General features: G+C 40.9%; 2 protein-coding genes and 1 long non-coding RNA gene across 11 annotated transcripts; all 3 read left to right on the forward strand.

The window, feature by feature from the left end:
• Window positions 1-13036: 13036 nt before the first annotated feature.
• On the forward strand, window positions 13037-200285 carry SIPA1L1 (signal induced proliferation associated 1 like 1). Of its 6 annotated transcripts, none has more exons than XM_072339363.1 (23): window positions 13037-13171; window positions 51697-51788; window positions 91892-91968; window positions 132687-134507; window positions 138687-138817; window positions 139470-139658; window positions 144722-144896; window positions 152226-152329; window positions 153738-153895; window positions 156774-157350; window positions 158377-158651; window positions 161647-161925; window positions 171004-171153; window positions 175652-175776; window positions 178510-178628; window positions 181042-181481; window positions 186832-187071; window positions 188107-188272; window positions 191556-191799; window positions 194568-194714; window positions 196745-196859; window positions 197347-197428; window positions 198209-200285. In XM_072339363.1, exons 4-23 carry the CDS (start codon window positions 133010-133012, stop codon window positions 198350-198352), a joined length of 5358 nt encoding a protein of 1785 aa, XP_072195464.1. In that variant the 5' UTR covers window positions 13037-13171; window positions 51697-51788; window positions 91892-91968; window positions 132687-133009; the 3' UTR covers window positions 198353-200285. The 6 variants fall into 6 exon arrangements, with proteins under 6 accessions (XP_072195464.1, XP_072195463.1, XP_072195468.1 ...); XM_072339362.1 differs by lacking the exon at window positions 13037-13171 and adding an exon at window positions 13544-13684; XM_072339367.1 differs by lacking the exon at window positions 13037-13171 and adding an exon at window positions 13544-13684 and having other exon boundaries at window positions 191577-191799.
• An 18064-nt stretch (window positions 200286-218349) lies between these two features.
• On the forward strand, window positions 218350-229571 carry LOC140253368 (uncharacterized). 2 transcript variants are annotated; one of them, XR_011903835.1, is made up of 6 exons: window positions 218350-218429; window positions 219344-219516; window positions 222681-222826; window positions 225190-225256; window positions 227822-227977; window positions 228768-229571. It is a non-coding gene; the product is annotated as an uncharacterized lncRNA (long non-coding RNA). The 2 variants fall into 2 exon arrangements; XR_011903836.1 differs by lacking the exons at window positions 218350-218429; window positions 219344-219516; window positions 222681-222826 and adding an exon at window positions 225001-225110.
• Window positions 229572-241830: 12259 nt separating this feature from the next.
• RGS6 (regulator of G protein signaling 6) lies at window positions 241831-463533 on the forward strand. 3 transcript variants are annotated; one of them, XM_072336879.1, is made up of 18 exons: window positions 241835-242016; window positions 253131-253235; window positions 380498-380597; window positions 403189-403239; window positions 404650-404756; window positions 406788-406839; window positions 409340-409404; window positions 412329-412405; window positions 414906-414987; window positions 415492-415566; window positions 416650-416748; window positions 417748-417809; window positions 420935-421045; window positions 423686-423811; window positions 430600-430786; window positions 443019-443108; window positions 449696-449749; window positions 459833-463533. In XM_072336879.1, the coding sequence occupies exons 2-18, from the start codon at window positions 253152-253154 to the stop codon at window positions 459881-459883; spliced, it is 1473 nt and encodes a 490-aa protein (XP_072192980.1). In that variant the 5' UTR covers window positions 241835-242016; window positions 253131-253151; the 3' UTR covers window positions 459884-463533. The 3 variants fall into 3 exon arrangements, with proteins under 3 accessions (XP_072192982.1, XP_072192980.1, XP_072192981.1); XM_072336880.1 differs by lacking the exon at window positions 241835-242016 and adding an exon at window positions 243639-243903 and having other exon boundaries at window positions 459833-463528; XM_072336881.1 differs by lacking the exon at window positions 449696-449749 and having other exon boundaries at window positions 241831-242016.
• Window positions 463534-483453: the final 19920 nt, after the last annotated feature.

Raw genomic sequence — 483453 nt, forward strand, 5'->3', positions numbered from 1 at the left:
CTCATTGGATTCAAGTGCCAAGCTTCCATAAAAGGTCATTTTTTTCCCCCTCTGTTTAGTTGCTTTATTTTCTTCTACACTGCAGTAATTAGAATCTAAAGAAACTCCAGGCTGAATAGGGGAATTGAAATCTTACAGTTTCTCACAATCACATATCTTAGTGCTTTGAATAAGCCAAATCAATTTGTGACAATGTTGTCTTTGTGATCTCCCCGAAATGCTTTCCCATCCCCTAACCAACCCTAGCATAACTCTCTTCAGATATTTTCCTTTTTTTTTTTGTCTGATAAGTAATTTTACATTCATTGGCATTGCTTGCTAGTAATCAGAGAGCTGTTCCAGCAGCCAGCAGATGTTTAGAGACAGAGTCTGCCATCCCTAGTTAAACCGGGGAGGGTTTGATCCCAGGAGATGTCCTAGCAAAATCAATGGGTCTGTCTGCTGTAAAAGCCATGCTCTGTGCGAGGATAGGTAGAACTGAGCTGCAGAGGTTTCAAGGGAATTTTTGCAGGTGTAGGGGAAAAAAAAAATGACACAAACTGATTTCACAACAATAATTCACTCAGTCGTACTGATCTGGGAAAGCATTTCAGATGTATCTTGGAACAAACTGAGATACTGGTAGCATTCATTCCTGCCTCCTTCCTGCAACGAGAGTGAAATTGGTTCTGGGCAAAGAGTTCCAGTCTCCTGTTTCTGTTTTAGTTCCTGCAAAATGACAAAAGAGTGTACACTAAAACAGCCTGCAGCAAGTCTGGGTGGGGAGGCTGTGGTAAGCAGGGCTGTACCTTTGTAGAAGAGTGCCAGGCTTAGACACTGTACTTCTATATCCCAGCTGACGGTGGGTTCTGTAACCACACTCCCAGCAAGCTGGCAGCCAAAGAACTTCATGCCTGTGGCTGAAGTTTGTAGCATGTGCTGCATGGTGGAGTGGTGCTTGTGTGCTTCGGTTGTTGCTGAAATGTGCAGTGTGGTGGGAGCTTTGAAAGTTAGCCTGCAAAAATATGTGACGAGGGATTTTCACCCATCCTGGTCATGCAGATTCAGCCAGCAGAGAAAACGAAATACTATCTCCTCTAGAGAACCTGCTGAGGTGTATTCAAAGCTTTTAATATATATAATACATTACACAGATGCCTGTTCCTGTGGCTTTTAATAGCCTCTTGTGACCACCTTGCAGGAGTGTGATGCCCACAGGAGATTTTCTTTAGCTGAACAGGATTTCTGTTAATCCAACCTTATGTTAAAGTCTATCTCATTTGCTGAGGGCATAAGATGTGACAAATATGTGAAGTGAATAATCACTAAGTACACTTTGCTGTTGCCAGGATGTAATATACAGTTCCAAAAGTGTGTTTACTCAAGTTTACTGCATCTTTACGTGCTTGTTGACACCTTTTGTAGTGGCAACCAGTCACCTGTAGGACCTGCTGCTCCCTTCTGTAGATCTATTTGTCTGATTAGCTCATATAAAATTTCCCAATCCTACTGCTCCCTTTCCTGCTTTCACATAGTTTCAAGCCCAGGCCAGATGTACATTATGGATGTGACGCTCATAAAGACTGAGCTGTCCTTCTGCAGTGTTCTGGCAATGCCATTTATTCCCACTTTGCAGGCAGTCAGGACCACACAAGCATCTTTGTGTAATTGACAATCAGGGCCTGTAAACCATAGTATGAGATCCTCCTGGCTATGGCTGTGCTTTTAGGAGTATTCTAACAGAAATAAGATGAAACAAAATCAGCTGCTCTTGGCTCATCCGTGTGACAGAGCAGCTCCAGGTGGGAAAGCAGAATGCTGGGAAGACTGGATGTCAGTGCAGTGGGGAAAGTGGGCTCAGTGGGGAGCAGGGGCGATCAGCATGAGCCTTCCTGGCAAGTGCCTGCAGTTAACTGATTGCTAAAGCAGTGTTAAGGATATCTCAGGAGGAGATTACAGCAGTACCAGTTTGCAGTGGTGGCAACAGCTGCAGCAGTTTCAATTGGAAAAGTGGTCAATTCCTGCAAGTAGAGTTCTTATGTCTCTCACCTAGGGCTAGCACTACTTGTGTTACTTTGTTCGTAAGCTTGCCCAAATGAAGCAAATTGCGCAGATGGTTGTTCCTTCATGTTTCACTGCAGCAGTCCTCAAGATGAGCCTTTGCATGTCATCACCGTGCTTTGACTTAACTCTGAGCACATGAATTGGGGATGCTAAAATTAAAGCCTGGTGTCTACTCATGGTTGAAGTGAGGCATGTGTACGTGCTCTGGAGAAAGAGATGTGAGAGGATACCTGGTGGAGGGCCATGAGACCTGATGTTTGATTAGCCAGCAGTGGCAGCTGCAGAGCAGTGGCTCTAAAGATAGCATTCTTAAAATCAAACAACCAAAACCAAATGTCGTAGGAGCTGCACGGAATGCTATCAGTAGACCATGTGGCTAATCCATAAATACACAGTTAATGACAGTACTTCATATTTTTCAGATATGATTTCTCAAACCACTAGACATAAAAGATGATAAGTCTCAAAAGCCAGGAGGAAGAATTTCTTGTTCTTGCTTGGTCCTAGGCTTTGATGTTGGAGTGACTGGCAAGCAGTGTTTTAGGGTTGCATCTAATTTTTAAAAGTACCCTGATAGAATCAAGATTGGTTTCTTGCTAAGGTCAATAGCAAGGTTACTTCTATCATAAAGCTCTACCGTTTTACCTAGAAACCCTTTTACTGCCAAAAAGAAATTACTGTAAATGGTAAAGGTGTGCCAAGAGCCACAAAGCACTTTACAAACCTGAGGCTATTCCTGTCAGGACTCAGATGAGTAGTGACTCCCTTTGAATTGAGCTGTGATGTGCATTAAGCTGTGACAGTATGTGCATATTGACACAAAAAGGTCCTAGATCAATATAGCCCCTTCCAAAATGAAAGGCTCAGGCTGATAAAGTGCTAGTATTAGGCAGTGTGAGGGAGGAAATTTGAGCCCAAGGCATTAGTGCATATACTGAAGACAGCCTGAAGAGTTATGGGAAGTTTAATAACCCCACAGAATACAGCACTACAGTTCTAAAGGTCTCACCTGGAAGATAACATCAGGAACATCTCACTGTATGTGCCTCCATTAATTGCATGTTTACGCTTTTAAAAGGGCAGCAGGGACCAATCTAAAGGCAGACAGAAAAGAATCCTCTGCTGGCGAGCATCTTACTTCTAACCAAATGTGTTTCTCTGATGTTAGAACAGAATCTGATTTCTATTAAACCAGCATCAGTCACAAAGCCCTCTGTCAGTCAAATCTTATTCTGGCGATGGATTTCACTGAACAACTTTTGTCTCCCATTTCTTAGAAGCAATAAAGAGAGATGGAAGTATTGACTGGAGGATTTGCAAAAGGAAAAACTTGCAAAAAATTTTGCATGTGCCTTTTCAGTTACCATCAGTGCAACCAAAAACTATTTTAGCTCTTGCAAAAATCTGCGCAGCATTATTTTTTCCTTACATAATTGTCGTGTTTGTTTCATCAAGGTTTAAAACTATTAATAAAAGTGAACTTTCAAGCAGTGACGTCTACTCCCAGTAGAAAAATCACATTTTTTCTAGGCTGCATCAGTAAGTAATGAAGAAGTCATGAAGACATGAGATAGAGGGGAAAGCAAACAAGAAAAGGAGGCAAAAAAATGTACGTGAAACAGATTTCCTATTGTTTTGTAAGTCTAGCCCCAGTAAAGGCTATTTAAGTATTTAGGCAAGAAATACTAGTCATAAAAAATGCACTACTGTTGTTACAACTATCCTGTTCGGTTTGGAGGGCATTGCCAATGACACCACCTAGAAGAAACTTCTATCTGCTTAACTATGTATTTTCTAATGATTACCCCAGGGCACCAACGAACCCAAGGAATGGCCACATATAGGATGTCTAGACATCTGACGCTTACCTCATTTTTACACGATGCTTACATTTCTATTGAGTCTAGCGATTGTAGGAGGCCAAAACATAAAAGTTACTAATCCCTTAGTGTTCCCTGTTTGTTTTGTGCAGGGGTTATGAATTGCTGCAGTGTTGAAATACAGTGACTTCAGGGGTTATCACCAGATGTCTCCCATTAATGAGTCATAGTTACCGTGATTCAACTGGGTTACGTTTTGTTACAGAAAATGAATTAACTTCACGACACAATATCACAGAAAAACAATTAGTTCACTGCAAATTTAACTGAAATATCTGCCTAGCGGGCCATGAATGGAAGCTCTGAGTTTATTCTGAGTATGGAAACGAACTGTAAAAATTGTGAAAAAAATCAAAAATCATTTAACTTTTAAGAAAAATGTCAAGACAGGAAGTCCTGCAATCCATGTGCCTCATAAATAGATCAGCAGATCTATCTGTGTCATTAGATGGCTGGAGAAACAGAGCAACTGAAAGAACTTGCATTGTTCTGCTATATGGCATTTGAAACTGCTTGTTTGTTTTTCAAAATGAAAGCTAAATGTCTGGTAAAGAAGGATAAGATTCTGTTAAAACCCAAAACACTCGTGGAGCTAATGCTGGGAATATTGGGTGCTTGTGGACTTTCAACACGGGGGAAAACATTAAGCAAGTCTGGAGAAAGGGAGGAGCAGTGATGTCATTAGGGTGTCTCATTAAGGCAGGCCGAGATTTTAATCCCAGGAGGGGTTTCAGAAAACTGAGAAAGAAACCTAAGGATTTATTCATCAGAAACTGGGACGGGGAATTCTACAGCTACAACAACCTGAAATACAAGCGTGTCGGTTGCTCTAGACCAGAACTGCCAAGAATATCAGAAACGCTTCCCCCTCCCTTTTTTGACTGAAGGAAATATATACCTATATGTAAAGTAGCCTCATTAATTTCTGAATCGGTTTTGTAGGGCATCAGGTAGGGTTTCAAACTTCTCTTGAATACAAATTGTAGGTAACCTTTTATTTAGTTTAAGTAACTTTTGACTCTTAAAATCAATTGTTTTCCATTAAAAAGAAAGAAAGAAATACAGATCTCTGCTTTCACTGAAATGAAATGCACATTTTGGCTGTAGGACTTTGGCTGGCATTCTGAAATATAGTTCATTAGTCCCTTGGCAATTGCGGAAGATTTTTTTCTTAAAACAGTGTCTCCAGGCAATTTTTTTCCTCATCTCCCTCCTCCAGGTAATTACCAGAGGCCCCATTTCAGAAGCCCTTGTGTATTTTTTTCTGGGGTTCTAACATCAGTGGGATTTGATAGTCCTAAAATGATGTCAGTGCCTCAAACTCCCAGAGCCCCAGTCTGGTGTTCATGCTCAGCAAGCTCTGTAGCCACATCCATCTAAGGTTTACACAAATACACTTGGGCTTCCATCTGTAAATAATTTCTGTGTGATTTTATAAGCTAATTTAAAAGACATTCAGCATTCAATGAGCACTTGTACCAACAAACCAGGCTGCTGTACTTTAAAACCACACTGTACGATAGAAATTATTTTATTGATTCTGCTTGTGAAAGTTCTGTGAGACTTGAATAAGGGTGAATAGGCAATGCAGAGTACTCGACCTCTGAGAAGAAAAGGTTTATTAAGCAGGAAGAGGATATCCCCAGAGAATATAGTTTTCAGGCCATGGGATACTTTCAAAGCCTCCACGATTCAGCAGACCTGGAGGAGCGCTGTGCTAGGCCAGCCCCTTCTGTTTTCCTCTGCAGCAGCAAAAATCTATACTGGTGCACTTGTGTTACTGAAAATAATACATCATACGTATATGCTCACTGATTTACTTTAAATAACCCCTTAGTTTCTGCAGTTATTCTGGTTGTCGGTTAGGCTGATGTGTTATTACAACATAATGTGTTAATAGAAGACTTGCAATGTTTATTGTAACATTACAGCATGTTGAAGCGTTTTATTGTGAAGAAGTTCTGTGCAACAAAACAAAGGTAGAATTCTTGCACTTCCTTCCATGTATTTCATATGAAACATAAACTGCAAAACAGAAAAGAACTCTATCTTTCTTTATGGATATCTGCAGTTATCCTTCAAGGTTTATTTCAGTTTCCTACTTGTTCTTAAATTGAAATACAATTCCCATTCTAGGTTGAAGTTCAACTTTAGTTCTAACCTGCTCCTTTTTCAGTGGAGGTTTCTTTGGCAAAAATATCTGGAAGATGACTCCAAAGCAGCTGAAGCCTGTGGAGGCCTCCTGTAGCCTTGTCACAGCCACTGAGGCGTTCTGAATTGTGAAAAGATTTAGCAGTCTCTTCCAGGAGAACATCTAAATCCTGCAATAAGATTTCTAGACCTTTTGGAGACAGAGAAGCTGACTGGACTCTGATGATGTGAGGGTGGTGGCTGGAGGCAAAGTCACTCTTTGTAGAAACCCTATGGCACAGATACTGGGGGAGAGATTTTTTCCCCATGTCACTGGGTTGACAGAGTTGACATGAGATGGGAAGTCCTTTTCCCAACTGCTAAGGCAGCATTAGAGCCTGAGTTGTCGGAACAATCTGGTGATTCATGGTAATGTAGGATGAGCCACGTGTAGCTCCTCTAATAACTAAAGCAGTTATACCAAAATAGAAGTAGAGCTGCTTAGCATAACTGGTTTTGTTGACTTCATGCACATGCTGACTTTTACAATGCACATAGTAAAAATAGGTGAGGAAACACTTTCAGAAAAAACATGGAAAATAATTTCATGTTTTAGCCGCACTCCAGAATCCTTGTGTCAGTTTTTGGATTTCAAGAATCACAATGTATTTTTCGCTCTTCCTCCTGCCATACGAAAAACTCAGGCAAGCAACAGAATGACTAACACCCTTTGCTATGGAAAGAATGAAATCGAACATTCAGAGTTGCCAAATGCAAAATAAGCAAACTGATATAACAATTTCACTCTCTCTATCTATTATGGTGATCTCAGTTTGAGTTTCAGTGTCAGTAGAGAAATCCTCAGAGATTTCTAAACAGATTACATCTCTAAACAGATAACATCTCTTTAAATGTCATATTAGAAGAAGCAACTTATTGTGCTGAAAAGTTGAAGCCACTGATACCACAGTATTACTCTCCCTTGGAAACAGTACCATCTCCTTCTCTTAAGTAATCGGTTCTTCCACAACAGCTTTAGCCACGGAAGCCTGTGACTGCAATTTGTGATTCTAAGTGAGTTCTCGGAATATATCCCAGACCTCGGTGATTGGCAGCTCTGTAAAAAGTGAGAGCTAGCCCAGCTATCCATCAAACAAATGAATGGCAAGTCATTTGGAATTTCTCCCAATGTTATTCAGCTTTCTGTAGAATTTAATTCTGTTGTGTGCAGGAGAGATTTCCCAAAGGTTAATAACTGTGTCATTTTATATTTTGTTCAGAAAACTGTGAGCTAGAAAACCATATTTCAGACTAATTGCATATAAAATAGTTTAGAAAATAGTCAACTGCAATTATGAAAATACAAAAATGGAACGTGTCTGATGTCTTTTTGTTTTATATTTTCTTCAGAATGAATCATTCAAGTAGGAGAATTCTGCTTAAACTTACTAGACATTGTTAAAGGTACTGTTTATTTGTTTTCCTCTCTTTTTAAATAAGTCAACTATAATAGTCCAAGATAAGACTACAGGATACTTCCATTCTTTAATATTCAGAGCTTGGAATCTTTTGCTAAAGGTGAATGCTTACTGCAAATAGGGAGGTCACTTTCATTTTGAGCTGTTGTCAGCAGAAAGGGAGCTGTTCTTTTCTGCCACAGTGGACAGAAGTTGTCCAGGATAAAGGATACTTGGGTTACATTTCTCTCGGGACCAGATGAATCTCCAGTGACGCCTCCTGCTTCCCAGGCACCTGCCTTCAGCATGCTGTTCTGAGCTGTTGTTGGTGGGAGCGTACTCCATCATTTTGCTGAAATTCTGCCATTTCTGAGAAAGAAAGAGAGGTCTTTGTTTTTCATTGTGCATGTGTGCGTGTGTGTGTGTATGTGCCAGTGAAAGAACACTTATACCAGTCCTGAGATACCGTTTGCGCTGTTTCTGTGTATCTTCCAGAATGTGTTCTTCATAACATTGAGTAACAACCTTTGTAGGAAGAATCAAAGCACACTTCCTCATTTCAGCTGACATATCTTAACTAGCACAGTCATTTTCACAATAAAACGTCACCTCTCTAGATATAAGCTGCTCTGGACATCCATGAAGAGGAATGCCAACTTAGATGTTAGATTTAAACGCAGTGTGCAAGTCTCAACAGTGAAGAAAATTCCCACAGAAGCCTTGAGAGGTTGGTAGTCTCAAGGTAAAAGGGCAGCTAAGCTGGCAATGAAACCTCTTCCACCAATACCATTCTCTGTTCTGGCTTGTGTCTTTTTTTTTTTGAGTCTAACCTTAAATGAAACTTCTTAACTAATGTGCTAATGCTCCTCCTGCTAAAGTTCAACACTTCTATCCAGAAAAAAATGTGGCACCATCAGTAAAAAAAAAAGGCAATACTTCCTGCCTGCCCTCCTGCCTGCCTGTTCTTGTGTCTTGTTCTCTCTTGTACAAAGGTATTCATGAGGCCACGCTGAAAACAGATCAGGAAACTCATCTGGCTGAATGCTACTGGTATTTTTCCTGCTATGTTAGTTTCTAGCTGGATCAGTCCTCTGAGTCACTGCTGTAGAGTTATATAGACAGCTGTGAAGGACAAAGGTTGGGGCAGGAACAGTTAGCAGCTAGCAGGGAGAAGAAGCAGGGTGTGGAGTGGACTAGATCTGCTTCTTCCATTAGCAGTGCCTGTGTTTGCTGTCCTATAGTGTCTCTTAAGAAGCAGCCTTCCTCCAGGACCTGGGGTTTAATTTGCAAGGGCATTCATGGTTACAAGTGAATTCCTGGAAAGCTATGCTTCCTTGGAAAGAAGGTTCTGGCTACTTAATCTGGTAAACGGGAATAATAATATCACCTTACAGGAAAGGGGTAATGTCATGGTTTTACAATTTTTGCTTACCGGACCAGCCCGTAAACTGCTGACAGGTAACAATGCATTTGTTACTGTTAGTGAAACATTCGTTTCTGACAAACACTCTAAATCAACTTTGTTGGCAATGCATTCTCCCCTCTCGTTAGTGGACAAGGGTATGGAAGAAAGGAAAGTGTGGAGCTCCATTCTGACTCCCCAGGCTTCAGAGGAACTGTAGAGAAAGTTGTGTAATCCTACAATTACAGTTTATATTATAAAGCGTGTGTGTCCAAGGAATCTGAAATAATGGTATAAGCAGATGGCATTTGGCTTTTATTACTTCTGAGTGTTTGACTTTTCACCATTAATCTTTTAACGTATAGGAGGGGAGTTCTGTGTTAAATGCAGTTTACAAAAGCCCTTTGGAGTTCTCCTGGATTGTGTTTGCAGCTTCTGTTACTTTTAAATATTTGAATAGCATAATTTGATGACTGATGCTGCATCACATCAACAGGAAATCTGAAACAAAAGGACACCCTCTTCACCAAAGAGCCCTTTGCATTACCTGTTGTTTTGTTTTTTTCAAGCAAAGAGAATCCCTGGTTTTCCTTCTCTTTTCTTCCAGTTTTCCCTTAAGCCTGTAGTATTATGACTGTTCAAAACATAATGCTGAACTAGTAGGCTTTGGTCTAACCAGGTTATGTCATTTTTTCCAGGTAATGAATTAAAAGCAAAACAATCTCTTATGTACATCCAATTCTATTTATTAATATTAGTCAAGGTTATTAACTGTGTCTTTACTGTTGAAAGGCCTTCTTGTTTCACATAGTTGATATCTGAGTGCAGTGGTGCCTCTGTAAATGTAGTCTTGTTCTGCGTGTATGTATTTTGCAATTTCTTTTCTGAGGATTATATATGTACCTGCCTATAAAGTAGTTCCTATTAGTACTGTTTCTGGGCCTCTGTTCCCTATTCCAATGGCTTGGCAGTCTCCTGAAATGTCAGAGAATGATGCGGATCCTTGCAAATTATGAGAAAGCCAACTGACCACAGAGCAGGACAGACAGGCTTGGCAGGAGGAAAATGAAATTGCATGTGTGCCTCCGTGATCCCTCAGACAGCTGGTAGGTCACGATTCTGGCCTGTCAGACTTGACACTGATCATTTCATTTTGTACTTCCTGCTTACTTCACACCAGCCTCTATGCTCACTCTCACTGTCTTTCATGCTGCTGCTTTGTTGCAAATGCTCACGCATCTTTTCCCTCTTTTCAGATCCTTTTTGCAATAAATTCTTCAATATTTCTAATAAATAAAAGGCACCACATTCAGAAACATTACTTTTATTTAAAAATGCATTTTCTCCATGAGTTTTAATGACTTCAAATATTTTATGTCCAAATAGTAACTACTCATCCCAATTAAATCAAACAGATTGACTTTGGGGTGAATTTTTGTCGGCTGCAGAGAGGGTTGCTTTAAAATGTTGACAGTACATGTTGCATGGAGCTACAGCTGGTGAAATCAGAGAGCATTAATATCTACTTCTTGTCAGGAAAGTCCTGTTAATCAGTGAAAAAAAGAACACAGAAAGTACAGTTCACAAGATGCTGCCTTTTGTGCCAAAGCTGGCTTCTTATTCCCGCCCTCAGTGCCCCAAAGCAGAACCGTCCCATGTTATGACAGTGTAATGGTTTATGTGCTGTAAACTAGATCAAAGAAATCATTCATATTAAAGAGAATTCTCTAAAAGCCCGAGGCCTGTAGTGCTAGAAAATACTCCAAAACCTTCCCCACATACACTGACTTCCTGAGATGGAGAATGAGAATATGGACTTTTTCCATATCCTGAAACTCATTGACCGGTCTTGGGCTTTTGTGAACAATCTGCATGTAAATTACCTCATCTGTTTTTCTGGTGCATTGTATATCCAAATTGTAATGCCTTCCTTCTTGGAAGAGTTTTCTGTATAAAATTTTCACATGTTCATTGTTCATCAATGAATAAGTAACCCATTCTGTTTCAGGGTGGTTCGGATTCTTAGTCAAATTTTCCCTGTGCTTCCAGGAGCTCTGGCCAGCCCTAATCAGAAACAGTCCTGCTACTTACCCTTTCATAACACTAAGCCTTCAGAGAGCAACATAAATGTTAATTAATTTACTCTCACCTCGCTCCTCTGAGGTAAATAACTATATCATTTTCCCTTTCTGTTTAAATGAGAATATTAAAATAGAAACGTAGTGACTTGCCCAAGGTTACACAGCACATTAGTGGCAGAAGGATTAGCATTCAGAAACTCTTAGGGCTTGTCTACACAGGGAAACTGAAACGACGACCGTGCATCATTCATTCAGCAACAGCCATTCAAGCAGAGGCCTATGTGTGTGTGCTCTATCAAAGGGAAAGGGGCCCTTTTATTCTAGAATTAGTTATGCACTATTGAGGTATGGGAATTATTTTGGAATAAAACTTCTTATTCCATAATAAACGCCCACCCACTGAACTATTCTAGACTTGCCATTCTGACCATGTCCTTACTCGGGCAAGGACTAAACCGTAAATTCTTCATCCCTCTCTCCCCACAAAACCAACTTAATTACAAAGGCATAAAAATGTTTATGCTTCCTTGAAAAGAAAGAAGACAAGCTTTGGCTATCCTGAGACCTGTGAGAGCATGCAGTGCTCCTGAGCATTGCTGCTCCCTTAGGTGCAGTGCTAGTGCCCTGTATGGGCAGAATGCAGTGAGGGGAGTATCTCAGCCATGCCCCGTTCCCTGCATCCCCATGCCAGGATGCCTGGCCCCGATGGGTGCTGACCTCAGGCATGGGGCTTGGGGAGAGCCAGTGGTGCCCAGGAGCCAGCCCTAGCCTGTGCTGCAGCCAAGGGTGTGTGCTGGGCTGAGACATGGCGTCAGAGCCTCTCTCCCTGCTTGGCCCTGGTGAGTACCTCCTGCATCTTGGAACTTGACACATCAGAAGCATGTGCAGAGACATCACAGAAAAGGATCTGGGAATGCCGTAGCCCCATTAAACAGCTTGTCAGACATGGCTTTGCTATCTGAATTCTTCTGATAAGGGCAAATTCTGGAATCACACACAAATCACACTTCCTGATGCTGCGGTCACATCCAGCACTGCTGTATTTCTGTACCCAAGGACTGAAAGCCAGTTTATACTTCCTTTGGGCTACCAGTAAGAAAGATTTCTCTTGAATTCCATGAGATGCACTTAGCTTTTCAGCTGGGTGACATACAAAAAATACATTTAAATGCCTAAAGTGTTCCTGTTTGACATCTTAGATTGCCAACCCTAAAATGTTCCTATCTGTCATTCTAGACTGCTAGCTCATTTTTCTTCTGTGCCAGAGCAGCACTGGGGTCATTTCTTCTTCCACCTAGAACGTTCCTCCTACTTGGTAAGATGAGATAGGAAATCTTTTGGTGACCCCGTAACACCTGCTGGAGTCACAACCTCAGGACGGAGAACCCATAAGAGAATGATTGCTCTTTGGAAATTCAACCAGGTGTTTTTAGAGTACCTCTCGCTGGGGTATTTAAACATCAGTACTAAAGGTCCTTTAGGAACATCTTCTGGAGCTCCCAAGTCATTCAGATTGGTGCACAAGTCTGCATCAGTGCTGTCCAAATCTCCCTGGAAAGTGGGTGTGCGGTGGAAGTGAAGCCGCAGTGGGGCAGCTGCTCACCACAGCTCCCTTGCTCCGTGTTGCATACTGCTGGAACTTTGCCAGCCCCAGTCCCTGATATTTTCTGGAGTGCCCTAATTTCAGAGGCAGCGCAGGGAAAGCTTCAGTTACATTAGTTAACTGAGATTGCTCATGTTCTCTCAAGACAAGGACAGCAGTGACAATCAGTGTAGTCCGGAGAGAGTTACCGCAGCTCAATTTCTTAAGCTTTTTTGGCCATTTGCAAACAGTTCCTGCAGAAATAAAAAAGGGGCGATGTCCATGTATGCTCCTTTTTGTTACATCTATCCACGTCATTAATTTCTTCTCTGTGGCTGATATCTAGAGAGAGAATTCAATTTAATTTGGCAGTGAAAGAGCTTGATGTAATGCTATCTGCATAGCACTGGGAGGTTCTGCCTTTGTGTCAGTCACCCTCCTCTCTACACGTTTCCAGGAGACTGGAATTTGATGCAATGACAAAAACGATTAAGATTATATGAATATATATAAATGCGGAAGGTTCTGGCAGGCGTTACATTGAGGCGTACGGGGTATGGCCCGAGGAGCCCCTTCAGCAAGCCTTCCATATACAGGTAACTACGTGCAGCGGGAGAGGAGCCGCTAAGCACAGCGCCAGCCCGGCAGCCGCAGCCAGCCCAGGCCTCCCAGTCGCTCACCCCCCAGTGGGCCACGAGGCAGGTGGCAGGCTCGGACAAAGCACGGGCTATCCCCTCTGGGGCCGACCCGCGGCACCTTCACCCCCAGGCTCCCCGTACTTCCAAACTCGTAGCGTGGGGCCCGGGGCCAGAACACGGGCGCAGGGGAGCAGAACGTACCCGGGGAGCGGCGGGGGCGACGCGGGCGCGGGACTCGTGCCGCCTGCTAGGCCTGCCGCTTGGCCGTTGCTATGGGAGCGCGCGCGGGCCGCTCGCCCCCGCCCCGCCTCTCCGGCGCGCGGGCGGCGGGGCAGGCCCTCTCGCGAGAGCTGCGGCGGGCGGAGCGGAGCGGAGAGGAGCGGGCGGCGGGGTGAGCTCATCCCGGGCGCGGAGCGCAGCCGAGCAGCGCGGAGGGTGAGCCCCGAGCAGCCGCCGCCGCAACTTTCTTGGGTGAGTTGCGTGCGAGAGCTGAGCGGCGGGCTCGGCGCCGACCCCTTCCCGTCGGATTCGGGCTCGGAGCGAGGGGGCGTGCGGGGGGGAGCGCGCCCAGCCCCGGGGTCGGCTCGCGGCTCCGCTCCCGGGGAGGGCACGCAGCCCGGAGGGAACGAGGGACGGCCGCGCATCTGCGGAGAGCCGCCCCCGGCGCGGGGTCTGCGCGAGGGACTCGGTCAGTAAGTTGTCCGCTGGGCGCTGCGAGTTCTACTTTTTCTTTTTTTTTCTTTTTTCTTTCCTTCTTCCCTCCCGTTCGCTCTTTTCCCCGGTAGCCGGCCGGGCACGTAGCGGCGTCGGTGCTGCTCGGTGCCGGCTGCACGGCGCTGGGAGGCGCGGCGGTGCGGGGCGCGTGGGAGCAGCCCGGGCCGCGCCGCGGGCAGAGGTGCGGGAGGAGGGAGCAGGGCTGCCCCCCTCGGCCGAGTTTCTCCTCTCTTCCTCCGTGTTATCCTTCGTGCGGTCTCGTCCCGACGTTCCCGTGCCGTATTGAAAAATAACTGCGTTGTGTGCATCGGGTAACTGCGACGCAGCCTCGGCTCGCTTAATGAGGAACGCACCCGCTCGTGTCTGCGAAGCGGCGACGCAAAATGGGAATTGCTCAACTTAAGCGAAGATCTCCTTGTGTAACCTTGGCTACACCGCCAGCACGTTTCGGCTAAGGGAGGCACGGCTTCACCCGGAGAGAAATACCGAGGTGGTTCTGGGGATAACGCTGCAGACAGATCGGCTTTTAAAACCTTGCCGGTGTGCAATCGCTCAGCGGTGCCGTGCTGCTGAGCCCGGTGCTGCACGCCGAGCTGGGGGCACCTGCACGCTGCAGCCCCTGCCTGCTGCACGGCCGCGACTGCGGAGCCGCGGTTGGCATCTCCTCCAGACAACAAAACCTTCGTGCTGGGATTCTGATCTTCTTAACTGCGTTAATTAATTCTCGCTAACTGTAGGAATTAAGCAATTAGCTTCCCTAAATCTAAGACATAAATCAGTTTTACGGAAAGACATCTTTTTTTTTTCCCTTCTTTTTTTTTTTTTTTTTTTTGAAACACTTCCTATCTGTAGTGGTTGTTGCGACTGGAAGCACTAACTGGGTAATATGCACCTGTATGCGCTCTGATGGAGAGTTTGGCCCCTGGGCAGGACTGGCTGGGCTGGCCTCTTTGCCTTTGGCTGGAGAGGGGAGCAGAAGGTGAAAGGAGCGAGGTGGGAGCTTTTGTGATGGCCGCAATCACCAGGAGAGATGTGTGAGCTGTGCTTCGCTGCCACAGCCGTCCTGCCTCAGGCCGTTGGGTGTCACACCAGCTATTAATCCAGACAGACTGTGGGAACTAACCAGTCATTCTTTTACTTGTGAAAACACGTGTGTTCAGTTCAGGTGAAGTTTCATGATTGTGTGCTTTATGTAAATATGATGTCTGCTGTTGATTGATTTTTGTTTATAGGTAACTAGAAACAGAAGATTATTATTATTTTCCTCCTCGATTTTAATAGGGTTTATTTATGGTCAGTTGATTAGAAGCGGTGCACATAGTTACTCAGCAGTGTATTAAGAAGGTGTTACTGATGCTAATGAAATGTTGGTACTTGGGATAGGAACCTTTTGCTCTCAGCTGTGGTTCATTGAGCCTTTTGTGCCATGAGGTCAGGGACAAGGTGGGACATCACCCGTGGTGGTGTGTGTGACTGTGCTGGCTGGAGGGCCACAGGTGTAGGGTAGGGCAGTGGCACAGAACCAGGAGGATGGGGCTGCAGCTGGGAACGTGTAATCCACCACCTATTTTTTTCTGTGATCAGATGTTTTGTTGTCATTTCACTCTAGGTTTGAAATCTCAGAAATCTTCTTTTAAGATTTGGCATTCACTTCTGGATAGCTATTTTAAAAACCATGTCCAAGTGTGGCTTCTTCTGAGTGTTTTTGTTTGTTATTCTCCCTTCAGGTTTTTGAGGAGGTGTTTTATCGTGCTTCCAGCATTCTTTTGCTGCCTCAGGAGCTTTTAGTTCTCTTATAGCTATTCTTGTCCTCTCAGTTTTGTTAAGCATATCCCATATGTATGTATCCCTTAGATTTTTCTATTTGAACTTCTTTTCCTCTGACTGTTTTGTCCTATGGTGCATGTATTGTAGAGAAGTTTCCCCCGTATCTGTATTTTGACCCCTTGCCGAGGAGGCTTCTTTTGGGCCCAAATCCTGGCTGCCTCCTGTGCTGAGCGAGTGGAGCTGCTGCCCTCATCTGAATTTCAGCCACAAGTTTCTCTTCCTAATGCTGACACTTTCAGAGCTCTAAACTTATTCTCATTGTCCCTGTGTGTCAGCCTGTTGGGAAGTTGTTGGGATCAGTTGTTTCCTTGGCTTCCGTAGTTTATTTCATTCCTCATTGGCTCCTCTAATTAGGTCGATAAGGTGTGATTTCATTGTTAGTAGCTTCTGGCACCTTTGCTTTCTTCGGTTCATTGTTCATCTCATAGATTTTTCTTCTCTCTTGTAGGATTTTGTTCTTGTTGTGAAGCGGGCCGAAGTTCCACCCGCCTGATGTAAGGTTACTTTCTGCCTTGCTCCTTGGTGGTGGGGTGGAATCACTTTTACATCATCTCTAAAAAATCTTAATCCTCCTTTTTTTTTTTTTTTTTTTTTTTTTTTAAGATTCTGAAACCCTTTGGTTGAACTTCTTGTTAATAAGTTACAGGAGAAATGCGGCACTGGTGAGGGCAGTCACTGATTGATCGGTGTGTACAAATATATTGTAAAATGTGCTAGGTCAGGCCTTGAACCCGTGCGGCATGTAAAATTAATCATGCGTTAATTATCTTGCTGTGAGTGAGGGTGAAGGATATTATATTGTTCTGTGTTTTCTTTCCGCTGAGATGCAACTTCAGTGTATCCCTCTAAACAGTAACTTCCAAGCAGCCTGAGCTTTATGTTTTACTGAGTTTAGCTTTGGATTGAGTTGGGTGCTGCTCACAGTGGGATGTTGTGGCTCTGTGAGAGTTGAGATGCCTTCTCTTTAATGGAAAGCAGTTGGTACTGAGATGGGAGCTTTACTGGCAGTGGAGGCAGTTGCAGAGGGCATGGTTGCAGAGCTGCGGAGGATTGCCACTGGGGAGATGGTTGACAATAATTCTGTGGTTTTGACAGGCTCTGATTTCTTGATCAGCTGGCGTCGTAGGATGAACACGATCTGGAGTATTTTCAGCATTGCTTTGGTAATAATTGTGCACTCTGAACTTCAGGAAGCCCTCGAGGAGTTGCAGAACTACACCTATTTCACTGTTTTTTGAACATGAATCCACAACTGAAATTGCTTTAGATGTCCATCTTCTAAGATGCAAAGCTATGTCTTTGTCTCAGTCTGTTTTAAGTCCTGTGGCACTGGTTTGCTGGGTAGGTTGTTTGATTTAGGTTTGACCACATGCCATTTATGTTAAGTGTAAAGCGAGAGACCAAGCATTTACAAGTCTTTGTTTTCTTTATGGAAGCATGCTTTAGAAAGCACATCATTTGAATGTGGCAACGTAATGTTCTCCGTTGTCCTGATAGCTGGTGAATTGTGCCCTCACCGGGTATTCTTCTGTGCTGTCTGTGATCTCCTGGTATGGAAGTGGGTTCTGTCTTGCAATTCCATGTTTGATTAATGGGATCAGCCTCAGTTAGGTTATGGAAAAGTACAGTATTCAAGGAAGAGTTGCTATGGAGAATTATGGTTAATGCTTCATCCCAGGAGATGCTTGGAGGTTCTTGTTGGTGTTAATACTTTTCTTTGGGCTCAGACTATATAGGGAGACAGGAACGTTTTCTTCACATCCTTGTGATGTGAAGGAATTTGTGACCAAATTTAGTTCAGAAGTTGTCAAAATTTAAACAAGACTCTGGCATGCAGGATCCAGTTGTTCATAAAGTCAGATAGTTCTTGATTCCTCATGGTTTTCCTCCACTGCTCAAAAGCCTCCTGGTGGTGTTTATTCTGGTGTTGTTGTTTACCTCATGGAGTAACGCCTTTTTACCTTGACATACAGGTATTTCTAGCTGGCTGCTACTGCTGCTGGGAGACAGGTGTGCTGATGTTGTACCGTTATCAGGGTGAAATCCTTTCATGTTAATCTATAACTGATGGTGTTACAGTGGATTAAAGACCTCAGCTAGTCAGAATCAGCAGGGCACAGTCTTACTCCAGCCTTCTGTACAGCACAGATCAGAAACTGAGCATAAGTTAGGGAGAAGCTACTTGTTGCCTGCTTGGTAGACACTGGCTAACATAACTCGTTCACCTCTGCTGCTTGCTCACCTTTCTGCAGTGTCACCCTGTGGCTGGGGCTGACCCCATGCTGCTGGGGCTGTAGGGTCCCCGAGTTGTGACTCCCCAGTGGTGGGGAGCATTGGCACCATTGGCATCCATCGTACTTTGACTTTTGAGTTTGAATGGCAGGCTTATTGTATGTTGAAGGGAAGTGGGATTAACATGGAGCTTTTTGAAATAGCATCAGATAGTATTTGTGAAATGACTGCTGTGGTTGCAGAACTTTCTGCACAGCAGTTGTCTGTGCCAGCAGCTCTGATGTTTGCCTGAGGTGTTCTTGGTGGTGGCAATACAAGCAGCTCTCTGTGAGGAGTTGAATGTTTTTAAACACCTGCTGTTGTTGGCTTTCCTAAATGTTGCACAGTCTCAGGAATGTTTTTTTTTTTACTCCTGGGACAATCTGAAATAATGGAAATAACATGAAGTATTCAGTTCAGGTCCACAATGGGTGGGGTTTTACTAGAGATCATAGTTCTGTTTTACACCTTTTCTCCATGTTTTGGCTCAAGGAGTGCTTTTTTTTTTTTTTTTTTTTCCTCCCACTGATTTCAGAAGTGGTACATTGGTAGCTCAGTCTTGTTAAAGAAGCAAATGATCTGGTGTGGCAGAAGAGGCTCTGGGTGAAGGCAGTGGTGCTAAGACCCCAGCTCTAGACTGTTAGTACTTCAGTAATTACAGCTAAGGCCCAACTTATCCAGTTTGCTAAACTGGGCATCTCCATCACAGGTGGGGTTTGTTGGTTTGGACCTTTATGGCTCTTAAGGGCTGGACCACATTTGGTGCACTTTGGGGTAGAGGTTGGATTTTCTGGCTTAGCATATTTTAGAAGAAACCTAGCTTGTGTATATCAAAACAATGCTTATACATTCTTGGGGTGCCCTGGTGCAGCATGTGGCAGCCCAGCATGGTGCTAAGGTTGGGCTGGCTGCATTCTGCTGGGTTTCCATGGGCTGTAGATGTTGCTGGCTGCAGCCTCCAGCAGCAGTCAGCTGTGCTCATGTACCCAGTTTAAACTGTCCTTAAAAATCAGAAGCATCCTTTCAACTTTTTTAACTAATGTGGAGCAGTTTTATGTAAGCATAGTGGGCCCATCTTGTTGCGAAGCAGAGCTGCCATTGGTGTGAGTTTATCTCAGTTTCCTGGTGCTGGCTATCATGTTGCAAACTTGCACCTGGAAACCTGATTTCTTTTATCTGTAAGCACTTAAGAAAGGCAGCTTATTTATTTATTTTCCTGGCAGAAGGCAGTGTAAGAGGAAACTTACACATCTTCAATGCTTGTCTTTTGGCAGGACCATAGCAAAACTTCAGCTCTAGCTGAAGAAGTTTTGTGGTGAAGATGAGCCTTTTTTTGGTCACTGTATTCAGATGTCACATGGTTTTGTCTGTGCTTCAAGGGGTGATGGTGGAGCAAAAGAAAAACTGCAGACTTAAATATATTGCAAGCTCAAACCTGTTGGCTTTTTACTGTTACACGTAAGTCATAAATAGTTCAGAGATAAGAACTGTAGAAGATCTTTTAGTAGACAGTGCTTTTCTTTTCACTTCCTGAATTACTAATCTTATTATTTAGTACTATCAGAACTGAAATGTTCAGCTCTATGCTGGGACTGTATTGTTGCATGCATCACGTAGAAGACAGTGCCAGACCCCACCTTTTTTGTCTTGGAGGCCTTCCCTGCTTCTGGGTTCAGTTGGGATTTCTGTCAATCTGTTGCTTGTTTGCAAATTGAAAAGACTGAAGTTGGATTTTGTGCTTTCAACCCATGCTGAAGGAATTCACAACCATGCAAAATAATGTTATGCTTTAACATCTTTAAGATAATCTAATCTTTATGAATTATGTGACATTGGCCATGATCTTTTAATTTACAAATGTGTTTAAAAGCTTGTTGGATAAATCGTCATAAAATAGTTCAATTGACTCTGTGGTATTGATCATAGAACCTGAATGAAGAGTGGGACCTGATGCTTTCCCTCAGCTTTAGTTAAAGCAAACCTTCAGAAGTGAGAATAGAAAGGCTGCAGTTGTGTAGTAGCTACTTAGTCTGTACTTTCCTTGGATGTGTTTTTCTTTGCTCTTTCCCTTCCTTTGCACTGGCCGAAGAAGGCCTTGCTGACAGGAAGCCTTCTGTCTCAACCTTCCATGTCACAGAATGTCACATGTCCCCTGCTGTTTTCCGCAGCACCTTGCATGGCAGTCATTGACTTGTGCTTCACTTAACTAAGGAAGTTCCCATGGTGTCCCCAGTTCTGTATCATTTATACTTTGCCATACAGAAAGACTGTAAGGACAATCCTTGCTATGATGCTTTTGGTAAGTTCAGATGAAAGGAGAATATGAGCATAATCTAAAAATGTGCCCTTAGTGCTGAATTGAAGAGGCCTTTCTGGGGTTTTGAGTTCTGTGGGTTTTTAGGGCATATCTATACAGGGAAATTGATGGCCCTTGATCCTCTAGAGAACTTCCCTGGAGACACTTTCACTCTCCAATTACAACTGTACAAGAAACTCCATGGAATAATTTCAGAGCCGCATGTTAATTCTTGCCTTGCTGTGCAGTTATTGCTTTATCTAGGCACAGCTAGAAGATCTACAGAGCTTACTCTGCTATGATGTATTAAAACTGTAGGGACTTCTGTTATAAACCTGTTGTAGCTAAACTTTATGTTTAGCAAAAAAAAAAAAAAAAAAAATTAATCAAGGTTAAATAATATTCTAAATAAAATTAGAGAACTGAGGAGTTGTTATTCTGACTCCAGACAGCAGTATTAGAACAGGGTAAGAATTTGTAAGCGTGCACTCCGTGTTCCAGATCTAATCACTTGTATATGTACTGTTGATGCAGTAAAGACTTTCAAATTTGTTGGTAATTTAAAGTACATCTCCAGTAAGACAAAGGTATGATAATAACCAGTAATTAAATGCTGCGAAGGGTGCTCATCACTGTTATTTTAACAGAAGTTAGTCATTATCTGCTGATTGCTGGCATCATTAAATCTCAGTTTCTTAGCATGTAAGTCAGAGCCTAAATATCTGAGGAGCTGAACTGAGGTTTTCCGTTCCCGTGTGGTTGAAATATCTTTTGTACTTGGGTTTTAAGTGTAATGACTTGCCTCAAACTGCCTACCAAGGGCAAGCTTGCAAATGTTATGGATGTGCTCTTTAGCTAGGAAATATGTTTCTTGAAAATTCAGTGGTCATGGGGAAAAGTCAATCTTGCTGAGAATGACTTAGCAGTTGTGCAGAACTGGCCCCAAGGAAAGAATCATATGCAAGGTGGATGTTGTGAAAGTATTGAATGCCCAGAGAGAGATGGCTAAAGTGCAGGAGGAAGGAAACTTTTTCTGCTCGTTTTGCTTGAAAACTTGTGCTTTATTTGTAAATTAACATGCAAACCCAGGCTAGCTATATGTAGCATTTGCCAAACAGAATCATAGAATCATGTGGATTGGAAGGGTCCTTAAAGATGGTGTATTTCTAACCCCCCTGCTGCAGGCAGGGTTGCCACCCACTGGGTCAGGCTGCCCAGGGCCTTGTCCAGCCTTCATGGCAGAACGATCAGCTTCCTTTCGGCTGTCATAGCATCCAGAACAAGCATGGTGGATAACATGCTTTTTGGTAGATACCAGTACTGAAAAAGAAAGTTTTGTCATTGAGTTTAAATATTGAAGCTGAAACTGTGCAAACAGTAAAGCATCTTTTTTTTTCTCTCCTTTCTCTTCTTTTGCCTGAGTGCTGTAATTTAGACTAACTTGAGAGAAGGACTGAAGATCTATTCAGTGTTGCACAGTGTAGGTGAAGCTAACTGCCTAAAATTCACTGTTTTCGTAAACAAGAGTGGTACTTTCATCCTGCCTGACTAGCTTCCTCTACAGCACCTTTGGAATGCATGGCTAGAAGCTGCCTGGTGGTGCCGCAGTCTGTTGAAGGTTCCTGTGGGAACCATTAGTAAATGAGTGAGCATATCGATCTAAGCACAGCTTAAGAGTTTTGATTAATTCTTACTTAAAATATAGCTATGCATTAAATCCTTGCTGTTTGTCTCTCATAAGGACATTAGGATAGCATAGGCAATGTACCTGATTGTGTGGTCTTTCACATACATTTTCTTTACATGGAGAGAGACTGGGGTTTGCAGAATGGTGCTCTGGTATTTCAGTAGCATTTTACAGGTGGCAATAAAAGCTTTTGGCTGTGCTGTAGTACGTGGGTGTTATGTGCTTGCAGCTAAAGTAATTTAATATTGGCTTTTAATATTACTTTTGAAAATGAAGTAATTTTGTGTGCAGTATAATGTAAAGTACCCTTAAATAGTGGTTGGTTTCTTCATTACAGTGTTCTCTTGCTGCCGATAAAGGAAATAGAAAAACCTTTCAGTGGCAGAAGTCCAAAGCTATTTTGCCAGGTAGAAAAATTGGCTTTCTGAAGGTGGTGGGTTTGTTTCTTTCCAAATCTTGTGTTAGTGCTGAGTGACTTGTGTGCACTGCAAGCATTTTTGATTTTCAAGTGCTAAGCAACAACAGTATCTTAATGTTTGCCATAACCATTCTTGGTTATCCTCCTAATACTTAGCTGGGTTGTCTGGAAATGTCAGTTATGTTCTTCACTTGGGAACTGGTACTGTGGGTCAGTGAGGTGTTGTGTTCTGTATCTCTGTGCTCAAAGCTAGGAAGCAAAGGTGTGGGATACTACTCAAGTGCCACTGCTGTTCCCTTTATAACCAAAGTAATTAGTGCTGAATATCGGTAAGATGAGTGTGTGCTGTATTACTAAAGCTTCTTGTTTAGTTGAGCTCTTACCACTGTCTTAACGAAGAACTGTACTGAAAAGCTGCTTGACTCTTCCCTCGCAGTAAAGCTAGAAGGGCTTACAGGGTGGCTCATGAACTGCGACTGTCCCTGGGGGCTGCAGCCACCTCTGCTGTGTGCATCAGCAGGTGTATGGCCCCAGCTGCACAAGAGAGAGGCTGTTGTACCAGCAGTACACGATGTAAGCGTGCTCTCTCCTTGGGCCTTTTTGCTATCTTGTGAATGGAAAAGAGTTGTCCCAATCTCAAGATTGTGTATAGAGAAGGCAAAGGTGTGGAACAGGCAGGCTGGTGCTTCCGGTTGAGTCAGTATGGTCTGATCCTTTCTGCATCTTCCTTCCTGGGAAGGAAACTGTGGGGAAGGCTGTGTAAATCATTTCTAGCACTGGCAGAATTGGCGATTGCGTCTGGGGTGGACCTTGATTTTCCTTTTCTTGTTCTGCCAGCTACTGATGGGGTACAGTGCGATCTCACGATAATTATGCTGCTCAGCACCGAGTGCACTCAACTTCAATTGTTTGTGGGAACTAATGAGATTGTGTTTTCATGTGATATTACTGTAGGATCAGTACCTCACATTCATTCGTTTACCTCAGTGACTTTGTGAAATAAAGAAATACTCTTGAGCAATTCATTTTAACATTGTGCATGAGGAAGCTGTACTAGTGTTCAGAACAGCAATTGTCTTCAGCTTTACATTCCAACTCCCCATGGAGGAATTTATTCACAACTAGAGCTGTGCTGCAGGTTTGTGAGCCATATCTGAGCAGTGTGGTGGCCATGTCCACACCCACCTGCATCCTGGTCCTGAGCCCCAGGGTCACTCAGCAAAAACCCCTATTCTGTGCATAGCAGTACTGAAGGCACCAGGTGTGTGTTTGAGCAAAGCCATGCTGGGGAATATGCTGACAGCGTATTGGTGAGGAGGGGTTCTGGAGTAATGTTCAAACCTATGTCCTGCCCTTTTTTTTATTTACTATTACAGTTTTAGTTCAGTGTGTCTGCATGGCATTGTGTGGCAATGGGCTGAGTTTGTAGCTTGTGCCCAGCCAACGTTTACACACATAGCACAGCACCGTGTGTGAGCTCACCAGTCTTCCTGCTCAGCAGAGCTTGCAGTGTGCTGATGTGACTGTGGTGATAGTACTGTGATCTCAAATGTCAGCGTAAGAACTGGTATGCTGCAGGAAAAGTAATACTTGGATGAATTGGATTCTCATTCTCTGTTAGGTATCCCTGTCTCAGCAAGCTCTTAGACATTTTGATCTGTATCGGTTGAATAAGAGGGAAATCATCTGTAAAATTGCAAGGAAAATAAAACAGATCACATAACAAATGAATAAAATAAAGTGTGCAGAAACTGTCAAATCTAATGTTGTTAGAAATTACGTGTAAAGCATTCCTCTGAATTGGGATTAATATTCAGTGTGGAGCCTGAGGCTGTGTTTAAGAAGGACTGTGTTCAGAGCTTGTCCATGAAGCACTTCCTGGCCATGTCCACAGATTCCACTTTCCCTAGGGACTTTTGCTGTGCCTGGCACCCAGAGTGCCTTGTGTTATTAATCCTATGCTTTTCCATTCCAGTGGGTGCATGGATAACGTCCGTCAGCTCTGATCCTGCTAAAATGTATCTGCACTGATTAGCAGTGCTGCTGAGTCAGCAGTGGCTGTTTCCTGCGTATGCAAGGTTGCCCTCAATGTTTCTAGTTTACTATGGAAATCAGTTGTGTGATCACACTGTGTGTGCCTGCTTGTTTGCTGTTCTCTTAATTCCTATTCCTTCTCTCCAGCCTCCTCTACTTTTATTAATGCGGTGGCTTTTGTTCTGACCCCTTCCTGCAGACATCACTGATATTTCGGGTACACTTAGGGCACGGCAGGCCTTGTAAGACCAGGCTGCTGAGGGGGAAAGGAGCCTCAGTTCTGGTAAGAGCTGCATGGCGGTGATGGCAGTCACTGGAGGAGCTGTGGAATTTATGTAATTGCATGGCAGAAATGTAAGCTGGAGCATGTGAGTTCTTAAATATCAGCTTCAGTTAAGTGTGGGAGAGATCTGAAGGTGCCACCAGCAAGGTGGTAGGGGGTACTGTCAGAAGAGGACATCCTGACACTGGGTGGAGATTTGATCTTCTGTCATCATCCTTTTAAATGGCTGAAGGTAAAGCAGCATTTGTAATGATGTACTCTTTGGATCACCTGCAGGTTAGGTTTGTGATGTGAGATCAGTCCCTTTTTAGAGAAGCAAAATGAAGTGTTTTATGCCCAACTATAGGGAAATGTCTCAAATAAGCTTTATGTTGGTTGACATTAGTGCCTAGTGGTAGAGGCCTCCCGTGAAGCAGTAATGGGGCCAGGCTCCTCCTCCCCATCTCCCAGTTCTCAGCTTCCTCCTCTCCATCTCAGCTGCTGCTTTGTGATGTGCAGTCTGGACTCAGTAGGCATGTCTCCCTCTCCATCACTTCTCAGAACAGAGGTCTTTGATCCCTTTTCCCTTAGTACACTGAGGAGGTACAGGTCACGCCACCTGCGGTGATGATTTGCACGACCTGATGCTAGACCATAGGGAACCATGAATCCTTTAGGTGAATAACTTGTTTTTTGTCTGCCATGGTAACACACTTTTGCAGCTCAAGTGGCAGTAGTCTGCCATAAAGTTTGAGTCTTTGTCAGGTGCTCTGTAATGATCAATACTACAGGGCCTGCTGTAAGACAGCCCTTTCCTATGTGTGGGAGGGGGGAGAAAAAGATCAGAGAAAACTGCTTTAGTTGGTGGGATCAGCATACCCAAACTTATGGGAGGGTTACAAAATTAGAACACTGGTTCGATGGTGCTATGATCAGGGCTTTAGGATTCCCAGTATTGGATCAGAAGTACAGTGGTCACATCATGGAAAATATTGATCTCATAAATTATTTTTTGTTTTAGTTAAAGTGGAAAGAAAAAGCGCAGATAGTTGTTGTTAAGGGTGATGAAACTATGGTTCAGTATCTTCAGTTACTTCTAGATGAGTTTACAGATGTTTTAGAAAGCTTACTTTACAGTTTTGTTTTCTAACTGCTAAGTAATTTAAAAACACAGTTTGCTTTTGTTCAACATTTGAATGATCAAGGAAAGGATGTGTGCATTGTACAACCACTGCTGTCTAAAATAGTGGAAGGATGCTTTCAGATGTAGTGAATGTGAGTCTCCACCACATTTATCTTCGTTTTGTTCCTCATTTATTCTTAATGTTATGCCAGAACCTATTTCTGATTTTGTGAAAAGAAAAAATAATTCAGCCTTAGTGAAGCAGACTTTTTTCTTGTGTTCTCTTTAAGCTTCTTGATATATTTGTGTGTTGTTTGTTTTTTAAATCTGGAGAATGTTCAAAAATAATGGGTCCGTTAAAGGAAAAGATCTTAATGGGATCATAAATGTTCTGTTGGCTCTTTCTTATTAAACATGCTATAGAAATTGAATCTCCTTCTGAAGTCATTTACATATTCTTCAGAGTTGACCTGATTCTACCACAAGCTGCTGATTGTCTTTCAGAATGTGAATTGGTCTTATCTTTTTGAGACTTCTGACCTTTCTTTAAATCATTTGGAAAAGGGAGAAATGTAATCTCAGGTTGTGACTGAAGTGGGAACTTTGTGGTGGTTTTCTGTTCTACTTGAAAATGCCACTCAACATCTGAAGGTCATTTCAGACAGAGGGGGTTCATGAGCAGTGTTGTGGGTGCCGAAGCCTGGGTCTGGAAATGCTGCGAGAGACACGTTAGCTGTTGCTGCAGTGGTGGGAGATGACTGACAAAGCAGTTTCTTAAGGACTTGGTTTCAGAGCAATTTTTGTGGTTGTTTTTTTTTTTTTTTTTTTTTATTTCCAACTCTTAGGAATTCCATTTAAATTTTCTCTTTCTGTAGTGGTATTATCAGCGAAGTTTGGAAAAAGAGTGATTTTTCACTCTCCTAGAATTGTTCTTCTGTTTGATTTCTAGAAGCTGAAGGGCCTTTCTTTGGTGTGATAATGGGATTTTAATTGCTTAGCGTGCATTTACGGTAGGATTGTCTGGAGGCAATGTGCAAATAATCTGTATGAGAAGGGCATAATTCTGCACACTGTCATGGTTTTGTGCTGTCAATATTCTACATTATGACATCATGTGCGGTATGAACTGTTTTGGTGGTATAAGAAAGTGTAACAGAGGGTATGTGGAAGTGTAACAGAGGGTATGTGGAAGTGTAACAGAGGGTATGTGGAAGTGTAACAGAGGGTATGTGGAAGTGTAACAGAGGGTATGTGGAAGTGTAACAGAGGGTATGTGGAAGTGTAACAGAGGGTATGTGGAAGTGTAACAGAGGGTATGTGGAAGTGTAACAGAGGGTATGTGGAAGTGTAACAGAGGGTATGTGGAAGTGTAACAGAGGGTATGCGGAAGTATGGAAGGTTCATGCTCCAGATCTGTGGAATGGCAGCATCCCGAGTACTCAGCCCTTGGAGGAAACTACATATCCCAGGGGACAACGCGGCCAGAGATGAATCACCAGAGGAGGAGGACACACATATAATCTCGCTCCCAGGCTGGAACGTCCCTCTTTTCGCCCTGTCTTTCGCTTTGGAGCGCTCCATCCCTGCCGTCTCGCTCTATCAGCAACGTTCCAGCCTGTCGCCTAGAGATTGCAGTAGGCCCCCGGTTCTCCGGGACTCTTTTTCTCTCTTTCTTTTTCTCTGCCTTGTTTGATATAGTAGTTGTAGTTATATTGTATCATATTGTGTCTCGTATTTAGTAAAATAATTTCTTTCCTTAGATTGCTGCCGTTGTTTTTGTTCATTTCTCCCCTTCTAGGGGCAGCAGCCTCTATCACGGATAAATCTAGATAACCCGATTACACACACTCATCTACCTGCAGACCTTCATGTGTTTGTGGAGGCCCCATCCCTGACAGATGCAGTTATCCCTTGGCTCTCAGGGTCCTCCCATCACAACGTGCTGCCCTGCACAGAGTAAAGGTGCCTGGGACATTGCCCAGTTTGGGCATCTCCAGAGGTGGAAGCTCTGCAGCATTCCTGCCTGACCTGTTCCTGCATTCAGTTACCCTTGGTGACATTTTATTTTTTGATGTCAGCAAGATGTTTCTGTTGTTTAATGTGATGCAGCTGTATTTCTGAATGCTGTTTGAGCACAGTGCCTGCCAGGAGCCAAGGGAAAAGGTTCTCCAGGATGCTATTCAGAAATTGCCTTTCATTGTTTGATTTCAGTTCAGTTTGTGAGCCATATCTCAGCAGCAAGCTGGAGCTATTCAGTGGATTTCTTTATTAGTTCAAATTCACTTTTTGACCTATTAGTCCAATGCATTTTGCCTTCTGGAAGCTTTCAAAGAATGCCATTTGTATCAGCAGTATTCTGCTGGCCTGTGGGAACAGGTGGCATTATCCTTTTGCAGGTGTGCACAGAAATGTCCTGTCTGTGGAGGTTTGGCCCACCTGTGCCTTCCATCTGAAACTTGCCATTGAAGGATTAGTTTTCATGCATACACACAAGTCAGCCTACTAGAGGTCTGTGTTTTCTTTTCTCTGGAAACAGTGTCTTTTTCCCTATTGGGGGGAGGGGGGGGAATGGATTGGGAGGGGAAACAAAGAAAAATGCATAGTGCAGCCTCTGTTAAGGCTTGGTATCATACACTGAACAGGACTTAATTCCAGGACACTGATGTTTTGTGTGCCTTGCTGTTTGTTTTTCTCTTCACCACACTTCCATTGATAGGAAAGCACGGTTCAGATTTACAGCAACGCTTCTTAGCTGTTTATGTGTGATGGTTATTTTGTATCAAATTTGATTCCATCCACACAGGTGGTTTGGGAAACCTTGCTCTCTTGATGTTAGTGACGATGTTAGTTTCAAAACCTTGAATAAACAGAAAGCAGCAGTAAATGTGGAGGTGAACTTTGATGGATAAAACTGGAGCTGTAGGCTGCAGGAGGTCTCTGGAGACCACCCAGAGCACAGCCTATGTAGTACAGAGCTGTACAGTGGGAGTACAGCTTTGGTGAGCTTGGCTCAGTCCTTGCTGCAATCTCCCTGGAGGCTGGCATAAAAGCAAGGTGACTCACCCAAACCTTCTGCAGAGTGAGAAACCCAAGTGACCCAGCTTCACTGCATTCATCATGCACTTCATCCCCAGCCACTTTATGGGCCCTTTGCTGAACCTGCTTCACCATGAATTCCTAATGCACTCCAAAACTGAGCCACCATTGCAGGAACATTGAATAAAAGTGAACATCACTTGTTGGGTTTAGGCAGTGCTGATGAGCTCTGCGAGGCAAATGCTGTTGTTTAATCTTTCCTGTGGTTTGAGATGTGATGTGCTTTTGAAAATTTCTATTTTCATCCCTAAATGCGTGAGAAACTTTTGATTGAATGACTTTTACCATATCGCTGTTTCCAGAAAGCATTATTTATGTTGTCTGGCTTGAAGGAGACTTTATAATTTGTAGCCAAACGTGTTCCATGCAGCTGCAGATTTAATCAATATATTTTACTGCTCTTAGAAGTTTTCTTTTCCTCCTAAATTGAACTGTGTGATTGCAAATCATTTTAGTTATTCTACTGATGTATTTTACTTGGTGTAGCATGTTATGTTGGTTTGTATTGTAGTTCTTCAGCCCTGCCATCAAACAAGCCATTGTGGTTGTCTGACTTTCAGTGGAAAAAGTAATTTTCTGCCCACTTTATTCCTAGCATCTTGTATCAGCTTTCAATTTATAAATTACCGGTTGCTTGATCTGCATGCAAGGATGCACTTTGCACCATGTTTTAATGTGTTGCCATTAAAATCAATAGAACTCATGCCAGAATAAATGCGTATGGCAGAAATGTGAAAGCAGGCATTCTAAGAAACAGTGAATAGGGGCTGCAGTAATGGTGGTGGGGAGCAGAGAAGAGACAGTGAGTGTATTTTTAGCTGGGGTGGGTCGATCTTCCATGTGAAACCATGAGAAAAGGCACTTTGTCCTTGCTGTTCCTATCTCTTACTACAACGTCTGTGACATCTCGCAAGCTGCGCAGTGTCTGCAGAACAGAGCTTGGTGTGGTGGGAGCTGTCACAGTGTAGAGCTGAGCTGGTGCAGAGCTCAGACCCTTAGCCTTGGGCTTGATTCGGGCCTCTCGTGGTAAGGCTTTCAATCATGCAACTTTGTTTTTTGCCAATGACTAACTGCTCTTGCTAAAACTTGCTGGGCCCCAGCACACACTGCTTTTTGGCAGCCGTGCTGCTAGTGCTTTGGGCTGGCTGCTGGCTGGCTCCATCACTGGCTTCATTTGTAAGTTGCTGTGTGGTGTTTTAAGGATGTGTGCCCTGGCCAGCTTGCAGCCTGTGCTTGTCACGGCAGTCTTGCCTTTCACCTCATGGGAAGTTTTATCTGGGGTAATTATGTATAATTGAACCACTCTTTCTATCTTGCTAATGTTACCTTTTCTTCTTAAATACATTGGCGGGCACTGATGAGATAAAAATGTGAACTGCCTCTATTTGATTAGTTTTGTGCTTCTTAGATTATTTACATGATTCTTTTCATTCACCTTGAAATTAAGTGGCTTGTCATTTGAAATTCCAACTAGCTGTTGTTTCCTACCTCTGATTGTTTATTTTTTCTCAGTGAAAAAGAACTTATTAAAAAAAAAAAAAAGAAAAGCATTTTTTGTATAGCTTTTTGTGTTCACTTTCACCTTACTCTGTAATTACAAATGTGGACTTTCTAAGTGATGATTTGTTCTTCTAGAATCGCTTGTATAAGTATGGCACTGTTCATGAAACTGTTCTGTGTTAAAACTGCAGTTAAAGCTTTCTTCAGGCTTTTTTGAAAAACGCAGTGCATGTAGTGTTTATTTCCTCCATTCGTTTTCCTACCAGCTTCACATGAACAGTGTTTTTTCCCTTTGCTGCTTTCAATTCACATGAAGAAAAAGTTAATCCAATGTATTCATGATTACAAACTTTCTCAAGTTTGAAAGCTTTAAATGTGTTTCTTACAGAAACTTTACTGTTCAGGAGTAAAATATTCTAAAACAGCACTGGCTGTGGACATGGCAATTGTTGATTTATGTATGTGGTTCATTAACACATCAGGAGAAAGCAATGCTGCAATTTTAGGATGGGGAGTCTTTGGGTTAATTTATATAAAATGCATGGCTTTTATACAGGATGCTGTAGATATGATGCTTTTTGGTGAAGATCTGATGTCCTGGATCTTGAAATACCAATTAGTGTTTGTATTTTGAGGGCTGAAAGATAGGAAATGAAAATAACAGGAAAGGAAATAAAAATGTTCACATTTCCGACTTGAGTTTCCTCTGCGTGAAGTGTTAGAGGAGTATGAGTATGGAATTGCTAGTTAGCGCAGATAAGAAGATGATGAAAATTGCAGTGTGGTAAACTTGAATTAATTTTTCTCTCCTCACCATTCTGTACATTGTTAAACATTTTATTAAAACTGGATTATGTTAGTGGCGAAATATTACATCGGATAGAAATACTTGGTTTGCATCCTTAGCCAGCCCTTGGGCTGAGAGGAAGACACACATACAAATGGGAATTGCTGTGAATGTGCTTCCTGCTGCTGTCCTCTCGGATAGTTAAATACTGGTCTGTGCTGGGGCTGGAATATGCCAGATAGTAACGGGGGTCATTCTGACTTTTGCTGAGAAGGCTGAATCTGGAACTCTTTCTGGCTGTTCTTGCATTTCAGTATATACTCAGTTCAGGTTTTATTATGGAAACTAAATGTGCTGGAAAGCAACTGTAGGCAAGGCGAGTGCAGCTTTAAAGTTTCCAGTAGATTCAAAGAATGAATCTAGCAAATGTGAATTTAATTTTGAAATTCTTCACTATCAAAAATTCCAAATTACCACCACTACCAAAACACCAGACTCTTCAAAAGAGCAAACCAAAACACATCCAGCCTCAAGAGAACCTTAAGAGAAATTTAATTCCATTTTGTGGAATTAAGACAGAATTAACCAAGCTATTGGTTGATGACCACTGAGAGAGCAGAAACATGGAAAGGCAGTAGGGATGTGCTGCTGCTGAGCTTCAGACCTGTACCAAGTTGTCTTTTGGTTGAGAGCCATTACTAAGGAAAAATGCTTCCAAGTGCCACACTGCTTTATAGGTTGACTTCATTGCTTGCTGCATCTCCTGAGGGGTAAACATTAACTCCAGCCTGCAAGAAGATGAAGCAAGAACTGATGAGAATGTGTTCCACCTATAATCAATCTTGCTTATTTTAACATTGAGGTGAGTACTGTGTGGTTGTTTTTTTGTTTTTTGTTTTTTTTGCTGTGTTATGATAATGGTGTTCAGTTAAGTTATACATAGACAAATCCATCTTACATATATTTGCTGGGACATAGGTATTTCATTTCTGGAATTTTACTCAGTGACAATCTGGTCATTTGAAAACTAACAGAGAAATTGACTAAAAATACCTAATCCTGAAGTAGCTCTGTGCATCTAGGTATGTGAGACTATTGCTGTAGCATTACTGAGAGATGGCAAAGGATATATTAAATATAAGAGGAAGGTTTTTTAGAGGGAGAAGAAATGAACAGAAAAAAACTCACTGGTGGTTTCTGTTAACATCTACATCCAATGAATTTTTCAAGTGCCATTTAAAATACCAGCTTCTTCAGAATCAAATGCGTAGGTTGCTCTGAAATTAATGCCTTCCGTGGAAACTACAGTATATCCTAAGAGCACAATAGCAGTATTTGAGAGGGCAAATTCTCATCTATAAAACACTGTTTTCCAGCATAGTCACCATCATTACCTATGCATTTTTGCCAGCAGTAGACAAGAGCCTGCATGCCTCACTCTTAAAAGTCGGCACTGGTGTAGATGACCCACTGTTTCACAGCTGCTGTGGTGGCACTGTTGCCATGAAAATATTGACCATGCTGTCCATCTTTCATCAGTCCAAACAGATGGAAGTCAGAAGGCATCAAGTATGGACTATGAAGTCACTGGGTGTGGTAGGACAGTCCAGCCAAGACAGGCAGTGTGCTTTGCAATCTTCAAACTGGGATGGGTCCTGCTGTTCTTGTGTTGCAAGAGAAAGGTTGTCTTCTTCTCTGGCCTGACTCTGGAAGCTCAGGCCTTCAGCTCACAGTGCATCAGTTGAAGTTGATGGCTTGTTGGGTTGTAGGAAATCCAGAAGGATCGCCCCTTTCCTATTTTAAAAGACAGCATACATCACTTTACCTGCGGAGGGCTGTGACATGAACTTCTTCTTCAGTGGGGAATTCACATGTCTCCACTTCAAGGACTGTTTTAACTCTGACTCAGTGCCGACACTGTGTCCCATCACCAGTAATGGTGTGATCACCCTCAGTCCTGTTTTGGTTCAGTAGACCCTGACAAATCTGTATATGATGTTTTCTGTTCCTGTATAGTTGTGGGACCCACTTGGTGCAAACTTTGTGATATTCCAATATTGCCACCATTGTTTCCAATGCATTGAAGCTGATATTCATCTCTGTACACAGTTGTCTGGTTGTATTCTGCCAGTTGGTATGGATGAGCTGATCGAGACACTCTTTGTTTCATGGTGTGATAGCTATGAATGGCTAGCTGGAATGTTGCTTGTCTTTCGTTTTGCCGTTGCCACTGCTGAAACATACCACTCCCTAACTGAGAGCCTGTGCTTTCACCTGCTGTTTGGTCCCTGTAAATGTTCAGCAAGTATCAATGAATGTCAGTAGGTGCAGATTTTTCCACATGGGGGAATTCAGTGTGAGTGATGCACCCTTTCTTCATATGCTCTTCCATGTTAGACACCATTCTGTCAGACCTCCCCTCTGCTGCAGTCTGTCACATGGCACAAAATGTAACGGAATTGTTGGGGGAAGGTTCAAGCCCTACTGCCATGCTGCCATTGTCCACCTTTGATGCCACGGGCCCATAAAATAGGAGGTTTTACTTTTGAAGCAAACCTCATAGTTCAGAACTGCTTTTCACTGCTTGTTCAACTGGGTGTTCCTGCTGTGGGATGTGAATGGGGGATGTGTTCAGCAGGCAAGTGTTCAAACTGATTGTTCAGCTAAAGGATGATCTTGCCAAAAGGGCTTTTTGTGTTCAGAACAAATTGCACAAATTGATTCCTTTTGTACACCTAAAGGAATATTGAAGCATATGGCACATCTGTAATTGAACTTGCCGTGTAGTTACATTGACTTTCACGGTTCACTCTGTGATACGCAGACTGAATTGCTTATATCAGGCATGTCCAGCCTGTGGGCTGTGAGCAAACTAGGAGAGCTCACGATGTGCCTAAGAATGGCAACCACTTCCATTGAATCTGAAGCATTACTTCTGCAAAAGTAATGTCATATATCCCACTAGGTTTATGTTTTTATTGTTCTCTTTTCTGTATGTTTTTTATTAAAACATTAAAATTGGTGTTGTTACTTAAATACATTTGCTGGAGTATGTTTTATGAGGGCAGATCTGAAAGTAGTGCCTCCTATTTTATGATGTTGGCCTGCTATGTCAGAGGTGGATGTTGGTGGTATGGCAGTAGAAGTTGAACCTTCCCAACATTCCATTACATTTTGTTCCGGTGTGACAGATGGCAGCAGAGGGGCAGTCTGACTAAATGGCATCTGATGTGGAAGTGTAGATGAAGCAAAAGTGTGTCGCTGAATTCCTCCATGTGGCACCCACTGGCATTTATCGATACTTGCAGAGTGATTGTGGAGACCAAGCAGTGGATGTGAGCACAGTGAGAGCGGGTGGTGTGTTACAGCAGTGGTGACAGTGGGTCATCTCTGCTGGTACAGATTTCTACAAGCACAGCATGCAGGCTCTTGTTCATTGCTAGTGAATACACATAGCTAATGGTAATGTCTGTGTTGAAAAAGAGTGTTTTGTTGCCGAGAATTTGCTCTGTTAAGTAGTGTTACTGTGCTTTTTGTATTTGTTGTTATCATTTCCATGGAAGTAAGTAGGAGACATTATTTTCAGAGGAACCTTCATAGATGCAGCCCTGACCAATTAATCTTCAGTCAGTGCGGCACAGGCAAGCCAAAAGATTTGGTACTCCTGGTGTATATGATTACAGCTGCGGTTGAAATCTTCTTGATAAGATTTGTTTCAAGAGAAGAATTTTAGATTTATTGATTTTTTTTTTTTTTTTCTGTCATGATGTTGTTGAAAATATCACATCTCCAACTTCTAGTATGATTTAAGTGAAAAACTTTGTACTAGATATTGACTATGACAGGGATAAGAGATAAGGTTTTAAAGATTTTTGTGTACCTACAGTTGTATTGAGGAATTGATGAGCAGGATAAGAATTCACTGAGCTTGCATAAACCTGACTTGGTACCGTAATACAGAATGTATTACTTCTGGTGTGCAAGTGGAGAGAACAGGCAATTATGAAGGGTGAAAGGCAGCAAGCAAGTCCAGCTATTTTCTGTTTCAGCATAGGGTAAAACATCATTGAATACTTCAGTCTCTGAAATGGTAGTGGGTGGACATGTGGAGCTTCCACAATACAAACCTTTGGTGGTAGAATACTAAGTTTGTGGAGGGATTGTCGATGTATTTTCTGGCATCCGTTTGTTCTGAAATCTAAGAATATGAAGTGCAGTACGGGCTGTGAAAGCTGTTGGAAGCTGAACGTTTTTTAAAATTGGTTTTAGTCATGGCTGTTAGTATGGAGTAACTTTGGGGAGTTGGTTTGGTTTCAAAATATCCTCAGAGGATTTTCTTTTGAGCTTGAATAGCTTTTTATCTTGTCAGGTCTTAAAGTTTTGGCTGATAAATTTTGTGGCACATTGTAAAGAAACTTGAATTCATTTGAGAAGGAAATCTCCTGTTTCTTTTGAAGATCAAATCCGAGGAGTGCAGTTAGACCATGCCTGGATTTTCTCTGCTATTTCTCATGATTTCTTTTCCTTTGTAGCAATTTCACTGTAACAGTTTCTGACCTCCTATTGTGGAGGAGTTTGTTGTTTAAGGAGTGGGAAGCAGAATAACTTCAAATGACAAACAAACAAAATGAACCAACTAAACAAAAACACCAAACACATTTATAAGGATTTGGAAGGGCCTTGATGGATCTCTTCCATTTGTACGTAACTTTTTTTTTCCATGCAATTCCAGATTGGATTTGGCTTAAATTTCACAGGTTTGGCTTAATATTGTTTAAACGTAAAATTTTTCTGTGCTCGACATGATGGAGAACAGGTGAAAGTGATTTGCTCTGTGTGCAGGTGCATTTCAGCATGTTTACTAGAAAGAGAGGATAGCTGAAGGAGGGAGTTTTACATTTACTGTGGAGTTCCAGATAGCCAACAATAGGTTAGGTCCTCTTTTCTTCTAAGAAGTCCTTAAAAAGGTCCTAGTGTATTGAGTTCAGTCATTCTTCTCTAAAACGATTTGCACTTTCTTAGTTAGAACTTGTGTTGGTTTTGATAGAAGAATTTGTTGTGATTTTTCAGCATTTCTGAGATTCTTGTCACCCAACCTAAAGTACTTGGAGAGAACCTGCATTAGTTTATTGCATGAAGGGGGATCATTTTTCTGAATGGTAGCGAGCATGTTTTGGATGTGCGAAGTAAGAGAATGTGGCTTAGACAGAAAAACAGCTGTTTTTTTTCCTTTGGTTGCTGTGCTTTGCAGTTTTGATGCAAGGTGATGTCTCCTAAAACAATTTATTTAACAGTTGAGGAAAACGACTGAAGGCTTGGACAGTGCACTTCATGATGCACCTACTTGTCAGACTTACACTTGAAATTGAATTATGACTGGAGTTTGTCACTGAAGGTGCCTGCTCCAGGAGCCTTGACTTTCCCCTGCTCTGCATAGGGCCTGCCCCTCAGGTATGTTGTTGCACCATGCAGCACTCTGTCTTCTGCTCTCAGATCTGCTTGCTCAACTGAGAAAGCAGCAGAGAGAGACTGCTTGCTGATGAGCAAGATGGTTGCTCATCAGACCACATCCTAAAGGTGGTATAGCAACTTGAGGTATATTTGCCATCTCTTGAAGACCAGCAAAGCTGGTAAGTGCTTTGGAGAAGGGTGAATCAAGCTGTAAATGAGAAGTCACTTACTTGAAAGCTGGCATAGCCTTTATTTGTAAAACAAGCAGAGTATAGGTTTTGCAAGTATAGAGAAGAAGCTGTCTCAACTTCTGAGTGAATTTGCAACTACAGTAACTCTTCTGTAATGCTTTCGTTTTTTTACACCTGTCTGTGTTCAAATGAGGGTGCTGACTGAGGCTGCTGTGGGTCATTTTGGACACTAGAAGCTGAGCTGAGACAAACAGACCCTTTCTTTATGCAACGTGCAGCTGCTGGATGAGAATAATCTAGTTATGTTCTAGGCTGTGTCTGAGATCTGTATGTGACTGATCCTTTGGTGCTCATTTTTCTTTGCCCCCCTGCTGGGGTGCATCCCTCCTTTCATTTCTGAGTGCAGTTCTGAGAAGAAAAAAGCCTCAAGAGCATCAGTGGTTTGATGTATTTATGATTTTCTTTGCATGTTCCTGTTGTGAAGCCTACTATTCTCCTTTGTTTTTCTCATCTTTCAAAACTACATTACAATAGCATGGCCATTGCTGCCAATCTGTGCAGGGCAGATTGTTTCTGTGAATGCATTCCAACAGGTGTGTTGTTTTTGTTTTCCTGCCATTTATTTTGCAATTTAGTATGAACATAGTACTTTACATCTGTATGTCAGTCCAGTTTGAACAAGTTCAGCTCAAGTAGTGGTTGAGTTGTGGTTTTGAAGGCACGACTGTTTGGCAGCCTATGTCTGTAAATGCTTGGGTTCTTTCAGCACATAATATTTTGGGGCAGTCATAGTGCAATTGCATAATCTTAAATTATGTGCTTTACAAATAAGAAATGATTGTAAGGATTGAATGCAAGCATGGAGCAGTTGAAAACTTGATGCATGCAAAAGAATCTGAGTTCTTGTCAGTGCACCATGCTTTTTTAAAAAGGCAGTCTGTTTGTGAGGGCATGTCTAGTTCAACCTAACATGAATCTTATTGATGCCAGAAGAACATGAGAGATTTCTTTCAGTTTCTGTAGGATTTCCTTAACGCAATATGTTGTTCAGTGTTGTGGCACTTCACTCTTCCCCTGCCCCAAACCTTTCATTTAGTATAAGTAAGAAAATTAAGGGGAAGTTCTACTAGTATTCAGTGCATGTTTTACCATAAAATGAATGAAGCTTTTTTTAGGATCCGAGAGTTGTTTTGCTTCTTATTAATGAAAGCTGTTCTCTCTGTATCAGTTTTGGAAGCTGTTCAGGTTTAGCCTTAGGTAGTGCTAAACTGGTGGCTAACAGTTCTCCTTTTTCTCACTTTGAGAAGAAAATGTAAGGATTGTATTATTTGTATTATTTATGTAAGTATTAGCAGTTCTTTTTGAAGTGTTTTCTTAGCTTCAGCACTGCCAGAGTTGGAGACAACAGATTTGAAAATGTTATATTAAAAACTGTCCATCTTCTGTGTATTTGTGCTACCACTGCTTGAAATCAAAGGATAATTTTGGCCTCAATGTTGTCCAGTGGTTGCATTCATTATGCACTGTGGGGAAAAAAATGCTCTTAGATTTGTTTTTCAACACTGCTTATCTGTCTGGGATTTCTCCAATCCTTTTATGATGTAATGTCATGGATAATATTTTCCACTTGTGCTTTTCATATTGTTTATGCTTTTAGCTCTTCTTCTTACCCCTCCAGAGCCATGGGCTCCCAGTAACTTTTTGATGTAGGAAATCTGTACCACATCTCTGATTGTTGATTATATTTTCTGTAGTTTTTCTGCCTGAGCGATATGCATAGAGTTACAAACAGTAATCAAGAAGAGCTGCAGTACATTGTATGTCATGGTTATTTCCATTTTGCTTTCCTTTCTGAAATACCCCAGTTTCTTCCCATGCCTTTTGGTGGTGTGAAGCTGATTTATTTTAGTGAGGAAGTCTTTTCTGGAAGGATAAAACATGTGGAGCCTCATTATTGTGATCGTTCCCTTCAGGTTTACCAGTGTGGGTCCAAGCATGGACCCTGGGGTATTAGTGTATATTCTTTTTCTCTTCCCTGCTTACCATTTGAGAAAGCTTATTGCTTCTGCTTATATCTCACTTCATGTTTGCTGTTCGGTTATAGTAAATAATTTTTTCTCTTATCCCATGATTATTTGGTTTCTTTAAGACCATTTGATGAGGGATCTTGCGGAAGGCTTCTCCTGAAGCTCCATGTGTGTTGTTGGATGTGGTATATTGAATAATTTTTGTATGCTCATAGTCTCCTTTTGCAAATTGTGAGTGCAGATCGGTGAAAATCTTGAGTACTTTGCTGTATATCTTCTTCCAAAGAAGCGCTGTTCAGCTCTGAACAGGCAAGTAAAACAAGGTGAATAATAAAGGGTATCTCTAAGCAGAGCCAAAAGGCACGCCTTGAAGTTGTGGCAATGGCATGAGATAACTCTGAATGCGTTTTAACCTGTTTGCATTATGCTGCCTTCAACCTGAGCTGCAGCACAGTAGAACTGGAAATATTTGAAAGACACATGTTCCCTGCCAGTTGCAAGGCAACCACACCCTGCCTTGGGTTTGCTACACCTATGAAGGTGCATTTTTAATATAGTGTAAACAGTTCCTCGTGGTTACTGCGTAATAAGCAGGTTTAACGAAGCCTTTTAAAGGAATAAATACTGTAAATCTCAACTTTACCTAAACAGGTTCCTTTGTTTGAACGCTTCCAGCTGCTGAATAAAATCTGCAAACGCAGAGAAGGTGAAGCGTGCAAGAGGAGGAATGCTCGGAATAACTCGAGTCTGTTTGCCTGTGGAAGTATTTCTCTGAGACTTCTAGAATACATTAAAAAACAATCTCTGGCTGAGCTCTGGGGTTTTAAATGCCAACTAGAATACTTGTGAAGCAGTGCATGAATGAAGTTGTTTCTGATAGTGTCTCCTCTGCTGACTGCTAATTCTTGAATGATATGCTGAGAAATTGCCTGATAATCCTAATGTAATTAGTGTTTCAAAGATGATAATGTTCTTTGTAAGTTCATTTTGCCTTTGTAACAGTAATTGCAAATACAGTATGAAGCTTTTTGGTCCTTACTTCTAAGATAACTGTTCTTTAGTACTGCAGAAAAAAATGTCACGACTGCAAGATAAACCAAGCAAATCCACCAAAGTCTCGGAGTGGAATCCATAAAGAGAAAATCCTCTTTTCTGACCTGTGCTTGGGTCTAAGTTGTTGGAATAACAAGGGCATTTATTGCTTTCTAATACCAAAGGTAATTTTTATTTCTGGGTGCTTTTAGAGTTGGAAGAATTACTGATGGAGGAAAATACACAGGTGTTCTCTCATGATGTGCTTCTAAATGTAATTATGGATCAGTAAACAGTGTAAAGGCCTATTTGTAATGTAGTAATAATAAACTCTGGGCTGACAGTAAGGGACAGAAAATAATCTGTGAATTAACTGTTTTAATATGGAAGTTGCTTGGAGGCAGAATAGATTTTGAATCAGGCCCATTTGTTGTGTTTCAGTGTGCCACCTGCCCTGTTTGTGTAGAGCAGCACTGTGTTCTGCAGTTCCTTGTTGAGGTTGGGGAGGAAGTCAAAAGAGTTTGATAGGACTAACCTGCACTGAAGATAATTAGAACTGTAGCTGTATAGTGGCTCTTTCCTGATTGAAAAAAAAAAACAACAAAGCAACTTACATGTAGTACTTTGTTGTAATTAGGTTAATGTAAGTAGCTAATTACACTTCCATTATGTTTCTACAGAGTTTTAAAACCAGAGAGGCAGGATTATCCTGGTACACTGTGTTACTGCGTGTAATGAGGAGTAATAACAAAACAATTCGGATTTTGAAACTGTGTTCAGGGTGAACAACAGTTTTTGTTATTGTTGTTGCATATGAAACTGTGCGAGCTAGCAAGGAAATTCTAGTACAATCTTTGCAGATGAGGAAGGTGTTAATTGAATTTGGTAATAATAATTTGAATTCAAGGATGCCTCAGATTAGGGGATGTAATCAGGAAAATAAACACAATATGCATGCAGTGTTATAATATTGAATGAGGTTGATCCTCACAAGGTATATGACTGTGGCACTTGAAACTAGTTTTAAGTAAAATGTGCTTTTGGGACTTTCTTTTGCAAGTTGTGGTTGGTGATTTGTGAGGTTGAAATGTCAAGTATCCTATGTTTGGAGGCTGTCAGAGGATGGTTAGTCTCTAGAAGTACATGTTAAGTTTTAGGGATAGCTTGTATGGTTCTGAAATAGGCAGTTCGGTAAAGCAAAATGCTGTTTCTTTGTGAATTTTTGAAGTGGTTCTGTTATGTAAAAAGAATAAATGTGTAGAAATCCTAGGAATCAGAGCCTGCTAAATATACATGACTCTTATCCAGAGATAATCAGGAAGTGCTCTGTTAAATATTTGGGAGTCTTATCTATATGCTAAAGACGCCTGACTTAAGAGAAGCAGGGTAGTAGTCTCAGGTATCTTTTAATTTCTGGGAAGATTCCATTATCAGGTGGATTTAAAAGGGTAACTTTGTTAACCATGAACTGTAGAATAGCGATACATTGTATCGAAGGTTATTTCTGTTACCCGAATTTGGTAACAGACTGGGTTGAGATCAGTACTGGCAATGGGAATGCTGATTTATTTGTATTTTATTTCAGATTTTGCCTTTCTGGGATTGATGAATTTATTTGAAATTTTAGGATGGCCACAGGTGACAGCTTCACCATAATGTTGTTTCTGAGAGGAAGTTTACTAACATCTTTTAGACTGAAGTATTCAAACAGCTGAATGAGTTGGTGCAGTGATATGTATTTACAGTCGTACATTGACTTTGGTTAATGCCTTAGATCTTGCTTTATTGTTGCAAAATTGAGTTTTCACTACCTTTTTTCTCTAATATAACACAGAAGCAGAATGCTGAATTGCAAAAAAAGAATGTTGTGATAGCACCCATGCATAATATAATTGTGGTCTCATTATAGCTGTAGGGGAGGGTGGAAAACAGAACGGAATGGATGCACCTTTTGTACAGTTTATGTGTACAGGACTTATCCAGGTTATGTATATGACTTCTAAAGCGCCATTCTTCCTTTCCAGAGGCTGATAGCCTGCCTCCAGGCAATTCCTGTTGCACTATTAAATTTCTGCTTGTGGTAGATAAAAACAAAAAAAATCCCTGTTTTCTGATAATCATGGAACTAAAACTGATCTCTTGCCACTTTTTCAGTCCTCTTGTTGCTACAGCAGAATTTGCGGAAGAAATTCTTGAGTTCACAAAGGGTGTGGCGTGTATATTTAGTAGTAGGACGAGTGTGTTTGCTGGAAGGGAAAATTTTTACATGGGTACCAGTGGACTGCCTTCATTAGACTTCTGGGGCCAAATGTGGTGCTAAAGTTCTCCCAAGAGGGTTATGGAGACTGAGCAGCATGTGTTGCTGCTCCTTTTCCTGCTGAGGAGCTAATGCAGTGAGACTGAGTAAACAGGAGCTGCTCAGGATGGCTCAGTTCACTTCTGTGCTAAGCGCAGGGCCAAGTAACAGGACGAGTGGGAGATGTTCTGGGATTGATTGGCAGAAATGCATGCTATTTTGTGACCTGACATGGATCTCCTCAATCTGGAGCTGCTGCTGAACTGTAATGGGCTCTCACCTTCTGTTTTAGTGTGATGAACAGCTTGTGATGACCATGAGTAAGTGCTTGGAGCTTTTATTTTTTGCCTTTGCTTTCAGCTGCCCACCTTCTCTCTGCAGGGAAGCACATGGGTGGGACACAGCCCTTTAGCTTGCAGCAGAATTTTTTAATTTTGGTGTGTAGAGTAGGTGTAGAAGATCTTCTGGAACTGAAGAGCTTGATTCACATTCTTATGGTGCGTTCCAGATTTCAGGGCATCAGCTTTTGAGGAAGCAGGGGATCAGAGATGCTGTGGTGTCTCTGCGGTGCTTTGGTTTGGATGACTGCTTTGACCCCTGCTTTGCTCCTACCAGAATTCTGTTACTCTGTAGATGATGAACTGAGCTGATAAAACTTGAAACACTCGCTATGTGTTTATAGAGAAAATAGGTAAAAAGTTAAAGCTCAGACTTCTGCTGCTGTTCTCTGCTGTTCTGTTTTCCAGTTCTTCATGAACCAATTTCTGCCCAAGAAACAATTCCTCATCTGTTTACAATGTCAGAGGGTAGACAGAGAGCTCTGAAAGCAGTAGTTACTTGAGAGAATGTGAGACAAATATACTGGACTGGAATTTTCAGTCTATGTCTGCATGTATTCTCTATGAATGTTCTTAGTATCTTCTCTAATCTTTAGTGGTGTTTTTTTCAGTTAAAACTGAAGTGTGAGGCCCTATGAGCTCTGTAAATTCGCTGAGTTATAAGACCTTTGAAGGCTTTGCTTACTCATCATGTGAAATGATTTTCTAGATGGTGGGTTCCGATGCTTGCAGATATTTTCTGTCCTAGATTTCAGTTTGGGGCAGTGTTTGCCTGGCATCAGTCACTGCACAGCACAGAGCTGTCTTGTAAGGAGCACCAATGGCTTTGGAGGCTGCCAAAAAGTGTATGCGGGCTGGTGGCATGAATGCCTGTGCTTGGGTGCAATTTTGATGCCAGGATTTAGCCACAAAAAGTAGAGGGAAAATAACAATACTGAGCCTATTAGCATTGAAAAAAATAATTAGTAATAAGTGCATTAGTCTCTCAGTGTAGGGATGCTGAAATATTATAAGAAGCAAGAGATGGCTTAATGTTGTTCGTCATTTAGGCACTTCAGCCTTTTTCTAAACACTTTGGAAAAACAAGGTCACCCTCACATTTCAGGGGAAAAAAACAAAGAAGGATGTGTGGAATAAGGAAGGGAGTTTGGAAGCGAATATTGCCTGCTGAGTTGATGCAAAGTATTTTGGCTATTGTCTTTAAATGGAATCCTGAAGTTACCAGGTGCTTTGCAACTCAGTGCCTGAAACTACTGCCTCCAGAGAGAGTAATACCCAAGTTCTTCTATTCTTCACCGAGAATTCTGTGATAGTTGTGCAAGGCACTCACAGTTTGTGAGCACAAGAGATGGAGAAAAGGGCAAATTGCCCAAGCTGCTGCACTAATGCAATAGTATTTGTGGGATCTGAGACTGTAATGTTTTTATTAAATAATTTATTTCCTTGCACATAGCTTTCTACTACAAATTCTCATTTCCCAAGTGAAAGTGCATTATTCTGAAACCATGATCACAAAAATAATTTAGCTAAAATTTGACAGCATGTCCTAAAATGAAGCTTAAAACCTGTATTGAAAACCAAATTTCAGTCTCTGTGGAAGGTTATGGAGCCAATATGTTCCAGCCTTCTCCAAATGCACATAGTGTTCAGCAGACAGCAGAGGCAGTGTGTGCAGCTCAGTGGAGGCCCTGTGTAGTGTCACTGGGGTTTCAGCCAGAGATAAAAGCGGATCCCATTGATGGAGGGGAGGATGCATGGTGGATGCAACTCAACACTGTGCTGCTGCTGTGTGGCTTCTTGCTGCTGAATTACTTTGCATGCCTTCTTGGCAATGCTATTAAAAGATTTGCTTCCAAGACAGAGAAGCACATCAGCTGAAGGATCAGCACGGGTATTTTCTTTGACTTCATAGTCTTTTTTTTAATTTTAATTTTTATTTATTTATTTATTTATTTGGGTGCTTTTCAGCCAAACAGTACAGTGATTCACCTTGACCACTTGCTGTGTATTGATGTGGACACAGCAGGATTGGGATCTTGTGGCTAGAAGATGATATGTTTTTGGCAACAAACGCATCATTAGATGGTTCTAATGAAGTGAAATTTCAGTATTTTTCTACTTATGGTATAAGAAAATGTCACTTCTGAGTATCTCTGTAACACAGCTATGTGAGAATCAAGCCTAATTAATTTAATTGTTCTGAAATCTTTGTAGAAAAACTTCTAAACTGTAAATAACTCCCTTCCTTCCTTCCTTCCCTTTTCTCCTTTAAAAAAACAATCTGCACTGTTATCTGCAGTTTTGTTGCATTAGCTTCCTTTCTGTGCCTGATCATTATTTCCAGGAAGCAGAGAACTATGATAAGTTGATGTATTTCTTTAGAATTTAATAAAATCGTAAGATACAAAAGCATGTATTGGCTGGTAAGGCTTGTGCTGTTAAAATAAAAGAGGTAAAAAATGCGGTTCTCATTTTGCACTGACTACAGCATATCAGCACAAAAGGGATCTATGATTCATTCTGTATTTCGGAGTGAATTTCTTCAAGAAGATGCATGAAAGAGTTGTCTCGATATCTTATCTCTTGAAAGGCAGTCAGCTTTTTTCTGCATATTGGGTTCTTTATTGTCTTTATATTCTTGCATGATATTTTGTTTTCCTCGTTTTAACTCTATAAAAGATGACTGTATTACGCATTCACTAAACACCAAACACTGCTTTTTATAAAATGCATTGTGTAACTTGTTTGTTCATGAGCTTCCTTATGGAAAGGATGTCCTGTGTTTGTTTATGTTTATAGATTGCTGTACTGTCTTGTAATTTTTGTGAATGCCATTGAATTTTATATGCTTACGCATGCACAGCACGTAAGTGATTTGATGGTCAGCGAGTTATCAGACTGCTCCTTATAGAGATGGCTTGAAATGAGACCCAGACTAAAACTAGAAGCAGGTGTAAAGTGAAGTTAGCAAGTACTCCAAAACAAGTAACTTATCCAAGTGGCGGGGTATTCTGAGTGAGCAAGTGGTGTCTGCAGGGAGAAGGACATGAATAGGGTGGTTGAGAAGCTGCAAGTGTGTGTGGGGCTCAGGGAGGTGCAGGGGATTACAACAGCGGTGGCTGAGCAGCGTCCTGCCTTATACTTCAAAAGAAAGAAGTTGGATGATCATACTCTTCAGTTAGGTTTCTTTTAGGTACTTGAGGGTTTTGATTTGGAAAATCAGAATGAAAGACTGCCCAGGTCTTACCGGCAGTTCTCTGTCCTACGCTTGGAAGTGAGTGGTTATTGTGAAATGTTGTGATCCGTGTTGGGAGGAGAGTAAAGCATGAGTTCTGAGAAAGGGGTACCAATGTGTCTTAAGTGAAGGTTGATTTTCTGCATTGGAAGAAGCGGACATACACAGAAAAATGTTAGTACGTGTTCATAGAAATGATGAATTAATTATGAATGAGTAATTTCACTTTTTTTTTTTTCTTTTTTTTTTTTTTCCAGAACTGTATTTCTCAAACTGCTGAATTTTGTTTGCTCAGCCCATTGGATAACTGAATCTTGTAGCTGATGAAAAATAGCATACTATCAGGCTGTGCAATAGAAAAGAACAGGGATGATTTCTAGATAAATGTGATAAAAACAATTTTCCAGGGTATAGACATAAGTGATGCTGTGAAGGTCATGCAGATGCTCATGATTTGTTTATTGAGTGTGATGCATTCTATCCTGTTTGCAAAAGCACCAACAGTGAAATGTGCTCTGACCCTGGCTTTGCATGCACTGATGCTTTAGGAATTCACGTATTTGTTTTAGTTTAGGAAGTAGAGCTGTAGCACGTTATACATCTGCAAACACTAAAGTGACTTTTGGATGGTGTGGGGCAGATGAGGCTGTGTCCAAGGTGATCTGCCCTCTGCACTGGTAAGGAGCAGTATAACGTATGAGATCAGTATACAGTGCCTAAGCTTCTTCTGAGGTGCTCTTGTTCACAAACTTTCCTTGTTTCCTTGGGTACTTCTCATATTTTATCCACATTTTGATTAACTGTGAAATATTTGTAAGCTCTCTGTGGATATACTGCATCTTCAGCTGCAGCACTAGCATTTAATAGCTCAAACTTGGACAATGGTATAACAAATGTTGTAATGTTTATTATGCGTTTTTGAAGTTTTATTAATGTGCTCACCCTCTTTGTCAGGTCACCATGAATAAAAGGGTGTTGCCTTTTAATTTTAAGTTTAATATCTGGTAAATTACTGGTAGGTATGTGGTTGTTCTTAAAGTATAAAACATTATAGAATGGTAGAAAGGAGAGTTTGTCTATAGAAAGCTTTATTAGAGACTACTTTCTGCCTCTCCTGAGAAATTTTTATGGAGATAGAAGGTATGATATGAAGTGGTTTACAGTGCTGGATACTTTCGTTAGCTCTGTGCTACAGTTTTTTCACCTTAGGTGTTTGTGCAGGTGAGAAGTATGTCTGTACCTGTTGGTGCATACCGCTGCAGTATTTTTCAGACCCTCAGACAAAAGCACCGTATCAGGGCAGACCAAAGGTGTCACTGGATGTGTGACCCTCTGCTTATCCCTCTGTCAGGCAGTTTCCCCTCCCCATCTTCACAGTTCTAGCTGCAAAGGGGAATGCGAGTGCTCGGTATCTAAGGAGCTGACTGAGCTCCTATCTGGCTGATTTTGCCCTGAGAAAGTTCAGCCTGACTTGTGGGATCCTTGGTTGTGAGGGAGTGCTTTGGGAACTAAGCATGCTGAAAACAGGTCTTGCCTGAGCTCTGAATTTTTATGGCAAAATTTGGTTTGTTTTTTCCCTCCTTTCTTGCCTTAAATGGGCTCTCCTTTAAGTTCCTCCTCTAGCTCTAGTAGGACACAACAGCAACAAGGGTCAGGTAATCTTGCTACATGCAGAGGTGGCAATAGCTCTTCTCGGGGAGGTTTCAAAGTGCTCAATTTTCATGACTTTTTTTTTTTTTTTCAAAAGACTACTGTTTCCTGATGTTTTCACGTTCAGGGATAGATTCAATGTTTAGAGTTATTCATTTTATGTAGTATTAATTGATAAATACTCATAAGGGTATTGCTGAATTGAAGCCTGCCTGGCTGTATGTTTTTAGAGGCATATTTTCATTCCTTCATGCTTTCAGGGAAGGGGAGGACACTGAAATCTTCTCTTTAAAATGAAGTTAATAACCATTTCAGCACTTATAGCTCCTATGAGTCTTGTGTATTCCTGGGCTCAAGAGCTTGTTTTAGCTGGACGGCTTTTCAGCACCGCTCTCTCCATGTGTAATTAAAACGCTTTGTGTATTGTGCTTTGGTCCTAGTACAAAGAAAACCCTGCAGCTTGTTTTAAGAGCAGTTTATCCGCAGCCAGATTGGTCTTGTAAACAAAGTAGTGTAACTGCACCTAACACTGTGTTTGTGTAGTAAATGTCTGTAGAGCTCAGAGGGAGACCACGAGTATCCAGGTGAGTGCGCTGCACTGGGACACAGACATTGGGGTTCTACTTAAGACAAGAGCACTGTCTAGATCAGGTTCTTCTCTGCAGACTCCTTTGTTTGCAGAGATGGAAGCGACTGTTTCTTTTATAAGGCCTAACTAGATGTTTGTGAAAAGCTTTGAGATGCTTTTGATTAACGACTATGCAGTATGTGATTATATCACACATAATAATAGTGGGTAGGAGGAGGCAGACTGGCAGTGTAATTTTTGCAGCATTGTGGAAACTTCAGGCTTTGTTCTTCTTCAAACACTGTCTTTACATTTAAACACGATTTTCTCTGCCACTTCCCCTTGTCTTTATCTCCTCCAAATAAAAAAAAGAAGGAAAAAAAAAAAGAAAAAAAGAAAGCATTTATCTATCTTTATTTAGAAGAAAAGAAAAAAAGAAAAAGAGGGAGTGAGGGAAGAAAAAGTGTCAGACATCAGACATCTATCTGCTGTTTTGGCTAGTTTAGTTGAATGGTACTTGAATGATTGGTGCTGTTCTGCTTTTACCAAAATTGGAGCCATGCGCATTTCTTCTAAGTTTGACATTGTGTGGGTGATGGTGTTGAACAATGAGAAACTGATTTTTTTTCCCCCCCCCATTTTTCTGCTCTTCATGTTGCATTGTAACTTCTTGGCTGGACGTTTTTAGTCACCAGGTTGCTGTAGCCTGTAATGTGAACCCAGGTTTTTGTGATAGAAGGGTTTGTTCCAGGGGCTCCTTTTGCAGCTGGGCTAAACTGGGCTGGGGTTAGGGAGGTGGGCTGCGGTGAAAGGGCCACTTGGGAGCCTGACAGCTTTTTGTGCAGGGATGCAGTTAGTTAAGTGGTGTCCAAACATGAGATTCTTCTGGATGTCCAGCTTACAACTTTGCAGAGGAACCAGTTGTTTTCTCCTACAACTTCATTCAGATGTGGTGCTCTGCAGGGCTCACAGGCCTGTTTCTATGAGGGCAGGCAGGCAGCCTGTGCACACGCCAGTCTTGTTGCTTCTGTTCTCCTCGCAATAACTTCTATTGCCAATCATTTGATTTATAAACTGGGATTGCAGGAGGCACAAATAGCATGCTGGTAGCAGAATCCAGTGGGAAGTTAGAAAATTTACTCACTAAGATGGAGCGTAGCAGTGCTTTCTTAGGATTGTCAGAGGAATCATGCATGGTTTGCCTGCTGGATGGAGGCAGCCAACGAGCATTTAACATGAGTGCTTGTGTTCTTTCATGTTGTTTCATGTTCTTTGTTAGTTGAAATGCTGCAAAAATAACTGGGGACACTCATCTTTATGGGTACTTACTTGTGTGAGGTTTGTGACCTGCAGTAGGCTTTCCTCTTTGGTGGTTCTATCATCAGTGCAGTTTGAGAGGGAAAGCAGGTTGCTTTGGTAGAAACACTACCTTATTCCCCAGAGGTCTTAGTCTTACAATCTTCTGAATTCTGGCTTGGTGCCACCAAACAATACATTCTTGCTTCCACTAAAAAATCGTTTTTGAGAAACATGGTGTGAAAGCTGATATTACTGCTAGCGGGTGATATTACTGATATTACTTACTAGTGGGGGAAGAAATTAAGCAGATTAACCTCTTTTAGAAATTAAATTAATGTAACCACCCCCAGTATTTTCCTGAATACATGAAAATATGCTTTTTCTGAAGTGAAGTGCCTTCTGGTGTTGACACTAATGAAGCACACTTTAACAGACAGGTTGGCAGAGGGAATTTGGGTAAGAGCTGACACCCTGTAATCTACAGATGTGTTGTGGAAGACAGTAGACAGTTGTAGATTGTATTTTGGCTATATGATTTGTTTTTTAAAAAACATTTAAATTGTAGGATTGATTTTTATATACATATATGAAAATAGATTTTGTTTCAGGCCTTTTTGGTTTGCCCACACTTGCTCTTTTGACTGTTAATCAGGCTCAAAGTTGCTTAAAAGTTAATTTATCATGCAAAAAAAGCGAAACCGGAAGCAATACCAGTATATTCTTTTTAGAAGATACAGCTCCATTTTATGTATCTGGCAGTGCTTCTGTAGAGTTTTGTACTACGAAAAATAAGACACCTTTCCACTTGTATGTTGTATATAAATTCCAAAACATAGAGTGTGAATAAACATTTCACTTAGTATGGAGAATCTGAGTGGGAAAACAAGAATTTTCAAGTAAATGCAAAAAATAAGTGGCAAATATTACAAAGAGGGAGAGTAAGATGAAAGGGGAGGTGAGCCAGAAACGCGAAGGTATGGCATGAACTGCTCTGAAGGGAGCTCAGTGTTCTCAATCGTTTTCTTTTGGATTATGACAGTGTGGCAGCTGCAGCAGAGTTTTTGCCATTGAATGAGCTCCAAGCCTTCCTTAAAACCTGTCCGTTTTTGCAAGTAATGGGGTTCTGAGACCTGCTGTTTCTGCTGTGTTATAGTTCTTATTGCTGGCGTGTTTAACAGATTGAGAAAGGGTTGTACTCTTCTTTGAAATGTAGGTGAAAGAAGATTCCAGGGTAGGTTCACATTTTAAATCATATAATATTTATTCTTTGTTGCAGTAGAACATTGACTGCTTTTTCTTAGCAGTCAATACTTTTAAATGTAATGAGCTCAGTTTCTGTGTGGGAGAATAGAAAAGCAGAGAATGCTCTGTTGTGAAAATATACGGGGTTTTCTGTAGTAAGGAAATTTTGGTCAGTGGCAGGGTAATGTTTATAGTAATTACAGAAAATGAAAGACATCCATTTCTGAGGAAAGATTTGGCGGATGTGTTGGAATTGTTGTATGCAGAGCCCAGTGGTAATTACCAACTCATATTTCAAGTCATTGTACAGTTTCGGTGATGCCAAAGTTTAGAGGCTGGTGGCCAAGGGATTATTAGAAGTTTATCACCAACCATTTTAATGGATTGGTTTTCTGCTTTTTTCCAGAGTCTTCCTATTTATTTATTTATTAACTATAACAATATTAAATTCTGTGAAATTGAAACACTTGATCAACCTGGTTGTTTACATTGTAAGCTTTGGCTTCTTTTCCCCATGCTCTTTCTTTCCTTGAATGCCATACCTTAAGTATTGAGTTTCATTAATTAGCAGTCATTCTTGCTCAAATCTTGCTGATTTTAATCTGTGCTAAAAGCAGGTATCAATTATTAATTCTAATGGGATAACTCCAGGTTAAGCAGCAATAAGAGGATGGACAGAGAATACAGTATCACATGAAAATCACTCACAGCCTTAAGGCAGATGCAACTTTGTAATGTTTGTCCTTTTCCCCTTCATGACATAGAGCGTAAGCAATGTGTTTGACACAGTGGTAGGAGAAAGCACGCTTGGTGTGCATTAGTTGTTGATAAATGCAACAGGCTACAGGTCACCAGTGATGTGCTGGGGCAACATCTTAGCAAACTAGCTTTTAAAAAATGGAATTGTTTGCTACAAGCAAGCAAAGAAGACTTAGTTTTTATCTCGAGAGAAATCTTGGTTGCCGTGGTGTAGTCTTAGGCAACAGTTTTTCTTTTTCCTGTTAGAAAACTTCTCTGGTCCACTTGGAAAATGTATTACTTTATGATTCTTCCTGTAGTTTTTCTCAGTGTTATGAAATTCAGAGGTAATGCTAACAGTCTCATCTTTCTAAAAAGATTACTATTTTTTTTCAATCCAGAGTCCCGAGTGCTATTCTATTGACGCGTGTGTCAAAACAAGAGCCTGTGATGTAATGGAGACTTGGAAACGCTGCAGTTGCGCACTTTGAAAGTAAGTCAAAGATTTTCCAGGTTTGAAGATGACCTACTAAAAAAAAAAACAAACACGAAACTTTGGCTTGTGCAGTTTTAACTTTCTGCTTTGAAAGCCACAGCTACTTGATTTTTCATGATATTTGTGGTTCTTCTTTTTTTATAATCTTACACGGGTCAGTGTTGCATCTGTTGCTTCCTGTATGGGAGATTGGTAATCACAGCCTGAACCTCTGATTAATCAGCTGAAGCAAGTATGGGGTCAGCTGTGGGAGCACAGGTGAGAGTGATGTAGCTGTGCTCCCGGAGGGGGTGGAGCTCGACTCCATCCCCTCTGAGACCTCATTTAAGGGCTGACTCCCACTGAAGCAGTATCTCTTAGAGATCGCTCACCAGTGAGGACTGCCCCAGCTTCTTCAGCCAAGGCACCACCACTGGTGAGTTTTCCTTTACTTATACCTTCTGTACATTTGCTACCATCTGTATATTAATAACCAATACACTTCCCTTTTTATTTGTGGATTTTGCAGGGTTAACCTGTAAGTGATACCAGAGAGGCTGTATCCATTGTTTCCTATATATTTCCTGTTTGCTGGGGAAAAGATCTATGAGGTTTTTATTACCAGAAAGCAGCAAATTCTTATGAAAGTATTTTAAGAGCCCTGTATAATTACATCTCCAATGCTCCATCTTTCTTCATTCTTCCATTCTCACAGCTCTAGCACAGGTCTGACTGCACTGCACAGGTCAGCTATATCATTAGAAAGGTAGCCCAGGAAGAGATAGGGTGGACAGGAAATAGGTTTATAGCTTGTTTGAACTGCATGGCTTGAATTAATCTAACTTCATTTATTTAGAAGGAGTTAATGAGATTTAACTGATTAAATTTCATTCAAATTGGTTTTTGAATGCTTTCTGCAGGAGAACAGTATGGCAAGAGTTAGTGCTGAAGCCATTGCAAGGGGAGAGAATTGCACTATGTCATTACAAGCATTTGAAAGCTTAGTAGCGTGACCCTTATTTGTATCACTTATGATCTTATACCACAAATATCTGAATGTTGCTATATCTTGTTACTTTGTTCATACATGTGCATATATACACAATAAATTCATTTTCATATATATATATATATTACCATAATTTTGAGGAAATGCCACCAGGCTTAATGGCCCCATCACCAGAAGAGTGTTTTACAGAACTCTGGAGCTGGGTGTGAAAACTGCACTGCAGCGGTATAACCATTAGACCATTTTCCTAGTTACTCTGCCCACTGTTTCGTGTGCCAAATGGCTGCTGTCTGTACATTATTTTGCGTCTTATTTGTCAGACAGTAGAGCCTTACAGAGGTAGTGAGTGTGGGGGATGGTGGCGGGGAAGTCTGTAGAAGTGAAATGTGTCCTTAAAAGTTCAAAGAATATCTTTGATCAAGCATAAGCTAATCTGTGATTTTCGCAGAGGGAATCCTGGCGTTCTCTGGAGTAAATGAAATTAGCCAACAGTGTTTATGGGGATAAGCTCAAAATGATGAGTTATATGGTTCTTTTTAAAGGTTATTTTCTGATGGTTATATTAAGGTATTGAAGGACATAGGTTTTCTTTTTCTTTTTTTCCTCCTACTTCTGTCACTGTTTGTGTATAAATAGTAACAGTGTGGAGAAAAAAGCCTGAAAGATAAACAGGACAGCTGCTACTTATAGGAGAGGGGAAAATGTGCTTCATAATTCTTGCTTAAAAATCGGTTCTCTGGGATTTTTCACTAATTAATATTGTGAGGTAGTTTTGCCCTTGGGATAATTTTAGGGGGTTGTAAATACTCAGAATATTTGACTTAAATGTGTGTTTTTCATGTATTTGCAGAACTAATTCTTTAAATGTTCTCCTGACAGTTAATCATTGTGAATGGTGGTCATTATCAGTGTTTTGCCTTTTAGAGCTACTCTGCTGCACCCTTATTTCTGGGAAAAAAGGAAAAAATAGTCAGAATAATAGAACTGAACTGAGAAGACCTCGCTGAGAAATTGTATACTTGTTTTTGGGAAATAATCTCAGCTTTTTACCTTTCTAAGGCCAAAAAAAAAAAGGTCCTAATTGGGTGGATGTTGAAAGAATGGCTTCCTTCTTTTGTTTTTGTATTTTTTTAATTCTTGGAAAAGGATTTAAATTTTGAATACTATGACAGAGATTAATTAGATTATCTGTTGTAACCCACTGGAGGTGAGATGTTTGCATATTAAAAAGTTGTAGTGACGTGTGTTACTGGGAAATTTAGAAGGAGTTTGACACTCAAGTGTGATGCTTCTCAACCAAGCAGAGGCATGGAAGCTTTTTCAATTATTTTCCTTTTCTTTTAAACTTTCTATATGTAGAAACAAGTGCTGTCACATTTAGGGAATTGTTAGATGGATTGAATGTATTGCAGTCTTGCTGGACATGTTCTTTTTTGAAGAAGTTCACCTTAAGGCAGCGTTTGGCCTCGTGACAGTCCTGGGCTGATCTTTCTCCCTCTGCAGATTAACTTCAGGTACAGTCAGGAGGCATGAATGACTTTCATGTTAACAACAGTATTTGTAATTGTTTAGCCAGGGGTTGTCCTTAAAGGGAAACAGAGATCAGCAGAGAGTGGCTGGACACAGAGATGGCAGGACATCTGCAGCATGGCCCATGCAGATGGCAATGCTTGAGAGTCAGGTCACAATGCTGTGAAGGAGATCTCAGGGATGCTGTGAGATACCTTGGGTTGCTTTCTTGTAATAGTCCACTCTTGATGTCATTTTAAATAGGTTTGGTTTGGTTTTTCCCATTGTCAATTAGAGATGGGTGTTGATAATTTGACTGGCTTAGGCTGATGGAAAGCATTTCTGGTTGTTTTTGAAGGGTCTTAAAAGCTGGAGTATGAAAGTGTAGTCAGTACAGATTTATTTCACTGGTGGGAATGGTCATTTTTAAGTCACTTCCAGACATTGCTTTTGTCTGCCTGTAATACCTTCCCCAAGACCAAATCTTTTCTAGTTCATGTGCATGCTACTTGGGAGGCAGGGGGTCTGGCTGTGGCTGCAGCCACTTGAACCATCTGGAATGTGGAGAATTGCACACTGCACAGTGAAGAACGACTTGACACAGTTCATGAAGATCAGAGAGAAAGGAGCAATCCAAACAGGGCATTGCATAACAGAAAATGTGCATCCTTAACTATATGGCATCTTTCCCTCAGGCTGAGACAACTAGTTTCAGTGTTAATGGCTGAATGTTCACAGTAAAACAAGTAGTTTAGGTAATTATCTCAGGAGCTGTCTTTGTTTTTGCTGAACCTAATGAAGTAGGCTCTGTTCATGGTTTAATTTGTTATGTGCTATGGTAATGGAAATATTTAAGTGTTTAATTCTTACTATATATGCTTGAAAATCACAATCAAGGGAAATTTTTATGTCATTTGAGGAATGTTTTGATGCTCTTATTCCTGAAATCTAAGTAATGTTTTGCAATAAAATTAAACGCTTCATGCTACACCCTTTATTTCATGTAGCTTTTGTTCCCAAGCGTGTGATGTTTGTGGTCCGGAATTGTTCTGTTACTATTCAGATATAACTGTGGGTTTTTTTTTTTTTTGGAAACTTGCATGGTATGCAATGTCAAAGCATTAATTTATCATCTAGCTGTCTAAAGACAAACTGCCTTTAGTCAGGTGGCAAAAATCTTTTTGTAACTGACTTGGAGAGAGAATCATGATGTGCTGTAGTTGTATGAGCCCACATTCTACCTTCAAGAATTTACCAGTATGATTACATAATGAATTTATTTCATTGGCCCACTGAGGGAGATTTGGGCACTTCATTGTGACTGGGTGGATCTGAATAATGGACAGGCCTCTCTTGCAGAGGGAGCTGCAAGCTAAGCCGCTCAAAGTTGAAAGCAAATCTTTCCTCTTCTTTCCGAACTGACATCTGAAACAAATGAGATTAGCTGAAACTTCAGCCCTGTTTCATGGATTTTAAAAACAGAATGAATGAAGGAAATCCTTCCTTGAACCAGAGCTACATAAAGAGATTCTTCACAAGTAACACATTTTCCTTGCTCTTTCTATTCTATGCATTTATAGTCAATGTGAAAGTGGAAATGCTGATTGGTGTGGCCGTTTAATGCATTTTTCTCTCATACCTATGGAAACAAGAACTTAGGTAGTGAAATTGATTTATCTTTCTTCGTATAAGATATTCACTGGTTTCACTAATTCATTTGAAGTAGGAAAACTAGCAGTATAAATATTTAAAAGTAGAACTGGCCTTATTAATTCAGTGCTCAGAAGAAGCAATACCACACTTTTTTAAGGCATATTATGAACTTTTTCCTGTGTGCCTTCACCGCAAGTACTTTTAAAATAAATACATGCCTATCTTTCAGGCTGGAAATGATACACTGTGGAAAGTGAGAGGGGTAGTAATAAAGCACTGCCAACCGATGATACATGAAATGGAAGGTGAAATTTAGTGCAGCTCCTGTTAGCTGGGAGCATCAATTGTGCTATTAATGTTTGCTTTGGGTTGGCTGTGTCATTCTCTGGCTGTTCAGGAGGACCCCTAGTAGAGTGCTCTTTAGTTCTGTTTTCTAAAGAGCTGAGCTCTCCAGGCAATCTGTTGTGAAGAGACACTAGAAATAAAAAGATATTCTTTGAGCTAATGTGATGGGAATCGCAGCTGGGGAAAGTTACTTTTTAGATTACCTCCAAAATCCCCCATGTACCTTCTTGCTTCTGAAATGATTGTTCTTTTGAGGCCTTTGTTATGTCAATCTTGACTCACTTCTAATCTTTCATTCCCACTTAGAGAAATAACCTGATAGTTATCCTCTTAGGAGCCACGGAGTTGATATTGTTCAAAATCTCATGAGACTCCTCTGTTGCTCCCTTTTTACAGGTCAAGATAATTGTGCCTTCTTTAAAGCCCTTGCAGAACTGTCTCTGGGTACATGCTGTTCTTGTGTATACAGCTTTGATTCTGAGTGTGGGGGGGGAAAAGGGAAAAAGATTTGTATATATGAATATGTATTTCATATATTCAGAGATATATTGATGTATCCATAGAATTTATGTGGATGTGTGTATGAAGTCAAAGCTTCCCATAAAGCATGCAGCTACTGAGATAGAGATGAGTTATGTTGGTATAGGTTTCATTCGTGCCATGATTACAGTAGGTATTTCTTGGTATGAAAGAAAGCCCAGGCACTTACAATTATAAAACTTTACATAATGATACAGTTCTTGTACAGTACCACGTGAACCTTCTGAATAGCATTACCTTAGAATTAAAATGTTAATTGCTTGGAAGAAACTTAAGCAAGCTGGAGCATGGATGCTGTTTTATTCCTGTTGGTAGGAGTAGGGAAACAAACCAGTCAGCTCTCTTCTCCTGCTTTAAGATTGTTAGAGGTGTGTCAGCAGCTACACTAATCCAGCCTAAGAGGAAGTACTGAAAAAGATCTTTTCCTTCAAGGATGACCCGCTCCCATGGATTTGCAGTTTAAATGCAACTTTGTATAGTGGAAAACTGAAGTGTATGTTCGTAGTAAATGTGACACCTCACAGCAGAGACACGTTTATTCATAGCTGTATCTTGAAATAGCGTTAGGTTTGACATTCAAAGAAAGTACACATTTAGCATACAACTTAAATGTGTAATTCATATTCCCATAATTGCTTTGTTCTTTTTCTTATTTTCATGTTACAATATGCATGCTTCATTGATAAAAAATAATAATGGAGAAATTAAATTAGAAACAGTTTCCTTTTCTAATTAACTATGATAAAAATCAGTACTTGACCATGAAAGTGAGAAATGTTGGATCTGGATTTCCTTTTTGTCTGCTGATCTCTTGTCCAATGCTTTGTATTAATTAAATTAGAACTAATACTGCCCTGTGTCTGATGTATACTGCTACTGTCTAGTGAAGAAAATATCTGTTAGTAATGCAGTAAGTGTAAACTAGGAAAATCCATTGTGAATACTTTGATAAGAGGGGTAACTAATTATTGTGGTGATAAACTTAGGGTACTGCGATCAAAATTGTTGTAATTTTTGTTGTGTTTTTAAAGTTTGGACTGGCAATCTAATGGACAAGTTGTAGTTAGGTGAGGGTTTACTGCTGGCCTGGCTAATACAGAGAAAGATATGGCCTGTTGGGAGTATATTTCTATCAGATGGACATTGAAAACTCCTATGTTAAGTAATTTGAAGGGACCACTAGAGGTCGTGTGCTTCAGTGCCACACTTGAGGCTGGAACAAGTTAGGCAAGGCTGCTTGGGACCTTCTCTAGATGAGTGTCATCTGTTTCTAGAATAGGTTCCTACAGGCTCTCCAGGCAGGCTGTGGCAGTGTGTGCTAGGTGTTTCTGTGCTGCTTGGGGAACGAGCTGCTTTGTTTTCTTTCTGGCACTTGGTTTCTGTTTGGGTAATGAAGGCTTCTGAATTCTCAAGTCTGGAATAACTATTTCTTTTGAGGCTGAGGTTTGGCAGACATTGGAATCTTCTGGAGCTGTGGAGAAGGTAGCTATGATGGAACTTCAGAGTTTTCTTGGTGCTGGAAACAGTCAAAGCAGATATTTCATTGATAATGCAATGGAAATATAAAAAGATCTGACAGAATTGAAAAAGTTGATTATCTGTGGAATGATATGTTGAAGTTAAGGATTATTTGTGCTTAGCACTTTTCTGACTTACCATGAACCACACTTTTCACTCTTTATGACCTCGTATTGTCCTTACTTCTGAGATGACATACACAGTATTTATGATATGAAAATCTAGGCTGCCTGTTTTTTATTATTCATAGTTACCCCATTTCTCTACTCCTCTTCCTTCTGTTTGTTAATTAATGCTTGACTCTTATTAAGTGATGGAACAGTCAGAACTAAGAGTCCATGTTAGAAATAGATATCTAATTGTTCGCTAAAAGTTTCCTCAGCTTTGGTCTAAACCTACTTGCCTGGAAAGCAGCATTGTCCTAACACCCTGCTGCTACTCCTTGGATAACTGCACCTATCACTTGGTAATCTAGAAGGCATTGAGGGGCTGGAATGTCTGTTATTTAAACCAGTCAACGTAAACAAGAAAACCTGTTTTTGTCATGATTCATTGGTAGAATGTTTGCTTAAAATAAAGTAGCACTTTTAGCAATAGTAGGTTGCTAAGTTTATGTCTTGAAAACCTTGAGAATGTAAGTGTGGAAAACCACACCACTCTGTGAACTCCCAGCAACTGACCTTCTTCTTTGTGTTCTGGCAGAGAGGATCTGTTGAGATCAATTTGGGTTGTACTTGTGGTTGAATGGTTCCTGTCCATCTTGGGTCGTCTGTTAGAATTAATTGCAGAATCCTGCTATTATTTGTTAGGCATCCAATTGTGTGACTTGTATGACAGTCAAGTTGAGGTTGTCCCACCAAAAAAAGCATTCCTAACCTTATGGTGAATCTCCCATCTGAATCTCTTTGCATTGCCATGTCTAACACAAACACTGTAGCTCTTGCTCCTGTTCTCCATTGCAGCAGAAAAAGCAAAGCCAGCTTCCAGAGCTGTCTGAATACAACACTGTCAGCTGTAAAAGCCAAGATGAGTTCCAGCGGAAAGGAAGCTGCTTGAGAAAAGCATTTAATTTTGCAGTAGATTTTATGTTGGTATTTCTAGGGATCTGTTACCAGTATTATGGGGGGGATAAGGGAGTGGGGAGGAGTAGGGTTGGAATCACAGTTCAGGAAATGCACGGAGCTTTGAAACTTAACTAACAAGAAAACCAATCACCACTGTGACTAGAGGCAGGTGTGCAAGCCTAGGTATAAAGCTTAGTCACAAGATGAAAGAAGCCATCTGTCAATTCTCCTGAAGTCTGATCATTCCTATAAATCACTCCTGGAGCCTGTTTTTAACAAGTGACTGAGCTAAAGCTCTGAAGGGTTCTGTTTAAAACAAGTGCTGCAATAACATATCTGTAATCTAGATTTTATCGATTTCTGAATACATGTTAAACTCGTAATACTAGGCATTGTGTTCCCATCTGTTAATGTAATTTTGTAGACAATAACTATAAAGAGTTTTGGCTTGTAATTTAATCTTTAAATGCTATTTCAAAATGTAATATGTTTGATACATATTGCTCTTCTGAAAAACAGGAGTTCTGGTATTTAAAAGGACCTCCTTTCTGCCACTACGCAAGTGTATAAACTCACAAATTGCCCATTCTTTCCTCTTTTCAGTGAGGTTTGTACTGTCGAGGCTTCTCGTAGGCTGTGTTGTTAGGGTCAAGCATTCCACTGAAACTGATTTGAGTAATGTTCTTTTCAGTATGAAAATATGTGTTCGTTTCAGGGTGTTCTGATCCACTTTTCAATTAAAATGCACCTTACAATAAATAAAGATTCTGCCTGACTTTCCCACTTTGGCAAAAGTTTTTCCCTAGGAAGCATTCAGAAATTGTCAGGTTCTTAAATGAAAGTGAAAGCATCTGCAAATCAAATGAGACTTAAACATTTGAGGGGCTGCCCTGTGATACAGTGTGCCTGTGTGTCTCATGAAAAGCTGCGCCGGTCCATTTGCATTTCCAATTTTTTTTTGGCTTCTTTTTGTTAAGGAGTGAGCTCCATATTTGATCTACAGATTATTTGCGTGGGGTTAAAGTTTGTTAGTATTGTTTAAACACTCAGAAATTTAGACATAGGGTTGGTCTCTAAACAGAACTGTTGTTTAGCTGACAGTTCTGTGAAGTCTCTGGTTCAAATAATTTAAGCCGTATCATGTTTAGGTTTTTCAAGACTTAACGTTCAAAGTAACTCCTTTCTCTTCCATATCTTTGAACCCAATTTGTCCATATGCATTAGAAGTTGGTCTTATTGGAGCTCTTTTTGTAAATGAATTCTGTCATTGTATGTGTTTTTTTTTTTGGTGCAAGACATACCTTGTTGCCCTTCAGCCTGTGGTTGTTCTCTTTTATTTTTTTTTCCTGCAGCTCAGTGTTCTTATTCATCATTTGATATAAAGAATTTAACAGTGCAAAAGTAAAGTTGGGAATAGGACTGTTTTGTAGGGGTTTCTTCAGAAGGATACAGAAATGCAGGTAAAAGGGAGTCTGCAGTAATACAGTAGAATGGTCCAAGTAATGTGGATATAAGCAGAGCTAGGCCTGATTTTAGGTCAGCTCTACTGAATGGAGAAGAGAAGAATATCTCAGAAATGGGGACAAAATCCAAAGTGAAACCACAGTTGAAATCATCTGTAGTACTTGTAATGGAAAGAATCTGAGGCTGTTGGAGGTTTCAAGCTTGGGGTATCACAATCCAAATCTATTTGATTATTGTTGCTACCTGTGTTTTTGTAGTTAGGTAATTAGAATTCTTATGTGGACTTAAGTTTTTTGATCTAAAAGTTTTTAGAAGGATCACAGCTGTCAGATTTTAATGTGTTAAAATCTCCATTTTGAAAGATACCCGTTTTCCTTTTTAAATGAGATTGGAATACCAGCATATAGGCACTTGGTATCTACAAGTTGAGTTCATTTACGGTCAAACAGCTGTATTTATTTGTCTCTCTAACCTGTTTGCTTTTTCTCGTTAACAGGAAGGGAAATGCATGACAATCCCAGAGAACAAGATAATTTCAGTGACTCATTTGCTTATGCTAAAATCTACTGTGAATAGGTTCCATGCTGACTGACAGGGCATGACTTATGTGAAATTCTGGCTACTTGAAAATTGTGGCCAAAAATGATTAACATGAGGTCTGGTTTTGAGTTTGCCTTACATGTTCCACCATGTTACCGGAGGTAACTTTCACCAGTACCGTTAGGAGCACGTATGTACCACTTCTACATCTCCTTCTTGTATTCAGAAATGTTCCAAGGGTGAGGCTATGAAAAGCAATACTGCTGTCTCTGTTGCTTCATTTCTGTCCAACCACAACAACTTTGCTCTTGAATTTTAGATCAGAACTGCAGCCATAGGGAGTGCCAGGCCTGAGTGATGTGATGGACACACCCAGGGTGTATGCTCGGGGAGTATCAGGTGTTTATAACTCCTACTCATGATGTTTCATTGGTTTATCTTAGAAGAGAATAGTATCTCTTAACTCATCTGTTTTTACCCTTAGCTTCTTGAAAAGGAAATGGCAAAGATCTTCTAGAAATGCAAAATCTAGAATTATTAGAGGGGAAAAAATGGCCATTACCCTGAAAGGTTGAACTGCTGTGCCACTTGGCTGAATTTTATTGATGCAAGGTGTGGTATAGCTGCCAGCTAGGAGAAGAGATGGGATGAGGGAGAGAGGTGCAGCTGTGTGTGCATGAGCCAAAGCATACAGCTGCTCAGGTGATCCTGGTAGGGCTGCATGAGCCCTTCTTATACCACACTAATGGACCTCTGCTTAATCGAGTGTATGCCTGGGATTGGTAGCAGCAAGCTATTGCTAAAATGGCCTATTTTTCTTTTTTTTTTTTTTTAGTAAGAGGTAATCTTATTTAAGAGACATGCAAACTTTTATATTTATTAAGCAATAAGGTGTGCTGCTCATTCTGTCTGGTGTGGCTTGTGGAGAATTCCATCAGAAGTATCTCTGCTAAGCATGCCGGGAGAGACTTGGATGGATAAGTGAAGAGAGATTCCTTGCTTCATTTCTCAGTTAACGGTTGTTACAAAAGAGCTCTTTTATATTGCCAAAATGAGTTAGAAAGTTTCAGCCTTTCATGAGAGATCTACTATTCACTAATGTTTTTTGTAGGGTGGTATTTTCTTTGGAGTTCGCTGTAGATTTTTATTTATTTATTTTTTTAATTTCCAATTTTATTTTATCTTTAAATTATTTGTTAGTCATTTTTTTCCCAAGCCTCATGTTTGTAAAGGAAAAGCTAGGCAATGTGCTGGAGATGTTTAAAATAAACACGGCAATAAAGCAAAACAGAAAAAACACAAACAAATAGAAACCAGTGAAAAGCTAACCTGTCGGCCCGTTTTATTTGAAAAGGATACAGACTTGAAGTTTCTCAGGGTAGTTTTCTGCATCGTCATTGTAACCTAAATAGAAACTTCATTTTGACCTGCAGCATCTCAGGTCAGTTGTATGCATAAGGTGTCATTTTATAACACTTCATAGGTGTCATAAAAGATTAGCATGTACTTTTATGAAAGCTTGGACTTGTGTCCCGATACCTGTTTATGTAACCTGGATATACCCTGCTTGGTACAGCAAAGAGAACTCAAGACACTTCAAAATGTTTCTGACTTGTAAAACCATATTCACAGCTTTTCAGCCACAAAAATTTGAATCTCAGATGAAAGTGGTAGAATGAAGCACATCTGTATCTTCTTAACATCATCAAACATGTTTTTCTGATTTTACCTTAACTCTGTGGTGTGATTGCTGTTCCCTTGTTGCACAATGAAGTGAAGTTGACAGTTTGCTGCTGCTCTGCTCTGAAACTTGTATGATGGGATATTTGCGCCAGGATTTGCCATTAATGCTGTGAAGTAGCTAAGAACAGCGTATTGATTTCTCCTACTTGGAGGTGAAGTGTCTTGAAAAATTATCTCTGTGTAAAAACAGGATTTTGCTTTACTGGTGTAGGTTGAGAAAAATAAAATGCAAGAAAATAGAACCGTAGGTATATTTTATGCACACTGCATCTTAAAGATAATGCCTCCTGGTAAAATCACTGATTTGAATCTTACTACACAGCTTGTTCATTCCTGAAGTTAACTTGTGAATACAGAATTGGGAAATCATGGGAATAGTTTTTATGTTTTATCTGTAGTACGTTGGTGCTGAGGAGTGAGCGATTGTGTATTCGGTGGTAGTGGTAATGCAGAAACAATGTTGTACTACATTTGCTGATAAGTATCCTCTTTTCATTCCTTGCACAACCCTGCATGTGTATTGCTGGTAATATGAAGTTACTAACTCTGGCACTGTGACTACGTTACTTACCTGCAAGTAACTTTTGAGCTACGTCTCTTGTGTCTCTTCTCATTAGATGGACTAGATTCCACTATATTAGTACAACATAAGTAGTATTGCAGAAAAGAGAGAATACCTTTTGGACCTTCCATGAAAATACCTGATTTCTAGCTATAAAACAGCAACTATTTCTTTTCTTCGAGTAAAGGCTAATTTTCAGGAGCAGAGGATAAGGGTGTTACAAATTCCTGATACTCTTTAAAGCTTTATTTTTTCTTTCTCTTGTGTATTTGCAAATTGTCTAGGACTGACCCAAAGTAACAATACCTTCTTTGGACTAAAAGGAAAAAGAAAATGGTTCTGTTTTAAAGTATTTCCTATTTTATACAGTTTAGCCATAAGAGTCATCTGCAAATCTTAACTAGACTTAAAAGCATGGAATAGTACAATGTATTAGGGTGAGTTATAGATATTCCAGACAACGTCCACGAGAAGCTTTGAAAGGTCAGCTTTTGTGATAGCCTTGTGATTTCTTAAGTCACACCTTTTTTCCCCTTATTGTCTGTTGATTTACAGGTTTGTGTTTGTTTTTGTGGGTTTTTTTTGGAAAGAGGTTGGTGTGTTTTTTACTTAGCGCTTGCTGACGTGTTCAAAGTCCATTATGTTAATTTTATGGTCAGCTTTAATATTTAGTGTAAACAAGTCAAGCATGTGCAAGGCAAATTGATAAGCAGATTAATATTGCAGGAATGTATTCTATTTTGGATGTTCTGTATATACTTTTCTTTTTCCCTCCCTACTGACTTCTTTAAAATGACAGAGAAGCCTCTAAATTCAGTTTTCCTTTGGTAAACTATTTACCCTGCAGATAACGTTAGTTCCTGAATATTGCAGCACTTGTGAACAGTCCAGCTAACTTCAGAAAAAGAATACTGCATGTTTGTTTTTTGGTCTGGTATCTTAGTAATTGTTAAGAATTAAGTAGCATCGTTAGCTAAGATTAACATGGGTTGGAAATAAATTTGTCTTGCTGCTGGCAGCCCAAGTTTGAGAACTGTTAACACTTTCTGTGTTCTGTTCTGTATTTAAGACATGAGTGGGACCTCAAAGCTCAGCTGGCAAGCAGGTCTCTTTGAGCCACTCACTTCCCTAATTGCCAGGAGGGAAACAATTTTTTATTTAATTCTAATCTGACACAAGCTAAGCATGCAGTTCTTCAAGCTACAAAAGCTAAAAGCCTGCACCAGCCTTTAATATATATTCATACATAAAAGCTGTTTAATTGGTTTTGTTTGTCTGTGTCAGAAATTAAGTGCAAAGTCTCCTGCCTTATCCCTTTCTGATTAGATCTGCAAATCCAATCTTTTATAAAGGGTATGTTCTAAACAACTATGATTGCTGCTTTGGTTGCATCTTTTATGAATGCTTTGTTAAAAGCAGGAGGGCTTATCTTAGATTTAGTTTTCACACATGTAGCAAGTATCTGTTCCTGCTTACTGTTTCACAACTAGCTCCAATTTAACTTGCTTCTTTCAGTCTTGTCCCCTTTTCTCTGAGTTGCGAGCACCTCTTAAGGTGTCAGCATGTAGCCCACTACCAGTGGGAGGAAAAGTAAAACCTGGAAACTTATTCAAAGGAAGTTCTTACAAATATCATAGTGCACAAATATTTAATTTCCAAACTGACATCCCCTGTAAGTCTGGATTGTTTTGTTTGTTTTTTTTTTCCTTGAACTTGGTTTGCAGGTTTTTTCCTCTGTTTTTCTTGAAAGTTTGTTTCCAAATCCTGATTAACTTTCTATGCATTATTGCCATCAGTGGGTTGCTTGACAGTGGCATGATATGTGTGTGGTTGGCATAGATATCAGTGCCTCTGAATATTTGTATTGTACAGCTAGAACTGATTTTGTTAAACACCTTTGTTTGCATTGCTGCAGATGTGTATAGCCGTACAGGCTGATGTGCCATGTAATGTGGGATTCTTGTTGTGCCAAGTGAAGAGTATGTCAAGGTGCAAGTAACTTTATTTGTTGAACTACCTCTGCATACTGGAGTGCCCCAGTTATCTCTACATTAGTAGAAACAATACTTCTGTTGACTTTCTTTGTCCGAAGAGGCTTTGATGTAGTCTTACCTTATACATTTGGTTATTATAGACTTTCTAGATCTGACATCAGCCTATGGTGCTTGTTAATTCCACCAAATCCAGCATTTGCTGCTGTGACTTTATTTTGCTTTAGTTCAACATTTTTTTTCTGCTTAGCTTGTCAGTAGAAGAGATGTGGTAAATCAGCTCATGTCATGTCTTTCATTTATTTATTTAATTATTTTGGTGTCTGGGATTAGTTAAATTATCCATGTTTTGTCCTCAGCACAGCAAAAGGACGCATTTGAATAGATGTATACTTTGGATTCCTGATTGAAGGTTAGAGTGACACAATCAACCTGACTCTGAGAAATCATGTGGAATTTCACTTTTTGCTGATACTTAGCCATTTTCCCTCCTGTGACAGAAATGCTTGTACTCATGAACATATTTGAATGGAATTGATTAGATTGCATGAGATTTCAGATAATTGCATTTTCCTTCTTTCTCTTCTGCAAAAGACAAAATAGGCGGTATAATTGAGCCATTGCAGTGCCCTCCAAAACCACTTAATTATTATTAAATGCTTGTATTATTTCAAAAATATAAAGGAAGGCAGCATTCTGCTTATTTGTACACCAGTAAATTTAGTGAAACTAGAAAGAGGTGTGAATTTAAGTCAGTTAACGTGGATTTTATTATAATTAAGAACTGGGGGAGAAGCTCCTTGTAACAGATAATTTCTTTGGATAATTAGAAACTGGAATAACGTAGGAAGAAACTTGCTTTTGTCTATCAGTTGAGCTGGTAGATGATGAACCCATAATTTGTATAAAGAATATGACCTAAGCTCCAAAGTGTTTTTGCTTCTGTAATCAAAGCTCTGTGAGTGTGACCGTGTGCCGTTGCTACTGCAGTTGTGCCTGGTGCCCCAGAGAATTCAGACTCCTGTCATGGTGGGAAATGCAAGGAGTATTTGGAGCACAAGTTGAAACAGCCTGAGAAATCCCGTTTAGAGTTAGTTCTGTTCTTTATTTGAGAATGTATTAACGTTTTACTTGGTTGCATTCTTCAGTCTGCAAATTGCTGCTTTCACCTGCTTTTCAGAGATGCCATCTGAGACTCAAAGCTTTTGTCAAGCTGGCCTTTGTTAGACTTCGTTTTCTTCATTTGAATTATTTTCCTTCTCTTCTGTTTCCTTAAGAATTGATAATTGTAGGAATATGTATCATAAATAGCAGACTGCAATTTAAACCATCATATGTAAATAAATGAATTTCCTAGGAAAAACCCAATTTAATGCATAGGGACACACCCCAGCTTTTAGGATATACTGTTTCCCTATTCCAAGTGATGACTCGACTAAGAAAAGAAAGGGATGTCCTAACTGATGCTGTAGGCAACTGAGCATCTTCTAGTGGAAGTTCTCCTCCCTAAACATTTGAAAGGGGAATAGTGTGGTAACCACAAATGACTCCAGCAGCAGTGGCCACATGAAGGGCAGCAGTGTAAATGAACTGTGAATGAAACGTCTATTGTACCTGAAATGCAAATCAGTACCCGCCTCTTCTAGACTGACTAGTCAGCATCTTGTGTGCATGCAATATATATATATATATACACACACACATATATATATATACATATATGTATATACATATGGGTTTAGAAATGCAAGCAGGAGATACCTGAAAGAAACATCTTTGTTCCAGAACTGTGGAAGTGAATAATTCTTTTTCTAAAAGATGCACTGAGTCTCCAGCACCCCAGCTGAAGCTGCCGCTTCTGTCTCAGCATGAACGTGTTCAAAGGAGGGCAACAAAGCTGGTGAGGGGTCTGGAGCATAGGCTATATGAGGAGAGGCTGAAGGAGCTGGGAATGTTCAGCCTAGAGAAGAGGAGGCTCAGGGGAGACCTTAATTGCTCTCTATATCTTCCTGAAGGGAAGTTGTAGTCAGCTGGGGGTCGGCCTCTTCTCTCGTGTCATTAGTGATAGGACCAGAGGGAATGGTTTCAAGCTACGGCAGGGTAGATTCAGGCTGGACATTAGGAAGTATTACTTCTCAGAAAGGGTGGTCAGGCACTGGAATGCACTGCCCAGTGACATGGTGGAGTTACTGACCCTGGGGATGTTGAGGGACATGGTTTAGTGGGAGCTATTGGTAATAGGTGAACAGTTGGACTGGATGATTTTTTTAGGTCTTTTCCAACCTTGGTGATTCTGTATGATTCCATGAAGGCCAAACTTTCACTTCGCATCATGCTGGGAGATTGCAGTTCCATCTCTTTGGCAAAGTTTGCAATGAATTTACAAAGGTCATCTGGTATTTTCTCATGCTTTGTACAGGTCATTACTGCTGACTACCTGAATTTGTTGCCTTTAAAATGGAACAAAACAAATGCTGTTTCATCATTAAGCACTGGATGTGAAGCATTTGGAAACAGGTGTTAAAAGTATAAACAGCAAAATAGGAGAAACTTAAATGGGTGGTGAGTGCTTCTGTTTTGTATATGCTGTAGTCTTTGCATAAAAATAGATTTTGTTTTTTGTTATTTTTTTTTTCCAAGTTTCTACCACAGTTGTGAGATTTTTAGTGTCTTTAATGTCCTCTTACTGTGTAGATGACTTTAAGACAACTCCAGTCTTTATATGCCCCAAAGTGTTGTTATCCTTCAGTCCTTGCCTGTATCCTTGAATCTGGCAAATCTACTGGGATAAGATGCTCTGAACTCCTGAACTTATAATAAGGTAATGCAAGAGTCTGAAGGGTATTTGCTGAGACCTTCTGCATTTAATGACAACTAATTCTTTGGTAAGCTATTTTTCATGTAAGTTACACTTCCAGATTTTACCATTTACTGTGTGGAGTTAAGAAATACAGGATTTTCTTCATTTGTGTAGTGGTTTTGGTGTTCTGTTTTTGTTTGTTTGTTTGTTTTCTCCTTCTGGAGCACCAGTAATTCACTGGACTGAACCTGCCATATTCTCTTTTGATGCACGTGACAGTCAAGTGTTGTGAAATGTGTCACTTTTCAGTCTAAGTAGTATTTCTTTCTGATGTAAGCCCTCTACTGGGTACACTTGCAGAAATGGTTTAAAGTGCTTATTAAACTCAATCCTTTATTCCTTTAACTTTGAAATATGGAAACAATGCTTTCTTGCCATTATTATTATTATTATTATTATTATTATTTCTGCATGTCTGTTTTTCTCCATCTGTTGTTCTCTTTATGTGCATAGATAAGGACTGAACTGTGTATTTGTCTCTGTTTAATTTGATTTCTGGAACTAATTCTGGAATTCTGTTTCATTGATAAAGTGGATCTGCTGCTTAGGTGGCCTTCCATATCTTTGTTACTGCAACAACTGTGCTCTTAATTGTTTATATTTTAAAGCCTAATATCTTCCCATTAATTTGCTTTCCTTTGTATGCTAAAGTAACTCTTTTAAAGATGTAACTGCTGTTGATAACTTGAGAGTTAGTGATGTATTCCTGATGCTGAGGCACTGACAAGATGCAAATTATTTGGAAACTTCCTTTTCTTTCAAGAGCTTTGTATTGTCACATAGGAGCCTGCGTGTCACTTACCTGTTTCATCTGTCTGCTGTTGATGAAATCAGTAACGTGTTCAGCTGCTGAGAAGCAAATTGAAATTCATTGACATTGTATGTATTCCTTTCCACCACCCCCACCCCATACAGTATCAAGTCACTGCATACCATTATAAATTGATGACCTCTTCAGGTCTCAATCATCATTTGATAAGATCTGCTTTGGTCTAAAGGGAAATTACCAGCGTTTCAATCAGTCAGAATGATACCCGGTGAGAAGTATGGTAGTTATCCTTAGTAGGTCACAGACAATTAAAAATCATTAATACTTGTTTGATTTCCCTTGTTTTAAAAACATGAATTTGTTCTCCAGAGCAAAATATGTTAGATATTTATAGTTAGCATGCCCTTTACGTGGGACAATTATGCTTGTAATCCAAGTGGGGGTCCCTTTGAGAAAATGTCTACAGTAGGCTCTTAAAACTGGAAACGTAATCAAAGCAGAACGCAAAAATACTCTGAGAGTCACTGAATGATTGTATGATTTCTTAGTTGTATACAGCTGAAGGTTTTGGGGATGTATGTTAATAAAGCCATAGAATGAACAAAAGAAATATTTTAAAGGGAGTTTTAAAATCTCTTAAAAGTGGGTCTTTTGTAGACAGCTAACGAACAGTCTCTGTGGATTATCAGCTCAATGGTCAGCGATTCTGAGTTCATGTAAGTATATTAAAAAAGAAAAAAAGAAAAAAGGAAATTGGTTGCATTCTCCCTAACCTAATAAATGTTTACTCTCTCTTTATAACCAGTTCTACCACCTCCTGGACTTCTGAATACCGGTGTCTGTGTTAGCTGTGTTTAATATGGGTCAAAGTCTTCATCTTCCTTGTTTAGGTGTTGTAGACATAACTGAATAGGAACAGAAGCTTGAGGAAAATGACTTGTTGAGATGTAGGTGATTAATATTGTGCTTCCTGGACAATGTTAATGCAGCATGAATGGTCCTGAGTTACTGCAGAAAATAGTCATCTTCTGATGTGCTTTCCTATCTACTCTGTTGCTTGCAGAGGCACTCTGATAGCTATTCAGTGAACTGGCTGAAAATTCATTTTCATTGATATTAACCTACTAAGGAAAAAATACCGCCTTCCAGCTACCTTAGTGTTCTTAATCTGGTTCATCACATCACCAAGTGACTCTTAGTCAGAAAGGGCTGAGAGAGGGGGAAAAGACAGGACTGCGTTCCTCTGCAGCTCCCGCTTCTTCCAGACAATAAAGTATGCATGGAATTAGACTGGAACAGACAGTTTGACCCTGAAGGGCAAAGCTAGAGTTTCCAGTATCACTTAGATGTTTGTGTCCAAGTGCTTTTTTTAGGCAAGTGTATCCTTTGGGGCATTCAGACCTTAGTGTTTTATTGGTTTTTCGTTGTTGTTGTTTTTTTTTGTTAAGGTGTTCCTTCCCTTTCCAATAGTGATTATAATTGGAGAACTAGTTAAGACTTGTTAAAATGCAGCAACACAAAACAGAGTGAGATTCCCTGGCAGTGGCAGTTAACTCGTATTTATTTCAGTGTAGGGTGCTGCGCAGCGATGCAGTGACTGCCTTGGGGTGTGCCTGCAGAGTTGTGCTGTGCCTGCTGAATGACTTTCACCCTCAACTTGTTGACCTCAGTTATACCTCTAAAATGAAAGAACTGTTCTTGTTTCACACAAGAGTAATAAAAAAGAATACTTGAAGACTTCAGTAAGGAAGCTGCATGTAAAATATGATTTAGTCTCGTGCTTCAGTGTTGAGCAATGCTTTCCATAACTCATGCAAAACCAATACGCTTATATATTGTTTTTTTTCTTCCTGTGGTTGGAGTAATAAAGATTGTGCAAGTTAGACTGTGACCCAGTTAATTCATTTACCAGACGTTCATTTTGTCTTCAAAAGAAAAGGAATATTTAATCAAAATTGCAATATGAAGACAACTGGTAACCTGTAAATATTTCACTTTCAAACTCATATATCAGTGGCAGCTGTTGACTCTGAGCGTTGTTGAGACTTACTGAGTATTTTAAAAGGTTAGAAGAGATCGAGTTAAGATTGTGTTTTGGGATTTAGAGCCCTATATGAGTAAGAAGGCAGCTTTTTATATGTGAGTACAGAAGAATTGGTGTTTTCCAAATATTTTCTGATAGTGTTATTGAAATGTGTTACAAGTTCAGTACTTTGTTTACTAAAAGGCATTGCCATGTGTCGTTACTATACTGCCAGCATCTTTAACCTATGAAATTCAGTCAATAAACATCCTTTACTGCTATAAACATCCTCTTGACCATCTGCCAGCTGAGGCCTGAGAGAAAGGAGGAGGAAGGTAGAACCTTTTACTTAAGAGTTTCTTTTAAGGCATATATCCCATTATGTATGTATTTTGCAGAGAAACAGATGGTTTGAGAAATCAATTTACAAGGATGTAACAGTTAAAAAAAAAATAAATAAAATCCCTTTGTGCCTTCTGCAGCAGGGTATTTGTCCTAGGAATATATGCACCTTAACAATATTAATTGTAGTTAAATTGTTTGAAGGCTTAAGGTTGTATTTCTCAAGTTTAGAGTTATATCTGTCAATAAACTTTCTGTGTTCCTCAACATTTTATAGGAAAAAAAACTACTCATGCAGCTACAGCAATACATTTTGGTCAGCATAGTTCAAAGTATGTTACCCTCTGAAATGTTGTAGACGTGTACAGACGTTTAGGCTTGAAGCAAGTCTCTTGGCAACAAAAAACATTCCTGTTTTTTCACAGAACCAAAACTACAGAACGTATCTGTAGTCTGAAGTGATATTTAGGATGGATCTCTGTTCTGAATTTCAAATGTTTTACAATGGAATATAATGGTAGTGTTGTATTCTTGGTGTTTGAAACTGGGCACCAAACTATTCTTGTATATAATTGCTGGAGAACCATTTCTGACCTGTCTGAAAACTAGCTTAGCAATGAGAATATGAATTATGAGAATACATGCCACAGGTCAGGGCATGATACGTTAACAGAGTGCATCAGACTGGGCTCACTTGATTTGTCTTCCATCTCTGGGATGTGAGGAGTGCAGATCTTCAGTTCCTGTTACATCAGTCACTCTAAAAAGGGAAACCACAGTATGTGGTAACTAGATTTGTGGTGTTTCTTTCAAATGCTTCTCCTGAATCTCTTAGACTAAGTCAAACTAAATCATAACGTGACTTCAGAGTGTATTGATAAGTTCTGAGCTTGCACATCCTGATGAAATTAGTATCTTAGTTGAAGTTCAGGTATTTTTTCCCCCTCAAAATTGATGAATAGCTGGGTGAGGTAAGGAAATAATCGTCTGTGATAACTACTTAAGCCCGGGAGATGAGATTTTTCATTTGTGTGTCTCTGAGCTCAGCCCTCTGTCTTGGCAATTGCCTTTATAGTAGTGTTGGACTAGATCTGTGTTTTCCTACCAGAATTGAGAATGTTGCTTCCAGGAAGCTCAGAATGTGACAGTGTGGCCATGACAGTGTGGCTGTGCCAGCCTGGCATGAGTCCATGGAGTCCCTGAGCGGGTGCATCTTGCTTCCGTCATCCCCTCTGTTTGTTGTGCTGCTCCTTTCTGTCTTCGGATGTTGTTTTGTACCCGTTTTCCGTGGGCTGGAACCAGAAGTTGATCCTGCTGAAAGCCAGCACTTGCAAAGACAGAGGCACGAGAGCTCCCCTGCCAGCACACGCATGCTTTTATAATGGGATCAGGTGGTCCTGTGTTGGCCTAATAGGAGGTTTCAGAAATCACTTACCACTTTTGGTACGTCTGTTTTTCTTTTTTTGTTGTTTGTTTTTTATAAGAAGAATTTAAGTTCTGCTTGTGACCATGTTCCTGCTTTAAGTTGTTTGAATTCTACATAATTCATTACTGATGTTTTCTTTGTCATCCTCTTCCTAATCCTGTGTGAAGATAACCACTGTGCAGTTGTAATGGCACTGTTGTGTTGTTGGATTAGATGAAAGCCTATAAGACCTGTCATAGCCTCTTCATGGATGTTGCCTGTGGAGATGAGGGGTCATGTAATAGCCCTAAAGATTTTCAGAATAGGAATCCAAATACATGGAAAGAAAAGCTGCTGCTGGTTAATTCAAATAGTCACAGTACAACTGAGAGAATCTTTTCTGTGTAATATTTTGGTGTTTCTTAAAAGTTGAAACTCGGTGTTCTCAAGACAGCGAGTTTGAAAGCTAATCTTAACATTGTTCAAGAAATGTATTTAAAGCTTGAAGAGTTTCACGCTGGGTGCACAGACAAGCTTTTGTAGATAGGAATAATATGGACAGTATCTCAGAATGATAATTTGTTACCAGGACTGTTTGTTTTGTTCAGTGTAAGGGAACAAGCAAATTTTTTTCAGACATATACTGGTATCTGTAGATACTCAAAGATGCAATGACATTTGCAGTCCATAATTTCTAACTAATAGTGCTTCCTACTAGCTCTTTTTTGATAGATCAGTGAGCTCTGCAAATTTGAGTTCTACAAGTGGATAACCTTGCTGTTTTATTGTTACTTTAGTTTTCTTTATAATTTATTTTCCTATATTAAAATTTTCCTTATCTCAGTTTCCTTCATCATGGAGCAGCTTCTTCAGAAGAGGGTCTAGATTTTACTAAGCTGGTTTAAAATCATAACTGTTGAGTAGTGTATCTTCCCTTGTATTCAGTGCTGTTAGCTCTAAAGGGTTTCAAACAGCAGCATTTGTGGGGGACCAAAACTGCTATTTTATCTGCCTCTTGTCAAAAATACTAGCAGACCCCCCACACCTTCAAGTCTGTGTTGTATCTTTCAGCCTTAGATCTTGTACTTACTGATCTACCTTCTGAAGGCTACTCTGAAAGTAATGCCTTTTCTTTTATTATATTGAACAAACAGTGTTCTTATACTCTACATTATTAGTCCTGGGTTCATGAAGTGCTTTAATACATTTCTCTTTTAGTTTAGATTTATTAGAAGTAATAAGTACAGAATATTCTGTAACTCTCTTCTTTCTCATGGATAAATTTTTCAGAATGTTACATCTCATTTTATTAGTGAAACTGCTGCAACTTTGGGATGGGTGAGAATTGATTCCAAAAGTTGTTGTCTGTTCAGATAAAAATCTGGCATTGAAGAGGCTTGGTATGCAGTTTGAGAGGAATTATGTTGACATTGTACTTTCTTTATTATGTGTAATTTTGTTAATATTCATGCAGATGCAGAAGTAGCTGGTTCTGCTGCAACTCAAATGTTTTCTCATTTGAAATGAATATAAAATGTGCTTTGTTTTTCCTTCACCCTCTGTACTGAGATGCATCACTGCATTGTGTTTTAGGCTCAGAAATAGATCTTCATGGACTGTAATTATTTGACCCCCGTGAGCGAAATAGTATTTTCATTAATGGGAAAGTTTCAGAACAGAAGAATAAAATGGCTTGTTTGAATTATGCGGAGGTCATAGACATATGGTCTAATTGCTGGGCTATGTCTATTTTCAGGAAATTCTTTACAAAACTTTGTAAGCCACAATAATGTTGTCCAAGCAGACCTACGTGTGCTTTTCTGATTTTTGAATAACACAACCAAGAGCATGTCTGTGAAATTTTGTTTACAGAACAGTTTATCTTGAAACGCAGATAAATGAGCTATGAGAACAAAATAGTTTGTAATTTTCCTGACAAAAGAGGCAAAGAACCCTCTTTGATTTTTATCTTAATCTGGCAAAGAACTAACTTTCTGCAAAGAAAAACTAAGTTTTAAAAAGGCAGTATTGGGTAGCAAAAAAGAAGAGTGGCTACTTCATTTGGAAAACACATGATGAGTTGGACCCTGCATTTGTTGTTGGTTTTCTCCTTTTCAAACTTAAGCATTTGCATTACTTTAGAATGCCAACTGTCCTCACTGAGGACTTGTTTTCACAATGTGAATACCTCAATGTTTCAGTTCAATTGGTTCCATCACAAGACAAAATTATTAGCTCACAGATGAGAAGCTTTTCAAGCCAGTGGTACCTCCTTGTACAGGTACTTGTGAGACGTACAATTATATTAAAGGTAAATGAAAAGCCTTTTATGCACTATTATGATCATGTGCTGTGTACCTAGAAAAAACAGCTTCTGAAAGTGTAATCCATGGCAATTGTGAATAATCAGGATACTTTATGGCTTACAGCACCGGGGTGATGTGAAATGAGAAGCCTTTTCAAATAAAATGACTAAAGGAAATTTTGTTCTACGTTCCGTTTTGTGAAAAACGTTAGGGATTACGGTGATTGACTCCTGTTGACAGGGCAGCAAAGTAGTTAATGAATTAAATGCAGTGTTACTGATTTTGATTTATGCTTTATAATTATGATGTTTAAACTTGTATTAGACTATAAATCTGTATCTAACGTCCTTTTTTGCTTTGGTGAAAGGAAATAAAAACAAAAAACAACACAGAAAATGAGAACTCGGAACTACAGCTGCCCAAACGTACCAACATGGGATGAATCTCCATTCATTTAAAATAACCTGAATCACAATTCAAGCTCTAATCTATCTCTGTACTGCTATTTTACAAATAGTAAATGAGGGACTAGAAGGGTTTCACTTGCTCAGCTTTCTTCCTTGACAGTATCACTGTAACAAATTTCCTAAAGTGTCTGAAAAGCAAAAGGTAAATATCCTCTGCATTTAAATGTTATTGGCTGTGGGGAGTCCTCTTGTTGAGTTTTCTTCATTCTTAATAGGCTTGGTCTCAATGGAAATCTTAGCACCTGAAGGTACAAGGCAGCCTTCCACATTGCCTCGAACTGTTCTGTAGAATGCTAAGAGGAACTGAAACATCATTTTACCTGTAAAGAAGAATACAATATATCAGATTATTCTGGCAGTAAGCCTCAAAGCAAATGTTCTTTGGCCTGACAAGCTAAGCAGGAAAGTATATGCCTTATTAGGATGCAAATTCTATGTATATGATTCACTTGTTGTGTAATGTTGTCATGCTTTTCTTCTTTCTTTTTTTTTTTATTATTTTATTTATTTTTTTCTTTATCAGAATCATATATGCATTACTCTATGAAATGACTCTGTATTTCACTGTTCAAGAGGATGAAGGTCAAGGTGACTGTGTAACTTCAAAGTTTAGTAGCAGTCTTATATACCTTTCTTAACAGATGACTCCTATTTTCCCCAAATGAGGGATTTTACTTCTTACTTCATACACCCTTTTTAGTTTTATTTTTTGAATTTGTTTCTCCATTGCATTATATCTTCTCTTTCCTAGCTGTTTCAGATCATCTCTTTCTTCTGAGGTTCTACTGCTGATGAATTTTACACTATTCTTGGTACTTCATCTCTGCATATGTCTCTTTCTGTCCACTTCAGCTTGCCAGATAGATTTGTCCAAGTCAGCTGGCATTGTGCTTTGTAAGATACTGAATTGTTTCTAAGATTTAATTTTAGAGCAGAGTCATTCTCTTTCTCCCTGTTTTCTGTGTGCCGTGTTTTTATTTTTAAGGCTTTAGATGTAATTTCAATACATTCTAATGTTATTAATTATGTAAGGCTTCTGGAGCTTTGAAGTGTTATGCAGGTGAATTTCTGCTTTGAGAACAGCTTTTGTGGGAGGTGGTAGAAAAGAGGGGAAGCAAAGCCGTTCTTGTTTGGGCAGCAGGATTCTGGAATCAGGGAGGAGATGAAACCACAAGGATTCCTCAGCGCTTGTGGTGCTGGTATTGACATCTGGAAAGTAGAAAACAATCTTCTGAGTGCTATTCAGGTAACATGTTTTAATTCTTTCTAGGGTGATGTAAGAAAATAGCCTTTTTCAGTAGAAGCAAGTTCTTTCTTCCCTCCCCCTATGTACGCCTACACCAATGTTTTTTCAGCTCTGCAAGTGTGTTTTTTCTCACTCTCCCTCTGGCATGTAGGCGGCCTTCCCAATCACAACTGAGCTTCACAGGCAATCTTTTTTTTTTCTTCTTTTTTTTTAAAGTCATCTTTACACAGCAGGTCTATAATTTAACACCAAAGAAAAAGAGTATTGAGAGCTCTGGTTTAGAATTATGATGCGTCTCAGTAATGGTTGAATGGAAGAAGAAGTTCACCTTAAAGAAAACAGGGAAATTTTTCTTGACCAGAAGGCCACCACCTGTGGAAATTTACTCACCTGCTGCCAAAATGACTTGTCAAACTGTCAGAAGTGCAATCGCAGGCAGACTTTAAACACTTTACTTACATCATTAGATGAGATGGGATTGAGCATTTCTGTCTCCAGATTAGAATGTGATTCTGCTTGCAAGAGACAGGCTTGTTGGTCAGTGAAAGTTTAAAAGTAGGTCTTCCTTGACTGTTACTTTTAAGATGAGTTCCATTTATAGCTGAGATTAGGCTAAAATTACTTCCACAAACGCTGATAGTGCTGCCTGGCACATTCTAAAGAGTTTTGGTCTATGCTAACGTTCTTGCTACAAGTATTCAGACTTTACTCAACTCTTGAAATACTGTTGGGAGAATAGCAATTCATTTCTTTCAGCAACCTGGCATTTTGAAGGTAACTGTAATAAAAGAACTAATGCTTGTGCTGTGGTTATGTGTGCAGCTTAACCTGGCATTGCAGTTGTCCTTGACTGCTTGGTCTGTCCCATGCTGTCTCCACTTTACATCAATACAATGTGGCCTTGCAGTGAGCTGTGATTTTGTGAAATCAGGTTGGAGAGACGATCTAGGCCTTCCTCAGCCTCTTTATGCAGATGAGGTTTTAATATCCTCCTCTGAGATGATTCACTGAGCATATGAGCATGGTGAGAGCTGAGGATGACAACATTCAGCGGCAGTTTGTGCTCCAGCTCTTGCTTGTTCCTCCATGGAGTTCCTGGGACTGCAGCATCAATCTCCATGGTTACGTCTGCTCACTCAGTCTAAATATAGAGGGCTCCCTGCATCTACAGATGCAAATTTTTTGTAGAAATAGACAGAGGTCAGATGGTAATACTAATGCTGAAACAATATAGGCTTTTATTACGGGCCAATGTAAATAGGAAAGGCTGGTCTGGAGGCTTCTTAAAAGACTGCAGTTGGTGACTTAGATAAATTTGCTTCTGCTGTCCCTTGTGCTTGACATGTGTGATTAGCTTTGTGCTGAATAGTGAGGAAAAGTGGGCCACAGCACTCAGAAGTATCCTGGCTTCTTAGGTGTAACCAAATGTTTGTTTAATCCCCAAATGTCTGGCAGAGTGTGTTCCGGGAGAAAATCACTTGATTCAGAGAAAGGGTGATAAAAGAAGGTTGGGATTGTTACAGTGAGCAACTTCTCGCCTAAGCACACGAAGAAGAGGGAATCTTAGATTAGCAACTGAAGTTTGTGGTCTTAGAAATCTCTGTGGTTCCTTCTGGCTTTTTACAAACTGAGGATATTTCCTAAATATTCCTTTAACTTTTGAAGAAGATTTCACCTTTTGATTTCTAGTTTGAATTTTGTTCCCATCTTTGTGGCCTTCCTGCTTCTGAGTCACTGGCAGTTTTTGTTTGAGCTTTCCTTGTCCTTTCAGGAAGTTGAACAGGTGAGAAACCATGCTCTTAATCTGTGCTGTCTGATGGTCATCCTTTGCATCACTGCTCCTTGTCACGCAGTCAGTGTTGGCTTTGCAACTTCTGACAGCATGCAGTGTTTCAAGCAGTGTGGGAGGAGGGTGCCCACCAGAAGAAGGGTTAAATGGGGTAAGCTGCCTTCCTCAGAGTGCCAACCTGTACCCAGTCTGCAGCTGAATACACCTCTGTGTGAGAGCTTTCTTCAGAGAGGAGATATGAGGGTGTTGGATTGCTGCTCCCTCCTTGCTTCCAGCTAGATGTTTGTAGATGTCTCTGAAAGCAGGTTGTGCTCTGCTCAGTCAGTTGCAGAATGCATGGTTTTGTCACGTTTTCAAAAGCTCAGCAGATCTTGTAGGTAGTTTATTTTAATCTACCTGTGAAAAGGTAGATTTTTTCTTTTTTTTTTTCCTTACCTGTGTAAGGAAGAAAAGTGATGATTATTCTGAATATGCCTGTTTGATTCTTTGATCGCAGGCTGAAAGCCAGTATTCACCGTTCTTTCACTGAACCTATAATAGGGAGTTAGTGTGAAGATAAAGATGACGTTACAAGTATGATATACTACAGTTCTGTCCATTCAGCCTTGCCATCTGCCTAGTGTCTGTACAAACCCTTCACAGGTGTGCAATGGCTCTGGTTCAAGAAGGCATAGCAGGAAGATTGGAAAGTTGCAGTGTATGGTTTTGGTTTTTGCCAGGGGTTGGGGAGTGGTGGTGGTGGTGGTTTTGCAAAGATAGACGGGGTGGATTAGCATTCTTGACTGAACAGCTTCCTCATCTAACTCAATGTGTTGCACAAGTCGTAGCCCTGCCTGTAGGGAGACAACCAGGATACTTGTTAGGGACCACAGTGAGAACAGCACTGAGGTCTGGATGTAGATCAGTTGGAGCTGATTTGCAACCAGATGCTGGAAGTCATTGTCAGAAGTGCTGGTACAGCCTCCTCCTCTGAAAACATTACAATGATGTGTTTATTGACAAATGCTTAAATTTACAGATGTGGGATATGCAAAGGAAGTCCAGATTTGGAAATGGCAAGCACTGTAACAAACACTGCTACTAAAGAAAATATCCTCCCTTGTAAACATCAGTGTGCGGTATGTTTAAAGAAATAGAGTTCTTATTTGAGAGAATTATGTACAACATTTGTTTGTTATTTGAAATGGTTTCTGGAGGAATTCTTAAAATTGCTGAATTCCAGCTCCTAGCAGCACTAATTTATAGCTCAGTCTGTTTCACTACCAACTTTTCCTATGGTTTGTAAGCTCATAAGATTTATGTTCCTGTACACTCAGACTCATATATTGAAACTGATTAACAAGTTAACCCTAATAGCAAGTAACTTTTCTAGAAATTTAGATGTGCTCCAAGAAAAGCTGAATTTTCCTTGTTTTGAATACCTTTACATATCTATTTACACTCTATATTTAGATGCAAGGCATTCAGTAGCTTTAGCTTATTGTCTTCTGTAGTATTTTTGTGCCACAATATTGCATTGATAACTATGGTTACTATCTGTAAATGGAAAAGAATTGGGAGATGCCTGGTATTTTTTCACTTCTGATATGTAAAATGCTGCAGTGAATTAATAGATGTTAGCAATGTTTTTGAGTGATTATTTAATGTTCTGAAAAACAATTGCAATCGTACCCTTCAATTGAACAAAACTTGATAATGTTCTTAATAGCTAAACATGCCCCTCATAATAGGAAGTATTTTCATGGGAAGTCTAGCCATTGTTTCACTGTGTCTGAGACTGAATGAAATGTTATTTCAATTAAATGTATGGGAGTAAATTTTTGATTGGCTGTAAGGTTTTTATGCTTAAATCACTGTTCTGTTGGTTGGGAATTGCAGAGTGATTGGGGTTGGCAGGACCCCATGGGTCCAACTGCCTCAACCTTTGATCCAGCAGGGATGCCCGGAGTGGGGTGCCCTGCTCCATGACTGTGCTCCTTCTGAACATCTCCAGGTTGGAGACTCCACAGCCTCTGGGCAGCCTGTGCCAGTGTTCCGTCACCTGCACAACACAGGTGTTTCTGGTGTTCAGAGGGAACCTCTTGTGCTCCACTTTTGTCCACTGCCTCATGTCCTGGTACTGAGCGCCACTGAAAAGAACCTCTTTTCTCTTTACACCCTCCCTTTGTGTGTTAAAACAAACTGATACCTCAATGCCTGAAGATACTGTGGTACTGATAGCAGTGATTCATTTTCTTTGCTGCTGTTGGCACCTGTTGACTAGGCGGGCTAGGAATGAGGATGTGTATGCTGTGTCTGCAAACTTCCCAATTTCAAAATGGTTAGACACACCCGAGTTAGCTTTGATCTAGCAAACCTGGATTAACAAAAGACTGTGTGGATTTAATAGCGTGGATTTTAGCATAGCCTGTTTGAGGCTGTCAGGGAGTCTTGGAGCTTAGTCTCTGCAATCCTGTGCTCTGGAAAACTAATGGTTTTTGTAAAGCTCTTGTATTAGTGAATTCTGTAGCTTGCATAGATGCAGAGAGCTGCGGCTGAAAGAGGTACATGTATTGTATGCTGTGTGTGAATTTTCCTGGTTTATCTTTAGCAGGTGGAAAGCACCATACCTTAGAATTAGTAAGGATTTGCTTAGTACTATGTAGAATTATAAATTTACAGTGATTATCAAATGAGGTGTCACAGTGTGATTGACGTTTTATGGGACTGACTGGTGAAGCATTAGCAACCTGGGCACTTCGAGGTTCTGCGTGACCTAGGCTGCATGTTGAAAGGGCTGCTCTGAAAGTAATGCCTCCTATTTTATTATATTGGCCTATGACATCAAAGGCAAGTTCTGGTAATACAGCAGGAGAGGTAGAACCTTCCCCCAACTCTTCCATTACATTTTGTTGCTGTGTGACAGACAGCAGCAGAGGGGTGGTATGACAGAATGATGTCTCTCATTGGAAATGTGTGCAAAACAAGTGTGTGTCATTGAAGTCCTCCATGGGGGAAAAATGGTGCCCACTGACACTCATTAACACTTGCTGAATGTTTATGGAGGCCAAACAGTGGATTTGCACACAGTGAGGTGGTGGGTGGTGCATTTCAACTGGAATATGCTTGATTGTGAAGTTTTTTTGTGAACAAAAGCAGCTGCTACTATTACAACTGCATTGACCATAAAAATTCCTAAATCCATGCTTGAAAAAATTCCCCTAGTTGAGTTACAGGATTTATTTGGGAAGGAACCTATTTTTGAATGAAAATATTTCTGGGACTTTGGCAGTGTGCAATCCTTAAAGGATTCTATCTCCACCAAAGCAAAAGAAGCTTCATTTGTAGCCCGCTAGATGAAAGGTCAAGTTTCTTTCCTCCCTTACTCCCTATGTTCTTCCTGCAGGCATTTTATTTTTTTCTTTCACTTTTTTAAGCAGCATTCTTGAAATGCAAAGGGAAGAACTACTTGTAGTTTCTCTATGCCAAACAAAGTAATGTAACTGCTTTGCTCCCTTTTTTTCATACTCTTGTTCGTTACAGCATTAGTGGATTGTGTAAGGTTAGCCACAACTTTGTATTGAGTTTTCTTTTGCAGATGTGGTGGATTCAAGGAAGCTAACTAATAAATTGCAGTAACGCACAAAGCTGTCACCTGTGAAGATCAGAGTTCACTCTTTCCACTTGAGATCAGAGAAGATCAGCTTGCTTTTCAGTCTAATTGCATTCACTGCTTATGCATAATGCAAAACCACAACTTAACTCTGTTCCATGTGATGAAAGATAAAGACCAGTCTAAGACAATATGATATTAGCTTTTCAGATCCCATAGCATGAATTATGTCTTTTTATGTATAAAACATAACATACACGTACATACACATCATAATGTGAATGATGCCATATAGCTTCAGCATAAGCTGCAGTGCAATTAATAAACAGCATTTCTTGTTGGTCTTAAATTTAGATTTTTTTTAGCACGTTAGTATTTTTACTCATACTTACATTTGTTGTTAGATGACATTAATTAATATAATTATTTCCATATGTGAAGGCTTAGTACTAAGATGCAGTTCTTTACTATATCAAAGCTGTGCTATTTATTATGCTGATTTTTTTTTATTAGCGCTATTATTTATTTGCTTTTATTTTTCCAGTATAAGTGAATAACCACATTTTTATTTTAAAACAAAGAAAGCGTATTTGAAGAAGTTGCAAATGATTTTCTAAGTTCAGATTTCCTGAAAACTCATTTTTGTTTTTGTGTGTGGTATATCGGAAAATGTGATAGAAGAATTTTCTCCTAATTGTTGAATTCAGGGTGGCAAAGTCTCGTGTTTTGGAATAGGTTGGATAGCATAACAGGTGATTTGGGGGTTTTGTATGGTGCATTTATTGTTCTTATTGGCGAGTGTTTTGTATATGAGCAGACCTTCCCAGATCATATGAGGGTGGCCCTCTCATCCATCCCATCACTGTCTTGTCATCTGTGAGGATGAATCCTTGGGCTTGTCAGGGGCTCTCATCTGTGCAGAACAGAGATGGTTGGGCTGGCCTCTGGTTTAAGGCAAAATAAACAGTTTTCTGACCTGGTTGTTGGATCATCTTGTTTTCTTGGTCCTATCACATCTGAATTTGTTTGCAAAATTCTGGTTAGGCAACTGTGGTACAAGAAATACTTGACATGACCGTTTTTCCCCTCTTTTATTTTTTTAATTTTATTTTAATTTTTAGTATTATTTTTAAAACCCTGGGTTGCCATTCTTGTAGTGTGGCCCTTAAAAATCTTTATTTCTTAGGATGACATTCAGACACTGGGGTAAGAGTCACTGCTGTTCTCCTTCATGCTTCCATGCAGTCAGTAATGTTTGTGACCACAGCACATAGTTGCAATAAGTGTGTGTGTAGGACATATAAGAAAGATATGATTATTTGTAGCATGAGGAAGCACTAGTAATCATTGTTTTAATTAAAGTTTAACATTTGTTTTCTTTTTTGTTGTCTTTTATTTTCTTTTTCTTTCTAGGTGTTCTAAAGAATAACTTTCTCTTTTAATACCTCTTCCACTCTCTTCTAGAACCCATGCTAAAGATCTTTGCAGAATGGAGGAAAAGTTGATGTTAAGAACCAGCACACTCTTCCTTCTTAAGAGGAGAAAATACTGCTATAGCCTCTTTTCTTGGAAAACAATTGGCTATTGGGAGGAGGTTGTTTGGAAAGAAAATGAACTATGAAATAACTGGAGACTGAGTGTCTTCCCAGCTGGGATTAATTTGGAATCAAAAGTTTATAGCATTCTTTAAACATTTACATGCTAGGCTGTGAGGGAGTAAGAGGGGACAGACATACATTCCTTGCAAATCTTTGCTTCTTGCTTCTGTCCTTGACTATAAAAGGGAAGCAGGAATAGATATAGTAAGTTTTGAGGGAGAGGGGAAGAAAAAGAATAAAGAGCAGGTAAAGGCAGTGGCTATTTAATATCTTCACTGTGAAATTAAAATTTGGGCCAAGTACTCCCTCTGGGATTGTTCTGCAAAGAAGATGTCATGTATTCATTGGTAAAGGCTAATCCGGGTTTTTCAGCTTTTCTTTTATTAAAATGGCTTGGATATAGAGAGGAATGTTGATACTCGTGACCATCTTAAAAGAGCAGGTTAAATATTTGGACAAGTTGGATTCATTTTCACATACATTAAAATCCTAGCAGTCGTCTTTCATCCAGAAATCACATTACATCTAGCTTATCTGCTTTTGGTTAAATCAAAGGTCCTTCTGGCCTAGTGGTGCTGCCTCTGACAGACCCTGGCAACAGCTGTGTGTGGAGGAATATGGGAATGGCTTGTAGGCTTACTTGGTGACTTCTGGCTCACAAACTTAATCAGGATTTTTTTTTTTTTAATTTATTTTTTTTTAACTCTTCATTGCCTTCCTCTTTCTCTTTTTTATTATTCTTTTATTTGGGAATAAATAGCATTTGGTACTCAGTGTGAAATTCTGTGCAGAGGCATGACAGAGGGACAGTGTCCTCTTCAGAATGATTCACAGTGCCGTGTACAGGTGTATTGTTGCTGCCGTTTTGTTTGGCAAAAAGAAGGGATATGTTCTTCTTTCCTTCCAGTTGGCTGTAGAGAAGTAACATTGTTCTTTCCCCCCCTTTTTCAGCAGAACCAATTCTCGGGGCAGGAATTTGTTCTGGGTGATACCAGCACATCTCAGGATCACACCAGTAATGAGAACATCTTTGTTTTATGCTTCTTCTTCCTCCCTCTCCCCCTCCCCCCCGAGCTAATCTGTCTGGGCATGAAACATAATTTTCATCTTATTTAGTCTGCGTTTGTTTGCTTTTATGCAATTTAACTTTGTGGCTTATAGTATCAGTTTATTTTAGCACAAGCACATCAGACCTGTAATTTCAGATTTGGTGTCTGGAAAACAGTTATTGTCCAGTGAGTACTTCTGACAAGGAATTACAGAACTGCATTGAAATGTATTTAGGGATGAGTATTGTCACAAATGAGAAACAGTTATGTCAAGATGTTGTGCTTTGCAGAAGAGAAACCTATGTGGTACAAAGTAAGATGACCCAATGTAAGATAATGCCATCAATACCTTATTAGTAGGAAAGTGTTTTGTGTTATCAGTTAGAATTAGTAACTATCTCTGCAAGTCTGTTTTGTTAGTCTGAGAATCTTTACAATGTGTTCTAGTGCATTTGTTATACTTTTAAGAGTACGCAGTGTAATCATAGATCTATCACAAGCAGGAACAGAGGGTACCTCGGCATAGTTTCTCTTTATAACAGCAACAGGATCAGTATAAAACAATAACACCTTTTGGACCAATGTTTTGTTTTGTGTAAACCAGGTGGTTTTTTCCTGTATTTTGATAGATTCTCACTTAGAAATTCAGTAATAGAATTTGTCTGTCAGAATAGGATCTAATGTACAAGTATCTTTATTCTGACCAAAAGAATGTAAATGAATACATGAAAAAGAAGCATAAATATCCATCCTCTCTACCCTTCAGACCAAAAGCAAATTCCAAAAATACTAGGGAGTTCTGTTGATGATATCAAGGTGTCTCTGCCTAACCTATTCAAGAATGAAATCCCTCACAATGATGTAGGATTTCTTTTCTGGACTTCAAAAGATGTTTAGACAGCTGTTTATTCTGTAGTGTAATGTTTAATTTTATTTTAATTTAGTTCTCTGTATATAAGAGGGCACATTTTTTAAAAAATATACCCAGAATGTAGACCAAATCATTGTCTAAAAATGGAAATGCTGGACCAGAAGTCACAAGCTTTGAACTATATTGCAGACTTTGCCACAGATTTGCCTCTTTTAATCATCAGGCTCTCCATATAAAGCCGTTTCTTGTCTTTTAAAGGCATTGAGACTTCATGGATTTTTCATGCAACGACCATGTAACTTGGCAGCTGTTGGTGGCAAAGACCTGCTGGTGAATAAGGTTGGTAGTTCAGTACTTCAGAGCTTGCTGCTGGTTGTGTATGTTTGCAAGATCTCAAAATGTAGAAGGGAAATACCTTGAGAATTGTTTTCTGATGGAAAGCACTATGCAAGGAGAGCTCATCTTCTCTAGAATGATGCTAATGTTATCCCTGTGTAGTACCCATGTGCCAACAAGTGTCTGTAACCTTTCATGAGTAGTGGTGTTGGCTTGTACATGTGGATATTGGTAACTTGTTCTCTTTTACTATGTTGTTGTAAGTTTTTCTCCAGCTTGCTGGATTCTTGATGGAGGTTTCTTTTTCACAGAATCAAAGAACTGTAGGGGTTTGAAGCAACCTCTAGAGATCAAGCTATACTCTCCTGCTAAAGCAGATTCTGTACTATAGGGTGCACAGGTAGGTGTCCAGATGGGTCTGGAATGTCTCCAGAGGAGATTCCACAACCCTTCTGGGCAGTCTCTTCCACTTAAGATATTTATTAACAGTTTGTCTCTATGCCTTCTCTACTCCATACTGTAAGAGTTCCAGGTTTCTCAGCCTTTCCTCAAGTGGGACTTGCTTCAGGCTCCTAATCGTCTTTGTTGCCCTCTCCTGGACTCTTAGAGATCCCTGTCTTTTTTGAAATGAGCCCAGAACTGGGCATAGTATTCCAGATGTGGCCTCAGCAGAGCAGAGTATAAAGGAAGATAGCATCCCTTGACCTGCTGGCCACACTATGCTTAACGTGCTCCAGGATACCATTGGTCTTCTTGGCTGTGAGTGCACACTGCTGGCTCATGGCCAACCTTTTGTCCACCGGGGCACCCAGATCCTTCTCTGCAGAGCTCCTCTTCAGCTGGTCAGCCTCCAGCCTGTATTGATGCCTGTGGTTATTCTCCAGGTGCAGGAGTCTACACTTGGGCTCTTGTTAAAGTTCATTAGGTTATGCTCTGCCCAACCTTCCAGTCTGTCCAGGTCTTACTGAATGGCAGCACAGCCTTCTGGTATGTCAGCCACTCTTGCCAGCTTTCTATAATCAGCAAACTTGCTGGTGATGCAGTCTATTCCTTCATCCCGGTCATTGATGAAGATGTTGGACAAAACCAGAGACAGTACCAACCCCTGGGGAGCACTGCTAGCTGCACGCCTCCAGCTGGACTCTGCACTGCTGATCACAACCATCAGAGCTCTGCCAGTCAGCCAGTTCTCTACTTTTTTTCTTCTGTTAAAGTATATGTCAGGAAAAAGAGATGTTAAGAGGATTAGTTTAAAAAAACAACAACATTTATTCTACATACTGAATAAATAATTGGTGTGTCTTTTGTTTGTGCTAGTGGGTGTTAGTATGCAACTAAAACCGCTGCATTCTGTCCACAGTGTCAGAGAAAACAGTGTGATATATATATTTCTTTCTGTCCAAATGTCAGTGGTTACTTTCTTTACTTTTCTGGCAGTACTGCAGGTACCTTTCCTGGAATTGGTTTACTTCTTTCATTCCTTCAGGTGCAGGTCTGTTGGACCTGGAAGTCATGTTCTAGTTTCACACATAGTTTAACATATTCAGGAGATGCAATCAAAATCTTTCTATCCTTCAGCAAATATTTTCACGTGATACATAAAGAGTCTTGGGTTTTCAAATGGCTTTTCATGTTATTCCATCTTACTGATCTCTGAACTAGAAAATATGCATGCTTTTATAGAAAAAGAGTATTTAGAGGGCTTTTTTTGTTTTTGTTTTTACTATTGCCAGTGCTTATTTGCTGCCGCATGTCCAGATCACAGAAGCTAATCTGTATATGTGGAAAATGTACTATTATTAAATTTCTACCAGCAAGGAATGTTGATGAAAGAACTGGGGGTAAAACCTAAACAAGGGTTGCTTGCTTATAGTCTGAATTCCATGAAAGGCTGAAAGATGGTGTCACACTTTGGTATGTGCTGTTAATGCTTCCACTCTGATAGATGCTCTCACTATCTCTGTATTTAGGTAAACTTGTGCCAGTTTTGGCAAAGTTTGAGTCGGAATATTATTGCTGTTTCAAAGGAAACCTGAAAAATAAAATTGGAGCTAAAATACACATGTGTGTATGGAGCTAAAATACATGTGTGTGTGCAGACATCTGTAGGTAAAATCCAGATTGTTTCATAGTGAAGGTACATACACAACATACGATGTATTCTGACACTTTGAAAAAGGAATAAAAATGAAAGCCCTCACACTGAAACCAAGTTTCAAATTATGATTGGATGGAAAGCTGCCAGATGTGGAAAAAGAAATGCAGATAACAGTGTTAAGCATATTGCGATTTTCTGATACCTGCGTTGTTTCATTCTAATTAAAATATTTCAAGTTACGTTTACAAAGTGACACAGAAAAGAGGAACTTCAGTTGGAATGAATTTTCCTATTAGAGGATAGGAGGCAAAGAGCAAGAGAAATCAGTTGATGTGAGTTGTCACTTAAAATAATTCACAGAAATGAGTTTGTACTTAAAGGCCATAAAAAACACACAACTTTATTTACTTTAAACACGTCTTGGAATAACAGATATGCATAACTGTATATTAAGAAGATGAGTTTCTGTTTTCAGTTGCTGTCAGTTTGTTCTTAGTAACCTTAGAAACAGATTTTAAGATACGTTTCTCAAAATGCAGAATTATCTGTGTGGTATTTCAAAGCTAGGGCTATCATACTGTGTAGACTTGAAATATTTCCTTTCACTCCTTTTGCACTGTAGTCTTTGTACCTTCCAGAATGATACCTGTCTGAGTGGAGCATCATGTTTATGACTCTTACTCAGCCACTGATCCAGTACAGATAAGTTCTTTTCTGTGTTATTACTCTTCAGTTCACTATTTCCTTTTTTAAAAAAAAATCATTTCTTTATCTCTTTCAGACCTATAGTATTTTGTTTTACTTTCATCTGAACGGACCATATGTGGTTGGCTTTGGAATCTCTGATTTATCAAGCTCACCTTTAATTGCAGCTATCTCCTGAATGCTCTTTAGTCCCCTGGTGTGGTGACACTTAAAGATTCTTTCAGTATTCTTCCATTTGGGTATCTGCATTGTTAATGGAAATATGAAGCAAAACTTGATGCAGGACAAGCTTTAGCTGACTCAACGTGAAATACTCTAATGCTTTCCCTGTTGGCTTTGTTTTAGTTTTTTGCTTTTTCTTAATTTTTATTTTTATTTTAAACTAAGCTGTGGTTTCAGTTCTCTGGAAGCTAATTATCCAGCAGTTATGCTTAAATACAGCAGTTATTTCAGATACATGATCTACAAGTCATGTTGGATGATGTCAGAAGCATCATTTACATAAATCACATCTGCTGCTCCCCTTAGACATCTGTCCAGACAAAAGTGAATATTATATTTAGTTTGACTATAATTTCTTTAACTTAAATTGATTTCTTCCTTGTTCTTTTTCCTCCAGAGATATATCCAAATCTGTCTTATAACTCATCTTTGTTATTTTGTTTGTCCTATCACTCCTTACATTCACTTTCTCTACTCTGCTGTTGTTGAAAGACATGCATAGTGTTCTGGAATTTCTCAAAGCAAATCAGTAATGCTATAGGAACAATTTAGACTAGTTATTTATATACTCCAGTATAGGTTATTGTAACTAAGTAGGTGGATTAAACTGTTCAAGTTTTCAAATTTACTGGTAATTAAATAAGTGGGTAAAGCACCACACATTAAAAATGTAATAATTTGAATACTCTGCCATGTCTACATGCTCCGGAAGCTGAATCCATTGTGACTGGAAACTGTCCAGACATCTCTAATGCCTCTTTTCATAAATATCTGCTGTTTGACAAATTTCCTTTGTGAAATACTGAGCTAGTACTTGAGCATCCTTTAGTGGTCCTGCTGGTGATGTGACTCAGACTGAAAACCCCTACTCTGAGAAGATACCATCTCTTTCTTACTTTATTCCGTTCTATGGAATAGATCTAAATTTAAGCAGTGAGATCAAGACATTAAAGAGCAATGCAGAGCTAAATAAACAGATGCAGATTCAGTATGGCTTAGTAGATTTTTTCCGTGTAAGTTTTCTGATAACTTCTGTTTGAAGAACGGGCTTCTGTTTAATCTATCATGTCTGGGAAAGCATTCTAAGTGCAAAACAAGTAGAAAATAATTCCAAATAGCTGAAGGTCTGAAAATGTAGTTGTGTACCAGAGCTTATTATTAGCTTGCTTTTTCTAACCTGAATGATAATTTGAGGGCATTTTCTAAATACAAAAATTGCAAAGCCTAACCCAGTAGAATTACATTACTGTCAGTAGGAAGATATTATAGTGTTGAGTGAAGGTTGATTTTGATTTTCTTTTCCATCTGTGCTCTTCTCCCCATTGTCAGTGGGAATTAATGAACAGCTGGAAAAATTCATGAAGTTAAATACAACGTCCTGGAGTATGGAGTATGGCATACACAGGATTTCACTGAACATGTTTGCTCCAGTGCTGCCTTTGAAAGGAGTGGTGCTGGCACCCCCATGTACTGAACTGAGATTGGTTGAGAGTCCTCACACCACAGGGTGGGAGGGAACAAGCCTGAGCTCTGGTGTGCAGCATGTACTGATGCTGTGCACGGTGTGTCTTGGCTATCTTGCTAAGTTTAGCTAATGAGGTATTTATTTCATTGAGAGCTGTGTTGTGCCAGAGATTTTGAATGCTCCTGGATAAACCTGTTCTATGCATCAGAAAGCTGTTCAGGGGACTCTTGACCTGTCCCAGTTCAAGCCTTTTATTTCAGTGACTTCTAACTTGCACAGATGTTTGTGCATGATTTAGTTTACTGCTCTGACTGTTAAGTTTGCAGAAGAATGCAGTCTCATGATTTGCAAACATAGCTACACTTGGCACATAGTAGCAGAGCACCTGAGTCTCCCCTGGTGTGGGGCTGCAGTGTCTGTGGGTCTTCCCCTCTAATTGCTTTTTTTTCGGCAGTAGGTTCTGTTAGCTGCAGGTCTCAGCATTGAGCGTGCAGAGACAATCTGTTCTGTACACGTGGTGCTTTCTGTGCTGGCATCAGTGTGGTGTGGAGAGAGGAAACGCTTGTGATTCACATACCAGAGGGCTGAAGAACAGAAAGAAAGGAAAAGATGCTTGGCTGGGAGACAGAAGAATGGGCCACTGGGAGGAGAGAAAGAAAAGAATGTAAGAGCAGGAAACGGTTGAAAAGAAAAAGAGGAGGAGGGAACAGGATTGTGTGATGTGAGCAGAAAAGTGGGAGGAATGGATTCATGAGTGTCAGGCAGAAATGAGCAACAACAGTGGTTTTGGGAACAGTGAAGTGCATGCAATTGTTTGGCTTTGAAATGTGTGGATTGGGCCATCCGTGAAAGTACTGCTGTTTGATAGCTCTGCTGATAAAAAAAAGCCTGGGATTTTGTGACAGATGCTCTCTGTAGAAGGTTTCTTTCTCAAGAATTTTGTTCTCAGACTCTTTGGCTACCTAACTCTTGAGTTAGTTAACTCTGAACAAGAATATCTTATCTGTATATTTTGCTTAGTTTTCTCTCTATTTTACCAGCTGCTACGTCTTTGAAGAGAGATTTCCTGTGCCCTTCGTCAGATGTCTGTGATACTACCAAGAGGAACTGTCTTTCTGTAAGTGGAACTCTTCTGTGAATAGCACATTCATAACATGAATTAATTGAAAACACTCATGGTAATGTGTGTTTGCAGTGAAGTCTGAACAGAATTTAGTATGTAAAATAATTTGTCTTATATTCCAATTGTCTTAACCTCAAATTGTGTATGATTTTTCATGGCTCGTAACTGAGAATAATGATAGATACTCAGGGGAAACTCCTATTTTTTTTTTTTTTTTAATTTTTATTTTTTTGCTTTGGAAGTTTGAAATGCAGAGTAAACTTCTATTCTTAGCTTAGACGGTGATAATAAAAGCAGTACGTGTCTCTGTCAACACTGGTGAAAAATAAGTCTCTGGGGATTTCTGAATGTTTTATTTAATGATGAGAACAGTAAATCTGTCCTGTGTGGTGTCTGAGTGAGCTGTCCTATATCAAAACATCATTAATTCATTTTTCTACTTCAGAGCAGTGTTATCTCCCCTTTAGATTACAAGAATCATATTGTAGGGATCATTGAGGATTGATATATATTTTTTGGTTTAGCACTTTTGAACAGGAGGAAGGGGGAGGGTCTTGATCTGCCTGCTTAGCTTGGTTTGGCAGTTTAATCATGGTAGTACAGCCATCAGACCTGTGCACATATCTGGGTGCTTGAAGATGGGCACCCCATGAGATCTTGATTTTCATTTATACCCTTAATTACGATCAAATTGCAGAAGTAAGAACTTACTAAAATTGCTGACGAGTAGTGCATTTGTTTCTTCAGAAATATGGATTTTTATGGTCTTAGTTTAGTTGAGCCATGAGCTTTTTTTATATACATGTGTTGTATTTGGCATTTTTTCTTCAAATTTGGAATGTGTATGCACATCCCTAAAGTCTTTAGGATAATAATGAACTTTGTTGGAAGGCTCTGAATGTGAATTACAGCTGGTAGCTTTATGCTACAGCTAGACAATACTGTGAAAGATGGGTGTCTTACTCCTGCTCCTTCTCTCTCTCTCTCTGGCACTTACATGAGCCTAAGCTGATGTGATGCATCAGCAAGAAGAGGCTCTTTTGGTTTTTGTTAGGAGGTAGTTTTCTACTATTTTGGAAGCTGAATGTATTTGTAATGCAAGGAAGTAAGCGTGGGCCTGGAAAATTGAAGAATGGAGCAGGGGCAGGGAGAAGAATGAATTTCCTTTCTCTTGAGCCCTTAAATTTCTCCTTTCTGGAAGCCAGAGAAATGCATCTGCAGGATACAGCAGGAGACGAGTAGGGCCAACATTTGGAAGCGGGGGGTTGGTTTTAGGCATAACATGAACAGCAGCTACTCTGGGAGTTGCAGGAATTGGGATGGAAAAGGCAGAGTTATGAAGACTGTTTGGCTCATGAAGTCACGGGGGGGCTGCATGGCCTGGGTGACAGCTGCTTGGAGCAAGCCAGAAACAGCCCCACGGTTCCCCATCCCCTGCATGAAGGGGGTGGCAGGGAGGCAGTTTCAAGGGAAGGAGACTTAGGAACTGCTGTGGTGATCAGTCAGTTGGCAGAGGACTCAAACTGGGAAAACAAATGGACTGCTTGGACTGACTGTACTCTCCTGAGAGGGAACAGTGCTGTGGTTATGAATGCAAGTGTAGGAGTTTAGTAATCGCAGTAGTGCTACCAAAAAGTAGCAGTTGTGAATGCTATCTATTACTTTTTACAGAACTCAAATTTTAAAATTATCAGGGTTTTTTTTGGTATACAGAAGTAATGGCAAGTATGGATGGCTTAGTATGTGAGTCTCTTAATGCTAAAAACAGCAAATAATGAGATTATTGGATTGTATGTCACAATTGACTCTTCTCCCCCCTACAGGAAGAAAAAGAAGTAAAACAACCTGCTCCTCTACTATCTCTTATTTGTCATTTATGATTTAAAAAAAAAAGTCAGAGCGTTGCTTATTGGTCTGATTGCTCACAGTTAAAATGATTTTGTAAGTTAGAACATCTAAGTGCTGTTTTAGTTATAAAACTGTAAGAAGAAATTTGTGAAAAGGAGCTTGACCTATGGGGGCTTTAGCCTTTGTGATTTGATGTCAGTGAATCAAGCAAAAAATTGGAGCTCAATAGCAGCTTTACGTAAATGTTCCTTACTGGTACCAGAACTGTATTTTGTTGTCATGAATTTAATAGCCTTTCCAGCAATTTCATCTGATCATTCACCGTTATTTTTCAAAAACAAAACAAAAAAAGCCCACTGGATTTATTTTTAGAATTTCAGACTCTTAGGAGTGGGATGATATCACATGAGTAGGCCAGTTACTGGAGAAAGAGCCATACACAGTGCAAAATATGGAATAATGAGGCTAATGAGGCTAGGAGCCTGTGCTGTCGCCATTCAGTTTAGCATAGCTGGAAATATAAGAAAGTAAGCAAATTACTTGATGAGTCAGCAGTGAACCTAGCTGTAACAATTCGAAGAGAAGCAAGGGCAGCCAACAGCTTGTCAATTTGATGGATGGACCCCAAAGTAGTTTTTTTTTTAAAGGAAATCACTCAAATGTATTGCTTTCTTAGGATTTACCAGTGTGTGTCTGTTCTCAGCTTCTGGCCTGGGAACCACCAGTGGAATGTAAAGCCTGTTTGTCATCCATGAACTGAAGTATTTTCAATAACAGTGCAATTGAGCAGTGGAAGAGGAATAATCAAATGTCTTATAAAATGCTGAAGAAAACAATTAACAAACAGAAAACTTGGAGGTCAATGTAGAAGCATCTTCCCAGTGATCCCCAGACTAGGCAGCGTGACAGTTATGTCCCCAACTTTTCATAACTGAGGTTACCCTGACTGACTTCAGTTGCAAACGTCCTTCCTTGCCTATGCTGTTGCATCACGCTGTGCAGAACTCACATTGTGTGTGCTCATGGTGTTGTGGCTGCAGAGTTGTTTGAGGTTGTGCATGTTCTGCCTCCCTCCTCAGCCACGTACATCTCTGTGCTGCATTTGACAAAGTTGCCCTTAGATGTTCCTGTATGATTTAAGGAGGCCAGGGGTGCTGTATCAGAGCTCCATGAAAAATTGTCTTGAAGGAAGGCATATAGTTTGTTGTGAGCTGGTTTTGTTTACCGGTTTCATCCCAGAATTTTCCTGGGAAGAGAGGCATTACATTTTGAAGTTAGCGACTAAGAGTTTTCCATGAACTGAGTGAATGTAGCTTTGTGAATCTTTAACTGTGTCAAGTGATGATTTTCCTTTTTGCTAAGGTAATGCATTTGTGAATGGAAGTTGCTTTGTGTATGAAGATACAGGATTGTTTTTTTTTAATGTTAAATATCAATATGAGTCTGTAAATAATGGTAGTTCTGCTTCTCAGTTACTGTTAGCCGATACATCAAATGTATGTTAAGGATACTTAAAATTGCTCTGTTTAAGAATACACAAACAGATGTGTGCTATTGGGAATGTACTCCTAGGTGTAAGAATTTGCAAGAAGGTACTGCAGCCAGTTGGTTACAAGTTACTGTGACCAGGAATATATGAATACACTTCTGAAACAACTGCCAGCATAAAAAAAACAGGGCTGAGGAGTTTATGCTGACTGTATATATGTGTGTGTGTGCGTATATATGCATATATATATATATATATATTCCCCTCAATATGCCTCCAATTCTATTTTGAAATTGTTCAAAATTGTGGTGTGGATCTGCTTTACCTGCCCCTGAATTATCAGTGGTTATAGAGGTATGTATTATTTAGAGGAGCTGAGTACAGTAGTGCTACGAGTCCCTCAAAGCAGGGCTCAGTAAGAACTTTTACACTCTGGGTGCAAATGATTCTTAGGAGAAGCATTTGAAGTTGTCAGAGAAAGCAACTACAGTCTCAGCATAGTGACTGTCAGGCTCACCATAACTTAAAGTGTAATTGGCTATCACAAACACTGTTGATCTGTGCGTATCTTTCTTATCTTTCTTTTATCACAGTAAAATATTTTCTTTATGAAGAAGGAAAAACTCCGGCTGCCAGAGTTTTTCAGATGTTTCTTAAGGTATTACTGTTGCTCTTCTAATGTGTGCATGTTAAAAGTTAATGTTGTGGCTTGATTTTTGTTTGTTTCTCAACAGAGAAACTTTCTGTATAGGTGCCGTATTATCAGAAGTGCTGTCTTACCAGTAGGATTTGAAAAAAATCTTGAAGGAAGCACCTCAAGAAGGAATTCTCCTAAATAAAATAAGACTGTTTCTTGGAGATTAATGTATTTTAAGCTGTATTCTCTATCTATAATCAGATTTGGGAATGCAGCTTTTTACAGTATACCTACACTTTTTTTTAACCTGTGCTTAAAATACACAGGCAAAAGCTATACCAAAACAGAATGTTCTCTTACCTCACGTGTGAGGATAAAATGTGATACAAAGTGTGCTGTCACTGAGGAAAGATATCTGAGTGATGGTGCATAGTGAGTCAACACATCACAAGTCCATTTTTTCCACGTCTGTATGGGAAGGGAGGGAGGGAAAGCGATCTTTAGAGTGGGAGGCCTCTTTCAGATTTTTCACTTCATTTTAGGTGAAGTCAGTGTTTTACATTTGTTAATGGCAAAAAATCAGTTCAAGAAAGGATTTTAATTTAACAAAGCCTTTATATCCTTGATCTTTTTCTTCTAGTACAGAATATTATTGCAGCAATTCTTTCCTTAAACTTTTTAACCAAGTAGAAATAATTACCAATATGTAGTCATATTTTGGATAAAATACTTGGTGTATTCTTTTATGTGATTTGAATTCTATGGGGTTCCCCTATGATGCTCTGAATATAAATATTTCCAAAATGCCAGTGATTGCTTTTTCGTTCAGATAACTTAATATAACGTAGTTGGTTAAGAAGAGCATAAGAACAAATGTGGTGGGTCAGGCTGTACATCCATTTACCTTAACAACCTTCTTTAGGTCATCATGCTCATTCAGCATCAGATGCTTGAAGAAGAGCATGAGAGCAAGGGAAGTGTACAATAGTTGGACTTTACCACCTTGTTCACTCACAACTTTAAGCAGATTCTGGAATCACTGGAAACATATATACATAATAGGCTTTAGTAGATTATGCTTTTGTTTGATTCATGTAGCGATAAGTGTTTCTATAGTCTAGTAATACTCTGTGGCTGGTACAGATACTGTCACTGATTTGAAAATGGTATCTATTATTTGCTGCCCAACTGTAAAGTTCAAAGAAAACGCAAATGATGATTTCCTTTATCTCTTTTCCCTGTTTTCCATGATTTTATAGACCTTCTGTTTCTTATCAACTGTCTGCTTGAGAACAGAGGGCTCTTAATCCCTGGCAGATACTGTAAGAACTTCCTACTTGCCTGTTCCTGCTTCCTTCACTGTCCTAAATGTTCATACAGTTCATACACGCAAAGGCAGATTGAGGGAATGATCCAGCTAAAAAGTCCTGTTTTTCCCCATCCTTACGTACTTCTAACAGTTTAGCTCAGGCAGCCCATCCCATTGTGTGGTTCATGGGCATGTGATGGCAGGAGCAGGAATAAACTGATGGGAGACCTCCGTAGGTATGTGGGCTTCAGCTTTGTCTGCTTTCTGAAAACTTCTTAGAGTTGTTCTCTTACCTGGTATTAAATGAAGGTTGCTTGCTTTGCCATTGATTATACTCTTACAAACAACGACAACAAAAAGCAACAAAACAAGCATAGTGAAATTGTTTCAAAGCAGTAGACCAAACCATAAAGGGCTTTTGCTGCAACTTTTTCTTTAGTGTTGACACTAATTTAGTCTTTTTCCTATCAAACTGCCAAATTCTCATTAAATTTTAGGAGTACATCACCTCTGATGTATTTGGAGTTGTATCCAACTTGGTCAAAACTGGTGTATGGTTAATTGGTATAATTTATTTGGAAAGGAAGGGTAGCAGCTGTGACTGTGGAAGTCTTACTTGCTTAGGAAAACTTGGATGGGGATAGGAGTAGATGAATTGTTTATTCAAAAGTCAGATGGCTTGTTTGGAGGAATTTTCATGTGCTTTTAATTTCCTTTTCCCATCTATGTTGTTTTCCTTGGTTTTACCAGTATGGTAATCTCTTCAAATCATACTGAAAATTGCCTCTAACATTTATCTAGACATGCTGATTTCTTCTGCTTCTATAAATTTCACTGTACAGCTTGTTGTGGTCCTCTAGCTCTACATAAAACAGAGATACATTTACTAGTTCCATAACGTTTATGCTTCTGGAGCTAAGTCATCTTTGCATTTGGTGGAGTTTATAGAGGGCTGTTTTCTCAGTAGAGAGACTGGGGAAAATACATCATGCAAAATCTTTAGGAATATTATTTCCCCAAAGTCATGAATACCAGATGGCTTTGAAACCTATTTAGCTATCTGTTTTTGTTAATCTTACTTTGCTTGCTTGAGACCTCAAAACTTATTTTTCCCACCTGCTGAAAAATACAGGGTCATAGGAATCACTGTTTTGGGTCAGACCATCTGTTCTTCAGTTAGGTCTTGTAACAGATGCTTGGGATGACTGTGCACAAGAACCTACAATAGGCTGTTATGATAACAGTATACTCCAGGGAATCTCTCTCTGGGATCCTGTTAGCTTCTGTTGTAAAGCTCAAAGACACTTGTATCTTTCCCAGGTCTTCATTTTTAAATATTTTCTACTGCGATGGTGTTTTATCTTTTGTGCTCTCCTTTAATATTAGCAAGCTTTCAGCTTTGCAGTCCCGTGTCCCTCAGCAGTGAGTTCCCTGGGTTAACATATGAAGAACAACTTGTTTGGTTAATAGTGAACTTGTCGACTTCCAATTCAGTTGAGCGCCTTCTCTGACAGTATTCTGGGAAGGTAACTCTTGATCTATCTTTTCTGTGCCATTTTCTTGGGAAAATAACTTTATTCTTGCTGCTACATGTTGAAACTTCTGTGCTTCTTCTTGTTCTTGGTTCCTGTCTCTGAAAAGCGTTCAGCTGAGCTGCAGTAACTAGATGATTCAGATTTCCCACCAAGCTTCAGTTGAGAAAATGCTGTTCTTGCCTATAGGAGAAAACTCTTCTTATGAAGCTGAAGGTGTGTGTGTAATCCATAGGAAGAGTACTGTTAGTGTTTTAGGTTTCATTTGAGGAAGATACATTGTGTTGTAGTGGCGAAAATGGCCTTGCAAGGGAGGTGTCTAAATCTGCTACAGTGCTACAGCAAAGTGAAGGGTTCTTAAGGTGCATGTTTTCAAAGCTACTTTGAGAGTGTGGCACTAAACTAAAAGGAGGGGAGAGTTCCTTTTCAGGGCTGGGGGTGTGCCTGTGTTTCCTTTGGCAGTTCTAAATCCAGATCCAGATGCAGCAGTTTCCTATTGCAATGTGAGTGATGTTTAAAGACTTGTGAACTGGGGAGCAAATGTTATTTGCTGGTAAGTAGCACCAACGTTAGCATCTTAATAGCAGCTCCCAAACCAGGGGTTGAGGGCATGGAACCTCAAAAAACTTCATATGCTGGACTTATTTTGTTTACTGTTTTGTATCTTATGCTGATCTGAAATAAAATTAAGAACAATTGATATAGAAACCAGTTGATATAAATACTGTAATGTTAAATACCTGAGCAAAAGGGATCTTTAGCTGTCTTTGTTCTTGCCTTTTTCTTTTTTTAATGGGGCGGTTTTCTCTGTAGAGCACTGTTTAAGTACCACCCTCCTTATATCACATTTTTCTATATAGATTCTCAGAAAACTCAATAAACTTACAGGTGAGTGTAAGTTAGTAGCTGAGGGAATCCATAGGTTTAGAGGGAATGGATGTGAAGGGAAATAAGAAAATTATGCGGAGGAGGCGCAGGTTGATGTTGGATACATTAATTGAAAAATGAGGTGTTGAACCTGTTCCTGACTAGCGAGGGAATGCACTTCTTTTTCTAACCTGCTTATAAGCATTAGAGCCGGCAGCCCCTGTTATGTTGTGCTCAGGTTTCCAAGGAGATGGGAGATATTACTGAGAAATTGAGAAGTCACGGAAAGAGGAATTTTAAATTGCATGTCAAACCACAAAATGCAGCGGCAGGGAGTATTTGCAATATGAAGGGTAGAGCTTAGATCCTATATAGCTGAAATACTTTTTCACTGATGGTAATGATTAGCATTTAACTGAGAGCTGTTTTAGTTTGATTAACAGCATTCTTCTCATTTTTAACTGCTTGGAGAGAAGACTAAGCACCAAAGATAAAATAGATGGTATTTATCCCAACGTCTGGAAAAACTCTTTACTCAGAATTAAAAGCCCCTAAAATCTTACAAAAAATACAATAAAATAAAACATTGAGATGGTTGAAAAATGCTGGAGGTGTATAATGCTTGAAATAGTGTTTGGCTTGAGAGTGTTGAATGGGTAGGTATTACAGACAGAACGGTCCAGGAATGTACTGTGTCTGGGATGCTAGAAGCTACTTAAGATTATACAAAGTGTTTAAGTCAACTTCTTGAGCAAAATGGAAATTTTCTCTTGACTACAGCATGTGTGTAACATCCAACATTTTTGCAAGCAAGAGATAAGGCACAATGTGATAAAACCTACTCAAATGCTGGCTCATACTTTGCAGCTCTGGGTAGCTACAGTAAGTCCTGTGAAGCCAGAAGAGTGGACTAATTTTGCTAAATATACAAATTTGCCATGTTTTGTGAGAAAACGTGTAAATTAATAATAATAAAGAGATGGACTTCCTTGTGCAGCATTGACACTCCTCATGTTCTAGAATATTTTAGCACAGTGTTGCTAAGATTTGATTCTGCAGCAGACTTTCCAACACAAGGAGAGACTGAGTAGCATCTGTGCTTACGTACTGCAAAGTATGTGCTTTGTGCTGTATGTTATATATAGCCTTAAGATTTGGCATTGCTGTAGATGTGTTATGGTTCTCCTGGCTTTATTTCTATTTCATCTGTCAATTTGAATCATGTCTTCGCTTCTGTACTCACGCTGTCACTAGGTAGGCTGATCAGAATCTTCATCACTCTTGTATTATTTCTGCATCTCAGGTGTGGCTAGCAGGCTGGTAGGGCATGTAGCAAACAGTGTGGGAAGGTCTGAACCACTGGAAATTAAGATGGATTGATAAGTGGAAACTGCAAATGCTGTCATGAGCAAACAATAGAAAACTTTTTTTTTTTTTTTTTCTCACAGCTGTGCTTCCTATTTATGCTCATAAATGAGTTGATTTTGACTTTGGATATGTATAAATGGTGAAAGTAGAGAAAATAATACAGGGGCCAAGTAGAGAAGAATATCTTTCTTTTCTGTTGGTGTTGGCACCTGCGTTACCTAGGGCACAACGAGCTCTCGTGCCTCAGTCAGCACTTCAGCTATGCCGGCTTCTTTCAGGCCTTCCCTGAAGGCAGAAAAGTGAAGATTATTTAATAAGCAAGGTTCCAGTGAAACCTCAAAGATGAGAGGAATTCCAAAAGGAAAACAAAATGCTCATCTGTCAGGATAGATTTGCTGGCTGCCATTCAGAACAGAAAGCTGCAGAATACTTGTGGCCAGCTACATGAATATGAGCGTGTTAACTTTTCCACCCCCTCGTGTGTGTAACAGAACATGCTTAAAACAAAATGGTTTAGGCAGGCCACAGTTGGTGAATGTACACTTTGTGTTTAAAACTTCTTTGAAAGAAAATAGTTGTTTTTTGAATTGGTTTTATTCTGAAGGATTTATGAAGTTTTTACAGTGCTGAGGAGTCGTCTCTTAGTTGTCTCCCATATAAAACTGTCATTGAGTTTCTTTAGAAATACAGTTTTGCTGCAGTAAGCATTTAGTTTAGCAAAGTCCATGGAACAGCCCTTCTTAAATACAAGGTTTTTTTAGTAATTTTATCCTTGAAGACTAATGAGTAGAATACCGCAAAGCACACGGATCTTGTCCAAGGTAGGGTCTTCACTGCAGTGTGTGCTTTGATGTAAAGTCAAAAGAACTACTGTCTGCATTAGATTTAGCAATGAAAATACTAATCCTAATTCTGCAAAAAAATATTATTTTTTCTTTTTTTGCTTTAAAAATCAGTATTCTGAACTTGCTAAAGATTTTGCAGGAAGAAGTGGTCATCTAAGGAATTAATTTAGGATTTATATGAAAGTTGTCTAAACAGCTCCCAGCTAACTGCGTGCTGCAGTTTACACGGCACCCTGGAGCCATGCTGCAGCCCTTGTTCTGCATTGGATGCTTCTGTTCATTTTTTCTTCCCCCTCATCAGCTGCTGCCAGTGTGGTGTTGGATCAGGAGTCAGCTTCAGTTTGTCTTAATGAAGTTATCCATTAAATGCATTCTTCAAATCCAGACCAGTCCATCTGCCCTTCTCTGCAGGAGTTTGGCTTGGTGAGGCAGGATTGCTGGCAGTGTCACACAGCCAGGCACTGTGATGCCCAGAACTGTTCTGAGTTGGTCAAGCATTGTTTATTTTGCAGAGCCTTTGAAGATACAACTTTAAAAATTATCTATGGGAGTAAATATCATTTTTCTTTTTGTCTCCAGAAGGATTTGAGGGAAAACTAGGCTTTTTTCCCTTTGTCCCATTGAGTGGTGTTTGGGCAGTTTTGCATGTACTGATCACTCAATCTCTGAAATCCTCCTTATCTCTTGCGAAAGTCCTCTTCTAATGGACAGCAAATTGGTTGTTGGACTCCTGTTCTCACACTCAACTCCCTGGGAAACAGAAATCCTTAGCTGGGTTGCTTCATAAGCTTTCTTGCTTACAGTAAGGTCTTTGAGGCTGGCCTTCACTAGACACTAACTTTAAAAAGAAAATACCAGTGAGTGATGAGAAGAAATATATCTGCCTGTAGAAGAACATGTTGTAAGGAATAGGATGCCATAGTACAGCATGAATATGCAGTGATGTGGGCTAAATGTATATAAAAGTACTGGTGAAACAGCATTGCTTTCTTAATTAATGGACATTTTTCCCTTGGAGATCTTAAAGGTGGAGTGACTGCAGTGAGACATCTACACCTGCCTTTTCTCCTTGCCAGCCTCCTTGAGGCTATTCATTACTGTGCTGTTAGGGAGTCACCTTTATGGCGCTCCATGCATAGCATTACCTGTAGTGTTTGAATTATCATTCCGTTTGTGAAATGAGAACCTTGAGAAGCCTTTGGAACTAATTAAATGCCATCCTCGTGGGAGCTGTCCTCCGTAAGCAGGAACAACAGAAGCATGATGCTGTGCTGAGCCCCTGAGAGGCTGAAGCGTTTCCCCAGCTGCTGCTTCTGCCTGGGCTGACAACTTGTAGCTGTTTTATCATTCACATTTACATGGCAGAGCTCTGAGCAGAAACCTCAGGGCGCACTACTGCTTAATGTATAATAAATAATATTTGCTTTCTTTAAAAGGCTAGATGAAATACACATTCTGTGCTTTTAACAAGAGTCTCTGTAAACATTTTATACAGCTTTAAAACCCATCTGATTTTTAATGGGTTGTTAAGAGATCTCATTAATAAAATGTATTTTCTAACTAATGCTGTCTCCGACAGATTTAAGTAAAAATGCTGTGGCTGAAAGCTGCTAAACAGTTTCCTAATGGAGTGGTGTTGGGGATAAACCAAAAGTGCACTAGAAGCACAGTGTTCAACAGTTCGAGGAGACCAAAGGGAATTTGCTAGTGATGCCAAATCTGGAAGGTGACTGTATGCAGATCAGGACCTGGTGGGGCTCAGGGAGCCTTTTGCTGCTCATTCAAGTAGTCTGCTTCCTGAGAAGTTAATCTGATGCTTCTGACTCCTTACAGCTGCTTGACCTGCAAGGGCTAATTTTAGCTGCTTTACGGTATACAACAGGCACGTCACGTATTGCTCTCCCTTTTTTTTTCTTTTCTTTTTTTTTTTTTTTTCTTCTTATATTTATGGCAGAATTAGGGAAACGTTTCATTGAATGTTAACTAATTCTCTGAATCAAGTCTTTCAACAAAATAATGCAGAACAAAAAGCAGTTTTATTTTCCAAGTTTTGTTTTTCCTTGGCTGTTTAGCTATCATCAATGTGCTGTTTGTCATCAGTCCTCCATTCAGTACAGTGTCCTTTAGTTGCTTAAATGAAGAGACAGTGGCAAAGACATTTCCATGGTTCTGCACCTATTCCTTTCTGTACTTGAAGAGAGGTGTTAAGATCTGTTTATTCAGTGAAACTTTGAAAAAGTGACTGAGACTATCGCTTCTCTGTAGAAAAATGTTGTTTTCATCTTCTGCTTTTAGCTCAGTGTCATGCTGTGGTAAGGATTGCTCACTGTTATCCCTGTGGGTTGCTCTGGTGAAAGTATGTTTGTAGGACAGGCCCGCATTTAAGTTTGTCTTAAAGGAATTGCTGAGAGTGTGTTTCAGGTCTCTTTCAAAGATACAGCATGTTTCATTCACAGGCTTTCAGTGTTTGAAACCATAGATTCAAACAAACAAAACGCCTTTCTATAAAGTGGGTAGTGTGCATTAATGAATGCACGTGCAGTGTCACAGTGTAATGGGGATCAATTCCACTAGATGCTCAGCTGTCTCCTAGCTTCCAGCTGCTGCTTTCCCTACACTTCACACCCTAATTGTGTGAAACATATTTATGGCAGTAGGGGAGGTGTAGTTAGGTGCATTTTGAGGTATCTTGGGCTAAAATAACTAGATATTTGTTGTGCATTCTTCAGAATAGTTCAATCTGAGTGTATTTTGGAATTGCACTGTAATATTAAAAGAAAAGCAGTACTTACAATCAAAAACTCCGTCCACTTCTTTTGATCTAGCACATAATTTCTTCTGGCATATCTTGCTATGGAGTGTTTTGTTTTTTTCTTTAACACAGTATTGTTAAAATGTCACAAAAGAACTTATTGTCCTGAGGGCTGCATATGTACACGATTTCTGCATGGAGCTGAAAACTTTCCAAAAAGTCCTGTATAAAATCTTCTCTTTTCTCATCTTGTTCTATGAAACTTATATTTACACTATGCTGCTCCAAAGCTGCCAACTTTTGTTTAAGTTTCGTTACAAAGTGGTGTGTCTGTGCTTTCTTTGACCTCAGTTTTTTGATAGAAAGTGAGCTCTTAGTTTAGTACGAAGGCACACCACCCTATGTGCTGTTTCTATTCTCGTTTGTTGTCATGAGGAACTGCGGAGTAAATAGGTCCTGGAAGACATGTAGATCAGTAATAAATGCAGTGATGGCTTTAATGATAGTATTTCATAAGTAGCATTTTTACAAGGGAATTTAGTGCTCCAACTTGGTCTATTCCAGCAGCCATTACGTACAGCGCAATTCACAGCGCAGCTGAAAAATGGGAAGGAGCAGCTCCTTGTTTCAATGCAAATGGCTTAATGAACATTATGATCCACGCCAGAACTTTTAATTGAGCTTTTTGTAAATAAGTATTAATAAACATCCTGAAATACTGGCAAAATAAAGAAGATGCGTATCAGGATGGATTATGCTTAAATAGCTGATGAAATCTTTGATGAAAATGTCATGTGTTTAGTAGAATACAGTGCTGGATGGGCCTGTCAGCATTTCAAACTTGTGGAATTTAGACCTACAATTCTTAAAGATGTAGAGTGTATCAATGAGCCTAAGAGTTGTGGTAACTTCAGAGAATGGGCTTTCTTTGTTAAATGGCTGTTGCAGTTTTCAGATTAACTTTCACATACTGAAAGTAACTGTACTTTAACAGATGTAGCAGATTTTCTCCACTGGTGCTGTGGAGCTCCACAAGTGAACTGCAGGTGCATCTATTCCAGATTCTTCTTGCTACTGTTCAAATATGTAAGAAGCCCTTCAGAATAACTCTTATTGCATGGAAAACCCCTGGAAAGCAGCTGTGGACAGTGAAGTATTTCATATTGGCATACAAGTAATGCTCTGCTGTACTTGCTGAACAAATTGCTGCCCAGCTCTCTTTGCTTTCTGCTGTACACCATCTAGGCCAGCAAGAACAGAGGCCATACCAGGGTTAACTCAGCTACTTGGTTGCAGTTCTGCCCTAACTTGTGTTGTCCCCATCTTGTGTTTCCTTTACTATTGCCTTCTCTGTGAAGTACTCTGCTTGTTGCATTTCATCTCTTACTGCTTCTCAGCCCTTTTGCATGCTGCAGAGTTACTCACCCCTGTGTGAATTCATCTGCCTGCCTTGGATGCTGTTGGAGATAGAGTGTGATGAGTTTTCCAAAAGGGATGGTTCTGTGCTATGTTTTGTTTGTAGATTTTCTTTTCAAGTGAAAAAGCTAGTGTACAGTATGCTCTGTTATATTTCAGGTCAAGGTTGTATGGTTTCCAGTTTGTGTTCAGATGTTTTTTTTGAAATGAAGTTAATTCTGTTGATGGAAACTGTTGGTAATTTGACATCTGTTGAACATTTGTACTGTTTGTTTTAAAAGCAGTTTCTATTCCTGCCTTACTGTGCTAAACTTGAGCATTGTTCTAAAAATACAGGTTGTCTTTTTCTGGACGTTAAAGATTGTGTGATTCTGCAGTTGTCTGCATATAATTGATTGCTGAGAAAGTAGATTCTGTTGTGGTGGGTTTGTTTGTTTGTTTGTGTTTTTTTATGTGTTTTTTTAATTATTTTTATGTTGGATTTTTTTGAGCTGTTGATGAGTGCAATACTTTGAACAACGCTATCTACTTAGGGATGGAAAATGATCTTTTGGAGTCCCATCTGAAACCTGGAATTCTGGATCCACCACAGAAGCAGTGGCCTGGCACTAGTTAGTTGAGCTTAGCTGCCTAGAGCATGTCAGTATGAGTGCACTGACAGGGAAGAGAATGGGAAGGAAGATACCAGCCACCTGTGGTTCCTTCTCAGCTAGAGCATGCAGACACTCTTAGCATCATCATTTCATGCTGTAAGGGCCTCCATAATTCACTTAGTGAATCTGTTACTTTTTTTCTTCCACTGTCAGAGAATCTGCTAATTCCTCTTGAAAACTGCATCAGGCAAAAATATTCCCAAAGCAAACTTTTTGATACAGGAATTTTATGCGATCTGGGTATTGGATCTTTGAGATGTACAAAAGTATGTAGAGCTTAGTACAGATTGTGCTTTCCATATGGACTAACTACTTCTGATATCTCAGAGGGAGACTGCATTATGAATACTTTTTATGTGCCTCAATTTGGCTCATTTTTGTGTCTCAAGTTTCAGGGACTTCTGTGTCAAGAGTTTGTTGTAGTTTATTTCTTAATCTGGAATTCCAGTAATGAGAAACTACTGCTGACTCCAAAGGAATTTTCTGCTCTCCCTTTGCACCGTCTCCTTCTCTCCTTGGGACTCCATTTTTGCAGAGTAGAAGTGGTTATAGCTTCTGATAGCTCACAGAATGACAGCATCATTCCACAATGCTGGCTTAAAGCATCCATCTAGTTCTGTTTACTTTCTGGTTGGACTGAAGCTTTTGCCTCAGGACTGCTAGATTAATGACTCTGGCCCTTCTTAATTTAGAAGAATGACTTCAGGTTTACAGAAGGTCATTGATTCTTCTTTGGTCATTTGAAGACATTTCTTTTCTCTTGACTGAATCAGAGACTATTTCACGTCCTCTCTCTAGGACTACTTTCTCATCCTTCTGATATTCGCTAAGCCTCATTGAGTCCTACATTTCTGCCCCAATGAAGGCAAGTCAGTTATGCAACTACTGTTTTATGAACACAGATTTAGAAAATCTGTTTGTTGATCTTAAAACATGTGACATGTTAACGCTCTTGGAAACATATTTTTAATTGATCATTACAGATAATAAACCTTCCAGTGATTCGTGAACAGAAATCTAATAATATGCCTAGATGAGATTTGTCCATCACAGGAAATCAGGTGGGTTTTTTTTGGTAGAAGACCTCTACTAGGGGAGAAAATCAGTTGGGTTGTTCATGGGTTTGAATTGAAGGGGAAGCAATGAAACATTGATTTATAGCATGGAACTGCGCTGACGGAGAGTGGACAGTCAGGATGAAATCTGTCATAATCTCAGTGATGGGCAGAAGCTATTTTATTCCTTGGTGTCACGTTTTTATGTATTGACATTTTCTCTTCAGAGCTTTGAAAATCAGTTTAGTTCTTTGAAAATAATTGCATTGTAAGATTGTGCCTATGGGGAACTTGGCTCAGTTAGTAATTTCAGGGAAAATTGAAGTTACCGAGTAACAATCTAATAGATTGAGTTGGATCTTCAATAGTCAGCAGGCTTCATCTACTCAGTGTGATTTCATGTGTTTATAATTGCCTGGACCACCAAACAAGTGGGTGACAAGTTGAATGCTCCGTTCTGTACTTAATACACCATTTCAAATACAGCTGGCATTAAAAATAAATAAATAAATAAATGAAATAAATAATAATAAAAAAGCAAGTCTAAAAGGTTTTCGTGAACTCTGCGCCATTTGTGGACTTTAACAAGATTTGACACAAATACTGACAATAAGTAAACGTATATCAGTGGTCAAAGAATACATCTGGGTTCATGGCTGATGCGTTGAACCTGCATCTGAATCTTCTGAACCTCAGCCACAGAGCATATCTGATGCTTTCTGTTCTTCAGTTTAGGGTCCAGTAACACAGTATCTTTGCTGAAAGCTTGGCTTTCCTGTTGAAAATACTTAGAAACCTTGCTCTCAGTACCTCTGCTATTACCCATTGCTGAGTTGTTGTCCTTTTCCTCAGTTATCCACTTGCAAAATAAACTGTGATATAAAGAATGCAGAGTGGGAGTGTATTTATAGTCTCTGAGTACAGCAGAACGGCTATTCCTTGGAATTTGTACATTTTGTTTAAGATTTGAGTCAAGCGTTCTGCCGTAAAGATGCAAATTTGACATTTTCACTGTTGCAGCTGTGAAGAGAGAAAAGGGCAAACTGCAGTGGTTGCATGAATGGTCAGGAGAAACTTCCCCTCAGTAATGTCAAGTTATTAATTGAAAACTTCTTCCAAGGTCTTCAAGAATAAACTCCTCTTGATACAAAATATTTTCAGATTCCGAGGGCTTTTTATGAGTCTTGCCATCAGCCAAGATGAAGCCCTGAAGTGCATTGCTGTTGTTAGTGAACTTTGGCTGTGCTGCAGTTTTGTGTATTATGTAAAGCGAGACCTTAGTTTAACTTTCTCTTAATAGTTGTCTCTTACTTTTGTGTTTCAAGGTTGTATTTGCCATTAGCATTTTTCTGTCTGAGTTCCAATTGCTGAAGTGTCTTAAGGGTCACGGTTAGATATGCTACCTATTTTTTGCCATAAGTATGCTATCTGTGGCATACCTTACTTACAGCATACAGTGTAACAGTATTTTGGAAAGAGCTGACTGCATTTGCAGTGATGGCTCTGTAGTCGGATTATTGAATGAGTGTAAAGATAGTGCAGGTTCTAAGTATGTGGAAGCCATCCTAAGACCATGGATAGATTGAATGATGGAATGTGCTGGAAATAGTAAAACAAGTAGCTGGTTTGGTATCGGTGAAGCAGTTATTACAGGACTTTGTAGATGATGCTAATGATTTGACATCACAGTTTTTGCAAAATTAGTTAACATTGCTTGTTTTAATTTTGTTTGGGAGTCCTTGCTGTAAGTGCTTAATTGCTGTCCCCTAAGTATTTCACCTGATTTCAAATATGCAAAGAAGAATCTAGCAAAGATGATACAGTGACTTCCAAGAACAAACGTTTTGTGTGTACATTTAAAATATATACTGTTCCTTGAACCTAGATTATAACTGGAAATAGTTGTAAGGGTTGTGACTTTTTCCTCCCCGTTATCTTAAGTGATTTCCACCACCTTCTTCCCCGCCCCCAAAATACGGTAGTCTTTGAAAGCCTTCAAGAGTTGTCTGCATTTACCCAGAGAGACTTTCAAGAGTTGAAGCAATACAGCAGCAGATGTAGGAATTCTCTCCAGTTCCTGCTGTTTGATTGACCATTCTGTGAACCTGATCTCCCCTCTGCAGGAAATTGAGCAACTTTCCTCTTGTGTAGCTATGCAGATATGTTTACTAATATCTGTGTGATGAGAATGTTTCTGAAACTTGCTTCTAATGTTTCTAATATTATAAGAATAAATAAAATAGGGGGAAAAAAAAAAGAAAAAAAAGAAAAAAAAAAAAAAAGACCCTCTCAGCCATATTAAACACTCAGAATGATTGTGGATTGTGTAAAACAAATATTTGTGGTGATGTTATTTAATTCCATAAGTTTTTGTCCTCTTCCACAACTGTTGATAAATACAGATTCAAACAAATCTTGTTGACTCTCAGTCTGAATTCTTACAAGAAAGACTTGCTTTGCTTTGTATTTTGTTTACTAGATTTTTCTGCTTGGACTACAAGAAAAACTTCCACAAATCTTTTGGAAACAGAAACTTACAGGGTGGAAGAGAGCTCTTACCTTGTCTCTATTCAGTCTGAAATATACTGCAGGGAGAGTAGATTTTCCCCATTACAGACGTGCAAAGCTCTCATGGCATTTTCTAGCTTTGGGCTCTGGAGAAACTGCACGCTCCTTGAAGGTCTTTTAAAGGATGCCTGCTTTTGGGAATTCAAGGGTCTCATCATACAGCTGATTTGAGCAACCTCTTTTTTCAAAGGAATCCAATTTTACTTTGACTCTACTTTGGTGTCTTCACCAGTATTGTGAAATGTTTACCTACATCTCCAAGGGTTTGTGATGCTTAGAGCAATACTTTCCTACATTCATTTGAATGTACAGTGGAGGCCGATGTATATATCTGTAGAATTTATAGGATGATTTGCACTGTTTTAATCTCCTTTTTTCCCCTCAGAGATGCTTAGTTACCATAACAACACAAGGTAAGTATTAAATGAAAGCTGAGGGTTCTTTATTTGTTATTTCTTTGCTGTTCATGTTTGAAAGTGTATTATATGTAGAATAAAGCCTCCTCAGTCACGTAGAAGCAATATGATATTTCTGTTAATGGTTCTTATTCTGGGACTAAAACGCTGAATTGATAAACACGAGGATGTATTTAGGAATAGCACCTTGTTTCTTTATATTGTGAAGTTAACCCGTGATGTAGTGCATATCGATGTGTAAATCTCTATTGAGCCCAAACCAACAAAAACCCAGGACACATGAGATATGTCTGTTGTCAGTCCTTGACAAAAGAACAGTTGTAAACTATCTGAAATGCTTCTGGGTTTTATATAGCCAGAACATCGTGACATATTGCACCTTGCATACTTAGCTCATTGAGTGTGCTTTTCAGCAGTGAGAACTACGGGTCTAAAGTACCTGTACAAGAAAAGTGAAGAATTGTAAGTTTACTCTGACTTCCTGTATATGTTGTCTGCCTGTGTATTTTACTGTACTGTGCTAGAAATTGTAAATAATGAACAATACGTGTTTGCTGATGAGCAAATATTCATGTTTATGTACTGAACTCTGTCTCTGGCACTGACTTCTGTAAGTGAGGAAGCACGAATGTTTACCAAACTTGACAGTAGTTGAAACAATCCACAACTTGTTTGAGTAGAGTAGAATACGATGACAGGAAATGCGTCTGTTTTTCTTTCTATGACTTTGTAGTGGATAGAAAGCGCTGTATTGGCTTAACTTCAAACTCCAGAAAGGACATAACTATTTAGAATTTAAGCCAAAAAGCTTAGTTATTTCTGTATGAAAGGAAGTAACCGTTATACTTCAAGTTGTGGGGGGTGCCGAGGCTGAGGAGCTGACATTTCAGCAGCAGAGTGATATCTTCTTAGCGATGATGAATACAGGCTGAGTCATGTAATCCTCAGCTTCAAAAATGAAAATTAATCTGCTGTATGTCAAGTGTTTTTCATTGCTGCCAGCCCACTCCGAAGTTTTAGTTACACTGTATTTGCCAGTGCAACTGCAGCAGTTTGGGCTGGATTTTCTTTTTTTGTTTGTTGTTTGGCTTTTGTTTCTCTCTCTCTCTCTCTCTCAAAAAGTGTTTCTAGCAACTTGTTGGCACTTTGTATCTAAACAGTCACAGTCTCACTTTTTCTCTGAGTTACTGCCTATGCCAGTCCTTTATGATGGTCTGACTGTTACGGTGTTTGTTTGATGTCTAAAGCCGGCTCATCAGAGTCCAAGTGAACATTTTCTCTTCATGGCTCAGTTACAGTAACTTTGAGGTTAAACAGTATCATGAAGGGTTTTGTTTTGTTTTGCTTTTTAACTTCTCTAACATTTATTCAGATTTTAAGCAAAAATGCTTTGTTATGCATGTAGCTGAGTTATTTGCTTTCCTATGCAAAATAGGAATTGGGGGACACCTTTTTGGGTGGATATGAAATACAGTGAAGGGAATTTCTTTGCACGTACCAGCAGTATTTTCATGAGGCAGAAGCAGAGGTGGATTATCTGGAATCAATACAGCCCTTAGAACCAATGAATGATTTTTTCATGGGTGCTAAATAATCATGTGGGAAACATTTATTGTGAACAAGCTGGTAATATCTTTCCCTCCCCCCCCCACAATTCTGGAAAGAATTTTGTAGTAACAGGCTTGACATTTGCCAATTTGGTCTTAAATTACTTCTTCCTCTCTGCTGAAATGTAGTCTGTTCCAGTAGAGATTACACAGTTATCCTATAGAGTATCTTTTTATAAAGATATAAATGGTAGCCTTGCAGGTCATTTAAATCGTGTTGTGGTTTGTTGTTTTTTTTTTTTTTTTTTTTTTTTTTCCTGTTGTTCTGGTTTCTTCCTTTCTTTCTTTTTTTTTTTCTTTCTGCCCTTTTAGTGGAAAGGATTTAAAGAGGAAAATCACACGTAGAACTTAGCTTTAAATTTTCAGTCCCATAGTTTACATGAGAAGTGTATGTAGTCTGTGGCATAGTTTGAACTGAAGCTGCCTCAGTGATGTTAATCAGGGCTGAAGGGATCAATAAACAGCTTGCTGCCAGAAGACATTAGCATCATACAAATGCAGTTTATTTGGTTGTTCTTGCCTAAGCGTAAATACTGAGTTATTTATTTATAACTTAATTGTTGCTATGGGATTGAAAACTATATAGAATAAATAATCCCTAATGTACTGTACCTTTGTCTTGAGGCTTTCCTCTAATGAAAGTACCTCTCTCCATGATGCATTAATGTTAAATGTTAACTATCTTGGTTTTGGGCACATTTGAACAATTTTATATTTAATAAACATTTATATTGGAAATATAACTAAAATATTGGAAATAAAAGTAAAATCTTTGCTAGCTGTGAGGTGAAATGTAAGGCAGTGGAGAAAATGTGGCTTGAAAAATGATGTTTTTTTAACAGGCTGTGATTATTAATTAAATCATGAAGGGATATTGTAGCACAAGGAACTTCAGTCTGTTTGATAATCATCACGTCTTGGGGCTGAGATGCTGGACCATCTCGCATTTAGCCTACACATCAGCTGTGGGAAGTGAACAAGCAGCATAACTGAGCTTGAGCTGGCAGAGGCAGCAGCTCAGGGGCTTGCAGCCCTGCAAGTCCCATTTTTGACACCAGCTGACTCCAGTAGTTGAGTGCCAGAGCTCCTGATGGGTGGGATTGGCTCCGATGCAGAGTGCTCTGCCATCCTGGTGAGGAATAGGCACTGTCTCTGGACACAGCAGTGGAGAACAGGTCTATGGAGAGAAGGTGAGTTTGCACTGTGCATCAGTATCTAGCGAGCTTCTGCTTCACTGCAGCAGAGCATCCTCTGGAGCTCCTAGTGGCAGGTAGGCCTCTTTAATATTTCTTTCCGCTAGCTGTCTGAAGATGTACACAGAGATGTGAGGAAAGCAGACTAACAATGGACTCTCAAATGCACACTTTCATTTCATTAAAGAGGTGTTTTTAAAAAAGGTCTTAATTTTCACGTTATTTTAACATGGGCTACTCGTGTGGGAACCTTTCTTTTACCAGTGTAATGCAGCAGAGTCCTGGAAGCACTGAAATAATCCAAGAGGAATTACAATTCTTCTTGTCCTTTGAGCTCCCAAAACTTCAGTACTTGCTGCTGAATTATTCCCCACTACAGAAGAATAAGCATTTTTACTACTTACTTGCTAGGATACAGTCTGTAGATCATCCTTTCGGAACAAACTGAAAATAATCCTGCAATCCACCATTTTTTGGAGCCATCTAAATCTTTAGATTAAATGCTCTGAATTAAAGCCTGGACATCAGCATGCCACAGGGTTGATTAATAATGCTTTCTGTCAAATGGTGCATCTCTCAGGCAGCTCACTGTAGATGCTAATCTGCTTTATTTTTAGTAAACCATTAGTCTCTCATGGGGGGAGTGTGGGAGTAATTGTCAAAGCTGGTAAAGGGCTGCTATTAAACTGAATTGCTGTAGCAGGTGTTGGGTGGGATCTCCTTCACTTCCATCGATGTGGAGCTGGTGGCCTCACGTTTAAAGGCATGTGAAAAGCCACCCTGTCATGAGAACATTTCCTAGGCTTCGTTTTGGTGGCATTAGCTTATCTTCTGACAGGTTTTCTTTGTTAAATTGTTGATCTTTGTCAATGTACATAAATGTGTACAATGTAAATCCTTTCCCTAGTCTTCCACATCACCTCTGAGAGAATATTTTGCGTGGATCTACATGTAGCATGGGGTTCCTGCTTTTCTGACCAGGCTGTCTATCCCTCAGTCCTTTTCATTTATTTTTCCTCCAGACAGAACTATTGGGACTTAGCAGATTTTTGTAAAAGCTGTTGATGAGGAAGGGGAGACAAGTCCAAAAGCTCACCGAGAATCACTTGGGCAAAAGCTAGGCCTGTCCTGAATGGCCACAAGAGATTGGCCAAGCAGGTTGCATCTACAGACTTGGTAACAGCTGTAGCGTTTGATGTCAAAGGAGGGATGTATGGATGTTTGAACTGGGGAGAGGGGAATGTAAGGCCCGAACAAACACATTGGTTCTGTTGGTGTTGGCAACTGTTGGTAATGTGAATTGGATCTGTGGGGAGTAGATGACAGTTCAGTTTCCTTCCACTCTGCAAGTCTTATTTGTACCACCACACATTCTTTCTTTATCTATCTTTCTTTTCAGCCTATTTCACTCTTCTCAAACACCACTGGCTTCAGGAATTTATTCCTTCAGCTAACATGGAAATTGAATTCCATAGCTCTCTTAAACCTGTAGTTTTGTAACTCATCGCTCGTCTTTGATCTGTCATTGTTGGAATCCAGTCTGGGGAGGGAAAAAGAATTCATAATAAAAAATAGTGTAAGCAATTAAAAAAAGAAGAAAACATGATGTAAAGTGGAATATAGGCTACTTAATTTGCCTCTACTTATTCCTAGTCCAGTATTTTACCCAAACTGCTGCTGCTTCCTCGGGTGGTAAATGACAACCAATTTTATTTAGCAGAACACTACTGTAACTTTATCAGTTTCTTTTTTTCCTGCCTTCTCAGAGAAGCTTGATGCACATGGGGATATTCAGAAAGCATATAGCAGTACCAGAAAACAATCCAGACCAATGCAGTACTAAGCAGGGGATTCTTGCTCAGATATGAAGCTGAGAAATCAGACTGGAGGAGATCACTATTGATGATCCATCTCTTTCTGGTGAAAGTTTTGGGGTAAATTAGAGTCGATGCTCTCAAACTGGCTCAACTGCTATAAATTCAAAGCAGTTGTTACCACATAATAAACATATGTTAAGTAGTTGGTATGCAGAGTCAATTCTGGGACCTTGCAAATTATGGAATTCAAAGTTCTTAGCTTGTAAGGACTTGTAGAAACAATTCAGAGAAGTATGGAAGTATAGATTGGATCTTTTTTTTCTGTCTGGCTGTCAGAGCTGTGGATGTTGTGTACAAATGTGGTTGATAAAGCTGTTTGTGTTTGTTGTTAATTCAGGTATTATTTGGATGACGGCCCCAACGTCTGTCACTTAAATTTTGCACATGAGTTTTTTTCAGTGTTAATGGTGCATAGGACTTCTACTTGAATCTTTTGAATCTGTGTAGCAAATTCTTTCTCAGTTACTAAGTCGTGGCAAATGATACATGTCTTCAAAAGGTAGAGGAAAATGTGTTTTAATGATACCATTCTTCCGTTTCATTGGTTTTTTTCCTCTTACTAGAAATTCTTCATCTGCATAGCTGTGAGTATATAATCTACTTTACAATTTAAGAACTTTCCTGTCTCCTGTCACATATAGTGGATATGCAATGATGAAATCACATGGTATAGAAGCACTAAAATGTGAACCGAAGAGTAAGGCATCGTAGCAGTGTAATATGATTTCAGTATCATTTTTATTAAGTTCTGATAACACAGTAAGGTGGTTTGTTTGTTGAAGCGAGTTACAGGTTGTTTTTGTATCTTGTCAGGTCAGTCAAATAATGAGTAACTATGCAAATGTGCATTTACTGCAGTATATCAAAATACCTGGTTTCACAACATGAGACAAGTACTTTATTCTTAAAGTTCTTTAGATGATTTAGTATGAGACTATAGACAAACCAGTGTTTTCTGTTTTCATTTCTAGTGTGTTCTGCTGTTGTAATTAGTAGGGTGAAAAAAGAAAATACAATTTGGAAGTAATAGAGGACAAGGTTACATTTGGAATTAATTGCTCCATCTTGCATCAAATACATGGTTGTCATGTTTCTATTTTTGTTGTTTTGTTGTGTTTTTTTTTTTTTTTTTTTGGCTTGATGAATGAATCAGAATAGTTCTGCAGTCTGTAGCAAAAAGCTGTGATATATTCCTGTGTGCGTTCTTGAGGAAGAGCATGGAAGGAATATTGGTTATTGTGCAGGTCATCAGAGCCACTGACTAAAGTTTCCATCACAGCTTCATTAGAAACCCCCCAAGTATTCTTGTTTTATTAATGCTGCGTGTACATTTCCATATGGTAATTGTATTTATAGGGCTTAGTTATAATTTTTTTTTCTACTGACAATTACACTGAGCTCTATCAAATATCCCATGGATTTATTGATCAGCTTTGGCTCTTGATTTTAAAGAAAAAGGAAATACACTTTGACTTTGAGGTAATGGGAAGACCACTGAAAAGAAATGTATGTTGAATGAACTGATATGCTTGTTTCTTAGATGGATAATGAACACATGAATCATTTCACATTAGATTTTGTCAGTGGTTGATTTATTTTCTTCCTATTTATAAATTAAAAGGATTCTGAAGACACGTTTAGATCTTACAGAGAAATCCATACTGCGAAGAAATCTACTTTTATTTTACCTAATAATTTAATCAGGAAAGCAATGCATAGTTTGCTGCATACCACAGTAGTGTGAACACTGGCCAAAAACGTGGTCTGTTCATAAGATGAGCTCCTTAGTCATAAGTATTTTTTTGTTTGCTTAAAGAATGTGATACTTATCGCCCTACTTCTGCAGCACAGCAGTATGTGCTGTTTGGATTAGGTGTGTACAAAGTGATTATTTTAGGCAATTATTTGACTTAAAGCTTATTTTGGCAAGAGAAAAAGTAAAAAACAGGAAAACTCAACAGAAACAACAGAAACTTAATAGCATGCCTGTAATCTTCATCCTGCTTACACTCTTGAAATATAAAAGTGGAAATACTTGGTGTCTGATTGTTGTTGGAGTTCTACCAGTAAGGCTTTTATTAATGCAAAAGAGTACGGTGAATATGATTTGAAAATGTCAGTCCTCTTTTGCTTTGGACTTCTTAACCCATTGATTCCCACACATTTGTCATGACGGCCTGCACTCAGAAAAGACATTCTTGGTTATTGGCAGTATGTGGTAGATAAGGTTGCAGAAAAGGATTATTAGGTCCCAGTGCAGTTATGGCTATAACCAGAAAAATCTTTGCAAGTTTTTCTTCCTCTTGCCCAAATCAAGGCTTTCAAAACCACTTGTAAGAATTGCTGCATTTTGTTGTAGAGTTCAGCCAGTTTTGTGTTTGTACCCTTTTGCTTGAAGATATGTGAGTCTTTGGAAAGAAAAGACTTAAATGATTTCTGGAAGCTTGCAAGAGTTTGAAGGAGTTTTGTCAAGAGTTTCTACTGTATATGAATTGCTTTTAACAGTGGAATATTGTAGAAATATGTTGTTTACATATATACTGGTTTAAACGATGAAATTATTTACATCTCTAACTAATGCAGAAAAAGTTTTGCATATTTTTCTTCTTTACTAACCTCTTTTATCCTCCTCTCTTGTTTTATGTCAGTATATCACTATGCGCCAGCATTATAAGATATGTGGTACTTCTCTGTATGCCCCAAAGCCTTTCCTCTGCTCATTTTCTCTTCTGCTGATTAACTATTGATCATTAGCTGCAGGAATTATGTGCTAATACTGCCTCTCAGCTGGAAGTTAGGCTGTTGAACTAAAATAATATTTGTTAGGATCAATATCCTAGAAATACAGCACTAACTGCTGTCACTTCTCATCAGCCAGCATCTGTTCAGATTACTCACTGGGTTGTTACACCCTTTATGTATTACTAACAACCCAAAAAATAACTTTGTTTTAGTAATTCATCATTCACTAATCCTATGTTTTTCAAAAATGTAGATGTAGGCTTTTTGTGGTTCACCTATGTGGGAGTGGTAATAAAAGTAATGAGAAGTTTGTATGGTGTTTTAATATTTTAACATTAAAAAAAAGAAAAAAAGAAAAAAAAAGAAAAAGGAAAATTCTGGCCTATTTTATTTATGGACTTTTTTTTGGTGCCAGATTTGAAAATAGGAGATTAATCTTTCTGGATGTACTCACACTGCTTCACTGTTTGAATTGATCAATAGATGTTGAAATGCAATAGGGACAAGCAAAACTAATTGCAACATCCAAACCTGTAGTCAGTTTGCTTTTCAGAGGCTTTTGTTTACTCTCTTGCACAGTAGGTATTTGGGCAATATCATATTCATCTATATGCCTGGATGGTAAATGTTTGTGTGCATGCTTTAATAGTCCTCTACTGAGAGACAGAGTATATTGCTGCAGTCTCTCTTATGAAATACTCTTATCTTCCTGGAAAAAACTTTTTTTTGAGACTGTACTAGGAGCATAAATAGTTTTCAAAGGTCTCAAATGTAATCAAGCTCAATAAAACCTAATTCTCATAGGAGTAATAACTGTCACATTTAGTCCGTAAACTGGAAAATGTTAGTGACATGTAGGCTTTTCCTTGAAGTCGAGTAAAATAGAGTTAGAAGTGTAGGGTAATGTAGTGGGTGTAGGGTAATGCAGTGGCTCTGTAAGAATAGGTATTGTGATGCCAATTCTAGGACAATGTGGTTTGAAAAGTGGCAATATCAGGATGTTCTTTGCACACTGTTCATATGGTTCATTTGTAGTGTGTCTAAATCCCAAAGTGTTCTTGTAGTTACTGAAATAGGACTGTGATATAGTAACAGTGCACAGCTTGTAACATTTAGGTTATGCAGATTTATCTCTTTGAGATAGGTACTGTTGATGGTTTAGCTTAGTATATAGCGTAATTTTCAACTAGAAATCAAAGCTTTCATTTCTGTTTTTAAAAGGAAGATTTCTGTTAATCTCACTGGCAGCTGTGATGAGTGAACGAGTAGGTAAAGTAAAAAAAGCTGTTGTGCTTTTTGTCTTCCTCTGGCATGTCCTTTTTGTTCTTTGTTTATTTTCTTATAATTCAGATCCTCTTAGGTGAAGTAATCTTGTACCTTTCCACTCTTCTGATTGGCTTTCATCTTACTGTTATCTTGGCGGGCTTTGCCAAAAGATCTTCTGTTAGGAAGCAGCAGGCAGTGCCATTCACAAAAGCTGATGCTGCCCCACTGAGTATAATTTCTGTGGACTTTTTGTATAATGAATGAAGAGAGATTCAAAGTCTCTTTTAGTGGGGAATTCAGAGATTATCCAAGATAGATGTTCATTTTTTAAATAGGGAAAAGACAGGTAAGGTTTTCAGAGAAAAAGCTGTTTATTAGACTGTTGCTGTGATGAGAAGAAATAGCAATAGATTTATTCCTCTTACCACGATTGCATACATTTGCAAATTACAAAAAAAGAAAAAAGAAAAAAAAAGGAAAAAAAAGAAAATCATTATTTTAGTGATTTTACGAATAGTCTTGCCAGTAGGTGACATCTGAGCAATAGGTCTTAAATGAGTGTTTTGAAATCAGATTAGTTCTGAAATAAAATTAGTTTCCAGAATCTGCAGTAGTCTGTACTTCCCTAAGCCTGCTCTTGGCATCTTTTTCTAATACAATTGTTTTCTGTTTTGTTTTTTTTTCCTTCTTACCAAGTCCCTTCATTGGGGTAGCATGTTAACTTGGGAGATTAATTCGTAAGACAGTTAGAAATAGCCAAGTTTGTAATTCAAACTTAGAGACATTGCAGATATAGCAGTCCTTAAAGGTTTTGCGTACTGCTTTTTATCTGAGATAGTAATATAAGAAGTGTGGTCTGCTTTCAGCTATTTTCCCATGGCAGCACTCAATAGATTAATAAATCTTAGGTAAAAGCATAACAACAGCAGTTCTGAATCAGGCAACTTATGCATTTCTGTGCAGAACATGGAAGATGGAAACAACATATATGTACATCTTACATACACCTTGTGGTGTATTTCCCTGGACTGTAGGAGTCTGAGTGGAAAAACTTCAACTGCTTCTTAAACTATTTATGCAAGAGTTTCTTTAATAGAAGAAAAGTTGGAAGAAAATTCAGATATTTTCATTGTATGCTCTTTTGTTTTGAAGTACTTGCATGATCCTAGAAGTCTGGGCGCAATAGACAGTTTTAAAACTGTTATTATTTTGAGCCATCTCACCACTCAGAAATCAATTTTTTGCCTCATTGAATTTGGTAAAGGATGACTGCATGGTTAGGGTGAAAGACAAAGCGTTTAAAAAAAAACAAAACAACAACCAACCCACAAAACAACAGAGCAAAACAATATGTATTTGTTTTTTCAGATGTTACAGCTTTTCTTCTGCGTATGACCTTCTCCAAATAGATGCATCTGCTCTAATCACATTGCTGTGCTCATGGTAGGCTTGAGGATTAAAGGAGGCTTAGTGAACGCTGCAACCCAAAGTGAACTGACAGAGCCTGATTCCCAATCCTCCCTCCTGCCTCCCCCCAACACATACGTGCCTATAAGTCAGCTTAGTTACGCTGGCATCTTTGTGTAGAATTCTGGAGACTTAAATTTCTGTAGGTATTGAAAAGGATTTCCTTCACTGACAGAATAAACCATGTTTTAAGAGCTCTGATTTCCCCTGTCTGCTTGGTTTCAGTGCATTGGAAATCTTCCTTTTCACCAGGCCTATGGCAATGCGGGAGTAAATTTGGTCTCATGCCACAGGAGGCGTTTTCATGTTTCAAATTAGATTCAAAGGCTGTAGCTTGATGCTCTGTTGCTTACTAATGGAGCAGCAGTAATAGCAAAGAATTCTTACGTGTATGCAGGAACAGAAATGTGGAACTCTGCTGGTATTCCTATCTCTAAGAGCTGTTGAAGCGCTGATTTGTGCATGGTGTTCAACATTCGGCTGCATTCCAACCCCTCACACAGGGTATGTTCTGCCAAAGGGTGCTGTCAAAATGGGCTGCTGTTGTCTTAACTAAGGGAAAATTTTGCTTTTTGGTGCATTCTTAACAGTGATAATGTTACTTGAGTTACTCAGTCAGCTACTAAAATGGTTATGATAGACAAGCGTTTTTCTTAAAGGCTGTCACCAGGGAAGAACTGCCTTAGAATTCTGTTCCCCTGCAAATGAGCTCATTTTAACAGTAGCGGTAGAATGGTGCAAAGCTTCCTTGATGCAAGGAATTGTAAAATCATTTCTTCTTTATAGGATGAAATCAAGACCTGATAGACTTTGAAATGTAATGAGCAAATCATAGCAGGTGATGAGTGGCCTGGAACATCTCCTTTACCAGAGAGGGCTGAGAAGGCTGAGAGGGGATTTTATCAATGCTTATCATATCTAATGGGTGGGGGTCAAAAGGATGGGGCTGGGCTGTTTTCAGTGGTGTACAGTTACAGGACAAGGGGGAATGGGCACAAATTGGAGCCCAGGAAATTCCATATGAGCATGAGGGAAAAAAAATGTTTACTGTGAGGGTTCAGAGCACGGGATCAGGCTGCCCAGAGAGGTTGTGAAGTCCCTACTGGAGATATTCAGAACCCTCCAGGACTCCTTCTTGTGCAGCCTGCTGTAGGCGACCTGCTCCAGCAGGAAATTGGACTGGGGGATCTCCAGAGGTCCCTCTGAATCCCTACAGTTCTGTGTGATTATCACAGAATAGCTATCCTGTTATATCCTGTTATATATATATATATGTCATACGAAGAAAATATTTGTGATTATATGCAATTGCTGACATTATCAAGTACTTTTCAGATAGTGGTTTGCATAAAAGATAATGCGACATTGATAACATTTCAGTTTGATAGTGGCACAAGAATATATACATAACTGATATAAGCATGGATGCTTAAGAAAATGGAGCCCTGTGAATTGAAGAGAGGACGTATTTTGCTTCCAAGTACTTCAGATAGAGAACAGAGATGTCTCCAGCTGGTGCCGAGGAGATGCACTAAACCTTCGGGATCATCTTTCCATGAAGGATCTGTGGGGAGCTGTGGGTTGTAGTGCAGCTGTAGCTAGTGCAGGGTTAAGCCACAGCATTTGTGCTAATGGAGAGTTCAAGCTGATGCCTGTACCTAACGTTGGCTTTGGAGCCTTTTACTAAGTCACACAATGCTGGTGAAAACGCCTTCCTCATGTGATCATCTCAAAGGTAGAAACTGGTGCAAGACTTCTGTTTTCATTTTTCAGAAGGGGTTAAGAAACATTTTTACTGAACTGTTATCAGCATGATTTTATATAATGAACCATAATCAGAAATAGTATGCAAGGCTGATTAAGGCTGTTGATGCAGTGAAACAGGAATACACCCACACATGTACTTTCTGTAGGTAATTTGCTTTTGAAGGTTTAGTGTTGGAATCTGAATGATTTCAAATCTGTTTTCATTTTATAAAATGTTTTGCATGCATGTAAACCAGGAGCAGATGTAGATACTTCCCCTTAGTGACCATAGCTGTAAAAATAAAACCACATAACACAGAAAGTCTTTTGCGTGGCATTTGCAAAGTTTTTAATGCAAAAAAACTGATGTTGATGTTCTGGACTGCAATTGGGATTCAGTTAGCAAGTGTTGGGGGGAGTTTTCTTCCAGAGAAGAAATAATGTAGTGAAGCCTGAGGTGCATCTGCTTGGACAGGTGGGCTGGTCAGACAGACATGAACTTGCTTACACTTCAAGATAAATAGCAACTGCCAACTATCCACCTAAATTTTGCCTTTTATGTTTGAAGATGTCTGGGTGAAGTGCTGGTACTGCTGGCATATGTGCACTTGTAATAGACTGATTCTTCTTTAAATTGCAGAGTGTGTTTTTTAGGTGTCACTGCCACCTTGCTTGCTCTTTTCAGCTTGTAGCCTGCTTTGCCAGCTTGGCAGTCTGGATTCGTGACCAGAATTGTTTATGCTGCTTCTCCCTGGTATTACACTTTGCTTTAGGTAGCTTTACACATACTCTCACAATCAGTCTTTAGCAATTGATGCTTATGTCCACCTAGATATTGTTTTCCCTTTGTAGTTACAGGAGATAACTGTGCCCTGTTGTAGGCAATTCATGTAGGTATTACAAAAAACTAAGTGCTGCTTATGTGGATGTTTTCAATAGTTCTAAGTTATATTCCATAATAGAAGCTACAGGAAAGGGTCGTGTATTTATGGGAACAAATCCAAGGCTGGCATCTGCCTGTTGTTCATTATAGTGATACCTATGAAAGAGAGTATTTCTGGTTAATGAAAGACCCTTTCTGGATTTTCCTTATAGGAAGACTTATTAACCTATTTAACTCTTCTGAAATCCAGCCTGAATGTCCACTCCAAGTACAGTGCTCACAAGAAATACATCAACAAAAAAAAAAAAAAAAAAAAAAAAAAAAAAAAAAAAAAAAAAAAAAACAGAAAAACAGAAAAACCAACCAAACAAAAAAATTATCTAAATTTATTGCTTTCTAAGCCATCAGTGTTTCAGTCATGCATCGTGTAGATTTCTGCTGAGTAACTGCGTAGTTTGAAAAGGTTTTTATTTCCTCTTTCAGCTTTGTTTTATTCCCCCTTCTTAGGACTTGCAAAATTTTTTTTGCTGTAGAATTAATATTTGATACAACTTATATTTATCTTGTGTTCTGTGGATGTTCACAAATGCAAAAAGAGAGTGCAGTTAGCACAGTGCAATGCTTGTGCTCTGTTCCCAGGTAGTTTTTTACAGGTACTGACCGATTTATCCATCTTTCATTTTTGCATTTTACCTTGAAAGTTTCATGCAGCCCTGTCAGTTTTGAAGTTTTATTACCAGATCTTTCATGTTCAGAAATCCATTTTGGTTGTTTACAGATCACCATCCATATTTTACTAACAGATTTGTGTACCCCCAAATTCATGCGTATATTTTGCTTAAAATAGTGTTTGCTTTAGATTGTGGTTTTAGAGAATGTTGGAAGCATCCATAAGAAAATCAACTAGAAAATCTGCATAGTGCTGTGTGGAGGAGGTTGAGCTGTTTATTCCTCTATAACCAAAGGATGCTATTTTGTGAAATTACTATGTGATACGTGAGGTTGTCAAAGAACAAAAAGCTCTTTACTGTTTTTGTGAAAAGATCTATATGCTGAATTATCCCCAGGGATCTCTGATGTCGCGCTTGTTTATGTTATGTAAGAGTTAGAAGCCTAGCGCTTTTTTGGGATTTATGGTGCCACATAAGTTCAGATACATGTGTGACAAATTTTAGCCTAAGATAATTTTCCTTTTTGGTCTGTGAGTTGATCCCCTTGGTTAACTCTAAATGGAACCAAACATGGCATAATAAGTAAAGGTATTCCTCTAACAAAGATCCCAGACTTATTGCTTTAGGAGCTGCCGTTGTATTGGAGGAATAAGCAGGGATGCCACGAGCACCAGGAAGTGACTTTCTGAATTACTCACTGTGACATCTGTGTGAACAGCATAGTCGTCCATAGAAGAATGTTATTTCCAGAGTTTGTAGTTTTTATTTGTATGTGTGTGGCAAGTGGGCTTCAGCAAACATGAATGCGGTTTCAGAAAGAAGGCTGCATGCCCTGTTAACGTTACTTCTTTGGGGTGGAGTATATCAGAGAAATCTGGACCAAAAAAATAGTACAGTAATCCAGCAGCAGCGGTAAAGTATTCGGTGGTGCTGGTGACTGTGATTTAGAGTTCTTTTGTCAAAGTAAGCTAATTTGGCAGCCTGACTGTATTCCCATGAAAGGATGCAAAGATAGCTTGTAAAAAAGGATTGTGTGCTGTTTCAGTAGGCGATTACAGGCAGATGAAGCTGAAGTTAAGTTCTAAGAGATGTATGAGAAGAATAGAAAACGTGAGAAAGTAGAGAGTTTGTGGAAACTGAACTTGCTTTCACATAAAATCTGCTTCCTTTATTTCTTTTTATCTTTGAAGATTAGTATCTCAATAAGAATACAGTGAATAATCTTTCTCAAACCTACTGAAGTAGGTTATTAAGGATTTTTTTTTTTTTGTATTTTATTCTACGCTTTTTAGAGAAATCCATTGCTCTGATACACCAGTATTCTTTTGAGGGCTCGTAAGTATGGTAATGTTCATCATCATTGAAGGAAAGAAAAAAAAGGCACATGTTATCCTTATATTACCATATAGCCTGGTCTGTCATCTTTGTGATCTGTATTTTTAAGCTGCCTTTATTTGACCAGGACTTGAATAATGTTAATACCTAACACACTTTTGCTGTAGAGTCTGCTCCAGGTTAGTAAGTCAATGTTATCTATGGAAACTTGCAGTGAATATTCAGTGGTGTTTTATTTAAATGTGCATTTACATTGTACCATGCATCGGTACTGTTAAAAGCACTTTAGGTGCAGAAGGAAGGACCATGGGAATGGCTGGAGTGCCGGCAGCTGGTGCTGAAGCATGTAAGATTGTTTGTGACTGCATGCTGTGGAGACCTGTGGGACTGTTCGGAAGAAACACATCCACATCAGGGAAGTGAGAGGTGTTGGCACTGCGGGAATTAGGAATGTTTCATGTGTCAATCTGAAGGCGTGCCAGTGGAGACCAAAATCTGGGTAGATGATTTGAACAGAGAAAAGGAATCACCCATGATACTAGAGGGTAAGAATGAGGAATGGCAGGTGATATATGTGTGGGATAAGGCACTGTGTTCACACATACATCCTTATGTGGGAGGATCATTGGGAAAGAGTGCTTAAGAACTTCTATTAGCAGGATGGAGGAAAGAGTGGTAACAAGTTAATTTTGAGGAAGGATGAAATCCCTAGCTTCTTCCCACCTAGCTACAACAAACATGGGATGAAGAAGCCTTTTTTTCTTTTAAGTAGATTTCTTGCCCCTCCATTGTTCCTGGCTTCCTTGCTTTGTAGAGTGCAAAAGTCAAATCAATGGTGTTTTATATTGAAAGAGATAGCTAAGAAATTGGAGCTTCTTGAAGGTAAGGCAATGTGACAGTCACAAGAGATGTCATTTTTCAACTTTCTCTTTAAAAACAAACAAAAAAACACACACCTGACAAACTGCTAGAACAGTGGCTTATGCAAAATAATGGTCTCAGAATTATGAATATCTATAAAATAGGGTTGAAGCATTATTGTACAAAAAAGTATTGTATGTGGGTATAAGGATTTGGAGACTCCCTTCATAAAGGTGTAAATACTTGTTGAAGTTAGGGAATTATTTTAAAGTTGCATTTTATGAATGACTCCAGAGGTGGGGCTACCTGTTTTCTAACAATATTATGACAAGGCTTTGTTCAGTCAGGAATAGCAACTGAATTGCTCAACTCTAACTCTGCCTGGCTCAAGCAAAAACGCCAGAGACAGTGATTTCCCTTTTGTCAGCCTGCCTTTCTTGAGAAGAGTTACACCTGCATCTGATGTTGGTGGGATATCTCAGGGTTCTTGGGTGGCGATGACTTTCAGCGAGACCCGTGCAAGCAAGTAGCAGCCCCCTTTTTTGGGGGGGGCTTGCTTCTGTGGAACCATTACCAGGGGGTACGGTGTATCAACAAGAAGAAACTGAAAGAAACAGATGAGAAACATCTCTTTAATTTTGATATTGTTTTCTTGATTAATAGTCGCAAAATCAATGTGAAAACACCGTGTGTAATTCTGGCTTGAGATATTCTAATGTTTACTGAGCAAAAGGTGATGAGATGTACAGAATTGCAGTTTCCTGCATTGCCATGCCAGTCTCAATGTGGGAGCTTTTTGTACATCTCATTTACTATCCTGTTCGGTTATGAGCACTTTACCTCTGGCTGATTACTGTGAGTGACTTCATCATCTCTTGCAGGGAGCCAGGCTGGCTCTGGGCTGACCACTGGATTATGAACATGGCCCGAAATCTGAGCTAGCAAATGCTGCTGAGTGCATTTTTTGCTCAGCCTCCAGCTGTTTCACAGTGTGGCAGAGGAAGCAGAAGGCATCCTGCAAGTCTGCAAAAACTGGCAGTAGGGTGTACTTAGTAACTTCAGATGAACTACTGTTACCTCTTAAAATCAGTGTAACCTTTCGTGGTTCATATATGTTTGTTTGAACTACTCAGCAGAGAACGGGGCTAAGAATAAAGCAGTGTTTAGCTCAGCAGATCAATTCGGGTGATCCTTCTACATATAGCAACAGATGGCACTTGATCTCCTGAGACAGAGGTTTTCTTCCTAAGGTCAGGGAATAATGAAACACTCAGGAAAAGATGGTGGAAATACAGATCTGCTTATGTGTGGATCAGTGGCAAATCTTTTAGGTAACGTAAATGTGAGGCTTCCAGGGTTACCTTGTTTTGGAGTGGAATGAAAATTTAGGGGGACCTGCCTTTCTTTCTATGAAAATCTGAGCAGTTGTCAAAAATTAACCCCAAACCAGCAACTCCTCCAGATAAGCTAATAAAATACCAAACTCTGTTCTTCAAATAACTTTGTAACTGATAAAATCATTTTCTGAAACGCAAGCATTTTAACTTTCCTTCAGTTATAATGATGAAGGTAGTCCTGGAATAAAAAAATTGTTAATTATAGTCATCCACATAAAGCCAAGTGTTTCTTAAGATTAAATTGAATTTTTCTCTTGAGAAATTCATTTCATGAAACTAGATGTTATTATATGTACAAAATAACTTAATTGGCTGATAAATTAATATTTTCCTCCTAGGATTTGGTCTGAGATAGAATTCAGGCAAGAGCTGGTGACACAAGTAGAAAAGGCTTTCACATATAAAACACTTTTTGATCTCATTTATCATTTATTTTTCTGGTTTCAGAGGAGCTTCTAGTTTCAAGTTTTTATGGCTATATCAGTTCTTTTCCCAGTGAAAGTTAATGAGAGTTACCACCAGTAATTTGTCTGTGTTATACAGAGTTTCCTAGGCTGGCTAAATTTCAGTGTAGTCTGTGGAATGAAGATGATTTCATTTACATTTTCAAAAGTTACTTGCTGCAAGATGCTATTCTGGGCTCCTCATCCTACACTTTTTCAGTAGTTTAGAATATCTCTGAAAGTGCTGCATTTACCATCATTACTTTACTGTTTTGATATTTGGGGATGAGGGTAAGAGTAGGTTGAGAGAGAGGTTTGTGGAGGTTTGGCAAAAGTGAGACTTCTCTAGAGTTTGAAAAGTGATGCCCTCATCTCCAAATTTTTTATAAAGTGGCACTTCTTAATGAAGGCTGATGGCGAAATATGCAGTCTTTCCTCTGGAACTTTATGAGTGATAAATAATTCAGTGCCTGCAAATCAATCTCTGTCACTATCCGAGTATTAGCATCATTAGCATCCTTGATTTGACAATCCTAAATCCCAGTAGGTAACAGTAACCATGAAATCTATTCGAGCGAGTCTTGCTTGTGGGTAATGTTGGTGTTTCCTTTGTAAGGGAAAAGAGCATGATCCCACTTAATTTTGGATTATCTTATTCTGCTGCCTGAATCCATGATAGAGACTGGTTAGAGTGCCATATTTTGTGTTTGTGCTTTGACTATTATGAGCTAATTTAAACCAGGCATTTCTTAATCAAGTACTTATATTTGCTTGTTTTAATTCAAAGGCCTCTGGATGAAATCTTACTGTTAGGTCATCTTCATTTTCCTTGTGACTAACTTGAAGTGCGAAGAATAGCAAATCAAGATATCTTGACTTATCTGCCTTTTATAAATGATGTAGGATGGAAAATATCTCTTGGGATTCATCTCCATACTCTAATTTTGATCAGAACAGGCTGTTGTACATCTAGAACCCCTGTTTTGGAGGAGGGAGCAAATTAATGAAAGAGGTAGAAACAGAAAGGGAAAGAATGAAAACAGATTTCTTTGTAACTCATTGTGATTTGAAAGTAGATACAAAATATTGTGTTTCTCCTATAATGTACTGACTGTACTTTGTCCTGAGGATTTTGAGACCTGTTTGAGATCTGTTTTGAACAGATCCCAGGCTTGCTTTGTTACGTGCAATCTGATAAGCAGACTGTTGGTTTTCCAAGTTGTTCTCTTTAATGGCTTTTTAATTGCTATAATCAGTACTAAATTTTAGTGTGCTTCTTTTTGGAGTTTTTTTTCATGTGGTTTTTATTTGTCTTCTAAATATGTAGCTGCTTATCTGCATATTTTGTTGGCTCCCTCAGTAAGTTCAGATGAATTGGAGAGGGCTGTCCTTTTCCTGAGTATGGTAGCTTGTCCTCATCATCTGAATGGATATATAGCTCTACCTTGAATTACATACTTTTCTGCATGTCAAATAGTAATAAAAAACAATTGTTATTTTGCAATTTCTGCTGTCATTTGTAGAAGCTAGATATCATACTGCCTATCTTGCAGCTGTAACTAATTGCAGTAGACAACATATTTTGTGGTCTTTTTAAACTTGTGTCTGTTCAGCAGTTCTTCAACTGAACATTTAACTTCCTGCAGAGTTTCTAGTGCATAATACCATCTAGTTGTTGGTAACTTGTGGTTGTTTAAGTAAAGCTTGATTTACACTTTGTTGCTATCCTGTTTTGCTGGTAATGAATATGAGAAAATGACAAAGTACAGATTGTGGTTTTTGTTTTAAATTTATTACACAGTGTAAATATGATCTAAACTTGCTGAATTTTTAATATTATCATGCATGATGGCCTTGCTTTATTTCACTTGGAACTAGGCAGACCTTCTAGGTCATGCTGTTAGGTCTCAAACAAGACCCCAGGAGCAAGTAACTCTAGTGACACAACAGAGGGGTAGCTATAGTCTCAAAAAAGCTCTGTCTAGGTGACTTAATTAATATCAACACAGACATAGGCAAGACATTCAATTCTTCAGAGTATACCATTAACCATGTCCTTCATCATTTCTTATGCCACCTGTATTCCAGCTGCTACAGCTTGTGAAGTAGGACAGTTGCAAAAAAATGAGGAAAATGGAACTGCAGATCTCCAGAGTAAGGCATGTTCAGTGCTGACTCAGGAATAGAGAAAGTGCTTTGTTTGGAAAATGTGCAGTCTGGTCATGTAACTAATGAATGTAACATAGATGCAGCAGGTCAAGAATAAGTTCTGCTGAGAACTTATATTTTTATGTATGTAGTATGTATTTATGAATTTAGATTACCTTATACACTTGCTTTTAGTTATTTAGAATAGTTGTCCCTGTGGGGTTGGGTGGGTGGATGGAACGGACTTGCTCAGAAACTAGCAGCATTTTCAGTGTTTGTATGGTTAACACCAAGCTTGGGAATTTATAGAGCTATGCATGAACTTCTGCCCTTGAGTTAATGAGAAACTTGTACAAGTGGGTTATCAGTTTCTGAGACCAGCACTTGTTGGGGGGGGGGGGGGGGGGAGGAAACGCATACTTTACTTTCATAGGTATTGATGATAGAAGAGGAATGGTGAGGGCGGAAAGTTTGGATTTAGTTACAGACTGTGGAGAGGAGTGTATGGAAGTAGACAGCTGTTGCTTGCTTGGAACACTACCATTGGTTTAATCCTTCACTCTTACTTGTAGCTCATCTTAATCCTCTTCCGAGTTTTCATTTTAGTTTTCTTCCATTATCCCTATAAAACAAGTCTATATAGACCTACAAAGGGCTGTACAGTGCATAGAATTTATTGCATAAATGTTTCGCTCCAGCACAGGCAGACTACTCAGTTGGGTAAGGGTGCACTGTATTTTTTCCTTTGTTGCTCTAATTTATAGATGAAATTTCATCAGCTTCATTGCTTCTCAAAATGAACTGTGTTTGAAATTTGTAAGACGTTTAAAATCTGTATTGTTTCAAATTCGGTAATTTTGCAACAGCTACATGAGTAGACAGCCTTTCTAAAGTTATTCTAATTATTTAGATGGGGAAAAAAAAAAAAAGCCCTATTATTTCACAGTCCTTGTAGCAGAACCATAAGGAAATTAATTGCTTGTGTGCATTGCAGTCAGCTTGCATTTTCAGTATTCCTTGCACACGCAGTTTTATATAAATACTGTTTTAAAAGTATAGTTTATGGCTAGTGAAGTTAAAACATGCTGTCTTTAGTAGAAGAAAATGCTCTGGCTTGATATTTTCATTACTGTGGAGCAAAGTACTATAGAATTTTGAGACTGCAGGAAGCTCTGGTTTCCCCAGAAGCATCAGAGAGCCTTGATTTGTAGACAATACTGTACTGTCAGTGTGCTGCTGGTTCAGCAGCATCTCTGCATACATGATTGGCAAATATTTAAAAGGCCACGTTTTGTGTAATTGGTTCAGCCTTTGAAAATTATTAACTTCTTTGTGTTAAAGGATGTGCACAGCGATGCAAGATTTTATCGTGACAATCTCATGCTTTTGTCTTCCACCGGCAAGGGCATATTTGTGGTTGGGTTTTTTTTAGCTCCTCAAAGGATGGTATAATGCTTTGTAATCACTTTGGTGCTGATGAGGTATGGGAAAACATTTAAGTTTCATAGCTTTGTAAAGCTGGATTATACAGGAGCTGTGGCAGATGGTATTTTGTTAGCTGGGGAAATAAAGGAAGCTTTTCATATCAAGTTATTTGAAAGTATGTGTTTCTGTTCAGCTTTAGTTTTTGTATACATTGTGAAATCTGGGCAGGGGAATACAAAGCTTTATGGACTATCCAGTTAATTTGCAAATAAAGCCATCTTAAAAGAGAATAAATGTTATTCTCCCTATTGCTGCTTTCTAATCTGTTCGCTAATTAGCTTCCTTCCTTTTTTGTTAGCATATAATGATTATTTATATTAATGGAAAAAATTGAATAGGCATTGTTAATACCTCATTGCAGCCAAGGATATGTGACTTGCAAATGGCAGTTTTGTTTATAAACCTTTTACAGAAATTTGGATTACTGATCCAGCTCATTTATAGATTCTACAGGAAATGGATGTTGCATGTGTCCTTCAGCTGTGGAAATAAGCTCTCTGTTTGTGCTTTGCATAACTGTCCAATAACCTAGCCAAAAAATATATCACTCGTCAATTCATAAACAATCTTTGTATTTAGGCATGGAATTCAAATGTAAAATATTTTGGTGTTTTTTATGTGTTTTTTGGTTTTTTTTAAAGACAACAAACCAACAATATCTAGAAAACTCTTTACCACTGTATAACACAACTCTGCATTTCTGAGATGGTCAGTGAGATTTAAAAGCATGTATGTTAGAAATATTAACTTTGTGTAGCAATTATTCTGATAGCTACAGTTATGAGTAAACTTGCATATAAAATAAATAATGCTTTTATCTTTTTTCTCTGTTCTAGGCTTAAAGGAAGCATAAACAGTTGGATTGCTGTTCTGACGTTTTGGAGCACAAGTGATGTTAAAGCAACTTGAATGTATTGGAACATGGCTACTTCTTAAGATGCAAAAGTTAAAAGAAGTTGCTGCTTTTCAAAACTTATCAGATATCTGCATTTTCTAGACGTTTTGCATTTAACCGTATCCTTAAATGTCCACGGCTAAGATCTCATGCAACCATTTTATGCTTTGGAGACTATTCTCCAGAAGAGAACTGTGCATTTAAAAAGCCGAAATGACTGTATTTCCTATCGGAACTTACTGAGGTTGAACATACTGAAAGATCATGACCAGCTTGAAGCGGTCCCAGACCGAAAGGTCTGTTGCCACTGGGGTGTCAGTTGGAACAGATGGCACCACAAAAGTCCACTCGGATGACTTTTACATGAGGCGCTTTAGGTCACAGAATGGCAGCCTAGGATCTGCAGTCATGGCTCCAGTCGGACCTCCTCGCAATGAAAGTTCCCATCATGTTACCTCTACACCTGGAGTCCCCAAAATGGGGGTCAGGGCAAGAATTGCTGATTGGCCCCCCAGGAAGGAGAACATCAAGGAAACAAGCAGGTCTAGTCAAGATATTGAAACCGCCAGTTGTCTTGACAGCATGTCTTCTAAAAGCAGTCCTGGGAGTCAGGGAAGCTCTGTTAACCTGAATGCTAGTGATTCTGTCATGTTGAAGAGTATTCAGAACACACTTAAAAGCAAGACCAGACAATCTGAGAATCTAGACTCCAGGTTTCTAACACCTGATGGCTATCCCAGTTCCCCAAGGAAAGCTCTTCGCAGAATAAGACAGCGTAGCAACAGCGACATTACCATAAGTGAGCTTGATGTGGATAGTTTTGATGAATGTATTTCACCCACATTTAAATCTGGACCATCTCTGCATAGAGAGTACGGCAGCACATCTTCAATAGATAAGCAGGGAACTTCAGGGGAAAGTTTTTTTGACTTACTAAAGGGCTATAAAGATGAAAAGTCTGATCAGAGAAGCCCAGGCACAACTAAGCTCAGTGAACTCCTGATTGCCAGTGGAAGCAAGGGTTCAGGCTTCTCTCTAGATGTGATTGATGGACCTATTACTCAAAGGGAGAACCTGAGGCTCTTTAAGGAAAGAGAGAAGCCTCTCAAGAGACGCTCAAAATCAGAAACGGGAGATTCATCCATTTTTCGTAAGCTGCGTAATGCCAAAGGTGAAGGGGAGCTTGGGAAATCTTCAGATCTTGAAGATAACAGGTCAGAAGATAGTGTCAAGCCTTGGACTTGTCCAAAGTGTTTTGCTCATTATGATGTACAGAGTATTTTATTTGATTTAAATGAAGCAGCGATCAACAGGCATAATGTTATTAAGAGGAGGAACACAACAACAGGAGCGTCTGCTGCTGCCGTAGCATCACTTGTCTCTGGACCCTTATCCCATTCTGCAAGTTTCAATTCTCCAATGGGCAGCACTGAAGATCTGAATTCAAAAGGAAGTCTCAATATGGACCAGGGGGATGATAAAAGCAACGAGCTTGTGATGAGCTGTCCTTATTTTCGTAATGAGATTGGTGGGGAAGGGGAGAGGAAGATAAGCCTTTCCAAATCTAATTCAGGTTCCTTCAGTGGATGTGAAAGTGCCTCGTTTGAGTCAACTCTGAGTTCTCATTGTACAAATGCTGGAGTGGCAGTTCTAGAAGTTCCCAAGGAGAATTTGATTTTACATCTAGACAGAGTGAAAAGATACATTGTTGAACATGTAGACCTTGGTGCATATTATTACCGAAAGTTTTTCTATCAGAAAGGTATGTAGATTTTGTTTCTTCTGGTGCTAGTGGTAAAGTTCAATCTGATGTTAATGATAATGTTGTGTTAACCAACATATAAAGTTAGGCTGACATATAAATGAGTAATATTTGCATGAAGCATTTGTGTGTGTGTGTATATATATATATATATATATACACAAAAATAATCACTAAAACATTTCACCAGTTTGCTTCTTCAGTCAGAGCTTGCTTTGTGTAATAGAATTTATGTTTGAAAATACAGAATATGATTATTTTGTTCTGTGATTCTGTTGAAACCAAGAAGTACCGTGTCCGTTGGATGTATGAAGGGGAAAATAAATCAGAACAAAACTTCCATTCCATAGGAATGAGCAAAACCCAAAACATGATCCAGATACTTCTTCACCAAAATGATTCTGGCACTGAGATGCAGATCATACTCTGTTCCGTTCTTGGGGAAAAAATAAATCAAAAAGAATTGCAGCCTAAGTTCCCTTGAGTTTTAAAAACCAGTTCAGTCTGCAGGACAGTGTGCCTTTTGCTATTGTGTCTCACGATAGACAGAGTTGGTTTAATGAGTGACCTGACAAATGCTTGCTCCTTAGATACTGGTGTCCAGGATTGGGTTTCATTTGCTTAATGAAGGCAGCTCTAAAGAGCTTGTATCCTGCAGATTAAAGCAACAGGAATGCCTAGTTAAAATAAGTGGATGATCATTCCAGAGAAACTTCAGCTCATTAACTGTGGATTAGAGCTAATGATCTCATTTCCCATTTTTCCCTTGCCTCCTGTCCATCTCCTGTCTCTTCTTTCCTACATGGTCCCTTGGTTGGGTGGCTCTTGTCACATCTCTTCCTTCTGCATATTTTTAGGGCAGGGGGACAGACATTGCTGAATGTTTTTTGGGAGAGCCGGTCCACATCATTTGAAGGGAAAAGAGTGCTGAAAAATATTGATTACTTGTAAGCCAGATGCACAGTACAGGATGAAGTATGTTTGGAGGGGAGAGCCTGAGCTTAGAGAGCTTTGTCTGCAGTTTCTTTCTCATCTGCTCCCTCTGACACCACCTGATTCCTCACTGCTCTGGTCAGAGTTTTGCAGTCAGCAGCAAGCAGTGCAGCTCAGCTAACCTGATGTGAAGTGTTTCAGAACTAAAAATAAGGCTTTATTCTCACCCCTTCCTCAAACCAGTCCTTTTGTTTTCTCAAAATGTGATAGGACGGTTCAATCTACATAACAAACAGAAACCTTGTTGTTATAATAAACTGTCCTGTGTATTGTTCAGGTTTTTGTTGGCAGATCTGGTGAGTCAAATGGGTTTTCCTTGCATTTCTGACAAAACGCAGTGCCAGGTGAGCAGGGAATGCAAATAGTATGACAGGAAGGAGGTATGGACAGCACTGAAGCCATTTTCCAAAGGGAAACCACACCCTCATGCTAGTCTCTTGGCAGCCACCAATGTATTTTCATTTGTTTCCAGTAGTTATTATCATGAATTAGATAAACGCATCATAATCTAGTCCTTAGGCTAGTTTTGAGAGGTAACCAGGTAATAGTGTCAGTGAGTGACGCTGTGGGGGATGAATGGAGAGGAAGAGCTGTTTATAGAATATAAACCGGGGAAATTTTTCTTGCCAGAGATTTTGTTGTGCTGGCTTCTGTAAAAAAGACATCCTTCAGATGTGTTGTTAGATATATGCCCAAACCCCACAGTTATAAAAACACCAAAATCATTTTTCTTTTCCTACTGTCCTTCCCCCAGATGTGTAATTGCGATAAAACATCAAGTAGGGTACGAGGAACAAAAAATCAAGTAAAATCAGTTGTAATTGGCAGTTTTCAGTAACATGAAATGAGATGATGCAGAAACTTCTTTATTTGAAGTGCAGGTTGCATCTCTGTTATGAATATCACCAACAGTGAAGAAAGGTGGCTTGGGTAGAATCTGCTAGTCAATGCAGTAGGCCCTTTTAATCTTTTTGTCTTTAAAATAAATAAATAAGTTACTGAATGAAAGTAGTTTCGCAGATATTGTCCATTTTAATTTCAAGGTAATTTAGTGAGATGCTCCTGGTGGCTTGGCTGGAATCTATTAATTACATGGAAGGAATAGATTATTCTTTACAGGTATTGTTATGTGGATGATAGATGAAAAAGAGACTCTAGTGTAATTTTCAGACTATTTTAGTAGGTGTTAACAACTTACCTTTGTTTCTCTAGCATTTTCTGTTGTGTAAGCGCAGGTACATATATATCATGCAATGTTTTTAATCCACCAAGCCAAGTTAGGGTGGAGGTAGCCAAACTTGCTCCGGTTTTGGAAGCTGCAGAGTGTTCTGGAGGAAAATTTGTCTCAGGTGGAAGGTTGCTCTTGTATTCTTGGTGTTTACTCTTCCGTCTCCCTGCCATAAACTGATGAGTTATAAACATACTGGGGTGAAAAAGTATAGGATGCTAGTAAGATGTCTTGGATTTTTAAACAGTAAAAATTCTCTGTGGCATCTATAGGGCTATTATCAATGGAGTGATATAATGATTTCATTAGGCTTATGCATATACTTTAACTTATTCCTGATTTCCTCACTTACTACTAATGCAGTCGCTCAAGTTTTACAACAGTATTTACGGGTTATCCTATAGGATAGAATTTTGAACATTAATTACCTCTGTGCAGGGTATTGGCTCTTGAGGACTTAGAGGAATTTGGTAGAAAGCACACTTGCTTTCTTTTGTGTCTTGTATGCTCTGAAATCTTTAAATGGAAGACACTGACAAAAGACAGGATGATTGTTTAGAGAACCTCAGGGGTGAACAGCTGCTCTGTGAAAACAAAGGTGTAATTCTAGGGCATGCATGGCTTCACAAGGACAGAGAACCTACTGGAAAAGTGTGAATCTATTGGAGGAAAGTATAACAAGAATCAGTATGGGTAATTAAAAAAAATTAAAAAAAATGCACTTGGGGTTTTAAGATAGTGATTTATTCTTTGGAAAAATGACTGCTGTTCACATAGGAAGGAGTGTGTTTTGCTATCTATTTTTAGTATGTTTGCAGATGCAGTTCTTGATGGTGATATTCAAATATTTTGCACTTTATCCCTGCAGAACAGCTCATATCAGAATGCTGTTGAAGTAGTAATTCATTTTGGTTCTTTTATGAATAACAAATAATCTGTATATGATGGTACAGACAGTATGGTTAGATTGCCTTTCTTGCTATCGTTCCAGGGAATTTCATATTTCTTCTTTCAAGTGCTGAAATTTCAGATAGCTCAAAATTTCCATTTTTGTGCACATATAAATTCATTCATATATGCAGGCATGCAGCATATGGAATGGGATGATGTAGGACTTCTTTCTTGTAAAATGCTTGACTTCTATTTTTTGACATTCCCTTGAATTTTCAGATATTGTGTTTTTAAATTCAGTTGTTACTTGAAATATGCGCAGCTTCATTTATAGGCTGTTGAATTCACAGTGATGTACTTCCATCATCAAACAGGATATGTAGGTTTGGCTTTACACATTTATAATTAAATAAATACAAAAACGTACATCAAAAATCCACTACTCAGCTAGTGAGCAATTTCTCCAACTCTGTGTTCTCCTCTCTGCCATCACCACCGCTATGTTAGTTTTAGTCTCAGCTCTGAACACTTAGCTGTTAAATAGTTATGTTATTCATCTTGTCTCTGTGTTTTCATTTTGAGCATAAACAAGACTTCAGCTTCTTGCTTCTTCAGCTTTTCACTTTTTGAGTAACTTGTAAGGCTATCTCTTGTTTCTTCTTTTTGATACAAAAATAAGTAACTTAAGTCTTTTGGGTACAACTGTCTGCTGCTCACATTTTTATTATGGAGTTGTGAGTTTCTCACTTTTCTGTGTTTGGTTCCCTGGTTTTTGTATTTTAAGGAGGAAAATTTAGGTCAGTGTGAATAACATGGATTTGACTTTAAACGCCAATGTAAGATGTGTATCCTATTTTAGTTCTATTTTTGAAATTACAAATTTGAATTTCAGCCTTTTTTGTATAAATGGAGCTCTTTAGAAAGTGGAATGACAACAAAATCCTGGTACCACAACTGATTCTAGTGTAATTGGCAATTTGTTTCCAACTGTGTCAACTCAGCATGAAAATACAACTGGGAAAGTTAAGACTGACTTTTATCTGTGTTGTTTGTTTTTAATATGCAAGAACACTGGAACTATTTTGGGGCGGATGAGAATCTTGGTCCAGTAGCTGTGAGCATAAGAAGAGAAAAACCAGAGGAAATCAAGGAAAACGGGCCTCAGTACAACTACCGAATCATTTTCAGAACCAGCGAGGTAAGCCATTCAGGAATGATGTTAAAAGAAACTGGAAAGGATCAGGCAAAATCATATGGGGTGTGGATGTGGTGTTTTTTTTTCCCTTTCCACGTGGATAGATTTCTGTTTCCTCCTGTACAGTGCAGGAATTTCCTAACAAATGGTCTACCACAGCTTACATTACAAAGAATACAGATGAGTATGTCAGTGAATTAGTAATTCTATAATGTCCTGCAGGAAAATTTGAAGGTTATTTTGATTAAAGTTTGAGAATGCTAGTACAGCTCCAGTATCTGTAAATGAGCAAAGAGTAGGAAAATCTCTTCTTTCAGTTTCCTGTGTGGCAGTGGTTAGACCTGAGGAACATACTTTTATACTTAAACATTTTCCACTGGAAATGTTACTCATAATCTTTTCCAAGTAATACTTCTTTCTAAAATCAAAATCTGTAAAGAATTTTGAATAATTTGAAATCTTCTGAATACTGTTAGCTATCAGAATGGGAGACATTTTGCATGTTGGTGTGTGTTTCATGCAACATGAAGTACCCGATGTACTCAGACTCCATTGAGAATCATAGAAAAGTACATTTTACTCCAGTGCTCTTGCTAATGAGCCTTGATTCTGTGCATAATTCAACATGCAAGCTATTTTTGTTCTCCGCATTTAGCTTATGACATTAAGAGGCTCTGTGCTGGAAGATGCTATTCCTTCAACTGCAAAGCACTGCACAGCTAGAGGACTTCCCCTAAAAGAAGTGCTTGAGTATGTGGTTCCTGAGCTGAATATTCATTGCCTAAGGCTGGCCTTCAACACTCCTAAAGTCACAGAACAGCTTATGAAGCTGGATGAACAAGGGGTAAGTACAAAGTTGAAAAATGTCTTAAACTACAAAACTACCTACAGTTTTAAATGATTCAAATGAGTTTATTAAAATGCCCCATTAAAGTTTGTCTGCGGGAGAGTTGCGTGTCTTTTCCCCCTAGTTTTGCTAAAGATTTGGTTTTAGTAAAATCAAGCTCACTGCATGAAATATGCTAACATTTGATAGTAATGTTATGGCAGTTGTCCATTTTAATTTACGTTAAAAGAGATTAAGTGATTGTCTTTCAAAGATGGAGCAGAGAGAGTTGTTTTCCTCTAGCTTCGTTATGGCTATTATAATGAAAATAGAAATCTCCAAAGTCATTGAATGATTTGTTGTAATATAGTAATGTTGTATTTGGCACAACCGTTGCAATAGTGTGCAGACTGTGGATCTTTTTGCCTTTCTGAAACAAATTATATGACAAAATATTCTAAACCTCTTCATGCAAATGATTTTCAGTTGGGTGGTAGCCCCCTGTTCTCTTTTAAAATGGAACCAAGATTTATTAGCTATATAGCTTAGATCTAGCAAAATGAAAGCCTGTGTGTAACATGAGTTTTATTATTAAAAATCTGGACAGTGACGTTTAACAGCTCTATTTTGAATACTGAGTCAGTTAGTGTCTGTCTTCTGGTCTTTTTTTGCTGCTTATAATCAGCCTTTTCTGCATAGAACTGGAATCTGTTAGTATTCTTGCTGTCAGTCTGGCATTGAAATGTAGCCATTCTGTAATAGAAAAAGATTGAACTACCTGCACCACGAAGGGGAGAGCGTGGCTGTTCTAAAAGTATTGGTGACTACCATTGTGATTTGGTCAGCTGCTCTGTGCAAGATAGAGAATCCTCAAATACCTACTGGAAGAAAATCTTAGGCTAAACTTTCTGCCCTCTAGTTAGTTTTGCATGCTCATTTATTTCAGAAAGAGCATGCTATGATGTGCAGAAGAAATTGGGTGGCTGCTGAGCATCCCGGATTAGTGGCTCCTTGAAAGGACACTGTGATGAGCCTACAGGTGTCTGAAGATGAGGAGTGATGAGCTTACTAAAAAGCATGCTGAAAGAAAAAAGGAATTTTTAGGAATTTAAATTCAGTATAACTTCCCATTTTCACACAGCCAGAAACTAATAGGTTTGAGGTATTTCTCTGAAAGGTATTAGAGCAGTCTTTACAAAAGTGTATTTGGTGTTAATGATTTATTCCTTGAACTTAAACCTAATCTGCTTTTCATCCAGAAGCAGGTTTGTCAGGCTATTTGAACCAGGGATATCTCTGTCTCTTCCCAAAGTTTCCTTTTCAGCAATGGAAATAATGGTGGAATTTAATCCAAGACGGCTCTAGAAATGATCTGCTGGATTCTAATATAAGGTCCTTATGGAAATGCCAGCCAAGAACCTCAAATCTGAAATAATACTGATAATTTTCTCAAGGGAAAATAATAATAATAATAATAATAAAGATAATTTAAATATACTGTGAAAATATTTCTATTGAATTCCTAATTAGAAAAGCTCTTTAGCAAAATTACTTGAGAAAGTTACAAAAGTTGAAGATGAAAATATCCCTGAGTGCTGTAAGTCATTACAACCTGCACTATGTTGTAGTATAGGGTTGATTTTTTATTTTTTCCTATTGAATAAACCTTTGAAAATCATTAAGGGCAGGTGGTAGTTAAAAATGTACTCTCTACATCAAAGTATCTTTCTGCTTTTGTGGTAATGAAGCAGTTTGACACTTCCAACAGAAAAAGATAAGCACGCTCTGTGCTAATTAGAAGCTGCATTTTTATCAATTCCAAGCTAAAACAAATTTGGGTAACAGCTGCTACGCTAATTAGGTACACAGACTGTTTATCACTTTTTCTTGTTGTGTGTGTCACAAGTGTTTCATTACTACATGAACAGGTGCCTATTTGATGTAGCAAATGGGAGGTTTTGCTAAGAGTTAAGACTATAAGGTGACCATAGCCTGACTTTGGTTAATTTCACCCAATAACCCCTCACTTGAGACAAATTTGTATGTTTTAATAAAACTTATTTGGCAGTTTTGATTAAGCTAGGCTATCATTTTAATATTTGAGCGAGATTTTTAAAGCAATTGTTAGCTTTCATATTTATGAATTTGCACTTATTTATAGCCATCTTCTTTCAGTTTCTGACTTTTCTTCTGATATTTTTCTCTGCTGCATCTTGAGTAGTTTTGGTGTGAGGTTTTTGGTGGTTTTTTTTTAGCAAAGGTTTTTGCATGCAGTGATTAAATAATCTGTTGGTCTTGTTTATGGTAAACTAAACAGATTGTGCTTTTCAAGGTTCTGCAACATATTTTCTCTGAATTTTGTATATTTTTTTAATGACTGAGTTCTGTCTCTACTAATCTTTCAGAATCTTAAGAAAGTAGATGTCTGAACTGAATATGATGTCCAGTATCAGAACAGATACACTGTATCTCTGCAGAGATACACTGCAGAGGCTAGGAGCTCTTCTTGCCTCAGTTCTTGTACGGGTGTTTTATGTCAAGTTCCATGTCCCTTACTTCCCTCAGATTGGTAATGTCAGTGTAACATCTGCTGTTCTTTACATACAGCCCACATTACTCTCACCTAGCTGTTCTTTTTATTGATGTTATTAAAATGCATTCTTTGAATGGTTCTGTATAAAGAAGTAATCCAATCGTTCGGTATAGCAGTGGTACCTTTCTGACTAATTAGCATCTACTAATTTTCTTGAATGCGTAGTTCATAGTAACTTCAGGTTTGCATTCAAATATGATTTAAAAATCTCAGGACAGGTGCTGATTTATTCCAATCAGAATTAATGGAAACACTGTGCTATGTCACTTGGCTTTTAATGTAATTCTGTATTTATATTATAAAATTGCTGACTGGTTAAATCTGAGATGTGCTTTCTGCTGTCTTTCACAGGGTGCTAGATAAATACTGAAAGTGCACTTCTTCCCCACATTTATATATGGGAATACTTCTAGATAATTAAAATGAGGCTGCTTCTCCAAAAGCTTTACCACACTGTATTGTTTCCTTCAACTCCATTCTTATTTTGAGTTATACTTCTGAAAGACCCTAGATTTAGAAGGAGAAGTTGTTGTAAGGGTGCTGAGTGTTATTCTTCCAGTGGAGCTTTATTTTTCTATAGCAGCTTGTATTGCCCTTAGGAATTTTGTTGGTTTTAAGTTCAGCAAATGTAATAAGGTATTGTACTTTTTCAGCATGGTCCTTAATACTTCATGCTGACCTTTTCAAGCGTACAAAGGGGCAGCCTTTTCATTGCTTCTGTTAGTAGAGGATCCCTTTTATGTTTATGCTCTGGAAAATCTTCATGAGAAATTGAGAGTTAAATAGCTTAGGTGCGCTTGGTGAGGATGGTTTTCTTAGTCCTGATTTGAGTGAAATTTCTAGAAGCTTGCAATTAGCAGAAGCATCGTGGTTCCAAGAAGCACCTTCACCCATTGGGTTTCCCGCAGGAAGAACAGCACATATCTGAACAGTGGGTGTTCCTGAATAGCCTGTCAGGGTCTCTGCTGATAACGTGGGAAGTGCGCTTGTATTTTTGGAAGTTGGCCTGTGAGCGTTTCTTCCACAAGTAAGGGATTGATAAGTAATAAGTAATAGATATTGTATAAGTACTAGATATGCTGTACTCGTATTTTCATAAAAGGAATTAGACATATTTAGAAGATAAAATTATAGTAGTTATTGTATCAGAGGATAAAAGAAAGAATGTTTCATAGGTGGCCCAGAACTGAGACTCATTACATGTGCTCCATTTCTCCAGCAGGAGTAACAAAGCTTTTACTTTTCTTCTTTCCTTGCTTGTTTTCTGATACTTTGTCACCATTCATTTTAGGTAGTATTGTGCTTTTAATTTTTATTTATTTTTCATTTTAAATTTTAAAATGTGTTTCATTTAGAGAAAGAACGGAACCAATTCTGAGGGCTTTGAAAATGTCCCACTGTAAAAAATAAGTTAAAATTAACAAATTTTAGTTGATTTAAGTCTGTCCACATCACCTCAGCAAGCTCCAAAATGTTGTCTCGTGACCTATTACAGGAAGTTTCAGAGCAAATCACAATATATTCAGATAAGTTTCAGTAGCTTTACAAATACCTGTTAGCATTTCACAGTAAACTATAGCGCATACCTGTCAATCTCTAGATGGTTTTCTTAGCTGTTCTTCAGATGCTGTTCTGACAGATACACTTTATGTTTTTTTGAAATGCGAGCTTTGATTACAAAAAAGTCAAATGTAAGAGAAGAAATTACTTTCTCCACAATGATTATGTAGTATCACTACATGCACAAACTCTAAAACTCTTTTGCATTCAGCCACTCAGATTTCCTGCATGTGAAATCATTTACGGAAGCGTCAGTAAGTGGCTGTTAGCACTGTTTTCTTTCCATCTCTGACTTCTTCTGTAGTCCAGACATAAAAGATGCAGTTATGGTCCCTTTTATGTATGCATCAGTTTGGAATCAGTGGGAATAGTATGTGTTGAAGGATTAAAATTGCAATTGGATTAAAAAATGGGTTGCTTTCACATGGTTAGTTTCTGCTGTGTTATTTAGTTGTTTTGTTACTGCCAATGAATGCAATTTACTCTTTAAACATGTTTAATAGTTGAATGCACTAATCGGTGAATAATTTCTCTTTTCTTTAAAATGAGAGACTGTTGATTTTATCACTGGTTACAGAAATGAGTGAGTGTTGTGCCCTGGCTTTCTCTGTGGGAGGTTTAGCATTGAACAGCAGCTACAGTACCAAGCTGAAGAGGCTGAAGAGTGCAAATCAAGATTCTGATGCTTTTCAGCTGATACCGTCAGGTCACGTATCTTGGTGTAAGACATGCACCATTTGGTAGCTGAAGTGTCTTCTTCCAGAAAATAAGGAACTTCAGTGAAAGCTTTTGGAAATTAGGCTAATCATTGGTGTTTCTTTCTTTGCTTATTAAGGGTTTAATAAAAAACAGTGTGTAGTGGATTCAGTAAATAAGTTATTATGTCATTTGTCATACGTACAAAACTTTTGTATTTCTCTCTTTGCAGTTAAGTTACCAACTTAAGGTGGGTATCATGTACTGCAAAGCCGGGCAAAGCACAGAAGAGGAAATGTACAATAATGAATCAGCAGGTCCAGCTTTTGAAGAGTTTCTTCAGCTCTTGGGAGAACGAGTTCGGCTCAAAGGATTTGAAAAGTATCGTGCTCAGCTGGATACGAAGAGTAAGGAGTCTTTTTTTTCTCTTATGTGAACAAAATACATAGTATAGTTACTGTTTTGTTTTGTTTTTTTTTTTCCATAGAATTGTTAATTATAAGCTCTTTGCAATGGGAAGAAATTTGTTCAGTATTGAAAGTGAAAGCAGAGCAACTATGTATATTGACCCATATACACACAGGGTCTTGATAATTATTGGACTTTCATACTAATTTGGTGTGAAATTATCACTAAAGCTGCAACAAGAAACTAGTAGACTATGGAACTGTTATCACCATTGCAAATTCATCATTGTTGTATTGTGTAATGAATAATCAAAACAGTTGGTATATCATGAATTTCATGAATGAAATGCTAAAGAATGGACTCAAAAAGTTTTGGGAGCAGAAAAGCATTCATCAACTTCAGTGCATCAAAAACTGCTTTTTCCATGATTATCCTATCAGAAATGCAATAAATTGCTCTGCTTTAATATTTCAGCATTTTACCTCATGTGTTTGGTGCTTGCGGGAACCTGTTGCCATCCCCAAGTGCTATTTTTGACCAGCCTAAGCATCACTACTCTGAGGGTTAGAAAACTTGCTATGTTTTAAATTAAATTTAATACCTGTTCCTCATGTTTACCATTGAGCCTGCTTCGTCTCTTAGTTGCAATACTTGAATTTCCCTTGTTGCATTTATTCCCTTGAGTGCATTTAGATATTGCAATTGTCTCCTCTATGCTTTACTGATGTTAACCCTAATAGCCACGTTGTTCTTATTGGTTGGGAGATGTGGATTTCTCTACTTTGCCCATGCAGATTATTACCTCGTAACTTACTTTTGCACTTATCTCAATTTGAATACACTCTCATTAATTTTAGTGGCTGTAACTACTATTTCAAATGGGGTCCAGGACAGGTTCTTTAGCATTTTCCTTCCTTTACTGGAGGTACATCATACATTATATTGTAGGATTCCGTTTCCTTTTTTGCATCTCTGAAGTGTTAGTTTGTCGTAAAAATGAGCCAAGTCAAAAATCAAAAGGTACAGAAAAACAAAAATATTATTCCCGATTTCATAGTTTCTGACTTTATATTGTAACCTCCTTTTTACTTTTAGTAGATACACTAAAATGGTGTCTTCCTTTTTTTTTTTTTTTTTTTTTTTTTTTGGTTTAGTTTTTGTAAGACGTCTGAAAAAGAAACTTTGGACTGTTATTACCAGCTTCTTTGGTGACAGTCCACACATTGGTTTCTAGCACAAGAAATGCCGTATGATGAGAGGAGTTGATTCATCTAATCAGATGGACTATGAAAGCTGCATCTGTCTTATGTACATTTTTGATGTTTTCTCTTAAGCAGCAGAATTTTCCAGCAGTGTTTTAGTTTCTTCTCATCCCTTCTGACTTGGGGAAAATGTTTTCTCAATTTTTATTTTTCAGTGTACAATAATATACACCTATTTGGTGGACATGGAAATGGAGGAAGATAAATGTTTTTGAAGCTCTTTGGATAGCTTTATTTGGGAACTGTTATTGTGTTTTCTGTGTAGACACAGACTGTTAAGAAGAAATGTCGACTTAGCTGAAGGTTTCCAGCCTTTACTAAACATTTAGTGAAGTAAACTTGGGACTGCTATAATTAAGTGATTATTTAACTTGATACAGCATTAAGAAGCAGCAGCACAGGGAGGAAGACAATGCTGGGGATAGCTGCCCAGTGATAGAAGAAAAAAAAACAAAACTTTCTTTGTATTTCTTGTTAAATGACAGTCTCAGAACCCTGTCTCCTTGAGAGTGGGACAGAAAGCCGTGTGAGGCATACTGATCAGCCTAAGGACATCTATATGAATTGAGTGGGAGTGTAATTAAAATCAGGTTTATCCTGGAGTTTTGGTGGGAGTTTTATTTCTTGGTATTTTGTTAGGAGCTGAAGTACCCGGTGTAACAGAAGGAGCTGCTTTGGGAGCCCCTGCTGGTTCACAGTAGTATAGCCAGGTCTTTGCTATCTGCAGCGTGCTATCCTGCATCATGAGCTGGCTAGAACCTCAAGCAGGCGCAATGTGCCAGTGCTGAGGACTTGCAGGTGGCTGAGGAGCTGAGTTCCTCCTGCTCAAGACCAGCTGTGTGTTGAAAAGCGCATCATTGCAGATTTCTGCTGCTATCATTTCCAAAGATCTGCATTCTCAGCTGAGGAAGAGATGAAAGGCTGTTTGTACTTGCTTCTTGTTTCTCTGTAACATTTTTGGTGGCAAGACGATTAAGTCCAGAGGTGGCCTTCAGGTCAGAATTCAGAATCTCACATATGGAAAATAGGTAAACAGCAGAATGCATGCAGGCTGTGCATATTTGATAGTTGTCCTAAGTAACTGACCTGTCTTTTCTGCACTTGTCTTCATATGGAAAGCCTGTGGAACAGAGGTTGTGGTTTTGCCATGACTTGGGTTTATAGGATTTTGTTGCAATTTTTGTGGTATACAGAGGCCCACAGACTAGGAAGCTAGCTTCTCTCTCTTCTATTTCTGCGCTCTCGTGTTGCTAGAGACCACTTTCATGAAGTATTTCTTATGCTACCACTGTGTATAGTTATTCAGGACATTTTCCTGAATAAAACTTCTGTTTTCATGCCAGCACGGCTGATGGTAAAGATGCTTTTAAAAAACAGATGATTGTTCATCAACTTGCACAAAAGGTCAGAGCTGTGTGGGCTGCTTTGCCACTTTCTGTGCTTTTGCAATACTTTGCAACCTAGAAAAAACAGATGCATGATGTGAGACAGTGTGGAGGACTTTCTCGGTGTGGGGAGAATCTGATTTCTGTATCTACTTCAGAAAAACTCGCAAAACTTTTGTATTCTATGCAAATTAGGAGAAGTAAAATTGCTATAATGAAATACAATTTCAGAACTGTCATTCTTAGAGACTTTTAGAATTATGGGCTTAATTGGTAAGCATCTGTAACAGTGCCAACTTTTGGAAGAAGGGATCTTACTCATCCTATTAACGGAAAGGCTATTTAAGTATATTGGATCCTGTAGGAGTTTTAGCTTTGGATCTCTGCCAGTGCAACGGTGAAAAAGAACTGCTACTTTTAAAGTTCTGTTTGTGTGTTTCTAGCATTACCGCAGGGGAAACAATCTATCTTCTGGCTGCCTGAAGACTTTGGATAGGAAATAGAGCTTGAAAATGTCATCTCTCCCACAGTTGCTAGGAAGTTTTATAGGCATCACTTTAAAGTAACGAACACCACGGTAATCTTTGAAATTGTAACTTCAGTCATTTGGTTTGATTTTCCAGTTGTAGCACATGCGTTATTTCCATCCCCCTCGCTCAGTCTTACTTCTCAGTATTTTAAAATAGTGAATTGAAGCAGCCGGATGATAATGGGCCTGGTAACCTGAGCTGCTGTTTAGCAGTGTCACGGTGCCTGTGGTGCAGGAAATAAAGGAGATAATATGAGTTGGAAGAGTCCATGAAAAATCCGCTTGATGAGTTTATCAGCTTAGCTGATAATGATAGCGTTTTGTATTAGATGTTTTTATTCCATTAATTTTTGTTTAAATCTGGAAGAATATTAAACCAGCATAGAATATATTAAATAGGTGGAAAATGTAGGGAATGAATGAGCTTCAAGCTGGTGTTCGAATCAGGTTTTTTCAATAAACAGGAATGTTTCTAATGAATTAAACAGATTACCATGCACTTCTTTGCAGCAATTTGTAAGAAAGAATAGTGGGTCTGAGACATTCACTGGGAGTCTAGAGGTAATAAATAAATAATAATAATAATAAATGAAACATTCCCGGATTGTTTTAAAAAGAGAAAGGTGCTGATGCTGGGCCAATAACTAGGAGAAATAAGGAATAAATCAGGACATCTTGACAGCAGATGTAAATGGGAGCAATATGAAGGTTCGAAACATTTAGTTCTTGTGCTTCTCTCTTCTGAGTGCTGCTGCAGTTTGTAGTAATGACTGTTCTTTTTCCTGCCCAAATGGTATCATTTAGTTTTCGTTTACCTACAATTCTTTGCATTGTGTTTTCCTTCTAAATACTGAGCTGGGTTTTCTACCCTTCCTGCTTTTTTAGTGTACAGTTTTGAAAAGCTGCTGTAGGAGCATTCTGGCAAAGTCATGTGGCTTCAGTAAGGTTCTGCTTCAGTTTATCAATGATTTTTGTCAGTAATGATTTTGGGCACTGTTCATATTGCAAAAATCATATAAATTGGATCCTGTTAAAACAGTCCTTGTGGGATAACTAAAAAAGCATTGGAAATACAGACCAATGGGATGGATTTTTAATGGTGGAAGGAAAAGATTTGCAGCTCAGTAAGCATACCCAATACTCGGACAGGACTGAGAATACAACATCCATGGATGCACCATAAACAGGTGACAAGAAAGCATGTCCTCGATGTAAAAAAGTTACTTGTGAATCTGTAGAACCCTCAGGCCTCTGTTATATACAGGGAATTAAAGGCAATTGCAGAGTTGACTGAGTTCCCACCTTGGAATAATGAATACTATTCCACTGCCCAATGGCAGTAACTTCATTTCAAGCAAATCTCAGCAATCATTCTATTGTGCTTCAGTAGAAGCAGTAGAAGTATTCTGGTCTTGTAAGAACAAAGAAATGTGAAGGGTGAAGAAGATGCACAAGTCTGTACTGGTTATGGACTTCTGTTTATATTAACTTTGAAAAGGAGGGATTTATAAGCTGTGGAGTTCTTGCAGATTTACAGGAATAGTTCCGTTTTTAGGATAGTATCTTACTGAATTTGCAGAACCAATACTGTTGTGACTTTTCTGTGCACTTTGAGGTGGGTAGGACAACAAAGAAAAGATCCTTTTCTGCCCTCAGCAAACTCCATTCATGAAAGTTGGAGGTTTGGCTTGAACCCATGTTTGTTGTTCTAAAGTACTATTTTTAATAATGGGTTAGAATGCCCATCATCCCTCTGCATTCTCTTTGATATTTCTGTTGGCCCTATCAAAGATTATGTACAAAATTGCATACTAAGGGAAGGAAAAACAATGAGTATGGAGGAACATTGATGTTTGGGTGACTTTCAAGTGCATCTGCCTCCTTCAGCAAGCACTGTAGTGATCAAGCAGATGATGCAGGCTGCTGCAGACGGAGCACAAGATGAAATGACTCCACTTCTGCTTTTGTAATTAGCATGAAAAAGAAAATATTCAGCAGTTAGCTGTTTGTTTGTTTGTTTTTTATGGTAGTGTGTGTTGAAGAAGAGAGCTCAAACTCGTTGATGCATTTACTGAGTTTTTTGTAAGATTCCAGAAAAACATTTGCTTTTTTTTTTTTTTTTCCCCCCTTTTTTATTAAATACAGATTATTTACAAATGCAAAATCTCTATGCCATCTATGATGTAGAAATTTTTGCATTTCATTTTACAGGTGATGTTGCAGTTTTCAACTGAAAGCAATTCTACCTTTATTTTTCCAAATTTGATAGGAAAACAAAAGTTTAAGTCAAAGTTTATACCCAAAACTTATATAAATAATCAGTGCACATTATTGTAAATACTTCACAAACCATCATTTCCTTAGTAGCATGAGCTCTGCTAATGTGAAATATTCCAACGTGTGCTATTTAAAGGCTTATCCGCTTTTTGTTTTAGCTGTAAATGGCTGAGATTGTATAAAGTAGTAACATGTTTACATTACAGCTTCAGATATGCAGGATGTTTTTTTCTATATGTAAATGAATTACTTCTAAAATTCTGTTTGAAACCTGGCTTTTTGTGCTGTGTGTAGCCATTATATATAATGGAGTATATTTACTATTTCAGCTGTAAAATGTGTTGCATTGTAAATTAAATGAATATTTTCAATTTTTTTTTGGTTTTTTTTTTTTGTTTTTTTGTGTTTTTTGTATTTATGTGTTTGTCTGTAATGAAGTGCTGTCTTTAACTAACACTTCATGAACTTTAATGTTTTCCCCTTCTTCTTGTTTTTCCTTCTAAATTTTGTAGTCCTAATTTTCTCTCCACATTAAAGCATCTCCATTCACGTATGATTATTTTTGTGACCTGTTTGTGAATTCCTTCTATTGCATCCGTAACTTTTAAAATAGCGAGTGTACCAGCAGTGTAATGTCACTGTTGTGGGCTTTTTCCATCCTTATCTTATACGCATGCAAACAATTTGTTTTGACTGTTCTTTTCCATTTTATACCATTTTTAGCGAAGGCTTTTTCTGACTCACTACAGTAAATTCAGATTCCTGGAATTTATGTTTAAAATAACCATTCCTGGAATTTATGTTTAAAATAACCCGTTCTGTTCTTTTTCATGTTGCGTGTCGTATGTCCATTGCTAGTTACACGTGAGATCACAGCACCCGTTGAAGTCCTCTCCCCATTCTGTACCAGTCTGTTTCATTCTAATTAGCTTGAGATGCTAGGTGGTTCATCTGAAAATGGTTACATCTTGTTACTCATCTATAATTTCCAGAATATCAATGAACATATTACAAACCTTTTCCAAAGAAAGAATCCCCCCACATACCAAAATGTATTTTATTTTCCATCTACTCTGAAAGTTGGCTGTTGGTTTATTCTGGTTCCTTAGTGCTCTGCAAAAGTACTTCTCCATTTCTGGATGAGACATTGACAGAGTTGGGTTCTAATCTCACTCTCCACCGCTCTATAAATAATAAGCATAATTTTTAGAAGTGATGCCTCAAAAAAAGAAACAAGAAAATTCAAATCAATACAGCTATTTTAGATGTGAATCTCCAAAGGGTACAAAAGCAGCACCCAAATAATGAGGAAGTGACTTTCTAACCATTCATATCCAGGTGGCCCACTAAATGAAGCCAGAATGTTCTCATAGTTTAACACGAAGTAGGAAAGTTTTAGTTTACTTTGTCATATGTAAAGTAATGCATTCTCTGTGAGGAATGCCTTTTTTGTTTTCTTATTGCATTACTCTATCTCAGTACCTAGCACTGATATACATATGTTAATACTGCATGTGTTTCTGTAGGCTTATACCCACCTACATTTGTATATATATGGTTTCTGTTTCTTCTCCATGTTTATCATTTTTTTCTGCTTAAATAGACTTTTTTCACAATATTCTGGGAAAAATTCTCTATTCCTAGCAAACTCATCACTGACAAAAGTATGTCAAATTATACATGCAGCCTATATGTGTCATTTTGCTTTGACAGGTGAACAAATTCTAGCTAAGTTTTTATTTGCGTTCATGTAAGCTAGGATTGAGGATGGATAGGAATTCTTGTCTTGTCTGTTGATTTTGATTGATAGTAATGAAACCTTATTTGGAACTTGTTTTTTAATAATGTTCTTATTTTCTCTTTCTTTAACTGAAGCTGATTCAACAGGTACTCACTCTCTATATACAACGTACAAGGACTATGAAATCATGTTCCATGTTTCTACTATGTTGCCATATACTCCAAACAACAAACAGCAGGTGAGATGGTCCAGGACTGATTACAATTAATTTTTCCTGTCTCAAAAGTAGGTGAAGTAATGAATAATTGTGACAAATGTTATTTGTTACTAACAATAAAGGCACTGGCCATCTGCGTTAGATGGGCAAGGCAGGTCATTGTAGGCACACTGCGGGTCTGGCTAGATTTTTCTCCATGGGACTGTTTTCTATCTCATTATGCATAATTTAGTAAAACTTGAAATGAAAATATTTATGTTACAGTGTCAGTAGTGTCTTTTATATTACATATGTGCATAACAGTTTTCAGCCTTTTGTTCAACAAGGTCAGTCAGACTTTGATTCAGCAAACAGTAATGTGTGCAGAATCAGAGGTGACAAGTGGAAGTCCAGAACACTGTGAAGCCACTTTAAAAAAGATATGAGTGAAACAAATGTGTTTTCTTTTATTTTTATATTTTTTTAATATACTGAGGAAGTTTGCAGGCTGACCTGTTTTGTTACTTCACAGTTCCTGGTCTTTAAAAGGAGAGAGAAACAAATCAATCAGGTGATTGATAAAAGCAGCACACGCAAAAGAATTGTTTCTTCCTTTGCTTTCCTTGGATAGTTTAATAAGATGTTTAATTTGAGGCTATCACATTATTTATAGAGAGAAATAGTGACATTTTCCTTTACCTGAGAGAGAAACCAGAGACCAGTGAGGATCCCGTGATGCCTTTTTCAGGAACTGAGAAGTTAATCTGAGTGCCCTGTTTCCATGTGAATTCCCCTTCCGATACGTTTGAATGATGTTCATTACATTTTTCATGTTTTATACTAGAGTATCTTGCTGAGTATGATGTGTGTTCATTTTATTCTAAAGATTTAGTTTGTTTCTGCAAATAAAAATGAGATTTCCTTTAACGATAAAAAAAAACACAGCATTCTTTATAGCTCCCTTTTATATAGTAAATACTATGCTACAATTTAACTTTCTTATTTACTGTAGTCTTAAATTTACTGAAAGTCTTATCAGATAATTATCATAGTCTGTCTTAACAGCAACAATTTTAACTTGAAATTGAACCTTGTAGAAATGTGTGAAGTGGGAAATGTTTTCCAGCTTCCATGTGTTGCTGATCAGTGACTCCAATTACACACTACCAGGTGTTTGTTGTTGTTGTTCATGTTTCCGTTTGGCTTAAAATTTTCTCTAACAAGACCTTTCTGTAGATTACATGTAGAAGTGAATTGTCATGAAGATGCCTGTTCCTGAAAATCATTAGATGAATAACGTACATTATGCTACTTGTGTCATCGACAGTTTTGCTTTTCAGCTTGAAATACAGAAATGAACAACAGTAATAGAAAAAAACACGCTGAAACTTTTAAAATTGCGAGAAAAGTTTTAATATGTGCTTCCTTTATTTTATCTTTTCTTTTTTAGCTTCTGAGAAAGCGACATATTGGAAATGATATTGTGACGATAGTTTTCCAGGAGCCTGGAGCGCAACCATTCAGCCCAAAGAACATTCGATCTCACTTCCAGCACGTCTTTGTCATCGTGAGAGTACACGGTCCTTGTACCGACAGTGTTTGTTACAGGTAGCTGTCACTGGTTTCACTGAGAACATGGGACTGATTGCAGAGAGAGGTGTAACTCCTCTTTTAAATTCTCATGTAGAAAAACATGATGACAGGTTGAGGTTAAGGAGGTTTTGGGATATGTGAGTTTAGAACATTGATTCTTATAAAGTATGTAGACGTGCATAAGTATTTAATGGAGCTGCATTCAGTGGGGAAATGGATGTAGTCATTTTGCTCTCTCTAGTCAAGCACTCAGGGATGATTTTAAAATTCCATTCTCATTTTGCTTCATAACTGCATTTGAGAAGAATATTTCCTCTTTGATTTTTACAAATGCACTTTTTGTGCAGATAATTTAGGCATGTAAGCATACATGCCCTTTTCAAAATACATGCAGTGAGAAAAATGTGTAAACCTTCAGAAGCTAGCTACGTTCTTGGAAATATTTTGTCTGAAATATCTTTAGCTCTTTATTAGTTTCTGAAAATACTATTGCAGAGCATTGTGCAGCAAATAAAATTCAATGTAACCTTAGAGTTACTAAAAGAGAAAATGCTAATTGATAGTGGCATATAACAAGGAACTGCAAAATGAGATTCCTGCTTAGTGTAAATTTTGTAACCAAATTAACACCCTGAACTCTTGTGTATTTTTAAAATATAAGTCTTTAACTTAAAATAGGAAATGTCAGAGCAGTGGATTTAGAATAATCATCTGGAAATGAGGGAGCCTTAAAATTGTTTATACTGAAATTGAATTGTGTCTCTTCAGTCGATAGAGGACAAGCTAAGGCAGTTGAGTGCAGTATCTTTGAGATGATATATTCATGTTTTTCACATAATTATGGTAATGTTTGAAGGTAGTTCCCTCCCCACAAGCTTGTGGCAATGTTCCTTCAAGCAGCAGTACTAAGAGCAATGCTCGGATTGGGAGCTATTAGTAATAGGTGAACGGATGGACTAGATGATCTTTTAGGTCTTTTCCAACCTTGGTGATTCTATGAATTATTTTTTTCTGGAGTAAGCATGTTTATATTGACACTTGCTGTAAGACAGGCTGTTGACTTTATCTAACTGGATGGACTTCTTTAATCTTGAGATTGTTTTCTGACCCTTTATACTAAAAGATTACAAACAGTGAATCATATCAGTTAGAATGTTTGAGAGGTTGCTTGGTTTTTTAGTTTGCTTCCATCTCTCATTTTGAGTTGTACTTCTGAAGACAAACTGCTACTTGGCTTATGTGGACACAACGTGTTCTTAAATTTTAAGACACGTTTCAGCTCTTATTTTGTCAGAGTCTGACTTTGAGGGAAATTAAAAGTAAGAAATCCTAGGAAATCCACAAGGACTACAAATGCATTTTCCATCTGAATTTGTATGTTTATAAACACAGACACGGATCTGCATTTGCCAGCTCTTTTAAATACTGTGGCTCATGGTTTCATGTTTTCTCATTATATAGAGCATGGTAAAGATTTATACTCTTTATACTATAATAAATTTAAATCTCTCAGGGCTCTACATCTAGCCTCTAAAGGCTTTCATGTCTCTTTTTTTATTTTTTCAAGTGCTTGAAACTAAAAAGGCTAGAATCTTACTAATTACTAGCAGTGAATAAAATTGTTTGAAAGCTTTAAGCTTTAGTGATACAGACCTGGATTTTAAGGAGAGGAGAGAGGTATAGGGGAGGGAAAAAATTTAGAGTGGCAGTGTTGATTTTAGGATTGGCTAGGTGATAGGTGCCAGTTTTGTGATATTCTTTGTGCATGTTTGCCTTCAGTCTTGTACACAGATGAGACTGACAGATGAGATGGATACTGACAGTGCATTATATGTTCTGTGTACTGTCTTTAAAGTCCTTTCAACTCTTTTTTTTTCCTTTTTTTTTTTTTTAATCCTCTTGGTACAAACACTTGATTTAAATTTATAGAATTCCATTATGAAAAGTTTTTCTAGGAAAGTTTTCAAAGTAAGTTTGACCTCTTTTCAATGGATTGTTGGGAACAGGCTCATTGATCATAATTCTAGACTAAACAGGAAGCAATGTGGCATAAAATTGTACTGGAATTTATATAAGGAACTGCACAGAAGGAATAAAATTAAGCACTGTCTTTGCCAGTGATCTTCCCTCCCACCTAAGATAAAGAATATTTCAGAAGCCTGGCTTCTCTGTCAAAATAACTCACTTGAGGCTTTCAGTAATTGTGTTGAAGGAGTCAGGTTAGAATAAAGAGTAAAATTAATAATGGCCAACCTTCAGAGTGAACCATCATGTACACTTCTAGTATATTTCCAGGTTTTTATTTTCTTCATAAAAACTCCATTACCATGATATTTTGACCAAAATTACTTAATGGTTTTTCGTATTTTGACCTAGATATGCTAGGTTAGAACTGATAGATTGTAGTTCTTACAAAGCTGTTTCAGTGCAGTTGATCTATACTTAGGACAGGCTACCGTGTGAATGAGCCTTTCAGCAAGTTAATTGCCTAAATTATAGGCTGGAGTAATAGAACATGTCAGAAATTTTTGGTTATAATGAAAAGGTACAAGAATCAGAACTATAGTATCAGACTGATTATTTTACCCCTCCTAACTCCCCTGCCCCAAGAAGTGCAGGATTTTGCATCTAAAGTTCTCTTTAAGCTGAGATACTGAGGATGGCTCAAAAAAATTCCTAGATGCAGAAATAATTGGCCTTCTGCTCATATGAGAAGGGAGACATTGTCTACACACTGGCAAGATTAAAATGTAAATATGGGTACATTACTGAGAAAAAAAGAAAAACATTTGGGGGTTATGGAAAAAGGGAAATATATTTATGTGTTCAAAAAGTGCTGAATTCACATACAGTGAAACTCTCTGCTTTTTCCTTGTTTCTGTATTTCTTTTAGTGTTGCTGTAACAAGATCCAGAGATGTACCATCCTTTGGACCACCTATTCCAAAAGGCGTCACATTTCCTAAATCAAATGTGTTCAGGGACTTCTTACTAGCCAAAGTCATTAATGCAGAGAATGCTGCTCACAAATCAGAAAAGTTTCGTGCAATGGCCACCAGGACCCGTCAAGAATACTTGAAAGACTTGGCAGAGAAGAATGTCACCAACACACCTATTGACCCTTCTGGGAAATTTCCCTTCATCTCACTTGCTTCAAAAAAGAAAGAAAAGTCCAAACCTTATCCAGGAGCAGAGATCTATAGCTCTGGTGCTATTGTGTGGAGTGTCCATGCAAAAGACTACAGCAAGGGTATGGAAATAGACTGTCTCCTAGGTGTCTCTAATGAGTTTGTAGTCCTCATTGAACAGGACACAAAAAGTGTGGTGTTTAATTGCTCCTGTCGAGATGTAATAGGTTGGACTTCGACGGACACGAATATAAAGATATTCTATGAGAGAGGTGAATGCGTTTCTTTGGAGAGCTTCATCAGCAACATTGATGACATCAAAGAGATCGTCAAAAGGCTGGAGGTTAGAATGTGTCTCTTGTTTGATTTCTCTTTCCTTTCTCATCTTACTCCACCACAAAGGCTTCGGAGTTACATCAGTGTTTGGGATACCTGATGCCGTCCTAATTGTTAATTGTTAAATCTATGGAGACTTTCCTGCTTTTTTTTCTCAAAATCCCTTATTGATCTGACGTCAGTTTACCAACCAACATCAACTGGCTCTGACAGTAGTCTCCATATTAAAAAATAAATAAAACAAGAAAAGAGGGATTTCACATGCACAAATTGATCCTGCACAATAGATACTGATATCATCATTTTTCTTTTGTAGGGTTTTCCTTATTTTTCTCCAGCACTTGTTTCAAATGAAACTCTAATATCTTTGTCTTAGTAATGTGCTAGCAGGGTGTAGTCCTAATTTGTATTGCAAGCTTAAGATATTCTCTCAATATGATATGATAAAATAAAAACACAGTGAATCATAGTGTCTTTATATAAAACATCTGTCTATGCTTATTTTTTATCCAATTAAGTCATGAAAGGATGTGTTGTATTTCACCATCTTTCCTGTAATTTCATAGCTGTAGTTGTAAAATGACCAGGAAAAAGGGAAAAATATATCTTGTTAAATTATTCTTAACTGTATTCATGTTCATGGTAGACAGACAAGTTGGCATGGATTACAGTTTACTGTGTCCAGTATTTTATGCCATATTATTATTCTGTTTGAACGTAAACTTGCAGTTTACAAAATCAGCTGGAAATGCATAGCACGGTTGTCTAGTTACCAAATTGATTACAATAAAATAGAGACACTTGTCTAAATCCATGTGTTATCTGTTGTGAGCTGCTGTGTTTTTTTTTCCTAAAATTCCTGTGGTTTTGGTAAAAATTTTGAGGCAAAACATGGATTACCAGACTACTGAAAATGCCAGTTTGAGTGATGAGATCTTTTCAATTGACTGTGTACCCAGGACTTGGATGCATATTTTCCCTTATTGTGTACTATTAATGTCCTAATCCTTAAATTTCCTGTTTCAATCCACAGCTTGTGACTAAGGGATGTGAAACAGTGGAGATGACTCTGCGTAGGAACGGTCTGGGTCAGCTTGGCTTCCATGTAAACTATGAAGGCATTGTGGCAGATGTCGAGCCCTATGGGTATGCGTGGCAGGCAGGACTGCGACAGGGTAGCAGGCTGGTGGAAATCTGTAAGGTGGCTGTAGCCACTCTGAGCCACGAGCAAATGATTGATCTTCTGAGGACATCAGTAACAGTGAAGGTCGTCATTGTCCCTCCATATGAGGACTGCACACCACGCAGGTATTGTGTGATGGCTACATCTAGTCAGAAATTATATTTTGCATTGGGGGATGGTGGAGGTGGGGGAAATGCTGGAGAATAAGTGTTAACCTTCAGAAACCACTGCGTGGCTATAAGATAGCATCCAGAGTTGTAAGGTGGAAGAAAAGCTAAGGAAAATTTCTCATATTCTGGGCCCTGCAAAATATTTATTGTATGCTGCTGCTTAATAAAACGTCAAAATAAACATATGTATCCTTTAAGCTACATGTGGAAATCAAACAACATATAGAGAACTGTGCATTTGTATGTATCAAAATAACTACATTTTAGAGTCTCTGGATTGTAGCTCTGGAAAGCTATGAATAGACATATAGTTTTCTCCTTTAACGAGTTAAGTTAGGCACCAGAGTCTTTCAAACCTGTGGATCCAAGCCGAGAAATTCCTCTAAATTGCAGTTTTTTTTCCACTCCATAGATCTTGCTGCATCTTTCTAACTTCCAATCCTTGTTATCTTGAGGCCTGTATTAACTATATTTTTACTCTTACAGGTTTTAAATGTAGTTTGGTCAGAAATAAGCATTAAAACATGCTTTTATTCCTAAATTATATATTGTCTACATCTTTCCAGAACTCATAGTACCTAAAGGTTTTTTGTAACTTTTCATGGTCCCCCTGAACTCTTTAGTTGTCTGTAGTGTTCGACCACATGCCCAGCATCTTGTATTTATTTCTTGTAAAAGCTATACGAGTAAAATGGGATAATCTTTGATCGACTAAATTTGCCCAGTGACTAGCTCAAGATTTATGTTAGATCTGCTAAGGAAAAACATGTACAGTTACAAAAGATCAACACATTCCTTTCAGTCAGAGAGTAGGTTTTGCACTGCTGTGTTCTAATCAGATAGTATCTTCACAGAGATAGATCTTTAATCATTTTATAGTTAGGAACATTGTAGTTGAACCTAAATGTACATTTGTTACATTAAGTCAAAAATACATCTTCAAGCAAAGACATTATATTTATGTAAAAGCTAGAATAATCCATATTTGTTTTTACTGTGAGCCAATCTAAACCCTGTTGTAACTGGTAGCAAATGAGAAAGAAGTTTTATTTGTCCCCTAGCTGTTGGTGGAAAATTGAATATGTCAGGGATTAAAATGCACAGTAGCATAAGGTCATCCATGAGGTATTTGGAAAGCTTTTGTACAGTATTTAGTAGCCCAAGCAAATGGAATGTTCAGCTGCAATCATAGCAAAAGGATTAGAGCAGAAAATTCTGCATGGAAAGCACAGATCCTATTATTTCTGAACTAAATTAAGTGTAGCCAAAAGCAGGCTTAGCATTTGTGTATCCGTACGCACAGCGGGAAGAGAAATTACTGCACTTTTAGAAATACTGTTCTCAGCAGCCATGGGTTTTGTTGTCTTGTAGTGAACAAATTTTCGTAGTAGCTTATTACCTAATTATAAAGTTTTTGGAAGTAATTGTTTTTCCTTCTTGCTTTATCCAAAATCATTAAGATTTAGGAACTGTGTATTGAATTAGTGCCTATCCTGCATGTATTGTTGAAGATTTGGCTTAATCTTTGCACAAATCATTATCTCTTTGGCAATCAATTTTTCAAAGCTTGTGTCCTTCCACTGTGTCCTCTGGAGATCATTTAGTATTTTAGTATATCTACTACCGTAGCTTATACAGACCATAAATAAAACAAAAATTGGTATAATACATTCACATGAGAAGCAATTCCTGTCCAAATAAATTGATTGACATAAAGTTGGAGGAAGAACAGGGATGCAGTTAGATGAGATTGCTTGCTAGCAGTCACATATGCAAGATTGGTAGCAGATAAAAAACAAAACCAAAAACCCCACACCCAAATACTCTGATCCCCACAGACTAACGCACTGCACATAAGCAAACCTTATTAAGGTTATATCTCTATTTAAATATAATAATCATTAAAACATTGCCATTGAAATTGTTGGCTGGCCTGGAAGCTGATGACAGAGCAACAAGTGGGAGTTGTGTTCTTGCTTTTCCAACTATAAAAATGTCTACAAAAAAAGAGGGGTGTTGTCATTTTCGTTACATAGCAAATGGACTTTGAATATGAATTTCCTGATCACCTCCTTTTAACTTACAGTGTTTCATATCGCACTGACTGATTTCCTTTCAGGTCAAGTTGAACTTCATGTGATTCAGAAACACAACTTGTGCCTTCTAACTGCTGAGTTAATTTTGTAGGTCAGGGCTGGAGTTAGACCAAAGTAAAATGTGTATGTTGTGGACAGCAAGGCCTCAGCACCAGCTGTTTCACTCCATCTGTCCCTACTAGACTGCACTCTTCCCAATGGGGAGAGATGGTGCTAGTTCTCAACATTAATGGCATAGTCATTTGGAGGAAGAGCTTGTAGCAGAAAGTTTTGCACTGATTTTTTTTTTACAGAGCATGACATTCTTTTCTTCTGAATGGGAAAATGCTTTGTGTAGCTAAACAACTAACCACAATAAATATTTCAGGCAAATATACTCAGATATATTTGTCAAAACTATCCTCACCGGAACTGAAGGACACGTTTACTTCCAAATCACTCTAACGTATTACTTAACATGTATGCAGAAGTTTTCCCTGCATCTTACATGAATTGTGTTAACTTCTGTCCTATCTTAGTCCAGTTCTAGTGCTGCCCTGTTCATTCTTATCCTCGGAAAGGAGGGGACATCTTCTGTTTTGGCATCTGCAATTATTAGCAAGTGTTTTATTTTCTACCAAGATAATCCTGTGCAGTTATTTTCTTGCTTTTGTAGCAGGGTAATCAGATGAGCAGTAGCAAAACTTGTTAAATACATGTTTATTTAAAAAAAGTATTACATCATCTCCTTCATGTAATTGACACAGCTTCTGTCTTAAAAATTTTATCCTTGTGGACAGAATATGTTTGTTTTGCTTTTCAGAACAATGTTTTTTATAACAACATTCTGTTTTGTTGTCCTTTTTCTTTTCCAGAAGTTGTTCTGAAAACTACCGTATGCCCGTGATGGAATACAAAGTGAATGAAGGAATGTCATATGAATTCAAATTTCCATTCAGAAATAACAACAAATGGCAGCGAAACACAAACAAAGGACAGGGACCTCATGTGGCTCAGGTACCATCCCAGGTTCAAAGTCCAGTGCCATCTAGGATTGGCTCAGGGAAAGGAGAAGGGAAAATGCCACCCCCAGAACGAGCAGCCAACATCCCCCGGAGCATCTCTAGTGATGGGCGCCCATTGGAAAGCCGGAGGTATGTAAATTCTGCATGGATTGCTTTTTATTGCTGTTCAGAATTTTGTCTTGAAAAAAGCACAATAGATTTATCTAGGCATCTAAGGACTGTTCTTTTTCTTGTCTTCACATAGCCGAAAGGTAATATGAATATGAGTGAAACATTAGCCAAAATGAAATACAATTGCTTGAATTGAGTAACCAGAAAAAGAAGTGCTACTGGATTGATAGGATATGTTTCACTGCACTGAGTTCTATTCTAAAATTCCTATATTTTTATTTAATTTTTAAGTGAGTGACATCAGAGTTTTAGATCTAATTTTTCCTGAAAATCTGCATTCTAAAGAAGTAAAATAAAAGTCATAGCTTGTTTATAGGCTTGGTGGAATAACCTAAAGCTCCTGAGGCAGAGATAGCATTTAACATTGTTCAGTAAGGAAATACTGACCTGTACAGAAGGCAGATTTATTGACTGGGACACTGAGAGACATCTTAGGCTGGAGAATAGATTGGTTTAATTTTGTGCTCATGGAATTTTTTGTTTGCTTTTTAAGAAAGAAAGCAGTTATTAAGAAAGGTATCAGGCATACCCTGTCACATTTTCAGATGGACTGTCAATGTTTGGTTACCTGTACAAATCTGTGATGTTTCTGTGTTTACAATGAGACTTGTTGAGGGAAATATGCTCATAGCTCAAGTTTTGGAGGATTCCTTAAGAAAAAATCAAGTGGAAATAACATGCATTAAGTAGAAAATGTAGAGATGTAATGAAAGAAGGTCAAGTATTTTTTTCAAATCAAGAAGAACTAAGGTTAATAAAAAACAAAACAAAACATCAAAAGATGATACAGCCAAGACCAAAAGACTACTAAGGTGAAATCACTTGAAGCTTGTGTAGGCTGCATATTAACAAATGACACTAGTTAGTAAAGACTTCATTTTCTTGCTTTATTTGTCATGGGACATTGTCATATTTCTGCGCTTAAACTAATTAGGTGGTAAGTCTTGTGATTCCCCGCCCTCATCCTTGTTGCTTTCTGTAAGCTCAACTGATGTGTGCTTAGAACTTGCATCACCAGAAAATTGTCAACTCTGAAATTATTGGTAGTATATATTATAAGCCTATATATTGTTGTGTGTCTGTATATACATATGTATGTATTGTTTTTTAATTCTGCTGGTAAGGCTGTTTGTGAATAAGTCCGCAAAAGTCAGTGAGACATTGGACTTAATTGTCTCTCTTATGGTATTTTCGGACCAAGATAATAATTGCATGGCTTCATGCTGTATTTCCCTGTTAAAGTTGGAGACAAACAGGTGATGAATTTGAAGGAATGGGAGTAGGTCTGTTTCGGGTTTTTTTTGGTGGGGTGCGGTGTTTCTTTTTCCTGCCTATCCAGTGCTGTAGCATCTCACTCTGTAATTAAGGGAGGCACAGTAATACCTGGGCGAAGGTTCAGGGAGTGGCAGAACATCAGATACAGCTGAACTGCTGTTTTTTTTTTTTTTTCCAGAAGCTTCTGACGCTTCACAGCACTAACCAGAGAGTTTTGTCCAGAATCTTGAGTTGTTGCTTCCTTTCCTTGAGTGGAGGAGGGTGAGGCCCTGACTGTGCTGAGGGGTGTGGTGTTACTAACAGTGCTTTTCTTACACATAAAAGTCCACATGGACAACACAACACCCCTACAGAGTATGCAAGATTTATCCACTTGATGGAAGCTTCGAGAGGGGAGTTCTGGCCTGATGAATGTTTTGCGAGGGGAAGATGACATTTCCATATATTCTGTATTTGTTTCCAAAAAGTGAAACTTAAACTTTCCATCTCTTTCATTTTCAAAGCATGTAACTGCTGTTTTTTTTATTGGTGTTTATGTTTCTTTTTTCTCCAGACATTATTGGTTTTTTTGCTTTAGAAAGGTTATGTTGGATTTTTTCACTCTGAAACTTATGTTACCAAAGTAGCCTTTTGTTTGGCAGCGCTTTTTTGGGGATCCTGAAAAAATATGTCTTATCTGTCTGCTCTAAACATGTTAATCTTGTCTGGATCGTGTCTGAATATACCAGCAGCTGCATGAGGTTAACATGTTGCCAGTTAAAGTGAAGAAATACGTTGTTACACATTTTAAAGGAATATGGAACAAGAAGGAAAAAACCAAACAGTAAGATTACTTCAATAGAATTACTCTGTTGTTTTCTGTGCAACAAAAGCATTGTGTTTTAGAAAGCTCAGATATTTCCATGGTTATTGTGTAGAATTTCTGAAATGAACTAAGATTTTTATATCCCTTACTAACATAGCCCTTTTTGTGTTCCCATTGGCAGTGACCTTTGGTCATGCTCAGAGTAAGGCTGACTCATTTTCCTTTCTTACCAGTCCAGTACTGACTTACCAGTGAGAGTCAAAGCTGAAGTTGTCACCAGCCTAACAGGAAGTAATTTTATTTTTATAAATCACTGTATCATTCTATTGGCTTTAACTTTTGTCAGCCATCTGTTGAGAACCCAGGAGAGAATCAGAGGAGTGTTATAGGTCCTTATTATGCCTCATTAGCAAAGCTGTGCAGATTGCCTCTATTTCCTTACTACCATTGTGGCTTCATTTTCCAAAGGAAGGTGCTGCCTAATTGTCAGTGGGGCTGGAAATTTACCTGTGAGGACCAGAGTCATTAAGTAGTTTCAGAAATGAAGTGCAGCTGTGGTCTAGATAACACTGGCTATCATTTCTGTTTTTCAGTGCCAAGCCCAATGTAAGACTAGCTGATGTTTGATTTTAATGCTAGGTTTTTTTAAACTGAAGGTGACCTATATCGTTCCTCGTTCCTGATATTGATTGAATGTTCTTTATTGACTGCAGTGCAGTGATGGTGATGACCGATCTCATCCTTGCTAAGAAACAGACAGTGGTAGTTTGAGATCTGTGGTTAAGGGACATGGCAGCCTGGAAGCACGTAGTGCGTAGATCCTTGTAGCTCCTTGAGCATCAGGTGATTTTTAGAGCAAGCACTGCCAGTCACAGGAGATGAATGCAGTTGTTACCTGTACCCCAGGCAGGGTAGAATTTGTGATAATTAAATAGAAGCACTGTAGTATTTCTGATTTATCAGGCCTTACACAATAAAAATGTAATTCTTTTTGAATTTACCTCCTAGAGATATTTGACTGATGATCACTTTATACACCTGCAGTCTCTAAATACAGATACTGAGTAAAACAAATTTAGATTTTTGCCTGTTATTTTTGCTGCAGCTCATTTAACTACATTAAATAAAAGCTGCCTTATCAGTCCTGTAAACAGAAGGATTTCAGTTTTGTATCACATAAACTTCTTAGCATCACGAAGGACCTGTTATTTTAGGTGGAAGAGAGACTTGCTTGACAGTCCCTGATGGCAGGCAGTTGAATGCCTAACCTGCAGAGTGCTTTTTGTCTTTACTGAATTGTCTTCATGCATGCAGCTAATTTGTACAGAATTCAATTCTCACTATTCCTCATAGTGTCCTGTGTACCTCAATGTAGTCATGATTGATGTGTGTGTTTGTAATAATAGGAAAAATAATTCGACTTTATACATCTTAATATAAATATCTAATGTTACTGTGATATTAAGATTGAATGATGTGATAATATATATGCAATAAATTCCTTTCACATTAATTAGTCCACATGGGATACTGTGCAGTCTATAGCCCAGAATAAATATCAGATTAAGACATGAAGGAAAGCTGCAACAAACTACATATATGGAGGCCACTCCAAAAGTAATGTTTTATTATGTTGGTCCACAATGTCAGAGGTGGATGTTGGCAGTATAGCAGTAGAGGTTGAACCTTTCCACCAATACTGCATTACATTTTGTTACCACACTGTGATGGCCGCAGAGGGGCAGTCTGACAGAATGGCATCAGACATACATGTCTGAAGCAAACAGGTCCAAGCTCTTGTTTGTTGCTGGTGAAAACGCACAGCTAACAGTTGTGACTATGTTGAAAACACGTGTTTTGTAGCTGAGAACTTGCTCTATCAAGTAGTGTCATTGTGTTCTTCATTGTAGTTGCTATCAAAATAAATAGGAGACATTACTTGTAGAGCAGCAACCTAAATATATTTTTAAGTATACTAGTGATTGGAAAAGATGTAATTTTGGATTTACTTATTTCCCCCCCTCTCACTATTTCAAACATTTCATCCAGTTGGCTTCCAGTCTTTATTATGAAGAAAAGAAAATAAATGAGGAAAGATGATGAAATAGTTGTGCGATGGTAATCTCTTCTTAATTAACTTATCATAAACTAAAATTAGTCTTAACTAAAACCTGACACAAGAAACATTTGAAAAATGTGAAAACAAGTGAGCAAAGCATCCTGTGGGACTTTTGTGTACCTCATGATGTGATTAAGTGCTGCACTGGATGAAAGCTTGTAATTCTGACTTGAAAATACATGAACGCAGTCAATATTTCAAACCAAATAAAGAACTGAATTATGGCATGACTGCAGTCAAGCAATAACCTCGAAATTCCACAATAGAAAAATATTGGAACAATATTCATTAAGAGCAGTTTAATCCTAACTGAAGACTATGGAGTGCAGTTTGGCCCTGAAACTAATTCAAACAGTGCTTGTTTGTAGTCAGTGGCAGTAACTGTGGAATAGTTTATAAGTTAACACTTGCAGACAGATCCTAGTTTAAATGATTCCTATATCATATAAATACCCCATTTTGCTGTTGATTAGCTTATATCCTAATACTAGCAAGCAAATCTCTGTGCTCATCTCACTACTATTTGAATGAATGTTGTGTAGCACATGCATTTCCTTCCTCATAGGGTTTAGTGATTTCAGGTTTTTGTAATGTCCTGCAAATTAAAATATAGGATAACGTGTTTTGTAGTGATGCTAGGACCTGGAACTGGATATAGCAGTGAAAAAGCAGGAGTTTGTTATAATTATTATCTCTTCAGCCAAACTTGCATTACAAAAATTTCTGGGAAGTTGCCACATCGTCTGTGATCAAGTGTTGGTCTCTTGTTTGATAGTAGCCATTAGCAGGGACCAGGAAAAAACACAAAAAATATTCTTATGCTATTGGCATATCTGTAAGTATAGATGACTTGATACCAGCTCCAGCAGACTGCTGGTTATCAGTAGTTTAAGAACTTCAGGAGTTGGGTGCATCTGTACCGTAGTTTAACAGCTGTGGATGGTATCTGGGTGCCTTTATAGTTTACAGTTCTCCTCTCCATACTTCCGTCGTGAGGAATGATGAATAATCTTTTTATTTACTTGATCTAATGTAATTCACATTTGGGCAGACAACAGGCAGAACTGATTTTAAAAAACCCAACAAAATAGCATCTGGAGCCTGTTCAGCTTATCTTTGTACAGAAACAATTCTTTACCTCCAGTTACTTGTCTCCCTTTGGATCTTTCCTTGTTGTATTCCATCTTTTCTGAAATGCAATAATCAAATTGTAGAAAAATATCCATGAAGGTACGCAGTTTGGTGTGAGAAGGTGCAATATGATGGCATAATTGTATTTTCTGTTTTATCTATCCCTTTCCAGACCTGCTGGTGTTCTGACAGCAGTCAGTCAGTGTTCTCAGAGAAATGTTGCTTGCTTCAGAACGATTATGACTGTGAAGTCAAGTTCTTGGGAAGTAATTGTGCCAGAATTAAGATTTGCTGTGCTATTTTATTCAAGCTCTTTATGTAACCATACTTTTTGATACTTTCCTTGATTAAATTACAAGAATTCCTTTTAACAGAGAACATCTGCCTCATTCACTTCACACAGTTGAAGTGAAATTGAAGTGAAGCTCATTAAAGAACAGCTATTTAATATTTTTCCTCTTCATTACTCCATCCTTTATTTACTGGATGATATTCAAATCTCACTGTAAAGATGCCATTATTAATTCCCTGCTAAGCATTACAGTGGTGCCCATTACTACAGTTTCTGAATGCTTCGCGTGTATTAATTAAACTGAATTTTCAAAACTCTTGTCTGAAAATAGATGTCTTTGGACCTCTTCAGATTAAGAACAAAGGTAGAGAGAGGAATTATGTTCTAATCATTTCTTATGTCCTATTTTGAGCATCTCAAATTTGGAAGTGTGCCCAGCATTGGTAATATTTTATGTATTCAAATTACAGCTTCAAATTAAAGCTTCAGCTGCTTTGGTAAGTTCTCGGCACAGAAGTAAATCAGGCCTCAGAATCAAATAAGGCCTTTGGGAAACTCGCAATTAGTGGCAATGAATGAAAAATTGTCTTTAACAAATACACCAGTGATCATACTGGAATGCTGCAGCAAGTGTAAGATAAGAGTTCAGTTTGTTAAGTCAGCATGGAAGTGCCTCTAATATAATGCTAGCCTTTCTCTTCTGTCATCCTGCACCTCCTGCATGGCTGAGCTGTGCTGTTCTTGTAGAAGTTGTTCAAGGACAAAATACAACCGTATGACTGAGAGGGGACCAGTGTATGATCTTATAATTAAAGAGTGACTTAGGCCACAGACACAAGGCGTGCTAGGCTAATATTTCTTCCTGTGATGTATATATTACGTACGTATGCAGTCTGAAGACTTGAGAAAATTACAGCAAATGGCATGGAAATTAAATTATTAAGAACAGGATGGATGCTTTCAATGTCTTTGTCGTGCTAACAAATATATGCACATCACACTCATTGTTTTCACAAAAGATTATTTTCTTCCCATACATAGCAAGAGTCAACCAGTCCTTTCAGGATGAAGATCTCTAAGAGCTAAATCATGCATGGTATAATCCCAATTCAATTGACTGAAATGTAATTGTATCTATTTAATGCAGTGGACTCCTGGTCTACTTTTAAATTCAGTTATGGAACTCATGCACTTAACCATTTTGCAATTTCTTCTCAAATTTGTCTTTTGAAATAGATAATGGCCTCTTTTAGTTTGCTTTAATTATAGAGAAAAAAAAGCAAGCATAGAATGTCTTAACTACAGGGCCCTACTGCTAACAATGCCCATTTTGCCTTGGGAAGTGATTTTCATCAACACAGTTCAAATCAGCTTAAAAAGTCAATTTGAACAAATTTACTTTCATGTCCTGTCTTGTTTGTTTCATGTAAAAGGAAAGTCTTTTCCTCTTGATGTTTCTTAGCGCTACTTTGTGTTTACCAGTAAAAAGTATTAAAGTATTTCCACTGTAAGTAAATAGGATGTCCTTCCTAATTGGCTGTTCCTTGATGCTGTTCAGATCACATTTATAACAATTTTGTTTGCCCTCGGGGTCTTTTATCTTTGTAAATGAGTTACAACTCCATGTCACAATTCTGAAATCCTGACGTTCCTTCTGAACATTGCTGTCACTTCTGGGTAAGGCACAGGGGGTAAAGACAAGGCACGGCTGATTCTGGAGTAAAAGTGTAATCATTTTTCAACAGAAAAATAATTCTACAGAAATTACTGAAGGGTTTCCTTGCTATTGATATTACATTAAATGCATGTGCTTACGTAGATTTGTGAATGCTATTGAAAGCAGGTATCTTTGTTGGCCAGACTTTTTTTTTTTTTTTTTTTTTCTTAAAAGTGCAACTGGGAAATGAATTGCTTTGCTCACCTGCCCCAGATTTTCAACTTTTGAACTGTTTACTTTACAATCAAATATTTCAGAAATGTTCCTTGATAAATGTGAAATAAATTCCTTTCAGTACACTAGAAGGTAATTTATTGCTTGAAGAGGTACTTGTGACGGTCAGGAGTCGAGTCATTCATTTCTTGTCTGGGAAAGAGTGACTGTTTTAATGATTTGTCCTTGGTGAAATTGCAGTCAGGAAGTTTGGTTCTTGACTGTCCCATTGCTTTCTTAAGATTTAGTTGGCTGTTTGTTAGGGGTTTTTTAAATGTATTTCAGTATACATACACTGAGATATACACACAAACACATAAGTTGGACCTTTGTGTTTCTTTTATTTATTTTCAGAAAAGGTTTTGAATTTTAAAAGTACTTAAAGTACCACAGTGAGGGTGGGTGAGAATCTGTCACTTGTTTACAAATACAGATTAAGTGGGTAGACTGAGATCTTGTGAATCTCTTCACCCAGTTTGTGTAATGAGACAGTTGGCTGTATGTTTCTTTAGAGTTAATAAGCAGTTTTTAAACAGTTTCTAACGTATAAGTTGCAGGGTTTTTTCCAAGTTAGAATGAGGGAAGATTTGTATTCACAGTAGAATTTCTTGTTCATGGATGGCGTAGTTCAGTCATCTTAGCTTGCTGCAGAAGTGCTAAATGACTTCAGTCACCACTGAAGTGGAAGAAAAAGTGGAAGAGTGGAAGGAAAAACTTAGTGGCAGCACTGAATTCAGTTGGGGCTTGGGAAACAAAAATGCACAAAGCAGAAAATGATCTAGAAAAGACTTCGACTGCAGAACAGAATATACAAATAAATCATTATAAGCATGCAGCTTCTAGCCCAAATGCATTTCAGCCAGTTTATTTGCTGCATGGTTTCTCCAACAGAAGACTTCATATAACTCAGGCCTGTACTTTCAGTGATCTCTAATACCTTGTATGAGAACATTAAGGGGAATTTAAAGATATTTAGAAATAATATTACATTTTTATACCTTGAACTTGAATGTAGACAAGTTTGGTGGCATAAGGGTACAAGCTTGATACTCTGAGTTTGCATAGACAACTTTAAATTCCAGGTAAGAGTTTATTCTGAAAAGCAGAAATAGATCACTCTGTTTGGTATTTGGGTGAGGAATATCATGCTTCATTATTCCTTATGTTCAATCTGCAAAAGCAAATGAAGACTTCAGAAAATGTGGTGCTTTTCTAGTGTGTGCTGTGATTTCCTTCCCCACACACTTGCCTCTCTTCATTCGTTCCTCTACACCCACATTTTCTTAGTTGATTTTCCTCAGTTTCTACAGGGAATAGATTTGCAGTGGGAACGTGTCTTTTTTTCAGCTGACACTCTCTCTACTGTCTCCTTGATGCCATGTTCTCTGCTGCTCTGACAGTTTGCATTAGATAGTCCATCCTGCTTTGCATCATGCTACTGCTGTTTGAATTGCTGATGTGACCAACTCCTTTGCTCTGAACAGGTTGTCTCCTGGTTCTGATGTCTATGTGACGGTTTCGTCCATTGCATTAGCACGGTCGCAACAGTGTCGCAATTCTCCAAGCAACTTATCAACCTCAAGTGAGACAGGCTCTGCTGGGAGCACATACAGACAAAAATCTATGCCAGAAGGGTAGGCACCAGTCTACTTTCGTATTCTTTTTTTAAGCAGTCTTTTGTCTCCATTCCATTTGTTGTAATGTATGTTAAACTGAGGGAGTGCTTACACAGGCTCCTGCCAACTGTTCTTTAAACACATTAAAGCATGTTTGTACTCAAATACAATTGTCATGCCTGTTGGAAGTCACATTTTAAAATCCCTTGCTTCCACCTTTTCCCTTCATGCCCTAACTTATCTTTGTCATCCCAGTCCACAACAGAGCTCAAGTTGAAAGCTCATAAAGGGACATAGTTATCTCTCTAAAAATCTAAATTAAAGGTACTGGTCTCATGTTGCAAATTACTTCCTTTCACATATTTAGATTCTAAGAGGAAGTAAATAATAGGTTTGGGGCTTTGCAGTCTTTGCTAATAGTTGAAGCAATATAGTGGTGACTCCAAATGTGTAGGCGCAAAGGTGCTGAATAATACATAGCTAGACTTTTTTTTTCCATGTATTCACAGTTGCCTTATTTTAAGGCACTTTCATCCAACTTTCCAGAACTCTCCATACTCTGAAGTGATCCAGTGTTAATGTAAGGGGCAATTTGCAGAAGAAGTTAAATCTGTATAATTTTCAAAGAGCACAGAAAGAAGCAATAAATCAAGCTTCTCTGAGTAGGGGAAGAAAAATAATTGGTAGTAAGAGAGCTATCTACCATATTCCAAATTACTTCCTGTTGAGAAGAGAAAGGACAAAAGTGCTGATAGTTCACACTGTAAAGCTTTCGTGTGAAGTCTTGAGTACATTGCTTGTCATTGTGTGTAATTAGTTCTATTTTGCATCTTTTATGAAGTAGAATATCTTTTTATCTATTAAAAAAAATGTATCACATAATTGGTGAGATTAAATGTCATATCTGGGAACTGCTTAGCACAAGCTACTGTTCTTTTTATTTGTTTCTTTAAGCACAAGCAACAATCTTTTGCCTGCTTAAGTGCCTATGAAGGAGTAATATCCAGTATCAGCCCAGGGAATGCTTTTCAGGGCATGTATTTGAACAAGTGTTGCTCATTGCTCCAGAGCACTGAAGATTTGTCCTCCAAGTATTCTCCTTCTAGCCTGGTTTTAGTTATTCAGAGGAAGCTATCTCTTCTCTGTTGCACATGTTCATGACAGCCTTTATTTGTGAGACCGTTACATGCTCAGGCCATTATTTAAGTTCATGGTAAGGTCCTACTGACATTAGGAGATTTGCTCAAAACCCGTTCATCTTTAAGCAAATGGAAACGTGCACAGAGCTCTGCAGCTCAGAAGAGCACTTTAACTTTTTTTCTATGCTGCATACTTCTGTCTCATTCATTCCAGCAGCAATTGTGCTGTCTTCAGTTCTGAAGAGCAGCTTGTATTCTCAGTATGTTGTCTGCTCTTTCCAACTACATCATTTGCTCTAAGAAGAATTGCTGCCATAGGTCCATAGACCATCACAACCATAATATCATTTATAAATATCATTTATATAACTCCATTGGTGTGACTTGTCAATTCTGTTCTTAAAGGAACACACTTTTCATCTCATGCTATCCTTCTACACACTCAAGACCTCCCTATAGAGAAAGCATGAAAAATATCATCAAGAATGAAACTTTCCCATGCCTCAGTAAGCAAAGGAGCATTTGTCACCTTGCTAGGAAATTCATTACAGTTCTTTGTGCATCTTCTGTTGAAACGCGTATGTGAGACCAGATTCCAGGCAGCCCCGCAGAGGTGTCTGCTATGCCAGATAGAGCTGGTCAGAGAATAACCCATATATATGGTTAACTAGGGGAGAGATAGTAGCATTGTTGAGGTGTCAGAGTAAGCACTTGGCTGAAGAGAAACCGTGGCCTGATATGAAGTTCCATGTGCCCTTGGTATGCCAATCCTTGTGACTTCCCAGTGCAGGAAATTTCATCTACAGAACCTGTGTGTATGTTTCTTTCTCAATGATATGACTGATTTTGAACAGTTTGTGAAACTTAGAATGACTGGAAATGTGGGTGTAAATTCAACCTTTGTCAGACATAATAAGAGCAGTAATTGCTGCCTCTTCTACGTTTTGGTCCGTATTCCAACTTACATAGGGATAATAAGCCAAAACTTCAGTGCCTTCAAGAATATCAAAATGGGTCTTGATGTATGTTTATTTCATATACTCATCCTGAGTTTACATGAAGCTATGTACATGTCATGAATGGTAGCAGAATGTAATGGAAATACTGAAATAATGAGTTTTTAAAAGAAACTGTATATTAAAAAATGTGTATTTAAGCCATTTTCCTGTTCTTTTAGTCCATCTTGATTTCTACTTAGTATTCAGATTCTTCTCTACAGACTGATGGGCTATATATTTAGTCAGGATAGCATGTAGCACCACCTGCACTTATGTTCAAACGGCTCACTTCATGATGTTGGATTTTTATTTGTTCATTTATTAACATATCTTGCTTTTCAAGCAGTAGAGCAGTGGTTTTAATTAAATAAAACCAGCAATATGATATTTTTCTTCATCTCTAAAAGTAGTTGCACATCATAGCATATATCAAATGAAAAAACAACTCTGTTCAGATATAGGAATGTATAAGCTTTAGGTAAGAGAACAATGTGTGGAAAGTAAAATATGGATGCAACTTGGTCAAACTAAGATTTCTTTGGGATTTCTTGGGATTTCTTTCATATACTGGTGTCAAGTTACTTCATAATGAAAACACACTGCCCACAAGTCTTAGAGGCTTGGAAAGTACCTGAGATCAGTGTTTAAAGTGTATCAGCATTTAAAGTACTGTCTTCAGGCTTTTTATGCATTTATTGAATTGGTATTGAATTCATCATATTGAATTTAGGAATTTGATTAAGTGAACTTCTAGGTACAGTGTCTGTGGAACTTTAATAGATAAGGAAAAGCTTTATCCACATAATGCAATTTCAATTTAAAGTGTTTGTATTCAGTGAGCAGGTGTCCCAGATGTTCTTGACCTTATTTTTTTCAACAAATCATATACTAGCTATGCCAGGAGAGGTGAAAAAAGGGTCATGTTTGGCTAAAATTTGACCCAAGGTCAAATTTTGATATTTTGGAGCTATGCTGGATGTACATTCGTATTCCAGCAGCTCATCTTTAAAGGCAGGAGTGTGATTATGTTGCTCTGAATTACACAGTCTTTCTCTGATGAGTTCTTTTGTGTTAGTGAGTTGGAAAACTTTCAGATGGGATCACTGCACTGACTTAGTTCTGATAATTTGGCAGATGTCATTTTTGTATTTGAGGTCATGCAGGAAGCCTGTAGCTACTAGTGTGAGTAGAAATCAATTTGGGATGTTTTATTTTCTGTTATTACGTTAGGCACTGACAGCTAGAGATAATGCTTGATATACAGAGTATATTTGTTGGAGTCCTTTTGGGTGTTAAACTCTGTGTCTAATTTGGGTTGTTTTTTCTTTCTCCAGAGTATGTATTTTTATTTTTAAAGAGAAACACATTATTCTTGAAGAATTCTTAATGATTGACCTGCTAACTCAGAACTCAGCTATTAAGGACAAAATTATAATTCTTACAGACATGGCATATAATGTCTTATATACTTTGGTCGCCTTTGATGTTCTCCTTGAAGGAGGAGGTTGTTCTCCTGGATGTTACTTTTGCCCTTCAAAAATCCCTCTGACTAATCTAACAGAATGTTCAAGTCTCATCAAACTCACTTTTATTTTGCTTTGCAAGCTTCTTTTCACAGCAATAGACGTGTGTCCCTGCTTTCTTGCTGCTAGATTTAGTTTTTGCTAGTCAACTCAAGCTACTTAATGATCCAAGAACTTTACATGAGAACTCATACCTCCCAGGTTTTGGGAGTCCCTAACCAATAGTCAGCTTTGTAACATCTTAAGTAAAATACTTTGCGGTATAATATTGCCCCAGATAAATCTGTGTTGTTTGAATCTGTGTGTGCATTACTCAAGCATGGCCATAATAGTCTTTTACTTGGAACCAAAGAAAATGGAAGAATTGCCTCAAGGAACTTCTGGTACTAATTTGTGCTAGATCCAGGGTAGCAATTTCTAATTTAAAGGGATCCATCCTTGAAATCCACTCCCAATAAATGCACCTCATTTCTCTATGTGACTTTAGTCCAAACTTTCATGTTTTACTTGTGGTCAGTTTTTGTAAGGTGCCTTGTCACCTGTCTGTGTAAACGAAAGCCTGTAGTATTATTCCTGGATGTTTTGGATCTAGTTTTGACTTGTATATACTGTGTAATCAAATGTTCTTGATGAAAAATGCTCAGTAAAGTAATGTATACTGTTTATCTTAAGCATTAAAGGTACTAAATAAGTCCTGAGCACTGCCACAACAATTAAATGGAAAAGGAATCATGCTGTGTGTCACTGTGGCCTACAGTTTCACATTGGCTTCTTATAAGTGTTCTTTTTTTCCTGTATGTGAGATCTATGCATGTTTAAAATCACTATCTGCTTTGTTTTTGGGGTGTTACAACAGGTTTGGAATTAGCCGTAGATCCCCTGCTTCCATTGACAGGCAGAGCACGCAATCAGATACGGGTGGTAGCGGCAAATCCACACCCAGCTGGCAAAGAAGTGAGGATAGTATCGCTGACCAGATGGGTAGGTAATTAATTCTTTACAGCGAGCAAGCCTTGCTAACCACAAGGTGACTTTGGTAATGCTTCTCTTCGTGCAGAGGGAGAACCCTCTTAAGCACCGTGTCTTTGGAAGTTTAACCTTGTTCATCAGGATGAATAATTAGATCTTCTGCATAAACTAGCTTCTGCAGTGTGTGTCCTTGAGACATATGAATATCACCTGAAGAAGAACTCATTTCAGTTCTTCATTTGGCTATGGGACTAAATCTACCCTAATGCTTTTACTTTGAAACACTTTGTCCTTTTAGAAGCAGTTGGGTAGGCGCACTTATTAATTTGCCTTGCTCTTGAGGACTTGGTTGACCTCACCTGCTCTCCCGGGTGACTTAACTTAGTTTAATTTTTTGCTTAGTTTGTCTAACGTGCTTGTGATGCTCCCTTTCAAATGGTGCTATATAAATGCAAATTGATTGTTTGATCATTGAAGCTACAAAAATAACGTGTACAAAATGAAAAAATATATATATGCAATTAAAGTCTAAATAGTAAGGTAAATCTATAACTTGGTAATCGCCTTCCACCACTGTATACATTTTCATTGCACTTGGCAATTAAACTGTCAGTTGAGAGAATATATTAACTATATGAAACAGCTGGGTACTAAGGATTTGCATTGTTAAGCCTTCATTTGGAGTTTCTGCACATAGACCTTTTTCCTACAGCAGTGGCTTAGCTTGAATGGATACCAGCGAGGCTGACACCAGTGGAATTGTTGTACTATCTTCAAAAAGCATTGGTCCAATGTGATGAACATGGTCAAAATTGCTAGATTGGTTTTTTTCCTAACTTTATTTTTAGCATGGGTTTAACAATTCAGTTCTTCTTTCCATCCTTCTATGTACAGATCATTATGCTGCATCACAGCTCTTTATTTGTTTTATCTAAATCAAGTTGTGATGAAAACAGAATAAAGTTCAGCGAATTTAGCAGGAGTTTGGTAAGGGAAATGTGATCTTCAGGTTCTGGAGATGCACTTTGTTCGCATACCTTCACAACATCAGTGAGCTGTTCCTTATTATTGAAACCATCTGTCAGTCCCTCCCTCACAACTCCCCCCATACTTCTTCTCACTAAAAAGCTGTGATTATGCCGATCTGCAGTTCTCATTTGACAGAACAATTTTTAATCGCATATGTTTTGATACTGTTGTGATGGTAACGACACATGTAAAACCGATTCTTTCTTCAGCATTACTTTTGCAGACCAACAGTTGGTGTGTTGATGCTGGCACTGAGAAGAGCTGCCAGCAAGATCTGTTCTAAAATGTCAGGAGTCACCATATTAGCAAAATAAATAAATAAGGCCAGAAAGAGCAGGAAAATTTGTGTGGTAGATGAGATGGCTCCAACATTTGGCAAAGGCTGAGAAACACGCTGAAGTATAATCCCTGTATGTTATCTCTTGTGGATTGTCCTGCATTCATAGAGTGCCAATTGGAAACTGTATCTCTGACTGCAGACTTTATAGGTCTGAATCTAGGTGAAAGTTTGGTTCAATGCCAAATAAGCACATTTCCACTTGGGATAATCAGTATCAGGGTAAATAGGGCATTAGGTGCAGTGAACTCACACTCACTCCTTCCTGCCCACTCTTAGCTACAGAAAATCTGTGTTCTTTGTGCACCAATACTGCTTGTTACTACTTGCCACAGGAAATCAAGTTCTTTTCTTAAAATAGTCATTTTAAAAGCTAGTTATGTTGCAGATCAAGATGAACAAACCATAGCCGTGTTGTGGAAGGCTTGAAAGAACTGCTAATAACAACGGCTGCTGTTAAACACATACTCTATTTAAAGGTGATATTTCTAGAAATACAAAGTATTAAATAAGCACAGGACAAGAATATCATCTATATAAAAAGCTGAAAATAAGTTTATTTTGAAGTACTGTTCTTCTTCTCTACTCTGAGAAAGCAGTTACGGGGCCTAAAGGGTGATCTGAACATCTTCTTGACCCCCGTAGTTATCTCCTGGGGAAAAAAAGTAAGCCTAATTGGCAAAGGGCACTTCTGAAATTGTGTATATAAGTTGAGTAGTTTGATTTCAGTCCATTTTTTTTTTAGTAGGTTGTGAACATCTGTGCAGTTTCCACATTCACAACAATCAATTTTTACAGGAATATTGTGATTTCAACACAGTTTGCTATTTCTGCAGCTAGAAAATATTTACTTAGCTCACCTTAACTTTGACAGGAAATTTGTAGTAGTTCTGCTGAAGAAAAAAACGTGTGAATTTAAGCCGTCACTTTTGACTTTTGTTATTGTCCTGCCTTGCATAGAATAATACCACGTAAGGAAATGCGATCTTTTTCTTCTAATCCTGTCCTCAGGCAACATGCATAATGATGTACAATGCCAGTACATTGTGAATATGAATGTTGTTCTTTTCTAATGTTCAGAGATATTGCTGTTGGACAAGGAGGGTGTGGCTCTGCTCAAAGTTGTTTTATAAAAAGCCAAGATTTTGCATTTTTCATGAAGTCTTGCTGACTTATGGTAGGCAAAAATGGGCCCTCAGTTTCTCACGTATGTTTTGTCTCATGTATAGTTTTTATTTGGAATGAATTTCACTTTGGTTTTCAAAGTCTTTGGCTAATGGTAGCAGTGGGAAGAATCATGGTGTAAAACCAGAGTGCACGTTTTCTTATTTCTTTTGCTGCATAGGCTTTTCAGTACATTGTTGTGTGCTGTATTGCAGAACCAACATGTCATCTCCCAGCAGTATCAAAAGTACTGCCATCCTTCAGAGAGAGTCCCAGTGGAAGACTGATGAGACAAGATCCTGTGGTTCACTTGTCTCCAAATAAGCAGGGTCATGTAAGTTATCCTGAAAAAGGAATTATTTAATATTTTGCTCTTGTTTCAGAAGCTCTTCATACCAAATGTATTGGTCAAAACTGTTTTTAGAATGTCAGTTAAAGACGGATGGGAAAGAAAAAGAAATCTTCAAGCCCTGTCCTGTGTTAAACTTTGGAGGAAGCGATAAAGCAGATGTTACTTCCTGAACCTTACAGAAACTACTCATGGCGTACTAAAATATTTATTAGTTAATAAGTTTTGCTGACAGATGAACAGCACTTTCTTGTCTGTTATCTTGTGATAAGGAGAGGATTTATGGGAGTTTACAAAGCTATTTCTGGGCTTCTCAAGGGAGACATGAAGTTGACAAATACACTGTGCATTGCAAGACTCAGAAAGCTGTTGAAAAGCTCAGAAATCTGCTTCTTTGAAACAGACTAGAAGCCTTGCTTTTCTTTAAGTTTTCTCCACTTTCCTCATCTGCTGCAAATATTAATTCCTTTCTGTAGTCAATCTTGCTCACTGTTGGAAGAGTTCTTTTGAAAGGTCCACTAGAATCTGGCTGAGAAGTCTCTTATTTATATTTAATTTCTAAATGGCAAATTCTACCTTTCTGTTTCAATAGTTAAATGTGCACATCCTGATTTATATACAGAGGGACAGATTAACTGCAGTAATATTCATGAATTAGAAATCTCTTGAAAATTATTTAAGTCACTAGAACCAAAGAAAGAAAATGCTCTTTAATCTGCTGTTCGTTATGCCAGATGACTTGGTTGATTGTCTTTATGATCAGCTAAAATATAGTATTGTACTGACTGATTACACTCAAAGTATGAGTTGCATTTATTTAGATCTTTCATTAGTTCTTGTCATTTGCTTCTGCTTACTAGCATTCTTCTTTGAATGCAATTTGCAGTGGTTTTTTTAGGTTATTAATTCAGAGCAATGTTCCTTCATTATATTAAAACAAACAAAACACCTGTCTTCCTATTCTTATGAGTTTTTATATTTAGATTGACTTGTTTTTCATGTGATGCATTCGACCATATAATAATGTGATAGCTACTTCATTAGCTTGTGTGCAAAACATAACTCTGGATTTACTGATGCTTACATTCTTCTCATTTAGTCTTTGTTATTATAAATCTTTGTTATGTAGACAGATGGATGAAGGGAGTGATACAGTTACTAATGAAGAGCAGTAACATTAATTTGAGATAACTAGATCAACTTCATATTCCTCCTGTTTTTCTGTCAGTTCTTGATGTAGTATAATAGCAATGTGGATACTGAGATTTCCTCCTCTGGGTATCAATCCATTCTCTGTTTTCTCTCTTTTCTTTTCTAGTGAGAGTAGAAACAGTATCTAATCTTTGATATTTGATCAGCTCATTTCTCTTTGGTAAAATTCTGCCTGTAGGCAAAATAGAAAGGGTGGTTCTAAATGTCCTTTCTGTCCCTCCTGTTATTTTGGAACCATCCCATCACCAAACAAGTTCATTTCATAATGGAGAAACAAGTTTTTCAGTTCTTCATATTTAGATGGTCAGAACATAAATGTGTTTGTTGAATGGAAAATAAAATTAAGAAATCAAGAGGGATATAAATACTTGAAAGGTGAGCTACTAAGCAGAGATGTGTATAGCAAGAAATTCTTTCTGTAATGGGATATTCCACAGATGCCCACTATGGAACTGAAGGCATTCACTTTCTTCATAACAGCTGGCTGTAACCAAGAACAGAACACACAACCCAGCCAGAAACTGCCATGCCCAGATGGGACAAGCTGCTTTCTTGCAATTCTGCCTTTTTGAAAGCAATTTACAAATAGTTAAATGGCATTTCAGTGATCCTTTACAAAGGATGGTCCTGCTGAGGATGAAATAGACCTACCTACTGCAAAGGGGTTGGAAGAGCAATGGTGGTTTTTCCCTGCCTTAGTCTTTTGTTATGCAATTGTACTGTTGAAATAATGTGCATTTTCTGTGGATCAGTTATGTATCATGTTCTAAAACACTGGACTCTTTAAATTAGAATATATTTAATTATAGTAGTTACAGAACAAGTCAAAGTTAACACAGTTCCATTCGTTGCATTGGTTGGGCCATGGAATTATATCTGAAAGAAAACAATTTGGAGTATTTTATGTCAAAATTATGAACTACTCTGTTTTTCTCTGCATTGCTGAAACATGGTTTCTATGTCCCTGTGAAAGCATCTTTTGTGCTCTAAAAACAGAGCAATACTCTTTGTGCTAGAATGAATTTTTAGAGTTAGTCTACTGATTGTATCTATCTAGTACCTGAAGGTAGAGGAATTTCTACTGTACGGAGGGGACTTTAACCGTTTACTACTCTAATTCCATTGCCGTAATTATGAAGTAAACCTACGTGGTTGGGATTTTTCTTTATTGTTGTTTCTTCTGTAGTCTGACAGCCACTACTCCAGCCATTCCAGCAGCAATACTCTCTCCAGCAATGCCTCCAGTGCTCACAGCGATGAGAAATGGTATGACAGTGGAGAGCGCACTGAATCAGAGCTGAACAGCTACAACTATCTTCAGGGGACTTCAGCTGATAGCGGCATAGATACTACTTCCTATGGACCCAGCCATGGCAGCACTGCTTCTTTGGGAGCAGCGACATCTCCCCGCACAGGGCTAACGAAGGAAAAAGTGACACCACTGTGGCACAGCTCCAGTGAAGTGGTCTCCATTGCAGACAGGACATTAGAAAAAGAGAGCCACATTGACAGAAAAGCCGAGTCTTCACTGAGTCTGGATATTCACAGCAAGAGTCAACCAGCCTCCAATCCTCTAACAAGGGAGAACAGTGCTTATAGTCTTAGTGATGCTGTCTCACATACAAGGTAATTTTCACTTCTTACAAGATTGACACCTCCACATTCATTTTTGCATACTCATTCGCTAGCCTGAGTTGTTGTTTAAGCAGTTGTTTAAGTTGAGACTTCTATTTGACCAGTCTATTGACCAGTGTTTTGAAAGATCTTACTGTGCAGAAGACTTATAAATTAAGACCATTTTTAGTCTTTGCTTCTGCTGCTTCATCTAACACTAAGAATTTTCTTTAACAACATTTTCCATGCTACTGCTATTAAACAAGACAGACGAGTGCCTGATGTGTTTATGAGAAATATTTTGCAAGACCTGCAGTTGGTATACAAATTAGATCAGTTCCTTTTAGTAATGCACAATTTATTCTGAATTTCTTTTTTAGTCTTGCAAGTGTGTGTTTTGGATGTCTTCTACTTTTTTAATATAAATCTTTTTGTTTAGAATTCTGCTTGTAGTCACTGTGATCAGTACTGAGTGCAAGATGCTTGCGAGCGCTGGCATATAGATTTTAATGTCATTCTGAAGCGATCTGTGGGTATGACATATTACTGTCACATTCTGTTTTCCATTAGTTTTGCAATTAGTAAAGTTGGCTATGCCAAGTACAGGTATAAAGCACCCGAACACCTTAGATGGGAGTTACCCACTTTACAAGTTCATTCGAGCTGCTAGAGGCAGACAATATTTTACACTGTTTATCTAACCTATTTCCAAAAAATATTCAGTGTACATTTTCAATAACTCTTGTTCTGTAGCTTTTACAGAGATTGACTATTGCGTTTTGATTCTTTAAGGGGGGAAGCTTGAAGCGTTAGTTGCTATTTGTTTTGAGCAAAGCAACGTTTAGGCAAGGGTAGATGTTTATCAGACAGTTTAACAGTTTCTTCTACAATAGCTGCATATGGAGGTTGTCATAGAGACTGCAGTGTAATGAACAGTCTCCATGTACTTTGTCATGGTGATTCTTACTAGTTATCTATTAATGGTGGTCCCACTCTGGTTTTCTGTCTCTTCTGGGTTGACTGTTTTTGGCAGTAAAGTTCATGTTATTCCATCCAGGTCTTTGAGACAGGTGTTTCCAATAGCTACACATGCATGGAGGACTTGAGCAGATCTTCAGACAACACTATGGAAGGCAATTTACATAGAATTTAGGCAACCTTACCACTTGCCCCTTTATTGGAGGTAAAAATATGTGGTGGTTATCTACAGTGTTATAAATTTTATTTTAAGACATGCATGTTTATATCTGTTTCTCTTTTGATGTTCACTAGAATTTATCAAATGCCCCAACAGTACTTGTCTGAATGTAACTAGCAGCAGCATTATGCATGTCTTCACTCTTCCAGCTCTTATCTTCTCAAAACACGATGTTTTCTCTAGTTGACTTAGTTTAATCTGATTGGTGTTTCTGCAGTGACACTGAAGTGATTTTCTACATATTTTTTTCAAGCTAAATAAAAAGGCATTTCTTGTTTATTTAAGGATCAACAGCTCTTCACAAAGAAGAGAGGTTGTAACATTTTGTAGAGTACGTGGGACATGATACCCATGCTGCAGACACTGCATCCATATTGTTTATTCTGGTGGAGACAGACAGACTGGCACGAAGATGAGAAAATATGTTTGATACCTTACAATAAAACAAAGGCACAGTCTGGACTGATCAGCTTCTGTTTTGTTTCTCATTGTGTCCTCAGTTTATGGTTACGCACAGAACAGCAGTGCTGATCTGAGGAGATCCTGGGTCTGGCTGTTTGCTGGCTGATCTGGGTGGATGGGCAGCGAGGACATGGCAAAGAGCAGGCAGGGGCTTGTTAACCTGGCACTTCTAGGTGTAGCCACCACTGCCTGCTTCAAGAAGGAGAATAAGGGATGATCCTGAGAAAGCTGCTTTTGGTGAAAAATGAACAGCTTAATTGTTGTCTCTCTGTCAGTTTCTAAATTGTTACCCTTTGCTGCTTCTCACCTTTTAACTTTTGGCTCATTCGTGCCAGAACACCTGCGACATCTTTAGAGTTGGGTTTCTGTGCAAGAAGAAAAGGAATTTGGCCCTGAAAAGAACTTAGTGACAAGAGAAAAGAAAATAGCCACAAATTAGAGTGTTTGTGTCTATAGAAGACAGGAGCAACAATTAGTGTTATGATCATTTGGTGGTACGTAAAAGAACTTGTACCTGAGAATTGGTGGCAAAATGTAAATTATAGTGATTAACTTTTACAGCAGAGCTTTTGGCTGAGTTGTTACTTCTCCACCCCCATTCTCAAACTCCTTCCTGATGATTGTGCAGATTTCTCATAGCATCTCAGGAGAACTGCATTATGTAGGCCAGTAATTATACAGAATCATTATAGCTGAATGTCATTAAATGAAGCCATATGTGCTGATGGCATTAATTCCCTAGGAAAAAATAAATAAATCAAACTTTCATTTCCACCTAAAATGTGAGGTTTCTTACATCCCTTTTAGCAAAACTAAAATTATGGATGTTTCTAATCCAATATAATTTAACTACAGTATTTTTAATACAGTCCAAAATGATGAAATAATATTTTACTTTTATGAAAGACTCAACTGAAAGTCTTGCAGATTGATCTGAAATTTTCCTGAATTTAATCCTTCCTGTCTCAGTACTACAGTTGGGAAGTGAGAGACCACCAATGACAAAAGGCTGTCTTCTCTCTGTCCTGGGACTGTGGACTGAATTCCTTCCAGATCTAAGCAAGCTGGTCCAGCTGTCTGTTACAGTATTCATGCTTCCTGCTGTCAAGCACTATATAACTCATCATCACTACCGTAGAGCTTCAGCTCCAATTTATTCTAGGATTTATCCAAAGCCTTTTGCTCTCCAAAAAATGCTCATAGTTAACAAGTGTATCTCTTTCTGTCAGTATGCTATTGACTTGCCTGTGTTTACATGTATGAAGAAAACTCCAGGTATTTCCACAGTTCTGCATATAGTTCCTGAAGCTGTATATCCTCCCAAAATGTTATATCGTAAAACCACAGCTCAGAATATTCTGCTCACGTTAAAGAAAAGTATATTAAAAACTGTATGCTAATTTTCTTGCTCATCCGCCAGACTGCTCTTGTCATGTATTATACATGACACATATTATAATAAATATTTAACCAATAGTGCTTATAATATGCAGTATTTTTATACAGTATTACATATAGCAAAATACAATTATCAAACATATACATTTTAGATATACATATCATGTGGAACATATTGATTATCATTTTGTGCCTTCTTTGCATAGTAATATTAAGGGTTACCAATACCAACTTACTATTAATTTTTATCTTTTTTTTTTTTCTCACAAATAACATTTCCTTGAGATTGGCCCAGTAAGATTAAAGTATTTCCAAGTGTGATCAGAACTTTTTTCCCTATGCTGAGGCAAAAGAATTCACCAATTCTGGGATGTCTTTAGAAGGGGATAAATATTAAGAATTTAAAAAAACACAACTTTTTTCTTTAAAGCTGTACATCTTCCACAGATCTTGCTGTTTTAATTTTGCAGTGGTGATGCCTCACAGATGGGCTGTTTTGCTCAGCATATGTAGGAGTTCTCTTTTCGGTATTGAAAACAGAAAAGAGAAGGAGGAATGAAGAGAAATTTACTGCTTCTTCCTCTGGCTCCTATTTTTCCCTGTTTTCTTGCTATAAATTGTTTACTTACCTGAGTTATAAATAAAGACTGTGGTGTGCATCAACCAAATATATGGGATTGGTGGACAGAAATACCTCTTCCTTTGCTTTCCTAATCTGCCATTTTTTGTAAAGGTCTTTCAGATGTACAGGTGAGGAGGGAAAAAAAGAAAATAAGATAAAGTTATTATCATCTGATCCATGTACATATGAGGAGATGCGTCTCCCCTCTAACATGACTGCACTGCCATCCTCGTGTTCACTAGGTGGGAGTGTGGGCAGCAGCAGGCAGTGCTGTTTGAGGAGGGAAGCTTGCCGTCGCTGCTTGCTAAATCCACATTACTTAGCTGTTGGGACTTCATGTCAACCATCTGAAGGTGAAAGGTATAGTTGAAGGTGACTTCAGATGCCATCTGTTGTCAGTAGAGAGGAAAAACTGGAAAGCATAATTCTCCCTGACTGAGATACCTGATTGAAGGTGAGGAGAATTACCTGCAAGGGTATCTCCCTCTCCATTGGCTACAGCAGGAGACAGACAATTGGTATAGATTAGATAACCTATTTCTGTAAGACTGAATGCAAGTGAGATTATTTTTCCAGTTAGAAATATAAATTTAACTTCAGATATTTTCTCTGTATCATTAGCAGACAGGGACATGAGAATGGGTTGTTTTATCATGTTACAAAAACAGCAGTGAAGAATATTCTATTAAGCTAAGAATGAGGAAAATGTTCGGTGCCTTTGTTCAGACTCCCAGCCTAACGTTTTATTTCTCAGTGAGATACTGTTCTTTACCACAGGGCCATCTGTTTCAAATTCCTTCCTTGCAGTGTTGGATACAGGGATGAAAATGTGACTAAGTTGTGGGGAGAACTGATGGAAAACTGTTTTGTACGTACTGAATGCTATTTCAGTATTTCAGGGCTGTACACAAAGCTTTGCTCTGTCACTAGAAATGCCGAAATGCCTGACCTTTTAAGGTTGTTAAAGTAAATATTGTCTTGAGCACTAGTGCTCCTGATATTGTGCAAATTGCATAAGGTTTTAATATCATCATATCTGAAGAACAGCTCCTATTTAAAGCCCCCCCACCATCATTACCTTCTTCCAGCTGCTGTTTCTCACCCTGACTCTTGGCTAGACAAACTGTGGCATATGCCAACTCAGCGATTTTACTAAGTATCTCTCTTTTGTTTTTGTGTGGTTTGTTTTTTTTTTTTCCAAACAGTAACTGCTTTTCAGGCAAAATCCAGGAAGCTCTCCTCTGAAAGATATATGGGTACCTTCCATGGCTTGTTGTGGAGTCTCAAAGGAGGATATTCCTTGTTGCCTAACTTCTTTAACAATGTGTTTTGTTCCATAGCCAGGAATTCCAGCAAGAAGTTGGACTTAGGTTCTTTTTTCAAATTCAAATTCGCATGTATTACTTAAAAGCTGCTTATCACGATGAACCTTAGGTTTCCTATTTGTAAATGAGCGTGAGGGGAGGCTTGATATGCTGCGTCCATAGAGGTAACAAAGCTTTATGTGACTTTATGAGAAGTTGTCAATAGAATGTTGGTAGAAGACCCTTGAGAAGGCTGTACCAGTTTTGCTTCTTCACTTATTATTGATAAGTGCAACATCATGTGCCCCGAATTTCTCTTTACAAATGCATATATGCACATTACAGGCAAATTTTGTCTTTGTTATGTTTCTCTCCCAGTACCATGAGCTCACGACATTCTGCCAGCCCGGTTGTTTTCACCAGTGCCAGAAGCTCACCTAAAGAAGAGCTTCATTCTGCTACTTCTCCCCAGCTCGCACCTTCTTTCTCCTCCTCCTCTTCTTCCTCATCTGGTCCTAGGACTTTCTACCCTCGCCAGGGTGCTACTAGCAAGTATCTGATCGGATGGAAAAAGCCTGAAGGGACGATAAACTCAGTGGGGTTTATGGATACAAGAAAGTAAGAATGATTTTTAGTTCTCTTCTTTGGTTATTGGCTTTAATCTTGTGGAAGAATTAAAATCTGTGACACTTCTCTGTATAAATAAAAAAGCTTAAGGCTATCTAATAGAATGCTTATTCTACAGCAGAACTTAGTCTCGCAATGAATTCTGCAGCTGGGCTTAAATATTTGATAGTTAGCTAATCTCATTCCCTGATAATGTGCTTTTAAAAACTATTATTTTTGCTGCACAGAACGGATGTTACTTCTATTAAAGCTTATCTTTCCTTGGGACTTCTTAAAGGAGATTCAAAATGTTATTTCAGCAAATATTAAAAAGCTTCTTAAGGTAGAGGGTGAGTTCTTTCTTAAGCCTCTCGTGTAGTAATACTGTGAACAGTATGTATTTGCTCTGCGGCTCTCCATGATGGCTTGTCTAGGTTGCTCCCAACACCCTGTTTAACTGGCTTAAAGCAGTGTTAGAATATTCAGCCAACTCTTTTGGCATAGAAATAGAGAAACAACTTCCTAATGAAAATACTGTTTCTTTAAGTCTAACATGACTTTGAAAACAATTGATTTGGAAAGTCCTTTTCAGAATAATTTGTTTATTCTTTCTCAACTTCTACTGAGTCAACATGGAACTCCAGGATGATGCCAGTAACTGATTATCAAAAGGAGATGCTGGAACTCGTGAAAGCTGCAGTCAAAAGAGAGAGAGAAAAGTGTAAAGGAACTTGCTGATCTTGCAATACAAAAGAAATATATTCTTTTTAGTTTTGTGCAGAATATGGATTATTTTAGCAAATTCAAATTTGTTCCCTTATTGAGAAAATGTATCACAATAACCTCAACATACATCAGTAACTGATTGCTTCAAAAGCTATTCGTTAAGATGAGGCTCTGCTGTATTAGGGAAACTCCTTTTCTCTTTCATGCCCTCTACCTATGCTCTTTCTTCTAAAACTGTAAGGATGCTATAATTCTTGTTTCATCCATGCTTCCTGCCCCAGGGCTTTGAGACCTGAATGTGTCTGTTCCATTTCATTTAAGACGTCACCAGAGTGACGGCAATGAGATGGCCCACCCTCGGCTGCGTGCATCAGCAAGAGATCTGAGAGCATCACCAAAACGAGCATCGAAGTCCACTGTTGAAGAGGACCTGAAGAAACTGATAGATCTTGATAGTCCAACACCTGAATCCCAAAAGAATTTTAAGGTATGTTGCAGAGTCTGGATATCTGTTGTCACAGCTGAGAGAAATCTGAGAATACCTTAAGAGTAATGCGCACATCCTTTTTCAATTCAAGTCATAGTTCTCTTGACACAAAACAGAAATGTGTAAAGCTGTACTTCAGAGGAATTTGATGAGGAAATCCATCGCTGCCTGGGCACATCACTGATACAGCAGAACGTGTCACAGTTTGGAAATGAATGAAGGCTGTGAAGCTCCAAAATATCTGTGTAGAAAATGCTGAGTGATTTCAGAGCAGCAGAAACTGAAGTGTTTGTTTTTGCAGAACTTTGCATTATTGGCCTCTTAGTTTCTCAGATAGGAGCTCTCCCATTCTCACCCATAATAAGAAACTGAAATGCAAGACGTCTGAATTATCATCGACAGAAAGCCATCTGTTTGTCATACACTGTTCTTGCAAGAGGAAAACATTGAGGGAATAGTTGCATTCTTCCAGTCGCTGCAATATTATTTCAACTGTGTGCTTAATTGCAAAGAACATTTAGGACTGTTGGCACGTGAGAAATCCTGTAATGTTGTCTTGTGCATTTGAGTTGCTCTTCTCTAATTGCAGCACTAAACTGCAACTCGTTGACAGTACTGAAACTCCTTGCAGAGTTTCCCACTTCTCTAATCCTGTTAATTAATAAGGACCAAGAATGCTCCATGCTCCCTAAACTTAAACAAACATTGATATGGAAAAGTTCTGCAAACATTTCCTGAGGTGTTTGGTATTTGTGTAAAATAATCATAAAGTGTCTATATTTATTTTAAGAATTCATCATTCTGAAGAGAATGTCTTGGTTTCTAGTTTCCATATATCTACAGTCAGTGCATCACAGCTCACTTGCCACCTACCCCAGATGGTTTCCACAGCAACTCTGCAGAAGAGAGAGCTTGCACCTTCTTTCTCTGTTAGCAGTAGCCCAAAGTGGCTTAGTAAAACTTAAGAGTACTGGGTTCCATAGGCACACTATTTCAGATGTTACATTTGGGTTGAGATAGGTGGAGTCAAGGTAAGATGACTTTCTCTTAGACTTACAGTAATTCTACATGTTTAGTGAGCCACAGGCAAGCAAAAACATCCCCTGTTATTCATTTTTGAACAAGCTGATTATTGTCTTTCCAAGAAATTCCCTTCTGTTCAAAGAGGTGACCTGAAGACTAAAAAGTGTATACGCTCCACAGTCTGTTATTTTTTTGCTTTGGTTTGAGTGAATGGATTCTTACCTTAATTTTAATTTCTTCATGACAATAACAAATGCATTAACTGAGGTTATGCTTTCGATAAATGTCAACAAATTACCAACACTATCACACCAATAAATGAAACGTTTTACAAGTCACTGTCACTTCTGCCCACTGCAGGATTTATATTTCATCTTACAATAAAAGTGTTGCTCTGACTACGTGAAAAAATGTTGACAGTTGGAGGGGGGAAAAAAAGGAAAGAAAAAGTGTGATAATGCCTCTAGTGTGTTCACTGCACAAAGACTAAAAACCTCCCTCCTTTATGCTGACTGCTTTGTATTCCAGTAAAATTTGTTCTCGGCTATGATTTTGGGTTGTTGCACCATCTACCCAGTCTTTCTCATCTCCTGACCTACTCCTATTACATTGTGCCTTCTCAGATAAGTCTCCATTCTGTTTCCTCTATCCTAACCATATTACCTCTATTTTCTGACTCCTTCAGTTGTTTATACCTGTGCAAACTTCTAATCTTACAGTCTGGTATTAATTGGTGGTTCCAGTTCCTAATTCTCTGGTGGAGTTTGAATTCCGTAGCACTGTGTTAACTATAGGACCCTCAAGTAAAGTGTATGATTTAACTGCTCTTTCTACTCATTTGCTACATCAGAGCAAACACTGGGAGTTTTTAGCAGATCATAATGTGCACCTGCTGATTGAGCTCTTAGATTTCAAGCAAAAAAAAGCAGCTTGATCCTCAGCATAATGCAGTGACAGCTGTGTAGCAAAGTTGTCATTTTTGTCGCATTAATTGTATATGCAAGATTTGTAATGCTGTAGCCATGAGTTTCTGTCCTAAAGGAGGCTGTGCAGTAGGGAGAGGCTTATGTAACAAAGCTGCCTGGGATGTGACTTCTTTCCTTTCTCGTCTTTTACAATAGCAAGTTTTTGAAAGTAATCCTAGTTGTTCTGATCCACAAAAATATATTAAAATTTGGAATGTTTTGACCAAGAAAAACCTGGCAGATCGTTTTTCACTGTACAGTACCAATAGTCCTTTCTCCATGTTCTTCTCCCACCTTGTAGTGTGGGTTTTTGATCACAGGAATAGAGTACCGTCTGTTTAACATTTTTTCCCCTTTTTCTGAGGAGAGAACTGTTTTTCTGTGCAGATGAGTAATGCTTTATAATGTTTAATCACACTTTCCAGAAACTGAATTCTTTCCTGTCTTGTTCAAACATGTTTACAGAGCAGATGAGGGTGGCAAGGTATTTTTCTCGGGTTGCCATCTCTCCATGAAAGCCTTTGGACCAAATTTCAACTAAACCATGAAAAATGTTGTGTCTTAGAGGTGGTTATATTGCCGCAGGTTTCATGAACGTCTGTGGCTGGTAGAGTAGAAAATTGGTGTCTGGACTAGTGGGAATGGTATGCATTGTTTGAAAGCAGCTTACTAGCTCTGGCCAGTGAGCATGTAGCTCCAGACTAACCACAGCATTGCTTCCTTGTGTGCCAAGCTTGGAGGAAGCTGGGATTCTGAAGGGGGTGAGACACAAGTTCTCTCATGGGATGACTCATTTAATTTTCTTTCAAGTAATTCTAAAGGACTGAAGTGGCAGTGTTGTTCCTGGTTGTTCAGTAAGATGAGACTTCTAATTAGTCAGTGTTTGTTGGTGCTCTGCGTGCAGGAAAGCAGCCTCCCCAGGTAGAAGAGGAGGGCTCTTTTGTGCAGCATTTGGTTTGTTTCTGCAAACATCATCTTTGCTACATGAGAGCTCTAGAATTCTTGAGGGAGGCTGAGGTTTACTCCTTAGTCAAATCTGGAAAAATACTTAAATTTTAAATTGTAAAACAGACTGAAAAAGACGTGATTTGTTATCTAGTTACAATCTCCCTCAAAGCAGATTCCTTTTATTTTCCCCTTCCACTCTGGGGAAACACAGAACAAACCAGAACAATGCTAACATTTGCTTTCTTGTTAAAATGAAAAGTCTTAAGAAATCACTTCATACATTTCAAAAGTTTCTGTATTGATTTTTTTTATTTTTATTTCTTCTTCTTTTTTTTATGAATGTATAGTCACACACTCTGTCCTGTCAGTCTCCCTTTCCCAGCACTCCTACCACAAGGCGTGCCTTGCAAAGGACTTTGTCAGATGAGAGTATTTACAGTGGTCAAAGAGACCACTTCTTCGCCTCACGGGCCTCACTCTTGGACCAAGCCATGCCAAATGATGTCCTGTTCACCAGCACATACCCTTCTCTCCCAAAATCGCTGCCATTACGGAGACCATCGTATACTTTGGGAATGAAATCACTACATGGTAAGTGTTTCTGATTTTCCTATTTTCAAAGGAATCCTTCATACTTATGTCAAGGAAGGAGGTTTGTTACAGCCAATAGTGCTTCTGTCTTGATTTTGCTGAAAGGAAGAGACAAGTCACACCTGCCTGCAAATATAAAACAGATACAGATGTTTTTTTCTCACTTCAGTGGGTATGAGGTTGCATGACTGGCTGGTGGTTATGTAGTTTCCTTGTGGAAGGAGCACAATAATTGCCTCATCAGCTGTAAACTTTCACCATTTTCTCCAGTCATCAGAATGAATTGGACTGATGGGTAAATAACGCTTGGTTTTCTATCACTGACAACTTCAGATGGCATTTACTTTAGCATGGGATTGTGAGAAGAAAATGCTATTAGAGAAAATAATGGTACATAAGCGTATGAATGCTGGTGGACTTCTGAATGTACAATTGCAGTAGAAACAGCTTTTACTTAGCCAGCTGTTTTTCAGTTCCACTTACTTGCCTATTCATTTCACAGGACCTGAGTGACTTAACTTTGGACACGTTTGCAGGTCTACAAGGGGGTTACTTGTTAAACTGTTGTCAAGAAGATACTCGATTTCCCCCATTAGTCTACTGAAAAGTCCCAATAAGATTTTGGGATAAGCTGTGTTATTGACTGTGAATTTCTCAGCTGGTGAGAAAGGGAAACATAACAGATTCCTGCTGAATCCTATGACTAAATGTGTACTAAGTGATTCTGCAGTATTTTCTAAGGGACTTTTCTGATTTATTCACGTTTTCATGTTGCAGTGCAAGACTGTCAATGAATTCAACTACTAAGCACTAAGCACTGTCTGTACTGTTGTTGCTTCCGTACAGCATGTTAGGAAGCCAGACTCTTTTCAGTTCTTCTTTATATATGTGCTAAAATAACTTTGTGGACTTGGTTACAAGCGTAACTGATTGATGGACTTAGCTTCTGAGAGTTTGGGGTCAGAAGATTAATGATGCCGTGGTCTCTTTTCATTCAGATGCCTGTATTTTCTAAACTGAAAAACCTTCTCTCGCTCTCTTATTCTTATCCACAGTGAAATGATTTCTCCTTCTAGCACATAATCTTTATACATTTACCAACAAAATAAGACTTTGCATTTTCTGTAAAATGTAGGCCTGCATGATAAAAGCGTGTCTGCTTGAGTGACACGTGAATTGTCTTCCCTTCCCCACTTGCCTTTGCTCAGAGGAGGATTAAGTAGTACTGGGTATTTAATACCTCTAGTATTTGTTGGCTTCAAGTTATTCAGAGTTATTTTAATTCAGAGATCTCAATAACAAAGAACTGCCACTCCAGAGCACCTTTGTTTGGTTTGAAGAGGGGAAAACTTTGAGCTAAAAATAATTTTTATTTACTCACCTGTCTTAATTAACAACCAAATTATGCTTTTAAAACAAATTTTCAAGTAGTTAGTTCTTTTACTTCCAATTCTCTGCATCATTTCATTAGTTGTAAACATTTCTGTGTTGAGAACTTATCAAATACTTGTCCTCTTCTGAAGAGTTAATACAAGAATCTTCAGTGTTACAACCAACTAACCTTAGCTTTTAAAGTATACACAAAAAGAAACAAACAAAATTATTGAGCAAAGAGCAGCTGCAGTGTTGCATTTCTGGTTGTTGTTATCCCAGGCAGCAGTGTTACTTAAAGCTATTAGATAGTTCTTCAAGTTATGAAAATGTAAGCAACACAACCAATTGTGTTTATCTTCTGGTGGGTCTGTGCCCTATTCACTGGGCTGTCTTCCTGTTTCACAGTGCCCAGATTTACATTGCCTTGGTCTACATTGATTCTTTAGTACACCTTTCCTCTCTGCCTACCTTTTCCTCTGTCTTCTCAACATTACATTCTCTGCTTCTCCTGATGCTGCCTCACATTTGTCACAACTGCCTTTATGCTTCACCAAGCACAGGGCATGAGGAAGCAGGCTGTTGCCACTTCTGAGCTTACGTGTGCTAACTGACCAGGCATTCCGTGCTTGTTGATTCACTGGCCAGCAAATAGAAATATAACAGGTGATTGCACATTCACAGTTTGCTCTTTCTGTTACTAGTGGCAATAATTTAAATATTCCACTTTTTAGGCAAAAGATTACACAAAAATTTCATTTTTATTATTTCTCTACATCCTTTTTCAAGCTTATTTTGTTATTTTGTTGCTGTTGTTTTTCTCCATAGCAGGCCATATACCAACTCACAGATGAGCTTGTGTATTTTTCAGAGTTTTCTTGTTCTGAGACATTTTGGTTTGCCTAAATCTGCTCCTACTGGCTTACAGTATTGTAAATAGAAGATGAAAAAGGAAAATCACGATCTTGTACTGTTTAGAGCAACAGATAGGTACCAGGGAGTGGAGGAGCCCCAGCAAGCTGCAGAGCCCTCCAAAGTTTCTTCAACTTGTGCAAAAGCAGGAGTCATTGGGTAGAAGAGTGCTACCTCCACCCCAACACTGGGAAGAGATGGAGGTTGGCTTTTTAAGTGGTACACTACAAAGAGTTAGGTAGATTCAGAAGGAATTTAATGTTCTAGTGAGAGACACTATCTCAGAAAGTATAAGGTGCTCTGTCTGGTAAACTATGGTTGATCAAATGTTCTGCTGAGTTGTTTAGATCCAGAAGTGATATCCTCCCCCAGAATGAAAAAGAGACACTATAGGAAAGGAACTTTGTTTCGGTTTGGGTTTTGTTGTTGTTGTTATTTTGTTTTTTTCTGGAGCTTACCATTTATTCTGCATGACTCTGTTCTAGGAGAGTTTTCAGCCTCAGACAGCTCCCTCACGGATATCCAGGAGCAAAGACGGCAGCCCATGCCAGACCCTGGTCTTATGCCATTGCCTGACTCTGCCTCCGATCTGGACTGGTCAAACCTGGTAGATGCTGCCAAAGCCTTTGAAGGTAAATTTTCAGAATATAGTACTTAGAAAGCTGATCCTTCTGTGCGTTTCACAATGGACCATCTGTCTTTTGGAAGAGGGGAGGGGTTTGACCCTTGATTTTGTTGGCTTTATTAGTGTGAGCCTTTAGCTCTTTTAAAACAACTACTCAAGTCTTAACAGCCTAAAACTTTGTTCGCGTGTATGAAGTGGCATTTCTTCATGCTGAATTCCTTTTGTTGTGCTGCAGTTTGGCCAAATATCTGTGAAACTGGCTGTTTTTCATGTCTTGTAAAGCTATTGCAGACATAACAGCTAAGAAAAACATTTGTTGCAAGTGCAAAGTTGAGTCAAAAGAGCAGAGGGAAAAAGCATATGAGCACATTAATGATTATTTGCTTATTGCACGAGCAAGAAGTTTTCTGTTGCCCATCTGTAAGCCTTTGTATACTCCAAATACATTAACTTTCACAGAGGTGTCATTTCATCCTATAGCACTTTCCATCTCCTTGACACTTAGTAAAACTAAGAGAACTGTAAGCTGTCTAGATGTATTTGAATTTAAAATGAAATATTCTTCTGCCCAAAGGGAGTTTGTCTTACAGTTGTTATAATCTGGTGGAATGTTCTTCTAGGAGCATTAAACAAAAGTACCTTTTGCACACTCTGCACAAATGCTGACCCACCTTCATGAGGGTGTTTTCACTGATCCTGATGAATCTTTAGAACATTACTCTGCATGGCTGGAGAATGCTGTGGAGTAGCTTGTTTTCTTGTCTGTTCTCTGCTAGTAGTCAGGCACACCATTAAAGTAGTGCATGCATAAGTTAGCATTCAAGACATCTTTTGTGCTCTACTCTGTTGCCGCCTTCACCACAACATAGGGGTGAAACTCAAGTTTTAATACACTGCGCTGTGGTCAGCAGTTTCTGTTCAAAAGATCCTCTTTCTTAATTTCTCCTTAGATTTCACTGCCCTCATCAACCTGAATTTCTCATTTCTGTAGACCCTAGGCTCGTTTGCATTTCTCTTTAGATGTGTGAACAAAGTCAATGTGGTAAAGGTAACAGACTGACACTCAGAACAAGAAGAGCTGAAGTAATGTGTTTGCTGGCAACCTTATCTCACCACTGTAAAAACATATTCAAGATTTAAGGTGGAGAGGAGCAGCTGTCTGTAGTCCATATAATCTAAGTCCATAGTCTGCTTGGTGTCAGCAGGGGCTTACAAGCACTAACCAACCCTGTGCATGTTCTGCATGGTTAGTGTCTTCAGTACAAGCCCTTAGAGTTGTAAGTAGAGGTACCTGCAACCAGCTGGAACAGAATCTACTTGGATTCCTGCAACCCTTTTGTCAAAGGGAATAAGAAGGGAGCAGGAATCATTCCATCAGAGCAATGCCTATTAATATTAGCCTTGATGAAAGCACACAATAAAAATTTGCCAAGCAGAAAAAATATATATTTTTCATTTCAATCTGAAAAGATTTATAATAAGGCACAAGGTAAAAGGTCTGGTTCTGAAAAATGACAGTGGTCTGTTTTCAACATATAAGTTATGCAGAGTAAGTTTTGCTTTCTTCAAGGTAGAGGTCATTTGTGGAGTGCAGGAAGTTGAGTACAGGTACTGAATTATGGGGCTGTGTACCCAGGAGGTTCTGCACAGTGCTTGTTGATCCAGCTTGAGTTCTTGCATCTACTGGAAGTGTCCCCATATGGATGCTGCAGATGCCACTGGGTCATCTGCCTTGCACTCTAGCATCTCCCTTTTGTGACCACTCCATTAGCCTGAGGGTGATGTGTAGTCTTCATGAGCATGCAGAACTCTACCAGTTCTAGGACACACTTGTTGAATCCAATGCAGTGGAAGAACTGGTACAAACACAGTTTACAAAGCAGTTTACTTCTGCCAAATTGATATCAGTGCATCATACTGTAGTCTTGAGACAGACTTCTTGGATTGCCTTGAGATCTTGCAGAATAGGTATTGCACGGTGCTTGAACAAATAATCACTGCTGATGCCATTGCTGGTCTCTGTGTGTCTCTTTCCAGTTCAGCGAGCTTCTTTCTTTGCTGTTGCGGATGAAAACCACAGGCCTGTGAGCGCTGCCTCCAGTGGTGATCAGGCTGAGGACCAGCTTACTGCGCAGATAAAGCCTTATACAGGGTAAGCAAGTATACCACATAAACATGCTCCCTCAGTTACAAACTGAGGGAATGAGTACAAACACCTTTGTCTGGGAGCTGTTTCTAGCCTTTGTGGAACTCTTTACAAGTTCTCATGATGTTGGGAAGTGAAAACAGAAGAGTTGTAAATACAGCTGAACCTTTGTGCAGGTTCCTTCTTGTCTGAGGTGTTTTTGTGAGGTTATCTAAAGCTGTGGTAACTCAAGGCAGCTGTAATGAGCAGAAGTAAAGATAAACTATGTGATGGGATGGCAGCACTTAATCACAGGTTGAGTTTGTTCTCCTCAATAATATGCTGCACATGTTTCATGTGCTATGTTAGGTATTTTTTTCTTGGTTTTGTGAATTTATGACGTACCTGAGAGCTCACTTACACAGAGCAGCTTGGTACAGACAAGGCTGTTAGATACCCCATGTGAAGACAGTAAAATCTGTGAGCACTTACTCTTGTTTCCTACTTCCAACAGTAAAGAATCTCCTCCAACTCTCGCCTCTAAAGTGGACCAACTTGAAGGTTTGCTGAAGATGCTGCAAGAGGATTTAAGGAAGGTACATTTTTGAGCTACAGAAAATCTGTAAGGCATCTGTTTGGTTCTGATGGGTGATACTAATTACTGTGTAATTCTGCTTTGCCATGCCTGAGCCTGTGACAGTCTTATCCTTTTGCAAGAAAATGACATTTTTTTACTACTTTTCTCAGGCTGTGCTTCCATTTATACAAGATGAGGGTGCAGTGCCTAAACTGTAGGCATCTGACTCCTCTGCTTAAATTGCGAGAGTGATTCTGAATACCTACACCCCTGATTCAAGTGGCTGTAGGTCAATGTAAATACACATTGCTGTGTAAATGTATCGTGCTGATGCTGAAGAGTGAGACTGTTATCGAACCATGTCGTTTCTATTGTGAAAGCTTTCAGTGTTATGTTACTACCTGTTTGGTCCAACAAAGATCTACTGTTTTGGAGTGAAAAGCCTTCTATCTAGGGAAGTATTTGCAGAAATGTGTCCTGTCCTTTATTTAACAAGCCATCAGTAGTTCCGTATTTTATTCATACAGAACTGGGCATGACCAATTTCATTTCACCACTTGGAGAGGCAGCCACAGCCCTCTGTTATTTGAGTTTGTTAATAGACAAACCCTGACAGTTCGAGCAAAAAGGAATGAAACGTAACAAACCCACCTTAAATATAATTCCAGCTATCTATTGCTGCACATAAAACCTTTACACAGTGTGAGGTTCGCGCTCACTGAGATTCCTGCCGCTTCATGTACATAGGAAGCATGATTCAGAATTATCGCTAAGATCTGTGTTTTTCTTCATGCCCAAGGAAAAAGAGGACAAAGCCAATCTTCAGGCTGAAGTGCAACATTTGCGGGAAGACAACCTGCGGTTACAGGAGGAATCCCAGAACGCGACTGAGAAGCTGAAGAAATTCACCGAGTGGGTTTTCAACACAATTGATATGAACTGAGAGCAACGTACGGGGAAGGAAACTATCTGTAATGAATATTATTCCTGGGACTTAAGCTTTAATGCCACCTTAATCATGACATGTGAAAGTATAGTCAGAGCACTTCCCCGTCCTCCATCCTCCAATAACCCTTTTTTGCATCTCTGCGCGCACTCCGAACAATTGCAGATCAACAATCAATGTCTGCCTTTTGTAGAAAAACAAAGTAAATAATTTTAAAGAGGTAAAATAAAAGTTTAACTGCTAAAATGTGAATGTCTATTTTTTGCACATTGTTTCTTTATCTGTTACGTACAAAGCGATTTGGAGGCTGGATCAGGCTTGCTGCTCCATCTGCCTCTGGTTCCATTATCTCCTTTCTCTCTGTTTCAGGTAATCTGCTTTTCCTTGCAGCTTTGGCAAATATTATGACATCTAGAAAATTAGAAAGAAATGTTTATTTTACTGCTTTTCTTACATTGTTTTCTGAAGTATGCCACAGACAAGGGGATGTAATGCAATGTTTTAGGTGTCTCCTTAGCAATTTGCGCTTGATCGCTAGTGCTACCTTCCCATATGTTACAGGGAGTGCGTGTGTCTGTAGTGTAGGTACAGTACAGCCAGCATCACAACATCTGGAGAGAGATGAGAGGCCTGAGCCGTGGGTGAGGCATGCTATCACACATCTGTTGCATTAGCATTTCTGGTAGCCTTTGTTTCCTGTGGAAGCGATGGCTGCAAGTAACTTTATGAACAGCAAAAACGAGGCATGCTGTGGTTTGTATCGTATCAGGCAGGCTGAGATACCAAGCACTGCTGCTGTACCACTTAAGGATTGTCCCCAGCCCTTCCAGGGGAGTCTGTTACTGTCGTATGCACAGAAGACGTAGGCTGAAGTTGTAAAGAGATTAAGATTTCCTCTACACACCTCAGAGCATTTCCATGAAAATCCTCATAAGCCATCTCAGTGCACCAGCCCTCCCGTTTCATTTCTCCACTCTTCTCAAATCGCTGCAGACTTGAGAACTGTTTGCTAAGCTTTTGTTCAGTGACATGGGAGGTCTTTAAATCCTTTGTGGCTGTGAGCAGAGGAATATGTAAAGGTGAAATTAGAGAAGTGCATTTTTCCTATGTACTGGGGTAGGAGTGGAGCTCTGAATTCCCCAGTTCCCAGCAAAGCTGTCTAGTGTGAGATTTCCCAAACTGCCTCATGTCAGGAAAGTTAATTTTGTGTTCTTTGAAGGAACAGCCGACTTGCCACAACATATTACCTCTCCAGAAGATACCTTTTAGGTGTAGGTGCTGCAGTCTGCACAAGCGTCGAGCTGTGCAGTGTGCTGAGAAACCTTTTCTATTCCCTTCTGAGTACACAGTCACTACCTTAACAAATACTGCATTGCACAAGGTGCAGCAAATTTGGAGTAAACCACAAGAACAGCCCTCCCTGTCCTTCACCATGTTCTCAAACGGGATAAAATCATCAGGCATAGGCTTGTCACAGAAACTTCCACTCTCTTTTCAAATCCCCTTTTCATACTCTTTAATCTTGCACACAAGTGCACGCTACACTCCAACCTCAAACTTCATTTGTGATGCTAATCCCCGTGGAGTTCTTCTCTAAGGTTTTGTCATGGAAATGGATCTCTTTGGAACTATTTCTGGAGTGCTTTTGTAAAGGTTTAGAATGTCTTGGGTTTTTTAATGACTTGTATGAAGGAGATTTATATAATGCCTGATATAATTTGTAAATGGGAAATATTGCTAACATCTCTGAGCATCCTGAAGTCTTGCTTTTATTCTCTTTTATTTTTAAGTTTGGGTTTTATTTTATTTCGAAAAATATTTTGGGACTTGGGGCAGACTATTTATTAGAGTTTTGCAACAGAGTTCTTCTTGTATGATGCCACTGAAGGCTACTTGTAAAGTTCTGACAATAAAACTCATTTTAAAGGCTCTTCTAAACCATTTTCTTCTGATTTTGTTGGGTTTGTTGTTCAAAACTTTCCAGAGTACTCATAAAAGATAGACAGGGGGTTGTTTTTTCTTTATCATTTATTGCCTCTCGAGATTCTAGTATTTAGTTGGAAACGGAAGCCAGTTTAGGTGAAGCCAGCTTGGCACACCCACTCGGACTCACTCAGCTTTCGGCATCCTGGAGCCAAATCTGTAAGTGCTGAACATCAGGTCTACAGTGTTCCCCTTGTTTTGGTTTTCAGGTCTTATTCTTTGACCCGGGGAATTATCTTGAATGTGTTTTGAACTGATGTTTTTCAGCCCACTGGATGAGTGTTCTGTACAACAGATAAAGCGGGATTCCTGCAGGTGGAAGAGCTGCCCTGCCCACAGCCATAAGTAATGTACACCAGTGGTTCCCACGCTTCTCCTTGCAGGGTAGGTCTGGCTGGGCACCTGCATGCCCTGACTTGCAAACATCTGCAGCCCAGGGCAGAGGGATGTGGGAGGAGCATGGAGCAAGGGCTGCCCTCCTGTTCTGCCCCCTGTGTGATGGGCTGTGCAGCAATGTAGGTGTGGGTATGGGGCTCTGAGGGTGTAGAGCAGTGGTGTGGTGAGCTGGGGCATGCAGGTGGAGGGACTGTGAGGAGATGATGGTGGAAGGACACAGGGTGGCCAGCTGTGGGTGCAGGGGAGGTGTGCTGTGTGATGAAAGAGTGTGTCAAGGCTTTACTCCTCCAGCAGTGTGGTACTGCACTGTATTGCACTGTGCTTTCTGCAGAAAGCTGAGATGTGTTCCAGACCTGCTGAATAGGTATTGTGAGACAGCCTTTTTTCCCCCAGCTTTTCCCTTTGTGGGAAAGGGCCCGGCAAATATTCCCCGTGAAACCAGGCACGGTGTGGGGGCTGGTTTGTTTTATAAAAACCTTTACATAATCCTTCTCTCATCTCCCAGTGGTTAACAAATCCTCCTCCGAGGCAGTCTGCTGTCTCCCAGCAGACACCCCAGTATGGTGACAGCCCTGTGTGTGAGCAACTTGCTCTGCTGCAAGACAGCAGGGAATAGGGGTGGAGGCTGTTTACAGCTCACATGGCACCTAAATTTGGGTTCCCAGGGTGAGAGGGGACACTGCCTCTCCTCTACTGCTGCAGTAACAAAAGGCTTTGGCTTTGCTGAGGCAGTTCCTAATGGGCAGGAGCAAGATGAGGAGGTTGTAAAGGTCTATCACCTCTAAGCTGTGGTGAGGTGAATCCAATGAGGAAAAGAAGTAGAAATAGAAATATTTACTTCAGAGCTCTTCAGCAATAGCCACTTTCCCTTGCAGGGGTTTCAGCTTTGACTAGAAGCAAGGCTAAAGACTGTCAGAGCCAATCTGCATCTTTACATCTTACACCCCAAGCTGAATTTGCTTCACAGGAGCTTGCAGCTCAGCTGATAACTCGCCTGTATGGGAGGAACAGGCTGTGCCGTGCCCAGAGAGCCGTGTGCCAGAGATAACGTGCAGCAGAAGCAGGTGCTAGCCTGGCACTTCGTCACTTGTGGGTTTTGGCTGTGCCTGCAGAGCTCAGCACAGCGTACCACACTTCCGTGCTGCTGCAACACCACACAGACAGAGGCCTGGGGACGCTTCGGTTCATTTCCTCCCTGACCCACCGCATCTGATCGTTACAGTGAGATAACATAAATGCAGGTGAAACCGTCTTGAACATTCTTTGCTGAGTTTGGCCTTTAGCATTCTGTTGAAGATGTTGCATTTCTCAAGACAAGCACAAACATCTGATGTGTGCTGCTCTCCCCAGTGACTGCCTCACATCGGTGGGCCGCTCTGCCAACCCAGCCAGAGTCCTCACAGTGTTGCTGGCAGCCCGAGGGCTGCTATTCCCTTATGTGTGGCCTGAATGCAGCGCTGAAACCAGCCTTGGGTCCAGAGTTCTGCCCTGACTTTCCAGCTAATTCTCAGCTGATGTTCCCCACTCAATACCTGTGCTTACTTTATCCACAGCTTATTTAAGGTGTCGAACGTTGTTGAAGGCACAGAGACCCATGGTGGAAGGGTTTTTCTTCAGTTCTGCATATACACTTCTTAGCTGTCTTGTTGTATTGATGGGAGTGTAAAGATGTATTGATTCCCAGATGTCTTGTAGCACCAAAGAGTGATGATTTGCAACCAAACACGACCCTTTGTAGTGCAATTACAGTGTATTTTCCAGTGTGTCAGGGGATGTGTTAATTACCAAAATACATATAGCCGCACATAGTGGAACAACAAATGTTCACATTCTTACGTCAGAAAATGCTGGACACTTCTTTTCTTCTTCTTCTTTTTAATTGGATTAATTTGCACTCCTGATGTCCCTTTGCACAGAAACTTAGTACAAGAGAGCACTTCATGACTCTTTCAGTTAAAGGGTAACATGAAGTGCCATTAAGTGACAGTTTTTTTAAGAACTTAATTTCTGCCTAAAACCAGAAGGTATTACTTTCCACTGGTTAACTGAAGCAATAATTCTAGGATCCAGGATCCTATAGCTTCTGGGATTGCTAAATATTGTACTTATTCTAACCTAGAATAGAAGAGGAGGACAGCCTTTCCTCTTCAGTTTCCCATTGGTTTCCCAGCTTTACATGGAGCTCATAACTGAATTACACTAACTGGAAAACCAAAATAAAGGAAATACGTTCTGCACCCATTCAAGGGGCACCTCTTGCCGAGGGAATGCTGTAGAACTTCAGCAGGCTTTGATTCCAGGTGCTGAGCTGGTTGTTGCTCCTTATCTGGGGGCCATGCTGGCTCCAGGGGATGGGTGGGATTCAATGAGACTGAAGTCAGCCCAGTTCTGTATTCAGCACAAGGTGTCCAGGCAGAAATAATGGAACAGAGAATGGCTATTTCCCTGGAATATACCTACAGTGACTTGAGTTAGGGACTTCCTCATCTGCAAGGCATGTGGTTACATGTACTCTGTGCATTTTCCTCTGTGCATTTGTGTTATGTCTCAGAACCCACATAAACTCCCCACATCTGTCCCAGGGAGGCCCTGCAGCAAACGCTCTGTTCTTTCGAGTTTCCACCCACTGTTTCCATCTGACTCTCCTCAGCTTCACCACCCCCCCTAATTTCTGTCTCCTCACCATGATATAAAAGATCTTTATTGTTCCATCCTTCAGTTGTCTCTCCTCCAGCCTGGCTCTCATCTTCCTCTCCCTATGGAAGATCTTTCCTATTGCTCTTCTCTATTCCGTTATGTTCTGCTCAGTCCTTTTGCAGACAGCAGGACCAGAAGTGCACACGGTATTTGGGATGCAGGCACACAGTCACATTATCCTGACGTTCTCTGTTCCCTATTCCCTATTCCTTCCCGAAGTGTTCCTGAAACTTCATTTTCTGCTATCGAACATAAGCTGAGCTGACCTTATTCCTAAGAGCCAGCTCAAGAGCCTGTCTTGATGTAATGAGGTCAGCACTGCTTTTCCTGTGTCCATTATTTTGAGTTTTTAGGTTGCAGGTTATCTACTCTTTTCTCACCTTGTCACTCCATAGCATATGGTTGTTCCGCAGCTCTCCACAGATATCCCTTGTGGTTTTACTCAGCATATCCTTGTGCCACCATAAGGTTTCTCACTTCTCCTACCCACTCATTTTCCAGGTAATTTACCAAGTCCACTGAGCATCACAGCCTCCAGCACTCATCCTTCTCTGACTGCCATGGTGACCTCCTTCCATTGTGAGCTTGTTTCCACCTTTTATTTCCTGTGGTTTAGTCATTCACCCATTATCACATGAGAGCTTAATTTTCTAAAAGACTTTTGGGGCAGAAGCTTGCCTCAAGGCCCCAAAGGATCAGCAGATGCTTGGAGGCAGTTAGTCTGTCTTGTCCACAGCTTGATGGTTGCTTCACAGACCTCTGACTGGGCTCCCAGCTAGTCGACAGCTTGGGTGGTGAAAAGGGAGCATACAGGAGGAAGTGCTGCTATTGCCTCCCTTCTGCCATACAGCCCAGGGTACAGAGTTTGTGCGGGATGCTGCAAGGATGCTGAATCACCTGCTTTGTCCAAGCAGATTTGGAATTGCTTCTCCCAGGAAAACACACCAGGTTACCAGTTGGATCTGTTTTATCCCAGCTTTTCTTGTTAGAGCTCTTCATGCATTGACTCACGAATGGGAAATCCTAACCCAGCAAGTGCCATTCAGCTTCCTTTTATCCATTCCTGTTTCGGTGACTATTTGGTTCCTCCACTTTGATTCCCCTACACCTGAGCTCCTATGATGGGGAAAGGCATAGGCCCATGACCCTGCACACCACATGTCCAGCAGGGAAGCTGGAAGGAGAGACCCCAGGGGAGGACTGCTAAATCCTGCACTGCTTTTGGAGGAGAAATGAGAAATCCCAATGAAGGTAAATGGGGTGAAGAAAAGGCAGGTTTGGGGCATGCACAGCTGTGATGGGGGAAGACCTACAAGTCGTCCCTGGATGATGCAGTGTGCTGGGAGCCCTCAGGTAACAGCATTCACAGAATTCAGCCTTTCAGTGTCTAAAGGGGAGCTACAGGAAAGAAGGGGACAGACTCTTGCAATGATGGTGTAAAAGGGGAGAGCACAGACTCTTGCTAACAGCCAGAGACACTACTGTGGGGCGCAGGCAGCTGCCAGGCTGCGGCAGTTCTCCCTCATCTGTGGCATTTCCTCCCAGCTGGAGCGCAGTGGGGTGGGTGGCACACTGCCACTCCTCTGTGCTTCTGTCCTTAGCACCTTGTGGATGGGAATTAATCACAGGTCTCTCAGGATGAAGCAGAGCGTGTGCACGCATCCTACAGAGGCTAATCCTGCTATGTTCCCAAAGGGCGGACCAAGCCCAGTGAGATCTTTTGGGTATCTGATGTCTGTGATATAGACAGAAATCCTTAGTAGGGTATTAGCTGACACAGGGATACTCTAATGTACTTTGTAACTCACTTTTTATTCATGAGGCCTGACAGCTATTTCCAAAATGTGCTTCAGGACTGTCTGGTCTCCTTGGAGAGGTTTCTTCTTGCAGTGTCAGGTGCTTTGCTACCAAAAGACAATGATAAAAATGTTTGTATGTGGCAGCTTTTCTCTGTGTTTTGAAGACGGCAGAAGGAGCAGTAAGATACTGCAGAGACAGCTGGGAGTTTGGCTTCAGGTTTCTCTTACTCCTTTCAGCCTCAGATAATAATTTGGGTCTCATCACTTCTCCCGTCAGTGCTGCAACTTCTTTGGAGGTACTCAGAGCCTTTGGAAGCTGCCTGATCTGAGCGGCTTTGGAAGGTGCCACGAGGCTCCTTCTGCAGAACTCCTTCACTCAATGCTCTGGTTCTGGGGAGGGTCTGCTCATGGCTGGGAGCTGCTCCAGTGGGGTGAGAGTGTCTTGAGATGAAGGAAACTTTCAGCAGTAGGGAGGTTTCTGATCCCGAAGCTAACACAAAGATCTGCCCTGAACTGAGGATGTGCTGGCTTGTGCTGGATAGGATTTTGGCAGCTCACGCTGCTGTCAGATGACGATGCTGTGTGCATTCAGTGGCAGACAGGAGATGGGAGAAGCAGAGCAGATTGCAGCAGTCGGAAGGTAGCCTGATGCAGGGGGCAGTGGGAGGCTCAGGCATGGCTGAGAATACAGCTTCCAGAGAGATTGAGGGGGAGGCGGGTAGGAACCGTGACAATCCCCACCTCATCTTCAGCATGTTTTTCTGCACTGGGAGGATGAAGAGAGAAATGCTTGACATTTCCCCAGCCATTTCTGCATATGTAAGATTTGGGAGGTGCTAGAGATGTTGCTATGTGATGCTTTCCTGTATGTGCTTATCCTGTATTGGAGAGGTGGCAGCAAGTACTCCAGACCGGCACACAGGGTGCCATGTGCTCTCTGTTCCTGTGGCAGCTCAGTTAGGTCTTCTTCTAGCCCAACACCACCGGACCACCAGAAATCAGTCCAGGTTTCTCTCTCTATAATTTCCATAGTTGGAAAAAAAAAATCAGGTGACTCTCTCACAGCTGTGAGACAGTTTTAAAAGGGAATTGTGCTCTAAAACTGGCTACTTCTGCTGTCAGCTCCAAAAGATGGTTCAGATAGATGAAGTTCTGCAGGGCTTCCTGCTCTGCTTGTAGCCCTGTAAACATCACTCAGAAGTGGCTGCATCAAAAAAGCTGTTTGTAGTTGGATGGGCCCAAATTCTAGAGCCAGTATCTAACATGTTGATCTCGACCTTGTTCTGTTTGTCCTGCATACGAAACACCTGAGATTCTAGACAGTGCAAAATTACAGGAAATATGAAGCAATTTACCCACAGGTGCCTCTCTACGACCAGGAGGGCTGGGAATGGCATTAAACCAAGAGGGGAGACATAGGTTAGATGTTAGGAAGAAATTCTTTACTCAGAAGGTGGTGAGACCCTGGCACAGCATCCCAGAGAGCTGTGGGTGCCCCATCGCTGGAGGTGCTCAGGGGCAGTGGGGACGGGGCCCTTGGGCAGCTGAGCTGGTGGGCTCAGTGCTGCCCACGGCACGGTGTGGGACTGATTGATGCTGGAGGCCCCCTCCAACCGCAGATGCATCCATGCCGTAGCCAGGCCTCACCTCCAGATGGCACTGCTGCACATCCGCAAGGGCTGCAGGCGGAACCTGGACCGCAACCCTTCCCTGCTCCAAAGGGACCGGAATCCCACGGTAGCGCAGAAGTCCCCTGAGGCTGAAGGGGACGAGCTGGGAGTGGCTGTAGCTCGGAGAGGGGCGAGCAGGAGCACGCGGTGAGGCAGCGGCCGCAGCCGGACCCTACCGCGTCGGTGCCGCTCAGCTGGGCTCCGTGCCGCCTCCGCTCAGCCTCGGGCTGCGTGCTCCCGTGCAGGCTGCGGGGACCGGGACCCGCAGTGCCGCCCCCCACGCTCTGAGCCGCTCCTCCAGCGGCGCGGTCCGGGCTCCCTCTGGCGGCTCGTTGCAGAGGGACCGAAGGGAATTTTTCCCGTTATTTCCGATTGTTTCAGGCTGATTTTGCGCAACGCGCTTCACGCCTCGGGCTCCCGGTGAGAAGAATGGGCTCTTCTTTCCCCGGGAACAGTTTTGAGACCTGCTCTGTTTCCATTCACTTTTTCAAATCAATACTCCGCCGTGTATAAACGTTGCAAGATGTTTCTTTAAAGAAACATCTTAAGGGCAGGCTGCTTTGGTTTTGGAGCTGCAGCTCTGAGGGGCAGCTGGGTGTTGCTGTAAGCACCAATTGGTGGGATACAGCTGCCATGGGAAGTACAGGGTGTGCTGGTAGCCAGGCAGGACTTTGCCAGTAATGGTGTGTGTGCCATGCTCTCCTCTGCCTTCACACCTTTCCAGACACAGGGCAGCAGTGAGCGTCATTGGGTGCTATTTTTCCTGATGGAGGAATTCAGTGATGACACCCTTTTGTTTCATCTTCACTTCTATGTCAGTCAGATGCCATTCTGTCAGACTGCCCCTCTGCTGCCATCTGTCTCATGGCAACAACATGTAAAGGAATATTGGTGAGACGGACCAACCTATTCTGCCATACCAACAATATCCACCTCCAACGTCGTGGGCCAGCATCTTAAATAGGAGACATTACTTTCAGAGCAACCCTCATAAGTGGCTGATCTGCTTATTCCTTCTGCTTCCCCTCCCACCTTTTTTTTTATGGTTGTAAAGTGTTTTAGCTGCATAGTTTGCTTGTCAAAGTCCATTTTGCTCCCGCTGTGCTGAATCAAGGCTGCAGACAGGGGAGCTCCCTCTCAGCAGGTGGCATCGGCTGTCAAGTGATAAGAGTTCCACAGCTCTTGCTTGTTACATCCACTGTTGCGGGCTAATGGATGTGGCTGCTAAACTTAAAGCTGCAGCTGATGCAGAATGGGCCCCAGTGTGCCCTGTGGTTTCCTGGGATGGAGCTTTCAGTTGTTTGGATGGGTGTAGGATGGCACTGGGGTCAGGTTAACCTCTAAGTACCATTTGTAAAACTGCTGCTGCCTGTGTTCATCAGCTGAAAGAAATCTGCCTACTGATTTGTGATGCTTTTCGTGAAGCTATGCAGGCATGAAGACAGCACAGGAATGTTCCTGAAGTGAAATGCATATTGTTGGTGTATGAGGCTTGGTGTGCTTGTAGGATTTACAAAACAAAGCTCTTGCTGCCATCAGGACGTTCTCTCCTCAGTCAGTGGGCAGCTCGGCAGAAGCAAGGAGGGACCTGCACAGAGCAGTGTGGGGCTCTGACAGTGGGAGCAGAGTTGGCAGACCCATGGACACACTGGCTAATGAGACAGGGCATGGAGAGGAGGTGCATCCTCTGTAGGCTTGCTCCCCAGCCTACGTTCTGAGAAGCAGCCTGCTCTTCCTCCTGGATATGTCGTTCTCCATCATTAGCAACTCCTTTCTGCTCGTTTCCTACAGCAGACTTTAGAACTGAAGTACTCAGCTGTGTGCAGCTGGGGAACCTGAAAAAGCACAAGCTGCCTGATATGTGCGGAAAAAAAATATGCTTTTGTAGCTTTGGTTGAGAAATAGTCCATCACCACAATCCTCCCAGGGCAAGTAAAGCCAAGATGTGGGATTTGGTCACAGGACTGTGTGTAACATGCTCTAGTCATCCCAGCAACAAGCAGTAAGCATCAGAGACAATGCTGCATCTGCTGCTGCTGGGCGCTTACCCTTCTCCACTTTATGTGCAGCTCTCTCATTTCTATTAGAACCAAATGCGGATTGGCTTATCTTAGGGATTTGCCTAGAGAGGTAATGGGTACTCTATCCCTGCAGGCACTCAAGGTCAGCCTGGAGTAGCACCTTGATCTCAGTGTAGGTGTCCCTGTTCATTGCAGGGGAATTGGACTAGATGGCCTTTATGGATCCCTTCCAACTCAAACGATTCTATGATTCCAACAAAAGCAGACTCCATCCCTACCTTTAGAATGAAGGTGGGTGAGCAAAAACTAGCAGGTGGATTGCTGAGCCAATGCCTCCCACTTCTCTTCCCCACAGAGCTCTCAGCATCTGAAGCTGGGCTACAAGGGCTGTTAGCCTCACATGTAATTCATAGTCAGTGCGCAGCCAGCACTGGGCAAGGTTATTACATAGAGAGCAACTGTCTGCTTGATTGCAGTTGGGAAGCTTTACACTTCCAGCATTTCCTCAGCACAAGGGAGATGGAGGAGGTGGCTGCAGTGACAGTGGGACCAGCGGTGCTTGCCAAGGCCCCCATACACTCAGGACTAAGTAAAGGAAGACATGGAGGGCTCCCACCTCCACCTGTGAGCAGCCACGAGGCACAGTTGTGCTGTGCTAGGTGCTGTCCTGAAGCTCCTGCTGCGTGCTTTGGATGGAAGGCAGCAATTCTAAGTTAGTGCAGCAGCCTACACAACCCAAGTGAGCTTCCCCAATGCTCTTACAGTTTTTGCAGAGTAACACTATCAAATAATAGCAGTAACGGCACACTGATGTATCACAGGAACCAGGGCAGTGTTGCAGGCACCTGCCCAAAATCACCACACTGAGGTTACGCACTATCGTTGCCCGCTGTGGCTCTCACAGCCCACCGGCTCTCCTGCGCTTTTCGGTGCCTTTCTGCTGCTGATGCCCGCTGGGGGGAGCCGCTCCCCGCTCATTGCTGCTCCGGCTGCCAGCCGGCAAAAGTCTCCGTGTAAAATCGAGGTGGGAACATCAACCTCCAAGGGCAGCTAGGAATGAAGGGGCTCTTTCAGGGCCTTGGAGCCCTTCCACTCTGTCTCTGAAATCAAGTTAGCAAACAGGAGGCCCCAAGTCTTCCTGAGAGTGACCTTTGTAAGACCCCAGGCGGCAGTTGCTCCCATGCTGTGGCACTGGGGCAGTGCAGGGCTCTTCAGCCAGTCAAGAACAAACAGCTTTAAAATATACTTCTTCCTTCCACAGCAGGGAAAGGAAAACACCCCCCACATGCCTCCTGTCACAGGCAACAGCATCTGAAGGTTGACTGCAGGTTTTCCCAGTCTCTTTTCTCCCCTGGAAAAGAGCCCAAGAGGAGGGAATGGTGCTGCAGCCACCACTAGCCCACAGGGAAAGTGTCCTGTAGAGAAACAGCACATCCCAGCATCCCTGGGGCCCATTGAGCACTGCAGGATCAGCAGTTAGGAAATTAAAGAAATGGTATTTCCCTTACTTTGGGTAGAGATGCACCTCTGTTATATCTAAACCTCTTGGAGCAGTCCCCTCCCACACCTTTCCGCTGAAGCAGATCTGGTTGCAGGAGGGATAACAGCCTTATGGGAGAAAGCTGTTCTATTTTACCTCTGTCCTCAGTGCAAGTGAAAGGCCCTGGGGTTCTGTATTGTGGCATATTATGAGTTCTGTAGTTAGTTTTCCTGTGCAGGGAAATAAAGGAAAGGTGTCAATCATAAGCAGTCTATGTGGGAGTGAATGAACATGTGAACAGAGTTACCCAGCAGTAGGATGGCAGAAGCATGCATAGACAACAGCTTTTAGTAACTCCTAGTTGAGGGAGGCAGTGTGCTGGTATGGAAGGTGATGGAATAAGAGGCAGCAGAGGGCCTAGCTGCCTGCTGCAGGGAGGGAGGTGGCGTTCTGAGGGCTGGTGATCAGAGGGGACATAGCTCAGAGGCAGGCTCGCTTTATGGACCCATGACATCCAACACTGCCCGTGCAGGGAGAAAGCAGAGCTCCCACATGTCACTGAATGATCTTCTGATGGATAAGCACATTCTCATTGTTGCAGAACACCTGTGTGTCAACACCTTTCTTCATTGCTTGTTTAAGACATTTGGCTTCTCACCAAGTGCTCCTGACACAGGTGAGGGAGGACAGCTTGTTAATGGACTTTTGCTGTTGAATTTCTTTCAGCCGCTCCTTCCCTGAAGAGCTTCTAATGAGGCTGACCTTTATTAGCTAATTAGGCTCACTCAGATGACACAATCCATTTAGTGTTTCGTGGCTGTTTTTTTTCCCTTCTTTTTTTTTTTTCTTTCCAGTATTCCTGATTCAGGTCTCACCATTAGGCAGGTTGGGAAGGGATTGTCTCCATGAGCAGAGCCCATGGCAGCTCTCTGCCCAGCTAACACTACCCCAGCTGCCCAGTGAGCACAGGCACTGTGGTGGCACTGATTTCATTCACTGTTTTAAACTGCTTAACTTAGCAGCACTGTAACCTTCTTGCCTTGCATATTTGGTTGCGTTAACAGTTTTCTGCATGAGAAGGGTGTCTTATAACAACCAACATTAGTATGAAAATATTCCAATAAAGAAAAGCTGTTAAAAGGGGAAAATATAACAACAAAAGGAAAACTCAGCAAATTACTTTGTAATAAGTACTTTGTAATACTTTGTAATACTTTGTAAGTGCCTCTGCTGCAGTGTACACATTATGTGAGTCTTAAGGATGTTGATGTAACTCTCCAACATCCCAAACTTTCTTTGCAAAAGCAACCTGTGTTTCCATTAGCACTTTATAGGTATGGAATTTCCACCTTGCCTCGGTCTCTGTTGTTGCCAGCTGTGCTGCAGACTGGGAGAGGTGCTGCCCTGTCAGCCTACACTCCCCAAATCCTGCCTGAGCCACAAGGCTGCCAGGGGCTGAGGGACAAGGCACCGCACAATTACAGCGCCCTCAGCTGTCTGCAGTTACTGCAACTAAGTTGCTAGAAAGTTTCTGTTACATTTTCCTTACTAGAGGGATTTTTCTGGGAATAGAAGCCATTATGGAAGCCTTCCCAGCAATTTACTTGCTTAGCAGGTCACCACTTTGGAAAGGCAATAAAAGCCTTATGTTCAAGGAGAGGGCTGAAAGCATCACAGGGCTGACAATAAATGCAGACCTATTTATGTCAAGATCCAACCACTGCAGAAACCACACAGACTTCCAAAAAAACCCTGGCAGAGTTTTCATCCCTGAACTGGAGGAGAGAACTACAGCACTTTCCAGAGCCTGAGGCTAAGGCAGGGCTGAACCAGGGCAAGCAACTTCAGAGCATTTTGCTCACTGCTGACTAAAGGACTGAACTGTTCCACCTTTGCATGTTCCCCAGGAAAGGAGGGGATGGGGTCAGGATTAGTGCTCAGGCATTGCAACCTTTTGACCACATCCCCTTGCTAGGATTGAGATGCTCTGCTCTGAATTTAAACAAGTTCAGAGGTATGCACTTGTTATTCACTGTCCTTCTTGGTACTTAGCAGAAAAGGCAGACAGTCTCTTATTTTAAAAGTGTATGGTAACTGTTCAGTCATGGCCTGAACCAATGATGGAGCACCTGGGGAAAGAACCCGGTCAGCCCTGGGAGCACAGGTGAAGGTGATTCAGCTGTGTGACTGGAAGGGCTGGAGCCTGGCTGCACCTCTCTTAGACCTCATTTAAGGGCTGACTGGCACCAGGGAAGCTAGTGAATGTAGGATCTTCTGATATGGGTGAGCAGTCTTATTCCTCTGTGGTACCTTTCTATTGTGCTGGACCATCTGTCATTGCACCTCTGTTGTAGTGCCTTTCCAGTTATATGGGTCTGTCTACTTTCTATAATAGTGATGTGAAAGGTCTTTTCCTGTGAGGTTAAGTAAGTGAATGGGAAAGGATGTTTCCTAAAAATACAGAGACAACAGCATGTAAGTTCTGAGAGACTGTCTATTCTTTGATTGTTGTAACTCAAGCTGACTTTGTGTGCTACTGCAGTCATTGCCCTAGGACTATGCTATGGTGAAATTAAATAATTTCTTTGTGTTTTCTTGGTAACAAACATTTTGCTGTGGCTGCAGTAAGCAAGGAGTTACCCTGATCTACACTACTGCTATTCCTTTTACAGCTTGTGTTGTTACTGCTTATGAACAGAATCTTAAAGCTTTTTCTTGCATATTGTCATGTAGCCTGACATTATTGAAGCTACCAGAAGGCAGTTGGACCTACCTGCTGTTCACTGCACTCCATGAGCATGGTGAATCTTACTGCTAGGATGTTTCCTGTCAGCACTGAGCTCACCTGAGCGATGTTGGCACTCCTGGTTTTATTAAATGTCAGCTTGATTGTCCACACCATGATTCCCTGGACTTTACTGCTTCAGTGAAGCTCCCTGTAGGAAGAGGAGGATGATCTCCTCTGGAGCTGCATTATATCAGTAGGTGTTGAAACTTCTATTATTGATGGAAGAGTCTCAGTGCAGATACTCTGTGACTTGCCATTACCACATTATTGCTAAATACTGCCTGGGTAAGGAGGAGGTGGAGTGGAGAACTGGGTTAGAGGACACTTGTTAGGATTTACAGCACTTCTGTTGGTATTTGTGTTGTTACTGCAAAAACTCCCACTACAATGTATGTGTGGATCACAGTAGATTTAGGAGGTGATAGCCTTTATTCTTGCTCCCTTCCTTGTTGCTCCTTCACAAAGTCTGTTAGCACCAAGCCCCAGAATAGTTAGAACTGTTGACTGCAGGGAGTCAGCAGCTGCTCCTTATAGACAGAGCAAAACAGCACGTGAAGCCCTCTGAGCATGGAGCCTAGAAAACAACACAAACTGTGCCCTGCAGAGATCTTAAACTTTGCAGTGGAATTCCTCTTTCCAATCTCTGCTTTATTCTACTCTGCTTTGTGTAATCGTTCCCTTCCTTTTTGCTCTAGCTTACTTCTTGAATGAGTGTTGTTGATTTTGCTGTGATCCTAAATGGCCTTAGTCTTTGGTCTTCAGTTAGTACTTCAGCTTACTATATTTATTACATTTTAAATTTAAAATCATTCAGAATTTGTTTTCAAAACCGCACAGCAATATTGCAAAGATGTTTTTGAAGGAGGTGGTGGAGGGGAGAATACCAGAGATCCTACATCAAATAGTTACAGATCAGCGTTTGTCCCTTGTGTTGGTAACAGCCACAGAATGCTCTGGGTGCTGGAAGGGTCGAGGGGAAAATAGGGCACTTCCCCTGTCTTAACTGTTCTCACCTGTCTTTGCAACTGTCAGCTGGTGAGAAGATGACACAGACAGACCTGTGAAGAAAATCTGGCCCTAAAAATCGAGGGGGTTTGATATGCCAGTGGTAGCAACACAACTGGGAGGTAGACAGTTCGCTAGGGATAGGTTAGAACAGAGAAGCTGTCTCCTGCCAGACCTTGGATGGGGAATTAAAATCCATTCTCTATCCCATTTGCCACCGCTAGGAAAATGCAGAGACAAAACAAGAAAAAGAAGGCAGTGAATTAATTAGGACACTAATGATTAATAAAAGAACAATGCAGAATAAGCGATCTCTAAGTCACGGACTAGGAGAGCTCACAGATATTCCCTGAATGAGAAAAGGATGGTTGAATCTTTCTTTTGTCTGTATGCTGCTTAACCCTGAGGTCCCAAAGTCAGATTGTCTTTTCCCAGCAAACTGAGAGCAAGCCTCACTCTCTTCTCTGCACTGGCAGTAGCAGTGGCAGGTCTCAACCACCAGGAATGGGTTTGGCAGGGGTCTGAGGATCACCAATGTCAGGGGGCTGCTCTGAGGCTCATAGCTGGATAGTCTCCTCACACTGCTCAGGATGTGGCTGCAGTACAGGACTGGTGTTGCACCTACCTCTTTGGGCAGGCTGGGGAATTTCAGAATCGAAACCAAGGTCTTTCTCCAGATTTCATCTCTGTTCCATAGGGTGGGACATCTGCCACTGTCTGGTGTCGCAGTACCCAGGGAACTCTGATGTGAGGCTTGCTTACTAGTTCATCTTGTACTGCCTCACTCTCAGGCAGTGGCTCCTTATATCTGCAGTTAATTTCAGAGAGGACCCCAGCAGTTTCTAACACTTTCAGGAGCTCTGTGCGTGCCTGTGTCTCAAAGGTACATCTGGTGGTGAATAGTTAGCAGACATTTTCTGGCAAAACAAGAGGTTGCAGTCTGGGTGGACAGACAAGCCTGCCAATGCCTTTGCTGTCTTGCTGCATTAATTTGTTGTGATGCCCAGCTTTCTAGGATTGGTTTCACTTGCTTTAATTGGATTACGTGGAGAGAGAAGTTTGCATTCAAGAAGAGGCTGCTTCAGCCTACAGATTTCAGCAACAAATTAGAAGAAATACATGTGTGACCATGGGTAACACTGAGATTCATGAGTGTTGACATCACATTTATGGCAGGTACACTCAGTGTTTCCTTTTTCTTCAGTATGGAATTTAAAAACAACTCTGTCTGCTTCCCTAGCAGCTGAGGAGCGCGGGTGTACCTGCTGTGCTGCTGCCAGCAGCCTTCTACTGCTCCTGCAGGAGGTAATAAATGGAGACGCTCAGGTTCTTCTGCTGGTGACGATCTATTTCCTCAGGTCTGTTGATGTGTGTGACATGGTCTGTAGCAGCAGATTCTGTCTTAAGTGACTTTTCCTTCAATTGCAGCTCCCTTCAGACAGGTTATGGCAAGCTGGGCCTAAGCTTCCAACAGGGAGCTGCTGTGTGGTTTAAGCAGGGAATTACACAAGAAGACTTGCTTCTTCTAAAACTAATCAAGACTAAACAACAGGCTTCCAGTACACCTCCAGCAGCACAGAGCACTTCATTAGATTCAGCAAGAAATGGAAGTAAATATTAATTTCTATGATGATCAGTTCTTATTTATAGCAATCTGTTGCAGGTTCTGTCCTTCACATGTTTCTAGAGCCTTCATTTTCATTCTTTTTTGCCAGATATCGCAGTTTTTCCTAGCCATTTTTTAAAGATGTCAGCTGTTTGGTTGTCTTTTGTCACTCACAGAAGACTCAGTTTGAAGGAAGGCCCCTTTCCTGGGAGCATGGATGTTTCTGCTGCCATTGCATGATGAGTGTCAGTGGCAGCTGACTCCTAAGAGTCGACAGTGTGGGCTTTAAGAACTGGAAGTAGCATCCCTGTCATGTGCAGAGCTCTGAATGTCTCATACAGGTTGGGAAAATACTTACATCTTTTTCACCTTTGCCACATGCATCTGGGCAACCGCTGTATCATATCACCAAAATCTTTTTATTCAGTAGTACTTTCCCTTAGTGTAGTCATTCTTTTTCCTTCTTCCCTCACAGAAAATTCTCCAACATATGTGTTCCTTGGGACCCTTGACAACATTTTCCTGCTTTTTCCACTACTATATATCCAGATCTGATTTCTTTTCCTGCAGTAGCAAGGTTTATTTCCTAGCCATACTGCAAACTCTTCAGACAACCAAATGGCTTGTAAAGCATCAAGCCCAAGGCAAAGAAGTGAGATGTAGCTAAGAAGAAATTGTTAAGAATAAATAATGCAAGACGCATCGGTTTTTCTTCTATGGCAAGTCACAGTGGTAGCAAGTGTCATCTGCCTTGGTTTTATGCCTTGCATGTTGTTGTGGGAGCTTGTGGCACACTGAAACACTTCAAGAATATGGATTAAAATTGTTGAGAAGTATCTTGAATATAGTTGATCTTTTGTGGGACAGGAAGATGTATTACGTAACCTACCTGGATCCCTTCCATGTGTACTGTCAATTTACGATCCTCTAACAAGCTTAATGGTTTTTGTTAATAGAAAGTTCCAGGAAACAAGTTCTCAAGCAGGCTTTCTGATGCAATTGTCTTCTGCTGTCAGTATGGTGAAGGACAAAACTCAAAACAAAGCTCCAAACCCTTGAGGTGATGAGTTTCTTAGCAACCTGGTCTGTGTTTGAAGTCAGATGTCACCATGGTTTAGGTCCTGAGCAGAAAGCAAGGTAAAAAGATGCAGTTAATGACTTACCACCTGAAAAATGACTTGTTCCAGTTAGAATGAGACGCCATCCATGTTACTTTTCTATCTGCAAGTAAGCATTATGAGAAATGCTGACTCCAGAGATGGCTTTGTGTACATTTGACAAGAGATGAAAACTATTTTCATAGATCAAGGACTACTTAAAGTAACTGTAAAAGTTTATATTGCTTCTTGTCTTGCTATAGTCTTCATTCTTATTCCTCTGACTCAGTCCTTGGTAGTCTCCATGCTGGTGGCGGCCAATCTTGCTTTCTGATGTTACCCACAATTGTGCACTTTAATGTGCTAATGCCATAAAGGATAAAAATGTCAAGACTCAATCATTAGCAATTCCCTTATCTTCTGATGTTCCTACCTTCTGAATCTGCTGAGGCATCCGATGTCATAACTGCAATCATCAGTTTCCTGTGATAGTCCACTGATTCACAGGCGTAAGTTCTTCTCTGCCTTGTATTTGTATACTTTTCATGTTTGTTAGCTTACACGGAGATAATGCACTGGGGATGCATGGATTAGTGCTGAGCTGAGTGAGGGAAAGTAATGTGAATATCCATCATTATTCTGCATTTAAAATTTTAGGTGAACAAAAGCTGAAAGAATTCCTTTCTACCCTGGTGACAACAGCTCCCTGATGTCCTTTCCTGAGACTGCATGTAAAAATTCTTTCTAGGACCAAAACTACTGTGGTTTCTTGTAGTGCAAAGACAGCCATCATGTTAATCCTACCCATCGTTGTTTTACTCTTCAGATATTTCTCTGAAGGAGAAAGTCATCACTTTATAAACCCAACTTACACATCTTCTTTTACTCTTTGTATGCATACACACATGTAGATGAGTCTCTACATACATATATGCTTATGCATATGTATATTTGCCTTCTCCAAGGGCTGTTGTCAGCAACAGTAGCAGAAGTTCCACACTCTTTCAGCTTGAACTTCTCATGGGTCAGTAAGTCTTGGCTGTGTTTATTCCTTGTGCTGATGGAAAAGCCACAAGCTTTGCTGGCTAACAAACCTGTTGGTATCGCACTGATATTTGAATGAGGGTTAAGGAAATAAAGATTTTATTTATTTATTTATTTATTTAATCCTAGTTTTCATTGGTCAGGATTAATGTGTTCTGGTTAAAAAGACATGGAAATTGTTGGTGAAATACCTGCTGTTTTTATCAGAAGAAAAACAAGTCTTTGCAGCAGGGAGCAGATGTGAGGAGAAGGAAGCAGGAGGAAAGTATGATTATTTATTTATTTATTTGTTCTCTGTAACCTGGGACCTTCTAAAGAAGGAGAATATTTTTCTTACAATTGTCAAACACTGTCAGGTAGTGACTTCAATTGTTCAGTTAACTCTGCTGAACATTCCTTCCATAATTAGGAAAAATATCTCCACTGAAAGAGCTGTGAAATATTGGAACAGGCTGCCCAAGGAAGCAGTTGAATCACCATCTTCGGAGGTATATAAAAGATAAGTAGATGTGGTGCTTCGGGACACGACTTAGTGGGAGATGTGGCAGCGCTAGTAGTAACAGCTGATGACCTTGGTGGTCTTTGCACTGTGATTAACATCTTGAGTTGTGTAAGGATTTTTAGTCTCTGCTTAATGCATGGGGAGAAATGCCAAACTGAGATCAGTCACCACGATCCTGTGCTGTCTGTAGTTCTGAGAGGCAGCAGCTTTGTCCTGCAAGCCACCACCTTCCATTGATGCCTGTGCTGCAGAGCTGCGCAGCTTCTCGTCTTGCCTGAGCCCTTTGTACAACTGGCGGATATATTCTGCCTGCAGACAAGCCTGTGTCTGGGGTAAACTCAGTTACAGTGGGCGAGTACTGCATAAACTCTAAAAATAGTTAACAAGGAGCTAAAATAAAAGGCTATGTGATACTGAAATTACATCTGCAAGAAATGTGAGCTGCCAGAGGCAGAAGAATCTTTTCTTGAGTGAAACATAACTACAGCCTTTTCCCAAAAAGACTTTTTGAGAACTTCTTATTAAGTTGCTGTGGCTGGAGCAGACCACAGTGCTTTCTGCTCAAAGGTCTGGAGCATGCCCTGGGGTGCCATATGGCTCTCCCCAGACCAAGGAGGAGCTCCATTGGTGGAGACAAGGGCCTGCCTTTAGGGAGTGTGGAGGGAAAGGTGCGCTACGTGGGCATGTGCTGGGAGAAGAGTGCTTGGTGGTTGCTGGTTTTTTAGCTCCACTTTGAGTATTGGAGGCAATATATGCAAGTTCTTGGGCTGTGCTGGGAGTAACTTGGTTTTTTTGTTTGTTTTCTTTTGCCACAACTGAAAATATTTTTCAGCATATTATTCAGCAGTGCCTGTGTACAGCTCTGTATGTGTTAAACCACAAACTTGTCTGTTTTTTTAGATAGAAATGACCTGTGTGCTGACCTATAAAACCACTCATCTTTAACATCTATTTATGTCCTGCCTTCTCATCCACCTCTCAGAGGAATATTCGAGTGTTTTCCCTCTCTGACCAGATCCAGAGGTGCTGTTTTTCTACTCTTTTTGTTGAAGGAATCACCATTATCTGCAAATGTAATTTCTTAACTCTGAATTTGTTTCTCTTTTTCATTCCCCAGAGAATATGGAATGGAATGTATTCAGGTTTGACTCAGTTTGGTAGCGTGGTGTGTTAGATGTAATCCTACACAGCTGATAGTCTTTCTTCATCTGAAGTATAGTTAAATTGTAGGTTTCAAAGTTCTTAGCTATGTAGGGCTAATAGGAAAAGTTTAGGTTACTGGACTGAAAAGCGAACTCGTTCTCCCTGGGGCCTGGTACCACTATCTAGGTACTGAAGACAAGATACTGGAGTTCAGTTTTATAACAATCTTGATGTCTTAAAACATGTTCTGAAGGAATCTTGACAAATCTCCAGCATAAATGCACTGGAATAAAGCTGGTGGCCTTATGTGAGGGGGAAAAAATAATTTCAGACTCTTAGAAATTATTTTGTTGCAATGGAACTCCCTTACAGAATGCTCTGCATGCAAAGGATTTGTCAAACCTTACCCAGGGTAACAGTTGCAACCTGGTAACTGCCACCTCTGCGCAGAGCACTCTTCCAAAGCTTGCAACAATGAGACTCCATGCCATGTTAACTGTCGTGTTTTCTGAATACATGGAAATAATCAGGGAATATTGTTGTTTTTTGTGATATAATCAATATATGTGTGTTTTTTTAATGAGTGGAATTCCAGTATCTTCATGCAAGTGTTTAGATTATGTGTTTATTTAGTCAAATGGTGTTATCTCATTCCATGGATATGACTGTAGAGATGTATTTTAGGTGAATGAAGAACAGGTTTTGTACTCTTCAAAAATCTCTTCTGTTAATTTCGTCATCTTGGTCAGAGATGGTTATGTTAATGATGCAGATAACCAACCCATGGCTGAATTGCCTTTACTGTGTAAGTAGAAGGAAAAAGTGACAGGAGCATGCATTTCCATTGACATACCATTTCACTTGAATGTGATGTGGTTTTTTTCACAGTTAATGTGCATGTGCTGAGTGACACTTTGATCTTTTTTGTTCCTGGGTTGTGTCGCTGCTTGAACTCCATATGCAGATGCTTTGAATAATCTTTGTCATGTAATTTGTGCATTTGCTCAAACCTATGGAAAACAGAATTTAAGCAAATACCTATGCAGAATTTTCCGCTTGCTGAGGATGGAGGTCATATTATGCACTTATTCTGAACTCTATTTGCAAAGACAAATGTCAGTGCAACATGAAAAATTATGGAAAAGCAGGCAGTAGACCTTCTTCCATTAAACATCTCCTGTCAGGTCATTTACAGTTTTCAGTGCAACACACCATGCAGCTGCAGTGTGTGATTTGCTTACTGCTTTCAGGCTTGTTGTGACTTCCCCATGTGCTTTTAGCTCTATGGTTCAGCCACCAAACAAACCATCTCTGTTAGAAGGCTGGTGCTTCTCCCAGAAGTTCTCCAAAATCACATCTCCCTAACTACCAGAGGAGATGAGGTAAGATCATGGCAGCCTCATTGTTCCTCGTGCTCTCTTTGCTGGTCTGTCTTCCTGGAGCTGCCATGGGTATTTCACATAAGTAAGCTGCCTAATATGATAGATCATGCAATTACTCCTATTAATAATGTACCTACGTGCATTTATTAAATTCAGAGCTAATTTGCTGCTTTGCAGGCTTCTCACCAACTGAAGGGGAGAAGAAATAGGATTCCCAAGTGAAACTCACCTGGTATGTTGTGCAGAGAACTTAATTTTGGTAGTTCAGTTGTTAGATGCTCTGCTGCCCAGTGAAATGAACAGCTTGGGTAAATGGAACCCAATGAGAGGTACAAAAGCTGCGTGCAGAAATAAAAACTCCCTAAGGTGGTCAGCAGCAAAAGCTAGGAAAGGAGCAGGAGGAACATGCTTGATTTTTGAATGATGAGACACCTTTTGTAATTCAAGCTGCTTTTCCAAGGCATTGTTCTCGTCAGGTCCTGCCTGTATCTGTAATATTCACTTGGTCAGTGAAATCTTATTCCTGCAAGATTTAGATGAGAAATTTGGACTGTCAGCAGATCAGAAGTGGCACAAACACACCACAACCAGCTCTTCTGAGATATTTTGACTGCCTTTATCCCTGACTCTCCCTTATTATAGCAGTAGCAGTTCATACTATCCCACCATCCCTCGCCTGCAGCTTTTGTCTGTGCTAGCTGTAGGTCATAGAAATTCCTACAGGATCATAGTTGACAGATGTATCTGCTGAAAGAAAAATGCTTTATTTACGAATCCCTGTAGGACTGAAATATTGAGTTATTCAGCACTGTCAGTGTATTTGGGTAGGCCCAGAGGCAGAAGCATAGGCAACCAGAGAGCTTTACTGATGGAATCTTGGGCATCGTGGGGATTTAGCCAGCTCCAAAGTTAGGCAGTAGCTGAAAAGGGGACTCTGAGGATTTGCATTCAGAATAAAGGATCAATCTCTCTGTAGATTAAGCCAGTGTAGCTGCTCAGGATGGGAGACAATGGTGAGCCAGCATTATATGATATTAATTATTTGAGTAAAGTGAAGCATAAAATTCCCCACAGCACTCTTCTTCAGCCTGTTAGAGCTCTTGTTCAAGAGTGGAAAACTGTTTAATTTTGAAATGCATGTACCAAAGGCCTGAAAGATGTGCTGTGGGTTGCATTCCTCCCCTGGAACTCAGAGACCTGACTGATGGCAATGAATGGGACTTCCCATCATGACCTTCTGTCTCTCTAGGTTTGGATATAAGACAAGTATTACATGCTGACATACATAAATCTGCTGCAAATTGATTCCACTGCACGGAAACTTAGCTGTTTTCTTCAGCTCCAGTCTCTTTCAATACAACTGGGAGCATTTCTGGCTCTGGAAGTCTTTAAGGGTTAATAGAAAGCTGAGTATGGAGGTCTAGAGTCCTGCAGATATGACTGTGGAATATAGTGCAACTAATAAGCTTTGGAGGATGGTAAAAAATCAAACAAACCAGAACTCTTATGTGGAAGACTCATTTTTTTATGATACAGCCTTTGAGTTCTCTGGCTATTTGGTGTCCAGCTGATCTGTTTCACAAACCAGATTTTTGAGAGGAACTGCTTCTGTTAATGTAGTCCTATCTAAGTGCTGGTATTAGGAACCTAAAAACAGGAGGGCCCACCTTCATACTTAAAATAAGATTTTTCTCCTGCACTTTTCTCAACAGGGGGTAAGGATGCCAGCAATGATGGAAACTGAGCCAGCAGGTCTCACTGCCCACATTGACAGTAGCACCATAATAGGCTGATACTAACAGGGACCAGCAACCCTCTTTCATACAAATGAATATAGTCTCCATTTTAATCCTTGAAGGTGAGCTCTCTGTGGATGAGTGTTTTCACCTCATCATTACCATGATGCCATTGTTATGTGTCACCATACATTTTTGAATTAAAGATCTACAGTTGTTCCTTGATGCTTTTATTTGCCGTTGCAAAGCATCAGGGGTCACTGTGCTCAGATGGTTGTTCCTTGATGCTGTGCTGCTCTGCAGATGCGCCTGCAATGTGGAATCTAAGAACTCCGGGACAACAAATGTCTGGCATATTGCTAGCTGTCAGTGCTCCTTGAAAAATGTATTTATTTATTTATTTATTTATTTATTTTTCCTTTGGAAGGCACATGATTCTCATAACAACTTTCAGTTCTGCCATTTTTCCTTATCTTAAAAGTGTCAGTGAAGCACAGAGTGTTTAGTCCGTGTGTTTAGGGTTAGGTTGGCACCAAAAGGCCACCAGGAGTGTGTGCACCTTGCTGTTGAACACCAAAAAAGGGGCTTCTAGTTCTTGGAAATAAGAAATGGTTATCTGAGCAAGCAAGAACAATAGAAATTAAATCAAGAAAAGAACAGGAGGCTGAGGGAGGACTGAAAACTGAACACAGATCCCTTCCTAATAGATTCTGATTGCAGATTCACCTGGAAGAATTTTGAAGCTCAGTACTTTTCTATGGAATAGGCAAAAACTGATGCTTAGAAATAATACCCAAACTTTTGGGATTTGGCTTCCTAGGGAAAAGGAACAATTCTATCTTTGTACCTATGCTGATAAATGGTTAGACAGTGGGATTTCATTTTTGTAAAACCCAGTGTTTATTACTGTACATATTCCAGGAATTTAATTCATTCTTATGGATGAAGACATGAAAAATACTCTTTGCTATCCACTTGGCTTCAGGAGCTACAGTATCTGCTTTAATTAATAATGATGTATCTCTTCAAGTCAAGAAGAAACACCCAGACCCCACTATCAATTCTTACAATGAATTTCCAAACCATCCGTTCAATATTAACTAAACATAGCTGCAGAAAAAATAAAAAGGTGTTTGTTTATATTCCCTCAGCTATGAAGACCTTATTGTGTTACAACAAAGATTTTCTTTCAAATTCACCTGATCTAAAAGGCAGAGTTTCTCCTGACTGTGCAATTCAGCTGAGAAGGTGGCTGTATTTTATCAAATTCAGCTGCTCTTTTCCTACCAAAGCACGTTCAGAAGCCAGCCGATCTATTTCTGTGATTCACTGCAGTTCATTCTGCTGCTGTTCTATTGAAGGAAGCTATTTTTGTAATTATTCAGTAGCAAAGTTATCAATTCATTTAGTGGTGAAAAAGTTCCAGATATCTCTATGAAGGTTGTTAAGTGGAACCAGACAAAAACTGTTTCTCTGTAAAAGGGCATGGTGTGGGAAAGGCCTGCATGGAACTGTAGTAGCACCACAAAAAAAGAAGGGCTCTGCTATGAAGTGAGACAAAGTCAAAGATTGCTTTTTGCAAATGCTGAGGCTTTTGATTCTAAGTTATTTGGGGTTGTGTTAATCAACATTGCTTCTATTATCGGAGGTCCTGAAATGAAAAGGGTCTCCAAATCTTACACAGATGCTTATACCTGCCTCAAAAGAAAACCAATCAGCTCAAGACTGAAAGAAGTCTCACACTATCCCTTCTGACTGCTTCCTATGTATTAGAAAAATTCGCCTCTCATCAGATTTAGTTGTGACCATTAAAGAACTCAGTCAACAGCCTTCTGACTGCTCTGTGACTCCACCTCCCCTATTTACTGAGCAGCTGCCTCCATAGGGGTCTCGAGCCCTAAGGCATGCTACCACTTGGCAGGCTACTTAGCATGTAAGGAGCCTCTTGGGATGTTAAAGAACTGGAGAACAGGTATGAAAATATGTGGATGAATTCACCTTTTTAGAGGTTTACTTTCTTATTCCTTTGGGTGCTTTTGTGATATAAATGATTATGGTTACAACCTACCCTTCTCTGGCCAGTACACACAGTAAGTACAAAATCTTTCAACTTGATCAAGTGTAACTATCCCCATTACCTTCATTCTAAAGGAAGATATTGGGTTATTAGAGGTGAGGGCAGCTGATTCAGTGGCCTGGCAGGTGGGTTTGATGATGTGATCTGCAGCACTCCAGGTGTATCAATGACTGAGGATGTTCAAATACTCCAGATCCCATCAGCTGGAGCCTGCCAGGCCTCTCATGGGCAGGGGGCTACAGCATGGGACACCGCACTAGGGATGCTGATAACTGGGGCCTGCTAGGGCTGTGGCTTTGTCTTGTGGTGAGATGGGACTGGGCACAGAGGTAGGGCTACAGCCTGGGACACACTCGCAGCACTGGATGGCAGTGTTACACAAGTTCAAACAGCTTTTCTTTCTTTCAGGTTTGAGAAAAAGACAAAACGCGTCATGCCTGTGGCTGGAAGTGCGTATTTTTCAGAGAGGGTATCTGTAAGTACTGTTGTGACCTACTTATTGCTCTCCTGCACAGATTTCCTTCTCCCATCCTCTCTCTCTCTTCTTTTTTTTAACCCTGGTAACTTTCCCATGCTTTCTTCCCTCCCGACCCCTTTTCTCAGTGAGTACTGGAGTGTTTCCCATGCCTCTTCTGAGCTGACTGGGCATTGGAAAGGTTGCAGAGCTAATCAGCAAGCTTTGCCACTGAAAAAGCAATATATGAAATCCCAACAACCATACAGCTAGTGAGAACAGTCTCTTCTCTTCCTCACAGTTTTTTTAGCTTTAGGCAAAAGGGACTGGGAGGAGGAAGGGCGCACTGGCACCGGCACAGTGTGCTTGCATCCAGCTATAAGCCCACCAGGATCAAATATACTGCAGGAAAAATATGGAATTTGTGCAGCTAACAGTTCACTCCTGTTATGGAGTTTGCCTGTTGCTGGTAGTGGAACAGATTCTAAGCCGAGCATTGCATGTGTAATGCCAGTACAAACACATGCAATCGCACTCTTACTCCAGAGATGTGTGTGCCACGTTTCTTCGGCAGCAAGCTGTGAAGCTGGAAAGGCAGTTGTGAATACGTACTGCTACGGGTTTTTCCACCCACGTGGATCCTGAGCTGGGATTTTTCTCCTGCTTTTCATCTCATTTCTCAGTGTAATACCAGGGTCGCGCTTTAATACAGCAAATATAATTAGAGTGCAGTTACACAGTGTGACTCCATTTCATGATACCTGTAATTACCATCCACCTATAGCTAGGAGGTTTGTTAATTTGGTGAATAAACTACTTATTATCAGTCTACTTTCTGAGTTAGTATCTCACATTTTAATTGCGATGGCACTTTTTGCACATATATCTAAGGGCTTCCTGTGTGACTGTCATTTGCGTCACACTACGTTTGTGATTTGAATTCAGTCTGTTTACAAACATATGATACTTGTTTGCACAGCAGTAGTATGTTAGGTCAATTCAGAAAGGTAAATCAGTACTCACATTAGTAACTCACACCCACAGTTCTTACAGGGTATCCCCACCATGCTGAAACATGCAGGATTTTAAGGAGTGTTCTGGGATTGGCTCTTGTTTTCACTCATCTTCTTGTTCTATGTGTACAGCCACTTGCCTACATTACAGGTGGCTGGCAAGGCTCACAAAGCATGGCAAGTCCTTGGGATCAGAAGAGAAGTCATGGAGGACATAGCTGGTCTCCTTGCAGCCCTTTCCATTTGGCTGTGGGTATCCCTCTGCTGGTTTCAGCACAACTTCCTCTCAGGTGTTATAGCTTCACATTCCTGATCAGTTTGAATTAATTTTTTTTAGTTTTAACTATAAAGTCTCTGTGCACTAGAAGAAACTGCCGCTTGGTTTATATTTCTTCATGGGTCTGGGACTGTAGGATTCTGAGGACCTTGAAGTAGGCAGGCACTCACAGCTCTTTAAAATCCATTGGGAACTCAGCCCCTACATCTGTTGGGATTCAGTACCCTGTGTTCACCCTCAGGGATTCAGGAGTAGGGGTCACAAACCACTTTGCCTATGTGCTAGAGGCTTGGGATGCAGCCTGGCCCTTTACTCAGTGAGAATGAGTGCAGGAGCAGTGCTTGCACGGGGCAGAGGAAGGAGTAGCTCTGGAAGAGGTGCCCCAGCCAGCTGCTAATCCATCTTTGTATGGGTACAACAATTAGGATAATTATAACTCTGAGTAAGAGGCCGTTTGTGTGCCTCTGCTGTTTATATGTTTCTAGAAGGAAATTGCAGACAAGTGCCTGCCAAGTGTATCCCTAGAAATATTTTTGAAACTGTCATCCACAGGCTTTGAATACCAGAGGCTGTTTAATCTCTCTCCCACTCTCTTTCTCTCTCTGAGCCCCCACCTCCCACTCTCTGGCCTGATTTCTGTAGGGAGAAGACTTTGGAGTTTTACTGCAGTGTAAAGATTTAGGCAGTTTTGTCTGAGGACAGAGTCCAAAGGTGTCACCTCTGGGCAGCCCCTACTTCGTAGACAGAGCAGCACCAGCTTAGTGCAGAGCACAGGGACCAGTGCAGGGACACTCTGGGAGCACTTCCAGTTCCCAGGGCAGATGGCCTCTCCTCTGCTCTCTCTCACAGGGCTGAGAGAGAAAGGAAATAATTTGGGTGTGGGGAGCTGGTGTATTGCAGAGAGTGAAATCTGCTGTCACTGGAATGGGACGTGCCATCACTGGGAGTACTGCTTTTGGAGCACCATAAGTCACTTTTAGAGTAACCTTTCAGAAGCGGCCCATTGCAGTTATGTGTACACCAGTCATGTTTTGTCCTGCCACAATTCTTTTTGGATGTCCAGGACAGAGATTTGCAACTCGATTTTTGCAGTGAACGTGCTTTGTCTCTAATCAATCATCTCCTCTATTGATGATTTACATTCCAGTGGTTACTATGAGTGACTTGTGCAAATGAAGTCCAGAAGGAAACATGCAGTGTGATGTGTAATAAAATAGAGTAATGTTCATGGCACAAATTTACCTAAAAATCAGTTAAAATTGTACAAACTGATCTCTATACATCCCTGTCCTGCAGTGTGTGGATGAACCTCTGTTGTTACCAAGAACAGAAGACTTGAAATCATCCAGAACTCCTTCACCACAGCTGCAAACTGAAACAACTGCAGACAGCAATGCTGAACCGTCAAAGCATATTACAGAAAAAAGCAAAGAAGATACTTGGTAATCAGAGGTATGACATTTCTAACATGTCTTTCTGACTTCAGTTTTAAGAAGCAAAACAAACTAGCCCCATGTATACTCTTCTTTGCATGTTTCCATCCCTTACTCAGGACTGATGCTATAGGGTTTATTTCCTATGCTTTCTGTAATCTGGTGTTTGAATTGTTACTGTCACTAATTTGGATTCCTGGAGATAGCAGCAGATCCAAGCACAGAGGCAGAGTTGCTGTGCTTTAGGCATCTATAGAGTCTGAAGTGTGTGGTGGACAGTTACAAGTACAATCCATCTGCCCTTGGGATTCATGAGGATTCTTCCATTTAATAAAGCAAATGCATAGAGTCAGACTGAATGGGGGTGAAAACCTCTTAAAAAGGAGGTTGACTAAGTTGCCCTTTCTTCTAATTGGGTGATTTTAAGTACTTCAGCAAAGATTCAGATAATTTCTTATTCTCTCTTGATTATTTTGTCCTTTTTTGTGTGTGTGTTTCCTTACTAAATTACTGTTCACCTGTTGGCTACTTCCAAGTTTCTAGGTGAAATCTAACAGCTGTACATCTTGGGTTCTTAATTGGTTACAACTCACAAAGAGCCAAAAAAAATAATCAAGTTAATGGTCTTCTTGAGGAAGGGACTAATTTGCTCTTATGAGTGGATATATAAACACTAATTATATTCTGAAAGGCTTTGGCTATTAAAACCACATTAGGAGGAATATGTAGAGCCTTCTTCCTCACCTTCCCACACGCGTGGGCTGAGAATTGCCCTGACCTTCGTATCCTAATTCCCGTTTTCTTTTCAGGTTATGTCTGGCCTGGTGCTGGCCCATTCACTGGGGACACACTCTCTATTTAGAAGAGAGGTTAAGCTAGTAGGGGACCATTTGTTTTTTTATGGTCATCTACCCAGGGCTATTTTCTGGAGGTGTGAGCTGAGGCTTCCCTGCTGCAGCCTTGACCACAGGTGGTAGTTGAGAGCAAAGACAGCTTCCAGAGTGCAGGTTTTTATGTCTTTGGACAAATCAAAATCAGTAGCTACCAACAGTGACAATTGTCTTGTGCCTTCCCTGACAGTGAAGTGAAAATCAAACAAACCAATCCCCGTGAGTTCTTCTCTGATATGTTTGTACTAAGCAAGTTTTAACCGCTGTTTGTTTGTGTGCTTTTTATTTGCCATTGGGGTTAATGAGCCCTATACTGGGGAAAGGCAGGGCAGTCAGGACAGGCAGCAGTGTTTGTGTCTTCACCAAGCTATCATGAATTGCTCCAGCCAAGTGCCATAGCAATCTCTCTTATGTCCATGGGGACCATCTCTGCTGTGGTTGCAGGTGAGAACACAACTCAGAGCTCTGCAAAGTGTCAAAGCAATGCTGGGTCCAGAATAAGGACACCAGAGGCAGTTATGCAGCACGTCTGCAGGACATGGGAGCAGGATAAGGCAGCTTCTGTAAGCTCCTGCAGGAAACCTGAACCTTGGGAAAAGATTGTCCTATTGCTCTCTCTGAGATCCTATATGTTATGATACGCTGTCATAGGATGAGTAGGACAGTCATATGTGTGTTTTTTCAGCTTTTTAGCTCTTCTCACAGTGAGAAGAAACACTTAGAGACATAACTCATTATAAAGTCTAATAGAGGTTATGTTTAATTAATCTCTGAATAAATCCAAACGAAAGATAACTGTGTCTGTCCCTCTAAGCAATACAGGATGTTAGAAAATGGATCTATATTTCTCATGGTTTTTTATTTACCCATTTTGGCTGGGTGACTGGAAGGTCCTTGAGGGAAAAAGACAGATAGTGTTGTCACCCAGCCACTGAGGTGCTGCGGAAGTATTCCTGTCCATCATAGAAGCAAAGTGAGAAGAGTTCTAAAAATTTCTTTACCCACAAGTCAGACACAATATGGAACATTGGGGTTTCATTGTATGTTACATCTTTCTGTGACATTACAAACCGGAATGCTCACATAATCATACCAAGGAATGAAGATTTCTTTCCCATTGAGATACAAAGCAGGGAATTAGCCTCAGGAATAGTTAGCTATAGCTTTTCTGGGAGTGATTGCAACCCCTCATCCCTGAAACATCTAACAGAGAGACCACCAGTGTATTTCCTTTTGAACTCCCCTCTTTAGATGGGAAGACCCCCATGCTGCTTTGCAGTAGTTGGGATGCAGTTCAGTTTCCATGTCAGGCACAAGTTCATAACACCATTCAGAAACACACATGTTGCTATTTGGGAGGCACAGCTGCTGACGTTCCCCATTAAGTCAGGAAATGTGTGGGATTTGCAAGTCTCTGTAAGGTAAGTGCTGTTCTGGCCAGTGTCCCATGGCTGTGGCATCACTGGAGGAGCTGCAGCACAGCAAGGTGCTGACATGGCACTGACAATCCTGTCTCTCAAGGCCCCCTTTTCTTGTGCCCCCATCTTAGTTGCTCCTGGCCTCTTCCCCACACCTAACAGAAAAAAGTCTTGCTGATGCTAAGAAGCCTGGAGTTAGGAACCAGAGTGAAAGTGATATTCTGAAGGGTTTTTGGAATACGGATAGCAGAAAATATACAGTCACTGCTCCTTGGGAGATCAAATACAGGTGCATCTGAAGATACACATCATCTTCCTCCAGGATACAGCCTTCTGTTCTGGCTGTCTATCAGAAAGAGTCTGTGCAAACACAGCATGGCCTCAACACAGGTAAAAACATAATTTGAAGAATGACAAGATTTCCATTTCACAACAGATGGAGAAGGTGAAGCTGGCATATTTTACAGAGAAGACAAGTTACAGTGCCTCATATGGCTTACACAATACTGAGTAGTAAAGTTTATCTGGGGTCTGTGAAAGCTTTCTGCATGCAGGAACATGGGTGTGCTGAAAGAAAATAACAAAAAAAAGCAGTATATTTTTTCATAACCATGGAAATTCTTTCAGTGAGAGGTTCTTCAGGAGGTCTGTGGCATTTGAGACTGGAGATCACTTTAGGCAGTCCCAGTTATTTTCCTTAGGATTGTTAATAACTGCAAACAATGCTGTGACAGATGAGGTTGTACCAGGACCCCCACCTCCATCTCAAATAAATATCTTTGAGTTCAGCTAAAATGGATGTTCCCAAGGACAGTGTTTGCATTCTACAGAATTTCAGGTATCCTTTACTGAGCTGTGCTTTGTGGTATGTGGGGTAACATTCACCATGGTTCAGAAAAATCCTTCCTGATTTGTGGGGCTTGGAGTCATCTCCCTATCCCATTTTCTGGTTTACCAGAGGAGAGGATGAGAGAAGGATCATGTGAGGACTTTGCTATCCTTTTTTCTGTTCTTGTTGCAGGAAAGTGGTTTTTGAGATTTTCTTTGGTTGGGCCTCCTTATGGCCCTCATTTATAATGGCATGTCATCTCCAATTATAATCTAGATTTTTTTCTGTCCAAAGCAAAGGGAGAGAAGTGTTGGTAGGAGGACATGATGTATGGACTTGCTCACATCCTGAAAAGGGGTATGAACTGTGAGGGTTTAAGTTATATTCTGAGTAGACAAGAGTTTTATATTTATCTGTGTATATTCTGGAAATGCTCATGCTGTGTCACCTCCCTGTTTGCAGCTGCGCAGTCAGACCACCAGAGACTTCATGGACTGAGTGATCAAATTTGTCCACATTGCTGTGTAGAGGCTCAGTGAATTCACCTGTACCACTTGGGGCAGACCAGGTCTCTCCTATGCCAGACTTGTGAGTAAGATCCCATCCCCACACACAGCCTGTTAAGTGATGCAGAGTGAGAGCTATTCACCTTTTTAGCAAATGCTTGTCATACCAGTGCGTACCCATGCCAGTCTGTTTCTGCTAACATAAATGCTTAATGAGAGCTTCCCACTCTCCATTTTTATCTCCTTTATGCACTTTAGTAGTATTTCTTGTTCACTGAGCCTAGAGCTAATGATGGCACTGACTGAAGAAAGAATAGTGAGGGCTGTTGCATACAGCTGAACATCACAAACAAAAGGTAGAAATGTATGTGGGAGGGATATGACTTCTGTGTTTACAGATTGTATTTATATATTCCATACTTACAAGCTATAGTTTCTACATGAATTGTACATTCTGAATTGAGAAAAAATAATTCTGATTTAGTTTGATCAAAATCTGTGTTTGGGAACACTATTTTAAGTTCTGGGCAGTAGAGAAAAGGAGAGCGTAAGAGCATCTGGTGTCAGACCCGAGACATGCGCTGCTCTGTTCCTCTAACACGAGCAGAATTAGCAGCTTTCTTGTAAGCAAGGTGCCAATATCCCCATTATTTTTTCCAGGGAAGTGCACAGTTCCATGTTGACATTGTGGAAGAACTAATTTAGAGGACATTTGTGCCTCAGTCACAGAAATTATGAGAAAAAAGTGTAGGCTGAAAATCTGAGCTCTGCTTACAGATAGGAAATATCACAAATTCAGGGATCCTCTTTTGTCTGAATTTTCCCACATTCACTGAGATCCGTGATGTTCTAAATTGAAGGGCTGTGCTGGTTACTCTTGTGAGGTATGGCTGAAGTCTTGATGTGCTGGATAGGCAAGGAGAAATCTCAGAATCATTAAGGCTGGAAAATATCTCTAAGATCATCTAGTTCAATTGTCAGCCCATCACCACGATGCCATGGAAGACATGTTTTATAAGGATACTGAGGGTCAGATCTGACACTTGGGGGTAGGGAGTAGTGAACAGGGAAACACCTGAGGAAAGCAGGCAGATCGTGCCAATGGAGAACAGAGGAATGAAGAAGAAGTGCCCTTAAGTTGAGATATGCAAATTAGTCAAGTGCAGAATTACATGTTTTTCAAAAATAAAAGGTGGGAAAAATAGTTGTTGCAAATAGCATTGTGTTTTGCTTCCCAAATGAAGGGAGAACGAGAAACTGGAGTTCTGCTGGAACACAGCATTAGTCATGGTGTTCGGTTTCATGAGACTGTTAATTGCAGTGACCAGCAGCCTACGTGCAATGCTCCAGGCCTGTGAAAGCAAAGTTTTACATAGGGAGGTACATTTCTTACAGAAGAGATGTTGCAATTTTCTTCTTAATAGTGAGGCTGGGCAAAAGGCAAGCAGCTGATAGGTAGCATACATGGACTCTCCAGTTCTGCAGCACTTGTTCAAATTTAAGGCAGAAGTACTGAAGGAGGAGCACGTGAAGAGACAGTAAAACCTGATACACACTGGGGTTTGTTTGTAGAAGGGCAGTATTTACATGCATGGTAAGAGCCAGATGGTGAGACACTTCTGAAAAGATGATTTTACTCTCCTTTTTATTTTGCTGTCTCTGGGAATTTTTTCAGCAGCTGCTGTGGAAGTGTTCTCTGTGTAAATGAAGTTGTGGGATTGTGAATGGGCATCTTAAGGTTACAAGTCATTCCCAAGACTGCTATAACCCCAGAAAGCATTTTTCCCTGAGAATCTCATTCTGTCTTGGACCAAAATGCGTTCAGTGCAGAGATGTGTCCAGCTGCTTTATTAAAAGAAAAGATCATTTCCAGCTATTTGAAACCCCCCGAGAAGGCAGTCTGTTAAACGGTTGCTGAAGTTTTCTTCTAAAACTAGAATACCTGCATAAGAAATTCTAGTAGCATGCTGGTGCATATCCAGCCCTTGTAACCTCTGAGATATCATGCCTTACACGTATAAGAATGTTGCAGTAGTTGTTTATTCTTGCATTTTGCTTTTGTGTTTGCCTTTTTCATTTTCATAGCTTTCCTTCAAAAACGAGGACCTAACTTTCGGCCTGGCACAATTCATAAGGTCACTTAGTGTAGGGGAGGATTCCTGTTACCTCTTTCTGTGCATCATCCCCAGCAGGCAACACTGTCCTTCAAGGCAAAGGAACAGAGTATTTTTAGCTTTGTTGGAAATTAATTTCTGATAATCTAAATTACTGTGAAATTGACTGGAAGATTAATATACAAACTGGTCCTGCAAAGACCAAACAAGTGCAATGGCTTTTATGAAGATGACTGCCAGGGAAGAGTCAAGGATGGGTTCTGCCATGGAGCACAGGATTAAAAGCTGTAAGTTAAAACAGAAAACTATTTAAATGAACTAAAAATAGATGACTAGAAATGTGTGGGCAGAGGCTTATATGTGGAGGCTAGAAGGCAAGAAAGAAATATGCAGAGGTAATGCTTTGCAAAGAAGTCCTTATTTGTTGGCATTGTTTTCCATTAGATTTCTCAGCCTAATCAACCTCTCCTATGACCACGTGGCCACTAGATCCAGCTGGTGTAAATGTGAGGAGAGTGTGACCAGAAGCTGGCTTTGGAGCATGTGTTTTGGTAGCAGATATCTGTTGGTTCATTGTATCCCAAAATTCTGCTGCAGCTCCAAGGGGCTGGAGGGCTAGGCAGGCTTTCCTGCAGACTACATCCATGGGGGAGGCACAGGGGGAGCCTGCAGCTCAGCCCTGCAGATGTAGACAGGATGTGGACAGCTCAGTTCCATCTTCACGGAGAGCATCAGAGCTGTCAAGCAAAACAAGTGTAAGATCTAATAAAGAACAGAAATGCGACTGTCAGTTCAAGGTGACTTTAGAGTTCCCATCTAGTCTAGCTCTCCTAAGTAATTTGCTCAGAAATGCACTTTACTTACGACTACACAGTTTGAAAAGACCATGTATTGGCTGTGCAGGGAGTTAACCTGTTAGAAAAGGAGAAATACTGGAATTAGTTTTGTGTTTTTCTGGTTATTCAAATAAGTTAATAGTTGAGCATCATAGAAAGAGAGAATTTCCTTCGTGTTCTGAAGGGATGAGGAGGACCACTTGATCAAAAAGAGCTCTGTTTTTTTAGCATGTGTGGGTAGATTATAGCTCACAGCCACATGAGCTGATCTGTGGGCCTTTTCTAAATATGTTTTAACTGTCATGGAGGTACTATTCCTTTGCACAATATAGGGTTCAAAGGAGGAAAAAACACTTGCAGAAGTTCTCTAAGCTGCTGTCAATGCAAGAAGCTTAATCAGACTGAGGTGAACCAATGGAGTACCGAGGAGTATTTCAATATCTATGCTTTCCTCTGTGCTATTGCCATTAGCTGCTGAGCTGAAATCTGAGAACCTTTTTACAAGGAAGGAAAAAAGAAAGATTGGCAGTATCCTAAGCATGACTACCTCTTGGGAATGCTAACAAGAGTGCACCTCAAGATGTTTCCCACAATTAAGTATTTTAATGAAATAAAGGATTTGCTTCACCTCTGCTCAACCCTCTTAGAAGTCTGAGTCCCATCAATATATATGAGCAAAAGAATTTCCTGCTGCTTCCCACCCTGCTCAAAGAAAAAAAATATAGCAGAAAGCATTAGAAACAGCTAGCTTGCAGAAGATGAATTGTGAACTCGTAAATGTTTGTACCAAAAACCTGGTGTGGATTTGTATTAACAGACCTTTCTCAAACAGATACTCGAACATTGTCAGAATGTAAGGCTGAGTTGCATAAGTTCCACAGAGGATTGCTCTAAGCCTGGAAGTATTCATTAAATTCATTAGTGAGCTGAATGATGACACAAAGACAATTGTTATTAAATTTGCAGATAATTTCAAGCAGCAAAAGACTGCAAGTATGTTAGCAGCCAGGATCAGAATCCAGGGATCTTGATAAATTGCAAATGTGATCTGGAAAATATGGGTAGAATTCAAGATGAAGAAGAGCCACATTTAGAGAGGAACATGGAACTGCAGAAATGCAGGACAGCAAAGAACAGTCTTCAGAGCAGTTCTGTGGTAAAAGATCTAGCAGGCATCATTTACCACAAATAGAACTGTGGTCAATAATGCTGGGCATGATCCTGAACCACCTGCACAGGCACAGATTGCGCAGGATGGATAAGTGTCCCCAGGATGGACTGATTGGAAAGGAGGGACGTGAAAAAAACGCAAACTGGAAGAAAAAGAAACTACTGCTGACCAATCTGATGCTGAAAAATGGGCAGGAGTCTTAGAGGAGGTGAAAGTCCACTGCAAAGAGAACAAGGGTAATCTGCTGTCTGTATCCATGACAAAGGACAAGAAATAATTTGTTTCAAGTTTAACTAGAGGGATTCATCTTCAATATCAGGATGAAGACAGATAGTGTTCCCCTAAATACAGGAATAATTTTCCTGCAGTGTCTATGGCAAATCCACTGCTTGGTGTCTTTAAGGTCCTGTCAGGAGGAACATCAGGCACAGCGGTAGGATGGACTAAGGGATTTCAGTCCCTTTCTGTGCTATGGTTTGATATGAAGCAGAAAAAAAAACACACCCCAACCCACTGAGTAATTTACATGTTTAGTTAAAATTAACTATCCTAATCTGAATATGCATCACTGCAGTCAGCTTCTGGGGAATTTAGCCTTCAGTTGCTAAGAATGTAAGCAGGAGCAAGTTGGAAATTTCAGAATTGGTAACTTGTCAAAATTTGGGCAGATTTTCACAGAACAGCACATCCTTGTTACCTAGGCCCATCTCCCTGATACATTTTTAACGCTGGCCTCAAAACATTGTACTATTCAATTAAAAGAATGTATTCAATACGGGAAAAAGCCTTTTTTTCCCCTTCAGATTCCATTGGAGAGAGCTAAGCGGGGTTTTTTTTTTGTTTTGTTTTGTTTTGTTTTGTTTTTTTTCCCCTAAATCATTAAAAATATAAAAGATGAAAAACTCAAACCAGCCTTGTGCTGCTCTGTAAAACAAAACACCCCAGCTCAAGCAGCCGTAGTTTGATTGGAACATCAGCAATCTGAACACACAGTGAGGAACATAAAAAAACACAGACAACTTCAGCAAATAGCAGAAGCTTAACCATGCTGACCATGGTTATTTACCTGTAGGAGGATTTCAGGGCTTACTGTTTCTCCATTATTTATAACTCTGTCTAAGATCCTGACATGAAGTATACTTAAAAAGTTGTGGTGGTGTTCACAGTTAGGTGCAGATTTGAACCAGTTTCTTGGATAAGGAGAAAAATAAAATACGGGTTTTTAAAAATAAATCTGTATTATTTTGGTTTAAGCTTTGTGCAAGTCTGTTGTTCTTATGTTCTTGTTTAACACAGCAGAACAGTTCAAAATTGTTCTAACTAACTGAAATGGCTCTACTAATCTCTTTATTCCTAAAGGTTAGCAGGCTTATTGAAGTAGGGAGTGTGTTTCAGAGAGTTTCTGGAGCAGCTTTTTTGGCCAGAGAGATGCATGACAAGACCGGAGCTGAGCCCTGGATCCACTGCAGGTTTCATGCTTCTGAGATGTGCAAAACATCTTGAGACACCCAGTTGCCTGGCTACACAGATAAGGGGGGTTCACAAGGCTAAGAAGGATAACTGCATCCTGGTGAGGCAAACCTTCATGTCTTTGTGTGCTCAACAGAGAGAAAAAGAGTTCTTTCTGGTGCAGTGCTGAGCATCAGAGGTTGCACACTAGTTCTGGAGTTCTAGTTTTCCTTACCCACTGTCTCTAGCAAAAGTGTGTAATAAGTGAGCTTCCACAGCTAATATTTGGTTTGCTTTTTTTTAATCCCACTGCCTTCATTTGTTTTCATAAGTGCTGCATATCTGACATCTCAGCCATTCCTTCCTGTCACATCCTGCCTGTAGGGTTGGTCTTTCACATTTCTCCCAAGTGTGGCACCTTCTCAGCAGCAGACAAGCCAGAACAGTAGCTGAAAGTCATCATCAGTATTCACTTGAGTTTGAAAGTGAGTGTTCGAGATTACTGAATCAAACTGTAGAAATACGTGACCCCTCAGACTTCACTGCTTTTAACAGAAAAACAAACAGAAGAAAAATATGTAAGAAACATGTCTTATGTCAATATTCTCCATTTCTTTCATATGTTAAAGGCTTTTCAAAAGCAGGAGGTGATACAGTTTCTGCTTTGGTAAATGTGCAGTTTAATAAGATGCAGATAAATAAGGGTGAGAGGGACATGGCAAATAAGCAGCATGATCAGGGCTATGACAGGCACATACTGCATCTTGCTAGTTGCAAGCATTTTTATAAACACATTTCATGCCTTCCTCCACACTTCAGGCTCCTCGTTCCCACTGCACACCAGCTCCCATCACAGCTTATGTAATTAATCATGATAAAATCTATTTCAAACAGAAAGAATCCACAGCAATCTCTTGCAGTATACAGAAGAAAATAGCAGAAGATTCTGTAATTTACTCAAAACAAATATTCCTTATGCACCTTTTCCAGTCCAGTAGGAGCAGGCTATCTGGTGATATGAATTCCATGGGACTTTACTCATTTCTGCCATTAAGTGCAGCTAGCTTTCATAATACTTCATTGACACTTCACATGGCAGAAGTGGAGGTTCTGGCCTGGGAAATCTTGGCAAGTTCTGATCGGGTTGATGGAGTGGTGAAGGATGATCCCCTTCAGAAACAGTAACAGCTCTCAAGGAACTGATCTCCTGGGGTTTGGAAAGAAGTGATGGAGAGATCTTAGCAGAGTCCTGGCCATTAAAAATAGAAAAACTTAAAACTCCCTCTAAAGATTTGCTGTTAGTGCAGGAAAGATGGATGCTAATCTCCTCAATTGGCCAGGGCTCGGATGTGTTCAGATATGTGATTTCCAAGGCAGGACAGAAAAGGAAGCCTCTGTTTTGCTTGAGCAAGAATTAGGACATTGAGGAAACAAAACTGTATCCCTTCTGATTAGCTGCATTGCTCTTGGTCCATTTTGGGACTGTAGTTTCCAGACCGTCTCCATACAGCATGAGACAAAGCTTCTTAAACAACCCTATTTAAAATACCCAGCAAATGAGGTCTTCCAGACTGTCCCAGGTGCACCTGCAAACACTCTGTTTCTTTTCCACGGTGTTTTTTATCAATAAAAATGAGCAAGGGGGACACTACTCACATTGTTCTGATAGCTTTAACTTTATATAATACATTTCTTCTCAGTATGTTTGGTTTTATGATTGCTTTAGATTCAAGGAACAAGTCCTCCCACACCTGAAATTCACAGTTTTATTTTTCCTAATGATAACAGGTCACTGAGACGTTTGTCAAGATTCACCCAGAACTGAAGAAGCATCAGAGCTGACACAAATTTCCCGCTTGCAAAGACAGTTGCAATCCTGTTGTGCAAAGGTAGGAGCAGGCTCTGTTTTTGTTCTTCAGCTTGTGTGATCCGTGCAGATGTAGATGTACACATTTGGCTTACACTGTTTAACTCATGGCTTGAAAACTACCAGTACACACTACCTGCCTTTGTCATCCTGACAAGTTCAATTTCTGCAAAACACGTTAATGTGGATCAAAGCAACCTCTTGTGGGCAGAGATCCCTGGGGGAGAGCTCTCCCTGGAGAGAAAGCATTTGTACTCATGGACATCTGGCAGACGTGGCAGCACCTCTTGCGTAGGCTTTCCCTCTGGGGAAGGGTATGCAGAAAGACTCAGCGGAGCAAGACTCCCAGCACTTGACTCTCTGCTGAAGGAATTTCCAGAGAGCCCTGTGATGGAGGTGGAAAGAAGTGCCAGTTTTCTGCAAACTTAATTTGTTTGAGGATGATTGGCTGAATTCACCCGTTTTTATAACTGCTGCATTTTTTCTGCTGAATCCATACAGAACTTCACACGTGCCATAGAGGATCAGAAGTTTTTAAAGTCTTCTTCTGGAAAGACCAGTTAAGAATTGCAGAAGGGTACTGTGAAATGGCGGCTGAGGACACCCATCTTACGTAATGCACAGTGAAAGAAAGTGAAGAAGTGAAAGCATTGCTTGCTCCACAGGATAGTGGCTACAATGACAAGATGCAGAATTCATTTTTTTCTCCTGAAACTCCAGGTATGGGAAGCAAGGTAGGCAAAACTAGCAGTACTCCATACCTTGCTCCTGCTGAATGTTAGCATGAGGCTGTGTTGCTTGTAAACCTTCAAACCTCCTGATGTCAATGCTGGCATCAATTTGATTAAGTTAATTGAATATTTACAAAGTAAAAGATCTTTCTCTAAAAAAGCAGAGGAATTCAAGACTACTGCTGCGGTCTGGTACTTGAAACTGTACCATGAAATAAGCAAAGATCTTTGAACTGACATTTTAAAAACATCCACAGTATGAGACAAAAAAGATAGGTTAAAGCCTCCTAAAAACTACAAAGAAACTGTGCCATAGCAGCTGCCTGAAACAAAATAGAAGAGAGGAATTAAAGCACCAGCTAAGGTCTTAGAGTGCTGCAGCGGTGTCTGTAAAGCCTACCTCTCTGTTGTTCTAATGATGTAGGCTAAGACACAGGAGATAAGAAAAACCAATGCACTGAAAGCCATAGTAAAACTGGGTCACTGTTAAACATTTGATGAAAAATAGAACCTACCTGAAGCAACTCTGAAAATCTCTTTGCTTTCCTCACTCGCTCAACCAGAGAGTGGCATGACTCCACCTCTTTGCCCATGGGAAACAGCCCCAGATCTGTGGCCTGAGCCACCTGCTCCATTTTTTTTCTTATAATTAACACTTAATTACTATTTTTGGAGGAAGTGCCACAGGGTAAAGCTTAGTTATTGGACCAACAGTTCTGTGAAGGATAGCATCAGCCCAACCTCAGAAGAACTCAAGCACAGCAGTGAGCAGGACAGCACTGGGAAGCACAAGTGGGGGTAAACCCAGCGTCACAGCCACGAGGGGCTGGAACTCGCTCCTGCACTGCTGGGGTGGAAGGGTCTGCAACAAGAAGGGTAAGGAGTGCTTAATGGGGTATCGTAAGTGCTTCAGGAGTTTGCTGCTGCTGCAGGTTTGAGCAGGAGGTACAACAGCTTTATAGAAAGATGTGTTTGGTTATTTAAATCAGTCTCTGTGATAAGGTAAAAGTGATGTCATTTTTCAGAGTAAATGTAAGTGTAAACGAAAACCTAGCTGTGCTGCTTTTAGTGTGAATAACATTAAGCCAGCACCCCACAATGTTCTGTAAGGGTCAGGGAGCTAGTGCACCATGCCCTGCAGTGCCTTTCTGACAACACGTGGAGGGGAGGGACCTGCAGGGGAAGTGCCTGGCACTGGGGTTTCTTCTGAGCAAAGGGGGCTTAGCTCTCCTTCCTGGGGAAAAGGAAGGGAACAAGATTCCTTTCCAATGGAGGAACTGGTGAAGCATACCCGCAGGAAAGATGCAAGCACCTTTGTACATTGAGTCAATACATGGATGCTCACTGCAGCCAACAGCGATGGTTTCTGCCCATGGGGACAAGTTTGCCTACCAGAGCTGTGTAATTCAGAGCAGCTTTGTTGAAGCTGAGAGGTGTTCAGGGTGCTGGTGCCAGCAGCCCCAGGCTGCTGCTGGGCAGCATGAGTGTTCAAGGAGAGCAGGAGAGCTGTAGTCAATTGTACAGTGCAGCACATGAGCGACACTGCAAGATGACTGAAATGTAAAATCAAACCCTGTGTGGTCATGAACGCAACCAGATGCAAGTGATGCTGACAGTGAAGTGTAAAGTCCGTGCTAAAGGTGTTCAAGGCAGAGCTCTTTTCTCCAACCCACCAGTGGACAAACTTTGCAGAATCTTTGGGCATCTGGAGGTGGGACTGTAAGAACGAGGGCTCAGCCACAGCTGCACCAGGTGCAGACTTTCCGCCTCACGGTCCTCGAGGTGCCCTTAACCAGCCCGAGGCATCGGGACCGCCCGTTATTGATCTGCCTTTAGTGGGACTGCGGAACGCGGCTCCTCTCGGGCTCTGCCTGCCCCTTCAGGACGCCGGGGACGAACTTTCCTCTCGCTCCCGGGAGGGAGACCCAGGCCCGGCTCTACGCTCCGAGGTGCAGGGCGGGGCCGGGAGGGCAGGAGCGGCCGGGTCCGCCCGCAGCGGGCGCTGCAACCGCTACGGGGCCGGGTCCGCCCCCGCCGCCCCGCCCGGCCCCGGCCCGCCCCGCCCGGCGGGAGCGAGGGGCGGGCGGCAGGCGCGGTGTGCCCGTCGCTGTCTGCTTTGCCGGCCTGAGAAGGGGCATCCGAGAAGAGGCGCGGAGGAAGAGCCCCCCGAGCAGGCTGCGCCATGGCCTCGGCTCACCGCCGCCCCTGAGGAGGCGCGAGGGGCGGAAGGGCGGCGCGGTTGCTACGGTAATGGGGCGGCGGAGGGTCGGGGCAGGTGGAGTGAGGCTGTCTCCGGGCGAGCTGCGGTGTCGCGGTGCTGCTGGGCGTCCCGCTGGGAAGGACGGGGCCGTGCGGCGAGTCGGGCAGGGCAGGGCTTGGGGAGGGGAGCCGGTGCCCCGTGGGGAACTTGGGAAGTGCCGCGCTCGTGCAGTAGAGCTTCGTTCCCAGCGGCGCTGCGGCGGGTCGCGTGGCGGAGCGGAGCGCCAGGAACCTTCGTCCCCGCGGCACTACGAGCATCGCCGCTCAGCCGCGCAATGCGAGCGCGGCGGGTTAGGCTATAGGGCCAGCAGCCAGCTTCGGGTGTTCCCTAAGGGAACTGTAGATTCTTCTGAAGGAAATGCAGGTTTCCCACAGCCGCAGGGCATATCCACAAGCATCAGTTCCAGGGAAGCGTCCCACGGCCGCGTGATACTTCCGTGGTATTGGAGCTTGCCGAGGCGCGCCATTGGTGCTACTTCCACGGTGGCTGATTGTGAGCACTTTCACTCGGCTGCCTTGTAAATCTGCTTGAATAGAGGTCAGGTGTTGGCTTGTGGTTATGGACCTGGGCTACGAGCACAGAACAATTTGCACTTGCTGCTCGCATGTGTGTGTAAGTAGCTGAAGAAACTGCTTAGATGCAGCCAATATTGACTTATTTTTAGATGAGCTGCTCCTTTTTCCAGCAACCTGACTAATAGGATGCTTAATGGCAAATGTTCCCATTCCTTTCCTGCAAGTGTGGCTTCTAAATAGCCGCTATTTACTTTTTACATTTTAAACTGTATTGGAGATCAGAAACAAGTGTAGGAGGAACAGTTACTGGCTGCGCATCTCACACAGATGTTTATCAGCAATAAATGTTGTAGGGATTGATGTTCAGTCTCCTTGACCAAGTTTTCTGGCTTCCTCCTACTGCCCAACCCTTGTAAGGAGAGGCACAGCAAGAAGCTGCATGCGGTGATTGGTGCTGCCTGCCTTCATTTCTTCCTGGTGGTGCTGGTGATGCAGGGAGTGCAGGTACACCTGTTTTAGCCAAAATAACACTTGAGGATGAGAGCAAGAGGAGTGTCCTTTTTAGGCACTAATAGCTTCCTAGCTAAGTGGTGTTGAAGTGATCTGGAAAAGCCCCCCGGTGTAACGCTGGTGAGCAGAGCACTGCTTGTTCCTGGGATAACTGCGTTGGTTAACATTCATGAAGCAGGGAGTGCCGGGGTCTGTCCTGTCTCCGTGAGCAGCTGCAATCAGGGAGGAGAGGGCAGCCCTATCCCAGCAGACTGCAGCAAACCAGCAGACAGCAGGAGAAGAAAAGAAGCTGCTGTGCATGGAGTAGTAGGGTGAGCAAATAGCTGCAGCGCCTTAATGCTGCTTGTTAGTCTGTGGGGAAACTCCTGGATGTGCTGTGGCTTGTGTTTCCTCACGGAATGCAGAGTTGTTTCTGGACAGCTTTGCTCTCCCTGTAACATTGTGAGCCTCCAGCTTTTCAAGAATGAGGGATGTTGAACTCAAAGGCTCTAGCTTGAAATACCTTTGATTTCTCAAACAACCCCTGCAGTTGCAAAGCGGCTGTAGGAGGAGGGCGAGCTGCCCCTCCCATGCCCAGCGCCACGGGAGAGCACTTCTGCCCTTACGAGCAGCTACAGCGCTCTGCGTGCTCCGTGCCTGACGTTGAAGTGGCATTTCTGCAAACACACTTCGGCGCTGTAGAGGGCAGATTGTGTGAGCAGACAGGTTCACGTCACCGAGCAGCTCCGGGGTGCTTCAGAGGACAAACAATCCATCCAGCTCTCATAACTGACACGCTCCTGGTTCCCCATGGGACTTTTCTCTGGCTGTTCATCACTGCCTTAGTATGAGAATTCATACCACGCTGTTGTAAGTATAAAGAAAACTCGGGTGCTGTGGGATTATTATGCTTATTTGGGAAGGTGTTTTTTTGCGTCAGTCTTTGAGCTGTTGTCGAAAAAACTGTGAGCTAGGTATCAGGTCTCTGTGCTGCTGCTGAAGATGAAGTAGTACTTTGAACCCTGAATGCTTGCTGCCATCTGCACACTAGGAAGAAGCTGGCTGGGTGTGTTTCAGAAGCACTGAGGTGCCTGCTGCTGGTAGTGGACCTCTCCTGGGGGTTGCAGAAGCACCTGGACAAGTCAGGCACACTGTTCCTATTGAGTCACACATCTGATTTCCTCGGGCTGCAAAATTTCCTCTTTGTATCTTTGAGAACTTACAAAGAGTTAAATGTTGGTATTTATATTCTGAACTAAGTTACTATGTTCCTAAGTCTCTAATACTTAGTCGGCAGGTCTCTGGATTTACCCTTAATCTTTTAACTTTCTGTACAGTGAATGTGTTCAGTCAGAGAACTTCCCAGGTTGTGCCCTTGAAGAGGTGTTGTATGTGGGGCTTCATGCTGGGACCGTGAAGCAGCTTGGCAGTGAGGAGAAATTGGTGCTTTATTTCTTATTTTATTTTTCTGCCAGGAATCTTAAGGAGAGTTGCAAATGCCATCCCAGTGGAAAGGAGTGTTCTGTCATCCACTGTACTTACAGCAGCTGGCATTGGTGGTGAAAGATTCACAGGGTAGTTAAAAACTCCTTGGATTGATTAATACATACCTACTGTTCTGTGGGGGTTGTGTGCTGAGCAAATGAATACTAATGGCTGGAAAGCCAGGGTTTCTCTGTTGAATTTATTGCTCCATCCTCTGTTACGTGAATGTGGGGAAATCTCTAAAGTTCATTGTGATTTAGTTCATGAAAATAGTATTTGTTTCTGGCACAGATGAGCAACTGGTTATAGATCATCCCTTCACTAGTGTAACTGCAGTCCAGTATAGATGCTTAGAGGCTCAATTAAAGGAGCTGTCTTCACAGGACCATTATAATGTAACAGTAGTATAGTGAAGCATATTAGTATTTGTAATGCACGTAGCATATATTGCTATTTACAGTACTCTGGTTATGACACTGTGGAGTTCAGGGTAGACTAAGAACTGCAGTGGGATTTGTAGGCTATGCTGAACTGTGTGGGTGTGTGAACTGGAGCTGGCTAATTCAGAAGTGCCTCAGATGCCTTTTACATTGCAATTACTGAAATGATTTGGACTTAATTTGCATCTGTGAAGGCTGTAAGTTGCTGAGATATACTGTGATTTCACTGCCCAGCTGTTTATTGCATAATGTCCTTCAAGTACATGGAATGCAACCAGAGCTGTTGCATGGTACCACATCTTCAAGAGCACCTGTGCTTTTGGGTAGCAGATTTCCCATTTTATGTGATTGCAGGGAACTGCAGTTTCCCATCCTCTTGAGAATGATCAACCAGCAAGAGCTCTCAGCACTTTGGGGTGTTTCAAACGAGATTGTACGGTCACTGATCAGTGCAGGGATGAATTGGTTGTTACACCAACTAGCATTAGACTACTTGAAGGGAGTTTAATTTTAGCAAACTCCATTTGGCACAGGGTGTTTACATGGAGAGATTCTGAACTGGGTATCCAACAGGTTCTGGAGCCTAAGTTTTTAATTTTAGTGTTTGGTTTTCATGTCAGTCCATATTAGAGCATCCATTAACTTGCATTTCTCATTGTTTTCTTTTAAAATAAATTTATTCTGCTCTTTTCAACTTGTTAGATACAGCGCAAACTAGAAAATGCAGTCCGTTCCTCCTTCCCCCAAGGAGCAGCTTACTGCATTTGCAATGTTTTCTTTCTGTGATGTGTGAAGTAGAAGGCACTTTGAGACAGTGTATTTGATGGACCAGCTTCTTTGCATGCCTTAACTGATCTAAGGCAGTTGTTTTTTCAAGAAGGGATTACAATTGGAGAAGGGTGTGTTACTGCAGTAGTTAGTCACCTCGTTTTCCCCAGGGAATGATTTTAGCCAAAACGTTGGTATTGTTGCTAAACAACAAAACACAGCTTCAGCTCTTTCCTTTGCAGTTGCTCCTCATAGACTGTATAAATACTGCAGTTGTTTGGGATCACCAATTCAGATGAAGTTCAAAGTTGGGCTACATCTATCTCTTTGCATTTCTAAGTTCATACATTGCTGACACTAATTTCAGTTAAGTATTCAGCATGTATTTGCTGTTACATTCTCTGTAGCTATCCTTGGTAACAGCAAGTTGGCTCAGAGCCTTTCTAAGAGCCCTTGTGCTCACAGCAGTGTTTTATTGAAAGGTAAAGTGATGATAGGTGGGTACTGCATTTTGTTCTGAATTCTTTGGAAGGAAGGTGGATGTACTGGAGCCAATTTTTCCTGACCCATTAAATCAAAAATAGACTTGGTACATAGGTGCCAATTTTAACAATTAATTCCGTGAAGAGAAGCGTTTGCCTTGTTAACAAACAGTTCATGTGCCAATATTCAGTGCCGCCCTTCTGCTTTGCACTTTTCCTTTTGGTTGTCTGGCTCTTCTTGTGTATCTGTCTATCAAAAGAAAGAAAGCTCTGAAAATGGGAAGTGTCTTCCTTTTAAGTCGGCAATTCTTATAGCGCAGTTTGGGTGGGCAGATCAGAAAACAGGTAGTGTGTATTTAGCATGTATGGAGCTAATTAGATGTCAGGAAATGTGTGACCTAGTCAGTGGCAGATGCTGAGAAAGTTAATTTATATTGACTTCTGTCCCTGGATGTTATATCCAGTTGTAGACAGTATTTTCAGCATTCTAAATACTTAGAAGTATCTGAAGCTTTAGAAATATGTGGAATCCAAATGGGGCATAACTGCCTGGGGAGAAGTGAGGAAAACAATCATCTCCTGTGGTTTATCAAGAAGGATGGTGATCTTCTGACAGGTATATGAGACGGGCCGTCTGTGGCTAATGTGACACCTTGAACATGTAGTCCTTCTATTGAAGGACATACATAACTGGGAACAGCAAGTGATTGGTGAGGAGTATGTACAGAAAATAGCTGCCTGTGTTATGCTATGCAGTGGGCTGAGTTTAAAAGTGCGACCTGTTGGCGTGTGGGAGGCCAAGTGGCTTGGAGTGCCTGCAATGCACTCTATTGCCTGGGGAGCTTTTTCTGGCCACCAGGCAGTATCTCTGTGACCTGAAGACACGATCATATCATGTGTTGTTTTTTGTCTCTTTTTAGTAAATTTTTAGAAAAACATGAGAGAGTTTTGCAGTCCACCAGGACAAGGTTATGCACCAGGTGACTTGGGATGTGGTGTCAGGGTGAGTGAAGCTGCAGAATTTGTTTTGGAAACTGCTGGAGGGATGGGTAAGAAGCAGACAGCCTAAGCTCATGTAGGGTCCTCCATACAATAGCTAGGGTGGTGATGGGAGAGAGCTGCTTGACCACCTCCATGCCCAGATACTGGCATGGGGCTCTCCAAAGGGAAGCCTGAGAGCAAGGGAGCAGCTAAGCAGTGCAGGTGGTCAGGAGCCTGGGGCTTGCTCCCTGCCCTAGTACTGCATGGAAATATAAACATACTCACAGTATGTTTTGTGGCAAGCTTTTTGCAGGAAACAAGTAATCACATATGTGGAAGGAGACTTCACCTTCAGGAGATGTCAAAGCATTAGAAATCGGCAGTTCTGACCTCTGTCAGGATCCCATAAAGGGAGCAGTCTGGAACAGTGCCCTTCCCTCCTGCACTGTCAGGTGTGCACCAGCTTTCTTTCTGCCTATTGCAGGGCTGGAGATGGTTCCCAGTATCAAACAAATTGCTTACTCATAAACAAAGAGGAAATCGTTTGGCCCCAAAATCAAACATTAAGTGCAGTTGCTGGAAGTGTTTATTCATTGTTCCTTAAAAACAGCAACAGAATGACTATTGCTGATGATACTTCAGCACTCAGCGCTTGGAAAGAGGGGCAGAAAGTCTGGGAATGATCTTCCACTGGGAAATTATTTTCAGAGTAACTGTTCACCTATAGATGAATGTACAAAACAGTTACTGAAGGGAGAACTGGACTTCATGGACCAGGGGCAGACCCCCTTGGCTGCCCCTCCAGTCAGGGCAGCAGTGCTGTGGCACTCAGAGGGGCACAAGGCCCTTCAGTCTGTCACTGCTGGCTCTGGTGGAGCCCAGGCACAGGCTTCCAGGGCAGAAGTCATGCTCTGGGCCTGCAGGAGTTTAAGAAGCATTTGGACTGTGCTCTTAGACAAGGATTTCAATGTTGGGTGATGCTGTGTGGAGCCAGGAGCTGGACTGTGTGTCCCTTTTGGCTCAGCACATACTGTGATTCTGTGGTGTGGCTCCCTGCATAGGAATCCCCAGTCCATGTTTCACTTGGGTCCTCCTGAACGCCTATTTTGGGAGGGGAAGCCACTTACAAAGCCTTGCTCTGTTGGGTGAGGTGGTCTGCAGGGCAGTGAGCAGCAGCAGCAATTCCCACTCCTTGCCAGTAAAGGTGCTGGTGAGGATAGCAGAGTCCTGACCTCACCTTCTGTCTTCCTGGCTCTTTTTGGTTCAAATTATTCATAGAGTCTTTTGAGTTGGAAGTGACGATTAAACGTCATCTAGCCCAATTCTCCTGCAGTGAACAAGGATACCTCCAGCTATTTCAGGATGCTCAGGGCCTAATCTAGCTTGACCTTGAATGTCTCCAGGGATGGGGCTTCCACCACCTCTCTGGCAATCTGTGGCAGTGCCTCTTGTGTTAGTTGTATTGGTTTCTTCTTGGAAAGTTGTTTTACTAGTCATACAGTGACTAGACATGATTTAACAGTGAGTTGTTAGGGTAGTATGGTTAGGTCATAGTTGGACTCGATGATCTTAAGGTCTTTTCCAACCTGAGTGATTCTAAATTAGCTGGATGTTAATGACATGAAATTATTTTTATTCTCTAGTTGCATGTTAAAGCTCCAAAGCTCTTTTGTTGTGACATAAGTACTACAAAATAATTATAAGCTGTCCTTGAAATATTTTAATTACAGAGCACGAAGGTCATTTCCACTTGCTGTTACCTCAACTTACATTTCAGCTGAGCAGCACCGGTGTACATTTATATGGTGATTAATGTAGTAGATTTTGTTTTACAAGATTAAATATGAGCATATTATTCAGGCAAACTATCTCGTTTTATCTCAGATGTGCAAGAAATGTTTTGCAACTGCCATTTTTGCCTATGAAGTTCACAAATAATTTATTAAAATGCGAGGTCAGTCTACGACCCTGTATTGGTTTGTTAAACACTGATGATAAATTCAAGAAATAGTCGCTCTTGTGGAAGTTCTTCAGCTTTGTATTTCTTCTCTTTCTGACTCAATTATCTCTAAAACCCAGAGTCAATAAGGACTCCTTGATGGATTAATTTCTGTGATGCATGGGAGTTCTTGTTGCCTGTAAGAGTTTTCTTACAGCCACCTTGTTTGCAGTAGTCAGGGTAGTTTAGAGAATAAATAGGAAGCTCTTAATTTACTGCTAAGCTTCTATCTATCTGGCAATATTTGAGCCTTAAAACACAGAGGCTGGCAACTTTGAAATTTTGTTATTGTATAGAAACTCTAGAAATGAGCTGTGGGGAGGGGAAAAAAAAAAGCCAAGTCATTTAAAAGGAGTTCATGGATTCCTTTGTGATGTGTAGGAGGCACATCTCTTTACAACTTCTGGATTTGTGGGCAGTTGGAGAAGCCAGATCAGACAAGAGGGAGATGAAACTCATCCGTGGTTCAGTTCTAGTCCAATATGGTTGTGTTTCTCAGGAAATAGAGTCATAGTACAAAATAAAAAATATCAACAAGAGCCAAACACATCCTCTCTTTTTACCATTTGTGCCTCAGCCCTTATTTACTTAGGAAGTTTTAGTTTAAGGTTTCATAGGCCATCTTATCCCCACAGTTACAGGCTACTGCTTTGCTCTCTGTGTGTTACAGAGAACTGTTAGCACAACTAGTTTTCAAGTGTTATCACTTCTGTTGCCACAGAGTCTGGATTACTGCAGGCGTGGTTATTGCCAGGAAAATAGCTGTGGGAGAATAGCATCTTTTTAATTTAAGAGCTAGACTTCATGGATTGTTAGGTTCTTTCTAAATATATATATATATATATATATATATATATTTTCTTTGAAGACATGTGCTGCTGGTAATGTGGTAAACTGCCTTTAGGAGTGAGATGCTGACAGTGATCTTCAGGTAATAATTGGCAAGGATCTGGAGACTATGCCAGTGCAGTTTTCTTTCTTTCTTTCTTCCTTCCTTCCTTTTTTTCTTTTTTAAATAAATGTCTGTTCTCACCCTTTTCAGCCCTGCATAACAGAAATATCTGTGTAAGAAAGGAGCTGGATTATCTTCCGGTTGATGCACTGCAAACATTTACTTACAAAGGCTCAGAGGGAAGAAATTTAATTTTTTATTTTTTTTAAGCTATTTCTCTCTCTGGAGTATGTTAGACCGACAATGAGGAAAATGTAGTGTAAAACATAGATTTTGATAGTATTCCTTGAAAAATCAGTCACGTAATGCTTTCATGCTGCAATTAGGGGATTTGCTTATTTTTTAATGTGTTACTGCACGGTAGCCCTTATCAGCAAAGCATTTTACAGCTGTGGGCCAAAAAGTATTTTAAAATTCTGCCTGGAAGGCAGAGGGGGTAGGGGAGAGACACCTGCTCTCACTGGGATCATCATTAAGACTGAGTGGGTGTTTTGTTCTTTCTGACTTCTGGAGTCCATAGGTACTCCCTTGAGCAAACTAGTGTTTCCAGACTTGATGTTGTTTGGATGATAGTGTGTGCCCTCCTGGGGCTGTAATGAAAGCACTGGCAGGCTGCTCTGAGGCCATCAGGTGGCTGCAGATATTCTCAGTGGAGTCATCACCTGTGTTGGCTGGATGTGGAAGGGCAATCCAGAGGAGAATAGCTCAAAGCTCTCTGCAGTTCTCGTGGTCATCCTATCTTTAGTACTGCTTTTTAAAAATGTATAGATGGAGATGCAGACAGGAAAATAGTCCAAATACCAAAACAGTACAAGTGACGGGTTTTACTTCTGCCAAGTACACATAAATAAAACTGGACTTAAATGAAGTTCCTAGCGAACATTAATTTTCATTGGAAGGTAACAACCCTAAAGGAATGTGCCTATCTAAATGTTCTCCTGGCTTATTTGGATTATCTGTTACAACTCAGAAATAAAAATCAGTTGGTGTTTTCCTGCATATGAAGCTCACACAAAATTTGCCTCTCTATCTTTCTGCATAATGTGAGTGGACATCTTCTGCAATAACATCATAGTTGCTACTGAGCTGGACTTGGCAACCAAGGAAGGACACCTTGTCATTTCTCACACAACATTGGGTTACAGTAAGAAATGAACTGAGTAAACAGGAGCCAACAGGAGAAGCTTGGTGCTGGTGGGAGGATCTTTCCCAAATTTCTGTCTTCTGACAACAGGTTCATTTGTGTTGAATACTTTTTGTAGGTATTCACAAGTAGTTAATAGTTCCCTTGATGTCACTGTGAACAGAGTGTGCTGTGTGTTCTGTGAGATTTTGTTGTTGTTTCATGGCATCGGGGTAGATGTGCTGTGGTGGGAAATACTGAAGTACCCAAAAAGATGAAGTCAGCTGACAGTCTAATAACAGAATCATGATTTGTAAGTGTGGACATTCAGTGTGAATAGTGCAAAGAGTGAAGCACTGCTAAATAATGCTGCAGAGGGCTTTTTGACCAGAAAATGTAAAATTATTCTTTAAAGAGCATTACTCAATTGAAAGTGAATTCCAGTTGTTTCCTTTTGAACTATGCGAATACGATCTCAGACGCAATGTAAGGAGTGAAGATGATCTTCACATACTGCAAAGGAAGCTGGAACTTGGGTGATGTGATGTATGCTCTCAATTCTGCTTCAGCTTGTCATTGCCTTTGGGAAGCTGCATAAAATCTCTGCTATGCTTCTGCTTCATTAAATTGACTGATGATACATAGATCCCACTTGTTTAGCACCTTGAAATCAAGACTAAAGGCACTGTGAAAAACGACGGCAGTGTACATCATTCAAAGTGCCATAATTTTAAAATGCTTGAAAACTTCACTGTGCTATTTATTATTATTATTATTATTATTTTAATCTAGTCATTATGTTTGGAGGGTTTAGTCCATTTTGTTTTTAGCTCATGGTCTGGCACAACAGTGAAAGGCTTGTGACTCTTGAAAGAATAGAATGGGAGTTGAGTATGATTTAGAAAAACTTTAATGTTTAAAGGATATCAAGGAACTTTAAAATAACCTCTAAAGTGGCCTGAACATGTTTAAAAGGCGATTATATATAGTTTGATCGAAGTTAGAACTGGAGTATTGAATTTAAATCAGTATGTGCACGTATGTGCATTTCTGCCCATATAAAAAAATAGCTTTTGAACTAGAATTCAGAGTCCTCCCTGCACCATGATCTTACTTTAAAAAAAACAACCCTAATGTTTTTGTCTGGAGCTTGGCATGATCTGGAGGAGATGAAACAACACTTTCCTCATGTATTTAGAGGACAGTTGAGTGAGGCTAAGGTGTGTTACAACTGGTGGCTGACCTGCTTCTTGCTGCTATTTGCTTGTTGTATGATGAGGAGAGGGGAGCAGTCTCCACTTTGCCCTTACCCTGGCATGTGTTGATGGCTGAGACATGATATTGTTGCTGTTCCACCGATCTTTTAGGGGCCCTCTGCTCAGCCCTCATGACCTCACCTTGCCCCAGCCTGTTGTCCAGAACTTTTTCCCCAGTACTGTCCTTGTCCATCTGTGTGGGAGACTGTCACCTGTCCTCGCCATGTTTCCTGCAGCTGTAATGCTATAACATGATGGAAAGTATGGCAATGGTAGCAGGGTGGCACAATCCTAGGCTGCAGCAAGTGAGAACAAGCTCAAATGCAGCAGCTGTGAATGCAGAAGCAGATGAAGAAAAGCTGTGTACCTTTGAAAGGCCTTCAGTAGGCAGGGATCACCAGCAAGATACTCTTGCCTCTACTGCCAACCCTTAAGTGAGGTCTGGGAAGGGCTGGATCCTGGTTCTTACCCTTCTGGTCACTCAGCTGTGCTCCATGCAGCTGAGCTCCCCTGGGTTGGTCCTGCCTTCCCACCAGGTGCTCAATCACTGGTTCAGGCTGTGACTCAGTGTTTCTGATACAGCAGCTCACTGAATTCTTCTGTCCCTACAGGCTCAGTGACAAAAGGCAAACATGGCCCAAGCGCCCACTGACCCCAGCAGTGCAGAAGCTGTAGACCCTGAGGAGAGCTCCCCAAACATGATTGTCTACAGGAAGGTAAGAGTGGAGCTACCTACAGCTACTTACAAAAGCCTACCCCTAGCTGGCCTTTGGCTTGTGGAGGGAACCCTGCTCTTTCTGAAGTCAGAAATGTGTTCCTGTCTGTTTGGGTACGCGTTCAAGATAATTTTGGGGGGGATGTAGGTGTTGTAAACTATAGCATTTGAAGGCTTGGTGGTATTATTCTGTTCAGTGGAAGTGTTTTATACTTGTTAGTTTGAAATACTTGATCAGGGATTTATAATTTTGTAACTTGGAAGATATCATTTCTTGTGAAGAGTTATGATGCAATTTTATTTGGGTATTGTCTGAGTCTACTGAATGTAGCTGAAGTGATTCTTTGTACCTTCTCAGCTTTATCATAGTACATATGAAATGTCTGGCATGCAGCAGTCTTCTCACAGTTTGTTTTTTTTTTCTGTTATTCATTTTGTGGAGTTTTTGTTACTTAATTTATAGTTTGGTTCTCTGCAGGTAGGTGTTATTACTTCCTGTTGCATTGCTTAAATTAAAAGAGAAACGCTAGTGAAAAATGACTCAGGCAAAGGTAAAATAACACCAGTGTGTGATGTCAAACACTTTTTTTCACTGTGATGGAATGTCTTATTCTGAATTACTTTGGAAGTAGTATTAAATCTGAAGGAGAACAACCTATTTGCTAAGATATTGTTTGCCTCTGGGCTAGGCTTGTATATTGTCTATGACATCTGGGCTGTGTAATTTGATGAAATCTTGTAAATATTTTTTATTCAGCCAGCAAAATATTTCATATGAAGCATGTGAAAGAAAGTGCTGTGCGGTTCTGACATAAATAAAATGTCTCTTGCGTGGCTCAAATAAATTACCATTCTGGCAACTTGGAGCTACAGTGTTAGCTTATATAATACAAACCTGGGTACAAAATATTTTTTTCACTCATTTCTACACCTTGGAAAATAGGTGTAGATAACTGAAATATGTTGGGTGTATGTTGCACTGATTTCTGCTTGAGTGACTGCAGTCTTGATGACTTTCATACTCTGAGAAAATAGTTTGTTTTATACAGAGCATAAGTTGTTTGAAGTGTTACTTTTTGATAACCATGATTTTGGTTTGGTTGCTGCATATTTGGTTTGGGATCTGGAATTGTTAACATGGGAAAATTTTCTGGGTAATGTGTAGGCTTGTTTGTTTTGAATGTGTTATGAACACACTTTGACTGCTAATTTGGAAGCAGCAGTAGCTGGTTAGTCAGATTGTCTTCTAAAACCTGTTTACTAAGAGGTCTAACACCAGCAGATGGAGGCAGATCTAGGGTAGGAAGGAACTTTTTAGTTGCATGATCTACAATTAGGGCATAAGAGCTGTCCTTCTGCAGGAAATACACTTATCTATTACTGGAAATGGATTTTTTTATTATTATTATTTTTTATTTTTTATTTGAATATGTCTCACTTTCTTTTCATCTCACAGCATTCCTGCTTAAGGATTTCTTCATTTCTTTGCCTACTACTGTTCCATTATTGTCACTGTAGAATTAGTCTTATGAGTTCTGTGATACCAGTGGAGGGGAGTGTGTTCATTCCATTTGATTCACCTCTGCATGCTGGTGTTCCTCAGGTGGAAATATTTTCAGTCCTTTGTAATAAAGTTGTATGTCAAAAAACATTACTATCTCTTTGAACAATGCTTGAGGCATGGTATTCTATAGTGTGATATTCTATATTAAGCACATGTACATCTGTAAGGTTTTTGGTTGGTTTGTTTTTGAGGGCTTTTATTAGTTTTGGACACAGTTAATTTCTATTGGTTGCTGTCTTTCTAAGTTTAATTTATTGTTGGTTATTAGTTATGTATTGCACGTTAATTATATGCATCTTAGTATTGAGAAATCATATGCAAAGTCCGGGCCAAGACTTTATTCTTTTGATTCTCTCTCCTCTCTGCAAATGAATGTTTAGCTCTTCATTTCTAATTTCCTTTCAGATGACTTGATTGCCAGTAATGAATGAGAAAAACACTGCACTGGACTTACTGAAATGCAGAATGCAGTCTGTCTGCATACCATGCAGTTCAGTGTTGGTGTTAGTTGAGTTATACATAAAAGAACAAAAGATTTGCTGCTTGTAGTAGGACACCTAAGGTGCAATTTATTTTTGATACCCCTGAGAAGAAAGAATAAGAGTCTTCAGTAACGGGACCACAGTAATTTCTGCTGTCAACTGTTCCATTGTTTGCCATAGCTGACATTCATAGCTGTCATAGCTGTTTGGAGGACTTAAAGTAGAAAGAAGCCCTTTGTGTACAAACTCAGATAGTTCACGCTATCTTTACTGAGTCTCAGTTAGGTCTACTTGAAACTCAAAAGCCACCAGAGTGTTCATGGTATCCTGCCTTTGTTTATAATCACTGATGAGAGGCATGTGTATCTAAAGGACACGTCAGACCTTATGTGATAGTGAATGTCCCTTTGGAGACAAGTCTGTTTTGTTTATGGAGAAAAGCCTAGAACCGACTGTTCTCTTTACTTAGATACATAAAGCTAAGCGAGATGAATTTTGGCCATGCAGAACAAAATAAACTAATTTGTTTTGATTCCAATTTGTTTGTGATGTTCTCTATGGACTTCTGCAAGCAAACTGACTCTAACTACTTTGATTGCTTGAGCAGATGGTCTCAGTGAGACATGTCTTATTTTCCTTTACCTTCAGGGTTAACCTTTTGGGGGATGGTATTTATGAAATTGTGAGGTGTGTTATTTTTGAATCCAAAATGCTCCATGTTGCCCTGCTGTTTTGGAAGACATCTGTGTGTAAATTGCATAATGTAGGTGCACTCATTAGTATAAGTAGTGTTTGGGGTATGATTCACCTCACCCTCTGCTTGTTAAGATGAGCTGTATCCTAAACTATGTGAGCTGTATTGAGTAGGCACCCACTGATTTTAATGGATATCTGACACCTAGCAGGTGGGTGGTTATGTTGTGTGTAGACATTTATAGTTAAATAAGCTGTATCCTGGTCTTATGATTTGGGCTATCTCTCATCTTTCTGTATGTCTCAGTACATAGTGCTGAGCCCCAGGCTGCTAATGGAATGTTATGGATAGCACTGTTGTACTGTAGGGGCCTGCTGTCTTTTATCTTTTTGTGTGGCATATTGTTATCCAGTGAAAGTAAGGGTGTGTTACTGCTTAAGCACTGCTATGTGAGTTAAGTCAGAGTTTGTTTTTTTTTGGTCTAGTCACATCTGGAAGTAGTGATGGTGTTGTGTTTGTGGTTACTACTGGAGGACTGGTAGGTAAAACTTATAAAGAAGCACATTAATATTCTTTCCAAGGGAGCAGGTAGCCTTCATGCACAAGAGCTCCCATGCAGAAATGAGTGACGTCCCTGTCCTAGTACAGTCTGTAAGCATCCTATGGGTGCTGAGACACGGAATAAAAAGATGGAATGAGAAACCAGTAAGAGGAGAAAGATGTACTCCAAGCAAACAGTAACAGAAGATACCAATTTGTTTTAAAAATCTATCACTTATCCCTTGAAATTTAGCCCTCTCCCTTGATTCCTGTTCTTGTTTACAAGCCTGGTTCATTCTGTCCCAGGGGCTCTTTTGCTCATTGTTCCAATATTTCAGGACCTGAAAGTTCACATGCTGACTGTACCAAAAAGAAAACTGCTCATGAGCACCTTTTGGCATTAGACCTACTTAGGTTACTCTAACAGTGAATTATGACCAAAAACCACGTTGGTAGATAGAATCATCTTGGAGAAAAGATGATGGAAACACTTCTGTGTTGCTGAAATCAGGGTAAGAGAAGTCACTGATTGACTAAATAGGAACTGAAAATGTATTTAGAAGTGCCTGTGGACAAGAAGGATGAAAATGCAAAAACAAAATGGGGAAGAGTTCATAAACATTGTTGTTGGAGTCATTTAGAGGCACTCTGATCATGTATGCTCCAAGGGATTTCAAAGTCTGTAATCAAAGAAATGACCTAGATTATTTGACGGTACATTTCCATCTCTGCAGCTAAACTTTGCTATACTGATCTGGCCAGCAGTTAGTTAACTTCTGAATTTTATTGTTGCTCATCATTGATCTTTTGAACAGGCAGGAAAATCTAATTTCCAAAGGCAATTACTGTTCTAAGTAAATGTAATACAAACTTGCAGCTGCCACAAGATGCTTTCAGAAGAAAATCTGGGTTGTGTGCTACATTCGGTATTTGCCAGCCTTATCCTCTTTATAAACGCTCATGTAAGATCTGACTAAAAACTATGTAAAAAAGAAAGCAATCTTTCATTAGCGGCTTTTCTCCAGGCAGCTCCCCATATTCCAGGCATAGCGAATATCTGGAGTGCTGCTGTGAGAATGGGTCCAAGGTTGTAATAGGGAGAGAAAAGGAAGCAGAGGCACTTGCGAAGGTAGAATTCAAGGCAGAGAGATGTATGTGTGAACTGAAAATCAGAAAGAAAAGAGGAAGAAGTTTTTGTTAAAATCAGCATTTTTACATTAAAAAACAGAATTGGGATCTAGTTGGAACACCAAGACTACTATTTGCTCTTAAATTCCACTAAATATCACTCAAAAGTCTATCTTAACAGAATCTTGTCCAAACAATCAGGAGCAGAAGAAACAATAAGAGGTTAGTTGAAGTGATGACTTAGCAGCAAAGGAGGAAAAAAAGCTGCTGTGTGTGAAAGAAAATAAGATGCTATCCATGCACATAACTTTAATGCATCGCTAATTGAAGGAAGCCTGCATCTTTTTTCAGGTTTTCTTCTTCAAATTCCTTGAGTCTTTCAAGATTTCATGGTGTTCTAGTGAGAGATTTGCAACATGAAGTGCCACCGGCTTTGTTATTTGTAAATATTTATTTGCTTGTTTTCAGAGCAGAACTTCTGTTTACATCAGATATTGGAGAAACAACCTCTCTGCTAGGAATTAGCCTAAAATATAAATGACTAAAAGGTGCTGGATACTTCTGTCATTCTTTTATCTCTTGAGTTATATTTTTGGGTCTTTCAGCTTGATTTTTTTTTTTTTTTTTTTTTTTTTTTTTAATATATGTGTAATCTGAGATTCTCACTTAAATGCTTCTGTTTTATAACTGGATCTTCAACACAAAAACCATAACATTGTGATAAAAATGCTTGAGTTGATAGTACTGCAGATGTACACTCTTCAAATTTAACACAACAATTTCTCTGTGCTGATGGTAGACACTAGGTTATGATGTCTTAATCAAGTTCGCTCACAACAGATTTGCTCATACTTCCTAATCTCTATCCTGTTTCCATATTAAAAGAATAACTAAGGATTAAATTGGGATTGAATATGAGAGTATATATCAGTGCTTCAAGAATAGAAACCCATCATTTTTTATTTCTTCAGAGAACGTGATGTGGTTATAGAGGGTGGGCTGGGAAGAAGCAGCTTAGTTAGCCGAGCAAAACTGAGTGAGATAGCAGACATAATTACTCTGCAAGAGTGCTCTATGGGAGGGATATCAAGCAGGGAGAAGACTTAACTAAGTTGAGGACCATACAGGCACTTGTGCAGTTTTTAATAAGTTTATGATGAATTAAATTGACCTGAGAATTAGGAAGTGGTTCCTAATTCTAAGTAATGCAGAGCTCTGTGGCAGCTATCGTATGGACTAATATGGCCAAGGAAGCTATTTGTTTTCAGAATACATATATTTTTGGATGGACTATGTGACATTTTTCCTTGCAGAAGTGGCATGCAGTGAGCTGGGAAGTCATTCTGACTTTGGTTGTACCTTCCTTGGTTTATCTTGAATGAGAACTAAGATACCTGAAAACATTTTATTCGTGCAATAGTACACCTGTACTGCTGAAGTGTGACATGTAGGTGCCCTTGAACAGTTCTAGTGTCACTGGCCTTGACTGTAGCTCTCAGGGGTATCTTGGGGTGGGTAGAGCTGGGGGCTGGGAAGTCTGTTTTCTGCATCTGTTGGTGTGTACAAATGAATAATTCACACAAACTCATCTCTACATATATACACTCACATGTCTTTGAAATAATGAGGATAAGCAGGTAAGCTTTATAAAATATCTATCTTGGTTAGTCTGATAGAAGACATATAACATCCATGGTTCCCAATGAGATGCATCCCAGAGTCCTGAGGGATTTGGCTGATGCAGTTGCCAAGCCACTCTCAGTGAAAGAACTGGTTGCTAGAATGTACCCAGAGAGCTGTGGTCAATGGCTCAATGTCTGAATGGAGATCAGTGGCGAGTGGTGTCCCTCAGTGGTCTGTACTGGGACTAATGCTCTTTAACATCTTCATCAATGATGTTGACAGTGGGATCAAGAGTACCCTCAGCAAGCTGAGCTGTGTGGTGCAGCACCTGAGGAACTGAATGCCATCCAGAGAGACTTGGACAGATTTGAACACTGGGCCTAGGAGAACTTTCTAGGTTCAACAAAGATAATTACAAGGTCTTGTGCCTTGGTTGCAGCAACCCCCCCCTCCTCTCCAGAGGAGAGCTTAGCTCTAGTATATTGTACATATCTTATAACTAGAGATTTTGGTGATAAGCCTGTAGCCATTCTAAAATTTCTTCTATTTTTCTCCATATAATTTATGTAAGTTGTTTTATTTAAATTTGTTTATTTAGCTTTTTTTTTTTTTTTCTGCTCCTCTTTGTAACTGAAACAGGCTCTTTTGCACCAGTCAGAGTCTAATTACTGTGATCTATTACTTTAGCTGTTCTCAGAGGCAAAAAAAGACGAGCCAGGACCAAAACCTATGACAATTTCAAAGAGTATTTTTAGCAAAGCAACCAGTGCAATTTTAGAACACAGATAAAAAGGGAAGGTTCAGCTAGAGGGTAAGATTATGCTGTTCTAGCTGTAGTGTGCATTCAGTGCCTTGCATTTTTGGAAAAAGTTCCCTTCTGCCTCTTTCCAGCATCTTTCTCTTGTTGTCAGCTATTTAAGTTATAGTCCTGGAATATTTTCATTTGGTTTGATTTATTTGTTTGTACTTTGTTTTAGGCAGGATGCTAAATAAGATTTCTTTCTGCCTACGGCAGTATTTTAGCCAGGGAACTATTTAACTTATTAAGAGCAAAACAAAAAGTAGTGTTGGAGAGACTGCAGAGTTTGAAAATCAGTGTAATAGTTTTTTTGCTATCATCTATATTACAACAGAAACCTTTAGAAATGAAAATGCAGTACAGTAGATTGTTATCCTGTTTGTGACCAGGATGCAAACTGAGTGGCTCCTATGTTGAAGAAAATCAGAATCCAAAGCCTGTGTAAATTTGGTGTGATGGAGCTTTGTTCATGTACTTCTGAACTTAATATAGCCAGTCTTCAGTTCCAGGGTGTTACATAAGGCAGAATCTTAAAGTGCACTTAGTATGTGTATGTGGCATTGTTATGTGCTGTTTGCGTTTTCATTGAGCTGGATGCAAGTTCTTGTTAGTGGGGTCACAGTGGTGCTAATGAAATGCTATAGCGTGAGCAATCCACATCTTGATAGTTGTAGCCATGCCAAGGACACACACGTATTCCTTGTCTATTTTTTCCTCAGTCTCCTAGGCCTCTTATTACTGATTATTATTAAACCCTCATTTTTTTGTTTCAATTTCCCCTTCTTCTGTGTCATTCTGAGACCTTATTGCTCTCGTCAGGGAAAAACTACTCATTTAAGGCAATTTAAATCAAATTGGGACTAAAGTGGTTTGTTTATTAGAGACATAGCTAGCAATCAGTGAACTGTATCAGGAAGATCAATATTAACAATACAGTGGCTAAACTACAGTACCAGACACCTGCGCAATGCTGACATTCAGAAACAGTTTCATCAACACCCATTTATAGCTGAGTCCCTGAAATAGTGCTCACACACAAAAACATGGACCCCCAATGTCCCCAAATGAGAGGGTGATGAAACATCCTCTCCCCACAGGGCATGGCTGCCCCAGGTACACTCCATGCTGTGGGGGCCCCTGTGTTGCTCCCAGCACCTTGTCCTGCACAATGGGGGACCCCTCCCAGTGGCAGGATGCTCAGAGTTAGGGGCCCTTGTCCCACCCTGGGAGCTCTGCCTATCATAGTTCAGTTGTTGTATCTCTGTTGGCCACTGTGGTTCTGCTGAGATTCTTGCAGAGCTTAGCACAGTAGAAATCCCGTCTTTCACACACTGTGTCCTCATCCTGACCAGTGATATTGTCACTTTAGTGTCCCTTCTAGAGCAGATTTTCTTCTAATGGAGGGCTCCCAGCCTGGCTCATTTCAGGAGACAGCTTCTGCCTGTTTCAAAAGCAGTATTGAGCCATAATATTAAGACAGAGAAGAAGGTTTTGATGCGAGTGAATGAAATCCACACAAAACCACTTTCCTGTGTGTGTGTGTGGTATAACTCCAACTAAACCTTTCTTCTATCCTGACTACTGAAATATCATTTCAGAGGATTACAGATTTCTTTCACAAGGCTCCGAGATGAAGTTTGAGTGGGAGGATTCATTTCAATAAATAGAAGTATGTGTGCAGGACCATGAAAGTATGCAAATGAAGTTCCATTTAAAAACTCAAAGCCTTACATCCTAAGACATTTTGAAGAACTCTTTTTTTTTTTTTTTTTTTTTTTTTTTTTCCCTCATGAAAAGCTGTCAAACCACATTCAGGGGGAAGTAGTTCAAATCTTTTTTTTCCTTTATCTTTATATCTCCTTTTTCCTTGCCTCTCCCTTCCCAAAACAGAAGAAAATTAATATTAACCACTAGCTGCTGGGCACTGAAGTGCATGAGTCTGCTTAACAGGGAATTGTAGTCTCGTGAATACACCGAGTGTATTAACTCAAAAGTTACATGTGTTTCTGAGAGGGGGAAGCTGAGCAAAGGTATTTGTTTTTGTCTCCCCAGTCTGTTGTTGTGTTTTTTTTCTTACTTTAAAACATCTCATTAATACTATCTGACCCCTAATGTTTGAACATCATATTTGGGACTGATAATTCTGAAGAGAAATTGATGCATGATGTATATCATGACATACATGGGAAGTGACAAAATACATGATATTTTGCTTGCTTTAACTGAGAGTAGAATGAATGGAAAAGGTAGGAAGCATTTAATCAAGAACATGCTAATGAATTGTTTAGATCTCTCCTGACTGAGAGAGAAATTCTGTGAGATTGGCATTAATTAGAAATGGTTCTACAGTTATGTTTTAAAGTCAAGATATAAATCTCTTTTTTTTTTTTCTTAGCATATCTAGTGCTTGAGAAGTCACTTATTTTCTTATTCCATACTGGTCATTTTCTGTTGTATTTTTTCACTGTTTGTTGCAAATAATATGCAATAGACTCCAAACCTAAGAATTTTAACCTCTGATTCTGCTACCATTTAGCATTTTTTCCCCCTTTTCTCTTGCATTTGTTGTTGATTTCAGCCAGGAAACCTGGAACTAGAGGACTGTGAAAGCTTAACAGCCTTTGTGCTTGCTAGCACAGTTCTCCTCTGCTTGTTGGTATGACCATATCTGCAGGAGATGGTGCCCCAGACAAGGAGAATATTTTGTTCACTGATGCTGTAATTAGATTCCTTTCCCCATCAGTAAATCCACACAATTTTGTTAAACATGGGGTTATAGCTGTGTACAAATTAGCTCATTCAATAACTTACACAGAATGTCACATAAATCTTGGCAGCAGTGGGTTCTTGTTGCTTGCACTGCTCCCTGCTGGGTTCTTGATAGTAAAATTAACTGGAGTTCTGTTAATTATATTTTTTTCCATGCCTGAAGAACACAGCTACAGTAATGGTGCTAATGCTGGCTGTTTGTGTGCAGAAGTAGTTCAGCCATTGGCTTGTATCTAGAAAGCTGTCTGTTCAAAAACCCACGTTATAAATATGTATAAGTGAAAGCATCTGTTCTCTGGGAACACGGAGTCTTTGTGATTCCCCCTGTGTCCTGCTACCAGGAAAGGTTACCTACTTCAGTTGTGACTTTTCTGAAAGTATTTTTGACTGGAAGACATTTTAAATGTGTGGAATTATAGCAACTTTTTCTTTCTTCTTGTGAACAAGAAATCTCTGATTTCTTTAACAACAGTGAAAACAATGTTTATGTTGTATATATATATATAAAAAAAGGCACCTGCTGATCTAGAATTGCAAGAAAGATTTAGTAGTGCTTAAAGGAATCTTCAGTATCTGACTCCACTTAATGGGTTGCATGCAAGCTCCAGTTGTAGCCTATTATCCATCGTTGCATAACCCTGATTTGTATGAAAACATGTGGCCACAGAATGGGTCACAGAGTAAACCTGAGACAGGTGAAGGTGCAGAGGCTATGTGCTCTAATCCACATGGCAAATTCTTGATGAACTTCTTCTCAAAGGCTTTTCTTCTGTCAATGTTGCTGTTCTTGTAGTATAGCTAGCTTAAACTGGTGGATGGCATCCCCTAGGCCCCAGTCCTCTCTGTGACCCTGAGGCAAGCTGCCAGTGATGTGTAGTTTGTGGAGAGGCTGCTTCATTTCAGTCACTGTGATGCGTATGTTTAAAGCAGTGAGTAAAGACTCAGTGACCACGGAGACCATTTGAATGCTTCACGTTGCAGAGAGGTCCCCAGAGACATTCAAGGACAAGCAGTTGAGATTAAATTCTTTCTAAATGAATTACCGAAATGTGCAGGAAGGGATAAACTGGCTCTATTATTTTATTTCATTTTTCCCTGGTGTCTTAATTTCTTTTCTGGTCCTTTACATTCATTACAGCTTCTTGTCACCTTTCTCTGAGGTAGCCATGGATAGGAGAAGTAAAATCCTTAGGCTGGGAATCTAGCTGACTGAGAGTGGAGAGAGGTTGTTAATATAAAGAGGCTGCTTTAGCTTCTAGGCTTACATCTCACTTACAGACTTGTTTCCAAAGCACAAGGAAACAAAGATAGCTTGTCATCTTCCTGCAGGCTCTGGTGGTCATGGTCTTCATACCAATGGAACCTGACAGTCTTATCTTGTGGGAAACGACCAGATTATACAGGGTGACAGCAGTATGAGCACAGAGCAAGCCCCTGTCTTGTCCAGGCACCCACCATGTTGGGAGCCAGATGCTGAAGAAGCTTGTTAGAGGTTGTCTCTCTCTGGTGCTCAGCAGTTAAGACAAAAATCACACTCATATCTCGAGAGAACTTCCAATTCGACTTTAATAAAACTTGAGGAAAGCCCTGGGGGAGGTCAAAACTCAGCTCTAGTCTGAGACTGAAGGGTGCTAGAAAAACAAAGACAATGGGAAAAGCACCAATAACCCCCCTATGGATTTGGAAGGGACGTTTCCTGCACAGGCTCTTGTAGACAAGTAAATCATATTGGAAGGAAGAGCTTTTGCCCTAGGTGTGAATAGATGCCAACAACAGTTCTAATCCCATGACTGAAGTTGACTGATCAATCTTCCTGTTTCGGCAGAGCTGCTTAGAAACTGCAATTATTTTTATGTAGAGTTGCTGTGGTGTTACAGAGGTACGATGGCATTGTGATACTCCTCAAGCTGTCTCAGGAATGGATGTGAATCACTAAAATGCATTTGCAATTTGTTGATTATTTTGTTATATTCGTTTCCTGTTTCAGGAGAAAGAACTGTCTCTCTTGACAGCATGCTGAATACCCTTTTCTGGGCCTTGACCAGCACATAGCTGAAGTGGGCTGAACAAATTGAAGTAGCCAGTGGGTATGGTAGCAAATGATTCATCAAGGGGATGGCTGATTGCTGGAAAAGGGCTTTTCGGGTGCCCAGAGCAAATAGCTCTTAACTGCTCAGAGCAGTGAGGTGATGGTGGGTGTTTCAGAGCACTGAATGTTCCACTGCCTTTGGTAACTCGGTGACCTTAGGGTCTATACTAAGGAGTTATTTCCTCTCAAAAATCTCTGCCTTATATTTTGGGCATTCATTACTAATGCTCGGGTCTGATCCAATAAATGTTTTTTCCTCCATGGAATGCTTAGTGTACAAGACTTGAAGCATTGCTGACAAAACTTGTGCCAAATGGAAATCTCTTTTGCCTTGCTGGATTTCTATGGATGAGACTTTTGAAAGAAACATCTTAAATATTTAATAACAGTTGTTTGTTGGTAGGTTAGTAAGTTTGCAAACAGCTGAGCAAATATTCTAGTCATTATTAGTCATTATAAAACAGCTAAAATTCATAGGGGAACTATATGCTGTGATATACATTTGTTTGAGCTTATCAGGATGAGAACTGTGTTATTTAAGGAAACCTTGTGTTTGAGTTATCAATAAGGATATTTTTTTGGGAGTTGTTTATTTTTTTGGTAGTGTTTACATCAAATCTGGAGATGGGGACCTGTAATAGCTCAAGTATTGCAGTGCACCCACCCTTCACAGTGCTTTGATTTAAATTCTTCTGCTGCCTCACTGAGGGCAGGTATTTAAACCCAATCCTATGATATCTCAGGAGTCCAGTTGTGACATGAAACTGACTTTATTTGGCTTTTCTCCTTCCTTCCATGACCTTTTCTTTCCACATCCCTTCTGATTTTTGTAGAGTAAAACTATGTCAGACTTTTCAATTTATTTTACAAAAATGATTTTGTTCACCACTCTTACTATGGGTCCATTCCATCAATGGTGGGCTGCAGTAGCGGTATAGAAAATTTTTCTTATCTACATTTAGATCAAGGGTTAGGGTTGTTATAGGGTTATATTCAGATATGTTGACTTAATGATTTAGGAAGATTTTCCAGAAACATCGCAAGTAACACATTCCCTTTTTGCAGCTTTCTGACCGAAAATGGGTATGTGTGGTAGACAATTTATATGTTTTCTTGAGACTGTCCTCCAAGTCTTGTTAGATGTTGCAGGTCAGCTAACAAGGGAGCTAATCAAGGATATCTCTAGTTGTTTACTTGAGAGGAAGAGCTTGAAGCAGGACAAGTGATCTAAGCTGGTGGAAGAAGCATATGTTGAAGAGAGATGGGTTAAAATTATGTGGGGAGAACTTCTGGCAGAGCTGACATGCAGGATGAAGTAGAGAGGAGGACCACTCTTTTCTCTGTCAGACTGTATGCTGAGTCTGGCTTATGGTAACCTTTAAGATACTGGTGCCCGTAAAAGCTGGCCATTCCTGTTTGTAATCCTTTTATGCTCTGTCCCACCTGCCCTAGACTTCAGAATGACTGAAGCACATAAAGCTGTTGGGGCATTTTGCTTGCCTCTTGTTCTAATTAAATAGTCCTCTTAATTTCTTGGTTTCTTACAAAAAGAAAACTAAATTTCCTGTGCTGTTCTGTAGTGGAAACATAACTTCATCTTCTGTGGTAGAAATCAGGTTAAGTAAAATGGCGGCTGTTGGCCTGTTTTAGGCGGGTTCCTTAATTATGATTCTTCCATTCCTGCTCTTATTTTGGGTCAGAGCACGAGTAGCCAAGCAGTGCATGTGAAATTCAAATTTTTTTTTTACACATTGTTGAAATAAAAACTGCTTCTCCTTGCTGAAAAATTAATTACTGCGTGTTCCAGCACCTTATAAGATATTTATATGTTCTCCTGAGTCCTGTCTCTTCCTGTTTCAAAATGCTGTCTTGAGAGCAGTTCAGGCGAGAGAACTGCTCAGCTGCACTTCGTAGTCTTCCTCGCTGCCAAGGAGTCTCAGGATGGCACTTGAAAACCAAGAGACATACTCCAGGGAAAGTATGAATATTAGATCAGTCTGGTTTAATCATTTGGGATACAGTGACCTCAATTTATGCATCTTTCTCTGGGGGGGGTGAGGGGAAATGATATGGTTGCTTAAAGCACTCTCAAAATTCTTAAAACTGGTTACAGCTGCTATAGGATTGTCCAAGATGTGCTGTTTGTATAAGGAGCTGGATGACAAAATCAGTTCTCTTTTACTTTAATGACTTTCTGTAGAGTTTTCATTCGTTCTTTTTCTTATCAGACTGAAGAATAACACACAAATAAAGAGACTAAAGAATTTGCTGTTTTTTTTCTTGATTAGGGAATGCATAGGATAGATGGCAGCCTGATGAACAGCATCCAAGAGGTAGTGGTTCTTAACAGGGAAACAGTTGTCAGCATTAAATCTATCAGGTAAAGAGCAGGCTCTACAACATAGAGTGTCAGGATGGGTTCCCATTGCTGAGCCCATTGGAGTGCAGCAGAGAATTGATGCAACTCAGCTGTGCCTCTGTGGATCTGCTTGGCTCAGCTATGCTCTGAAACTGTTTTTCAATATTTGTGTTTTTACAATCCGGATGTTACCAGTAAGCTGTTTTGTGTCTGTCACTCATGTCTGTCTTTGCTGGTTAGCAGTTCTCTGAGTCAGTTGCCTTAGTGCCTCCTCAAATGAGAAGCTGTTGTGAGTGAGTTCCCATCATCTGGGCACTGTGTAGGATAATCTTTTTTGTTGTTGTTGTTGGTTTTGTTTTGTTCTTTTGAGATTGCAGTGCAGACTTCAGGCTTCAATGGGGGAAGGAGAGAAAGGGGAAAATAAAAAGATATTTACATCTTAGAAAGTTGATGAGTTTGTCAGACTGCATGTCCCAAGCTCTGAGCAGGATGGACATATCAAGACCACAACACTGTAGGCAACAGTGTTGATATTTAGGAGATGAAATACAAAATGAGGCTTTTGGAAGTAGAATATGAGCAGAGCTGAAATGAAACCTCATGAAATACGTTGTCATGATAATTTATGGAAAAGTGAGAATTACATCTTGTTCTGTGGAGAAGCAAGGAGGCAGAATAATGGCAGAAGCCCTTCAAAGCCAATTTTAAATGAGGAAAAAGCTACAGACCATTCTTCATTTACTCTGTCCTGCAGATGGGCAGTGTATGGCAGGACAGCTGCTGTGAGGTAGCAGTTAAGTGTATGAAAGCAGAACCTTCCCCCCTCTGTGGGTCCAGATGCTCTGGAGCCCAGTGAAGTAGCAATGCCTCTTTGTGCATGTCAGCACAAAGACAACAGGAGGAGAAATTACACTGCTGTACTCCTCATGTCACCTAGCTTAAAGGCAGTGTACATATGCATTTGTATTCTTAGATGGTCTCTTCATGCAAAAGCACTGTGTTTGCATGCCTTGTTTTTGCTGATTGCACTGGCACTTTTGACATCAAACTTGCATTATCCACCTACAGAGGGGAAAAAAAAATTTGGCTTGCAACTTATTATTAGTTTTCTCTATGTTTTTGTTTTCTTTTTTCATTTTAATGACTTTTTTGGGAGTGTTGAACTAATTAAAGTGGACAGTAGCTTTCAGTGTGTAGTTTAGTCTCAGATAATTAATGTCTTGCTTCAGCCTGCTATAATTCTGGAGCAAAGTAATTTAGGGATAATAACATTAAGAAATCAAACCTAAAGTTGTTGAATTGGATGTGCCTCGGTAGGGCCTTTTTCTAATTAATGGGCTCAAATTAAAATGAAATAAATACCCGTACTGTTTCTAGAAATGTTACCATATGTAATTTCACAGACTTCTGAAATGCTGCTGCTCTGAGTTGAGTAAGTACAGAATTCAAAGTGAAAGCTGCTTAATAGCAACATTAGAGCTGAGATATGCTTCATACTGCATATAAAGGTGAAGGTTCTGTAGAAAGATTTGGGTGCGTCAAAACACAGTAACACAAACTGGAATTTTGTTCACATTCTGAGATCGACCTTCACTGTGATTAACAAAAAGCAAGCGTTCAGTCACTAGCTGTTGTTGAAGTCTGAAAGCTGCCCTAGTGCCATACTTAGCAATGCGTTTGATCTCACTCAAGTGTATTGGCAGCACGACCCCCTGGAGCACACACTCCACTTCTACTTTGTAGTTCTCCCAGCTACCAATTGGACTTTTACTTACAAAAATGCAAATTCAGGCTTGGCTGTCCTCAAGATCGCTAATGGCTTAATCCAAAACCAATTAGTCATTGCATATGCTCCCCTTGCCTTCGGTAAGCTTTTGATCAGGATTTTGTCTTTTGTCCTAAATAATTTCCTTGTAAATTAAAGAAAAAAAAAAAAAGAAAAAAAAAAAAAGAAAAAAAAAAAAAAGGATGTGTTTGTTTGGCTTTGTTTATCCATGGAACTCATCTGTGAATTAAAAGAAGTTTGGATAAGTGAAAAACCTGAAGTCCATTTGTACTGAGAAGACAGCTCATGTTTAGCAGAAACCAGAGCATAGCTGTGTGTTTCAAAGTTAGGCAGTATGGCTGTTAGAACCCAACATCTGACACTTCTTGGGCAGGTGAGGGGGGGCTTCACATCCAGGTGCTTGGGAACCAGAGCCAGGAGATCCTGTAAGAGGTGAACTGGGCTTGGATAGTTTGGCAGAGGGGAAGATGTTGGGGATCTAACAGCAGGATATGAGAGCAGTGGCAAGTGCTTCTCAGTAATGCCAGATGACACAACAAAGGACTCTGGCCATGAGTTACTGCTTGGAAAGTCTAGTTAGATGCTGTGAGAAATCTTTGCTAGGAGGGCAGCGCTGCACTGACTGGGCTACTTGAGGGCAGCTTCTTCTGAGGGAGGATGTGTCTGAAAATTCCCTCTGTGTTCCTCTCAGCACATCCCTGCTTTGCTAGCTGCGCTTCTGAAAGCATCCAAAAGGACCTGTGAAATTAAAGGCTGTAGCCCCTTCTGGACTTGTGTAACGTTACCTTCTATGTGTTACGCATGAGCTTGTGGCTACTGGTGTTATTCCAGGGCATTGTCCTAATGGGATTTATGCAAGACGGCTATTTTGTGTTTGGTCATTGAGTCATTTTGGATGTGTTCAGCAGTAGTATAAATTCTCTCCATGCTTTTACAGCAGAAGGGTAGGCCAGTTTTTTTTTTTTTTTTTTTTTTTTTTTTTTTTTTTTTTTTTTTTTTTTTAATTGCTTCAAGCTTAAACCTTCATAATTTCTGAACATTAGCATACTGGGAAAGTAACTTGGAAGAAGGCAATACCAAAAATGCCCTCTATTCATAAAGTGTTTGTATTTTTGGAAGTATAACATTAAGGTGTATGCATATATATACAGTATATGACTATGCGTGCAGGGGTAGGGTTAATCATTTGAAGAGAAGGAGGAATAGCCTGTGATGGAGCCAGAAAATCCCAGTTCTGTGGGAGTTTAAAAAAAAAATCATTCTTCAGTTCATTTAACTTCAGTCTGCTGTAGTCTACTCAGTGGAAAATGTCAAAGGACTGCTTTTCCTCTGTCGTTCCCTTTCTCAGTCAGTGACTCTTCCTTGCTAGTACAGTTTGTCAGAAAACAACTCACGTGTTGTTTCTTAGAAGCCTTTGACATTTCCTTCAGTTCTGCTGCCAAGTAAAACCAAGACACCATAAAAATAGCAAAGATGAGATGAAGATGCTCCTGTAGAATCACTATCCTGAAATTAAAATAAAATCATCATCTTGTTGCTTTACTGCAGCTAAATAATGTAATCCTATAAATTTATGGTCATGGCATTTTCGCAAGCATTATGAGTGTCAGATAAGCTGCAGGTGAGTACCCCATTCTGATGGAAGCCTTCCCCAAGCAGTCTCCTTTGCCCCACGAGCAGCACCTGAGGGAGAGCAGGGAGCTCTTGTTCTGTAATCACCACTGTTAATCAGCATACATAAATTGAAGGTGTCAGTGTGTCAGTCCCTGTATTTGTATCTGGTATCTAGGTGGTTAAGCTTTTAATCTATAGATTTGCTCTATCATTAGCTAAAGTAGTTAGCCACTGCTGTATGTACCTAAAGATTTTTCCTCCTCTGGTTTCTCATCTCCGGGTGCTTTCCTTCATTCTCCTTCCTTTCATAGTTCTTTTTCCCTAGCTTAGTTTAAAAGCGTTAACTGCTAAAGCCTTTTTTTTTTTTTTTTTTTTTTTTTTTTTTTAAACAAAAAATAAAACAAAATTACAACCCAGCTCTACAGCAGTCTGTTAACATTGCTACATCCCCTCTAGCATTCTCTGTGCATATTTCCTATCCATTCTTTAGAAGAGCACTTAGCCTAATGGCCTTGGACTTGAGCTTAGTCCTGTTTTTGCACTGAGTGAAGTAGGATCCCATCCTGAGGGAAGGGGCTTAAAAGTCCTTTAGTTACAACTGTCTTGTAAAATCAGAGTAGCATTTACATCCTGATAGGCAACAATGTTTTGTATTTATTGAGACGCGCCTACAAGTTATCATGTAAGTAGGATTTCCAAGACTAAGCAATACCTATATTCCTTTTGAGCTAGATATCACATAGATAAGTAACTGTCATGGTTTTGCAATGTTGTAATTTTGCTATCAGTATTCCACATCATAACATCATGTTAAGCATAGATAATTTTGACGAATCTGCTGCTCACAGAAAGAAGACTACATGTCCCAGGGAGCACCACGGTCAGTCATATGACCAGGACTATATAATCTCACTTCAGTGCTGGACTCGCTCTCTTGGATCCTGCCAGCCAGGGGGAGAGCCGTGTGGGAGCGTTCCAGCCGTTTCGCCTAGAGTTACAGTAGGCCTCTCGGTTTTCGGGACTCACTCTCTCTTATTTTACTTGATTCGTTAGCCTTAATTCCAATTATATTGTATTATATTGTGCTATTCTGTATTTCGATATAGTATTTAGTAAATAAGTGTGCCTCCTTAGATCGCTGCCGCTGTATTTATTTCATTTTCCCTGAATTTCTTTTCCTTCTGGGCCAGCGGCCTGCGGGCCGACTGCCCCCCTGTCATGGGTGCAGGTAGATTTTAGGCTAACCCACGACAGTATTTTGGTGGAGAATGCGGGCAAGTTGCCGTTTGTTTTTCTGCTGTGGCAAGTTGCCGTTTTTTTTTCTGCTGTTCTTTTAGCTTCTTACAGAGCTGCAGAGTTTTTACAGTTTTTTTCTCGTTAAGGAGTTATCTAAGTTTACGTTTCTGCACCTGGGAGCTTGACCTTGAAAGTCCGGGCGGACCGCCAATACCCCGGAATAGTTTACATACTTTGAGGTCTTGAAATCCAGGCAGACTGCCAACAGCCCGATATATTTTGTAAACCTTAAGCTCTATTTTGTAAACTTGAGCTCTACTTTTTTTTTCCCCACTCTTGAAGAAAATAAATAAATAAATAAATAAAAATGTGGCCTCTAATTAAATTATTTTGCAAAGCATTGCATGCTATTGGTTCTTCCTTTGTAATGATCCAAACCTATTGGGCCATAATTAAGCTCGCCACTTTTATCTATGGGGCTATAGGCATATACAATCGATTGAAAACATTTTTAGAAATGCTTACTTGGTACCTGCATACAGCTCCAGAAGCTCCAGAAGGAGCAACTAATATTACAGAAATTGTGGTTTTCGAGCATGCTCCTCGTTCCTTTTTTGAATCTTTTATGCAGTTTTTGAAAGCCCAGTTGACCACATTGTCAATTGAGTTTCTCGTGTCAATCTCCCTGAACCTGCTGTTGATTCTTTTACTTATCAGTATCTGGATTTATTACATTCTGAGGAAATCTTCCCCAAAACCAGAGAATACTGAATGGCAGGGAGTGTGGAGAGGTTTTGGAGAGATTTTTAAGGGAAAGACATCTTCAGTGTCATGGAGCTTTACTCCTGAACATTTGAAGAATCCCGAAAGTTTGATTGCATATTTGAGACAGGAATGTTGTGGCTCAGGCAGATCTCAGGAGGCACAAATGATTTTTGGCCTGGCTAATGCTTATCGGGCCTTATTCAATACCATTCCAGAGAGGGAAGAAGTTTTGGAAACTGAGAGAGAGAGTCTCAGAGCTGAAAAGGCAGAGAGGGAAAAAGTTTGGGAAGCTGAGAAAGAGAGTCTAAGGGCTGAGAGAAGGAGTCTCAGGGAGACAGTACGAAAGGAGCGAGAGAGTTTCCAGGCCAAGCAGAAGAGCCTCTGGACTGAGAAGGAGAGTCTCCTAGCTGAGAGAAATAACCTCCTACGACAACGAGAGGCACTCTGGTGTGAGAATGAGAGTCTCAGAGTCAAGGGAAGAAATCTCTTACATCAAAGAGACACATATTGGTATGAGGGAGAGGCTCTCCGAAATGAGAAAGGCTCCCTGCAATCCAAACTCAATACTCTCCAGTCCGAACGTGACGCCCTCCGGTCCGAGCGAGACACCCTCCAGTCTGAGCGTGACACTCTCCAGTCTGAGCGTGACGCCCTCCGGTCCGAGCGAGACACCCTCCAGTCTGAGCGTGACACTCTCCAGTCTGAGCGTGACGCCCTCCAGTCCGAGCGTGACACTCTCCAGTCTGAGCGTGACGCCCTCCAGTCTGAACGTGACGCCCTCCGGTCTGAGCGAGACACCCTCCAGTCCGAGCGTAACACTCCCCAGTCCAAACTCGACACTCTCCAGTTCGAGCGTGACACTCTCCAGTCCAAACTCAACATTCTCCAGTCTGAGCGTGATGCCCTCCAGTCCGAATGTGACACTTTCCGGTCCGAGCACAATGCCCTCCGGTTCGAGCACAATGCCCTCCATTTCGAGCACAACGCCCTCCAGTCCGAGCGTAATACTCTCCGATCCGAGCGAGACGCCCTCCGGTCCGAGTATGACGCCCTCCAGTCTGAGCACAACGCCCTCTTTTCAAAGTATAACGCTCTTCAATCCGAGCGAGATGCCCTCCAGTCTGAGCACATCACCCTCCGGTTCGAGCGCGACAACCTCCGGACTGAGTACGGTACCATCCTGTTCGATCGTAACTCCCTCCGGAAGGACATAAGTGCCCTCCAGTCCATGTATGATACCCTCCAGTCCGAGAGGGACATCCTCGAATCTGAACTGAACGCCCTCAGAGATGGACTCCAAGTTAAATTGGAGGGCATTAAAATCAGCCAACCTGATCAACCACAGGGGGCACCAGATTCAATGTTGGTTGCCCCTGTAAGAGGACGAAAAACGAAACGAGTTTCAACTCAGTTAGAACAACCAGAGGAGGTAGAAGAGCAGAGGGTGATAGAAGAGCAGGAGGAGGCAGAAGAAAAGAGAAAAGAAAGGGAGGGTGAACTGGAGGAAATAGAGGAAATAGGAGAGGAGGAGCCAAGAATTAGATTTTCTATGCAAGAATTTCTTGCCCCCAGAACTTCAAATGGGGGGTCCTCATCAATGCAGTTGCCGCCATCAACACCAAGGACTCCTGGAAGAGCAAAAGGTGAGGAAAAAATCACAACTCTTACTGATCGATCTTTAAAACTGAGTGAAATTCGGGATCTAAGAAAGGACTATGCACGCCAGCCAAAAGAATCTATAGCTGCTTGGTTACTTCGATGTTGGGACAATGGGGCCAACAGTGTGTGGCTCGATGGCAATGAAGCTCGCCAACTGGGTAGCGTTTCCAGGGACTCACGTGTGGATAGAGGTATTGGCACATGCCAAGATGAGTCCTACACCCTCTGGACGAGGATGCTGTTAGCAGTAAAAGAAAGATTTCCCCTTAAACAGGATCTGACACCTGAGGAAAAGAAATGGACTGATATAGAGACCGGTATTCGACATTTGAGAGAACGTGCTGTGGTGGAAATGCTATACAGCCCTAACTTCAGACATGATGATCCCAACCAATTACATGATCCTGAGACAGTCCGTGTTTCACGCCTTATGTGGCGTGCATTTACAAGGACTGCACCAAGAGAGCATGCTAGTGCACTAGCAATAATATATGGCACAGGGGCAAGGGAACCCCTTGTGAGTGAACTGATTGATAAAATTCATGGAATTGAGTTATTTATAAATACTATAGGAGTTTGCATCTCAACCGTAATTAAAAGGTTAGATAAAATGGAAGACACACAGAATGATATTATAGATATATTGACTACCGTGCCCGATGTTGATGGATCCATGGTGGTACCAGATGATGGGGACCAGGATTCCCACGATGGCCTATCGGGAAAACTAAACAAAGCAAGATCCTCCCATCCTGTACCATTGAAGATCTCAACCATAAAAAAGAGACGTCTTCATGTTGGAGCAAATGACAACAGTAAGGTCATACGTTTTGCCTTGTTGTTTTTCCTGCGTAGTCAAGGGGAGGATATAAAGAAGTGGAGTAATTCATCCACTTCTGCACTCCAGGCACGAGTGAAAGAATTACAACGCAAGTCAGTCATCAAGGCGGACCCTTCCAGAAGGGGGAAGGCTCCAGTTGCCGCAAGCCGCCGAGGTAACCAATAGAGGGGCCCTGCCCCCAGCCAGGGGGGGGAAAGGGATAATAGAGTATACTGGACTGTGTGGATTAGGTGGCCTGGCACATCTCAACCACAGAAATATAAGGCCCTGGTGGACACTGGTGCACAGTGCACCCTAATGCCCTCCAGTCACCAAGGGACACAATCAATACATATCCATGGAGTGACTGGGGGTTCCCAAGAATTGACTCTATTGGAGGCCGAAATAAGCCTCACTGGTAAAGACTGGCAAAAACACCCTATAGTGACTGGTCCAGAGGCTCCATGTATATTGGGTATCGATTACCTCAGGATGGGATATTTTAAGGATCCCAAGGGGTATCGATGGGCCTTTGGGATAGCTGCTGTTAACACAAACGGTGTTAAGCAGCTGTCAGTTTTACCTGATCTGTCAGATGATCCTTCTGCTGTGGGGTTGCTCCAGGTAAAAGACCAAGAGGTACCAATTGCCACCAAAGTGGTGCACAGACGGCAGTACCGCACCAATAGGGACTCATTACTTCCCATTCAGAAGTTAATTCGTCAATTAGAAAAACAGGGAGTGATTAGCAAAACTCACTCGCCTTTTAACAGTCCCATATGGCCAGTGCGTAAAGCCAGTGGAGAATGGAGGCTGACGGTGGATTACCGCGGTCTGAATGAAGTCACACCACCATTGAGTGCTGCTGTACCAGACATGCTAGAACTCCAGTATGAACTGGAGTCAAAAGAAGCCAAGTGGTATGCCACCATTGACATTGCTAATGCCTTCTTTTCCATCCCATTGGCTGCAGAATGTAGGCCACAGTTTGCTTTTACCTGGAGAGGTGTTCAGTACACCTGGAACCGTCTACCCCAGGGGTGGAAACACAGCCCAACCATTTGCCATGGTTTGATCCAAGCTGTTTTGGAGCAGGGTAATGCTCCCGAGCACTTGCAGTATATTGATGATATTGTCGTGTGGGGTGATACAGCAGCAGAAGTTTTCAAGAAAGGAAAACAAATAATCCAAATTCTTTTGCAAGCTGGTTTTGCTATTAAGCGCAGCAAAGTGAAGGGGCCTGCCCAAGAAATTCAATTCTTAGGTATAAAATGGCAAGATGGGCGTCGTCACATCCCGGCAGATGTGATTGACAAAATCATTGCTATGTCTCCGCCCACCAACAAGACAGAGACCCAATCTTTCTTGGGAGTAGTGGGTTTTTGGAGAATGCATGTCCCAAACTACAGCCATATTGTGAGCCCCCTCTATCAGGTGACACGGAAGAAGAATAATTTCTCATGGGGTCCTGAACAGCAGCAAGCTTTCGAGCAGATAAAGCAAGAGATAGCCCGTGCCGTGGCCTTGGGGCCAGTACGGACGGGACAGGATGTAAAGAACATCCTCTACACTGCTGCTGGAGAAAAAGGTCCCACTTGGAGTTTGTGGCAGAGAGCCTCAGGAGAGACCCGAGGTCGACCCCTAGGATTTTGGAGTCGAGCCTATAAGGGATCTGAAGAGCGCTACACTCCAACTGAGAAGGAGATCTTAGCCGTGTATGAGGGGGTTCGGGCTGCTTCTGAAGTAGTTGGTACCGAAGTACAGCTCCTTCTAGCGCCTCGCTTGCCAGTAATAAATTGGATGTTTAAAGGACAGGTTCCCTCCACCCATCATGCTACTGATGCCACTTGGAGTAAGTGGATTTCATTAATCACACAACGAGCTCGGATGGGGAAACTCAGCCGTCCTGGAATCCTAGAGGTGATCATGGACTGGCCTGAGGGTAAAAAGTTTGCGACATCGCCCGCAGAGGAGGTGTCACGTGCTAAAGAGGCCCCACCATACAACGAGCTACCAGAAAATGAAAAGAAATTTGCCCTATTCACAGACGGATCATGTCGTATTGTAGGGAAACATCGCAGATGGAAAGCTGCTGTATGGAGTCCCACACGACAAGTTGCAGAGGCCACTGAAGGTAAAGGAGAGTCAAGCCAATTTGCAGAGGTAAAGGCTGTTCAGCTAGCCTTAGAAGTGGCTGAACGAGAGAGGTGGCCGATGCTTCATCTTTATACTGACTCATGGATGGTGGCAAATGCCTTATGGGGGTGGTTGCAGCAGTGGGAACAAGACAACTGGCAACGAAAGGGTAAACCTGTTTGGGCTGCTGAACTGTGGAAAGATATTGCTGCCCGAATAAGGAATATTGTTGTAAAAGTGCGCCATGTAGATGCGCATGTGCCTAAAAGTAAGGCCACTGAAGAACATCAAAACAACCATCAGGTTGATCGAGCTGCCAAGATTGAGGTGGCTCAGATAGACTTGGACTGGCAGAACAAAGGTGAATTATTCCTAGCTCGGTGGGCCCATGAGACGTCGGGTCATCAAGGAAGAGATGCAACATATAAGTGGGCCAGAGACCGAGGGGTGGACTTAACTATGGATGCTATTGCTCAAGTCATTCATGACTGTGAAACATGCGCTATAATTAAACAAGCCAAAAGGATGAAACCTTTTTGGGGGGAAGGGCGATGGCAAAAGTATAAATATGGGGAGGCATGGCAGGTTGATTATATCACCTTGCCACGATCCCGAAATGGTAAACGGTATGTACTCACCATGGTCGAGGCGACCACTGGGTGGCTTGAAACATACGCAGTACCCCATGCTACCGCCCGAAGCACCATATTAGGATTGGAAAAGCAAGTCCTGTGGCGGCATGGCACTCCAGAAAGAATTGAATCAGATAATGGAACTCATTTCAAAAATTCCCTTGTAAATACTTGGGCCAAAAATCATGGCATCGAGTGGATTTACCATATTCCCTATCATGCACCGGCGTCTGGTAAAATTGAACGATTCAATGGATTGTTAAAAACTATGTTGAAAGCAATGGGCGGTGGAACATACAAAAATTGGGAAAACCATTTAGCAGAAGCCACCTGGTTGGTCAACACTCGAGGATCTGGTAATCGTGGTGGTCCCAACCAATCCAGCTCCATACGTACCGTAGAAGGAGATAAGGTTCCTGTAGTACACGTAAAGAGCGTGTTAGGAAAAGCGGTTTGGGTCCTTCCAGCATCTGGAAAGGGAAAACCTCTCCGAGGTACTGTTTTTGCCCAGGGACCTGGATGTACTTGGTGGGTGATGCACAAAAATGGGGATGTTCAATGTGTTCCACAAGGGAATTTGATGCTGGGGGAGTGCAGCCAATAATTTATTGTATATATAAGTAGAGCCTTAAAGATATATGACGAATGTCCAATTATGGTGCAGGACTTAAGATAGATGGATTAATGTTAAAAAAACATTTTCCGTATACGTAAGCTAGGCATCCTATAAGTAAGTTTTTCCATCTGGGCTCTATATCATGTACTGGCCATGCATGTGTAGAGCACACGTGGAAAGAAGTTTAATTCAAAGGGAATTTGTGGTGGTTGGGAAAGGATGGGTGCACCTTGATGTGGGGGACGCCCCACTAGCGCTGCCTTTCCCTTTCACCGCTGTCATATTCCTTTTCCGGCAGTTTTGCCATTTCCTCAGACTTAGTAAATAATAGGGTGTTAAGATATAAAGTTTTATTTTCAGCCTAAGGATTTGCATGAAAATAGATATAAATTGTTAAGAAAATAAGGTTGCTGATTGCTCACGACTATATATATGTGTGTGTGTGTATAATAAGCATAATGTAATGATGTAGAATAAGGGGTGGAATGTCATGGTTTTGCAATGTTGTAATTTTGCTATCAGTATTCCACATCATAACATCATGTTAAGCATAGATAATTTTGACGAATCTGCTGCTCACAGAAAGAAGACTACATGTCCCAGGGAGCACCACGGTCAGTCATATGACCAGGACTATATAATCTCACTTCAGTGCTGGACTCGCTCTCTTGGATCCTGCCAGCCAGGGGGAGAGCCGTGTGGGAGCGTTCCAGCCGTTTCGCCTAGAGTTACAGTAGGCCTCTCGGTTTTCGGGACTCACTCTCTCTTATTTTACTTGATTCGTTAGCCTTAATTCCAATTATATTGTATTATATTGTGCTATTCTGTATTTCGATATAGTATTTAGTAAATAAGTGTGCCTCCTTAGATCGCTGCCGCTGTATTTATTTCATTTTCCCTGAATTTCTTTTCCTTCTGGGCCAGCGGCCTGCGGGCCGACTGCCCCCCTGTCATGGGTGCAGGTAGATTTTAGGCTAACCCACGACAGTAACTGAGATCCAGATGAATAAAGAAGCTTATACTTTCTGTTGCATAAAACACAGATGTCTCGCCTATCTATCTGCCACTCACTGGAGACAAGGATCTGAATGTTTCAATGAGTTTGCAGACTGAGTCACTATGGCTGGTGGAACTGTGCTTTAAAGCCAGGGGAGCAAATGGTTGCAGCTTGCAGAAATTAACTGGCTGTACTTTTCAACCAGCCTTTTGGCTTGTGGAGCTTACCTCTACAGCTGCTGCTTCTTCATCATTCTCCCTGGTGCTTAGCAGCAACACATGTGATTACTCTACTGGGTACTAAATATTTTTACTTGAAGAGTCCTTGGTCTTCAGCAGTGGAATATATGAAGTGGTCAACACTTCATATTCCTAAATGAGCACTTGTTCCCTAGTAGAAATAGATGTTTCCCTGGCAGTTCGGGCTGGGTCTGATCCATGTGGAAGTGTACATATAGGAGGAGGATGTGATGCTAGGTTCCAACAGCTTCTTGCTGCATTTTATTTACTTATTTTTTTTTTTTAACTTTTTTTTCCCCCTCAAAATAATGAAGTACTTGTTGGAGCTTCTACTATGATTGAAGTATTGGTTGAAATTTTGAAGCCTTCTGGGCAGACTTATGCAAGTTCTCTTGCTATCTCTCCACATTTGTGTATGGTTTACAATAAGTGGGCTAAAATCCCTATTTCTTTCTTGTCCGTTGCTCTCTACACAACATGAAGAGACCAGTTCTGATGGCAGGTATGGTATTACAAGTTTCTCCTACTTGCAGGAGGTTATTTCATCTCCCCAAATAAAGCTGTTCAGATTAGCCTGATGAACATCAAACAATTTCAGTAGTACTTCTTAATTTACCTCATCGGTACCAGATTCAAAGCAACTATGTGGAGGTTGGAGGTTGTATGTATAGTCATCAAACCATTCATTTTTACCAATGCGTTGAGCTGTTTCTGTCCAGATTGCCTGTCTTCATTTCTGCTCCATTTGAGTGAGAGAGAAACAGCATCAAATAACTAAATCAGACAAGAAAAAACTGGTGAAGTGCTATTTTCAGACTTACAGGGTGGTACTCACAAGGCTGTAGGAGCTGAAGCAATTTGAAAGATAAGGCCTTTGTTCTTCGAGATTTGGAAAACCATCAGTACTGCTATTCTCCTTCAGTTAACTGCCTTCAAATTGATAAATTCAAATGAAAATAGAATTTGCAACCATCCGTTTGATATATCACATGAAATGCACTGGATGAATCAATGTGCTGTAGCTACTTGGCATGGCAGTGCTAGCTGGAGTCTGTTCTCAGCTGTTTGGACAGTAGAGTTTAAAATGTCAATTGCTGAATCATGCAAAGGAAAGCTTTCGTTTAGAGTCTCACTCCAAAACTGTGCTTTAAACAGAAACATTGGAGTGCAATATCAGGTGATGGGTGTGTTGGCTACCATAAGATTTGGCTAAGATGCATAGCATTTAATGGTATTTTACAATTATATTGATTATTTTGATTGCTTCAGCCAAAGTTCAGCAGGATTTTGTCCAGGTTCTTGCTGAGCAAGTAGATTCAGAAGTGCACTATTTCCCCATTTTAGTCCACTAATTTGCTTTCATTACAAATTCTTTGCCCTTACCTCCTGTGGTAATTCTGTGAAGAAGAAATGCATAAGGATCTCAGGCCTGTACATCAGGGAGAAAAACTGAAATATTAGCAATTTCTGAAATCTTTAAACTTTAAGAGGAAGAATGATATTTTTAGCATATTCCAAAATTTCTGTCATGTACTTCATTCTCCTTTTCTGGAATCCAAGTGCTCTCTGAAGCCAAATCTGCTAAGCTTAAATCTGGTTGTTTCTCTACTGTGTGGACATGGGAACTGTGCAGTTGCAGTTTTTTGCTTTATAGGTTTTTGCCAGAGCTGCACAGACAGGTAATGAGAAGACTTAGAAAAGGTGTCAGCAATGCCCTGCTCTGAAAGCCGTGAGTTTGTTATGGTAGTTCCCATAAAAAAGGCCTTTGTGTGTGATGTGGGAAAGTCATTTTTTCCTGAAGGCTGGCTGAGGAAAGGAGGGTTTCTTTCTCTTGTATTTTTCAAAACTGTCCTCCCAGTCTAACTGATCACTTTCATTTGGAGCTGCAAGGTCCATCCTCTGAGAAGCTTCCTTTGCTTACAGGTGTATCAGTGATTCTTCCCTCAGGATTTTGAGGTTGGAGATGAACAAAGCATGGAGGACTTAATTATTAAAATAAAAATCCATGAGGATCTGTCCAGTTTATTTGTACTCCATACCGTAGCAACTTGAGGGGAACAAGTCATAACATCAAAAAGGCCATCCCACCAGAAAACATCTGCTTTCTTACAGCATACTACCTTTCTGTAAGGTAGTATGCTGTAAGAAAGCAGATGTTTTCACTACCAAGTCTTCTGGAAACTATTAATTGTGAAGCTGATGATCATAATCCTTCCTGAATCAAGAAAGGAATAAAGCTCAGTTCAAAACCAGAGTGCTGCCTTTGGAATTAGTGCCTCTAGTAGTCTGTGTTGTGCTGGATGTACTATGAAGTTTTAAAAGAGCAAAGTCTTACACTGAATTTACAGAGAAAGAATGGGGATTGTATAAATAGACCAGAGACATATTTAGTTTTAAAAGATTTGGGTTGAGAAAGATAGGGAATAAAATTTTCAGTAATGGCAATCAGGTAACCTGAAGTTTAGTCGTTATGGAATAATTATACTCCAGAGGAATTAGAGGTGTTCACCACTGCTGGCTGCCTTGTAATGCCTTGGGGATTTGATTAACTTCCGATAATTAAAACTCTTGTGGTAGAATTACAGCATGAACACGAGGAGTCTGAAGAAGTTCCAAAGTTGTGGCATAGTGCAATGTCTAATCTTCATGCTACGTGCTCATTTGAAAGGGTCCACCCCCTGTCTACCCCCTTTTGTGTGTGTGTGTGTGTTCTCTTATTATTTGGTGCATGGAGAGTGGTACCATAAATGATTGTTTCTCAGGATCCAAACCTTTTGGTCAGTGCTTTGGGTTGCAATAGTATGGGACTACTGCTTGGACTATCCTTTGTGTAGTCTGTGTAGATATGTTATATTAGCAATCTTATTCCACACTAAAAGCATGGACTTTTGAGAACAACTTTTCTGGACTTTTTTCTAGGTAGATGAATTCTTAAACTATTCTTGAGCTTCTTTCTACTTCTACAAAGCACAGGTGTGAAATGAAAACACTGGAAGGAAATGATCTTGAAGTATGAGTTTTCCATACATAAAACTGTTCAATACTCTAGATATTTCTATCTAGTTTTTTGTCTGTAATGTCAGCACTAATGTCAGCAATCAGCACCAGTGTGTCGTTCATTGGCAGTGGCTTTATTCATCGTGTGTTGTATCACTCTTCTGAAGAGGCATCTTAATTATCAAAAGAAAAATGTTGTATTTCAGATGGTAAGACACCTATTGCTAATACTTATATGCTTTTATTTCAGCAACTTTTTATTAGTGTTTTTTGTTTGTTCGTTTGCTTGTTTGTTTTTGCGGCTCCTATTTGTATTACCATGGGGAGCAGCATACTTACCTGAAACACATGTTTTTTATTCTGGAGATCAGAGTGAGGACAGGCTGCTCCCCAAGCATGGGAGTAGATCTGCTGCAGAAGTGTGATGGTCTCTGTCAGTCTGGCCAGGCCCTTGGCCAGATTCTGGGTTGAGGGCTCTGGCTGTGGGACAGCCCTTGTGGGTCATCCTTGAGTGACTTGCATCTGACACAAAGCTGTTCCTAATTCAGAAAGAGGAAACTGGTGGTTTCTTCATAACTCTAAAGTTGTACTGCTGGGGTCTCTTGGTCTCCGGGTAACCTCAGGAGGTTGGGGTTGTCATGCTTAGTAAGCTGAACAATTTACTTATGCTCCAGATGTACGCTGACTTCCCTGTGAAATCTGTGTGAACAAGATTTGGTCTTGGATGTTTTTGATTGCTACAACTTTAACACTATTTGTTTTATTCAGAAGTGGTTTTCCTTGTAAGTGGATTTCTGAAGAACATGTTTTGCAGAGCTGCCATCTGCCCAGTTATTTTACACGCTACATTTCCCTTTCTGCACTTCACAAGTCTGTGAGTGAACTTGGCAAGAATGGAAACAGTTCCATCTTTGATCAGAGATTTGGTGGATGCCCCATCCTTGGAGTCAGTCAAGATCAGGCTGGATGGGCTCTGAGAACCCTGATCCAACCATGGTTGTGCCTGTTCTTTACAGGGGAGTTGGACCAGATGGCCTTTAAGGGTCCCTTCCAACTCAAATGATTTTATGAAGATCTCTGATGTGTACATATCTTTAATTACAATGAGGCTATGTGTGTGTGTATATATATATATATATATATGCAATGTAGTATGTTTCTTGGCTTATTTGTGTTGCTATATGGTATGTCTGTAATTTCCTGAAAAGATACTTTTATCTATTATTTGTCTTTGGCAGGATGGTGCTGTCCTACCTTGGGTTGTTGAGATGGACAGTAGTCCTTTCATTCCTTGCACTGTCCAGAAGAGCGGTGTAAGAGCCATAACTTCCTACACAGCTGAAATGCACAGATTTTCATCTAAGACAGAAGAATTTGTCATTTCAGATGTGTTTTTTGTTTTTTTGTTTGTTTGTTTTTAGCATTCATTTAGAACCACAGTTTTCCTTTTTGTGACAGTACACTTCAGAGGCACTGGGTATTACAGTTTCTTGTAGTCACTTCACAAATGATGTACTGTTGCTCACAGTTAATGTTGAATATGTGCTGAGGTCCCTATGAGGAACTATTTTTCCTCCTACTTGAAAAGGGATGAACTATTGTTCTTGCTTTGCTTCCTCCCCTTTATTTTTCAGACACTCAAATACTTGAGGTGTTGTATTATCTACAGAGTAGATATTATTTATACCTCATTATCTCTGCTTACTACAGTGTGCTGTGCCTGCACTGAAGCCTGGCTCATAAAGTCAGATCATCAGTTCTCCTTGAATGCTGTCCCTCCGTCCCTCCATTTGATCTCTAGGGAGAACAGTTAGCTCTTTGAAGACATTTTTTCTTTTCCTTTTTCTTTGTCCCGCTTAGACATTTAAAAAACCCTATTTATCTACTTATTTATTTAATCTATAAAGCCATTTTTTTTGTCTCATTTCATGAATAAGACTGAGCTCAAGAAGCATTTTTTTTCAGACATGCCTATAAAAAATGTGTAGCACTTTTTGTTGGGAATGGATTAATGAAGTGTTCTGTTTATAGAAATCATACTATTTAAATGTTGTTAATGAAATTGTTGATGTTAACTTGGTGCTCAAGTACTTTTATGAATCCCAATTCGCCACTGAGTGCAGTTCCCCAGACCCGGGGAACTTTATTTGAAAGAAGAATTCAGCAGCTACAGATTGAATCAACCACCTTTGAGCCTTTTAATCCAACATGTTCTTTGTTCTTCTTAGCTCTGACACTCTGGTTAATTGACTCTGGATAAAAACATATCAACTTCAAGTATGTTTTGCTTGAAAGCTCTCCCTACCACTTATTAGCATGACGCTTCCACTGATTTCTGTTATTTTGAATAATAGAACATCTTATTGTTTATAGACTTGGAGCATTTCATACTAATCTGGTGTTTATTTACTGAATGTTGTATTAAAAATGGAAGATCAGTTTTGCTTTCTGATTTTCTTAGAGGAAGATAAGGGTGGTGAGACACTGGAATGGACTGCCCAGGGAGGTGGTGGAGTCACCGACCCTGGGGGTGTTCAAGGAACGACTGGATATTGTGTTGAGGGACATGGTTTAGTGGGAGTGTATGGGAAACTGGTAATCACAGCCTGAACCTCTGATTAATCAGCTGAGGCAAGTGTCGGGTCAGCTGTGGGAGCACAGGTGAGATTAATTAAGCTGTGCTCCTGGAAGGGGTGGAGTTTGATTCCACCTCTTCTAGACTTCATCTAAGGGCTGACCACCACTAAGGCAGCATCTCTTTGAAATTGCTCCTCTGCAGATATTGTCTCAGTGTTTTTCAGTCAGACTGAAGGCTTCTATACTGGTGAGTTTTTTATATAGATAACCTTCTGGATATTTATCACCATCCTTCTTGTATTATTATCATCTTTGTATTATTTTCACCTTACAAGGAGCTATTGGTAATAGGTAAACTGTTGGACTGGATGACCTTTTAGGTCTTTTCCAGATGATTCTATGATTCTGTGTATCAACTTGTTTCTCTGTGGGGGCACCTGAAGGTTGCTGTCTGTCCCATGAAGGCCAGAGAGATGGCAACTATATTTCTCATAGAGAGGAGGTTTGAGAAGTTGTTTCCTTTCATGCTGATTCCCCAGAAAGTTTTGTTTTAAAGCGTCAAGATACCTCTTTTTAACAACACCAGAATATTTCATTTCACATTTTACTATTGATTGTTTTATATTTATTAGGATTAATGTTTGTTTTACATTTTTCTTTAACTGCAATCATAACCTGTGCTATTGTTGATACAGCAGAAATAGAAATAAAAAATAGATTTGTCATAAGATAGTATTTAGAAATGAAAAATAATGAAATCTAGCATATTAGAAATTGGTCTCTGCTAAAACGTTTGAATGGGGTTTTGTTAGAATTAAGGAAAACATACCTAAAATGTGGTAGTTTAATCCTTTCTTGCTGCAGACAGAGCCCTTTTTATTATGCATCAGTCTGGAGCTGAGAGCAGTAGCACTCAGGTGCAGCTGATGGGGGAAGTTCTGTTACAGGCATATTGGAAATCTGTAATGAGATTAGTATCCAGTTGGTTAGTAGAGACAAGCCCACCTGTGTTGCCAACTTGAACACTCTGCACAGTGTTCTTTGCATGCTTTTCTTTCCTATTCAGCTGCAGTTTTATAGTGCTTACAAAAGAAAGCTGGATTACTCTGGTGGATGTTCAAGGGCTCTGCTGCTTTTGGCCTGGGGACACGATTCAAAGCCAGCTGGTCATTGCACTGTCTGGGTGCAGGCATGCCTGTGTTATGCTCACCAAAGCAGTAGTAAAGGGCTGGAAGCACATGAAGTCTATGTAGGTTTCAGTGTTTTGTCAGGATGAATTGTGTTATTGATGGTTATCACTGACTTGGGATTGTCACTGCATGTTGATTCTACTGCAGTGTTCCAAGTATTGTTTGTGTTTTCCGTAGATTGTCATCTTAGCAATGAATGCAGGACAAAAATATTTCTAAATATTTTAATTTTATATGTAATTCAGTCTTGTTACAAAAGCAGGAAACAGGTCACTGTATAACAGCAGTGCTGAATTTATGCCTCTGTCCCTTCCAGATAGTGTCTAACTCCAATTTCACAATATTAAAACTAATAATAATGATAAAAGAATAGATATGATGTTAGCCAAAATATTTCAGAAGTAGTGACATACATTACTCCTGGAGCCATCCTTCGTGAGCTGAGCCACTTTAGTGCTCTTCTATATAGGAAAGAAAGAAGGAGCCTGCTACACAAAGGCACTTTACTCTCAACACAGTTACCCTTTAGCCTGAACTCTTTAGGTTGGTTGGGTTTACTGACGGCTCCAAGGAGGGGGACAAAGAAGAGAGCTCAAAGCAGCGCTTATTATGCACAGGCATAGTTGTTGGAAACTAGAGCTCAAAGGAGTCAGTAGGCTTAACTTGTTGTTATTCATGGCTATGCCACTGACCAGCTGAGAAATCTTCAGGAGATGATTTCACCTGTTCTCTTTCTGTCTCCATAGCCCTTAGAGTAAATGTAAAATGCAGTGAGATCTTATGTTCACTATTGGGTTTTTAATGTGTTATTCATCTTACCATTTGCTCTTTTACTGAGTCGCCATAGCACTCATCATTGTGAGAGCCAGGCCCTTAGAAAGGAAAGCTCAGGCGTGCTATGATGTGAACAGGAGTAAGAGTGAGTAGTGACTTATCAGTACCTTCCAGAGCTGACCTCTTGAACTCTCAGATACAAATCTGAATACTAGAAGAGATGAAATAAGTGTAGAAGCATATTTGTATTGCATGAAGCGTAGTCTTTTTTCTTATGTAACAACACAAAACTGCATTTTTTACTTCTACACCAGAGTAAAATGGGACTTACTGGCATTTAACAAAATATCCAGAAGTGTGTTGTACTCAGAATAAAGGACACTTATTTTTCAGACTGTAGCAGAAAGTGCTTCTGAATCCCTGAAGTGTGGCATTTGTCTGACTCTGCACTGCCTGATTTATCAGGGCAGGGGCAACTGGCAGGAAATTTATTTGCCAGAGCTCTCTGCCTGTTCTCTAGCCAGGGATTAGGTGTGGTTGTCACAGGCCATGAGAACCTGTTAGTGTGAGTGTGGATATGCTCTGCCATGTGAACTTCCCATGGGCAGTAGCAGTAACTTTCTGCTGAGGTGAGACTCGGTGCCTGAAGGTAAGCTGTGATCTGGTGCCATTGTTTCTAGTCTATGGTGAGCCTCAAATGGAACCCAGCTGTAATTCCAATATTTTTTAATGTGTATTGCTCTGATCACTTCATTATTTTTGTTTGTTCTATAAACATAGAGTGAATCATGGAATGGTCAGGGTTGAAAAGGACCACGAAGATCATCTAGTTTCAACCCCTTGCTATGTACAGGGTCACTAGCCACTAGACCAGGCTGCCCAGAGCCACATCCAGCCTGGTTTTGAATGCCCCCAGGAATGGGACATCCACAACCTCGTTGGGTAATGTGTTCCAGTGCGTCATCACCCTCTGACACTACAAGTGTAGGCAACCTACACTGGAAGATGAAAACTGCAGTGGAAATGAGTGTGTCTGGGAGACAGCATCTCCATGCTGCTTCTGGATGCCCTATGTGGGGCTCTAAAAGCAGAGAAGGGTGCAGCTGTAGGGCAGTATGGAGAGCCTATGCAAGCATTTTTTGCTCTGCTGGTAGCTTGCTTTTTGGAGTTTAAATAATGATTATTAAAAAAATTACATTAAATGGCCACATGTGCTCAATTCCCATAATCTTTACACTTGTTCTTGTGCAGCATTTTGTATTACTGCTTTAATTTTTAATAGAATCCCTGCAGCTGGCAGAATTTGGAAAATGCAGCTCTTGTTACAGGGTCAATGCTGCATGGCAAAGGTCACTCCAAGCTCCACAGTGTGTTTTCTGCCTCTAACAGTGTTACCTGAAGTCATAGAAAAGAGGAACAGGGAAGTTCTCAGACTTTGCTGAAGAGCTTCATGTTGTTAAACTTTGGGCTTCTGGGATCTGCTGCTTGACAGCCCTATCTTCATGATTTCTAAAAGAGTACTTGGGTTTAAAAAGGGGGAGAGGGAGCTCCCTGAAGGCATGTGTTTGAGAGATAAAAGATATGAAAGAGACTTGAAGAGTTCCTGTTGCTTGAGAAATCTATCTTGCCTTTCCAGAGGGCTCATGAAATAAAATAGTAGCTGCTTTCTCTCTCTGTGCAATTTAATGTGATGGGTAGGAAGGATGGAAAAAAGTGTGACTTCATCTAGAGCTGCATGGCTTTTTTGCTGGTAGGCAATAAAGGGGGTTACAGAAAGATAAACTTTTTAATGCACCTATTTTGCTTTCACTACAGTGTTGATTTTTCCCCATTATCACATTGCACCACCACATCACTTCTTTTTTTCTTTCTGTCAATTCATAGAAACCTTAATATCTTGCTTTAACTACATTTTGCCTGGTTAGAGAAAACAGCCAAAAAAACATTTTAGAGTTTTTGGCAGGGGACCTCACATTCAAAGGCACGATTGTTTAGGCAAGTATTCTCAGTGATTGAGTGCTGAGCACAAACTGCTGCTGATGGTGGGTGCCAGGACGCACCCTAGACTAAGGGCTCTGAGGGCTTTTATTCCCCCGTAAAAATCAGTTTTAAGCTAAGGGTCTTCATTGTTTCTTTGCAAGTGAGAAATGTCACTCTGAGTACGCTTTGCATGCTCTCTTTGATTGGTAGTTCAAAAGCACTGGAGCACTTTTAAAGCACTTTATGAGACAATCAGGAGCAGATAATCCTGTTTCATATGAAATCTGTTCTCAAGCTCGACTTCAGAGTGTAACTGAGACCCTTCAGAGTTTTCTGATTTTTCTCAAGAAGTGATGAAATTCCCACCCCCAGGTCTTAAGATGCCCACATGAACATGGGAGATGTTGGTTCACAGCCTTGCAAGGCTCCTAGTCAGATGCCCTTGTGTTAGACTGCGAGAGTCTGTTTTAATCCTTCCTGCTGGAGCTATTGCATTGGTATACATAATTAAACAGTCCTTAAGCAAGAGAAAGGCTCAGACTGCACTGTGTGAGCAGGTTAACTCTTGGCAAGTTGTGCTGTCCTGATTTTAGAGGGCTGATTGCAGCAGTTATATCTCTAGTTGCCTCACAAAACTGTCAGACAAATTAGTGTTTTACCTCATGTTTTAGATAGTAATTTAATTTTATCTCTCTGTAGTGATGGAGAAGCTGTGTGACATTGAAGACTGATACTGCAATATTCTACTGTTCTTGCTTGCTATGTTATAAAGGGATGTGAGATCAACTGCTGTAAGGTTTGCAAACTGCTAAACAGGCAGTTAATTTTATGCCAGCCAATGTAGAGAGAAGTTGTACTACGGTAGCAGCATTAGTACAGTTTATGAATGTTGTTTAAAGATGTCTGCTGATGTAAGAGGAAATGAGGATGTTTCTAGCACTGACTGGCTGACTGACTGTTGAAGTGGTGGCTAGAGGGATTGTTTGCACCTCTGACAAAGGAGGGGGTGGCTGTGTAGGTGGAGACCATCCTTAGTTGTAATTTAGTTGTATCAGAAAGTGGAGCATAGGCAAGCACTTCAGAAACCTTTTGGAATATTTGAAAACATCCCATTTAGGCTGTGACTCTTATTTAATAGAGTAGTTATATCTACAAGTGAGTAAATGGTGCCTTTTATGTTTTCTTCATCTTTATAGAAGAATTTGGATTCCTAAATCTCATCATGGCCTCATCTGAGAGGTTAGCAGCAATGTTCTTTGATTTTTATGGGTTGGATTCAGACAGGTAAGAAGCAGCTATGGTTGCTGCTGTCCTCTGTGTGACCTCTTTGCTTATGTCAAAAATAAATTTGGCCTCTTGCCTCTCCTCCCATTTCAGCCTGTACTTCTGTCATGACCTATCAATGAGTAATTACAGCAAGAACTCTGCTCTATTGATTTTTAAACCCTTTGTGAAAGTAGCTTCTTGAAAAGGTTTGATGCAAACTCACTTAGGAGCCTGTTTTCTGTTGTTCTTCATCCGTGTTCAGGCTGCCATAATGGGGTCAGTGGGAACCTGTTGTTCACCAACAGCTAGATCTCTGCTGAGCAGGGACAGAGATTGCAGGGTTTTGAGCTTCTCACCCAGTTCAGCCCCCTGTAGGCTGAGAAAGCAAATACCAGGCAAGGGGTTAGAAAAGTCCTGAACCCTCTCAGTTTGTTGTATGCTACTTTAGCTCAAACTCAGCATAGACTTTGACCCAGGCCAGTTTAAAGGAAAGTGTTGAAGGTGGGCTCCAGTGGTGTATGGTAGCATTCACTACCATGGGGGCTTTCTGGAGGTGGGTTGGGGATCCTCGCTTTTCTGCCACTCTTCATGAGGGATAATGAATGTAGACGTTTAGCACTTAAGAGGCAGAAAATTCCTACACAGACTTTCTGATTAGAGAAGGGTGTCCACTGGAACTCCAGGAGCCCAGAGGTATGCTTGTTTCTGCTTTGTAAGCATGATGCACCGTATCCTCACCAGAGCGCTGCTGGCATGAGGACATTTTCCCAATCTTTGCTTTCCCATCATTCCTACACCTGAAAAACAACAGGCAGGTTGCTATCACTGAACCACAACTTTGTGTGAGCATCTTTTGACATGCAAGACATGAAATCGGAATAAATTCCCCATCAGTTGACTGAGGGCCTCTTGTGCTTGCAAATTGTTCTTTCTCTAGGAAGACCAAGAATGACCTCACTGTTCAGCCTGAATCAGCCTGTGGGTGCATCCCGTGCATTCTCTTGTTTGAGCTGCCCTTTACATGCGGGAAGAAATTATAAAGAAATACACATCAACTAACAGCTTGTAGTATAATATTTGCCCAAGACTGAACCTCTATAAATACATTTGAAACTAGCTTGAAATGTAGGTGCTAAATAACAGCTATTGCATAATAAGTGTGTGGTTTCAATTTAGCTGAGAGTAAATGAGCTGTGTGGGCTAATAAGTGGCAAATGCTTATTGCTCTCGGCAATGTTTGCTGAGTGTGGCACAGGTTTGGCTCTATTTCAGTGGTCTGAATTTTCTCACCTTTCAAGAAGTGCTCCTTCCAGCTGTCCTGACACAGATTAAATTATCCACTTAACAGAAACTTTCCCATTAACTATAGAGCTCAACAGAGATTTTGGGAGTTCAAAGTAATTATTGATTTGTAAGAAAATATGTGCTACTAATAATTGTACATAATAGTTGTTTAATTTTTTATATATAGAAAGCTATATTTAGACTTTATAATGACTTGATCTGTTACTGTCCTAGAGGATGCTTTCATAGAGGCTTTAAAGTGGTTTTGATTGCTGTGCTAAATGCAGCAAGGGTAGGAGGAGTTTTTTCTTTTCCCTTTTATATTTTTTGTTTAAATCAATGATGTGTTGCTTAAAAAAACCAACTCACTGACAATAGGTTGATATGTTGGAATCAATCTATGCTTCTACTTATTCAGTTAGTGTTAGTGAAAGAAGTAATTTCATTTCCAACAAAAACCAGAACACGATGAAATGGAAATACAATTTCAAGTTCATATTTAATTTTGTTGTTGCTGTTGCTCTTAAAAGTGGAAATGAAAGTTGTAAGAAAAAGTAGAGGTTCAAGTGAAAAAAGAAAAATGTGTAACAGTCTTTGAGGCCAGATCCCTTGGTGCTTTGAGCCCGCAGAGCAGTTTAAGAATTAATCAGTGTCTGCACTGAGGTGATCATGGATCATTTGGATTATCTTCCTTTCACCTCATGGTATGACAGAGATGAGTAGGCATTTCTTTCTGAGAGAAAGAAAAGACTGCAATCCTTAACTCAGTCTTTGTCTGTCCTGCAGAGGTAGAAAAGGTAATGGATGTCCAAATTCTTCCAAAAGGTCTTTCTTAGAGCAGAAGCTCAGGTGGAATTTGAATTGTAGAAGTTTGTTTGAAACCCTTGGGTCCAATTCACCCAAATGGAGCTGGACAAATACGTAGATGAGGTATTTGTGTTAGGTTCTGCACAGTGGGCGTGTGGATATCCTGATGAATTTGGGCCGTGTCAGAGTCACTGTGAAAAGAGCTCCTCAGGCCAATCACACAGCTCTGCCCCCAACACTTAGGTGATGGCAGGTGTGGCTCTGAGGTTAGGAAGGCTGTGGTGATCAGTACATGTCTCCAGGAATGCATCTTCTGGTTCAAGATTGTAGCTTTTTAAATTTCACCTGTGATATGAGATACAAGCATTACTGTATTGCTGAACTGTGATGAACGTGTTTTGGAATGGAAGCTGGATGAAAGAAAAAAAGACTGTAATTTTGATGTTGGTTATAGAGCTTATTTATAAGACTCACGTTTTCTAGCTTCTTTCTGCCAATTTATATTAGTGTTGATGAATTCTTACTTACAGAAACACGGATCTTATTATACCAAATGGTAAATATGCAGTGTGATACTCAGGGATTAACAGTGAGAGTCATTATCTTTGACATGCTGCCTTTAGTGCTTCTAGTCCTCCGCAAAGGATCTTTTCTGTATTTAATAATTGTAGTTGAAGAAAAATGAGATGATTACCGTGCCCTCACATCTCCTTTAATAGTTTTTTTTACAAAATCAGAACACACGTAGTTGTGTGACTGAGGTGTTTGTTAATTTCTGTAATGTACTGTGCATTTGTTATATGTCTGCTGCGATGGTATTAGTTTATCTCATTTCTCTGGAGTGGTGACACAGCTAATGAAAGACTGACTCAGGTAATGACTTTTACAGCAAATGTTTGCTGCTAGGCATCCCACTGGCAAAATGACATGGTCTTTCTAAGCCTTTTTGCACATGCAAGACTTTCAGCTTTTAAATGACTTGTAAAAACTGCATCTTTCCAAGAAGTCTCTCCCATTCAAGCACGTTTTGTTTCCAGAAGTTAATTACCCCTGCATAGAGCGAGCAAGAGCTTTTTGCTGCAGAAAATCCTAGTGTTAGGAATACCTAATGACAATAGCTTCTCTCCTCAATGAGCTTCTTATTGCCAGTGTTAGTGTGTTTGTCCTTGGTAAATTGTTTTCATAGCCTTCCTTGAATCCAGTGATACTCTAGAGGGGACTCGCTAACAAGAAGTTACTCAGAGCTGTCATCAAAACAACAGAAGGACTAGGGCGATTTTCCTTCTCTTGCTGGAGTTCAGCTTTGCCAGCTAAAGGATTAAAACAGACTCTCATAGCAAAAGGATGAATCATTGGTGGCTCATAAAAATAATTTCTCCAGAGAAAAATGTTTGGCCTCTGAAACAGACCAAGTTGTAGCAGAATTTCCCTGCGGGAAGACCCTTGTTCCCAAACATGGTACCTCCACCTCTGCTTCCAATTATCCTAACTTCACCATTGTTTTAATTTGCCTCTGTATCTCACAAGTTTCAGAGTTAAAATGTTCCCAGTAAAATGCCAAAAATGTGAAGGTATACTTCACCACTACCACTGGTTGTTAGCATCTAGCCTGCTTAAATGGGGAAAAAAGTAGGTGGGTTTCATGGACTTCTACTTCTCACTGTAAGCACTGTCTAATTTTCTTAAATACATAAAAACTTGCCCAATGCTTGACTCCTGTATTTTGTTCACTTTAAAAATTGCTTTTCTGTAACACTGCATGGCATGCAGCTCTTCTGAATTGTTAGATACAAGTGTACAAAAAAAAAAAACAAAAACAAAACAAAAACCAACCAAACAAACAACAACAAAAAACCACACAAAAAAAGAGAGCATAATGCTCATTATGGTAAAAATGTTTGGATTTTGTATGAAATTTCACTTTGTGGCTATTTGTAAATGGTATGCTAGGATGAAATTGAAAGGTGAAGTGTGTGTATGATAGAAAGACAGTGATATACCTGAGGATGCTCAGAGAATCCTTTTTAGCCTGCAATTAAACTTCAGGAGCCCGTAACTTCCAGTCTCACACTGGAAAATTGCTTTTCCCGAATTAAATTTGCAAAGATGTTATTGTTGTCAGCAACAGCAGCTCCTGGCTCTGTGCCTTGCTATGCTTATGCTGGGGAAAAAGATGTTAGGCTGCTGAGGCAGTGCTTGGATACCACTTTGAGGTAGATTGTGGTAGAACTCCATTGCAGTTTGGGAGCCCCTACAGGTATCTCATATCTCTCACATCTTTGGCATTTGATGAGAAAGTGAAGGGAAAAGCAGAGAGTGTATTTGTCACTGATGCTTATTAAATGTACTGGTATGGAGAAAAAGTTTTCCAACTGCAGTTTCTTTTTTTAATCTCAGTACTTCCATACTGCAGTGTGAATAAACTAAATATACTGTTGCCATGATGCTAGTAGTGCTGGTAGCACAAGTGCTCCCAACTCTGAATCCTTGCTGAGAATTTCTGTTGAGACTTCATCTCTTTATTAAAAGTAACAATATTTGCTATTGGCAGAATACTCTTGAGAAGATAAGAAATGTACTGATTTGACAAGATTTGGTAGCTTGAATTAGCTAGAAACTGAAATTTGCACAGTACTGCAAATGCTACAGTGTTTTTAATTCAGCCTCTTACCTATTTGTGTCCTAACATAGGCCTGTTTTGACTGCTACAAAACGAAATGACATAATAATTGCATATTGACACAAGAAAGGTGCCAGTGGTAATGAAACCAGCTGTTTGACTGTCAAAATGTTTTGTTGTACTGTTTCATGCGGAAATGCAATGTGTGTTCATTATTTCTGTACGGCACTCCATTTTCATTCTGAAATGGCAGATGCACCATTTGGAGGTTTGTGACTGCTTGGACTTGTGCTGCTGCCTCACTGGTCGTGGAATGCTGGTACATGTTCAGGCAGCTTTCACTGTCATGGAGCTTGGTGCTGCAATGGCTCCACGAGGCAGACAGGTAGTGAATGGAACCCTTAATGAATGAGGATCAGAACCTGAACCTCTGTTTGCGCAGGGTGAATTGAGCCTTGACTTCAGTTCAGTGAGATCTGGGACTTTGGTACTGCCTTATGCAGGAGGAACCTGAGAAGTCACTTAAGCTGCTGCTTAATCTTGAATTTTTACCATGATATTAGAAGGCATGATAGCCACAATTCCTAAGATGTATCACAAGTGGTAGCAGGGTTTATCGCAGATGGAAACAAACTCATTTCATGTTTAGTAGACTGTGAAATGAGTCACAGCTGCTCTCTCACTGACACATGGTGACAAACTGCCTTCGCTACAGAGCTTCCCAAGCACAGCTCTCCATCCTATTGCATTGCTTGCTGGGTGCATCTTCCTGAGCACCTCTCTGGGAGCTGGAGGCAGTGGATGGATTCCTGAAGAGCAGATCAACATGGCTCATTGGTTCGGGACTTATGTAAAGGGCTAAGGAAGATTTTGTTTATGAATCTGTATTTGGTAAGCTTTTCTATTCAGAAATTTGACTGTAACATATACTTAAGGTGCAAAATCCCCGATGTGAGCTTTAGTAATGATATCCCAGTGATACACATTAGTGAGGAAATACACAGATATGTATATCTATATAGTGAGCTGCAGCTCCTGGGTGGGATACATTCATCTGGCCTCAGGGTGTCTGAAGGACTGCTCTTTACACCCTCCTGTGCATCTGTCCCTGTCTTTGTTGGATTTGGTAATCTGTGCTTTTATATTTTATCCATGTCAGATTAGCTGCAGACAGAGAGAGATTCTTCTTTGCTACTGGTATGGCTGGCTAACTCTTGCATACCACCTGTGAAGATCCTCATCATGGCTAGAAAGTGCTTTTCCTTTTGAGGTTTATTAAGCTGTTTGCTAATAAGCCAGAGGAGCGATTTAGCTCCATTACTCAGTAGTCCCAGATCTACTGGGCCTAAGCAAAACAGTGAAGACATTAGGGCAGAATCCATTAAATCTAGCTTGTTTGAACAGTGTCCAGTGCACAGACACTGACTGTGAAGAATGAAGATTCATCGCTAGCAACACTTAGGAGTCCCTCTTTTCTTTAATTTCTTCTTCCTTTTGTTCATGTAGTTGCCTAGTCCTGTTTGTCTCTTAATGAGATCAGATTTTCTTCCCTATTGGAAGGTTAAAAATAACCACAGTGAAATAATGTTCTGATTGCAGCACCTGGTGCTCCTTGCTTACTGGTCTTGGATGCAGAGACATGATGTGAATTGCCTGATTTTATATAGCTACCCTTCTAATGAAGCTGTATTGTCCAAGCCATGACATTTAACTTGAAAAAGAAAGCGGGATCCAAGTCACCTGTGTTCTCAGACAAGCTCTGTGATGCAGAGTTCATCCTGTGTCACAGAACTTGGATCTTAATTTTCAGATCTTTTTTTCTTAATTGTTATGCTCTTAGGGATGGGGGGAGGGGGAGGGTTAGGAACAAAACCCAGCAACTTGAAAATGCACACAATTGGGAAAACGGCTTGAAGTACTTAGTTTGAAAGAAGACTGAAGCAAAGTGCGAAGTTGTAAGCTTCCCCAGCAGTGGGTCACATTTGTAGTATGCTCACAAATACTGAACATTTTCCCAAGATATTCATAGAATGACAGAATATCCCAAGTTGGAAGGGAACTGCCCTCCTGGTTCCTGAGAAGCTGGGATTCAGGTGGTAGTGGGGGCTGTGGGGTGAGCTGAGGCTGCTGAAGGAGGCTGGCGCCCTAAAGATGAATGCCTACCCCTTTCTTGCATGCTTGAGGGGGAAAAAAAGGAAGCCCTTATCTACTTAAAATGAGCAGAGTGTGAGAATATAAGGATTTCTGACTCCAGGCTCTGCTTTTGCATCTCATATGTAATTCCTTTCATAAAGTAATCAGTCTCAAGTTTAAGCCTAGAAACCCTTGTCACGTTTCCAGGCTAAGCTTCTTAATAGGCAAATTTACACCCACGTTCTCCTCTGCTGTCATTGTCCTTTGACATACTCATGCTTCTTCCCTCCCCAGTGTAACCGCTTCTGGGAGAGCTGTCCTGGCTTCTCTTGGCTTTCAGTTTGCAGGGCTAAACAAGTGAAGCTTGTAATCTGTAGAAAAATTGTGTTCTCCGCTTCTGTTCTGATTATCGTCAAATCCCTTATTTGCACCTTTTCTAGTCTGGTTGTGTCTTCTTGGTACATGAGTGACCCGATTAACAGTGTTTCAGATGGGACCTCACTGAAATCTTGTATAGTAACACCTCTTTGGTGTACCAGAAGATCTTGTCAGGTTGGCTGAATTCAGTGTTACTGCTTAGGCTGAAGATGCAGAAAGGACTGCTCACTCTTCAGAACTGGTATACAGGCGATCGACATGCCAGCTAGTGGTCGTCTTTCTGATCAGCTTGCTGCCTAGTTGTTTCTTCTGTATATTAGATGTTCTGTTCTTAACAGATGTGTCAGCAACCATCAGCCAAATGCTGACAGTTATTAAATGGACAGAGCTCTGCTGTGATGCAGTCCAAGACATTCTGTTTCGGGTAATAAAAACTCTGATAAAGAATGTACATTTTTATTATAAGCTGAGAGTTGTTGGGTATATTTATAGGTTTAAAAAATTGTCTTTGAGTACATTTATGAAGGTCGCTTACCTCAGTAAACAAGTAGATAAATAATTCTGTGAAATTCTGAGCTATTTTTGTGAGTACTCTTTTATATCTGTCTTCATTTTCCTCATGTGCTATCATTCCTAATACAGCATAGAATCATTAACAAAAGCACTGCATGAAAGGAATATAGAAGGATTAATAAGTAATGTCATACTCAGAATTCAAAGTGAACAAAGATTAAGCACTTGCATTTCTGTATCCTTAACCCAAGTTATTAGAGGGAGAAGATATTGCATTGGTCAACCTTGGAGAGACACAGATTTGTGCCTATGCTAAGCATGTATGATAAATCACTTGTTTATTTTTTAAAAAGCCTGTTAAACTGGCAGATTGATCACTGCAAGTTTGCCAGTTATTGGTGTTTTATACTTCAAACATTACCTTTCCTTTTTTAACCCCTGACAGAAAGCCAGAGGAAGGCAGGAAGTGCTCAGTTTTTTCTTTTGTCAAAATAGCTCATATGGTCATGTTGCTACCTTTATATGTCTGGGTGACACGCATTGGATTTCCTCTTTGTCATTCTTTTTTCTTTTTATTATTATTATCATTTTAAAGACTACACTCCACAAAATGAGATTCATGTTCTTATGACATTGTCATCTTGTTTAATTATAGGATAATGTTCACAGTGGAAGAGTACGTGAAGCAGTGAATAGTGTTTGCCAGTGATTAAATGGTACAGTGAAGCTCAGACTCTTGATAATTATAAAACCTGTTGGCTGTGGTGGTATTCCAGTCAGAAAATAAGGAGAGGGGGAAGAAAGACACCTTTTTCTTCAAGTGTTTATGCTGCTGTTTATGCTGCGTTTGTCTCAGGTACTATTGTAAACACACTTATAATGTCCTTATTAATGAAAGATGCCTTTAAAAGTTCAAAAACTTTCCTTACAGGTTAAATCTTTTAACATTTGTACCTGCTTGGATATGAAATGATTCTTCTTCTGCTTAGTGGTTATTCTGAATAATATAGATACTTAATGTTAAATTTGTGGTTTTACAGGGAAAATATCAAACTCCCTGGCCTTACATTTTCAGCAGTGATTTATATCCAGAAACCCATACTCACCAATACTAAAATTTGGAGTGCATATCAGAGAGAGCTGGCAAAATGGAACGAATGTATGGTATTATTCCAGATACACAAGGTTTGGTAGAGTACAATGCCAAAAAAGGAGAAAGTTGCTAGTGGTACACAACTGATAGCTAGGTTAGCAGAGTAGCCTTAATACTCTATATAATAATACACTTAATACGGGGGATGGACCTCATATGGGGATTAGGGAAAGAATTATTTATTTCGGTTTTCTTTTGGGTTGGCTTCCAAATTCCAAAGTTTTAAGGTTTTCATCTACTGATACCTTACAGTTGCTGCTTTCATTCATTCCCTTCCCTGTGTGCTGCATTCTCCCAGCTAGATCTTTTACCAGATTTTTAGCAGTTTCACAAAGTGGTGCCTACTGTGAGGTCCTGAAGAGCTTTCAGTTGAGCAGTTTCTACTGTTCTTTCAGTTCCTTCTTGTGCAGCCATTTGGAAGGTGGAGTCATTCTTTGTTGAACGACTTTGGGTGCTGCTTCTTTGCATGAAGTCATAGCACCAGGTAAGGAACATTTGTTCAGCTGCAGAGGCCTTCTGGCTTATACCCCCATTCAAACCCTTGCACACTTTGTTAGGTTTTTTTAGCTGCTTACACTTTTTGTCTTTTTATGTGGCTTAGAGGAATGAGAATTTACTAGGTCTTCTTGAAATCTCTTGTTTTTTTTTTTTTTTTTTTTTTTTTTTTTTTTTTTTTTTTTTTTTTCTGTTAAGAATTTGTCACCCTTTTCTACACCATAACCTCAATCCTCAATTAGAATTCTGTAATATTTTATCAAGACATAAGCAAATTATCAGTAGTCTAGAGCTGTCTAGCAACTGTCAAGATTTTTCCTGTGTGGGAAAATAATATACTTGTATCTTCTGCCTAATCCAAATGGAGATTGACTGCCTCTAATAAAGATAAGGTATTCCTAAAAATATGGCCTCATTACATGAAACAGTTAAAACAGCATACTGAATTGGTACATCCTAAAATGGGTTGCATGCATTATTTGTGAATATTTCAAAGCAAAGCAGAGAAGTCCTCAAAAGAGCAGATTTTACTGGGCAGAGGATAACTTTGGTTTGATATTTTCTGTTTTTATCAATTACTAAAATTTTAAGTACACCTACAATCCTGATTGTTTATTGACTTATTTCTGAATTTGGCTGTATTTATATGGTAATTTTGGTAACTAGATAATTTCTTATACTTTTTAAGTCCAGAAGGGGCTGAAGGGTCTGCTGATTTGACCTCCTGTGTTTGACAGGAAACCAAATTACTTTCTTACATTAATCTCCAAATTAGGCTAAATCATTCCATCCTCAGGAGATAAACACAGGAGGAATACAAGAGAAGTTGTACAGCATAGAGCACGTTAATAAATGAGCCTCTTCAAATAGTGTTTTGGAAGATAACATTTCTCAGGTAATCATTTCTTCCCACCTGTTAATTAATTTATGAATATCTTGAAAGGGTTTAAGAAAGTTAAAACTGTCACGCTTCTAAGTTCTGCATTAAATTCTTCCATAGAAAAGAGCAAAGCCAGCCAAAGAGTTTTTTTGGGGGGGAGATCTGGCATGTAGATGTCACAGTGCTTTGGTACAATCAGAGTGGTTTCAGCAGCTTCCTGAGTGTGTGGAGGTACTTCTAAAACAAATAAGACTTTAAGATGTTTGTGCTTTAGTGTCTGTATTCCCTAGCACCCTAAAAAGTCAGTGGAGGATATCTTCTTACATTTTGGTGCTTTGAAACTTGAGAAGTATGGCCTTTCAATTTTAATACCTCTAGAAAGCCAAGGTTGTTATCACAGATAATAGGATAAATAGAATTATTCACTTCTTACCCTACAGTGATGGACTCCAGGATCTGCAGTGTGTTCCTGGAGGGTTCTGCCTGCTCATCTGTCTGTGCAAATACTTTTCCCAAACTGCACCAGAAGATGAACATGGGCTTGTGAGTTCAGGCAGGAAATCATCTGCTGTGCAATGATATGTCTGCTTGGGAACATTTCATTTTTCAGTTTAAAATTCATTTTCTTCCACTGTGAGCATGAACCAACTGTTACGGAAAGGTAATGAGCTCCCAGCAGCTACTGCAGTTATCCTGCAGCAGTGATGGTCAGACCTGAGCTAGCAGTCCATGTGTGTCTATTCATCTTCATCACATCACTCTGTGAGCTTGGAACTGGTATTACCATTATTTCCCAGCTTCTCTTTATGATTTTACTGAGACCTTACACAGATGTGCCTTACTTTTTCGAGAATGAGTTGTATTTCCCTTCCTAAGGGAGTACTGTAGAGCCTTCTATTTAATCTTCTTAGGGCTTTCTAATTCTGAAGTGTTTCCTACCTTTTAGTGAATTTGGTGGCTCAGTGAGCTCTGCTTTGTACACTCATCCGTCAGTTTTGCTGGGAGTCTTGTGCTGGCTTTATTTGTTTGTTTCCAGTTGCAGAGATGTTCCCATATTGCCCAGTGCTGGGCAGTTTTTATCCATCTATTGTAACTGTTTTTTTTTGTTTGGTTGGTTTTTTTGAGCTGTTGAGCAGGTTGTAAGGGTATACAAATATGGTGGCCACATACTGTACTTCCCAGAGTTATCAAAGCTGACAACAGTGTATGTGTTCATTCAAAAGCAATGAGTTAAAGGCATACAGAATCCATAATCTTCTGTAGCAGGAAAACTAGTCTGTGAGGATGAGAAGCCCATTCTCTCTTTCATACTTCCATATCACAATATGCTCGTATTTTTCTCAAGGATGTGTAAGAGCAGGATGAGTAATGTATTGCAAAGAATAAGTAACGGTGAATAAAGAAAGGCACAAATATTTTTGTTTGCTTTCAGGAAGAGAAACACTCTGACTACAGAGTATTTACATAACCTTGCCATTGAGGTAACTGCCGCTGAGCACAGAAACAAGAACTGTCTGCAAGGGTGCTGTGGCTTGGGGAAATTTTGGACAAGCCTTTTCATTTCTTTTCCGTATTCCCTAGTAGTAGTTGTTTTAAAATCATGTTTAGAGTTTGATAATACAAAACTTAGATTTAATGATTTTCAGTTCTAAATTCTGTCCTCAGGCTGGAGTAGATGTGAGCTGTTCTACCCAAAAGATCTGTCCAAGCCAGGCTTTGGCTGTGGGAGGCAATAAACTCACTGTGGGCACAGCAGTGCTAAGTGAAGCTTCCAAGGAAGCTTTCACCTCCAAACTCGTAGGCTAAATCCTTGGGGGGCAATCTGCAAACTTCTTGTGGCTGGAATTCTGCAGGGTTCATCTTTAGCTCCACTTGTGATTCCTCTGTGGAAACAATGTATATAAAAGAGAAACAGTGCGACTTTGTTTTTTCTTCTCTTTTTTCCTACTCCAGTTTTCCTATTTGACTTATATCAATGTAACAACCGCTTGCCAAATCTCATTCTTTAGTGCTGATTTGACCTTTGATTTTTAAGTTCTTTTATTAGTTAATGTTGATATGGTGCTGTTTATATATAGTTCTCAACTTGATGTGATTGAGTACTCTGCCAGAAAAAGCAGCATGTCTGCAGTTAGAGTAGTATTACTTATTTAAAATACTCCTTTAGGCATAAGATGTTCTTTATAGTATGTCTACATGTACTAAATCCTCACCCCTGCCCCCCAGCAGCATACCCAGGGGATCCTCTAGTATCTTTCCTCTTCCCCTTCTCCCGCTGCCCAACTGCATCTCAAAAATAATAGATGAATAAATAAAAATCCCACAACACAAATTATAATGAAGTAAATAACCGAGTCTGGACTAGAAGAGGATTTTATTGACAATGACAAACACGCATGAATGGTGCTGCATGACTAAACTTTGCTTTGGAGCTTCTCCACTGAATGGTTATGGTCTTGTTCTGACAAATCACTTGTAAATCTACTTTGCCAAAAATGCACTTTCTGTAGCAGAAGCTCACTTAATGGCTGCAACATATCTGTTACTATCACACACAACTCTAATTTCCATTCCTTGTGTTGCCTGATTAAGTGAAAGTCATTTTGGTTTGCTTTGCTGTCTCACTTAGGTTGCCATGCTGTGCATACTTTGCATTTGAACAATGGAAACATTTGAGGTACTTATATAAATTTCACAGATTTTAGGTTTTAGGTGCCTCAAAGAGGGCAAAATTCTGATACAGGCTACAGAAGTAGATAAAGCCGTTGGGATTACAATAGGAAGTTTCAAAACAGCATTCACAGGAGGATTCACTGAGTGCGTTTCCAGAAATCACAGAGAAATTAGATGACCTTCCATTTTGTTTATCTAAATCCCTACAGTTCCTGTTTTAAGGCAGTTACAGCAATAATAAATACTGATCAGTGAAAATTTGTTTAACTTGTAGCCTTTTCTTTTTTTCTTTTTTTCCTTTTTTTAATTAAAGATGAAATCTGTGTATCCCACCAGGCTTTCCACTCCTGTTAGTCAGAGTTTTGTGTTCTGCATTGTCTGCTTTTGGGAAGAATTCCCCAGATGTTGTTCTGTTTTTCCTGCTCTGCTCTGATATGACTATAGACCTGTATTCTTTTTTCCTTTAGGTACAGCACTGCCCAAACACAACAGTATTTGCAGGTGGATAAAGACTGGAAAAACAAACAAACAAACAAAAAAACCCGACCCCACAAACAAAAACCAAAAAGAAATTATGAAATAAGACAATACGTGATAACTTCTAAAGAGCAAGTTTGTTCAGTGTTTTTGCTGCTGACCCAGATACAAAATGCTCATGTTTGCTGATGGTATCAGTCTAATAGTTGGAGGCAATTGAAAGAGGACTGGTGGATGGTTTGGGAAGAACAATGTAAATTTAAGGATTAGGACAGCTGAAAAAGTAGTTTGGACTAACTAAACAGCCTGCTCATTTTGAATCAAAAGTGTGGTGGGTTTTTTTGTTGTTGTTTAGGTTTTTTTTATTTTTCTTTCATCTGTAGTAATTACATCCCTTGAAAAGGATTCTGTGCTAATCATAAAAAGGTATGTGAACCATCAGTGTGACATAATAAAACAGATGGAAGCAGGCTCACGCAGGTCTTGTTAAGGACAGGCGATGTTAGGATTGCTATCCCTAAATGTGGTTCTGCAAGACTTGAGCACAGAACTGAGACAATGATTCCCTGCATCCTGTGCAACTGTTCTGCACAGAAGGGATTCTGGTTCCAATGTGCTCTCTCTGTGTTGTGTTAATTTTAGGTGTTGTGGAAAAGTCTGCCCAATATGGTTTATTTTGTCATGTTTTTACCCATTGGATCTCCTTAGCAACTCTATGACTCTTTGCATTCATTTTACATGTAAATGTGAATGTCAATCTGAAGCTGTATTTCTCCTATGAGTGACACCTCTAATTAGACACATCCTCAGGTCTTATTAAAAAACATGAGTAAGGTAGACTCACAATTTTTGCCTTGCTGTTCACAAACTTCAGAATTTGAAGATATACTTATTATGATGCTTCTTTCTTTAAATTAATTACACAGTTGTGAATTGCTTTGAGTTGGCTTGTCCTCTGATTCTCTGTCAGTTTGACTACAGTATCAACTTATTGCAATCAAATAACTGTTTTTCTCCAGCCCTTTGTAAAGCAAAAGCCTTAATTTTTCTGTTCTCAGTCTGTTAGATTTCAGTCTTGGCTTTGACAGCATTCCCACCATTGTAATGCTTTTTCTCTGAGTAGACCTGTGCTGAACATATGTTGGTACGTATGTTTAGAATCAAGTCTGTTGCTGTCTGTTGGTTTAAACCATACGGTTTGCATCCATACTGTCCTGTTGTGATAACTCATATACAATAATAATCTCATAATGTTTGCCCTTATTACACATAAGATGTATCCAGTTTCAACTTCACTACCTGTTTGGCATGTACCAGCATAGCATGATGTTAGCACAACTGTGGGACTCTTCTGACATCATAGGGTATACAGATAAGCCAGGATAGGGACCCACCTTGCTCACTGCGACCTGGCAAAACAAAACAAACAAACAAAAAAAAAAGTGGAACTTGGGGCATGCTTAACATCGTCTCATCAGGACAGGCTCAGTAGTGCAAGCTGTGAAGAATAACAGCTTTGCTTTACTGTAGAGAGAAAATGCTGTTCACTTTCTAAGAGTTAACTACAGCGGGTCCTAGGTATTTTACGAAGGAAGACACGGTGCTTGTCCTTCATAGCTGAGAAAACCTGTGCTTCCTGGGATTACTGCCTTTCTCTAATTCAGTTCATGATCAGGTACTGTGGGAGGATAAGAGCAGCAGGGGGTTTTGGTTTGTCTGCAGCTGAAGAGATGACAGTCTTTGAAAGAATCTATCACGGAAAATGGAACACAGCAATTATGGTAACTATTTGGACCTGGTTTAGAGATGAACAGGAGCCCTTGCAATCACAGCAAAGAGCAGACATTTCCCATAACTTGCTAATTAAGCCTGCGCCTACATCATTAATGGCCCTGTTTATATTGGACAATATATCTGCTTTGTTTTGTGAGCAAGTTTCTGTGTGCATCAGAGGAAATTCTTAACAACACTCAGTTTTCTTGCAGAAGTGCTGGAGTTGATGACTAGTGGTGTTTTAATTTGGTATACACAAATGTTTACTGAATGTGCATGTTGTAGGGATGCTCAGCCCTGAAGAAATGTCAGGAGATCTTTGAACTTGCCCACCAGACAGGGACGCTTGTTTCTACCTGCTGGGAGAACAGATGGGGCCACCAATCTAAATGCAATTGTGGGGTCTGAAAGAGTAGCATATGCAGACAAAGTGTGTTCTCTGAAATACAGGACTTCTGCAGTCGATGCTTCCCTTCACAGGCCTCCTCTTGCTGTCTGGGTTTCAGAGGCAGACTGCCCCAGCAAGGAGCTTCTCAGCAGGTGACCTCTCATACTGTCAGGTAGAGTTGTTGGCTTTAGCTGTGCTTGGAATTAGCAGCAGGAACTTGAGTGTTCCTGTACACAGGGCTGCTTTTAACTTTTGCAGGGGAGGAGCAATGAGATAAATGTGGAGTCCTTAAGGTGATGGCTGCTACTCCTAGTGGAGCTGGCAGGAGAGGTGTCTCTCTCCTGACAGCACACAGAATTAATATATATATATATATATATATATATATATATATATGAATGTCAGAGTATCCTAGTTGGCACTCAAAGTGAATGAGTCACTCCTAATACTACTGAAAAGCTAATTCTGCCCTGACTTCAAAGAGAAACATCAAAGGAGGTTGTGCTGCTTATCCAGGTGCTAAAGAAAGAGCTTCTCCACACTGCTGTTACTCTGGCTGACTACGGAGGAGTGTCATGCTTGCTCACTATTGATACTGGAATCATTCTTCTCAGAGTTTATTGAATGTGGTGCTGACATGAGCAAGGGAACTGTGCCGGCAGTTTGACAACTGCTTTGTGATTTTTACAGAAGATAAACCACAGAGGAGAAATGAGATAAAACAGCAGGAAATTAGAATCAGAGCATCAATTAGGAGGCGTTCCCTGATTTTCCTAAACTGCAAAGATAATCTTATTCATAGGATCTGTTTCATAACTTGCTGCTATTTCATGTTTCTCCTTCCTACATGCTTGAAAGCTCCTTAGCCTTCTGTACCACACCAGCTTTAAGAGTACCTTGGCTTGTTGTATATGTTACCAGGCCTGAAGACAGTCTCATTAGCACACCTTCTGCAAACCCATGGTGCTGGCTTCACTGTGTGGTTGTGTGTGCTTCCCAGCACAGTTGAAGCTTCTGATTCACTTTTGAAGGAAAGATTAATTAAATTCATAAATCCTGTTGACAAGTGGCATTTGAAAGGTTCTTTCAAATTCTTCACTGATTTCTTGGAGAGTGAATTTCTGTGGAAAAGAAGTGTAGGAGTGCATATCTACATGGACTTGATGATGGATTGGAAATGGGAGGAAAAAGATTCAGTTTAATATTGGGAATTAGAAGATGGATAAAAAGTTGGACACTGGAAAGGAGAACACTGGACTATTTTAAGAGGTGGTACTTGCAGGGTGGAAGGTTACTCGTGAAACACTTATGCTAAATAAGCCTTTCAGTAGGGCTTGAGTAGCTTGCTGAGAGGTAATATTCCTGGTCAAACAAAAAAACAAAATGAGAGAGAAGAAAAAGAACAGCACATTTGGGGTTCTTCTATAGCTTCATTCTAAATTTGGAGCTAGGACTGCATGTAAGACATTTTCTGAAAGAGATCTAGATTTATAAGAATATAGGAAAAATCTGCTTTACGTCAGTCTCCTAACAGAAGTAATGAATTATATTAAATAGCAAATCTTCACTAAGACTAAGAAGAAAAGAATAGAGGAATTACATTTTTTTCTTTCATAATGTACAAATACCTGTCACCATAAGCATTTTACTTTTGCTGCTGTGCCTTCTTAGGTGTATTTTCAAGATTTTATTTAATGGATTTTCTTTATTTTTCTGACTTATATGTTTTGAGTCCTTGTGAGTAGCCTTAGCCCACTTCTACTGTGGACTGGTGAATGTAAACTCTCGACTATTAGAATCCATGCTTCCATCCTTTGGCTTGTCTCATTGAAGAACTGTAACATAACTACTATTCTTGTTTGCTAAGAGATTACGCATGGTGCCAAATTGATTTTCTCATCTTAGTGATATATAGATAGAGCTTATGATAGTTATTCATGTTTCTTTTCAGTTGTGACCTATAGCTGAATTTAAATCTGATCCACGTGGGGAATTGTGTCACTCCTCCATGAATTCCCTTCTCTTCAGTCATCTCCATTCAAAACCATCGATCTCATGTTTCAGCTTTTTGCAACATTTATGATGTGCTTTGCGTCATTAATAGCACAGATGAAAAGTACGCTCTCAGGACAAGTTAAAAGAGTAAATGTCATGGCAGCCAAAAGCATTTCCAACCAGCCTTCATCCCTTGGAGATAACTTTGGAAAAGTTATGTTTTTGCTCTGTACTTCAGATTGCTTATCTGCAGATTAAGGGACAATGTTTCTCAAATGCCTGCTGACTCTCAGCAGCTTTTTGCAGGTCCTTTGGAAAAGCCTAGCTAAAAGTGTTCTGTAAACTTCCACATTCAGTGTCACCTTTCACTGCTGTAAAGTAAGCTTCTACTGCTCTAAATTCAGGTCTTGGGAAGAAAGACTGTCTGCTAAAGTCAGGAAAAATAAAGCCTATTTGGACTGGATGGGATTTATGGATACTTATCATTAGAGAAGTTCTAAAAGTTCTAAATAACATCAGTGAAGGGAAGAGCAGAGACAGCCAGTCTCACTATTTCAATTTTTCTTGTGGACAGAATGCTTTCTGAGTTGGTCTAAGTATCATTCATGGCTCTTTGGATCCTGCTAAACTCAATTAGCCTTCAAAGTGCAGATGCAGTTTATTATTTGTCATATTTCAATATACAGGTTTTTTTTTTTTTTTTTTTTTTTTTTTTTTTAAGTAATTAAGCTAACATTTGGAAAAGCAAATATTCTAAAACATTGTATTCTTTGTCCATCCACACACGTGGCACATGCCTGCATATATATACTGCTGTAATAGATCACTACCTACCTGAACCTAAGCATAAAAGTCTATCATATATAATAAATCCATATATATACATGAGAGGAAAATTATAGTTCTTCTAAACTTCAAAGCAGGATCAACAATGACTACATCATTCCTAATGTAGTTGTGCTCAGTCCTTGTCTCTGCAAATGTGCATATCCCAACCAATATATTCCATTGTTTTTTAAGTGTACTTCATTAGAGCTTGCTGCTGTCTCCTTTGTATCTGTGATGACCCATGGAGGTGCTGTCTGAGCAGAGCCCTTCCCTCCTGTTTTCAGACCAGAGTGTCTGAAAGGAAGAGGTCCCTGGGTTAGGAAGGGCTGGTGGAAGGGAGGGGAACTGGCCTTCCCTGATACCTATACTCTTTCCCACAGAGCACCTGCTGCTGCAGGGAGCTTTTGCGGTCAGGTTTTTTGTTGGCTGTTTCATTTTCCATATAAGTCAGTGAATGTCACAAGAGAAAGTGGAGAACAGCCAAGGTTTTGTGTCGAATGTGCTGTAGCTGTGGCAGTGGCAGGGAAATGAAAGTGCAGCAACCTGCATAGCTTTCATCCTGTCCCCAAAATGGAATGCTATCTAAGGCATCCCTCTGAAATTATGTATTTTGTCAGTGTTTGTTGCCATTTATTTTTAGCAGGTACAGAATTGGTAGTGCTCTAGGTATTCCCCAGAGAAATAGGGTGAACAAGCCCTCATGCTTAGTTGCCTGAAAGCAAAGGGAAGAAACTAATGAGAGTAATTGCTCATGCTGTGATGTTGGCACAGGATTGCCACGTGTGGGTACTACCCTACTGCTATACATAGGCCTTGTGGGAAGAGAACCCAAGAATTCCTTGGGCTGCTGCCTCAGTTCACTTGCTTTGCCAGGTCTCAGAGTTGATGGAGGAATGGGGTGGAAGGGTATGAAGTGGAGAGAGACAGATGCTGAGGCTGCATGGGAGCACGCATGAGGGAGATAAGGAAGGAGGATGTACCTGTGTAGTAAATGGGAATACAAGGAGGACAAGTGGAAAAACAAGTGCATAAAATTGTGGAGTACCCTGGAAATACAGAGCCAAAGCTGCTGTAATGAAAGAAGACCTTGGTAACTTGGGTACTTCTTATGCCCACCCTTAGTTTGAATTATTTTGAGAGTCTCTCAAGTGGAACTGCTTAACTCAATTCAGTTGCCCAAGGCAGAGTCTTCCTGCATCTTGAATATTGTCTCTGCTGGGAGTTAATTATATGGACTGAATAATTAATGTTCACTTTTGGTAAATCAAATAAAATAACAAAGCAGATTTCAGTCTCTGCTACAATTTATATAACAGGAAAATATCTTTCATGCACAAACAGAAAGGCTAGCACAGCAGAAGAATCAGAATGTTATGATGTTAAAAGTCATGAAATGCTTTTTCTTTTATAATCCATGATCATCTTTACTTTGGTCTTATTCCATTAATTCTGTATGGGTATGGGCTATGTTACTGTAGAGTAGAAATAAATTAAGAATATAAGATGATGTTTACAATCATGAATGCATTTTCATACATACAAGCTATACATGAAACTACCAAGAGAAAGAAGGCAGAAAGAAATTACATTTTTTTTTTCTCACATAGGTTTTTACCACAGTGTCTCAGTAATACCAGGACTGATCTTGAGTGAGATCATCACACAAGTGTCTCACTGCTTGGATTTGTCACTTCATGTTTCCTAATACTAAGAAATATAGACAAGGTCACTGTTCATATCTGTTGAAAAATAATCCCAGGGATTATCTTTACTCTCCTGAGATACTTCGCTGTTAAAATACTCATGTCAGTGAACCAAGTAACGGCTTTTACTGTGCATTTCTTCTCCCTCCTCCTTGTATTTTAGCTATATATTTGGTGTCACAGAATGCTTAAAAGAAAAACTAAAAGAAATTTTAGAACGGCTGATCACATGTTCAGCCTTAAAAATGATGAGGATGTTTAAAATGTCCTTAGTAGGAGTAATTCTTTGAGGGTAGCTAATATTTTATGTTTTACAAATGGTCCTCCCCAGAACTTCAACTTTTTCAGACAATCTTTTTTGTCTGTTTCAAATGCAATGCTTTTTTTTACAATGGTTTTTACTTTCAAGCTCTGATTTCTGGAAGTTTTCTTATTATTTTCCCAAAATGCTTTATTACATTCCATATCTACTGAAATTTTGTATGGACTCATGTTAATCAGTAGTCTCAGCATTTCGGCCTTGACCCTTGTGGTACTTAGATCATGTGTATTTTAAGGGTACGTATCTAGGAACAAGAACATTGGAGTTTCTGTTCTTGTTTTTCTTCTCTCTCTGCATTGCCCCAAACCAACCAAACAAGCAGAAGCACTCCAGTGGCACAACGAGGTTCAGTTGCACCAGGAAGAATATGAAGCTATGGTAGAGGAAGGAAGAGAAGATGTTTATGGTATTGATTGGCATGGACACTTTGGCCAAGATATCCATCTCTAAGCCTAGAAATAGCTGAAAGTTGAAATTAGTTTATTTCAATAAAGTTGAAAGAATTAGTTGTAAGTTGAAAACTAGTGTAGTCCTGGACATGATTGGCTGGTGGGAACTGTGGGCTGTGTCTGAAACAGCAGAGCAGTCAAACTGGTGGGATGCATCTTCTGGGTATCAGAAGTAGTCTTGCAGCTGATGTTGCAATAATGTATGTGTCTTTCTGGATTAATGATGCCCTTCAGGGATCTTACACTAAATTGGATGTTAGTTTTGGTGTTCTATTTTTTTTTTTTTTTAATTATTTTTTTTAAATTTGATTTTTTAAATACTTCTTTGCAATGAGTAATGTTTAGTGTCTATTCTGGTGACTGTATTCTTGTATATCCTGGCTTGAGTGGGTGGTAGAAAAGCACAGTGTCATTATAAATGGAAATATTTAAGTAATTAAAATTAAGCAGTACTATTTTCATGCATTTCAAGTGTATGGGTACATATACAGGTAGTTTAGGTAAAGATATCAACTCCAGCTTCAGAAAATTGGTACTAGGAACCCTGTTCTATCCAAGTAGAACGTGCAAAGGTTAGATGGGTAGCCTTGACCTGGTAATCTATTGCAGTGATGCAAATCCAAGCATGTAATAAATTTGTTTTGTTTTCTTTTTTCCTCTGTAACAAGGATGGCCAGAATAGAGAGGAGGATCACCTCCACTGACCTGTTGGCTGCCCTCCTTTTAGTGCACCCCAGGATACCATTGGCCACAAGGGCACACTGCTGCCTCATGGCCAACCTGTGTTGTCCACCAGGACATCCAGCTCCTTCTCTTCAGAGCTCAATTATTATGTTTGTGAAAACACAACGTTCAGGCACGTTTATAACTGATACTAATTCAGCTGTGTTCTTTGGGATGGAAGCAGGGTGTTCTTTATCTGCAATATCTCTTAGTGTTACTATGCCTTACTGCTCCCACTCTGTTCTATGTATAGGTCCTGTATTAAACCAAAAAGCATATGTGCTGATCTCTTATGCAGAAGTTTTACCCTAGGTGCTTTGCAAACTGTGCTATCTATTAGATCTTGATTTTTATTTTTATTGTTTGCTTGTTTTGGCTTTCTTGAATTACTGAACAGTTTCTATGAATTCTGATTTCATTTCACATCCTCCCTACTCAAACATAAAGCAAGACAATCTGTTTAAGAATGGGAAAGTGCTTCAGCCCAAGTATTATGGTGTGTTAGCCCTGGCTTTTTCCCTTGTTGATTGATTTTGCAGTGCTCATTGCCAAAGGGGCAGCACAAGTTAGTCATGTGTCTAACTTTATCTCTTGCACCAGAAGGTATAGCTAGGAATTCAGGCCCATTCTGTGGAGAATGTACAGTATCTATGTGATAATGCTGCCCTGGGATGTGAGGTAGAAGGACAAGCAGAAGCCTGGGATATTGCAGTCCTGCCAGCATGGAGGGTGTTCTGGGGAGTGCATGGCTTCTGTGCCCCACATCCCTTTCTAATTCACCTTGCCAGTCTGTTCTTCCCTGCTGCATTCCCTATGGGAGTTTCTCACTCATTGAAGCCAATAAAGGGAATCAGTCAAAGTAACTGTTTTTGTTTGTTGTTTTATTGTTGCTTTCATTAAGGAAATACAAATCAGAGAAAAGCATTAAAGGCAGGCAAGCTTATTCCAATATTTGTTCTGTTCCTTTTCTGCATACTCAAACATGCGGAAGCTGCATACTGAAATAATAATTGGAAGTGAACCATTTAGTAAGAGCCTCCCTCCCCAGTATCCCTCAGAGTGTGAATACGAGGAAAGTTGGCATGTTGAAAATTTTAAGGGAGCAGAGGAGCTATGCTGAAATTGCTAAGCTACAGGATGAAGGGAGTAGCAGTGTGTAGCTATGTGGATATAGTGCTGGTTCTTTCCCCTTCATAATAAGCTTAATCTTTTCACAGCACTCAGAACTGGGAGGAGACATTTTTAGAGGTGTGGCTGCCACACGGATGAGAAGATCTCAGACAGCACTTTGACCTATAGGCTTTCTTTGATCTACGTTGTAACACTAGGTCAGAGCAATGCTAGTCTCAGTATCTGTGCATTAAAAAGTTGATGTTGACTTTCAGTGTGATATCCACAGTGATTCCAGGAGCAGTTCTAAGTCCAAAGAAACATGTTCAGTGAAATTCCTCTTTGTTTCCATAAAACTCTCTAAAGTCAGAAATACTCCGTGATTTGCAATGCAGATGAGGCCATACCTAATGGATGTCACATATTTGCTGCTCCATGGCTGTCCTGGGAGATGAAGCAGCACACTGGGTGCTGGTGGCACCCTCTGCCCAGGGAACAGTTTGTTCCCCATGGCTGCATACTTTGCTATTCTGTACAGCCACCATGGGTACCAGTTAAAGTTTAGCTGATTTAAAACTTGGTTCTTTTGAATGGAGTTCTCTGTCATTCAGAAGCAAATACTATTCATATTCATACAAATAGTCACTCCATTTTAATCTCTTGAGTTTGTTTTCCTGAATGATTTCCTCAGGCAGCAAGTTCCCCTGGTTTACTGTCTGCTCTCCTTACAAGTGTTACATTCTTACCTGTTACCAAAGTTGTTGCCTTTTTTCTTCGTCAGTGCTCCCATTTCAGGATTCTCTGTAGAGCTGATGTTTGATTCATCACTCAATGAGAAATATCCTTGCCTAAGGAAAGAGGCTGAATTTGGCAGCAGCAGTGGGTGGGTACAGTATCTGCACAGCCACACTGACTTGTCACTATGTGCAGAGACAGAATGTTTACTAATGAATTAAATCCCCTGAATCAGGTCACAACAAGAACAAATTACATACATCTGACCTGGTCATAAAACGAGTCAGGCGACTGGGAACAGTTGGTTACCCTGAATGTTGTTTGATGACAGTGGTGCAGTATGTCTAAAATTGCACATCCTTCAGCTGAGATGCCATGCCATTATCCATTCTTAGGGAAGGGTTGAGGGCAAATGACTTTAACACAATTTTAACCCACTATGCAGCAGGAAAGGTCCGTGCCCTAAACAAGCTGTTCTGCACTGTAGCAGCTCACCCAGCTTGTCAGATTTCCCTAATGTACAAATAATTGCTCTGGACATGCAGAGTGATTCATTTCATCACACTGCTACTCCGAATTCCTATTTTGTATCTATGTGGAAGGTGTTTGAGCATTGGCAGCTTTGTTTAATAGTTACATTGTGTTCATCTTACACTCCTGTTAACCCAGTGGCAAGTGATAGGTTTTTGCTCCGTGCAGGAAGGCAGAGCAGTGGACAAGGCCTGAGCCCTACCTTCACTGCTGGGAACAGGACTCTCAGCAGCACCCACTGGGTCCAGAGCAATGGTGTCAGAAGCACCTACCGATAATGGGGGGATGGAGCAGAGATGGGTGCTGTTGGCTTTCTGCATGTATTCTCCCTTTGTACCTCCAAAGTGATGCTATTGTGTTGAATTGTGGAGATGGAAAATACACCTTAGGGAAACCAAAGCAGTGAAGATTATAATAGAATGTCCTTTGCTTTATGTGCAGCCCAATTCTCTCTCATGTCCAGCAGTGTATTTGTTAATTTCTTTGTGTATAAACATAAGCATTTTTTTCCTTCTTGCTATGTTGCTGTTTCATCAGAGACCCACATGGGATAGTCTCCCTTACCTGTGATTTACATTAATTTTTGTTTATTTTCATCCTTGATCTCTCTCCACACAAGTACATGTGTCTGCTCACGCATGCGCTTGCCATGTAGTGGTGCCTGACCAACTGCTTTGAATTGCTGGAGGGGAAATTGTGTGTAAAGGCTGTCCAGGGACTATTAAAGAGAGAGGGAGAGGGAAAGAACACTCTCTAATCAGCAGTTCATTAAGCAGCAACAACTTGTGGCAGAATTGTGCTTAGGAGACTGCTGAGCACTTAGGTATCTTAATAGTTTAAATTGGGAATTTGAAAACTTATTAGGATTTTGGATAGCTGATTTAAATAGGCAAGGTAAAAAAACAACAAAACAACAAACTCACCTTTGTTGACATACTAAAAGTAGCAGCAAAAAGAGCTGAAGCCGAGTGAAAGCAAAGCAGAAGCACTTAGGAAATGATTCAAATTAGACAAAGAGTAAAAATCTCATGGCAGAAATTAAACAAAAACAACCCTGACACTGTCTACCTGCAGATGAATTTTTATGTTTGTGGAATAGAACTCTGGAGAATCACAAAGGGATTTATGGGTCAGGGAACAAGTTAGGAGTCTATAAAATAAAAATAATCATAGGCAATAAACCAGGCTTTCCTAAAGGTAACACTAGTCAGAGATGCAAAGTCAGCTGTAATTTTAAACATCAGCTGACATTGTCAAGAATGCGATATTTGCTGAGGGTTTTGGGAAGAGGAGGAAGGTCTGAGTACTGTAAAAATACTGCTTTCAATTTCTGAAGGAAAAAGTAGGTCAGGAGATTTTCATTCTTACTTTACTTCTACCCTGAAGGGATTAATCGTACTTTGGCTCCAGCAGTGCATACAGACTCGCAATCTATAGAAAATATTATGTAGGAAACTGTAACACTTGTGCAATCTTCCTTTAATCTCAGTTGTTGTGGTTAGAGAGATTCATGCACCAGGTGAATGCTGAGTCATGAACTCAGCATTAATAATGTATTAACAGCCACCTTGTGAACCTCATATTTGCAGATTCTCTTCTAACACAGGGAAATTAGAAAGCTTAAATAAAACACCAGTGTAATAGCACACCTGAAAATTGTCTTCAATCCCATTTTCAGAATTTCTTGTGTAAAGGGGGTGAAACTGGTGGGTGGCAGCCTTGACTTTAGCTGCTTCTTCACATTTTATGATCTTGGCCATAAAGATTGTATTTCATGAGAGCAAAGACCGGAATTTCAAATGCGAATGCCTAGAGCCAGGCCACTGAGTGAACAGCATGACTTTCTTCAAGGTAAAGCTTGAAGCCTTGTTGCTTTTATAGGCTTTTTAACTGTAGCTAAACAGGTGCCGTTTGTTCTCCCCCTAAAATGAGACAATTGCATAGGTTTGCAGAAACTGGCTTTGTTACAGGAACCCAGCCTTCAGAGCCTGAGAATGGTATAGATCTGGTGAAGCTGGAGGTTTAGATTGCTCAGGAAAGGACAGGAAGGCTTTGTGAGAAAAACAAAAAATCACTGGCTCCCAGCCCTCTTCTTAACATTTTTGTATTTTTCTCTCCCATGTGAGAAGCCCAAAGCCACTTTGTGAGCTGTCTTTTAAAATAGTCAGGGCACTGAGACACTGTCACAGGCTGCCCAGAGAGCTGTGGGTGTCTCATCCGTGATGGTGCTGAAGGCCAGACTGGATGGGGGCCCTGGGCATCCTCATCTGGTGGGGGGCAGCTCTGCCCACAGCATGGGTAGGAATTGAGTGGGCTGTAAGGTCCCTTCTAAGCCAAACTATTCTGTGATATCAAAGAAATGGGAAATTTTATTTTCCTATGGCAGTATTGCTCTGGCTATCTGGTGTGAGAAGAGTAGGAACATGGCTGGAGATTTTCCAGCTGCAATCTCATCAGCAGGGTCTGCTGTTTTTAGTTACATGGTAGATAAGTACAAGAGCAACCTTTCGGGAATAGCAGGCTGATCATGTGGCTTGTCTGCAGGTAAGGTTTAGCAAATTCAGTCTGAAAGGTGGGTGCCTCAGCCAATAGCTCTCTGTTGATGAAGGATGATTTCCATGCAGTATTGATGACCAGAGTGTCAACACACCTTTGATTTATTTGTGAGGACTCATACCTTGCTGCACAGCTTTCTAGTTCTTGTCACAACATTTTACAAGGTTGGACAAAGTGTCTCCTCCTCCCTCAGGAAGGGAATGCAGTTTTTGTTTTGCAAATGAGCTGAAGCAGCATCACTTCTTGCTGTGCAGATCCCTGTACTGAGTGGTGGTGGGAACTGCTGAGTGTCATGACTGCCTCCTCTCTGCCGGAAAAGTGGTTTCATTGCAAGCACAGAAATCAAACCAGCCAAGGTGGAAATAGAGCGAGTGCCCTGGTGATTTGACTGCTTTCATTTCGACAGTGGTGAACAACACAGGTTATGCAGTAAACCGTAGAGCATAGTGTTTTCTGACAAAAATAATAAATGGAGTTGCCTGTCATCTGCTGTAGGAAATATTGCGAGTTAAATGGTCATCGTAAATTTGAGAGTTATTGATCTTTTCTGTCTTTCCTGGAGGGTGCAGGAGACATTTAACTTCAGTGCAGGTAGTCACACCGTCTTTGCTCTTTTCTTTTTTTCTGAAGTCACAAAATCTCAAATTTGAGCCAGTGCTACTTGGCAGGTGCTGTATCCTTGCAGAAGAGAGCCTGTCAGTTCCTCCATGTATGAGGAGAGGCCAAAGAATTTCACTGTCTAGCAGGTGGCTGAGATTTTGGAAGTAGCTTCTTAATAAATTTCCTTCCCCCGGGTTTTTGTCTGACATGCTAATTAAGCTCACTGGGGAAGTGCACGGCTTGGTTACCTCCCTTGGTCCCTGGCTGTTGCAAACAGGCAACAAATATATACAGATATATGCAATTGTGGCGGACGGGAAGGCATCCAAATGCTTGACCTGTGAAGGTACTGAAGCATCTAATGCAAGTGAAAGAAACCAGTGGCATGCTGTTCCTGTGGCTCTGCAGGCAGGGCAGGGGTGATAATGAATTGGAAGAGGAAGAGTGGATGCCCCACAAGAGAGTGGAAAGGATGCAAAAAACAGATTGTGTGAGTAATTACTTTTGCATACCTTCCTGGCCATTATCAGCAGGACAGGATTTCTGATGAAAAAATCTAATTAAAAAGTTTATTATTTTTTCTCTTAAGAAAACTGCGCAAAGGGGCTCACTGGCAGGTAGAATTTAGGACACTGATTAATTGCTTTCAAGTCATCAGCCATGTGAATCCTGCTAAGACAAGTGAAACAGTAAGTGTCAGAGTTGGCAACATGCTGGGCAAGAGGTCCAAAAGCTCAAGCCATTTCGAATTAAGCCTTTTCTGACTGCTTTCTTATTGATGCCATTGTGAGAGTACATTCCTCAAGAGTTGGGGAATCTCTGTACCCATTGGAGCCTTCCCCTTGTGAGGAGCTGTGGAGATACAGAGCTGCCATCTACCTTCTGCAGTAATGCATCTCCCTGTGAGAGATGAAACTTGTATGATTTTTTTTATAGATGCTCAGTTTCATCCAGTCTATTTCTTGGAGACATCTGAAGTGAAGCAGATTTGTCACTGACCTCAAAGTGAGAAATGAAAACATTTGCCACACTTCACACAGAAGGAGTGACACTTTTGTTCCACTGTGACACTGGTCTCTCACTCTGTCTTGTAGCTTTCTGAACTGGGACGTCGCCTCCTCATGGAGGGCAGGGAATATTGGTCACCAGCTTCTGCTGGTGCTTTCCCTCCTCAGCTCTGCCACTTCCCTTTCTATCTCCTCACCTCCAGCCACTGACATGCAACCCATCCCTCACACCCATCCCTGCTCCAGCCACCACTCCCCAGACCAAGCAGAGTTGGTCCCTCCTCTGCTGCATTGAGTTCCTGTGAAGAAAGACCCTGTCCTCTTCTCTCTTAGAACTGCAATCGGGGAGAGCGCCTTTCACTATTTGCTTATTTCTTGATGATTTGCTAATTTCTGCTGTTAATATATGATTACTCACCCTTACTGCTGAGCGAGGGATCCTTGGCTGCACTCCCATCTTCCTCTGTGTTTGTGAGCTAGCCACATGCTGACTGAGAGCAGGCAGGGATGCTTGGTCCCACAGCCAGGACCTGCACTCCTGCAACAGTCAGGAGCTGGGTGGGTCTGGAGTACCCTGGCAGCACCCCTAGGCACCGCAGTCTGGGATGAAGCAAGGAGAATATGTGGAATCAAGGAGGAGTGGTAGAGGAGTGCAGTAGCTGGCATTTCTGCTGTGTGAGTAAAGAAACATTGCGGTGTGCGCACATTGTGTGAATGTTGAGTACTGCTGTGCTGCACACAGAACACTTAGGGTCAGTTCAGACACCTTGCAGAAACCCAGCTTCCCAGTGAGAGCAGTACACGTTGCCTGATGACTATCAAGGAGCAGCAGAAAGGATCACAGGCTCCCTGTCCTTAGTGCAACAATGCTTGAAAGCATTAGTCATGCAGCTGTAGCAAAGAATCAGGGAAAGACAAGCCACCTTCTGCTGCTAAACCGAGAAATTCATTATAAGGCCTGGAGTATTATTCCTCAGGCAAGAGTCTCTGCATCCCAGAAGAGGAAAGGTTTGGATTTTTTCCCACTTCTGTCTCTACATGGCATCTCTGCAGTTTTGTTTTGAAATAGATGTAATTTCAAGATACTCACTTTCCATCTTCTTCCCCTAGTCAGGAAAACCTTGATAGATTACCAAGAGCTGTTGCTTAATATATCACCATTTTTTACACATCTTTGCAGTAGGTATTTATTTATTTATTTTCCAAGGCAACCCTGCACCCATCTCCTTTGCTATTCAGTGACCCCTTTTTCTTTCTCTGACAGTTGCATGCAGTGAGCAGTAGCACTCAGGACCCTGCATGTCTCTCACAAGACAGACATTGGTGCTTTCATCTCCCACCATGCTTGTCAGTCCCTCATTTCAGATCTGTTTTTTTTCCTATCAGCTTGTCCTCCTTAGATCATCTTGCTCATGGCACTTGCAACCCTTCTTTTTAATTTCACTTCTTCACTATGCCACATCCCTCTTCAGTCATCATCTGTGAGTTTTTCCTATAGGATATTCTCTTTTCTCTTCCATCCTCTCAGTTGCGTTTCTCTAATAAACTCTAGATCTGGCAACACACATGAAAGCTCAGACAAGCATTTTCATATAGGCAAGGCATATTTAAATGAACTCCTCCTTCCGTCCTTCTCCATCCTTCTTCTTTCTGTGTTATGTTCCTTCTCCTGATCTGCTTACTTATGGCAAGCCTGAGGAGGGAATAATGATTCCCAATGCTCTAAGTGCCTGATCTGAAATTCTAGCTGCGTACATACTTGTATAAATGAAAGCAGCTAAGTTTAAATTCTCTGCAAGATGTCAGATGAGAAGCACATTTCAATCACACTTAAGAATGCAGTTATATACAGAATAAATACACTTTGCCCCCACTTACACAGGGAGCAAAATGACAAATTGGCAAATCTCGTGGCAGCTTAAGAGGTTTAAGGGAAACAGCACTGAAATAGTAAATCTGGTGTGTCCTGGATTGTTCTTTCTTTTGGACAAATTGACCGAGATCCTAGACAGTTCTGATTTTCTCAGTAAGGCAAGGCACAGAATGGTGCTAAAAGCTTAATTGAGTTACTCTTATCCCTAGATTCTGGCAAGCAAGGTGGTTCAGAAGGAGACATAAAATTTCCTGTCTAAGAGTTACTGATTATAAAAATACAGGTTTGGAGAAATTGATGCCATCAATGAACTCAAGCCTATCTATATTTTTGTGATGATTTCCTAGCTAGATCACTTATCAGACAAGATTCGAGAAACATCAGCATATAAACATGTTATGAACTGGACAACATTCATGTGGTACTTGCTTGTGTTATCCAATTATTAAGATCCTATTTTCTGGTGCTTATAATTTTTTTTTTTTTTAACTGTTTAGGCTAGCTGTGGGTCTGAACAGACAATGAACTTCTCAAACAGTATTAAAGAATGGTTTCACTCCCCCACGTAAATATTTTCACTACCTTTCCATTAAGAACCCTAGCAATCACAAACTTTTGAGGAAGAGCATTATTTCAGTTAAGGTCTTGGTCTTCATGCCTCTGCCACCTAGGTAGAAATCCATGCCTTATTCTATAAGTTCTTTGAGTTTAATAATTACGATTTCATAAGATGGAGCATCTCTGTCCCTGCATCTGCAGCCCTGGCTCCTATGCTGAGCTCAGGTCTAAAGCAAGCACTGAGGATGAAGCCTGCTTCATTCCTAAGCTTCCTGGGTTCCTGACAGTATCTGACTCCATTGCAGGTGCCACAAGATTTCAAATAGAATTGAGTATTGATTTTGTGTCACATGATGGAATCTTTGCTCTTTTTAAAAAACTGCTGTATTAAAAGACCACAGATCTTCCTAGATGGTTTTGTAGGTAACAAGATAGCTCAGAAGAATACTATTAAGGCTGTAAAGTCCAGTGCTCACAAGACTATGAAATGGCACGATGAAAGATGTCTCTATGACTCTGCTTTTCCCCTAATGTTTCTGAATTATGGTATCGTCTTTCTAACTGGGTGGCTGCAGTTTGAGTTTGGTACAACACTTCAGTATCATTGATTACATGAAATAGCCCTGCCTGAAGACAAGTCAGGGCTTCACATGAAAGCTGTTGCACCTGCTTTATTTGCTTTAGCAGCTGAGAAGTGCAGAGACTGAAACAAGAAATGTGGAAAGAAATGATGCAACTGAGGCAGGTGAGAGCTGCCCTAGGGATCGTGTCAGGAGGTCACATCATATGCTTCTCTGCTGGGGTTCCTGAAATCCAATGGGTATATTTTGATGTTTCTCTCTTTATGCACCAATTACTGATATATAGAATGTGGATGATAAGACAAAAACAAAAACAAAAAAGCTTAATATTTGTGAAGCACTTGGGTTTAGTGATGGTGATAACACAGACATGAAATCCATCCTTCAGGCTGCTGAGCACAGTGTGAGTGGTGTGCACAAGTCCTGCCGCTAAGCGCAAGGCACCAATCGTGCCTAACACTTGTCTAACAGCTTTAGAAGCTGAAGTTTCTGGGCACTGACTGAGGGAAGAGCTCTGTAGAAAAGATGTCTTTAAGCATTTTAAGTTTGTATACCAGAGTATGCTTCATATCTGCAATAATGCTGCTGAAGCAACTGTAATTCTTTAAAATGCAAGCTTTAAACTTGCATGGTTTTGTAACAGCATTTCCACGTGTAAGATGTATTTGTGAACATCATAAAGTAATGCTAATAAACTGGGTCCACTCTAGCTATCTTCTTCCTATCCTAACTTTCTTCTCAGCATATAGGTAGATTGTTAATGTTGATGGGTTTAGTTGGTTTGTTTATGCGTACACCTGTGTATTGTCCAACAGAATGTGTTGTTTCTCCCCAGATAAATGAGATTTGCACCTTTTGAGGTATTTACAGTGGTGCAGATGAATGTGTCATGTAGGTAAAATTTTACTACATCAAAGAATAGTTCTTTATAACATCAGTGTGCTTCTTGCTGATGTAAATGACTGCAGAAGGCCACAGGGAATCAAGTTCCATACTTTAGCACAAGAAGTGTAATTTTGCTGAAAATGATTTACAGACAGTGTTTATTTATGCTTCCCTTGCCATAGTAAATAAATAGGGTTGTTTGGGATGCTCCATCAAACGTTGCTGGAGGTTTGTGAAATATCAGGCTTGCTCTTGCAGAAGATGGGCTCTGGTTTGTTTTGGAATAGTCAGTAAACTAGCTTCCTCCATGGATTCATTTCACTGCTGGTCTATTAATTTTATTTAAATATGTAGAGGGCAGGGGAGGGGAGAGGCAAATATTAGTTTCTGCTTGGATTGCCCTTAGAAACTTATTATTTGGAGAGGGGAAGCTGCCCTGGTGGCATATTCTGCATTATCATCTGCTGCTTAGAAATAGAGATGGGGTTCAACAGTGAGGGGCCATCTTTCTGTCCTGGTTTCTGGGACTAAATCACTGTTTCTGTTTCCCACTTAGAAAGTAGGAATTATATTTCTTATCTCACCCTGTTTTAAATTATATGTTTTGGTTCACATAAAATTTGTGATGAAAAGCAATTCTTACCGTTAATCACTTTTTGATTCATGACTGTATTAGACTGGCGACTTGCAGAAAAAGACCTGCAGCCCCAGACGAAGCATAAGAAATAGAAACCAGTCAAAAGAAAGCCTTAAGCGAAAGGAGTCACTCATGTGGCATATACAATGCAACAGCACCAGTTGAAGGTGGGACCTCTGTGCATTCCCTCTGCACCCTACGATCCCTTTATCAATGCCAGGTAGGCAGGGTGCTGCTGAGCAAATCTGGGGGAAGTGGTAGTGCGGCTGAGTCAAAGTAGCCGCCAACATCTAGCTGTGCATCACCCAGTCAGACTCCTGTTGGTCTCATCTACTTGTGCTGGAATCATAGAATGGCCTGGGCTGAAAAGAAGAGTATTTCTGCAAATTTAGTTCTGAAGTGGCATCTATGCAAATTGTGCTTGCTACAGAGTGAATACCAGCAAGGAGTTACTGTTGGCTCTGAGTAAATGTCAGTAAGCAATACTTGATTTTTTTTTCCCCATTTTTTTGTCTGTTCCCCAGAATTCACCCAGATCCCTTGCACTTGTGAGCTGTAACTGCTGTAACTACAGCAGAGCAGGGCAATGTTAAGGAAATGACAACACTTATTCACTGTCAGGAAAATGTTTTTTCACTGAGGCTTTCAGTTGTCAAACCTTCGCCTTCTGACGAGCATTACTGGGCTCTTTTCTCTGCTGCTGTGGGAAGGCAGTAATGGTCAACAGCTGAAGGTGCCTGATCTGAAGTTTGACTTCTAAACTTGTTCTTTCTGAGAAATGTTTCTGACATACAGCAACAATGACTATAGCTAACAAAGGTCTACATCCCAACCTCCACTGCTACATAACCTGGTTAGAGGGTGGTTTAAACACTGCAGGTCCTTTGACAGTTTTATTTCAGACTGTTCTAACTGTGGCACCTCTCAGGCCAGAGGGTGAGAGTTGCCATGTGGTAGTGGTTTTGTTGTTATTGATTTAAAAACAAAATGAAACTTCTGCTGGCACAACTTGCTAACAGTGCTGTCAAGCACCATGATAGTTGTGTTTTGTTTTGAAACTAGCTTTCCAATTTATCCTGTAGAAATACAGTGAGAAGGAATAGCTTTTTGACATTTAAGTGCAATCAAGTGCACAAACTCATGGATCAAGAAGGCTGAAAAAGTGTGCACTGCAATATTTCTCATCAAAGTTTGTAGCTGTTGAAGAGAGAAGTATTGTTTTACCACCTCCGTATGATTTACTGTATTGAGCTACAGCTCTCTGGTAGATCTAGGGGGCAGATGAATACATGATTCTAGCTAAAAATTTGCTTCTGTTCTTGGTACTGTCCCCAGTGAAGTATCCTGGGGTGTCTGACAGTGAGGACATCATACCAGGGGCACTGTTGAATCCAGTGGTAGTCCTTATATGGCAGGAGCCTTCAGAGGAGAAGCAGCAGGGCCAACAGGGCTGCAGGAGGTGGGAGCCCAGGAAGCTGAGTGTTTGGGTGTCCCTGTTGAGCACATCACTTTCAAAGTTCCAGAGCTGCCATGACAGGAGAGGAGTAGCTGTCTCCTGTGACATACTGAATCATCCCCACCTCTCCGTAGGGGTCTGTAGTAGGCCTAGCCTCCATCTACAGGTGCTGTTGCCACTAGAGAGTCTACATAACATTTCTATACAAGTGCTTCATGTTTCTGTATGTATTGCTCTTGGAGGAGGGTTTCTGCAGATCAGCTCTGCTTCATCCTCTAATCTTGGCCAGCTGCTTTTGAAGCTTGATCATATTTATTTTACAGTAATACAAGATGCTTTAATTACTGAGACAGAAAGTTTCCTGGTCAGGAAATGTAGTCAATTTTCATTGTATCTCTATTACAAAGCTGGCATAGTTTTATAAAACTTACTACTTTCCATCTTCCAAATGCATGAAGTCTCATTATATTTTAAATACCTATTGTGAGGCGTGACTCAGGAGGACGTGAGCAGTGCTCAACTACCATGCAGGTTTTGTTCCAACTCTGTCTGAGTCAATTTCATTTGGCGTGATTTAATCAGTTTTGTTTTCCAAGTCTGATGAGCAGCTACCTAGTTAGCTATCCCGGTACATCATGTTAAAACTTTGACCTAGATACAGAATAAAATATACTCTTCTGATTAACTATATTCTTATAAATCAACATGAGTAATGCAGGAATCTGTTGTGCAGCTTGTTTAGAAGGATGCACGCTGCTTTCCAGATGTTCTTCCTTCTCTTCTAATAATCATTTTAATTCCTTGCCAATTACATTAAGAAAAGAATTCATTACAACTGAAGGAAAGAAAGAAAAAATAACAAATGTAATAGAAGATGCTGAACTAACGAGACAGTGCCGATGGCAAATTAAGGCATTGGTGTACTCTGCCTGGCTGTGCTTGAATCCACCTTGGTTGGCCTTCCTAGCTGCAGCATGGCTCGATCTGCTTGAGCCTCCTCAAGAACTGCTGCAGGGGGGAGTTAGGGTGGTAATAGACTCATCTGTCTGCAGAGACCTGCTGGCTAAGTCCAGGGTTGGAAGGAGCTGGGGTGCTGCTTGGGGCAGTGTATGTAGGGCTGCTACAAGGCAGTGAGCAGCTAGCTTCTGGGTATTAACTAGTAATCTAGTACAAACCCCTAAGTTAGTAAAACAAAAATTCATTTAGAAGATTCATATAGAAATTTCCCGTCTCATATTCATTGTAACTGTTTAGGGAATTCAGAACAGCTTCTAAATAAACAAATCATTCTTGGGATTTGTTTTAAAGGTCATAAAGATTGGAAAGATCTAACTCTGCTTCAGAAATGTGCAATGGGACTTTCTTTTGTTTGTTTGTTCCGGAATGAAATGTCTTTCTTTTTACAACTCTGGTAAGAGTTTTCTTGTTTCTGAGACAAAATGGCCCGTTAGCTACACGTTGAGCTGGTGCTATGGGTGAAGAGCCATCTGAGATGCGTCCTGCATTGTTCTTTGCAGTGAAAAGAGTAGAGTCTGGGAATGAGGGCAGACATGATGGAGGCATCAGCAGTGACTTAACATTTCACTGTTGCTTTGGAAGTTATTCACACTTGAGTGTAAAGAGTAATAGAGCTTGTTTATCCCTTACAGGTTTTGTTGCAGTGCTCTTTTCTCTTGGATGATTACACTGACAGACAAACTATTGTAATTTCAGTTCCATGCATTGATATGTTTCTGCTGTACAGTGTATTTTAATCAGTATTTCCAATAGGCTTGGCTTAATTTACCTATTCAGGTAATGTCAGTGTGAATCTGCGTAGAAGGGCAAAAAGGATTTACAGATCAAGGGAAAATGACAAAGTACTTTTGCCCCAAAAGTTAAAAATGAAACTTCTGGGGGTTGCATTTTGGGGAAGTATTCAGTAACCCTTCTTGACTTTTTGCTCTGAAAATAGATTCCTAGGAAAATGGGATTATTTCTTGCACAGCTGAATCAATCCTTCAGCAGGTAAATTAGGGTGGAATGTGTACAGAACAATTCAATCATTTTCTAAGTGATTGTTGTCAACAAAAGCTTAAGGGGGGGAGAAGGTTGCAACCTTCCAAAGCCGGCAGTTTTTGGATGAAGCACTAAGTGTTGAAAAACCACAGTGAGATCCTTATTTTGTGCATTGATTGCATTCTTTATCTTTAGAATGTTTGGATACTACTCAATATATACCACATTTGTTTTCTTTACTGCCTGATAAGGTCCTGTTCAAACATTCATATAAATGTCAAATGGGTTAATATGGAGAAAAGTCACCTTCTTCATAAAGCTCTTATTGCGACTTGGTCATTTACAGCTTGTATATAAACAGAAGGAGGATGTGGAAGATTTATATGTTCCATGAATTCCATGGAGGTTAATTGCTTTCCTTCTTCAAGGGGCTCTTATCATGCAGAAATGGAGCAATCCCAATGAATATCTAAGTATTTTAGTCTAGCCTAAACACCAGCAGAATGCAAAATGTTTTGGATAAAGAAAGATGGTGTAAGCTTGAGCTGTTAGCAAGCTGCAGCCAGACTTGCTTGGAGTAGTTTGCTAGCATTATTGATTGGATGGAACGAAGATAAATTCAGCATTATGTTCCTGCAGCTGGCACAAGCAGGGAGGATGCTGCCTCTGAGGGGTTTCATGAGCTCAGTTTCTCTCCTGCCCTGTGAGATGGTGGAAGGTGTTTTCTTCGTGCAGTATTCAAGCTCAAATAATTGGGTTTTAAAAATGGGCCATTAACATTTTTTCTTCCAGCTTAGTGCACGTTGTGTGCCATAAAGCTTCGCTTAATGGAACCAAGCAGAGAATTTGGAGTTTTATTTAAAGAATTATGAAATGGAGAGTGAGGTGGGAGTACTTCAGTGCTTCCATACCCTCATGAAAGGCCAAGTATGGTATTGCCTTTTTGGCTATGAAGATGGGACTAGGCATTCTTATATAATTACAGCTGCTAATTTAAAAATTACTCTTTCCACAACACAGTTTTTTTTTTGTTGTTGTTGTTTTGTTTTTGTTTTTGTTTTTTTTAAATGGGGTTTAGCTTCCATTGGGAAAGCATTTTTGTACTCAGAAACCAAATTAAATTCAGTGAATAAATGCATTCAGCTATGGAGTCCAGTGCAGCATCATCTCCTTCAGCCATCTGCAGAAATGGCAGCACAATTCTGAGCATTAAAACTACTTTTTGTGCAAGAAATTCTAGCACCATCATAGATCACCAAAGATCTTTCCCTAAAACACTTCCTACCTTGTTATGTCACCATTTTCTGTATGAAAAACATGATGAAGTTTGTTTTCTGTTTGCACTTCTGTGGATTTTTGATATATCATCAGAACGATGTCCTCTGCAGCTCCAGTCATTCTTCTGTTTGCAGTTTTATTTCTGCTTGATGCCTGACTGCCAAAGCAACCCTTGCTCAGTGGAGCGCTGCTGCTCATGTGGATTGCATTCTGTGAGCTGCTCGTGCCATGACTGTGTGAGGAAGAACTGCAAGGGTTTTTGATTTCACAGGAGAGAGATTTCAGGGTCTGTGAAACCAAAGTTAGCCATACTGGGCATTTAGTGCAGTAAGCCTGTCAGTTGCTGACAGTGTTTTCAGCAACCTGCCATTTTGCTCAGCCAGAATCAGTTAAAACTGACTTGGTGCTGAAAGTGAGGAGGCTAAGGAGGGCAGATCTGCTGACGTAGCCATATGTGGGCATGCTTTAAGTGCCTCAGGATAGGCTTGCCTGGAGGTTCTATGCATACAAGCTACCCTTTGCTGGACAGGTTGTACCAAATTCCTTCTCACTGGTGATTACTGAATTGCTGGATTCATTCTGATTTGGAGGTCAGAGGTTCCTGATGATCCCAGAAAATCACTATCTCAACAGCTGTTCCACATGGAATAAATATGAGAATATAAAAAGAAATATTTATTATTTATAAATAATAAATATGAGATATAAAAAGAAAAACAAGAAAAAGGAAGAAAAAAGGTTTCAGGGACTCTGCAGAGAACTATGAAAATTTCAGCATGACTAGTTTTCAAAACACAGTAAATAGTCTCTTAAAATAGACTTTTAATATTTTGAGAGGTCTGAAATAGAGCAAAAAAAGATCCTGTGGGTGATAAACAGAAGATCACAAATGTCTTATTCAAGCAATATGTAGAAGGGGAACTTTGAGGATTATGTGGCTGTTACCCGTCTGCCCATCAGCAAGATAATCTTAGAAAGAGCAAGTTAGAGATTAACCTGCCTTGTCCTGAGTTTCCCCTTGAAGCAGCCTCTCCCCCTTGACAAGGGAGCAAGCTGGCAAATGAACCTGAGTCGCCATGAATGTATCCCTCTGTGTCCTGAACATGAGAAATGGCACAGACGTCCCTTCAGTGTGACAGTAAGAATGATCATTTCAGTCTTTTGGCTGCATTTCAGTTGTTATAGCATCACTGTTGACTCATCTCTTGTTTTAATTGAGTGATTAAACTTTAGTTCCAGAAAGGTACTGAATTATATCCAGCGCAGAAACTGTTCTGGGGTCTAAGAAAAGCTGCATGTGGCTTTTCTCTCAAAAGCACTGCCAACTGAGGGGAAGGAAATGAGTCCTTTAAAACTTTTTTCTACTTCTGGGACCAGCCCCAGTTGTCTGGGGTTTAAACTAAGGAATAAGATGTACAGTCTGGGAATCTGTCACCCCTGCAGCCCATTCTGTCTTGGTTCCTTTGACCTGTTGGAAACACAGAATCCCACCAGAGCAGAGGGATTTGCTTCCGGCCCCAGTGAAAAGGCTCTTTGGAAGCTTCCCTGCTAATTGGCAGAACTTGCCTTTGAATTTGCTTTTGAGCTTTTCTCCTGACCTTTGTTCAGGTTCCAACCACTGTCCTTTCTTAAGTTTTAGGTAGCTTGTTGCCTTCTTGTGTTAATTCCTATTATGTATTCAGGAGGAGCTGTGTTGTTTTCTATCGGCTTTTTCAGTAGTTTGAACTAGCCAAGTTTCAGTCTGCTTTTCGCAGCATAGACCTTCTGTTCTTCCTTACAGCTCTTCTCCACTGTGTATTTATTGATCTTGGATGTTCCAGATGACCAGAACCAAGCACAGGACTGCAGATGAGGTATCACTGAGCCATGTATGGTGCAGTTTCAGTTCACAGCAGGAAGGTTATAAGGAGCTGTGGCTTCAGCAGTGCCCTGTCTTAGGTGGCCCTGATGTGCCTGCTTATCCCATGTCTGCAGAGAAGTGCTTTACTTTCTCACATGCCAGGTAATGTAGTGTGTGCTTATCCCCCAAGTCTTGCTCCTCACTGGTGCTGCCAACAGTTTTTCAAGACCATTTGCTTTTCCAGCACGGGTGTGCTCCGTAATCTTCACAACATGTGACACAGCTCGCTGTGATTTCCAACAAATTTCAGCAATTAAAAATTATCTTATAGTGATGTTTCTGGCATGTCCCAGCTTACTGGTAAAGTAAGCAATGAGTCTGAACGGGAAAATAGGGCACTGTAAACAGTTCATTTGGTGATTTAGAGGGAGGACATTTATCTTTGCAGTCCTGGCTAAGCAGTTTCCCAGCAGGGTATTTTTAAGGGAGTTTCTCGCAGAATGCGAAATCTCCTGCCTGAAACATAAATTTGAGGTCTTTGATACCAGCTATTATTATCAAAGCTTCATAAATAAGAATGTTTTAAATCTACAAGTGGGCCTGACTTCAGTTTTGTACTGCTTTCCTAAACTTCCCTGGCATTTTGACTGAATTAGGGTGTTCTTCAAACCTTACACTAACTAAGCTGCTGCATAGCAGCTCCGTGGAGCTTCACGTTGGCAGGAATTTATTGTTATTGATGGGTGACATGGTACCTGCGCAGCCCCCACCGTTCCCTTGTATGCATACGTGTACTGGGTCTAGATGATTGGAGATTGCAGAAGAGAGCTTACCTAGATGTGCAATGTACAGCTTTTGTTCTCTGGGGATTTCTGGCAGTTTAATGCCATAGATACAGCACTCAGTGCAGAATAATTCTTTTTGTTTACTGGTGTCTGCAGGTCCGTTTCTGAATGTTACAGTAATATTCAGTTCTTGTAGCATCAGCCCACACAGTGCCAGACATAGGACAGCACTCGAGTGAATACAAACCTGAACTGGTTCTTTCATCTTCCCAGACTTCTCACTAGTTGCTGCAGGTTTATTTCAAGGTCATGAAATGTTAGCCATCAAGAAAATGTTCTTTTTTGTGCCAGTGGTTGGCTGACTATAAAGCACACTGGTCAATAAGATACTGGAGAACAATCACTTTGTTTAGATCAGATTCTCCCTGGGAATGAGGAAAAATAATTGAGAACAAATTGCACCTCCTGCATATAAAAATGGGCAGGAAACTGGTGTCCAAATAGTTCTGGAACCTTAATCACTTTGATGAAATGAACTATGATTTCTGGGAATGGTGAAGCAAATGTCCCTTTAGCTTTACAGCTTAGGTGGCCTAAGGGAATAAACATGTTTAGCAACTCAGACCAATTATTTTACTTGCTCTTATAGCCCTGTAGCTTCAGCTGAATTTTACCACTGCAAAAACAGAATGAAACCCGAAATATTAATGTATTCCCAGATGTTACTGAGAGGTAACTCTTATTCCCTGCTGTTATCAGTTCTAGTAAAATAGCCTTTCTGTTCAACTTAGTCAACAACCTTTAAGCCAAATATGAGACTTGAGCTGCTTAATCATTATTAAAAACACAAGGATTGTGTCTAACTGCCAGTTTGAAGGAAGACAGAGTAGTTCTACTAAAGCAGTAGGTGGTGATGCTACTAAAGTACCTCTTACCTAAAAGAAATGTTTCCTGATGGTATTAGGATCTAGTACAAGCTGGACTCCAGCCCTGGCATGGGTAACTTTTGGGTTAAGAGCTTTGTGGTTCCTGGAAGAAAGATGCATTAAAGTACATGTGTTGCTTATAGCAGTATTTATGTGCTTTGAAGAAATCATTTGTTGTGATCAGGTGGCAGTAAGGTGGAGATGCTGCCATGTCCAGAGCTTCACCAGGTCTGGATCACATCCCATTGTACTTAGCCCATGTACTTGGGGTCCTGCTTGCTGGCCCAGCTCAAGCACCTCACATGCCATTGCTGGAACCCAGCAGCAGCATGCTCGTGTCGTGCAAGTGCAAGGCTTGAAATTAATATTATGGTTTTCTTCAGGCTCTGGTAGGAGGAGATATAAATTTAAATCCAGAGTTTCTATTGATTTCTGGAAATGCAGTACTCATCTTGTTCTATTCTTTTCTCCTTCTTCTCATGTAGGATTTCCAAAGTTGGATGTGAAGCCACTGTCAGGCAGCTTTTCGTACTGCATTGTATACCACTTGGTTAGGCTGAGGTAGGACTTGATAATCTTCAAGGTCTTTTCCAACCTGGGTAATTCTATGATTCTATGACTGTGGGTGGAATGCAATAGCTCATAGAAGACTCAAGTGAAATTTTTGATGTTTGTTCATGGAGAAGAATGACTTAAAACACTATCTTTGGCTAAAAGAGAAATAACATACTAGCAATAATTGCTTTCCTTACAGGTGTTCTTAACAGGCTGCAATATCTATTCAGCGAGATTACTGAAATAACCTTTTTATATGTAGCAAGAGGACAAGACCGAACATACGCTGTGTTCATCTGGATTTGGGGAAAATCCATAAGCAACAATACTGTGAAGCCCAAGCAGAGTTTCTTTTTTAAATACACATTTTGAAGTAATAGCTAAGTCAACAAAGAACAGTTCCTCTAAGTGGATGCAACTGCCTAATTTCATCTGTCTTTTAATCAGATTCACTGTGATTTCTTCTTTGTTTTTAGCACCAGAACCTTTTGTGATCAACAAGAATTGAGAGGGAGGGAATAATTCCTTTCCTTTGTTCTTATCAGCAACAGAAATCATGTATTCTGGCTGCATGAATTTTCTTTCAGTGCATCCTGAAAGCTTTTTGGCAGTCAAGAATAGCCAATCAGCCCTCTTTTGTAATACATTGTCTCTTTATATGCATTTAGCCAGTCTGCAATTTGCTGCCCCGAGTGCAGCAAATACTCATGATGTTAATTCATTTCTCTTCTTCTGTGCAGTTCTAGTGACATTAATTCATTTCTTTGCCCATTTCACATCTAATTATGGACTACTTCTTCCTACGCAGAGATGGAGATTGAGATGAGATTTTTTCCCTTATGAAGAATAGCTGCGTCATGGGTCAGGATGGTACTTGCAAGCAAGGAAAAGTCAGGGTTATATTTTTGCATCTCAGCTAGTTGACAACATTTTATCTACAAATGGCAGTTTGAAAGGGGAAAAGGACATGAAATCTATTTTTCAGGCTAATTTCCAAAAGCATACACAAATGTACCAAAAACACAGTTATAAACCTCAGAGCCTATCAGAAACAGATCATCTGGTGACGTCAAAGAAATTTAGAATCAATGTAAAATGTGTAAGACTGTTTGCACATGCATTGTACAATGATTCATAAAGAAGGCTTAAAGTTTGCTCTTTGTAGCCTATGGCAGGCTGAGATTTCTGAAGGCAGTTGCACTAAGATTTACATGCTTAGGTAGAAAGTGTCTGCTGCAGTACAGATATTCACGTATCCAATAGGCAGTGCTTTAGGTCAGGGGTTAATAAAACTGCCTGTCTTGTCCTGTAATTTACCATGACTCGGCAGCTACTTGCTGTCCTCCTACGTACTGTTCTCTCTCTCTTTTAGCTCAGGCTGTGATTTGCTTTAAATTGATGCTTTATTGTTTTTTTCTTCCTGTTTATCCCACAAGGAATTTTCCATCTTAAAACCTATACTGCTTTCAGGTTCTTTTTTAATTGCATATTTTAATGATTACTTATGTACCCTGAAGGGTAAAAGTAGCAGATTTATTCTGTTCGTGCTCTCCTAAGTTGTCTCATTCCTTTAGCGGAAAAGAAACTTTCACATTTATTCTCCTACTACTAGTTCCTAGGCTTGAGACTGGAGGTAGTCATGTTCTGCCTAATGCTTGTATATTCTGTGATTTACAGAGACTAGATAAAAAATATGCACAACTGAAGTAGAAAATACATCTTTTAATGTGATTTCATAGCCATTGTTATGATATCATAACAGTAGGGGAAATCTAATTATTACTTTAATTTCATAAAATGACTGCAGCTTTTAAGAGTGCCGAAGATACAGCAAGTTCAGCTTGCCCAGAAGAACCCATGCAAGGAGATAGAAAGTTTCTGCAGTCTTTCTGGATCACATCTGAGCCAGAGCACCCCACGTGTTTGCACAAGGAGATCATTTAGTGAGGCCAACCAGGAAGGAGCAGCTTGACTTGTGCCCAGCATCTGGGGCAGGAGATGGTAGAACTTCTTTTATTATATTTTTTAGTTTTTATCCTGCTGGAGCTACACAGTGCAATCACTCACATGTGAGCCTCTCTCTGTGGCAGTGGTTATCCCACAGTTTATGGCCTGCTCAGCTGCTGAACAACATAGAATAGAATAGTATAAAATGAAAGTTTTCTCTGTGAACTGACAGAAAAGCTTAGTACTCTTTATTTTCCATTTCTTTCTTAATGCTGCTGTAGTTTCTCTTTGACTGCTAGTCATACCTGTATCAAGTGCATTTCATGGCTATCAGTTCCTAACTCTTTGGGGCAGTGGATACTCTTTGAAATCAACTCTTCAGCCTGTCACTCTGAGTAAAAATCTTTGACCTGATGCACTCATAATTCACCACTTAAGATTTTTGACTGTAGATTCCCTTTTGCATCTTTTGTTGCCTTCCTAAGGTTATGCTGTTACCTATTCAGGAGTTGGTGCTATTTTCTGAATTATTATAACGCCATGTTTACAGAGTGATATTAGAAAGCAAGGACTGTTTAGTTTAAATTCTGATAGCATATTGAGTCTTGAAAGAGAGAGTTAGTAATGCACAAAATGTTGAAATATATGTACTCTGCTGTCTATATTTTGATTCTAAAATATGAGAGTAATGCCAGCCTGTATATCAGCAGCAGTTATCAGCTGTCATCATTTGTTTGACAAATTCCTAATTGCTCTATTTCAAGCAAATGTTTTCAGAGTAGGCAACACAAAAAAACCTGACTTTCACTGTTTATTTGGAGGCTGTTTATTTTATCACAAGTAATTCCAGGAACAGGCAATACTGGCCAGTTAAGAGAACAAGACATCTTTATTTTGTGTAAAAGCTTTCACGCAGACTGTATCCCCAGATGTCTCATGGTTTTGTCACATGGACAGTTTTAGCAAAAAAGAAAAAGAGATGAACCCAATCTGAAAGAATCTGCCTCTCTAAAGTTGAGGAGGGATTGGGTTTGTTCATAGGAGCAGCTTCAGAGTTTGGGCATGATGGACCAACTGTAGGTGCAGTGATAGCTAATAAAGAGAGACATTTATTTTTTAGCCAGTAGAGACAAGTTAGGCTTCTAGATATCTAAAAGCATGTGATTTGCTGAAACCTAAGTAGAAGACAGTTCCAGATGGCGGGATTTGCAAATAGAAAGGCTGCTATGTTTAAAAGCAACAAGATTAATTGAACGGGCCAACAAGAAACAAATGTTAAATCAAAACAGAGAACACAGAGAGACCAGAGGCACTGAATACGCAAGTTGACATGAGCTGCAGCTTAAAATCAGTGTGTGACCTGCCAGTCAGAACTGTGCAACGTGGTTGTGCTTCTGCACAAAAGGAAGTCTGAAAGCTGTAGCTATTTATGCACATAGCAAACTGAAATCTGAAAGGGGAATGGTAATAGGAAGAGGTGAAGAAGGTTGTGGTAAAAGTGAATTCTGAGGAGATGCCGATGCATGAAGAGTTGCAAACACAGAAGAGAAGTAAAAATTGTGGTCTTTTGTGTTGTCAAAATCTTTGGGAATTTTATCATTTAGCATCTACAGATTAGATTACGCACATCTGAAAATGGTGAATAGGAATCTAATAGCCAATGCAACAGCAGTACTCTCTGTAGTTGTGCTAGACCAGGTCAGGGGAGTGTAGGTGAGTCAGTCCCACATCCATTCTCCTGCACTTTTTCATGCATGTAAGCAAGAACAAAGTTACCAATGAGAAAGGTTTAAGCATTTGAAATGGGAAACCCTTATGTTAATACCATCCAATATGAAATGGTAGGGTGAAAATTTTGTGGTTTGCCAGTATTTGCACTACCCTTGAAGTTTCCTTCTGTGCATTTGTTTTGATGTCTAGATCTACCTGATTTGCTTTTGCTTTCAGAGATGTCTCATCTTATATATCATAGAATCACAGAATGGTTTGGGTTGGAAGGGACCTTTATGATCATCTAGTTCCAACAAGAACTGTCTGAAATGAGTATTCATGTCTAACTTAAATCAAAGTGTTAAGCTTTAACTATGTGCTTTCTTGTGTATTTGGCTTATTAAGTAGGCCAGTGATCTGGCCTATAACTGGGACTGCAGGTCTATAAATTGTCATTACAGCAATAACAGAATTAATGGCAAGCAGTAAGGCTGGTAATAAAATTCATTTTTATGTTATTCAGTAACAGTGGAGTTTTATCACTCACTGAAGAAAAAAGTCAAAGTTTGTTTCATGCCAAAGGCACAATATACAATTCACCATTGATATGCAAGCAGTGTAGCATTGTAGGGGAAAAGGCAGTTTAAAGGACATCTGACAAAAGAGTAAAATGAACCCAGAGCATAAGAACAGTAGTGTCTGAAACTTGTGGCTTTTGCATGGATGCATGGATTCTCCTTTCTTCCTCAGCCTCACTCTGTGTAGGCGGACACTCCTTGTATTTCAGCTCTTTACCTTTGCAAAATGTCTAATGATTTCTAAAAGACACAGTGAAGAAAACTAAGTGCTCAGAGAGATGGCAGCAGTTTTCACCACAGGTGCCATGAAAAATCCAGGTTGATTTTTAACCCTTCTGCCCTTCCAGGACCCTCACTGCAGGAAAACAACTGACAAGAGCTGATTATAAGCTAATACAGAAGGATTTCATAAATCCTTTTCTGATGTGCAGAACAAAAGAGCCTATCGTATGCATTTGTTTTGCCAAAACATTGTCAAATTGATGAAGAAAATATTTTGAATTGTTACGAAGTTAATGACATATCTACAGAAAGTGTCTGGAAAGTCATTGTTTGTGGAAAGTTATATCTCTTCAAATCTGTAGGCTTTATAATGAGTTTGCTGAATGAGTAACCAGAGTCAGCAGTAAGAATTGAGACAATGAATACATTTAATGTAAGAAGTTATTAATGAAACTCCTTGCGGTGTTTTTTGTTGTTGTTGTTTTGGGTTTTTTTGGTCATTATAGCATGGCAGCTTAAAATTGCTGTGAAGAGGTAAGCATGTGTTGGGTGCCAGAACATACAGGTTATCTTTGAGGTGCCCATCTCTCTCTTTCCAGAGAGAGCAGAAATTTCAGAGCCAGCATAGGCCTACCTTTAGTTTGGAAAACCTTGGTTCAAATTTCTTGCTAATTGCCTCTTTCCTGCCCTGCTTGCCAGCTTATACTACCATTTTTACAACACGCTAAGTAAATTTCAGCCTTTGAAATGCTAAAAACCTGTTTCACTTTAGTTTGAGCTAAAAATGGGGAAGTGTTCCTAAATGACCTATTTCGGACTGGAGCGCAGGACTATTTCAGCCACTTGTTCGTCAGCAGAGCCTGACCTCGTTTTAACCTGACAGAGCTGCTTGTTACTGAAACTACACTGCAGATAGAACTGGTAATTAAACGATGAAAAACCCAGCTCTCATAAAATAAATCTACATGAAAGCCTTCTGATGTAGATTTTGTATAGAAAGTGATATCACTCCAAGTTTTGCTAAAAGCCTTTCCCCCATGAGGACAGACATACAACAAAAAGGTTGATCAGAGAGGTTGTGCCTGGTTTGTACTCTTCGGTTGGCAGGACATGGTGCTTTGGTGTGTGGTGTCTACTAAAAGTCAAGCAAGGGAAGCTGTCGTTAAATGCATTTCAACAGTAGTTGAAGTTAATCTGTCCATGAGGACTTTCAGAAAAACTTTTGGAGTGAAGGGAAGTATTGTGTTTAACATAAAGGGGAGGAAACTCCTCTGTCACCTACAAAATACACTTATCAAGCAGCCAGTTGGAACAGATTTTGGAGCTTAACAGGCCATGCGGTTAGGAAGATTTCTGAACTGTTCTGATTTTCAGATAAGCATTTATAAACCATTTGCCTTCATTCTACAGAATGATCTGTAGTTTAACTTTTGTTTTCAGTGGTATGTGTCAAACTTTTGCAGTTCATTTTTAATCTGTCCTTGCCATCTGAGCCTTATGATGCCTTTAAGTCATTTTTGTTCTTCCAGAATTATGTCAGTTACCTCAAAGCTCTACATAGATAGATCTACGTACATTTACATCTGCCTTAATAATAAACAAATGATAAAACTGTACAAGGCAGCTTAGAAGTCCACAAAATAGATGGGTTGTGGGTGGTGGAAACAGGCTGATGCTTTTTAAATTATTCTTATTTTTTTTATCACAATATCAAAGTTGCTCGATGATAAAAATTATATAGTTTCATAAAATACTTGTATTTTATATTTGTTGTACCCAGTAAAATAGTGGGATGATCATGATGAATTATTTGCCTTTCCACTCACAATTTTGTTCAGGCACAAACTAGGCTTTTGAAAGCTATTAGTAAACCAGAAGATTCATCAAGAAATAAAAGAAGAGCTTACTTTGAGGTACCAGCAAGAGATCACTGGGCACTGCCAGGGATGCCAGGTGTCAGCATGCTTGGAGTGAGAAGGATAAATTCTATGGCTGTAGTCAATTGAAAACAGTCCCTGTAATTTATTTTACAAAAAACTCCTGGCTGTTATGATAGAATGCAATATTCATTTGCACGTCTGTGGAATATAAAGTGAGTCATGTATTCATTTGGAGAAAAGGAAAAAAGCAATATTGTATAATATAGAACTAAAATTAGATGTCGACAGTGCATTGAAACATACAAAATATTTTGCTTCAGTTAAACCCACAAAATGATACTACAGTAATAGTGGTAAACTAAAACCCATCAAAGCCAAGAAATCTAGGGGTAGTACTATGTATTAGTTGTTATGCTAGAGCCTTAATGGGAATTGTGTGCCTGCTGTTTGTTTTCTCATGATTCACTGTTCTGTATGCCAACGATTCTGTCCATCCATCATCTGTATAATCTTTGCTCACTACCAGAGATACCCCAAAGGGCATCCCACTTTTATGCATGAGATTAGCCCAGTACTTTTTTTTTTTTTTTTTTTTTTTTCCTCCTTTCTTAAGCTTACCAGATAGTTGCTTGAGTATTCTCAGTTTCCTTTCTTGCTGTTTCCATACTTTTTAAACAGCTATGCTTGCATATGAGGAAGACTAGATTGAGCAAACTGTGCTGCCTCCAGGCATTATCAGCCTGTCTGTGAGTACAGGGGAAAGCAGACGGTTATGTGGATATTGGTTGCTTTCTGCAATACCATAGGATGCTTCTGGTAGACTAGAGGCCAAGAGTCGAACCCATGCTTATCTTATGGCAATTTTTCTGAAACTAGAAAAGAGAGGTAATCCTAAATGTATAGGGGAATAGAGATAAGGCCATTTTTTCAGTGTCCCTTTGTTGAGGAGTTGCTACAGTATCACCTCTTCAGGAAAACACAAATAGAAAGGCTTCAAAAATTATTTGAAGTGAATGATTTGTGCTCCTCTGACATCTTTAATCTTTGGTGACATTGTTATTATTGCTGTTCATCTGTGTAGCCCCGAACTATCCAGCAGGTATTCACAAGTATTTTTTGCCTGTACTTACGTAAATGGGACTCAGATTGAGTTGTTCGGTTTTCTTACACACTGCTGGAAATATACAGACAAATGTGTGAGTAGTTATGCACTGGTGCCCAGAGAGCTCATGCAAGTTTTGTCCCTGGAATTTTTCAGACTGGTTCTCCTGTGATTTTTGGTAAGGGATACTTGCAGTATTCATGGCTTGCAATGCAACATGTCTGTGCAGGTCACTAGTACAAGAGAAAATCATTGAATCCAAAAGAGTTTAAAGTGTTTTATCCATGTTACAACATTAGAATTAGAATATTTTTAAGATATCTTTGGCTTTCATGTTCCTTTTTGTTGTGAACTTAAAACACTGCATATTCAGCCAGTGAGAAATTTAATAATGTTCATTAGTAAGAAATGAACCAAACTTCTCCTGTCCTATATTTAAAGAAAGCCTACAGGATAAGTGAGGAAAGACTCTTTATCAAGGAGTGGAGTGATAGGACAAAGGTACTGGCTTTAAAGTAAAAGAGGGTAGGTTTAGATTATACATTAGGCAGAAATTCTTTACTCAGAGGTCAATGAGGTACAGGCCAAGAGAAACTGTAGATACTCCATCCCTTGAGTTGCCCAAGGCTGTGTTTGGTGGGGCTCTGGGCAACTTGATCTGGTAGGGGGCAGCCCTGCCAGTGGCAGGAGGTAGGACTGCATGAGCTTCTAAGTCTCTTTCAACCCAGGGTGTTCTGTGATTAGTAAGAAATGAACTAAAGTTCTATAATTTTTCTTCATTGAAGGTGCTCAGAGAGTTTGGTGAAATTTAAGTGTGTAATATGAGAACACGGGTGAGAGCAGTGAGAGGAGATTTGGGTGCAGATTGTATTTTCTCCAAACTGATCCGTGCTACCTGAGGGTTCAAACAGATGGCCTTCCATTTTGAAAGACATTTCTAAAGAGGGAGCTTCGCTCTTTGTATTGACACACATGCAGCGTATGGAAAATTTTGTCAAGGCTGTGTTTAGACACAGTAGTCAGCTTTGAAGAAATATTAGCTGATGCAAATCCAACCATGTCTGTAATAGCTGTGCATATTGCTAACACCTTTGAGAAGTAGGCATCTTCATGGGCTTAAAACAAAATTTAGGAGCCTAAAATGTGACACCATCATTTTACAGATCAGGCAAACCTGTCCTTGCATGGAAAAATTTATCCAAGTGATTTAACATTAATTCTTCATGAAGGAGCAGAATTTTCTGAATATCAAATGAAAACTGAAGAATGTTTGAGTGATACATTTTAGAGAAATAGGAGAAACATAAAAATATGTGAGACGCTGCTAAACATTTGTAGCTTTGAGTTGCAGTACAGAAAAATCGCAGTTCCTGTGGGTACTGGTCGTTAATCATTAGCATTCAGTTTTAGACTGTCTTGTAAACTTAAGTTTGGCTCCTACACAGCAACTTAGCGTTCCCAATGAGTGATAATAACCTATTACAAAAAGTTCAGTGCCTGTAGTCCTGTGAATTTTAAGTCTGTGATCTTTTAAGCGTAACTACAATTGCCACATTAATGAAGATGGTTGTATTTAAATATTTACTTTGACATGTATGTTTGTTGGAGAGGAATACTTGCTGCAGCAGTGTTGTGGGAGGATGAAACCACAGAGAAACCGAAGCAGCAACTGAAGACTGGTGTTTTTGTTTTGCTCTTTTATTTTGTAACCTTGCACTGCAAACTCCCGATACACTGTTTTGCAGTGCTTGGCAAAGGGAATAAGGCTGCTGTCAGAAGGTGTTATGTGAAGCTGCCAAGCAGGCAGAGCAATCCCTGCTTCCTATAATCTTTGTCTGCAGACAGCTACCATGGCTGGTCTTTGTCTGGGTAATATGTTCTGCTGGATGCAGAGCTCCTGGTACTGGTTGTTGTTGCAAATTACTCACTCTTCATTGACAAGCAAGCAGCTGCAAGGTGGTTTTGGGAAGTTAGAACTAGTTTTGGCAGATGACTCTAATAAGCTTTGTGGCTTTTTTACCTTCTAGGACAGGGAAGAAAGAGAAAACAAACAAACAAACAGTGAAGTTTACTTGTATTGCCAGTAACACTGCAAGTTCCTGTTGCTGGAATATTTTCCCATTTTTTCCCCCCAAAATATGGGCTTTCAAATGTCTCCTATTGAACACAGAATGTAATCTTATTCCTTTACAGATTTATATAGTTCCTGTGTCAATGATGGTTTGGAGCTGTTAAGACTAATAATGAAAGGAATACTGTGTGGGTAGTAGGAAAACATCACCATACTATGGCTGGGAAATAGTGAAACAGTTATTCATGACTTGAGCTGTTGTTACATTGTTACATTACATTGCAATGTACAATACTTTTGTTTATCAACATTCCTTGATATATGGATAGATTTTACCATAGGGTTTGACATTATCTTCATCCTTTAGAGAGAATGGATAAGAAATAATTTAATAAGATAGGAAAAAATATGGTAGAAACACAGCCAGTGTGGAGATTTCCTTTTTGAGTGGGGACATCCTAACATTGATCGGTCATGAAAAAAACTGAAATTAGACCAAAGCTTAGTGCTGGGGGAAAAAAGCCAACCACCTTTGACTTTAATATGTGGTCAGAGAAATCTAGTGAGGAAATAAATTCCCAGTTCAGCTGACAGTAGCACTGATGTGATTAGAGCTTTCTCCAATCTGCCCTTTGTTTCTTGACTGTGACCACTTCAAAGGGTAGCAGAGGAGATCTGAGCATGTTTGAAGCACTCCATATTTGACCACTCGACAGAGACCAACAATTGCAGTACCAAACATGGAGATAGATTCAGAAATATATCACTGTTCTTGAACTTTGAAGTGTTCCTAAAAATAACTTGCATCCACAGGAAAGATCTGATGTCTTGCATCTGGCACTTGCAGTCTAGCCCTTTTTGGAATATGAGCTAGCAGGCAAAACCAGGTACCTGGCACTCAGCAGGAGCTTCTCTCAATTATATGGGTATTACATGTGCATTTTTTCTCCAGAGTCTTCTTATCTATAAATTTTATACACCTGTGTAGTCTTTTCTATTTTTAAAGATCATTTGTCAGCAATGCATTTTACTGAAGATGGAAAAGAAAGTGGATTGCTAGCGTTAGAAAGCCTCATGGCATCATGCAAGTCAGGATATCAGTAGACATCATCTTGTGGTGTGTGATCCCATTCTAAGACTGAAACCAAACTCAATTACTTAACGTCATATAAATATAGATATATATGTATAGTTGTCTGAGAACACTATCTCATTTCATGTGAGGTACTCAGTAGGCAGGTTTATCTTTTCAAAGGGCATGCACTCTAATGCTCATTACAGCACACTTCTATCGTATGTGAGTACTGTGTGCATGGGTGTTTGCACCCTTGAGGATCAGATTGGAATGTAAGCTGTAGTGCCCTTACGTCTCTCTAGTGTGGACCTAGAAGCCATTTCCATAAGAGCACTTTAACAATCCATTAAGAGCCTCCAATCTTTTTAGCAATAAAATCCATCACTTGCTCAGCATGTGTCCTTTAACACAGCAGTCTTACTTAAATTTACTACTTATCTGATTATTATTATTTTTTTCACTTGCTCTACAGCCAGTGTCAAAAAGTATAATGTCCACTTGCCAGCAAACAGAAAAACCTCTTTGCCACTGTTTCAGTTTGCCAAGGGTAGGGCATAAGCATCACATTTGGTCTATTTTCTTCTGATAACAATGTTTCAGTTTGCACTCAGGTTTCATGCAGAAGTGAATTCATGCATTTGCCACTGTTATTCAGTGAATTCAGTAAGTGCTGTCAAAGTTTATTTAGCCTACACAGATACCTGGGAGTTAGCTAGCAGAGAACCTTTTCCTCTTGGTGGTACCAACAGTTGTTGGAAGAGCTGATTACTCCTTTTTCCAAGAATTGCACTTTTGCCTTACATCTACTGCTCTCTAAGCCAAATCATAACAGTAAGATGTGTCTGTTGTTTATCCATGTACTAGATTTTGATACTGAAGTGGAAATAAAGAGGAGGTGATGTATTTTCAAATTGTTTTGAGGATTTTTTCCTTTGCAAGAAGAGGACAGAATGAGCTCTCTTCCAGCAATGTGAGGTTATAGGCAAACTGTTGTTACTGGTCCATCCATCCATCTATTGTCATTTTTTGGCTCAGGTTCTCTTCATAACAGGTAAATCCCATGCTGAGTGTGGTATTTAAAAAGAACATCAAAGAAACCTCTGCAGCTGGACAGGGGTTGGAAGGCTTCAGAAGTAAGATCATGGATTCCTTCTGGCTTCACTGAATACTTATCTGTTAAATTGGTTACATTTTCACGCATCACTTTGTCACATTCTAGTGTTGAAATACTGGTAAGCTGTTGTCAACTAGTAATGCAGTCCCTCATCACTGCTCTCACTGAGTGGTGGTTTGTCTGTATCTCACTCTGTGTCCCTTTTACATGTCATGCTTGGGGCTCATGGGAAGGCTGTGATGGTGAAGTCTGGCATTATTCTTAGCAGCTTTCCAGCTTTTGCTCCCTGCACTCCAGCTCCCTGGGTATATGCCTAAACTTTGCCTCAAGGAAACCTTGTGATAGCTTTGTTCTTCTAGCCTCATTCAAAGAAAAAACCATTTGTCTCAAGTGGTCACTTCCTAGCAGGAGCTCTTAAGATGCATGAAGCAGCCCAACTGGCAATTTCAAGTGCTGCAGGAGAGTGGTGAGCAAAGAGAATAAGATTGTGCCTATGTTTTTGTTAAAGTGAAGATCCAAAATGTTTGGCTTGGAACCTAATTTAGCTGGTAGCCAGCATATTCAGTATTAAAAAAACAACAACAGAACATCCAGAGAGGCAATCCTAGATTATGATAAGTTCTCAATCTAGAGAGAGGGGTAGATCTAGTGGCCTGTATATTTTTCTTAATCAATATATTGCAGAAGTTTGTTCAGATCTACCCCTTCCATATGTTGAATTAAACATTAAAAAATGGCACACTGTGATTTTATCTTTTTCATTCTCCATCTTTTTCATTTCTTATCTGTGTGTCTATCCTTAATGCCTCTCAGATTCTCATATTCAGTCTGAGATCTGGAAATGAAACTGTATTGCTTTCTTTTAGTATGTATTACACTTATATTTTTTCTAGTAATGAAATTGACTCCATCATACTTTGTGCCTGTGTTACTAAAGATGCTGGTCACAGATATTCATAGCTGTTGACAATCAGTATTACTCCTGTTACAGGTCTGGAAGCTCTCATTTATTTTAAATATCATGTGTTTCTTTTCAGGTCTGGAATAAAGGTAGAGAGAGTTTATTCTGTTCTGCAGAATAGTTAAGCTTGGTGGGAATGTGTGTCCATGTTTTGGAAGCAGGCTCTTCCTTTGGCTCAGCTGCAGATATCTGATCAGCGCTGTGTACTATGAGCCAGAACCGGAACTCTAGAGATTCTGTGGGGTGGTTAAAATATAAAGTGTGTCACTGAAGTAATAGCTGCTGCTTAAGGAAATACAGTGGAGGAGAAAGGGAGGTAAAAGAGTTCAGGGAACCATTCAACATCTGTTCTGACTGGTAATCATCATTCTTTGTTTCCCTGCTATGCACTGGGCAAAAGCAGTCAGGCTACTGGTTCTCATAGAATCATAGAATTACTCAGGTTGGAAAAGACCTCAAAGATCATCAAGTCCAACCGCAGCCTAACCATAGTACCCTAACTCTAACAACCCACTGCTAAATCATATCTCTGAGCACTGCATCCAAATGGCTCTTAAACACATCCAGGGATGGCGACTCAACCGCCTCCCTGGGGAGCCTATTCCAGTGTTAAACTACCCTTTTTGTAAAGAAGTGTTTCTTAACATCCAACCTAAACTTACCTTAGTGCAACTTGAGGCCATTTCTCCTCGTCCTGTCACCCCTGAAAAGAGACTTGCCTCGCTCTCACTGTAATCACCTTTCAGATACTGGAAGAGAGCAATAAGGTCTCCCCTCAGCTTCCTTTTCCCCAGACTGAACATCCCCAGCTCCCTCAGCCTCTCCTCATAGGGTTGATTTTCCATCCCCTTCACAAGCCTCGTTGCCCTTCTCTGGACCTGCTCCAGTACCTCCATGTCCTTTTTGTACTGAGGTGCCCAAAACTGAACACAGTACTTGAAGTGAGGCCTCACCAATGCCGAGGTTCTGTTTTGTTTTTTTCAAACTCAAAAATGAGTGAAATTAATATGAAATGAGTGGAGTAACTTACCTCTTTCTTCATAATCTTAGAGAGGAAAGGTTTAGGTGTTTGCTTTTTTGTTGTTGTTTGTTTGTTTTTGTTGTTGTTGTTGTTTGTTTTGTTTTTCCTGGTATAATTTACACCTCAGTTCTGTTGATATTTTTGAGTCATTTTTAGTGTTTTTCTACAAGGTGGAAGGTCAAGAGAGAGAGATTATATGTATTCCACCTTGTAGAAAAACATGGATTTAAGCTTGGTGGAGAGTGAAATAGAGAAATATCTACATAAGCATAAGTAGTTTTGTAAATGGCTGAACACCTGAACAGGGGGAAACATCACTGATAACACACATTCCAGAAGTGAATTTGATCAGTGGAAGGAACACTGCAGTAGCCATTGATGCACAAGCTTTCTGGCTGCAGATGCAGCCCTGATGAGGGAGATAGGATTTTGTTTTAAATACCATGAGGATAATGCAATAATTTTGGTTGGAAAAGACTCCTAAAATCATCCTTTGAGCATTCAAATACCTTATCTGTTTAGAAATGTTGGTTGTTCAGAGAAATGTACAACTCAGGACACCGGCAATTTGGTGGTAGTAGAGAGCTGCTTATGACATTCACTCCTTTTCCTAATTGAAAGGGAAATTACAAATTCTGGTACTTAAATGTTCATTACTGCACTCTGCCAACAGAGTGGCCATTTATCTGTGTATGCTGGGCTCTCTTACATCCTCTCTTTAAAATTGTATTGCTTTTGTTCTCACACTCCCTGTTTGGCTCAGCAGTACTTCAGACTGTTCTAGGTCTCTCCCTAGTCACTTCTACGGTGATAGGCTGATGTGAAAAGAAAGACTGGTCTGCCTTGGGAGCACTTACTAATGTATGCTGTAAGCCATTCTAATCAGACATGCTATTATTTTTTTACCAGACGTAGTGCTGCAGGACATGAAGAGAAAACCCAGGCTTCTCTGTACAGTCACGCAAAGGCTCTGAATATCAGAAATTAAGCATCTGCTAAGCCATCTTGCCAAGCCCCCTCAAGCCTGGTGTTTTGTTTCCTACAGCCTTTCTCCCCTACACTGTCTGGAGTCTCATCCCAACTGTGTCACGCAGCAGGCTTCTGCTGGGCTCTTGGGAGGATGCTTGTTTTGAGTTGCATTGGCAGGATTTGCTTCTCTACCAACAGATATAGCTCCCTTGTTTGAAATACATTGTAAGAAAATGTTCTCAAAAATACTGATGTATGTCAGTAGTGCTTTGTTTGTTAAGGGTTAAGTTCAAGTACACTGTAAGTGCCACCTTTAAAATTTCCTGGTACAATTAGTATTCTGTTGCTACTGTCACTCAGAATCTTAATTTCACCTATAGCATCTGTATCTGTAAAGAACGGGGGACTTGGAAGGACCTCTGCCAAAGATAATGCTTGTACATGTACCAGGTTTGTTCATCAGCATACTTTGCAGGACGTCTCTAAAAGCAGATGCTGAACTGTTATCTTGTAAGGAGAAAGCTATGCATGTAAATGACTTGTCAGTAGGAAAATTTAGAAAAGACTCCATTACAGTTCATGAGTAGTAATAACAGCAGTAAAAATTATATTATGACAACTTTTAAAGATCCTACTTAACATTGTGTCTGACTGTAACAAGAAGTTTGCGCAAATCCATGAGCTGTAGACTTTGTGACTGAAAGATAAATACATCTGAAGGGTAGAGGTTGTCTCTAAAACACCCAAGAAAATAAATGTGGTAAGGGAGCAGCACAGCTCTGTTGTGCAGAGGGATAGGAGACAGAGGCAGGCATTCTGGGAATAGAAAAGAAGGGAAAATCAGGACAGTATGTCATTTGCTTCTAATTGGATTTGAGTATGACTGAGAAGAGCAAGAATGAACCAAGAGCCTGCTGTATTAAGTGCAGCACAAACATACAAGAAAAGATTGTCCATTACCTAAGCAGCAGTGCAGCCAAATTTGGTATTGATGCTATTCTCCACCAGCTGGTTGCTGCAGGACCATCTCCCTGCATGTGCTTTCTTGTTGAGGCCCCACTGCTTTGCTTCCCTTCCTTTTTCCGGAACTGTGGAGCATAAGGAAGGGCGAGGCCACCAAGACAAAATCAAATCAGCTCAAAAGATGTTGGCAGATGCTGTCTAACTTGCCTTTTACAACCTCCAGAATACCTCATCTGTGTGTTAAGAGTTGGTTTTGCCACTCTAACGCTACTTTCTATGAACAAGAAGGTCTTTCTTACGCCACCAAATTGTGAGTAACTATAAATGTTGCTCACAAACAGTATACCAGGGACATAGGGAGATGCCCATGTTCATTACCACTCTTTAAATGGAGATTATTAGATAAAGCACACTCCACTACTTGCATGCCGCATTTCCTTTAGTTGAATAAAATGAGCTATAAAGCAAAGAAGAAGAGACTCCTTTTATTTAGAGGTCAGAAAAGCAAAGAAAAAGCTATCTTCACAGAAGTCGTGGCTGTAAGCTATGCTTTTTCAAATTGCACAGGTCTGTGGAAGTCAGCCTAAAAATACAAGAGCATTTGCTCAGAAAGATGCTAATTTATCCCCAGGTTCTCAAAGAGCTAAGGGTTTTGTAACGTGTGTCTTTGTGAAGTGTTTTGATTTCTGCAGCTGTAAAGTACTCTGGAAGCAAAGTACTACCGTATTGCTAACACTTCTGAGATTAGGTAATTCAGTGTACTTGGCTCACTGAAAGCAGAACAGCTCATGCAGCTTTGCCTGCCTGTCTCTGAGATTCAGAACCTCTGCCGTAATGAGGTAAGTAAGCCTGCCGTGCACAGGAAGGGAAAACTGCTAATCAGTTAGTCAGGGATTTCCTCTTCTTTGCTGCTGATTGCAGAACAAGTCAGTCAGCCTGACACTCAACAAATGCTTCCTACTGAAAGAACTTGTCTTTACATGTGGGTGTAAATAACCACAGAGCAATAAGCCCTGCACATTATTGCAATCCAGATGTCCCTAGCGCCAGAGGTCAACAGGTAGTGATGGTCATTTTCACTCCATGTGTATCACAGGCCTCAGTGGCAAAGCTTAGACCTCTTCTATATTGCCTTTGAGAACGCTCACTGTCTATCCTGTAAGATGATCAATGAGCAAGAAGTTTCACTGAGGCTGCTGAGCACATATCTAGCCTTCTGGGAGATGTTGTTTCTGTTGTGTTATCAATCCGTTTAATGTCATTGTTGTGCCCAGGCACACCTGAGCAGTGTGAAAACACTGGAACAGGTTGCCCAAAGAGGTTGTGGATGCCCCATCCCTGGAGGCATTCAAGGCCAGGCAGGATGTGGCTCTGGGCAGCCTGGTCTAGTGGTTGGCGACCCTGCACATAGCAGGGGGTTGAAACTGGGTGATCATTGTGGTCTTTTTCAACCCAGGCCATTCTATGATTCTGTGATATGATTCTATGAAAGCACTGTGCACTTGCACTTTTTCAAGGACAATGAATGTAGTAAATGCCATAGCAACGTAGCCTAATTCCCATTCCCTGCCTGGCACACCTCCTGGTACGTGCACTGGAAACAGGTACCATGGAACCCTCCTCCACCCTTCTGTGTAAACAAAGCTAGTAACATCTTGGGTTAAATTAGCATTAATCTGAATGCAGACAGCAAGTTGGCAATAAAGCACATTCCTCACTTTAGCATACCAATAAATGGCCACGTATGACCTCCCAGGTCTTCTCTTACACACCAAAATAAGTCACCCTCAAGAAAACTTGCCATCATGAGTTGTAATCTTTTTTTGTTTGCTTGTTATTAATCTGAGATGCTTAATCAGTTTTCTGCTCTCTGAGGGCTGCCTTTAGCTGTCATGATATTGTTTCTTGAGACTGTTACATTCTGGTTCTGCATAAATGCAGTTTTCCATTTGGTGGGTTGTGTACACTAAGAACCCTTTTCAGACGGTCAAAAAGCCTGCTGATATCAGACTTTTATGCTCTGCAGACCTTATAAGGACTGATGGAGTTACCTACCAGGCTTATCCATGTGTACCCTGTTGAGGACAATGAAAGCAGGATTTCCATGCACATCCTGTGGCATAATGCAGTGACAGAGGCATCTGTATCTTATCAAGAAAAGCAACAATGACTTGCTTATTTATAAGAAGAATCCAGAGGAAAATAAATCTGTTTACGATGTGTGCTGTTATTTAGTTGCAGTCAATAACTGTGTTTGTTTAACTCTGTTGTACTGCTCCGAGTAAGACTGATTGTCTCATCAAGGGAAATGAGTCAGGGAGAACATTTTTGAATCATTTGCTATCGATTTAAGTGGTGTCTCTGTATGGGGGTAGCTGATAGTGATGAAATGGAAAGAATTCTGAAGATTATGGCACTTTGGAGATTCAGAGAGTAAAGAAACGGGAATACTCCTGGTATTTATAGGTGCAGGCCAGCATTCCTTTATTTTTTACTCTTACCTGTGACACTGATTCCCATGATGTGTGTGGGTAAACCACTCACCACATTTCTGTCCAACTTAATAGTAAAATGCATGTGTTACATGGATGTAATGAAGTGCAACTTTGCATGCGGGCACTTGCTGTGGTTGTGGCTGAACTGCATCACAGATATTTAAGAAGTGACTGCTAGTCCTTACATTTCATACTGATGCATCATGAGGTGAGTCATTGGCTGTGACTCCACCACTGAGGTAGTGGGACAGGAGCAGCAAGTGTGCACATAGAATGTGCAGTGACCTTCTTGATAACCCACCTGTTACAGTAACGTAAATTCCTTTCCTCCCTCCTCTTAAAGTTAGCAGGGATAGGAAACCAATAAAGCACTTGAATATTCTCAGTTGCAATGCCAGTAGCTGGCTCCAGCATTCATCTCTACCTCTCCTGGCTGTTTCCACTGCCCCGGTGGTACAAATCAATAGTATTTCCATTTAAGTTATCTATTAACTTTGGTCTAAAACATCTCTAAGTGAAATCAAGTTCAGTGTTGGTGAGCCAACAGAATCCTTATTTAGGATAGGAATTCTCACATTTTGCTTCTCAAAGAAACACTGATTTAAGCTTTTCCATCTCATAAATACTTAATTCTGTCATTGTTGCTGTTTGTATGGGAACTGCTGAGTCACGGCTTGAACCTTGATTAAGCACCTGGGGAAAGGACCCAGTCAGCCCTGGGAGCACAGGTGAAGGAAATTCAGTTGTGTGACTGGAAAGGATGGAGCCTGGCTGCACCTCTCTTACATCTCATTTAAGGGCTGATTGCTACCAGGGAAGGGTCTCTTCTTGGAGATTCCTCCTTGGTGAAGTTTCCCTGTGAATTTGGGGTCTTCAGATATGGGTGAGCAATCTTCTTCCCTTTTTACTTTCTAGAGTGCTTTCTTTTGTGCTGGCCCTTCTGTCATTGCACCTCTGTTGTAACACCTTTCCCATTGTATTGATCTATTCAATTGCTACACTGTTCTATTGTGTTTTGTGAAAGAGGGCTGGAAAGCAGCGCATGTCAGTGTTAAAATTATGCTGTATAACTAGGCTTTAATACTCTGTCTTGAATCAGTCTCTTGAAGGAAGCAGTTCTTGGCTTGAGGAAGGGCTATGGGGCACTCTCACAGGAGTTTCCTTTATCCCTATTATCTTGGGAGGGAAGGGAAAGAGATAGTATCGTGTATCTATCTGGAAACTGGAAAAAAAATGTCTTTGTAGGGAAAGTGTACTTGTACTGAAATTCTAATCCTAATTCTGAATTTACAAAAACAGTCTGATTTTCTAGGTCTAGTAGCATGTCAATTCTTCTGCAAAAAACTTAAAGCATATGATTTTATAGAGCATATTGCAAATGGAGAGCAACTGTCACTCATTTGATATCAGCATTTTAATGGCACTTGTTAGGCTTTTGACTGATTACTCAGATGTCTGTATGGGCCAAAAGCGATGGGTGAAGTAGTCTGTTGGGTCTGGAAATGCTGTTTAGAGCAGGAAGTTTTTGTAAGCTTCATTAAATATTCAATTTCTAGTTGCATGGTTGTGGAAGTAGTTTTTTATTCCAGGAGAGGAAAGGTATTGCCTTAGGGGAAGAACAGAATGACCAGTGCCACGGCAAATAGAATGATATTCCAACCAATGTACTTCCACGAGTTGGTAGCTGTGCCCTTCGTTCTATGCTGTGTTTTGGGCCCGTGGCAACAGCCACTGCAGAACCACCTGGACAATGGGATGCTCTTTTGACAACCTGAAATAGATGCCAAATAACAGATTGAGAAAGGGTGCGGGGGATTTTTTTAAAAGGCTTTGTGGCTTCAGGTTGTGTCTTTAGCGCTGCAAAAAGGATCAGGCAGCACTGGATTCCCACCTCCTTGGAGATGAACACTGAGGGCTTTAATCGCAGCTTTTTGCACAACTGTGATTTGTCTAATACCCGTGTGTTGCCTGTTGCAGGCAAATCTTTTCCACTTCCCTATCTTCACCACTGGCTAAATATAATCTCCTTTCCTTTAAACAAAAGATCAGCCTGTGTAAGCCTAATACAATGATTTGTGTAATAAGTTTATTTAAATTCCTCCTGTGCATTATAAAGTTGCTGCTTTATCTTTACACTGTAGTCTTGATTTAAAGTTTTCCTGAATAGGAGGAAATTTTTGTAGCTTGTTATCTGCAAAATGTTTTGGAGAGCGGATGATTTCTGAAAGCCATATTTAATGAATAATACTTAAAATAATACAATCTTGCTAAACTTGTTTTATAAGGGTCAACTTAGAAAAATCTCTTCTAAGTAGTTATGCCTACATGATGACTGATTCTAGTGCTACAGAAAAGCAAAAGACCTAAATAAGAAATATGAATAGAAGCACAATCTCTTGTGCCTTGCATTTTGACAGCGTACATGAGTAATGTGGTTTTACTGGTCCCCTTGCCTCTAGTTACCTTCCAGGCACAGCTCTAAGCTTTCAATTGAGATCATAACTGCAGCTATGAAATAATCTTCAGAGACTAATATTGTGGTGTGTAAGCTGAATTATTGCCATAAGTAATAGGTTGTATTTATGAAAAGCAGATTCAACTGAGCACGTTCTGTGATTTAGGTTCTTGTCTACTGATAGTTTTTAACTTTATGTTCCCTTCTCCCTGGAAGCTCCTGGGTTTGGAAGACACACTTGACCCCTACATACACTTAATGGAGGAGGACCAGAGCAGTATAGTGAGTTTTCTGCTGTGCGTTTCCCTGTACATTTCTAATTGTGTATTTTTTTTCTATCTTTGAATGGAAGTGGGTATTGAGAGGTTTTGCTTTTGTTTGTTTTGTTTTTGTTTTGTGGAAAGCATTGGTATATGACTAGAACAGAAGGTTTGCTCTTTGCTGGAAAATGTTAACTACTGCATTAGGACTGTGTGGTCGGTGGCAATAGGGTTTCTTGTTTTCAAGGTATCATGGGAGTTTGTTGCTTGTGCTCTTTGGAACAGGGTATGATTGTGTCTTTTGGTGGTGTCAGAGCTCCGTCTGGAAATGAAGTGGTCCACATTATTGCCAATCAGCTTCTGTTACTCTGGTGATGTTTTTCACTTTGTAAATAGAGGTTCTTTTGCATTTCTCCTCCCTGTGCCAAAGGTAGAGCTTATTTTTAAACAGCCCATCTCATGCCACATCTAATAGCAGGCAGTTATCTGTTGGCCTTTTCTGGGATTTGGATGGGGTGTGTGTGTGTGTGTATCTGTGTTGCAGTGGCCGCTTGAGATTGCTCTGCTTGTAAGTATGTTCCTAAGAGATGCTGCCCACCCAGTTTTCCTGAGGAGGGCCAGTGCTGCCTGGGAGAAAAAGTCAGGCTCATGAGCAATTTCTCCTGGCTAAATCAGCCTGCCTACAGCAGAGCCCAAGGGACAAGCAGCTCTCATACCGTGAAGTGGGGTTGTCAACTACTTTCTTGTATCTGTCCATCAATCTGTGTGTGGCAGAACTGCTAAGATCACTGCCCATATACATCTTTAAACTGAATGCAGGATGAGCAGAAGCTTCTGTATTTTCCAGATACATAATTATTTTGACATGCTGGAGTGTAGTCAGGCCTGTTGATGGCAAGAAGTGGGGAGCTGTGATTATTTCTTACATGTTTCCTCTTACATCTGGGGAGTGTTTACTTAATAAATGGCTGGGAAACAACACCTCATTATTTTCCTTTGTAATGTTTTTTTTCATTATTATTAAATGGGTTCACCACAAAAAGTTTTGCAAGTTATGATGCAAGTATTGAGTTGCTCATTTTGAAGCAGTGTTTCTTTGGTAGGAAAAGAGAGAATCGTTTACCCTCAGAAGGAAACCTGAAGACCTACATTTCCTGGTGTTTGCAATTAATTGTAATTAATTTTATTTCTTTCTCTCTCTCTCTCTCTCGCTCTCTTTTTTTTTTTTTTTTTTTTTTTTTTTTAAGTTCTTCTGAATCTGTTTTGGAAATCAGAGTTTAACAAGTTGTTCTAATCAACTATTTGATATCTTTTTGTTCAGCTACATGAGAATTTTGGATCATGTAAAATTAGAACACTAATTATTCTAAAACACAAAGCACAGAAATATCAGATAATCCTGCTCATTTCCACTGCTAGATCAGACAAAGACTGTTTTTTTCAAGTAACAGGAAAGCACAAAAATATATTTAAGTACATTATGTTAGATAGCACTATTTTCTGTTATACTTGGCTGGCTATCCTTCAGTCATTTTCACTTTGAGATTTTTTTTGTCCTGTCAGGATTTTTTCTCCAGGGCACATGATTTCATTACTAGAGGTACAGACACTGATCTCCTAATTCACTTCTCTCTCACTGTATAGCATGCATAACTGGGGAAGTGCACATTTCCATCCAGTATGTGGGAATGACATGTTGTGTCATAAGGTGTAGTATCATAGAAGCTAAGCACGTAAGAATGTAAATTGTTGTAATGTCAGTTATTCTTTGGACACCCAATCTTTGTATCAAGAGATCAGAACTTCTTTTAATACTAGGAATGTAAAATAGTCAACTCCTTGTTCAGCATTTGTAGCAGCTTGCTTAACTGTCTAACAGATTATTATGGGCATTAGATGCTTTTTGTAACATCTCTGTCCCTAGAGTAACCAGAGCACTGTAAAGATTAACAAAGTCTGCTGTGAGTGCAGTTAAGGCAGTGGAAGCAGGAGAGGGAGGTGCAAGGTTTCATTTTTGTCTCAGTTGCCATCCAGTGTCTCCAGACACTGGGGACCTTAGGGGGTGAGGGACCACTGGTGCTGCAGGTAACACTTTGAATCGTGAAAGCCATGAACAGGAGTGGTGTACTATGCTGATTTCAAGACCAATTTCCTTTACTATATAAAATCAATGTTAGACGTTATTCTGAATTTCTAGCTCTTTATTCTGCGGATGCCATACTCACAATGCAAGTTACCTGAGATCTTCAAACAAGCTCAAAGAAACAGATTAAATCTAGTGAATTGATTGCTATTCTTGAATACAAGTCTACAGTCAGCATTATCAAAAAGATATCTAAATCAGGAGAAGGAAGCTGGTGGGATTTGTGTGTAGCTCCGTTTTCTGCTCCCTACCTAAATTAAAGACAGGAGAACCTTTCCTCACAGCCACTTGTATTTCTTCTGCACTAGCTTCATGAACTTTTAAGTAAAGTTAATGCTACTAAGGTTGCATTAATTTCTACCACACGACTCTCTGCTCTTGAAGTTCCCATTGCATTTCTTTCAGGTTAAATTTCTTTGGGGGAGATTACTGTATCCTCCAGATTACTTTTGTACATTCTGTAATTTTGTTAAGTATTTTCTGTATATCAGTTGTCTTAGCACCTAGTCAGTCTTTAATTTGCTGTCATCTCTTTGCATTATTACTTACTTTATTATTATAGACAATGTTCATGGTGTTTATCTGCTTTCCAAAAAACACGAGTTCCTTATTTTCCTGCTTACTGTTTTTCTATGAATGTAGAGACTAATGTTAATCCCATGAAAACCCAACTGCCCTGCATTACCTAGATATCTCTGCCTGCATCTGCACCAGGCATTAGAGAGCAAAACCCTCTTAGAGTAATTGCTACTGGAAGATGATTTGCTGTGGTGGGGAGTGCTTTGCCTACTTGTGTGTGCGAGACTTGAGTTAATTGCCTTTTTTTTCCATTGCTGTTAATTAAATTTATAGCGTAATCACTAGCAGTTTTCTTTGTTGTTTTCATTATTATGTTGATAAATACTTCCAGTGGTAACAATTGCTACTGAGAATTTTTAGGTTTCAACATCAGTAGAAGGAATAAATGTTTACTCCAAGTATTTTACTACCAATTTGGAGATTTTTATTTAATGCCCAGGTGATGGTTTGAGAGTTAATAGTTGATGACCCTGGTTTACATAGTCATTTTCATCACTTAAGGGAAGTAATCATGCCAGTTTTTTCAAAATAATCTGTATTTATGTCAACTTGCAATGTATTTATTGGTAGCTGATAAGCAGTGGAAATGTTTTAGGCAGATGTTTTGAGATTAAGTAAGTATAAAGTCTTCACTTGGCCTTGGCTTGGCTACTTGCTGCATCTGGTCACGCTTTAGTTTTGTGAGCATAACCTCTTCCAGCACTTAACTAGTGACTGGATGTACCATTGCAGTCATCGTGAAGAGATGAGTCCAAAAGCACCAGAGGTTATTAAAATAGCCCTTCTCATCTTGTAATGGAAAGATAATTAAATTCTTTAAATAAAGCAGTGTCAGATGAAGAGTACACAGTAAATCCAAATATATTCTCCTTGTAAGAAAGGTATGTAGTTAAGATGATGGTTACCTTGGGAATTTAATTGGTAATGTAAATTTGAAGCAAACTAGCAATGAAACAGTATTGGTTTCCTTGTACAATTTGTTGATAGTATATCTAGAAACATGAGGGACTAGGTATTTTAAAAAAAAAGTGCTGGCATTGTTGCTTTTAAATGCTGAGTCACTTTCTGTAGTGGAGGAATTAGGTTAAACGTAACCTGTCTTCCACTTACGGGGAAAACAAAATGTTAATGAGGACTTTCAGTTGTAAGAAATGAGAACAGTAGGTGTCTTCAGCTGTACCTTTCGCTATTTCCTTTTGGATGGAAATGGCTGTCTGCCCAGCTTAAAATTATCCACATTTATGGTTCTTGGTTTGCTACATACAGACTTTGTCTCTAGGAAAGCTGATGAAAAGCAGCTGCTCAAGTGAAATCAGTGCAGCTGAATGTAGCTGATCTGTTCCTGGGTGTGGTTGAGGCAGAATAATTACTCCTCTCTGCTCATTATTACTACATTATTTTTTTAATATGGTTTGCAACCAAACTGTTTTGAGCTGCTTTTCCAAGGACCTGAATGGTCTGGATAAATACTGAGGTGGGAGATTAGAACAGTCTTCTTGTTGCAGTCATCAACTGTCAAAATCTATTTTTAAATGGAAGTTAACATTTTGAAGCTGATAAAAGAGCTCTAAGAAAAAGAACAGGTGTCAGGAAAGACTGCCTTAAGTGAGTATGTGATGAAGGACAGGAAAAGTTCCTTTAGCTTGAGTTGAATTCAGTACTTAAGTCTTCTGTGTTAAAAGCACTTGATTTGCCAGGAAATGTGTTTACAAAGAAGCATCCATTTAACTTGCTGGCTTATATATCATTGGTAATAACATAAGTACATTATATCAAATGTTAAGCATTGTCTTGTTATGAATGCTGTAAAAAGAAATATTCATATAATACTCTGTTAGCATGAGAAGCATTTCAGATGTGATTAAGTGCAGAGCAATCAATCTTGGAGAGGAGAAGAAAAGAAATTGGATGTAAGGATGTTGAATGTAAGGACTGACCAAGTTAGTAAATGTTAGTACAAGTGTCTGATGACTTGGATAGTAGCGTAGCTGTCAGTGTCTGAAATTACATGGTTTTGAGAGTAAGGGCAAAAATTTTGTAGCTTCCAACTGCTGGCTTTACAGATGGAAATTTCAGGAGTATCTGTTACACACAGGCTAGGGTTTCTGTTGTTCAAACCCGGAGGTGATAGTGAGAATTGAGTATTGCTGGTTGTGTTAATACAGCTGAACTCTTGTGGTAGTAAAACACTTTGATTTCTTCTGCGTGTGAATATCATTACTGATTTCAGCAGTCTTGAGTTATTATACAAATGAGTCTTAGTTCCTTTGGGCTCTTGGTTTTTGCAGACAGACTGGATTAGAACATCTCCTTGCAGTTTTATTTATAACTAAGTATAAGAGAGATAATTGAAATGCCTGACAAGCAAGAGAATGGGGGACATACCTCATAAGCTAAGGCTCGTTATAAGTGACACTGCTTCTCGTTTTGGATCTAAATTAAATGCAGGCCACATAAATCTTCTGTCCAGCTATAATAAGTCACAGAAGCGCAGACCTGCTTTTCAATTCGTCAGATAAGCTTCCAAATTAAGCCCAGAACTGACTTTTTTTCTTTTTTCTTTCCAAGCCTAACCTATATCAGTGTTTGACGTCATGAATTATGGTCTCATGTTTCAGCTCTAAAAATAAGAGAGGTTGTACTTTCCCCATGTAAACATTAGTAGAATGAACTTCCCATTTTCTGGTTTCCAGCCCCTTGAATTCATCCCTCACTGCTGGGCAAATTGTGCAGTCATGTGAATAATGTCTGAAAGATCTGTTGGGTTTGAATCCATGCAGGAAATTTTCTTTTTTCTGTATTTTGGGAGGGAAGGATGTGACCTCTCTGAAGTTTCTGAAATCCAGCAGCACACAGTTTGTCCTTGGGAGTATTTCCATCACCCATTATCCTACCCTCTGATGACACCTGTTGTCAGTAGCGTGTTATCTGGTTCAGCAGCTGAACCAGGGCAAAAGGGAATTATAGATTCCTGACATAGAACCATATCAGAGAAGCCAGCAATTATTTTTGCCACTCACATGAAGAAGAGAAGGCCGAAGGAGAATTCATCATGTTTTAATCATTAAGGTAGTGGATAGGATAAGTGTTTGTGGAGTCGGTCTTCAGATCTGCAATGGTCTGATTCAATGAAGGGTTCCTCTGACTTGTGTTTTTCTTCATGTATGTCTGCTGCATTCATCACTCTGGAGCATCCACCAAGTGCTTGCATCTGTGGAGGAGCTGATGCAGATGTGCTCTTCTTGAAAGTATGTGTGGAAAGTGGCTGTGGGCAGTCCAACAGGAAGGAAATGGCGTGTGGCGGAGTGTGTTTAGCTGAAGCTGGAAGCCGATTGCTCTCTCCCACAAATGCTATATAATGCAAGGAAGGGGGGAAAGTAGTGATTTTTCAGGCTTACCGAAGTCTTTCCAGAGTGTTCTTTTGCCCACAGAGTTCTCACTGTCCCTTTTAATTAAATTCCCCAGCTCTGCAGTGCAGGAGCTTCTCAATCAGTTTCAGTTGACATTGTAATTGTCTTAAGGTAGTCTCTGTTTTCACATGCAAATTTACTTAAAGATGCTGAAAAGGGATTTAAGTAGAGTGCCAGAAAACTCATGGGAAAGACGCTGTAGTTTTCCCCAAACATTTAAGTAGAAGAAATTCTCAGGCAGTGAGGGACAAATTCCTACATGTATGTTTTGGGTCTTTTTTTTTTGGGTTTTTTTTTTTTTTTTTTTTTTTTTTGTGCTAGAAAGGTTTGTCTCGTTGGCCAAAAAAGAAGGGGGGGAGGGAGGAAGGGAAGGGAGAGGAAATCTCCAAGACCAAAACGCTATTCCCAGTGTACACAGCTGAGAAGGCTGCAGGGTGCTGCAGTTGGAGAGCTAGAATCTGCTGCTGGGTGGAAGCCGGAGTGCGTGGCATTTGGGTTCCCTCTGCTGGCTCAGCCTTGGCCACAGCCTGTGTGGTGGGAGGACTTTCCTCCTGAAAGATTTCCTTGGTGACTTCGTTCTGGGACCTTTTGTGGCTATCGCATCTTTGGGTTGAGGGGCAGGAGTAATATGCCTAACTCTTTGGAATAAGTGATTCTGAGTTTAAGAAGGCACTTGAAGTTAATGCACACCAAATGCTAAACCTAGGGGGAATGGCTTAGGCACACGTTTCTGTGATTTTTCTGATCGAAGATCTTAATGATGGCTTTGGCAAGGGATAGCAAGGTGGGCTGTACTTCCAACACCTCATGAACTATTACCTTAGCCCTTGTCACCACCCGTGATGTCATTGGCTACGCAGCCGTACACATCACACTTTCAGGCATAATGAGACAGAAATAACAGCCTTTAGTTTTTCTTGCTTTCTTTGAAGACTTTCTCATTCAGCAGTTAAGTGTAAGCAAGGCTGAGCTGTGGTAATAGAAACTCAATTAGATTTCTGAAGCCAGGATTTGCTTTCAGCATTCTTGTTGAGTTCCATAGCCATGTGCAAGTGGCTCATTCTCCTCAGCTGAGTTTTTCTCTTGTCAAAGCAGCTTTATGAGGTGGAGTGGATGCTGGAAGGCTTACCTTAGTTCTGAGCTGGCACAGAGATACTAACTGTAGTGTTATTGCTCTTTCAATGGAATACGTGAGAGCTTGCACAGCCCCAGGTTGCGTGACACTGTATCCATACATGGTGACCCATACATAGTGGAACAAGGTCAACCCAGAGCCAGGGAACTGAGACAGCAGGGGCTGGTGCAGGGCTCATTACCTGTTCATGTTCACACATGGGTGACTGAACAAAAAGCCCAGAGATCTCAGTGCAGAATAAGCACTGTTATCCCTGCTTGAACTCTACATGTGTCCTAAGTTGCTTATGCATGATGTAGACACAAGATTGGAATCAGTGAGGTACCAGAGACAGTGAATGTGGCACGAATGGAGCCAGAATCATTCCTTCCATTTTAGACTCTTTCTAAATGTGGCGCCAGCTAGGTCAAATGACAACAGCACAGAGTGTGTGAGACACTCATTCCATTAGGTACCTATTAAGTGTTAAATTCCTGAGGAGATAAATATGTTGATTCAAGGCACACTAATAAAGATGATAACAGATTTTATTGTTTAATATTGAAACTGTATTTGTGTCTGAGGAGAGGGCACAAAGAAGATGGAGCCTGGTCCTTTCAGTCATGCCCAGTGCTAGGACAAGAGGTCAATGGCAAAAGCAGGCACAAGAGGTTCTGCGTAACTATCAGGAGGCACTTGTGTGCTGCGTTGGTGACAGAGCATTGGCACATGCTGCCCAGAGCAGCTGTGGAGTCACCTCCTTGGAGATCTTCAGAAGCTGCCTGGCTAGTCCTGCTTGAGCAGAGATGGGAAAGCTCTCAGAGTCCATCTGGTCCAAACTCCACCTGTTCTCTGATTCTGTGGTAGCAGTGCCCAGAGTTGAGTCCTGGCAGCTCAACCACAATATTTGAGCCCATACCAAAAGTAACTTGTTTTATATGTACAAAAACTTCTGCATCTATCAAATAGCAGCCATAGGGTAGGATTCCCATATATACAAAGGTCCTATCTACCTCTCGTTCTGGTATGAGGCTTTGAGGCAGTTGTAAATTGCTTTCAAGTGCTCTCATTTTCTTTGCAGCTGCAGTGTTACTGCGCAATTTATCATTCGTTACACAAGAGCCTTGCAGTACCGAGTCCCAGGATATTTACAATAAAGAAATGTCATCTAAGTATTAATGAATGATTTCTTTGTACCAAGTTTAGTCAGGATATGAGGGAAAAGTCAGATACTAAGAACTATTTCCCAAACTTTCTCATTGTAGTCATTCACAGATCAGATTGACACCAACTTCAGGAAAGCCCCTCTCTAAGCCTGGAGAGGACTAGAACCTTGGCATTCCACCACAAAATTGCTCTCAGCTAATTTGAGTTATTCTTGTTTTTACTAGGAACACCTTCACAGGTCATGACTTTGATTTATCCAGTGCAAACCATTTGGTTGTTTTGCTACTATGGCATCATACAAACTGTCTGTTACAGCTTCATGAAAGTATGTTTTTATTGTGTCTGTCTTTTCTGCAAAACTAAAGCAAGCCCGTTAGAGGTTGGCTGGTAACTTAAGCAATTACTTTGGACTTTATCCACGTTTGAAAACCTACTAAAAATCAGTTTGCTCGGTGACTTTTTTTTTAACAGGTTTTTTTCCTATCTGTGTCATAACTACAACTGTTTTTTTTCTTAATGTGAGGTGAAACTAACCTGAATATGAATGAACTCAGGTGAAGTGCATGTTAAAAGTAGAAAAGGCAGAGATGAGAACATTTATCTACCAGTTTTCCATTCATAATTTATGGAACTTCAGTCTCTTCCAAATACACTTTAATTTTTACTAAGGACGATGCAAATCGAAATAATGAGAAGCTTCTGGTAATTTGTATGTGCAAAGTAATCCTATGTATCATCTATCATTATTTGTATTATACGCCCTTATTTGTAACATTTCTTTTCCTGGTTTAAAGAAAGATAAGAACAACTGTTGTGAAATATTGGGGGCGTAGGGGTGGGAAGAGAAAAGCTCTCTTCATTCTGTAAGCAATTGTTTTATGCCCTGAGGCATGAGATTTGATTAAGCCATTCTTTTGTACAACATTGTATAGCTGCAATTTTATTGAACAGCAGTACTTGTTTTCTGTACTGCCTGAAAGCAGTGTAATACCTCTTGCTAGAGACTGGAGAGCTGCTGAATCCTGGTGACAGTGAATTGTCATGATGTGTAGCCGTGGTGTTTTGATGATGCACAACAGCTCCTGGGTTATGAAGGATGGTGATGCTGTGGTACTGTGTGACAGCCTCTGCTCCCTCTTTCCTCAGGCCACTGTGATGGATGTCATCTCTGGTCTCTACCACTTCTTTGCTGACTATGGAAAGTTCTCCCTTTCCTTTTTCCATTTCACTTTGTGCTCTTTTGTTGTTTTTTTTTTTTCTTGTTCTTGAAGAGTAAGAAGCATCTTTGAAAACACCTTAAGAAGGAGCTACAATCAATCCCCTTTATTGTGTCTAGTACTTAAAGTGAGAATCAACTGCCAAGTGTGTGGGCCTCAAGAGACCCTACTCTGATTGCTCACCCCTATTACACTAATTATTACACCTCCAGATGTAATATACTTCAAGAATGGGGCCCCCACTGTTGCATTTAAAAGCAAGATCAGTAGGATGAGAGGAAGTTGGAGAGAAATACAGTTATAATTTAATATCAGTTTATAATTTTAAGTCTTGTATTTCAGTTTCCCCTAGCAGTCCCTTATCTTCACATGAAGAAGGAGAAGGGCATGATAAGACTCTGCGTTCTCTATCAAGTCTGAGGAAACAAAGTTCCTCTTACCTGTTTTCTTTTTCATGATGAGCAATCTGTGTCTGCTCATTCTGCCACTGTAATTATTAGTGCATCAAAAAGCACCCTGAGCAGCACTCCGTCAGTTGGCATAGAATGACATTTGTGCCTTCCCTTGCACATGGCCAGCATGAGCAGGTGCCTGGTGTGCTATCTACAAAATCCTAAGGATCACTGTGATGGCAAATTATGGGTTATCAGAATTCCAATAGGTTGGTATGGGCATGGAAATAGTTGAACAGTGGAAAAGTGGATGAAATTCCCCTATATACTTGCAGCATGAGGTAGTGAGATTCATCTTTGCATTGTTAGTGTGGTTTCCTTTTCCCCTCAGTTCTTGTTTCCTCTTTTGGGAGGTGCTGGGCAGTAGTCAAGTAGTAACAGCCTGTTTACAAGGTTATGAGTGCTTGGAGATACCTGCTCTGATGCTAGGAATTATCACTTACAGAGTCAGCCAGAAGATCATCAGCATTGTCTATTTCTGATGTGTATCTGAGTTGTAGATATTTGAAAAGATGTGGGAAAGCACATGAAAACTCAGACCTCAAGCATGTCTTATTTGGCAGCATTAGAAAGGCTATTACTTGAAGATTATTCAGCTAAACTTATCTGACAATAAGTCAGATGTAGTGCAGGAGCTCTTATATTCTGATGTGTGTTGCTAATTACCACATTGTAGACAGCGTTTGTTTCTGCCTCAACTTGTCAAGCTCTGAGAGCAACCAAATTGGGTTAAATTGATTGCCTTGCCGAGGTAAAGTTTGATTGCAGTGCTGTGAGTAACACTACAAATTACTATGCAGCACATGATCCTTCCTGAACACATATGGTGCTGCAAAATACTATCTGAAGGATTAGCTGAGGTTTTCTTGGCTGGGATCTAAATGTTTATTCTGATATAAATTTTACTGGGAAGACAGAATTTATGCTCTGAAGCACGTATCTTCTTGGAATGCTTGTAGCAAGCAAGCACGTACACGGAGAGTAGAATTAACAGATGCCATGGGCACCGGAGGTATGCATTTATTGTGAGATCCCTTTTTACTTTAATTATGGCTGGGAAGACAATCTCCAGCAAGGCATTAAATTGGGTCAACAGCTAAAAAGGATCAAGAACAGGCACTGATGACAGTGAGTGGTATATATACAGGAAATAACAGCAGCGTGGTGCTGGGTGTGACAGGCTTTTCATGCTGTAAGGGTCCCATTAACATAGAAGTAATAATACATTAGAGAAAATATGGTTATCATGAGAAGATAAATTATTCTAGGGTGTTAAAGCATTAGGCTCAGCAGACTGCTTCTAATCCTGTGGGTTTGATTACTACATAGTAGCCATATCCCTTGGAATCATCTTGTACAGTAGCTGGTGCTAAGTATCTAGTTATTGCTTAATGAAACAGCATGGATGAGCGCTGTCATTATTAAAAGACTGTGGATATAAGCTTTTCAGGCATTGTCTGTCTTCCTGTCTCCCCCTTCTAAGATCTTGCATAGCCCAGCTGAATCCTGTTCCATGGTTGAAAACAGCAAAAATACTGACAGTTTTTCACTTTCATATAAGGGACAGAGTAAAGCTGTCACGTTGGTTTCACAGACACAGTAACTGTGGGACTGAGTGACTTGACAAGTTATCAGTTTTAAAGGTGTGGGAGAGCATCCTGCCTTACGGTTCCTTTTAGAGAAATGGAGGTATGCTTTGCTAGAGAGAAATTTGGGAGAGCTGAGATCACGCAAGCTGAACCACTGGGACTGAGCAGGATTTGCCTGAAGTCTCTGATTCCCCAATCAAAAACAATTTAACAGTGCTTGGCACTTACAGAAGGCTTTTCTTCAAAACATCAGGAAGAACATGAGAAGTTCCACTTCACGTTCCTTAATAAGTCTGAATGACTATTGAGACCTGTGCTCCAGCTCCTGTCCCTCACACGAAGGACAGCCTGGCTCCTTGCTGGGCAGCCCTCACCTCCCACCACTGCCTGCCCTGCTCTCACCAAACCCTTTTAATTTGGTTGCTTCCCAGCAGGGTCTTTTCTTCTGCTTGTTGCTGATGTGTGTCTGGGGCTCGTTAGTAAATGTAAATTTTACTGATTGGTTGAAAAAGGTACTCAGAATGATCTTGGAGAATAATAGATCAGGGAAACATGCTGTGCAGAACTGCTTGGGCTTTCGCTGTACTTTGTTTCATTTTTATTTAGGTGCAACAGTTAAAGGGCCATAATAATGTATTTTTTAATACCTCTCAATATGCCACTTGTAATAGCTGAAAGTGAAGCGTATTGCAGGTTTTGCAAACAGTACATTCATCCCAAAATAATTTGTAGAGGGGAGAGTTGCTTAAGCTGTTTGAATAGACCCAGTCTCACCAACATTGTTCCTCAAGCAGTTGCACTTGTGATGAATTGTGTTATTCATACAAATGTGACCAAGAGCTCTGAGTCAGACACAGTGTAGGCAGTCTATGTGAAAACTTTCCTTCACAGCTCTGCCAGTGCAGCTTGATCCTCATTTTAACTGTTCCTCGTGCTATTTTGGTCTCAGGCCTCCTGGCCATCACCAGGCACCCAAACGTATGCGTGGCTGTGCCTCAGTTGTTGTGCCATGCTCTTATTCCAGCTCTGACTGCCAAAATGATCTGCCAGCATAACTTGGCTCTGATCTGCAGCAGAGCTTATCACTGGCCATAAATCTCTCTGCTGGCATCCAGTTATACAGTGCTGTGGCAGAGGACACAATGCAGATTAATGTGGGAGGAGCAGGGGAAAGGGATATAAACTACTCTTTTTAGCCAATTGGCTTGAACACACATATTGTGTTGTTGTGGAATTATACATGTTGGGAATGACAGGGCACTGTACTTGTGATAGTGGAGGTGTCCAGGAAAAAACTGATGCTGAAATTTATGCTCTCAACAAAATGAAGCAGCATAGCACTCCTCAAACTGTGCACTCATGTTTGTTTTGTTATTTGTGACCAGTGGCTGCTGCAATGAAAACGGATGAGTAATATATTGACCACTTACAAGGAACGCAGTGCCAGGGCAGGAGAAGGTGCTGATGAGCATTGCAGAGTAAACTGGATGTGACTTTTGTCTTGTGCTCTGAAACTATGAGAAATCATTGTTAAGTCTTTGAGGTTCAGTTGCTATAACTGCAGAGCAAGAGGAACCCTGGTAGACCAAGCTGACTTTTTACCAGGCAGCATTGGCATGGGCTTGCCTTGTGCTTCCCAAGCTTTTGAAGCATGTTGAGTAGAATTCCAGCAGAGGATGAGAGCTTTGTTCCCTTTGCTCTGCTCAGTTGTGGTGAATATTGCCAGCAATAAGCAATCCAGTGATCCACGCTTGCTTAGGTCATTGCTACCACAGGACAGGGTACTTCTTCAGTTGATAGTTTTTTGGTGTTTTTTTTTTTTGTTGTTGTTGTGTTTTTTTGTTTGTTTGTTTGTTTTTTACAGATATGTGTACTGTACTTAAAAAGAAAATCTACTTTACAGTTTTCTATCAGGCTTCTGAGTAGTTTAAAAACATACTGTGGTTAAATGAGCTATCATTTTGTAGTAACCTTTGTTTTGTTGTACATCTGAGTTTAAAGTCTCATTTAAAACAAACAGAAGCAGCATCTGAAAACTGTACAGTGAGGAAAGGTCCATTGTATGTGTTGTATTACTTTGAAAACTCCTGTTTTACTCAATACATATGCAAATTTAATTGCATCCTACGGTTTCACTGTGGAGAGGAAGAGCTAGAGCTGTTGGGATGGCTTCTGTAGCCTTTATTGTGAGCCTCCTTCTACTGACCAGCATCCTTCAGAAGGAGAGGAGAGATGAAGTGTTATACACTGCAGGCATGTCTGCTCTGCCTTGGCCTTATGCAGCTTTCTGAGTCTTTTGAGTTACTAAACTGGGGGTTGTGCTGCTTAACAGCGGGAGTTAACTGGCTGCTGGTGAGCCACTGCTCACAGGCTGGTGCTTCTCAAGTGTCCTGTATGAAAAGAGAAATACTAATAGCCATAACCTGTTGTGGCCTGGGATGATGAGAACTAGGGGTGTAGGTGTTAGATTGCTGCAGTGCTGGGGCTGAGTTCTGGGTTTCCTCACGGTGTTCATCTCTGGAGAGCTCTTGTGGAAGCCTGGCTGCATGTGTTTGGCAGCTGAGCTTCATGACCTCCTGTGTAGGAGCATGGGAAGAAGATATTTAGGTTTCAATAGCTAGAATTGTAGCTACTAATTAAGAAATGTAGAAAAGCCTTCACATTAAGTGCAAATTGAATTTTCCTTCTACAGAACCTAATGAAAGGTGTGCTTCTAATTAAGGATAATTTGCTTGACTGGATAGGCACCATTTTGCTCACCATGTCTGTGGGAAGCTGCATGTTTCTAGTACCCATTCCACGTGCATCTGTGAGTCTAACTTTCATTCTCCATGTGAATCCGTGTAGTAGGCTTGATCAAGTCCAAGGAGGTGGCACAGCCAATCTGTGATTCCCCAGCTTGCCTGCTGTGGGAATGTGGTTTATTTCTGCTTAACTTTTCACTCAGCTGTAGAAAAGTCATTGACTATTTCTTACTTAGTTGGCAACAGGTCTGTAAGCCAACTCTCTTTTCCCAAAGCACAGTTTTGTGCTTTCCCACCTTGTTAATGACAGCAAAAATCCAGGGTTCATGGGAAATGCAATTAAAAATATTGCAGGACTAATTCTTTTTTGTCTCCAGGGGATATTAGTAGTAACAGTTGTTTATAGTATTTGTAGTTTACTTATGTCTTATGCTCACATTTCATAAATTCATTTTGATGCAGTATAAGCAGCAGATATTTGTATAAAGCCACATCCAGTAACATGATTTTGTAATCACAAGTAACTCTAATAATTGTGTAGACTGAAGTTTTTCTCTTTATTTTTTTCTAAGTAAATAGAAATTGACAAAGACACAGTACTCTGAGTCTATAGCTTTTTCTAAGACACATTTTTACAATTTATTGAGGTCTTCCAGGAGAGCTGCTACTGGTTTAAGGGACCAGATTGTGATCCTTCTATGTGCAGAAGGATGGAGAGGAAGATTGATCCCTCCACAGCATGCAGTGAGGGACAGTATAATAATCTAGAGGTTGCCTGGGAAGCTGTTTGCCCTGCTTCAGACAGTGAAGAAGGCACTGGGGCTGTGGTTCCATCCCCGTTTGCCTGCAGCCATCACAGCTGGTTGGCTGAATAGACTGTAGGGATAGGGGATTTTCATTTTGCACTCTGCAGAAAGGAATTCTGATGAAGAACTAGCATGCAAAGCAACGACAAGGCTCAGGATGCAGGTATTGGAGGCTAAGTACAGGCTTTTAAATAAACTTGTCCCAGATTTCTCTGAAGCAGCGTCTTTTAGTGTCCCCCTGAGGCAGCACACTCATCTCTGTGTATGTCTGCTGTTATGCGGGTGTCTCGCTGTGACCTCAAATGAGGGGAGAAAATATTTTATGCTAGTTTAGTTTTTTCCCAATGGATGATCTGAGAGCTCTATCTAAAAGGACTGAGATTTTATTCTGGCTTTTTTCCTAATATTTCCACTCAGGCTTTGTACAGAGCTGTAAGGTTATGAGCCTCCATGTATACATCACTAAAAGACTCATTTGTTTTGAACTCAGCAACTAGGGCATGCCTAGATTTGCCCATAGCATCATTCAGATGAGGTACCAGATTTTATGTTGTGCTCTTGAATGAGTGAAAAGTCATTAAAATAGTTCTAAGTAACACATGAAATCTAGAGAAAGCTGTAGTAACAAAAAAGCCAAAAAACCAATTCTAAGTAATGAGAATTACGGGCAATTCCACTTGTGTATTTCCAAATGCAGAGGGAATAGCAGTGTTGGTTCAAAGACTTTCACCAGCCAAATTGGAGCTACCAGTGGTAACCAGTGTAGTTCAATGTTTTTCCATGGGTTTATCTCTACTTCCTGCTTGTCACGGATCCTCTAGACTGCTGTATTCTGCTGGGCAATATTCAAGCTCTAGATGTCTAATTAACTTTTTGTCTCTGTTTTATGAAGAAATTAATATGGGATTTTCTACAGTGAGAGTTTAAACTATGTTGAGACAGAGCTAGAAGGAGCAGGAAATGTACACAATTTCAGTGCTGTGATTGTAATGTTTTAATTAAAATGCTTATGAACAAACTCATAAAAATAACGAATTTTTTCAGTTATGAATGCAAACAATGGTAGATCTGAGGCTGTAATCATTGAGTCACTTTTTCACTTTTTTTTAGTAACAAAAAGAATCATTTCCTAGAATATTTTGTGGGATTGTTATAAAGAAAAATGCCACGGCCAAATTCTCATTGAAACTCCCATCAACATGAAAAGACACAGAATTAGGAATAGAATTTTTGAAGGATACTGTGATAAATGGCTTACTTGCTGACAGGCAGGACAGTGGTCTAGGAATGCTGAGCAACAGTAAATAAAAATACCAAGAAAATGAGCATTAAACCTTCAGGATAAATTGGACAGCAGAGATTGCCAATACTGTGATCATGTGCAACCAAACTCCATGCTCGAGTGTGTGCTAACTCTCAGTCCTAGGAAGATTGAGGAAATTACTACTGCTGCACTCAGGGAGCACTGAGTCTGGATGCAGGACAGTGTGAGTAGATGCAAAAATATCTAAACTAATGTTTAGTGGTAGTGAGCCTGTTATCTGAGTAAATAACGGTTTAGCATTTGGAAAGGTCCTGCCTGTTCTGCAAACCTGATAGCAGCCTATGTTTTAGTTATCACATTTTGGTAACTGTGGGAATGCAATCAAACCTCCCTACAGGGAAGAACTTGTTGAATTTCTGACTGAAACTGCTACCCCTTCTCTTTGCGAGTGTGTTGGAGAGCTGCTCAGGAAGTAGTCTAGGAATAAACCAGGAAAGAGGGAGTTGCCGCACTCACAGAAATGGCTTGGAATGCTTTGAAGTTGGCAGACTGCATGCATTCCCTTTCCTCTCCCCTGACTGTTCAAACATGTATTATTGATGCCTTTCCACCATCCCCTCTCACCCTGCTCCTGCCGTGCCCTTATGCACTGCTGAGCTGAGGCAGGTGCACAGACCAGCATGCAGCCCAAGCTGCTGATCAGGTCTTGTTTCTTTTCATGCCTACTTCCTGGCACTAATGGGGGTCACTTGATGGTAGCAAAGAAACCAAAGAGATCTTGTAGATTTTCTTTTTCCTTCTTTGTCCACTTACTTGGTAGCTGTTCTTTTCCTTTGTAATATCTCAATGGTCTTCTAGATTTAAAATATATATATATATATATGAAAAACAGGATGGTACAAAGCTGATGACAAATGTGATGGTATTCTCTGCTACCACTCCTGCCATCCTGTTTAAGTAAGATTTATGCAGACCTACATTTCCTGCCTTTGTGCTTGTGTCAGTTGGTGTCATATGTTAGGTGGGGGTTAGTTGTCTAATTCCAGCTAGTTTTCATTGAATATTTCTACTGAAGATATGAAACCTGTTAGAGCATGTCCAGAGGAGGGAAACAAAAATGATCCAGAGAATGGAGCGCCTCTTCTATGAAGACAGTCTGAGAGATCTGGGGCTGTTCAGCCTGGAGAGAAGGCTTCAGGGGGAGCTGGGAGTGGCTTTACAGTATCTAAAAGGGAGCTACAGAAAAAAAGGGAACAGTCTCTTTAGCGGGGTCTGTGGTGATAAAACAAGGGGAAATGGCATCAGGCTTAAAGAGGATAGATTTATGTTGGATGTAAGGAAGAAGTCTTTTACAGTGCAGGTGGGGAGGCACTGGAACAGGCTGCCCAGTGATGTGGTTGATGCCCCATCCCCAGAAATTTTCATGGCAGGGCTGGATCAGACCCTGGGCAACCTGATTTAGCTGTATGTGTCCCTGTTTGTTGCAGAGGAATTGGACTAGATGACCTTTAAAGGTCCTTTTCAACTCTAAGAATTCTATGATTCTGTGATCAGTGTTAAGTACCAAATCCTGCTCACTGTTTTGTTTTCTTTACAGTAAGTCAGATAGGTAGTACTGACGTATGGTGACAGCTCCTCACTCCCCCAGCCTGTTCTGTCCAACGCCTTGCTCAAGACTGATAACATAGTCTTGCTAAATACTATGGTTGTGAACTAATCATTATACCTCATAAATAGTGCCAGTATAGGCCAAGAGCCCCTTGAGCTCTCATCCTCATAATAAGGCTGCATGTGACCTCCCCAGTTCCTTCTAAATATTTTGACACTTGAGTGACTGTTGAATTGGGGTGGATTACTTGGAATATTTGTTGGGGGGTAGCTTAATGAAATGCTCACCTCTTGACAGAAGGTAAACTTCCAGTGTGGAATGAAGTAGATAATGTGTTCTGTGACTGATCCCTAAACAATGTAAAACCTGCAAACCTTGGATTGTTAACAGTACCAGAGGAGTTTGGCATGCTGACTCTGAGATACAGCATAGAGGATGAAGAGGAGTGTAAATATACACATGACCAGGCTGTGTGGTCACATTGCAGGTGTGAGAGACTGGGGGTTTCTATGGAACTGATGATCTGCAGTTGTTGCCCTGAGTCAGTAGATCTCCACCCTTCTGTCAGAACCACATTCTCTGAGTAAGCTTTACAAAGCAAAGATGTGTTTGACTAGTGTCATTCAAGTTCCTTCTGAAAGTAAGAAAACAGTATTAAAATGGCCTAATTGAGAAGGAATGTAAGTAAAGAAATCATCATAGATCAGTAAGGAGGACACAGATGACTTCTGGGGCAAACCAGCAAGCTGAGCATCTCTTTTTCTCCTCCCACAGGGATGTTTATTGAGTGAGATTTGCACACTCCATTACTCTGAATGCTTCCTTGGAAACTTAGAAATCTTCAGAGCTGTTCCATCATTTACTGCAATTGTAACTGCCTGTATTATTCATGTTCTTGGTTAACCTCATATGCTCTTACAAATAGTGTTTGTCACCTGCAGTCCAAAAGAATCTATTTCTTTTGCTTTAATAAACCATACAGTTCACTAATCAAACCATGCGTTCTCATTAACTAAAGCCAAATTCCTTAAGGGCTGTTGTGAGAGCCCACTTCAATGTGCCTAGATGAACAGGCAGTGCACTACTAAAGAATATGTAATCATGATAGTTCATACACTGAATGCAGCCAGACTTACAGTGCTGAGCTGGAGATCACCCGGTGTCTAAGCCCAGCCCCTCTGATATCTGAGAACAAGCTGGAATGCACAGAAGTTCATTTTCTGCCAAATTTTTCTGCCCTTTTAACATGACACTATATTATATAGAAAATGTGTCAGAGTAAGAGAAGTGCTGTAGTGTAAAGGTAACCATTGTTAGATTGCAGAAAGCAAGTGGTGGAAGGAAATAGTTAATGAACAACTCTAAATAGGTACTGAAGCTTATTGCAAAGCTTCTTACTGATTTATCTGAAAAGTATGAATAAATCGATAGGCTTGGAAGCCTATTGGGGAAAAAAGCTGAAAAATATTCATCGCATCTTTGTATTTTTTAAACATCTTTACCTGCCCTCTGCTTTCAGGTCAACTAATGTATGGAACAAACGCTGACAGTAGTTATAAGTAATTGGATTGTTTATCTGTGATAATCCACTCTGCTAATAGACAAAGACCAATGCCATTGTAAACTTCCCAAACATAATAAATGTTTCGAGCTTGCCTGGCCATTAGTCTCTCTGTTAAATATCTTGGGCACAGGCAGCCCAGGGCTTGCTATGTAACTGATGAAGTGCCTCCACCTTCAGCTCCGTGGAAATATTTATCTGCCATTTACTGTGATAACACCACTTTCAACCTGAGTGTTAGCAGTCTAGGAGAAAGCAGTCATGTACTTCACCTTTGCTTTTCTAATTACTGAGCCACTTGACTGATTCTGATGTGCAGAAAGATGGAGATGGCACACCTTGCATGTGACATTCTGCTTTAGTGCGTCTAGCACTTACCCCTTGGAGCTGCCTATGCTCGAGCTCTTTGCTAACCTCCCCAGGTGGTACTGAGGAGCCCTGAGGGCAGGATGTGGGGATATGGGGCAGAGGGCTGCCAAGTAGGGGAGCTGAAGGTGAAGGTGCTCTGCTGCAAGTTTTTCTGTTTTGCACGAGTACAAATCCCACCACTGCAGAACTGTTTTTTCACTTGTTTCTTTAAGATAGAATGTATGGGTAAAAAGCTATTATTCTTAGGTGAGGTAGCTTTAAGGAGACTTATTTTTCATATTATATGTGATATATATTATTGTAACTTATGCTTAAAACTTAAGTTAAGCCTTGTTGCCAGGCTCCCATGCATTAGACGTGAAGTACAACCAAGTACCCTGTCTGTCTCATGTATAATGTTTGACAATTTAAAAGACGCCCCTCACTTTTACAACATAATTGGATGTTTAACAATTGTACCTTTCAGCATAACACAGTTCTAAATGCAGTATAAAAGATGTCCCAGAGACCCCTTCCGGGGAACTGATGTGAGTGAAATCACATAAGCATTTAAATCTTTTTATTTCCTTCATCAAACAGTATTCTATAAGCAGAAACCATTGCTGTGCTAAGCAAAATTGTTTGTATAATGAGATTTACTATGTGCACGATACTGTTGGCTGTGGATGTTGTTCTTCCCTACCAGAAAACAAGAAATACATAGGATGAATCCATTTGAAGGATGCCTGTGATTTCTTTATTTGGTGTTTTGGTGATTTTTATGTGTTTTGGTTGTGCTTTTGTTGGTCTGTTTTAGTTGGTATTTGTTTGTTTTAGCATTATAGCAATAGCCGCTATCAAAAGTCGAGGGTCAAAGCAATTGAGTAGCTCAGTTCAAGAGGCTCTGAGTCTTATAGGTTGTGCAAAGTGGCCCACTAGCATAATTTACCATATTTGAATAAATTCCTGAAATAAGATAGTTCTGGTCAAACAGTGTAGTGTCTAATGCTCAGATTTATCTCACATTCTCTCTAATACCTCCACAGTTCCAGCTTTTCAATTTAGCACTGCTCAGTAGAATGCTGTGAAAGGAGGTTGAGGACCTGGATTTCTGTGGGCTTCCCTTCAGTGTTGAGAACTCCTTCACAGTGCCTCTGTAGATAGGTGTGCTGTGCTGAATGCTCCACTTTTGTCCCTGCATGGGTAACCAAGGTCTGCGTTATCCAGTGCTGCTTGTTTGTGTGATTACAAATTAACTGGTTATTTTAAAATACATTGAAATGCATATGTATGCTATACAAAGAAAATATGCAGTTAGTGGAAGAAAATGCAAAACACTTCAAATCTACATTCTTTTTACTATCCAGCAAACAATTCTTTACGAAGCTGCCTTCTCTTTGTTCTAAAATTCAGACAAAAACATTTTCTTCCTCATCAGTTACCTTTAAATTCTGACTGGCAGTTTATTTTTTATTTATTTTTATCTGTGTCTCTGCTTTTACACTTTTATTTCTTTATTTTGAATAAATACATAAAAACAAGTTGACACTTCACGTGGAAATGGACAGAAGCTAAAAATACTATCTCTTGAGTGTGATTAATAGGGTTGTCTCTTTCTCCTGTAATTTACAAGCTGCTCTGCTTTGCCCCTACTTTGCAGCATTTAGGAGTGGGGGAGAAACTCATCTTTATTGTGGTATGCCACTTCACAGTGCAAAGAGTTAAATGATGCATGAAATGACCTGTCAGACTGCATTATGTGCCACAGTGGTGCGTACAGAACAGTGCTGCTTTCCTTTTCTGTCAGAAAAAACCAATTCCCTAGGCCTGGCCCTATTCTTGCTTTGATGAGTTAACATGTGATGTATATATGTGTATTTATACATAATTTGCTTTAGCTCAGCCACAGGAGCCCATCAGATACTGAAGAAAGAAAGGAAGGATGTGCGGGGTTGTTTCCCTCCTCCATTTATTTGGGAGGAGGAGATCAGTGGAAACTGGATGCCTGTGACAAGGCTTCTTTCTAGAGAAAAAAAAAAAAAAAAAGAAAGAAACAAAATCCATCTCTATGTTTCAAATTGGAAGTAGTGTTTGAAGTATTTTCTAAATGGCTCCAAGTCACCTTGTTACTGTGGCAAAGGTTAGGCTTGTGTATATGAAGTTCTAAAAAATGAGTAGAAAATACTCATGCACTGTATTTCTTAGTTCATTGCGATAGGTTCCAGCTCATGCTGTATGGTTCCATCTGATTTTGCTTGCAGCTGGTAGTGCTTTGAAGCTCAGGTTGAAGGAAAAGCCTGCAATGTGCAAGTCCTGTCCTATGATTCACAGCATTCTTGTTTTCCCTGCAAGAAAGAAGCGAGAACTGGAGAATGACCCATTTGGTCTTCAATGAGCATTTGAAGTGATGCAGTTTTGCTCCCTTTTCATCACTGCTTGGATTTTTAATGACACCAGTAGCAATGCCAAAAACCTGTTCAGGAATCCACAAATCCCTTTACTACTAAAAATGCTTTCATTTATGCCAGATTCTCTGCAAGTACTACATTTATCAAACTAGTTTGGCATCACAGGAGAGAGAGCTTGTCTTGGGTTGCTGCAGGTGAGGCTTTAGAAGATGAGTGTACAGACTTGGGTGGCAGCAGTGACAGCTGGGTCTGGGTTAACGTGAGGGCACAGTGCAATGTATTGCTTGGTGCAGTGTTGCCCACAGTTTGGGGCTACCCAGGTCAGGAGTGCTCTCTGCTGAGTGTGTAAGCTTGGCCTGTTTGTGTTCATATCAGCCCTGTTCCATTCTCCAGAGTTGGCTTCTGCAGCCTCTTTGCTGGTTTACAGTGGGAAGGGAGCCATATCCTGGGTGCACTGAGTCTGGGAGCCAGCACCTCCCTGTAGCCACTGGCTGCTACCATCAGCTTGTCTATTCATTATGTCACTGAGTGCAGTACTGAAACTTCTTTTATGTACTGCCTTTCATCAGACTTGAAAAACTGGCCTTAAACCATATTACAGATTGGAGACTCAATCTGGTGTTGTTGGAGGGTTTAAGATTACTGGAGCTCTCTTAGTCGTTGCAGTACTAAACCAGGTTTTGGCATAATTTTATTCTGCACTAGGATGGTTAGTGCACAGCCAGAACCCAAAGTGAAATTCAGAGTACAGCCAACAAGGGAACCACTTGGAGAGTCAGAGCTGTTGAACTGAGCTTGCCCTTACTTTTGGTGCATGCCAACTGAGGCAACTTGTGTAATGTTGTTTCAGATGACAGCTGGGTCGCAGCTTTGCCTCTGAAGTGTCTCTGAGGCTGGGTTCAGAGCCTTCACCCTGCCCACAAGGGGCTGCATGCTGTGCTTGGAGAGAGGGGTGCAGGGCTGGACACAGCTCTGCTCCTTCATGTCTTGGATGGAGTTTGCTTCTTCTAAATTAGTCCCCGTATGGGCTGTGGTAGATATGTGTGCTTTGCACTCATTCATCACTGCATGAGCGGTCAAGAGAGCTGCATATCACTTATATGAGGTGTAGTGATGCAATGGGAAAGCAAATCTCTAATGTTTCCAAGGCAACCTGTGCATCTGCCCCTGGCTGGGAGACAGGAGGCTGCCCATCACTGCAGACAGTGGCTTCAGCAAACCTTGCCAGAAGGAAGCATGTGCTCACCCCAAGCCCCTCCTGGTATTGGCATAAAGGGAGCAGTACTGCACATCAGTTTTCCCAGCTAGAACACTCTGTGCTTTTGTGTGTGTGTGTGTGTGTGTGTGTGTGTGTGTGTCTATGCATGGTTTTTTTGGATGTGTGTGCCTAGTTCATAAGCTGCACAAAAGACACCTGTATTCAGTATATACTGTGTACCACTAATGGTATAACCTTTTCTCTTAAAATGTGACTTGCATCATGCCTTAGTAATAATTGTTCAGCTATTTGGATTCCACTGTAGTGTTTTAAAATGCACATCATCTTCTATGGGTCATAAAAAGATTAACGCTTCTGCTTGCAGAGCACAACAAAGTCAATATTTGATCTAATTTGAAGCTGACCTGAGGTATCTGATGAAAGTGGCTCTATTCTGAATGTTGTGAGATCTTTGAAGCTGATGAGTCCCTAATATTGCTTCCATAATTAAAGTTGCACGGTCAGTAAACATGAGTTTACTCTGAGTATCTTTACACAGCTCTCTGACATGCAAAAAGCAGCCTTTTCTTTCATGTGATTACAGCTCATGTAGAAATTTGAGTTGATCAGGAATTGTCTGTCAAAATGTTTTTAATGAAAAATTGAGTTTCCATAACCATTGATGCACTGATGTTTTTCTTTTTGCTTTTAACTGTTGGAACTGATGGGCAAAAAAGCTTGGGTTTTGGCAGGGGGAGAAAATTGCATTAGTTCAACTTATTTGTAGAATTTCTGTTTGCTGGATTAATTTGCAGTGTTTTGGGTTTGCTTTCTTTTGCTGAATGTTAAACTGTTGTTTTTTTCTAATGGCACACGTACCGCCTGAGGGGAATAGCCGCAGCTCCTGCTTTCCATGGTTGTCTTTGCTTCTAATGTTGGCCACTGGTTCAGGCACTGCATGGTGCTCCCCAGGCCCTGGTGGTTCTCTTCAGCAGCTGGGTAAGAAGGGTCACTGTTTGTTCCTGGCCACCATTTAAGATGATCCTACTGATGGGATGGGTCCTGCCCATCCCTGTGAAGGCTCAACAAGCAGACATTTGTTTGTGGAGTTGTGGTGATACTGGCAGCAGAGCACAAATAGTTGCAGCGGACATCTCTGTATATGTTTTCTCACTGCCACCCTCTCAAGCTGTTCAATTAGATGTTTATAAATGCTAAACCATGTCAACAGTCTTAAGATGACATTATTAGCTCTGTTTCACCCTCCAGTAGCAACTGAAGAATGTAGTTATTCTTTTCTGGCTTCACATCCTTACGTGTGAGGAGACCCTGTGGCAGACTCTGCCTTTATCTGAAAATTAGCTCTGAAATTTAGGAGGAAGCGTAGATGAAAGCAGCATCAGTTGCAGCTCCTGCTCTTAGCAGTCACTGGGAATTAGCTGTGTGGAAGCAGCCAACCAGCACTGCCAGTTGACACACCCTTGTGCTGCCTTGCACAGTCCTGGCTCTGGGCACTGGGCATGTGAGATGCCCTCAGAGATGCTGAGCAGATCTTATGTAGCTGTCTGAGGAGCTCTGTGTCCTTCACTGGTATCTTTGAATTCTGCTTCATTGCCCCTCTGTGATGTGCTGTTATCTCCATGAGGCAGGAGGGGAGCCTTGGACAGAGACAGATGGGTTTGTTTGCTGGAGGTCATGAAGCAGTTCTCCAGCCGTGCTTCTCTGCTGGTTCCCTGTGCTGTCTCAGAGGTCCTTCCTCCTTCAGAGCTGCTGCTGGTTTGTTTTGCTGGTAATTGTGCTGGTTTGTGCATGTAATTGTTTCTGGATCAGATGAGAGTACAGAGAGGGGAAAAAAGATATAGCATCTGAGGAGAAGGAGAAAAGTGACACCCAACACTTGGACAGAGAGCAGAAACTGCTCTCTGTCAGGCAGGAGGACAACATGAAGAAGCAGCTTTTGAGCCTTCTATGGAGGAGTAATCTCTAGGGCTACTGCAACTGAAATCCAAATTAATGGTCCCATTTGAGGTATGGGAGCCAGCTTTATTGCTTTGAATGGAGTTGGTTTGGGGAAGAGAAATGTATTTTGCCTTTATTAAATACTTATTTTGCTTGAGATCTATCTTATCATGATATGATCATCACAGCTCATAATGACTTAAATTGTGTTAGGTGGTTAACTTGGTTTCCAGTAAGCAAAACAAGAAGTTTATTTTCCTTCACTAAAGCAATTATTTTAGCTCTTTTCAATTCCGAACTTTTTGTTTGAGTAAAAAATAGGAAGCAACAATTTAGGTGAAAACAATGCTTGTTTTTGAAGCATGTAAGTGTTCCTCAAGACATGGGACTCATTTCAGAGTATCTTATTCCTGGTATGCATGGAAAATCTGAATTCTGAATCCAGTTATAAGTGCATCTGGAGAAAGGCAGTAAATTTATAGGTCAGAGTTTGGGGGAAAAAAAAAAAGGTCTGATAGCCTTGCTTGGTGTGCTTTGGTAAAGGGGAAAGGTTTGTATAAATTTTCATAGTGTTTGGTTTGGAGCAAAATAAGCATTATTCTATCACAAATAGGCACTAGATCAGAGAATCATGGAGGGGCTGATGTTGGTAGGGGCCTTTGAAGGCCACCTGGTACAGACCCTGCTCAAGCAGGGCCAACCAGATAACTGACCCTTCAGCAATCTATTGACTTTCTCAGGTTATTTTCATCTTTGTGACTTCATTCCTGCTGAGGACCCATTTTGGCATGTGTTAACTTAGTATGTAAACAAGGTGTGAACAGTTCAGTTATGTGGTTAAAACACGGTGATAAAATGCAGTATCTGATGTTGGCAAGAAGGTTTTCTTACAATCTTGGGAAGGCTTGAAGTTAAACTTGTTTTGAAATGCGAGTGTTGAGTCTGTGAAACAAATTTACTTTCACACTTCTAGATGAGGTACGCTCTTCTGAATTGGAGAGACCTTGTCCTCCTGGACAGGGGCTCTTTGCTGAGGTTATATTTCACATCATTTCTAAAGAGAAAATCTTCAGGAAAGTTATCAGAAGTGTGATGCCTTGGAAGGGCTTTGCTCTCTGTGTGACCACTGCTAGCTTCTGCCCTGAACAGTTGAAGCTCCCGTGACCATGAGGCAGTGATACCCTGAACCACTTGAGCTAACAGGAGAGCTTCTGCTTTATTTTTCCTGTGTTTCTGAGACCTCTGTGCCTTGAAAGACAAGAATTCTCAGAAATGCCATGTATCTGTTGTTCTTGCTTTCAGCTTTTAGTTCTCCATGCTGTTGCCTTCAAGTAGATGCAGGGGCTGATCCTCAGTTATTATCCCTTCCAGTTTTAGGAAAAAATGGAACGTTGTATTAAGCTCCTTTCTCCAGTAATTAGAAAAGTTGCTCTGAAAGTAGTGCCTCCTATTTATTTTCATGGAAACTACAACAGTTACAAAGAGTGCAATAGCACTATTTGATAGAGCAAATCCTCAGCTACAGAATGATATTTCTCAACACAGCAACAAAATATAATGGATATTGGTAGGAAGGTTTAACCTCTATAGCTGTACCACCACCATCTGCCTCTAATGTTCTGGGCCAACATAATAAAATAACAGGTATTACTTCTGGAACAGTCCTTGTATATCCATTAATTGCCGAGGCTTGTGGAGATGACTGTATACTTTCCTGTATATGATGGATTGTGTATGATCCTGTGAATTTAACTTAATTCACATGTGGACTCAACATTTTTCTGTATTTATCACCACCTTTCAGCAAAAAAGAATGGAAAGATTGTCAGTGCATTTGTACTACCATCTTTCAAGCTTATCTTTGTCTCAGGGTTTAAACTGGGGAGCTGATGACCATTTCTCTAGGTCTCTGTACAGTAACACATGTGACTTATTCTGTCCCCATCCTATCAGCAGGGCTTCAAAGCAGTCAAGTCACACAAACATAATGTTCACTGTTTTGCGTAAGCCAATGAGCCTTTTCTTCCTTTTGACAGATTGAAGACATCATTACAAGAATGCAGGATGACAAAACTGGTGGAGTTCCCATCCGAACTGTCAAGAGCTTTCTGTCTAAAATCCCCAGTGTCGTCACCGGTAAGGACCCTGGTTAGAACAGAATAGAGGTGCTAGCTGCCTGTAGGCCAACGTAGATGCAAAAAGAAGGAATGTAGGAAAAAAATTGCCCATCTCTGCTTAATGTTTGTACTTTGTTAAAGGTGAAGTACTGAACAAAGATTGATTAATTGTTTGAGTAAGCCAGTATTTCTATTTCTTTATGGTGAGTTATATTTAAAAGTATGTTACGTGCTTCAGTGCCTGTCACACAGTCTTTCCATATGATGGGAGTAGGAAGATTTTAGGGCAGAATTCAGGAAAGAATGTTGAAGATTCCCTTATGCCCAGGTACTTTTTCTGGACTTTTTTGTAGAAATATGAGAAATACGTTTTGTGCACCTATACCTTTTTATTAAGAATGTGCAAATGTGTGAATAGTGCAGGAACTGGCTGTCAGTACAAAAATGTTCCTACCCAGATTTCCAGACAGAATAGTTGCTGGTGCAACAATGAACTTATTTTATACATTTATTCAGAGTGATGTGATTTAAACTGCTTGGAGGGACTGTACTTGTGTTTTTGGTATGTGCTTTTGACAACACTGTGGTAGTACTCATTACAGTGACACAGAAGTGCCATTTCCCTTCTACATCACTAGACTGTTGTCCAATATCTGACCCCACCTACACCTTATCACTCACAATCTCCTTCATGTTGTAAAGTATACATAACGTCTGTAGTCCTGCAGATTTTCTTTTTGAATCAAATCAGATACACACACTGGTTGGTCAGTTTAGGGAAGTTTCAATTCTGCTTACTGAAAAAGTGAAGAACTTCATGCTCTGTGGCTGCTACCGTGACATCTTCACTCCCGTTAGGTTGAAATAATCACTGAAAATGCAGAAGTGCATTATTGCATATGGACAGTGCACTGATAACTGGGGAAAAAAACTGGCAGTTCAGATGGACACTTCTTGTTCTTGGAGACTTTATACTGTTGTAAAATAATAGGATAATATTTCTAGTCAACAGGAATGCTGGTAATACAACTGGTATCAAGTCGCTGCAAAGATGGTTCCCTGCAGTGGAGCATAGCTGAGCTAAAGCACTTCAGAAATATCCTTACTGTGAAAAATGTTGGATTGAGCAGAATTTGAGGTTGTGAGGATTCATTCAGGAGTGTGGTTTAATATCCTTGTGTCAGGAAAATGTCTGACAAGATACAGGAATGGGATATAAATCTGCGGATAGGCAGGGAATGTGAAAAACTGAAGTTTTTATTTAAATAAGGCTCGATCCTGTTAATCCCTTCTTACTGAGCAACAAGCTCTTCTGTTTGAAATTGATTCCAGAATGTTGATTCAAAGTCACTGGCAGTTGCAGGATTACTGTGTGAAATAAACATGAATCTAGAATGAGATGTGAAAACTGTGATACTTAGTCTGCAATATACAAGCTGGGTGTCCTGAGATTTACTCAAGTGAAATCGGTTTCGGATATTCCTGTTAATAATCATAGCATTGATTAAGCAGTTGATCAAGTCATGAAGTTGTCATCTGTAAACTGATTATCCTTATCCTTAAGTAGCACTGAGGCTGGCAGCTCCCTGGCATGATGGAAGGTGCCCCCTTGCACTCTGTTCCTCTGAAAAGGCAGCTGCATCACCTTAAAGTGGCTGTTCTCAACAGCATGGGGAATAGTAGAAAGATGAAAATAAGAACAAAGCCTCCCTCTAAAGCTCACAACAAACTCTCACATTCGGAGCAGAATGAGCTCAGCAGCACTCCCTTCAGGTGATTTGATGACAGTTTCATTGTGTTGCACTAAGCGCTGCACGAGGCCTCCAAGTTTGAAGAGTATGGTTAAATAATGGATCAGTGAACAGCCCAAAGTCTTCTCTCCATTTCATATTTCTCCCTTCAGCTGCATACACCTCTTGTATATGTTTTAGGTGTTCATAATAGATGGTCAAAGAGCTGTGGAGCTTGATGTGTGAGAGGAGGTAAGAATACATATCTGAGTAGAAGCTGGTTTTTGTTCAGTCTGAAGGAGGCAAAGCTAAAGCAAATGTGAACTTATTGAGAAGATATGTCAGGGACATGTAGTGGAAGGACGAAAGACAGCATACACAAGTTGCATGAACAGAAGTTCCAACTAGATATAGGAAGAAAGCTCTCTGTGATTAGAGCAGCCAGGCAATAGCCAGGAGAGAAGCTGTACAACCAGCATGTCTTGGAGCTATTCAGGAATCCCTGAGCACAGCTGAACTGAGCAGTCTGTTCTAACTTGGCATTTAGCCTTGCTTTGAGTGGAGGCTGGACAAGCCTCTTGTGAATCCTTGCAACCTGAATTATTCTGATGATAATAGGCTACTCAAAATTAGTGCTTTCCTGATTTCTTCAATTTCATGAATACAAGATAATTTCAAAAAGCTTTGGGTGTATCTTTACAGCTGTCCCCTTAGGGAAGGACTTAATTTCTAGACTCTGGCATTCTTGCACACTTGTCTTCTAGCTGAAAAATAGAACAGTGATATTAAGATATTATTTACTTGGCAGGTTCACAGTTACTGTTATTAACGGTGCTTTATTTTTGCTTGACACTTGTATTATAATGTCTTCTCACAGAAGAAATGTAAAACCTTAAAGAAAAACAAAACATCATTACAACACTGCCTTGCTGCTCTAAACATGCAGCTCTGTTTATAGTACAGAAAAGTGGGTGTTTGATTTAAAGTTTGAATCCCAGGGAAGGAACCACTCATCTCTGTTTTGCTTTCATGTCTGGATGCTTAAGTTATGAATGAAGAGTCCTGTAACATAAGGAGAAAGATAATTCCCTGATGTTCGTTAATGGTTCTCTCTAGACAACAGGAGCCTGGGAAAAGGATGAAAAAACTTTTTTTTGAATGTGTGATGAGCCTGTATGCGGATGCTGTGCCAAAGGCAAGTTTTAATCTGCATTAGAAATAGATTTGTGTATCTTCTTCCTTGGCTTTTGACTCAAAGTAGGTCAGCCAAAGGAGGATGCATCACACCATTATTGTAGTTTAGTCTTCACTTTTATGGGCAAACTGCAGAGAATGAAAGTAAGATGTAACCAGACAGCGTAGCATCTGTGTGCACACATTCAGCAGATTCTCTGGTAATTTTAGAGTACAGTGCTAACACAATGGACAAACAGAAGGAAAAACTGACTAAAGACAAGTATTGAGAAGGGCTGTGATCCATACATCAGCCAATGTCCACGATGACAGTTGCTGCAATAGAAAGATGTTTGCATTTCTCTTTTAATGAGAAAACCATTTCCTCAGTAATGATTTGTTTCTGGAAATGGATCAGCAATTCTCTGTCATCCTAGACTGATAAAAGAATCATCTCATTGTAATATCTAACTACAAAAGTGGCCTGCTCCTCTTTTTGATGTCCATGCTTTCAGATCTTAAAACTAGCCTTCTCTTTGGTCAGTGCACACAACACCTGTACATTCTTCTTCCAGTGATTCATACTTAGTCCTTTACAACATTGATGATAAAAGTTAGAAAAGCCAATGCTAACCTGCAATAGCTGACCTTTTTCCAGTGTAGAAAACCTCATTTGTGCTTTCTGATCTTCCCTTCTTCCCCAACCTCATTCCACATATCCCCATCTGATTGTGTGTTCCAGCATCTTTGCTGTGACAGTGCAACAGAGATGTGCCATATCCTAGTCTTCTACCATTCTGCCCCCATCCCAAGAAGTTAAGTTATCTGACCCATAACCCATCCAATCTGAGCAGTCCTGACCCCACAGGAAAGACAGCAGCAGTCCTCTTGCTGTCACCCTGCTCGTACACTGCTCCTAACCCTTACCCCCAGAGCTTGCTTGTGTCTTTGCTGTGTTCTCATAGCTGTCTGTGTGGCTTGAAACATACTGATAGATGGTATCTGGCTGTACTGGCTTAGGGTAATTGCCATACGAGTTTCATGCACCCAGTTCTGCCAGTGCATTTCATTCTTGACCTACCATGTCTTTTATACCAAGTTCCAGACCTCCCTGAGCAGCAAGTGCCAATATTACTGAATACAGCCAGATGGCCTGCCATTTCTCGAGACTCATGATATATACCAAGTTTAAACTGCCATGTGTCTCTGTCTGAAGAAGCCAGCATGCATCTTGGCAAATGCACATAGAGTTGCCCCAAAACACTTCAGAATGCCAACTCCTCAAAGAAAATGCATTTGGCTGGAGCAAGTAAATCCCATCGTGTTAGAAAAGGGTTTATATTGATAGAGTTCCCTCATGGTTCAGGGATTTCATGTTGTGAGGTGAGCTCCTCAGGAGCCAGTCTGGTGGTATTTGTAGCATTTTCCCTTCAGGGGAACTCAAATACATCTCTTATCCAGATGTGGAAGCCAGAGATGCAAAAGAAAAGAGCAGGTTCCTCCTTTTCAGGGTTTTGAAAGCTCCTGGTTCAGAGGGACTGTACAAAGCAAAAGGTTGGTGGTGAGGGGAGTGGCACCAGGACTGAAAATGCCAACAAGCAGCAGCACCCATCACCCTGCAAGGCCCAGTGAGCTGGCTGCTAAGCTGTGTGCTTTGCTGCAATGTTCATTTTCTTAATGCTTTTGTTTTAGAGAGAGAGCCTGCCTCTGTTCTTCACAGAAACTGCTTTCACTGTGACCAAATGGCTCCAAAGTTGACTACAAATGGGCTTGGTTTCCCCAGGGCTGTCTGTTGAGAAACTTACATCACCTGACCATAGGATTTTAGTTTTAGGACTTTACTAAAACTTCATATCCCAAGTAATTTAGGATTGTTTACCAGGTTGTTAATAATACAAAGAACATACACTTGAGTTAAAATTGATATATCATTTCTGTGCATGTGTATGTAAATATATGGCATTGTGTAACTATGAGGCTGCCTGGTGGGGCAGGAAGGAAACACTGGTTGAGTGTGTAACTCCATTTGTTTCTCACTAGAAAATAATCACTCTGAGCAGGTTGCATTTAAACTAATTCACGCGAAGGCTGAGCTGCTTCTTCGCAACTTACTTTTTCCTCTCTCATACGTCTATTCTTCAAATTGCACCCAAAGGAAATGTAATCCATCCTTCCCTCAATAAGAACATTGTTATACCTTTTAATCTAGTATTTCAAAGCTGCTGTGAATTGCATGGCTTTAGTCATGTCAGCTACTACATGAGAAGCATGTGCGCTGCAATTTTGTTTGTAGCTTTCTCTTAAGCTCTGTATTCCCATACCGGGAGACAAATTAACCTAGTTAAGAAGCTGAAGTGTTATGCTGTTTTCATCTACAGCTCCCTCCTCCTTCCATTTTTCTCTTCAAGAGCATCTGGCTCTCTGCCTTTCAAAGGAGGAGAGGAGTTGGGGAGGAAAGGATTGAAATCGGTTCTCTAAAGTGTCATAATAATTTGCTTATTGTTAAGATGTAAGTCAGTGCCTTGTGAAGCAAATGTTTAAAGGATTTAACTTTGAGAAGATAAGGGAGAGAGCAGACTAATTGAATAAGATATGACTGTCAAAGAAATGAGAGAAAGCAACCAGTGTTAATATTTTTAAAAGTGAACATTCAAGATGTCAGCATCTGCATGAGACCACGCAGTGTGCATGTGTATGCTGACATACTCACAAGAAGCATATGATTTTACATAAAAAATAAACCTGAGTGCGTGCACTGGATACTAGAAATAACTAAGGATAAGCTTCTGTGTATTTGTTAGTGCTATGCAGAGTGCCAGCATTTGTGTATCACTGCCCTCTGCCGTAGCCAAGCTTCACTTCAGTTCATGTAGCCTCACCCCATTATCACAAACCACTCTCTGTGTGTAGTGCTTTCCCAGCTCAAATGTAGCTGGAATGGAACATTTTGAGTCCTGTGGTAGTGGTCCTACCTGCCCGTGCAGCACAAGCTCAGCTCAAAGAACTGCAGTATGTGTGACTTCACAACTTTGAGAGAGCTTTGAGAGGAAGGGCTGAACTGCTTTCAGAGCAGGTTCCTGATGTCACTCGTGTGTCTCAGCCAGTTCTCCCTTCTTGTCAGGGTTCTGTCTCCACAGAAAGTTCTCTTTTGCATTGTGAGAAGTTTCCTGGTATGACAGAACAGAATACTAGATAATCATACTGTGGATATTCCTGTGGCAAATAAAAATACAGTGAAAAATTGCCATGTGGAATATGAGCACAAACATCAGTGGGCTTGAAGACATCGTGTGGAAGTTATGAGCCTATTAAAAATGAGATCTATTAAAAATGGTTAATATTTTGGGATAGACTTGATGCTAAGTTACTTACTGAACTCCAGTATTTAGATAAATTGGTAATTCAGCCACATTAACAAAAATATTACATATTACGACTGTTTTTGTTCCTGACTGCAGTTTTATTCTGAAACACGGCATTTAGCTGATGGAGTATCGTGGCTAATGAATAAAGCATTAAAAAGAAAAGTCAACAATATTTCAATGCTTGTAGGAATTCATAGGAATGAATGATTAATGCATTTTTACATTAACTTTGCTATCTTCAGAAGCACAGCATTATTACAAAAAGTTTGTTTTCAGATGTGGATGGTTTAGCAAAAGATCAGAGATGAATTCTGAGTACCAAGTGGCTTTGATTTTTGTGTGCAAGTGTTGGGCAGACTGCTCTCCATCTGCAGTGCTTAACCTCTCCTGTCTTCAACTCATGGCAACCTGGGAATTATGTGGTGAAATACCTTTTTTTTCACACCTCCCGCCTTGTTTCTTTATTTCATCTAACACTCCTATGGGTTTCTGAATATCAGATATGCAGCAGAGCACCTTTGCTCCCATTGGGCCTGAGGAGCTGCATACCTGTTGAGCTGTCTGTGGAGCTGCAAGTCTTTGACCACTTGTGTCTGGATGTCACAGCTGAAGGGTTCAGGAGTGCTAGTGTGGAGAAACTGTTATCAGGTTTGTGCAGAGATCCTGAATAGTTGATGAGTTGTTTGTTTGTTTGTTTGTTTCTGTCTATTCTAGAACACAGAGCTCTTTGGTCTGTTTCTTATTTGCATTGCATAGCACCTGGGAATGCTGCAGATCTCAGTTACTGTGTTCAGTTTTGGGTCCCTTGCTACAAGAAAGGCACTGAGGCCCTGTAGCATGTCCAGAGAAGGACATTAAAGCTGTGAAGGGTCTGGAGCACCAGTCTTACTGAGTGCTGCTGAGGGGACTGGGATCGTTCCATTTGGAGAAGAGGAGGCTCAGGGGAGACCTTGTTGCTGTCTACAACTACCTGGAAGGAGGCTGTAGTAAGGTGGGGGTTGGCCTTTTTTTTCCCAGGTAACAGCAACAGGACAAGAGGTAACAGCCTCAGGTTGTGCCAGGGGAGGTTCATGTTCAATATTCGGAAGAATTTCTACTCAGAAAGAGTGGTCGAGCACTGGAACAGGCTGCCCAGGGAGGTGATTGAGTCACTGTCCCTCAAGGTGTTCAAGAACCATGTACATATGATACTTAGAGATATGGTTTAGTGGGCAATATTGATGGTAAATGGATGGTTGAACCACATGATCTTTGAGGTCTTTTCCAACCTTAACTATTCTACGATCTGGCTTTTAAAATTTCCAACATAAATAGCAACTTTAAAAAAAAAAAAAAAAAAAAAAAAAAAAAAGGAAAACTTAAAGCTTTCAGTCTTTTCACATGTCTGTCATTATAAGTAACCAACTTTATTTATTTTTTTTTTTCCCTCATACACCTTTACACAATTACTTTAACATTTTTTTCCCTGTGTGAATAAATCTCTCAGATTGCATGCTGGCTTCCAATGGATTTGTTTTGAGTGTGGTGTGAATTGATGAGCTTGGATATTTTTGATGTATGATTCACTACCACATGCAGAGAAGAAAATTATATTTTGGTCCTGCAGAGAAATAGAACTAAGCAATTAGGTCCTCGTTCAGTTAATTCCTGTTTGATGGCTGCTTGCTTTGCAAGAAGAGAATCTTAGGATTCTACTCCATTCCGATGTCACTCGTACAATAGGAATTATTTCCATGAAGTTACTTCAGTTATGTGATTGGAAAGGTGCTGTGTTAAATCTTGCCCAGAATTTAGTATGAAACAGGCAGGAAACTTTGAGAAGTTTGCTCATCTGAGGTGCAAATTATGACATTTAAAATATAGTGTAACGTGGACTCTTAAAAAAGTAATGTCTGTCTGTAGCAATGGGAGGTTTTGTTTTATGGTCACATTTTCCTGCTGGTTTGTTCTGTGTGCGTGTGTGGCACTGCATAGAAATGCTGTTTGTGATCCTATTTTTATTGCAGATAGAGTTGCTTTCCCTGCTCACCATTTATTTGCTGATTTATTTAACTAAGGATATTGATTTTTTTGCTGGGTAATGCCAAAATCATTTGTGAATCCACTTGAATAATTTCTGATTTTTTTTAAAATGATTTACCTTTGCCCTAAGTATTCAGTAAATTTCATGACTAGATTGACTGAAAACCACATATTTCATAAATAAGGTATGTGCTATATGTCTACTGATTTATTGAATGTGCTCCTATCTGAGCCACTGTGACAGGTGAGGGATCTGTAATAGAGATCATAGAGAAAAAAAGATTTATTGTATTCTATTGTAATTTCAATTGCTAGTCTGTTCAAGACTGTGGTTGTTGGAAATAATGAATTGGCTGGTGGCATATTAATGAGAAGTAGAAAAAAAACACACAGTCAGAACTGAATATTTTAAATGTTGTTTCTAGTTTTGCTTTGGAGTATCGTTTATTCATAATTTACACAATTGCTATATGGATATTATATTATGGATTTTTCCCTTTGGCTAAGAAGTGTTGATTTTAGACATCTAAAGGGTATCAGTTGCTTCATAACAAACCAGTAGCTTGCTTTCTTGGTGTGCTCTAAGATGTATGTGAAAGTGATATCCCTATGAAATGAAAAAACATAACACGAAAATGTAAATGATAAGAATAATAATTTTGAAATGAACTTGTCAGTTCTAAAAACTCATTTTGCTAAAACAGCTTGGTGGTATATCCAGGCACTGTGCTGTGCCTACTGGAAGCTGACAGTGATCAGTTTAGACATGGCAGTTGGGCCCAGCAATAAATAATGTGGATGTGAAGGCACTCACAAGTCTTGTCATGCGTGTCCTTGACCAGTAAGTGCAGAACCTGTTCCTGGGAGAACCAGACCTGGTAGAGAGCAGCAGCAGAAGAATGGAGTCCATGTGCAGGCTGAGGGTTTGTGGTGGTCCTTCAGGAGCACGTTGCTACTTAGAAGTCCTTAGAAGACTGTTCTTTCCCATTAACATATATGAGCTGTCCCATCTCATTCTTTTGCTGAGGATCTCTGTGAGTTCACTTGATTTTGTACAGGAACAGTTGAGCAGACATGCTCCTGAGTATATCCCTCTGCATTTGAGTACTTCTACTTAAAAGTGCAAAATAACTTATTTCCCTGCCCCTGTGGAGAACAACATAACAGAAAAATTAAAAGAAGCAAAGCCCAAGCTTTCTTTTAGCAGAGAGCTGAGTTTTAAGAACAGCTGTTGTTAATAGAACATAATATTTTGCCTGATTATAGTGAGCTATCATGGAGCTACTCTTAATTAATGTGGTACATTTCCTTATACTGTTAATCCCTTTGGTGGGCTGGGACTCAGCTACAGAAGCTTGTTCTGTGTGAACGTAATAAATAAACTCAAGAGGGAGTCACATTTGAGTTTTGCAAATTCTTCCACATTCCCTTTCTTTCTTGAGGTGCCCTCTGGAAAGGAGATGTCCCATCGGGCAGGAGTGCTTAAGACAGAAGGTGTTCCTGTGACCAACATCAAAGGTTCAGCTTGCCCCTGGCATTTAGCTTGGGTAACCAGGTGCTCAGGGAAGGCTGGGGGACAGGCATGGAGCTTCAGCCCCCACTTCTTTGAGCTGCCCTCTAACTGCTCAGTCTATCCCTGTGAGCTTGCAGGTGAGGCATTTTGCATGGTTCTTCTCTCCTGCTGCTTTTCTGGCAAACCTGTTAACACTGTGAAGTTAAAGCTGTGGAAGAGTAGAGTGATCAGAATGGTACCCGGTATAAGCAGGGCAGTAAAGCATGAGAACACACCTCTTGCACTCTGTACTGTTTTCAGTCAGCCTCTTTCTTGAGCCCTGTACAAGTTAGATTTGAGTATGACTTCTAATTAGGTATCTGGGTCATGTTTGACATGCTCTCAGTTCAGCACTGACGTTTCTCTGCTCCTACTTGGTTCTAAATTTGCCAGCTGTTTTCCTTAAATAATTCCACCTTCCATTAAAGGATTGCTTGTCTTATGTAATTACGCCCACAGCGGTACGAGGGCAGTTGCAGGGATGAGGAGACAGAAATAGCTCCACGTTTTCCACCAGCCACGGCATTCCGTAATTGAATCATTAAAATTTGGATTCCCACCTCTGCTGTGACAAGCTCTCATTCATAACGTCTAGACTCTGTCAATTTACCACAGCTCTGAAAACAGCTGTCTCTCGTGCCATCGATTCCTCTAGTCTTTGCCTTTCAACTGTTTAATCCAGAAATGTCAAGATTAAATTCCCCCTCATTACTTCTCTTCAGCAAAGGATTTGTTACCAGTTTGGATAGATTCAAGGGTGAATTGCTTGAGTTTTCTTCTAAATGGTCTCAGGTCATGGAGCATTTTCTGAAATGGAGACCTATGTTACATGAATCAAAAATATTACCAACACTGTAATAGCAAATAGTGTGAGCTCTGGAAAAGTTGTGTCAGGTTGCAAAGCACTAGACTAAGAAATTTTCAGTGTGCTGTGTCAGGCTGAAGGTCTGTTTGTCTGTGATGCCTGTTATTGAAGTAGGGTTTGCTGTTATGGCCCATGCTTGCCAAAAGAGATACTCTAAAGACAGTTTTCTGGTTATCCATAGTCTTACATAGGGACCTTCTGTCTCTGGACATTGCTAAACTTTGCAGGTTATCAGCACACTTTTGAGGTTTTATTATACCCGTTCACAGAAGAGGTGAATCATGGAGGAAGTGGCTTGGTGTTGGAGAAGCAGGCTGTAATGTAGGTGAACATGGAGACTTAGGTACAAGGATGTCTCTTTATTCAGTGTGGCTGTGAGAATGTACTCCTCACAGCCATCCAAATGTAGGTAGTCACTATCTCTATTACCATATCTACATGGGCTAGATGGAATAAGAAAGAATAGATCTGAGATAAAAGGCAGCAAATGTGCAGGGTAGCTTGGAGCTGCCTTCTCCAGTTTGTGCATTGCCTTTAACCAATTCACCAAAGTAGGTCTGTGATTAGCATTAATCTTGTACTTAGAAAGGTTGTTGATGCCAGCTGTGTAAACAGGGGGCTGTGGGAAGCAGTACCTGTTAATCAGAACCTGCTGCAGGATGTGACCTCTGGGCTTGTTAGAGAATACTTGTACCAAATTCAGTCCTAGTGATGTGGAAGAATGTAGGCGTATAAAAATTGTCCATGTCTCTCAGGGATCAGAGCAGATGTGTGTGGCAGGAGAGTACATAGGAACAGGAGTGTGGGGGGTATGAGGAGAGATTGAAAAGCTGTGACATCTTGATTGTTATGGTAACCTGTCAGTACATATTTTCACTTCAGGCTACCTCAGAGTAGCAGTGGTCATTAATATGGACCTGGAAGTTACTGTAGAAGGGAAAGGGAGTGGGCACATAGCAGGGGATGCTGACAGAGAGACATTAATATATTTCCTGCAGTGAAAGGTAAAACCTGCAGTCATTTTGCATCATGTCTACATTGGACTGTTCAGCCACCTTGCTGGCTTTACTAAATTAAAGTAAAGCAGCATCTGCTCTTCATCTGTGTCACTTCACTGGTTGGTAGTGCCTGACCAGCATGAGTGAGGCTCCAAGCCTGATTCTGCCTCTCCTTGCCAAGGGCAGGAGCATAAGCACAGTGTATCATTCATTGTGATTTTTCATATTGCATAGCAAGTCTTACCTCTTGAGATGTTATTCAGTTCCAGTGTCCTAGCTCTAATGAAAACTTACACAGACTTGCACATTAACATGGATGGGCAGATACATTTTATCTTGTTAAAAAAACTTATCTCTTTTATTATTAAACTTCTGGAGTTGAAGGCAGCAGTTACATGGCATGAAATGTAGGCACAGAAGAATCTACAACCTACTGCCTGCAAATAAATATAACTGCCACATAGGACTGCATAGTGATGATGATGTGTGATACTATATTTTGGGAGAGCTTGCTGAAGTGGCTTTGGAGTCTACACGGGAGCTGCACTGTGTTTGTTTAGGGAACAAGCACTCTGTTCTGAGGTGAGTTTCTGTAGGACAGTTACAAGACAGAGGGACTGCAGGACCTCTGCTGGTATTGGGAGACTAGTTTTCTAAAAACAGGTGTTTTTTTTAAAAGGGTTGCTTCAGATGAAGGCAGGCGGCTGTACACATCCATACATGCGGCTTCCCTTGGAGTCATTGTGATGGAAATACCTTTGCAAGCTCTCTGTAGAGATGCTAGGAGGGACAGAAGATAAGGTTACATTTTTCTCAGCTGTGTCCAGTCCCTCCTTCCTTGTAACCTGCAGATCCTGAGGGGAATTGTCTCACCTAATGAGAAATATGCATACAAAAGATGTTCTGAGAGGTAAGTCTCTTAACTAACGTGGAACAAGTTAGCTAAGAAGTGCAAAAGCTATGCATAAGGGACACAGTAAGAATGCCTATTTTGAGTCAAACCAGTGCCCACCAATAATTTATCTGGCCATATATCTCACAGGTTATTATTTTTGAAACATTCTACGTTATAGTATACATAAAATCCTGTCAATGTACATGTGTACATCTTAGTATAGGTGACATATACAAAGATGTTATCTCATTCAGCTGGATTTTTTTAGTTTTTTTTAACTAAAAGAACATTTAGGTAACCATGCAGGTATTTAAGTAGCCCTTTGCTTCTAACTTAACTATTATAGTAAGTGATGGTCAAGTAACCATCTCAGCTACTTCACTGAAGGTGAAGAGGCTGGCTGAGAACCTGGTGTCCTATCTGGGGTACTGCTAGTACTATGAAGAACCAGCATCTCCTTGCAGGAGGAACCTGTGCTGATTATGTCCAGCTGTAAGGATATCTCACCCCTACTGTGATATACACAAAGACTTCATCTTTTCCTGTAATTTAAGTGGTTTTCCCTACCTCATCCCAATCTTACCTGGACACGCTTGACCCATTCTGCTGTACTTACCTTGTTTGCCTCTCTTTGTCATCCCAGTTTTCTCTCATCATCTCTGGGATGTTCTTAAGTCACAAAAAAGTTTTACACTTTATGCTAGATTGGGATTGTGCTGAATGGTGCAGTTTGATGTGATACTTGTGAGCTGCTTCTTAGACTTAAACATGGAGTTTTAGATTTGCCTGCAGTGTACAGAAAAAATGTCCAGCAGGATCAACAGCGTGTGGCTTACAGTTATTAGTCAAACGTGGGACTTACTGAGTGCTTTGTTTAATTTTGCATTAGTGACTACACTCTAGCAAGAAATCATCCACTTACCCTTAAATAAGAGTTTTGGTATATCATTGTTTATTTTAGAACAAGGCTCTGCATTGCTACAAGGCTGATGTGAGTTGTTTTGCTGTTTATTTTACTGTATATGTACTGAAATGTGTTTGTGTGTGGGGTTTGTTTGGTTTTTTTTTAATGTGCAATTGCCTATGAAAGTATAATTGGAGGAAAGTGAGACAGGTTTTCCCATTGGAAAACTGGGGGAAATTCTCAAAGGCATGAGTAGTTATTAAGCTGCCATGACCCAGCAGAAAGCAGACAGAAATGCCCATGTATTCATGGAGAAAAAGGTACATAAACAGCTTTGGAGAAGAAAAGAAGCAGTAAGCAGGGACGTGTGTTGTTTTGCTTTCAGAATTATTACTTTAGAATGCCTGTTACAGACAGCATATAGATATCCAATGATTTAGCTTTGTAAAAGAGAGCAATCTAAACCAGCATAGTACATTCAATTACTCCAAAATAGATTTAAGGCAAAAATGTGCATTTAATGAGCAGATGATAACATTGAAGAGATCTCAATGGGAGAAAAAAATGTAGGCCAGCTGGGTTTAGATTACACATTATAAGCGTGTTGGGGTTGGATATCTATATAAATGGATATAATAAATTTATATTCATTCCTGATAGTCACTGACAATCCTTGCAAAAAGGATGAAAATAAGATGATAAAAAACACATCTATTTGCTGTCACTGTAGATCAACTTTTTTACATCATTTTATTGCTAATGAAGTAATTAAGCCCCATTAATGGTGTGGCTGCTTTTGCTAGCATGTGTTGTGATTTTATATGGAGTTCTTGTTCTTCTTAGGGAGAAATTCATTAGTCCTTTTTCATAGAAAATACAAGGCTGCGTGGGAAGCCTTCACTCTATCGGTGTTGATCAGACTGTTACTGAGTTACCATGCTTTTGTACAGCAGGGTTTCTGATCCCAGACCTTCCACACATCATCTCCATGCTCGCTCTTGCAGTGGAGACTGTACAATGAGCAGCCAGCCAGGTACTCTCTGATCCGTGCTCCTGAGGAGAGATTGTGTGGAAATAACAAGACAAAGCCACAGATTTCTGTAACGTCAGCCCCAAGTCCTTCTGTTGCATACAGGTTTTCACCTGATTTTGCTTCTGTGGATCTCAAAAGTGCAGATTTTCCTGTATTCCCCAATAAGATAGAAGTGAATAAGTGCATTTGGAAAAGGCCCTCGAGACTAACAGATGTTCCTGCACATACCTACCCTCACTCCAGGGACAGGTCGGTGTCCTAGCAGCAGTGGGAGGCGACAAGCACCGTGCAGTAAGCTGTCCGTGGTGCAGCAGAAGTGAATAAACACGGCGATGGCAGCACTGCCCGCTGTGCTGCTGCTTTGCCTGGGCTGTTGGTGCGACGCGGTGACTCATCCCGCAGCAGCAGGAGCATCGCGCAGTGGAGTGCTTTCCTCACAAATGCGTGCTCTTGGGGTGACAGTGAAAAGTAAACACAAGACAAGCAAGGCCTTTCCTCACACTGCCTTTCCATGCTTATTTTCACTTGCAACCCGTTGTATTTTGCTGGCAGGTTGTAAGTCTGATGGGTGATTCGTTGGGACCTTTTTTCTTGCTTCTCTGTGACCCTGCAAGTGACTTCAGCAGAAACCCTGTCCCCTTTTGCTCCTGTCTGACCCAGGCAGGGAGGCGGTGCCTGCGCCTTCCACCCCTTTCCCTGCTGGCTATCATTACCTTCAAAACCAGTTCCATCCTAGAAGTAAGCACAGTGCCTGCAGTGCATTTGCCATCTGGTCTGTCAGAAGTCTCTCCTCCCGCTCGCGGCGCCGGGCGGGCTTCTGTGGGATGGCGTTCGGGTCAGCGGCTCCAAGCACCGGGGGGGGATCCGAGGGAACCCCTCGGAGCGCAGCTACCGCTGTGTGGTCCCTGCCCATGGCTGTGAGCCGCGGCTCCGCGGGCAGCGCCGCCCTCTGCCGGCAGCGCACGCCTCCAAGCGGAGCTCGTTTTCGTTTAAGAGTCGGTTTGCCATAGAACCCGTGTTCCATCACTTTATAGAATAGGTTTCCAGCAGATGCGTTCACATCTGCAAACCCAGCGCTTCTTTCCCGGCGCTGCCCGCTGAAAGGCAGCCGTCACCGCTGCCTCGTTGCCAACCCCTTACCCTGGGAGCGGCGCTCGGGCGAGGAGACGCTTCGTTTTTATGCCTACAGCGCCCCCTGGCGGCTGTTTGGAGGCCTCGCAGCCGAACACGGGGCTCAGCGCTACCGGCAGCAGGAACGGCAGTCCTGTGAGCACAGGTGAAGTGTATTTGCTTTTTGAGTTCGTATTTACAGTATTTCTTGGTTATTGAAGTAGTTATGCACGAGTGAAAGCACTTCCCAAGTTATCATAGGACACAGTATCGCTGGCTTTAATTTGTATGCACTTACTTATTTTTTGCTTTACGTAGAAAGGGATTGATGTTTTACTTAGTTGGAGATGAAAGCTGCTAGAAGATGGCTTGCAGTGTCATGAGGATGCTTTGTGCTATGCCTGCTGAGAGCCACTGTTAGGCTACCAGAAAGGTGTGAGCCTCAGGGCAGCACAGCTGCTTTGCCACATCCAAAGCCATGCTTACCTGCAAAGGAGTTAAACAAAATGCTGACCTTGAGCTTCTTAGAGAGGAAGAAAAAGCAATTATAAGTAAATATCCTACAAGATAGGTTCATTCTTAGAATGGAAATGAAAACGCCTTTTGAAAATCATTCAGACAGGTATTGTTCTGAGCTACACAATGCTTTGATACTGGCTTCAGTTGTTGGAACCAGACAGATAAGGCAGTCGTGGTATGTAGGAATTTAAGAGAAGCTGGTTGTTGCTTTTACCTCTTCTATTACTACGTGCAGTCCTATGAAATCCATCAAGCACAGGAAAGAACAAATGGTTCACATATTTTGAACTTGCAAGTTAATTACGTATGAGTTCTGACAGGTTCTTGCTGATATATTTTAAACAAATTTAAAATTCACCCTGATAAATGCCTGTATCTGAGGTGCAGGAAGAAGCTGGTGCCAGCCCCAGTTCTGTGCCAGTGCAAACACCTTTAGCACAAGGCTTCGGGAGCCCTGCTGAATTATGACCTCTTTGTTTAGCGTGGCCCTAAATAAACAGCCAGCAATTGCTATTGATCGTAACTCATACGGAGTTAGCCTTGGCCAAAAGCTATGTACAGCTTTAATCCTACTGAAACACTGACCCTGCTAACTGCAGCACCAGTGCAGAAGGGTGCCCCTTCCCATCAGGTGAAAATTTGCTATTAAAAATGCTAACGTATGGTTGAAATGATGGAGGGATTGCCTTGGATTTAAAGACTGTGCACATGAGTTGTGTCACAGTGAAAACATTTCAGCCCCAACAAGATCTGACACGGGAAGCTTCAAAAGCCCTGGTTCCAGCAGCACTTGGAGTTGCTTCCTTGGCTGTCCTGTTGCTGAGCTGTTTTGACAGCGCGAGAAGCTGTGTCTGAGCACTGCTGAGTGGCACAAAGCCAGGCCCTTCAGCAGCTCCAGGAATGTAAAGGCAGAGTAGCCAGAAAAGCAACTGTAAATGCATGATGAAGTGCAGGTGTTAAGTTGCAGCTACAGTTCTTAGCAATTTGTAAAATGAGGTAACTTCTGGTATTGTTACATGCATTGCTGTTGCTGCTGGGAGACTGGGAATGCTGTTTTTCTGCCTCGTGTGTACCTTTATAATGGTTCTTACGGCAGCACACCCATCTTTGTGGCTGTTAGAGAAGGGCTGGGTGCATGTCTCAATGAGTGGGTCAGGAGGGCTGGGCACAGCTAAGAATCACTCCTGAGGTTCAAACACTGCATGGGGTCTCAGTGCCAGTGAGTGCTGCAGTGCAGAGCTGGAGCTGCCAGGTGTGAGGCCTGGGCCCATGCTGCCACAGCACTGCAGCTCCAACACAGGGTAAGAATGAGGCTAGTGTTGGTGTGTGGCTGAGCTCCTCATGTCGGTGCAGGTCAGCTGGAAGGAGTCCTTATGCTGGTGCTGCACTTTTTCCATTTGAAGATGCGGGTTAAGCCATGCTGGCAGACCTCTTCCACCAGGATTAATGTGTGTGTCCATTAAGAGGCTCAGAAGCAGGGCCTTACTAATGCAGCTGGAGCTTGCTTGTTTTGAATCTGCTGCTCTCAGCTGGTCGTGTCCCTCTGTTGGTGGAAGGGTGCTGAAAGCTCAGAAGCTCAAAGCCTGGTGTGACTTGTGTTGCTCACATTCACATCTGCTAAAGCTGGCCCGTTTTTCAGGTGGGCAGTGCTGTGAGAGGAGCAGCTTGTCCTTGATACCTCTGAGACCTGACTGGCCTGCGTTCCCAGGTGGGTTAACCCATTAACTTTTGCTTCAGGACCTCATGGCAGGGCCAAGTAAGAGTCGAGCATCAGAGCTGAAAATTATCACAGGATTTTGATAATTCTGTGTTCAGATTCACAGCATTTTGTTTTACTCTGCCATGGACACTCATGCAACAGAGGTACGGTGTGCTTCCAAAGTTCAAAAACAACATACAAAAACCTATGGTTGGAATATTATCCTGGGACTCCTGTCTGAAATATATAATTGTTGTAAGTGGGCAAGCATGCAGTATAGCTTTCTGCAAATAACACTAAACGGGCAAAGAAGAGATGAGGAATTGGTTGGAATAGCACATCAGCCTCAGCACTGTGATAAGTGATCCATACTTGTCAGGAAAACGCAGAGGATCTGCAGATTCCAAACCCATTAAATTTACACATCTTCTGTCCTTGTTGTTGCTTTATCATCCTGTGCAACTTCGTTCTGTGTGCTGCTTTGCCATTGTGCAGCAAGCAGCATCCTTGCTTCACACAAGTATTACATGTTTCAGCTTTTTATTACAAGAAAAATGAATTGTAAATTCAGGCACTCAAAAGTTGAGATGAACAAAAATGAAGGGCCCTTAAAAAATTTAACTGCTCTGGTCAAAAGCAGGTAACAGTCCCGCTGCTAACAGCTGTTAATAATTCAAAACAAGACTTAAAGCGAGTATAGAGTAAAGGGAAATTGCTATTGGTAGGAGCTCGAAGCTGTTGTGGCTTTGATGATGCTCCTTGCTGACACTGAGTGGTGCAATTACCACATGCTGATGGAGAAGAGCTGCAATTACCACATTTTCTGAGTCAGCTGCAGAGCATTGCTTTTTTACATCAGTACGTAGTTGTGTGCATATCATAGGCAGCTTCTATGAAGTGTTTCCCCAGTATTTTTGGTACAATATTACAAAGAGAGGTGGATATTTCTTTCTTGTTTATTATTTTTTAAAATTCCAGTATCGTGAAAGATGAAGTTACTCTGGAAATCGCTGGGGGCTCTGTGTGAGGAAAATAGCAGCAATAGTGCTGAAGGCCTTGAGAAAATGTGTATTGAAACTGTTTTGCCCTTTACCGTGGGTGATGCTCCTTTGTTTATTTTTTGCAAACCCAGTGATGGAAGTGTGGATAATTAATTAGCTTCTTGTCTGTAGACTTACCAGGGACCTCGTGCTGTTAGAGGGAGAAAAAAATAATAATAAAGAATTAGCACAACATTTGTTGGTGTGATTGCCACGACTGGCAGAGTAGAAAGCAGCTTGAGGGGCTGCTTGTGTACCTGGGCAGGTATTCTATGCCTTCTTGACAGCTTGTGAACTTTTTCAGTCTTACTTTTCTGATAGGAATGTTTTAGGATTGATCTGTGTTCAGGAGCAAATTGTTTGGAAAAAATTGGTGTTAAAATGGGCTCATCTATTTTCCAAAAGGAAGTGACAGGACGAACACCTTCTTAGCCTTGCATCAAAATATGGTCTGAACCTTGAGTCTGTAGATGATTGATACCAGAGGCATGTGGTTTGTTTGCTCATCTAGTGTGTCATGGAGTGTGTAGATGTTATATGGGAAGAATCTGAACATTTCACATTTTTTCATATTCTTTTTTTAAAAAATATTTTGATGGGCGGTTTTTAAATTAATCTGGAGAGCATTAGGGTTACATTAGCATTGGGGAAAAAAAAAAGCCAGGAAATAACCAAGAAATCTGACCTCTGTTGCTGTAGGTGTGTATATATGACAAATATTTCTGTAAAAGTTCCTTTCCTAGAGGAGCAGTCCCTATTCCAAGTAAAAGATCTTTAGAAACTGCTGGAGGAGGGTTCATCATTCTGGGTTCTTCTGCTATTTCACACGGTCGGTAGAAGACAGGCAAATCTGATTATGTATGGGTCTACATTTTCTATGTAAGCCCTGGATTTTCTGGAAGAGCTAGAACAATTTAGGTCGAGTAGGAAAGGTATTGATTACAGTGGTGGTGACTCACCTCATTAAGTGCATCTTGCCAATGGCCTCACACCACTTGAAGTATTTTTTAATTTATTTTTCTATGGCTGGCCAGTCGTTTGTCATGTTGACAGGCAGTGGCCTTCTGAGAACACTAGCTACTATTACGGGATCACTGAGGCTGAACGGAAAAGGAGAAAATAGCAGGAAATATAAAACTGCTACTCTGTCTCAAAACCAGGTAGGTGGAAAAAATGGTCATTGTGAATCTGTTTGAGCATAAGGTGATAACTATTCTTTTGGGGTTAAGCAACTTCATCTACCTTGGCTTCAAAGAAAAGCCTAAAGCAACGAAAATAAGTTTCCTAACAGGTGGGTAGGAAATAGATGTTCTCAGACTGCTGATTACCCTTGAACTAAGCATACAGATTTGGAGAAAATACAGAATACCTAGCAAAGAGCACAGAGGATGTGCGAACCATTCCTCTACCTAGAATCAGCAATACTTTATACTGTGAAAACCATCTGTTTTCAGAAGATCTCAAATGCCCTGTTAGTGTTTAATGGAAATGTGTCATGGTCAAGGGTTTCCCTTGGGTGTCCTCTGGAAGCACCCATGAAATGTGGAATGTGAAAATCAGTCAGAGAAATCTTTCTGGGAAGGTGAATTATGGGGGGACTCATTCAGGCCTAATCTACTGAAGAGATTAAGAAGAAATTTTCATGAAAATGTACAGATAAAGCATCCATGTCTTGATCTGACAGTGGAGGGTCTTGTAAGGGATACAGTCACATCTCCACCACCTTAAAAGTATAAATCTAATTTCTTGTTTAAGAAAGGACATATAGAGAGTTTATTGATAGGCAAAACTACGTTGCAGGGATGGAATCAGCCACAAGGAAACGCAAAGCCAGTGTGAGATTAACCCTAAAAGTTGAAGGTGTTGTAGGAGATGGCAGTGAAGAGTTTTCATTATGATTGAATATTAATTAGTGACATGGCTATTAATGATGACAGTAATTAACAGAGGAAGGAAAGACTTGTCATTGTCCCGAGGGTGAGTAATCAGTCTTGGCAGGTGATAAATAATGGTTCAGCAAACTCAGCAGAAAGATAATCTGTCTGCCTCAGGATAACTGGAGAACAGCTATAAAATCTTCCAGGCTCTTGGCAACATTCAAGAATGACTTCATATTTTTAAGAGACAAATTAAAATCCGTGATCTCTAATGTTGCTTGTATTCCGGAGTAACTGATCACAGTAGTTCTGACTGAGTCAAACCTTTATTTGTTAATCTTAACAGCAAGAAGAAAGATTGGTGAAATGGCTTTCAGCGTTGTTTGAATGTTTGATTAAAATTCAAAAGAAAAGTAGAATATGATCATTCTATGGAGAGTTAATCCTGTGTTAATTATCCTGTGTGTTTGGAAAGGGATTTATTGGAATGCACTTTACCTCCCCTGAGCAAGACAATGAACTAACTACTCTAAAAGATGTTCAGATATGAGCTGTCACATCTTTTGGGAATGAAATGACTAAGAGAGTACCGCAGACCTGTAGTCTCAGGCCAAAATCAGGGAAACCAGTGGACTTTTTAATTTGGAATATGAACAGAAAAAAAGCACCAAGAATAATTCTGGCTTACCTTGGGTCAAAACAGCAAATTGTGATGTTTTGTTTTGTTTCTAACAATATAGAAGGCTTCAATTTCAGTCTTCTTGGAATGATTTTCTAAACCCAAATGTTTGTTGTACCTTTAGGCTGTTTTTGTTTTGCAGAAGGCAGCACCCATATTTATAAAACTGAAAGTTTTATTAACAAGCATGTCAAAACAACAGTTACAGACTCCAAATGTTTTCCTATATGTTTTGTTGTTTTTTTTTAGCTAGCATTGTGTCTGCCAGTAAAATCCCAAGCAAATGTCCTGTGTATTGAATGCACAGAATGCTGTCCATGGACAAATCAGGACTCACTAAAAATGTGGCTTATTGCACTAGAGAATGAAGTGCCACATTTTATGGCTGAGAGTCTACGTATTCTACTGTTAAACAGTAACTTCACTGAAAAGCTTGCCAGTTTCTTGCCTATTTATTGTATAAGTACATGTAACTAATGCAGGGTGTGCAGAAATGGGCTAAAGCAGTAGTCAGCTAGGACTCTGAAATTTGTAAGGCTGTAAATTAGTTGAAATGTATTTTATTGGGGTTCTGTTGTGTGACAGGCTTTGTGTCAACTGTGTTCCTGAGTACCAGAGTACAAAGAAGGGATCACTAGTCACACTCTCTTCTGCAAGATGCTGCTTGTCTTTGACACAAACTAGACTTTTACCTCTCTTTTTTTTTTGGCTGATAACTCAGTTCCACATTTCTTATGATTGCCCTGACATTAAAGATGCCAGATGCCACTAAATGGTCCTTCATCTTCTTGCTGGATAGTGCTTTCAGAAACAGAACTCCTTGTATGCTGAGGTGAGAGAAACACAACTGGGAGAGAACAAGTTACACGAAACCATTAGTGTAGCAGTTGACCAAGTGTAGGAAGTCTCCTATGGCACTTGGGCTTAGTACCTATCAATGAGTATATGATTACAGTGTGATACAGAAATCAAAAACAGTTTGAAATCTCAGGAGAGATAAAAAAGAAAATGGAAAAAAAGAGAATAAAGCATATAAGTTCTTTTGTATTTCATCTCAATGTTATCTTTCTCCAGGATTCTCAAAAACTTCTTGGTCTCAGTGTTCAATGCCTTCTTTTTTCCCATTTATTGATTTATTTTATTTTGCAGGTGCTGATATTGTACAGTGGCTTATGAAGAACCTCAGCATTGAGGATCAAGGTAAGGTGAACCATGGCTGGGAATTAACAGACATTTCAGCTGTTATTGTGTGTGTGCCATAAGAGAGTACATACTACTTCACTGCAGAGTGTAAAACAGTAGAACAACAAGGTTGATTTAAGCATTTGGTGAGAAGGAGGAAAGCAGATAAGAATCAGCAATGTAATTAAGTCTAATATCTTACAACTACAGTGCACAGAAAGCACTTTGTAGGAGTCCTGGTGCGTCTGTGAAATTGTTGCTACCTAAGAAAGCCTGATGTATTCTAAGGCTGTTCCCAGACCCAGAAAGGAAGTTGGTAGATGTGTGATGAAATGGGTGAATGCAGTGACAGGACTCCCTGGTGTGGAGAAGAGTAGCCACAACTGACAGGACATGGTGGCCAAGGGTGACGCAGACACCAGTATGGGATCAGATGGTGATCTATCATGGCAGCTTGATAAATGGATAATGAGCCATAAACTGTGATCAGTGTTTGGGCACAGTCCAAATAGTCCACACTTCAAAGAAACCAAAATCACCTTTTACGTGGTTGAAAACTATTGGGGGGTGGGCGGAAGAAAAGGTCTTGTACAGGCCCAGAAGTTTCTTTTGCTTAAATGGAAAGAAGAAAAATATATTGAAAGAAAAAATCAACATTTCATTTTGCAGTCTGCTTCTGCTGTCACTATGTGAAAACAGGAGTAGAGGCAACATTGACTCACCCAGGGCAATTTTTACACACATCTCTTCTCATGAGTCCAGTCAAGTTCAAACCTGAATTTCAGCTGCAGACAATGGATTTATTATCTGCCTGGGCATGTGTGATAATCAAATGTGTATTTTGCAAGTCTTAGACAGTAGATGCAACTTTTGACAGTTGACATCAGTTGAAAATCTGTGCGAATCATAGACTCATAGAATGGTTTGGGTTGGAAGGGATCTTTAAGGTCATGTAGTTCCAACCCCCCTGCTAGAAACAGGGACATCTCCCTCTAGAGAAGGTTACACAAAGCCCCATCCAGCCTGGTCTTGAAAGCCTCCAGAGAGGAGGCATCCACAGTCTCACTGGGCTTTCCAGTGTCTCACCACCCTCACAGGAAATAATTTCTTCCCAATATCGAGTCTCTCAATCTACCATCTTCCAGTTTAAAGCCACTTTCCCTCATCCTGTTGCTACATGCCCTTATAAAAATTCCCTCCCCACACTGCTGCATCTAGGGAGTTTCATCTGTATTTTAAGGCTGCTTTCTGCTCTCCTGCTTTGCATGATTTCATTGAAAGGCATGTGGATGAAGTGTGATTGAAACATGGCATATGCATGTGAGGTCACGGTGTGACTCATCCGCCGCCTTGCTGCTGAAAGCAGCTGTGCAGGGTGCATCATCCTGACACATCTGCTCTCTTTTCTCTTTTTCTACTCTTTAACAGGGGAAGCAATACACTTGGGAAGTCTTATCGCTGCACAGGGTTATGTCTTTCCAATCTCAGACCATGTCCTTACCCTGAAAGATGATGGGACATTCTATCGTTTTCAGGTTGGTAAGCACTCTGCCCTCCTTGTGTGTCCCTTTCTGCTGTCCACTGGTAGCACAAAATTGAGTAGCCACTCTCCTGTCCAAAGTGGACCAGAGCAAACTTTGGAATCAGACATTTGAGCTCCAGTGCAATGAAAAGTTCATACTTCTAATCTTCACCTGGTTACAGGCTGGTGTGGGAGGGGGGCATGCTTCAGCCTTTGGCTCTGTTACAAAGAATGCATAACCTTGGCAGCTACTTAAGCTAGGACACCTCTATCCCTCGTTGTCTCTGTGCCTCCAGATATGTTCATTTTTTAAAACATCCTGTGCTTGAGCTCAGTGCCCTTTCCAAAATTTGCTGCTGTCACCCTCCTAGATAACTGTGTGAGCTCTGCAACAACTCCTTTTAGACAGATAGAGTAACTTTAAAAGAAGCAGTAAGTTCAAAACCAGAGTCCTGTTGTTTAATCCTGCTGTTTAAATTTCTGTTTTTCTGTTATTTGATCTCTGTCAGCTTCATTATCTTTCCTGTGACTTCTATTCACCCTACCATTTTTCCTTTTCATTTGTTTTCTCCTTTTTCAGTTTTTATTTGAAAAGCACATTCTCATCTCTGCATCTGCTGCTGCTCATGCTCACAGTCCCACTGCTAATATGGCATTGTTATCACATGAGACCAATGGTATGGGGAACAAAAAAACCAACAACAACAAAAAACCCAACAGGAAGATCACAGACCTAAATGTCTCTCTGACCGACCACCTTCTGGTTACCTGGCGTTACTCAGGCTACGATTTTTCTTGACAGTTCTCTTGATTTTTACAGAATCCTACTATTCCCATCGTACAAGACTTGGCAGAAGCAGGGCAATGCTGATTGCCTGTTTAGCTGCCTTTTTGTGACACCATAGGAGGTTTAGTTCTCCAATAATCCTGTGCCAGATTTCAAAAGCGAAGTATCATTTAATTTCTTATGTTAAACCTGTGTAAACGACATCATCAAATTGTCTTGGCTGCTTATTGACTTTTTTTTCCCCTCTCCCCTTATCTTTTCCTGCAATTGTGTTTACTGTTTGCCTGTTGTCATTTCCTGCAACAGTTCTCCTCAGACCTTTTCTGCAAAAATAAGCTGATAGGATCACTTTTCTTTTTCATTACTGCACTTTCCATTACTTGACACATTCTACCTTGACATCAGTCCCTCCTTAACAGTAGCTCATCATCTTGTGAAGTTCAGGAGATATGTATCAGTGAGGTGTATTGAACCATGTATATTGTTTGATCCCTCTGAGTTTTCTCACTGTACGTAGGTGCAGGGGATGGTCTTTGTATGTGTACAATGTCCTGGGCATTTTTGTGGAATTGCATCACTAATGCAAAACAGTGTTTTATAGTTTGTGTGGTCACAAGGACGTTATTTTTCATTCTTGCCAAAACTGAGATACTACCAGATATAGTAATGTCTTGTAATTAATTGTTGCAACTGCAGTGTGCAGACTTGGATTGAAATCCAAACCAGTAAGTTTAGCAGGACTTCTGCTTTCAGAATGACCTTAATCAGCTGAGTTCTGAGCTCTTGCATCTGATTTATTTTAAAAGTGAATTGTTTTGTTGGCTACCAAGCAGACTGGAAGCCACTAAATAAAAGCAAGTGGCGTGTAGTGTATATAAAAGGCCACAAAGATTTTTTCATTGTCCTGCATAAATAAGTAAGTAAATAAATCTGGAGGCCTGTGAATTCTTGGGGAAAGAGGAGGCTCTGGTGATAGAGAGTAAAGGGTCTGTATTCAGATGAGAATGAAGGAGTGTCTAAAATGCCATCAGGGTGGATGTCCTCAATAAGTACTTCCACGTTTCTGCCTGCAGTGAGGAATGTTAGAGAGGATACCTTTCTGGAAAAGCATTGTCACTTTTATTGAGAGCTGTAGCAGTGTTCCCTTCCCCTGTGAGTAGAGACTGGGCTTGGGATTCTTTTTATGCTTAAAATTTTTTCTGCATCTGATTTGCTTTCCATCTCTTAAAATATGAAAATGCTTATGTTGTTTCTTAGGCACCATACTTTTGGCCTTCAAACTGCTGGGAGCCAGAAAACACAGATTATGGTGAGAGCATAATTATTTCATTGCAGAAAGCTAATACAGAAAGTTTGTGATGGAAGAAATTCTCCTTTGGCTGACACGTTCAGCAGGGCCAGGATTTCACATGCTGTTGCCTTCATTCTCCAGTAGCTCTGTTCGTTTCAGCAGGATTTATGGCAGGCAGAATGGTGCTCTGTGGGAATCTTAAATAATATCGGTACAGCTTTTGTAGGAGAGCATGCTTTGATCTGTAGCTGAATTTGATATGTTGATCAATAAAAAGTTACCTCATTTGGGCACTCGTCTGGCTGATCAATACGTCAGTATATAACTGATGGCATCCTGTAGTTAAGCTTCTGTGATGCATGACATCGCAGTTTGTGGGTTTTTTTTTTTAATTTAAGATTACCAGCTTCTAGCTGGTAAAAAGAGAAAACTGAGTGTGGTTTATGAGCTAATAAACTGTAACATGGGGTATTAGACGTGCGAATGCCTGCAGACAGTGATAATACATAAAGAAACGATGTCAGTATTGTTATCTTTAGCTGTCTCCATGCAATATTGCTGTCTCTTCTAGAACTACACTTCTTTCACAGCTAAATGATAAAATCAATTGATGCATCCTGGTGTGGTGCTCAAACAGGAAGTGAATCCATGTGTGTGCCCATAAAGCAGGAGCTTCTGGAAATGCCTCTTTTGAAATACCTCATAATCTAAGATCAGTTTATAACTCCTTCCTGAATAATCATTTGTTCTTTCCCGAGTAATAATTATTCACCATTATTCTGGAAGTCATTCACCAGGGTGGAAAAGCAACTTGCCATGGTGTCTGTCATGTGATTGTTCATTTGCAGTCCTCCACTGCAGGGTGGCTAACACAGACTTATGTATTTATATGAGGGGACTGCTTAGGACAAAATGCATTGCTGTTCATTGTGTGCAAAATGACTTCCAGATTTTACAAACAGTCACAGTATATGTGCCTAAACTGTACCAAATATATTTTCTTTAACTATCAGAGTAACCGTCTTAAGAGGGAGGTTCTGTTTCTGCCTATGGTGTTTGTTCAGTAACTGGATTCCACTTCCTGGCTATTGTGCAGCAAAGGCATTGGGTGGAACAGTGTACCTCAGAATCAAGCCCCATGTGAGCCAACCCACAGCTGGACAAGCTACAACTGTATTAGCTCTGAGCCCTGTAGGGACAGATTTTCATCTATCCCAGAAATCTCTAACATATGCTTATAATCAGCCTCTGCATATCAGGGGTCTGTGCAGATGGAGTCTTCCCAGGAATTAATCCCAAATTAGCAGTAGACCCAAATAAAACAGAAATCCCAGCAGCTCTTCATACTTTTGTTATTTGCATAGATCCATTCACAGGACAGTAACAAACCTGCTAATGGCAGCTCACTGCCTCACGTGGAGAAGTACTGCAAGACTCTCAGTTTATTTGGTGTTATAAATGTCTCGCAGGTGAAGCTACTTTTGAGAAGTATAGAAGTAAATATATTTGACCAAGTCAATCAGCTCTGGTTATCATGCATAATGTTGGCTTGTTATAAGGACGTTGGAATTACAGGAATGGCATTGAAGAAAATAACACAAATAGCACTGTTTTTTTGTTGTATTTTACATAGATGATGAGGTTCCCAATGAAAAACACTCATGGAAGTGTCAGAAAATCTTACTTATGTGCAAATCAAAATCATGTGGTTTTCAAAGGAAATCCAAATGTTATTTTCTGTAGAGGATGCTTTGCCTTCTGCCCCTATGCAATTCACACCCGGATTTCATCATCAAATGAGAACACTGGATCTTTTTTATGTAGTTCATTTCCAACTGTGTACCCTGGGTGTGTTGGGGACCTTTTGTTTCAGCCTTTAGTGGAAATGGGCTGAGCTGATGGTCCAGCAGAGCCCGTCCCAGAAGGTAGCCTGGAACTGGTTAGGTGTCCTCTGCTATCTTGACCCTCTGAATCCCAGCTCACACCAATTTCTGCAGTGTCTGCCTGTGGTGAAATGGGTGAGGGCTTTTCTCAGCTGTTTGAGATGTATAAAAGAAGTGGATGGAGCAAATGAAAAATTGCTCAAGTTAAATCTGTATGATCCAGCCAGTATTTCTGTTATCATTTCAATGTCATGATTTATTTTTTCCTAATTATTCTTTAAGAGGAAAGGAAATGCAGAGGTATACAAGGCTGCTCACTTTTGCAGGAATTCTTCCAAAGTGCTGACGGGAACAGGTTGCTAATGCTAAATCTTTTACCAGCCCCAGAAGTAATTGTGTCTTTCTCAGACATCTTGTTAGGTCCCAGGCATCAACTCTCAGCACTTTTAAATGAGATGTCCCAGATGTTTAAGGCCTCTGAGATTGCTAGCACATAATGTCAGCTGGGTATTCAGCCCTCTCATTCCTTGGCTTATGTTGCCTTCAGATGAGAAGATTGTGTAGGTTTGTGTTTTCTTCAGGTCTTGTACTAATAATCTATCCGTAATTGTTTTCTGTTCTGTTTTTCCCTTTAGCCATCTATCTTTGCAAACGGACCATGCAGAACAAAGCTAGGCTGGAGCTGGCCGATTATGAAGCCGTAGGTACACTCCTGCTAAAGTTTAAAGTGTGGGGGCATGGGGGAAGGCTTTGTTTGCCAGCTGAATGCTTCCACTTAATGCCTCAGCGTCAGCCTTCACTGTGTGTCCTGTTTTAGCTGTCAGAATTTGTTGCAGGTTGATCTGGAAAGAACATCAGGTTCATGAATGAGGAATGTCCCTAGTTCTGCAGCCTCTCCAGTAAAGCATCAGCACCAAGAGGCAAATCACACAAAAGTTTACATTGGTTCTCTCTTTCCAGTTAACAGTTCCTGGTTTATATAATAGATATGAACCTGCAGAAAGCACGGATTTTGGGATGCATAACTGAGCAATTAAACTGCTAATGAGCCATGGCATGTAGTTACATGCTATACATACTGTATAGTTACATACTGTAAAGGGAAGTTTTCAGTTATGAAGCTTGGACTGTATTTTCAGAATGCTATCACACTTATTCAGGGAGTGTTTTCCCTTACAAAATTATTATTCATAAAAAATATCACCAAACTTGGCTTCAGATAATGCAGAGTTTGGGTCAGTGGGGATGGGAGGATGGAGGTAGAAGTGTCAGTGTTGAAATGAGTTTCTTTGAATGCTAGCAGTGTACATCAGTCTGACCAGCTGAACTTTGCTTTCTGTCTTTCTTCTCATTTACTAGTTCAGCAGCATAACTGTTGAATTTCCAGTCTGGATTTTTTCAGTGTTTTTTACAAAGATGGTTCTGATGGACTTGAATATTCACGTTAATTGTTGGACACATCTATATTGTGTATATTACAGGGTGTTCTTTATTTTTTTTCCCCTAGAACAGATTTTCTCCTTCTTTGCCTTCTATTATATTTATAGGTCTTTTGTACACATAGATATGCATATGCACCGTTTGGTTCTTTCAGCAGAGAGCGTACAAAAATTGCCACTTGTCTAATCCACCCTTGTCCCGTGAGTTCTAATAGTGAAGTACAGACATAAAGGAAGGAATATAATAATCCATACGCGTTTATACCACATTTTGCTATATTTTCACTTCTGCGTACTTTTTATTTCATCATTAAAACCATTAAAATTGGTCACAGCCAACCAATTAACTGTAAGTACTCTAAATATCTATGATAAAGCAACAAAAGACAGTTCAGCACACACTCCCACACATGCCATGAGGTTATGGCTAAGTACTTTTGCACATAGTTGTCTACTGAGAGTAGCAGTGCGCCAGTGATGGCAAATAATTAGATCTTGGCAGTCTCTCATTTTTCTTGTGAATATTGCATTGCACAATTAGAGGTCGCTTCTTCATTCATACTTTGCTCTCTTAATTAAAGACAATAAGATAAAAATGGCACTGACTCTTCCTAGTCATTATGGGAGCTGAAGCAGACCCAACACTGGAAATGTAAACTGAGCACACATGAGAGAAACAGGTTTAGAGGAGTGGGAAGGAGTCCTGCACATTCAGTGCCAATTTGTGGAGACATAGCATGAGGACGTTTCTCTGCAGGCACCAGCCCTGCCCTGGAGTTTCCAAAGAGAATCTCTACAAAGCATCACAGGGGACATCTCATTTGAGGTTCTGCTTGCATCATTCACAGGCAACTTCCCACTCCCAATTTCTGCTGGTGAAGCAGAGCTCTTCATTGTATGATTGAGCTTGCATGATTGGATTTAACTTTAATTTATAACTGGCCAAACATAAGCATGATTCAAATAATGCTTCAGTTGGTGATGTTTCATTGGCTTCATCATATTTGCTCCAGAGGGCACATATGAACATAATTGAAAATAAAAAATAAATCGAAGCCACAAAAAAAATTCTTTTTACAGATATTACAAGTGGTTCACAGTAAAGGAAATCATCACAGCTTGGCACAGCTGTAAATCATTTGCTTAACTGTTTTCCTCCATGTAGAAGGCTGAAACTCTTAAGTGGACTTGGTGGTAACTGAGCCAAGCTTTGTCTTGTGTTATACAAGAGCTTGAAGTAAAAAGTAGGGAGACTTCTAGCACTGAAATGAATGTGCTTAAGCATTTCCTTGAAATAAATGGAGTTGATGTAAAAAGAACAGTACAACATTATTCATTTTCCAAGAAAATTTGTAACAGTTGAACCAGCTGTGATGGGTAGACAGGTTAGTGGTCTCCTAGGCCTCCTTCTTCAAGTGGTTGTGGATGTGTGACTTCAAGGTGCTGTTTGAGCCTCAGATTCTGGCCATGTCAGTGAGCTTGACCTTGGTCTGTGAGGAAGTTACATCCATCTCCAAATGCTCAGATTCTGATGCTCTCTGCAATAGACCTGAACTAGAACTCTTACTTGAGATGCAGGAAAAAGGCTGCATCTGGATCTGGTCTCTCAGTGAGCTATTTTCATTGTTCAGACAAACAAGCTATTTCCTTTTGTGAATCATTCTGGCAATTCCCAGACTGGAGCGCAGTGCAGCTGCGCAGTGCTCTCAGGGCTGAATGGAGCAGGGAATGCTCAGGCTTTACACCTTAGTGAAAGGGACCAATGTTAGGAGGAAGGGGAAGTAGGAAGGAGAAGGAATCATGCAGGTGGCAGCCATCTGCTATCAGAAATGGAAACTGTCAGCTTCGCAGAGCTTCTCAGTATTATCTTTTGGGAATAAGACCATCATCATTTTACTAATAGAACTCAGGCTGTCTTCATCACACTCTATTACTTCTCCTGACAGGGTCCTCCTGGCTGCAGTCTGAAAAGATGTGTCATGACCTTGCTTTGCCTGTGGGATAAATCACCTGAAACCAGCAATGACTTCCATGCCTTGAGTTCTCCAGCTTAAATATATATATAAATAAATAAATAAAATGAAGGGGAAATAAAATTAACTATCTCCCAACATACTAACTGCTCTCAAGCAATTGTTGTAATTTCCAGAATTAATCATTCTTAACTATTTTCATCTTTTGTCAGGAAAACTTAGCAAGACTTCAGAGAGCATTTGCAAGGAAGTGGGAATTCATCTTCATGCAAGCTGAGGCCCAAGTGAAGTGAGTAATCCTGGAGCAGTGAACTGCCCCGTTATCTAGGTCTGCACAGAGAGGGGGACTCTGAGAGTTTCTCTCATAAAGTCTTCACTGCAGCTAAGCTCAGAAGGTGCTGGTAAATCATCAGCAGACTGGAAATAGTAGAGAGCCAGTTGCTAAGGTTTGTGCCAGAATCTGAAAGATGTGTTTAATTGTCTCTGTGTAGAAATGCCCATCAGGAGTTCCTGAGCCTCAATTTTCCATGTGAGACTGGGTGATTCACTTGCACATTCTGCTTCTACTGTTGCATAGTATTTTTATTTCACGTAAATGAAAAGAACAAAATTTTGCCACCGGTCTACATAACCCTATGCTTGTAAAGTATTTTTAGAATACTGTTATTTAAAAGTGCTTATAAAGGTGGTATTTGCAGCAGACTGTGTTTGTTTTTCTCATTTATAGCAATCCCCAGTCAACTCAGCTGTACCTCTATTTTCTGCACTCCAGTTTATGCTCCTGACAGTGTGGAGGATTGGGTACCACTTACATGAAACTTGCTCCAACTAACTTTTTTTCCTGTCTTCTACTCATAGTTGAAATGTTCATTTTTGTTCACATCTTTCCAAAAGCAGTTTGATGTTGTTAACATGTTGTTATTATTGCTGCAAAATGAGCATCGTCCAGGGTTTGTAGGCCAGCGTACTTAACAGACAGTGTGCCCACTTTGTGCATGCAATTATCTCCTGTAAAACTGGAAGACTGATGAAGGTGGTATATAAGAATACCGGTACTAATGGTCTGTATTGATAGAAAGAATTTGCACTTTCAGCATTAGATGCTAAAAAGTTAAGGGACATTTTTACTTGAGGGTGTGGCTGAGGCATTGGTCTTAATCTTTGATTAACTCGTTGGAATTTTGATTAATTATTTGCTTAATCACATTGTAATTAGGCACTATTTAAGTACATGGTAATTATCCTCAAAATAACAAGGCAATTAAGGGATTTTTTTCTGAAGAGAATACCAGAGTTCTGCTTAGAAGAAAAAATGAGAAGTTACACTAGCAGTTGTACGTTGAGTTACTTACAGGTTTGTTGCCAAAAGGAAAAAGATCTCAGTCAAAACAAAATTCTGCATTCCATCTGCAGCACAAATTGCCACCTAAGAAAGAGATTTTAATTTTGGATTTTTTACAGGGTCAGCATTGCTTACTCATCTCTTCATGGAGAAAAGATGGGTTAGAATTCGCAGTGTAATGTATGGCAGTGCATTAACTAAAACAGAAAATTGAAGCAAAACACCTAAAAACATTTCGCCTGGTTTTGCGTTCTGTGTTTGCTTCTCAGCTCAGCAAAGTGAAGTGGTGTCTGGTGGCTGCTCGTGCTGAGCTGGTTTCTTACCTCAGCCAGCTCCAAAATGAGCTGGACTTAAGGATTTTGTGGGGAGGGAAGGGGTGTTCAGACACTTCAACCTCAGTCCACAGTTTCCTTGGTACACTTCTAACACAGACTCAGCTGGGGATCACTGCCCCTCTATAGAAAGACAGGAGAGGTGAAAACCTGATTGTCAGAAGCTGTAGCTTGCTTGGGCTTTCTCTCACTGCTGTCATTATCCCAGGTGACAGCAGTGCAGAAAGCCAGCACGGGGATGCTGTCAGCCTCTCAAGCCTACTCTGGAGGCAAGGGTGGTTCCTTCTCCTTGGGTGTCATCTGTTTTTCTGCAGGGAGGTCCTGCAAGCCGATGGTGACTGTATTGTGCTCGTGTGTAGAACTGAGCATCAGACATAAACTGCTAGATGCTGCCAAGAGATAGCAGTAGAGCTGCTTTGAACAACCTGCGGTGGCCTTTGATGTGTATGCTTTGAGTGAATCAATTTACTGGCTGCATTACGGCTGAAATTAGTGACTTACACCTATGCAAACCCCATCACATGTCTCAGATGAGTGCTGACTTGCACAGCACTGTCAGTGAGCTGAGCCCTGTTACTCACACTGTCACCCTCCACTGTCAGCACCAGGTGGAGATGCTCTGTTGGAATCTCCAGGGACAGCGACTGCAAGTGTTGTCTGTGCTGTCACTGCTGGTGAGGACTTGGGCAGCTGCCTCGTAGGAGTCTGTGGTCATAGCAGTGAGTTCTCTGGGTGGAGCAAGACCTTCTGAGGTGGCCCTTCAGCCTGCAGGAGAGAGATGCCCAGAGATACAGGCCAGATGATGCTGACAGAGCCAAAGCTAAGTGTGAGCTCCTGGTCTGGGAAGAGAGCATCAGGAAAGGAAGGTTTTCTCATCAAATGGAAAACAAACAAACAAACAGATGTTAAGATAAATTTTCCATCTTAATAGGAAAATTTCTCTTGACACACATTGCAGTAAACATCCATGATGTTTTGCACATGACACATGGCCTTGCAAGTCAGACTGTAACACTTCTATAACAGTAAATAAATTCAGGTTTCTGAACACTTTTGTCACTGAGTTGTGTGGTGACTTGTGTTTATGCTTTCTTTTTTTTTTTTTTTTTTTTCAGAATTGACAGGAAAAAAGATAAAACAGAAAGGAAAATTTTGGACAGCCAGGAAAGAGCATTCTGGGATGTGCACAGACCTGTGGTAAAGCCCTTTTAAAATGATCAGTTTTAATTCTCTTAACACTGTGCCGTGAATTACACAGTGATATTGTCTGTGAAGTCACTGCATGCATTTTCCTCACAATTCAGAACAGGCTTCTGCAAGATTATCTCAGCTGTTATTGGATTGAGCATGCTTGGAACTGTTGACTTGGAAATATATGATAAATGTAAAGTGTTGAAGATCTTCTTTTGTGCTGGTGGAAGAAAAGCGGCTTAGCCAGTTTGTCACAGACTTCCTAAAAAGAGCTCTTGGCTGAGGCACTTCCTCTTGGTGCTGAAGTGAGGAGTTAATGCAATTGATGCTGAGATGCCAGCTTTGGGTACGTGCACTCTCTTTAGAAAGCATAATCATCTGTGGGAGGCAAACATAAGGAAAGAAATTTGGACAAGATCTAAACTCTATTTTAGGTAGGTAAGGAAGCATGCAGACTGAAAGCAGAAGACAATAATGTGATAACCATGTCTTTTAATTGTCTCTTTTCAGCCAGGCTGTGTGAACACCACAGAAATGGACATTAGAAAGTGTCGTCGTATGAAAAACCCACAGAAGGTGAAAAAGGTCAGTTTGAGTTTCTGGTTTTGTTTCTTTCTTTTTTAACATAAGTCATTCTTGACGCCTAGAGTATATTAGACTTACCTAATAGAAATCAAATGACGGGTTTGGCAAATGTCAGTTCTGTTTTGATTTAATAGATGAATTTACTACTGCAGTTTTAGCGATGTATGTATACTGACTCTACATTCCCATAAAAATAAAATCAGTTGGCAAAAATACTTGGGCCACACTTTTCAGAAGTTATTTGGATGCAAGTTTTCTATCTGCCTTAATAATCTCAAAGGCTTGATCATTAGCAGCTTGGATTCTCTTGACTTCCAGCAAGTTCTTACTCTTATGTGTTTTTATTAGTTTTAGAGGTTACACTAGACTCCTAACATCCATCGGTAGTTAGATTGCAGCAGAGCTATTCACCTGTCTCTTTTGAACATGAAGTGAAAAGCAAAAATACTAAATGACAGGGTAGTTGTTATTACTTTCAGTGCAAATCTCTGTCCTGAAAACAAATGGCTACAAATCAATCTGTAGGTTCACATGAACTCGAGTGACTGACACCTGGTTAAGTTCTTTCTTTGATATGTAGTTTTATGACAAGAAATTCAACTGAGTGGAATTAAAAGGAAGAAAAAGGTTGGATTCTAGTACATTTTTTCTCCGTTTACTTCACCACAACAATCATTCGCAACGTTCCTCTTGCAAATACAACAGGCACAGACCTCAGACCTAAAAATTATCAGCTGCAGTTTAGTATTTAAGATAAACTGCTTCCTACTTACAGCATGTAGACTGCAGCGGCACAGAGTGGACACCTCATATGCAACAGGGGAAGGTCTCAGGTGAGAGTGTTTTGCTGGAAAACAAGCTGTGCAGGAAGCCCTGAGCACACTGCTGGCTTGCCTGCAGACATCCCAAATGCAGGCATCTGCAGCATAGTTTTGCTCCCGGCTGAATGATTGTTTACCTGTGCAGGAAAAAAAAATAGTAGGAAATTGTTGGCTTATTACCCTGCTGTTTTGCATACTGCACTTCTCATTGCATAACAGAAAAAGTTGTAATCTCTTCTGTTTGTTTGCTTGTTCCTTGCAGTCTGTGTATGGGGTTACAGAGGAATCTCAGCCCCAAAGCCCTGTACATGTGCCCTCCCAACCTGTCCGCAAAACTACAAAAGAGGATTTCCGTAAACAAGTAAGTAGATGTCCGTGTAACAGTTCAGATTTCCTGAGAACTGGATACATCTGGAACAGTCAGACAGCTGTTTGCTACTTAAAAAACAAAAAGAGCATTTAACGTTGTAGAGATATCAGTAAAAACCACTGTTGCTTTAGCTCTGCTTGATCCTCACATCCTTTATGTAAAGCAGTAAGTGTTTAAAGATGTGTATTAATTGAGCAGTGCAGTTATGGGTAACACTAACCTTCTGATTACTTTCTCTGTGGCCAGTAGGGGGATTAATTTCCATCCATTGAGGATGCCTGAAAAGTGGGCTCTGACAAAAGCTAGAGAAACTGGCACACCCAGAACATAGGCACGGTGCTTTTGGGGAACTGAGAAGAAGTTATTTGCAGAATTACTCTGAGGAATGGCTATCTGCATCATGTGTTCTTGCCCCTCCATGGGGAGCTCTCCCTCAAAATTGCTTTCCTGCAAGAAGCAACCCTCACTGAAGCAGGAGCTGCTGGGTCAGCGTTTTAGTAAAGGCAGCATTAAACATGTTTCTTAGGCAGCCAGTTTTAGAGTGATCTTCTGAAGTAAGCCTGAACACTACATCTCTTGAGCTTTTTCTGTCATAGGCAATATAGGCTGCAGAGTACTGTGAAGATCTACTTTATAGCATAGTACAAATGTACTTTGAAACCTTTATTTTCTTGGTTAGAGAACTGAAAGTATGTGTTATAAAAAGAGGGTCACATTGCACTCGAGTTGTCTAGGAACCTCAGCCCCGAATATGTCTTTCCTACTTTTAATTATTTCTTCTGAAGCTCCCCCTGGGACTTTGCCACATGAAATGGAGACGCCTGATGGAAGCAGCTAGTAAGCTGCTTCTATTACCTGGGGGAGGGTCCCATTTCTTTATGAGTTACTTTCGAGCTGTTTGGAATGAGAAATCGATAGTGTGTTGGGATGTGATCAATGCATGCTGTGGAGCTCCTGGAGTGTTAATGTCCTTGTCATCTCTCTCCTCAGATAACTTTTCTGAACTTGCAGATAGACAGGCATTGTTTAAAGATGTCCAAAGTAGCAGAAAGGTGAGTGTCCCCATGTATGTGATTTTCCATTACTTCATCTGAAATGTAGCTTTTCCAGAAATAGCAAGTAGGCAGGAATGCACAGAGGCTCGTTCTGTTTCTGATGAGCAGTGAATCCTTTTTCCTCCTAACCCGGACATGCTGCTTGTCTGCTGACCACTGACATTTGACACTTGCCCTTCTGCCACTGAGAAAAAGTGAGTGAAAAAGAAGGATGTCATACTGTAAAAGCAAAAGAAATGTGTAGGAAAGTACGAACAAGTAAAGAACGAGCTCAAATTTAGCTTCCTGAGAGTGACAGCTCCTTTACTCAGATACTTGTAAGCTGTGCACGTTTTCAGTGGAATTGCTGAGACAAATGTAGGGATCAGCATGCTTTTCTGTAACATCGCTTTTAGAGCAAAACTGTCTTGAACACGACAGGCATGACAAGGGATGACTCTTTCTGGAGAAATAACAGGAATTTTTACTTAAACAAATTAAAAAGAGATTCCCCTATGAAATTTTGTGCTTTGCAGTGCTTGCTCCTGTAATTAGCGTGCGTAAACTAAACCAGGCAAATTAAATGGCAAGAGCTCAACAGAAAGTTCCTAGTGGCTCATAATGTTTATCAATTTAAATTAAATTTTATCCAATTGAAAAGAAAATATTCAGAGGCTTTCTGAAATCCTTCACACACAGTTTTCACTGTTGAAATTAGGACACTCATATTGATGTTTTGGTTCTGTTTTCATCATTATGTGTTTTACCAAAAATTCTCACTTTATACTGAATTTACCTACAGTGACCTTAATATACTGTGACAGTAATAATTTCCAGGCTGGTAATTTACAGACAAGCAGATGTGTTTTGCTTGAGTTTTTTCTGGGTAGGTATTTATTCAATAAGATGGTCTCAACAGAACTGATTCACCATGAACATCGGGTCCTGTCCACGCAGCATACCTGTTGTTCAAGTTACACTGCCATGATAAACATGCCATTGTCAATGCCAGAAGAAAAATCTATTAGTTTTCAGTAGAACTGGGCGAAAAACAGTTTTCATGTTCTGGAGAGACTGTGGATGGCAGCGCTGCTGGAGGGCACCAGGCTTTGATGTCCCAGGGCTTGGCACAAGGTGTGGCAAGGAAGGCCCTGGAGGGCCCAGGAGTGATGGGGGTGAGTGAGAGGGAATGAGTTTGTGTGGCCTGAGTTGACCTATTGCTTGAAATGAAGCCTGTGTTGCCTGAAGACTGCGTTTGAAACACTGAATGCATGCTCCAAGAAATGTTCTAAGTAAGGATGTGCTGTCAGTAGTAGCAAGGCACTTCTTAGACTGGGCTCTGCTTTTAAGACTAAGGCATCCCTCAGGTGCTCCAGGAACACAGGGAACAGTTTTTCTGCTTCCAAAAGTAACAGTAACCTGAAGTTACTGTGAAGGCTCAGCAGGGCCCCCTGATAGTGAGAAAGACAGATTCTCAGTGCAAGCTCTGCCCCCTTCCATGAACTCTTAACCATCACCTCTTCTGCCAGAAAGACAAGGCATCACCTGAAAAGCCAAAAGCACAGGTCTGCATTTTGGCAGAAATGTTTTCCCTTAGGATTCCCGCTGCCTGTAGCCTTGTTTACACAATGAGGATGTAATTCAGCTCCTGTCATTATGCTGAATCAGCAACATGTGTTTAGCAAATCCTCCCTTATTTCATCTATTTTCTCCCCTCTGATGCCACCTTATTATTTTGTTACAAGCTATTCAAGTTTCACAGCAAATATCTCCTGATGCATCCTCTGTGTTGGCTTTGTTGTTGTTGTTGTTGCTTTTAAAAAACCAACCCTCTCTCTCATTGATGTCTCTGGGATTGCTTCTCTCTGAAATTGGACTCTGCTCCCTCCTCCAACCCTTGACCCACAACAGTCTTGAAATGTAATTAATGAAATGAGATGAGACAGCCCTGAATGCCCTGAGGGGCAGTGGGAACCTGCTGTGGTTACAAAAGTGTATGATTTTAATGCCTCATGATAAGAGCTAGGACAAACAAAAAGAAGTAATTATTGTAGGGCAGGTCAGGGAAAGTTTCTGCCTTTTGTGACCCGTGGTTTCACAAGGCATTTTCTTTCTCCTGCCTTTTAAAGGTGTGGAAGACCGAGGGGTAACACTTAAGGTAGACAATTGCAGTGAAAGTAGATTAGCTTTCAATATGGTGACATTCAGTTAGATTATTTAATTAGTTGGCAGACTAAGGCAGGAAAAGGAAGAAGTGCCTTGGAGTATTTAGAATATAGATTGGGACAAATTTCTCTTGATTTTTGTTGCTGCCTTCCTTTCATAAAATTGCTGCCTTGTCCCAGCTCCCACGGAATGCCCAAGTTATCTGTGCAAGCTGAGATGGGCCTTTTCCCAGGAAGCTCTTAGTATTAGAGGCTGTATGCCTTACCTGACTAGGCTTGAGGTGGAACAGTATAAAAGCTAGGTGTTTATTAAATACCTGTATAGCTTACTTCATTTTGCATTAATGATTATAAACTACACTGAAGCATGTTGCATTAAGTGCCATTGTGCTAACTGGTAAACTGGCAAAAACAAAATGATATATGCTGAAGATCTGATACTTAGAACTGTGATCTTCCAAAGGCTTAAGTGTGTTCTTTGCTACAGCGCCTGACAGTATTTTGATGAGTTACTCACCATGCTTAAAGTAGTGAGTGCAAAAGCCTTTGCAAAACAAAACAAAACAAAAAAGAAAGAAAGAAAAAAAGGGAAAGGGGAATAGCAACATGCAACAAATGTAGAGAGGATGTGCTTCAGAGGCACGCTGCTATCTGTGGGAAGTCCTACCATATCAATTCACTCACTGCCACATCAGGCTTTCTGTAGACATCTCCACTGAACCAACCTTGAGTGAACTTGTGAGTGTTGCAGAGAAATCCTTGCATGCACCCTTCCTGGAAAAACAGACTGTTGTGTGAGAGTACTGAGAACGGCGCTGATCCAAACATGGCAAAAAAGCCCTCCAATAAGGGTGGGGGGGAAGAGAGAAAATCTATATCTCTGATACACAACTGAGAGTTCAGGCACTGATTTGTCTTTTTCTTCTTTTTCACTTTTTTTTTTTTTTTTTTTTTTTTTTTAATATATATATCTGTCAGTTTAATAGCGTACACAGAGCAGTATGTGGAATATGACCCCTTTATCACTCCTGCTGAGCCTTCCAATCCCTGGATAAGTGATGATGCAGCTTTGTGGGACATTGAAATGAGGTAAGGTTTGGCAGTTTTAGGTAATATTAGAGTTGTCTTGCAGTTTTATTGGTATGCTTTTCCCATGGCTCTGCTAGGATAGGAAGTTTGATCTCTGTAACTTCACAAGATATGCTTGCATAACTGGAGTTTAAACGGAAGGTTATCATTTATTATTTCTGTGGATTATACAGCCCTTTCACTTCCACGTGCTTAATTTGCATTACTTTGTAAGTTAGGGCATTTTCATGCCCATTGAGCGCATGTCTGGGCTCAGCTCTGACAACCCACTGATATAGCATACTGCTACAAGATCCTTGTTCCAGCACACCTCCTTTGACCCTTGGGAGCCTGCTTTCAGGTCCTCCCCAAGTTGTGGAACCCTGTTAAAGATGCCACTGGCATACAGGACAGGTTGGGTAGCAGCAAGGTGCTTTTACTCACCATTCATTGCTCACTCCGAGCATTTTTTGGCAGATGGCTGCAAATGCTCTGCAGCTTTTTCTGCAGCTGAGCTGCAGTTGTTCCAAACTGAATAGGGAGTTCACTTTAGCAAATCTTTGAAAAAAAGTATGACAAATCTAATGCTATCTGTGCTTAAATAATCATGTACATTTTGAGATGCTGCCAGCTTAGGAGAGCCAGTTTGTCATGAATCAATATTCCAGGAAAAGGGCAAGTTATTTCTCTTTGTAAAACCCATGTGATGTGGGATGTGAAAGGTGTTGTCCCCTGCTTCTCTGAAAGTCACAGAAGCTGGTAATTAGTTCCCTGGTCTCTGCCTCTTTTCATATAAAATCAATATTTTGGATTTCTTTTTCAGTCAGTTTCTCTCAGTTTCTCCATCCTCCCTAGCAGGTTTACAAACAGATACAAGCCCTGCAAAGTACTACTCTGGAGGAACTCCGCCCACAACGTAATCCAGGCATCATTACTTCTGGGCCTGTTGAGGTGGCTGGAAACCCTTGGAAATATTCCTGTATCCCCAAGGAATACAATCGACCTGATGTCATGGCCTTCTTAAGAATTAGAGTAAAAGCTTTGTTTCTGTTACGATTTCAGAGTTATGGAAGGCAATTCTCCTGCTGTATTGTTGTGAGATGAGAGAACAAACATCTTTGTATTTTCATTTTATTCTCTATAGCAAGAGACCTCCTTGTGTCTGCATCTAGTTGCAACTTGCATGAATAATTAAATGATTCCCAAGAGCTCTGGTAGCCCTTGTGCTGCCTGCAAGGCTGTTTCTTGTGTCAGGAAAGCAGAGCCCCTGTTCAGGGAAACTAAGCCCCTTTCCCTTCTAATGGCAAAGCCAGCTTCTGAGCAGGGTCAGCACTGTGCAGCTCATCCTTTGTGGCACAGGGAAATGCCTCAGAAAGGCTTCTATTTTAGACAGCACTTTGGCCTTTTCAGTTTGTGCAGCAGCAAGCAGAGCAGCTGCTGATCTCCAGAATCATCAGGAAATTCCCTGAACTTGGCTGGTGCGTAGCTCTGCACCAGCACAGCTCTCATGTCCCCATGTCCACTGCAGCTCTCTCAACAGAGGAGGAGCCAGCTCCAGTGCTCTGGCGCCTCGAGTGAGGACATGCCCATCAGTGTTGCTTAGTCTCTACAGCAAGAGGAAATCAAAGCGGGCATTTTATTTACCCCTGTGGCTTATTTGTCTTCAGCACAGATCGCCACCGTCCCTTAAGGCTCCAGGATTAGGAATCACTGTGGACATGACAAGACATATAGTTTAATAGATACATACTGTTTACAATGGCTCTACTGTCACAAATGTGAGCAGCTGAACTGTGTTTTAATGGTTGTCTCATAGTATGACGCCATCACACCAGAAGCTTTCAAACATTTTGTGAGCCCAGATTACGCTCTGATGTAGGCTGTCTTGTGGGATCCTTGTGATTCTTAGGCAGTGCTTCTCCCCATAGGCATCTCTACAACATGTCTGGCAATTCAAACAACAGCTTATGTAAGCAGGGTTGTATTAAGCAATAATCTAACAGAAAGGTTGTGAGTGAATTTGGGTGCCTCCACATCTCAGTGTCCCAGCTGAGACACAAAGTAGGTCTGATTGTCATGGAGGGGGAGAGGGGGTCACTTTTAATCTTGCAAGACTTAGGTACCCAAAAGTCAGAGGCAGTGAAAAATACAAGACCGCAGAGCAGTAATAATTTCTTAGAAATCTTGTCCTCCCTGCTTCTATGTGGAACTGCTTTTTTAATGCAAATGTGCAACTGAAAATCTGAAGGCAGTTCCAAGTTATCAGCCAGCGCTGTGTGGGACACAGGGTGATGCTGTGGAGCTTGCCAATGGCCCAGAGAACACTGCTGGCACATTTCTGCCTTGACATAAAATAAATGTTTTTTTATGCAAAATGTACAGGAAATTTCACTGAAAATAATATCATTCATTGTCTCTCTCATTTTGCCATATAGGCAGCACCCAAATAACACAACTACGTTCGCCATGACCCTGGTCTCTATAGCTCCTTCTTGTGTGTTGTTTGCTAATATTTATCTCTGGAAATTCTTAAGAAAACAGACACCATCTCCTTGTCTGATAATCTTTTTCCCTTTGCTGCTTAACAGGAACAGCAGCAGCTGCTGGGACAGCAGGCAGAAATGCACATTCCATCTGTTTTTCCCCTCTCTCTCCAAACAGCAAAGAACCTAGTCAGCAGCGTGTGAAAAGATGGGGCTTCTCCATGGATGAGGTGCTGAAGGACCCAGTAGGACGAGACCAGTTCCTTCGTTTCCTGGAATCAGAGTTCAGCTCAGAAAACCTCAGGTGAAACCATTTTTCACTTGAACTAAATAAACGGGGCTAATCACACTCTCTTGTGTAGGTGAAATGCAGTGCTTGATCGATCTGTGCTGAACTTCTGGAAACACCAATTTGAGTAAAACTGAGAACGGTAAGGTCTGGTCCATAGCACTGCTACAAATGCCTGTACTAGAATGATATAAGTAATCCCAGGAGAAGTGTTTAGCAGAGTCAGTATTGTCAAGTATAACATGCAGAGACTTACAAAGTTTTAATTCTGTGATGAGACATGGCTTGTAAGTCCCCAAATAATACATAGAATTTGTTCACGTGTTTGTGGCAGCGGCCATGTGGAGGAAATACAGACTGGTGTTCATGCGGCCAAAAGCTGTTGCTTTCTCTCAGCAAAGCAGGTTTGCATTCACTACTTTGAATTCTGGTATCTCTTAACTATTTGAGAGCTTGTCTCTCACTGTATTAGAGTTCTCTTCTGTGGGTGTTGTGGGTATGTTCTGGCTTCCCTCACTGTGAAGAAGTCAAAACCTCTAGTATGAAACATGATTTAGATACTGATGTAGATACTGTAGCACAATTCTGGTGCTTCAGCTATAGCAGGAAAAGGCAGCAGGAATAAGTTGCCAATTTTGGTGGGCTAGCACTTGGAGGTGGTGGCACCAAGGCAAGCTGCAGCCTCTGGCTGGTGCCAAAATCGAAGTCTAAATTGATGGTAGGGTGTCAGTGTGCATTCCTGTGCTCTGTTTGTTGCCATCGTTGCAGTGGTTTTCGCCAGCTCCTTATTAGTCTGGGAAACAGAGAAGGGTCCAGCAATAATGTCACTTGACTGCCCTAGATACTGCAGTATCCAGCAAAAACTCCCACTTTTTCTTACACAACATAAATTGTACAGCTGAGGCTGTGCTGTGATGCCTTCTCAGCACGCAGATGGGCACGGGGACAGTCCTCTTTCAAAAGACCACATAGGTATCTGGCAGATGCAGACAGAGTGCTCCCAGTTTTACTGTTGGACTCAAACCTGCCCAAATGATGAAGAAATCTGCCACCAGCTGAACTTGCAGTTGGTCTGGTTTTGTGCCTTTGCTGGCTATGAGAAGCCAGCAAAGTTTAGAACTTAATTGCACGGTCTTGAAATTTATGTTTTGTTAAACCTCTTTCACTTCAACAGTTACATGCATTAGTAAAGCATATGAACAATTGCCACTTTATTGCGGTCTGCTAGCGTGTGAGATCTGAAAGTGAAATTTCCCAGAAAGCGACTTTAAATGACATTGGAACTGACTGTCATATTTATTGTATTTTCCTGCCCAGGGAGAAATACAAAAAGCACGGCAGTAGCAAAACAGGGGAAAATCAATGCACTTTTATGTTAGTGATTTTGAAGAACTTGAAAGTTATTTTTAAGATAAACAGGGAAGTGTTGGTAAGTTACATAAATGAACTTGACACTGTATTGCTGAACAGGTACTGAACTTGCATGTGCTTAATGACTGTACTTATGTATGTTGGTGCTCATTTGCAATTAAATTGTAGTGATGAAGTGCAAAATTAATATACTATATTGAAATGCTCCTCAAATGGGTTTCCTGAAATATATTTGGGGTTGCACTAATGAAATCTAGCAGGTTTTACCACTAGTGGGTGTTCCCCGGGTGCATCCTATTCAAACATACTGAGAAAGTTTCATTATTACAAAGCAAGCATTTACCTTTCTCAGTCAATCAGAGGTGCTCCTCCTGCGGATGTGCATTCTTGTTTGTTATGAGAAAGCCTGTAGCCATGGGAAGTTGCAAATTAGTGGGCTGTGATAGAGAGGTTAAATCCCACATCCTTTCTGGAAGACTCCAATATCATTATTAGTTAATATCGTATCATTGCTTTCATTCTTATGGTGTCATTATCATGGTACTGGCTAATGTAGTTTTGTTATGACCTAATACTGGATCAGTATTAGTAGACCTGCTTGGGGCTGTAAATAATAATTAACAGGACATAAAGGTAGAAGTATTCAATAAGAAAGCTGGAACAGGATGGATTGTTAAATGCTGAGAAGCCAAAGGTGGCTCCCTAAGGTTCAGGTGTGGCAGAGAAAGCTCCTGAATTCTCATTAAGTGCATATGGTAGAAAAGAAATGAACTGCTGAATGCTTAAACATGCAAGCAGGGTTTAAGTTATGCCCACAAGCAAGGCTGGAACCTGTCTCACCGAGGCAGTCAGCTTGATAGCACATGCCTCCTTATGCCTTCTTCTGCATCATCCAGTATCAAGGCTTCCTTTTGTATGAGAGAAGAGAAGCTGAAGTGGATCACCAGGGAAGGATTCATTTCAGCTTTAAGTGAAAACAAATCTAAAAGCAACTAAATTACATCATAAAGCTTTCCTCGTTATCCAATATCTATAAGCCTGAGACTAGTCCAAGTGACAGTGCCTGCGTGGTACGCAGCTATGGTTAAGTGAGATGCTTCCCACTCAGACTCTGGGAATCTGTGAGGAAATTTCTGAGGGTACAGCATGTAACCCCTTGCTCGAAAAATTACTTTTGCAGGTGTCTGTTAAAGCCCTTCCTCTTAGTAATGGTGTGGAGATATGGGAATTGTCACAGCAGAGACATGTTCTATCTTGGGAGCATCAGGTGGATCTTATTAATGTTGGCAGTAGTCCTGCAGACCACCGTGCTATCCTAAGGACAGAAAGGATCTTTCATCATGCGTGCAACTGAGAGTGCGTTGACTGTAATTCAGCTGTATATCAAAGGGACTAAATTCAGTCCCTGTGCAGAATCCCAGGCTGGATGGCAGTGGAGCATTTCCACATCTTCCTAGCTGAGAAGAATCAGTGCTGCTGGGGGTCTCGAGAGAGACACTGCCTGAGACAACAGCAGAGCAGCCTCTGTCACCTCCCAGGTCTCCTTCCAGCTGTGTTTCTGTGTTCTAATATACTTGCAGGATCATGTCCACCAGTCTCCTGGGCTTGGCTGAGCCCTGTAACTTATTTATTTACTGTCTGTCCATTATTTATGTGAGAGCAGGAAAGCTAGGCGGGTGGGTATTTTTCTCTCTGTTTTTATTTTAACTTTTTCTTGCTCTCTTTTGTTTTCTGTCTCTTTTGTTGTCTTTCATCTAGTTTGTTTTGCCTCCATTCGAAGTCCCCAAAATACAGCAGACAAAATCACAAAGCTTCAATTAAAAAAAAAAAAAAAGAGCCCACAGAGAGCTGTATACATTTTTCATGTCCCACAAATCTCGTGAGACACCTCAAGATAGCTGAGATGTTCATCTGACCAGTGGATTGATTTTTTTTTCTTCTCAGCTTCAAAGGGCATCAGCTGGAAGGAGAAAGCTAGGTGGGAATGTGGGACATACTGATTTTACCCAGTGGGAAAGAAGACTGCACACCTGTTTATGGGCCTAAGTAGGGAACAATTGACACTTTATAGGAATGTGCTGTGGAGCTTGCAATATAGCAGCATGGGTGTTTCGTGTGCTATTGTGAACACATGTTGCAAATGGATCTGGAAAAGAATTTTATCTGCAGAAAGCGTTTCTATCTTATGTGATGCCTGATGGCTGAAACACGTTGCCAATTTTTTTCCTTTAAATTTCATCAGGAAATGAAATTTGGGGTTGTTACGGAAAGCAGACCTATTAAGCAAAAAGTACTTAAGCCAGTACTTCTACAAAGCAAAACCATTCACACTAAGTTGGTAACTGCTCAGGAAGCTGTCCCCAAGTCAGGGCTGTAGCCATTTCCAGCAGCCCCAGGTGCCACAGGTAACGCAGGTGCCCTGGTGCTCGTGCCCCAGGAGCAGGGATCGATCCCTGCTGGCCACCAGGCGGCATGGGCGCTCCACGGCCGAGGGAAAGCAGCGTGGCATGAAGAGATTTTCTATTGCCTTTGCCTGTGAATCACACGTACACATCTAGGAGACCTGAGCCTGGTGGCTGCATCTCTCTTCTCCAGCTGTCACTTGTGAACAGAGCTGCTTCTTGAGCTCTGCGTGGCTTTATTTACTTCTTGGCAGGCAGCCGGGCACGCACTGGGTGCTGCGTAACTGCAGAGAGATGCATCCTGTCCCAGAGAAATACGAGGCAGCAGTGAGAGGACCCCACGGCTCAGAAATGGGGTGCCCAGGCTGGGGGAGGAGGGAGGACAGCTGAGGGGAGGCAGCAGGGCAGTGGGTTCGTTGTTCCCATTCCTACTGCGCAGCACTGGCTGGGAATGCTGCAGCAGTGAAGGAGCAGGGCTGTGCTTGCCCCTAGCACATGGCTTCTCTGAGACACCAGTTCCAGCACGCCTCTTTGAGGGCGGCTTTCTGCTGGCCTCAGCCACCCCATGCTCACCACAGCCATAAAGCTATGCAAGAGTGTGAACACCCCACCCCCCACCCCCATCTGTGGCGATGTGTGCTTATTTTGTACCTTTGCTTACCCTCCCAGCTGTGCTGTTAAATTGATGGTTTTATCTTGTTGAAAGGAAATGAGAGCAAGGCTGTCTGGTGAGAGATACAAGATGGGCTGTGAGGCAAGAAGAGAGTGACGTGGTCGTGTTTCAAACCAAGAGTCACTCCAGAACTTTGCTGCCAACCAGGGATGCCACATCCTGCCCTGGGATGATGTTACAGCACTGTCTTTGTGCTGACAGTCTCTCCTCCAATCATCCATATTTTGTGTCTGATTCAATTCTGAATTTCATTTTTGTGTTGCACCATATTTCAGGAGCAGCCCCAGGGCTTCCCCAGCAGCCTTTCTGCTGAGGGCATCTGCAAGCTGCCCGCAGCACCCGGTAGAGGCGGAGCAGGCTTCAGGAGCTCCTTGTGCCATGAGGAGTCTTTATGGGATAAAGCACCATCACAGGATATCTCCCGCGAGTGACAGCAAGTTAATTACATGCTGGATGAGGCTAGAATGCTTTATGTCTCTGACACTGGTTTAGGACGCCGTTTTATCAGCCTTCTCCAGATCTAACATTCTGTTATGTAAAGGGCAGAGAACCTGCAATCAGGGCTGCCTTCCCCCAGTGCAGACACTTCTGTGCTGCTCCTGCTCTCCTGCTGGGGAGGACATGGGCAGACATTTCCCTTCTGTCCCATACAAGGTGACTGCCATGGGTCAGCTCCCAGGGGAAGGAGGAGGGAATGCAGGATCTCCTGCTGGCTGTTCACTGGCTTGGGGTCAGCCTGTGCTCCAGCATTTGCAGGATTGACTCAGGGAGTGTGTTTGCTCAAGAGCTATAAAATTCGAGGTAGCCATTGTGTGTCTGCACACTTCCTGAGCAGAAATATCTGCTGCTATCTCCTAAGTGCTCTAGAAATGCCATAGGAAGCCTAGCTTGTTCACTGAATTAAGGATGGGTTCTCATAGCAGAGAATTTGCCCGGGAGTCATGGCTGTGGGGCTGGGTACCCCTCTTTGATGTTCCCTGGCTTTCAGATATGAGCTCAAATGAAAAGCTTTGAAATTTCCACCAAGGCAAAAACCCCCTTTGCCTTGAAGAGGCCATTCTGCCTTGGGCACGAATTCACAGTTGCTTGCAGTAGGAAGAGCTTGTTCTTGTTAGCGTCAGGTTGGTTTGGTTGGGTGGTTTTCAGACTGAGCCAAATGGTTATTAGAATGGATGGTGCTCCTGTGCTGGCAAGCTGTCACTTCACAGTGTGCCCGCTCCCAGCCCGCATCCCAGGTTCTCAGGGCAGAACATTTTCTATCTAGTCAAGTGTTAATCTTAAAATGTCCCAGCTACTCTGGGTTGATTAGCATCTTTCTTCTTCATGTTTTTTCTGCATTTGCAAGTTACCATCATGTCTGCAATTAAAATTTTTCAATTATTTTTTTCACAAACAGGCCCTTTTCCTCTACTGCAAGTATGGAACAAGGCTGAATGGATTGGCAGTCTCCTTTGTTGATCCCCCCCTTATTTCTGTGACAGCACCAGGAAACCCTGCTGGCAGCTAGCCCAGGGACCACAGCAGCACTTCTGGCTCCTCCATCCTCCCCTGCTGCCCACAGGGTTTTGCTCTAGAATAGACTGCCTCATCTTCCTCCTGACATGGGGGAGCATTTGCTTTAGTGCTAGTAGGCAGGGCACCAGTTAATAATTTGAGATGGGAAATGAGGCTTTCAGATAAAGTTCAACTTATTTATTTGGTAGTCTTCCATAATTAAAAGTGGGGGACACATCGCTTGATTTTCAATATTGTGCAGCTCTTTCAGCTGCCGTGAACAAGAAGTGACCTTGGCTCTCCCTGCAGAGCACAATGGCATGGACATAACTGGGTTCTGTATTCATCCCTTCTCAAGGCATCCATCTGAACGCTGGTCAGTTTACAAGTCTCAAAAATAAAAAGAAAAGAAGAAAAGACTTCTCTAAATCCCGGTGCCACAACTTCACCCTGGAAATGATATGAATATTAAGTTTGTTGTTCTGCATTTTGCATCCTCTGCAGACAACAGATGCTGCAGGCAGAAATTACCAGCAGGTTGCAGTGGGGTGGTAGGAAGCAGTTCGTGTTCCTCCTCCAGCTGCATGGGCTTTTGAGGTTTCTTGCTTGCCTGCCTAATGTCACACTTCTGCAGAGATGGTTTGAATAAGGATGTTTCACTTCTTAAAGTCACTTTTCTGATCTTAACCACATTGTAATGGTTTGGTATATCACACCTTCCCCCAAAGTCATGCTAAATGGAGAGCCTTCTGCAAATTCAGCTGCCATTTGGGACTCTGCCCAGGTTTATCAACAAAATCGTATCTAAATCTCTCTTTTCTTATCTTATAAATCTCTCCTGTTTTGATTTTTGTCCACTACAGATTTTGGTTGGCTGTCCAAGACCTTAAAAAACAACCTCTACAGGACGTGACCACCAGAGTGGAGGAAATCTGGCAAGAGTTTCTAGCTCCTGGGGCCCAGAGTGCTATCAACTTGGATTCCCACAGCTATGAGAAAACAAGCCAAAACGTCAAAGACCCAGGGAGATACACATATGAAGACGCACAGGTTTGTTTTTGATTTTATGGAACTACTGCTAATAAAACTCTCAGTATTACCGTGATATTCCACTATCACATTGTCACTGCTCACTTGCAAGAATAAGGAGAGAAGCACAGTTGGAAGTGACTTTGAGGGTATCTATTCAAGCTGGGCAAATGATATTTTCTTTGAATCTATCAGCTATTACAGGCTAATGCTCCTCTGGGAACAAATGTTCTGAAATTTACAAGTCTGCAAGGCGCAGCGAGCTGTAGCCATGTCTCAGAGAAAGCAAAGATGAAAGAGTGCTATAAAGTTCAGTTGGGCTCTCTGTACCCCCTGTCAACAGACTGTCACATTTTCAGAATGGTTTATATCATATCAAAATTCTGATTAATGCACTTGCTCTATCATTTATTCATTTATATCTAATAATATCTTCCCAACCAAACCCCAAACACAGCTTCTCCTCAAACACGACTAGAAACTTGTCTTGCAGACAATGCCTTAGAATAACGTTAGGACAGAAAGCAATGCAGTGAGCTTAATCCTTCCCTCCTAGGGGCCCCGTATTTATCAGTGAAATTTTACTGATAAACTGTATACAGAAAATGCCTTTAGGAAAATAGATAATCTGTGGAAAACCACCATGAGCTAGGATAAAATGGAATAACCTTCTGAAAAAGGGAAAGTGCCATTTTAGAAAGGCTAAAAAAGGAAAAAGGCAGAATGAATCTTTTGGCAAATACTAATGGGGACAGAATTAAAAGATATTCTCCTTAAAATCATTTTTATCAAGAGCATGTAGTAAAATCAACAACAAATGAAAAGAATCCTTGTTCTTATATTTTCTTTAAATTGGTGTTCAAGGGCAGTTCTTCAAAATACTCTGCTAACAAAATATTTTCATCTCAGGGGAGATGTTGAGGACCACTTATACAAGGTTAGGCAATGAATTTTTCAAACCAGCATCAAATACTGTATTTTCCTGAATGCAATCCTGCTCCTTAGGGCCCACGTAGAAGGAATGTATGCGAAGTCTTAAGGCAATCCCCTGTGAATATCAGACAACATAAATGTGCTTTTTAAATCTGAGAAACAGAGCGGTATAGAGACATTCTGAGTAAAATGTATTTTATTTTGCTTTGCGGTTGTAGTGAAATAGAACTTCTGCAAATTTACATTACGTGAAAAAAAAAAAAAGATGATGGTAAAATGCTGGCTAAAGAAGATAGGTGAATAATGGAGAAATTAATTCAATTGATAAGTAGAAGAACAGAGAATAAGATGGATGTTTAGGCAATGAGAATTTAATCAGAAGAAGACACTGAGGATTTAGGTTTGAACCGATCAGTTTACAATGTAATTGCTGTTCAAAGGGGAGTTGATGAAATCTTGCAGTTAGCCTGCAGTTTTTGCTCCTTGAGTTAATTTTATTTCAGAGGATTTTTTTTTGTTGATTGCTGTCCTCAGCTCATCTCTTTTGGTTCACTGAAACAGAAATAGAAGGCAGAGGTAGACCTTCAGGCCCAGCTATGGTCATCTCAGAGACAGAGTCTGCCACAATACTGATGGGGAACGCTGGTCACCTTCTTATGCATCACAGTGGGCTCTGGTAGCACTGCAAAGACCAAGCTAGTTTTTTCTGACTGCCTGATCAGAAAGCTAAGAAGCAGAGATAAACCAGACATCACCAGCATGCCTAGTGCCCCAGTGGAAGCTGGCACAACATTGGCTGATACTGCCTCACCTGGAGAGGGAACACTCCTGTTCACACCTCCACTTCGTGGCAGCTCACATAGGTGCCCCTGAATCTCTCAGGTACCCTCCTGGTATCTCCCCCCATCAGCACTGCCACCTTGGGGACTGCTGTCTCACAGACCTGCAGCAGGCAATAGCCCAGCTGCCTTATCTCAGCTCGCTGGCACCAGGAGTCTGAGCTCACACACGTCCCACATTCCTAGGGATTCAGCCAGACACAAATAGTCAAAACAGTGCTCTGTGGGAGAGAAAATATAAGTGCTGTCCTGTCCTGTGTAGGTTTAGCATGGAGGAAAATAATTTAAATGTCCTTGTGAATAAGGGACAAGAAAAGAACTAGTTTACTGAACAGGACATTCTTTGAATGTTTGCAATGCAGGGACACTAGAACTATGAGGAAAGAAAAGGGTTGGCTGGACTGAGAAAAGGAAATTGCAGCTTCTGAGATGGAAAGTATGACAAAGTGATGTTGCACTGTAGCCCATGGGCGGACCTGGGAGACCCTCAGAATGTCAATTGTGTATAAAAAGCATTGAGAATTAAGGCATTGGGAAGGGGAAGGTGCAGCAGAGCCCAGTATACATCAGGCTAGTGACTGCCTGATAACCGTAAGTTGATAACAAAGCATCATCTTTTATCAGGTGCTTAACAGTCTACAGAGATGTGATGCTTTGTGTAACCTTGGCTCTCAGCCCCAGAGAGCTCTCCCAGATGCTGTACAACCATGAAGGACAACACAGAAGGCAGTAGAGATAAATCTGGTCAGACACCTAGAAGAAAACAGGGAGAAAGAGGGCTCCTGACAAACATGCCTCTCACTTGAAACCTCTGCATCCCAAGGCCATTCAATGTCGGAAGACTAATGGTCTCTGCATTCAAAAAAAGTGATACTGAAAATCTTAGCTTTATATATCCTCAAAGAGCTTGTAATCTAACCTGACTTCGGGGTGCGTTTATTATTGAACTCACTCGTGCAGCACCTTCTGTTGATTTGGAGCAGGACTCCTCCAGAGGAGAGCCTACCAACAAAGCTGATTATTTTCTGCTCTTAAACAACTGTCCACTGAGTAAAATATTACAATTATTGAACCATTTTCACTTGGGAGTGAAGCAGCTTTTAATACATGGGGCACCACCAGAAAAGGTCAGCTCAATTAAACAGTGAACTACTTAGCGGGATCGGTGCTCCCACTGGAGATATCAGCATCACTGAATAACCCCTGTGGGGCCCTGCAATATGAGGCAGGCACTGTCAGCTTTGGAGAGCAAATAGTCTTTGGTCCCTCCAAATGGCCTCTTTTGGCTGATGAAGCTGCTGACAGCCAAACTAATTTGTCTTTAACATGAGAACTCAAAGTTGTGAGTATGACAATTATGGCTAATCTGCACAATGTATTTTTTTAGCAGTTTTTCCTTCGTGTCAAGCATCACCTCCCCTCTCTTGAGATGTCTTTCTACTCTCAGAAAGTCTTTAACCCCTGCCCCAGTCCCATCAATCCCATAGACCTTGGCATGGTGAGCTAGTATTGCAAGGTTGTATTGTGTTTCTCGATATTGGTGTTTGCTTGTAGGGGCATTTGTTGGTAGGCTTCAGAGCCAGGCATACTGGAATAAGGTAAGCCATGTAGTTGTCTTTGCTATTATTTTTCTGCTTGCTTTGTGTTTTTTCTTCTATAAATGAAATAGAGTTTTAGAATGATGTTCCTTTACCTGAACTAATTAGCTGTTGTTTCTGTGAAGATGATTCAGGGAAATTCAGTTTTAATCTGGGTTCTGTTAGAGATTTTGACTGTACTATGCAGATCCTTAGCTAATTCCTGAGCAGATTTAGACCACAGTGCCAAACTTTGAGCTGTTCAAACCAGAAATATACCTGGCCCGGATCTGGGCCCGGTTCACGCTTTCTGCTGCTGCTGCTGGTAACAGATAGCTGAGCCCTTGCAAGATTTGTCAATAGTCAGTCCTCGGTTTTCATTCTGTGCCACCAAGAAGCTGTGAATGTTGACGTAAGGTGATGGGACCCTATTGAATTGAAAAACAAACTCCAAGTGAGAGCAAGGATTTCTTGGAAATGGAATGCCATTTTCTACCAAGAAGGGAAAATAAGCGGTGACCTTTCTCTCACTGACTTTGTTTTTTCAAGCATGCACAGGATGTGAAAGCAAGCATATAGAGAAGTATATGCATGGTGCCTATTCACCAAGCATACAGAACTCCTTTTGTAGATGTTGAGCTAAATCACAGCACGGAAGGAAAACGTGAAATAATCATTCATTGTATGCATCTGGATCACCTTTCATGTAAGAACTCAAGGAAAGATTAGTGTTATTTTCTTTAAGTTTTACCTAGTCACCCCAATTACCTGTATGTCTGTCAAGGATAGTAACTTGGGATAGAAAAACAAGCAGTTCTGGTTGGCAATATGGGCAGTCAGAGGGGGCATAGGGCAGACCCAGGCACCCTGCCCTGAAGGTGGCTCAAGTGGTACTGAGCCAGTGCTGCTCAGCTTGCACCATAGGGATTTGAAAGCACTGCTTTGGGGTGTGCACACAGCATGTGCGTGCACATACACACACAGTGCCCAGTCCTCTTGCAGGCCTTTGGAACCCTGATGCTGCCTATGAAAAGTACAAACTTCACAAGAATTTAGCTTTTATTTTCTTCTCCCTTTTGGCTCTGAATCTGTGGGTTTGGAGAGGAAAATCTTCCCTTGCAGTGCTCTCCAGTAGATGCAGCTTTCAACAGAAATCTCACTGTTGCTGTGCATTTGTTACATGTACGAACAAAAATGCAAGTTCCTTCCCTGTGGATTTCCCAGAACAACTTATGCCTAAACTGAATCTAAAACCAAGAATCCCACAGATGCACCCAAAAGAGCAATTAGATGCCTGCAACAAAAATAGGAAGGTGATCATGGAGGGTTATGCTGGTGTGTCTGGTACTGCACAAAGCAGGAAATGAAAGACTTGAAGCAGGGTCAGTATAAGAGCAGATAGCAAGTGTTACAACTTTCCTGAATGAAATGAACTTTCCTGAATGTATGTACACACTGCACATCAGAAGGTACTTTTTGTTTTTTTAATTTTGTCTTTTTTTGATTTTTTTTTGTGCCTTAATAGTCATGTTCTGTGAAAGAATGTCTTAACAAGCAACTTCTGTCTTTGCCAGGCATCTCCTAACTCTGGCTTGCTTAAAAATTGAATTTAGCATTCAGGTTGGTTTTCTGTGACCCCTGTGCCAGCACTGTGCATCTGAGCTGCAAGAAACATCCATTTCTTGCAAAGCAAGAGCCTTTCTTGGTCATGTGAAAGTCAGGATGTAGTCGACATTATTGTTTCATCCAGGTAGTGAGCAAAAGTGCTTGCAAATGCATCCCTCTCCTCCTGAGCAGCCAGGACTCCACAAGTCCACCTCTTGTGGACTGTGAGTGAGCAGTCTTACAGATAAGTCAGTTCCACACCTGCCCAAACCACATACTGCAGGAACACTGCAGTCAGATTGTTCTAAGGCTTGCTGTCTCTTGCGGAGTTCATCTTTCTAATAAAAAAATAATAATAACAATAATAAAATCTATAGGGAGATTTATCAGCAATGCATTTCTCACCTCTCCTTCTCAGACCACAGCAGGTGTGAGTGTTGATCTTGTGCTGTCTGAATTGCATTGATCTGCAAACAGATATAAGATTTTGACAAGTATTTGTAGCTTGGACTTGAAAAGTTTGAGCTCAGTCACCTTTTAAAGGCTTGCCCAAGGGGATATAGCAGCAAAGCCAAAATGCTTACAAGACTTGGAAGGCAGTTTCTGTATCCAGGATGTATTCCCTGTGTCAGCATCCAAGCAAGATTGGTTCATACCTACCTCAGCATCACCACCTTTACTCAGGTACTGGATGCTGCTTGTTTCTGTAAGGCTGCATCCTGCTGTCACTGTCTCCTAAGGGACATAGATTGCCCCAGTTTAATTTCTGCTGTAGCAAGGATGCTGCATGTTCCTTCCCAGGGCAGAACTCAGCTGTTTGGCAGGAATGTCCCTAGAAAATGAAGTAAGGAAAAGTTACGGACAGCCTTACAAAGATCTTGGTCAAAAAGTTGAGTAGTTTCATCTCATGGCTGTACTGCAGCATGTTTAAGAAGTGCAAAAGCCATCTTTGTTGCTGTGTCTCCTAGGTACTGCATTGTTTGGAAAAGGGATACCAGTTTTCCAGGTGTTACATGAGACTGTCCCCCTCCTCCCAGGCAAAACCTGTTCACTTGGGCTTTTTGCCAGTAGCCAGGATTTGGCCCACATTGTGAGAATCAGCCTCTTAGCCACGATCATTGTTCTCAAAACCTAAAGCTGCTCACACAGTGTTAGACTCCCAGCAGCCCACTCTGGTCTCCCTGGATAGCCCTTGCTATATTTAGGACTAAATCCTACTGCAGTACCAAGCTGACCCCTGAACTGCATGGTGCTTGGCAGGGCTCTGCCTTCTGCAGTGCGTCTGCCCCAGCAGCACTGCAGCCCCTTCTGTACCTCTGAAGGTATGAAGCAAACCAGTTGTCTCACCCATTTACAGAAGAGCTGGGGCTAAATTGATGTGTTACTTTTATCAATGCACTTTCGCACAAAAGATTTACATTAGGCTTCTAACTTTGTATCTACAGGGCTAAACAAAGGATTTCTGTGTATTACTCAAAATGAGCTCTCATTGCTTACAGTGATTTCTCCTGCTAAAGCTCTTCCACATTGCTGTGCGTGGTGTAATTTCATTTGGGGTCTAAAGAGAGATTTTATGATTTTTAGATTAGCAAGGAGGTTAGTCTGTGTTACAGTATAATTATTCATCTTTTTTTTTTTTTTTCCTGTAGTAGTAAAAACAACTTGGTTGAGTGTGAAGAAAATACGCCAGCTAAAACTGTGGGTGTAAATTATTTTGTCACTTAAATAACTTCAGAGAGGCCAAAAAGATATTGCTCAAATTTTCCAGAGCAATTCATACTCAGGCCAAGACCCCTAAGTGTCACTTACCAACCTGAGACATTTATTTTCTAAACTATAAATCAGGTAAGCACAGCACTCCAGTAACTGCAAGAGCTGTACTAGGTGGCAGTGCTGCTGGGCACCACTGGTTAATGTGGGCTGGTTGATCAAAAAGGCAGCACACCATCACTGGGAGTGACACAGTGCTATGTGCCGGGACCAGAATGAACAGGGATTTGGAGACGTGAAAGGGAACTGGGGTGAAAACCCCATGTTTCCCCTCCTCCTTCCCACACTGATGTTATCAGTTGAGCTCATTGAGGGGTGAAGGTCTTTAGCATGCCTCATCTTCACTGTGTCTGCCAGCAGCTGCTATGGCTTCCTGTGCCTAATTCAAGGTGCAGCAGTTGCTCGTTGCATGCTCAGAATGGCATCACCCTGTTTTCTCATTCCCCTATCCTCTTTGTGCAGCGAGGACATCCCTTTGGGATACAGACCCCCGGCAGGGCCTCAGCTGGCCTCTGTGGTCCCTTCCAAGAGAAGGCCGCAAGGCACTCAGTGAGGCTCTGCTCTCTCATGCGTGAATCTGCAGAACATTCTCCCCCAGTGCACAGGTAGAACATTCATGATGGCTTGCTGTTGTTTATTTAGTTGTTTTCTCTGCTGCTTTATATTGCTTTGGGGCTTGTGTTCAAATGGATTTGTCTGACATGCTGCAAATATCCCTTGCAGCTGGCTCCAGGGGCAGCTGCTGCGTTTGCCTGCTTGCAACATAAAAAGGTGTCCATAAATGCCTTATTATAATGCTAGGTCTTGGTGGCAGGGTGAAGGGATGCAAGTGGGATAGCTACAGCGAGCAGTTCTCAACCTGTTTTTGAGTGGCAAAGTGGGACACTGGGGCTCAGGTGACTCTCAACAACTGTCTATCTATCTAGTGTCTATCTGGTGTAAAATCCTAGTACAGGCTACAAGTGTGCTGAGTGGGAAGCCTGGGCTTGAGATGAGCAAAGAATCGGGTATTTCCCCCTCATCCCACTCACTATCCAAGCGTAGAACTGTGCTCAGGCACAAGCAGAGAAAACTTTCCCTCAGCAAGTTAAAATTTAAGGGCTTGCTGGAATCAAGCTGGTATTCAGAGGTGATGAGGAAATTATGCTTGGCCTTCACAACCCCAAAACCTGCTTCAGATTTGTCACAAAATATTGCAGTGGCTAAGAGGTGAGACTAGCAATGGCTATGTTTAGCCATCAACATGGTTACTTTATCACGTGCATATTTCAGGGAAAAGAACCAAGATAATCTGCTGAAAATAAATGTTCTCAACAAGCTTCCAGAGGCCTACCAGGTGCTCTGTGCAAGCCAGTTTGCTTTGTTATTTTTCTGTCATTCAGATTTTCCCACATATTTCTCAGTGTTCCCAAGGTCCTGCTCAGCTGCTACGCACTCTCCTCAGGGTCACAGTGCTTTGCCTGTGGGGGGAAGAGGGCCCCGGTCACGTTGCAGCACATTGGTTTGAAGCAAGTGCAGCTTTGAGGCGTTTCTGCTATCTCAGCCACCTCCCACATTCCCGTCTGGATTGCAAGCTTTTTTCTATTTTTTTCTCCCTATTCCCCTTTTGTCAAGAAAATTTGCAGAGCTTGTCTTTCATCTCCTTCCAGAGATAGGGCTTATGAATGGAAACAAGCTGAGAGATGCTGGAGCTTATCAGCGTTTATTTCCCTACACTTCCGCTGAAGCTGAGGTTACATGTAAAACCGTACAAGAGGCATTTTCTGTGGTTTACGTGTCTGGTTCCTCTGTTCGCTAATTCACAGAAATGAGAGCCTTTTCCCCTTTGAAATTTACTGTTTGACACGCAGTGGTGGTAGCAAGAAGGTTGGCACCTTGGCTCAGGACCACAGGAGCACCACTGATGATGGTCAGCACTAAGCCCACTCTGTTTGCAGGAGTACTGTGAGGGAACCGTTAAAAATCACACCAGTAGTTAATTTGGTTTGTGTATTCAGGGAGCCAGTAATAATGAGCTCATTCCACTGTAAAAAGCAAGTTTATAGAATGCAAAGTTCTATTAGGATAAGGATAAGAGGGCTTGAATTTATTGCCAGCAGCCTCAGGTGTGTCCTGGAGCATGCGTACGTGTCAGGTGCATCACAGGAGATGCTGGCTGCAGTCTTTGGTGAAGTTATGCTCCCTCTCTACCGTGTGATAAAGAATGAAAGCAGCTGCTCAGTAAATTAGAAAGTGAGAGACCAGCGGGTTGCAATGATCCCAAGTGAGTTAAAAATCCGTGATGCAAGGGAACAAGCCAATTTGCACATGTTGCACAGGGCAGCTAAATCTGTGCACGCACCTCTGCTAATATGCCCGTTGCTCAGGCTGCCTCAAAAGATTATGCTCAGTGGCTCAACCTCTAGTAGCTTTCAATTTATTTAAGAAATTAGGAGCTGCTAAATGCTAGCTATAAATTCTCCCTAGAAAGTTACAGATTGCAGGAGGTATAGCAGCAGCTTGGTGACGAAGGATGAAGTAGGCTAGGGATCAGAGCAAATGTCCCAGGTACCAACATTTCCTGTCCTGCAGCTCGGTTTGTTGTGTAACTGAGCTGTACGTGGACTGCAGCCACAGTTCTACAGGAAGCTTTGTGGTGCAGTCTCAGCAGGGAGTTGGCTGCAGCAATGTAAGCTGTCCTGGACTGTTGCAAATTGGAAGGCAGTCTTTGCTGACCTGAGCAGCTGGCTCAGATTTTCTCTAGGTGCTTCAAAAGTGAAGCGCTATAAAATAAATGATCAGTGCATCATTTGTGCCTCCAGTACTTCTTCAAAGCAAGCCCTTTGAATTCTTGCAATTAAGCTGTAAAGTTTGCATCTGAAGCATGTCCTTCCCTTTCCCTATGCCCAACCTTCTTTCTTCATTAGCATTCAAAGCCTAAGAATTCCCTCTTTGATTATGTCGCTGGTGAACAGCTGAAAGGTAGCAAGGTTGCTGCCTAGTGATTCCAGGATGTGAAAAGCAGAGAAAATCTTGCATACCAGCTACCTACCCAGGGCGGCAGTGGAGATGAGCATGCAGCAGTCCGCTTCTTCAGAGAGTGGCCTCAGCTAAGACATCGGCTTGTGGTTTGTTTCATCTCAGGGTCAAAGTAATTTTTCCCCCTTTCAACAGTCAGATATTGAGTTTATACTGTTTTAAGGTCAAATATCTGAAGCTATCTTGACATGAGTAAGACTGATAGTTGTTGCCGGCATGCTGGAGGGTTGTATAGCCAGCACTTTCTGCTCTGCTTTGTTCTTCTTTTGTGTGCAAACAGCTAATGTGATCTGCTTGTGTTGCAATGAAAATTGAACTCTGTTTTCCAGAAATGTTATTTTTGCCTTTCAGAGCAGACTTTGTTATCTGACCAGTTAAGAAACCATTTGGAATCCAAAGGTAGTCAACAATTTAGTCAGCTGTCTATCAAAATGTCAACCAAAATGTCCTTGTTGCCCACTGCAATGCCTTCAGCTCTCTAGCCCCTTCCTTTCCAGCTCAGCACTGCTCCCACCAGCACCCTGCCTTGCGGGTGCGCTGGCACTGGGGGACAATCACAGCAAGAGGGAGGATCTGAGAGACCTCTGTGACTCATTGCTGCTGATGGACTGCAGCGTGCCTGCCTCAGGTACTCATCAGCTGCCCCACAGTTATGGAGGAGGAAAGAGAAAGTATTCTAGTTATAAAGTTAGGGTTGTTTTTCCCCGCTTAGTTATGAAGAATGCATTAGTAGGAGACAGTCTCCTTCAGAGAAGTTAAGAGATAACAGTATGGCTGAACTGTTTGCCATGTGGTTGATTTAAATTAACTCATGTCAATTTCTACTCCTGTTGAATTGTTTCTGTTGAGGTGTTTGAGAGTGAGCCGATGCTGAAAATCATAATTCATTCCAGAGAAATACAAACTTGTCGATGACCATACCCTTGACATGCGTTACGTTCCCTGTCCTCAGTTCAGATCATGCTTAGCTTGTTCTGCCCTGAATAAATAGGTGTGTCCCACAGCTAGGTGGGAAGTCCTTGGCAGTGCTGTAGATGATTAGTGAGCAGCTGTGCCCTCACTTCTGTTTCTTTTCCTGCAGTGAGAGGGGTTAAGCTTGCTATATGACTGTATTGTAGCGTTTCTATTGCAAAATCTTGTGCTGTATTTCATCTAGATAATGCCATACGAGTGAGGGTTTGACAGGGTTGAAAGCAACTGTGGAAATGAAATTAACTGGTTAAAAGTGTTCCACTTCAGGTTGTAGCTCAAAGTGTGCATTTTATTGTGCATCTCAGTAAAAACCAGTGGCAGTTATGCCCCTCTTAGAACTATGCACTGAATAGCACAAGAAAGCTGAATGAGGCAGTTCTCTGTACAGACAGGTCATCTCAGATTGCCAGTGATGGTGAAGGTAAGGGAATTTTGCTTGGCTCGTTAATACTGTGAAATAAACTCTGTGACTTGTGTCGGGGTTGCTTGTTCTGAAGTTTCAACAGCAATGGCTATAGGGCAGGAGAGGATATTTTATGTTGTATAAATCAGTATAGATAAAACTGTTCATTAACTCTGTAAGAATGCTTCTAAGTCTAAGAGAAATGTCTTGGGTGCCTGTGCTCCTTTAACGTAATCTCAGTCCTTAATGGGCCAAAGTATTTTGATCTGATTTTCTTGATGTTTGGGATAATATCCATTTACGAATGAAAGGACAATTAGACAATTGTGAGAAGAGCTGATGGAATCAAGGAATTTTCTGCAGGTAAGTAAAACTAAGCAAGGCAGTGGAAAAGAGTAGGTTGTGCTGTAGTGGAACGCTCCTTTGTAAATGTGAAGATGCTCATAGGCAGGGGATGTCCTCCAAGCAAACTAATATCAGCAGTTTGACTCAATAGTAGACAGAAGGCCCTATGGAGGGGACACATCTGTCATAACTTTATAATGTGGTGCAAATGTGTGTACTTGTCCAATAAACTTCACATGCAGTCAGAGAGATGTAAAGGCTTTTTCAGGATGTGAATAGGTTGGTTTGTTCTAGGCATCTACTTAAGTGGAAATGAAATGTGTTCAAGTATCTGTTCCCCTTCATGAACTATAACTAGAGGGTGGGGTGATAGTGCAAGTGTCTATGAGTAGTAGAATGAAACCTAATCTATGGGATAAATTCTGGCATTTATTTCTTCTTTCCTGAGACATCCCAGTAGTTTCAGCCTGGCTAGGCACTTGCTCATGATCTGGGGATTTCTGAGAGCTGTAGTCATTACAGAGTAACACTGATTACTGAATAATATGTGCCAGCCTTTGAGGTGAGGGCCATCTTTTTGCTTTGTGTTTATGCAGCCCCAAGCACAGCAGGGTCCTGCCCCAGGATGGACCTCCTGTATGCCACCACAACACACATAATCGATAATAGCAGACTTAATTAGGACTTTGATCAGTCTCTCGTCCTTCTAATTCACTGTGTTTTAAATCTCTGTGATGTCTAAATGAGGTTTGATAACAATTCTCTGTCTCTCATTTCCTCCTGTCCCACAGGAGCACATTTACAAGTTGATGAAGAGTGACAGCTATGCGCGCTTCCTCCGTTCAAATGCTTACCAGGACTTATTGCTGGCAAAGAAGAAGGTATCTGTTGGAAAGGACATGCTTGCATCTATTTGCACCTCTTGATTTTCGCCTGCTGCTTGCTGCTAGTGTGAAAATGAAAATATTGTTTTCTTTTTTTAAAAAAATCATTTAACGACAACTTTTGTTTTCTTCACCAGGGGCACAGGGTATGGCATCCCTATGCACAACCTCAGCACATGTTTTTGGGAAAGCAGAATGGCCCAAGACCAAAAAAAAAAAGCAACAAGAAATTTGCTTGTCTTGCTCAAAAGTCTCCCAAATGCAGTGCAGGCAATTAAAACCACATCGCCTTTTTCTTGTGACAAAGGTGGTGTCTGTTTGAGAAGCAGAACTCATCAATCTATTAATTGGTCTTTCAGATCTCACCTATTCTGCTTTTCAGCTCCACAGCCTCACCAGATGATCTTCCCTTTGGATGCCTTACCTCTAGACTGCCCTACAGTGATTTCCATTCTCATTTTCCCTTGCTCTTGCCATAAAAAAAAAAAAAAAAAAAATGATGGTTCTTCCTTAGAGACAGGAAATAATTGCAACCCATGCAGCAATTAAGGGGTTTCAGCCACATTTTTTACAGGTCAACTGATTTTGAACTCTTTAGCATTGCTGGCACCCATGTGTGCTTTGCCAGCACAGCATTTCTACCAGGAACCCCCAGTTCAGCGTAACAAAGAAGTGGTTACCTGGCGTTGTGGCAGCTCCTGCCCAAATGTCCATGCTTTCTGAGGGGCTGGGAGGTAACCTACAGCTCTCTGCACTAGTGGCTGTGTTCCGATGCTTCCTGCACCTCCTGACTCCTGTAAGTCTGTGTGTCCATGTGTGTTCGTTTGCATGCATATACACATGTGTATGTCTCACTTCTGTTTGACTTCCAGGACCACTCATAAACTGGCTTCTACAGCCTGAGCGTGGGTTTTCCCATCACCATCTTCCCTGCTGTTTTTCTGCTGCATTCTCTGTGTGCTGCCAAATTACGTTGCACTGGCACAATACCATGAAATCCCAGTGGTATTTTTGTCCTGATTGTCACTGTGCATCCTGAAAGCATGCGCAGTGTGACAAAAGGAGACAAACCCCTCTGTCCGCTATGCCTGGGACTGCAGGCAGTGGACTGGGGCCAGTAATGGAGGGCAGCAGCCAGCCCTTTGTTTCAAAATGTCTGATTTGAGACAGCACCGTGCTGTGCTGCTTATGTTTGAAAAGGTTAGGTCTACTTAGAGTTCAGAGGTCGTGGGGAAAGAAGGAAGTGCAAGGCAAAGTCCTCTGATAGTATAAAGCATAAAAACCTTTGCCATCCTCTCCTCTATCTGCTTTTGGCATGCCATCCCCATCCTCCCTCCACTGAACACATGAGGGTTCATCTGCTTCAAAGCAAAAGGGTTTTCTCCTCCCAGCTGAGCCCATTCAAACCAGAGGCTTTTTTCTGCAGTCCTTGTTTGCTGTCAGATCAAGGCCTGGATGTGTCAGCATGACATCCTCATCCCCCTACAAACTGCCGGAGGAGCAGGCCTTGGTGTCATGTTAACACAGCCGTGAAAGTAAGAATCAAGTTTCTGTTAGAAAGAGCTGTGGGTGCACAAGTAAACATAGCGAGGTGCAAAAAAAGGCAGTAGTGTGTAGTTCTGTGTAGATGCATTGTTCACCTGCTTCATTCTATGCAGGGGGGGAATTGATGTTACTCCAGAATCTGCCAAGCTCGTAGCAATGATGTCACATTGTGTTGAGTGAGTGAGCATTTTCGAGGCAGCACAGGTACAGAAATGCTGACAGAAAGAACATGAAGCTTCTGTGCATTGAGCTGCATGGTAAGATCATGAGGGCCTTTGGTGCAGGTTTGAGAAGCATCCATTTAAAATTCCTCTAAATATCTGGAAAGCAGAAGAAAGGAAACATAGTGGGATGTCAAAGCCTGCATTGGTGGAGGATTTGGTTTAGAGCCTGCACACAAAGTCCTGGTTTCACTGATGCGAGCAGAAATTCACTGCAGTTGTTCAAGGCTTGATGAGGTATGTCTGTCTGGAGCATGAATATGTCTTATCCCGCAGACAGTGTCCTAATGCTGCCTCTATGTAATACCAGTATTACTTACGTTACAGAAAATACAAGTTTTTGAAAGAACAGCACTGTGGACTCGGGCTAAGAGAGTTGTGTGCACAAAGTACATGAATGCCTATGGCTTATATATACGCATGAATATTTCCCGGTGTGTTTATGTCTGTTAGCATCTTCAGCCCTGCAGCACTGGACCATGGTAAGCTGAGATGGCAGGACAAGGGAAAGGCTGCTGTGTGGCTAAAGCACAGGACTGGGAGCCAGAAAATCTATGTGCATCCTTTGGTTCCCCCACTTACATTCTTGTGTGGTCTTGGAGGGAAAAGAAAGTTCAGCTTTACTCTGCTTCATATTCTGTTCTCTGTCAAATGGAAGAATAAGGGCTACCTGCTCAGTGGAGACATCTCAGGGTTTCCTTAGTGCCTCAGAAGATGCTTGATGTTCTTGGTGCTGGGATTTGGAGTTTGGATAATGCTGTAAGTTCCACAGTGTACAATAACCATGCATGTGTGAGCTTCCACTCCCTGCTCTGAGAGTGCAGTAATGAAGAGGGAGAGAGAAGTTCCAGGTCAGGACTGAGACACAAGGACAGAATTATGAGAAGGTCTGGGGAGGCTAGAAGGGATGTGTTGTTTGCACAACTGCTACGTGGTAGCAGAGGACGTAGGCTGCATACAGACCAGGCATACATTGTTTGTTATTGTGATTTTGTTTTGGATTTTTTCCCCTCTGTTCTTCACAATGTCATTATTACAACCACAATACTATTGGCCTCCATCCTGCAGATTCATGGTGCTCAGTAGGGAGCAGGATGTCAGCCTCTGGCATGGGCGTGACTGGAAGCAGCGTACTGGGGAGGAGAAGGGCTGAGCGCCTGGCCTGGTCCCCATTCACCACCTCCATGCTGGCCTCCTAGTGAGTGAGGCAGAGGGCACGGGGCTGATTGCGAGGCCTGATGATCTTGAAGGTCTTTTCTGACTTTGTTGATTCTGTGAAAGGAGCAGGAAAGACCTCAGTGTTTTCCATTACTGTGCATGAAAAGAAGACAAAGCAGTGATGCTGGTGGGCATCTCCACCTGACTGCCATCTTGATCGATAGCTGAACTGCTGCAGCTCCTGTGTTCCTGTCTGGCATGTGATGGCTTCCCACAGGCAGGGGAGCATTTCGCAGGAGCTGCAGAGCTGCAGGAATGAGCTTCATCACACCAGGGCAGGCACAGACTGGTGTTTGTAGGATTTGGTGCAGGACTGTCCTCATCAGCTGGCACGGAACGGTGAGCTCCCCGTGTTCACAACAACATACTTTTTCAGCCATTTGGTAGCATTGTCCATGCCCTTTGCTTTTTCCCATTGGACGGGTATAAATGACTGCCTGAGAAGCTGGGGACATGCTTCTAGCCTTTTCCTGAACCGGTGTCAGGGAAGTGATTACCCTTCATTTTCGTGCAGCAGCATCCCTCTGCAACACATGGTTTTCTCCTTCAGTAGCCAACAAAATGAATTCTGGGAGGGAAGGAAGGAATTTCACAGACTTGCAGTTCAGAGGACTGAGCTTTTGAATGCATTTTCTGATTCCTTTTCAAGTCGCTGGCAAAAATGTCAGCAAGGTGGTGGCTGTGAGCTTCATGCCAGGAGGGGCAGGCTACTTTTTCAGCATATGCTTTATGAAGCATTGCTTTTATCCAGAGCTTCTGTCCTGATTCTCTGTATTGCTTCCCACTGCAGATGCCATCCTTGCTTGGTCCCATCAGGGTGCACATGACCAGTGTGATTCAGTGGCAGGACTGGCTTGAATGCTATAAAGATGCAGAGCAATTTTCTCCTAATTACTTTTAACAATTAGTGTCAGCTGGTTTTTCGTAATATTTTCTTATGCCATTCTTTGCCAGCAGAATCCACACAAAGGAACTTAAAATCAGGATGGTTAGATAAATAATTAATTGTGGAAAAAGAAAAACTCAGAGGAAAACATCAGTAATTAGTGAATGTCTAATTGACAAGACCTGTTTTTCAGCACCTACCTGGTCTGACTTGTGTTCATCTACAGCAGGGGTGGTGGTTTCATGTTTTATCCAAACACTCGTGTCCTTTGTTGTTAGCTACTGTGTTTACAGGCAAGGATGGCCCCCTTCCCTTCTGCACCTACAAGGACTGCCTGACTTGGGCTTGTGCATGTGGCACTCTGCAGTAGCAGTGTGTGTTTGTGCAAATGCTGCCATTGTGCTGCACCTCTGGACTCCACAGTCTCATCTGACACTTCCTGGGATGGACCTGGATGTGTTCACAGGGGAGAAATGCCTGCCTCTTTTCCTAATTATTTTTTTTTCCATAATCTTTTGTTTATCATTCCTTTCCTGTGCTGGAGGGATGCAGGCAGGAGAAGCTGGGGAGCCATGCACCAGCACCCTTGCTCACTGCCAGGAAATCTGCTTGTGCCAGCTCATCGCTCTGCAGCCAGCCAGCCTCAGCTGCTTTTTATTTTAATAGAGAATGTCACACTTTGACTCAGAGCTGGATGCTATGGGGATGATTGTTCCATTCAGCTGGTCCCAGCCTGCTGTCCCTATGCCAAAGCGCGGTGCTGCTGCAGCCTGTGCTTGCAAGGCATTTCTGTGGGACACGTCTGTGCTTTGGGGTGACCTGTGCCTGCTTCTTTACAATATCCTCAGCTGCGGTAGGAAGAGGGCCTCGCATGCAGTGACTTGTGCTAGATGAGCTCTTGACACACAGTGAGGTGCTCAGCATCTTTGGGGACCACCACCCTGCCTTTGTTCAAGGCTAGAAGCTGCATCACCTTGCTTGCAGCAAAAGCAAAGACACTGCTGTCTAGCAGCAGGTACAGGGAGAAATATGTGGACTGGGTTCATCATCTTGATCTCCTTTGTCCCCAGAGCACTCCAAAGCTTCAGCTTAAATGGGCCAGTTTTCCAGCCTGCAGCAATGCAATGCTGCAGACTCCAAGTACCTTGCTCAATGGAGCCTAGCAGAGCCCTGTCTTTTGTCGAGGTGTTTATTTCCCTGAGCGAAATTGTGCATTTGTCCTGGCGGCAGCCAGGGTCTGTCCCTGCCTCCCCACCAGCCAGAGTCTGTCTTGTACCCCAGTGTGTGCCTTGGCTCTGTCCTCAGCACTGGCTGAGGTGATATGTCGCATAGGATGAGAACCGATGTCCCTGTCCCCACAGCAGGGCCACAATATGTGCTGTATCTACAGGAAAAGCTGAGCTTGATCATAGTGAGAGCATTGCTGAAAAGAGGTTCCTGCTGGAATTTCCTCTACCTCTCTGGCAGAGGTCTCTGTGGGGTCTCTTCCTAAGGGACCCCTCATCCTATTTTTCTGCTGTTCCTCTTGTTGTTCCCTTCCCACCCATCTCTCACTTTGGGTCTCAGAGACAAGGTGTGATGAGCTGCCACTCTCTCAGCATTTTAATACATCATCTGATGAGGAGCTCCAGTGCAATGTTTATTGCCAATGCAGTATCATGCACCTTCATAACTGTGGCTTTCCCTTAAAAATAGCTTCTTATTCCCTTCACTGCCATTTTACTTCCATCACATTATCTCCATTTCACCAACTCACCGTACTGAAATAATTTTCTCTCCTGGAAATCACCAATGCTCACAGTTTTCTGACTGCAGTGAGCTTTGCTTCACATTATTGAGTTTTTTCTCAGCTCCATAACAATTTTTTCTACTAGATACGCTAACAAACATGACAATGAATTATTTAGTTCCTTATTAATGACAATTAGATCTCCCTGTTGTCAAATGAGCAAAATGTGATGGTGAACAGACTTCTCATGGATACATTAATAGAGCCATGATACATACATTTGCCTTCTTGGAGTGAAGTTGAATGTCTTTTTGCATACCAATAGTCCTGTACTCAAATAGAAAAATACCAGTGCCCCAAATTGGCTTGTGTCTTTCCATGGCCTTGCACTGACATACATAGACCATCTCATGTTTTGAGGTAGCCAACTGTACTGGAAATCTGCTTGTATCCTCTGGATAAGTAGAGGAGTACATAGTTCCCTGGCAGTGAGTTCGGTAAGATTTTCCTTCCAGCACTGTATTCACTCACACACTGTTTTTTAATGTTGTAAAAGTTGTGTTTTTTCATCTCTTGAAGTAAGTAGACGGCAGTCTCCAATCAGCTGTTTGGCAGATGTTAACCAGAATCAGAGGTCCCAGCTCAAACAGCTACAGAAGGAAAATTCAATGAACATGAAATCAATACCAATAGCTGTGAGACACAGCAATGCACAGACGCTGTTTGATCCGTTCAAAAAACTCACGGGAGGAAAAGTGACATTCTCCAAGAGCAGAAGTAGTGATGTCTCTCATTCTGTAAGGGGTTTTGGTTTCTTATGTTTGCTATTGCAAACATTGATTTCTGCTTTTTACTTTTTTTTTTTTTTTTAAACTTTTTTCCCCTCGCTGCTTCCTTATATTTTGCTGCTGTTTTGAAAAACTGCATTTAAGCTGAAGGGTTTTTTTTCTGTATTTTTTTTCTCCCCGCTTTTTTCCCCGGTAAGCCAGAGAATGAGCAAGGTCGTAGAACTTCTCTAGAAAAGTTCACTCGCAGCGTGGTAAGTTCTTTTTCTTCTCCCTCCTCCCTTTTCTTCAGAACTCCATTTTCCATTGGGGGGAATGCAGATGCTTAACTTTTTATTTCACCTTTATGTTTGCGGATAGCATCTTTGCAGCTTCTCTTTTAGTACCGTAGCTCATCTAAATAGCAGCTCTGAAAACGGGGCGGGTGGGGAGCAGAATTCCATCGCAGTGCTCATTCCAGCTAATCATCACTGCAAAAGCAAATTGATTCGTGTCTAGAATTAAACGGATGGATGTCTTTTTGCTGTGTGCCCACTACAGTATTTGACCTGGCTTTTCCTTGCACAGATATCGGAAGAGCATGATTCTAGTAGCACCATTTCAACAGTATCCATACTGACCTCCATGCATGATTCATGCTACCGTGTGAATAAATACACGTACATAGCCACCCACTGCAACGCGGCCACTCCCTCCGTTGCCCCCATTTGTCAGTACTCATGTAAGTAATGATGTGTGATACCCTTTGACTTGCTTGTAGTACCAACACCTGAAAAGGAATGCGGTAACAGCAAGAAATGTGATGCTGGTAAACCTCTTAGATAAGGGCATGCTGAGATCTCAAGGACAGTGGGCAGAGGTCCTCTCCTCTCATCCTTCACCAGTCTCTGACCTCCAGCTACTTGGGCTCCAATGATTTTCTAGAGAAAGAGGGCAAAGCTTGGCTTCCTTCTGCTCCCAGTGTATTGCATGCATCTTGGGGTGCCCCCATCCTGCAGTAGCACAGTTGGCTTGTTGGGAAAGGCTGGCAGAGGTAGGGGAGGGGTGCAGGATGGGATCAGCAGTGTTCATGGGACAGCAGAGAGCTAGCACTGAAGGTATATCAACAATTTGTTCTGGTGTTGCTTTCGATCAAGTATGTTTTGACTTGATACGTTGTACAGTTTTGGCACACCACTGTGATATTCAGCTTTATAGCAAAGATGTTGGACTGTGTATATACAGTACATATGTTTTTACTTGCCTGTCTCTATGTATTTATGTATATTCATATATATACATGCTATATATGTACACACAGTGTATAAATATGAAACATTTGTACATCCAGATAGAAAAGGGGAAACTGCAGGTAAGTGTGAGCTATCGTATAGCAGATAAACCTGGAGGGCTTCTTTCTGGTGCACATACAAACCAAAAGCAGAGCTTTGTAGTATATCCTCTGGCGGGCTTCCTGAGGAATGTATTTATATAGCTAATGCATATGCACACATTTGAAGTATGTTGATACAAAATATAACACTGTGCCCATCTGCATATTTACTACTTTGTAAGAGTTTGCCAGAAAGAGGAACAGGCAAGATTTTATTTTTTTTTTTAAATAAACTACGCCGAAATATTTACACCAAGTAGCAAATTCTGCTCCCAGATTCACCATTCAGGCTTTGAGAAGTTCACAGCAGCACAGCAGTAGGGTAGACATAGCAGTCTCTGATCCCTTCAGCCTTGTGCTTGGCTCTTGGCTGTGAAGTCAGAGGTGCAAAGCTGGACTGGCTCTTCTATGCGCTCTAAGGGACAAGGTTGGCCTCGGGAAGCTGCACTTGCTCTGGGCAACACATTGCAGATCTGACAGTCTGTTGCACTAGAGCACTTACTAATCCACCTCATTTAAAAAATGACGGCACTGCACACAGTGGCAGGTTTATCTTATTACACTTTTCCTTTAGAATATAGCAAGGATTGACATTATGAAAGCAGAGTTAGCCTGTCTTCTCGCCCAAGTGAAGATAAATGACATCATAAAAATCAGACATCATGTATCATATATGTTATAAATAATACTTGTTACTGAGGTAATAACTTAATTTTAAAGACATACACACACACAAATCCATATATCTACATCTCTCTCTTCTGTCATATCTGATCATCTTACTAATTAAAAGGAGCCTGCTATACTATTTTTAGCCATGCAGTCTCAGCCTAGCTGTTTAAACCACAGTAGTTTCCCATCTGCTTTAGAAATGATTTAATAATCAGACAGAAGCTTAGTTCTCATAAGCTGAGATGATCCTTCAGGGCTGAGAGTGGAAGGAAAATATATTGTAATGAGTACGTTTAGGGAAACCACTGGTGTTGTAGTCTTGCAGAGGATGCTACCAGGTCTCTTCCTAACTTGTGCTGGTGGCTATTTAATGGAAAGGGAAACAAGAATGATTATTATTATTTCCCTTTGTTGTACCTTGCACCATCTTGAGTCCTCTCTCTAAAGCATCAGTGGTTACTCAGCAGTAACAGGGATTATGGGGATACTGGTCTCAGCAGGTAACTTCAAGTGATAAACCTGGGTCGTGATATTCTGACTTGATTTTGAACTTTTTAAAATCACACTATTCCAAGGAAGGAATATCTCTTGTAAGTAAACTGGTGTTAAATTTTCCAGCTCGGTATTGAGACACTAACACAGTACTGAGCACATCTCTGCATTTTATTCCCAGCTGACTCTTGTTTGTGAACAAAAGACACTCACAGAGCTTTTGAGAGTACTGGAGTTCTTGGTCTCTATGCCTTAAGAATGTTGCCAGATATTGGATATAGTCTTTGTTTGAAATTGTCATAACTGCTGTGTGAACCATCTGACATTGCATGCTGTTAGTTGTTGTGTTCCTGGGTTGAGAAAGTTCTGTACCTGAATAAGATGAGAAAGTTCCTGCTTGTCTCTTCCATTGGTTAATATGAAAGAAGAGTGGTAGGACATGGCAAAACCAGCAGCTGCTGCCAAAAATGCAAATGCCAGACTTTGGGCTACATATTGGAGCCTATGGAACATCTCCTACCTGTGTTTTCTTTGCCCTACCTCTTTCCTCAAGCAGTAGTTGGCTACTGCAGCATATGCACTGGCATGATTTGTAGAGACACGTCATAGCTGCTTGCCACCTATGCTTGCGTATGGTAAACTATAGCCTGTATTTTATCTTTCACTGTTACTGTTTGTAAGAAGTGCAATATTAAATAGGAAAAGGAGCCTCCTGGTACCTTTTAAGGGAAATGTAAGTATGCAGTGAGACTGAGAGACTCAGGAAATTTATTTTAAATTTAGCATAGTAGAAGATATCAGGTACAGAAGAGAGATGCACTGTGAAATGTATCCAAGGAATCAGGGAGTATTTCCAAGCGGTAAATTGAACTCATTGCAGAAAGAATGAGGTGAAAGAAGAGGTGGTCTGTGTTGGCTTACATGGGGATTGGGCTGTAGGTCAAGAACGCAAGAATAGAACTTCTCTAATGAGCTTTCATTTAAAGGACCTTGGGCATTATGGATAGGGCATCTTATACAGGACAGCAAGTCAATGAAGACCAAGGTTTGTCTCTGTTCTCAGATTTAGTTGAAGAACTGAATCAACAGAGGGGCTCAGCTTCGTTAGCCATGTGAGACAGAACTGAAGGAGGCAGCAGGTAGGGGCCGGTCAGCAGGAGCTGCTGTAAGTCCCTGAGGTAGCAGCAGTTGGTGTTTGCATTTTCATCCAGAACCCTTGCAGACAGAGTCCCACACACAGTTCCCTGGTGTCTGTGAAGCCAGTGTCCTTCCATGGTTTCTTATAGAGAGATGAGTTTTCTAGGAACACGAATATTACTGGAGAGCCTGTATTTGATGTATGTTATATATATTTGATATAATTACTGCCTGATGTCTGAAGTGCACTCCTTCTTGCAATGATTCAAACAGTATTGTCACAGTAGCACTTCCTCCACTTTAATTTTCTGGTATTTCTTAGTGATTTCATGCTGAACTGTCCTTGGTTCAGGCCTGTATGTGCATCCCAATTCAGCGTGGTGAAGCTACAGTACTCTGCAAAGCCTCAAGTCCTGTGCTTAGTCAGTGTTTATCCATTCCCTTGCATTATGCAGCTACGATAGCCTTATTGTCTACCCTGCCTACATGGCTGCCCCTTCCCAGATGCACTCAGCAGTATTCTCCTCCAACTATGTCTTGTTACCCCTGCTCCCACTTTCCTGTATTCCCAATCCATGACTTCATCCCTTGGTCACTGCTACTGCCCTGTGCTGCTCAGATTTTTATGTCCTCTTGTTTTGTCTACTGTTGGATCACAGTCCAAGTCTTGGACTCTGACTCTCCCAGTCCTTATTCTTAATTCGTGAGTATGAAATCACAGATGTAAAATCTATCAGTAGGGTCTCACCTTTCTCAGCTGAACTGTATATTCTGTGCAGCTGTGTGTCACTGTGACGTGTTACAAATACTAACCATGAACGCAGTTTGAAGCATAGGACTGGAGGAGGAATTGCTGTCTGATATCATCATTTCTCTCTTTTCAGCTGGCTCCTTGATAATGTCATAGAACTGTCATACACTTACCAGCTTTTCTACTTTTTCACTTTCACAGCTCTACCTAATTGCATAAATAGATAACTGCCTTTGAGGGAATGGAAAGTATTCATGACCTGCAATATAATAAAGCCAAAAGTTTAAGCCTTTATGGCTAGAAAATACAGTGAGATAAAGTGTGGATAGTAGAAGGTGATACCCTGAAATGCTGATGAAATGGGTGTCAAGAACAGACAGTTAGAAGGAAAGGATATAGGAATGGATGCCAAAGCTTCTTAGATTTGGCACCAAGAAAAGCCATCTGGAAAAACAGTTATTTTTATCTTTGGATGATGTCTTACTTAAAAAGAAAATTTGCTTATTCCTGTACTCAAGTCATTAACAAATACTGTCTCTAGTGGGAAAAGGTACTTGTGTTCTGTAGGTGTGGGAAGCACCAGAACATACCTGAAGCATGAGTGGACCCAGTGTGCACTGACAACTTGCCTGTTATGTGCAGTAACCGGTCAGTGGCTGGCTCCTGCTGGGGGTCGTGTGCCTGGGGTGTTAGTGCATGTACTGACAGGTCTCAGCATGCTTCTGTGCAGTTCACCTGTTCCTGGTACCCACATAGTGCCCTACCTGTACAATGTGTGGGCTGGATAAGTTTATGCTGCATGTGCAGTTCAGGAAATGGCGGGTTGCATGTATTGCATGTACGTTGTGTTATCTATTTGGTATCCAGGTCTACTTCAAAAGGTAAATATTCTTCATTTCTTATGGGTAAGTTACTCTTCACTTCCCATCCTTTAAATGCTGCTGTGTGGTTCTGCTGGCACAGGATGGCCACAGTGTTGGCCCCAGAGGTTTCTGCTCCTGCCCTGGGTGAGTGATCCCTGTGTGAGTGATCCCTGTGTGTACCATCTTTGGAATCCTTCTGAATGAAAGGCCCTTTATGGAGTTCAGGAGATGCTTACTATTCATTTACTGCCTTTTATTCCAGCTGCATACAAATTCTAGAAGATAAAACTACCTTCCACATGCTGCAGTTACTGAATCATGGCCTCAGCAAGGATTTCTGGGGAGAGGGCTTGGGTACCTCAGTGATTTCAGACAGGCTGATATTCCAGCACCAACAGGCAGCACCTTTCAAGCAGGCATGCTGCAGCAGGGATGGACTGACACCTAGAAGGGCTCTGTGAAACAGCCAGGGATGAGGCACGTTTTAAGGCAGGTTCTCAAACACCACTGAGCTGCACTTGCCCAGGCAGTTCTATACTGGACAGGATCTGGGCTATCTGTCCCATGCAACACCATGGTGAACACTTGGCACTGGAACTGTGTGGTCTCTTAGGGCCATCCCTCCACAGGATGAGTTGGAGCAGTCTACAGACTGCTTGAACTAATGCCAACATGGACCCTGACACATTTTTAGATACACAGGACCCAAACTGCTCCCTAGCAGAAGAGGGCTTCAGCCATTTTCCTGGTATTCTGAGAGAGCTGAGAAGAGCCCCAGCATTCATGGAGCTGGTTGAGGGGAAGGTGAGTACTGGGCTCATATATGTTCCTTTTTTTACATGTAGTGGTACACCGGGGATTCTGAAAGCAAAGCATAGCACCTGCTTAGAAAGCATAGGAAAATCTCAAAAAACGAAGTGGGGATGGATGATAATGATTTTAATTGGACTACAGCACTGATCTGCTTCTACGTTCCATTATATAAATTGAAAAAGGGGATAAACTGAAATGGGGATGTCAGATGTAGAAGCCATACCCTGGTTAGCAGAGCTGCGAGCAGCAGCAGTGCAGAGCAGCTTAGACACCTCAGTACCAGCAGCAGGCTCACGCTGCATTGTGTTGGGGTGACTCTTGACATGGTGCTGGTGGCTGTGGGTGGGCGTTCTGCATACTGCCATTGTGCTTGCCCTCTACAGCAGGTCCAGTGTTCAGTCTGTGTCAGCATGGAATTCGTGGTCTTGTCCATGACATTTTGTGTGCTTAAGTGATATCTGTTCATAGTTTGTGTTTATTTTGCATTGAACTAAGCTGTTTACCTTTATTGTTTGCTTTTAACTCTGCTTTGTACTTAACTTTGTTAATGTGTTGCTTATTTTATGTTTGCAGTGTATGTTTTCATTTAAAAAAAAAAAAAAAACTAATAAAATATATATATTTTTTCATGACACAAGAATAAGATTTCCCCAAGATCTACTCTAACACTGAGAACCAGGGGGTGCTGGCAAGGCTAGGGCCCTGGAAATCTCCTCTGGGGGTTAGGGTTGGTGGCAGGACGCTGCCTGCCCACTCCCAGAGTTCCCAAAGTACGGTAGCTAAATGTTACAGAATTGTGTGGTATCTGTCAGCATGTGAAAAAGTTCAAATTGCAGCTGGTGGGAGAGAGATTTGCTCACCTCCAGTGGTGCACAGAGCAGCCCCAGTCCTCTGCTGTGGTCTTACAGAGGGATGGGGATGTACTGCTCCCCAGGGGAAGGCCTCTCTCCCAGGAAAGTGATGCTTCTGGTTGGGGATGTGACAGCACCTGAGGGCAGAAAGAGATGGAGAACAATCAGTGGAGTCAGTTGTAGCAGAGTCCTAAGTGGGTGGGTGAGGAGCACAGAGTGGAGTGGCATAACAGTGCTTGGTTTGATTTGCTGTGGTAAAGAGATGAGCCAGTGCTGGAGCACCAGCAGCGTCCCACATGCTTCGTTGGCCTCACTACTGGTGACAAACACTGCCCATTGTTCAGGTAAGTGCCTGATGGGGTGCATGGGAGTGCTGGCCTGTGCATGCTGCTGGTGGTGAGTGACTACATGTTGTGCACGTGAGCTGTGCTGTGTGCTGGGCACAGCATGCCACTTGTGTGAAACTACAGGCATGGGACAAAACTAAACTGTCTACCTATGAAAAAAGATAGTTCACAGCCTTTGCCTTCTCTCTTAGCTGGGCAAAGTGCTGGCAAAGAGCAAGGTGGAAAGTGGTGGCTTTTACAAGAGATTTGAAAGGAGATCTGCCTCATTTTTCTGTCAGTCCCAGATGATTGGTTTTTTTCCCCCTCTTACTTGATTTTTTGTCTGTATTAAGTTGCTGAATTCTGCTTCATTCAGATAACTGCTAATTGCACTTTATATTTTAGTTTTGTAGCTGCTCAGGAAATGCTTGGCCATAGAAGGTGCTGTGCACATCTGGCAGCCTGTGGGTTGCTTCAGCAGGCAGTGGTGAGAGCCCTGCTGGTCCCAGGGGCTGACTGGTCCCCTCCCAGCCACATGGCTGAGTGGGAGGGTGGGCCCCAGAGCTTGGAAGCCACCTTCTGGAGGGAACTTTCAGGAGGTTTATTAAGAATTTCCTGACTTTTTTCTTGGGTTACTCCAGGTTGTACTTTGTATGACTGTAAAAGAAGCGCTGTAGTGTGCTGAGCTCAAGACATTGTGCTTTGTCAGCAAAGCTTAGGTGAAACTTCTGGAAATAAGGCAGGAGCTGGAGACATTTTTGTGCAGTGGGGAAAGGAGAGCTAGAGATGCGGGCCAGCAGCTGGCTTCCAGCTTAACAAAGACACGTGGAAGGAAAAAAAATCATTTATCTTGGCCAAGCCTTTTTAAAGAAAACGTGAGGTCTTTTGTAATGACCTAAACTTTCATCTACTCGTCAATGATCTCACTGAGGGAATCCTGACCCAACACCAGGTCAGACCCAAAAGGACCCTTGAAGTTCTCTGGCATACTTTGCCCCAGCTATGTCATGGTGTGACCACACTCCTGGAGCAGCCTCCATCTGCCTGACACGGGCATTCGTGGATGGCTGAGATGCAAAGACCCCCAGAGCGAGGCATCGGAGGTGCTCCTTCTAGGTAGGAGCCACTCTTTGGCTGCAAGATACACAGATTTGTGTTATCCTGGCCATCTGAGGTGACAGGGGCCAGCCTCACCTGTCACATGGCCGCCACACTGCAGGGCACTTCTTTCCAGAGACACCAAAGCATGTCTCGTGAGCTGGGGTTTAGGCTGTATCCTCTGCATGATGAAAAGCAAAATACAGTACTCCCAAATGTGCTGTGTCTCCTTCTGGACCTCGTGCTACAGAAGCATGGGAAGATTAAAAAGATGCAGAAATAACAGGGACTGGTTGGTATATCTTTGAGAAGAGAATCCCAAAGCAGTTGCCCTCATCCCAGTAACCTCCACCCTGCAGGTGCTCACCCCATTCAGGCCCCAGAAATGAAGCTGATCCCCACCTTCTGCCTTGGGTTGGAACAAATGTGTCAGTGTCTGGAGGCCTCTGAGGAACCAAAGCAGAGCAGTATGTATTCTAAAGCTCTCTCAGTGTTAATCTATGTGTGCTGGCTCCTTTCTCCACCCATTTTGCCGCTGCTGTGCCAGCCAGGACTGGGCCAGACCCACAGGATTGAGCCCACTGCAGAGCCAGGAGCTGCGCCTGCAGTGCCAGAGGAAGCTGTGAGGGATAGCTGCAGCATCTTGCACTGCCAAACTGGATGCTGAGGCAGGAGCTGGCATGTCCCCAGCTGCCTGCCACAGAGAAGATAACAGAGAAGCTGCCTGGCTGCCATTATCTAGGGCCTGACTGAATGGCCATTATAAAAACCCAATGAGTATTCTTTTTTTTTTTTTTTTTTTTTCTTTCTTTTTTTTTCCCCTAAGGAACTATTCAAGCATGGGTAGAAATGCTTTTTTCCTAAAACCAGCCATGTTATGCCTCCAGAAGTTAACATCTGGATGTTTACCTTCTTTTCCTTCAAACTGGATTTAAGAATCAATACTTTCTCAGCACCCTTTCACTGGTGGCAGAGAACTTATTACCCACCCCCTGAGACTGCACTGTCCCAAGTTCCCCAGGAGCACATTCAAAAATGAGAATAACCAGAAATTTGATCTACAGTGAAAGAAAGTAGGCTTATCTTAAACAGCAGCAGTGCCACACAGCAGCTGGGCCCCAGGAGAGAGCCTGCAGGATGGTGGTGGTGGCTCTCCTGTTCCAGGAGGGATGGCCCAAGTGACAGAGCTGTTTGTCACAGCAGAGTGTGGTCATGTTAAGCTCTGTGTGTTTGGGCAGCCCAGCATATTTCTTGGTAAAGGCTGCACACCTGAGTGGTGACATCAGGCTTCTGCAAAGAGCTGCTGCATCCTCCTGCTGTAGTTCTGAGTGGGAAGAGATGAGGAAGCAAAGAGGCTGAGGGGTCCTTTTTTCTTGGAGTGTTAATGCGTTGAACTAGCAAGCAGACCTGGATCTGTTCAAACTGCTCATATGATCTTTGGCAGAGGTTTGGCCTGGATCAAATGCCACACTTCAGAGTCTGAGAACAGGAGTCACAAACACAGGACTATTTCAGTAGGTAATTTGGATGTGGCCACCTGGTTTTGAAGAGTATTTGGGGTGAATTACCATCCTAAGCTACTGATTTTCCGTACTCTGTGGGTATAAACTGCATGCCAGTTCTGATTTTCCTTCCCTTTGCACTCTGAATTTGTTGCAAGATGATCAAACAACTTCTCTAGTTGGAATTGGCTGGATGGTCTCATTCAAAGAGTTGTGGTCAACAGTTCAGTATCTGGGTTGAGACCAGGAACAAGTGGCGTCCGCAGGGGTGGACAAGCAGTGACTGAGGCCAGTTAGCCTATCACTGGCCACAACTCACCTTGCAAAATTCAGGGGTAAAACTGCAGGTAACTGAAACACCCTCACCAAACAATCTAATAGTCCCAACCTCGTGGCAGCAGCTTCACTCACGCTGTGGGTCTCTCTGTCTGTCTGTCCATCTGTCTGTGCCTTCCTCCAGGGAAAGTCTCTGGCCAGCAAACGCCTGACGGGTCTGATGCAGTCCTCCTGACAGCCACCCCACCAGTCTGCCGCCCCACCAGGGAGGGCAGGGTGCCACGGGGGACAGCAGGAGCAGAGAGCAGCTCAGCGAGGGACAGCCTGCCTGTCACCAATTACATCAACACTTTATCCGCACAGCTTCGTAGCGACACCAAGCTCTGCACAGGGACTTGGATTCCTGCTTGGGTTTGGAGGAGCACAAGCCACAGTAGACAGGAAGCAACAAGGCAAGGGCTTGGTGTGTTGTTATTTAAGGAAACAAACCTCACCACTGCTTGGAGAAAGAGGAACTGAGAGAGATCAGTGGCTTTGCTTCACCTCTTCTTTTCCTAGCACAGACACGGCTATAAAAGATGCCACTGCAATCCCATTTTCTCCTTTTCCTGTGGCCATCTGGATCCAATAAAATATCTACTGGAAGCTGCTGCTCCTTTCCACAAAGTATCAAATGCATCTCTCCTGCAGATCCATTGACTTTAGCTTTGTTTTCTTCTTTCCTATGTCTCTCCTCCTTTAAAATAGCAGGGGAAAATGGCCCTCATTAAGTTTGTCACTCGCTGTCCTTCCAATGGCATGTAGCATGTCCAAAGACAATGGTCAGATCCTCAGCTAAAGGCAGGAGACTTTGAGTGGCTTACATCACCTGAGGATCTGCCCCACTGCGTCAGACTGATCTTGGTGCATATCCTCTGACATCAGCGGGATTGCTCTGCATGTACGTTTAGTGCAAGACTGCCTGACGTAGTTGTGTTTTAGATGTACGATGCACATATGCACAAACAAACACACAGACACACATGCGGTATTTAAAAGTGAGTTGTTTTCTATTGTATTTGGTTTTCTATTTATTTGAGGTTTTGCATACTTATTCAATGATGGATGTTCAAGTTTTACTCCAAGTAGGTAGAGCTGAACCACTTAGAAGAAATGTAGCCCTAATTACAAAGGGCCAAAATCTGTTCATGCACATACAGGGAAAAGTAACTACTGTAGGCATGTGTAATAGTGAGCAAAATTCAGTCTGTAGCAAGGAGAGATGTGATGGAGAAAGGCTTGGCAGAAGCAGTTTGTGGCTGTGCAGATGCTTGGGTGCCTGTAATTCATCTGATGTAGAACCCACAAATACAACTGCAAGAGATGACCCAATAGCTCGTTTCAGAACACTGGAATTATGGAGGTTAGGATGAAGACAGATCTGAAGTGACTCACATTATACTAGCTGCAGATATGTAAAATGGATTGCATTCACATACAGTATACTGCCTATATACAAAACTTACAATTTCAATTGACTTAGTACCACAAAACCTCCTGTACTTCTTAAGCAGTTCAGATCTGAAGTGTATGTGAAAATAGACACTTGGTCTTCTTCCCTCATGCCAAGCCAAGCTATTTCTTTTGTGCAGGTGGTAGAAATTGCTATATGGCTACACGTCTGCATTCCTATCTAGGCAAAATTATGTCTCGCTAATTAGACAGCTGGCTACCGACCGTATTTATTTCTGTGGCAAATATTATCCTAATATCTGAGGCTAATGTATGCACAAAATCAGGTCAGCATAGTTTCCACCAGTAAAAGGACTTTCCCTTTTTACCCATGAATTTTCTCACTTTGATACCTCAATTATTTTTCCCAGACAGCCCGATCTCAGTTTTATGTAAGGTCTATAGGACTCTCTAAACCTGCATGGCTATACAGTAGAGTACTGAGTATGGTATTTATTGTTTACACTCACCTAGTTCCCATAATCAGCCTATTATCTGGGGTCTTCTGACCAAATTTGTCCTACAATGCAGACGAGAGCTCCAGGACTGCAGAACCATCATGGCAGTGCCTGTACATTCAGATGACATTTTGCCTCTGATGGGGGCGTTTGGACCTTTGCTGATTGTCACTTAACCATCTCAGCAGGACCTGTCCATTCCATGCTGACCACCCAGCCAAAGGCTCCTCTCTGGCAGTAGTGGGTTTTTGTGCAACAGCCCCAGTCGTCCAGCCATGCACAATCACACATGCCCCCCTGTGCCACACCTAAGAACATGCTGTGTGCTGCCTGTAGGCAATTTGCTGGGTTTGAAAGGCCGAGAGCATGGGGGGAACTGCAGACAGCGAGCACACATATGGGCATACATCAGGGGGCCTGGATGCTGAACAGCTTGCCATCTAAATGCACACTCGCACAGCTAATCTGCTCAGCGGTGGTGAGCCGAGCGGATGGAGCTACGTATGCTCTGCAGAGGGGAGAGCTCCCCTCCTAGCTTCCTGCCCAAATTTCTCTGAGACAAACATCATGAGAGCAGACAAGGCCTCCTCCCGGGAGCATGTACAAATGGCTGTTCACATGTCTTTTTCTTCACATATGACAACACTAACATGTAACTATTTCCATGCAACCTGCATCCTTGAATTACTGCTGTTTAATAACGTCACTTATTGCAAGTGATGCTTCTCTTGCGCACTTGCCAGTGAGCACCACCCACTGAGTGCTGCAAGCAGTAGTCTGCTGCTTTATAAGCATCCATGTCTTCCAGCTACCTCATCGCCCAGAAGATGAGTTAGGAAATCAGTTTTCCACCTCTCCTGATGTTCTCAATGACACTGTATCAAGGAAAAGCAGGCTGGAAAGCTTTTACAATCTCCACGCTGTGAGAGCTAGCCACCAAGCATCCCATAACTGCAGGGCTATGGCTGTGAAATACAGCTGTACACTGTTATTTGGATAATGGAATATCCAGAGCATTAATGGACATCGTAGTGGACCAGCACCAGGACAAGCACGAGGAGGGTTTGGCAGGTCAGTGCAATGTTAGGCTAAGGAAAATGGATTAGTACATTCTATGTATGTATAACTCAGTGCTAAAATCCCATAGAGTACTGTAATAAAATGGTAGCAGGGCAGCCATAAAAAGCCACAGTAAGCTGACATAATAATACCAGGATAAATGTAGCAATAAGGTATCACAGGCCACTGCAGTAAAGTAGCATTTTGGTAATGCAGCAATAAGACACAACAGGACGCTGCAGTAAACTAGTTTGGAGGGTAAGGCAGTAGTGGAGGCATGTGTGGGCAATCTGTGGTGTATTTGTGTCAGGTACTGTAGCAATAAAGCCAATACAAGGTGTGATAGTAATAAGTTACTACAGTAACAGCAACACGATGCACTGTACAGCTATATCAGGATGCTTCCATGCTGCAGGCAAGTCCTACAAGACGTGGTAGTGAGACAATGAATGCAACATGTACCCCATATTTGTAAAAAATGGGTTTATTCTCTGCATAATAACTAAGACCCTGGAATGGTCTCATCAGCACCAGTCCTGTCCACTCCTGCTTTCAAGAAAGCTGAGGTGAGAGCGTTCCCCCATCCAATTTCTTATACTGATCTGTAAATACTAACTAGACTCATTGTCTTTTTGGCCAAATTTTCACAGATGGTGAAGTTCTTCAGTCAGTCCTCACTCAGGTGATACTGGCAATTCATTGGTCCTTTGCCTTGGGAAGGCTTTGGCTCTGTCATCTTCTGAAATGGGTGGTGCTTTCAGCCTACAGCTATTTCTCTTTTGGGGTGGGGATGGGAAACCAGGTACAGGACATCTGACTGTACTGCCCTGTTTCCTGAAATGCACAAATAAATCGAGCATCCTGGAAAAGTCAAAGCAACGAGAACCGAATCTGTTCTGTCTGTCACATACACATGGAGAAACCTGCCAGTGTTAATGGGAGCCCCATGTGTGTCCATGGGACCGGTTCTAAGTGTAACCAGGTGGGTGGCTGGTGGTGGGCACTTCTTCAAGTGGTGTTTCTTGTTGCTTTCCTACTTTTCCCATTTTCTTTTTATCACCACCTCTGTAAGAAATGTCTTTAGAAAAAATCAGTTTGCCATAAGATAGCATGTAGCAAGGTGGTCAGTGAGTGCGTGGATGGATTGCTTGCTTTGTACCCTTCTGTAAAGGGTAAAGCATGCAGCACCCACTGCTATACTCAATAATAATCATAAGCATCTGTGTCAACAGCACAGCTCACATGGAGTGTGTGTGCTAGATAACAAGCTGCTCTCCTGGGGAGCGAACGTATATAGGGCACACTGCACACCAGGATCAGCAGGAGCAGCTCACAGCTGGCTCTACCTCCTTCCACCAGTCCCAGCAGAGACAGATTTTGTGGCACAGCTTTCCAACCTCTCACACAACAGCTCTGCTATCCCCTGATAGGGCTCCCAATGTTTGGAGCCAGCGGAGTTCGGTTCAGATTCCGAGCAGTGCTCTGATATGCCTTGGCTTGGCTCTTTCCTTATACTCCTTGGCTTACTCTTATTGTGGTTTAATGATTAAGTAGGATTATTAAAGCAGAGCTCGCAGTAGGGTGAGATAGACTGGGTTATCATGATTTCGTAGTTTAAGCTGTGAGCAATTCTGCAGCTTCTCAGCGCTGTTTATAACCTGAGACAGAGAATAAGTGAGGCGGCTGCTCAGCAGAACAGCGCGTCGTTGAACAATGCGCTATCTTCATGCCCATACGGACTTTGAACTTACTGGCAAGGAGAAATGCTTTGTAGTGAGAAAAGTAATCTCACGGCAGGAGGGAGTCAGACCTGATCAACTTTTTCATGTGCTACAGATTTTGCTTTGCCAGCCCCTAACATCTGCAAAGCTCACTGCTAAGAGCCAGCAGCCTCCTAATCCTGCTGCTGAGCATTTGAAAACAAGCCTTTCAGGAGTCTGCCTTACACAGCAATGCCATTACTCACAGCCTCTTAATGTGAATTTATGGCTATTGCCACAAGCGTCAGTGTGGCTGACCGCTCCCATCGGTGGTGGGAAGCTGCGCATGCACCCTGCTGGAGGATGGAGGTTAGTGGGCAGAATGTAGGGAGCAATTTGCAGGCTCACAGCTCAGATGTGCTGTAGGGGAAGGCGCCCAGCGCAGTTCGGGGTGGTTGGATGTGAGCACGGCCTGTCAGGGCTGTCAGCAATGACACTGGTTTAACAGCACGTTCCCATCTGGAGGCCTACATAGACCTTGACACATCTCACGTGGCAGAGGAGAATGATGTGGGATTGCAGTGACCCCTGACTATTGCTGTCTGTCAGCAGAGATACAAAATTGAGCTTCCACCTGTTTTCTCTGGGGTCTTAAACCATGCCACCCTTCCCCAGACAGTGGGAAAAAAGACCTGGCCTGCTCTTTTTATGTCTGGAATAGGAAAGCCTTGTCTGGGCTGAACTTCAAGAGCGATCGCTTCCACTTGGATCCATGTCAGGGTTTCTTCTGTCCATCTCTGTGTGGGCTATGCCTGCATGCCACATAGCGTCACAGCCCCTCGTTGGCATCCTCAGTGTCATCCTGCAGCCATGTGGGCTAAGGCACACCAGATGAAAAATTCAAATGATGCTTTACACAGCACAGCATTCCCTCTGAGATGGATTCTGAGCTTCCCAGCTGTGCTTTTCTGAGACCATTTGGAGCCAAACACAGAAACATGAGGCACCGTAGCACTTTTCTCTACAAGGAAACAGCTCTGAAGGGCCTCTCACCTGTGTGATGTGTCTGGCTGCACTCAGAGCACCAAGAGAGTGCAGGAGAGTGCTGCAAGGGCAGATGGTCTCTGAGGATCTCTGCTATGGACTAGGGAAGTGGATGAAAGCAGCCCCATTACATGACCTCGCAGCACCATGTATTTTCTGGCCTTGCTCAGGCATGGTGACTGCTTGGGACTCACTTTGGGCACCCTGGGCAGGGTGGGCAGCCAGCTGGCAGAGCAGGGCCCAGCTGCTCCATGGCAGGGAGCCGCAGTGCTGTTAACCCTTCATGAGGTACCACCACTGCACATGCAGTGATTGCTGCAACACCTGCAGGTCCACTGCCAGTTCCCCCTGCTGTCTTGGCTTCTCTCTCAGGATGGTCTGTGTGCCCTGCAAAGGGGCTGTCAGACTGAGGTTTTCCTGCTGAAGCTGGTGGAGCTCTGCACATGCTGTGTAACTAAACAGGCAGACGGCGGTGCGGACATGGATTTGGACTTATCCTGTCTCCATCCCAGCCTCAAAGCCACAGGGCCTGGCCTGTCAATAGCACGGTCACATCCTGGGTGCAGGAGCAGCTTGGCAAAGCTGCATTTGCAGGCAGGCTGTGCACAGGGCTGCCCTTCTGCCATCTCCGTGCAGCTGCACATTGGTTTTTCAGCCAGCAGCAAGCAATGGCTGGCACCAGGTGCTAGATCCTCCATGCTGGGGTACAGGCATGTTTTGGGCTAATTCAAGCTAGCTAGAGCTTCCTGCAGCCTTGAGAAACTGGCTAGTGCCAGAAAAGCCCCTCAGCTAGCTTTGCTCATAACACAGGGCAAAAAAACCCTCTTCTTTGTGCTCAGCGTGACTGTGCATCACTGAGAGCCACCTGCAAATCACAAGCCCTTTCCTGTGTCCAAACTCCTGCATTTCTGCAGGTCTCTTTCCACTAGCCACCCATCTCAGATGCTGCTCCTGCTGCAGTGACCACCTCTGGACACTGATCTGCTTTGCTGTGGTGCTGCAGTCCCTGCAGAGCCCTGCCATTCCCACCAAGCAGACCCTATGGCCAACACCTCCCCTGGCTCCCTGCAGCCCAGCCTGCTCTTCCTTCCTGACCATCTCTTCTAGCCAAGCCATCAGTTCCCAGAAAACAGACGTGTTGCTATATTAAGGAGATCTTGCCCTCAGCGTTTCTTTGCCTCTGGGGAATCTCAAGCAAATCAAGTGGCAGAGTATACGCAGAACAGCACAGACTCCCTGTCAGATGAAAAGGACAGTCCAAAAGGGAAGAGAGAGCAAGAGAGAAAGCTCTGTGTTTGCATTTGTCTTTGACATGATGGATTTCCCCTTCCTGGAATGCAGCCTTGGCATAAATAAAGCCAGGAACGGTTTTTGTGTAAGAACTCGCTTCCTTACCAATAGTCGTGGAGTCACAGACAACAAAAGCCCTGGCAGTTCATCCCACAATGCTCTGTATAATCAGCAAGATTTTCCCTACTGAATATTCACCGAAGTTGCTTTATCTGCCGTGCCTCTGAAATCTCCAGAGATGGGACCTCAGCAGATGCCCTCAAGAACACATTTTTCCATACCTGAAGCATTCTTGCTGCAAAGATAAAAACCAACCCTCAGATCTAACACATTAAAAAGCCATCTCTGGGGGAGTTCAAACACAGTGAGAGCCATCTGTGGGCCACAAACAGCAAAGGTGTTCAACACTGTAGATTTTTCCCCAAGTGGTTCCCTTAATGTATTTTTTTTGCATTGTCTAGAGCTTTTACTCTTAGCATCAACATTGGCTCTCACCCTCCATCACGGCAAAGTGCAAGTATCTGTGGGCATCAGTGCAGATACTTGATAACTATTGTCTTTCCAGTCTTTTTCTACCTCAGTCTGAAAGCTGAGGCTCTTTTCATATTCCCATTCCTCAAAGACTGCTATCACCTGCGCTGTCTTTCTTGAAGGAAAAGCATGCTCTTCCATGAGCACAAACACCCCATCACTTGCGTAGGTAAGGCAGCACCTAGTGTTGTGCTTGCTCCCCATGGCAAACTACATATGTGTGTCACACGTGGTATGGCATATTTTGCTAAATCTGTGTACTGCCATTTTTGACCAGTATACATACCTCCATCTCATACTGCCATCTGTTCTGAGGCTTCCCATGTCTGCTCTCCTCACTACCAACAGGGGACTGCCAGGAAAATGGTTCTTCTTTTTCTTGCCAAATTTGGAATTTCAGTTGCAAATTTACCCTAGCAGGAGAGCCAAGGGAAGGCAGAGTCACTGCCAGGCTCATTCCAGTTTTCCTCCCAGGCACATTTTCAGCAGAAGCTGAAGAGGGGAGTAGAGTCCCTTCTGCAAGGGGCTGCGCCCAGCACTGTGGGAAACCTGCAGCTGTGCCCAACCAGGGAGAGCAGACTGAAAAAAGACCTCAAAAATGTGTTACGTGTGGGCTCGTGAAAAGAATTTTGTGTGACATGGATGACACTCACGGCATTCTGTACACTCACCATCACAAAAACTAATGCACCTGGCTGCAGTGGCTGAAGGTCTTTTTGGAAACAGATCCAATTGAATGTGCCAGCGCTGCCTAAGCCATTCCTGAAAATGATTTTCCACAGGACTAGCTTGCATAATATGCATAGGGCTTCTTTGTTTGCATGTGGTACAATCCTCCTGCAGCCAAGTCAGAGGAAGCTTTATACAATTCTGTACTGCCATGCTTGGTCAGCTGTAAGGTGGAATGATACAAAGATAGTAACAGATATTCAAAAGGTTATTTATAGGGAAAAACTCACCGATATGGATGCCTTTGCTGGGAAATGCTGAGGCAATCACCAGGGAGCAATCTCCAAGAGATGGTGCCTTAGTGGTGGTCAGCCCTTAAATGAGGTCTAGAGGAGGTGGAGTCAAGCTCCACCCCTTCTGGGAGCACAGCTAAATTACTCTCACCTGTGCTCCCACAGCTGACCTGACACTTGCCTCAGCTGATTAATCAGAGGTTCAGGCTGTGATTACCAATTTCCCATACAGTCAGCACGTGCATATGTACAAGCAGATGCTGCCAAAGTCAAGCCAAGACTTCTATGTGCAAGTTTCTTGTGAAATAAGGCAAGTGTGTCAGGCATTTTTCCCTGTAGTACTCCTGCAGGTGTATTATACAGAGACAAGGTGGCCCACTCTGCTCTGCTGTCATCACCACCCTGCCTCAGGTAAGTCACCACAGCTGAATGTTTAGGTGGAAGAGCACCTGATATGCTTCAACTCACCTGTTCCCACTGGAGACCAGGGCAGTATCAGTTGTCAGGGGGTATCTGCTGGCAGAGTGAGCAGCACATCACCATCCTTACAGTGTCTCCATCCATATGAGGCTTTTTACCCCTACAAAACAATTATAGGAGAGCTTATAGTACAGGCGGAGCATGCAGTGGTCACCTCAGACACCTCAGCTGAAGGCAGCTGGCCCTGGCCCCATCCTAGGGGGTAATGCATGGGGTGATGTACTAAAACTACTTCAATTTCGTATGTCTATTTAATATAGTTTGTTGTGTTGGGAATGGAGCATTATCGGGTGTCTGCATTTTACGTTAGGTATTTTATTTTACTGGTAGGTTAGCGTGGCTTGGTTAGAGGAGGGATTGTGAATTACTTTACTGAGAAGTCAGCATTTTAATGAGATGAGCGTGCATGGATGTTGAAAGGAAGTACTGTGCTGAGAGCAGAAAAGAGACTGATGCCTTTAAATTAATAACCTTGTGCCTGTTATGTTGGTGGTGGAGCAGTACAATGTTATGCATCCAGGTATAGCCACAGGAAAGCCTCTGAGCAGCAGGTAGATCCATGCAGGATAGGGTTCTCTGATTCTGTGGATATTAGGAAAAACATTTTCGGAAGGAGTGGTAACACACTGACGCAGGCTGCCCAGGGAAGTGGTGGAGTCACCATCATTGGAGGTGTTCAAGAAACATGTAGATGTGGTTCTGAGGGGTGTGGTTAGTGGAGATGGGAATAGAGTAGATGATCTAAGAGATCTTTACTCCAACCTGAATGATTCTGTGAGTCTACTCACCCACCCCAGAGCCAGCCAGGCCATGCAACGCCCTCACCTCATGCCCAGCTGCCTTGAGGTTTCACAGAGGACATCAGAGCTCTTTGTGGGCACAGCAGAAGGGCAAACTTGCTCCCAGTAGGGAGCGTTTCTCATCTCCCTTGGCTAAACAGCGAATGTGGCAGTGAAAACTAATTGCGGCTGGCTGTTTTCAAAGTCATGTGCCAAAAAAGTGTCAAGGTCTGCGGTATGAGGCAGAATTAGTGCCCAGTATTAGAGATGGAAAATTAACTTCTATTAACCCATGAGCCTGTCACTCCTGGGCAAAGATGTCTTTGACAAATTCCATCTCTTCTTGTGTTAACAAGTTGCCTGCAAGTAGATTGCAGTATCTCCAAGATTTATTCACTATTTGAGTATGACTTGCCAAATATTTACTTGCCAGAGAGTTATTCCTGGAGAAATTCTGTCTGGCTCATTTGCAAAGCTGTTGCTACTGGCATTGGACAGCTGAAATTCAAGGAGCTTTGCTTAGTGGTGCTTGGACCTGCAGGTCAGCTGCTAGAGTCCAGCCACCCAAAAACATGAGTACCACTGTTACTGTCAGGTTTGCTCAGCCTTTCTCCAATATTTGTTTTAATTTGAATGTTTCTATACACATTCCTCTAAGTAAGTCAAATTCTAACTAACTTGCACTATTCCTGAAAAGAAAAGGGGTGTGAACACAGACTAATTGCTGAAAATGCTGTGATGCCATTCACCACATTCACCACCTGTGGACAGAAGATGTGTGTGGAGTGGTATCCAGTAGCAGGAAGATGCTTGCAGCATTTTTGCAGCTAAAATACACATGAAAGACACTAGAGTTCCCTTGTTTGGGCAAAACCAGGCAGCCTGCATTCTAACTTTGCTGCCCGGGTGGTTTTCCATTCAGACAGATAATAACTGTATCTTAAGGCTACTGGAAATAACCAATCCATAATTAAAAAGCTACTGTTTTTAACATCCATATAAAAGGTGTACCACTCACTTTAAAAGTGTGCAATAAATTCAACTGCATTTCCTTGCCCTTGGCTAGTATTTTATTTCCTTGGGAGCTGGCAACACTCCATGACTCAATTTTTAGGAGGCAAAGAGCAATTGTTGCTCCCCCGGACTCTGGGGGAAGTGAGGTTGATTATTTCCAAAAAAGAGCTCTTTTGGTTAAAAAACAACAACAACAAAAAAAAACCTGCCAGTGATTTCAGTCAATTCTTTTGTCTTCTTCCATCCTCGGCTCTCAAACTTGATACAGGCACTGGGGGAGAAAAAGGACAGCTTTTCACAATGTCTTGACCAGAAATGTGTTGTTTTTTTTTTTTCCTTGCGTTTCTTTGGCATTATTAACCCCATGTCTGTGCATTAATGCACACGTGTCTCAGGTTATGTATCAGTGTGAACCTCCGTGCAAGTGCTGCTCATGTTTTACCAGAGCAAACCAACTTCTGATATGCAATAAATGTCTGGCCCCATTTGTTACACCATTAATTAAAAAGATACAGTTTTAATTAGGGTTGTGCTGAAGCAGCACTTGAGCCATTCTTGTTGCGATGAGGTTAAGCTTCAAACGCCAGACTGAGACCCATGGCCCTGCCTTGGCAGGACTTTTGCTGGCTGACCTCCCGCCTGGTTTCCAGAAGGACATGGGAAAGTATTCAGTTATTTGACCCTACAGTCCCACTACACTTACCTGCAGCCAGATGTGAAGGGATCAGCATTCCCCTTTCTCTTCTGCATTATTAGGAAGGGACGCGTCCGTTGTCTTGGTCTCTAAAAGGCATGTGTGGGCTGTGAACTGGGAGGACTTTTGCAGAGAGCCCACCAGAAGGCCACCAGACTGCATGGCTGTGCTGTGGTGAGGATGTAAATGGGAGTAGGTGGGGGTTATAGCCCTCCATACAGCCTCTCTGGTTGGAAAAACAATAGCTGCAAAGGCAGTGAACCTATAGCGATGAGTTCACCCAACCAAATAGAAGACAGGCAGACCCCTCTCATTTTCCTGCTTGGAGTCTGATGGACTCAGATTTAGAGAGCTTTCAATAAGCAATGCAGATTTTTGAAGAGGCTCAGAGCTCAATTAAATCCTAAAGAAAAGTCCTGTCAGCGGCACTGCTTATGCAGTAACAAATCATGCCAAGTCTCACCACCTTTCGCAGCCCTTCTCCGAATCACAGACACAAGCTGGCAAATCCTGGGAGAGGCTGTGCAGGGAAAAGCAATGCTTGGAGGGTGGGCCAGATGGTGCCTGTTTGGAAGGAGACACACGAGTGTGCACAGAGGCCTCTGTGCCCTGAGGCATGAAGGGCAGCCATGCCCCTCATGTCACCCCACTCAGTGGGCTGCAGGCTGAGACCCACTTAAATGAGGAGCCAGCATGATCCCAAACCAAGAGCTATTGTTTCTGTAAAAGCCCAGTACATTATTTAGGGACAAGTTTCCTGCAAGAAGGTCAAGATCACCCCAGGGAAACCGGAAGACTCTCTTCAATCCAGGAGCCCACCCCAATGGGCCTCTGCTCACCTAACTGCTCTGCCAATACCTCATGTGTGCATAAGAAACAAAATAAGGATGCTAATATTTCTGTAAAAGGAAAGGTAAGAATCCACTCGCTATTTTTCCTTAGTTTTATGCACGTTTTTAATTGGAACATTTACGAGAGGCTTTTTATTGAGTAAAATAATAATAATGAAGTCTCTGTTTCTATACTGTGTTTTTCCAGCACCAAACCTCAGCAGATTTCCTGCACCTTCTGCTGCAGCACCACAAATCTATCAAATGCCAATGGGGCGCCTGCAGGGATGTGGCAAAGATCACATACTTCTACAAGGAATCTTTCAGAGGCTCCCAAGAATCACGCAGCAAATGATTTTTACCACATAAGGGTGGGAATTTCAATATTTTTCAAGTGTATCTCTATTTTTTTCTAGGGGAAATTTCACAGGATACTAGAAAATATATCCAATTATCTGGCCCGCTCACTGAAAATTTTATCTTTATTTACTCTATTGGCGAAGACCTGGACTGCTTTTCTTCTTACAAGCAAGCATTTTTATTAAAGATGTTACATCTTTGCATGTATATAGATTATCTGTAGCTATAGTTTCTTGGAATGAAGGGGAAGAAAAAGAAAATTGCTCCCAGAGAATACAATAGGGTCACTGAAGAACTACACAAACCCCTGAACTGATTGCACTGTAATGTTGAGGGTGTTCTTCGTGAGGGCAAAAAAAAAAATTGTGAAGCTGGTCTTGACTGCAATACCAGAAATATCCATATTAAGCTTCATTTTACTGGGTCAAGCAAAGGGAAATTTTGGTATATAAGACATGTAAGGGTTTATTTCTGCCTTTGCTTCTCAGTTGCAGCCTTTCCACTGCTCAGTCACAATCCAGTGCCGGAAAATGGTGAGGATGGTTGGAGAGGGACAATGCTCAGAGACTCAGCCTCCCAGATAACTGTCCTCCACCAGCAGAAAGTCACTTCTGCTCTGAGACACTGTCCTTGTTCTTCCTCACATGGTCAATCATGTCTGAGCAGCTAACTCAGGATCTAGGAAGAAAAGACAGTTGGGATATTCTAAGTGCCATTTCTTCTTCACCCATCAGGCTCTGTTGGAGCAAGGGAGATCTTTCAGTGGGTTGGAAAAAGCACCACCCTCCAACTCAGCAGGAGAAAGAAGTTCAGACAGGGAAGACATGGCTCATTATCTGTTGGAGAAATATTCATTTAGCTGAGGTGTCGATGGGTCTCAGCAAATTCCCAAATAGAAAAATCACCCACTGCTCTTCCAGTTCCCACCATGGCTCACCCAATCCTTCCTCTCTGCTGAGGCTGGTTATTTCAGTTCAGAGTCACTCATGACTGAGCAATGATATAGAAAAATGCAGTATGTGATGGGAACAGTGAACTGTCACCTCACGTGGGCTGGTACCAAGGAGGATCCTAATTATAGCCTGATGTGTACATCCTCCTGGAAGATGATTGTACTTATTTGAACCAGTACAGTATTAACTGAATACTCTGATTATTTCTGAAACAGGCTTTGGGATGGAGGGGGAGAGAGGTTCAAAGGAACTAACTTTTCCACTGCTGAGAGTAAAGATTTTTTTTCCAAGAAACTACAGCAGAGGGCTAAATATGAGATTTACTCTTCATTTCCCCTTTCCTCCTGTCTCTCACATGCTCCTGTGCAGTCTAACATGATGGTCTGCTTGCCTTTAGTCTCCCCTGGCTCTGCAGCCGTGCCAAGTCTCCAGGATCACCCCACCTGCCTCCCCAGGCAGGCAGAAGCCCAGCATGGAGAGATGAAGGCTCTTGTCTGAAAGCAGGGTCCGTGGCTGCATGACCTTCTGTGTTTGCAATAGTCCCAGTGGTACCTGTCTGCAAGCCCGGGAACAGCCAGCTTCCAGCTCTTACACTGGGTTTCCAGCAGCTTCCAAGACCCAACACAAAGCAGCAATGCTGCACCACGAGAGGCACAAACCAAGATCAGGAAATGCAGAGAAAACAAGGGAAATGTCACACGATTAACTCTTCAAACCACGATAGATCTTCAGTTCATGAAAGGCACAAAGCTTTGCTCAGGCTTTGCTGCAGGCTCTCCAAAAGTGATGAATGTTTCACAGAGGTCCTGGATTTGCAGGGAGCCTGGGGCTGCCCTACAAGCAAGGCAGCTCAGGTGGAGGCAGGCTGCAGAAGGCCCTGGGCCAAGGTGCTGGGGGCAAAGCTAGTTTCTCAGCCTGGAGCTGCCTCCCAAGGAAGCCTCAGGTCCCGTTTCAGGTGAGCTCCTTCCTACTTGAATGAATCAAAACCAGGTGCTGAGCTGTGGAGTTCAGCAGTATTTCTTAACAACTCTGGGAACAGTGTTTCCCAACAAGATTAAGACCACACTTCAAAAGAGCCAAAGCTTTGCACTGAAGGAATCCCCTACCACAGTGTATGTATGGCTGTGGGACAGTCACTTTTGTGCCATTTTGGTGGAAACTAAACCTGCTGTTCTTGCACCATGCCTTGTAAGCCATCCCATGCCTCAGTTTCTTTGTTCCAGTGCCTCCTGGGCAGTATTCTCAGCCTGGCACCACTCAAGAAGGCAGCATGGAACAGCTGACTCCTGTACTTACTGGGGATTTTCTGCCCTTGTGGAAGTCCTGCACATTTGCAGGGGTCCAAACAGGCAACCAGCACCCTTCTGGCAGTACCAAAACTAGCTGCCTTGATTGCCATCAACATACCTGAAATGCAGCTGCACCAGCTGCCGCAGGGAACATGACATTGGTCTCTCATCTTGAATAGATTAGTAGGGTATGGCTGTGGGTCAGGACTGCCACTAATGCACTCCGAAGGATTCACTGCAGCTGTACAGCTCACTCTTGAAGATGTAAGGGAAGGACAAGAGGTATGTTTACCCCAGTAATGCAGATTTTAAATCAACATAATGAGAGCTGACGTGAAACAACAGAGGCATCAGGACAGCACAGAGAAATAAAAGAGTTATGGGACCTGGATGCTGTGGGCCTAAGAGACAAGGAGACATGCATGCTAATTTATCCTTGTACCCACAACTCTACAGGCCACCGAGTGCTGCTGGGCCATAAAAGTGGTGCTGTGCTAATGCCAACCACCTCCTGCTGAGGCTGTGGAGCCGGAGGCCCAAAGGCAAACCCTGGGGGACATTCACTGAGAGGCTCCAGAAGCTCTCAGTGGAGATGGCAGCTCGGCAAAGAGCCAGGCAAAGAGCATGAAAGCACTCACAGCACTGCCTCGAAGGGCTCAGCTCCTTCTCCAGCCACTTTCCTCAGGGCGTATTCCCCAGTTGCACTCTCACCAGCCCCTCTGAGGTGCTGAGGACACACAGATTCCTCATGCTGTGCGTATGAGTGAAAATGGGACGAAGCACAGGAAAGCAACAGAGGTCAAAGACAAAAGCCTGGGCTCAGAAGGAGGTGAAGAAACAATGAGATCTCCAGGCATAAGCTCAGGGATCCTGGGCTAATCTGAAATGCCTGAAACCAGGAGGTGGAGGGGAGGAGACGTTGCTCCATGCAGACATTTTTCAAGAACACCAGACAGATTTGAAAGGCCCTACCTGAAGTATTGGGCTACAGCTTCACAGAGAGGCAATTGGAAACACAGATTGATCTAAGCTGCCGTTTTTTTTACTGATAACTTGTTTGTTCAGGAACACTCACTGCTCCTTCTTCCGATTGGCTCTCTGTGTAACCACCATCGGCAGCTTCCTTCGCTGAAAGATCCGCTGCATGGATTTTTCCTTTCCAATTGCATTTCCAGGGATGATAAGAAAGTTGCAGCATAAATTAAACAAGGAGCCTGGGGACACCAATTCAAAAATAATGTAGTTGAATTCCTGAGTGAGAGGGGAAGAAAGAGTGGAGCTAAATGCACTGCCTGCCTGATGGCTTCTCCCTGGCCGCGTTCACACCAATTAGCTGTAGCTGCACGGATAGGGCGGCCAGGAAAGCACCTTTGTGCACGCATGCTAATTTGCTCGCTGGCTGCAGCACACAATTAATAAAAGCGCTGCTCCACGCATTCCTGAAAACAAAGAGCTAATGCCACAACATCCAGGGGCACAGAACCCGAAAGGGGTGCGCACACAAAAGCAAGCTTAAGTTTTGGGGAGCTCTGCACTGCTCAGCCAGACCTGGCAGTCAGAACCACTGGGCAAGTGTAGGGCCCTGCTCTGCCATCTGAAACTTTGTTCATGCAAACTGAGGGGAGAATGAACTCCTGAAGGCAGGAGGGAAAAGTGCAGGTTGCTATTTCTCTCTACCCCCTCCTTGCTCTTTCCTTGTTATTAGCTTAAATGTTGGGTTTTTGAAGGGACAGAGAAAGCAGAAATTAAATGCTCACTCTCAAAATGAAGCTGACATGAGCCTCTGGCTTTGAGGATGGATTAGTTTTGAAGGCACACTACGCGCAAAATGAGGCCGTGGAGGGCTGGCAGTGGAATTCCCAGTAGGGACAGGTTCCTTTAAAACACAGATTAAACAGGGAGGAAATGCACAGCATATGAATATGAATTGATGCTGGGCTTAGCCTGGTCTCACTTCATTTGATAAAGCACATTTCCTCATTGCATGTCAATTATTTACAGTATTTAAATATGTATCATCAGATGAACATACCAGCCTCGAAACAGATACACAGATGCACGCAGAAACTCACATGCGCACCACAGAATCGGGATAGGATGCGCACATAAATCCGTTGGGCAGGTAAATGGAGAACGGGGGCACAATCAGCAAGCAGTGAGCCACAAAGTCTCCCTTGGCCAGGTTCCAGTGCATCCACTGCGCTGCCTCTGCAGAAGGGCACTTCTCTTCAGGAACAGTATGGACGTGGGCTCTGCTCAGCACTGCAGGAGGCACCCGGCAGGATCTGTGCGCCTCATTGGTGCCATCACTGATCTCCTGTGCGTGGAAATGCTCATCTGCCAGAGAGCTGTTATTGTGCTTCTCTTCTGCACAAGTTCACAGCAAAGAAATGCAGGAGAGCTACAGCTACACTGGATAAAAGCCCTGTGTCCAGCAATTCTCCAAAGTTAGTGTTATTAGTGAAGACATTAATATTGCACTGTTCTGGCCTCTACCATCATATAAAACCCTACTCTGATTTCTCCTGAGACAAAATTGTTTTCCTTACGTGGTTCCCACTCTTACTTCTGTCCTTGGTTTCTGCTGTAGGTATACAGAGGTCCTGGCATGGCACAGACCACCTCTGGAAACAGAAACATCTGGAATGGACCAGCTGTGGATACTTGGAGAGCTCCAAGAGAAAACTGGACCTACCTGAGCTCCCTCTGCCCCAGATTCCTCCCATCTTCGAGAAGGTCCAGGATGACAGAAATGATCCTTGGTTTTAGCTGCAGTAAAAAGTTCCAAAAAAGCACAAGGGATGGTCTGGTGCTACAGGTAATGCTACCAATGCCTTACACTTTTATGAGCAGCACCTCAGTAGGAAAATAATTCTCTGGTCAGCTTCCTGCCCTCTCTGGGGACTGAAAAAAAGAAAAAAAAAAATAGTGAAAGAAGAGATAAACATTTTTCTGAGCACAAATTTGATGGCTCAGATTCTTGGCAGGTGTAAAACTGCAGATTTAATGGAGGTACTCCAATCTGAATCAGCTGGGCGCTTACCAGAGGAGCTGACCAAGGTAATTACACTTACCCTCCTGTGCTCTTGGCCTCACGCTGTCCTCCGTGAAATTTCCAGAAGACATTTTTATCCTTCAACCATAGCATGAGAGATGATGTGCCATGAACAGTGGATCAAATGGAGCAATTTTTTTTCTATGGCTTTATATTGCTTACTGGGCTTCTCCAGTGCCTTTAAGTCTCAGGCTCTGATTGCAAATTTCAATTGAGCTGGGGCAATCGTAATCTTTCTCTCTTATTCCCTAGTGTTTAGTATGGTGTAACGTCATGCTGTGTCCTTTCATTCAGAAGGGACTAACAAGACATTTCTTATTCCATCTCCCTGCTTTGCTAGTCATGTGTTTTCATAAAAATTATAAGAACTTAACAACCATATGGTTTCATTGTACTTGGCCAAAAGGACCAAGGAGTTTAGAAAACATTAGTAGAAAGCAGATGATTTCATGGTTGCACTTGCTCTTCTTCCCTTAGGAAGCTGGGTTAAAAACAGACAGGAAGTGCAAGAGAAATTATTAAATAATACTGTTAAGACAGACAGATGGCCATTAACTATCACCATATTTGATTCCAGAGACAGGGACCTTCCATTTTACCCTGCCTTGCTACAGCAGCCTGAAAATGACACGTTAGAAAGACCAGACTTTTGGCTTCAGTTCTTCACCAGACAAAGCCTACTTTCCTCCTCATCATTTTCTTTTATAACTCCACAGACACAGCAAGGTGGCTCTGTTTGCATCTGAGCTTGGGTGCTGACAACTGATACTGTCAGCACAGCTCTGGGAAGGACACTGCTTCCTTCGGCACTGGCAGTAGCAGCAGCATGGAGGGCAGCCAGAGCTCCTCTACCACCACAATAAAACCAAGGAAACATTGCACAGTGGGTGCATGCTATTTGCATAATACAAATCAGCATCCCACTATACAAATCATCTCCCTGCTGCCAGGTAATCTTCCATCCCCATCCCACTTTCCCTTCTCTCCCCACTTTCCATTGTGTTTGGCTTCCTCACACTCACCCATTACCACTCATTCCCAGCCAGGCCCTCAGCTTCATATCAGGAACCCAGTGCCTCCGTGGGGTCTCTCCATCCCTTTGCTCTTACAGCCACCAATCTACTGCTCCCACCAGCCAAAAGATCTGTGGAAAGGGAGGAAATTTAACTAGCTAACATGAAAAGGAAGGAAGAGATGCCAGCCATCTGAGCATCCTCCCAAAGCACCCCAAGAAACAGCAGAAAAATAACAGTTTCTGGAAAAACTTACCCAGAAGCTGAAGCCATTGGTTTCAGAGGATGGCAAGATGAGAATCTCAAATGTGCCTGTATCTGTTAACATACTTCTCTGTCAGAGCTCAGAGCCTGCAAACAGCTTGGATGTGCCCATGTGTTGCATTGGCATCTGCACACAGCAACCACCTTCAGCTGGAAAAACTCCACTCTTGTTCATAAATAATTGCCTGACCAGCTGCTGCCAGCCTGCAGAAAAGGACTCAGAAAGGTCACAAAAAGAGCGAACGCAGAGCCCATCCTTGAAGCTCTCACTACCTGAGTTATGTGGACTGCTCTGGGCCTCTCAACTGGGGGCATTGCCTGGAGTGGTAACGGCTGCCATGTGTTCACCTCACCCATTCCTTGCATAGAGAATGGAGTCATGGTGGTACGATTGGCTTTGTTCGGGGTTGTGCTGCAGGAAGGTGACCTGGGGGCCTTCTGCCCTGTGTTTGAACAAACAACGCTCCCGAATAGCAGGCGGGCTTTTCCACGGGAAGCATGGCTGACACCTGACTCTTTGCCTGGCTTCTCCCAAGAGGATGTTTTAATGAGGCCCACAGCTGTAATATCGCATAGAGAACATTAACAATGCTAATTACCTAAAGTTTAGCCCATGAATACTCAACCAACTGTACCTCAGAGACAAATTGTTTGGGCCCAAATGAAGGAGCATGGATGGCTTGCTGAGTGCATCAGGGCTGTGGGAGAGCAGGCACCAGGCACCAAGCTGGCACAGGAGGGCTGTTGAACGGGAGAGAGACTGGGCACAGAGCACTGCTGAGACTGCAGAGAGAAACTGTCTTTAGGTGTCCGGTTCTCTCTTGATAAAACATGGAAGGTGTTGATAGGTCTCTTGGCATCATCTCATACAGGGTCTGTGAGGAGCACAAGGCTGGGGGCAAGGGAGGGGGTCTGTGGAGGCTCTGTGCCAGGCGGCCGCAGCTGGCGCTGGCTGAGCATGCACTGCTCTGGGAGCAGCCAGCAGCAACACAGACGTGCTGTGCACTAGCGAGCGCTTGCCTGGAAGAAGTCCAGGGCCTCTGCTTCACGCCATATGCACAGTCATTCTGCAGCCCAAGGTCACCACAGCGGTGCTGAGGGCATGCCGGGATGGCTGCTCTGAACTGAATGCTCAGGCTGCCCGTGCTGGAGCTCGCACTGCCAAGCAGCAAACAAAGCAGTGTGTACTTTGCTGCACAAAGCTTCACTGTCGCTTCTTCCTTCAGCTCCTTATCATGAATGCCGCGGGGCAATGATGTGCAAGGAGGGCTGTTGTGCATCCGAAGAGGAGATTTGGTCCACCCAGGTGTCTCTCAGAGGGAGATGTGAATTTTTAGCAGTCTGTGTTGCTCGGCTCTAATTGAGCACAAAAACATCACATGGCAGGCAATAGCCCATTAGCAACACTGTGTGCTGAGGGGCCTTTTAATTATTTTCGTGTTCCCAGAGGACTTGAGAATGCTCTTCACAAGCATGGCGCAGGAATGCCAATTAGGTGGCCTCCAGCCCCACTAGACAAGGTCCGGTCACATCACCTTGCGTCACTGGCTGAACCCTGCCCTCCATTTTCTCCCCAAGTCTGCAGCTCTCTGCCGTGAAATATTTATTAAAGAGAGCTGCTGCCTGTCGCGAATGTCGAGTCCCCGGTCTCCTTGCCAAGGTCAGGCTGCCGGGGAGGTACTTCTGCTCTCTGTAGCTCCTCGATGAGACTGACAGGGCTTTCTGCTGCTCAGCACCAGGAAGGCAGCCCCAGGGAGGAGGCTGCTTCCCTTCCTGAGGATTCTTGTTTCCCAGGAATAAGGTGAGCACACAAAGAAATTACTGAAGCAGAGATGGCAAAGCTGCAAGCTATTGCACTATCAAAACACATAGTCACGCTAGGGCCTTTTGGGAGCACAAAATATAAAGCCATTAAATCAATTTTTACTGTTGTGAAAGGTCTGCTTCAGTCTTTGCTGTCACCTTCATAACTTCTTGGGAAACTCCTACACGTAGAAATAAACCCAGTACCACACAAAGGGATGTGAGTTTTGCCCTTGGCTCATGTGGTTTCCACCCCCTGAATTTAGCTGTGGTTTGCTGAGTTTGACCCTATCATTTTGTACAGTTTTGGTGCCAGACTAATGCTGAAAGCTTCAACTGCAAGCCATTTGATAAACCTTTATCAGTCTTGCCATATTAAATAAGCAGTCACAGCATCACTTGATCAAGCACGGTGAAAGTGTTGTGAAAGTCTTCCTCCCCCAGTATAGGCACAAACCAAAGAGGTAGGAAAGATATCCAAGAATGGAAACAGCTCTGTCAATATAAAAGGTGAGAACCAGAGTAGTGCAGCATATCAGTGGTATTCACTTTCCCTAACCATAACTTCTAAAAGGATCTTGGAGGCAAAAAAAAAACCAAAAATAAAACAAAAACATGTGAAGGGCGGTGATACATACCTTATCATTGGGTTGTGTGCACTCAGCCTGGTGCTCCTGGGGTGTGCAGCAGGTTGTGGTGGTTGGTTCCTGGTGAACCTGCAGACCTGGCTCTCCTGCTTTGCCATCTCACAGCCTGCCAGGAGTCTCGCTGCATATTCTCTCCTCATATGGAAGTTGTCCCATATCTCCAAGGCTTCCTGCTGGTCCCCTGTGCCTCCATTAACTCACCCAAAGGCTTTTTGGATAAGCATATGCTGGACTGTGTGGATGGGAGGGTAGGGTTTGTGGAGGAAGAGCCAGTGCTGCAGGCACTTCCTAGACCAGGATCGCACCCTGGATTTATGCAGGGATCTGATGACATTTTCTGTTTTCTCCTTTTCTCTCTCCCCTCCCAGTAATTCCTAATATTTTACATGCTTTTTGACACCTGCTCAGACTTGACCTGTCATTTTCTCTCAGAATTAGCGATGCTGCTGAGATCATTTTCCTGTGCCGTGATGGCTAATCTAGAGCCCCTCATTATGCATGCATAATTAGGGTGGGTGTTTTTCCCCAGAAGCATTACTGTGCATTTATCAACAGTAGATTTCATGTGCCATTTTACAACCCAGTCATTCATAAGTGTGAAAAACTTCTGCAACCCTTCACAACCTGCTCCTGTTTTGACTGCCCAGAACAGTTTTTCATTCTCAGTAAACTTTTCACCTCACTTTTTGTCCTCTTTTTTCCAAATCATTTCTAAATAGCTTTAAAAGAAAACCTACCTGGGACATTTTCCTCATTTGTGAGAACATATTGTTTATTTACACCTTTATACTTCACTGCTGTGACTACTCCATGCCTTTTATTGGAAATATCATGATAGTGGCAATTAATTACACCACTGTTCAAAATAGTTGCACTGGAAAAAGTTTAAGAAGTGTGGACAGACAGCACAGAAATACAAACAGCACTAATCTCATTTTTAGGACTTAGCAGACAAGACACATTTGCTTCCATCAGTTTTTCTACACTACCTTTGAAATTCCACTAAATTCAGTCTCTCATGTGCAATACATTTTTTTTTTTTCTACGTTTATCACCACTTCAGAGTTCATTAAACCATTCCAGAGCCAATTGCTATTAAAATCCTCATCTGGATTCAAGATATTAACAAAGTCTAACTCCTCAAGTCTCTGGCACCAAGGCAATGTGTTGTCATAAATCCATAGGAAACCAGCTTTCATTAGTGCCCTTGGCCATGAAACTAATTGTTTGCTCTGCACTGGGCACCTGCTCATGGCTGTGGGCAGCAGGAAAGTCATCAGCATTTTAACGTTCTTCCTTTGCTGTGCTTTACTTGTTTTTTTTTGTCTTGGGATTATGAGATGCTGGGGAGGTAAAACAGCGACTTGGAAGAAAACAACTGCCAGAAGCACGGGCTCCTGTTTCTTACTTTGAGCTGTGTGTACATGTAGAGTTAAAAAAATACTGCTTAGAATAATGTAAAGCAGAAATCTGTTGCGTTCCTTCAGAATTACCCAAGCTTGCTTTAATAGATGCCCGATTAATTGCGTGCTGTCTGAGAGCTTTTGTTCCTCTCTGGAGTGGCTGTGGTCTGTGCCACAGAGGTGAATGCTACTCTACTGTATGGCAAATTTGACATTGAAGGGCTCTTTGTAGGAATAGGGCTGCCATTCTCCCCCATTGTTCCTTTGATTAAACAGTGCCAGCGAAAGAGACAGTTTTGATGGTTGTTTTCCTATTATGGGCATCTGGCTACTAAGAACTGGGCTGAGATCACCACATCACAAGCCACTGTAGAGATCTGTTTGTGCACTCTGATCCCACAGCGATGTGATCCAGATGACTATTTGGATACACACATTTCATAAGGGGGAAAGACAAACAGTTTCTGGGATGCGGTGAGTTGTGCACAACCATCCTCTGACACCATTCTTCCAGTGTCCTGACCCACAGCTCCCCAGTACACCTGAAACAACTCAGGAAAGAGAACACTTTTCCTCCTTTTACATCAACATGCTTCACAGTGGACTCATTCATTAACTCCCCCCAGTCACCAGCCCTTTTGTAACTCCTCACTTGGTGAATCACTGCTTAGCAATGGCTCGGTATT

This window comes from Excalfactoria chinensis, chromosome 5 (assembly GCF_039878825.1).
Source record: "Excalfactoria chinensis isolate bCotChi1 chromosome 5, bCotChi1.hap2, whole genome shotgun sequence".
Classification (NCBI taxonomy): Eukaryota; Metazoa; Chordata; class Aves; order Galliformes; family Phasianidae; genus Excalfactoria; species Excalfactoria chinensis.

Coding starts and splice junctions, on each gene's coding strand:
- RGS6 (XM_072336879.1), top strand. CDS start 253,152: ATGGCCCAAGCGCCCACTGACCCCAGCAGTGCAGAAGCTGTAGACCCT. Junction 430,787..443,018: donor ACACATATGAAGACGCACAG/GTTTGTTTTTGA, acceptor CCTGTCCCACAG/GAGCACATTTACAAGTTGAT. Junction 443,109..449,695: donor TATTGCTGGCAAAGAAGAAG/GTATCTGTTGGA, acceptor TTCCCCGGTAAG/CCAGAGAATGAGCAAGGTCG.
- SIPA1L1 (XM_072339363.1), top strand. CDS start 133,010: ATGACCAGCTTGAAGCGGTCCCAGACCGAAAGGTCTGTTGCCACTGGG. Junction 134,508..138,686: donor AAAGTTTTTCTATCAGAAAG/GTATGTAGATTT, acceptor TTAATATGCAAG/AACACTGGAACTATTTTGGG. Junction 194,715..196,744: donor TGCTGCCAAAGCCTTTGAAG/GTAAATTTTCAG, acceptor GTCTCTTTCCAG/TTCAGCGAGCTTCTTTCTTT.